The sequence below is a fragment of the Manis javanica genome, chromosome 14 (assembly GCF_040802235.1).
Source record: "Manis javanica isolate MJ-LG chromosome 14, MJ_LKY, whole genome shotgun sequence".
NCBI classification, from domain to species: domain Eukaryota; kingdom Metazoa; phylum Chordata; class Mammalia; order Pholidota; family Manidae; genus Manis; species Manis javanica.
Window position 1 is genome coordinate 1,836,708 of NC_133169.1, and position 560,793 is coordinate 2,397,500.

Consider the following 560,793-nt stretch of genomic DNA (forward strand, 5'->3'; position numbering starts at 1 on the left):
CATGAGACCCCTCGTGTGAAGAGCGGGGGGCAGTCAGAGGTCCTTCATCCGGAAGAGAGTCCTTGCGGGAAGAGAAAGCTTCTCCGTCCCCCACCCGTGCGTCAGATTTCCCAGCACCTTCCAGTCCGGAGCGGCCCTCACCCACGGACTGCGTGGGACCTGGGCAGCCCCTCCCTGTGACTGAGCTGCATTTGGGGGACACTGAGAACCATTTTTAGCTCCTCGTCTTCAGAGGAGGGCCTGGAGTCAGCTGGATGTGTGGTTAGCCCGACAAGGTTGCCGTGGCAATGTGCCCGCGTCTCGGGGCCGGGACGCCTCCTCGGGAGGGGGGCCTCGGCTTCGGATCAGCACCGCTGGCCTTTGCCTGATTTTACTAATTCCCCGGGCTTCCCAGAGCGCTGACAGCCCCCCTCCCACCCCTGCCCGCCTCAGCATCCAGGAAGGGAAGAGGCTGCCTGCATTAAAAGTCCTTTTCCTCCCTAGTCACCCTCCAGCCAAAACCATCGTCAAAGAAAGAAAACCGGGGGAGGGACTGGGAAGGGGTCCTGAATGGTTCCCAAGCCTTTGCTTTGAGGGAGGGGAGGCGGGACGCGCAGCAGGGAGACGGGCGGGCGCCCCCGGGGCCGCAGGGGCAGGACTAAGACGGTCAGCCCTCTCCTCCACAGCGGTCCCCACCTGACCCTTGGGTCCACATCGTCTCAGAGCACAGCTTCCATTGCTCAATAAAGAAGAAGGACCTCCCCCTGCAGAATAAAGGATGTGCCCGCGGGCAGGGGACGGGGACTAGAGACCCCTGGTACCTGGTGCTCAGCCCCTGCAACAGTCACAGCTGAACTGCCCGCCGCCACCACCACCCCCGCCCCAGAACTGGGCCCCTCTTCCACGGAATAAAGTCTCTTCCATATTCCTCTTGGGTCAGGCGGCAGGGTTCGTGTTTCTGTCGGAGCAGCGAGCCCTGACTTACACCGCCTTGTCTGAAACAAGGTGAGACGTCTCACTTAAGCCAGTGAGACGATGCCTGGTACCAGGGCTCCCGGGTCCCAGGGGCCAGCGCAGCTGTGTCCAGAAGGAAAAGCCACTGAGCAGAACTCAACACAAAACTTGCTCTAAGTGGCTCAAGGCACGCTACCCCAGAACCCCTCAGCAGGGCTGGTTTTGTCTCCGGACACAGGAGCGATCACTGGGTGGAAAGCAGGCGTGGGCAGCAGGCAGAGGCAGGGAGGCAGGAAGGAAGTCGAGGCCTCCGCTCAGCCCGGGTCCATGCCTGTGTGTCCCTGAGGGTGTCTCCCTGAGCACCCCGCAGGCCTCTAACACGGGCACCCTTAGAGCAGCAGCCAGGCATGGACACGGCTGTCCTCACTGCTGTGAAGGTCATGGCCAGAGGCACACAGACTCTGTGTACGCGGGGGCTGCACAGCAACCTGCCCTTTCTTACCCCACCAGGAGTTCTGGCCCAGAGCCAAGCTCACCTGGCAAAGGCACTTGGTGCTTTTTTAAATGTGTGCAAAGGTGCTACCTGTGCCTAATCCTGCACCTGCGGGGCACCACGTATGCCAGGCACAAAGGCAGTGGGCTGGGGAGGCCCTCAACCCTGCAGTCCTAAGGCCAGGCCGCAGAGTTCTCAGCCTCAACAAGAAGCCACATTGAAAGAAACAAGTCTGGTAACCAGTATAAAACTGGAAAGTTGCTCCCACAGCTGAAAGAATGACTGGCCGTCCCCACCCCCCCTTCCTTGGTATCTCCTCCTCCCACCCCAGAACCTGAAGCAGGCTCACAGCTATCTGCTCCCCCACCAGCCGGGGGAAGGATGCTCTTTGTCACAGGAGTCGGGTCAGATGCTTTACATTTCACCCCCAGAGGCCCTACCGTGGAACAGAATCCAGACTAGCAGGCGGGAGCCCTGGACCCCCAGGCCCAGAGCAGCCGAAGAGAGAGAGGCCAGGGGGTGAGCCTCTGGGGACAGGCTACAGTGAGGACAGTGCTACGGGGACGCAATGTAGGGTGGGGGCGTTTACACAGAGGGGTCTCCCAGAGACAGCGGGTGAGGCTCTGGCAAAGGACAGGAGCGCCCGCCCACAGTCCGTGTAAGGAGATACCAATACTTCCTGCAAAATTCATTTCTGAACAGGCATCATCACTTACAAATGACAGGCGTTTTCCTGATGTAGGAAACTGACCCAACCTTTTCTGGAAGGTAATTCTCTTCTACCTGTTAAATATTTAAACATTCAAACCATTTGATCTAGCAAGTCTACTTCTAGGAACTTAATCCCAGAAACATAGTCCTGCTTTCAGAAACTTAAAATCTTACAAAGGCATTCATTGTTGATGAGTCATTTATTTTTTAGTTGTTTCTCCTGTGAAATTCTGTCATTCATTTTCCTTTATCAGAAACATTATGCATCGGTGAGGGGCTCGTTAGGATTCAGGATGTCACCTGACCTTCTCAGGGAGCCAAGACCTGGTGTTTTATCATCTGTTTGTAAGCTGATCTCCCCACTAGACTCAGGTCCCTTGTGGGCAGGACCGTGTCTTAGCCTCTGTCCATCTTCAGACCTGCCGTGAAGGCCAGTATCTGGCGTGTGCTCAAGGGCTGTTTGTTAGACGGGGCTGCGATGCACCCGGGCCAGGACCCGACTCAGGCTGTCGCGCTCCCCAGCACATGGTGCTCTAGAGGCAGAGCCCGGGGCACCTGCTCCCCTGGGGGGTGATCTGCTCTGCGCGGCTGGGTCTTCCCCGCCACCCTCTGCAGCGGCCGGCTTAGGACGGGAACTTTAGACGTTCAGGAAAAGAAAAAGGAGAAGAATTGGCTGCTTGTTTGTTGTTAAGATGACAGAAATCGTGGAGTTTGGCCTGTTGTCCGTGCCTTGAGCCTCTTGAAATTATGTGCAGCCCTTTTCTGGGGAAATTGTGTGCAGCCCTTTTCTGGGGAAATTGTGTATGGCTTCATGAGCTTCTCAAAGTTCAGGTCCATGACACTCTAACAATGAAATGATTAAGAATCCCTGAGCCAAGGTATTTGACTCAGGGAAGGGTATGTTCAGGCAACCTCTGCCCAGGGTAACACACGGAACATGCTGCAGGAGCCGGCAGGGAAGGCCTGCGTCCTGACTTCCCTTTGGTAACCCCTTAGTACAGTATTTCAAAGCACTGCAATTTTAAAGGGTGCTTATTAAATACTTATCCAGCTCATAACCCTATCTTGGTTTTGTTATATGTCCTAGTTAAGGGTGAGTAGGTATTTCTTGACTTTTAAAAAATCTAAGGGGAAAAATCTCAGAAAGGAACCAAACATTTAAAGCATCACATATAACACAAAACATATCATGGAATGTTTCCCAACATCACTCACCTCGGTCATAAAATTATTAATCAAACACTTTCAGGCAGGCAGTTAAAAGCAGCTGATCTGGGACAGCGTTTCATTGAGCTCAGCTTGGGGTCACCTTGGCAGTGAGGAGGGAATGCCACGTCCCAGACCCTCAGCCCACAGGCTTACCCCCCCTACGCCGACTGCTGCTGCTCTAACGAAACAGCAGTCGAGTCAGCCTCAAGTGACGTGCTTTTAAAAAGCTCTGCATCTTGCCAGCTGGGTTACTCGTCAAGGTGTCTTTGGTGTTCCTGATATTTTGTGATGCACTAAAGCCAAGTTTAACAGACAGAAATCATTAGGAATTTGCCACAGTGTGTGAGTACATACCAGCGTGATTAATGACCGTGCCTGATCATTTTCTGTCCACTCCTTTATATAAATGGCTTTGCCTCCCTCCTCCTCTGACCCTTCCAATCACCCCATTAGCTCCATCCTTGACCTTGACCTACAGGTTCACAGACAGCTGTGTCTGAGGCCTCAGCACAGGGAGACGAGGGGGTCACCAACACCCCTTATCAGCACTTCTCTGCCACGTCATCATGCTAAGTGCCATCAAAAGCAAGTAGTAAGATGTAGTAGTCCTTGGTCCCCAGATGCCTGCCAATCAAGCAGAAAAGGCTGTGCTCCCAGCAAAACGTCCTCTCCGGGGGCAGCAGGAAGAGACCCAGCCGGCTGGACGGGAGGCGCAGGGGAGCGACTGTGATTCAGCTTGGCATCAGTTAGGCCTGCGCTGTAAGAGTCACTGAAGACAAAGAACTGTAGGCACACACGGGTGACCTTTGCACTTTGTAGCACAGGGAGTGCTTTTAAGATCAAGCACTCCTGCACGGGACTGGTAAGACAAAGGACACCTAGGCCAGTAGAACAAATAACGGGCTGGGAACCAACGGGCTGGGGCCCTGGGCCACTGGGGCCCGGAGTTCCTGCCCCTTGTCTCTTCCGCCTGCAGTCGTGGTGATCTCTGGTCCTGATATTGGCCATCTTCCTACTATGTCCACCTTTCCTCCCTCGCTGACCCTGGACATGGGAAGAGGCTAAGGAGCCTGCAGCGGCCACAGAGCTGGACTCTGGGGACACGCAGCAGCAGCAGCAGAGACACAGGCAGGGCTGGGTCAGCTGAGAGGCGCCTACCCAGAGCCAGGTGCCAGGCCCACCAGGAGAGCCGAGAAGGAGGGGGGAACGTGTGAGGCCAACCTGCCGGGACCGTGACAGCTGAGGGGGGTAACCCGGCTGGTGCTGGCATCACACAACCCCAGGGGCACCACCCTCACACGCATCATAGATGGGTGGTTACTTTGACACCTCTGGAAGACACCAGAAAAGTGTCTTAGGAAAGGAGGCCTTTCTATACTTCACACCAAGTTTCCACCTGGACTAGAGGGCAGGCCCGAGATGGAGGGGTGAGTGAGCAGAGGCGTGAGGAAGCAGACACTCGCAAGGCTGTGGCTGCCTCCGCTGCACAGCCGACGCCCAGTCCCCGCCAGGCCTGGCCTCCCGCCGACCTGCCCCCTCCGGCCTGTGCCCAGATCCTCTGGGACCCTTGAGCCCAAACAAACAGGTCCAGCCTCACTCCCCACGCCTGTTGAAGGCCCAGTGAGCCTCCCACTGCCCGAGTCTGAAGCCCTGAAATCAGCTCAGAGTCCTCCACCCTTCCCACTCCAGTCTGCCCTCGGGGGCCTGGCCTCTACCTCCAGCGGCCCCAGAACCCCTCCCTCTGTCGCCGCAGCCCTGGGCCTCTCGCCACCAGCCTGTTCAAACCCTCCCCTCTCGTCTGAACCGAGGGATGCCTCTAAACTGCCCCACAGACCACGGGTCTTCCTGCGTCAGCACATCCTACACAGTGGCCAGGATGGTCCTAAAATGCTGCCCTAATCACATCGCTTCTTGTCCCCAAACCTTCACTGATATCATCCTGAATCAAGTCCAAACTGTCCCAAAACAGTAAATACCCCCAGGTAGGCCACCCTCAGTAACATCAGAATCCTTAATTTTTCAGTCACCTGTCCAGGGATGTAGGAGAGAAGAGTCCCTTCAAGCCTCGGTCTCCTTGCCTGTGACACGGGGACGTCAGCAGTACCTACTCGTGGGGCTGCCGTGAGGGTGAAGCGGATGGCGCCCACCGGGCGGTTTCCATGCTGCCTGGCCGTTGTCACGTCAGGGTCGTGCCCACACTGCATGTGAGCATCTCCAAGACCTGCCCCGGGCACTCCCTTCAGACTCTGGCTCCTGATTGGCTGTTTCTCCTGTTTGCTTCCCACTCCCCACTCCCATTCATTCCAGCCACATGCACTGGATCTAGCCATCTGATTTGCAGTTCCCCTCAGACTTCCCCAAATTTGCTCCAACCCTCGAGGAATGGAACCTCTAGGACCCATTGATTGACTGATGGGAAGCAAGGGGAGCCCAGTCCACACACCTCAACACCCTGACCTGACCCCTTTCCTTGCAAAAATCATCCCAACCCAAGTTTCACTAAAGAAGCACAGACACAGTTTGTCTCCACTCTAGAAAATACAGGTCTCACTTTCCAGGAAGACCTAGCTACATATTTTTTAAGGGTGAAGTATATGTATACTTATAATTGAAAGAGATTTAAAATAGTCGGAAAATGAACAGTCTCCCCAGAGTACAGAGAATTAGAATGATGGAGCGAAGGGCATGAAATCTGAATTTAGACAGAGTTTGGATGAAAGGCCAACCCTTCCACCTCCCGCCTCAAGCTCTGCTTGAGAGAACAGCCCCCTGAGTGTGAACTGAGTAACGGGGGTACCAGTCTGAGTAACGTGCCTGCCAGGAAGTTACTCGGTCTCAGCTTCCTCCTTTATCGGCAAAATGGATGGGATGACACCCTGCAGGCCATCAAGAGAACCAAGTGGCACGGTCATCAAGCACCAGCACAGGGCCTGGCTCGAGGCACAGAGGGACCCCCTGCCCCACACCCCCTGCCACTGCAGCTGGGGCGGCCTGAAGAGCTCCCGCGCCTGGGGGTGGGCTTCACGCAAACACGTGCATCGTTTCCGGAGTGGTGACCGACAAGCACATCAGCCGGCTTGGGCTGCCCTAACAGAATGCCACAGGCTAGGGGCTTAACTATAGGAATTTATTTCTCATAGTTCTGCAAGCCGGGAGGGCCAAGGTCAAGGCGCTGGCGGGGCCAGTCTAAATCTGAGGCCTCTGCTTGTAGGCAGCCTCCTTGCAGGTGCTCTGGACCCGGCCTGGCTGCGTGCTTGTGGGGAGAGAGCAAGCTCCCCCATGAAGGCACAGACCCCATCAGACCGGGGTCCACCCTCACGACCTCCTCAAACCCAAATCACCCCCAGGACCCTCTGCTGATACCATCCCACCAGGGGTCACGGCTTCCACACACGGATTTGTGGGGTTCACTCATTCCATGACCTGCTATTTAACATGCCTCTCTGGTTGTTCCAGGGTCCCCATCTCCCCACTAAGTCTCCACGTCTGTGTCCCGGAGTCCCCCACGTACGCTGTCATGCGCTCAACAAACGGTGCTCTCAGCCTCTGCTCAGCGTCACCCAGTTCCTTCTCTCCTTCTCCAGCGCTGAGGCCCCTGAAACTCTCAGAAGCACAGCCAAGGTGCTGAGTCCCCCAGCATCCCTGAGAAGGACCTCGGCCGTAGCCAAGCCTGCCGCCTGCGTCAGCTTCCTCGGCGTCTGCTGTGCCAGCCCCTAGAGGTCCCAGAGCAGGGCCAGAGTGTGGTCCATGCCTGCCTCCCCGTGACAGCCAGGGGCCTCGGTGCCTGAGATTCCAGACCGACAGATTCCCTCCTGCTCGGGACCCTGGCACCTTCCAGGGGCCTCCTGTTCCCTGCCCAGAGCATGGCATCTAATGGGCACTCGACGAACATCATTTAGCTGGTGGCGGCCTGAGCTAGAGCCCGTTCCGGAGAATGAATGCTGTGCTCAGAACGGATCTGATCCCTGGCCCAAGGCACTCTTCTCCAGTGAGGCTTCGGGGCCGGACTCTCTCCCCGGGCCTGACACCCTGATTCCTCAAACCAGAGCTCCTACCAACCTGCTGGCAGGTGGGTCGCGGGCAGGCCGGGAGACTGCATGCCCAATAAGTCTCAGGGTCATAGGGCTGGGCCAAAGGTCCTTGTGTGAACACGGCCTGCACAGTGAGCCCCACACGCCCCCCAGCTACTGCCACCTCTGCATGCACTGCGAGACGAGACGGGCCTCTCACGTACAGCACAAGGTGGAGGAGGTCAAGGAGCACGCCCCCGGGCTGCAGCCCCCCAGCAGGGCCCCTCATTCTGTCCTGTCTGCACAGAAGACAAGCCCCCGCACCCCCCAGAACCTGGGAGAGAAGCACCCTTGGCCTCTGTGCCCTCGTCCCCTGCCCTTTCTTATGCCCCCTTCATGCTCCTCTCAAACTTGTCCTCCGCCGTTTCTCAGTAGCTGACCTCTTCATTCTTTCCTTTGACCCCCCACCCTTCATGGTCACCCATCCTCACCACCCCTCCCCCAGCTCCACCCCCCTGCACTGTCACCATCCGTGGGCCTTCTGTGGGCCGTCTAGACCAGCAATTTATTCCCTAACAAGTATGTGAATGGAATCCCTTAAAACTGAGCCCAAAGATGAGGAAAATCAAGGAAACCATGCAGAGAGGGGGAGGGGGCAGGATATTTTAGCAAAAGTCACACATGGCGAACAGCTCTGTGTCCACAGATGTCCCCACCTACACAACAACCTCCCAAACACCCGCTCACATGAGAATAAACAGACCATCTCACCAGGCCTCTCTCTCTAAAGAAATGGAATCAATAATTAATAAACTTCCAAAACAGAAAACTCCAAGCCTGGATGGGTTCACAGGTGAATCCCCCCCGTTTAAGAAACCGTGCCAATGCTCTAACCTCTCTCAGAGGCTGGAAGCGAAGTGTTTCTGATTCACTTGGTGAGGCCAGCAGCAGCCTTCATCGCCGTTAGGTTTCATGACCCCCGTCCTACACATGGACCAGGAGGCTGAGCCCTGGACGTGTATCACACTCCTGGGAACCGTTTGCCGGTCCGTGAGCTCTCTGAAGCTGGGCCTACCTTCCCGGTTCGTCCCCAGCCCTCCGGCACACACACACTCAGCTTCCAGGTGCCCTGGATTAAGCTGCCCCATCTGGGCTGCCTGACTCCTGATAATATCCGGGAGACATCTGGCCGTTTCGGGGCCTGCTCCCATTCCTGGCCACACAGTAAAAACTGACCCGAATGCCACCTGCTTTATCAGCAGCCACCAGACTCCAGCAGGGCTTCGCAAATGAGGCGTGGTGAGAAATCTCCCTCTCACCCCACAGAACAGAGCCACGAGCAATCACCCGGGACTAGGGGACGCACACACAGGCATGGAGGGCCCTGCAGCCACGTCTCTTCCTGAGGAGGTGAGTTTTCAGCCTGGACACCTGGAAAAATAATGCGTGCTCTGCTCCTTCCTGTTGCCCTGGGAGCTGTCAGCTCTGTTCTGACATGTCCTGATGCTAATGAGGAAGTAATGCCTGTTACGGGCCTTGCGAAGTCATCAGATCGCTGTGTGATGGCATCTGCAGGGGCGAGGAGCCCGGAGATTACACTCCCTGGGCAACAGCCTTACAGAGGGATTGCAGCCTGGGACTTAGGCCAGACGTGGGGGCACTAAACGCAGGCAGACCTGACGCCACAGGACTTGAGTTCAGAGCCAACAGACCAACGCCTCCGGCAAACGGTTCCCAGGAGAAAAGCAAACGATTTTCTGAAGACAGTGGGACCTGCTGTTTCCTCTTAGGAGCCCATTGATAAAATGATAACGTAAGTAGAGTAGCATTACGATTAAAAGAATATAGAACAATAGTTCCTTCAGCAGGTCGTAACTCCTGTGACCCCCGGGGAGCCGCGTGGCAGCGGCGGGTGGCAGGGCAGCGGGCCCGGAGGGCTGCGCTCGCGCCTGGCCCCTGGGAGTCGGCGCCCGGGGGTCCCTGCGCTCCGGGGACGCGACCCGCAGCGGGGCGGGATCGGCCTGCGGCATCGGACTCCCCCCGGCGACCTTGCACCGCGGAGCCCCGGGGGCCCCCCTGGGCCGCGCTCCGTCCGCAGGCCCGGCTCGCACTGCGGCCCGCAGGCCGGGTCAGCACCGCCCTCTCCGGGGCCGACGGCCGGGCCGGGCCTCGGGAAGCCAGGTGCTCGCACGGCCAGGCGGCGCTGCCGGCTCCCCGTGCCCGGCACGCTCGGGGCGCTCCCGGCGGAGGGCGCGGGCCGGGGGTCTTGTGCGTCCGCTTCGCTTCCCTCTCTTCTCGGGGGCGGCTCCGGCCACCGGCTGCGTGGGAAACTCGCTCTCCGCAGCATCGCTGTCCCCAGGCCTGCAGCCCGGCCGCGGGGCGCGGGCGGCGGCACTCTGCTGCCACCTGGTGTCCGGCTGCGGAGCTGCGGCGGGGAGGGCGTGGGCGGCGGCGCTCTGCTGCCACATAGTGGCCAGCTGCCGAGCTGCGGCGAGGCGCTCGGGCGCGGATGTTCCGCCGACGCTCTTGCAGGCCGGTCAGGTCCTGCGCCCGGGGGCGTTTGCAGAGGTCAGGGTTCCGCCGCATCGCGGGGCGTAGGCACGGCCAGCACCCCGCATGCCTGTACATCCTCTGTTGTACCCGGTGACTTCCTCCCCCCTCCCAAACCCACTGTCCCTGCACAGCCGCCCACTGCGGATAATGGAGAAAGGGCGGAGGGACATACGCTGGGCGACTGTCTCTGCGCTACCCGATCCCTGCAAAGGGCGCTGCACACTAGCACCGAGGCTGGTGACGGAGGGAAGTCCCTGAGCCCCATGCACGGAGGCTCTGGGACTGTAAGAAGCTGAGGCTAATTTAGCGTAAGAATGTCTGATGGCTGTGATCCACCTGCAGGCGCCAAGCCCCAGGAGTCCCCGGGCTGTACTGTGTCTGCCCCAGACCAGGAACAGGAACCCGAGCACCCCCAGACCTTTCATGACACTGCTGTGAGCCCCAGTCGGTCAGAAGAGGCAGGGGCTGGAAGGCTCGCTTCAGTTTGCCAGTAAACTAAGAATCATGAAGAAATCGCCTCTCTTACCCAGGAAAGTGGTTTCTGGGAACTACGACTCTCAGAGCACCTCTATGTCCTGTTCAACATTTCTGTTAATACACAGGAAGAAGGCTTGGCAATCCGCTGGTCTAACTGTATAGGGCCCCGGCCGGAGAGGACTGATAAAGCGTTCATACGGCAGGATTCATTCAAAACAATCCAACAGCTAAAATTCAACAGGCTTCTCATAAAAGACACGAGATTGAGACCTGCAAAGTTTTTTTAAGTTGACCACACAGATAAGGGGTGTGTGCTCTCGGCTTCATAGCAGTTGACACGGGAAGCCCCTGGCATTTCCGTCGTGGGAGGCGGCGGCCAAGGCCCCCAGGACAGCACGCGGCAGCGGTGATGCACTGATGCGACAGGAAGCGTCCGGCAGGACCTGACCTCCGCTTTGAATTGCACAGCGGTAGCTGGACACTTGAAAGTAAGAATGAGGGACAGGGGCGGCAGGGGCTCAGGAGGGTCAGGGAGTGTAAAACTGAAGGAAGAGGGAAGCGCCGCTGGTCCCTGAGGTCGCCTGGGTCCTCTGGCTGGCCCTGCCTGAAGCCAGCCTCCCACCCTCCCGCGGAGCTGGAGACGAAGACCCTTCGTCAGGTGCTGCTGGGACACCACGTGCCTCTGGCCGCCTGGGCCTTTCTGCTTCTCCGTGTCCCACCCAGCTTCTCTCTGCCCCAGGGCTGCTCTCCCAGTGGACTGGATCCCCACCTCCGGGGGGCACACAGCCCCTCAGCAGCCAGGGTACAGCCCCCCACATTGGAAGGCCCACTGACCCTGAGCCGGAGTCTGATACTGACCCCAAATTCCCCGGAAAGGAGGCCAAATCTCCTGGCTTGGAGCTGAAAGCAGGGTGGGGAGGCAGGGCGGGGCCTGTCCAAAGCCAGCCCCCAAGGGTCTGGGTGGAAGGGTGTGTGATGCCCACATTCGGGGGTGACAGCGCGCTCGCAGCTATGCTGCCAGCAAAGGGAATGGGTTTACACCAGACCCGGCTCCGGACCCCTAGAACTCACGGGCGGGGGCAGGCGGTTTCCGGCAGCCCCTGCTGGGAGTTGCAGCTCTGGGTGAGGTTCCGCCTCCATACCTTCCCGTCTGCTGTTGGCAGCAGAGCAGGCAATGCCCTGGCTCTTCTGGTCTTTCCAAATCACACGCCCTTGCCTCTCAAAAATGCGGCCTTGTACAAGGTGTGGGTGCCCATTCTGGACCACAGATGCTGACCTGCTTCCTGGGTGGGCCGGGAGGCGGCGGCAAGCCCACAGGGAGGGTCCAGGTCCGGAAGTGTCACAGTGGGGCTCTCCGCCACGGTAGAGGTGACCCAGGAATAAAGGGGCTCTGAGGCACATAACCTCACCCTGCATTCGTTCCCAGCGACCCTGCCTCAGAGATCAGAAACACAGGAATCCCAGAGACATTTTTAAAAGGCAGGGAGTAGGCAAGGGTGAGGTAAGAAAATAGTTTTTATTACCATAGTCAACGTCTAAGCATTCCCACCGGGCAGGGCTGAGCACAGGAATGTTCAGCATGAAGGTCACAGTAGAGGTGACCCCACCCTGCCCTCCTCACAGGCTCAGGAATTAACGGCGCGGAACGGCCAGGCCCATCTCCAACCCGTCAGTCAGCCTGGACCCATCCGTCTCTCTTCCTCTCATTACCCACCTGCCAGGCCCACCCCGTCCCCCTCAGACCCCTGCCTGTGCTGCCAGCAAGCCCACCTGCTGCTTCCCTCCCACGGCCTCAGCTGGTCTCCAGAGACCTCGCCTGGGAGAGGGGACCAAGGCAGCCGTTCCTCTGGACACCGGCGCTCTGTAGATTAAACCAGCCACACCCCACGCTCAAGAGGCACATCCCACAGTCCCAAGGCCCCTCGGTCCCCAGCGAGCCCGGTGGGCCCCTCCCACGCCTTCTTCCAAGGCCTGGCTGGCTCCCCTCCGGGGCTGGGAGGTGTCAGTGGTCCTGATCCCCTGGCCCCTCCTCCCCGTGCCAAGTGGGGGGGCCTCACCCCCAGCAGCCATCCTGGCAGCGGGCACCAAACAGCAGCTCGGCTTGTCCATGTGGGCCCCCAGTTTGAGTCCCATCTTTATAGAGGATTACAAAGTCCTCCTTCCCCATTTCATCACATTTGTGAAGTTTAACATGTGACACTCATTTCTGGATTTCTGAACTACTTTTGTCAAAGCTCCACCGACAGAACATTTCTGCTAAGGAGTCAATCGGTACACTTTCTCCCAAAAATCAATTCCCCCTTTTTAATGACAATGTTTCCCAGACTTCATTAGACTTTGAGGTCACATTTCCATTAATAATCCAAATTAAAGCAGACACATCGTTCTCACTTAGTCTCTTACTCCAGGAAATTTTACCAGAATCCATCCCAAAGATTTTCTGAGAATCGCCTAGAAAGGCCTCTGTCACCCCATCCTTCCTGGAGGACAGCGACCTGGTACCCGCCCGCCCAGGAGGGCCTGTGCCTACCAGCCCCTTGCCGCCTCCTGCTTCCTCGCCGCCTACACCCAGGCACCCCCAAGCCGAGCACAGATCCCGCCCTGCATGGCCACAGCAGGCCGGGGACCTGGCGGGGAGCTGACAAGGAGGCACAGGGCCGGGTGACTGCCCCACAGAGGTCGCCTCCAGCATGCGGGGTACAGCCCTGTGGATGGGCGCAGGGGAGGGAGACCTGCCACCTTTAGTAGTCATGTGACACTACAAAACCCGTCTAGGCCCTTTGAGCCTGTTTCCTCACCTGTAAAGAGGGGAGAACAACAATAACTATCCCACCTAAAAACTTGCGCACGAATGTTCAGACCAACATCATTCATAAAAGCCACACAGACCGCCAGCCGCAGAGGGACAGGAAACGGCGGGCCCTGGGAGGAAGTGACAGCCACACGGCGCCTTCCACGCCAGTGGTTCTCTCCTCTAGGCGCCCCCACATCGCTGTGCTTCCATGTGGTCCTGAGCTGCCGACCGGCCAAGCCGTATGCCGTCACCACTGGTCTCTTCACCCCCATCAAGCTCAGCCGTCTGACGGCCTTCTCTCGGGAATTTGCTTATTGACTAGCTAAAGAATATGATAATTTGCATTGCCTGCACTATTATGGGCAATAAAAAATTGACTAGCTACTCATCACAGGTAATATTTACATAATAAAGAGGTTTTCTTGTCTCAACCACAAAGAACCACAAATTGGGGGAAAAAAAAAAAAGAAACTGGAGCAGGTCAGGCCCCAGGAGATAAAAACTTAGGAGACCTTTGTCGTCAGCTCTCAAACCCTGTCACGTATGCTGTGACCTGCTCCATTCGTGGTTCCTGTTCAACGGCTGTGTTCTTATCTGTAAAGTGAACGACTGCGGTAAGGTTCCCTGAGGTCCTGTGACCAACAAGCCCTCACCTGCCAGCAGCGCCGAGCTTGGATTTCCTGTGCCGAGCACCTGGGCGGCTGTCCTCTGGAGTGGGCGGAAAGCGAGAGAAGGGAGACATTCTCTCTGGCGCCCATCCAGAGAGAAGATGGGACCTCACGACAGAAGCGCCCCGTCTTTTCTGGGCATCAGTCTCTTGGTTTGGATATCAAAGAATTTAATCATCTGTTAAGGGTTTTTCAACTAATGCATGAAAAGATGATTCTCCTGAATGGGGACTAGGTGGGAGCTGCACAGGGTGCCAGACACAGCGTTCAAGCACAGAGGGGCCCCCACTGTTAGATCCCATTTACATGAAGGCCAGGAATAGGTCGCACTGATACGCACTGGTAGCTGTCAGCGTTTGTCTTGGGGGTACCGCTGGAAAAGGGGCGAAGGGAGTCTTCTGAGGCAGTGGGGACTCTTCTGGGATGGGAGAAATGCTGTATGTTTGATCTTGTTGGGAGTTTTATACGTGGATGTGTTTGTCAACATTCACCAAGCAGTGCACTTAAGGTTAGTACGCTTACTGACCGTTGCATCTCCAACAAATGCAAACATTCAAATAGCCTCCAACACATCGAAGGACGCCGAGCTGCACCGTTTTCCAGCTCACGTTTAGCTCCCCTCCACAAGCACTAAGCCCCTAGACAGAAGGCACTGCCGCCTGGTCGGAGCCTCACTGCGGGTGGTCACGAGTCTGCGGGGGAGCAGGGGGGGGTGGAGGCACGGGGAGGGGGGCTGAGGCTGCAGTGAATGTGCGAGATGCCTCCGGACCTGGAGGCTGTGAGGCTGGCCCCCCTCCGCATGAAGCGACAGGAGCCTCAGCCGGATCCCCTGGTGGGAGAGCCCTCGGCTCCGGAGATCGCCCCAGCCCCTTCCTGCACTGGACTCGCTGCATGTGCTCGTGACACTTGCCACTCACCTCAGCTTTTAACCACTTGCCTTAACAGGTATCTCCAATTCCATTTTGGTCACGATGAATGTCAAGTTTTAGCTCCATTTCCTCCAATGTTAAGGCATTTTAAGGCCATTTTTACAGGCCTAACATGGTGACACTTGGCATTAAGAGACTGGATGTGCGCCCACCCCGGGCTGCTTGCTCCTCCGGCAGGACAGGGACGCCAGCAGTGACAGAGACCCCACACCACCCGGCCCCTGGGGCAGAGCAGGAGCATGGTGGCCCCGTGGCGTGGAGGCGGGAGGAGGGACAGCGGGCGCCTGAGAGTGTGGGGAGGGGTGGGGGTCCCCTCCCGGAGGCTGGGGCCTGGGTGGATCACGCCATGATGGGAAAGCGCTGGCACTGCCGGGCCACCGGAGCTGTTCCCTGCCCCTTCGTCCATGTGGCACCTCCCCTCCCCGGTGCCCAGGATGCCCATCCACTCTCTGCCACCCTGGCCAGGAGCCACGAGTGGCTCAGGAAGGTGGGGATGGGTGAAAATCAAAGGAGGGGCTGAGACGAGGCCCCCGGTGCCACTCACCAACTCTGAGCTGCAGCCACGTGAGCCCGTAACCTGCCGATATTCACCCAAATTCTCTCCAATCTCAGGACAGCAGCAGGCTCCCACTCGGCTTCAAATCTCTCTCCTTGAGATTTTTTTTATGAACACGTTCGTGTTGTCACTCTCCTCCCTCCCTCGCCCGTCCCAGGAGGTGCCCACTGGTGACAGCAGGGAAGGAGCTCCTGGCTCGGGGATGGCGGGCAGAGGCGTCTGGTGGCAGCTAGAGGGGAGGGCTGGCCGGGCCCCCAGACCCAAACATGGGCCCCACGTGGGGGACACTTCCAAATAGGCTTCAGGGGCAGTTCAGAATCCTGTCCATCGGGCTGAAAGGACGGTATTAACTTTTCTTATTCAGGTGGGATTAAGTTTCTCTTAAATTTCACGTGACAGTCCTAAAACCCCAAACTGGCATGTTTTTTTACAGTGAGCTGGGTAAGGATGACACATGAGCAGGAAATGGTATAAAAGGCTCCCAGCTCTGCCTAAGACAGCAGAGACTCAGTCATTTATTAAACTGACCCTCGCAGCCAAATGTTCTTCCCACTAGATATTAGCCCTGGACCCCCTGGAGAAAACGCCAGAAGGTATGTGGTGTCTCTGGCTGCACGGGGAACAGCACGCCAGTGGAGGCCCTCTGTGCAAAACCAGCCACTGTGTTGGGTGCTTAAAAATCATCGCAGGTTCCGAGCTGGGTGTCCCATCAGACTGAAGCGACATGCTCGCCCCACGGTCAGCTATGCCGACATTACTGCTCTGAGGGACCCTGTTCACCTGAGCCAGGTAATGGCAAAAGAATGAAGGCAACTAACTGGCCTCCTTCTGCTCTCTGCCCCTGGGCCGCATGCTCTGTCTGCTCCTGGACGTGCAGGAAGGGTGGGACTAAGACAGGTCCATGCAGCTAACTGCCTGGCCAAGCACGAGCTGTGCCCCCGACCACCACCACCGGGGAGGAGGCCCTGCCGGAGCTGCAAGGGCCTCAACTTCTGGCAGATTGAGAAACAGCCGCTTCTTAGAACTTATCAAACACCTCCTTGCAGAGATGCTAACATCTTAATACCTTAATGGCCTCTAATGGGATCACAGAGAGACCGGGAGTCCTGCCCCGAGGGCTGCTGAGCGCTTTCCGAAGAGCAGCCGCACTGGAACGCTGTGCCTCGGGCACAGACACCCATGCGGGACTGGGGCGCTTGCCAGGCAGCTGAGTGCAGCCACGTGGCTTCCCTGGACTGGTGGTGCTAGTTTCAGAGATCCAGGCTGAGAAATGAAATGGCAGTGCTGGCCACAACCATTCTGTGTGGAAGGAGCCACGGACTTGCTCGCGCCGTGCGTGGATGCCCCAGACGAGGGCCTGGCAGGGGCAGGAGTGCAGCGCTCAGCTGGCAGGTTCGTGTGGGGCAGCAGGGCCGCAGGCTGCCTCAGTGGCACCAAGCGGCAGCCCAGTCAGCGCAGCACGATGCCAACCCGGGAGAGCTCACCTGGGTCTGGGCGCCTCGTTTCCATGGTGACCAGCACACCCAGTGGAGGGCAGAAAAGGAAACGGAAACCAAGTGACTTGCTCACAGGCTACAGCAATACCCCGCTGGAGCAGACGTGGAACGGCCCGCGAGGCGAGGCTCCGGGAGCATCTGTCTTTCTCGTTCTCTGTTCTGGGCAAGCAGCTTCCACCCTGGGCTCCCTGACCACGGCCTCGAGCACTTGTCTGACATGCAGATTCCTGGACTCCAGCACAAGGGTTCTGATCCTGTAGGTACCGAGTGTGCCCAGGAATCAGCATTCCTAACGGGCACTCCTGGGTTCTGCGAAAGGGGTCCCAAACACCAGCCTTGGGTAGTGCACTGTGCGTCGTAGGTCACTGAGAATGGAAGGGCCTCCAAGGAGGCGCTGGGGTGGCACGCAGCACGTCCCGGGCTCCCAGCCCTGACAGGCCCCGTCCCAGACACACGACCCTGAGCTCCTCCCCCGGCGAGCTCTGCCACTGTCCTGTAGGCGGACGCACTCCACACCATGTCAGCTCAGCACAGTGTTTATTGGCCACCTACTATAGGCAAGGCGTGGGACGGGCACTGTGGGCGCAAAGACAAGAAGCCAGGCCTCGCCCTCAGCGGGCTCACAGTCTAGTGGCAGAGACACTCTCACAGGGGACAAAATGAAAGGAGGGCTGAGCGGCGGGGGCACAATAACGGAGGCCAAAGCAGCGGTAGAGCCTGGGCAGACACCCTAGTGCTCCAGCCAGTCCCTGGGGGGCAGGCAGGGCTCACATGGTGGGAGTGGAGGAGGCCACCCAGGCCCAGAGGAGGTGGGGGGAGGCGGGGGGAGTGTACGGGTGTCCAGGGGATGGCGGCCGGGGGTCTGCCTTGATGGGAATACTGGGCGCTAAGGGACAGAGGGAGCGCTGGCCGGAGAAACGGCTGCAGGAGATGGCAGAGGGTCTCCGTACAGTAAGGACACGTGACTTCATTCTGCCGGTGCTGGTGAGCCGTCAGCAGCGTCTGAGCGAGGGACACGATCTCATGTCCTCAGTACCGGGCACACCACAGCCAGTAATACGTGATTAGCTCCATTTTAGTTTACTTACGGCTTCTCTTGGTCTCAGAGCAGAAGCCCTGAGGCCACACTCCCCTGGGCTGCATGAAGGCCTTATGCCAAGTAAACTCTGGGCCCGCTTGACAGCTGTGTGCCCTCCCCAGGGCAGGGAGGGCACCTCGGAGAATCATCTGAGGAAGGGGCAGGGCACCAGGAGGGTGCTCACCGAAGGCGGGCCACCTGCGTGCGGGGTGAGCTGAAGACGGCGGTGCAGGAGACAGCGGGGCAGAGATGCGGGGCACCCAAGACCATCATGCAACCTGAGCCTTCTGGCCCTGGGGCGGGGAGACCCTGCAGTGGGACCCCCTGGAATCCGCAGGCAGGGCTGCTACATCTCTTGGCGCCTGGCCCTGGGATCCAGCCTAACCCTCCAAGGAGGGGGGGGAATGGCGCCCTCCCCCAGTGGGGGCCCCCCAGCCCGAGAAGGGATGCGAGGCCACTGCTGTCCAGGTGGACACAGCGATGCTGGTCAGCGAGGGTTCCCCCAGCACCTCCACACCAGCCGAAGGGGGGCCCTGAGCAGACAGGGGTGAAGCTGCCGCAGGGTTGCCCAGGAGAAAGGCTCCCGGGGAGCTGGCATGCACCTCTGTGCCCGGCCCGGCGGGGCCCCCGCCACTGCCGCCGATGGTCCACAGGCACGGGTAGGGGCTGCGAGACAGACAGACAGACAGACAGGGAGCCTGAGGACACCCTAGGAGGGAATGCTGCCGACGGCCCACTCGCGGGTCGAGGAAGAGCCCTCTGGCCACAGCTTCACATCTGGCTCAGACACAGGCGGGCTCTGTTTCTGCAGAGAAGCCCAGGGCAGCAGGGACATGGGGCGCAGCGATCACGCACCAGGTGTCCCGAGCCCTGGCCTTCGAGGCCGGCTCGGCCATGGCAGGGTGCTCAGCTTTGAGCACAGCACTTTATTTCCCTAGGCTCCCGTGCAGCCTGCGACAACAGGCAGGAGACCAAAGGGCACTGTCCGGACGCTGGGACCCGGGAGTTGGATCTCTCACCGGCCGAGAGAGGCCACTGGCACAGAACAGGGCCAACTGGTGTGGAAAACCCAGGTTTGAATTTCAGCCCTGTCACTTATTAGCTCTGTGACCTTGGCCAAATTATCTCATGTCCCTGAGCTTCGGTTTCCTCATCTTCAAGGTTTGGATTGATAATTAAACACACCCTACAGATGTGCTGTGGGGACTAAGTAAGAAGATGAGTGTAGGACGCCTAACAGCACTGAGAAAGCGGGGTGGTTACGATTCATCCCTCCGGTCCTGGTCCCTGGGAGCAGGCCGGGAGAGGGGCCACGCTCGGTCCCCTCCTGCGCTGCAGCACCGCCCCCAAACCTGGTTGCACGTGGCGTCACTCAGCAAGTGTTTCAGAAAGACTGGTGCCCGGGTCCTACCCCCAGGGATGCTGTTTAACGAGTCGGGCACACAACCTGGGTATCAGGATTTTTTAAAGCTTCCTGGTGAATGGCGATGTGCAGTAACTTTTGTGCCTTCACATAGAACCGGGATGAAAATGCCTGCAGGTGGACCAGGACACCCTCCAGGGCTTCAAGCCTCTCGTGCCCACTAGGCTCTGACTTTTTAGACCATCGGCTGTGCCTGGTATCGCCTTGCTTGACAACAGGCCCCTTACGCAATGACGGAACACGCTTGCTTTGCTCTAGAAAAATCTATTTAGAGTCAGGAAGGGGTTTAACATCCGTCCTGCACCTGGGCGGCATCTCAGACACTAGGCCTCCCGGGCTGTAGGAAACCTGTAGAAACCCATACTTGCCTTGAGCTATATTTTTTTGTTGTTGTTTTTTTGAGCCAGTTCAGCGCACTGCAATTCTGACCCCAATTTCAACCATAGATTCGGAGGCCATGGTTTTCCCACTGGCCGCTGTGCCCCACACAGGTGTGCCTTTGGGCAATGTCCTCAGCCTCCCTGAACTTCAGCTTTCTTCTCTGTGACATGGAAATAACGTGAGCTATTCTGTCAGTCATGGTGAACATCAAAATTAGAACACGAGTCAAAATGCTCTCTAAAAATGTCAGCTGGTATGTTCAACATAGGTGTTGACCCTTGTGGCCACAGGGACATCAGAACCAAAATCACCAGGATCCCAGCTTACAGCAACGTCTGCGACTCCTGGAAGCTTGGTGAGAATGCAGACTCGCAGGCCCCAGGCCCGACCCATCGATCAGACTGCACATTTTTACAACCCCCCAGGAGATGCTGATGCACCCTTAGGTGTGAAGCACTGGGCAGGCCATTACATTCCCCGAACTTTACCCCACAGACCACAAGTCACCTGGCATCTTCCCAAGTCCCACGTTCTAATTTTGAACCCCTCTTTGGACCTTCCTCAAAATCCTGCACACCTATGTTGAGCATACCTGCTGACATTTTTAGAGAGCATTTTGACATGTGTTCTAATTTTGAGGTTCACCGTGACCGACAGACTAGGTCACATTATTTCCATGTTATAGATAAGAAAACTGAAGCTCAGTGAGGCTAAGGGCATAGCCACATGGCCCAAAGGCATAGAGGCAGAGCTGGGACTCGAGCCCACATCTCCCAGATGCCAGGACCCCTTCCCATTGGCTTCCTGAAACCAGAACTGAAGCTAGGTGTCTGGGGTCAGTAAAGCCAGGGGTCCCACATGCTGCCCTCAGCCCTATCACCTGGGTGCCCGCAACCTGCCCCCATTAGGATTGGCAGCTCAGGAGAATATGGACAATCAGGGTCTTGAGTTCCCAGGGTTCATGCGTGGCTTGACCTATTTCAGAACCCGTCTGCTACTACACTTACAGGGTCCCACTGACTGAGACCAACGCTCTCTAAGGTCTTCTCCCTTTTAGAAAGGAGATATCCAGCCTACAAAAGAAAGAGTGTATGACTTGTATGACTGAGCAGGGGCCTTCCTACCCACCTGTGCCCGGAGCGAAAGGTCCGTCCCGCCATCGCCCCACCTTCCTAGCGGCCTGAAGTCAGCACAACAGCCTGGACCAAGCCGCCCCAGGAGGGAGAATGAACCCGGGTCGCCAGCGCTAAGGAAACCCCCAGAACCACCGGTGCGCGAGTCGCCGGCCTTGGCCTTACCTCGGCCCGGGGTTGATGGGTCCGCTGGCGGGGGGCACAGGCAGGATGCTGGTGTGGGGTGCAGAGGACAAGGAGGCCCAGCTGTCAGCTCCGGAGAAAACTTGCAGATTCGTGCTGGAGCTTTCTATCAGATTCACTTTGGGGAAACGACAACGGCTCATTGGAGGGGCACACAGAACACACAGAGAGGGTGACCAACAGCAAGAGTTTGCCAGCACTTCCCACGGGAGACAGAAAGGAGGTTTATGAGGGTCAGCCATGTGCGTGTGCCGTTGGTATTTTGATCCTCATGACGATGGCCTCTCATCTCCATTTCACAGATGAGGCTCAGAGAGGGGGTTTCTTTGCCCCTGTGACACACGTCTGACTCCCGTCACCACACTCACGCCTCTTCAAGAACAGACCACGTGAGCATCCCGACATAAGCCAAGGGGTGCCAGGGCCCCAAATGAGGCTTCTGGGCACCGGGTCCTGCTTCCTCCCAGCAACCCCAAGTAAACTGAAACATCTCAAGAGCAGCATCCTCTGTGTCCCTGAATCTCCACGGTGCGGGTTGCAGAGAAGAGGACATGAGAAGGGGGGCAGGAGGGGCACAAGGGGGAGGGAGAAGATTCCAGCGGGAACCCCAGCTGGCCGTCCCTCGGTCATGAGCGGGCACTTGCAGAACCTCTTGGGGCTTAGCTCCTGCATCGCCCTTCCCACCTCTGCCCCCAGGCTGCCCCCCAGCCGCCCAGGCCCGCCCACCACCCGCTCCTTGCCCACATACTCTCCACCCGGGGCGCCGTCACCTCTGCCTGCGTCCCGTCACCCCTCCTTCACCCACGCCCACGTGTGCACTCTCCTCTTCATCCTCCCGCTCAGGACGGAAACGGCCCGCCCTCAGGGCAGACAGCTGCTCTTCTCTCATCGTTCCCACAGCGCCATGGCCACTGCGTTCCGTAGGAGGCTCCCCGGAGAGCAGTACGCCCGAGCAGCCCCTGGGCATCTCATTAAAACGTAGACTTTTTCAGAAGGAGAGCCTGAGAGTCTACTTCTAGCACGTCCCCGGTGGTGCTGCGGGTCGAGGGCCTCACCACAGCTCTCGCTGTGCTGTATTATGATTAATTATTTATGTAGTGGTGTAGCCCTGAGCTCCTCCAGGGGCAAAATTATAGCTTCACCACCTTCGCATCCCCACTGCCTAGAAGAGCCTGTGGTGCCTGGCCGATGCCCCACACATGTGCTCTGTGTCCCGCGCGGGCGAGAACCAGGCGGCAGGGCGAGGACACTGCTCAGCCCCTGGTGTCACTAAGCCTCACTGCCTCGTGTCCCGGTGGCCGCTGCCGGGGTGGCCAGGAGAAGAGGCAGCGGGACAGAGTGGTGCAGCCAGCCGAGCCCTCTGCGCATGCAGGGCTCAGGGTCCCTGAGGCCCTCAGGTCCCTACCAACGCTGTCCTCCGTCTCCCATGCTGTGAGCTCTGCTGACTTGTTTTACTCAGCGTTGATCCCCCCATGAGACCAGCGTGTCCGTGAGGGTTCAGTGTTTGCCCGTTTCGTTCTTGGACAGAACCTGGTGCGGTGCACAGTCAACCCTCAATATCTGTTGCATAAATAACTGAATGGGAAATTAACCCTTGGTTTTCTTTCTCCCCTCCCTTGCACAAATCTAATAACCAGGCAAGGTCTGTGCTTACGTGAGGCCGACGGCAGACAAGGAGGCAGTCAGGGAGGGAGAAAAGCGAAAGTAATAGCAACCACTTAGAAAATTAGTAGACGGCAACAGCGCCCGCAGCTGGGTCTGTGCGCCTCCAACAGGACCGCATCCAAGCCTGGATGCGCAGCGACCCAGCCTCCAGAGATCCTCCCGACAGCTCTGTGGTCCCAGGCCCGGTGCTCCCCGGCCCGAGCCACACCGTACCGCCGCAGGAAAGGGCCACGTGAGGGCAGGAGCCGAGAGACTCAGCCCGACACAGCTCGGCACCGCTGCGCCTGGGAGGAGGCCGTCACACCCTCTGGAAACTAGGAGCTGAGTGTCTTATGAAATAATTACCAAACACTAATAATGTTATAACTGCATACTCAACTATTAGTATATAAAATGAAATACTAAAATAATAATATACAACGATGTTATGTATCTTAGAGGAAAGGAGTTCCATGCTCAGACACTTCTTGTTACTGGCTGTTCACCCATTTCTCTCCACCACCCCCACCGCTGCCCCCAAGGGTTATATTAGCAGAATCACACACCTGAGGGAGAATGGTTTCTATGCACGTACGCGGGAGGGTAGGGAGCCTGCCGGCGTCCTCGGAGGCCAGGATGGCGCTCACAGCTGGGGTGGGTGAGGGGAGAGGACAGAGGCAGAGGAGTGGCATACTGGTGACTGGCGCTGCCCCCGCCGCACACTCCATCTGGATTGGGAAAGATCCAGCCTCCCACTAGGACAAAGAAGAGGGGGACACAGACAGTGACTGTGGACGTCTACACCAAGAATCAGGACGCCAGCTACCTTGCATAGCTCTGTTTCTGTACAAACCTCTCTGTCTGCCCGTGTGGGGACGTGGTGGCATCCACCACCCCTGGTGCCACTCCCCTTCCATATGAGCAGCTAAGTGGGCTTCTTTGGAGATGGACAACAGGTCCTACTGAGACAGGGATGGTGGGTGTAGTCAGAGTGGGGTGGGGGCCTCCGGAAAAAGCAAGGCAGGATATCTGCAGTCGGAGCCATGTAACTACCTGCACGGAAACCCCCTACCAAAACTGTGCTAAGCATTCAGCTCTAGAGTCATTCTTCAGTGAGATCAGTTAATACTCCCCAGATAAAGATGGGCAGCACATGTTTTTATTATGCTGATCATTTGTAATCATGTGTAAGATTCACCTTAGCATGCTAAAGGCCCAGGCCTAAGTGCTGTCTTTCCTCCTTCAGACCTAATGACATGATTTGCAAACTGGGCAACTAATTTACCTGCAGGCCCAGCTGTAGACAACATAGCAAAAGGCAGGAAGGATTCCACCTTAAAGATAAGATTGCATTTTAATACCCGAGAACTTCAGAAGTAAGATTCTTAACTTCTCTTTAGCAAACAATACCTCAGCCCATCTTGGGGGCTGGGCAGGTGGCCTTGTTTGATATGTTCCCAGACCAAGATGCAGGTATCTCAGGAAGAAATCAGAGCAGGAAATTCCTTGTGCTAAGTTAATTCTAAATATTCAGAGACTACTTAACAAGTCCACACCCCTAAGCCTTTTTTTTCACTACCCAAAAATCCTCAACTGCCTATAAAACCCCTAAACAGCGCACCACCCCCAGCTCTCTTGTCCCCTCCTGGCCTGAGCCAGGAGCTCTGTCTTCTCACTGTATTTCTCACTAAAAGCCTCTCCCTGGCTCTCCTACTGTGGGTGTTTGCTAAGTTCATTCTTCAACTCTGCAAACAAGAACCCCAGCATAACTACCAAAGTTGAGAAAACCTCTTAAGGGACCCTGGAATCAGAGCTATATAAAAGACTGTTTGAATGTGTAAGTTAATAGAAATACAAAAGTTAAGTTGCTTCTGATGTAATTGAATTAAATTAAAAGTCAATCTAAGAAGGAGGTGTTAGATGCATATGTAACCTGTTGATCTACAGCTACCAAGAAATGTTAATGTTACACAGAAAGAGGGGCAACCTCTCCATCTCTGCACAGTGGGAGGATGTCTGTAGCTTTCATTCCAAGCAGGAGGAGACAAGATGCCTCCCATCACTGCCCCACAAAGAGGGTTCTGAACACAAAAGATAAGGAGCTGGCTGGCACATCATTTTGGCATAAAGAATCTTGCAGAATATTTTGGAAGGCTGCAAAGTACCTCGTAGAAATTATTTCTGAATGATCACCTCAATTGATTCAGAAAAAGCATTTGACAAAATTTAACACCCTTTCATGATATAAAAAAAAAACACAACAAACTAGGAATGAAAGAAACCTACCTCAACATAATAAAGGCCACAGCTAACCTCATACTCAATGGTGAAAAACTGAAAGCTTTTCCTCCAAGATCAGAAACAAAACAAGGACATCCACTCTCATGGCTTCTATTCAACCCAGTCCCGGAAGTCCTAACCAGAGCAGTCAGGGAAAGAAGGAACAGGGGGCGCGAGCGAGGGAAGGTTTGTTCCAAATCCAAATTGGAAAGGAAGAAATAAAATATCTCTGTTTGCAGATGATATGACCTTACATGTAGAAAGCTCTAATGATTACACACACACACACAAAAAAAAAAATCTGTTAGAACTAATAAACAAATTCAGAAAAGTTGCAGGATACAAAATCAAAATCAGTTGCAATTTCTATACACTATAAGGAACTAACTGAAAAATAAATTATGACAATTCCACTTATGATAGCATCAAAAGAATAACATAATTAGGAATAAACTCTACCAAGGAGCAAAAGACTTGTACACCAAAAACTACAAAACATTGCTGAAATTAAAGAAGAAACAAATGAATGGAAACACATCCCATGTTCATGGATTGGCAGGTTTAATATTATTTAAGTGGCCATACTGCCCAAAGCTGTCTACAGATTCATCACAACCCCTATCAAAATCTCAATAGCATTTTTAACAGATATAAAACAAAAACAATGCTAAAATTCATATGGAATCTCAAAAGATTCCATAATAATCCTGAGAAAGAAGAACAAAGCTGGAGGCCTCTCACTTCCTGGTTTCAAAATGTATTACAAAACTACAGTAATCAAAGTAGTGTGGTACTGGTATAAAGACAGACACACAGACCAATGGAACAGAATGGAGAGCCCAGAAATAAGCTACTGCTCATATGGTCAAATGATCTTCAACAAAGCTGCAAGACTACAGGAATGGAAAAGGATAATCTCTTCAACAAACGGTGTTAGGAAAACTAAATATCCACATGCAAAAGAAAGAGGTGGACTCTTACACCATATATAAAAATTAATTCAAGATGGATTAAAGACAAATATAAGACCTGAAACTATTAAACTCCTAGAAGAAAGCAGAGGAGAAAAACTTGATGATTTCTGTCTTGGCAATGATTTCTTGGCTATGACACCAAAAGCACAGACAACAAAAGCAAAAATAGACAAATGGGATGACACCAAACTTAAAATTCTGGAGATGGAGATGGAGAAAGAAACAACCAACAAAATGAAAAGGAAACTGATGGGATGGAAGAAAATATTTGCTGACCAAATATGTGATAAAGGATTAATATCCAGAATACGTAAAAAATCCTCTTACAAATAAACAACAGAAAACAAACAAACTCATTAAAAAATGGGCCAAGTGCTTAAACAGACATTTCTCCAAAGATATACAAAGTACCCATAAGTATATGAAAAGATGCTCAACATCGCTGATCATCAGGAAAATGCAAGTCAAAACCACAAGGAATCACTTCACACTGTTAGAAGGGCCATTATCCAGAAAACAAGACAGAAATAACACGTGTTGACAAGAATGTGGAGAGATCAGAGCCCTTGTGCACTGCTGGTGGTGATGTAAAATGATGCATCTGCCGAGGAAGACAGCATGGAGGATCCTCAAAAATTAAAAATAGAAGGACCATATGACCCAGCAATCCCACTTTTGAGTATTTATCCAAAAGAATTGGAGATATCTGCACACCCATGTTCACTGCAGCACTATTAACAATAGCCAAGAGGTGGAAACAATGTAAATGTCCATCAGCAGGTGAATGGATAAATTTGATACATATGGACAGTTGAATATTATTCAGCCTTAAAGAAAAAAAAAAGAATAAAGTCCTGCCACATGCTACAACATGGATGAACCTAAGGACATGAGGCTAAGCAAAATAAGCCAGCCACAAAAAGACAAATAGTGCATATGCCTCTCATATTAGGTATCTACAGTAGATTGAGGTGGAGAAGGAGATGGGGACAGAAAGTAGGAGGGTGGGTGCCAGAGGCCGGGGCAGGAAGAGGTGAAGGCTGCTGCTTGGTGGAGGTGGTTTGGGCATGGCAGGAAGGTGATGGGCTCTGGGAATCTTGCACCACCACATGCATGTGGTTGACATTATCATATCATACAGACAGAATCGTTGGGAGGGTGCATTTTTATACTATGTGGGGTTTTTGTCACAACCACAAAGGAGTGCGGACTCTGATGGCAGGCTCTGCTTCGAGGGAGTTCCTGGCAAAGACCAAAGGCGAGGAGGGCGGGCTTGGATCAAGCACAGCCCCTCACTGGCCGGATCCCAACCAAGAGGCCCACAGATGAAGGTTCAGACAGGGCCGGAGCTGCTCCGTAGGAATACTGACTGAGGACTGCCACTGACTTCAGTCCTGAGGGAACAGAGCTTTTACTAAAAACCACCATCTTAGCTAATCGTTTTTAAATGATAAGTAAACAAATTGTACAGATGTCCTATTATAAAGTGTGGTCTTCCATTCTCAGTGAATCCTTCTGGCATCTTCATTTTCCCCTTCTTGTAAAATCATGTGACCCAAGGGGTCCCTGCCTGGCTAACAGACTCAATATTCAGGTGTCCAGTGGGCAAAGCCAGGCAAAGGGTCTTCCAGAACCAGGTGTCTGTCCACTGAGCTTGCCACATATAACGTGCACACCTCAGGAGGATGGCAAGGCATGGCCTTTGACAAGATGTGGCTCTGCTCACGGTCCTATACGGTACAGAAAGGCTCTTTACTGCAGGTCACTTGAAAGACTGCTTGCTCGGAGCTGCTTCTCTTCAGGTGGCCGCACTGCCCCGTCTGCCAGGGACGATGCATTAAGGTTCTAGGGAAGGACGCAGTAAGGAATCCCAGAGCTGGGCAAGTGCACAGGGACCTTCGCAAACCACTGTAATTCAGATCAGGGAGCATCTCGGACACCAGGCCTGTGTCTTCCAGTCGGAAGTCACTGCCCCTGGGTCACTGCTGCAGTTTTAGAGGACTGGCTCCGCGGGGCCTCCTCTACAATCTGGCATAGAGGTTGGCACCTGGTAGAATTACCCAAGGCTACCTGCAGAATCCCAGGTGTATTTCCAACTCTCCCTGTAGCTCCAGTCAACAAATGCAGGTTTTTCCTCACAGGGAAGGCTACAGCCTGCCCAAGCCGTGGCAGTGGTGCCCGACTCGAAAGTCAGCAGAGAACAGAGGGGACCCAGCGGGCAGACAAGCCTGGGGAGTGCGGAGGCAGCATGCACACCCAGAATGCACGCTGGGAGTCCTTAGCCTCACTGATGCAAACACTGGCGTCTAAGAAACTCATCCTTCCCATTCTTATCTCCTGCCTGCGATTGGTTAAGCCCCTGGGAATTCTGGAAAGGACACACCCTTGTCTTGACTGGGAGGAATAATCTGTGCAGTCTTGACAGAAGCTCGGCAAGAGGCCACAGCACTCCCCACAGGTGGAAAACCTGCGCGTGGCGGGAGCCCCCTCGGGGGCAGCCCCAGGTCCCCGCCCAGCGCCGCCCCACTCACAGTGAGGGTAGGCCACGTGCTGGCTCTCCGAGAGGGCTTCTGGCATGTCCTTCAGGTGGTTCCTGGAAGAAGAAGCAAAGGGCGCATGGCTGTGCTGCACAAAGTGCCCCCAAAGTCCCCCTGGACAGCAGTACATTCCTTGGAATGAGACGAGCAAACACTTTTCTCCTTGAAGTCACCAACCAAACCCCTTCCCCTTCCCCCACAGCACATCACACTTGCACAATGGCCCTTGGAACTGCAGTCCCGCGGCCACACCAGTTGGCCCTGCTTACGGCTGCCCCTGTTTAGTCTGTGCCCGTGGACGTGCAGGCATTGCTCCCACCTGGCCGACTCCGAGCAAAAATAACAGGTCAGACCCCTACAGGACTTTCGGCCGCGATCGCATCTGTGCTATGTCAGATCCACCCCGATCCTCTGGGGGAAATATTTTTACTACGACCATTTTGCAGATTTCAAAAGTGGACCTCAGGGAGGTAAAGTGACTTATGCAAGATCAAAGAGCCGGGAAACAGCAAAGCCAGGACTCAGGGTCAGAATCTGTTACTCAAAGCCCTAAATTCTTTTTAGTCTACCCCCACTGCCATCAGTTTGAACCTCGATTCTGTCATCTCATCCATCATATTTTCTTTAGGCCTTCTGAAAAAGCTCTGAGAAGGTCTTCCTCATCATTGAAATTAAATCAGATATGGACAGGACAGACCCTGGGACACGCCATTATAAATACCTGTCCATCAATCTAGTCTTTAAGATGGAAAGGGAAGATTAGACAGTTAGAGGGGGTATTGTTGGTCCGAGTCAATGATGAATTCCACTATTCTTTAATTTTTTCCTAGAATGGAAAGGGAAAACACAGAGACGTGAAGTCACTGGCCGGAAGGGGTAAAGTCATCTTTCGCAGACCCCCTCCTTTGACGTCTCTGCCCTCGGGCCTAAACGACATGAACCTCTCACCTTTAAGAGTTATTCATATCAGTCACTCACTTTTCCAAGGCTAAATGTAGTACTTTTTTTAAAGGACACATTTATTGCAACCATACTGCTCAGAGTTAACTGGGGGAAGGCCAGAGCCAGTAACTAAACGTCTAAATTGTGTTTTTTTAACGGAGCTGACAAAACACGGCCAGCTAGAGGCTTTCCTAGGTCCCTATTTTAAGGGCCAGCTTAGGAATTTGTTGAATTGTGATTTTGTTGACTATTAAATTAAATATTGAAAACACATTTCTATCAAAAGTGATGCAAGTGCCACCAGTCCAGTTCCTTTAAAGACGGTCATCAATGTCACATATGCAGAAGTCAGTTCATAAGAGTTTACTAAAAACATCTCTACTCACCTTTCCTTGGCATCCAAGAAGGCTTTGGCAAAGGGGTTGTACTTGATTTTGAGAGCTGTTATCTTACGTTTGCAAAGATAAGAAGGGTTAGTGAAGAGGGACCACACATGACCAGACATCTTCACCTGCCAAGTTCTGTAAAATCAAAATGATTCCCCGTCTCTTCTTTCCTCCCTCCCCGCACTTCTCTGCTTACATCTGCTGGAAATCATTACTGCACCACCTCCCACAAAGACCACTTTATGCGGCCTGCAGTGAAGAGCCGAATGCAGCACAAAGCGAGCAAAGAGGGGGCAAAGCGTGAGCCGTGGGCAAAGGCTGGTGTGCCAGACCTGGCATTCATCCTCCGCAGCCACTGAACACCTACCCCATGCCAGCTACGCTTCCAGTCATGGAGAGAATAACACAGAGGAGAATAATACTGGTGGGACCGCGCCTCTCTGGGAGCTCACAGACTTGCAGCAGCTCCCCCGCTCTTCTTAAATAAATCACTTGCCACAGGGCCGTGTTAATGCAAAACAAACCTTCGCCCCCACCCCACCACCCTTCGCACCCACGGCCTGCTCCATTTGTCTTCAGATGCGCCATCTGACACATTAACAGGATATGCATTGGGTTTTCGTCTCTCCCAGGGGATGCAGGTGCCATGAGGACAGGGCTAACGGCTGCCACACCCCCAGAGCACAGAGCACCCAGCCTGCGGTGATACTCAGCACGCGTTTGCTGAATGAATAAATGTTGGAGAGAAGGTTTACGTCAGCAAGGGCCTGAGACTTGCAGCTCTCTGGTGGAAGGAACAAAAGCAAAATAAAAGCACCACTCTTTCTGGCCCAGGACCTGTGGGAAGGAATCGGGAGGAAGAGAGGGGAGAGCTGAGAGCCGGATCCGCCTGACCTGGGCTTCCTCTCGGCTTGACCCTGGGGAGGTCAAGGTGCACGAGGGAAGCCAGCAGTGGGCACAGATTTGGGCCCATGCCTGCTCTCCCCTCAAGGTGCACCCACACCTTGGCAGCGAAATGCCATTGGCAGAGGGAGGCCCTGAGGGTAGATTACCCCCAACTTGATTCCCACAGGGCATGTCCCGAGCCGGAAGTATGATGTCAGGTTGTGTGACTTGAAGAGGGGTGGCCTTAGTCAGGCTGGGGCTCAGAGGGGACCATCCAGCACATGTCGAGGAAAAGCCCCCGGGGCAATCAGGGGACAAGTCGTGCTGGCCACAGACCGCAGCAGGCAGCACACACGTGCACGAGGGGACCAGAGGAGGCCAGGGCGCAGACCCCAACTCTGCCCCACTCCCCAGAGCTGTAAAAGCCACACCCTCTCCCCAGAGACCCAGACTCCATCCCAGGGAGAGAGGCAGGGAAGGAGGGCTGTCTGCCAGACGGAGCACCAGCGAGGGCCTGTTTGAATGATCAGACAGTTCCTTTCTGTTCCCTCTGACCTGCTAAAGGGCTTGGCTAACAGGCCAGGTTACCTACAGAAAAGAAATTACATTTCCTCTGCCATCTGTGATGTGAATTAAATCTGCGACTTGATTTCACCAGCAGGCGCCAAGACAGAAGTTCTTAGACTTCAGGGTTCATCAAAATCCTTTCTGGAGACTTTAAAACTAGGCATTCCGGGCGCCATGCCTGGAGTCCCTGACTCAGTTGGCTAGGTGGGAGCCTAAAATCTTCTAAAGCTTCCGAATAAAGGAATGTAAGTTAAAGCAACAAGATAGCAACATTTTTTGACCTATCAGATTATCCAGGCTGAAGAAGGTCGATGATGGCCAGCGTGGGGAACGGCGTGCGGACTGCAAATTGTTATGGCCTTTGGAGATGGTGTCTACCTCAACTCTAAACCGATGCTCCCATGACAGAGCAATACTGTTTTAGGTGTTTACCTACGCGAGCCAACGACAGGTGACCTGGGATGGTCTCTGCTGTATTATTTATATTAACAAATGAAAGGACTGGAAACAACCTAAACGTCAGTGGGAAGCTGACTGCCTGAAAGATGGTCTATCTTCCGCTGGCATTTCAAAAAAGTAGATATGCCTGCATCTAATTATCTAGAAAGGTACCCATAAACACTGGCAATTGGGGCGTGGGGGGACGAAATTTGCAGACTGACATGTACAACACAAGGCAATTCATGCGAGGAAACCTTTATCCTCATATATATTCGTATAGGGTCCCTGGGGAGTGGGGTCTGAAAGGTGGGAGGGAAGGAGGGCATCGTAGCTTGTGTGTCATTCGCCCTGTACACGCTTCTGTGCTGTTCGCCTATTAAGTGGTGTTTAAAGACAAGTATGACCTTTAAATTCTAAAAAACACTGAACCACAAAGAAGCCAAGCCTTGCTGGAGCTCCTGGGAACCCCGGCCTGCGTGGAGGGACCCCCACGCCCTCCTCCCAGGCTCGCTCTCAGCTCTGACCTCCCAGGGGCCCCAGTCAGGCAGGAACAAAGGTGCTCAGAAAGGCCCGGGACGGACTAGATGCGCAGCGCAGACCCAAAAGTGGTGCACATTTGGGTGGGCCCACTTCCAGAGCAGGGGGGACAGCGGCTCCATGCAGGCCAGGGGCCCTCCAGGCCTGACCACAGGGACTCCCAGGGTGGGTGGGCCACTGCATGGCAGCCCTACCTTATTGGCACCAGGAGCGGAAGCGCCGGGACCCTGAGGCACCCGGGCAGGAGGGCGTGGAAAGCGCCCACCCCGCTGGTGAACTCATGCTGAGGTGTCTGAACCCGGGAAACCTACCTGTCCTCCAAGCCTGGCCAGGGCGCAGCAATGCCCAGCAGATGCCACCCGCCGTCCCCGGGCACCCTCAGCACACTCACCTCCTCGTTCTGATAGGCTGTCACAGCTATGAACTGGGTCTCTGGGAAGGCGCAGTTCGTCACCATTCGATGGGCACCCCCCACGCGCACGATGTGGACCTGGGGCTCGTACTTGTGCAGCGAATTCAGCATGATCTGTTGGGCCAGAAGAGGCAGAGGCAGAGAAGGCGGGCCAGCAGCGAGGAGCCGGCCCCTTAGCTGGTCCCCGGCCGCCGTCCACCCCGGCCAGGACCACGCGCTGCAGCCCCCACGGCCCTGCGGCCCCCCCGCGGCACCCCCGCGCCTCTCTGAGCTCTCGGTGTGGCAGTTTTCAGAAGCTCCAGTCACAATGTTGGAGCTTGTGGGAGGTGAGGGGTAGGTTGCCAGGGAGGAATCGTTCTAAAAAACATTCAGTTTTCTGTTAAACCCCTGGCTTTCTTTTTTCCTCTCCCTATTTTCAGCTCAGCAATGTGGATTTTGATCCATAAGTCGTATTGGTTTTCCCCATACTGAGAACTCCTGATATCTCAAAACACCGACTGGGCTGCATTTCACAAGTGTGAACCCGAAGAGCAACGCGCTGGGCGCCCGACAGCCACATACAGGCCTCCTTGTGCTTCAGATGGAAGGTTTGTGGCAACTCCCGGGAGGCCTGGGAGGCCACACGGTTTACTTCTGATGAAGAGCTGGGACCCTCTGCATGTTGCAGAGGCTTGGGGCGTCCCTCCGGGAGGGTCCCTCTCCCTCGGAGACATGCACTCCTACACCCCAGCTGGCCAAGCGCAGTGATCAGAGGGGCAAATGCCGGGGCAGGGCGGTTGGGGGGCACCAAAGCAAAACATGGGGAGCAGGGCAGGGTCACCACCCCGTCCTCCCAGCTGTGCCTCTAACCCCCCAAGCAGTTCCCATTTCACAAAGTGAACACACAGCCTTACACAGTACCTGAGTGTGCGCAACCCTCCCAGAGAAAACAAGGAGGAAAAAGCCCCCAGATGTCGTTTACTCTAATTGGAGACCTTATGTAAAACCTTCCTTATTTAAGGTTTGTTTGGATTTTTTCTTCTGAAAACCCAAAGCTGATTCAATATTCTATTGATAATTATCATAATGCCCAAGTGGAGGTAGCAATTATTTCATTTAGGAGCAGCTTTTTATTATGGTGTTTGTCTACTGCCAACACGCCACTTACACCAGAAGAGGGGAGAGGGACAGACAAAGCTCTGGGCCCCCAAGTACCTCCCACCCAGGGCCCCGGATAAAAAGCCGCACACACAAGACTAAGTCTGAAAGGGCCCCCGATGATTAAGTAAACTACGCGCTCCCCCACTCGCTCTTTTAACATCAGGAAGTCCATTAAAAACTGAAAGCACCAATTAAGAGCTGTTTATTCCAGTTCACATTTGGACTCCGGGGAATAATTGGCTTCTGTGGGAGAAGAGGCTGGTGAGGACCCCTCTAATTGCCTAAATGCACCCTTGATATTTCTTGATTGGTGTTGTGGGGCGGCCGGATGGCCAAGTGACCCCGCCGTACCTGGCCACCTCCGTTGAGCTTGTTGGTGAGCTTCACTTTGCTGAAGGAGATGGGCGCCTTCATCCAGTGGGCCCCGAAGTTGGGGGAGTCGGGGTGGATATAGACACAGCTGGGGCTGGAGACCTCCGGCTTGCCGGCCGGCACCCACTCCCCGTTGACGTACTTCCAGCGGTGGCCGTCCGTGAGGACAAAGTCCAGCAGGAGGGAGTACATGGCATTGGGGTCCAGCCCTGTGACGCTGACCTTCAGAACAGGGAACATCCGCCTAAAGAAAAGACAGAACCTGAGTGACAGAAGGGGCGCTAGTATGTCAGGGACAGCTCCCCTTGTCCAGCTGTCTGTCCACTCTGAGGAGGCCTTCCTGGAGGGCCTCAGGGTGCAGAGGATGCTGGGGGGTGGGGAGCCAAAGAAGAGCCAGGCTGGCAGCCCCAATTTCGACAGAGCCCCTTTTTGCAGGTGCATTTTAGGTTGGAGTTTCACTTGAAACCGTCGTGTTCCATTTTCAAGTCTGAAAACTACTGTCCAGTTAGCAGACAGGGGACCTGAGCCCCGGGGCGCACAACCAGAAGCCCTGCGCTCAGAGAGCCTCCTTCAAAGCCTGCCTCCCGGCACGCGCCGGACTCTCACACTCACGGCGCAAGGCTGGCCTCCTCGGTAGTTCTGAATGATAGCAACCGCATTGATAGCAAGAGCATCGCTTTATGGTAAAGTAAGTGAGGGGTGCTTCGGCCTTACAAAGTCAGACCAGTTCCTTTCCTGCAAGACCACTCAGAGCCTTTGAGGTACCAATGAGCGCCACAGACCTTTGGCGACTGTGCCCGTGCTGAGCTCGTATGGGGGAGACCATCTTTCCAGTAAGACTCGGTGGGAATATTGCTTGAGGCCTGTGTTTGAGGAACGCTGGTCTGGACTCACGGATCCCTCCACCCTCTGGAAGAGCACCGCCTCTCACAAGGTTTTGGAAAAGCCCCTCACCTGGCTACTGACTTCTTTGGCTCATTTTCCCTCCACCAAACATTCTAAATTTCTCCAATCTCTCCTCGGAAGACCTGGTTTCCAGCCCTCCAGCCCCCGCCGAACTGCCCCAGATGCTGTCTGACCAATTCCTCTTGTAAACCTGAATCCCCGGACTGAGAAGCTAACAGCCTGGGGTCTAGACACTCGCTACTCAAAGTGTTTGTGAACCAGAAGCGCCATCGTCCGCTGGAAGTTCACAAGGCACGCGGAGCCTCGGACGTCCGTCCACACCCGCTCCATGAGCAGCTCACTCCTGTCAAGACCAGGTGGGTCACGGGAGCATGCCAGACTGCTCTCGAGGTCTTCAGCTTTAAGGCAGTAACTAAGGAGATGCCCGAGGCGGGGTGGCGGGGTCCGCTCTAGTGGTGCTTCTGACGAGGCTGGGAGAAGAGGGTGGGGAGGGCCAGAAAGGGCCCGCTGCCGGGAGAAGGGGTCCATGCGTGCCAGGCCTGGGAGTGTAGAGAGCGGGATGGGCATGGAGGAGGCTCTGGAGGTCACCAAGGGCACCCTACTGTGCCCAGGATGCCCAGCTTGACATGGGGTCAAGTGGGGACCATTACATACGGGAAACGAGGGGACTGGCTGGCAGGTGACAGGGCTGGATCTAGAGACAGACTCCAGCCCCCCAGGCTCCCGGGCTCCAGGGCCACAGAGAGGGCTTCCCTTTGGCTCAGCTGACAGCATCCATACTTCCTTCCAACATCATCCCCCGACTGTGGGCGCACAGTGGGGCTCTGTTTCCAGCAGCCCTGTCCTGAACGGCTGCCCCACAGACCACTTCCAACCTCCTCACGGCAGAACAAGGGCCCAGGGAACCTCACACCACCCCGCCCAGGTCCGTGACAGATAGAAGAACCTTCGCGAGGCCGCGCGGAGAGGCCATGATCTTGAGCGTGGGTCCCGGCTCCCTGTGCCTGGTCCAGACTCCCACCCTCCCTGAACTGTGGCCTCAAGCTGCCTCGCTTGATCTCTCCCCCAAACACCGCACCTGCCCAGCTTGGTGCGGTCTGCCAGAGCTCGGGGGGCTCATTCACGCCAAGGGCTTACTCTAGCGCCTGGGGCCTCCCGGGCGCTCCGCGAACGTGGCTGTCCTGCCGTTCTATCCAAGCCCCGACCCGGCTCTGCTGCAGATTCTTCTGCCCAGGACCTTAGCTCGGGGCAGTGACTTCGGAAGTTGGAAACAGGAGACATCAGCTCTACCTGCCTGGCTGGGAGGAAGCACTACCCTCTGCTTTTCCATCTGGAGGTGACAAGTCGGAGCAGAATGGGGAGTGACCACTCACGGCTGTGGCTCTCCTTTGGGGGGTGATGCAAATGACCCAGAATCAGACCGTCACCATCACAGCGCCACTTTGTGAACATTCTAAACACTACTGGGCTGTGCACTTTCAAGGGGTGAACTTGATGGTATATGAATTATTTCTCAAAAAAGTACATTTGTAGCTTTAATACCACCTCAGCTTTTATTCTCCAGCTGAGCCACAGTCATTGGCAAAGGGGTTCTAGGCTTTGGGATTCCCTATGGGAAACGGCCGGTCCTGGCAGTGTCCTTCCCTTGACCCCCAGCAGAACCGTTTCCTCTCCCCTCCTCTGTCTTAATAGACTCAGGAAGAAAGGACATTAGGACAAGTATATGCATGAGAAGAAATTTCTAGGGGAGAAAATGCATGAGGTGGTGCACCCCAAATCGGAGTCCAAACACCCCCAGAGCACTGTACTGCTCACCTTGTCATGCCCACCCCTCAATGACAGATGCGCCTGCGAGTTCACAAAAATGGTGAGTCTCCCTAGGGAGGCTGCTTCCTGTTGTCCATTCCTTTTTTTTTCTTCAGTAGAAAGACTTTTATCTATTCTTTCCTCTCAGAGCAAACTAAACGATTCCCTTTCACAATATATTTTAATGTTTTTGATGATTTTAATTACATTGGCCAAGTGAAGCAAACAGAAGCCCCTACGAAGCACAAACGCCATTGGCGAGGAGTCATAAAAAAGAGCATCAGAAATGATCTCAGGGGTCAGAGAGGGTCATGCCGACAGCCAGGGTCCTGGCTTGTTTATGCACAAGAGATGGTCTGGTTCCTGGCCCAGTGCTTTTTCTGAAATGCCAAAGTTGATTTCACTTTTTAAAAAGAAAACAGGATGAAATATGTATAATTGTCACTTCACATGTCGAAGTTAAAAAGTATACCAAAAGTTTTCTCAGTCAGATGTATAGTAAATGTAAAAACAAAAAGGAAAAGAATGGAAAGCCCACACGGCACGGCTCCCCTGCGCACGCGCCTGCCAGGGCGGTGGCGTGAGAGAACGGCGGCTGTCTTTCTGGTGTGAAATGTTAGGAAGCTCCATATATTTCTGCCTTAAGATTTATGACCTGACTTAACGCGAGATAGTTTTTCAAATGATGATAGCTGACACGTAATGGCTCACATACACTCCGCCCCGAGGGCTCACCGTACTGCACTTAAATCTCTCGTTTAAGCCTTCGTCACTCACAGGGTAACTACTATCATGCCCACCTTACAGATGAGGAGCCTGGGACTGCGGAGCAAAGCCCAAGTCCTTGAACCCTGCCCCACTGCTTCCCCTTTACTCCACCCACCGTATCTTTTTTGTCTCTCTCTCAGTGGGGATTCACTGATAAAAAAGCATTGCAGACCCAGGGTCTTGTTCATGAAGCTGACATTCTAACAGAAAAGTCAGGCAGCAAAAATGCAAACAGGTGGTTTTTGTTTTTTTTTTACGTATAAGGTATTTTTAGATTGCAAGAGCACATGAGGAGCTGAAACGGTGGTGTCAGGTAGGGACAGCGGGGACAGCGGCTGCTCCAGGCCGGCCTTCCTGGGTCCTCGGCAGCGCTTAAGCTAAGACCTGAGCGATGAGAAGAAATGAATCATGCAAATGCCAGAAATGAGTAATGTAAACACAACTACACATAAAAGGAGGAGCAGGTACAATGGCCTGAGGTCCGGATAAGCCTGACGGTCGAGGGCCTCTGGGGAAAAAGGTCAGTGTGGCTGAAGCAAAATGAAGAAAAAATTCAAACTGTCACTTCACTGCTGACAGGTCAGCAAGCCCTCCTCTCTCTCAACTGTACCATGCCAGGTCTCCCAGAGAATGAAATGCAGCATGACCTTTATTTTCAGAATAAAAAAACGTTTAATGGCTTTTCTTCTTCCACGCTGTGTTCAAGAATGATACCTGGTGTTCTACAGAAACTACGATCGCATGAAACGATTCACAACATCTCTGGCCTCTGAGGAAATGCAGATCAGAACTGCCCTGAGATGCCATTTCACCCTCACCGTGGGGGCTCTAATAAAAGGTGGACGAAAACAATGTGGGTGAGGATGTGGAGAAACTGGAGCCCCCGTACACTGCTCTTGGGAACGTAACACCGTGAGGCCACTCGGAGAACAGTCCGGCAGCTTCCCAAACAATTAGACACACTTACCACCGGGACCCAGGCATTCCATTCCTGGACATACAGCCAAGAGAGTGGCGAACACATTCCTACAAAGCCTGGTACACAAACGTTCACAGCAGCATTATTCGTAAGAGCAAAAAAGTGGAAACACGCACTTGGCCATAAGCTAATGAGTGGATAAACAAAATGGGGAATATTCATGCAATGGAATATTATTTGGCAATAAAGATGTCACAGCGTGGACAGACTTTAAAGACGTGATGCTAAGTGAAAGAGGCCAGTCACAAAGGAACACGTACCGTATGACTGTGTCCACTGGGACTGGGCAGGATGGGGGCCCACAGGGAGGTGGCTAGGATGAAGGGTTTCTTTGGGGGATAATGAAAATGCTCTAAATGTACTTGGGAGAACATAGGCCCAACTCCGGCCACACCGAAACCCACTGACGTGGATACTCGAAATGGGCACATGGTTAGACTGTACAGGTGTGAGTCAGCCCCATAAAGCTGTCCCCCAAAAAAGAGGAGCCCAGGGGGAAAGCAAGGAAGCCATAGGCCCTGGCTGTTAGGAAGACACCTCCGAAAAGCCGTCAAATGGCTTATTGCTTCATTCTGTTCAGACCTTCATTTGCCAAGAATTTTAGAGTTATTCTTACTTTTTATCACCACACGAATGAACTAAGAGATGCTATGTATTTTTGACCTTCATCATGCCAATGGGGAATACACAAATCAGTCACCTTGCCAAGTCTAGAAACTGCCTCTGTGCCGAGCGCAGCCCGTCCGCCTCCTTCTCAGACCCCATGGGGATGAGGGTGCCTGATCCAGGGGTGCCTGATCTACTCACGTGGGGAGTCCTCAGGCCAGGCCTGTCTTCAGGGATGGACTGTACTTCTAATCAAGTGGCTTTCTCCCCCTTTTCTTTCCAGGTGTAGCTAGCCACAGAGAAGCTTTGATGAGCTGAAATAAGTAAATCGGTCTCTAACTTGGGGGGAGAGCGGGATCGAGAGCACAAACGTGGCAGCGAGAATCAGAGGCCCTCAAACCACACCTGGGGGGCCGGCAGCAGTCAGGCTCGGCCGCAGACTCTGCTGCTTGGCTATGAGGCTAATCTTTCAGCTTTCGTGTGTCTAGTGGGATCCTGAGAGCCAGCGCTGCTCAGGGAGGGGTGAGTATGGACGTCGGGGAAGAAAGGAGGCCGATCTTGCAGATTATGTAGGTGAGAGAACAGCAGAGATGGCTAAAGGCAAAATTTGGGAAGTTTCACTGGTAAACACCACCCTCCTCTCTCCACAGAACTATAACAGCATGCATGTGCACACCACATGTGGCATGTGTACAGAGGCCTATGAGAGGCGAGCTGCTATAAGAATGGCAGCAGAGGACTGAAGGAGCCCCATTAGCAGCCAGTTACACAATTGCATGTGACCCTCATCACCTGTGGTGGCCAACTTCAGAGAAAAACATCCGTGGGCCACAGGGACACAGACATTTGTTTGCCTACTTTTGTCTCCTCTTGAACTGCCCTCCCTGGAAACAATGAACACCAGCTCACTGTGCCAACACCCCTGCATCCAACTCAGCCATTCCCAACACTTATTTTATGATGAACAAGTGGGTGTACTGGTTACATCAGAAATGCTTCCAGTTTCTGAAAACCTGCTCAAGGCACATTTCATCAGAATTAAGTCAAAATTATTTAACCACTTGGAAATACATGTGAAATACTTCATTTTCCCCTAAGGTGAAGATGTTACAGAAAGGGAGCCAGAGGCACCAGGGATTTCAATTATTTGCCCCCTGAAGCCTGAAACAAGCATTTCCCTGCGACCTGACCTAAGTTCTCGGCTCCAAGGCCAGAGACGAGAGGCACAGGGTGTTCACTGGAGGTGATGCGAAGGAGCTCGGGGAGGTACTGTGATTATTATCTCCTTCTCAACACTACTGAGTATGAATAAGTAAAAGTTTTAAATGAAGAAAGAGAAGGAAGAAAAGGGAAGGAAGAAGTAAGACCAAGGGAGACAGATCCGAGGAGGGATGGATGGAGGGAACGAAGGCCGTCGAGATCCCAGTCTTTGGGGATAATTCAGTGTTTTCCTGGGAAAAGCCTCTCTCTTTACTACTTCTGATCAATGTCAAAGCAAGCCTCCTATTTCACATGAATAGGTCTCCATGTGCAAATCAGCCTTCATTCTTCCATCAGCCCACCCCGTGCCCCGTCAGAGCTCACCGCTGCTCGGAACAGCGAGGCCCCAAGCCACAGCAAGAAAAGTCAAGCAGTCCCCTGCCTACGGGCGGCAGGGCTGAGAATGAGAGGGCGCGAGCTGCGGGAAAAGGCAGGGCCGGGCCCCTGGAGGGGACGCAGGAAAATGGGTAAAAAGATGAGCAAAGGATGGTTAGGAGGAAAAGAGAGATGCAGAGGAGCATAACGAAGATGGAACAGAAAAGCTGTTTCTCTGCCAAGCACAGTGAAGTGTTGCCGACAGTCCGGAGCTTGAGGGCGATTCCAGACCGGGATTATTCCTTACCAACCACATCAATCTCTTAGAGATTCGTCTTTCTATCTCCCAACAAAACCTTGACCTCAAGGGTTTCCAGAGACTTTCAGAGAACCTGAGAAAAGGTTCAGTTCACTGGAGGGGAGATGGCTGAAAGACCCCCAGATAAGAATAACCAAGTTGATCCAAATTAGACTTTTTCAACAGAGACTGTTTTTCACATAGTTAATATTAAATGATTTTAAGCATGGAGAAAAAATTATATAGGTGCAAAAAGGCAAGAGAAAGCTCTTCTTAAATGGTGAGGGTACATGCCGACATATTACTGAATCGGATTTGATAATGACTTTAGAAACTTTTCTTTCTTATATTCCTTATTGAAACAGATGAATTCTGTTCTTACCCGGTGATTGTACTTACCGTACTTTCAAATGTGGCCACTTTGCCCAGAGAGACAGGGTGGGAGTAAATACTGTTGTATCTACTACCCAATAAAAGCAGAAAATAATAAACAGAAAGTCTTACCTATTGCCAAATATCATAACATTTTTACAATCACACCATCACTCATCTTTGAAAGGAAAAAAAGTAAATACAATCAGGAATTTGGCAGGATTCTTTGTTTTAAAATACAAAACGGGTTTTATGTTTTTTTCTACCAAAAAACAATGTGCACATACAGATCAAGAGCAGGAACAGGTGCAGTGACACTTAAAGCATTAAAAATATTAAGTCCTATCTATGAAATAAGTATAGGGCCTATTTAGAGATAGAAAATACAAATATCGAGCTAGACTGTTCTCCCTGCTGCTAGTATAACCACAATTCATTGAAATGCCCTCATGTCTGGGACTTTGACTTGCAAAGCACTTTAATGTCGTGCAACTGCACTCAAGTCTGCAATTCTCCCAGAAAAGCAAGGAACAGTGTGTTTTCTACGCTGTGCATTTTATTCAAAATTGGAAAAGTGAGATACCAGGAATGGAAGCATTTTGCACAGGGACAAAAGCCTGCCAGAAGTCCAGCTGGCCTCTGCTTTGCTCTCTTAGCAGAATATCCCCCAAGGGCCACAGTTCGAGTCCCACTGAAACTGACCATCCCGAAAATGCCCTCTGATGTTTTTTGTACTTTTGTGACCATGTGAACCAAGAGGTCAGTGAGGAGCAGCTGAAGGCTGGGAGCCAGTCTGGCTGGGCTGGAAGCAGTGAGATTTTCTTTCAAAATGTTTGCGTTTCCTGTACTAGGAGAAAGCTTCTAATGTTACCCTAACAGCCTCTTAGCTGGGATAGATTTAATAGAATCCAAGAAATGCCACCAGAGATCAGTTTAGGTGAATCCCTTATTTGAGGTAATGAGAGAAGAGAAGGAATCTCCTCTCCTCAGACGGAATATTACGGTTTTGCTCATTTTTACAGCAACGGTTGTCACATCATCGCACACACACACAAACGAACCCTCACGGCGAGCACGCGCGAGGAAGCCTGCGTCACAGGAGGTGAGGAGGTGGCTGAATCTCCCTTTGCTCCCCATCTTCCGCTTGTCCGAAATTTCTGGGAAGTTTTGCCGTACTTAAGAGGAAACCGTCCAGCTTTCAAATGAAGTTGACTTTCGCCTTATCTGAATTGAGTTGGAGCTCAGGTCTGCTCCAAGATAGGCAATCACTCAAAAGTTCATATTATTTTCTGACATTTGAGCACATTTCCCAAACCCAGGGGGCATACTCCCCCTTTGCAGTAATTCCCCAGAATTTCTTCATTTAAAATGCATCTAAGACAGGTGGCTCCATCCTGTACTTCCCCGACGATCTCAGAGAATTAATTAAGTTGGCTGGGGACAGCCACCTGAGACAGCCCTTCCCACAAGCGTGTGTAACCAGACCCCGCCGCCTCTGGGTGGAGAACGGGCAGCCTCTTCAATACTCAAGGGGTCTCGCTCCCCTGGCCAAGCCCCGGCAGCCCCAGCAGGGCCGCAGGCACACCCACCTGCCGTTCTTGGTCACGATCATCTCATTGGTGACTTCCTTGAATCTCTGCCAGAGCGGAGCGTCCTCCAGGGTAATCTGAAGCTGCTTCTCTGTGGGGTCGCCTTTCTCCCTCCCGGCCTGAAGCTCACTGTCCACCACATTGAGCAGCCGAGAAGCAGTGCCGTCGCTGGTCTTCCGGGCACCCGTCTCACTCATGGCCACGGGCCCCTGGCAAACTTGGCTGGGAAACGTCACCTACCTTGCCTGCTTCCACCTCCTTCCGGCTGTCACTCGTCTGCTTTTTGGACCCAGCTGGGCAGTGCCTGGGGGCTGGAGAGAAGGTGCCCTGGGTCTTGCCTACGCTCCTAGCATGACACCCCTTAAGGTCTCCAAATTATACCACCAACCTGTTAAGCTTCAGTGGGGAGGGGGGAGGGGGGAGAGAAAGCCCTCTCTTAATTACTCACTGGATCAGGTGGCAGAGAGCCTGGCTTTCCCATTGGCCGCTGAGCATAGAGTAGCCGCTTAAGAAGAGTACTCCATCCAAATTATCAGGCTTTTATCTTGTTGTACCTGAAGAGGTCTAATCACTGTATGGAGGACCATTTTCCCGTTAATTAACATTGTTCCAGGCCCAGACTGCAACAATCAGGCAAATCATGTTTGTGTATAAATCATGGCATGTGGCACCTATAGGGAGAGCGGTCCTGGGGAGAATCGACAAACTTGATGCCAACACAGGCTTCCCTGGCACAGGCACGAGCCCAAATCCCACGGTTATCTGCTGGCCCCAGGCTGAAGAGCATACATGCAGGGCGGAAGGCACTGGGCCCAGGACCCTGACGGCCAAGCCACCGAACGGAGGATGCTCTGGGCGCCGCCCAGAGAAGGAGAGCCGAGGACCTCTTTCCCCCAGGGTGTCCCCTGCGGGCCATCCTCCTCCGGAGGCGTCCTGCACACACGCACCCTGCTCATCTCAGGGGCCTCGCCACCTCCCACAAACAGAAGAGCTCTGAACCTTGCCCTTCCTCCCGGAAAGCCAGAGCCCCAGTTTTTCTTACAGCCAAGGAAGAAGAAAAACTGTGTAGCATCGTAGTAATCTCTCTGCAGAGGCACTGCGCCCCCACTGAGTGAAATAAGATTTTTACACTATTATGCAGAGTGATTTCAGTCCTGGGTCCAGGGGACACTCCCTGTAACAGTCCCGGGCCCATCTGGCATTCCAGAGCGAATCCCACATTCCCCAGGAAGATACTGCTAATAGAACATGTGCCTTCTGCCCCATGACACTCGGCACAGGCTGGGAAGGGGTGGGAAGGACAGAGTCACTCCACCTCCCACCCCTGAGTAGATCCTGGGCGTTATGAGCTTTTCTCTCACTACAGCAGGAAGTAAGACTGTCACAACAAAACGAAAATAAAAGCAGAAAAATGAGATAAAGTCAGCGTAAGTGTGATGCATAAAATGCAGTCTGTGTCTGCTAAGTGCCATGTGCTGGTCAAGGACCATGTCCAGTGACAAACGAAACAGGAAATGGCCCGTGCCCTCATGGGACTGGCAGTCAACAGAGAAGGCAAAAGATATAAACAGCAACTAAGCACTGCCAGTAGTGCACGTCTATGGAGACTGCGGGGAAGGGCGTGTGCAGAGCTGGGTGGGAGGACCCGACCCGATGGGGCTCAGGCACACTTCTCGGGGGAGGGGGCCCCATGGCTGCTAGACAAGAGGCAAGGATCTGGCCAGGCAAGGGCTCCTGGCCGGGGAGCGCAGGGGAGGTGGCTGGAGGCCACAGGGAGGGCGGAGCTGCGGAGGCGCCTCGGAGCTGTCCTGGAGCCGGCTGCTGTCCACACAGGCGGGAACTACCTACTGGAGACCACGGCGGGAAAGACGCCCGCTTTGCACTGTCACCAATCCGCTGAAGGCGGAGAGACGCCATGGAAGGCGGGCACTGACGTGGCGGCTGTGCTGGTGTTGAGTGTGCAAAGTGGCGCCGTGGCCACAGGCTCACATGGGTGGGGGTCCGGCACCCACACCAGCTCGGCCCGCAGGCCCCCCGGGAAGACAGACGGGCCCTGATGCCAGTGCCCACGAGCACCCCTCCCTCTTCCCAGGACAGGCCGTACAGCCCTGGCACGGCTGGACGCCAGCTGGGACCCTGGAGCGCAGAGGCGGCCGCTCCGAGGACAGCCCGGCATCCCTTACAGGACCGGCTCTCACCCTGGGACCCAGCAACCCCTCGGGTTTGTGCCCAAAGCTGAAAACTTCTGTCCATCCAAAAACCTGCACATGGAGGTTTTTAGGTTTTTTTCTAACTTTCAAAACGTGGAAGCCACCCCGATACCCTTCAGGAGGTGGCGGATGACCTGGCCCATCCCCACAACGGAATGTTGGCCAGCACGAAGAAGAACTCTGCTTTCAGCCATGAGACGACATGGAGGAACCTTACACGCCTATTCCCAAGTGAAAGAAGCCACCTGAAAGGCTCACGGTGTGTGAGCCCCACTGTGCGACACTCCGGAGAAGGGGGAAAGGATCGGCGGCTGTCAGGCTGGGGAGAAGGAGGGCTGGGCAGGCAGAACGCGGAGGACTCTCGGGGCAGTGAAAACGCGTCAGCGGCCATGACGGGCACGTGTCATGATGCGTTTGCGTAAACCCCCCGCACGTGCCACACCAGGGGGACCCCAGTGTGAACCAGGGGCTTTGGGTGATGCTGGCCTGTCCCTGTAGGTGCCTCAGTTGTAGCAAATGACCATCGGTGGGGGTGCTGACAGTGGGGGGCTGGGCCTGGGGTCGGGGGAGGGAACTCTATCCCCCTCTCAGTTTTACAGCTGTGAACTTAAACTGCTCTAAGGCTAAAATCTCCTGGGGCTTTGCTGACGCAACTAAGTGAAGGATCCTGAGATGGGGAGTGCATCCTGGGTCGCCCGGTGAGCCCAGCACAACCATGCGGGTCTTTATAAGCAGGAGCGAAGACTCAGAGTCAAAGAGAGAAGACGGAAGGTCCGCGGAGAGACAACGCCACACGGCCGGCTTTGCAAGCAGAGGGACGCAGACAGCCCGAGAGGGCAGAGGGGCAGGGCGAGGGCCGTCCACCAGGAGCTCCAGAGGGATGCCCGTGCACCTGGGCGGCACCCCAGGAGGTTGGGTCAGGACTGCGGGCCTCCAGAACGTCAGATAAATTTGTGTTGTTTCAAGCCACAAAGTTTGTGGCATTTTATTACAACAGCAATAAGAAACCAATACAAAGGCCATGAGACGTGGAGGGCAGATTTCAAGAAGGCACTGCTCAGAGCTGTGCCACGAGTGTGGCTCTGAGCTTCCTAGCAGCCAAGGCAAAAGGGGGAATACAATCTGGCATACATCACACTGTGTGCCTAAAATAAAAACAAACCAATTGCCTGAGAGAAGTTTCTCCCACAAACCTTTATAAGGAAAACACCGTGTGATGCAGTGAACAGTGTTCCCCCAGAGAGCCCATAAATACAAACGAGATGAGGATCCGCGCTGGCAGAAACCCACTCTGGGAGGGAGAGGAGCGTATGCCAGGGTGGCTAATACGTCTAAATCTAATCCCCTCAAAGACTGGAAGTACCCATGAGGGAGAAGGAAATAAAACGGGTTTTTCTCATCAGTTTTATCCAAACTGCCATGCTCCTGAGAATCGAGCCGTGGGCCCGGGCAAGGCTCTCAGAGACCAACACATGCAGTGGCTGGGGGCAAACCCAAGAGGGAGTCACCTTGAGTAAAAAGCAGCTCACACTCTTGACCTGGAGTCCGGCCTACCTGGACCACCATGCCACCTCCCAGGCCGCGTCACCTCTGAGGTCGGCACTACATTAGACGCCTCAGACTGAACCACGTCAAACTGCTGATTGGCAACCTGTTTTACGTGAAGAACAGCAGTTTCATAGGCTCCCCTAATTGTTGGGCTTGAAATGAATATAAAATGCTTGGCTGACACATCTCCATAATGTCTGGGGCACTTAACCTCATTGTCCCGTTTGTCCGCACGCTCGAGGAGCTGAAATCTGGGAGGTCTCCCAAACCAGTCCTCTGATTCTACAAATAAGGGAGGCGGGACTTCCCTGGCATCACTTCCCCGTTCATTCAACCCACGTTCCAGAGCGCTTACTCCGAGCCAGGGGCTGCGTCTGGCCTCAGGAGCTCGCAGCTGGAGGGGCTGACAGGGCGCTGGCGGTGCAGGTCTGTAAGGGAAGTTGCCTGGGCAGGGACAGGAGAGGGAGGCCAGGGACACGGCAGAGCAGAGGGCACACGAGTTCTGAAGGAGCAGAAACTTGCTTGGGTACAAAAGCGGGCTCCGTGGACAGGTCAGAAGGCATGAAAACAGCGACTCCGGCATCAGCAAGGACTCGCGCCCTCGGGCACCAGACCAGAGAGAAAGGACAGAGGCTTGGGGTGCCTGGCGCTCCCCTGGGAACACTTTTAGGTGGCGCGTGGATGAATGCTGGTTATTAGAGCAGTTAGAGGAATATAACTAGCATGGAAACTCATGTCTTTAAGGAGAGTATTTCTTAGGACAAGTAAAAAGTAAAACTATAAAGGAGAAATGGAGTTTAAAGTGCTAATAAAGCGACAGTAGAGGTAAAACTCAAAACACCACAAAGGTGGTGGGGAAATGGCTAAAGTCTAGCAGAAGCTGATGAGGTGACAAGTCACGGAGGTGGGCCCGATGAGGCTGGCAGTGGAGACAGAGCCCTGTGGAGGCAGGGGGGCCGCTGCTGGCGTGGGAGCCAGAACCGGCCACCACTGCATGTGGCTCCTGAGGGACAGGGCGGTGGGATGATGCTCCAGCGTCAGGCTGGAGGACCAGGAAGACGACAGGACCACGCTCCAGGACAGAGGACACAAATGGAGGACACTTGGCAGGACTGGCGCTCCACATGCACTGCAAGCAGGGCCATTATTCTCAGAGAAGAGCCAGTTCTCTGTGAACACACCCTCGGATATCAGCTTGAATGTCCAGAACCGGGAGCCAGGGAAAGTGGGTGCCCAGTTCCAGGACTCCCTCTCGCAGGCCCAGCAGCGGGGTGCGGGGCCGTGACTGAGGTGTGCAGGCGGACACCCGATAGCTCTGCCGTGTCCTCTGGTGCACAGTGGCCCATGTCTGGGACTGAAAGGGCAGAACTGGAAGTCATGCAACCTGAGCTTCTGACTTGAGCTCCGGACGGTGCCCGTGCCCCGGGAACACGGGGCGGGGTCCGCGTCTGCACATTCAGTCCCTGAGGCCTCAGAGGCCTCACACCTTTCTCCACCAGGAAATTAATACTCACCCAGGTACTTGGTCATAATTAAACTGAACAAAAAGACAGCTGCTCCTATCTTTCTTTTTTAATCGCCAACACGCAGCCCTGGGGATTACTAGCTTTTGGGTGGCTTATGAGGATTATGCTTTCATAATGGTCTGAGGTCGGTTCCAATACATCACAGGAGCCGTGTAAGGTGGCCTCCCAGGCCGACCGCTGACCCCTTCCCACGTCTGAGAGGTTAGAGCTCACAAACCCGCTGGCCGCCTGTTACCTGTCAGACCCCCAAGTATGTGATTTTTCACCAGAAACATCACCCAAAAATGAATTCTGCTGAGCCCCCAGGTGTCTATGAGCATGTCATTCTCTGGCCCCAGTTAAATCTCTGACAACAGGAAGAAGGGCCAGCAGTGGACAGGACTGATAGTCCTCCACGCTGACAGCTTAAAGTCCTGACTTTCCCCACAGCTACCCACTGTACCTCTGCTACCAGGCCCCGTGCGGCTGAACAGGGGACACAACACGCGGACAGCACGAGTGGGGGCCGAGCGTGTCGGGCGCGGGGAACGGGGAGACACACGCCTGTCCAGAGGCTCGAAAGGCAAGACATTTTAAACGTAATGTGGTGGATGAAGAAAACATGGCTGCAGGCCAATCTGCCTGCCTGTCTGCGACCTCCCGTGCCCGTGACTACTGCCATTCATGCAGCAGCCATTCTGAGCGACTTCTCTCCTTCAGGCAGTGTGCTGGGTGCTGGGGGTCCGGCAGCTGGTAGACAGACATGGCCCGAGCCCTTGGGGGCCTCAGAGTCAGCCAAGGATGATGACATGGGCAGGGGAGCGAGGCTCACTACGGACTCTGAAGGCCAAGCAGAAGCTCCACGGCAAGGCGAGACACACCGGCAGAGGAGCCGGCACACACCAGGCCCACAGGGCCAGAGGGAGCCCAAGGCGAATGACGGCGGAAGGAGGGTGAAAGGCTGGGTGGAGGCCGGACCACAGGACCACCCCGTTTTGTAGGTCACAGTCTGGAGCACTGCCTCGTGCTAAAAAGGGATACGCTTTGGAGGGAGCACTCCGGTCACTGCACTGGAGAGGCGCTGAGACAGGCGTGCACCGACAAGTCGGCAGTTTCAGACCTGCAGCAAGTGATGGGGGTAACTTGAGCCCCCGTCTCACCTCTTAGAACCCCAATGTCGTGCTCCCTCCCCTACTGTAAAAGGGTCGTATGAATCTAAAATGGCCTCCTTTTAAGCCTCACAGAGCAGCTCTGGTTCTTGAACTCAAGAATTTGGTGCACCAGCCAAATGCTTTCTCACATGACTCTCATTCTCTCCGGAACTGTAGAATGGCACTTAGAGCCCATTACTGGCTTCATCTTTCTACCCTAAAGACCTCAAATCTTTGTATTCTGAGCCTATTCAGAAGGCCTTGGATTTCATGAACCATTTCCAGCTCTATCGCAGCTTTCTTGAGGTGGGTCACCAGAACTGAACCCAATGTTTCAGTACAAAAATACATGAGTAATTATGAAGGCTTGTTTTATTGTAAGGATGGTCTATAATTGTACTTTTTGTTTACTGCATGATTTAAGAGATGATACATTTAAATATATTTAAAGAAAAAACAATGATTAATTTGGGGGGGGCACAGTATAGACAGGTGTCATTTTGTGACATCAGCAACCCAAAGAGGCAGGAGCAATGCTGTGAAGGAGATGCCTTCTCATATGTTACTGAAGGTAAGCTGCTATGCATTCCAACTCTGGTGTTATAACTTTACGGTGCTAAATGTCATCCCTGGCAGCCACAAAGGAAATAGCTACAGAATATACACAAAAGGAATCCAAGAAGGAATTTAAAACATTTCATTAAAAAAAAAAACCAGTGAAACATGAAAAGATAGGAAAGTGGGAAATAAGGAACAACAAAGCTATATGCCTTACAGAAAACAAATAGCACAGTGACAGCACTAAGTCCCTCCTCATCAGTAATGACATGAAATGTCAGTGGATTAAACTCTCCAATCAAAAGACAGAGATGGGCAGAATGGATAACAATACGTGATCCAACCACATGCTGTCTACAAGACGCTCACTTGAGACCCAAAGACGTGAGCAGGGCTGACAGAGAGAGGCTGGAAAAGATACGCCCAGCAAGTGGTAACCAAGGAGAGGGGGACTGGCTGTACAATATCACACAAAATAGAGTTTAAATCAAAAAAGGTTACAAGACACAAAAAATAGTATGTATTAATAAAAGGTTCAAAAAACAAGAATATGTAACATTAACATACATGATAACAGACCACCAAAATATATGAAACAAAATCTGGGAATTAGTGGGAGGAGCAGGCAGTCCTGCGGTAACAGCTGAGACTCGACCCCCACTTGCAGCAATGGGGAGAGCACCCAGACCAAGGCAGGTCAGGAAGCAGAGGACTTAATGCCACCATAAGCCGACCAGATCTAACAGGCGTGTACAGGGCGCGGCACCCACCAACAGCACAGACATTCTTCTCACGTGCACGTGGGACATTTTCCAGGGTAGAACAGATGGTAGGTGACAGATTGAGTCTCAACACATTTTAAAAGTCAGAAGTCATACAGAGTGTCTTCTATGACCACAATAGAATGAAATGAGAAACCGGTGACATAAAGAAAACTGGAAAACTCACAAAAAGCGCAAGGTAAATGCACACTTTTAAGCAACCAATGGATCAAAGAATAAATCATAAGGGAAATCGGAATACACATAGAAGGGAATGAAAACAAATCACAACATATTGAAACTTGCAGGACGCAGCAAAAGCAGGGCTAAGGGAGACATTTATAGCTGTAAATGTGTAAGTCCGGGGAGAGGAAATCCCGGGGCAAAATACCTCTAAAAACGGAAATCAAAGGGAGAAATAAAGTTTAAAACCTGTTCATTGCTTACAAACTCCAGTCTGGGGCCTTCTCTCTCTCCTGCTCCAGCAAAAGAAAAAACCGGCCTCGCCCTCCCCTCTCAGGCACAGATCAGCCCTCCTGGCCCAGGTCATTACCCACTGATACGGAGATGAACTGCTCTCCACCCCTGAGGAATGATGCAAAGGCACTAAAGCCACACTTCTTTCCACCTCTGAACGCCTACTGATATGCAGATGTACTAAAGCCAGGCGAGATATTCTGGAAATGTTACAATTTTACCCACAAAATGCTTACATTAAAAAAAAACAAGAAAAAATCTCAAACAACCTAACTTTATAACTTAAGGAACTAAGAAAAAGAAGATCAAACTAATTTGAAACCTAGCAAAAGGAAATAAGAAAGATTAGAGCAGAGATAAATGAAACAAAATAGAAAAACAATAGAGAATAGCAATGAAACAAAAAGCTGGTTCTTCAAAAAGATCGGAATCAGCCGCCTTTAGCTACATGAAGTAAGAGAGGACGACTGAAACCACTCTGATCAGAAATGAAAGTGGGGACATTATTACCAATCCTGCAGAAATAATAATGACTATAAAAAAAGTACTCTGAATAATCAGATGCCAAAAAAAATTAGGTAACTCGTTGACATGGACAAGTTTCTAAAAACATAAAACCTACCAAGAATAAATCATGAACAAATAGAAAATCTAAATAGACCAGTAACTAGTAAAGAGATTGAATCAATAATCAAAAATCTTCCACCACAGAAAAGTCCTGAACCTGATGACTGGTGAATTCCTCAAAACATTTAAAGAACTAATCCTTCACAGACTTTTCCATAAAATTGACGAGGAGGGAAGACTTGGCAACTCATTGCATGAGGCCAAAGACACTACAAGGAAAGAAAGCTACAGGCCAATATCACTTATGAACACTGACGCAAAAAATCCTCAACAAAATATCAGCAAATTCAATTCAGCAGCATATTGAAAGGATTATACCATAACCAAGTGTGGTTATTTCTGGAACGCAAGGATGTTTCCACATATGAAAATAAACCAATGCAATTTACGACATTAACAGAATGAAGAAAGAAAAACTCAGGAGTGTCTCAACTGATGCAGAAAAAGCATTTGACAAAATTTGACACACTCATGATAAAAACACTCAGCAAACTAGGAATAGAAGGAAGCCATCAAAGTATAATAAAAGTTATACACAAAATATCCACAGCTAACATCCTACTTGATAGTGAAAATTTTTAAGTGTTCCCTCTAAGATCATTAGCAAGGCAAGAATGCCCACTTCTATCCAACACAGCACTTTCAGCTCTATCCAGAACAAGTAGGCAAGAAAGAGAAATAAAAGGCATCCAAATTGGAGAGGAAGAAGTAAACTTAGTGGTGCACAGATGATACAATCTTATATGTAAAACCCTAAAGATTTCATGCAAAGAAGAACTGTTAGAGCTAATGTCTTCAATAAACAGTGCTGGGTAAACTGACTACTCACATGGAAAAGAAGGAAACCGGACCACTGTCTTCCAGCACTCACCAAAATTAACTTCAAATGGACTAAAAACTTAAATGTAAGTTTTTACTTACATGAAACTCCTAAATGAAAGCATAAGGGGAAACTTCCATGTGAAGGAGCTTTTTTGAATATGATGCCTAAAACACAAGCAACAAAAAATAAATAAACAAGTGGGACAACATTAAACAAACAAGATTTTGCACAGAAAGGAAATCAACAAAATGAAAAGGCAGCCTACGGAGTGGGAGGAAATACCTGTGAATCATACATCTGATAAGGGGCAACATCCAAATTATATGAAGGACTCCTACAGCTCAATAGCAAAAAACAAATAATCCAATTAAAAATGGGCAAAAAATCTGAATAGACATTTTTCCAAAGAAGATATTCAAATGGCCAACAGTACATGAAAGGTGCCCTGCATCACTGATGGTGAGGAAATACTAGTCAAAACCACAAGGAGATGTCACTGCCCCTGTTAGAATGGCCACCATCCAAAAGACAAGAGGTAACAAATGCTGGCAAGGATGTGGAGAAAGGGGAGCCCTGTGCACTGCCGGTGGGAATGTAAATTGGGGCAGCCACGGTGGAAACAGTATGGAGGTCCCTCAGAAAATCCAAAGTAGAACTACCCTGTGATCCAGCAATGCCACTTCTGGGACTGGATCCAAAGGAGACACAATCGCTCTGTCAAAGAGATACCTTGACCCCCATGTTCACTGCAGTGTTATTCACAACAGCCAAGACACAGAAGCAGCCTAAGTGTCCATCACCAGATAAATGAATAAAGAAGTTGTGGTACATGTACGTGGTGGAATATTATTCAGCAATAAAAAAGGAACTCCTGTCATTTGTGACAGAATGGATGGACCTTAAGGACACTATGCTAAGTGAAAGAGAAGTCAGGGAAAGAGAATCACTGTACAATCTCACTCATTGAGAAAGAGATCAGGTTTGTGGTTACCAGAGGCGGAGGTGGGGGGTGGGGGTGGAGGAACTGGATGAAGGGGGTCAGAAGGGATAAATTCCCAGCTGTACAATATGTAAGTTCTGGGGCTGTAACGTGCAACACGAGGACCATAGTCAGCCATGCTGCTGGTGTATTTGTCTCTCTGTGAGATGACGGATGTCACCTGAACTTACTATGGAATCACCTTGCAGTATATGTAAGTCGAACCACTGTGGTGCACACCTTAACTTTATACAGTGCTGCATGCAAATCACATCTCAAAAAATTGAAAGGAAAAAAAAACTCTATAAAGAGGAGCAAGGAAGTGACACTGTGAAGTCAGGACGGTGGTGATCCCTGTGCAAGGGGGGTCAGGAAGCCACAGCTGGGAGGGAGCGTAAGGGGACTTTGAGAGGCTGGCGACACTCTATTTCCTGACCTGGGTGGCGGTTACACCACTGTTTCGTAATGACTCACTGAGCTGTACATTCTTGTAATTCATATACTGTATTTTGTTTCTGTGTGTGTGTTTCAGTGTCTTAATGTTTAAAATAAATGATTTTTTTTAACTGAGTGGAAAGGATAATTAAATCCACATTATAATGGGCATGTGTCTCTCAACGAATGGATAGTAGAGAGAATCAGTAAGGTTGGAAATTGAACACCATCAACCAATTCGACCTGATTGATGTTTACAGAACACTCCACCCAATAATGGCCAAATCCACATTCTTTTCAAATAAACATGGAGCACCCACCCAGACAGACTACACGCTGGGCCCTAAGACAAATCCCGATACACTTAAAAGGATTAACGTCATTTAAAATATGCTCTCTGACTGGAGTGGAATTATTATAAATCAGTAATAGAGATCTGGAAAAATCCCCCATATATCTGAAAATTAAACACACTTCTAAGTAATCCAACAGGTCAAGGAAGACATCACAAGGAAAAAAAAGAAAATATCTGGAACTGAATTAAAATAAAAACACAACAGATCAAAATGTGTGAGATGCAACTGCAGCAATGTTTAGAGGGAAATTTACAGTATTATAATTATACCAAAAAAGATCTAAAGCCCATTATTTAAGCTGCCGCCCTAAAAAGCTAGAAGAGTAAATTAATCCCGAAGAACGTGTAAGGACAGAAGTAACAGAAATCAGTTAAATAAAAGGCAGACAACCAATAGCAAAAATCAGTGAAACAAGTGGGCTTATAAAATACAACACAACACAAAGTGCACACACACAAAACACCAGAGCAGTGATCACCAGCTAAGTGCCACCCGATCAAGAGACGGGACACAAGCAGACGAGTCCCTCCCTCAGGTCCTCCCCCAGCACTGACTTCTCCATCCCTCCCAGAGCGATCACTGCCCTCACTTTCATGCCAAAAACTTCCTTGCTCTTTGCTATAACTTTACCACCTAAGAATGAATCTTTGAAATTCAGTATTGGGTTTTCCCTGTTTTTTTTTAAAACAGTAAAGATAAAACATATAGATCACACCATATGTATTAGATGTGTTTGGTGGCCACTCGTGTATTTTTGTTGTCGTTAAACAGATTCACGTATCTTCTTTGGTTAAATGTTTGTTCCAAACTTTTTAACCGGTTTGTGTTTGAAATGATCAATAAAGCAAAACCTCAAGCTACGCAGATCAAGAGAAAGACAGGAAACACAAATTACCAGTATCAATGAAAGGCAAGACATAAATACAAATTTCACAAACATTAAAAGAACAGGAAATACTATGAACTTCACACTAATTAATTTGACACCTTCCCTGACTTACACAAAGTGACTAAACCAGCCGGGTCTGCAGGAACAATCTAAGCCAACACTTGAAACTTCTTACCTTCTAAAACCTTCAAAACCGTCCTTAGACATTTATTATATGCTATCCCCTGATTCATTGGAAAGAGGACTGACTGCATATCCACTGAGCTCAAAAAACATCTTTAGGGGCTCACAATGTGTGCTACAAATTAATTAAAACTAAAGACACAGTCTATTCTTGTCATCATACAATCTCCCTTTGGCTTACTGTCTTCCTGCAAAGACAAACATAAATAAAAGACAACACTAGATTCATTCAAGATCATAATGCTATCATTTATTGAGAAGGAAACAAAAAGAAAGAAAGGGAGAATTGTTTTGTGATGGTTTAGAGTAAAAACAGCTTAGTTACCAACAAAATTCTTCTCTTTGAAATGACTAAAAAGTAAACAATATTTATTGTATGAAATAGTTTCGAGATAAGAAAAGTAGCACATAAGAATATATTTCCAGATATAAAAAAATCAGTTATGCAATCACCAAAATTGAAAATTAGCTGAATATTCGCAATCACAAAAATGGATTCATGTTTAAACAGTGTTTTAAAAGCTCATCATATTAAAACAGGCACAATGTTCCAAGGCATCTAGACTCCCCTGGGCCTTCGAACTCTTACCCCAACTTCACAATCAGAATTTATAAAATCAGCAGAAGATCAGAATTCAGAGGGTCTCCAGTATTTCCTTTCTCTGTTCAAAATGGCTAATGCAGGAAAGCATACCCAAAAAGGCAAAATGAACACTTTTCACAGCAGAAAGACCACCAGACAGAATGCGAGGCATGGTGGGAGTGTAAATCGGGGCAGCCAATTCAGGACATTACAGAGCAAGGTGCACCTGTCCCCAGACTGGGGGCTCATCGCCGGGCCATGCAGTCTGGCCGCGCAGCAGGCAGAGAGCATCGCGCTGCCCAGGTTCCAGGCTCGCTCTGGTCTCAAAGGTGCCAGGCCCAGGCGGGCAGTTTACACCAGGGAGCGTTTCTCCACGGCACACTGGTTTTCAGGTGCTGTCTATTAGTGATGTCACCTTGTCAGAGACACCCACCTGGGTACCAGCTGCGTATTACAATGCTGTGGTCTGACCTTTCATCTCCAACAGCCGCGGCCCGTCCATGAGAGGACATCACGTGAACTGGCCTGGGTGCACCCTCTGCCCTGCTGTCAGCCCATCCCGTCTACAGAGAAATTCTGTACATTTCAAAGCCCCGGTCAGTTTACCAGCTCCTGCCAGGAAGAATGGGATCCATTTGGTCAAATCGATTGCCCTGGCCGCCCCCGGGCTGTGCCCACACACTCGGGCGCGGCGTCTCTGCCATGCTTCTGGAGGCTGTGCAACAGAACCCTGAGCGACCAAGAGCGAAGCCACGGCGTCCCAGGGGCCTCAGGGTGTCACCTGTGCATCTGGGGCACAGCTGGACGCAGCCAAAACGTGGAGCTCCACGCCCCACGCTGAGGGCACCAGGCTCAAATGAACTGCATGGCATTTTTCTCTTCACTCCATTAAAACTCTCAAGATCTCAGAATTTCATACGATTTTGAACTACAGGGTACTTATAAAGTCATGTAATTTAACCTCCCAGCCAACTTTTTAAATAAGAATTTCCGAACATCCAGAATTCACTTAGTTTGTTAGTATCTTATAAGCTACACAGATATAAATCTGTAACTTCATTTACTTTCTAAAATAAGCTATCTGCACACTACAGCACATCTTAAACATCAAAAAAAAAAAAAAAGAATTTGCCAAAAATCCAACACGGCTTCACAAACCTTAAACACTGGCCTTTTGTTTGTTCATTTGCTGAAAATGAAGTTGAAGGACAGGCTGTGAATTTTTAAATATTGTACTGCTGCAGCCGACTTAGTCAGACGCTCCTGAGGGGGGAGAAGGCGGGCCTGGCGCAGAAGGGGCCCCGCGCGGAGGCCGCCGCTCCGCTCCCCGCCGGCTGCCCGGGTCTCAGCCCCCAGCCGCAGCGCTCATCGCCCTCATGGAACTGACCAGAAGCAGAAGCGCCCAAACCAGCACCCCCCACACCCTTTTTTAAGGTAACACCCACTTCTTGATGGTCTTTCCTGATGGAACTCTCCAAAGCAATCTTATCAGAGGTGTTCATGACTCTATTTCGGGTTCTCCAAGCACAGGTGGGGGCAGGAGGGAGGGGCACTCGGGCAGATAACCCTGAGAGTGGTGCAAGGGTGCTCCACCCAGGTACCGCCCCAGGGCATGCACACTGGGGACTGTGCCCACCCCAGAGGCGAGCAGCCTGTCTGCAGGGGGCGGAGGGGCCCCCCCAGCAGGGTCTGGAGGAACCAGAGGTTCCCAGAGCACATTCAGCAAAAGGGAAAACCTCTTGGGTAGAGAGGAGATGGAGGCCCGGAGCTGTCAGCAGACCTGCCCAGGAGCCAACAAGCATCTCTGAGGGGCCGAGGGCACGGAGGGGGCTCCCCAGGCCTGGAGGGCAGAGGGCTCGGGGCTCTGAAGCGAAGCCACAGGCAAGCACATTTCCCACCTGCATGTCACCCCCACGGTGATCTCCCCTCCAGCCAGCAGGGAAAGGGGCAGGATGGCAGGCAGGGGAGCAGGGAAACAGAGACCACTACCAGCCCCAGGGTCCAAAGCCGGGATTCTCCACTCCTCCCGCACCCACCAGGCCGCTTTTTGCCACACTGTCGCTTGGCAACAGCTTTCAGCAGATTTGAAATGGATTTGTTCCTCCCACAGCCCAGTAGCCAAGCAGGGAAGCAGCCAAAGGCCAAGGTAGCAGAAGGAAACACGCAGGAGTCTGGGACACCCTGGAGGGCAGGGTCGTCCAAAGGCTGCCAACAGTGTCCAGACAGGAGTTGCCCGGGCCACAGGCGAGCAGTCACGGCAAAGCAGAAGCCCTTCTGCGAGAGCCAACGCCCTCTGCTGGGACTGGCAGATGCCCTGCCCTCTCTGAGGCTGCTCCTTCTCCTTGATAACGGGGACAGGGCCACGAGCTGGGCAAAGCTACTGTGAATATTCAGCGAGATGATGCAGGCCAATGCCCACGGCTGGACACGTAGTGCTAGCGGAGCGATGACCTCCCTGACCTCCTGCAGGCCCCATCCTAGAGCCCGCTGAGATCTGAGCTATCTCCGAGAGGCACCGCAGATGTGAAAGAACCCCACAAAACCAGAGGGGGCATATAATTTCCCTTCTTGGCTGAAGGCAGGTTATGGACCTCAGCCTAAGACAGGATGCCTACAATAGCCCAGAAAGGGCCTGGAAAGACTGGCTCCTCACTGTGGTCCCCTGGGACCTGTTCCTACCACTCCAGCCAAGACGAAAATGATCGCTGGTCTGACAGCTCAGCTGCAGCCAGAGAAACAATTCGGCCACAGCCACAAGCAGGGAGATAACCGGCCGACCAGGGCCTCTGGTTTGGAGGTTCCCGGAACAAGAGCCCAAGAGGCCCAGAAAGGCAAACCCAGCAGACCCCACCTGCAGGGCAGCTGTGAGCCCCGGCATGCCCAGGGCTGCGGAAATCAAGACAGGGTGCTTGTGACAGTCGGGCAGCAGAAAGGAGCTGAGAGGGCACCCACAGGAACAATGGACAGAGATCCTACAGACTGCAGGGGAAGCACCCCCAAGGCAGACCAGGGGGGAGCCAAGGCAGTGACACGGAGATTGGGACCAGAAAAGGCACGGGCTTGGCTGACAGAAAAGGTAGTGCGGTTCAGGAGCACCTCCAGGGCCACACTGGGAAATGGGGTCACGAAGGAGATGGAGGCTGGGGCGCCCAGACACGAGGCTCAGCTCTGCCCAGACTGTGACTATAGGGGAAGCCAGGGACCTCCGTGCGCCTTGGCTTCTGTGACTGCACAGTGAGGTGACAGTCACCACCTCCAGGACGGGACGGATCAAGGCTTACAGGCACGTGGCTGGGCAGCAGGCTGAGCCACGATGGCCACAGCCCATGTGTCTTCCAGCGTGTCTGGCACAGGCTGCAGGATGGACGCTGGGACTGCTTCCAGGGCACTAGCAGGCGTGCCCACTTCCTGCCGTTCCCACATGGGGCTGACCTCCCACCCGCTCTCCCTAGGACCCCCTCTTGGGAGAACAGAAAACACAACCAGTTTAAAAGCAAACATTTGTGGATGATGAAAAGAAACACAGCAGACGGCAACATGACCGCACCCCCGCCAGCTCTTGTCCAGAAGGAAAGAGCAGCATTTCCTGCTGCTTTGCTCTCATTCTAGTTCCAGGAGGTCATGGGTAAAGATACAGAGGCAGGGACAGGAGGAGACCCAGGAGAGAAGAAGCGTGCACGAATGGCAGAAAGCACCCTCACAGCGAGGCGTGGGAGTGGGGCCCAGGGGCGCCGAGGGTCAGGTTTTAAAACAACACCTGTTACCAAAGGGCTCCTCTCTGCTTGACAGCCAGGCTCTCCACGGGCTTGTGTTAGGCCATCGGGAGGGCAGAACTGCTGTCCCAGACCCCAGGGTGCAAGCATGTCCAGGTGTGCGGGGCAGGGGTGGTGGTCTCCATGCTGAGGGACATGTCTACTGAGCCCGTATTGGCCCAGAGCCCTGGCCCTTCCTGTGCACCCCTGCCATCACTCACGGGCTGCCTGTCACCACCGGGGATCACCGGCGTGCCTTTTCTGGTCCCAAGGCTTTGCTGCTCTGGCGTTGCTGCTCCTGCTTAAGGTTTAACTTCGGAGAACTCAGTGGAATGCCGTCCAGTAGGCAACGGGCACACGAGGAGGATTCCAGGCAGTGAGGACAGGACCCACCTCTCCTACTGCGCTAGATGTTTGCCTTTGGGAACAACACTGCCTCCAAAAGCAATCCTCAGGTGCTCGCGAGCAACACATTGCTGCAAGAGAGAAGGCACGTGTCTGTAGGACAGAGGTTCACGAGGTATTTACAAAACTGTCTGCCAGCTTCCAGCCGGAACACCTCCCTCAGCCTTGCAAACTGGTGGTTACGCCAGAAACACAGTGAAACACTTCTTCACGGCGTCCCTAGGGAAGAAAACACACAAGATAAACGGGAAGTCGCCGCCCCAAGGGCACCTCTAAGTGGTAAAGACCCTCCGTCAGAACTCCCGGGCACCCAGCATGGCGCAGGGTGGAGTGCACCTAGGCTGGGGGGCCGACCCCCTCAGCATCCAGCCCCAGCTTCAATGTCTATTAGCAGTAGTCTCCTGGGCAAGTTACTTGTCGTGTTTGAGTCTCAATTCCTTATCTGCAAAAGCACACGTCCCCATTCAGCCAACAGACTGGTGGTGGAAAGCAGTGCACTGAACAGAGCAGGTATTTAGTACACGATGGCAATCATGAAAACCAGAGGAAAGGATGGGAAGGAAGTACAGAGACTATCAGAGGCCAGGACGTCAGTCAGGGCCGTGCACTTGAATACCAACCGGAATCGCAGGTGCTCTGACAGCACTAAGCCAGTCAGCAGGGCCTCTCCCCATTCAAGGCAAGTGGCTGAAATGCGCTAAGGGACGTCTCCCAGGAGCGCCTGGTACAGGGAGCTCTCTACAGGCACGGAGCCCTGGTAGCCTGCCCCACGCAGTCACTGCTTGGAATTCAGTGCAGAGCATGCAAGGAAGGAGTGGGTGCTCGGCGAGCTACTATTCTATTCAAGCACGCATCTCCAGCTGCAGCCACACCCGGCTGTAGGCCAGAGCTTCTCAGCCTGGCTCTGTCCCTCTGCTTCTCAGCCGCCTGTGCACCCAGGACATCGGGAGTCACCTGAGGAAGAGGTGAGCAGGCGCTGTGCTTCAAGGTCAAGATCATTCTCAGCATTTCTTAAGATACACTCTGCTAGTGGTTACCAAAGGGAAGGGGTGCAGGAGGGTGGGTGGGGAGGGAGGGAGAAGGGGACTGAGGGGTATTGTGTTTAGTACACATGGTGTGGGGGATCACGGGGAGGACAGTGTAGCACAGAGAAGGCACAGAGTGGATCTGGGGCATCTTACTACACTGATGGACAGTGACTGCATTGGGGTGTGGGTGGGGACTGGATATTATGGATAAATGTAGTAACCACATTGTTTTTTCATGTGAAACCTTCCTAGAGTGTATATCAATGATACCTTAATAAAAAATTTAAAAAAAGAAAGATATGCTCTGCACTGCAGTCCTAGGAGATGCCCTGCATGGGAAAGGGTTTTACGGCCAAGTAAGATCCCTTAAAGCAGCTTACAACACACGTAATACATTAAAGGACCTGGAAAGCTCAGCAACAAGGAACCTATCTAATAATTTTGCTTAACCTGTGTCCCAAACTTATTTATCATGGAGCCCTTGCCTTCCATATCCGTGCTCTTTCTGTGAACCACTGTGGGAGAGGCTGTTCTGGGGGATGCTACAAACAGAAGCATGGGGGCCCGCCTTCGTGGTTCATTCCCTCCTGCAGAAATGCGCATCTGCTCAGCCCAGGAGACTCACTACTTCCAACAGCTTTCTGCCATCCTACCCACCACCTGCACACGAGACCCGTAAGTGTCCATCCAGACCAGGCTGGGCACCCTGAGGAGCAGTGCCCAAGAGGCCCAGCTTTGGGGGCACGAGATGTGTGCGGCTGCACCGGGCCCCGTACTTTCGAGGGTCCACATCCGTCATAACGCTCTGTTGCTGCGATCTTGAAATTTCTAAATCCTTCCTGAACAAGGAACCCACTTACGCTGCACTGGGCCCTGCCGGTTATGTAGCTGGTCCTGGCACAAGGAAGCATCCAGTCGCTGGCACGTGGTTCAGTGTCTCACTGGCTGCTTGGGGCTGGTAGGCTCTGGCTTACTTCACTTAAAAACCGAGTTTTCCCCAGGACACTCCCTACCTGTACTCTTCCCACATGGGCCACCGTCCGGCACGGACCATTTCATCCGTTACCCTCCTAGCGCTATTCACCGAGTCACCCTGCTGCCACTGGGCGGGCGGCGCGCTGACCCCCGGCAGCCTGCACCCTCGGGTCGCCGCCAGCAGCGGGCCTGGGCCGCGTGAGACCGAGGGTGCTCCTCCTGCCGCCCAATTCCTGCAGCTTCTTATTTTTCTAAACACAGTTAAGGAAAAGTTCCTTTTAGTTAAAATAGATAGATGTGAATGGAAATTACATAGTTGCATGCACTAGGGCAGTGAGAGGCAAAGAGCCCGTGGCTGACCTTGGGAGGCCCGGCCCTGAGAGTGCTCGCTGAGGGGGATCAGGGCCAGGACCTCGAAGCTGGGAGGGCTCTGTGGGGGGTGTGGTCCAGGCCCCTCTAGCTTCCCATGAGCCTCTGAGGCCAGGGGTCAAGTGAGTCGCCCAGGGTCACACTGCTAACTGGAAACCTGGTCAGTCTTCCCGAGCCCCGGCTCTGCTTAGTCTCCCTCTATAACCTCTTGCTGAAACGTTCTTGCTGCAACGCTGCGAGACAAGCATGGACTCAGACCCCCCATCGCCTGCTTGCTGATGATCCGTTAAGAGCATCTCCTCGACGGCCCAGGTCAAAAGGTGGTGCCGCACACACATGCACCGTGTGTCACAGTCTGACGATCCCAGCAGTGCGCACACGTGTACAGCGTGTCACAGATGATCAAACTGTGGTACTTGCACTCAGAGCTGGATGTTCACAGGTGGTGCACACGCGCACGTGCACAGGATGTCAGAGCTGGATGACCACGCCCTGGCACCAGGGGCCCTGGACCTGGGTCCATGCCCATCAGCAGCTATGTCAGGGGCCAGAGCCAGCCCCTCAGCTTCCTAATCTGTAGGACAGGCATGTAACATTGCCCCGCTTGTCTCATGGGCTTTTAGTAAAGACAAAGTGGTCTGTGCCCCTGGCAGCAGTCACACCTGAAGGGCCTGTGCGAACGTACTGCCCCCAAACGAGGGACCCCAGAGCCCCAGACAGTCACTCTTACCTTGCAAACGGTATGAAGGAGAGGCTGTACCTACAACGAAAACCAGCAAAAGGTCAAATCAAACGTGTCCATCTGAGAGGAAGATCGCACTGTGGGAGGGGCTCCTACTCGGTGGGGACATCGCGGGGATTTATCCACACCGTCCCCTCCGGGTGGAGGGGCACACACACGCCACGCCACACATGCAGGCCAGGAGGGGAGTGTCACCCGTGGCCCAGGGCAAAAGCCATGTGGAGGTGGCCCTGTCACGTCAGCCTCCCCCGGCACTACTTCAACCAGATGGGCCCACAGGCCCCACCCAGACAGCCCGGCGGCCCAGAAGCCCTGTGCTCAGAGGACAGCACTTGAGCCCCCAGACCACTGTCCTCTGATGTCGCACACGTCCTCCACAGACACAGCTTCCACCCAACTGAGACACATGGTCTGCCCCCTATTAGTTTCAAAGGAAAGGAAAACAGAACAGGAAACAAAAAACTCCACCATTTAATGCCGCCATTTGCCGGGGCCCTTGTGAGTGCCAAACCTTTAAGAACTGGCTTCAAAACCAGTCTACTAGCAAGAAAGGCATGTGCCCGTGGGAACCAATTTCTGCCCCCAGAAGAAAACCAGAATATAAGCGTACACCATCAAGCAGGCCCCTACGGTACCCACTACCGGCATGTGTGCCGTTAAACCAGGTCAGCACTCTCCGCATCTCCCACTCACCACATCCAGGAGCTCATGTGCTTATGGACACAGTGAACCCCAAAAGGCGTTCTGGAAGTACATTTATTCAACAGTCCAAGAATGGCGAAGGGGAGGGGTGAGCGCTAAGCACGCAGTCTCAGGGCCGTTCCTGCCGGGAGCACAGCTGATCCCCGGAAGCTCCACGGCTTCTCCAGCCCTCCTTCTGTGGCGTCACAGCCAACATTTTTTCTAAAGCAGACATCCCACCTCTATGAAGACGCTCGGGCTGCCCTCGCCCCTTGATGAACCCAGGATGCCTCAGCGGCGTGGCCAGACCCCTCCGCCACAGGGCCGCTGGGAGGCCATGGGCCGCAGCCCCTCCACAAGCGCACACAGCATCTCCAGAAGCCCTTCCGCGATGTGTGGCCCTGAGCCACAGCTGTCACCGTGGACGACTCACAGCCCCAGCACGTGGGGGCCGCGGCCCACAGCCGCACGGTTCCCACCTCATCAGCCCCGTCCCCGTCCCCTGCTGACACTCACTCTGTGCCCCATGACAAAGGGCACATCGGGCATGCTCCTTACCACCTTCCTCGTGCCCATCTGATGCCCAAGCCTCTCTTACCAGCCCCTGCACTGCTTCCCTGTCCTCACTCCTCGCACATGGCAGTTTAGCAGCACCTACCCCATCTCGGAAGCACCAGGCGCCCAGGGGGACCGACGGCCTCGGGGTTCCCCGAAGGCGCAAATGCCGTCTGCTGGCAGGGTCCACGCGGACAGGCTTTTGTGCTGTGAGGCCAGCTCCATGCCCGTCACTGAGCAAGCAGACGTTGCAAGGCTTCTGTTTTCCGAAGCCTCCCACCCACACTGTGTGGGATTTTCTCTCCTGCAGCGGCTCTGTCAGAGACCAAAGTCGGGGGACGGGGTAAAAGCTCACTCACCACGTCAGGGCCAAGGACTGCAGGATGCAGAAGATGAGCGCCAGTCCCTTCTTGTGCCACTGAAAGGAAAACAATACGGTGGCAGGAGAGTGCGTGACAAGAGGCAGACACAAAGAGGGTCAGGCAAGTTAAAATGCACTTACCCAAAAGACAGAACACAGGGTGAGTGCAAAACACAGCTAGAGAGAGAAAGGAAAAAGTATTTACTTAATACAGCGACGACATGGAGGAAAAATCTGGGAACATTTATCATTCTTGGCAAATTTACAGCACCCATCAAGCTGCAGCGATCAGCCTGTGAGCACCCAGTGACCACACGTGTTCTTCACGTCGTAGCACTTACCCCGCCTCAGTGCCCATGTACAGCGAAAGAGTTAAAACCCCAGTGAAATTAAACTGGCCCATCAGACTTCACGTGGATGAGGAAGAGAGGGACCCTCTTCTACTTGCATATTTTTCCCAGAAAAATTCACCATCTTGTACACCCACTTGCCCATCCATCTCTTCCAACACACTAAAGTGGGTTTAACACACACACTTCTGTATTTTGGCTCCTGCCAAACTCTAGTCTCTGGAGCAGAAAGGGGCACAAAGGTGAACGTGAGATGTTAGATTAAGTCAGTGAGTCACTGTTTACACGTCGCCTAACAATTCTCCTAAGTCCTCCCTTGGAAAGTTCTCTCTCTGAGTCTTGTCCAGACCACCTATGTCCAGGGCTGGCCAGGAAGAGCTGGTGCTCAGCACGCATTGTGCCTGTCACCACCATCCTTCCCCCACAGTAACTACTCGGTAAGTGGGCCCTGAAGGGCCGTCTTTGTGTCCAGCTCTGCACCCAGTGCTCCAAAAGGACATAAACAGCAAACGGGACACAGCCTTAGAGAACTTGCCCATCCGAACAAATGAGACGCACACAGACGACACTGAACACAAGCAGCTGACCAGCCCAGACGCGGCAGCGCTGTCCTCAGAGCAGAAGGCCAGGGACTGTGGTCTGCAGGGATCCTGGGGGGTCCAGTGCAAGACAAGAGCCCAAAGAAGGAAGAGGCATCCTGGGTTAACTGGGCGGAAGGTATGACAAGGTGGAAGGTGCTGCTGTCACACCAGGGATGGGGGCCTGGGCCAGGAGGACCCCCGGACCCACTTCAGGGATGCCAATGAAAACAAGCCAGGTCCCAAGGCCTGGTGGTGGTAAGGGAAAGGGCTCACCCCAGGATGCTGGACCCCACTCTTCCGAGGAGCCCTGCCCACACCCAGCCTCACCATCCCCAGGCCGGTGTCCGCGCTCTTCCCACCATTCTGGTTTGGCTAATTTGATAAGCGATGCCCTCTGTTGGTGATTTACAGAACTGACAAAAATCTTAACCCCAAGGGACGCACGAGGGGAGGTCTTCATCACAGGACATGCGCCCTCCTGCCACCGTGGCCCCAGGCAGGGCAGGAAGTCAGGATGAAAGGAAACAGGTCTTTAGGTCAGGAGGGAAAGATTCCAGGTGACAGAAATACAAGCTCCCCCTTGAGAAGTGCAGCTAAAAGGCCTTACCAGCACCATGATGGTGGCGATCAAGCGCGTAGGTTCAAACATGCGCTTCAGCTGTCTCACTGGTCCCATGAGAAAGATGGTGCTAAGAGGCAAACACACGGCCATTCAGACCCAAACAGAACGCACCAGGGGCACCTGGCCTCCCCGGGACCCCAGGATGCCCATGGCAACAAGGGTAGTGACCTCAGCTGACGTGGAAGCCCGCGCCAGGCACCAGGCACCAGGCAACACACTTACAGGCCATTAACCACCAGCAGCTTATGGAGCTGACCACGGGGATAATTATCACCTTACGTCACAGATGGGGAACCAAAGCCCAGAAGGCCCCGAGTAAACGGTACCACCTGTCTACACACACATGTCAGTCTGACTCCAGAGTCACATTCGTGAGCACTTGGTCAGGGGACCCTCTCTGCCAGGTGTGACCTTAACCACAGAAACAAGCCCACCACCCAAGACTCCAATATTTTAAAAGATAAAAACCAGACCTTTCTGGTTCAGGTTGTGTGTTAGAAGCAGAGCATCTCATTTCTTTCATGATCCAGAGAATGATTCTAATGACGACGATGACAGCTATCTCATCTATTATTTGTTGAATGTTTGCTAAATGCCAAGTACATGACCTCACTTCACCCCCTCAACAACTCTGCAGGTTCACTGTTATTATACTTATTTAAGAGATGAGAAAACGAAGCTCAGAAGGGTTAACTTACTTTCCTAGGATCACACAGCAGGGAACTAAAGAGTTGGCATTCAAACCCTGACACACATCTGTTGGATCCCAAAGCTCGAAAAGATGTCCCCAGCATGCCTTCTGTAGGAACGGAGGCTGAGGCGCGCTGGCGAGAGGGCACACGGACTGAGCAGACCCGCACCTGACCAGCAAGTGCCGGGCGGGCTCCGTCAGCTTCCAGACTGGCGGTCCTCACACCCGGGGAGCCCCTGGCCAGCAGCCAACAGGCTTGTGACAAGTCAGTGCAATGAGGGGTAACTAAATAAAGCCTGCTAAGAGGTCCTGGTTCCTGGGCCGGCCCGTAGGGAGCCCCACGCAGACGTGGAGGTCATGATTCCAAGTTGGGGTGAGGAGAGGTGATAAGGTGAAGTTTCATGGGAGAGGTGACTTTTGAGCCAAATCTCCACAAATGAGCAAGTAGATATCCACAAAATTTGGTGTGGGGGGGCTTGAGTGGGAGGTACACCTGGGCAGCCCTGGGCCGAGAATACAGCCCAAGCAGAGACACAGCGACACTTGGGGACATGCAAGAAATTGGGCCCGGCCGGGTGGTGAGGGCCTCTCCTGCATGTGAGCTCGGGGTCTGGAGTCCCCTGTGGAGAAGCATCGGGAGACCAAGGGACAGGGTGCTAGGCCCAGTTCAGATCTCACCTGCTCTAGGAAGCCCCTCCACCCCAGTCCGGTCAGGCCCCGTCAGGTGTCCTCACAGAGCATGTCCCTCTGCACCCCTATTATGCTATCAGTTCATGTGTGGGCCTGGCTGGCCAGCGGGCCCCACCGCAGCAGGGTCCGAGCCATCCCTGTCTCCACACCCCCGGGGCCAGTGCAGGGTGACCAAGGCTCACTGAACAAGTGCATCAACCTGGGACCACAGCCACGGACACCGAGAGGAGGGGCCAACAGAGGTCAACACCAAGGCCAGGCATAATGGACGGGGGGACTTGGATCCCCAGGGCTCTGCGGCCAAGCGCTGAGCTCAGCGGAAGGAGGGGGAAGGTGGAGGAGAGAGGCCTGTGCTTGGGTCCCAGGGGCCGCCCAGGAGGGGGCAGGGCCCAGCTGGGGGCAAGCCTGGGGTCGGCAGCACAGGGGTGCACTTGTGGGTCAACAGCTTGGCAGCAGTGGAATGGGCTGCCCACCCGGGGAGCCCCTCAGACATGGCCTCACATGAATAATGACAAGTTCCGCCTGCAGCCAGGGCCAGATGGGCCGTTTCAACAGCGCCACCCCGGTGTCGGGGCAGGAAGCCCAGAGGGATGGGAGGGCCATCCTGTAAACCTTGACGGAGGCAGTGATGGCTCAGAGCTTCAGCTCCCTCCCGCACAAAATCCCAAAGGCAACGCCTCCCAGAGGCAATTCAAGGATAAAGTAGTTTGAAGTGACAGGATGTGGAGGTCATGTGCTTTACTACCTCTCTCCCCGACCCTGAAAGCTGCGGACCCCTCGCCTCCCCGCCCTCTTGCACAGTCCGTGGCCACAAACACACACACGTACATACATAATAAACCAGTGAAGGCACAGTTACCTCCCGATTGATGCGATGTTACCAAGGGTGTAAAACACCACGAAGAGGTAGAGCCCCTTCCTCGGCACCCAGAGCAGCAGGGTTCCCTGGAAGACAGAGCACGGCCTGCGCATGGCAGGAAGCCCTCCGCCGCGGCCACGCGCCGGGAGCCCTCGGGGACCGTCCCCTCCCGCCCCCTCAGCTCTCTCTCCTCTCACCCCTGCGCTTCGGTGGAGGAAGGACCGGGCAGGAGAGGAGGGAGGCCTTACCAGCAGAGAGCAGAGAACTCCGGTGGCGAAACATGCGATGAAGCCTTTTATCCTGGTGCCCCAGCTCAGCGACGCCGCCTCAGCAACCTGAAATCCAGACACATGAGTGCAAACACGTACATGCACAGTGATCACCAGATACAAGGGAGGCACATAACCCAATTTAGAGGCAGTACGCGAATGTGTATGAGGAAGGCAGGGGCGCTCTGTGCCACAGGCGCCTCCGTGTCCCAGGATCCGGCTGCCACCCACCGCACCTCCTACCCAGCAGCTGGTCAGAGCTGGCGCAGCGGCCCCAGGAGTCCCGCGGTGGGAACTCCACCTCAGGCACAGCCCACTTCACCAACAGGGAGGCGGCAGAGCCTGGAGTGACCGGGCCCCTCCTGGGAGGAGGGGCACCACCGGAAGGCAGCCCTGATATGCGGGAGGAAGCAGCACTTGGGGGGCTGGGCCTACCGGGCACCGTGCCCCCAGGAGCCAGGGTTCCCCAGCTCCGGCTGCTGCCAGGGCCTCTGGGACCCACCCCACTGGGACTCTCATCCCGGTCTCCTCGCTCCTGGGGCAGATGCCGGTCTTCGGGGGCCCGGCATCAGCCACATCACCCACGTGAGGCAGAGCCTCGTTAGGTAATACTGCCCGGCTCACCCTGACTCTACCCCACAACCAATCCTCCCAAGAGCAAGTCCAGAGGAGGCCAAGATTTCCAGAGAAACTCCCCTAAAATGGGGGAGTCTGAGGCTCCCAAGGGTTCTTTCCCATGTCACAGATGACAGCCAGGCGCCTGTACTGGGGACCGTCCCCACCTGCGACCTGGTGCGGGGACCACAGCCGCTCCATGCTGGGCACAGACAGGTGAGACCAGCCAGCCTGGGCGGCCAGGCCCGGCGTCCGTCTCTGCAGGGCTCACCTGCTGCGGCCCAGCCCATCCCCATCTGGCGATGTGGTGGGGCTCTGGACCACGTCTCCACTGGCTGATGGAGGGGGTCAGTGGCAGCGGAAATGCAAGCGTCCCTAGACTGGCAGCTCCCTCGGCCCTGACCGCTCCCAGCTCAGGGGCCTGTTTTCAAGCCTGTCTCCAAACTTCTGTCAAACCAGAAGCTTGGAGAGAAGGACCAGAGATGCGCCCAGGTGTGGCAGGCCTTGCAGGTGGGCGGCCTCATCTCTTTTCCTGAGACCGGCATCCAGGGCACAGCACCACAGGCGTTCCCCCCCTACCCCACGCACACACACATTGACAGTGGGCTCCTGATGTGCAACTCACCCACAGCTCCCTGCACAGAAAGGCTCTCAGGGATGGGAACGCGCAGCGGGAGCAGGGTGTTAGGACCTGACGAGGGGGGCCCCCAGGCTCCAGGCTGTGGAAAAGCTCTCCTCCAAAGCAGGCCACACATGCAGCGTTGTCAGGCTACATGGGCCCGGACGGCTGGCTTAGACGGCCTCTGACTAACCTGTTCAACCGCCCACCAAGGAGAAAATAAAATCAAAGCCACCACTCTTCCCACTCACACAGGAACCAAAGAACTTACCTGCCCGGGCGGAGCTGCACATGGGGAGAAAAGGGTGGCAGCCAGGCTGGGCTGGATTCATGGCCTGAGCACTGCTTGGTGTCAGCAGGGATGTTTTAAAATATTCCACCGCTTTTTAAGAGGATCAGCCACAGGGCGGGCTCAGATAGGAACCCGTCTTCGCATTCAGAGTGCCAGCCAGTCTCAACAAGACCGGGGTCTACAGCCCTTGTAAAAATCAAAGCGCTTGCGGCAGGGAGCAGTTCTGGTTTCTGCCTTTAGGAAGGAGGGTGGCGTGCTGGTCCTGCAAGTCACTCAGACTGACTTCCATCAGCACGTCACCCTATTGCAAAAATGGGGGGGAGGAGAGCTTTCACCCCGTTTTCCACTCTGCGTGGCTGCAATTTACACTCTCGCTTCCTACAGGCAGGAGGGAGATACTGTTCCACCTCTCTGGACGCAGTGACAGCGAAACACTTCTTTTTGCCAATTTAGGTATCAATTCAGCTGATATAAAATGCCTCTCTCAATTCCCAGTTACTGGAAACAGGGCTTGGGTAGTTTTTGGAAATCAGAGTAGCTAAACTAGTGCCTGGGTGGTACCTGGAGGCAACCTGCTCACTGGCTGTCAGACTGACTGGCACAAAGGCCCCTTCGACTCTGAGGTGTGAAGAGAAGAGGGACTCTTGCCAAAGAGAAGTGCAGCTAAGGACTGCTCGGGGCAACAGGGTTGGTAACCAGGGACAGGTGAGAGAGGAATATTGCATCATTCCTGTGCTTTTGCACCAGATACCTGCATACCTTCCTTGTCCCTGTGACGCTCTGGGGCAAACATAAAGCCTACACTTTTAGAGGGAAGCCCATTGGAAGCAAGGATGGAAGGTGCCCTCGTGGCCCTGAGGCATCATCACGACACTCCCTGTGACTGCATGTCACAAAGCAACGCTGATAATTACCTAGTTTTCCAGCTATACTAGTCATACTTTTGTTTGCACTACAAGAATAAAAATTGTAAAAAGCACTCTCCTGGGGGTGACCTCTGACAGCTCATATAATTGAATCTGGAAAGACTTCAAGGCCACCTACTCCAACTTAGCACACAAAACAGAAATTCTGCCCCCAAATCCCCCAGCTTGGCCAGCCTCAAAACCATGGGAACTGGGAGAAAACAGAGTGAGTACTGACATTTTAAGGTAGCCATGACCTCATAAGCAAGAGCTAGGCCAAAACAACTCTGAAAATCAATTCAGCTGGCTACAAAATGTTTCCCAAGGGTTTGGGACTTGGTGACGTACATAAACAGGAATCTCACACCCTGAAAGAGGGACCGGGCGACAGCATTTCAGAACCAGGAAGAAGCACCTGCTCCTTTTAGAAAAGACAGAACGCGTGCCAGAGCTACACCGCCCAAGAGCCCTTCACCGTGTCCGGAACAGGCCTGTCTAGTCACCGTTTCACATAAAAAAAAATTTTTTAAAACCCTCAGCACTTCTGTTTCAACCTGTACTATATGCATTCTTGGGTCTTCCCACTGCTTCATGATTATTTTCTAAATATGTAGTATCTGCATCATCCCACGGGTCACCCTCTCCCCCCAAGAATATCAAGAAGAGAAACTGCCTCCCACTGGAAACCCAGCCGCCCGTAAAAGCTTGCTGACGATCTACGGGGCATAAAGCTTTCCGTCAGCTACCGTTTTCTTAGGCCAGGTCTTTGGTTTGAGTTGAGAGCTCACAAGAGAAGCCAGAAACAAAAAACACAGAACTCATGAAATTACCCCTGGGCTTTGACCACTTAATAAGGGCAGCGAATTAGAAGGAACCCACGGAGCTGCTGAGATGTGGAAGAGGTGAACCCCGACTTCTACCACACTCAGTCCCTGTAGTGTCCCGACTTGGGGGTGAGCACTCGGAGGGCACGCGTCACTGTCTTCGGATTTCATTGGAAACTCAGAATATAATCAGCGGCAAAAGGGGTCGAGGAAGCGCGCTGAGGACGCGGGGAGACCCCGAGGAGAGTCAGAGGAGAAACTTGGACGGCTGCATCCCCGTCTGAAGAAGCCGAATCGTCTCACTCAACACCCTCGTTCTACAAACGGGGAAACTGAGGCCCAGGGAATCCGGCGCAAAGAGTAAAGGGACATGGAGCTGTGTCGTCCGGAAAGGGAAACGAACAGCGGCCCGAGGCGCCCTTAGTAGGAAACGCGCCTCTGCGCGGATCCCCGGCCCCGGGTCTGCGTGTCCGGGTTTGGGCCCCACCGGACGCTGACGAGCAACCGTGCAGGGCCCGGGCGCGGAGCCGCCGTGCAGGGGGCACATGGCGGGTGGCTGGGCGCCCCCGGCGGCTCGTGGTTTCGGGCCACGGCTCACAACACGGACCAGAGCTCCCGGCCAGGGCCGCAGGCCGCACCCGGCGGCCGCCCAGCCCCGCAGCTCCCCGAGTGTCGCTCCAGCGCCGCCCTCTGCCGGCCGGGCCGGGAAGGCTGAAGGGGCGCAGGACAAAAAAGTAAAGCGACGCCGACCGCCCGGTGCAGTCCTGCGCCCGTGGGAGGCGCGAGGGCCCCGCGGAGCCCGCACCTGAGCGGGGCGCGCGTAGGGGACGCGGGGACCCCGCACGGGCGCAGGAAGGAGGCGCGGCTGCCCATCTCCACGGAGCCCTGCAAGCCCCGCCCGCCTGGGCCCTCGCTGTCAACAGGCGTCACCGGCCCCGGGGCTCCGCGCTCCCGGGACCCCTGCGGAAGCCGCTCACCTCGGACAGGCCGCCCCGGTCCTCGGAGTCCTGCCCGCTCAGCACCGTCTTCAGCTTGTCCATCCTGGGCGCGCCCCGTGGCTCCGGCCCGTTCGCTCCCTCCGGTCGGCGACTCTGCGCAGCCTTCGCCGCGGCTCTTCCGGGCGCTGGGCCCGCCCCGCCCCGCCCCGCCCCGCCTCCCGGGCCGCCAATCACGGCGCACCCCGCCCGCACCTGCCACCTGGCCGGCCCAGGCCCGATGCCCTCCACGCCTCCCGCCACGCCAATCACGGCGCGCTCCGCCCCGCAGGTGTCACCTGGCGGGCCCAGGCCCGCATGCCCAGCCACGCCTCCCACCCCGCCAATCAGGCGCGCCCCGCCCCGCACCTGCCATCTGGCCGACGCAGGCCCCGCATGCCCCGCGCAAGGATGGGTCCCAGGAGGCGGGACGCTCGGGGACAGCTGGGCGGGCCTGGGGTTTGACACCCACGTGCGCGGGGCCCGCGCTCCCAGCCCGAGTCCACAGCGGCCCCTGCTGGTTCCCTCGGCCGACGCCGAGTGCCTGCCTCGTGCAGGGAACCATCGCGGCACCTGCCCGGAACATGGACGAGCCTGGACACTTCGCACCAAGCGCCGTCCTCGCAGCACAGTGTGCTCTAGTCCGTACGCGCCGCCCCCGCTCACAGAGGGCCCCTCCCGGCCCGGGCCCCACCAGGCACAGTGCCTGGGACACAGTAGGTCCTAAACGACCCACTCCCGTCTGTCCATACAGCTCCCCGTCCCCACTGTGCGGAGCAGAAGCAAACGCGCCCCCCAGGCTGAGCCATCCTCTCCTGCGCTCTTTCCGTATATGTCTTGCCCAGGTGGACGAGTAGGCAACTTAATAGGTGAAACGTGTGCCTTGCCAAATCTCACCCACGAAACAGCTTTCAGAGGGTCTCTAGGAGGTCTGTACTGCACGAGCTCCGGGGAACGGGAGACAAAAGAGGGCCAATGAGCGTTAGTGCAGGAAATCAACACGGAACTAATCAGAACTAAGTTATACATTCTTGGTCATTTTAAACAAAACGACCTAGAAGACCTTAAGATATCAACATTGCATGTCTTACTATACCTGGAGAAGAAAATGGGGAGGGAAGGGAGGAAAGTCGCTCAGTCTGGTTGATTCAGAGGCTAGAAATGGGAATCTAAGGCAAAGTGGGCACAGCCCTGTTGGGCACCAAGCAGGTAAGATTCGGCCCTGGGGCCTGGGTTCCCTCTGAAGCAGGTATATCCCTACCACTTTGTGAGGGCGGGCAGCCGCTGACTATGGAAATCCTGAACTTTCTGCTTTAGCTGATTTCTTGTTACCAAGGAGGCTTCTCCCTTGTCATCTGCTAACCCCCTGGGAAGACGTCAGCATTCTGAGCGGCACAAGTCAGCCCCTGCACCTGTGACATAGAGAGGCCTAACTACGAACAATCCCCACTGGGCCTCCAGACCTCCTCTCCATATCCCATTCATATTCTTGCCTTTTCTCAGATCTTCAGCATAAAGTATATAAATGAAGTGGAAGAGGGGCCCTTGCTGAATCAATCAGGATAGTGGTTTTTATTCTACTTTGGTGCCGTAGACCTTTCTGAGAATATGACTGTCATAGAGCCTCTCTCCGTGTCCATGTGCACAGCTGCCTACAGTTCCAGGGGCTTATGTAGACCTGTTCAGCCTACGGACTATGATCTCTGGTTGGGGAAAACAGACAGCCACCAGCTTTCTTTTTCTCAAGCACTAGATGGCCTTGTGTGTTCACTTGGTTTTAGTGGTGGTGTGAGAGTCTAGGTCGTTTTCCCCAAGCCCGTGTGGGGAGAGGCATGATCATTTACAGTAGGAAAGGGAGCTAAGAGTGATGGTCTGATGTCTAATTATGGCTCTTCAGGTGCTCTCACTGTCCCATAGTCCCAGTACAGGTTGCAGGTGAAGAAAAAGGTGCACACACAGGGGCCCAAAAACCACTGAAGTTCAGGAGTGCGCAGAATTGGGAATAATGAGCCAAGGCTCTTCTAGTCCCCACTGCACTGCATGGGAAGCACCTTGTAATACATGAGTCTCAGGGGCTGTAGCAGGGGCTACTGACATGACACCTATTGCCTTGCCCATTGGAACCCTCCTGCTACAGTGATAGCCACGCATGCCTACAGGTCTCTCTGCCAGCTCCTTCTCCTGTGGGTTGGGAGGGGGGTTACGGGAGCTACTCCCCTGGAGCCAAGCCTGGTGGGATGGAGCATAAATGGCCCAGCCTCCCCTCCTCCGGTGGACAATCTGAGGCCTGTTCCACAAAGCCTCTCAGAAGTCTCCCACAAGATTAAGTGCCAGGCGACTGCAGCAGTCACCTGCTCGGTCATTATCACGACTTCTTGCTTTTCCTCCCTTATCTCCTTTTTCCCCCACTTTCTCCCTTTTCTCCTGAGATCACCCCCTGCCTCCCTCCTACTGCTTGTCTCAGGGTATGCTTTGCGGGGAACCCGAACCAGGGCAGGTGGTACTTGTTGTAATGGGCTTTTAGTCCCGACAGATTCAGGGCTCTCACCTGTACAGAGGCCTGTCCCTGTAACACTAGTCTATCCTTCAAACCCACATGGCTGTTTTCTCTGCTAGTGCCCTAAATAGATCATAAATAAGAAAATCCAGACACCTAAAGATGTTTACTGGAGTCGGTACTAGTACAGGCACAAGGACTATATAACCCATGAGTTTTAATGCAACTCAGTAAAGCCCTAAAGCAAGAACAGGCCTCACTTACATGAGTACCACATTGCAGGGGAAAGAATTGGGTATTTTGTGAATCCCTGTGAGAAGCTATTTAAGCATGTAAGGAAAGTTTATTTCTAGTTTCTGGAACCAGTATTACCCGGAACCTTGCTTTGATAGATGCAGTAATTCTTTACAAAGTCACTGTGAGAAATGGCTGATGAGCAGCAATACTGCATGAGGCCTCCGCCTCATTCACAACGGTCCTGACCGCTCCGCTGATCACGCCCTCCTGACTCACCGGTCTGATCACTGGACCCACTCCAAGACATGGCTGTCTCCACAGCACCCCAGCTACCAGCCCATTTCTCTGAAAGCAGTTTTGTTGAAGAGATCTATCTCCATATTTGATTTTCACAGTCCACTCTGGCTTCTGCCATCACTGCTCCCCAAAAACTGTACCAAAATCAGCAGTACCCCCATACTGCCAATAGAAACTTCTCCCACTTACCTGCTTTCATCACAGCCTATCACACAGGTGACAACTCTTCTTGAAACTGCGTTGGCTCTCCTGGGCCTCCAGCTTGATGACTGCAGATCTTGGGACTTCTCAACACCATAATCACATGAACCAATTTTTTGTAATAAATAAAGATAGGTAGGTAGGTAAGTAGGTAGATGATCGATGGATGGATGGAGATACAGATCTCCTATTGGTTGTTTCTCTGGAGAACCCTAATACAGCTATATAATGAAATCATGCAGTATATAGTCTTTCCTATCTGGCTCCCTCCACTTAGCCTAATGGTTTTGAGATTCATCCATGTAGTTCCATGTATCAACAGTTAGTTCATTTACTGCTGAGTAGTAAGGATGTACTACAATTTATGTGGATATTTGGATTGTTTCTGGTTTTTAGCGATTATGAATAAAGTTGTTATAAACATTCATATACAGGCCTTGGTGTGGACGTGATTTATTTTATCTAGGAGGATTGCTGAGTTGAATAAAGTTATCTTTACAAGATACTGCCAAACTGCTTTCCAAAGTGGTTGAACCATTTCACATTCTCACTAGCGATGTATGAGATTCTGGTTGTTTTACATCTTACTGTTATCAGGTTTTTAAATTTTAGCTATAATGCATGTAGTAGTATCGCATTGAAGCTTGAGTTTGCATTTGTTTAATTGATGATTTTGAGCATCATTTCATATTATTTATCTACCATCCACAATTTCTGCCAAGTTTTTCATTGGGTTGTCTTAGTACTGAGTTACAGGAGTTCTTTAGATATTCTAGATACAACTCCTTAAACATGTCTTACAAATGTTTTCTCCCAGTCTGTGGCTAATCTCTTGATATTCTTAACCATCTCTTTCAAAGAATAGAGGTTTTTCATTTCAATGAAGGCCATTTTTATCGATTTCTTTTCTGTTTAGTGCTTTTTGTATTGAAGAAATCCTTGCCTACAGTCACTGAGATTTTATTTACTTACCTCTATGACTTTTATAATTTTAGGTCTGTAATTTTTAAGTCTCCGATTCATTTTGAGTTAATTTTTATACACGGTGTAAGGGTAAGGCTCGATTGATTTTTTTTTTGTTTGTGGATGCCTCATTGTCCCAGTACCGTTTATCGAAAAGGCTGTTACTTCTCCACTGAGCCACCTTAATGCGTTTGTTCAGAATCAATCAGCCATGTATAGGTAGGTGTTTCTTGACTCACCTTCTGGTCCATTGATCCATATCGCTACCCTGCTGCACCTGCCGCACAGCCCTGATGACTGCCATCCGGTATGTAGTGAGATCAGGTCATACTGAGTCCTGTATTTCTGCCTTCAAAATTGTTTTGGCTATTCCAGATGCTACGGATTTCCATGTACATTTTAGAATTACAGATTTCTCATGAAAAAGCCTGCAGGATTTAAAATGGGATTTAAAGATCGATCTGGAGAGAATTGGCATATTAACATCTTGGGTCTTTCCTCCTATGAACATGGTTTGTTTCCACTTACTCAGGAATTAATTTCTCTTATCAGAGGTAAATTTCTTACTTGGGTATTCCCTCTTTTTATTTTCCTCTCCTCACTGGTAAGTTAAATTATTTGGGTATTCCCGATATGTTACTGATTTTTACCAGTTCTGTGAAGGTCAGAGAATATACTTTGTATGATTCAAATGTTCTACATCCACTGAAGTTTGTTCTATAGCCCAGAGTATCTTGCTGAAGGGTCTCTATGCACTTGAGAATAACGGGCACTCTCCCGTCATGTGACTTTCACGCCCATCCCCCGTGGTAGGAGCTGCCTTACCCATGCAGGATCCTAGGCCCAGGTTTTCCTGTCCCTCCTCCAAGTCTGAGGATATCTGCTCTTACGCCTCTAGCAGTAATGGCTCTTTGTGACCAGAGGTGAGGTATTTCCTACTCTTCCTGCAGAGGCAGATGGGTTTTGCTCTCCTTCCCCCGGCATTGTGGGTTTTTGCCGGAGCCCTGGGGGTGATAGGATTTGCTGCTGCTCCTCTCAGCAGCCTGAGGTCTTCACACCCTTCGGGAGGAAGCTCTGGGGAAAGTGGGCGAAGTTTCCTACCTACCCCTCAGCAGCAGCCCACACTTGGACTAGAATGTATTAAAATTTTAGCTTATTTTTTTCTTACCTGCTTGTATAGTAGCTGCTTTTTTCTCATGTTGTTTCTCAGATGAAGCAATTAGTTCCGTCTCTCATTGGAGGGCTTATCCCTCTTCGGGGTCATTTTCTTTTGCCTACTTAAGCTCTCTGATATGCTCAGGGGAAGTGTAATTACCCAGCCTTTTCTCCTTAGGTTTTAGAACTGACATTCTCTTGAGGCCTCCTGCCCCCTCTTCAGAAGCAGGACTCTACCTCTATCAAGGGTGACTTTGTTATTCTCTCACAGCAGTATTATTCCCATCACTGCACCTATTACTAGTTTCTAGTTTTCTATTACTAAATTTCTAGTTTTACCCTGTCTCCTCCATCAAACTTCCAGTCCACGGATATGCACTCGATCTCTGCATTCCTGGGATCTCTTCCTTGCACCCAGCCCTGTATTGGATACATGGAACCTCAAGAGTGATACATGACAGATCCTTATAATTCCAAAAACACAAAAAATTAACACTTCATGGAGAAAACACTAACTTAAACTCCATAGGAGGACTGGGGGGCAGAGGGAGAGGAGGAAAAATTATGAGCCCAAAAGCTAAACTGGGGGATCATATTCTGCACGATCTGTTAGATGTTCATTTTATAATCTGTCTGTTTGGAGAATCTAGCTATAATATTGCCCAAGTTCAAAACATAAAGCACAAAGCACAAACAAGAAAGGTATGCCAGAACATTTTTTAATTAAGCTTCAAGAAAAATTGAAATAAATGAAATAGCAAAACAGATCAGTAATTCCTTATTATTTAACCTTTTACAAAAAGACAGTCGGAACAAATAAATATAAAATGGTATGTGTCTTACTTAGCAATGGACAAATACAGGTTTTCTTGGTATTCTCCACAAAAATAAGCTAATGAAGCTTCCAGAAGTTGACTCATCCTATCTATTGCCTGCTCTCTATAGAAAGGTCAATTATTTAATTCCCTACAATTTTTAACAATGGATTCTTGAAATAAGTAATCGAAAACTGACTCAGGGACTAAGACACCTGAACCAAGTTAAAAATATACATATGATGTTGCCCAGAAACTTCAACTAACGAATATTCTTACAAGTTTTTCACTTCTTACCATTTGTGTGAATAAAGAGTCTATTCTGTTAAAATCTGCACGGCAAATAAAATGAGAGCTAGGTACAATATGTACACTTTTATGTCCTAAGAGAAAACATTAAATACAGATATATTTAACATACAGTGAACATGCCATGTATTTTCTTAAAGCCAACAAAATCCTGATTTCCTGTGCCTTACAGGGGACGCAGTAGAAGACAAATACCAAATCATTTGGGACCAAATCAAGTCATAAAATTAGCTGTACAACGATAAAATTAGCTGTACAACGAAACAAATTCGATATTCAATGGATATCAATGGATGTATCCATTTGGAGGTCGCGTGGACAAAGGACGTAAACAATGTCAGTACAAGTAGAAGCGCACATAAGAAACAGCACCTGGAGGTGGGGGGGTGCGGGGGGACAGACAGCTCTGCGTCCCACCGGGCATGGGCAAATCCCACTCAAGTGTTGCCATGGACACAACACTCTAGGTTCTCCCAAACCCCAGTCATTCAGTTCTAGTCTGAAACTTTCTTTAAACTTCAAAAGCCAATTTAAATTTAGGGGGGAAACCTTTTTTTAATTTGTGGCTAAAGATCATTAAAGTTTGAGATCAATTTCCTAGAAGGCAAGTCGTGACTCTCCCGAAGTGTGAACAAACGTCACAGAGCCCGAGGTAAAGAGCCAGTTGGCCGATGTGCTCAGTCAGGACTCCTACAGGGTCCCAAGGTGCTGCCACTCAGCGATTTAATCAGCCACCTCATGCCAGAAGGCAGTGCTCCATGATGGATGCGGGTCGTACCCGCTGCTCATGAGACTGATGAGACCCCACCAACTCAGGAGTTTACAAATCCAAATTTCACTCCAGAAAGTACCAATCTGGAATATGGATTTGCAGACAGACAGTACAGATAACAGTTGAGTGGAAGCTGCTTGCAATCACCTTTTATTTTTTCTCCTTTAGGGCTACAGAAAATCTGCACATAGACAAGGCCATTAACTCTCACAATAAAAATACACCTCAAGTAGCCAAGGCCTCCAGTCAGATTCCAGGCGAGGAGGCGCCGGACCTCATCCTATTCCACAGGACTGCTTCCCTGCAAGCCTGCAGGGTTGGCATCCATTCTCTCTGGGAAGATCAGCTTCTCACAAACTGCCTCCTTTATCGGTAAATACTGGGAAACCTCATTAGGTTCCGTGAAGAGGGAAGGTGGAACGTGCTAGGAAATACACAAATCGTATCAGCATTACTGTTCCTGCACCGACACATCTGAGAAATGTGCTGGTTCAGCATCCATGAAGCATGCCCATTTTAAAATGAGGTGCCGTGGCTACAGACGAGGGGCATCTCCAGGTGCTCCCGGCAATAGGCATCTCATTACCGAATCACTGAGCTCGGTTACTGAATCATTTCCACATAGGTCATAGGATACGTTATTTATAATGTTCCATAAACATCCTTATAATGCTTCCATAAACGTCCTAAGAATTTAACATCTTGATCCAATTTCCCTTCCCCGTTGCTTTTGTCCCTTGGAAGCACAAGCCTTCAGTGAGAGCCCAGTATGTGGTCGACAACAGTCTTCATGTAACTTTTCTAACCCACGTGTACTCTACACTGACAGAAATAAGGTCTAAGGGTGAAAAAGAAATACATCAAGTTTGCAGGAAGATAATCACTTTTTAATCAACCCATTACAGTGTCCTACAGACTTGGAGAAGCCCTTTACAAGACCCAGGGGAGCAAAAAATAACAAAAAAGTATGCCAAAACAAACAAGCCATGGTGCAGAATTACCACATTTTAGGAAGAAAAAAGGAGACTGGGTGAAAAGAAATTATAGAGTGATGATAAGTGGAAAGAACATCCAGTCGGTACCAGTTACAGCTCCACCACCAACCGGCTGGGACTTGGGGTAAGCCATTTCTGGGTTTCAGCTTGTCCAGAAAAAAATGTGGAAATAACCCTGGCTGATGGCTAAGGTACCTAGCAACTCTAACTGTTCTTGTATTTGAGTAAGTGCAAAAAAGTTATGCACCAGTAGGATTTATGCTATAGCCCTGCTGAGTGAATGAGTGGTTTTAGGGTTACAGATTAGGGGGGACAGGAGGGGCCCAGGGGGGATTCCATACTTAACATGAAACATCAAAACTCAACTTCTAAAAAGTGATACTTAAATACTGTACCAGTAAATTAGCAATTGTGCTCTCTCGTGATGTATATTCTCGTAACATGTAGGTCTTGCCGGCCTGTTTGAAAATAAGAAAAGGTTGCAATATTACAAATTCTTCCTATTATATAGAGCTGCCCACATTTTAGAGCAGGTTGTGAAAGTAGCACATAGTCCATCGAGAGATCTTATTCTACAATGAGATAAATAATTTTCCACTAAGAATTGGGAATTATTAATTATAATCTCAATAGATAAGAGTAGTATCAGATATACCTATGTAAACAGATTTAATAATCACCATGTAAGAGAAGCAAAAATTTCATTTTGGAAGAAAATACATATGTTTATAAATGAGATACTCAAGAAATGCCAAACTTCATGTATGGAAATACATTTTTTCCCTTAAACTACATTACCATCTACCTGCATAACCATGGCTACTTCTATGCTCCAAAAAAAAGTTTGAACAAATTTTATTCTCTCCCATTTCCACAAAGTTCCTGTCAAATTGCTTATTTAAAATCACTTTCTTGGTACTTCAACTTTTCCCTTAAGACTTTTTAAAGTTACGTTTTAGAAAGCAATTTATTGCAAATTGTTTATTGGAATAAATATTATTCAATAAAAGAAAAATCACAAGGTTATATTCCATTAAAGTTTCAGTATTTTATTTCAATAAGAATACATTAATGCTTATTGTAAAAAAGTGAAATAATATAAAAGTATAGAGCATAAATCAGCAGCAATCACAGCCTCTATAGATACCACGGTCCTTTACCATTTAGAAGTCACTACGTAAAACCTTATATACACAGATGCCAACTCGTTTTTTTTAAGATTTGCTGTTAATGTTAATGGTTGTATATTTTTTACTATATGGATATATGGATATAAAATAAACAACTCAATACTATTCAATGGGCATTATGCTCCTTCCTTCTGTCTTTTTTGCTATTAAAAACAGTAGCATCACCACAGTGTTTTAGGCGAACAGAAATCCAACCCCACCCCCTGGGTACCGCCTAGTAACTGTGCGCTTGGCCCAGGGACTCGATCTCTGGCTTAGTCGCTGCAGCTGTAAACCAGCGCTAGTGACAGCACGTGTTTCACAGGGATATTTTGAGAGCAAACGAACCACTGCAATGACTACCTCTGGTGCTGGCGGCCTCGTCTCTAATTCATCATTCTATGTGACCACAAATTTAAAGTTAAAAATTAATTCAAAAGGATGGGCTGCTATTAAGCTCTTAGAAAAATTTTCATGACCCAATTCCAGATCCCCCTCCCCTGACTTTCTAACACTTATTTCTTTAAAACCTTTATATTAGTAACAGTTCCTTCAGATGGAGCACAGAGATTTTGTACTTCAGATCAGTTATCAAAATAATTATGAAATACAAATTTCAGGGCATGTGATTGGTATTTTTAATATCAGGACATTATATAATCAATACATATTATAAACAAAAGTAAGAGTTAATGACAGTTTTCTTAAACACAGATGAAGTATACATGAGGTTTTTTAAACAGCATCAGACCCCCTGCTAGGGAATGTCTTTTAGAAAACATTTTTCAGCTGCCAGAACTTTTGAAACAGATGGAATGTTCGGTGACCAGGCAGCCAGCAGTGAGTGAGAAATACCCCGTCATGAAGGCTAGAAGGTCCCACAGAACACAAAGCATTATCTGACTGCACATTCTCAGACTGACGATGGAAAAAGGACACTGTCAATTGTAGATTTGCTAAGTGAGAACAGGTACCTCATGGTAAAGTCTTGTGTCATTCATCCTGATAAGCACCCCATCGATTCTCAAGAAAAACCGCAACAGCAGGAAAAAGCTAGAAGGCATTACTCTCTGGGAAAACAAAAAGTACATTAATATTTAAAGAATGTTAAATATTTCATTATTCCGCTAAAAGAAAAAATATCATACAGATGTTAGAGGGCGGCTGAATCAGCAGCAAACAGAAACCTCTGAACTAGAGGTGTTTCTGTCCCAGCTTCACTGAACGCTCAAACCTGTTTCTATTAGATTATTTTGCATCCTGGTTTCAGTTTCCTGCAATAGGAAAATGTTTTTTCTAGGTCAGAAGACACTGAGGTTAAAAAGTCTCAAACATACCTAAGTCATGTCAAAATCATAATGTTCACTTCAAAAAATGACAGTGACATAGTCAATGTCAGAACCAGCAATGCTAAAGTGCAAGAACCACTTAGTTCTTTGTTGCTACTTAACTTTTATTCACTTCACATAAAATAAAGATGAGAGACCTAAATGGTTCATTCAGGGCAACCACGGGTTCACACTGCCCACGATGGCTTAGCAAACCACTGTGCCATGTCCTCAGCATCCTTCATCTGTGTCACATCCACTCACTACTGTTTCCCAAGTGTAACCACTGAGGAAAGCCAGCTTGCCGGGAGAGTAAGAGGTGGGTCCTGGTGGCAGCAACGGAGGGTTTGGATGGGGTGTGAGGTCTTCAGGTCTTTAAAAAGAATATGCTCAACCATTTACTAAACTAGCACCTACTGTCTAGTAAGTGTCGAGTTCTGAAGACAGTAGGTCATGGATTTACATATATGAAAAGATATGATCCCAATGGTCAAGAAGTTTATCAAAGAGGGAAATAGATAAAATGATGTGGTAGCTGTAGTAATACAGGTATGCTTAAGGTTCAATAAGCATTCAGAGAAAGAAGGACCTAAGCCTACTGAAGAAAATCAGAGAAGGCAAGGGAAAGCTGCCCATGGAAATGGGACCTGGGGCTGGGAAGAATCCCAGAAAGAGGAAAGAGCGTGTACGAAAGTCCTGAGCATGTAGGAGGGAGGTGTGTTCAGGACACTATGCCCCTCACCCAACTCTGAGAACACTGTGTGAGTGAGACGACGCTGTGTACCTCATACCCAGTCAAGTAAGTGTCTATGTGCCTCATACCACCAGGCAAACTCCGAGCAAAAGATACAAAGTAGTCCTTAAAATATATATATATATATATATATATATATATTAGACGTTCCTTGGAGAGCTTTGTTAAATTAAAAATAATCTGTGATGATTCACATTTTATTTGAAAGCAATTGAGAAAATGCATTTTTAAGTCAGTAAAAGCTCTATGTTAAAGGCCAATTAACCCCCAAGTGACCTTTAAGTGGAAGGACCCAGCAAGGGCTTTGGGAATGGCTACCATACTTCATTCTCCAGCAGCGGCACTAACATGACAGCCTGAAGCAGTCACCAACTCTGACAACCGACCAGCTCAGAAAACACATCAATCTCCCTGTGCCCCACTGCCAGGCCCCTCCCTGGTCTGGCCCAACAAACTTACATGCCTGATGCTCACCAGGGACCGCCTCCTCTAAGAAGCCTTTCCTGACCTCTCCCTCCATTCCGTTTGTCTACCCATCCTCCATCTCATCACACACACAGCAAGCGCACTATGGATGGACCTCAGAATAATGATGGATAAGAAATCAGAATAATTCTTTGTCTTAGAGGGTTTCTAATCTGCCTAGGTAATTGTGGGGAGACTCCAGGTTTGGGGTCCCTGAAACAGAAGCAGACTTATCTCCATCCTATTTCCCTTTCCGCCTATCACCAAGCAGGAAGCATCTCTCTCTCCTGTCTAGACTAATCCTTCTATCGAACTAGATCTAAGAAAAGATTACAAACAAGGGCAGAGAATCAAACTGACACTCTGTGACTGACCTTGGACAAGCTATTTAATATCTCTGACCCCCATTTCCTCATCTGTAAAATAAGGATATGAAAGAATTCACTGCATGGAATTTTCCTGAGGGCTAAATGAGAGAACACAGGTAAGAATCCAGAAGGGCGTCTATAGGTGACAGAAATGCTCAGTGGCCTCTGCTCCCAGCTCCCGGCACAGAGCTCCTGACACCCTTGTCAGCTTCTAAGTGGTAAGAGCACCAGGAGGATCTTTTGTTCTAATGAGGCGCCCCTGTGGGGGCTCCTGGTTGGAGGCCAGCCCCCAGAAAGACCAGCCATGATTAGCACTTGGGATTTTCAGCCCCACCTTCCCTCCTCCAGAAGGGAAGAGGCGTTGGAAATGGAATTAATAACTGACCATGCCTACTGGAAGAAGCCTCCAAAAAGCCCAGCAGTAGGGGATTCATGCTGGTAAGTGTGAAGAAAGCATCTTGCAGAGTCTGTGAGCGGTTCTAGCAAATGACCAAACCCAGAGGAAGGAGGTCAGGGGAGGTCCTAAGGGACAGGCATTTAATAAGAAGTTCCCCACCTGAAGGTTTTCTGGAAAGTGTTAGAAACCAATGACACCGTAACAGTAAACCAATATGAGTAAGTGCCAGTTATTCATATGCTCATTAAGCACGTTCCGCCTCCAGCACTAATGGATGCGGTCTGTCCTCCACTGATAGAAGAGAATATGAAAAGAAAAGGAACTTTATACTTGTCATTTCTGTTTTCTACTTCTATACTCAAGGCTGAAGTGCAATTTAATGGTGCACTGAAATTAGGACACGTGGGGCACTTTTTAGAGTGGCATCCACTGGGCTGTCTGGAGAGTCCCACAGTATCTATACTGTGGAAATTAATCTATAATTTTCCACTCAAGTTAAATAATAAGCAAAGGAACTATAAAGTGGCCTATTTTAAAACTGCCTTGCTAAACATAAGTCTTAGCAATACACTAAGGTCCTGTGAATCTTATAATGGATATTAGTAAGATGTACTCTGAACCCAAGTGAAAATTTACCTTCTATCATGTTACAACAGTGTGATTTGAAGTAAGTCTCATATTTCTGAATATTCCATTCTGGAAGAATGGAAGTAAGTTAATATTCAATAAAAATGATAATACTTACAATTTTTACACTCAAGCTTGAAACTCCATGATCATGAAGTTCATCCTCAAACAGGAGAACTTCTTCAAAAAACTTAATCGGTTCTCTGGCTTTCAGTTTCTCTGTGTCTATATGATCTGTTGTAGGCACAACCTGAAAGAAAAGGGTTTAAGAAGGACCACATAAAAATCTGAGAAACCTGGGATGAAAGAGAGCAGCCCGCCGACACGCTGTGCAGAGCCGGGGCGCACCGTTCCCTGGGCGCCACCCGCACACGTCCGGGACGAGACCCGTGCCTAGGGCCTGAAAGACTCAAGACGCTGCAGACGGTGGACACTACAGCTTTGCAGAAACTGGAGCCAGAAGCCCCTGCCTCCCACGTGAGGCAACTGAACTCAGGGCTCTACTGCCCGTGAGAAGGCTGATCGCTGACCAGAGTGTGACGACGGCAGAGGACAGCAGTGACTGTCGCAGAAGCTCAAAGCAGTTTTGTGCTGTGAGTTTGTGCAGGATTCCCAGGAGGTGAAAGCTCAGCCCTCTGTGGTTTCCTGTCAAACTCCGTGCAGCTGGCGTGAGCCCCCACCTGAAGGTGAAATCGGGGAGCAGGGAAGGGAGGTGAGGGGTGGGGATACAGCAGCACATTACAGCCCCTTGCGTCTCCTCAATGTGTGCGATCAATTTAAGACCAAAGCTGGTGCCTCTAGGACTGCCTAAGTGCTAGCATAAAGCTTTGGTTAGTATTAAAGAAACACAACTTCTAAATTCCTTACTTTTTAAACAGTTTTAGTTCAAAAGAGCACATTTGAAAGATCTTCCTCATAGGCACACCTGACTTCAAAAATCAATTAAATCCAACAGGATTCAAAATGGTAGCATGAGAGGTGAGACAGAGAACTCCTCCCAAAACCACAAATAGTATGAAAATGTAGTTAATTGATACAACTAACCCTAAAACAGCAACAGGAAAGAAGGCTGCACAAGACTGCACACAGACCTCAGGAACAGAGCAGACCTCATGGAACAGGGTAACGTACCAAAGCCTGGGTCCGGCGGGACCCAGGCCCGTCCCCCACCCCAGCTCACCGGCGGGAGGAGGAGGGGGTGGAAGCCCAGGACTGCTGAACACCCAGCTCTGGAGCTCTGCTTTGGGAGCAGAGACCTACACTGTGTGGTGCTCTGGGGTTGGGGAGCTGGGACAGGCGGAGTGCCTGAGAGACGGATTCCGGCCGTTTGAGGAGGACGGGATCCACACCCGGCCGCTCTGAGAGGCTTCCCAGCAGCGAGAGGGCTGCTGAAGGAGTGGGCTTTGCGCGGAGCTTGCTACACGGGAGAAGGGACAGGGGGACGAGGTTGTCTGGGCGCGCTCTGCCCAGCAGGATGGGAACTTTGAGGATCTCAGGTGCCCCATCCCCCTGGCTGGCTGCTCAGCTCCGAGGCCCCCACTGTGACACACAGCCTGCCGAGCCTCCCTCCTGGCCTGACAGCACCGGCTGGCAAAGTGGCAGTCACAGCGCTGCCGTCAGGCCAGCCAGAGGGAGGCCCCACCCACAACAGCTAGAGATGCCAATCACAGAGGCTTACACCTGGGTGCTCCACCCACTGGCTCTGACACCCGAGACAGGCACCACAGACGGGAATCAGGAAACAGCTCTTTCCTCCCCCCAGGCACCAGCTCTGCTCCCCTACGACCCCCAACCTCACTCTAGGGGCTGAGCAGCTCCAGAGACTGGAGCTTCTGGGCACTAGTGGGCACCACACAGAAATATGAAACATCAAAAGAACATGGTTTAGACCAAAATCTCACAAACCCCAGAAAAAGGACCAAATGAAACTGAACTCACCAATCTTCCTGAAAGAGAGTTCAAAATAAAATCATAAACATGCTTATGGAGGTACAGAAAAATATTCAAGAACTCAGGAACAAATTTAAGTCAGAGATTCAATCATTAAGAAATTCCATATCTGAAATGAAACATACAATGGAGGGATTTAAAAGCAGATTAGACGCTAGCAGAAGAGACAGTAAATGGATAGAAATTAGAGAAGATGAATACAAAGAAGCTGAGGCACAGAGAGAAAAAAGAATCTCTAAGAATGAAAGAATATTGAGAGAACTGTGTGACCAATCCAAATGGAACAATATTCACATTATAGGGGTCCCAGAAGAAGAAGAGAGAGAAAAAGGGATAAAAAGTGTTATTGAGGAGGTAATTGCTGAAAACTTCCCCAATCTGGGGAAGGAGATAGTCTCTCAGGCCATGGAGGTACATAGATATCCCACCACAAGGGACCCAAGGAAGACAACATCAAGACATATAATAATTAAAATGGCAAAGATCAAGGATAAAGACAGACTTTTAAAAGCAGCTAGAGAGAGAAAAAAGATCACCTACAAAGGAAAACCCATCAGGCTATCATTAGACCTCTCAACAGAAACCTTACAGGCCAGAAGGGAGTAGCAAGATATATTTAATGCAATGAAGCAGAAGGGCCTGGAACCAAGAATACTCTACTTGGCAAGGTTATCATTTAAATTTGAAAGAGGGATTAAACAATTTTCAGATAAGCAAAAGTTGAGAGAATTTACCTCCCACAAACCACTTCTACAGTGCATTTTGGAGGGACTCCTATAGATGGAAGTATTCCTAAGGCTAAATAGATGTCACCCAAGGGATAGACAAAGAGCACAGAATATGATTCATAACATACAAAGAATGGAGGAGGAAGAAAAAGGAGGAAAAAATAAAGAACCTTTAGGTTATGTTTGTAATAGCACATGAAGCAAGTTAAACTAGGCTGTTAGATAGTAAGGGAAGCACCCTTGAACCTTTGGTAACCACGAATCTAAAGTCTGCAGTGCAATGGCAATAAGTACATACCTATCAATAATCACCCTAAATGTAAATGGTCTGAATGCACCAATGAAAAGACATAGAATCACTGAATAGATAAAAAAACAAGACCCATCTATATGTTGCCTACAAGAGACTCACTTCAAACCCAAAGACATACACAGTCTGAAAGTAAAGGGATGGAAAAAGATATTTCATACAACAGGGAGAAAAAAGCAGGAGTTGCAGTACTTGTATCATACAAAATAGACTTCAAAACGAAGTAACAAGAGACAAAAAAGGACATAACATAATGATAAAGAGGTCAGTCCAACAAGAGGATATAACTATTATAAATATCTATGCACGCAACACAGGATCACCTACATATGTGAAACAAATACTAACAGAATTAAAGGGGGAAACAGAATGCAATGCATTCATTTTAGGAGACTTCAACACTCCACTCACTCTGAAGGACAGATCAACCAGACAGAAAATAAGTAAAGAGACAGAGGCACTGAACAACCTATTAGAACAGATGGACCTAATGGACGTCTACAGAACAGTACACCCAAAAGCAGCAGAATACACATTCTTCTCAAGTGCACATGGAACATTTTTAAGAATAGATCATTTACTAGGCCACAAAAAGAACCTCAGCAATTTCAAAAAGATCGAAATTGTACCAACCAGCTTCTCAGATCACAAAGTTATGAAACTAGAAATAAATTCCTCAAAGAAAATGAAAAAGCCCACAAACACATGGAGGCTTAATAACATGCTCCTAAATAATCAATAGATCAATGACCAAATAAAAACAGAGATCAAGCAATATATGGAGACAAATGACAACAATAATTCAACACTGCAAAAATCTGTGGGATGCAGCCAAGGATGTGCTAGGAGGGAAATATATTGCAATACCGGCCTACCTCAGGAAAGAAGAACAATCTCAAATGAACAGTCTAAATTCACAATTAATGAAACTAGAAAAGGAAGAACAAATGAGGCCCAAAGTGAGTAGAAGGAGGGCCATAATAAAGATTAAAGCAGAAATAAATAAAATTGAGTAGAATAAAACAACAGAAAGAATCAATGAAAGCAGGAGCTGGTTCTTCGAGAAAATAAACAAAATAGATAAACCCCTAGCCAGACTTATCAAGAAAAAAAGAGAGTCTACACACATAAACAGAATCAGAAATGAGAAAAGAAAAATCACTACAGACAGCACAGAAATACAAAGAATTATGAGAGAATACTATGAAAAATTATATGGTAACAAACTGGATAACCTAGAAGAAATGAGCAACTTTCTAGAAAAATACAACCTTCCAAGGCTGACCCAGGAAGAAACAGAAAATCTGAATAGACCAATTACAAGCAAAGAAATTGAATTGGCATCAAAAAACTACCGAGGCAAAACATCCTACAGTGTGGGAGGATATATTCATAAATGACGTATCCGACAAGGGGCTGACATCCAAATTAAGTTATATAAAGAGCTCACACACCTCAACAAACAAAAAGCAAATAAGCCAATTAAAAAACGGGCAGAGGAGCTGAAGAGAGACACTTCTCCAGAAATTCAGATGGCCAATAGACACATGAAAAGATGCTCCACTTCGCTAGTCATCAGAGAAATGCAAATTAAAACCACACTGAGGTATCACCTCACACCAGGAAGGATGGCCACCATCCATAAGACAAACAACAAATGCTGGCGAGGCTGTGGAGAAAGGGGAACCCTCCTACACTGCTGGTGGGAATGCAAATTAGTTCAACCATTGTGGAAAGCAGTATGGAGGTTCCTCAAAAACCTCAAAATAGAAATACCATTTGACCCTGGAATTCCACTCCTAGGAATTTACCCTAAGAATGCAGGAGCCCAGTTTGAAAAAGACAGGTGCATCCCTATGTTTATGGCATCACTATTTACAATAGCCAAGAAATGGAAGCAACCTAAGTGTCCATCAGTAGATGAACAGATAAAGAAGATGTGGTACATATACACAATGGAATATTATTCAGCCATAAGAAAACAAATCCTCCCATTTGCAACAACATGGATGGAGCTGGAGGGTGTGATGCTCAGTGAAATAAGCCAGGCAGAGAAAGACAAGTACCAAATGATTTCCCTCATCTGTGGAGAAGGAGAACCAAGAGAAAACTGAAGGAGCAAAAGAGCAGCAGAAGCACAGAACCCACGAATGGACGAACAGTTACCAAAGGGAAAGGGACTGGGGAGGACGGGTGGGAAGGGAGGAGGGGAATAAGGGGCATCATGATTAGCACACATAATATAGGGTGGTGGGGGTGCAAAGGGAAGGCAGTGTATACAGAGAAGACAAGTAGTGACTCTACAGCATCTTACTACGCTGATGGACGGTGACTGTAATGGGGTATGGGGGGGGACTTGATAATGGGGGGAGTCTAGTAACCATAATACACTTCAAGTAATTGTACATTAATGATATCAAAATAAAAAATCAAAAAGGGATAAAAACTCAAATTTCAGTTAAATAAACTCAAATTATTCAACTAAATAAAAAAACAAATAACCCCTTTTTTAAATGGGCAAAGGATCTGAAAAAAGAAGAAAAAAAAATTTAATTAAACCCTTATATGAACTTTCTCATTAGTAAATTGGCTACTTCACTGTTTCATATATGTCTTCACTAAGTGATGGGTAAAAATGAATCTGTCAGTTTTGCCATTTACTTGTTCTTATAAAATATTTGAAAGAAAAAGACAGAAAATAATTATATAAAACATGGGTTAGGGACATTCATCCTATCTGACTTATCTATGCTCTTCATTTGCAAGGACATGTATGTTTAAAAATTTATATATCTCAGCCCTGTCTCTTTCTCAACTCAAGAATGAATGAATGAATGAACAAATACAAGTTCTCTCAAAACCTGGTGTGTGTCTTGGGAGCAGCACAGATAAATACCACTGGAATGCAGGAGTGGCAGAAAACTCCTACGAAATTCCACCTTCCCAACACTCCAGTGTAACCTCTCAGGGACAAGGAGCCCTTACACAGCCCTCACTCCTTAACATTCCTGCCTGAGCACCTGCATACGGAACAGGGCCTCCAGTCCTTAACGATTAATGCAAACAGTTTACACTGAAATAAATCTCATTCTCCATAACAGAATGTGATATTTAATATTCATAAACATGCAGCCTAAGTTAAATTTCTTTATTTCAGTCATACTGCAGAATTTCAAAATAACAGCTAAGCTCCCGCCAATTAGGAGACCTATCAATTCCACGTTCCTACTGTCATTTACCATGAAGTGAACCTCTGTTCAAGGGCTTAAACAGATGTAACTTACCATTCACACAGAGCTTTAGAATTTATTAAGAGCCTTCCCACAGATCTCATCAGAACTCTGCTGTGAGGTAGACATTTCAGTTTACGCAATTTGCTGGGAAAGCTGCGGCTCGAGAAGACTGTAGTTTGCCTGAAGTCACGCCAGGCTCACACACAGAACAGGGAGGACAAAAATCCAAGTCTGACCGAACATCCGATTTGCCCACCTACCTGTTCATCTGCAGAACTGCAGGTTACCCAGCAGGCTCTGTGGAAATCACCTAACGCACTTTACCAAGGACAGATACACATTTCAATGCTTCTTGGAGGCAAGCTGCCACTGCTACCAACCACACTTTTAAGAATGAAAACTGTGTCACAGGGAAGGCAGTACAGCACAGAGAAGACAAATCTACAGCATCATACTACTCGGACAGACAGCGACTGCAAAGAGCGGGTGAGGACTTGATAATATGGGTGAATGTTGAAACCACACTGCTGTTCATGTGAAACCTTCATAAAATTATATCAATGATACTTCAGTAAAAAAAAAAAGGATTCATATTCAAAATATTTAAGGTATACCCACAGATCAATAAATAAAGGGTAAATAAAATGAGACATAATTCTAAGAAAGAAAAAAATAGTAATAAAAATTATGGCATTATGGCCTTTTGTTTTCTGCTGATAACCAGTAAGCAAAATCCCCTCACATTAGGTTCTGGGAGCTCCCACAATACAAAGTAAACAGGATGAAATTAGTAGCAAAACAACCCCCATGACTAGAAAGTTTTAATGGTCCCAGACAATGTAAAAATATAAAATCAAAATAAAAAATGTACCTTTAACTTAAGTGACTCTCCCAGCAACGTTCCCTTATAGTCAGTCGTGTAGGTCCAGTCGTGTGGTTTGATGACCTCCTTGGGGTGCTCACCCTCCACCCTCAAACAGCAGAATGAGAAGGATCAGACCCAGGGGTGCAGAACACCAAATGACATTCTACAAATAACGTAAAGTCTTGCACTAGACACACATACTTGTCATAGCTCATAATTCACCAGTACAAGACCTTTCTTAGCTTCTCTGCACAGTACTGTCATTTAGCTTGTCACACGCTCATGTTGTGTCTCTGGTTCGTCTGCCCACTGCCCAAGAACATGATTCAAAGGCTTACACTTCTTTCTACTTCCAAGGTACTTAGTACACAACACAACAGGCACAAAGTAAATAACTGCTGGTTTAATTATCAAAGAAAACATACTTTTATTTCAATCCTCCTCAAATTTTCAATGCAAATTTTAAGGAAACATTTTTCTTCAAAAATAGGAACATTGAAGGACAGAGAGCACTGCCTCTTCACTGAAGAACACTGACAGCGCAAAGGAAACCAACCACACAGTTGGGCTCAACTGTCATTTGATTTAATTCAACAGGTACTCAAGAGGTGGGGTAGCTCATCTCCATTTTGTGAATTCTAGAATGACCCAACTATCAAGTTTAATAATCCTACTAGCTCCTCACTGTAATAAAAATGCACATGACTATTTCTTCAACTCTTTTCTGTCTGCTTAGCCCCTAACTGCCCATATTCTCACCTGCCTTCCTGCCACTCTTCAGCACAGGCTACTTTGAGCATTCCTTGGTAGTTGTTCACACATCTTAATGCGTCTGTAGCATTGAATTCAATCCCAAAGCCAGAGCAATGCTGGATCCTTAAAACGTTGTCTCCAAACATCATTTCAGGGAGAGATGGCATATGCAATTCATCAGCTAACCTAGGTGTGACCAAAAGTCGGGTAAAATTTCCAATATGGTTATAATTATAAAGTGTCTGAGAGTCAAAAGTTTTAACATGATCTGAGTGAAGTTCTAAGGGACCCTGAATAAAACACAAATGCTTAGTGCAAGTGTTCTATTGATAAAAAAGCAGGGAAATGGGACAAGGGTCATGCCACTGTAAAATCTACTTAGCCTGCAAAAAAGACCCAGAGCTTATTATTCTTTAACTTAATCTATGTGCTGTTTTCCCTCTTCTTCCAATACCTTAATCAATTAAGTAACTTTGTATCCAGGACAAGAAAGAGACAGACCTCCGAAGTGTAAGTGAACCTCTATGGGTAAAGAATGCTGAGAGCTGGACCGACAGTCACCTAAATATCCCCATTCTTAAGACAAAAATTCAAAGGAATCATGAATCACCTGTATACATCGTGCCTTACGGTGACGTCTACCCAAAAGGCCCAAACCCTGAACCCTTCAGTGCACCTCTTCTCTGAGGTGGCCCCAGTCCCATCCGAGTGTGTACTCTGTTATCAAATGAACTTTTCTTATTGCATTAGCCTGTCGCACTTCGTCTCTGAACTCTTCTCCTTGATAAAGACAGGAACTCCCCGACCTCCACCTCCGGTGCTAAAAGTCTTTGTCACTTTGCTATTTCATTCAGCTTTCTATTCTCAATGCAATGTTTTCTCTCTCTCCGTTTCACTTCAGACCAATAGGGAAGTAGAAATTCTCAGAATATAATCTCGCTTCATCCATTGCTCCGTAGGTCCCCCACATTCTGGAGTGGCAGGATGTAATGCCCGCGCTGTGCAGATCAAGTGGACACTGGACACCAGGTGACCCTGGCTTTAGGAGTGGGCAGGGGCTGCGCCCCAGGCGGAGTAGGAGTTCAATGAGCTTCCCTTTCCTCCCGCCGTTTTTCCTTCCTCTCTTCTCTATTCAAGCAAACCTGCCTGCGCCCACCTTGCCTCCGACCTGCTCCTCCTTGGAGTGCATTCAAATAAAGCCTTAACTCTGCTCTGCTGGGTCTCTGCCCTCCCGTTCTTGGTCGTCGCGGGGACAACCCCCGGCACAAGTGCCTAACTACATCTTCACGCCATGACCCACACACATCTCACCCAACAAACCCGACTCCTCCTCTCCGACAGCCGCCGGGGATCTGCCCCTTCCCCCGCGTTTCTCACCCTGGTCAAGGGCAATGCCTCCCACCCGGCAGCCGGGGCCCGAAATCCCGCGGGCAGCCCAGGTTCCTCTCTCTCCCTCCTCCTCGCGTCACCTGGCCATCAAATGCAGGGCAGTCCTCCGAAACCCCGCGTCTCCGGTCTCCGAGCCCAGCCCCGCAGCCCCCGGCCCACCCTGCACCTCACCGTCAGGGCGCACAGCTGGGAACCTCACCGCTTTGTACACAGCCACACCGGCCGCAGTCCCACCGGGGACAAGACTCCCTCGCCTGGCGCAGACCTCCCGGTGCCTCCACCCCGGGGCCTACGTCTCGCTTCCCCTCACGCTCCAATCACACACAACAGGTCTGCGCACAAAGCAGGGCTCCCTCTCCCCGACGCCCGGCTCCTCGCGTCACCCCGACCCCCCCCCACTTGGTCACGACTCAGTCCTAGCGCCACAGCTCCCGCGCGGCCGGCCTCCCACGCCCCCCGCCTTCCCGGAGACGCAGTTCGGGCCCCCCGATGTCTGCTGTGACCCGCGCAGGCGCCTCTCCCAGTTACGCTCGCGGCGCCGTAACTGTCTGCAGCTCCCTGCTCTGCGGGTCCCCGAGGCAGGAGCTCATTTACCCCCCGCGTCTCGGGCGCCCGCCCAGCCCCCGACGCGCTCAAAACCGAGCCTAGGCGCCACCCCCGTGACCGACGCCAGGCAGACGGTCACAGCCCCCAGAAAAAGCCGCGTGCGGGGGCGAAGGCAGGGCGGGTAGGCCCCGGGGGGCCGCGCCCGCAGCAGGCGAACAGCCCACCGCGGGGAGGCGGCGGGGGGCTCGCCGCGGCCGCTCGGAGGCCGCGCCCCGAGGCCCGAGCCCCGCCCGCCCGCGCCGCTGCCTCACTTCTCCACGTCCGCCGACTTCATGATGTGCGTCTTGGCGGCCGTCAGCCTCCACGGCCCGAAGGAGAAGTCCTGGCGGCAGCTCTGGAAGCCGTGGATCATCATGGCCGCGGCGGGGCCTGCGCGCGCCTCACGGCACAGCCCGACGCGGCGGCGATAGCGGCGGCCGACCCGTGAGCCTCCGCCTCCCACGGCCCGGCGCCGTTACCATGCCCGCCCCCGCTTTCGCTTCCGGGCCGGGCTGCCACTGTTCGTAACCCACGTCCTACGCCGTGACGCACGCGGAAGGCCTGCGAGCCTCCGGGGGCGGGGCTTCACCTCGGGGCGGGGCCCCGGATGACGTCATCCCGGGAGTTTGCGGCCGGCGGGGCGGAGAAGGCGAGTCCGGCCTGAGCGCTCAGGCTCTGCCCACACCGCAGCCGCCTCGCGTGCGGACCGCGCGGCGTGGAGAGGAAGTGCCCTGCACTTTTGTTGAAGCCAGAAAAAAAAAGATCCTTATTGTTTAGGAGGTCCAACACTTACGTGATTTAGAAGTGGACATCCCGCCCCTTGCCTGACACACTCCTAACATCCTTAGGGCATTTCAAGCCTTTCTGATCTGGCTGCTGCCGAGGCACCTGGCATGGGGGAAACGCTGCAGACCGGGTGCCAAATCCGCTTTTGAACCCTGTTTTGTGTATCCTTGGGCAAACCATTTAACCAACGGTTTTGGCTTCAATTGCTTCAAAATGAGATGGATGGTTTGATGTTAGGGCATCTCCCAAGTCTGTCTGTACGGCCCCATTTCCAGGGACTCCGTTAGCCCTCCCACCTGCACTCAACCCTACCTCTGAGCTTTTACTCCTGCTGTTCTACCTGCTTGGAACAGTCATACTCAAACCTGAGTTCTTTCAGGCTCAACCTGGCACCTTCGGAAAATACAGATGTTCCAGGCCCAGCCTCCACCCCTTGCCTTGCCCTAGCCTGGTAAGATCTGCCTTGGACTGATAGGTGTCTTTCAAAAGGCTTTTCCTGAACCCTGGAGGCTAGACTTAATCTCTTCTTTCTCTGAGCCAACATGATGATTTAAGTCAACTTCCCTTATTCCAGTTATCACTGTCCATGCATTCATCCAAATGAATGTCAAGTAATAAACAAGTAAACAAACAAAATTTATGATTTCAGACATAGATAAATTCTGTGCAGAACATTAAGCAACTTAATTGGAAATGTGTGTGTGTGTGTGTGTGTGTGTGTGTGTGTGTGTGTGTGTGTGTGTGTGGAACAGACTGGGGTACAGATGCAGTGATCAGAAGAGCCGTTTGTGTGGAGGTGACACTCAGCAGTGACCTGCCAAAGGAAAGAAGACCCAAGAAAAATCTGGAAGAAGAACATTCCAGTCATTAGATATTAAGGCCCAAAAGAGGTAGTGGGCTTGTCACGTTTTAGGAAGGCCGCTGTGGCTGGAGTGGAGGGAACTGGGAAGAGTTGAGAGGGACAGTGAGAGACTCCATCCTGTAGGTGTGAATATTGTAAGCCATACCATATTTTTTCTCGACAACCTTATTAAATGAACGTACAATTCCTCAAAAAAAAATCTTCATTCATCAGACTTTACCATCTCTAAACAGCCTGTGTCATTTATGAGGCCCTAATGATTAGAATGTTCTTTCTCCCTTAGATTAAGCTAAAATCTGCTTCCTTGTTACTTACATTATTTGAACCTGGTTTTGCCCTCTGGAGTACCATGGGGCAAACATACTCCTTCCACATGACCGTTCTGACTTTAAAACAATGTTCATGCTTTCCCCTTGTCTCTCTGTTCATCCACTTACTTATCCATCTGTCTAACCATCCACCCATCTACCTGCCTGTTTCTTCAATGAATATCTACATTTCTAAGATATGAGGCACTGTACTTCAAGAAAGATATTACAATGAAGAATATGAATAAGCTATGATATTCCCCAGCCTCAAGCAACTTTGTTCAACATGCCAAGGATATATAGATACACAAGACATTGTCTGTAATCTCAAGTATAAGATCAACTGCACTCAAGTATAAGAAATGAAGTAAATAGATAAACTCCACCACATGACATCTGTGGGACTAAAATGGTGTGTGTTTACATGAGCATGATACCAGGGCTGGAGGGAGGGAGAGGAATTAATCATCTCTGCATAGGTGAGGAATGATTCCCAAAGGAGCTGATGCAAGGCTTAAAGACAAAAGACTTCACGGTAAGGAGACACGCGACTTCCAGAACAAGGACCAGCAGGTGTGGGCCAGGAGCAGGAAGCAGCTGAGGGCTGCTGGGACATCAGCTTGTCGGGCGGGGATAGGACAGTAATTGAGATGGGCAGGCATGGGCCAAATCACGATGGGATTTGATGCTGTGCTAAAGAACTTGGGACTTTTTCCACACCAGGATACATACAAACGCACTAGAATGGAGGAAGAAACTATTAGTGCTTCTCACTCTGTTTATCTCATCTTTCTTTTAGTCCTATTTCTGTGTATGTTTTGTAATGTACATGATATATCACATATTCACGTGCATTTTATTTGTAAGCAAATTAAGGATGCATGCTCACACCTATTAGTGGCGAATGATCAAAAGACTTTGTGGACTGTTGGCTTCACTGGAGGCGGTAGGACAGTGTTTAGAGAGAAGAGGAAATATGGGAGAGGACCAGCAAAGGGAGAAACGTCCGATCCATGGCCTAGAGATCACAAAGCCATAATCAGGATACTGGTCCTCTGACCTGTGTATTCTGTGATGACAAAGAAGGACAGCGGCCACCAAGAGAGAAGACATGGCATGTAAAAAAAAAAAGAAAACTAGATTTTCAGAGGAAGAGCCTGTGGAAACAAGATGTCAGATATGACTGGCTTCCCTTTGTACCCCATGAGTGAAATCCCATACTAATGCTAATATCTGCACGGTGTGCAGGCACTTCTGCATGAACGCTCATGGGCATTAAAATACTGCTCACATTTGTACACTGTATCCATTATCACTCGATTTAACTGTCTCTTCTATCTCAGAACAATTCCTCTCTGTACTATGGTCTATGATACAGAAAGACTGATGTTGCTAATAATTTGGCCAAATTCCCCATCCGTAGGTGCCCCAGCTTCTCTTTCACTCGAGGGGTTCAGAATCTGTGAACTGACTCAGGTCTGGGAACTAGTAGCGAGGCCGTGGCTCCCACGGTGATGTGATCCGAGAGTTTTTACTAGACTCAGGGTTGTGCGGGTAACATAGATCGAGCAGAAAGTTCTCCCATTTGTTTACGCTGCCAAGGTTTCTGTGGGCAAACCCTCTACCCTGGCTGCCTTTTATAGTCACATACTCGTTGCTTTTGGTCCCTGAAGTGTTCCTGCTTGGCCTTTACCAGCTTGGACACCCCTGCAGCCCCATGGACATCAAGGCGTCTCCTCCAGTGGCTCATCACCCACCATCATCCCTGCCCTGCAGAGGCCGATGGTGCACTTCAGGGATGGCAGTGGCCCTTTCTGCAGCACATTTCTTGGTAAAGGGACTGGCATGTCCTCTAGTCCCAGGGAGCACAAGTAGGAGGTGGGTGCACACAGTGCATGTGGGACCCACTCCAACATTCTTGTCACCCTATGAGTTTCATTATTTCTACATCAAACCAAGGAAAACCTGTACCTCTAGTCCTGGCATCAAGGGTCATGGTTGAGTTCAGATTTCAGTAAACCTTCTGAGTAAACAAGTCCCAGCTGTTGGCACCATCATCCACGCATCAATGCCTTCAGCTCACCTGACAAGCACATTCCTCCCTCCCTGGACAGCATCCTCAGATTTTACCCCCACACCTGTTTCCTGGGACTTAGCAGGACATGGCTTTGCTTGCTGTTCACGAGCTCTGGATTCGATTTTGCAGCTGGTCCCCTGGGTATCCTGACACTGAGTAAGCATCTGAAGGCACTGAGAAGGGGTAGGTGTGGGGCACAGAGAACGCTGGCACCCCCTTGCAATTATCTGAGTCAGATGAAGCCATCCTGGGTCTTCAAACAAGTCAGGACCATCTCATTGAGACAGGAAGAGGGGCTGGGGATTGCCGGATCAGGGTACTTGAAGTTTTCCCAAATCTTAGTATCCAAATCGAAATTTCCCACCGTTGGTCTAATCAATGCCCTAAAGTCACGTAAGAGACCTGCAAACCTGCAAGCTGAGCCTCTGTTGAAAGCCAGCCTCCTGCTGGGCTGTAACCGCTTCTTGTTTCCTGCAGTTACAGCCCCGCAGCTCTAAGAAGCCAGAGATACTTACAATAGGCAGCCATAGAAATTACCCAGTTTTCTGGCTTACAATGCACTAAGCCAAGCCTCTAAGTTATATATTCTGTTCCCGCTTAGTGGCTCCCCTGACATCCTTAACATGCATACTTTACAAAGTCTATTAATCTGTATTACCTTCCTCTCAAACATCAGGGCCTCGAAATGTTTTTTCCGACCGCTCACCTCACTGCATGTGATATTTTTCTCCTGCGTCTTTGTAAATATCCATTCTGGCTCTGTTTTTACTAGCTGTCAAAACTGATTTGTTTTTTTTAACTCCTCAAAAGGAATTGTGCTTATATATCAAAACCAAACAGACAAGGCAGCCGTTGGGCGCCCCTGGTGAAGGGGGCTGGGGTGGCAGGCTCTGTGCCCTGTCGGCCTCGGAAGCCTTGATCTCTTCCACCTCATGTCTTGCCCGTATCTGATCAGATTCTCAGTCTCTCTTCGTGGAGTCAAGACCACCAACAAGCCTGGCACTGAGTCAGGATCAGAACCCAGGTCTTTTGACTCAAAATGTGGACAGCCATGGACACCACCAGCTCTCCTTCAAAGGGCCGTGCATGCGCTGGTCTACATTTTAAAAAATTAAGATGACAGCGGCAATAAGAACAGAAAGGGGTGCACGAAAGACCTGGAGTTCTGAAGCAGAACAAAGTAAGTGTGCAGGAGAGATACCTCCGCGCCTCCTCAGCTGGTCCAGACGCTCCTGGCAAACCAGTCATTTCCCCACCTGCAGTGTAGTGGCTTTCCGGGACTGACGCTGTCATCTGGTTTCAGGTTCTCTGGACCCCGCTCCCATCGCCGGCCCAAGCCCAGAGCCGAGGCAACTCAAAATAAGCACCGCAGCAAACGGCAACACACGGCGGAGAGAAAACCCCGCCAGGACGGGCGGTGGGGCAGTGCAACACCTGATGTTTCTTAGTCCACTGGTGCACATCCAGCGTACGAGGCAATCTTATTACCTCTACTTATAAAGCACTGCCAGAATGAAACTCTTGTGTCACCTCCACTGAGAGAACCAGTATTCTCCACCCCAAATCCCCCCAGTTCTACTCCTAGTAAAAGCCCAAGGCCCACTGTGGCCTGTGAGAGCCCCCCGCCCCCCTTCCCTGCCTGACCACCTTCTCCCACTCCCTTCGTGTGCCCCAGCCACCCAGCCTACCCGCTGCTCTCTTAGGACACGGGACACACTCCCGCCTTAGATGCTTTGTAGTAGCCGGTCATCTGTGCAGGACACCCTTTCTCGGACATCCTAAGGATGAGCCCCAGGTATTGGCCTAAATGTCAGATGCTGCAAAAGCCCTAACCTGACATTTATCATTGAAAACTACCGTCTCCTCTGCGTCCAGATGCTCCTTCTTCCGCTCAAATTTTGGTTAAAATGGAGGCTCCTTAAGCGCAGGGGCCTTTGTTTTGCTAAATATCTCAAGAGCACATGATATGTGCTTAACTATTTTTATAACTGATCCCATTCACCTATTTTGTCCAGCCACCCCAGTCCCTTCGGGCAACCCAGTCTGTTCTGTGTTTATGAGTCCATTTCAGGTTTTTTTTTTTCATTTCTTTTGTTTTTTAGATGCCTCACATAAGTGAACTCATGGTATTTGTCTTTCTGACTTATCTTACTCAGCATAATACCCTCTAGACCCATCCATGTTGTTGCAAATAGCAGGATTAATTCTTTTTGATGGCTGAGGAATATTCCATTGTATATAAGCACCACATCTTTTATACCCACTCATCTATCAAAGGACATTTAGGTTGTCTTCATATTTTGACTATTGTAAATAATGCTGCAATAAACATAGGAGTGCATATATCTTTTCAGATTAGTGATTTTATTTTCTTAGGGTAAATTCCCAGGAGTGGAATTGCTGCATCATTTGGTATTTCTATGTTTAGTTTTCTGAGAAACCTCCATAGTGCTTTCCAAAGTGGCTGCACCAATTTACATCCCCACCACGTGTAGAAGGGTTCCTTTCTCCACATCCTCACTGACACTTTATTATCTTGCTATTAATAATTCTGACTGGTAGGAGACAGTATCTCGTGGTTTTGATTTGCATTTCCCTGGTGATTAGTGATATTCAGCATCTTGTCACGTGCCTGTTGGCCATCTGTATGTTTCCTTTAGAAAAGTGTCTCCTCAGGTCCTCTGCCCACTTTGTAATTAGACTCTTTGTGTGTGGGGGGGGTTCTTTTGTATGTGTTCTTTATATATTTGGATATTAGCCCCTTATCAGATATATCACTTGCAAACATTTTCTCCTATTCAGTAGGTTGCATTTTCATTTTGTTGATGGTTTCTTTTGCTTTTTAGTTTGATGTCGTCCCACTTATTTATTTTTGCTTTTGTTTCCCTTGCCTGGGGAGACATATCCAGAAAAAATTTACTGATGCTAATGTTTAAGAGCATATTGCCTATGTTTTCTTTAAAGCGTTATATGGTTTCAGGTCTTACATTTAACCAGCAAAGCCAGTTGGCTGAAGGAACTTAAAAGCAGTCTGTTTACCGGAGTATTTAAAATGTTTTTTTTTAATCCCTGTTTTTGTTTCTTGAATTCGCAACTGGCTTGCTGGTGACCTAGACTGAGTTTCAGCATCCAGTTTTGACTAAATAAAGCGTCTTTCCCATAGGGAAATTAAGGCATCCGTTTACTTTTTTTCCTCCCCATTATCCCATTTGTCCCTGAAGACAAGCTGGGTGTTTGGCAGGTGCTAGACAGGAAATTATTGTTCTAGAAGGTGCGTCAGGGCCTAATAATAAAGAAGAAAGCGGCTCCCACAGTCCCGATCTGTAAACAGGGGAATAATTAATGCAGTTACTGAATCGGATGGCTTTCAAAGGAATGCGGTCCCGCTCTGGGCGCGGCATGTTTTTGCCGGAGTTTGGTGAACTGGGACGTAACCGCTTACCTGATACTTGTCCTGTTCTCGCTCCTTCTTTCGTTTTTAAAGAAGGTTTACTGTTTGCTTCAACTTTTCTTCCGCTTATTAAGCCTGCCGCATAGAAACCGCAGGCGGCCCGGGCGGATGGCGAGCGCGGCGGCGAGCAGGGGGCAGAGGCCGGTGCGGGGGTGCCGTGCGGCCGCGCCGGGCTGGGTGGTGGGGCTGCTCCTTGGCCTCCACTCCCGGGCTCCGGGCTCCTGCCCGGGCTGGCTCCGCGGCGGGGTCCCCGCGCCGGGCCCCGGGCGCGCCGGCGGGAGGAGGGCGCGCGGGGCCCGCGGGGAACCTCAAAGTCCGAGCGCGATGCCGCGGGAGGGAGGGGACGTCCCCGCGGCCGGAACCGCGACGGAGGAGCGGGAGCGGGAGGCCCGGTGCGGACCACGGAGCTGTGCGGGAGAGAAGTGCGGCGAGAGGAGGGGTGAGGGCGGACAAAGCGCAGCCGCGGGCGGGGGCCAGCGGGAGGGGATGGGGCGCGGGGGGGCGGGGCCAGCGGCAGGGGATGGGGCGCGGGGGGGCGGGGCGCAAAGTTCCCGGCTGCGGCGGCCGGGGCCGCGGGCCGGCTGTTGGGCGGCGGGAGGGGCGAGGCGGGCCCTGGGCTGAAACCCGAAACCCGTCCCGCGCGGCCGGGAGGCAGGAAGCGGCCCGCGCGGGCCTGGAGCCGCGGCGGCGCCCCTCGGGGAGCAGGCGGGCCGGGGTCCCCGCGCCCCTCCGCAGGCCTCGCCTGGCCGGCTCCCTCCCTGCGCGCCCCCGAGGCAGGGCCGGGCTCCGCCGCAGCCCTTTGTGGGGAGACCTCGGGGGCGCGTCCCCGCCCGCAGCCCCTCCAGGCCCCCGAACCGAGGAGCCGGCCCCGCTCGGGGGAGGTGTGCGGGCGCCGCGGCCGAGGCGGGGCGCGATCGGCAGGACCAGGTGAGCGACCCCCTCCGGGGGCGGCGCCCCTGCCCCTCGGGCGCGCCAGAGGCCGAAGCTGCGAGCCTGGGGACCGGCCCGCCGCGGGGCGGCCACGCCTGCTGGCGAGCTGGGAGGCCCGGCGCGCCGCGCGGTTCTGGCTGCTGTCCGGGCCCGGGGCCGCACGCGGGGTCGCGTTCGAGCCCCGCTGCGAGGCTGGCGTTGCCCGCGGCTGTACCTGCGCCGCGCGGTGCGGAGCTCCGTCCGGAGCCTCGGAAGCGGGAAGGGCGTGGTTGTGGAGGGAGAGGACCCTAGTCCCCCGATGTGTCCAGGGTCGGTGATGGCGGCGGGCGAGCCCCTCTGCGTGCCCGGCAGGGGACGGTGCGCACCGCGTGCCTCCCCCTCCGCCCAGCCTCCTCTCCCCCCGCGCCTGGACCTGGACGGAGCTCGGGCGAGCTGCTGCGTCGGGAAATCGCGGCTTTCCCCGATGCCCCACCTCCCTGCAGCCGCCCGGACAGGTGGGGAGAGACATTCCCAGGCCCCGACCGCCGAGAGAGGTGGGAGAGGCCTCCGATCGCACCCACGGGCCCTTCACCAGCTCTCTGAGCGGGATTCATGCCACCCGGGTGGGGCATTTCTACCCCAGCGCCCCGCTACCTGTCCACTCATCTTATTTTTTATTTGTAAGATGCTCACAGGCACTTTCATGTACGGTTTTTATTTCATTCACATAACAGTCCTGTGAAGCGCTATTAGCCCCTTTCATAGGTGAAAAATTTGAGACTCGGGGTGAGGTTCTCTGCCCAGCAAGTTAGCAGCCAGGCCTGAGCCGGGGTCTTTGGACAGTGGGCTTCGCAGCCCAGGCACTCCTTGAACTCAGGATTTCTCCCTCGCCGGACGGCTCCAGCGGTGGCAGGGAAATTAGGAGCCCCTCAAAAAAGAGGCCTGCTTGGCATTTTAGAAGCCAGATCCAAACCCTTAGAGATCCAAGTCTTTCTCTCTGTGTTGCAGCCCCGTGCAGGGAGACTCTGAGAACCGACGGGCGGTGGTCAGAGGGGCTGAGCTCTTTGGGTGCCACGGAAGGCAGAATGGTCTGAACTGGAGCTGACTTAGATGTCAGTCGGAGGAGGTACACTTGTGTGGTGTGAACTGCTGCGGGAATGGGCGGGGGAGCTGGGGAGGGTCTGGGGTGGGGGCTGCGCAGAGAGCATGCCTTCCTGTAAAGAGGCAGATGCAGGTGTAACAAGGCTCCAGCACGTTGTCCCGTCTGAATTTGGGCGGAAACTGTACACGTTTGTGGAAAAAAGCTCCCAGTTTTTAAAGTTGGCAAAGAATGCAAAACATTTGTTCAGAATGTGCAGGGCAATGAAATTGTATGAGCAGGCCAGTGGTGGCATGCCTCGGACCTCAGGAGGCACTTGCTGGCATTCTGAGATACAGTGTGACTGGCCAGAAGTGGGGTCCTCCTGCCGTTGCCCTCTGAGAACAGCACAGCTGGAGCTGACCATCCACGCTACGGGAGGTTGTAGCAGGGACTGGCTTTGTGGCTTCATTCGTTCAGCTGGGATTTCTACTCCTTTGCGGAGAGAGTGGTGACCTTTTATCTGTTTCCTTGGCCGGCGTTTGTGCCCAACGGGGAGAGGATGGCATTCACGGCAGGTCTGTTTATCAGGGAGCATCAAGGAAGACGTCTTCAGTGTGGCCCCGGGAAAACCCGAGGAGGCACACTTGACTGCGTGCGGGCTTGTTTTGTATTCAGGTAACAGTCTAGATGCTCTGCATTCAGAGCACAGCCTGGAGTCGGCCTGCATCCAGTGGTGCCACTTAGAAACCTGTGACCTTGGGTAAATAGTGGAAAGCTAGCAGGGAATGTAGTGATTTTTTCACAAATACAAGTTATTATAAGAGCTTTTTTTAACATAGAAATATATAGGGAAATCAGTTTAAGTCGCCTACAGGTCTCCTCCACTCCTTCTCCCCATCTCAGAGATAAGAAGAGATGGAAACATCTGGTGGGCGTCCAGGGGAAAGACGGTGAGGCTCTGAGCTGAGGGGAAAGCAGTGAGGATGAAGTTTTGATTCAGACTTAGTGATGCACTGGCTGTTGGGACCGACAAACATCTACTGCTTTACATACATTTTCTCACTGAATCCAAGCAAGTCAGTATGGAAACCCAAGGGTCAGATAAATTCATTAATCTACCTGGGTCGCACAGTCAGAAAGAGCCAGTCAGGATCTCAGCGCCATCAGGATTTCCTGGCAGACGACTAGGATGTCCTAAATTTCTGTCTTGAGTGTTGTTTTGGGTGGAGTGACATTTTTTCCAGGGTAGAGAAAAACATGAAGAGTAGCACGCTGAGATGGTCGAAGCAGAGATGACGGATTCCATTTTGCACATGTTCCATCCGAGGTGCCTGCGTGTGACATATGGGAGAAAAGATCTCCTAGATGGGTGGATATGAATCTGGAGCTGCAAAGGGTTGTCTAGGTTGCAGATGAAGACTTTGGAGTCCTTGTTTAAGAGGGTCCAGAGAAGGAGCATACAGAGAGATAAGGTATCAGTTAGGACTCTTTCTTTTACACAAGTGGTAGAGAACCCAGTTCAAATCAGCTTAAGCTAAAAGGAATGTCATTGGCTCATGTCACTGAAAAGCTCAGGAGTGTACCTGGCTTCAGGCATGGGCTCAGGGCTCAAACGATTTCATCAGGACTCATTTTCTCGCCTCCTCTTGTCTCAGGCTCTCTGCTTGTGACGGCGAGGGGAAGTTGCAGGTTCAGATCTAACAGGAGAGGGGGGACTGTCAATATCCCTGGTACCCCACCAGCTACCCCATGATCTTATAAACTGGTTGGGTCTCAGGGAGTTGGAATATGCTGATTGGTGAGGTGTAAGTCATGTGTCGCCTCTGTAAAGGCACATCTTTACGGGAGGAACTCAAGAGTATGAAAGGGTGACGGCAGAGGACACTCAGGTCAACTACCAGAGCGAGGGAAGGAGACGTGGAGGAGGCAAACAGTTACTGTCCTCTGAGATGACAGTTGAAGAAGTCGTGCGCCAGACCGCATCCTGGGAAGCAGTAACTCTTAGAGGGCAGGATGGTTACAGGTAAACACGACTGGTCAGGGACCAAGGAAGGGAGAGGCTGCAGAGAGCAGGATCAGGGGAAGCCAGGGAGAAGGGAGTCTCAGAAAGAAATGAAAGCAGTCAAAGGTGGAGGCCGCAGAGGGCTCAAGGGAGGGCCCGCTGGGTTTGGCCAGGAGGGCATTGCCCAAAGCAGGCCGTCATCTATTTTAAACTCGACTGGGATTACCTTCTAGAGGCTCCATATTCCTGTCTCCTGCATTCCCCACCCACCCCTGGGATGGCCAGGTAGGACAGAGGTGTAGTGATGGCAATTAGGAAATTTGGGTTTTGCCAATAATTATGTGTATGGCTATGAGTAACTCAGTTGACATCTTTGGGCTTCAGTCCCATCTTCTGTAAAATAACAACTGGAATGAGTTACTTCCATGACCTCTTTTAGCTCTAAAATGTTGGGTATTAATGAGCTTGATCACTTCTCACTGCCTCTGTTAGCACAGCCCTGCTCTGAGCCTTCCCCTCTCACCTGGGCCAGATGAAAGCGAAGCCTCAAGTTGTCAAATGAGTTTTTGAACTAGTGTTTTCATTTTCTCCAGATAAATAGCCAGAAATGGAATTACTGGGTCATATGGCATGACTATTTTTAATTTTTTGAGGAACCTCCATACCATTTTCCATAGTGGCTGCACCATTCTACATTCCCATCAGAGGTGCATGAGGGCTCCCTCTTCCCCACGTCCTCGCCAACACTTGTTATTTCTTGTCTTTTGGATGGTGGCCGTTCTGATGGTGTGAGGTGTTAAGTGGTTTTATTTGCAATTCCCTGATGGTGAGTGATGTGGAGCATTTTGTCACGATGGCCATCTGTATGTCTGCGGAAAAATGTTTATTCATTTCCTCTGCCCATTTTTTTTGGTGTGGAGTTAGCTGAGTTGTCTATACATTTTGGATATTAACCCCTTATTGGATATATCATTTACAGTATCTTCTCCCATTCAGTAGGTTGCCTTTTCATTTTATTGAGGGTTTTCTGTGCCCTGCAGAAGCTTTTTAGTTTGACGCAACCCCACTTGTTCACTTCCAGTTTCTATTGTGCTTGCCTGGGGTGAGGACCAGTGGTCCAAAAAATATTACTGAGACAGACATCAAAGAGCTTTCTGCCTCTGCTTTCTTCTAGAAGTTTTATCGTTTCAAGTTTTACATTCAGAAGTCTTTAATCCTTGTTGAATTATTTTTGTATATGGTGTAAGATAGTGATCCAGTTTCATTCTTTTGGGTGTACTGTCCAGTTTTCCCAACACCTTTAGTAGAAGACTGTCTCTTCAAAATTGTATGCTTCATTTGTCTTAGATTAATTGACCATATAAGCATCAGTTTATTTCTTGGCCCTCTGCTCTGTTCCATTGAACTACATACATGTTTTCATGTCAGTACTATGCTGTGTTGATTACCATTGCTTTGTAATATAGTTTGATATTAGGAAGTGTGACACCCCCAGTTTTGTTCTTTCTCAAGATTACTTTGGTCAGTCAGGGTCGACAGTGGTTCCATACAAATTTTAGGATTATTTGCTCTAGTTCTCTGAAAAATGCTATTGGTATTTTGACGGGGATTGCACTGAATCTGTAGCTTGCTTTGGTGGTATAGATATTTTAATAATATTAATTGTTCCAATCCACAGGTATGGAATTTGTGTTGTCTTCAGTTTTTGTCATCAAAATCTTATAGTTTTCAGAGTATAAATCTTTCACCTCCTTGGTTAAATTTATTCCTAGATATTTTATTGTATTTGATACAATCATCAATGGGATTGTTTTCTTAATTTTTGTTTCCAATGGCTCATTATTAGTGTGTGGAAACGTAACCAATTTCTGTATTTTAATTTTGTATCCAGTAATTTACAAATACATGTATTAGTACTAATAGTCTTAGAGTGACATTTTGTAAGGTGTTCTGTATATAGTATCATATCATCTGCAAATAGTGATAGTTTTACTTCTTCCTTCCCAATTTGGATGCCTTTCATTGCTTTTTCTTGCCTAAATGCTGTGGGCAGGTCATATATTCCTCCTGAAAATCATTTGGTCCAGTTGCCGTGACTGTCCACAGCCACTTCTGGCAGCATGTCGGGTAGACTCGGAACTGCCTTGGACTGTTCTGACCCAGTCTGACCCAGCTTTCCTTTGGAATTTGCGAGGCTCCCGGTTCCAGGCAGGATGGCCGAGGGCCGGTGTCGGGAAGGCTTTCCTGAGCCTGGCCCGGGAGAGGCAGCCCTCCTGCCCTTTCCCCCCAGGGGGTGGTGTGGTCAGGCTGGGGTGTCCGTGGCCTGGCGAAGGACAGATGGCTGCCTGGGTGGGGCTGGAAGGCTTACTTCTGCAGGAAGGTACTGCTGGCCTTTGGGCTGCTAGAGCCTCCCCAGGGAGCTGGTCAAACCACCGCTTTCTCTCCTTTCCTAAAGCACTTTTTTCTTGGGTTCACGACTCTCCTGAGTGAGGCATCATCCCCAAGACGTGTGCTGGTTGTCTGTGGGGTTTCTGGGAGGCTGCAGTGGACCCTCCTGTCTGTGCTGCCCGGGAGACATGTCAGCAGCCTCCGTGGTGCTGGTGGGGGCCTGGGAGCGAGGCCAGTGGCCCTTTGAAAAAACTCAGCTGATAGTTTGTGGGCTACCCCCATCTGCAGGTTTCTGTGGTTCTCCTCTGTCAGTGGCTGAGAGGCCACCTTGATAGCCACTCCCTTCATTTTATGACCCTGTGGCGAGGAGAGGTTAAACAGAAGGTACCATGGTGTTTTTTTTTTTTTCAACTTGCTTTCTTGCAGTGAAATACATAAGACATAAGTGGTACATCTTAGCCATTTTTAAGTGCACAGTTCATGGGTATTAAGTACATTCATGCTGTGTGATCGTCACCACCATCTGTCTCAGAACGCTTTGCAACCTGCAAAACTAAACCCATTGACTAACTGCCCCTCCTCCCCCCAGCCTGGCAACCACCATTCTGCTGTCTGTGCCTGGAATTATATACAGTACTGGACTCTGAATACTTCACAGATGTGGAGTCATCGTCGGTGTCTTTTTGCATCTGGCTTATTCCCCTAGGATAATGTCCTCGGGGTCCATCCTGCTATAGCAGGTGTTAGAATTTCCTTTTTAAGGCTAAATAATATTCCACCATATGGACCTACCCTATTTTGCTTAATCAAGTCATCAGTCAGTGGATGCTTGGGTTGCTTCCATGTTTTAGCTATTGTGATAATGCTGCTATGCACATAGGTGTGCAAATACTTCTTCAAACCTTGCTCTCAGTTATTTCAGATATACATCCAGAAGTGGAATTGCTGGATCATATGGTAATTTTGTATTTGATTATTTGCGGAACCTCCACAGTGTTTTCCACTGTAGCATTTTACATGCCCACCAACAGTGCACAGGGATTCCAGTTTCTCCACATCCTTGCCAACACTTTTTTTCCTGTTTTTTGTTTTTTTGGACAGTAGCCACTCTAACGAGTGTGAAGTGCTACCTCCCTGTAGCTTTGATTTGCTCTACCTGTGACCGGTGATGCTGAGCGTTTTCTCATGTGCTGACAGCCTTTTGTGTATCTGTTTTGGATGCAGATTGTTTGTTTTACTGTTGTTGAATTTTAGGAGTTCTCAATATATTCTGAATATGGGTCCCTACTCAGATAGATGATTTGCAGATATTTTCTCCCATTCTGTGGGTTGCCTTTTCACTCTATTGATAGTATCTTTTGATGCACACATTTTAAAACTTCTCATGACATCCAATTGGTCTATTTTTTGTTGTTGTTGTTTTGCCTGTGTCTTTGGTGTCATAGCCAAGAAATCGTTGCCAAATTCAAGGTCATGACTTGGCATTTTTTTTGTTGTTCTGAAGCTTCAACCTCCTGACCATTTTCTTGGTTGTTTCTTTCCCTCTTTCTGTAAAGTTATTATACCAACAGATCAATAACATATTTAGACTTAGTAAATCTTTATTCATTCCTCACACAGGGAGCCCGTTCCAGGTAGAGGAGGGCGGAAGCGACAGCAGGTTGGGAATAGGGCTCGCGGCCCAGCGGGCTGGAGCGAAGGCGCACAAAGGGGTTGGCGGGTGGGGAGTCTGGAGTGCGGACGGGCTGCACTAAGCCGTGCTGAACCTCATCTGCTCTGGCGAGTGGGGGTATCGAAGAGACAGTGGTCGCACAGCCATGGGACCAAGTTGCAGAGCTGTGACCTACTGCTGTCTTGAATTAGGCACTTAACCTTTCTGAGCCTCAGTTTCCCCATTTTATTTACTTGACAAACACTTCTGTGGCACCAGACACGAGTCTAAGTATAGTATTAACAGTGGTACAAAAATGAACACAATGATTTCTCCCACAACCCAGGAGGTGGGTACTCTGAGCAGGGCATCCGGGGAAGCTGATGCCCAGAGAGGTCAGGTGACATGTCAAGGTCACAGGGCCGGGAAGTCGCAGAGCTGGGTGTCCAGTTCCAGAGTTCGTGCTCCTAACCTTATGTCAGGTGCCTCTTCGAAATGGGGAGAAGTATCATTCCTACCTCAAAAAGTTACTGAGAAGGCCAAATGAGATGATGTATGTAAGAGTTCATTGTATGTTGCATGGTGTTTTGCAAATACTGACTATTATTAGTTAATAATAATTAAGCCTCACCCTGGAGATGGATAAGGTTCTCAAGGGTGTAGGGAGAAAGGAACGGATCGAGGCCTGAGCCGTGGGCGATGTCTGTGCCGAGGGGCGAGAGCTCGGGTCTGGGGCATCTGACAGCCGCACTGTAGGCACCCGTGCGGTGCGGCCCCTGGCAGGAAGGAGAAGCCCAGGTGACCGCAGGCAGAGCTGAGGGCTCAGTCCTGCTGTGAAGAGGGATGCCCTGTGCTGACGGCAGGGAGGTGGGGTCCCAGTGTCGGCGCAGACCCCAGGACGTCCCAGCATCAGTCCGGACCCTCTTCAGCCGCCAGCGATGGAAACCAAGGCACGTCAGCCTACATGACGGGAACGCCCGGCTCGTGCGTGGAGCTGAGGAGGAGGAGGTCCCGGATCGCAGGTCACCCCAGCAGCACTGTGACTGGGTTCGTTGCAGCCCCCTCTCCTCCTGCCTCTCTCACTCCCTCAGCTTTGTTTGCCTGTGAGCTCCCTCCCATAGCGCTTCGAGAGCCGCTGCCAGCCCGGGCCCTGCCTGCTGGCCCGGGGGCCCTGTGGTGGGCTAGGTCGTCCTCCAGCAGTTCCAGCCTGAGTCCTGGCCCCCGTGGCCAGGGCCTGAACGTGAAGAAAGGGTCCTTCCCCAAAGTGAGGCCAGGGTGAGCTCTTGAACTGGTCCCCCTGGCATGCCAGTGAGGCTTACTGGTGCCACACCCTTCCAGGCACTTCATGCAAATAAACACACCTCAGCAGGACGCCCTGCCCTTTCTTGAGTGGTATTGTGGAGCTTTAGGGTAGGAGCTCTTTCAGCACGTTCAAGAGCAGTTTCCACTGTTTTCTGTCCTCTATTTTCTGTTTTCTTCAAAGAAGAGTTTACCCAGTGGCTACGTCTTCAAGGGAAAATTTGCTTTTAATGTTTTCTCTGTATCTCAGTGTTTGTCCTTTTTCATTGTGATGTATGTTGGTGTGGACTTTGTGATTTACTCTTAGAACCCGATATGCTCTTTCATTCTGAGGACTCGTGTTTAATTCTAGAAAGTGTTCGTTCATACCTCTAAGTACTGCATCAGCCTCAATGCAGACAGTGGAGGTCCAACCTCATGTCAGTTGGATGCTTCGTACTCAACAGAAACCTAACTGAAAACAGCTTAAAAAATAATTTCTTAAAATGTCTTACTTCACTTAACGAGAAGCCTGGGTGAAGCTGACCACAGGTCTGCTCATTCCGCAGCTCACGGATCCAGGCTTTGCCTGCCATGCTCACGGTATTGGAAGCACCTCAGTAAGCCCAGGATAGCTGCCCCAGCCATGCCCTCTTTGCCATTAGGGCCACTAGGAAAAGACTTTTCTTCCCAGTGTCTCTGTGGTATCGAAGCAGCTCATCCCAGAAATCCCCATCCTTCCACGCCCACCCCACCACCACTCCCCACTCCCCGCCAGACTGCTCCTCTGACTGACGTGCCAGAACCGCAAGGAGAAGGGGAACACCATGACTAGCTTAGGCCAGTCAAGCTCTAGGTTCTAGAACGAGGGATGGGATGCACCTTCTCGAGTCCCAGGGAGGAGGACTGGGCACCAGCACGAAGTCAGAGGTCTCCCTGTGGGTGGTTGTTGGGTAGACAGCCAACAGAACGTGCTGCCCCTTTCTCGCTCGTCTCTCCCACGGCCACTTCTAGTGAGCGTATGTTGGATCTTCTTATCCCGTCTGTCTCGTATCTCGACTTTTATTTCATATGTTCATTTTCTTAATCTTTTTGAGTGCATTCTGGATAATTTCCTCAGAACTGTCTTCGAGGTCACCGTCTTTCTCTGTTGCTAAATCTACTATTCTGCGTACCCATTGAGTTTTAAATTTTTAACTAAGATCAAAATTTCTAGCATTTGTTTGGTTCTTTTCCTAACTGCTCATTATTTTTCATGATCTTCCCTTCCCTTTTTTCTTATGGTTTCTACCTCTTTTCCCCTTAAAGCTTTGCACTGTATTTATTGTGTAGTCCCTTTCAAATATTTTTCTATTAAGTCAAGTTCTTGGGATGTTGATTCTGTTTTTCATTTTATTGACTCTCCCTCATGGTGAATGCTATGCACTCTCTTCCATTAAGTGTTTGTTTTGTGAGTGTGGAAATTCACTCTAGAGCCATTTTGTGTTTACTTCTGCCATTATTTATTTTTGCATGGATTTATTAGCTTGGGTTTCTGCAGCTTGAAGGAGGGATAAATTCAGTACCGTCATCAGCAGGGCACGTGACTCGGTGTTTGCTTTCTCATGGAAAAAAAGTCTGCACTCCATCCAGAACCTCAGATAAATGACTGTGTTCTTGCTGCTTTTCTCTGCCGGGGGGAGGAGTTTTTCTAATCCCTTTTCCGTGGAGGGGCAGCCCTTATAGGGCCCACTCTTTCCAGGGTACAGGTTCCAGTTCTCTGCCTGTGGGGCTTAAAGTCATCTTCCCATCCATCTATAAAAATCTCAGCCCTAGGGGTCTTGCACTAAGTCTAATGCCTTTCTGGCCACAAGTATGAGATTGTAACTCTGGCTTTGAGTTTTCTGTTTCCTTTTTCAACTCTGGCTTTTTTCTAAAATTTAATTTCGCATCATATTTAACCCAGCATTCGTATGAATTTGGAGCAGGAAAAATGTCCACCTTGACCAAGTACACCATGTTGCCAGAAACAATTCCGTAAGTGAAAAACACTCGGCTTTGCTTGGGTAAAGTACTTCCACGTCACAGAGCACCTCCTGCTCATTCTTTCGTTTGCCTTTTATTTTCTGTTACTAATTTCTTGATTTTTCTGACTGCATTCTGGGGTATTTCCTTGGACCTGTTTTTGTGTTCATATCTGAATGGTGAGTTCACACTGGTTTCTCCATAAACCAAGCCAATACCACAGGGTGCTTTTCAACCTTTCTCCAAGCCTTGATTCCAAGCTCCTTTCTCCCACAGCAGGAAACGTGGGCCCTACACATGTGTATGTGGGTGCTCTGCACCCAAACTTTTTGAGTCGTGCAGTAACAACACCAGCGACCGACCACATCTAACCCACTCACTGAACTGAGCATCTTTTGTCCATAGACATTAAGGGTTTATAGCCAATGTAACCATATATAGCCAATATATCCAGTGCCCAGTATACCATTAAGGGTTTATAATTCAAATACTATATTTAAACTTACTTAATTCTTTCCTGGATGGTTATGTTCTCAATATAATAGGCTTATTTTTTTTTCATTTGCAATCAATTTTATGTTTATTTTTATATCCTCTTTTAACATTTTTAGTTTGCAAAAATTACATAGTTCAAAAATCAAAACTATAAAAAAACTTAGAGAAATTTTACTTCTATTTGTATCTTAGTTTCTGATGATCTTTTCTATTTTTCTTTTTGCATAAGTAAACATTTATGTGCAAATGTGTTATTTCCCTTTGTTTCTCACATATTTCCACATTGTTTTAAACAACTAATGCCTCAGTAAATAAAATAACCTTGTGCTTCTATTATTTCATGTTAAAAACTTGTATCTTCAGGATAAATACACAGAAATGGAACTACTGGGTCAAAGGGAACATGCATTATAGTCGTGCTGGGTCCTGCCTGTTTGCCCACAGCCGCACCAGCAAAGAGTGCTGCTGAGCTTTTGAATTTTTACCATCCTGGAAGGAAAATGGTTTTCCAGTATAGCTTCAAAGTGCATTTCTCCTATTTTGAATGAAATTAAACATTTTTTCATATGTTTAAGTATGAATAGTATATCTTTTTCTGTGGACTCTGTTTATGTCTTTCCCCCAGTTTTGAGATATAATTGACACATAACATTGTACAAGGCTATGGTTTACAACATAATTTGGTCAATATGTATATATGGTGAAGTCATTGCCACAAAATGTTTACTAACACCCATCACCTCACAGAGCTACAGGTTTTTTGTTGTTGTTTATGTCTTTTATCCACTCTCCTGTTTTCTCATCTTTTTCTTTCTATAGTTTTAGGAATTCTCTGTAAATTAATTAGCCCTTTCCCTGTGATACAAGTTATAAATTTTCTCCCATTTTGTTCTTTGTCTAAATGACTCAAAGTCTCTTTTCTTTCCCATGATGCTCTCACTTGTGTGGTTAAGAATCCTATGCTCATATGGGACCTTCATTTTAAGACACCAGGAAGTAATTTACTTATGAGTTAACAAAATCCAGAACTCAAAAAATAGACATAACCCACAAATAACCTCATGAAGACACGCAGAAGGCAGACCTTTAAGCGTATCCATTGCACAAAGCTGGAGTAACTAATATATTGTGTAACTGAATCAAAGTTCAGATTATTTTAGCAGCCTGGAAATACAGGCCAAAATGCACAAAGTAAAATTGAGTAGAAATAATGTTTTGTATTTAGTCTTTCCAACATTAATTCTGTAGGTTCAAGACTGGGGACACCTGCCTTCCCAGAAATTCGGGTGTCAGCTGCCCACACACTTACATAAGCACGACAGGGTGCTGTGGCTGCCGGGAGAAAATGCATTCTAGAGTCACTATCAGAAGGTCGTCCTGATCATGGAGAAGCTGCCCCTCGGTGCCCAGCACTTACCAGGCCACATCTGGAATGGTCTGTTCAGTGTGGGGACCACAAATAAGGAGGGTCACAGGCGCCGGGGAGCAAGTCCGAAGCAGGGAGTCTGAGTGAGCCGAGGGTCCGGAAGCCGTGGGAGGAGCCCGGGAGATGGAATCTGGAGAAGGGAAATCCAGTCACCCGTGGAGCCTTTACAGGCTGTTGAGGGGGGAGAGACTGGAAGCACGGGGTGCTGCTCAAGCGCACAGGCCTGGGTCTGTGGTTATGGCCCCCAGTGGTCAGGCCTGGTAGACGGGGGCTTCCTGACGGCCTCCAGGACCGGGGTAACGGGAAGGGCTCCTTTCTTACCCTGCTGCTGCCCTCTGGCCACAGGTGTTCGCACAGAGGTCAGACCAACCAGGGGGCCTGTGAGGAAGGCTCTGCTCCCATGAGTAGGCCGCTTAGGCACCAGGCCTCCTGTTGTCTGGCTCATGGGAAGCGGTCTTTCCTTTCTTTATGGTGTCTTGTTGGGAACAAGAGCTGGTGGGGAAACGATTTTTTGGCTGATTAAAGTCGATGAAAATTTTGGAGAAATATTTGTCTGCAGGATGTTAAAATGTGTCAAGCTTGGGTTTTAGCCTCGATCCTGGGCTGGTGTCCTGAGAGCAGGGACTGCCCCTGGCAGAGAATGGTGTCTGTGGGCCGAGACTCAGCCTGTACCTCCACTTACCCACTCTGATTAGTGCTCGAGCCCTTGACCTCCTTCCGTGTCTGATGAGCAATGACGATGTCTCTGTATGAACAGTGCTTGTGTAAACTGCACAGGGACCTCAGAACCGTTCCTACGATAATCTTTTGTCAAACTCCACTGGGCTCACAAATCCAGATGCCGATGCTGTCTCAGGGCATCGGAGGCAGGCCTGAGATCCTGCATTTCTGTGACGCCGTTCCTGATGGTCCTGGGACCACCCTGACTTGCAGGGGTCCTAAAGCAGCAGTCCACAGTGCACCCCACAGACCACTTGTAACATCACCCACCCCTGCTTGTTCAACCTGCAGGTCCCCAGGCTGTGCCCCGCTCTCCAGGGCCAGCGCCTGTAATGGCGGAGCCTGGGAAGCGGCTCCTTGAGCCGGCATGCTGTGTGACTCTTACACACACTAAAGGCTTTGGACAGTCGGCCTCAGGGATAATGGATAGGGTAGTTCCGACTGGAGGAATGCATCGTCCAAGGGGCCACAGTGAGTCACACACAGTCGGCTGTAGAAAACAGACCACGTATGTAGAGCATGAGCAGGAGACACTGCCTGAGGGTCTGGACTGGCCGGGTGGCCGGCCACCTGGGCTGCTCCAGTGGAAAGCACATGCACTCTGATGTGATGGATGTCTTCCTGTCCCTGCTTTTCCAGCTGTCCAGCATGCTCTGCCCAGCCCACGCCGAGGCACACTGACCATGAGCCTCAACTCCTCCCTCGAACCCAGGAAGGAGCTGAGCGACCTCACGGAGGAGTGGGGAGGGCCAGGCGGCAGCGGCGTCACTGAGTCCGTCGCCATCATCGTCATCGCCGCCTTTGTCTGCCTGGGCAACCTGCTCGTCGTGGTCACCTTGTACAGGAAGTCCTACCTCCTCACGCTCAGCAACAAGTTCGTCTTCAGCCTGACGCTGTCCAACTTCCTGCTGTCCGTGCTGGTGCTGCCTTTCGTGGCAACCAGCTCCGTGCGCAGGGAGTGGGTCTTCGGTGTGGTCTGGTGCAGCTTCTCTGGGCTCCTCTACCTGCTCATCAGCTCGGCCAGCATGCTCACCCTCGGGGTCATCGCCGTCGACCGGTAAGCCTGCCTCCCGCTTAGGGCGAGCCGGAGTGCCCTCTGGCCCTGTGACGTCCAGGTGTCCCCGTCCATGGGGGTGGGGTGGGGTGCCGGGGCTGTCTGCTGGGGAGGGTGGCAAGGCAGAGTTCTGCCTCTTCCAGCCCTTCAACCAGGGTGCCTCTGATTCCATCGGATCTTTGTTGCAGGTAGTATTACTTTTTTAAAAGAGGTACTGGTGCGAAAAAGAAAAGTTCTAGAAACCTCTTATTCTCAGTTTGTAGATGAGAAGCAGAAGCAGGGGAGGGAAGCCCTGCTGGCTGTTGCCTTGGGTCGGGCCAGAGCTGGACTGGGGGGGCCACAGAGGACACAGTCTCTCCTGTCCACACTGCAGGGCCGTAAACCTGAGCACAGTCCAGGGTGGATGGAGGGTCGGGAGGAGGACAGCTGGGGAACACACAGTGTTTCCTGGAGGGATGGTCTGTGCTGTGCGAAATCTGGCAGTTCCACCCCGAGGCAGAGCTGCCCAAACAGTAAGTGGCATTGCGGGGCCCTCCAGCCGTCTCCGCCGGCCCCTTCTGATTCCCGGGCTTTGAGGGAGGTGCCAACAGCGAGTTTCCAAACCCTAGATTCTTCTTGTTAGGGTTTTGCCAATGGCCACTTCATTTATCACATGCAAAGGTTTGACTTCCTGAGGGCAGGGAGGGTGGGTCCAGGTTTGCCGTGATTTACAGAACCGGGGAGCTGGCAGTGGGGTCAGCAGGGCACACGGGCCCAGCCAGGGATGTTACTGGGTCACACAAGTCCCCGGCTCCCTTGGGGCCCTCAGCTTGTCGGCCAGTGAGTGGCGGCTGGCTGGTCCCCCCAGAGCACAGCCCCCCCCCGCTCACCAGGCCCAAGGCTGGGGTCCTGCTGGCCCTGTGCAGCAGTCACGGGCTGCAGACTGAAGGACTCAGTAGGAGAGAACTTGGCAGTCGGCTTGTTAAATATCCTTTTTTTCAATCCAATAATAAAAGTAATATAGGAAAATATAAAGAATAAAGTAAGGTATCCATAATCCCACCAGGCAGAAGCATATCTGCCTCTATTATGTTTGGGCTACATACAGTACATTTTGAAAATAGGCTCATGGTGCATGTGGTTTTGTGACATAGCAGTGACCTGTGAGGGCACGGCTGTGTCCCACCCTGCGGGTGTGCCATCACTTGTTTTCACAGCCACTCGTTAGCTTACGACTCTGTAGCACTTTTAGGGAACGTGTGCTTGTGGAATTGTGTTTTTGGTGACAGTAAACATACTTTCAGGATTCTTGATGTATAAAAGGCACGTTGCCCTTCAGAGAATTGCACAGATTTTTATTCTACAGCATTTGTTAGCATACTTTTGAGACATAAACCAGAGTCGGAAGTTTGGTGGCAGTGGGAGGAAAACGATCTCACTCTTGCTTTAATTTATTTCTAAAGGGAAATCATTCATTCCTGACTCTCCTTTGCTGGGCCCTGGGCCCCGAGGTCCGGAGTGAGGGCCGCCTCCCAGCAGCAGAGGTGAGGACCTCCCGGGCCGGCCTGCGTGGATGCCCGTGGCCTATGGGCCCGCTGCCCGCCTCCTGCCTGGATCCGGTCCAGGAAGCCAGAGCGCCATCCTTACCAGCAGCACTCACGCCCTCAGAACATGCCGTCCAAAGGCACCACAGAGTGGGGTGAGGGCCCCTGTCCTTTTCCAAGGTGGCCCTCAGGGGTCTGCCCCGCAATGGGCCAGTGCTGAGCCCTTGGGGATGGCATGCGGCATGAACAGGACATGGCCCCTGCCCACAGGAGCTCAGTGTCGTGCAGTGGCCAGCCTGGTGCTGGTGCACACACAGAGCGGGAACGCGAGGGTGGGCGGGTGGGGCCGTGGGCACACGCTCACCCCCAGGGCGTTCATCCAGGCCCAGCCCGGCCCGTGGCCCTGGCGACTGCGCAGGCAGGGAGGACTCGCCGCGGAGACAGTTACCAGGCCTATTTCTCTTCAGAAAGAAGTGCATTTCCACCTGCAGGTGTGGGTGGGCTCACAGGGCCTTGGCCAGACCTTCATGTCTCCAAAATGCAGACTACTGTGGAATTCAGGTCGTCTCCTGGCAGATGCGATTTCTCTCTTATTATTGGTCACTCGTGTGGCTTAACAATAGATTGACTGGGTGACCTGATGCTGTCCTGTACATGGCCACCGTTTGACACGTGTATGCACTCCTTTCCCCTCAATTCAGTAAGCGCGCTTTCCCAGATGTTAGTGATTTTTGGAGGCCACATAGCTGCTGGCTATGTGGAAAACCTGAAAAAGCAACATGTGTGTGTGTGGTGGTGGGGGGATGGAGAGGCGCAGACGTAGGGGGTCAGGGAGAGGAAGAGACAAAGGGGCGAGAGGAAACGTGTGAGGCAGGAACAGCAGAGGGAATGGATGGGCCTGGAGACAGAGGGGGGCATTATTAAGAAGGTGGGAGTGCCGAAAAGCAAGGGCGGTAACTCTTTGTGGGACGCATTGCCCTGTGTAGGTGGTTAGGGCCGTTAGCAGCGTCCCTGGCCTCTGCTCACTGGATCTAGCAGCGCCTCCCCAGTTGTTAGAGCCCAATATGTCTCCAGACGTTACCATGTGCCCCCCAAGGAACAGGCTGTCCCCAGTTGAGAAGCCTGGCCAAAGAAATCTACCGGGCAGCTGACTACAGCAAGATTCACCCTGAAAGGCCAGTGTCTTGCCTTTGTGTTTCAGCCCCAGGCAAGGTCACTATGGATTCAGGGTGACCAAAGAAATAACAGTAGAATGTTCTTGGGGTGAAAGCGTTATACCCAACTTTAGCTCCACAGTGGCATGTCAATCACTAAAACCCCATTCACTCAGAGCAAGTTTGCAGCAAGCCGGTCTCTGCCCCCACAGCCATCCTCAGGGCCTCTGTCCTCAGTGCTGCCACCACTCGAGCCTCTGCTCTGCAACTGTGCCACGGTGCCACCCAGAGTACCGAGCAGGGGCTCTTTATATAGAGTCAGGAACAATGTATTGCCGCACATGTGTAGCGAGCTAGCCGGCCAGAGCCAGTGAGAATCCTGGCCACAGGAACCTTCGTTTTATCCACACTCCACCCCTCTAGGACTCCTGCCTCTCAATCTATGTGCCCTCAGTCCTCTGCAACCGTCCCTGTGCAAGGAAGCTGGAACACTGTAACTAAATGTCATAACTGTGGATAAAATGAGAGTTCCTGTGGCCAGGATTCTCACCTGGCCCTGGTTGACTAGCTCCCTGCACACCTGTGGGCAATACATGGCTGTTGACTCTATGTAAAGAGCTCCGCCCAGTGCTCTGGGCATGACATGATGGCAGGGCTGCAAGGCTGCAGGAGAGCAGAGCAGAGGCTGGAGTGGTGGCAGCACCGAGGACAGAGGCCCCGAGGACGGCTGTGCAGACAGAGGGGCTCAGAGGCAGAGACCGGTTTGCTGCCTGCAGACTCCCTCTAAGTGAACCAGATTTTAGTGACTGACCTGCCACCTGGAAATAAAGTTTGGTATAACCCTTTCACCCCAAGAACATTCTACTATCATTTCTTTGGTCACATTGAATCCATAGTGAACTTGCCCAGGGCTGAAACCCATTGGCAAGACAATAATCTATGACAATATACAAATAACAACAATTACAACAAATTATAATAACCCCCAAGCCTGAGGAGATCCATTGCCACCAGGTGGTCATCCCGGCTGTATTCAAACCAGTTCTACTCACATGAGTTACCCAAAAGGACCACGGGTGGGCCCCACAACACCCACCTTCTCCAGCCTCTCCAGCAGAAAGTCCTGCAGACACACAGGCCCATCTTGTGGCTTCCTTCGTCTCTGCGTCTGCTTCGTCCTCAGCGGCCTGAACCGCTGCTCCGGTCGCAGTTGCTGCCACAGCTCCAGGCGTCCAATTTCTGTCTGTCGGCTCCTGCCTTTTCAAACCGACCCACATCTGGGTCCTCGTGACCTTCACAGGGCCCTTTGCATTCCTCCTCCGAGAAGCACACCGTATTTCCCTTTGTGCTTGAGCCTGAGGACAGAAGCAGAGCGTGGATGCTCCACAAGCTGGGGAGGGGCTGCAGCTCTCCTGGAGGAACCCGCGGTCGCCGAGTCCTGGCTTCCCACCAGCTTTCAACCAGGTGGGGTCTCCCCCGAGGAGGGGCTGATGCGTGCGGCACCGGCAGGACCTCCACCCCCACCTGTTCGTCAGACCCCCGCTCCTCCATCTCTGGGGCTGAGGGCTCCACCACACCCCCGGCCTGCCCCGCGGCACCTGGCGGCCTGCGCTCTCCTGCTGCTTCCTCTCGGGTCTTTACTATTTCCACAGCACTTTGTAGTGACGCCATTTCAGCCAGCGACAAATTTTCTTTCTCTTGGGGTGGACCCCAGTCCCCCACCCCTTCTCAGGACCATGTGTCCACAGGTGCAGCCGCTGGGACACTCCTTCCATGAGGGCGCCTGTTCTTTTTCCTTGGTCACCAATGAACCCTGCTGACTATCACCAACCCCAGGCAAGTTCACTATGGATTCAATGTGACCAAATAAATGACAGCGGAACGTTCTTGGGGTGAAAGGGCTTATACCCGACTTCATTTCCACGGTGGCAGGTCAGTCACTGAAATCCCATTCACTCAGAGTGAGTCTGTAGGCAGCAAGCCGCTCTCTGCCTCTGGGCCTCTGTCCTCAGCGCTGCCACCACTCCAGCCTCTGCTCTGCTCTCCTGCAGCCGTACCACCGTATCGCCCAGAGCACTGGGCAGGGCTCTTTATACAGAGTCAATAACAATGTATTGCCCGCACGTGTGTAGGGAGCTAGCCGACCAGGGCCAGGTGAGAATCCGGGCCACAGGAGCTTTCATTTTATCCACAGCCAGCATCCCGGACCGGCCATGCAGAATTGCGTCTGGGTACAGAGTGCCACTCCACCGGGGAAGGATTTTACTGAGAATTAGTCCATAATGTGGTCAGCTCTGGGCTAGCCTTGAAGGTGCCATTTAAAATACTTCTGTTCTCATTCCACACTGGAGTGCGTGAAACTCCAGCTCTGAAAAGCTTATTTTACTAAATGAAAGCAGGTGGGACGGTGAGTGCTGGGAAGAGCGTCCCTCCTGCTGGAGGTTGCTCGGTGTGGTGTGTGCTCACCCAAGGCAGCTGTAGGGGGTCGAGGGCTTGCCTAGGGGTTTAGCCGAGCTATCTTACGGCAACGGGAGTCTGGTGTCATTGCAGGAGAGCGAAGCTTTGGCCACAGTAGCAGCTTTTCAGTGACATGTGACATCATGAAGGCTCTTTTTGGGACCAAGGGTTGTGCTTGAGCTCCTGTCTGAAAATGAGTCGGAGAAAAACTCGAGAGCCTCAGAAGGCAGTTGAAGAGCACAGAAGGCAGAACAGCCCTCCGTTTGGGCCTCTGTCGACCTGCAGGGGAATAGGGGATTGCGTTTGTTCTGTATTTTCCTTCGAACCCACAGCTGGGCCTAACAGAGGCTTCTGTTTAAAAAATGAAGTTGCACATCCACCAAATCCATTTTTCCCTTTGTGGACAGATGTGGGAATGTTCTGTATCTTGACAGACGTGTAGACTTGTGCATTTCAGCGAGTGTAAGTTTTGCCCCAATTCCCCCCAAGAGTCCCACAGCCACGGTAACCCTGGGAGGGCATGGCTGCACACGGACAGCACTGTGGCCAGGGGCTTGGGAGCTGGCACCTGGCTGCCTGCACCCCGAGGGGCTCAGGACTCGTGGGGAAATCACCACCACATCCTGCGGGAATTGTTTACGCCCCAGACCTCAGGCGGTGAGTGATGTAAATACCGTCTGTTACTGTAAAGAAATCTGGCCCTGAAGTAACTATACTAACAGCTTTGAGAATAGCCAGAAGGGACAACTTATTAATCGTGGTTGTTTGGTGACTCCGGAACAGAGCTGGAGTGGAGCGGGGCAGTCAACACCCCCAGGCCTGGGCTCTCCCCCAGCCCCCTGGCACTGAGCTGCGGCCCCTCAGGTGTCAGGATCAGAGGGCCTGCACACTATTTAAAGGGGCAGAGAAAAGGAGAACCCCATGCCTGGTTTCTTCTTAAAAGTGAAGGAAACCTCCTGAAGAGCCTCCCACTTTCACTGAGCTGCCTCCCCACATTTCATGTGCCACTCAGGCCAGTGACGTGGCCGGTCACCTGGCGAGCATTAGGGGACCACCAGCAAGGCCTGATTCACCTGTTGGGACCCTGAACGGCCTAGGGTGCCCTGGGGGTCATGGTTGGGAGCACAGACCGTATGGGTTCCACCCCCTAGAAGGAAAAGGGGACAGTAGTGGCCGGGTGGAGACTCAGTTCTGCACCGCTGTGGCTGGAAGGGCAGCACCCCTGGCTGCCCCACTGCCCTTGCAATCCCAGGGGCGGACCTGTGGCCCAGGCTCCGAGTCCCATCTGACGGAAGAGCTCTGAGGTTACATCGGCTCCCTAGGGCCACAGCAGACAGACGAGCCGTGTGAAGCCAGGGAGCCCCCTGCAGGCCTTGTGGGCTGACCGGCCTCGCGAACATGGCCCGGTGTCCACCCTTAGCCAGCCAGGCTTCTCCCCAGGCCCTGGTGCCCTGAGCAGCCAGCCTCTCCTCGGCATGTGCCCCAAACACCGCCTTTCCAGTGGCTGGTGGGTGCTGCCCTGCGCTCCCCTCTGCTCGCCCTCCCCCAGATGGCCCCATCCCCTAGCTGGTGCCCACGGTGGCTCAGGAAAGGCCCGGGGGAAGGGTGGCTTCACAGGTGACATGTGAGGTAGGTGCCACAGCCATTTCCAGCGTCATGCCCCAGCACGCTGCCCTGGTGGGAGGCCCTGCTCTTTAAAGAGCACCCCGTTGGGTAAAATGGCTGGGAAGGGTGGTGCCTCATTGAGCCCACCTCAGGTAAAGGGTCAGTTCCTTGCTGGCCTAGGCACTCAGGGCACCTGGTACGCCTCTCCCCTGCCAGCCCACCTCTGCCATTCCCGGAAGCTGGGCTCGCCGGCACCTCCAGGCCTCCTGCGGCTGGTGTCCGCCTCAGCTGCCGTGCACCGGGGCCTCCTCTCTTCGGCCCTGGGCATGTGTGCATCTCCCCCAAGAAGCCTGCTCTGCGGCTGCAGTCTGGGTGGGTGTCTCCAGTTGGCCTGCATATCAGCCTGGGTGTGGGGCCCAGCCCAGGCCCATGGACCCTGGAACAAGATGGTCTGTGAGCGGCTGCTGGCACGTGTGTCAGGGACCGTGGAGTCAGATTCCGGGTTTACATGTTGCTGCTTCCCCCCGTTATCTGTCCTTTCCCTACATACTGTCCTCATCTGTGAAATGCGGATGATGGCCACGACCTCACACCGGTGTTGGGGGGCTCACCCAGGCCCTTACTGCTCCAGATTCTGCCGCTCCACTTCTGTGTCCGTCTCCCACCCCCTCTCCCTGGGCTTACAGTACACAGCCCCCTGCCCGGCACACGGCAGGCCTTCCGTGAATGGCTGTGGAATGAGTGAGCCCATACCCCAGGGTATCATTCCGGTTTTTGATGACCTCTGAAACCTGATATAAATGGGAGAGCGTCAGCAGAGCAGACGTGGTCTGGGCGGTGCTCGGTCCCTTAGCTCTCCTGCAGATGCCTCCAGACCAGCCCCACCCCAGGCAGGAACGGGCTCCAGCAGGGCGCCCAGCCGCTCCCTGGCGAGGAGCCCCGCAGAGCTGTGTGACGGGGCCCGGGGGCTTCTCCGGGGAGGGCTGGGGGCAGCAGCAGCCGCCCCGTGGCCTGGCTGGAGGAGGTTCAGCAGAGCCACCTGCCTGGGGAAGCACTGGTGCCCGTCCCGGTGCGTTTCCTCTCCTCTAACTACTCTCGCACCCTCCATCCCTTCCTAGCTACTATGCTGTGCTGTACCCCATGGTGTACCCCATGAAGATCACGGGGAACAGAGCCGTGGTGGCACTTGTCTACATCTGGCTCCACTCCCTCGTCGGCTGCCTGCCACCTCTGTTCGGCTGGTCATCGGTGGAGTTTGATGAGTTCAAGTGGATGTGTGTGGCTGCGTGGCACCGGGAGCCCGGCTACACCGCCTTCTGGCAGATCTGGTGCGCCCTGCTCCCCTTCCTGCTCATGCTCGTGTGCTACAGCTTCATCTTCCGCGTGGCCAGGCTCAAGGCCCGCAAAGTGCACTGTGGTACCGTGGTCGCTGCGGAGGAGGACGCCCAGCATGGTGGGAGGAAGAACTCCAGCGCCTCCACCTCGTCCTCGGGCAGTAGGAGGCATGCCTTCCAGGGTGTGGTCTACTCGGCCAACCAGTGCAAAGCCCTCACCACCATCCTGGTGGTCATCGGCGCCTTCACGCTCACCTGGGGCCCCTACATGGTCGTCATCACCTCCGAGGCCCTCTGGGGGGAGAACTGTGTCTCCCCGGCCCTGGAGACCTGGGCCACGTGGCTGTCCTTCACTAGCGCCATATGCCATCCCCTGATCTATGGGCTCTGGAACAAGACGGTTCGCAAGGAGCTCCTGGGCATGTGCTTCGGGGATCGGTATTACCGGGAGCCGTTTGTGCAACGGCAGAGGACTTCCCGGCTCCTCAGCATTTCCAACAGGATCACAGGTAACGGGACCCACCAGGGAAGGGGTGCCCACCCTCAGGCAGCATCCACTGCGAGTCCCAAGCAGCTTTCCCCCTGAGCGGCTCTTTGCAGGGACCCCAGAGTTCAGGCATCTGTTCTCTTGCTGCCGGCCCACCGGCCTCAAGTGTGGTGCCTTCTACCAAGAGGAAGAAGAGCCCAGGCGTGGGGCCAGGCTACCTGCTGCCCTGGGCCAACCCGGTCCTTCCAGTCTCTTAAGAGCACAGTCCTGGCTACAGCGCCCCTCCCCTCGGCTGCTCACCCCCGAATACACCCCTCCCGGGGCCTTCCATCCAGGCCGCTGGCTTCCCCACGAGTCCCTGCGGATCAGGACGTGTCAGGGCCAAACCTTGGCTGTCCACGCCCCCACCGAAATGGCACTGTCTTGTACGGGTAGAGCAGTGACTGATTTCGGAGCAAACAAGTTTCTGGGCGCAGTCCCATCACAGTTGAGAGCCAGAGGAATGATTCTAGTTGGACAGATTTGTTGAAACCTCATTATTCTGAGATAATTTTAGACTTGGGAAGAGCTGGAAACAGTGAGAGAATTCCCACCCCATCTGCCCCTGGGCCCAGCCACAGAGCATTTCTCAAACCTCAGACATGCGCGCGGGTTCGGCGCTGTTCACTGCAGGCTCGGCTCACCTTTCACCGTTCCCACTTGGGTCCCTTTTCTGCCCCAGACGCAGGTCGGTCCCTCTGTGTTCTTCAGTCTCTGGTCTCTGACAAGGCTGGGACCTCCCCTTGTCTCCCGTGCCCGTGACCATGGAGCGAGCTGCTCCGGGGTTTTGTAGGACGTCCTCTGTTCGGACCACGCTGTGCGGTGGGGGTGCATGCTCCTCTTAGTTACCCTGTCAGGGCACATATCGGGGTGTCTTCTCACTAGCCAATGTGGCCCTTGATTTCCCAGTTAATGTCTTAGCTCAGGCTGCAGCAAAGTAGCAGAGCCTGGGCGGCTGAAATAGCATTTAGTTATCAAGTTCAGGAGGCTGGGCGTCTGGGTGTGATGGGATCGACCTCTGTCTGGTGAGGCCCCCCTCCGCCTTATCTTCTCACTGCGTTCTCACATGGGGGGTGTGTGTGGGGGGAACGCAGGCACTCCAGTCCCCTGTCCGAGGGCCCCACCTGCTGGCCTCTAACCTGATCACCTCCCAGAGGCCGACAACTGCTCCGCTCATCTTCTCCCACCACATTTGCGTGGGGCGTGTCTTGCCTCCAGCGATTAGTACTGTGCTCTTCTGATGGGGAAGTAGCTGGGCACTTAGGGTCATGTTTGAGGGAGACCATCCCTGGGGCAGGCTGTTGGCAGAGAGATTTGAAAGCATTTACTTACTGGATCATATTTATGGGAAGAGCCAGTTGAACAGCAGTTCTGATTTTTTGCTGCTGACTCTGGGACATTCAGACCACTCAAGTTAACTAGTCCTCATGAACTAGAGAAGGCTTCCGCCTTCCCGCTCAAGAGGCTGGGAAGAAGTAGCTAATGCTCAGTGGTGGCGACAGTACGAGATCCTTCCCATGAGGCTGGTCGGGGAACCTGCATCACTGATTTATTTCATGGGCTGGTGGAGGGCTGCCTCTTGAGAGGAGGCAAGATGCGGACTTTTTATTTTGACCATCCGAGAAAAAATCCTCTCTGTGTCCCAGTGTTTGAACTGCTGAAATGTGCATGCCTGCCCCTTGCAAGCCCATGTTTCCAAGTATGACTTGTGAGCCTGAGTACATTCAGCTGATTTCAGATTTTATACAATCACTTATCTTCTAGACAAAAAATATATTCCAATCAACTTAAGACTGGGGAGGGAGAAAAATGAGGATAGCAAATGGAGTAAAGGGTAGAAAGGGCAGAGAAGCGCCTGCTCTTTGGGCCCAGGTGTGCCACGCGAGTCTGCTGATCGTCCAGGAAGGCTGTGAGGCTGAGCTGGCCGGAAACACGGCAGTCAAGCTGGCAAGCCCAAGGCGGCTGGCGGGCACCCTCTCACCTGTGGGCTGCACTGGGGCAGGAGAGGCCAGGGATGATGGAGTCTGGGCCGTGGCCTCCCCAGGAAGGGAGCTGGTGGGCCCTAATGTCTCTTGCCCAAAGGTCTGACTGCAGCTTTAGGAAGGGTCCTGGAAACACAGGGTGCTGTGCCCCCCTGCTTCCCCCCCACCCCTGCCCAGTTCTGCACACTGCCAGGTCCATACCTGGAATGCCAGCTGCCTTTCCAATTGGGAGGGAGAACCCTGGCTTCTGCCATCCGTCCCTGGTCCCTCTGGGGCCTGACCCGGTATCTGCAACTGAGTCCCAAACCCAAGTCAGCTTTCCCCATCCCCTGCCTGGTTCCGGGCCGCCTCCTTCACCCTCAGAGAATGTGCGTGGGGCAGGAGAGAGGCCACGGCCTGCTCTGAAGCCAGCAAGAAGCAATTTGGAGGCTGTCACAGGCTTGTTCCTCCCCATTTGCCTGGGTAGCTGGAAAGCAAACGAAGGGATCAGTAGGTGGAATGATAAACTTTTCCCTAATGGTGCTTTTGAGCAAAGGCAGAGTGGAATTCCAGAAATACCGGGAGCTTCTCAGCTGACTTTAGGAGGCTAGGATTATTATAAACTCATCGTCATGTCTATTTCATAGGTAGATTTCAGCCATAGCGAATAGATTTTGGCTTTCTCATTCTGTTAGCCCCAAACTAAAGAAGTTCAAAGCTCAGGTGTCCCTGGGTTCCAGCTGCCACAGAGCCACCAAAATACCTTGTCTGTGTGAGGCTGATCAGCAGATTCCTGGCGGCCCACCTAGGAAGTGAGATCTCTGGGCTGCCCGGAGGTGGCCAGGCAGTGCCACCTCACCCTGCATAGGTCACACCTAGAGTAGACAGGGACTTCTAGTAACAAAGGGTGAGCTGAACACTAACATCTGGCCCTGGCAGGCCAAGCCACAAACCTAATGGCCTGCAGGCAACAGAGCAGAGAAGGTGCCACTCTGCCTGGGGCGACCTTTGAGACTCTAGGCCAAGGGAGGCGGTCCCCCGCCACCGACCCCCTGGGCCTGGAATTTACTGCCTTGCTTTTCCAAGTCCCTTCCCTGGGGTCACCTAGGGTCTCTGAAGTCCTTTCCCTGAGGCCACAGTCTCTGGTCCCTTCACAGTGCCTGCTTTACCTCAGAGTGGCCCTCCTCTAAAAGGCACTGGTGACTCTTTTCTGGCTGCCCCAGGCTTTGAACCTGACCCCTGGGGCCTGCCGCATTGTGTCCTTTTTTTAATCTCCTAAGAGGGGCTGGCTTGGGCCCATGCTGGGGCGTGCTGTGGTTCCCTGAAGGGTCCCGGGGCACCAGCGCCCGCTCCCCAGTGGTGAACGCTGGGTTAACAGAAGGCAGCAATGCCTCCGTTTCCCACCTCCCAGCCAGGCCACAGTGACCTGGCTCACACAATCCTGCCCACTGGTGGAGACCAGGCCACGTCCCTGGCTTCCACTGCAGCCTCAGAGATGTCCAAACCCACTGGGGCTCAGCCACCCCTGCTGGCAGGGGACTGGCCCCCCCCAACCCCCAGCCCCCAGCCAGGTTCCCTGCGGAGACAATTCTGTTGTGAGGCCAGGGCCAGAGGGGCTGATCTATTTGGGATCTGCTCTGGGCCCAGCCCCTGCCCACACCCCTCCCTCCCCTCGGGACTGAGTCCCTGGGTCCAGGGAAGGGAAGTGCTGAGCGAGGGCTGCCCCGTTGCATGCTGCCTTGCTGTCCCCCTCCATCCCCGGGGAAGAGGACAAGCACGGTGCCCTCTCTACCTGCCCAGCGATGGCAGTGGGCGGGGAGAGACGGAGGTCCTTCGTGGCCTGTCATCGGATGTGCTTGGCGGTGGGCCTTCCTCCAGGGGTGCGAGGAGCCTGCCTGTTGTGCTGTTTTTGTTTCCGAGGCTCCTTGTCTGCACGATCGCCTGAGCATCCAGCTCTTGCGTTTGTGGACTCACTGTTTTCTCAACTTTCTGAGGGTTCCCAGTTCAAAGTTTTTGTTTTTTTCAGTGCCCCACATTGTCTCTCTGAGATCCACTTTTTTCCTTTTCTTTCTTCTCAGCTCCTGCCCCCTTCCATTTCTGTCTTTCAAGCCAGCGCCTTTCCTTAAATGCCTGGTGATCCGAGCTGCCCTCGCCACAGAGGCCCGGCTGCTGTGAAGGGGGAGGGAGAGGTGGGCTGCAGGAGGGCCTGGGCTCAGCAAGAGTCCGCGGGGCTGAGGGGAGGGCTGGCTTGACTTCCCAGGAGGGGTGCACTGGTCTCCCGCCCAGCTGGAGTGAGTGAGGGGCGGGCGGTCCCTGCTGACTGGGCAGTCTGTCTGCCAGTCGCCTCAGCGGCGTCTCCAAGGCCAGGCCTCGTTCCCTCCCTCTGCTCTCCTGCCGGCACTGGGGCCTGACACCCTGAGCCCGGCTGAGTAGAGCAGTGCCCGGGACCCGCTGCTTCCCATAGAGACTGGCTGTTGGGCCCCCTGCTGGCAGTGGTCCTGAGCTCCTGGGGCCCTGCGCGAGATCCGGCATCCTCCCAGGCCTCCCCTGCCCACCTGAGCCCTGCTGGGTCAGCGTCACGTCCCCGCCACCTGCCAGCTCACAGACATGTTTCTCCCATGCTGGGGTTTACATCCCTTTTCAAAATAATGCTTTTTTGGGTTCAAGTAGGACTTTGGGCAGTGACCGTGCACCCATGTCCCGTGTTTAACTGGAAGATCTTCTCCCAAGACTGCTTCATCCCAGTTTCTCTTCCACCTGGCTGTGCGTGTTTGCCCTTTGGGGGACCCAGTGGAACTCCCCTGGGAGAGGAACAAAGGGCAGAGAGGGAAAAGGGCACTCACGGGCTTCCTGCTGTCCCCTGGGCTGAGAACACGTTTTGCAAGAACACTGACCAGGGAGTGGGACTGAGGCCCGTGGGTGCGGCCGGAATGGAGTCCAGTGGCCGAGAGAGCGGGCCCCAGGCTGGACTCTGCCTTTCAGACCTGGGCCTGTCCCCACACCTCACGGCGCTCATGGCCGGCAGGCAGCCTCTGGGGAACAGCAGCAGCACCGGGGACACGGGCTTCAGCTGCTCACAGGACTCAGGTAAGCCTCCCCGCCTCCCCGCGCCTCCCAGGATGTAGGAGCGGAGCCTCCCGCTGGGCCTGGAAGGAGCGGGCCCGGAGCCAGGAGCCTGGGTTTCCAGTCGCAGTTTGTGGCTCTGCAGAGCTTCCGTGCCTCAGTTTCCTCCTCTGTCTCGTTCCTGTTCTCTCTGCCCCCCAGGGTTGTTGTGAGATGCCAATGAAGTGAAAGCCTTTAAACGGTGAAAATGCTGCTGAATGGCTGTGAGTTGTCACTCTGACTATAGAAACTCTTGTCCAGTAGACTCTGCAGCCAGGCCGCCTGCTTTTCCATGTCTGATGGCTTTTTACGAGCTGTGTTTCTAAGGCGAGTTGCTCAATGTCTTTCTGAACCCCGGAGCTGCCCGTCTGTGAGCTGTGGGGAGCAGTCCCGACCAAGGGCAGCTCCAGCAGGGTCGGTTACCTGTTTCTGTCAGGATGCCGTGGCCCTGCCTTTGAGAAACGTATCACCGCAGAGCTTCCATATCCTGCAGCTACTCCCCCTCCAAGCCGTGGCTCCCGTGACCGAGCTGCTCCTGCTGCTCATGGGCAGCAGGACTGCAGGCTGTGCTTGCTCAGTGGGCACCGGGAGGATCCAGCTGGGGCGTGTGGGCAGAAGCCGGCAGGGCCTCCCTATCAGTCACGCTTGCTCTGCGTTGCTGAACAAGCCCCGCACCCGTGCCCCATCGGGGCTGGCGCTTCAAGGGAGCAGGGTGCAAGTCCGGGTCGCGTGAAGCAAGCGAGGCAGGGGTATTTCCCCTGCGCCCCTCCATCTCCACTGAGAACCCAGGCCTGCCTTGAGCCGTGCTTCCTCGCCGAGCCTGTTTGGGCCTCTGGGGGCAGGCCCTGCGCGTGGAGACTTTTCCCTGGAGACGGGCTACTGACTGAGACTGTTCAGGACCTGGCAGCCAGCAGCAGAATCACTGGCCTCACCAGTCTCTAGCCTCGAGTTCCTCATGATTTGAAGGAAAGGAGGGTCTCTGTCGGTCCCCTGGCTATTTCCCTGTTCTCAGTCAGCTGGGTGCCAGCAGCAGTGTGGCATCTGTTCATTCAGCAGACATTTGCCAAGGCCCTGCTTTGTCCACCACTGTACTAGGTTCTAAAGATACTGTGAACTGCCTTCATGGCAGTCTAGTGTGGAGGACATCCCCTGCCCTTTAAATAGACGAATTGTATGGTAAAAAATTCTCTACTAAAAATAGATTTTAACTGTGCAAATGACATGATACTATATAGACTTTATCAAAGACTTCACCAAAAAACTATCAGAATAATGAATTACATAAACTCACAGGATGCAAAGTCAATATACAGAAAAGAATTCTGATGTGTTTCTATACACTAATGAACTTGTTAAGAAAACAATCCCATTAAAATAATAAATTGCATTAAAAATTATTAAATGCCTAGGAGTAAATTTAACCAAGGAGGTGAAAGACCTATACTGTGAAAACTGTAAGACACTGATGAAAGAAACTGAAGAGGACACAAATAAACGGAAAGACATACCATGCTCATGGACTGGAAGAATTAAATATTGTTAAAATGTCCATATTGCCCAAAGCGATCTACAGATTCAGTGCTACTCCTACCCAAATCCCCATGGCATTTTTGCAGAACTAGAACAAGCAATCCTAAAATTTGTATGGAACCAAAGAAGACTATGTAGCCAAAACTATGTTGAGGAAAAAAACAATGCTGGAGGTAGGATAATCCCAGATTTCAGACTATACTATAAAGCTACGGTCATCAAAACAGTATGGTACTGGCACAAAAATAGACACATAGATCACTGGAACAGACTAGAGAGTCCAGAAATAAGCCCTTGCTTATAGGGTCCATATATGTCAAGGGAATCAGGAATATACTACAGAGAAAAGACAGTCTCTTCAATAAATGGTGTAGGAAAAACTGGACAGCTACATGCAGGAGAATGAACCTGGATCAGTCTGATACCCTACATAAAAATAAACTCAAAATGGATTAAGGACTTAAATGTAAGTTCTGAAACCATAAAAAATCTTAAAACATAGGCAGTAAACTCTCAGACATTGGCTTTAGCAGTATTTTTCTGAATCTGTCTCCTCATGCAAGGAAAACAAAAGCTAAAATGAACAAGTGGGATGACATCACAGTAAAAAGATCCTGCACAGCAAAGGAAACCATCAACAGAATGAAAGACGACCTAGTGAATGGAGAAGACATTTATGATTGATGGACCTGATGAAGGGTTAATGCCCAAAACATAAAGAAATCATGCAGCGCACCAAAAAAACCAAACAATTTAATTAAAAAATGGGCAGACGACCTGAGGAGACATTTTTCCAAAGAAGACACACAGATGGCCCACAGGCACGTGAAGAGACCCTCAGCATCGCTGATCAGCAGGGAAATGCAAATCAAAATTCCAGTTCTGGGTATTTTACCTGAGGAAAATGAAGATGCTAATTTGAAAAAGATATATGCACCCCTATGTTTATTACAGCATTATTTACAGTAGCCAAGATGTGGAAACAACCTGAGTGCCAATTAAAGAAGATAAAGAAGATATGGTACATAAACAGAATGAAATATTACTCAGCTGTAAAAAGAATGAAGTCTTGCCATTTGTGACCACATGAACGGACCTAGAAGGTTATTATATGCTCAGTGAAATAAGTCAAAGACAAATACCATATGAGCTCACTTCTGTGCAGAAATTTTTTTAAAAAGCCAGAAACAGGCTCATAAATATGGAGTACAAACCGGTGGCTGCCTGAGGGGAGAGGGATAGGGGGTTGAGGGAATAGGTGAAGGGGATAAAGAGGGACAAACTTCCTGTTACAAAATAGGTAAGTCCCCAGGATGAAAACTGTAACAGAGGAAATACAGTCACTAATACCGCAATAACTGGGTGTGATGACAGATGGAACTACACGTACCATGGTGAGCATTTTGTAATGTACATAAATGCTGAGTCACTATGTTGTTGTATGCCTGAAATTAATGTAATATTATATGTCAACTCTGTGTCAATTAAAAGAAAGGAGAACTGCAAGAAGAGCCATGGAAGGGGGCCAAGTGCCCTTGGGACACAGCTGTAGGTGTGCCCTCTGGGGAGGGAGCCAGGCAGGAAAGGTGAAGGACCACGGGCTTTGGGGTTCTGACCTGACCACGTGCACAGGCCTGAGTGGGTTTCAGCCCCACCCATGACTAGCTGTGTCCCTGTTAGGAATCCCATCAATTAGCTCCTGCCATGTACCCACGTCACATCTTCCCATGTCTCAGTTCACAATCCTCATGACTACGAGGTGGACGGAACCGAGATCCCCTTTCACAGAGGTGGAAAGACTGAGGGATTAAACAACGTGCCATGACCTGGGTCTGTCCGCCTCCCGCCCCGGACCCTCCTTCTGTAGGACACAGGACACAGGCCTTCACAGGCCGCTCACACACACTGCGAGGGCCTGCAGAGGCCTTCCTGGCTTCCTGAGTGCCAAGGGTGTGAAGCACTGAAAGCTGGAGACTAAGATGGAACACGGCAGGTCCTGGCATTCTGTCCCAGCCCCGCGAGCCCAGCCCACTCCTCCAGGCTGCCCGCCTGCTCTGCCCACTTCCCTCTAATGGGACCTCCTGACTCACTGTCTCTAATACATTTTTCAATCCTTCTTTGATCCCCAAAGAACTTTACATTTTCAAGTTTTAGTGTTTAGAACAACGAATTTTAATTCTATTAGGATTAAGTGTATTTAGTGTTTACTTAGCGCAGTGTAGTTACACTGACAGTGATTCAGGCTCTAAGAAGCACCATGCAGAGCACGGAGCTCCTTCAGGGGCGCCCGCCCCGCCCCCACGCCCAGGCCTGGCAGGCTTCACCCTAACGGGTTGGGGCGCATCGCTGTCCCCGGACAACAGTGCCGTGTGTTTTGTGTCTGGCAGCCTGTGGTGGCTGCAAGATCCCTGGAGCTGGGGAGGGACAGTGTTTCTGGGCAGGTGCAGCAGGGCAGCTACCGCACCTGGCTGTAGGCGGGAGAGACAGGAGGAAGGGATGCCGGCTTGGGGTGGGGGCCAGGAGGCAGAGGGAGGCGGGTGTCAGGGGAGGGGCAGGCAGAGCCCTGGACGCACAGTCTGCCCTTGGTTTTAGGAACGGACATGATGATGCTGGAAGATTACACGTCGGAGGACAACCCTCCCTCCCACGGTACCTGCCCACACAAGAGGAGGAGCTCGGTGACATTCGAGGATGAAGTGGAACGTCTCAGAGGTTGTTTTCTGTGAGATGGCTTCATGACAGCACAGGGGAAAGGGTAGGGTTGTAGGGCTCCCATGGGCTGGGCAGGCAGTGGCTGGCGACGTCTGCAGACACAGCCCAGATCCTGATTCCCATCTCTGCCCTCAGGAAGCTGCCTGGTAGGACAAACTGGTGCCCAAGCCCTCTGCCGTCTCTCCTTTATGGGTGACCTGTGGTCATAAATCCTGGCTCGGCCCCTCTGAGCCTCAGCTTCCGCATGTGGAAAATGGAAGTAGAGGCCAGCGGGACACCTGCTTTGCTGTCGCCCCTGAAGTGAAGGGGCACTTGGACCTATGAGTGGTATGAGTTCTGCTGTAGTTGTCGCTACACTTTTCTCTTCCACCTATTGTGAATTCAAGGCCCAGCACCTGGTCACCTCTGGAGTCTCGTTTCCCACCAGGTGTGATAGTTAGAGGAGTGGCAAAGGAGCCACCTGGCTGCCCTCATTGTCCCCGAGCCCCACGTGTCCCTCCACTGCTGGCCCTCGTGTGTGTATGTCTGCAGCAGCCCTGCTGGCGGGCACCAAGCCCCCTTGAGAGGGGAGGCAGACACTGCTAACCATGGGGGTGGAAGTTGCCTGCCCTACAGGAAACGTGAGGGGTATGGGATAAATCATTTCCCCAAAATGTCAGGAGGGAAATGGGCAGCGGGGTTGCTGATAATGTGAGGCAATGGGTGTGAAACTGGAGACGCCCCCTCTTCTGTTCGTTTGCGCTGTCCGGGGCCCTAATCCCGGGTGGGTCACTTCCAGTCAGGAGGTTCCCCGGGACTCTGGAAACCCCGCGCCAGTGCACAGGGCAGAGAGCATCGGGTTTGTGGGGTTCCTAGCCTTACCCACTAACTGCTCTGGGAGCTCAAAGACCAGAGAACTCTCTCCAAGAGGTGCCGTTACAGAAAGTTGGTGATCCATCCTTTTCTATGGGCCAGACCTAGGGACACATCTTAGAATTATTTGTGACAGTAACCCTATAAAGTAAGATGTACCGTGATCTTCTCTTTACAGATGAGGAAACAGGCTAGATTTAAAAACGTGTAAGGATTCCCAGGTACTAAGGGGGCCAAGGACTTCAGCCTGAGGACCCTGACTCCGGCTCGCCTCCCCCCGGGACGCCGGGACAGCAGGCATGCTCCTGGGACGGTCCTCGGTCTGCTTCCCCTCAGCCCTGCTAACCTCTTTCCTGCCTTCCCCCTCAGAGGCTGCCAAGAACCCCGTTCTCCACGTGAAGGCTGAAGTGCACGAGTCCCTGGACAGCTACGCAGCCAGCTTGGCCAGAGTCATAGAGGCTGAAGCCAAAGTCAGCCTGTTTGGGGAGGAGGCTTTACCTGGTGTCCTGATGGCAGCGCAAACTGTCCCTGGGGCCAGCCTTGGGGGCCGCCGAGGCAGCAGGACACTTGCGAGCCGCCAGAGGCTGCAGAGCATCGAGGAAGGGAACATTTTAGCTGCAGACCAGAGATGAGGGCCTGGGAGCGTGAGCAGGGGGCGTCCGGTGCACACAGAATACAGGGTCTGTGGTCAGTGACTTCGGTGTCCTGAGACCACATGGACTTCCCATAGGTCCCAGTGGTGGGACAGAGGCATCAAAAGCACAGTGAAGAGCGGGTGTGGCCGTGGCTTATTGTGAGGGGGGATGGACGGGGACGGAGACCGTGGCTCGGAAGGAAAGCTCATGGGCATGTCCTGTCTTCACAACCCGGATCCTGGGAGTGCAGTCACACGATGTCCCAGAGCTCCAGGCGAGCTCTTCCCTGCACAGCCACCTAACAAAGCAGGACGGTGGCCCGGGCTTCCCGCGGTGGGTGCTGGCCACATGGGGCTGACGGTGCTGTACTGATGGGTCCCAGAGAACAAGGAGCCGAGCACCGCAGATGGCGTTCCTGCGTGTCGCCCTGGTCACGGCCTTGCTATCAGTGTGGCCAGTAGGGGCTGCACACAGGCCACTGGGCAGAGGTGAGGCCCCTCCCACCACCTCCCCATTGACTGAGTCTTTGGTATTTCAAAAGAAGGGAGAAACCACTAAAAACAGGAGGAAGGAGCAGATAGCTCATTTCCAGAATTAAAAGAGCCCGGTTGGTTAGGACCCATGTGATGAGGCTGTGGTGCCAAGCACGGGAAACAGGGGAATGCCATCTGCGGAGGGTATCCCGGCACGGGGAGGCTTGCCGTAGATCCTGGCCGGGATGTCTGCTGGCTGCTCAGAGGGACTGGCCTCCAGCTCCCCCGCAGCGTGCCCAGCCTGGCAGTTCCCCCAAGCCCGAGCAGCGTGAGGTAAGGGGACAGGGCCAAGGCCCCAGCCAGGTCTGCTGCCTCTTACCATGTCATTTGGGGCTTCCTGTGCCCTCCGAAGGCCATGTGCCAGGTGGGAGAAGGACGGGAAGATGGAGTGCCAATGTGATCTTCAGTGCCCTGACTTTGTAAGTTAAAAAGCAGGGCCCAGGACCAACATTTGCTGGTGTGAAGTGGTTTACAGTGGGCTTGTGTGCGGGGGTCCAACCTGGCCACTCGGCTCTGGCGCAGATGGGACAGGGAGGCAGGCTGCAGGAATGTGGTGTGCATGGGCCGGTCCCCCTCCCCCCTGAGCTGGGCAGCAGTTGTGGGGCAGGGGTGACCTGGGGAGCTTGCCTGGCCCGTGCCTGCGCTTCCGCCTGGTGACTACAGGAGCAACATGCAGGCTTTCCCGTCTTCGGAATCCCAGGTGGCCGGCAGAGGGTAGGCTCCGAGGGGACCCAGCAGGCCTCTGTACACACTGGATTCCTTTGCACTGTGAGGTGGGGGCTTTGCTGTGGGGCAGAAACCAGACTGGCAGGTCCCTGGCATGCGGTTTACAAAGGGCTTTCCTGTTTCCTTCCCAGGGACCAAACTCAGCGCTTCTGGGCCAGAGGCTCTGGATGGCAGTGGGGGAGCACATGGCTTTCCTAGAGGGGCAGGGGCCCCCTCTGCGTCCTGCCGATGAGGGTGCTGGTCAGGCAGTCCTCTCACTGCAAGGCAGCGTTCCTAAAGCTGAGGGCATTTATGTCTTGTGTGTGTGTATACTTTTCCAAGCAGCTGTCTAGTTTCTGAAAGGACCACATTCCTGACCACCTAGTGTGCACAGAAGGGGAATGGGACAGGGAGGCGTTTTCTGCCAGCTGGGGTGGCTCGCCAGGGGACCCTGAGGGCCAACAAGCCGGCCTGGAGCCGAGGATGGGCTAGTGCCTCCTCTGGACCACAGCGGTGTGGACTCTGGGGAAAGAGTCCTGAGGCCTCGCGTCCCCATTGGCTGGTCCCAGACTAGCTGGGATATACTAGGATTTAATCTAAGCAGATCTGGACACTGCACAGGACTCACTCCAGGCCCCCCTTTTCTGCTGAGGCCCAGGCATGTACTCACCTACCAGATGCTGCGCGTCCACCGTGCGCAAGCACCAGCTGGGCTCTGGGCAACACCGCCAGAGGGTTTTCACTCACTCAGGGAGACCCCGGGGATACTGATGCTAACAAATAGGGAAGTCAAGTAAATATTGTGGAAAGAACTGGGCTTCAGAGGGAGGTGAATATTTCCAGCTAGGGGAGTTAAGGACATCCACGAAGTAGGCGACAGTTGAGCCAAGCCTTGGAGATGTTTGGCTGCGGGAGGAGCCATACTTCATGTACTCAGGAATTCAGATTTGCCTGGTTCAGCCTGAGTGGGAACAAGAGCATGAAAGCGAGGAGGAGGCTGGGCGGAAAGGGGCTGTGCCCCGGCGCTGCCCTTAGGTCACCCTAGCTGCCCCTCCAAGCCCAGGCCCACTAGCCTCTGCCGTGCAGCCGCAGCTGGAACCCTGCCTCTCCCAGGGGACCCCGTGCACAGTGGCAGGTGGGACCTTTTGGCTCTGCCCATCTCTGCTTCTTTCTTCAAGGTTGCCACTGACCCTGTGCTGGGCTCCAGATAGCAGGTTTGGGGCTGCAGTGGCCCTGAAGGCACTGGATCTCACTACAGAGTGCAGCCCAGTGCTGTGCCTGTGGTGGCCGGGGCTCCGAGGCAGGGTGCCAGGTGGCAGTGGGTGTGTGGTACCCAGGCAGTACCCGCAGTGCAGCCCCAGCAGCAGATGCTTGCTCCTGGCAGAGAGCTCTTGGTCTGGCTCTGTCTCCACTGCAGGCCAGCCTTTGAGGGCCACCAGCTGGCTTGCTTCATGGGTGACCACGTATGGGGTGGCAGGTGCCGCCACTGTTCAGGGTGATCTTGAACAGATCACCACCCAGGAGGTGGTGGGGAATGAAAGACGGGGCCACCTGGTGCCTGTGCTGACCCATTAAAGAGCTGCTGGACTGTCTTGTGGGAGTGAGTGACCAGGGAGCTCGTTTGTGACAGACCAAGGTGGCTTGGGGTGTGAGGCAGGAGGGAAGCATTTACACAAGGGCTTGTTAGCCTGTTCAGCTCTCATGCTGAGCCTCCACCCCGGCAGCACCCCCCACTTGTGATGGGAGGACTTGGGGCAGACGTGAGGTGGGGAGGGTGCGGCGTGTGCTCGTGACTGCTCAGCCCGGCTGCGCTCTGGCTGGAAGGGACCTGGAGGGGGACGTACCTAGCACAGTGTGCAGCAGGAGCCAGCAGGGACTAACGTATCCCATTAGACTCAGGACACCTGACAGTGGGAACAGGGCAGGCTGTGCATATGCATAGTAAGGTCAGTCTGGACCCCATGCCTCTGCTCACCAGCTGCTCACCAGCTGGCAGGGTGTCTTGGGCCACTGACCCCCATCTTTCTGCACCATGGTTCTCCTATCTGTAAAATGAGGTCTGTGACCTACTTCTATGTGGGACGTGGAGTCTAAGTGGTCCCCGTGGATGACAGCAGATTAATGCGGGTCAGCATAGTTCCTGGGGTGCAGTCCATGCTGGGCCACTTCCCTTAGTGGGAATTCTTCCCTTCTGAGAACCTGTGATCCTAGACAGAAGCTGCTGAAGGTTGTGGCTGTGTGTGCTGCACAGCACAGGAGGACCCCTGGGAGGAAGGGACAAGGGAGGTGTGAAGGTGCAAAAATGAGCCATTCTGCTCCTGCCTTGGCGATGGCGGACCCCAGGGCCTGGTGTGGTCTCGGTCCACAGCGCCAGCTCTGCCCTGCCCTCCCGTATGGCCCAAAAGGGACATTCTCCCAGACATGGCCCAGGCACTGAGGCCAGCTCTGTGACCGGCTGACTGGGGGTGGCTCTGTATTCACAGACACTGGTCCTCCAGGCCCTGAGGGAAGAGGCGGTGCAGGGATAGGAGTCCCTGCTGCTGCCTGCAGTGTGCATGGGACCCCGGGGAAATTCTGTGGGACAGAGAAGGGAAGCCATGGTTTCCTCCTGAAGTTAAGGAAAATGGTTGTGGGCACAGTCTCCACGGCTTTAGGGGGGCAGGGCTGGGCTGGCCGCCTGGGGGGAAAGGGGACACTCCGACTCCAGGGGGGCCAAGGAAGTGAAGGGAGTTATCTGAGGTCTCAAAGTGTGTCAGCCAGCATCAGGGCTGCACACGAGCTCTTGGCCACACTGAGGAACAGCTAAATGTCACTGCTGTTAGAGTAGGACGGCCAGGCTTGGTTAGGTGGGCAGGAAGGACTGCCATGAAGTGAGAGGGAGTATCTGCTTGCCAGGGCCAGTGTGACTGCAGGCCCCACACATGCGACTGTACTCACTGGAGAGAATTCAAGGCACGAACTCAGATCTACCTGAGGTCACCAAGAGTAGTTTTGCTCAGTGTTATTTTTAAGAGTACGTAATACACAAAGCTGCATCCATTTCCCTCAGAAAGCATTCTCCTGAACAGTATTAACTGCCTAGAAACTAGAAGTCACTTCTCTTTGACACCACCATTTGGAAATATCACAAACCACAGGTGAGTCAGCCCCGCCCAGGCAGGGCCCACCCGGCTAGGTGGAAAGGGGGGTGTCTGTCAGCAGTGGGGACAGAGCTCTGCTGTATCTCCAACACAGACTCCTGGATGCAAAAGCGGTTAAAAGCCAACTTAAAAAAAACAAGAGCAAGCCAATCCTGAAATAAATTATACTTGAAGTTTTTGGATGACTTTTTTCCAAAGATATTTTGTTCAGGATTATTATAAATGAGTATTTATAAACAAGTATATTTAGAATAGTCTTGTTTACTTGATTAAATGTCCGTTTTTGGTACACATAGCTGTGGGAATCATGAATTTGTACTTGGACTTGTTGGACTGGACTGGACTATTCTGGGGTCTCCCCTGTACCCGACTCATGTTCTGCAGCCATACCTGTTTCCAGCCCCCTTTCCCATGGGCCAAAGAAAGGGGACTGAGCAGGAAGGAGCCCACTTGGCAGAGCTGGGGTGGGAATGTCCAGACCCTTTGCCTGGGTACACCCACCCATGCGGTTTTCATACATTCCTCCAAGATAGATTCATCAAGTATTGTTAAATGACTTCTCAGCATGGCCAAACGTCTTAAACCAGGTTTTAATGATGGCCATGCTATGTTCTCTGTCTGTCCATCCATAACCAAAGTCAGAGGATTGGTGTCAGACTGTCACTCAGACTCCAGGCCCCAAGCCCAGCACCTCTACCCCCGACGCTCAGCTGCCACTGCTCGGGTCACACTCTTAACCGAGCAGGCGGTAGTCGTCTCCCCGCACCCTGCCCCGCATACTGGACCACGGGAGCAGCCAGGACTCACCAGCCCTGCCTCTACAGAGTGTTTTCGCCCTCTGCTGCCCCCCCTGCTCCTCTGTAACATGACCACAAACCTCTCCGCAAAAAGGCTAAACATAGGGGATCTAACTCCTTTGACAAATACCCGTTTTAATTAAAATAAGTTTTAAGTTCCCAGCAAAACTGAGCAGAAAGCTCAGAGCTCCCACAGGCCTTCTCCCCAGCCCCCTGCACAGGCCCCGCCCCGCACCAGACTGGACAAACCCCCTGTCGATTTTCTCCCACTGATTTTCCTGCTGAGGAGTCACTCCCTGAGCCCGGCGCCTCTGGAGCCTCTGCCCTGCCGGGTGCCCAGCACTATGCACACATCCCCATGGCTGCCCTACCGCAGTGAAGAGAGTGCTCGGTGGGTTTTCTGCGGGCAGCCTAACCCCTGTGTTTGGGGGATGAGGTACACTCACCATGAGACGACAGCTGGCAGTGAAGGTGACGCACTTTGGAGGGGGAAGGAAAAGCTCTGTGTGTGAATGTCACATACAAGTCGCGACAGAAAAGGTTACTGAACCTAGAAGAGAGCAGGTCTGACGTCACAGAAATGAATGGAAAACATGGCCCAAGGCAGCAAAGCATTCAATAAAAAGTCAGATTCAGGGTATCTTAAAACAATCAACTTCTTTAATTAGAAAGCAACAAACATGCAAATGGCAAGTGTAGAAATTTATCTGAATCAACGTTTTCACCATAATGAAAATTACTCTTCCACAGTGATCCAAGCCCCGCATCGAAGGTCAGGGGAAGATTGCACTTTGCATTTTCTAGCACTCCTCAAACATGGCAAAAAGTTTTAAACATTTTGCTAGTTTTTGTTTTAGACATTCTCCCAAATTCATGCACACAATCATTCCAAACCAATGTTAGGTTATCCCAAAAAGGGAGGAAAACTCCAAAAAACCATAAGCTTAAAATTGCACTAAAGCTCTGTAAGGAAAAAATATAATAAATGTCTTATACAAATTTCAGGACATCTTAAGTCTTGCCCACAGGAGCTGCTCATTCCTCGTCCTCATTCTCGTTCTCCTGACCAGAGCCTTCTGATCTGTCACCCTCCATCCGGTCTGGAGAACAGATGAAGTACTTTTAGTATTAGAATTAAAATAATTTTCAATGCCTTTTATTTAAAACTGATTAAAATGTATATAATTCAACACATGATAATGTGAAAATCCATTCACTGCTCTGTGTAGGTAAGTTATTTTTTGCCTCTGGAGGCAAATAAGGACTAAAGGAAATAGCATTATTAACCCTGAATATGCGTTTAATTCTAAACATAGGTTAACAGAAGTTAGAAAAACCCTAAAGATGTGGACACATTATGGCCCACTGCTGTGGTTTCCAAACTGTTCCTTGGAGTCCAGGAGTCTAATGAGGGGAGTGAGGCGGAGGCTGCACGCTGCAGGATCGGGACCATTCTTGAGGATCTGTGCACTTCTGTTTATAAAAAGATTTTTAAAAATTCAACATCTGCTATGTCCAGGCACTGTGCTGAGAGCTGAGGCTACAACGGTGACCAGGACAGACATAGTCTCTGCCCTCAGAGAGCTTATCTAGATTAAATAAATACTCAAGTGAATACATATCAATCACAAACGGTGAGCGGGGCCGGCACGTTCTCTTAGGCTTTCAGGATTTGCACTTGCTGGTCCTCTGCTTGGGGCACTTCTGCCCAGTTCTTCAGCTATAAAGCTTCTGCTTACCCACTTAAACACAACTATTATTGCCTTTGTGAAACTTGTCCTGGACTTTTTCTAACACCCAACTTACAGGATATTCTGGACTGTGGAGGAAGTGGTGCACAATCTTGCACGTGCCACATGATGGTCCTAAGGGCAGTAAAGGTTGTTCACATGTCTTCCTTGCAGACAAGAAAGACTACGGGAGGGTAGGAGGTACTTCTTTTTATCTTATATCCTAAGGGCCGAGTATAGGATGTTCAGTGAACGTTTATGAATAAATGTGAGTTTTACTCAGAAGAGATTCGTCACATTAGGGTATATAAAGAGGCATCAAACAGCATAAAATCACTGCCACACTAGGATGGCAACTGCCACAGAAACACTTCCCCAGGGGAACATGGGAACTACTAGGGTAAGACACAGAGGGATGGTTCAGTCCCACTGTCAACAGCAAGACAAGACTGAACCCTGAGATTTCATTTATCTTCCACACAGGCTTAACCACCCCTAATGGATCCCAGATCAACAATACCAAGAAGACTATACAAAGGATACTATATTTATTGTCCAAGTGAATTAGATTAAATCCCCTTGATGCTGACTCCATTTTAATGTTAAACTAATATATGTATATGATTTAAAACGTTAATTATACAAATTTTAGCTATTAAATAATTCAGACACATTTGTTAAACGAACAAATGATTTGAATAGATTTTCATGAAAGCATCTAAGCAGTGGAAGAATTTCTGATCAATAAAAGACATTAAGGAATGTGAGTATAAAAGAGATGACACTATTCTTACTGTGTGATACACTTCACGAGAAGAAACTGTGAAGTCGCTCTTCTGCTTACGGACATGATCATGAGTGGGCATCCCAGGAACGGCTGACCGTGCAGTCAGCAAGCCTGTCCCGCCCGACAAATGAGAGCAGCCCGAGGATGCACGGTCAGCCTACTGCAAGAGTGCTGGGTTCTTACCCAAGTTTTTCACTGTCACACTGAATAAAGACGGGGAAATGGAGGCTTAAGAAGAAATGTCACAGCCTAGATCAGGGAGTTTACAGTGGATGCTGGAATCCTGCAAAGTCTAAAGCAAACCATAAGGAGACAAGTGAGGGCCAAGCAGGTCCCAAGGAGGCTGCAGAATGACAGTGGCCTGTGGAGTGAGGAGAGGTCAGAAGAGCCGTCCTCTTGAATCCACCTCCAGCTGCTGCAGTCAGCTCTCGGCACACAACCCCGATTCCTGAGGCCAAGTGACAGCCTTGTTCATCGCCTGCTACTGGGGTCCTAAACTACAGGGCAGTTCAGCTCTGGGGCGCAGTTACAGTCCAAGGAGGTCTAGGAACACTGTTCTTTTAAGTGAAAATGGAAGAATCAACATCTATATCCACTGTTTTCAAAATAGGCAACACCAAATTGTTTTTGTAAATTAGGTTTACATTGTGGAAAGGTTTCTTTTATTCTTTTAGAAGTATTTTTTCAGGAATTATTTTGGTTGGGGAGGATGATATGAAGATGTATGAAGTTTGCTGGGGCAGGGGTTAAGGGAGATGTGAAAAGAATTCCCCAAAGGAAACTGGTGTTCCATAGAAATGCAGTTTTCCAGGATATCCATCACAAAAGACTTTTTTACTATCTTAAGAAAAAGCATAAATCCAAGACTCATCATTAGGTAGAGATTTGATACTACAAGTTCAGTCATTCGTTCTGCACTCACTCACTAAGCAACTATTATGTGCCAGGCACTGTTCTAGGAGCTGAGCACCCAGCTGTGAATAAGACAACCTAGGTCTCACTCTAAATGAGCTTACTTTCCAGAGAAGGAAGGTAGGTAACAAACAAGACAACAAATGTCTTTTTCTCCCTAATTGTGAACAAGGCAACAAACAAACGAAAAGTGAGAAGTACCCAGAAATGCAGTGAACAGCATGAGTGAATGGGGGAGTCACACTGGGTGATGAGGGAGGACTTTTCTAGGAGGTGACACTGGAGCTGAGACCTCAATTATATGTCAACTTGGGGGTACTGTTCTTTAGACAGAAGAAACAATGAGAAAAGGTGTGCTCACAAGGTTGAGTTTGAAGAAGACAACCGAGGTGAGCGTGGCTAGACTGCAGTGGCCGGGGAAACGGGAATGAGTCCACATCAGCGGGTCGCAAGGTGTGGCCACATACGGCCTTGTGGACCAGGGTGAAGTCTGGGTTCCCTTTTAAGAGAAGTGTGGCACCCCTGAGAACTGTAAGCCAGGGTGACATGACCTAGTTTATGTCTTAAAGAATGAGTCAGCAAATTACAGCCCATGTGCAAATCCAGCCCACAAGCTACTTCTGTATAGTTTTCTTAGAGCCGCGCCACCCCACTCTACGGCTGCTATTGCACTACAGTGTCAGCGAGTGCCTGCAACAGAACCCATGCACCCATAAAGCCTACAGTATTTACTGTGTGGCAATTTAAGGAAAAGCTTTACTCACCCATGTTTTAAAAAGATCCTCTGGCTGCTATGTGGAAATCAAACTGAGGGCAAGAGTGGAAGCAGGGAGACAAGGGTGGATGAATATGGGTTTTGTTCTGGAGTAAAATCACCTAATTTGCTGATAGTGAACATGAGCATGCCCTGATAAATCGAGTTCACCATGAAGCCAGGCTCTCCAGGCCCATCACGGAGAACACTAGGGTGTCCAGACTCCCATGTGCCCAGGCCCAGAGATATCAAGACATGCATGCCCAGAGACACTTCAGGGTTTTTTATAAGTCAGCCTAACACACTTGGAATCTATCCTAAGAACACGAGGAAGGCACAGCAGAATTTTAAGGAGGCAACTTGATCAGATTCTAAGATAGTCCAGAAGAGTCTAGAATGCTCCAGACAAAATTACCACTGCTCCATAGCCAGCAAAGCTTCTAGGGATCAGAACTGCCTTCACATATCAAGGAGATTCCACTATAAGTCTCTGGCATAGTATTCATGAGAATAATTTTGCTTGCTTTTTAAACTGCAGCAGCTCAAACCCTATTCAGATAAAATGATTCAGAATCTTTAGTGGGTAGGATCCAGGTATTTGTAGTTTTAAGAAGCCCCAAAGGGGAAAACAAAAGCAAAAATGAACAAGTGGGACTATATCAAGCTGAAAAGCTTCTGTACAGCAAAGGACACCATCAATAGAACAAAAAGGCACCCTACAGTATGGCTGAATATATTCATAAATGACAGGTCTGATAAAGGCTTGACATCCAAAATATATAAAGAGCTCACGTACCTCAACGAACAAAGAGCAAATAATCCAATGAAAAAATGGTCAGAGGAGCGGAACAGACAGTTCTCCAAACAAGAACTTCAGAAGGTCAACAGACACATGAAAAGATGCTCCACATCACTAGTTATCAGAGAAATGCAAATTAAAACCACAATGAGGTATCACCTCACAGCAGGAAGGATCGCCACCATCCAAAAGACAAACAACAAATGTCGGTGAAGATGTGGAGAAAGGGGAACCCTCCTACACTGCTGGTGGGAATGTAATTTAGTTCAACCATTGTGGAAAGAAATATGGAGGTTCCTCAAAAAGCTCAAAATAGAAATACCATTTGACCCAGGAATCCCACTCCTAGGAATTTACCCTAAGAATGCAGCAGCCCAGTTTGAAAAAGACAGATGCATCCCTATGTTTATGGCAGCACTATTTACAATAGCCAAGAAATGGAAGCGACCTAAGTGTCCATCAGTAGGTGAATGGATAAAGAAGATGTGGTACATATACACAATGGAATATTATTCAGCCGTAAGAACAAAACAAATCCTACCATTTGCAACAACATGGACAGAGCTAGAGGGTATTATGCTCAGTGAAATAAGCCAGGAGGAGAAAGACAAATACCAAATGATTTCACTCATCTGTGGAGTATAAGAACAAAGAAAAAACTGAAGGAGCAAAACAGCAGCAGACTCACAGAACCCAAGAATGGACTAACAGTTACCAAAGAGAAAGGGACTGGGGAGGATGGGTGGGAAGGGAGGGATAAGGGTAGGGGTGGGGGGGAAAGAAAGGGGCCATTATGATTAGCATGTATAATGTAGAGGGGGCACAGGGAGGGCTGTGCAACACAGAGAAGACAAGTAGTGACTCTATAGCATCTTACTAGGCTGATGGACAGAGACTGTAATAGGGTATGTCAGGGGGACTTGGTGATGGGGGGAGCCTAGTAAACATAACGTTCCTCATGTAATTGTAGATTAATGATACCAAAAAAAAAAAAAAGTGGCCCCAAAGTGGATCTGAAGCCCAGCCTTCCTTAAAATCACAGTCCCAGGAGGAAGGTGCAGTCTCTCATCTATCCCTGGGCTTCCAGAGGCTGTGTGGAAGGATGGCTGGGCTGACATATTTCGTGGCTAGTCTGTGCTCACTGGGTTGCAGTCTATCGCTAACTGCCTTGATTTCAATATGGACACGTCACTGCACGTGGGGATACGAGACAATGAAGCGAAGGAGAGGAAAGGGTAGCTGCCTAGTTGACTCATCCAGTAATTAGTTATCTTAAGAATAAAAGAGCAGAAATAAGAAGTCTTAAGTACCTTTTTCCATCTAGTCTTTTATATAAGAGAAGTGAGAGGGTGAGAAACAAGTGAGTTTAATTGACTAAACATACTAAAAATTATATTTTTGATTGCTGGCAAAATAAAATGGAAAAAAGGGAATCTTTGTATTATGAAATATCTAATCCTAAAATCAAGGACAGGTGGTAGTTGCTATTAGCTGACAAACCACTACCCCATAAGCACCTGTTTAAAATAGATTCTCACACAAATGAGAGAATTAATTAATTTCCTCACAAAAATCCAGGAAAAACTATTCATCAGATAAACTCTTTCTACGAACAAGCAAGTTTTAGGGGTCACGATCTTGCTCTGTAAAATGCTGCCTCCTCAAATCTGAAATCCAAATGAATTTTAAGGCTTACTCACTGTTATTGAAGAAAATGGATCAAAAGATGTTAGTGATTAATTTAATAACATGGGAGCCCCCAAATGTGTTGCAAAAGTATTTTATTGGACTACTAACTTTGTTTACATGAGTTTTCGTTTTGACTATTTGAAAATACCACCGCTGGTAACAGCTGGTTTTACGGTTTTGATTGCAGACACGAGGTGCTTCTTCCGGCTCTCCCGGTGCGCACTCTCTGTCCTCCAGGACGCCGGGACACGCTGGCTCCCCTTTACCATGCCTGCAACACTTGCCTCCCCACCCACTCCCTCTGAGAAGCGGTGATTAACCTACTGTGCATGCGGGCCTCAAGGATAACAAGGAGTGAAGGTGGGAGGGAAATGCATGACTACAAAGATCCTGAGGCGGGGAAGAAGTGGATGTACCCCGAAATTCAATGAGGAATGCGTGTATGGCGTGGCTAGATAAGGAAAGAACTCTGGAATGAGCTAGAAAGGCAGTCTGAGGGCAGAACATCCGGAGGGCCGCATGTCACATCCGGGGCTGGAGGTCTTCCTGCAAGTGAAATTTCTGGGTCCAAGGGGAGTAAGGGCCTGGAAGCTAGTTCCAAATACAGGCTTTACTACTAATCATTCGTGTGACCTGCACCCAGTTGTAAGGGGCTGGAGCTAAGTGAGGATAAATCTGTGAAATGACCAGTGTGATGCCTGACACATTATAGGCACTCTATAAATTGTGGTGGTGATTATTGTTAAAGAATAGATAATACCCAACATATAAAGAAATTCCATCTATGAAACCAGTGAAGAGTGATAAAGATGTTTTGTTTAATCAACTTATTTTGTTTGTAATGGATCCTGGATCTTTCCTACTGTTATGAACACCGATCATTCAATTCCTTTTTGAATAGTAGTCATAACATATGCATTTTGTGCATCTGCGGCTCTGAACCTCATAGTTTATTTTCCAAAACAAAAAATCCTGACAAACCCATCCTGAGGCACGTGCCTGACCCTCTGCAGCAGCATCACATTTATTCCCGTCTGGGCGAGGCTGACCTAGACCACGGAAGGCACCCCGCCTTCTGATTTATGGTCTGTTCCTCCACGCCAGCAAACAAACTCGCTGATCAGCATTTTCACATGACTCTGTCTTTTCATTTGGACACTTTCCAATAAATTTGGTTCACGAAGAAATAAGTTACTGTGCTAAGATCAAGAGTTCACAGAACTCCTAGCTCAGAAGTTCAAACTGTCTTCATTTCGTGACTTAAGGAAATTAACTAAATCCTTTTAAAGCAGATCTTCAATAATAACATGATCTTCAAATATAATAATGACCTTAATCGTACACTGACAGTTCTTACCAGCTCGGATATGATTCAGCGAAGCCAACATCCTCAACATGAAAGAGGCTGGAACTGTAATGGTGTTTCTAGTCTCTTCCAGCATGAGTTCGTTTCGATTTATAACCTACGAGGCAAATTAAACAACCACATCAAAGACTAGAGTAACTGTACCTTTTCCTTGAAGATTAGGAGAACAGGAAAAAATCAGCAGGTCCTAGGAGGAATCACTTCATTCTTTATATATGTATGCTGCCTATTTTTCCACCTTAAGGCTACTACTCAATGCCAAATACTTTTAATAATGAAATAAAAATTTGCATTTGAGGGAATAAGAGCAGAGAACACTACTCTTTCAACTGGCAGAAAGACATGGTCCAACTTTGAAGCTACTAAAAACATTACAAACTCACTGTTTTCACCTGTACGCTGGTTCCTAGAGCAGCCCACTCTGTGGCCGTCAGCCCCTCGGTACTCTCCCTGCCCCTTAGTGGACTGGTTACTTCTAGGGACACAGTAGTACACTAGGTCACCTGGATCCCTTGAGAAAATATTAGCTTGACTAAGACAATGGAATTTTCAAAAATAAACTTTTGGATAAGGGTTACCAATGAATTGTGTCTTCAGTACCAAGAACAGGTCAAAATGAGTATCCACAAATTCCTAGGCGTCTAGTGTATAATCCCGGGCAAAAGAAAAAGGAAAAGCAAAAAAGGGGAAAGGGAGAAAGAAATCCAAGTGCAACAGGAGGAGGAAGATGCTGATCTTATCAACAGGTCCCCGATGATCGGCGGCACATCCAGTCCATGAGGGCGCCGGGGCCCACAGCCGCTGGGCCTGGCCTGGCTGGTCCATCCAGGTGAGCGGCTTTCTTACTCACACTCTAGGTTTCAGCGCCTGGTGGTCTATTTACGTGGCAGTAACCTGCCACATGAGGAGCCTTCTGCCCCTTGTCTGCCTGGTGAACTTAGTCTAATTCTTATTTCCTCTGTCAATACTTCCCCACCCACCCCGTCCATTTTTGAGCACTTTCTGTTCCCCTGTATGGCTTCCAAAACACTGTGTACATCTCTGACACTGACCATGCTACATGCTGTCTGTCTGTATGTCTTTCCCACTGGTCTGTAAGCTCTGAGAGCAAGACCTATGTTCTTAAGTTCAGCACTGTACCTAACACACACCAAGTGTTTCATAAATGTTGGTTAAGTAAGTGAAAGTGTACGTGGGAACTGCACTGTTTGCTGTCAACCGCAGCCTGGGATACCATTTCCAGCTGACTGACATTTTCAGCAATGGGCGCTTAGGACCTTTCATTTTATGCTTTTGAAAGGATCTAGCATAGAGCTGAGCTGCGCTCACCTACTCATAGAAGCTCAGCAACTAGGTAGTAGCTGATTAATGCAATGGACCCTTATTTTCGTAAGAAATCTTACATGAAAACCCACAAATGAAAACCATGGTTGAAGCTGGGGAGGAAAGGCCCAGAGTGCAGCTTTCCTATCATCTGCCTTCCCTCCTAACCCTGTAAAAAAAAAACTGGAGCTTCACAGAGCTGTTTAAAAACTAATGATTTAACATGGAGGTGAGGAAATTCTAAAATATAATAATAAAGGAAAAGATTCACTAATCATTTGTTCTGCTGGAATTTGGCTCATTATGGAGGACACCTATAGTAAAACTATTTTTTGAAAAGGATAGAGGTTTTTTTTTTAATGATTCTTCACTGCATTATATAAATACAAACAGTCAATCTATTTTTCTTAAACTACAATACATTTTATCTGGTATTATCAATAACCAATACTCTAATTAGCAAACTAATATTTTGATTTTTACCTCTCTAGTATTATGAGCATGTTTTTATTGTAGTTTTTCTTTTTCTTAAAATTTGACCTTCTTAACTACCTTAGGTTGTCTCATGTTACTAAATATGAGCATGAAATATGTATGGTCTATAGTAAGTATAATAAATATCTTACTTCGTCAGCAAGTTTTCGGTTAAAAATCCTTGACTCTTCTAGTGGTGACCAGATCTTAATGTCATAATCTATGCCAGATGAGGCTAGAACTAGAAATAAAATGTACATATTAATATAAAGCTTAAAAAAACATGCCATTAATTCTATACATGTATATATATGTACATGTGTATATATGCATATATGTGTACCTACAGAAAAGTTGAGCTGGAATAGAGATTATACTGACACATGTAACTGTTCAGTAAGAACATTATTTTGAAGATTTCCTAAAAGTTACCCTAGAACATAATTTTAAGACCATCAAGTTGCCCAAATTTTCTTGCTCTTAACAAGAAGCATGAGCGATTTCAAATGGAAGGCAAGTACGAGCTGATGTGCCTGCATTCTGGTAAGTTAACTGAGACATGTGGAGGCCCAATTCAGATGAGGGAACGGTTTGCTCAGATGACCCTCAAAGCTGACATAACTTAGCACTACTAGGACAATAAGCTCTTTGACCTATTTCCCCATACTACCTGCCGAAATCAGATTCTAAATGTTTCTTTTGTTTCGAACTCAAGCAGAGCTGTAACTGACTAGCGGCCGCACAGCAGTCTGGGTTACCCTCTCATTAACGACTAGGAAGACACTGGAGCTGATGGACAGTACTGACGGTTTCTGTTTCTCGCCCTTGCCTTATAAAAGGTCATCTTACTTGGGTCAAACGGATGTGGCTGCAGGCAGTTTACCACATGGTTATCAGCTTCCAGAAGCATTAGGTGCTCAGCAGTGTGACGATCCCAAATGAAGATATGGCCACAGTCAGAGCCACTCATTACAAAGTTAGCACCCCAGAAATTGGCTTCTTTTATCTAAAGAAGGGTTTAAAAAAGGAAATTACAATAAAATGTGAGTCATTATTAAAACAAAGACTTTTTCTATTCTCAAGTTAAACAAATTAATTGGCTTAACAATTAATACATACAAAATAACAGCATAATGAGAGAGTCTGTCTTCTGATATCTTCAGATGGTGACAGAGATTCGTCACCAGGGATGAATAGCAGCGAGTAATAAAAAGTGCCCAGGAGGACAGGGGTTTTGCTTTGCCCAACACTGTGTTTATAGTGCTTGAACAGCACTTGGCACACAGTAGGTACCAACTTAATACCTGCTAAACGGATGAAGAGACTTTTGGGTTTGGGGTAGCAAATGGAAATGTATATATGTGGTGTTGATCTTTCCAGAAATGGTCCCATTTCAGCTTTACAAGATAAGAGAAACAATTCATAGAAAAAAATGAACTGTTTTCTTGTGTTTTGTTTTGTAGCGAAAGAACAAGTACCAATTTTTTAATGAGCTATTAGAGCTCTCTCAATTAAGAAAAGAGATAAGCAATTGACTTGCATGAAGCAATGAGAAAGGAAAAGGCTGTTCTAGATGGTTAGGATGACACTATTCAATGGATGCACAGATGAACCATTAACAATTTTTGTACTTCAGATTAGGGTTTTTTTTTTAATCATTTTTGGGGCAGCTAAGACTATGTTATTTGTGGCAAAGCGAAAGAGAGGAGCCAGTTTTGCTGTTGCCTTAGAGCTACTGCTATAATATTTACTTGTTATCTTTTGTTTTCATTCCTACCCATAATTATTTTCTTCTAAAATTTTAACCACCAAATTGCAAGAAATATAAATTGGTTACCTCTAATGATTATTGTTTTTAGAATGATTAAATTGTTCTACCAATAATATTGATAGAGAAAGCTAGTTATTTCCTTACCCCAAACTTTTTGCCTAGATCCTGAACAGAGCAGATTAAAACTGATTCTGTAGATACTTTTTTGGTAACTCAGTGAATATATGAGAACAACACTCTCTAGGTATGACTGGTTCAGAGTAACAGCTATAACATAATCATCTTGCAAAATTCTTTTAGTAAATAATGACTGTTGCCTTGGGTGTAGACTTATAGATTGCAAAACCTGAAATGATTTTAGAGATCACCTGGTCTATTCTTATTTCATAGATGAGGAAATTCAATTCTACAGTGATGAGGTGACTAAAATAAACCTTCAGTTGTCAGACTTAAAAAGTTATTATAATTAAGGTAATCTGATTATATTTTCAATGAACCTGGATTTCATATATCCCAATATTTCTCCACAAAACCAGCAGAGGGCGCTCAAATGAGCAAGTGTGAAAGAACAAAAAAAGCAGCAGTGGGTACCTGGACATGATGAAATTTTAAATCCTTTTAAGTTTTACAGTATTTCTTCAGTAGGGCAGAGTTTTCTTGTAAAAATTAACAGTATCTCACAATAGATTATAGGACTAAAAGAACCATGTTTGGGTAAAGCAATAACCACGAAGGTGCAATAATGTCATGCGGGAATCACTATTAGGGGAAAAATCTCCTACTATGAAACTGCAATTTCTCTAAAGAATGCCATTTGGTACCATTGTCCTGGAGTTGCGATGGCCTTTATAAACCATCTTTACTAGTGGTCTTCTAATATTCAAAGTGTCCAGTTCTTCCATTTCTTTCCTTTCTTTTCTCCGCCTGAAGAACTCCTGAATACGGGCAACAGCAGAGCGTCTATGAATTACATATCAAAAGAAAAAATAAATAAAAAATATTCACAGGCCATTACAGAATGAAATGAGGAATATTAGAATACAGTAAAGTATAGAAAATATTTAAGCTGAACATTATCTCATTAAGGCATCCCCAACCGAAAGCATAAAAAGGCAAACACCACAGTGAGACCACATCAGACTAGTTGAGTTACTGAAACAAAATATTTTAGTTAAGAAACCACTTAGAAATTTGGTACTGGTTGAGAGTGTAAAGGAAATAGCATGCGGCACACTGGTTTTTAAAGGGCTATTTTATAAAAATGTGATACAGATAAAATTAATATGCAGTTTACTACAAGTAAAACAAATCCTATTCAATATTACTTCTCTCCATATTAGGAAATGCAGAGGCATAAAGAAAAACCAAAAGAAACCGAGGGTAACTAACATATAATAGCAGTGGAGAAACTTGTGCTTTAAAATTTATTTTGAAGATGTTCCCAGCAAAGAACAGCATAGTCAAGAAAAAGAGAATAATAATGTATATGCGATACAACAAGGACCTTCAGATGGAGTCCGTCTCGCATGGGCTCCTTGGGGACGTGCGGATTTGGAGCTGGTAAGGCAGATTTTACCCTCCTGAGAACTGAGCTGGCAAGTGAAGAACAACGGGCTCCTTTAAGATTGATCAACAGAAACTTTTCCTAACATTAGCAAGTCGGTCAGTTTGAATTTCTATCTAAGACATTATATTTGGCATATAATAAACTACAAATCCAAAATACACAGGGTCTAGGAAATGGCTAAGAAAATGGAACACTATAACAGAAAAACAGGCAAAGGACATGAGTAGGGAAGTTGCAGAAATAGACATTTAAGAAATATACAAAAGATGCTCGGCCTCACTAATCAAACAGATGTAGGTCATCCCTCGCGTGACCAATAGATCGGAAGGGTTCTTGCGCCTGCCAGAGTGGCAAGAGAACAGGAAGACAGGCGCCACTGGCAAGTCTGGAAGTGGTTCTCTGTATAAAAAGGAACGTGTGCTCTTTCCCTGTAAACTTTTCACTTAAGTAGAACCCATATATGGGAAGGTATAAAACCATGTGGGTAATCCGATGAATTTTCACAAATGAGACAGGCCCAGGTACCCACCACCATTACTGAGAAACAGAGCATAACCAGAATTCCTGAATTCTAGTGTCCCATTCCCACTATTCTTCTCCCCTTAAAGAAAACCACTATTCTGACTTATGACATCATGGATTAATTTTGCCTGTTTGTGAACATTAATTAAAGGAATCATACAATACACGTTCGTGCTAGCATTCCTCAACACTGTAAGATTCAGCCGTGTTGTTTTATTTAGCTGTAGTTCATTCATCATCTTTGCATAAAGTACTAGTTTGTATTACTATGTATCACTACACATTACTGATTTACCCATTCAAATGTTGTTGGACACGGGGTTATTTAAAGTTTTCGATTACTGAATAGTGTTCATGGCTTTGGTGATCATATGTACATATTTTGTTCGATATATGCCTAGAGGTGTAATTACTAGACCATAGTATGTGCATATGCTCAGCGAATATAGGTATTCCGAAACAATTTTCCAAAATGGTTACAGATTTACACTTCTGCCAGCATAATATTAAGAGTTCCAATGCAATACATTTTTGAGAAGAAATTAACAGCTATTAAAATTTAAAACATATGCACTTTGACACAGCAATTTTATTTTTTAAAAATGCAAGCTGTAAAAAAGTTAAGACTTGTCAATAAATATGTATGTATACATACACATACTATGTGGTATCAACATATTCACTGCATTACTCTGAGAAGTACTGGAAATAATCTAAATGTTTACGTGGAAGGAATAGATTTAGTAAGTGATGGTATATCCATCCATCCATTGGAATACTTATGCCACCAATAAAAAGGGTAAGGAACTTGATAATGGGGGGAGCCTAGTAACCATAATGTTGCTCATGTAATTGTACATTAACGATACCAAAATTTAAAAAATAACAGTAAATAAATAAATAAATAAGAAGGGTAAGGAAGAACCATGAGCAACTACATGAAAAATACCAGTATTGTACACATAAGAGAATGAAACTGGATCTTTGTTGAACTCCATACACAAAAGTAAATTTGAAATGGATCAAAGACCTGAATGTAAGTCACGAAACCATAAAACTCTTAGAAAAAAACATAGGAAAAATCTCTTGGACATAAACATGAGTAACTTCTTCATGAACTTATTTCCCCGGGCAAGGGAAACAAAAACAAAAATGAACAAATGGGACTATATCAAGCTGAAAAGCTTCTGTACAGCAAAGGACACCACCAATAGAACAAAAAGGCATCCTACAGTATGGGAGAATATATTCATAAATGACAGATCTGATAAAGGCTTGACATCCAAAATATATAAAGAGCTCATGCACCTCAACGAACAAAGAGCAAATAATCCAATGAAAAAATGGTCAGAGGAGCGGAACAGACAGTTCTCCAAACAAGAAATTCAGATGGTCAACAGACACATGAAAAGATGCTCCACATAGCTAGTCATCAGAGAAATGCAAATTAAAACCACACTGAGGTATCACCTCACACCAGGAAGGATCGCCACCATCCAAAAGACAAACAACAAATGTTGGTGAAGATGTGGAGAAAGGGGAACCCTCCTACACTGCTGGTGGGAATGTAATTTAGTTCAACCATTGTGGAAAGAAATATGGAGGTTCCTCAAAAAGCTCAAAGTAGAAATACCATTTGACCCAGGAATCCCACTCCTAGGAATTTACCCTAAGAATGCAGCAGCCCAGTTTGAAAAAGACAGATGCACCCCTATGTTTATGGCAGCACTATTTACAATAGCCAAGAAATGGAAGCAACCTAAGTGTCCATCAGTAGGTGAATGGATAAAGAAGATGTGGTACATATACACAATGGAATATTATTCAGCCATAAGAAGAAAACAAATCCTACCATTTGCAACAACATGGATGGAGCTAGAGGATATTACGCTCAGTGAAATAAGCCAGGAGGAGAAAGACAAGTACCAAATGATTTCACTCATCTGTGGAGTATAATAACAAAAGAAAACTGAAGGAACAAAACAGCAGCAGAAGCACAGAACCCAAGAATGGACTAATAGTTACCAAAGGGAAAGGGACTGGGGAGGATGGGTGGGAAGGGAGGGAGAAGGGTGGGAAAAAAGGGGGCATCACGATTAGCATGTATAGTGGGGGGGGGGGCATGGGGAGGGCTGTGCAACACAGAGAAAACAAGTAGTGATTTTACAGCATCTTACTAGGCAGATGGACAGTGACTGTGAATGGGGATGTGGGGGGGGACTTGGTGAAGGGGGGAGCCTAGTAAACATAATGTCCTTCATGTAATTGTAGATTAATGATACCAAAATTAAATTAACAAAAAAAATCGCCCCCCCTCCAAAAAAAAAGAACAAAGAAGAAAACTGGAGGAGCAAAACAGCAGCAGACTCACAGAACCCAAGAATGGACTAACAGTTACCAAAGGGAAAGGGACTGGGGAGGATGGGTGGGAAGGGAGGGGAGGGATAAGGGCAGAGGTGGAGGGGGAAAGAAAGGGGCCATTATGATTAGCATGTATAATGTAGGCGGGGCACAGGGAGGGCTGTACAACACAGAAAAGACAAGTAGTGATTCTACAGCATCTTACTAAGCTGATGGACAGTGACTGTCATGGGGTATGTGGGGGGGACTTGGTGATGGGGGGAGTCTAGTAACCATAATGTTCCTCATGTAATTGTAGATTAATGGTACCAAAACAAAAACAAAAATATCAGCATTGTACTGCTCAATCTACAACACAAGTTAAAGAGTAATTCATGGGGGAAAAATTTACACATGCATAGAAAGGGTCTGAAAAACCAGAAACCAAGTTTTTAATAACATGTTTAAAACAATTATATAACAAATACGTACTCCTACTTTTATAACACAAAGGTATTTTCTTCCTCAAACAATGGTGTATTATATAGGCTTATTTAGAAAGCATTTTAAGAAACTTTATCCTATGTATATCTAAGCAGAAGGGTCTACACATAGATTTTTAACATATATAGTCAGAAACTTCAGACAGAGGCTGACGCGCTCAGTTTACTGATCACCTCTTTCTGACTGGGAGGTGGTGATGGGAAAGCTGAAGCTCAAATGCTCTCAAAAGAAACATAATATGGCTGGATCTCTTTTTTTTTCTGAAGTAGAAGAGAAAGGAACACTGAAACAGTTAAAAACATATGATTAATAAGAAAACAATAAAGAAAAAAACCTTTGCTAAGAAAGTGAAGCATCAGGTAGCAGAGGAAATAGAAATAAACATGCTAAGATGAAGGTCTTATGAGCTATAAATGGAAAAGAAATTATATGACAAATTAAGAAGTTAGGTGGAAGCTCAAATAACTTAAAGCAAGATGTATGGGCAAAATTAAAGCTGAATGAACAATGAAGCGGTAAAAATTAAGAATTAGTGAGGATGGTACCAAATCATAAATGTTTAGTTCATTTAAAAGGTTGCCCTAGAATATGGCCTAATCTACTGCTTAATGCTTATTAGGATAATTTGATGATTTAAAAATCTAGATTGCAAGTCAACACATTTTGTATTATGTAGTTCAAAAAAGATTCCAGCACCTACCACTATCTCATTGTAGGAAAACTATTTAAGATGGAGACAAAGCTTTAAGCGCACATATTTCCAATTAGAAGATACAAACAGTAGATGTTGCACCTATAAATACAATCAGGTAATACCCAACCTACTAACAGTTTAAAGAAATAGATTCGGAATGGATACACTGAACAACTTTCCTAGAGGAGATTTCCTAAGAAACACCAAAAGAATATAGGTCATTGAAAATAATAAATTTGTACTTTATTACTTCACAAGTTTGATCAAATGAAAATTAAAATGATACATACCTATGAAGAACACCAAATATTTATTAAAAAGCTACTAATTGCAAGGTGTTTTTGAAATATTATTTCTTTCATAACAGGCCAAGCTAATTTAGCACACAAACTTCAAATTCATAAGATATCATCAAGTTAAATACAAAGGAATATTTCAGAACTAAACACCATTATAATAATAAAGAGCACAAATTCCAACCAATGGAGAAAAAAAAAGGAAAAAGCAGAACAACAAAAGGGTAAAAAACTAATAAAGGCAAGAATATAAAAACAGAAATGTAGGAAAAACAGGGTAATTAGATGTCAAAAGCTGGAACAAGTCCAAATATAGCCATAATGATAACAAATTCAAGTGGATGGTGGCATAGATATATTAATAGCAGACCAAGATAAAAAGCAGAATTAAAGATAGAGAGGATTACTACACACACAGCAGCACCAGTGAACCAGGATGATGTAACAGTTTAACATGAATGCACCTAATAAACCAGCCTCAAAGTGAATTTAAAGACAGAATGCTGAACTATAAGGAGAATCAGACAAAGCTGCCATTACAGCAGAGTCAGCACACCTCTCTCACTGCTCATAAGTCAAGCTGGAAAGCAAGCAAAAAAAATACAGATGATCTGAGCAATACAACTAACAGTCTCAATCTAATACTCACATATAAAAACTCTAAATCAAAAATTATAAAGTAATATGCTTTTTAAGCAAGAATGAAACATTTACAAATTTACCATGTACATGGCCATTTCGCACTATGACAGGGGGTGTGGCTGGCTGGTCCCTGGGGAAACTCAACATGCATAAATGACAGGGAAAGGGATGTCTGATGGGTTGGGGGAGGGCACACATACACATCATAAAATCAGGTCTAGAGGGGCTAGTGTCTCAAATGTCAAAAAAGAACTTTAATAGGAAATTTAAAAAATTTTAAAGTTCTAAGGTAGGTAAGGATTTCTTAAATGAAAGAAAGTGAGAAGTATGATAGATTGACAAAATTCAGCTACATTATAATTAAGAATGGTTCCTCGAAAGACTGCTTAAAGTTAAAAAAAATTAAAAACCAGGAAAAATATTTGTACAAATATAAATGATAGCAGATAAGTATCAAAGAGAATTAAGAATTTCTGCAAATCAACACGGAAAAGAAAAAAAGCTTAATTACAACAGCCCATTAGAAAACCAGACATGGCTAAAAAACAGACGAGAGAAGCACAACCTCTGTAAACAGGGAAATGAAGATCAAGACCGTAAGACACCTAATACACCCAATCGATCAAAAAGCAAGAATGTAACAATACCAAGTATTAGAGAACATGTGGCTCACAATGATTGCTAGTGACTGTGGTAATTACACTCCTAAATGGAAGTGATTTGCGATTGGCTTATAAAATTACACATTCCATCCTAGGTATGTGCCCAAGAAAAACCCAAGAAGACGTGCTTCAGAATGTCCAAAGCAGCGTCAGTAACAGCAGACGCTGGAACGACCTAGGCGGCTATCAAGAGGAAAGGAGGAACTCCGGCAGTCACACACCCCAGGGAGAGGGCTTGAGCAGCAGCTTCGCACAACAATGCGGATGAGCCTTAACAACACTATGCTGACTGAAAAAAAGAGCAAGTCCCAGTCCCACACACAGTGTGATATCCTGTTTCTGTAAGGCTCAAAAGTGGGCAAAACAAATTAAGGAATACAAGTTTGGCATGTACTTCCATATGATCTTTCTTTTAAGGCAACGCACGATCAACAGTCAGCAGAGTGGTTACAAACGGTGTGGGATCAGGGGGACAGAACGGGGAGCCGTAGAGGCAGAACTTAGTTATTGGGAGTCTTTGTTTTTGGGTTGGGTGGCGGTTTCATGGGTATTTATTATATTATTAAATGAACAAAGAAAAGGAGCCAAGTATGAATCAACAATGACAGTATGTCACAAACATCCTCAGATCTGGCTAGGGCAGGAACCCCTCGCCACCGTCTCACCTGGGCAGAGCTCTATCACTGCAATCACTGGCTTGTAATTATTTACACGTGTCTGTGTATCCCACTGAACCCAGAGCTCGTGGAGACTGTGTTTTCTTTGCCCTCATGTCACCAGCATCCACCACAGTGTCTGGTTCCCTGTGGGTTTACTGAATGAGTAATGGAATAAATACAAAATTGATTCATCCAGGAATTTCAAAGTAGCAACAGAAACATCCCAGAGCATCAGCTCTTACTCTGTTAAGGAAACAGCATTTCATACATGGGAAAAAAGACAGTGAATCTGAAGAATGTACAACTGACTGAAGAGAATAAAACCTAGGTTTCTGACTTTACATTTTTATCCCTTCCTGTTCCTGAGTCTTTATATTTTATTTCTAACACTGCATGTTCTAGAAATTCCATTTCTAAATGGTCAGCAAAATTTTTAAGAAGTCTCCAAGCTTAAATTAGGAAGATGTATCAATGACAAATCCTATCTAAAAAAAAAATACTAAACTGGCACACTGTAATAATTAACTAGGCTAGAACATAAGGAGAAACTCATTAAATAGAACTAAAAATATAAAACATGAATTACTTTGGCTATTTTAAACATGGTAAATCCTTTTATAAAATACCAGTGCATATTGCTAGAGTGGTACAAATTAACTGGTATTATTGATATTATTAAAATAGTTTGTAGGAAACAAATTTTAAGGTAGTAGAAAATGGCTCACCCAAAGACTAAGAGAAGACAGATTTCTTTAACCTGGAATACAGTGACCTAAGGCGGTTAGTAAAGGGCATGTTTACTAAGGAGAGAACATCGGGGCATGACTAAATCGCGACAGGTGCTGGATTACTGAGCAGGTGGGAGTCATGCACTGAAAGAAGTACAACAGTCTAGTCGCCTAGGCTAGATATTGAAGGAATTCAAGACTCACAACCTAGAATATAAAATTCGCATGATCTAGGAGAGCACTTTCCAAATTTTCATATGTGTTCCACAAAACACGTTTGTGCTCATGTGGAAAAGGACGGATTACACACAAATCCATCCTCCTTTCAGAGGCCTGATTTTGCTGATGTGGTTTGGGAATCTCAACCAGGTACACATGTAGTGCTGACCACATGTTGTGACATCCCTGTAGACTTATCAGAACACAGGGTAACATGAACCTACATTTTCCTAATTTCATAATCAAATTCTTCTATCATAATCGTTTGCATTTATTTTACAAAACTTAAGATTTTTGCCACTCCAAGATTGAAAAACCTGGTTTTTATAAATATAGGGAAGCTGTCCTCAACCCCAACTCCCCAACCCACCATCCCACAATAGGGGAGTTTCTATAATAACTGTTTTACTTCTATGTCTCTATTTTCAGAACAGCTATAAAGTGTTGGTATAAGAACCAACACTGCTACGGGTGTGTGTAAAGAAACATCCCCAAAGCATAATTAAGAAAAGAAAGATATTAAAACCAAAGAATTAAATTCCATTTATTTATGCCTCATTGGAAATGTTCATTTTTAACTCTGTATACCACTGGTCTTCAGTATATGATTCAAAAATTTTAAGTTCTTTTAATTTATACTATGCATCCATTCTTCTTTTATCAACATAAGTAGTTTTTGGAAAAGAAAAACCTCATTGATCTGAACCTTCAAATTTAGAATTTATGATTATTCAGAGTTAAGCTCCAATTTACCTTTAAATTATCAATTTAAAAATGTTTTCTGTCAAGTGGATCTATGAATAAGAGGTTAGAAAGGGTATGTTACCTGCTTTTAAAAAAATTTTAAGTGATTTAAAGCACTTGCTTATAGTAAAAGCCATACCAATAAGAAAGGTCCACAGATTGGAATACTAGTCAGTTCAGAACCTATCTTTACAGGCATGTGAAAGAAGAGAGGTAGACGGAGCGTTCTGTTTCCGTTCCTCCTCTCGGGGGGGAAGGCAATCTGGATTCTTCACCTCACAATGTCCTAGTGAGCGAAGGCTTGCCGCACCCCAGGCCGGGCCGCCACCTTGAGAAGGGCCCGTCTGCAGCTGGCTTGGTGAGCATATGGGGGCTCTGACTTTCAGAACGTGACCCACAGCATCTGCCCGCCAGGGGCGTTGAACCCTGACACACCTGCTTTCCTTGGCGACTGCCAGGGACACCTGCTGGAAGTGCGGGACCTGGTCGGGGCCGAGGGTGCCTACACGAGCGGTCCCAACGTGCCGGTTCCAGGTCCTCGGCAGGCCTCTCCTGGCAGAAGTACGACACGAGGGCCTGCTGCACTGTAGTGCTGAGGAACGCATGTGTCCTGGGGGGCGGAAGGCTGGGGGCCTGTGCTGGGTTCTCCAGACTGCCTGGTGTGTCTTTTCCCCTTGTCATAATCAACTTTAGCCATGATTACAAGTGACTCTGAGTTTTGTAAGTTGGTCAAGCAAGTCACCAAATGTGTGGGAAGGTCATGGGACCCCTGGAAGGGTAATTCATAGCTTCTTATTTATTTCAAGTTTTAGGAGGCAGAGGAAGGAAATGACAACCCAGATCATCTGAGGAAATATGAACAAAAATTTGGTTAGCTAGAGTTTATTTAAAAGGGCGTCTTCTTTGCCAACTTTTATGTATGTATACACGTATGTATTATGCTGGCCTTAAAGAGGCCTACATCGTATACAGAGAACCACATACACAAAGATATGCAGTGAAGTGTTATAGGTAGCACATATACACATATGCAAGGGCACACAGAAGAAATGTGCAATCCTACTTAGGATCGTGAAATTGTATTGACTGGGAAAATTCTGAAAAGCAGCAGCTTATGATGAATGCTGAAAGATGAGGTGGCCAAAGTGATGGTGTAGAGGCCGCAGGAGGTCACCTCAGCTGAAGGGACAGCGCAGGGCACTATGTTGATCGGAGAGCATGAGCCACTCCTGGTAGCAGCCTGAACGGCATAACAGGGTGTCCAGCTGGAGTTTTTCTCCACCACGAGCAATGGCGAGCCCCTGGCAGTGATCTGATTGATGATGGACTCACTGGAAGGAGCTGGAGGACTATTTGAACAGAAGGTCAAGTGAGAGGTGGTGACATAACAGCAGGTGAGTGAAGAGTAAGGGATGTTCATCATTTTACTTATTATTCAAAGAAACAGATAATATGGCACCTACCATTCAGAATCTCAGCAGACTGTAGCAAGACACATTCAGAAAACACTACTGGACAGTCCCTAATGGAGACTGGCTATATGAACCAGAGAGATGATAAAGTGTGGTAATTTTGTTTTTCTAATTTTCTTTACCTTAAGTAGAAGTTTACATTCCTTGAACATTCCCAATTGCTCAATGAGGAAGCAAATGAAATGTGTGTTCAGTGTCAGGAAAAAAACTACCTTATAATTAGAAATTTCACCCAGACAATCTCTGTGTAAGAAAGAAAGAAAACTGAGTAAGAGAAGAGTGAGTCTGATTCTCACTCACTCTCAGGGAAGGTGAAAGTCCCACATTCTGTTTCACCATTGTTTATTAGTTCATAATAACCTCTACCTCAGTGTTTTGACTTCTCTGGAACTTACTACAGCAACATGGTACTTTTCAATTGCAATCTTCATGGTAAAAGCAGAAACTGGCTTTGAGTACTTGGGATAAATGGTTTGAACTCAGAATCAGAATCAGAAATCAGAAAAACAAAAATACCTGAAACAAATTCCACTTACTGTCATTTAATTAAAAAGTGTTAACTAGCAGCAGACTAATTTTTGCAAAAAGTTATTTCAAATATACTTTAATGTTGGAACAGCCCAGAAACACCAAAAGTAAAAACAATTCTGAGACTTCTACATGGGAATCCTCCTAAGAATTGGCCTTAATTGGGGATTTCTTTACATCTACAGTAATTTTTGGCTTACTTAATTATTTCTGTGTTCCCCCTGGGGAATTCCACCAATTTTACATTTCTGATTGTTGCTATGTATTGTTTTATATTCAACTTTGTTTTAGACACTAATGGCAAATAACAAACATGTGCCTCTAGAACTAGGTCCAAGGTTGATTTTGTCAATAACCCAGGTTTTGAGTAGATGCATAATGGGATTGAGGTTCATTTTATTTAAATTTGTATTTAAAAATGTACCCCATTGTTAGTCTTCAAATTACAGAAGTGTTTGATATATCAACTTGATGTGTGACTCTTAAATTACTAAGCTACTTATAAGAAAACAGATTCTTTGAAAAAAATCAGAATCTTAAACCTAGGCACAGAATTAGACTTAAATCCGTCCATTTTAAGTTATTGATCTCAAGGAAAAGGCATATATTTGAATGAATAAAAAGTTGCTGATCCCACTCAATTATTAACAGCATACATAAGATGCATTCTGTAACAAAACAGTCAAAGCAAGTAACCAATGTTTAATCATCGATCACAGTTACTTTACATGGCACACCTGGAGTGAACAGCAGTTATATCTGCACACAGGAAATGTCCTTTCATTCTAGGCCATGCAGTGCATGCAGCTAAATACAGTTTGTCAAAAGCAACTTGCTTCACAATGCTAGCACACAGAGTTCAGTAAATTCAAAAAACATGAACTGTTAATAGGAAAGGTGGTTAGCTGTGGAAAAAGAGGACCTGGTAAACTTCATCATAAAGAAACAGTAACACAATGAAGGAACATACTGAATTACCTCATTATTCTATCACCTATTGCTGTTCCTCTGATATTAAATCTAGTGGAGGGAACACATACTAAAGTCACTCACAAAGACTTCAAAGAACCAAATATTTAAAGCATTAAAGTCACCACTTTTACCATTAATCATCTCAGTCTAAAAAAATTTTGTTTCCCTTTGTGATTTAGGATATTATGTGAAATACGTCATTCAACTAAATGTATATGCAGAAACTAAGGACACGGAAACATTCACTAAAGACAGATTAGGAGGAGAACATAGCACTTAATTCCTTTTACCTTTTAAGTAGATTAGAGTGCGGGGAACTGTGCTGACTGCCTTTACCAATACCACCCATTTGGCAACTGACACAGCACGCTCTGCTCCTCAGGGCTATGCTGCTCTTTGGGAAATAAATAATCTAAGTGCCAAGCTGACCCATTTGCCCTAACCACAAGACTATATAACAAGCAAGCAAACAGTAACAGAGCTTTTACCACCCTAACAGTTCCATTCTTTCTCCATGACTACTTTTTTTCCTCAGCAATTTTCTTCAACAAAGAATATACTTGAATCATTAGAAATACTGACAAAGTGGTTGAATATAATGATAACTAAATAGGTGGTGGCAAATTTGCAGAACACCAAGAATTTTGGCTTTAAAAATGAAGGCCATGTTCCACAGAGTTCAGAGTAAGTTGAACCAAATTTCTATGCAAATACATACTTCAAAAAACTGAATAATAGGCAATAAGGTTTATATCTTTAATCTTTGCAGAAAAAATCTTTACAGCATCTTAACATGTCTGTAAAAACTATTCAAGGCTACCAAGGGCTTCTTCAGGAAGCTTACTTAGATGCTTATCTTTTTTCAGAGAGCAAAAAACCCCTTGGATTTAGCAAGAAAACAGCTAGCAGCAAGGCCATCACACATTTACTCTAAGGTGGATTTGGCACCGTGTAAACAGTGTATGAACACTGCCTAAACAAAAAACATGACCACTTTCCTTTCATCCCAAGGGCACAAGATTATGTTCCTACCAGTAATAAAATCATGAAGGGATACAAATACTGCATTTTTTAAAATACCATGATTAGAAAGTATCCATTCAATTAATAATTTCTTTCTTCAATTTAGTTTCATTTAATGTTCCACATTCTTGCTGGACACAAAGTTATAGGAGACCATATATGTGGTGATTCACAGATTTCCTTGTGTTTAACTTTGGTATCTGCCAGTAGAGGCATTGCACCATACACTATAGCTTAGCTACCCTCTGAAGGACGGGCTACACAGGGCAGGAACCAGCCAACTATGGCTCCTGGGACAAATCGGGCCAGTGGACTACTTTTGTAATGGCCCATAGCCAAAGAACAGTTTCTACATTTGTAATGGTTACTGAAGCACCTGCAAAACAGACCCCATTTTGCCTGCTGGCCAGCAAAGCCTAAAACATTTACTCTCTGGGTTTTTAGAAGTTGGCTGGCCTCCGCTAAGGTTCCAGTTAACACTGAGACTAGCTACAGTTAATAAGAACATTCCAGCTTAAAATTTCTATGTTAGTTGTTAAGGCCTTTACTTCCTAAGATATTTCCTTCTCCTGCTTGATCTCAGCCCAAAGTGAATATTTGAGTCCCCTTTATTTTACCAAATTAAAAAAATGCAAAGTCTTATAAAGAAATTATTATTCTGCATTGCAAAGAACTGTTTTGATATTTTTATTAAATGTGTGTGAAAAATGGCTTAGCTACAAAATTCTTAGGTTTCACTTTAAAAATTAAATGTGTGGCAAAAAAATGACAAGACCCACTACTGTGTAATTCTTCATACAAACTAAGGCAGAGATGTATGTACTTTTACCATTTTAAATTTGGGGGCCATTTCTTTACCCAAACCAAATTAAGCTAGACTGGGCTTCCCAAATGGCAGCAAGGAGGGAACTTTTAAGACATGCATCATTTCTGTCAGGCATTTCATCCAAGTGTTAGATGTATCCTTACAGTCTAAGAAACAAACAATAATGATTTTTGCAATGGAGCTCTGGAATTTTTTGTCCCTTTGGAAACAGAAATTCTCAAAAACCACATGCCTACTTTACAAGCTGGCAAATTATTCTCTGCATATTCATAGGAGCAAAATTTCTTAAATTTCTCCCTTTAGAATAAAAGTCAACATACCTATTCCTCCAAATTTAAAAGTAAGATAAATGGGCAGTTGTTTCAAGGATGAAGAGCCCTTATGAAGATGCAGCCATAAGCAAAGCAGACTTCATACAGGCAGTTCAAGATCTACTCAAGATGGTACTTAAGGTCAGGAACTATAAAAATCACTTAGATAAAAGTCATAAAGGAAGATTTTTCACCGTTTACAAATTTTTAGTAAATAGCTAGGAAAGAATAATGTAAATTTCAAAGAAAAATCTATGTAATTGTGAAAACAGTATAATCACTTTAGCATCCTCTCAGTGTGTGCATCTTGGTATTGATACATCACACTGTATTTCATTTCCTATATTTAGTAAACCTATCTTTGTGTTCTTACAAATAGCTTGTGTATTTTTGTCCTCTATTCTTCACTGAATTATTGTTTCTCAAAGGGTCAGAACTCTATTGTTCTTCTGTTATTCTTCAGTAAGCTTACTACTAAGTCCTACAGAGTGAAACAAATAAGACAGGACAAACTAACACTAAATACCTAAACCAAGTATACAGATATTATATAATATTTAATAATAAAAAAAAGCAGGGAAACAATTGGAGATCCAGAGGCGGTTTCAGATCTGGATCTAAGTGTGAGTAGGAATGCACGAAGTGGGTCAGACTCAGGCTGTCATCCCCAGTCATCTCTCTAGAAGATTCTGCTAGCCTAGCTCAGCACCTGGATTTCTTAGGTCAATGAGGCTAGCAGATGCCAACTTTGTGGCAGATTCAAACCCCATGGGATGGGAATCCCTAAAGCATATAAATCATCTAAGTATTATGAAAGTGGTAAGCAAATGATAAAGCTCAACAGAAAGACACGATAGTTTCTGGCAGTATCTCTGAACAAAGGATAACATACTACAAAATGTTTTGGATTCTCTAGGATCCACTCTCCCTGCACACCCTTTCTCACTGATGTTATGCTACTATGCTAAAAAAAAAAATCTCCTTAGGTTTAGGACATGCGAATCCCTGCTCCGCACCTCGATTTCCTTAGCTATAAAGCAGGCTTGGTATGTCGTAATTAGCCTGGACAGAAGATGCTTAATAATTTAATTATTTTGCAAGGGTCTAATAGCTATTAAAAATATGTAAGTTCTTATTAAAATAAACAAAGCTAATAAGTGATAGGGTACATTTTATTAGAAAGTGTATACTTAAATTTTATTTTCAATTATGACCTTAATATCACTTACTATATAAGTATAGAAAAAACCAAGGCCATATATTCACTAATATAGAGGGTCATAAATGTACAAGCTTAAAATAATTATAAACTTTAGCTCTCCACCCTGGGTTTTGGAAACCATCAACTTAATTTTCAAAAAGCAAGTGCCACCACGCTTGCCAACCTTACCTGTGTACACCCACTAGTAATGATATTCTAAGGGACTCCCTCCAGGTAGATAAAGAAATGAAACTAAAACTCATCTAAAATCTATGAATGCTGAAGACTTATGTGTGGTAGGTAAAGAGAATATGTTTGATTAATCCCCATGTACAAATATATAGGGAAAGATTATTTCCTTTACATTTAAAAACAGTGCCATTGCTAACTAAACACTCTAAGTAAGATGCAAGTAAGACACATACCCTTTCATACTTAAGGAAAGGCAGTTTCACTGAACCACAAGCTGAAGGGCTCAGCATTTTTGCTTGTCCTCTGCCAGTCTTTATTCCTACCGCCATTCTTATTAGAACTGCTTTTTAGGTCTAAGTAGCCACACAGAGTATCTTGGCTGTTTAACAGAGCTACCGTTTATTTAGTGCTTTCACTGTGAAACATGCCTGTGATTATTTTTGCTTTTTTTAATTCTTAAAATTCTAGATAATCATAACCGTATTTGATAGATAAGGAAACGGAACCTTAAAGAGAGAAGTAATCTGAATGAGAAAAACACAGCTCTTGAAAGGCAAAGCTGGGCTTAAACCCAAGTGATTACGCTCCCGCTCATTGATTTACCATTAAGGGACAGCAATGTTGCATCATCTTTTCATTATTTTTCACTTGACAGAAATGTCAGAATATTTTATGAATACCAGTATACTGAGTATAAAAATGTGTGAAATGGTCTTTCACTCCTGTAAGGTAAGATTTTAGCGATCAAATTTGATTCTCTCAAAGAATTTACACATGTGATAAGATATGATGGCACTAATAATAGAAATAGTTCTTGAAAAGTATGGAATGCAATATACTTCAAAAGATTATTATATCTACTAAAAAACAAAATATATCCTTTTACCCTAAAAAAGTCATGATCTCATAAACTGAAAAATGGAAAAAATATTATACTTGTTATATGTACATGTTAGTAATTCAATTCTTTATTATAGTTACAGGACTTATTTTGTATAATTTTTCATTTTCTAAATTAAGTAATTAAAGGTCAGTAGAAATCAGAGAAAAACACAATGTTCTTAAAAAGAGAACTGCTATGGTTCTACCTTCATCCAGGGTCAATGGAGAAGCAAACAACTGAGCAATGAAGAACAAAGAGCAACTGATAATGGCCAGGATGTCTGCAGGGTAATTGGACAGCTGACATGACCCTGGCTCTGTAAGTACCTGGGTGGCCATTTCAGCATTCCTGTCTCTCAATCTATCAAGCCTGCAGTGCGCAGACACAGAGCAGTGCGGCTTTTCATTCCCCTCTTAATATAGTTGCTCGAAGGATGTACTATGTACAATCATTTATAGTTTAAAAAGTTTATGAGTTTATATGACTGAGACACCCTCAGAGGGAGAACTGTCAAAAATGGAGAGATTCCCCTATGTGACTTCAAACAAAGCTTGTGAATCATAATTTTCACAGGTCACATTAACCAAAAATTTACTGACCTATCACCAGGTCCCGCTCGGTACCGTGCGCCCGGGATCAGGACTGGGTCGTCATCACTGTCGTCTGTGTCCTGGAGCGCGGAGCCCCTGGCCAGGGCTCCCTCAGGAGGCGAGGGCCTAATGGCTTCTGTCTGTGGCGGAGGCTCAAGGCTGGTAGTATTTGGGTCGGCAGCACTCTCAGTGCCAGTCTGATCTGAAGTTCCTGGTTTCTTGCCTTTTTCAGACAAAGTGGATTCTCCTGGAACCCCACAAGGGCTGTCAAGACTGACGTCACTCCTTCCTCCTGAGCTGGAACCCAGCAGCTCAGACATGGACCTCTCTGAGTGTGCTGTCAGAAAATGAAGTAGTAACAGTGGGTCATGTTGGCAACAATACTTATTTATCTCATTTCCAAGAGGACAGACATTTTCTAATCTAAAGTCTAATTCCCCTACATGGAGATGAAAATTCCACAACACATCTATTTGGAAATGGCCTCTCAGTCTGGAGGTCCTAACACCTTCTTATTTTCCCACATGAAGCAATTACCTGAAGAGAACGAGAGCTCACCTATGTCTATACGATCCTGAACTGTGTTTCCTGCAGAGGTACCTTCCCGGTATGTCGTCATATCCTCTGGTGATTCTTCAGGAAATTCTGGAAATAACCAAAGTATCATTAAATCCAACTTCCTTTTTAGAAAAATAAACATCAGTTTAATACTCCAGCATTCCTATGTGTAAGCAGTTCCTTAACCCTTTTTTGGTCATTGAGACTTGTGACACTCAGATAAAACCCTCCCCCAGCATAATGCAAATATGTGCACACACACTAAATCATGCAAACACTGCCAGGGAGGGATGCGCATCCCTGCCCGCCACCTCTGTCCAGAGCCCATGCAGGGACCTGCATGTACTGACTCTGTGTGAAGAATCTCCTTCAATTACCTCTCACAACTGACGTTACTTGACATTGCTTATTTTCTAACCGGCACAAAATGAAAACTTTTCTAGCTATAATCTGAGCTATCATGACCAAATAGTAAAACTGACCCCACCATAATTTTTGTTTGGCTGTTGGAATATGTGTTTCTGGGATTTTTTTGCTCCCAACTGGACATTTGCTTACCAGACAGTTGTCTTACACATATCGTATTAAATTTTAAGGAACAGAATTTACTTATTCCTTTCTTTATCAAGTATTTACTGAAAAATCTGTGTCCCAGGCTCTGTACTAGGCACTAACTTTAGTATAATAGTCACATAGAAATATTTCAGGAAGAGTTCTGAAAAAGTCCCTAAATGTTACTTCCTGTATGAAATAGGATTCGCTCGTAACCCACTTAGACTTTATTCCTTTTTGTTTCCTCCATTAACCACCCAGTCTTTGAAAAAATCAAGCGAGGTACTCTGGGTTTCCTGCTATGTATAAAAACAGCAAAGGTAAGTCAGATGAACATTTACGTCTCGCAAATTTTCAGTGTGATGACACGCACTCTGGCCATTGTGCCCACAGAGGGGAAGCGTGCCTCTCTGTGACTCCTCATCTTAAATGCTTAAGGTCCCTACCTATGGTATATCCTATCTGTGTATTAATAGTAACGGCCGGACTACTGAGGCAAAGTAAGTATTAAAAATAAGAAACCCAAGTACAGCACCAAGGGAACAGAAAAAGGTGGACACCCAGCACTGGGTCTGCAGTGACGAAAGCAAACGAACGCCGTACTTGTCTCGCTGTCTCCTGGAGGCTGCACGGCGCTCTGTGGGGCCACGGGAGGCTCTGGGCCCTCAGATGCACAGCGGCTCCCACTTCCTCTAGAACTTGAGGCGGTACTGCTCCTGTCAAAACAAGACAAGTGATTCCACCAGGAAGTTAAATACACACTGGGAGGATCATTTTTATATTTTACCACTAAAGAAATACAGATCAAAACAATTCAGACTGCAAATAACATAGAGCATTTTTCATTTTAATCACTTTAAAAAATCAAGGTGACTATTCTAATCCACTTTAATCTTCAAAATACCAAAGGACGCCTTCTTCACTGTTTTGATGCTTCTGTGATGTGTGTATATTTGTTTCTACATGTTTCTCTATTGAATTTTAACTTAATTACACTGTCCCCCTCTTGTCCTCACTACAGCCAGTTCACCATACCCAAATCCTTAATGGTTTTATGGACTTTGATCATATGCCCTTTTGGACTTTGTTGTTCTAGGCTACTTTTAAACTGATACCTGAGGCCTGGGGATTTCTTTGGTCTTTGAATAGCCTCTGTGGATCATTTCCAGTTCTGGTTTATTGTTGCAATATGAAAGGTGAGTGAGCACCATGGTTTTGTGGAAGGACAGAACAATGTTTTGTGTTTTAGTGTTAATACCCACCTGGCGATGACTGTAATTCTGTTAGCATTTTTGGCTAAAGCAGAATACTAGAGTGATTTAAATAATTTTCAACGAATATCCCATAAAAAATCAAGGTATATATGTAAGGAGGGATCTGACTGGGAAAGAAAATAGGGGGAAATGTATAACAATCTAAGATTAGAATTAAATTCACAGAAATGCAACAATTTCTTAAATTTAGAATAAATGTGAACAAGAAAAAGAAACAAGAGTTACAGTAACTTAAAAAACATTAATTATAGACAAGTAGTAGTGACTCATAAACAATACAAATTATCATGGGTTTTCTACCAAGTTTTTATAAAAACCCGTTTAGGCTAATTCTAGAAATCAATTTGATTTTTTTAAAAAGGTCATCCATGTATAGTATGATTTTTTTTAAAAGAATGTATAGCTACATGGCAATATATGCAGAGAAAAATGTCAGGACATGCAGCAATGTTAAACATCATCCCAGTAGGTTATTTCAAGTGATTTTTTCATACTTTTCTTTAGATACTAATTTTTTTTTTACAATGAATATGCATTTCTTTTTAACCAGAAAGAAATATATAGCAATTTTGGCAAAGAGAAGCCAACATGATATATAAATATTTTTTTCTACATTGAGAAAGCTATGATACAGGCATTCATAAAATGCTCAGTGTATAACAGGATAATTAAAACACTATGGTACTGATGTAGGAATAAAGCCATTAGTGGGAAAGACAAAAGTATCCAAGCAAACATATTTAGCATATGTTAAGATGGCATTTTAAATCACAGAGAAACGAAGAGATTGCTCAATAAATGTTACGGGGACAAAGGAACAGCCACATGGAAAAATTAAGCTATAGCTCTATGTCGTACTTTACGGTAATACACATTGTAGAAGGCTTGAACATTTATTCTGATACAAAATCATAGAACTATAACAGGAACACAAGAAGAAACTTTCCACCTAATCCTGGGAAGGATAAGGCCTTTCTAAGCATTGAGTTCACAGGCTGAAGTCATGAAACAAAACCACCATAAGGAAACTGAAAGACAAACAACAAACTGGGGAAATATTTGCAACAAATGACACACGGTATTATCCTCAAATAATTCAATAGTAATAAATAAAAAGCTCTTCCCAATCACTAAGGAAAAGATAAACACCACAGTAGAAAACTGGGCAAAGTATCTGAAAGGCATTTTACAAAAGATGACGACTTCGCTACCACCTGGGCCTCTGATGTGCCAATGTGCTAAGCATTACAATTTCATTAAATCTCCCCAACAAACCTCTAAAGAAGGTCCTATTAAATATGTCTATTTTCAGAAGAAAAACTGAGATTCTCAGAGGTTCAACAGTTTGCCAAGTTCAGAGTCCAAGCTCTATGTCAAGTTACTATACTGCCCTTACCTGTCATCAAAGAAACTAAAATAAAAGCAAAACACCAAACTGACGGAGATGAACAAGACTGCATGCTTTTTCCCATTTTTTTTACAGTAAATATTGAATACTCTCAAAATCAGAAAAAAAGCTAATTATCTTTCTTGATAAAGAAATAAACTCATGATGAAAGAATATAATTCATGGTCAGTTTTTGGAGAAGGGAAAGGAGCATTTACAAGAAGAGTTGGACTAAAGATTTTGCTAAATAATGCTCAGATGAGACTCCTTTTAAGCAATCAGCCCCCTGTGTACAGAACTATGAGAATAGAATAGAATAGAAAAGACATAGAGAATAAGTATGACAATCTTCTGTGATCCTAAATTATGTAAGAAAAAGGGCCACAGATAACCATAATTTTTAAAAGTTGAGGTCAAACATTAGGGCTCATAAGGGAATTCTTCCCGTCACACCGTCAAATACACACGGAGAATGAGTCGAGTATCTCTGCACTGCCTCCACTGCTCCCATCCCGCCCTGCACAGGGACATCTCTCACCTTGTTTACTGCCACAGCCTTTTAACTGGCCTGGATTCTACCCATGGCCTATTCTCTACACAGCCACCAGACACATCCCTCATCCTTTGAATACCCTCCTCACTTAAGCTGGCTGCCCGCCTCTGCTGCCACCGTTTCCTCGGGTCCCTCCCCTCTGCCTCTCTGGTTTCCTTAAGGACGCCTCGACCCACCAGGTCTGCTTCTGCCTCAGAACCGCTGCGCTGGGTCTCTCCCCACCTAGAAAGCTTTCACCCCAGATATACGCTTGGTTCCTTCCTTCTTATCCTGCAAGCTTTTGTTCAAATGTCGTCTTAATGGTGCCCACCCGTTCCCTAGGTCTCCCAATCACCCTTCCCTGCTCTATTTTCCCCCAGGGCATTCAGGACCATCTAACATATACAGAATTCCCTTATTTATTATGTTACCACCTGTCTCCCCCACAAAGCGTGAGCTCCAACGGGGCAGGGGTTATCTGTTTGCTCACCATGTATTCCCCGGGTCCAGAGAAGTCTCTGGAACATAGAGGTATTTAGTAATATTTGAAAATTCTATTTAGTTAAAGATTTTAATATAAAATACATATATACATAAACACAAATGGAAACCAGTGAATTGGAGTAAATAATATATCAACATATAATTAATTATATATTAACAAACAATATATAACTATATTATATATTATTCACATACAATATATTATATATTATACTAACATATAATATATAATAGTATTAATATACAATTAAATATGTTAATATAATAATATATTAATTATACAGGGTAATTAATATATTGGTCATAAAATGATTAATATAATCATGATATATCAATCACATACTACATAATTATGTGTTAATAAAGATTATATTATACATTAATACTAATACAATAATAGTAACAAATATAAATACACAATTTTAGACACTGTCTCAAGCAAAAAGCCACAAGGCAGTGGGAAAGAATATAACAAGCTCACATAAACTTGACTTTTTTAAAATATAAGATTTATCTAGGTTAATGAGCATCAAATATAATCAGAAATGTCATTAAAGAGAACCTATACAACTAAAGTCCATTTTAAAATCAAATACTCAAGTTAAAGATAAATGAATATACTAATATGAACATTGGCCTGGAGACGGCAAAATGTATATACTTTCATATGCTGCTGAGAGAAACGTAATGACAGAAGATCCTTTTGAAAATAATTTGGCAATATCTTTTGACCTAGATGTAGTACATTTCTGGAAATATATCTCAAATCATAATTTTAGAGGTAGGGAAAGGCCTGTAAACAAAGATAGTCATTATAGCCTTATTTGCTTTAAAAAAAGGCAAACAAATTCACTGCCCAATAAAAGGAAAATGGTTAAGTGAACATCTGCTTGATAGAATATTACACAGCTAGTAAAATAGCACTTATGAAAATTAGGGACTAACACAGAAGTATTTAATATAAAGCCAAGTCAAATAAACACAAGGGAGAAGAGAATATATTCAGTACAAAATTAACCCAAAAGTTGTGTATATGTGTGTCTGTGCCAATCTCTACAGAGAACCAGGACTGCAAAAAGCTCTCAAATGTTAGGTCCATTATTTTTGCACTAGTGGTCAAAGGCGATTAATAATTTTTGTCCTTTGTATTTTCTATCAGAAGAAATATCCCAGGACCCACACCATCAGCATCACCTGGAACAATTTCAGAAAGGCAGGTTCTCTGGCCCCACCTCAAACTTAGCTCCAGGACTGGGGCCCAGGAATCTGTGTTTTCACAAGCTCTCCAGGTGATTCTGAAGCACAGTAAGGTGTGAGGACCAAAGCATTACAGCAAAACAGCATAAAGATGATAAAGGACTAGAAATAGCATCTAATACAATCCTACAAAATGGCTAAGAACAGCTTACAGAAACAATAACTTACCATTCATCTGTAAAGTTCAGTTTTATTGTGCTTGTAGTTGTTCCTTCTGTGCTGTAGTGCAAACTTAAAACGGGTTCACCTGTCTCTGGTTTGGGGCTCAGCTTTTCATTATTGTTATCTGAAAATTGTGTTTAAAACATTTGAAAAAGTCTCTGAAACCAATAAAAAGATGACATTTCCTAAAACTTATAAAACTCAAATTAAGTTGTCCTTGTCATAAGTTTTTCTCACATCTGTTACGGTTCTCACTTTAAGTTCAAAATCAAGTGTTACAGAAACACTCTTATATTTCAAAGTGGCAATGCATCCAGTTCTAACTTTGTGTACATGACTCCCCTTGAGTCAGATGGAAATCACAAACATTTGAGAGCCATTATTTAGTTGTTAGGGAATCAAAGAATATTAACATGCAATGACATACATTATAAACTTGTACTTTATTTAATGAAAGGCTCAGCATTTTACTCTTCAATCACTAGAGCATCAAGAAACACTACACTGGCTCATTCAGAAACACTCAGACAGAAGATATAAGGGCTCCAAAGAAGTTTTTCAGTAAAACCTTTGCAGCAATTGAATGCTATCAAATTCTTTTTGTTCTTCAAATTCAGATTTACAATCCAGGGAGGTTACAGTCTGCACTCTGTTAGGGAATGAGGACTTAGCGTTCTTTGGTTTTTTCTAAAACTCTGCTGTAAGATAGTATGGTTTGTGTATTTCATCTTTTCTTCCTTATGGAAATGGCAATATAGACAGTAGAAGCCTATATATACCTATCTCAATATATAAAATCTTTGTAAAAGGGCAAATACAATCAAGAAACTCTGCAGAAATTGAGATAGACTACTTCCAAGTCATCCCTCCAGAAGAAGAGTACATGGATATTCAAAGACAATATTAAATAGGGCTTCAAAATATTTTTTATTTTTATGATGAGTAACAGCTTGGGGAACCAATAAAACATTTAACATTTCTTTCTGTTGCTTACCGGAAGAAAACTCTTCTGTGATAAAACTGTTTTCTTGATACCGGTTCAAGGACTGATATCATAGTACTAAAAATAAGCTTTCTGTCTTGAAAAATAACAAAAGCAGTAACTTGTAAAATCAAAATTACTCAGGCTTTTTCGTTATTAGGTCCATGTTACAGTGCAATGAAGGACTTTCATCTTTTTGCATTCCTCTTGAAGATGTTGGAGCCCTTATAAGAAGAGAATCTAATAAAACCTCGGCTCTAGCTTTTACCCTTTGAGAGGACAATTAACAAGACTTCAAATACAGAACTGTAGTAACAAGGAAAGAGAACTCTCTCCAAGAGATGAGAAGTCAAGTTGATAACAAAACTCAGAGGAATATCAATTCTTACATCTTCACCTCTAACTTGTGAGAAATCCTCTTACATTAGTTCTATTTGAAAATACAGTGTGAATGAATTACAAAGCTGGCCTCCCAAACAGTAAAAGCACTTCATTCTGCACTACTTTTGTTATGACTCTGTCGCTGGTATAAACAACTGCAGGAAAGAAATTAGTAATCCATTACAACTTCCAGAACTTCAGTATTACGTTCAGCTTTTTAGGGGAGGTATTTTACCAAATGACATTCTGATAATGACTGAATTAACAGACCTTTAGCTTACCTAAATTATCAAGAATGGGACTTCTAAAACATCTGTCCTACCTGCCATCTTTGAAAAATTTGCTGTCAGTTATTTGTCCACACACAGTTTTCCCTTAGTTTTTAGTCATGTTGCTGAAATGTTTGTCCCACTGCTGCCAGAATTAGTCATCGTCAGGCACATGGGACTGGGGAGGACTGACAGCTCAAAGACGGGATAGCCAAGCAAACAGGAGGCAGGGCTCACGTCACGTTATAAAGTGCTTTGCTGTTAACTTTTATTTTAAAATAAAGAAGGAACAGAAAACGAAAGCAGGTGTGAGAGAACTGCTGGACAGACTCTATCTTGGTTACAGAGAGCAAGTTATAGGGAGCCATTTAAATGCTATATTAAAACTTGCTTTTGAGTAAAATCAAAGAGACAGTTATAGAGACTTGCATGCTAAGACTGTAGGAATACAGTAAAGAAAGAGCTGTTAAGAGGCAACGATGCTGAAGAAAATACCTTATTTACATTTACAGAGCACCTCCACTCCCAAAAGCAAGAAGTTTTCTGAGATGATCAATGTTAATTAAAACCTTCTTCCTTTCTGGTATCCATTACAAGGTTATTATTTAATCTCTTGTGAATATAATCCACATAATGTAAATCATGAAAAATGTGCAGTTATTCATTTAACTTATAAAATGACTACAGCTGACAGAATTTGATCATTGTTAATGAACTCATTCACCAGCCTTGGGTAAAACTGGCCCCTCACTATACAAACAGAATGCACTCTTCTGTGAGCTACAAAAACTTCAGACTGCTGAGCCCACTTGTCCCCTTGTAGACTGCACATAAATAAATAGTGTCTCTGGCAGAAATACAACAAAAAGCAGAACCTCATTTTTCTTCAACTGAGGTATTAATGGGAGTATACACCCCAGGCTCAGAACTCATTTCCTTGCCTTGTTCCATTCTACTCTTCCCAGCTTAGTATTTCTCTTCTTGGTCATATACATCTTCTGAGGATGAATTTTCTCAGAAATGTAGGTCCTTAGTTTATGTGAATTAATTCATAATTTGTTTCTGATAAAGTATGTATTTTAAGCTACAAATGACTAAGAAAAATCTATTTTAAAGAACTGAAATATTTAATGTTACATTTTAAAAAATATTTGCAACCAATTAAATTTTCTTTAACTTGATTTGTTGGAAGTTGGATCAGCAAACTTTCTAAAAGCTGTGTTATTCAAAGCCTTAGTTACATAACACACAGAAATACATTACTGAAATATTTTGCTTAACAAGTAGAGATTTTAATTTAAGAGCTTTAGGATTTAGGACTTCACCTAAAAGCACAAATGACTTGAGATGGAAAGTACAATCATAGCAGTAACAAAAATTCACTGAGCAGGGCTGTCCAGGATGTGAATCTATTCTTTGTAGCCCATACTTTCTTATCCGTTTCCAGATGATGAAACAGATGATAATGGCTACATTTTTTTACTCTAGTTACTCAGGTTTCCTTCTATATGACGTTCCTCTTTACAGTTGAGTCTTGGAAATACCCTGAATACAAAGTAGGAAATAAAATTGCTGAAATAACTTTTAATTAAGAAATATCAATTTTTGGTGTTTCACAGAAATGACGTATAATTCCCATCAGCAACATGAACATAACTGAGAAAAGTTCTGGTAGCCCAAACTGTCACTTTGGCATCAGTACTGGAACACTACTCTGTTACCTTCTTCCAGGGCACTTAGAGGGTGAACTGTTTCTTTTCCCTCTAAAAACATTATAGGAAAATAAAAGTAATTTAATTGTGGTGTACTCAAAACAAGGGCAGTGTGGTGGGGAAAAATCACTTTTAAGGTTTTGGAGGACCAGTCTATACTACTTAATTATAATTATTCAGAACAAGTGATGTTGTTAGTACCTTAGCATAGTCTCTATCAAGGCAAACTACCACCCATTTAAAACACATTTCTGGAGCACAGTAAAAACCACATACAAACCAAGACAGTATGCTGTAAAAGACTTCGTTTTGGGGGGTCAGAAGTGAACAGTCAATAACATGTGATTCTCTGGAAACCAAATTTAGAATATCCTTTCCAGAAATGGTAAAAGAGCCTTTTTAGGTTAGTGCATTGGCTCAGAAAACAGGATGGGCTGGCATGTAATTTGAAAGCAACTTCTTCGAACTTTATTTATTTAATTAGGTATCTTCCAAGTTTCATGTAAGAATCATAAACTTTTTTAGTAATACTTATGTTTCCACGCTATTTCATCTGTGAATTTCCACTATGAAATTATATTTATTTGTGGTTCTAAAAATACATGCTCAAAGATATACAGAAAAATTAGTGTGCTAACAGCAGTACAAAATATGCTACCCTGGTAGCAAGTTGTGTATATCACCTAAATACTGATGTGGATGTTTGGACTTTTAGCTAGGAAAGCCCTGGAGGCCAATCTTAAGCGTAAATTGAAGTATTCAAAATGAAGACAATTAACTAGGATACTGACTGCCACAATAAATTTGTTTGTTTGTTTGCTTGTTTCAGGAAAGCCAGGGCAGAGGCTTTTATTGAGAGAGACAGTGAGAGGACAGAGCTCCTGGCTCATGCCAGGAGGGGACAAGAGAGTCCCCACAATATTTTTTTTTAGACCATTATGCTCACCATCTTCTCTGCTGGGTCACTATTTTAACTGTACAATCATACATTAGTCACCCCAGGGGCTTAGATAACCTGTGGATAACATAAAGAAGTAACATATTCTTTGGTGAAGTGTACCCTGTCTCCCCAAATTTTGTACCCTGACTTACTTGGCTTACATAGAAGAAAAAGCAAATTTCTTTAGTTTCTAAAGCAATGGAAAATTTCCATTTTTACAGGTCAGGAATCTGTAACTTTTCTGCAGACCTCAAGACTGTTGAATATTCAGTTCTTCCAGTCATTTGTATAAAGGAGGTATTATTCTGATTCAAAGTGGAGAACCTGTTTCTAGTAGATTCTAACAAAGAATATCTATCTACCACATAAATGATTGTGAGACAAGGTATTTATTCTAAAAGTGAATGTTCTCACTGGAAAATCTGACTTTATTCAGAAGTCAATTATTTTATCAAAGACAAAAAGAAAATGAAGTGTAACTTCAGTACTGCTATTTATTAGAAAATCTCCTATATAATCTTTTGGAAATACTATACTAGCTGAACTTTGTTTCTGACAATCAAAAGTCAACCTTATGTCAATTGCAATAATTCTAATCCAAGAACTTTTTTCATGACATAACACAGAAATATGAAATGAACTTGAACACTGGGTTAGGGCACACACAAATTCAGACTGTGCCTGGTTCCACGTTCCCAGCAACATTTAGAATTTACAGATTTAAGTACAGCAGTGCTTTAATTCTACCTGCCTCTCTCCCCTCTACTCCAGAACTACAGGCCTGACACCCCTCTAGAGGTTCACAGACATCTCCTGGTTCCTGTTTCTCTCTCAGTCTTGCAGGAGAGCAGACAGGAAGAGAACAGGAAAGGCCAGCACCCCATGTGGCACAGAGGCCCTGCCAAAATCCTCATCCAGTATTTCTCTTTTCACAACTGTTTCCTCAGGATGCTTTTAAGAAAATCAAACCTGACTGTCATATGGTGACTAGATAAGCATGTCAAAATACATGACTTCCAGATGAAAACAATGAGGGAGAGAGCCCATGGGAGCATTTTCCACGACTTCTACATCCACGTATTTCTTGGATCTCTTCACACCTGTCTTTACCTTACTTCAATCATCAGGTCAAAATATTACCAGGAGAAACTAAGTGATTGAGTCTTGAACCGATTTCCACATGCTACTCAGAACAAACCAAATCAGGCCATACTCCCTATTTTAAGTCCTTCATTAGGTTCCTACTGTTTTTAAAACAAAGTCTCAAACCTTAAAATACCCAAAGGGCTCTTCTCAATCTGGGCCCTGCCCATCTCCCGATGCCAGGCACACCCGAGCCGCACGGGCACTGGGGTCCCTCCTGGTCATTCTCACGTGATTTCTCAGCCTCTGCGCATGCCAGCCAGGCTTCCCTTTATCAGGCTGAGCCACTTAACTTGCTGCTGCACAGCTTTCCCATCTCGGCTTCGTGCTAGGGATGTCTTGTTCGGTCCCTGACCAGAAGAGACGAAGACTCACTCTTACACTGAACCTCGTTTTTCCTCTTCTGTAACGCTCACCACACCCTTACATTTATTTTTCTTATCATCTGTCTTCACAGTTAGATGAGGTGGCTGCTTGGATCTAACCACATTTCTGAGAGACAGACACACAGTGTGACCTCAGACAAATGTCTCAGCACCTGTCCACCCCAGTTTCCTCCTCTGGGAAAAGGGGATGAGAGCAGTACCACTGCCTCTGGCTGTAGTGAGTATTAAGTAAACTAACACATAATATTGCTCAAAATATTGTTTGTCTCAAAGAAAATGGGACATGAACATCTATGTTGTTTTTAATCAATTCTATGTTCCAAGCACACAGAGCATCAGTTTTACTTATTTGTGCATCCTAGTGCCAAGCCTGGTATGGCCACGAGGTAAAGAGGCATTTAAAGATCAGATGGATTAGATAAACAGACACATGAACAGGGTTCCACCACTTAGTTCACTTGTCTTTACATGTTTCTTGGACTCACAGTTTCCTCATTAGTAAATGAGGATAGTATTAGTATTGACCTTATTAAATTAGAACAATGCAGTAAAGCACATAAAATTCTTAACATAATACCAGACACATACTAAAAACACAATGTCAGTTATTTTAATCATAAATAATTCTGGTTTAGAAAACAACTTAATTAAAGATACAGATGTTGACTTGGTTAGCAGGAGAGTAGAACAAGTGAGCATATGCAATAAAAACTCAACAGGATTAAATTCCAAAAGATCAACTGTATCACTACACTAAGTGGAAGAATCTAGGCTTTGTAATTGGGGAAAAGAGGACTAGTTACTTTATTTTAAGCAACTAAGTGATAATTAGTTCTAAAGAATATAAATATCTATAAAGAAGTCTGATTTCACTAACATTTCTTCTCTAGAAATTAAAATACACTATAGATAATTCCAGTGTAATGATCTTATTTTTCTCATTAATACAGCAGTCTTCATTATTTATTTAATAAAAATTAGAATTGTCCAAGTATATTTAATGGCAATCTAAAATGTTACTTTATGTAATGTCATCAGGATGATATTACTAACATGAAATTTCAATTTTGTAAAAATGTATAGTCTTATAGGAATACATAATGTATGACAGGTCCAATTTTTCTATTTCACTGGTTTCTGATTATCCACAAGTCTCTTTCTGTAAATAAACATTTTATTAACATCAAAAGAAGTCTGCTTATGTAAAATAATACATAGTAGATAGTTAACATTAATATCTCTAAGCTTACAAATTAACATCTATATTTCTTTAAATCTAGAATAGAATATGAGTGTCTGACAGATGCATAATTGCCTACAGGCATAAGGAGTAAGTTTTAAACTTAACATCATTACCAACTTCCACTTAATGACTATCACTGTAATTAATATAAAGCCACTTGCCTTAGTCATGGCTAAAATTTAAAACTCAGGCAAAATTATTTTCTTATACCCTCTCAAAAATTAAATGGTAAGATCATAGGTTTCTTTTGTTATTGTTTTAATAAAATAAGGGGAAACTGCTGGCCTAAATAGTACCAACAGGAAAAATTTGTTAGTTTTAATAATATAAATAGGCAAGAGAACTAAATGTCAGAAGGGGATTTTTTTCCCCTTATGATATAGTAGACATAAGACAGATACAGATAAAAAGAAAAATCAAAATTACTCATTAAAACATGTTATTCAAACTAAACAAAATAGGTGACAGATACTGTGTTTAGCCAAATAGTTCCTAATGAGCACAGCAAGACTGTCAATTTACACACACACCTTAAATTTGGAAAATACTGGGAAGTACCTTAGAACATGATAAAAATAATGTACATGTTATATACTTTTTTCCCTAACATTTTGTTTTCTTAAGAAAATATTTTTACAAAAAAGCATAGCTGTATTCCAAGTCCATTTTGATTAAAAAAATTTTTATTAAATAACATTTTTATCCTTGGTAACTCCCACCAAATAAAAAAATCTATGACCTACTATGAAATTAACAACATGTAAAAGAGCCTGGGCACCTGGAAGATGAATACTCTCAGGTAAACATATAACTGAATTATCAATTTAAAAATATATATTAGTGTTTCTTTAAAAGTATGAAAAAGAAATTTAAAATACATTTAAACAGTCACTAGAGATATATTCAGAAAAGCTTATTGAATGTACCACTTTTTCCATTCTACAGGGTAAAAATGGAGAACAATAGTCTTGCCAGAATTAAAACTTGAAATAATAGCATACGTGGGACATCAACTCTCCCCTATACTACTAACCTCTTCTACAAAGATTCTTTCTTCCTCTATAAACATGTTCAGTTTTGAAACTACAATGCCCCCTGCCTCCCCAGACATTACCTTTCCTCTATCTTTTCATTCTTAATTGAGCTGAGCCATCCACATACCAGTGTCTCCAGTTTTTAAATCTTTGTCCTCAAACCACTGCGATCTGGCTCTGCCTCCACCCTATCACTCAAGCTGCAACGCAAAGCAGTTCATGCCCCACATGTTGCCAAATTCAAAACCATTTCTCAGTCCTTTGTGCATCTGACATCACTGCTTCACATGCCACCACTACTGAGCAGTTCCTCCTGGGACTTTACTTTTCCTCTGGTTTTGGACGTGGCATGCTCTCTGCCCTGCTTGTTCTTCTGATGATCCTTTCTCTGTCACTTCGGCTAGTTCCTTTCTCTGCTTGCTCCCTACAGTATAGACTTTCCTCTTTTCACTTTATCCTCTTTTCCCAGTCAATCGCATCCAATCCCATGCTTTCAACTGCTACCTGTAAATTGATGATTCTTCATTTTTATCTCCTCAGACCACTCTGGTGACTTCCAGAAACCTTTATCCATCCAACTGCCTGAGATTTCTGCATTTGGATATACAAAGGTACTTCAACAAACTCAACGTATTAGGAAACTCATGTAACTTTTCTCAATAACCAGTTGTTTTTGCTGAAATTCCTATCTTTGTTGACAGTATCAGTATGTATGATCCTATCAAGACACCTGGATATGATTCTCTCACTCATTTTTAATTAATCAGTCTTAAAGTCCCATCAATTCTTTCTCTTATGTATTTAAAAATCTGTCCATCGGTCTCATTTCCCACAGGTACAGCCTCAGACTGGATCTCTCGTCATCTCCCACCCGGACTACTGGCAACATCCCCTGGCAGAGTCTCCTTGTTTTCAATCTTATTCCCATCCAATCAACCATCTGTAATTCTGCCATTTGAATCTTTCCAATACATAAATCTGGTCCTGTTTTTCCCACGCTGAAATAATTTCTATAGCATCCCACTGTTTAAAGAATTAATTCCTGTACTTACTCCTTCAACAAATACTGATTTAATGTACAACAGATATGGTATTATGTACTGAGTATATTATAGTAAATGAAAACTATATTTAGAGAATGTGGAGAAAGATGGGCATTAAACACCCAGTAGTGTGTGGTTATAAATTTTGACCAATGCAGTGAAGGAAAATTGCAGGTCACAATGAGAAAAAAGAGGGGAGAACTACTTCAGATTATAATGTCAGATTATTTTTGGGAAAGTAGTATCTAAGTGAGATTTGATGGAAAGTTGCTGAAGGGAAAAGTGTTTCTGGTGTCTATGGCGTAGAGAAGGGATTTGAGAGGCAAAGGAGCTTATAGTGTTGGAAGCCCTGGAGGCAGGCCTACTTGGCAAGAGCTTAGTGAGAGGGGGAAGAATGGCCTGAGGTAAGGCTGGGGAAACAGAGGCCAGGTCATGCAGGGCTCCATAAGCCAAGGTGTGGATTTAAGTTCTGAAGGGCAAAGAGACACAACTGGCAAGTTTTAGGCAGATGAATGACTTGATTAGATTTACATTTTAAAAAGTTCACTCTGGCTGTTGATTGAGAATAGACTACACAGCCTGAGTGAATGAAAGACCGGTTAAGACATTACTGCAATAGTCCAGGTGAGAAGGACAGTTTCCCAAAACTTCTATAGCAGAGGTTATCTTTAGGCACTATAAGCCTGTAATGCAGAAGCCCCAGTACTTTAAAAGATGTTACTTACCTGCTGAACAGAAAGGCTTGTGAATTCATTTATTTGGACATACTGTCATCTGCTCAAAGAACTTAGTAAAGTTACACTGAAGACCACCTGTTATAATGCAGCTCCCACCAAACCGACTCAACATCTGACCTTTTATAAAACATCTCTACTTCTGTGAGTAGAAGGCCTATCATACTATACATGGCCAAGTGCACAAAGAACTTTTTGAGTTCTCCCTCCAAAACTAGTTTACCCCAGTAAACAGCATCATCATTCACCCAGGCACTGATGCCAACAATCTGGGAGTTACCCTTCATTTGTCTCTTTCGGTCATATTCCCCTATCATATGTAAATTAAGCACCAACTTAAAATGAAGATAATATTCATTACGATTCTATGGAAATTGTTGCATGTGATTAAATAGAATATGAATCTAGCTACAAACTCTCTGGCAGTAATATCCTATTTATATTCATATATCCTTGAAAAGAGATTGATCAGAGAGCAGTTTTAAGCACTAGTACAATGTATTATATTAAGATGCTATCACTGTATATTACCTTATTCTTCACTGTTAATACATGTATAAAAATACAATGTATAACAATAAAACATGCTAACTTCTTAGTTCCCAAATTCATCTGCCACTTCATTCATTCATTTATTCATTCTCAAGAACAGAAAACCCTGTGGCAATGCTTATCATCTCAGGTCTATAAAGAATAAATAAAGAATTTAAGTTTGGAAGCAAATAAGGAGTTTTAAAATCTGTCTTTAACAAATAGTTATATCAGCAATATTTAATTTTTCCAATACTATTGTTGACAAATGAGTCATCCTACATATGTAAACTTCCAGAAACCTAAAGTTTATGGTCTTAGTGCTAAGTTATTTCTTTAAATTTTTTGAAAAATACTTGTAAAATTTAGTAGGCAATCATCAGCCTTTTTAAATAGTGAAAAGTACTAAGTTATTCCTGATAACTTAACATTATTTGCCATCCATGTCACTATACATTAAAGTGCCCCAGAGAATTCGGAGGCGCTGCTGTAAGGCTGTTTGCCCTAATTCTAAACACCTGCTAGTTTTCTACGGTTTCCTCTGCCCATCCCTCTTTTTAGCTGCCCCTCCTTGATGTCTGAATGGCTTCCCCTACCAACCCCTCTCTGTGCTGTATTTGATCTGCTAGTAATAGAACTCAACAATTAATCTGTCTAAGTCATCAGGTTCTGCTCAACCCTTTGAGGTTGGTTTTATGACTCTCCTACTCCAAAAAAGTACAAGGGGAGGTGGAAGCTATTTTCCCTTCTGACTCTGGGTTCATGGTTGCATTCCCTGTAGTTAAAGCTCTCAGGAGTCTGACAACCAGATAAGAGGGTGATAAAAACCAAGTGCCATTACTATAGCAAGTTATATAGTAATACAGATTTATCACTATATTCGAACGACCTTTTCCAAATTAGCCACTAGGTAAGATGGTAACCTCACAACTACAGTTCTGTACAATTTATAAGAGATACCTAGAGTTTTTTTAAAAATGGATATAGCTTATATCCATTACCATATTGTTAGAGGAAGCAAATTCAATATTGGCACAAGGGGCCAAAGGTAGAAATTAGCTTACACAGAAAATAATCTGTACAGGCCAAGAAGGCCCTTTATGTATAGTACCACTTAGGGTAATTTAGCCCATGAAATACTGACTACAGACCATAATCAAAATGAAATGCTATGGAAAAGTGAGAGAGAGCTTGATTTATGCACTGCAATAAAACTATGCATGGATAGGCATAGCGCAGCTCCTGTCGCACGCACCCTGTTGCTCGTCAAGGGACATGGATCCGAGCTGTTTGTTAACCACAGAAGAAGGAGAATCTGAAACAAAAATGAGATTTCAACTTAAAAGTGAGCGGCAGCAAACTGCACAGCAATGTCATGATTGTCTCTAAGCTTAAGGGGCAGATGCTTCGGGGCAGGCAACCACGTGAGCTGGGGTGTAGTCCCAAGCAGTGAGTGAGCAGGGCCAAGTGCTTAAAGTGTGTTATTCCAGGCAAGCATTCAGCAACTTAGAGAATGAGCTGTGAAAATATTCTTGTACTTTCATGCATATACCTTTTATCAAATTCATTTAGCAGAGACAGAAGGTGCAAGGTAGATAAAAAAAGAAAAAGAACATCTCCTTCACTAAACAGAAGACTCCTTCCCCTTCTCAAGTCCCCTCTCCAGCAACTTAAGACAGTTTTCATTCTGGATTGGAGGAATCGAAGCATGAAATGAAATGCTCACAACACTTTGCTAGTTGTTGTGTGTCGGACCTTGAGCTGGAAAAGGAGCTCAAGTGAAGATGTCAAAGAAAATGGTTTATAAGAGAAAATGTCAATGAAGTAATTACCACTACAGTTAACTTTAAAAACTCTATAGTATGTTACATATATTAAAACTGTACTCTGGGAAGGCTCAGGCTTCCTTAGGTGCCTGGTGGGAAAAGGGAGAGAGGCAGGAAGCAGGCTTACTGGTCTAGGTTCCACCTTGGCTTCAAACAGAACATCTTAATTTTTGATTACCTCTTGATACAGTGACTTTCTATCTAAGAATTTGTTTTATAAATGGGTTCCACTGTTTGAAAAACATTGATATAAAGGAAGCCAGCAGGATAAAATGGGAAAAGCAATGGTCTAGACTTGATACGTTTCGATTCTAACCCTGGTTCTGACAAAAATTAGCTATGTGACATAAGACAAGTCACAACACTTTCAGGCTTAAGTTTCTTTCTTCCTGGTCATCCTAGGGCACCAGTAACCCATACCTCCGGGGGATACAAGGAGGTGGCTCTAGTCCTGGCTTAGGTTCTAGTATCCCGGGGGGGGCTAAAAGGGCAAATGTGGGTAAGATAGATCTACCCTAAATGAAAGACTAATTCCTAGTTTCTAATACCCTATGCTCTAGTTCTTAGCAAATGTTAATAAAACAAAAACCTTGCACTTTTGGTTGATCACCAGTTTTGTATTCATAATGGAACTTTATATTCCCCATAAAGTTGGTATTTTATTAAGAGTATCTTTATTCAATAACGAAGAGAAGTTTTCCAATATATTCTCAATTCTCAGCAATTTTATATATATATATATATATATCTTGATTACTTCCACAAAAGTCTAAATTCTGCTACTGGGAGCACTTGTGGTAACTTGAAATTATCTACCTTGTTAGGTCACCAGTTTGCTCATAGATTTTTATATCACTAATACTGATGAAGCATGATCATGATTTGAATAATAGTTTATACCTATGCTTACTTATCACCTCATCAGAACATTCAGTTCAACAAATCTATACTACAAAAGAAAGCAGAAATGATGGCATTTCAATCAGTTCCCCAACCTACCCATCCCTTACTTTTCTTTATAAGACTTCTCATTTATCCATTTCAGCATTAGATACAGCATTCCTACCCATGTTGTTCTTGAAGAACAGGTATGTTAGTCTTTAGAGAAAACCAAAATTACATTCTTTAGAGGAAAGAAAAATATAACAAACATATGCATCACAGTGAAATAAATATTGGAAATCCTCCTAGAAAGTCTCTTATGAAATATTTTTCATCCCTTCAGATTTGTTAAACATTTCATTGTGTTCTCATTTAATAATTAAGAGCCTTCATGAAACTATCACATCTCCAAGCAATCTTTTCTCACATATTTAAGTTTTTCACAAATATCATAGAATGTATAAATCTTATGAAATAAAGTACATCTTATTTCATTTTTTAAATAAACTTTAGGAAAGAGTAAATCTCAAAAGGATGAATTGATAAAGGATCTAGAATGCTGTCGTCTCCACAGAACTGCATTTTCAAACTCTTCAAGGATTTCAAAATATTAATGAAGTTTATATTAAGACAGAAAGATAACATTAAAAGGGATTCCTTTTTAGTTTTACAGTCTGTCAAAGATACTGTGTATATCTGAGGAATTATTTGTTGTTTCCCCCATGTTGAAGACCAGTCTTTAAGAAGAAACTCTCCTTGATCATTGCTCCATTCTATTTTTAATCTTGGAAACCATGCAACTGGTTTTGGAAGGATTATCTTCCTGCCATATAAACAGCGAAGTGACATGCTTTATACTACTAGATATTCATAAATATAATACCCGTAACTTCTAGCTTACAAAAATATTTCCACTATATATATTAACACTATAACCATCAGAGTAGCGAACATTAAACCAAACAGTAATTAGTTCAATGCTGACTGCCTCAGTTGTCTGCATTCTCCACTCCACCTCTCTGCGAAGTATCTTCCAGAAAGCAACTAATACAATAGAAGTCTCTTTATCACAAAATGCAATATGGCTGGTTAGTTTAGTGGAAATGTTTATAACTATTAATATTATTTTTATGGAAGAGATAAACTTTAGGCAAAGCTAATTGTCAGCTAAGCTCAAGGTGTCTCATGGCCAGGCCAGTTATTGTAGATTTCCAAAAAATGTGCATTTTGGTCTTGAGAAAATTCTTTAGCCCCTTGACAACGGAATTTTCTTAACTATAGGAAAAAAATAAGGACTGTCTAAAAGGTAAATGACAAGGACTCTTCAGCCAGACTCCCTGGGTTCCAATCTGGCTTTTCTGCTCAGCACTGTAACCCTGGGCAAGTTACTTAACATCCCTAAGTCTCAGTTTCTCCATCTGTGAACAAGTAGGGATAATCACAGTACCTACCACACACCACTTCTGTGAAGACTGAGTGAGAAAATACGTGTACAACACTCAGGCAGCACAGGAAAGGGCTAGTTAGTGTTGTCACTACTTGCTGCTTTTCAGAAAGATGTCACTGGATGAAAAATAACGATAGGAAGCTATTTCGAAAACCATGGACCATGTTCCTGTGTTTAAAGTCCTAAGAGATTCATCGTTTTGCTGAGTTTTGTGAACTCTTGTTCACAGTAGTTAAGGGGTGCTTGAAGGGCTAGGTCAACATTCGCGTTGACTTACTAACTGCTCACGTCACCAACACTAAAGACGCAGGTTGACGCACGTGTCTGAGTGGTGCTGTCGTGACTGTCATCAGGACCCTGTGGGCAACTGCATGCAGTACAGAGCCTGCCTGCGTAAGACTGGGGAAGTGCTGTTTTTTTCCAATATGGCTCAGTTTTGAAAAGCCCTTCTTCAAAAATAATCACCAATGTTTTATACCCTCTTGGGGTATAAAAATTACTTTTCTTTTCAAACAGGCAAAACCGTGCCATAAAGTGGAAAAACAGTTCCTACCTGACCCTCTCTCTAGGCTGGCTCTGTGCTCCAGGGGGGCTCTGGGGCGGCCAGACAGGGCCAGCGGACTGCACAGGGTGTTGTCGCTCTGAGCAGGAGCCAGCAGCCCATGACTTCAGGGGACCTGAGATGGAAAAAAGACTGGGTTTAAAGTCGGCCATATGCTGAATGCCTCTGCCATAGATGTTTACAGCATTCATCTGATAAGCATACGTACAGCTCAAACCCTGAATGCTATATAAACCTTATGTGGCTGTGATATGAGGAGAGTTTGAGGCACTGAGTTAAAGATATGATTGTACATTAAGCTGGTGTGTTATTATGTGCTGTTCTATGTATAAAAACTTTGTTTATAAGGTATTGTCTACCCTATCCTTATGCCATCTCTATAAATTATTACAGGGCACACATCTAAATAAATCAGTAATTGAGAAACGGAGGCATAATGCAGCCAAATGACCTTCCCAAGGTCGTCTAGTTATAGGGCCAGGGACAAGAAGTCAGCCAGTGTAACACCCAGGCAGTAATCTGAAGAAGGCAAATTCATCTCTTTATGATAAAAAAAAAAAAAAAATCACTGAGAGGTTAGAAATGAGTTATGACATATTTCCTAAAAGTCTAGGGAAAATAAGTGTTGTTTTTTTAACTTACTGAAGTAAAAATATTTTAAGGTCATACATTCTGACTAAAAATTCAAACTTTTGGAAATTATCTATGAAGAATTTTCACTAATAGGTGTCAAAAATTCTTTTAGAGCAGTGGTTTTCAAACCGCACTTCAGGAACAGAGGTACGCTGGAGGCGGCTAGAGGGGCAAGCAGGTGTGTAATCATTCCTTATCTCTACGTATGTTTAAATCACAGCAGTGTAACTTTCATATATTTTATACTTGAACTTCCATAAGAGTCTGGTAAGAGTTCATAGCTGAAAAGAAAAACAGGAAAACCACTGTTTATGTTTAAAACCACAGATCTTTTAACATCTATCTTACGTAGCTCATTTTAAAGAGCAGTTTGAAACAGAAGGGGATACCATTTGGTGCCTTGGAATAATGTTGCAGTTTTAATCTTTAATTGCCAAGAAATATTAGCAACTAAATAGATATATCCTATCTGAGATTATCATTAACTAGCATCAGGCCCCTTCCCATTTGGCCCCATTAAAATGTAGATTATTTCATTTCTACAAAATGGTCCTATTTTCCACTCAAGTTAGGTATTCATCTTATACTTAGCCTTTCACAAAAGATTCTTATGGGTCTTGTATTTTGAGAAGATAATAAAATGTTTGCTAGACAAGATAATAATTCAGAAATTCTATACTTGTTAAAATTTCTTGCTTACCCAATCACATTGTTCCCTTTGAATATTTTATATGTGAGAAGACAACAGAAATATCATTTATTGACAGCTCACCACTTAACTGATACTCTAAAGATATCAAACTATAATGGGACAACGTTTACTGTCTATGAGAATTGCACATTCTTCTATTGTTAATAAATTAAAACCTAGAACACTAACTTTGGTGCTTTGTATATTAACTAAGATGATTTTAGTGGTAACAACTAGCATGAGAAAATGGATCAATCATTGTCTACAATATACATATAAAAAGTTATATTTAATCATTAAGTATAAGAAAACATTTTAATTACTGTTATTCAAATAAAATCTATCTTCCTGCTGAATTTAATAAATTTAATCCTGTTCTACATAATTCATGCATTCTGAAATGAAGAACCCTGCATGAAGCCAACTCATTTTTCCTCAAATCCAAATTTATTATATGGACAAAATACATAGATTTTATTAGTTATCCTCTGTAAAATACTAACACATTATCTAACTGTTCTTAAAGCTTTTAGTCACCACAGTAGTGTTCCTGTGACCAGTAAGGACAGAATAAAAGTAGTGCTACCAAATGAACCCAGGGTATGCTGCAGATGAGAAGCACTGGTGTCTCACGAATGCCAACTTAAAGGCATTTGGACAGAAGGAGCAGCTAGCGCCCTGTGGTGCAGAGCCACCTACAATGAGTGATGGCACTGGGGCCTCCAATAGTGGTCCATGTGGGTCACCTCAGGGCCCAGGAGGCTGTTGAGTAACAAAGGAAAGAACATGTTTCTCCACTTCTAAATGGCAAGGTGTCTACTCAATCTTAGCTTTCTGAAGATTACAACAAACAGACTGGTTACCAAATAATATACTATTTAATAAGAATGATATTTAGAGTTGGGAAAACAGTATCTTATTTCACAAGACCTTATCATCCTAAAGTCTTCTGAAACTAAAAAGACCCTGCTTTAATTCAAATTGATGAATGAGATGTGAAAGCCTGATTCTCTCAGCATGCCCACCAAAGTACACTCTTTCCTATCAACGGTTTTGTTTTACACACAAATTCACTTTAATACTTGGTTTGTTACCTGCTGAATTTTAGTATTTTAAAAATATTTATATATGTAGGGACATTTTATCTTCCTTCTTACTGGTTTTTCTGTTATATACTTTTTACTTTTGAAACACTTTAGCTAGTTTCATATATAGCACAAAATCACAGCAAAATATTATTAAATGTCATAACTATAATCTAATCAAACTGATAGTTTTAAGTATAGGAAAAGATTTATCTATAGTAGACACTTCTTTGCTTACCTCATATTTCCTCTATTAATATAATACGGTCACTAAAAATATGGTACAAAATTTGTCCCAAGCATCGTACCTACATTAAAGTTATTTAGATCTATTTTATTTCACCATGGAATTTATAATGTGCTTTTGTTATCACAGCACTTAGTAGAACAGTTATTTCTAAAGTGGATGCTGTCCATTTCTACCAATATAAAAATTGTAAGTAATTAAATCAGAGTTCTCAAAGTAATTAACACCCAAACTCATCACTCCTTAGGATAAGACAAAGTAATGTATCAAAGTATTATAATCCCATTAGCATGAGACCCCAGTTACACTTCAGTTCCTAAATAAAGATTTACATAACCTAACACATGGCACCCAGGACAGCATAGGAGGTGTAGTAGTACTATTACCCAGCTTGAAAGGATTAAGCTGATACATTACTTTATCTCTGTCATTTGTTCTTTCAACAAATGTTTGTTGAGCATCATGAGCTTTCTGGCCATAAAAGAACTGGGCCATTAACATGCTCAGTGCAAAAAAGAGAGTGGCTCAGATTATTTCTGTCTTACCAGAGTTCCATAGCAAAGAACAGAAACATGAGACTGTGAAATACTTCCCTTACCCTACACATCAGAAAGTTGATTATCTATATGAGGCATATGTAAGCAAATATTTTTAAAATTCAAATAAATACAGAAGGGAGTGATCAGTCAGCATGCTAGTATGGCCAAACAATACTAGGATTTAAATTCTAGCACTGATTGCTATGTTTATTTGGGGACAGGAACAATGGTTATACTGGTTAACTTCCAAAGCGAAAAAAAAAAAAGTAGATCTAGGAGCCATAAGCATAGGTAAGATCTCAGCATGTAAGAAATTGCAGTAGAAAAACCAAAGCAGGCTCTAAAGTCACTAGATAATTAGAAAGTAGTTCATTAGCTGTAAAACTAATAAACATTAGCCCCTCTCCAAATATATAACAAATAAAATAACAGATTATTTCATATTCATCTCTCCAGCAAACGCTGCTGCAATCGAACCCCTAGACAGTGACCGCCAGCATCGGCAGAAGGGGAGGGGCAGGCTGCAAGCGCATCCATTCCCTTTCTTGAAGGGGAAAAACGAAGCATCTCATTACACATGGCAGTGTTAAAAAACCCACTCTAGCAGCTGCTTAAGGACATGGGACATTAATAACCTGAGGCCTGAGGGTCCTGTGAAGAGCCCTCCTGTGAAGGCCGATGGGCAGCGGAAGGCTGTGGGTGGGCACGCGCAGCCAGCTCCTGCTGCCTCTGCTGCTCAGCCTTCTTAAGCCTCAGCTGCTGAAGACGCTTACGGAGCAAAGCTATCTCAGGCCCCCTTAAAAATTCTGACACAGGTAGGAAAGAAAGGTGAAAAGAGAGTAACAGAAAACATAAGACTTTGATTATACGTTACAGAGAGAAGGATACAAACAGAGCACATGTCTCCTAGAGGAGTACTAAATGCAAATTACTCATAAAAAGGAATTATTGAGCATTAAATTACAAACTATAAACATTTTCACACCTAAATACTTCTGTTTAACTATGATGAATTATCCACATAGAGTTCTCTAAGAATACTTAATTTAAATGAATGAAAATAAAGTCTCCCATAAGCATTTTTAAATGAACATTCCTTTATCACCAATTTTATCTCTTTACAACAAAATGATACTAAGAAAAACTGAAAAACAGAAATTATCTAATTGGAAAATGTCCATTATCTAATCTATACACAAAAATTACTAATTTCAATCAAATGATAATTAAAATTAAACTGAAATTACAAAAACGTGATGCATTTGGTAACAATTCTCGGAATTGGAGAGCTCTTTAAAAAGTGTAAGTAGCATATTTTTCAACTATTTCTTTTTATGTCAGAACTATCTTTTACTTTTTCTGCTTTTTATACTCAACAATATTTACATAACATTTCATATTTTCTTAAACTTTTCCTGAAGTAGTGATCATGGAAAAAAGAAACAAAACATGCAACATTACAGAGATATTCAGAGTGCCTACTATGTATAAGGCAGTGTTTTAAGATCTCGGGTTAAATAGAATCCTGAACAAAATAGTCCTATTGTGTGAAGTTTATGTTCTGAGCAGAAAGCACGTCAGTGAACACATACATACACACACACATACACAATATACATGTACGTATTTGTATGCATCAAGTAGGAATAAGTGCTATGATGCAGATTAGGGGTTTACGGTAACGGGGAGGGGGCAGCGGGGGGAGGGTTGTTTTGTGCACGTCATTAAGAAAGGCTTCCCTCCCAAGATGATGTCGGAACAAAGACCTTTAGGACATAAGGCAGCAAACCACATGGGTATCCGGAGGGAGAATGTTCCAGGTGGAGGGAAGGCAAGTGCACATGCTCAGAGGAGAGGTGTGCCTGGATGCAGGGTACACCTTATGGGGAACAGCAGAAGAATCCGCTGATAGTTCAAAGAGTGGGCCCAGAGAGTTTGACCTAGGTGACAGGCAAAACAGAGTCGCTACTTATTGTGATGCGGAAGCATCGGGGAGGAGCATGCCGTGCTCAAGGCAGGAAAAGAAGCAACAGCCATCCAAGCAGAGAGCCCGAGTGGGGTCCGAACATAACAGCCTGGAATCTACCAGCAAGTCTGGATGTTACCGACGCTGCTGTAAGCCAACCAGAGAGTAAGTAATGATGAAGAAGTCCGAGAACTGAACCCTGGGACACTCAGACGTTTAAGAGAGAAATCTCTGGGAAGAGTAGGAAGGAGGAGCCCGAGGAGCAGAGTGCGCAGGCTGCACGGTGGGAGTGTGTCTAGGGGGCCCTAAGCAGCTGTGGTGGTGCTGCTGGTATAATGAAAATGACAGTGACTGAGGACTAAGCACTGGATTTTGCACCGTGGGAGTCACCAATGATCGTGACAGGAGCTCTTTCAGTGAAATCGCAGAAGCCAAAACCTGATGGGAACAGGTTCAAGGGAAGGTGAAGGTAATGAAGTTGATATAAAGCATACACACCCTTTGTAGAGTCCCGCTGCTAACGTGAACAGGGAACCGGATGATTGCTGGTGGGGAGTAAGGAGTCAAGGGAGGTTTGTTTTTAGTTTGGGAGGTCCTGCATGTCTGGATGCTGATGGACAGTGTTCACCTGGGAGGAGGAGTCCGAATGACACATGGAAAGACGGGGGCATGTGCGGGAGCGGTGGCCTGGAGCACACCAAAGATGGTTGTATGTGACACAAAGAAGAACTGGGCTCTCAGAGGTGCAAAAAACCACCATCCTCCACAGCCAAAGGGGAGGCAGAATACATGGCAGAGAGCTGTCGTAGATCTGGTGGTGGGGGCAGCACACAGACTTTCCCTCAGTAAACTGGCAGCAAATTACACGAACTACCAAAAGTGGTCAGCCTCTTTTACAAAGATTATATGGAAATCTCATATATACAACATAATGTAAAATTTGTTCTATTGTTTTAGAAATCAATCATGCCAGAGATACTAAATACTAAGGTCTTGTTACCATGACCTCTATTTATAAAGAATTTTATTCAATTAGCCAACTGGCAGTTAAGATTTAACAAGCAACCCAAGTATCATCATAGTCTCTCCTTGCCAATTCTTCCTAGAGAACTCTCCAGCACCAAGGGGGACAGCATTCATTGACAAATTGTGATGCTCAATGGCATAGTGCCTTCTTCTCAGGCATATACATGTATCTTATTTATTGTCAGCATAATAGTAATGCTTTTAGCAATATAAAACATTATGAGTCATAAAGTTCATCATTTTACATTTTAAATTATCATACAGAGAAAGATTACACGTATGTCAAATTTTGCTAAGAAAAATCACAAAAAATTCACCTAACTTCATTGTTGTTTCAAATCCTCTCTTATGCTGCCAAATGTTTCATGGAGATATAAACGTCTCCATCCTGGACCCACTACATGATTTGGCATATAAACAGCAGGCTATGAGCACAAGCAGTAATGTTCTATAACTTAGAAAATCAAGATTTAGTTATGATAATGTCATGAAGCATTCATTCAATTCTTGCAGTGCTTTCTAAAGAAGCGTTTGTTTGCTAGTTGGTACATTTTCCCACCCCCAACCTAGGTTAAAAAAAAAAAAGAGGCTAAGAGAAGTCACCACAGCTAACTAGAATAGGCAAATACTGAATTAAAAATTCCAACCAGACATGTCAATCAATGCCAGATTAAACAAATAGTTCTGCTAGCAATTTGAAATATTAAAGGCAGGTAAGATACACACACATTATATCCTTTTAAAAATGTATAAACAAACATATAATTTATAATGTGCATGAATGCTTGGAGAATTAGTTTTTGTTAACATCAGCTCAAAATGGAAAGTGAATACAATAAATACCTTTGGGTTGAATTTTAAAAGCGCAGAAAGCCCTCAATAATGTGGGGTTTGAAAAAAAAGTACCTGCTAGCAGGAAATGTTTACTTTCATCCCCTAAAACTGCTACCCCTATTCTTGTTTTCTTCTGGAAGATTCCAGGCTAGGTTCCCTAACCTTGATTCCCACTGAAAGAGAAGAATATAGTGCACAGTTGACCCGGTGAAGATCCACCTGGTTCTAGCTTCATGTCCTGCCCTCCGGTGTGCAGGGTCTTCTGTCCTGGACTCTGAGTACTTGGCCAAATCCGGCTGTACTTTAAGTGCCTGCTATAAGTCTGCCCTTCGCCCCCCACCTGCTTCTTGGAGATCCCTGTGCTTTTTCCTCCTTGAAGTGGTCACACCTTTACTGATATCCAAGTTCCCCTGGTTTCTTCTTCAGTTCCCCCAAAGTGGCCCTTAACTGAAGAGTTCTACTAGTGTCTAATCTGTAAATTGCCTATAGAGTCTCACTAGACCCTGATCCCCTTTAAGGAAATTATAATCTGGACATTTAGGCTTTGAACAGCTTGCTTTGCTATGCTGTACAACAGATTTTTTTCTATAGAGCAATTTTTTTACATAGAGCATAATTTAGCTAAAGAGTCTAAACAGACCTAAACAAATCTGCATATCTGAGCAGACATAGTTTTTCTGCAAATAAGCCAGAATCCACACATAAGCCATATCAGGTATAATACAAGAATCAAAATACCTGATTAAATTCTGGGTTATGCATACAGAATAGCGTTTCAAATGACTATGTAAATTAAAATTCAAGAATACAAAGGGGGAAGAAGTCAAAATATAAAAAAAGATCTACCAAACTGATTTCAAGTTCCACTTGGTGTATTTATTTTCCTAATTCAGCTACAAACCCAAAGCCAACTCTGACCCCCTCTACATACACTGTTTTTCAGGTAACGCATTTTGTATATTCATCTCACTTGTGATTTCATTTTTTTTTCCTATTCATACTTGTTTATTTGGATTTCATCATTTACGAAAATTATTTTTTTTAAGTATTTCTGTAAGTTACCTTAAAATATTTCTGGAACAAAGTAAGAAAAAAATATCTACTCAGTCTTATGTGGTCTGGACAGCCAAAGGCAAACAATGGATCCAAAACAGTAGAAGACTGGGTATCCATGCATGCATCTTCCCCAGGTATTATCAAATCTGGGATCCAGAACAGATGAACTGGGACTGAAACTATAAAGACTAAAATATAGCTAAATATATCCCACATAGCTTATACCAGGTTAAAGACATAGTCTTAACAGTGTATTTAGAGAATGACTATTGTTGGGAGAAAAAAAGGCTTACGTAAAACAAGATAGATAATGTCTCCATTTTTATGAGAGCATATTCTAATATAAGAAAACAAGCCAGTCAAAAATGAACAAGAAAAATTTTAATATGTGCTTTTCAGGAAATAAACAGGGCTATGTAAGAAAGTAACATTTTAGGGAGGGTAGGAAAGGAAGACGAATCTACCCAGGGTGATGACTGATGAAAGAACTCCTCTGGGTGACATTCGAGCTGAGACCCAAGGAGAAAGGAGCTGACTCTAAGGTAAGCAAGGGGAAGGGCTCCTCGAGCACAGAGAACAGGGGGTACAAAGGCTCAGAATCAGAAGCCCAGAGGCTGGAGGGAACCTGCACATTCAAGGAACCAGAAGGAACCAGCGCAGTGGGAGCGCGAGCCGGCGGTATGAGGCGACGCCGAGGCAGGCAAGCGCCAGCCACGCAGTTCTTACAGGTTCACAGTAAGGAGTCTAATTTTTTTCTTTTGCAGTTATATTTCTAAATGCAATTAGAAGTCTTTGAGGGATTTTAGACCTCCAAGTTATGTAATCTGACTGAACGTTTCACAATACTCATGCTGGCTGCCGCATGGAGAATGAATTATAGCAACAGCAAAAGCAAATGCAGGGAGATCAATTAGCAGACAAGAAATGATGGTGAAATGAAGAGAGGTGGAATGTGTTTTAGACACAAAACAACAGGACTTGCTGATGAATTTTGCACGCACGGGGCGTAAAGGAAAGCAAGGCATGAACAATGACTCATAAGCTGTTAAAATAAGCAAGTGGGGTAGGTGGTATTTTCATTTACTAAGATATAAAATGACCAAGATGGGAGGGATTAGTTCACAGAAACGGTAAGAGGCTAAATTAGTTTGGAAACATTAATCTTAAGCTATCCGAAGAGAACCAAAAAGAAGTGTTAAGTAAGCAGGTGGCCATAGGAGTCTGTAAGTCAGGGCAGAACATCAAATTGGTGATATACAGCTGGGAATCATCATCTTAGGGGAGATAGTAAAAGCTATGGGAACTGATGCAACCCCCCCCACAGTGTATGCAGACAAGGGAGCACAGATGAAGGGTTCCACTAAAACATTCAGAAGTAAAGAAGAAACACCAACAGTAGTCACTGAAAAGCAGCCAAGATAGGAAGAATAAGCAGGTAAAAGTGCTGTCACAGATGCGAAGAAAAGAAAGTGTTTCAAGAAAGGAGTGACAGACTCTGTTAAATTAACTGGGTCAAAAAATCTGGTAAGATACTAAGAGGCATGTACTTTGAATTTGGCAAAACAGAAGTCACTGGTGACTTTGACAGAAAGTTTCGGTGGAAAAAGTGTTGAAAGGCAGATTGGAGTTGGTTGGTGAGTAAATGAAAGATGGTAAGAATGTGGAGATAGTACCTGTGAGCAACTGTTGAAGAATGATCATAAAAGCAGCAAAGCTGTAAGTCCGGTGGGGAATGTGAGATGATTAAGAGGATTTTTTAAAGATAGGAGGTAACAGCAGAGCAAGTTTAAGGCCCAAAGAAACAATTCAGCAGAAAAGGCAGTAACAGCAATGCTGCAGGGGAAGGAGCACAGTGCCCCTGGGCGGCTGGAAGGGTGGGAACTGCGCTGGCCAGCCCCTGGTGGAGCACACGCTTCCCCAGATGGGTCTGCTCCATCAGGAAATGTGGGTTCAGATGCCAGAGAGCTAGGAGATTCAAAGGCAAGACAGTGAGGGTTTCTTCCCCGCAGTGAGAGAGGTTATCCTTCACCGCGGGGGAGTGCTGGAAGTCTGAGAGATGTGAAGGTGCGAAACATCCTGTCGAGTTGCTGAGCAACAGTGCTCAAGGACTGCTGTGACAACTTGCTGAGCGCCCAGTGGAAGGTGTGCTCGTGACCCTCTTCCCCAGCATTCAGTGACTCAGCTACAGACTAGGAGAGGGCAAATAATTAGGCTCAATCGGAGAAGGCATTTTTGCCAGGCAGGTTTTCACATTCTCATCGTCCCCTGCCTTAACCCCAGGCAAAAGCAGCAGAGTAAATGCAAGGGAGACGTAGGAAAGGCATGAACATTTCCACGGAGAGGAATGCACAGCAGGGCAGGAAGCATGCTTTTGTTTCTCTATCTCTGTGCAAGACAATAAAGGAAATCGTGGCTCTAAGAGGACACTCTAACCCACGACACAGACAACTCCTATTACCCACAAATCCATCTAGACTGCATAAACAGACTGGGGGGAAAAAAAGCATTAACTCCTTATTGTTGTAAGGCTGGAATCTGGGATAAGGAAAGGCCCACTGTCGAGGCCACTGCAGACATAATCCTTGGGTGTCACTCTGATGTCTCATCATTCTCCTCAAGGGGGACACAGCCTGGTGGCATGGAAATACTCCAATTTTCCAGTTTAGTCAGCCAAAATGCTTTTAATAATCTACCAATTAAAAATATTTCCTTACTTTCTTTGAAAAATGTATAGGTGAAGGTACCAAGTTATGTTCAAACAACAATCACATGATTATCACAAAAATGGATTATTTCCTATTTCAATGATTCAAATGACTGTAGTATTTATATTTACATTAAATATGGAAAGGGATTTAGCAATTTGACATGTAGCATTAAAACGTGTTACATATCTATAACAAAAAAGAAAAATGAAAATCCAAACTGAGTACTTTACTCATAAATGTTGTTAAGAAACAAATGGAATTAAGTTAGGATCCAGAGGAATGTAAACATGAGCTAGGGAATTTTCTTTTTAAATTTTCCTGATAATTTACAACCAACCAAAGTATTTCCAAGAATGCCATCACCTTAAAAAAATTTGTTTTTACTTTACTTGCTTTGAAAAGCCAAGTTTTAACCAATTCTGCCCCTACTCCCCAAACTCTCCAAAATACTTATTTCCCTGTGAGTTGAAATGCTACCTAATTTGTTAGTGTGGGGAACGCTCAATTTACAGCTCAGCATTACCTTGGCATTACAGATGAATTGTACACAAGTGTTAACACTTATGCAATTGACTCTGACTTCTATTCCCATAGAAACAAAATGAATTACCAAAAATGGGATATGCTGATAAAAGAGTGCTTAATTTAAAACACCCCATATTTGGTGATCTGGAATCAGATTCCAGAAAAGTAAGAATAAAGTGACAGCTTGGCAGTTAAGCTGTTAGGAATTTTTTATAGGCATTAGCTTAAGCCTGCCAGCTATATCTCTAGTCGCTAATATTTTTGATTATATGTCAAGTAAAATCTTCTTTAAAAGAAGCCAAAGAAAAATATGAATAAAATCTTAGTGGTTATTATAATTAAATGTATACAGTTAAAATGCTGAGTAAACTATAGACATATCTGCTAAAAATTGTTATAAATATTAGTATTTATATTAGTATAATATAGATAGTTGGAGGGGAAAATACTTAAACATGAGGAAAATAGTATTTGAACATTAAGAACTTAAGAATTCATTTTTTTCACTGACATCAAGTACCAAGAAGATAAAGATGGTTAAAATAATTCTTCATGTAAATGTAGGAAAAATCACTTTTGGTAAATTATATGTGTTGTTGATTAGAGACCATATCAAATGCACCATACAGAATGTATTAAAACATAATGGAACTAATAATCGGATTATATTTTCACTAACAGTTAAATACAGATTTAGAACCCAGTAAGTACTTTGGTCTATAAAGGTCTATAAAAATAATACTTAAGTCAAGTGTATTATTAAACTATGGTGCCTGCGTTTTTTAAAGAATTGTCTTAGGTAAATTGAAGATTCCTGCTCTTCATTCAATTCCATGTAAATTAGGCAAATGTGTTTAACTTACATGTTCACATATTATGTCATTTGATCTTTATGCCACGAGAACAAGTTGCTGTGATTTACTATCTTTCAAAAGAGCCCATAAGGAATTTTTCATCATGAGAACTCATCGGATGAAGCACAGCCCGCGGAAAGAGCGACATCCTCACCAGACTGATCTTGTGCATGGTGTCCGGACGCCTCAGCAGACTGCCTTCGCTCACTGTCTGGCGGGGACAACGAAGCAACACGAGGGCTTGCTGCGGAAAGGGGTGCCGACGGGGTCTGCGCTGCCAGCGCAGAGGATGTGCAAGGCTGCTCCGCAGGCGAGTCCACTTCCATCGCAGTCTCTCCCGCTTCCAGGTCGGTGTGCGACGGGACCGTAGGAGGAGTGGCAGCATCTGACTGGCTCATTCCCCCTTCAAGAAACACGTGTTAATGCAAATTCAAATACCAAGGCTTTCTAAAACCAACCACTCTACAACTAGAGATGTTTGGGAAATACACACTTGCATACGTACACGGAAATGTGTAATTTCAGGAAATCAAAAGTACTTAACTGGTGGTCTGGTGCATTTGACTAAATAGGCTAATTAAGAGGAGTAAAAAATCCATCTACTGCACATTCTTGTTAAAATAATCTTTTAAGCGAAGTGCTCAGTATGGTAACTTCGTTAAGACAAAGCAAACAGCACTTGTGAAATGCCTGTAGGTAATGTCTAATCCCTTAAATTTGAAGATGATTCTAATTTAATAGCTAGATAATGGCATAATGGATTTATATTGATAGGTTTCTACTCTATAACATTATGTCTTTGGTAAAATATTTAAGAAAAATTGCACTGGCAGGAGTAGAGCTGCAAATAGGTCGGAACAGGATGAAGTCTCTGTTCCTGTTCATTGGCAGTGATGTTCTGCCCGGTAACTGACTGACGCAGTGAGGATGTGAAGGCTTGAGTGTCTGCAGCACGCTGTGGTAGGCTTTGTGCTAACCATCTGTAAAGGAGTAACTCAGAATATCTAATGAACATTAAAAATTTCCCTGATTTTGCTTCAAATCAAGATTTTACTAAAAGATGGAATGGACTAACCAAATTCACATCTTATAAGATGCAACTATCACAGAACATGAAATTTTTTCTTTTAATCACCATGTTTTAAATATTTCTTACATTTAAGCACAAATTTAGTATCTAGGCAAATTCATAGTCCAAGGAATTTTTTAAAAGTTAATTAATACATGGGAGTTAATAAGAACCATGTATGGATGAAACTCAATAGTTTTGTTTTGGGATTTAAAACATCAATGAGTTAATTTTTACACTCCTCATTTTTGCAGAGATAAATAACTTGCCAAAGACCACAAAACCAAAGAGAATGAACCAAGATATGAAAACAGGTCAGCAAACACCAGAAACAATAACTAATAACCAAACTATGTAAGTAACCAAAAGGAGAAACTATTCAATTATGTAAAACTCAGTATTTATGGAGTTTTATATATTTGCATTCACAGAGTGCATACAAAAAAAGACTCACAGCAGGGAATATCAGACGCTTTTTTTTTTTTTTGAGAAAAGCAAAAAATAAACACTAGGTCTAGTGCAACCTGAAGGGACAAATTTTATACCCAATACCCCCGGTTCTCTCCTGCTTCACACAATACAGTAAGAACTTTGTGATTACTATAGATATAAAACATGGCATATATTAGATGATACAAGTAAAACTGGCTTTAATGAATGTGTTTTTGTCAGCTTTCTGATGACTTTTTAAGAAAAGTTACCTCTGGGTCTAGATCTTCCTCGTCCTCTATTGCTTTGTGCAACTTCGCTTGCTTCTTCAAACCATCTTGACAGCATGTCAGACATTCTCTGCATCAATGACACATTGGGACTTTGCTCTCCTATGACAACACAGATCTTATCAGTGAATTCAATAAGTCAGGCTCTTTCATTAATGCAAAAAAACTAGATTTTAAGGCCTTTAAAATGAAAGCGATTTAAAAAAAAGAATCACATTGCCTGAATAAATTATATGGCTGTATATAAAGCTCCTAGAGCTACGGCCGCATCTCATAGTAAATGTTTACCTGAGTGGCTCTCCATCTGTATCCTGAGTTCCTCAAGAACAGGACTTACATTTCCTACATCTTTGACTTTCCTTAGACACCACACCTCCTGTCCTAATTTCAATCCACACCTTTATTTCCAAGAGTGCACAGCTCGAAGGAACTCATGAATTGTCAGTTGAATGGTTTAAAAGTAAGTTTTGCCCTCTCGCTTTTATTTACCAAAACTGAATTTATTTTCATCATTTACAATAAGCAAATTCCATATATTTGAAATTAACTGAAACCAGAAAGTGTTTTATTTTTCTCTTTACTCCACATTTTTCCTCCTTCAAATGTATGAGTTTTCTGTTAAGGGCATTTTCAAGCATGGCATGGAATTTAAACTGAAAATTTTATTCTACAATCATATAATTTAAAATGGAAACTGTTCTTGAATTTTCTGTGAAAATATACTTTATTTTACATTTTATTGCCTTTATATAATGTAGCTTTATATTTAAATATATACTGTAAAATAATACCGACAATAATACATTGAGGAATATGCTTTTGATCTTAAAAGATTTCAGAGGTCATCAGAATAAAGTTTTGGCTACAGACCCACTTACTGAACTACACACAGATTAATGCTACTTTAAGAGTGCCTTCTTAAAACTCCCAAGGTAGTTTCTTATGGTTGTCAAAGACAAAACAGAAGGAAAAAAATTTTATGTGCTACTATAAAACTCTCAGTTTGGAAATTTATTTCTCTCCTTATCTAACAGAAAGGGAAAAATTAAGAAGTTTATAATACCCAATGTTTTATGAGGCAATGAACATTCTTATACTTTCTGTGGGAATGTAAAGTGGTGAATTCTTTTTGGAGAGCAATTTAATAGCTACAGAAGTTAAAATGTACATATCCAGTGGCCCAGCCACTCCAGTTTTAGGAATTTATCCTATAATGCATCTGCACAGATGTGTTAAGTGTATACACATATTAACACACACAAATGCAAGGATGTTTGTTGCAGTATCACTTATAAGCAAGTTAAAAATATTAATTTTTAAAATCACGTCTTTTAAAAGCTGACCAAAGTCTAGTTACCATCTCGTTCTCGTTCACTCTCAGGTCTTGCTCGGGGTCCTGTATCTGACCAATCACCACGAAGTCTCAGTCGCTTAACTGGAGGCTGTCGTAACTGCAAGATACGGAGAAAAAGCATTTATTCAACTCTTAAAACATGCTTTAACTATAAAAGATTCTTTCCATCTCCTTCCTTTCTGTCTCAAGCATGCAAGTGAAATGCTAAGTCAAAACACGAAAGACAATGCTCATGACAATAAATACCCACTGATGATGACAGCCTATCAGCTAAAGTCTGAATGTACTTCTGAAATCACATATCTGTGATTTCTAATTCCCACCACTACCACTTTCCATTCGACAATAAGAATGCTATTCAGCCACACTGGGCCTCAGTTTTCTATTACAATGATAAATATAATCCAGGTAAAGTACCTCCATACCCAATGACAACAGAGGAGTTCCCATCATTTTATTACCACTGACAGTTATTCTTGGGCTCCCCTGCATCTATTCCAACCCTCCTTACCCCCCTTGGGGTCTCTACACTCTACCTTGTTGCCCTCATTCTCAGCTAATACCTTTTCCTCCTGCTTCAGAAAATCTGATGTCAGTCCTGTAGAAATGACATCAATTTCCTTAGCTACATTCTACAAACTTAACAATTTCTAAACTTTAATTCCTTCTCCTTTCCAGGGGATGTACACCATTTGTTTTGTTTAAGCTTAATCTCTCCATCTGTGCTATTTATTTTCATTCCCTCAACTCCTCAAGCACCTTGCTTCAACAATCATCCTTTCTTACACTTACATTCTCCCTCACTGTTAGTTCTTCCTCACAACATGCTAAAGGCTCTTAGCATCTTTCATAAGCAAACCACCTCAATTTTATATTTCATTTCAGCTGCACTCTTCTCTCCTGCTTTCTGAAGCTTACTGTCAAGTTTTTTTTAAAAAGTCTATATTCACTTATACCTGCCACCTCTCCCTCAATTCACTGCAATTCATCTTTCCACTGAATTCATTCTCATCAGTGTCACCAGTGATCAAATGCTAAGTTCACTGCTCAATGATAAAATGATCAACAATCAATTACGAGTTCAACAGCAGCTCTCAGAGCTTGTTTTATTTGACCATCAACAGCATCTGACATTATTGAACACTTCAACTTCAACTTCTACATTTTAACATCTTTTTATTGAGATGTAATTCACATGCATAATATTCACCTTTCGAAAGTACACGGTCAGTGGCAGCTCATCACAAAGCTACGCAGCCACTTGGATCAGCACTGATTCCAGAGCATTCCACCACCTCAGAGAGAAGCCCTATACTTCCCAGCAGTTACCCCTGCTTCTCCTCCTTTCAGCTCCTGGAAGCCACCAATGTACTTTGTCTCTATGGATATGCCTGCTCCGTACATTTCACAGAAAAGGAATCATATGTGGAATGTTGTGTCGGGCTTCTTTCACATCACACAGTATTTTCAAGGTTCATGCCTGTGGCAGCACGTAGCAGCATTTCAATTCTTTTCAAGGCTCAGTAATATTCCAATTTTGGATATACAGTAGTCCCCCATTATGGGACCTGTTCCAAGACACCCAGCGGATGCCTGAAACTACAGATAATACCAAACCCTACATACACTGTTTTCTCCTATACATGTATACCTAAGTTTAGTTTCTAAATTAGGCACAATAAGAAATTAGCAATAATAGCTAATAAGTAAATAGAATAACAACAATATACTGCAATAAAAGTTGTGTGAATGTGGTCTTTTTCTCTCAAAATATACTATTATATTGTACTCACGTTCTTCTTGTGAGGATGTGAGGTGACAGAATGCCTACATGATGAGATGCAGTGCGGTGAAGCATGTAGGCACTGTGACATGTTAAGCTACTCCTGACCTTCTGACAATATGTCAGGAGGATCATCTGCTTCCAGATCACAACTGATCGCATGTAACTGAAACCGTGAAAGTGAGACCATGGATGGATGGAGCGACTACTGTACTGCATTTTATTCATTCACCAGTTGATATACACTGAGCTGTTTCCACTTTGGGGCTATTGAAGGTGATGCTGCTCTGAACATATGTGCAAGTTTTTATGGGGACATATCTTTTTTATTGTCTTGGTTCTGTATTTAGGAGTGGAATTGCTGGATCATATGATAACTGTGCTTAACTTTTGAGAGCTAGACTCTGTGTTTAACTGTTTTCCAAAGTGGTTGCACCATTTCACTTTCCCACCAACAATTTCTCTACAGCTTCGTCAACATTTGTTACTGCCTTTATTTTAGCCAATCTCTTGAGTGTGAAGGGTACTTGACTGTAGTTTTGATTAGTATTTCCCTGATGACTAGTGATATTGAGCATAGCTTTATGTGCTTACTGGTCAATTGTGTAGCTTCTTTGGATAAATGTCAATTCGAATCCTTCAGTAATTTTTAAATTGTTGAGTTTTAAGTACTCTTTATATATTCTGGATACTGCATTCTAAATCATATCAGATATATTATTTGCAAACATTTTCTCCCATTCTGGGGGTCATTTCCTTTATTTTTATTTTTTTGAATATTCTTTTTTTTTTTTCACAATTAAGCAGGTTTGATAGAAACTTACGACAGCCTAGCTGTAAAATTTCTGTTTTCTCCTGCAAACCATACTGAGCAACAAGGAGAATGGGGGAAAAATTGCTACATGCTCAGCAAAGGAGACAGAAAAAAAAAAAAAAACCCCACAAATTCCATATTATGTGTTAAGTGTGGCTAAGAGCAACTGAGAATAGCAGAATCTGCACAGGAAGTCCCAAGTGTGACAGAGAATAATCAGATTGGAGGAAGCCTAGTGTGGCAGCTATACAAAATATCAGACATATAATCAATTTCAGAAAGAGATGGTCTTACCCTGTATATGAACTGTATTTAGAATAACAGAATAGAGCCCTGCTCCATGGTTACAAGGAGGAATTCTGTATTATACAGACAAAGAACTGGTATTATAACCTTAGCAACTAGTACTGGAACAAGATCTTTAAGCTAAAAAGAGTCTCAAAGTTAGACTTTGAGATATGTAAAATAAACTAATTAGGAACACTGAAAATGGTATGGCATTCATTTACTCCGTCATTCATTCAACACATTTTTTTGAGCACTTTTTATGTGTCAGGCACTACTCTAGGTATTGGGAAGATTGATGGACAAAACAAATAAAAATCCCCAATATCACAGGGTTTATAAAGTAGTGGAGCAGACAAACAGTATGTGAAATAAAAAAGTAAAATATACAAAGAAAGTGATGAGTGTTATGGGAAAAAATCAAGTAGAAGAGAGACGGGTAGTGCCAGAGAGTTAAACACTGAGATTTTAAACAGGGTGGTGAACTGGCAAAGATCTGAAGTAGGTAAGGGTAGAAGAAATCCAGGAATTTGGCGAAGACATTTCAGACAGAGTGAACACAAAGGCCCTAAGAGAGAAGCCTGCGGAGTCTGACTGAGGAAGTAAGCAGACGTGGAGAGAGCAGAGCAAACAAAGAGAGGGAAGCAGAAGCAGTGAGAACCAGGTGCTGGAAGGTCTTGAAGCCACTGGGTGGACCTGTTTTGAGTGAGATGGGGGGTCACTTGAGTGTTGATCAAAAGAGCGGCAGAATTTGCCTACTGTTGAAAAGGGTCATGTTGGCTGCTGTACAACTGAAGGACTGCAGAGGGTGGTGGAGTGTGAACACAGGGGACTGGTAGCAAGCTACCATGAGAACCGAGGAGGGATCGCTGACGGCTGGATCTAGGGGGCAGTGGTAGTCGGACGGGAAGTAGTACTACAGATCTGGGATATATATTTTAGGCACCAACTCTGGAGACTGGGAGAAAATGAGATTGGATTCAACAAAGCAGTCCAATAATGTGGTGGGGCAGGTGGGAAAATGTCAAGCAGATATTAGAGGAGAAGAAAAAGACAAAAAAGACAATAAAAAGAAAAAAGTAAAAAATAAAAGACAATGAGAAGTTAAAAAAAAGTAAGATAAAAGTATACACTAAATGAAGGGAAAAAAATAAAAGAGTAATTATTGGAAGATATGAGGAAATAAAAAAGAGGCCCCTACAGAACCCTCCTATACTGCTGGTGGGAATGTAAGTTAGCTCTACCATTGTGGAAAGCAATATGGAGTTTCCTCCAAAAAACTGAAAACAGAAATACCATTTGACCCAGGAATTCCACTCCTAGGAATTTACCTGAAGAAAACAAGATCTCTGATTCAAAAAGACATATACGTATAGAGGGCAAGTACCTCAACATAATAAAGGCCATATATGACAAACCCAAGGCCAGCATTTTACTTAACAGCAAAAAGCTGAAAGCTATTCCTTTAAGATTGGGAACAAGACAAGGATGCCCACTCTTCCCACTTTTATTCAGCATAGCTCTGGAGGTCCTAGCCACTTCAATCAGACAACACAAAGAAATAAAAGGCATCCAGATCGGCAAGAATAAGTTAAACTGTCCCTGTTTGCGGATGACATGATATTGTACATAAAAAACCCTAAAGAATCCACTCCAAAACTACTAGATCTAATATCTAAATTCAGCAAAGTTGTAGGATACAAAATTAACACACAGAAATCTGTTGCATTCCTATACACTAACAATGAACAAGCAGAAAGAGAAATCAGAAAAATAATTCCATTCACAATTGCATCAAAAAGAATAAAATACCTTTAGGAATAAACCTAACCAAGGAAGTGAAAGACCTATACTCTGAAAACTACAAGGCACTCATGAGAGAAATTAAAGAAGATATAAATAAATGGAAACACATCCTGTGTTCATGGATAGGATGAATTAATATTGTCAAAATGGCCATCCTACCTAAAGCAATCTACACTCCCTGCCTAAAGCAATTCAGTGCAATCCCTATAAAAATACCAACAGCATTCTTCAATGAACTAGAGAAAATAGTTCTAAAATTCATATGGAACAAAAAAAGACCCCGAATAGCCAAAGCAATCCTGAGAAGGAAGAATAAAGCTAGGGGAATTATGCTCTCCAACTTCAGGCTCTACTACAAACCCACAGTAATCAAGACAATTTGGTACTGGCACAAGAACAGACCCATAGACCAATGGAACAGAATAGAGAGTCCAGATATAATCCAAGCATATGTGGTGAATTAATATATGGTAAAGGAGCCATGGATATACAATGGGCAAATGACAGCCTCTTCAACAACTGGTGCTGGCAAGACTGGACAGCTACATGTAAGAGAATGAAACTGGATTATTGTCTAACTCCATACACAAGAGTAAATTCAAAATGGATCAAAGACCTGAATGTAAGTCATGAAACCATAAACTCTCAAGAAAACATAAGCAAAAATCTCTTGAATATAAACATGAGCAACTTTTCCCTGAACACATCTCCTCAGACAAGGGAAACAAAAGCAAAAATGAACAAATAGGACTACATCATGCTAAAAAGCTTCTGTACAGCAAAGGACACCATCAGCAGACCAAAAAGGCATCCTACAGTATGGGAGAATATATTTGTAAATGACATATCTGACAAGGGGTTAACATCCAAAATATATAAAGAACTCACACGCCTCAACACCCAAAGAGCAAATAACCCTATTAAAATATGGGTGGAGGATATGAACAGACACTTCTCCAAAGAAGAATTTCAGATGGCCAACAGGCACACGAAAAGATGATCCACACTGCTAGTCATCAGAGAAATGCAAATTAAAACCACAATGAGATACCACCTCACACCAGTAAGGATGGCCACCATCCAAAAGACAAAAAACAAATGTTGGCGAGGTTGTGGAGAAAGCGGAACCCTCCTACACTGCTGGTGGGAATGTAAACTAGTTCAACCATTGTGGAAAGCAGTATGGAGGTTCCTCAAAAAACTCAAAATAGAAATACCATTTGACCCAGGAATTCCACTCCTAGGAATTTACCCTAAGAATGCAGGATCCCTGATTGAAAAAGACATATGCACCCCTATGTTTATCGCAGCACTATTTACAATAGCCAAGAAATGGAAGCAACCTAAGTGTCCATCAGTAGATGGATGGATAAAGAAGATGTGGTACATACACACAATGGGATATTATTCAGCCATAAGAAGAAAACAAATCCTACCATTTGCAACAACATGGATGGAGCTAGAGGGTATTATGCTCAGTGAAATAAGCCAGGCGGAGAAAGACAAGTACCAAATGATTTCACTCATCTGTGGAGCATAAGAACAAAGCAAAAACTGAAGGAACAAAACAGCAGCAGAAGCACAGAACCCAAGAATGAACTAACAGTTGCCAAAGGGAAAGGGGCTGTGGCGGGTGGGTGGGTGGGGGGAGGGAGAAGGGGATTAAGGGGCATTATGATAAGCACACATAATGTAGGGGGGGCACAGGGAAGGCAGTACAGCACAGAGAAGACAAGTAGTGACTTTATAGCATCTTACTGTGCTGATGGACAGTGACTGTAACGGGGTATGTGGTGGAGATTTGATAATGGGGGGAATCTAGTAATCACAATGTTGCTCAGGGGATTGTATATTAATATCAAAATTTAAAAAAAAGACATATGCACCCCTATGTTTATTGCAGCACTTATTTACAATAGCCAAGATATAGAAGCAACCTAAGTGTCCATCAGTAGATGAATGGATAAAGAAGATGTGGTACATACACACTATGGAATATTATTCCATCATAAGAAAACAAATCTTACCATTTGCAACAACATGGATGGAGCTAAGAGGGTATTATGCTCAGTGAAATGAGCAAGGCAGAGAAGGGCAAGTACCAAATGACTTCACTCATTTGTGGAGTAAAACAACAAAGCAAAACTGAAGGAACAAAACAGCAGCAGACTCACAGACTCCAAGGAGGGACCAGCAGTTACCAAAGGGAAGGACGTGAGGAGGGTGGGGAGGAGGGCGGAAGAAGGGGATTAGGGGCATATGATTAACACACATAACGTGGGGGGTCACAGGGAAGGCAGTATGGCACAAGTGGGGGCTCTACAGCATCTTACTCCACTGATGGACAGTGACTGCAATGGGGTGGGGGGGCGGGGAGTTGATAACATGGGTGAATGTAGTAACCACAATGTTGCTCTTGTGAAACTTCTTAAGATTGTATATCAATGATACCTTAAAAAAAAAAGGCTCCCCAAAATTAATATAAAAATACTATGGAAACATAAGAAAAAAAATCACATATTAAACTTTTATTCATAGTTTAAAACAGTACTCAAGTGTTTCTTATGTTCCCAATCAACATCAACTTATTCTCTCCTTTGGTCAACTTATATGTAAAGCATCATCCTTACATATGTCTATTTTGTTAAGTTTTAAAGATTTCTTTGTATCTCTACTTCCACTAAATTGTAAATTCCTGAGCAAGAGGCCATGGCTCTGTCACAGTATCCTTCTAAAGTTAGTGTAGGACTCCGTATACAGCACACACCCAATAAATATCTGGTGAGTTGAGTTTGTCTGAACACTACTGTCAAGGACTTGTCATAAAACAATAAAAGAAAAGATGATGGAATAAATAGGGTAATAGATTATTCATTTCTTCTTCTATATACCCCTATGTATTGTTTTGGTTTATTACAATAAGCATGATTCCTTTTTATAATTTTAACCTGTTTCCAGAATTATTTTTTCTTAATTTAGTTATTTCAACAAGGAATACTGAGAAAAACAGGTTCAGGAAAAAACTAGCTGTTCATGACTCAGCCTCATTTACTTTGATTATATAAACATCTTTTGACTAAGTATTCTAGGGCATGAAAGCTAGTTGGCCCACTTACAATGTTTCTGCATGTCCAATGCTTTCATTATGTAACAGTCACAGAGCTTGACTATAACTTTACTGAAGCAAGTACCTCAAGAGTAAATTACATAGCAACACAAAATGACACAGCTCATTTCATGTTTTTCCCTAAGACCAATAAAGTCATAAGCAGTTTTCATTAGCTATCATACCATCTTCTTTGTCAATTTCCTAATTCACTGAAATATATTGCTACATTTAAAAATTTCAAAATGTATTTATAAAGTAATCCTCATTTTTTTCTAATTTTTAGCTTTTGAAACCTGCAATTGTAAGAATTGGGTTTAGTTTTTGTATGTCATAGGAATTACAAAATGCTGTTCTTCTTGAAAACCTTTAAAATGTGCTAACAGGAGTTGGGCCAATATCAAAAAGTCACTGATAATTATAAAAAGCAATGGTTAATTTCAAAAGACATTTACAGGCAAAAGAGTAGAGTGATTAAATATAAGACATAATAAAATTAAAAAGCAGGTTGGGGAAAGAAGCTTAAGTTAAAGTAAACGTTTTCCTACTGTTGTGTACTACCAAGGGTATAAAATATTTTACAGTACTATTTTCTAGAACCTTAGCTCTAGTTATTTATTAGCCTTTTTTATTTCACATGTAAATGCCTTGAAAATTAGCTCTATTTTTTGAAACTCTTCAGGCCCCAGGGGTCACTGAATTAATGTTTTCTGAATTGAATGAAGAACAGTTTTGAGTAAACTTACCTCTTCTCTTCTCTCTTCTGCAGAAGGAGTTTTCAGTTCTCGTGCTGTATCATCTTTTGGGTCAAAAAGATATATGTAATCTGAAGAGTAACTAACAAGAATCTCTTGCCCATCTTCACTGTAGCACAGAGACGTCACCCTGCAGGACTTATTATTAAGATGGGAAGGGATAAATCGGGCAACCATTCCAGTAGTTCCTCGGCCTGCATAATTCCCTAAGTAAGAAACCAGGAAGCTGTATAAAATCCATAATCATTTTGAGGAAAAACACTTTAAAAACTCTAAATCTGAATTATAAGGTACATGAATCAATGTAAACCCAAGCTACCATATTTTATTTCTAGAAGAGAATCTTTTTACAAGTGAGATTTTATAAAACAAATAGAAATACAGTATAAAGGCTATATATCTTCAAAAAATTTCATGACTGTAATTCCAGATTACATAATGTTTACTAGAACTATGAATCAATTGGCATGATTTGTGATTACAGTCACACTAATCTTCCAAAAATTCCCCCCAGATTAGGATAATATACTTCTCATAATATAAATAGGAAAGCTGATATTTATTAGCACACTAGATAAAATAGTGCTATATCCTTTTCAAATGATTTACCTTTTACTTTGTTTTCAAAAGATTTAGCATCATAAAATTTTCCTCTCATAAGATAATAGCAAAGGGGATACTACTCAAATTTTAATCAACTTGGGTAGTCATCAACAATACAGACTGACAGGGATGGCTACTGGAACTTTGTGCCTTGGGAATGCAGGAATACTAAATTCTAAGAATCCCACAGAGCTGTACAATCCTGCATAACGCAGTCCTGCCCTATCCAAAATGTCAGCTGTGTCCCATATATTGAGAAACAATGGTTAAGCCTACAATTTCATATTATATAACTACTGTTCCCCCTAAATGGGCAGATCCAAGTATACAAGACCCCTCAATCACAATACACCCTTCCCCCCAAAAAAGATCCCATCTGGTCTCCCTATTTCAATAACCTATGTCCATTTTAACAGGACATAAATTGACACTGAGATTCACACTGTTAGTAACTGGCCAAACTTTTAAGAACATAAAATATGTGTATTTGTATGTATATATGTGTATATATATATATCTGATACATGTGTGTACATGTAAATACTCCTGGCCTCCCTTTCCTGAAAAAATGCTAATGGAAGTCGGCTTTGAACTGGGTATCTAAGAAGGGGTTTGATATCTAGAGTGGATCAGAAGGAAATGAAGAGTTTAAGGCTGGTTCAAGTTCAGTATCATTAACAGCACTTTAAACAGGCTACACAGGCGTAAACACAGGCTGTGCATTAATACACACCCAAGTCACTGTTCTTCCCTGACTTATCTCTTCACCATGTTTACTATTACCCTCTTGGTTGAAAAAATGGTAAAGAGAAATCAGGAGAAGCCAAGTGTTTTGGGCTGAATAGTGTCCCCAAAAATTCATGTCCATGCAGAACCGCAGCATGTGACCTTATTTGCAGATAGGGTCTTTGCAGAGCTGATTAGCGAGATGAGGTCACAAAGGACTAGGATAGGCTCTGAATCCAACACAACCGGCGTCTTTACCAGAGGAGGGAAGTGTGGACACAGGTGAACACAGTGGAGATAGCACATCAATACAGAAGCAGAAGGTGGGGTGATACATTTAAAAGCCTGGGGACCCTAAGGATTGCCAGTTACCCCCAGAAGCTCAGCATGTGAAATAGGTTCTCCCTGGTAGCCTCCAGCAGAAAACAACCCTGCAAAATCTTGATTTTAGATGTCTAGCCCCGAGAAGTAGGTGAGAATAAACTGTTTCTCAAGTTTGCAGTCATGTTATGACAAGCCCAGAAAACTGCTACAAGTGTTACAACTTCATGAAGTGATGATCTGCAGAAGTATCACCCTGACTGGGTCATAAAAACTTGGTAAAATGGTATGTTTTATGATAATGCAAATTATTTAGATACATTCTATTTAGTGAACTTTATGACAAACTAAAGAAATTTTTAAATTGCAAATGTCAAAGATTTACTCTTTGAACTGACAGAATCTTAGATTTTCTCAAATATATATCTTCTCACCTGTAGCTCTTGTGCCCAGCATTCGCCGATCATATATTCGTACTGAGCTATCAGAACAACCCACAGCAAGGTAATATGGTATCGGTGGGCAAATAGCTACAGATGTTGCGGCACGTCGGCAATTAATTAAAATATCCTACAAAAGATACAATAATACCAGTTACACAGAGCTTTACAAAAGATGATATTATATTTAAAACATTTTCCCTTCAATTAGAACAATCTTTCTCAGAAACCCTAATTCAGTTAACATGACTATGGGGGGGAAAACAATCTTTTATTTTTCAGATTTCTATCAGTAAGTGTTTCTAATATATTCAGCCTACATGAACCCAAAAAAATACACTTAGTCAATATTCCTTCTTAGCAGTTTATCACTGTAAGGAAAACAGTCCTTTATTTACAGTTTGCCATACAACTCCCAAACTGACTTCAAATACAATATTGTACATTTTCCTTATAAACCAAGTAAGAAAACGTGTGTGTACATATATATAACACAAAGATGGACTTAAAAACCGTATGTTTAAAAAAAATGTTTATTTCAATTTTTTTCTTGTTTCAACATATAAAATAATCTTTTCTTCCCTCATCCCCCCAAAGAATATCAACAACAGTAACTAGTTTAATTAGCAAGCACTTAACCGGAATTTCTAGTAATTTTATGGAGGGAGGGTAAACTGTCCATAAAAATATATTTAGCAATACATTATTTAATTTACTACTTAAGAATAATCTGAGAAAAAGGCTACTGTCCCTAAGCAACAGTGGGGCTAGATGTCTGGAGTCATTACACTGAATGATTTTTCTCAGGCACTTTTCAAGTTTAAAATAGTATTTAAAAAAAAAAAATACAAAACTGACAGTGAACCTGTATCTTTAGAAAAGTTAGCTAAATCTAAATGAACATGTTGCAGAATGGTATCATATTATTTAAAAAATAAAGATAACATAATTCTTGGTTCAAAGGGCAGGGTAAAAATAAAAAGACATTAAACTACTACATCCCTTCTTCACAGTTACTGATAAGCCAAAATTGTCTCCATAAATAAACAGGATGCACTGATAAATGCTTCAGGTTTTTATAATGCTACAGTAAACACTAAACTACTACATGTTTTCATAAATGTATTCGAAATGTACAATTAAAATGTAAGTTCCCTAATTTCACTATTAATACTTCATTTAATATAAAATATACTCAAGAATTTAGCAAAATAAAAATTCAACCACATCTCATAATCCAGAGATAACTTACTGTTCAATTCTAATTACAACCTTAATTTTCTTGCATCATTTGTACAAAAATTTGATTCTTACATCTTTGCAATCTTCTTTTGTGCAGCTAGTTTTGATGCGTGTATCAAACCACCTAACAGTTCCATCTTCACCACAAGAAAGAAAAGTATAAGGGTCATTGGGTACAGTCATGATCTGAGGATGAAAATGGAAGTACAGGCAATGTTACTTAACTTTTAAACAATGGCTTTGAAAATCATAAAACATTGGTACTGTCCCATAAGATGATCATGGCAAAAGCAACTAAGAACCATTTATTTTAATTATGTTGAATTAACTGACTCATTATTTTGAAGTTTGAAACTAATGGACCTTCAGATAGAAAGTTCTTTAAAATTACAAACTTCTAACATTTTGACAGAAAAATTCTCCCCTCTGAAGCTTGTTTAAACCAGTCACAGCCTATTTTTTATGTTTACTGGATGTGAATTTACACTTGTATTATAAGTACATTATAAAATTTCCTTTTCTGATAATGTTTAAGAAAACTAAACTGACCTCTCAAAATTTTTTTCAGTGGTGGTGATGGTTGTACAACAATGTGAATGTACTTAATGTCACTGAACTGAATAAGTAGAAATAGTTTGAACAGCAAATATATATTTTACCACAATACAATTTTTTTAAAGAAATAAAACATATTGGATGTTCTGTATCCACTTCTGGTTTAGTAATAACAACACTGTCAGTTGAGGCCCTTCATGAACCTTCCTGTCCAAGAAATTCCCCCATCTTATCACTACAAGCAGAAACTACCAAAATTGGATATTTAGCATTTGTGTGTATTTCTATGCATTAAAAAACAATGGAAGGTATGTTCCTGTTTTATAACCTGGTACACAAAAAAAGGTGCTGAGATTCATTAGTCATCAAGGAAACAAAAATTAAAATCCTAAGTAACACCACACACCAGCAGAATTAACAAAATGAAGAGAGGTGATGATATCAAATACTGATGAGGATATGGAGCAACTGGAGATCTCACACTGTTGATGGAGTGTAAAATGGAACAATCCCTTCAAAAAACTGTATGTCAGTATCTCCAAAAGGTGATCATAAGCTTCTATAGCAATTCCACTATAAATGAACAACTAACTGCACATGACCTAAACACATGTCCTAGAATTCAGAACAGCATGGTTGATATTAGCTAAGTATCTGGAGCAACCCAAACAGCATATAATAGAAATAGGAGAAATTGTAATACATTCTCAAAATAAAATACTGTCAGTAATAATAATAAACAAACACATCGTTCTCAAATTACATAAAACCAGTGATAAGAACAGATTTCTTGCCAGAAACCAGTGGAGCAACATCTTTTAAGATAGTAAAAGAAAAAAAAATCAGTCAAACTAGAATTTTACACCTAGAGCACTATCTTTCTACAACAGGTAAAACAGACTTTCTCAGAAAAAATAGTTGAAAGGATTATTCAGTAGCTTAACAGTCAGCAAAGGAAACCCCTTACCTAAGACCCACTACCTATTTTTATAAGTAACAGTTGAAATAAAACAGCCACCCAATATTTATGAAGTCTGATTTCCTGGTAGATGTTATATCTGAGTAGTTTTGACAGAGATCATATGGCCTACAAAGACTAAAATATTTACTATCTGACCTTTTACAGGATAATTTTCCAGACACTTATACTAACAGTCTAGCACAACATGAAATATTTTTTAAAAATCCTTCACATGAAAGGAAAATGACACCAGATGGCAATCGAATATGCAAAGGAATAAAGGATTAGAAACGATAAACATGTAAGTAAATATAATACCTTTTTCTTTGTTTTAAAATATTTTAAAAGATAACTATTAAAGGAAGAATATTAACAATGTATCATAAAGTATATAGCACATGTAAGAATAAAATATACAAAAAATACCCAGTATTCCAGGAGAAGGAAAATGGAAGTATAATGTTGTAAGAAAAAAGATCATGTACAAAGGAAAGCGGCTATCAGCAGACTTTTCAGCAGAAACCTTACAGGCCGCAATGGAGTGGCATGGTATAGTTAATGCAATGAAACAGAAGTGCCTCCAACCAAGAATACTCTACCCCACAAGATTATCACTTAAATTTGAAGCAGGCATTAAACAATTTCCAGATAAGCAAAGTTGAGGGAATTTACCTCCCACAAACCCTCTCTCCAGTATATTTTAAAGAGACTGCTCTAGATGGAAGTGCTCCTAAAGCTAAATAGCTGCCACCAGAGAAAATAAAATCACAGTAAAGGAAACAGACCAATTAATTACTAAGCAAATGCAAAATTAAATCAACTACTCACAAAATTAGTCAAGGGAAACACAAAGAGTACAGAATATGACACCTAATATATAAAGAGTGGAGGAGGAAGAAGAAAAGGGGGGAAAAAAGAACCTTTAGATTGTGCTTGAAATAGCATAAGGAGTTAAAACAGACTGTCAAGATAGTAAGAAAGCTGCCCTTGAACCTTTGGTAACCACAAATCTAAAGCCTGGGATGGCAATAAGTACATATCTATTGATAATTACCCTAAATGTAAGTGGACTGAATGCACCAAAGACACAGTTACAGAATGAATAAAAAACAAGACCCAACTATATGCTGCCTACAAGAGACTCACTTCAAACTCAAAGACATAAACAGACTAAAAGTGAAGGGATGGAAAAAGATATTTCATGCAAATAACAGGGGGAGAAAAGTAGGAGTTGCAGTACTTACATCACACAAAATAGATTTCAAATCAAAGAAAGTAGTAACAAGAGACAAAGAAGTACATTACATAATGATAAAGGGGTCAGTGTCCAACAAGAGGCTATAACCATTATAAATATCTCTGCACCCAGTATAGGAGCACCTAAATATGTGAAAAAAATAGCAACAGGATTAAAGGGGGAAATAGAATGCAAAGTATTCATTTTGGGAGACTCCAACACACCACTCACTCCAAAAGACAGATGAACCAGACAGAAAATAAGTAAGGAAGACAGAGGCACTGAACAATGCAAGAGAACAGATGGACCTAACAGACATCTACAGAACACTCCACCCAAAAGTAGCAGGATACACATTCTTTTCAAGTGCACATGGAACATTTTCCAGAATAGATCACATACTAGGCCACAAAAAGAGCCCAGTAAATTCAGAGATTGAATTGTGCCAAACAGCTTCTCAGAACACAAAGGTATGAAATGAGAAATAAATCATACAAAGAAAACAAAAAAGCCAACAAACACATGGAGGCTTAAGAACATGCTCCTAAATAATCAATGGATCAGTGACCAAGTAAAAACAGAGATCAAGCAATATATGGAAAGAAATGAAACAACAACTCAACATCCCCAAACCTGTGGGATGCAGCAAAGGAATTTCTAAGAAGGAAGTATATTACAGTACAGGCTTACTTCAAGAAAGAAGAAAAGTTAGAAACAAGGAAAAGAGAAACAAATGAGGCCCAAAGTCAGTAGAAGGAGGGACATAATAAAGATCAGAGCAGAAATAAATAAAATTGAGAAGAATAAACAATAGAAAGAATCAATGAAACCAGGAGCTGGTTTTTTTGAGAAAATAAACAAAATAGATAAAAACCCTAGCCAGACTTATCAAGAAAAAAAGAGTGCACACACATAAACAGAATCAGAAATAAGGGAGAATCACTATGAACACCACAGAAATACAAATTATTATTAGAGAATATGATGAAAATTTGTATGCTAATGAATCAGATAACCTAGAAGAAATGGACAACTTTCTAGAAAAATACAACCTTCCAAGACTGACCCAGGAAGGAAGAGAAAATCTGAATAGAAATTATAAGTGATGAAATTAAATTGGTAATCAAAAAACTACCTAAGAACAAAATTCCTAGACCAGATAGCTTCCCTGCTAAATTTTATCAAACATTTAAAGAAGATCTAATACCCATCCTAACAGTTTTCCAAAAAGTAGAAGAGGAAGGAATACTTCCAAACTCATTCTATGAGGCCAGAGGCACTCTAATACCAAAACCAGGCAAAGACACCATAAAAAAAAGAAAATTACAGACAAATATCCCTGATGAAATACAGATGTAAAAATGCTCAACAAAATATTAGCAAATTGAATTCAAGAATACATCAAAAAAAGATCATCCATCATGATCAAGTGGGATTAATTCCAGGGATGCAAGAATGGTACAATATTTGAAAATCCATCAACATCATACACATCAACAGAAAGGACAAAAATCATATGATCATCTCAATAGATGCTGAAAAAGCATCAGACAAAATTCAACATCCATTCATGATAAAAACTCTCAACAAAATGGGTACAGAGGGCAAGTACTTTAACATAATAAAGGCCATATACAACAAACCCACAGCAACATCATACTTAATAGTAAAAAGCTGAAAGCTTTTCCTCTAAGATTGGGAACAAGACAAGGATGCCCACTCTCCCCACTTTTATTCAACATAGTACTGGAGGTCCTGGCCATGGCAATCAGACAACACAAAGAAATAAAAGGCATCCAGACTGTAAGGAAGAAGTTAAACATACTTCTTCCTTAACATACTGTTTGCAGATGACATGATATTGTATGTAAAAAAAAAAACCTAAAGAATCCATCCTAAAACTACTAGAACTAATAACTGAATTTAGAAAAGTTGCAGGATACAAAATTAATACACAGAAATCTGCTGCACTCCTATACACCAATGAATAACTAGCAGAAAACGAATTAGGAAAATATTCCATTTACAATTGCATCAAAAAGAATAAAATAACTAGGAATAAACCTAACCAAGGAAGTGAAAGACCTAGACCCTGTAAAAACACAAGACACTCATGACAGAAATTAAAGAAGACACCAATAAATGAAATATATCCCGTGCTCATGGATACGAAGAATTAATATTGTCAAAATGGCCATCCTGCCTAAAGCAATCTACAGATTCAATTCAATCACTATCAAAATACCAAAAGCATTCTTCAACGAACTGGAACAAATAGTTCTAAAATTCATATGGAACCACAAAAACAACCCAAATAGGCAAAGCAAATCTGAGAAAGAGGAACAAAGGGGAGGGGATTATACTCCCCAACTTCAAGCTCTACTACAAAGCCACAGTAATCAAGACAATTTGGTACTGGCACAAGAACAGACCCATAGATCAACAGAACCCATTGATCATAGAGAGCCCAGATAGAAACTCACATATATATGGCCAATTAATATATGATAAAGGAGTCATGGATATACAATGGGGAAATGAGCCTCTTCAACAACTGATGTTGGCAAAAACTGGACAGCTACATGTGAGAGAATGAAACTGGATTACTGTCTAACTCCACATACAAAAATAAAATAGAAATGGATCAAAAACCTGAATGTAAGTCATGAAATCATAAAACTCATAGAAGAAAATGTAGGCAAAAATCTCTTGAACATAAATAAGAGCAACTTCTTCCTTAACACATCTCCTCAGGAAAGGGAAACAAAAGTAAAAATGAACAAATGGGACTACATCAAACAAAAAACCTTCTGTACAGCAAAGGACACCATCAGCAGAACAAAAAGGCATCCTGCAGTATGGGAGAATATATTTGTAAACAACTTATCTGATAAGAGGTTAGCATCCAAAATCCAAAAGCTCACATATCTCAACACCCAAAAAACACCATAAACATTTAAAATTACATAAGGGATGAAGAAATTATAATGTTCTGAGATGCCCTATTCAGGAGAAGGGCAAAAAGTATTTACTGACTTTAGACATTATTAATTCTTCTTGTAAACAATGAATGTCTATCTTCTGTGCAAGGAGCAGAAACAAAGTGAATAAAGCAAAACCCTCTAGCAATTCAAAAGACGGCAAAAGAGAAGGGAGACTTAATAGAATAAATTTGTTTCAACAAAATAGAAAACATATAATAATATATATAAATAAGTCTAAATGTATCAGTACTCACAATAATATAGAATGACTGAAATCTCCAGTTAAAAGCCAAATTGTGAGAAAATGAAATCCAGCTATATAATTCTATTTTTATAAGTAAACACAAAACATGAGGATCCAGAGAACTGAAATTCAAATGATGGAAAAAAGATATGTCAAGTTAACACAAATAATGGGAAACCAAGAGTGATTGGATACAAAGAAATGACATGAAAAGATTTTAAAAGAACATTCTGAGAGCAAGCAATTTTTCTGAACCCAGTAAGGAATACAACTGAGCCTTAAATTTATTTCACCTCATTTAATTCAGCTCAGGACTTGAACTTATGAATATCATGCAGGAGTCTGACTCTTGTCTAGTGGACTTGTGCTCCTTCCGAAATGTGAACACTTGATAACATGCCAGGCATGACTTTATGTAAAACAGGGATGAAGTGTTTAAGAGATTAAAGTCTAGGATAGAGCCCTATACAAATAACAGAGCATCTGTAAAGGCTGGCACCTGTTTGCCCAGTGTATGGCTGCACCAGCAATTACAAACCTTATTACTACTGTAACTTATTTCTTAACTTTATTCACAAGCTTATCAAGACACATTTTCTCAAATACTTTACTGAAATTTAGATACTCTGTGTACATACACACATACATAAATCTATGTAAATATACATACATCCACACACACACAGGAAAATATACACACATATGTATCATATATATCTGATCATAGTAATACAATACCTCATAGGTAGTTCCATAATGGCACGTAAATTGGCATTGTCTGTTAGTTTCTGCATCTTGCTCAACATTGGTATAAAATATGACTCCATCTCCAGAACAGGATACAATCTGCTTATCATTTGTGCATGGTAAGAACTTTGCACTAAATATATTTGCTCGGTGTCCTGAACGAATTGTAGTCAAAACCTAAAATACACAGAGAAAGCAGTTCTTGATAATGTATAATATCATAGAAAGAAACATTCCTATTTAATATAATCATAGCAAGGTTTGAATTCTCATTAACATTCTCATCTCAATGAAAAATTTTTCATTTGATTCCAAGCTATGTAATTAGAAAAAAAGAAATCAGAGGGGCGGAGCCAAGATGGCGGCGTGAGTAGAGCAGTGGAAATCTCCTCCCAAAAACACATAGAGCTATGAAAATATAACAAAGAAAAATCTTCCTAAAATAGAGACCACAGGACACAGGACAACACCCAGACCACATCCACACCTGCAAGAACCCAGCGCCTTGTGAAGGGGGTAAGATACAAGCCCCAGCCCGGCGGGACCCGAGTGCCCCTCCCCCCGGCTCCCGGCGGGTGGAGAGAAACCGGAGCAGTTTTTTTTTTTTTTTTTTTTGGCGAGCGCTTTTTGGAAGCCTTAGAGGGACGGGCCCCCGTTGCTGGGGAGGCAGGGTGGCGGGACCGGTGAGGAGGTGCCTGGGAACGGCGCCGGAGGACAAAGAATATCCCGCGTTTCTCCCTGCGAGACCTGGGGGCGGGTGCCTGAGACCGGTGCCTGAGGACGGAGGAGGTCGCGCGTTTTTCCCCTTTTTTTTTTTTTCTCTTTTTGGCTAGCGCTTTTTGGAAGCCTTGAAGGGACGGGGACCCCAGTGCTAGGGAGGCACGGTGGCGGGACTGGTGAGCGGGTGGCTGGGACCGGCGCCTGAGGACAAAGAATATCCCCCGTTTTTCCCTGCGGAACCGGTGGGCGGGTGCCTGAGACCGGCACTTGAGGACAGAGGAAATCGCGCGTTTTTCCCCTTTTTTTTTCTCTTTTCTGCGAGTGCTTTTTGGAAGCCTAAAAGGGACAGGGACCCCGGTGCTAGGGAGTCCAGGGCGGCGGGACTGGTGAGCGGGTGCCTGGGACCGGCACCTGAGGACAAAGAATATCCCGCATTTTTCCCTGTGGGACCGGTGGGTGGGTGCCTGAGACCAGCACCTGAGGACGGAAGAAATCGCGCGTTTTTCCCCTTTTTTTTCTCTCTTTTTGCCGAGTGCTTTTTGGAAGCCTTGAAGGGACAGGGACCCCGGTGCTAGGGAGGCAGGGCGGCGGGACTGGTGAGCGGGTGCGTGGGACCAGTGCCTGAGGACAAAGAATATTGAGCGTTCCTTCCCTGTGGGACCGGTGGGTGGGTGCTTTTTGGAAGCCTTGAAAGGACAGGGACCCTGGTGCTAGGGAGACAGGGCAGCAGGACCAGTGAGCGGGTGCCTGGGACCGGCACCTGAGGACAAAAAAAAAAAAAAAAAAAAATCGCTTGTTTTTTCCTTTTTTTTCCTTTTTTTTTTTCTCTTTGTTTCTGTTCCCTCTCTCATTGTTGCTGCTGTTGTTTTGGTTTGGAGAGTGCTTTTTGGAAATCTTAAAGGGGCAGGACAGGTCACTTAGACCAGAAGCAGGGAATCTGGGGATCTCTGGGCACTCTAACCCCCTGGGCAGCAGGGAGCACAGAGGCCCCTTACGGAGATAAATAGTCTCCTGGCTGCTCCCCCTCCAACGGGGCTCCACCATTTTGGAGGAACAGCCCCAGCCAGGCCAAGCCCACAGCAACAGCGGAGATAAATCCCAAAGCAACTGGGCAGGAAGCAGAAGCCCTGTCTGCGCACAGCTGCCCAGCACAAGCCACTAGAGGTCGCTATTCTCCCAGGAAAAGGCTACAAACCAACAAGAAGGGAAGCTCTTCCAGCGGTCACTTGTACCAGCTCTGCACACTATCTCTATCACCATGAAAAGGCAAAACTACAGGCAGACAAAGATCACAGAGACAACACCTGAGAAGGAGACAGACCTAACTAGTCTTCCTGAAAAAGAATTCAAAATAAAAATCATGAACATGCTGACAGAGATGCAGAAAAAAATGCAAGAGCAATGGGATGAGATGCAGAGAAAAATGCAAGAGCAGTGGGATGAAGTCCGGAAGGAGATCACAGATGTCAGGAAAGAGATCACAGAAGTGAAACAATCCCTGGAAGGATTTATAAGCAGAATGGATAAGATGCAAGAGGCCATTGAAGGAATAGAAGCCAGAGAACAGGAACGTATAGAAGCTGACATAGAGAGAGATAAAAGGATCTCCAGGAATGAAACAACACTAAGAGAAATATGTGACCAATACAAAAGGAAAAACATTCGTATTATAGGGATACCAGAAGAGGAAGAAAGAGGAAAAAGGATAGAAAGTGTCTTTGAAGAAATAATTGCTGAAAACTTCCCCAAACTGGGGGAGGAAATAATCGAACAGACCATGGAATTATACAGAACCCCCAACAGAAAGGATCCAAGGAGGACAACACCAAGACACATAATAATTAAAATGGCAAGGATCAAGGACAAGGAAAGAGTTTTAAAGGCAGCTAGAGAGAAAAAGGTCACCTATAAAGGAAAACCAATCAGGCTAACATCAGACTTCTCAACAGAAACCCTACAGGCCAGAAGAGAATGGCATGATATACTTAATGCAATGAAACAGAAGGGCCTTGAACCAAGGATACTGTATCCAGCACGACTATCATTTAAATATGATGGTGGGATCAAACAATTCCCAGACAAGCAAAAGCTGAGGGAATTTGCTTCCCACAAACCACCTCTACAGGGCATCCTACAGGGACTGCTCTAGATGGGAGCACCCCTAAAAAGAGCACAGAACAAAACACACAACATATGAAGAATGGAGGAGGAGGAATAAGAAGGGAGAGAAGAAAAGACTCTCCAGACAGTGTATATAACAGCTCAATAAGCGAGCTAAGTTAGGCAGTAAGATACTAAAGAAGCTAACCTTGAACCTTTGGTAACCACGAATCTAAAGCCTGCAATGGCAATAAGTACATATCTTTCAATAGTCACCCTAAATGTAAATGGACTTAATGCACCAATCAAAAGACATAGAGTAATAGAATGGATAAAAAAGCAAGACCCATCTATATGCTGCTTACAAGAAACTCACCTTAAACCCAAAGATAAGCATAGACTAAAAGTCAAGGGATGGAAAAACATATTTCAGGCAAACAACAGTGAGAAGAAAGCAGGGGTTGCAGTACTAATATCAGACAAAATAGACTTCAAAACAAAGAAAGTAACAAGAGATAAAGAAGGCCACTACATAATGATAAAGGGCTTAGTCCAACAAGAGGATATAACCATTCTAAATATATATGCACCCAATACAGGAGCACCAGCATATGTGAAGCAAATACTAACAGAACTAAAGAGGGAAATAGACTGCAATGCATTCATTGTAGGAGACTTCAACACACCACTCACCCCAAAGGATAGATCCACCGGGCAGAAAATAAGTAAAGACACACAGGCACTGAACAACACACTAGAACAGATGGACCTAATAGACATCTATAGAACTTTACATCCAAAAGCAACAGGATATACATTCTTCTCAAGTGCACATGGAACATTCTCCAGAATAGACCACATACTAGCTCACAAAAAGAGCCTCAGTAAATTCCACAATATTGAAATTCTACCAACCAATTTTTCAGACCACAAAGGTATGAAAGTAGAAATAAATTCTACAAAGAAAACAAAAAGGCTCACAAACACATGGAGGCTTAACAACATGCTACTAAATAATCAATGGATCAATGAACAAATCAAAATAGAGATCAAGGAATATATAGAAACAAATGACAACAACAACACTAAGCCCCAACTTCTGTGCGATGCAGCGAAAGCAGTCTTAAGAGGAAAGTATATAGCAATCCAGGCACACTTGAAGAAGGAAGAACAATCCCAAATGAATAGTCTAACATCACAACTATTAAAACTGGAAAAAGAAGAACAAATGAGGCCTAAAGTCAGCAGAAGGAGGGACATAATAAAGATCAGAGAAGAAATAAACAAAATTGAGAAGAATAAAACAATAGCAAAAATCAACGAAACCAAGAGCTGGTTCTTTGAGAAAATAAACAAAATAGATAAGCCTCTAGCCCAACTTATTAAGAGAAAAAGAGAGTCAACACAAATCAACATAATCAGAAATGAGAATGGAAAAATCACGACAGACTCCACAGAAATACAAAGAATTATTAAAGACTACTATGAAAACCTATATGCCAACAAGCTGGAAAACCTAGAAGAAATGGACAACTTCCTAGAAAAATACAACCTCCCAAGACTGACCAAGGAAGAAACACAAAAGTTAAACAAACCAATTACAAGCAAAGAAATTGAAACAGTAATCAAAAAACTACCCAAGAACAAAACCCCGGGGCCGGACGGATTTACCTCGGAATTTTATCAGACACACAGAGAAGACATAATACCCATTCTCCTTAAAGTGTTCCACAAAATAGAAGAAGAGGGAATACTCCCAAACTCATTCTATGAAGCCAACATCACCCTAATACCAAAACCAGGAAAAGACCCCACCAAAAAAGAAAATTACAGACCAATATCCCTGATGAATGTAGATGCAAAAATACTCAATAAAATATTAGCAAACAGAATTCAACAGTATATCAAAAGGATCATACACCATGACCAAGTGGGGTTCATCCCAGGGATGCAAGGATGGTACAACATTCGAAAATCCATCAACATCATCCACCACATCAACAAAAAGAAAGACAAAAACCACATGATCATCTCCATAGATGCTGAAAAAGCATTTGACAAAATTCAACATCCATTCATGATAAAAACTCTCAGCAAAATGGGAATAGAGGGCAAGTACCTCAACATAATAAAGGCCATATATGATAAACCCACAGCCAGCATTATACTGAACAGCGAGAAGCTGAAAGCATTTCCACTGAGATCGGGAACCAGACAGGGATGCCCACTCTCCCCACTGTTATTTAACATAGTACTGGAGGTCCTAGCCACGGCAATCAGACAAAACAAAGAAATACAAGGAACCCAGATTGGTAAAGAAGAAGTTAAACTGTCACTATTTGCAGATGATATGATACTGTACATAAAAAACCCTAAAGACTCCACTCCAAAACTACTAGAACTGATATCGGAATACAGCAAAGTTGCAGGATACAAAATCAACACACAGAAATCTGTAGCTTTCCTATACACTAACAACGAATCAATAGAAAGAGAAATCAGGAAAACAATTCCATTCACCATTGCATCAAAAAGAATAAAATACCTAGGAATAAACCTAACCAAGGAAGTGAAAGACTTATACTCTGAAAACTACAAGTCACTCTTAAGAGAAATTAAAGGGGACACTAATAAATGGAAACTCATCCCATGCTCATGGCTAGGAAGAATTAATATCGTCAAAATGGCCATCCTGCCGAAAGCAATATACAAATTTGATGCAGTCCCTCTCAAATTACCAGCAACATTCTTCAATGAATTGGAACAAATAATTCAAAAATTCATATGGAAACACCAAAGACCCCGAATAGCCAAAGCAATCCTGAAAAAGAAGAATAAAGTAGGGGGGATCTCACTCCCCAACTTCAAGCTCTACTACAAAGCCATAGTAATCAAGACAATTTGGTACTGGCACAAGAACAGAGCCACAGACCAGTGGAACAGATTAGAGACCCCAGAAATTAACCCAAACATATATGGTCAATTAATATTTGATAAAGGAGCCATGGATATACAATGGCAAAATGACAGTCTCTTCAACAGATGGTGCTGGCAAAACTGGACAGCTACATGTAGGAGAATGAAACTGGACCATTGTCTAACCCCATATACAAAGGTAAACTCAAAATGGATCAAAGACCTGAATGTAAGTCACGAAACCATTAAACTCTTGGAAAAAAACATAGGCAAAAACCTCTTAGATATAAACATGAGTGATCTCTTCTTGAACATATCTCCCCGGGCAAGGAAAACAACAGCAAAAATGAGCAAGTGGGACTACATTAAGCTGAAAAGCTTCTGTACAGCGAAAGACACCATCAATAGAACAAAAAGGAACCCTACAGTATGGGAGAATATATTTGAAAATGACAGATCTGATAAAGGCTTGACGTCCAGAATATATAAAGAGCTCACACACCTCAACAAACAAAAAACAAATAACCCAATTAAAAAATGGGCAGAGGAACTGAACAGACAGTTCTCCAAAAAAGAAATACAGATGGCCAAGAGACACATGAAAAGATGCTCCACATCGCTAATTATCAGAGAAATGCAAATTAAAACTACAATGAGGTATCACCTCACACCAGTAAGGATAGCTGCCATCCAAAAGACAAACAACAACAAATGTTGGCGAGGCTGTGGAGAAAGGGGAACCCTCCTACACTGCTGGTGGGAATGTAAATTAGTTCAACCATTGTGGAAAGCAGTATGGAGGTGCATCAAAATGCTCAAAACAGACCTACCATTTGACCCAGGAATTCCACTCCTAGGAATTTACCCTAAGAACGCAGCAATCAAGTTTGAGAAAGACACATGCACTCCTATGTTTATCGCAGCACTATTTACAATAGCCAAGAATTGGAAGCAACCTAAATGTCCATCTGTAGATGAATGGATAAAGAAGATGTGGTACATATACACAATGGAATACTACTCAGCCATAAGAAGTGGAAAAATCCAACCATTTGCAGCAACATGGATGGAGCTGGAGAGTATTATGCTCAGTGAAATAAGCCAAGCGGAGAAAGAGAAATACCAAATGATTTCACTCATCTGAGGAGTATAGGAACAAAGGAAAAACTGAAGGAACAAAACAGCAGCAGAATTACAGAACCCAAAAATGGACTAACAGGTACCAAAGGGAAAGGAACTGGGGAGGATGGGTGGGCAGGGAGGGATAAGGGGGGGGAAGAAGAAGGGGGGTATTAAGATTAGCATGCATGGGGGGGAGGGAGAAAGGGGAGGGTGGGCTGCACAACACAGAGAGGACAAGTAGTGACTCTACCACATTTTGCTAAGCTGATGGACAGTAACCGTAATGTGGTTGTTAGGGGGGACCTGATATAGGGGAGAGCATAGTAAACATAGTATTCTTCAGGTAAGTGTAGATTAAAAATTTTAAAAAAAAAGAAAGAAAGAAAGAAAAGGGGGATTACTCCTTAACAGGATAAAACTATTGGTAAATCAAAGATCAACGCATGCTTTAAATATCCTTAATGTTGATCACTTAAAGGGTGTCAGATGATCAGCTATGGAGGTACTCTTTTCTGATAATATTCCTTTCTCTTAATTAAAAAAAAAGAAAAAAAAAAAAGCAGTTACTGTGTGCTGACCTCCAATGAGTTCTGCACAGTGGTATAGAGGGCATGTCAAAGTGTGGGCAAAGGGTCTGTTTGTTTCTATGCAGAAGATCAAGGCCTAGCTTGGATACCCAGAAAATGAACTAAGATACGATATGAGGAGGAGCTTCCGGCATCAGCACTCTCTGGAGGACTCGTGCCGGGGGATGATCATCAAAAAGCCTCCACAGGGATCCGGACGATGCTGCGGTTGTGGCTGCATCCAGCCCACCGTCTCCTGGACTTGCCATAAGAAGGAGGAGGGAGATGTCTAGGCTGGCATGTGCATACAGTGAGACAACGAATTTGACCGGATCTGTACTGTTGGAACTCAACCAGGAGTTGGGAGGGGTGCAAGTTGTAGCACCCCAAAATCTCATGACTATAGACTATCTATGGTTAAAAGAACATATGGGATGTGAACAGATCCCAGAAATGGGCTGCTTTAATTTGTCTGATGGTTCAAGTACAGTTGGACAATATCCATCATATCATAGATAAATTTTCACAAATGCCTAGGGTGCCTAAATGGTTTTCTTGGCTTCACTGGAGATGGCTGGTAATTATAGATTTGCTTTGTTTATGTCACCGTATTCCTATTATGTTAATATGTGTGTGCAAATTAGTTAGTAGTTTAAAACCTATACATAATTAAGGTACTATACAAGAAGATATGTCAAAGAAATAATCAATCCTCCCATGTTTCCTTCCATATGCTACATCTATAGCTTTTCTTCTTCCTTCCTAATTACAAACCTTAAATAGAATTCGTGCCTCATATCGAATTTACCGAGTATCATAATTCCTCCAGGTGGTAAAGATACCTCGAGACAAGTGCTGGGCATAGAAGCCACAGGGCATAAATCTGCAAAGAAGTAAAAAGCTAACCTTTGCAAACAATATGGCTTCTCTCTCACTTACCAACTTTACATTTCCCTGTATGGCCCCGGAAGATGACTGGTTAGCCAGAGACGGGTAAGATTCCTCAAGGGAGGAACAACCTAAGACAGGCACAGTCGCAGGGGGGCCATCAGGTGAGAATTTGGGGATCAACAGAGGTGAGGCTCAGAACCTCACCCCCCCTGCTTTGAGAGAAATCTTCTGCATCCGTGGATGTCTTGCTGCCCTTGTCTAGCCTGGATTAATACTTAGTCCATAGGCACACACCTGATCATCTGATCATCTATATTTGCCTTCTTACAGCACTAAACTATGTTTTCTACCTTTATCTTGCATCTACCTACCACTTCAGCATTTTATTAAAAAGAAAAATAATAATAATAATAGGAGAAATGTGGGATCAACATATAAATCAAGTACAAAAATCAAATGAATATTCATATTTGACCTGATGGTTTATAGGTCATATTGCATGATCAAAACCGAAAGTTTCTGTGATGAATGCCCTTGTACTGTTCACCATGTAAGAATTTATTCACTCTGTAAGAATTCGTTCACCATGTAAGAACTTGTTCGTTATGCTTCAGAAGATTGGAGACTGACGAGAATTAGGCTTGAGATGGATTAATGATTGTACATTGAGCATTGACCCCCCTATACTGAATTTTATTGTTGTTAACAACCATTTGATCAATAAATATGAGCGATGCCCTCTCAAAAAAAAAAAAAAAAAAAAAAAATCTCACCTGTTTTTTTCTCCCTCAGAGATGTGAAGAGTGTAAGTAATCATTAACAGGAATAGTGCTGTGAAAATTAAATATGCATATTTCTACCTATGGGTGTATCTGACTCATAAAATCTGAATGAATAAGAAAGCACTAATCTGACTTTTTAAACGGCTGTTTACTAAATATTTAACTTATTCCCTTTCAGGATGATGAAATTAAAAAAAAGGATTTAAATGAATTAAAAAATCAAAGTAATGAAATGGCAGAGATGAAAATACAGCAGAAGTATCAATAGCTAATTCCTTGATTATACAAATCGCTGTGACAGAAATGAAATTTCAAATAAATATTTCTGTATTTACAACATATATTGCAGATAAAGGAACAATTGCAAAATGCTTAAAAATTTAGAGGAAATAAAAAACCCAACAGAACATGATTTTTTTTTAAATGGGCAAAATATCCCAATAACTAGTCCACAGATTGACAAGCAGCCCTAAAAAATGTGTAAAAAAAAAATCCAACTTTATTTATAAGGGAAATGCAACCTGGAACAACGCTGACATACTAATTCTCAATTTTTAGATTGGCAAAAATTCAAAAGCTGGACAACACATTATATGAGTGAGTCTGGGGGAGGAATAGGCTCTCAAACATTTCTGGTGGGAGTGCTGAACGGTACAAAGACCAACGGGGAGGGATTAGCAAAACCTCGCAGAACCACATATGCCTTCATCCTTTGACCAGAACAAGTCTATTTCTAGGAGTTTACTCTGAGAATACACCTCCAACATAAAAAAAAACAAAAAACAAAAAAAAAAGTTATTTACTGAGTTATTTATAAAAGCAAAACACAGGAGACTGGTTGAATAAATTGTGGTACATCTCCCACAATGTATAATGGAAACCTAATGCAATGGGAATACCTGGTGTACTTTAAAAACATGCTAAGAAAAAAAAGGAACATGTCAAAATGGACACAAAGTTGGCTTTGTATGTCCCACTGAACAAACTGGGATCACTTGAGCATCAAAAAGAATGTCACCTTTCCTATATTATGAAGTAACGAAATTGTAGATAGGGAAAGTATAACTATAAAATTATTCCAGCTAGTAAGTGAAAAAAAAAAAAAGAATGTCAATGACAGATTATAATATACTGAATAAAAATATAAATCTATAATCCTATAGCAATTTTTCCAAAAGGTAACGGAGGCAAAGGAAATGCTCTTATTTACAGAATAATATCAATTAATAAATGTAGGAGGAATGACGTAATTAAAAATCACCACTTTGTAACCACATTATAACTGATTAAGGCAAGAGTCAACTAATACTAAAACCACTGTATGAAAGATTTGTTATCAAAGTCTCAACATACTTCACAGATAGCTTATAATTACAAAAGTTAAATCTATACAATGGAGAGATCAAACCTAACATCACTAATAAGGGGACAAAATGCCATGTACCACAGTGGAAAATCCTTAGCAAAAAATGTTTACATTTAATCTTCTCATGAAGAAACAATCAGACAAATCCAAATTGAGAGCCATTCTATAAGACAACAGCCTGATATGTCGATACAACACAAAACTAACATATCAGTGTCATGGAAGACCGAAAAACTGGACAAACTGTTCTCAAGGGGACTAAGGAAATACAACTACTAAATGAAATATATGACGCTGGACTGGAGCCTGGATAGAAAGGGGCACAGTGGTGACAGAGAACCTTATTGAAACAAATGGGGAAATTTGAGTATGGACAATGTATGTGCATGTATTATGTTGTGTATACGTAGCATACCCAATCATACACACACACACATCATGCATGTGACAACAGCAGAGTCCATTTGCATTATTCCTGTTACTTCTGTTTACAATCACCACAGACAACTGAATTAGCAAGTCCTGAATCATGGTTCCCAGGGAAATACAGGGTTAGGACCTGTGAGTCTCAAGTCACATTTTCATTAACCACTCAATACATAACCTTGTATATGTTTTGTTTAAAGATACCTTATGTAATGTATACTGCTGATTCATTAACATTGAACTCCTGGCCACAAGCACTAGAAATCATGCCTAAATTAGGCTTATCTAATATATTTCTTCCATAAGGTACATCCCAGGCTTCTTGTATTTAGAACACTAGATAGTACTTTAGCATAGTAACTCAGGGCCATTTTAAATAGTAAAATCAACAGGGCACAAAAAAGCAAAAAATGTGACATTAAATACACCACAAAAATGATACAATATGTTTATAGTATGAGAACTGAAGCAAGAAAGCAGAGGGCCACTTTGTTTGACCTTGGCTGAGGACATGAGGATATGGGCACTGGGCAACTCAAATTGTTTGCCACTCTGCACACGTGAGTGCCCATGAATGCCCAGGGGAGCACTTCATTGATTTACAAGTTAAAAATAAATTTTAGTGACTAGGTATGTTTGCCAATTTGGAATCCACAGTAATGAAGATCAACTCCATATTCTATATCACACATCTTGAGCTTGGTAACTGCATATTGTTATATAGGGTAAACGGTAACGTTCTTGCTCTTAGTAGATACAGGCCCAAGAAAGAAGTACATGATGCCTCCAACTTACTCTCAAATGCTTCAAAAATAATCTATTTGTGGATGCTAATTGTATTATTTTTTTCAAATTCTATGTAAATTTTTAAATTTTAAAACAAAATTTGGAAAACATTTCAACTTTATTTTGGGTTTGGTTTTAAGTGATTATTTACTGCATAACACAACTGTCAAATTCATAACTGAGAACATAAATGTGGTAGAAATCCTGGCCCTGACCACTTTACATTAAGTATTTACATAACCTCACTTTACCTAAGACCTAGATTACAGGGTCATAACTGAATTTAGGACTTGCTAAGGATCACAAACTATTCCACTGTAACTTTTATTAGTGTACATATACCTAGGGTCAAATAAAAAAGGTGGAGGGGTCCTTGCTACATCAACCAAAGTGAAAGGAGAATAAAAAATTGGTTAAGTTTTAAAATCTTTCATTCATCTCTTTAAGTGTAAGACACTAAGATCTGGTAGGTTAGGATACAACAACATAGAGGATAACCCATGAAAAGCCTTTCAACAAGATAGATCATGGCCTTTAACATATTTTCGTAGCTAATCACATATAAGTCACTTCACACCGTGCATACATTTAGTCTCATTCTGGTAGGCCTTTGGCTCTGTTTTAGTCATAGTTAGCTGACATTATTTTTTAACAACCCGTGATTTATCTCCATTTACTAGGTTTATGTACAGCTGCAGAAACAAAAGCAGGAACCTCGCTCAATACACTAATATGTGCACTGACATATAACTCCTAAGTAAAAAAGGATTTCCTTATAAGGTATTCAAGATATAGAGAGTAAAAAATTGAAGCCCTGTCCTTTTGAATGAATCTCTTGATTTCAAATGTCCCTCTCCAAGCTTACTCCCCTCCCTGGGTTCCCATCACAATGGCATCGATATCCACCCTACAGATGCTCAAGCCAAGAACTAAGGAGTCATCCTCCATTCCTTGTTCCCTCCTCTCTTGCATCAAATCCACCAGCAAATGTTCCAGATACTTTCCTCCGAAGCACCTCTCACACCTTCAGTTCCATTACCTTTGTCTAAGCAGTCACCCTTTCTCATCCGGGTTACTTCAATTGCCTCCGATCTACTTCTAATTTTAAACTCTACTCTCTACCCAGCAGCCATCTTTTCAAATTGAAAACCTGCACGTTTAAAACACTCTAATGACTATTTCAATTACACTCAAATATAAACTCTTAATATAGGCTATAACCTACTATCAGACTCCTACCTACCATGTTAACATCATTTTTATACTATCCCCTCCCTAATTTATTAATAGCTAATTGTTGTTAGAACAGTACTCATGTGTATACAGCTAGTAACTTCAATAAGGGTTAACTGTTGAAACTGAATCCATACAACCAGTACAGGTGTGTATGCTACTGGAGGAAAATAGCAATAAGCTTCATTAAAAAATGATGTGTCTTACCAACAACGGTAATTTCTGGTAGTTGTATTTACTGTCTTCTTTGTGCTTTGGATCAATATATTACAGTTCTTTTTTTTTTTTGCCTTGCAATCAATTTTTTTTGGTTAAAGTATCATTGATATACAATCTTATGTTGGTTTCAAATATACAACACAGTGGTTCGGCAGTTACCCATATTATTAAATCCTCACCCCCTCTAGTGCGGTCACCATCTAACAACATAGTAAAATGTTATAGAACCATTAACTGTATTCTTCATGCTGTACTGTTGTCCCTGTGACAAACTTACATTGTGACTGCACATTACTGTGCCCCTTTATTGCCTTCACCGTCCCACCCTAACCCTTTCCATTGATCACCACTAGTCCCTTCTCGGTGTCTATGAGTCTACTGCTATTTTATTACTTCTGTTTTGCTTTGTTACACAGAAAACATCTAAGAATAATTGCCCAGAGAGTTAGAAGTTGGCAGAATAACTTAAACTAAGATGAAAATGACATATAAATAACTGCAATTAGTAATAAATGTGAAGGACAACTAGTTGTAACAGCTATCCCTTTCTGATCATTAAGTTACTTTGACTAAGCTAGCTAGCCAAGCAGGTATCTCTTTCCATCTTCATCATGCCAAATACAGCACTTCCAAACTTCAAGCTTGGTCCAAGATTATCCAGGTAGAAGATATTGGTTGTTCAACCTCTTCGTAAAAATCATCCATCTCCGAACCCAACCCATATCCCTGTCTAAGAAAATGAACATAGAAATGTCTTACCTTTCTTTTTATAATATTTATTAGGTACCTACTACATGGCAGGTAATTTACTAAGTGCTAAAGAAACAAAAAGGAAAAATAAATGTCATTATCCCACAGAATTCATAGTCTAATGGTAACATGCAAACAAACATAATAATTGAGTTATCTACAAAGTACAGTGGGATCATACAGGAAAGATGTCTACATCTGCCTAGGGAAACTGTAGGTGCATCACAGGTAAGAGCTGATACTTGAAGGAGGAAATTAAATCTGCCAAGTACCTAGGAGGTACCTGGGAAAACAGAATATCCACAAAGAGACAAGAATCCAAACAAAAGCATAGAATAAAGAAACAACATTTTATGCTCTGAGAACTATAGGTAGAAGGCTGAGGCCAAATCAAGAAAAACTTTGCAAACACAATACACTTAGGATATCTTCTACAGAAGATGCTGTAGAGTAACCTGAGTGATAGAATCCGGATGGGAGTACTGCCTTTTTGAATAAGCCCATCCACCATCTCAGAGAGACCTAGTTTTCATCTTACCTGGGCTACAAGCATTCTGTGGAGGACACGTCAGCAAGCCACCGCCCACCTATTCCCTGACCCATCTCCTCCAAAAGACTGCCAAAAACCCAGCCATAAAAAGCTTCTTGGCTTATAAGAGACTCCTTTTTCCTTGTTCTGCTCGCCAGAACAGAGAGGTCCCTATCAGGTTTAGCAATAAACCTGCTCGGACTGTGGAGTTCACGTCCCTTCTTTTCCTTTCAATGAGGGCTAACTTCCTTCTGTTTCATCTATAACTTAAGGATGTTGCCCTTTGGGGCCCAGTGTATTGTGGAGAGTCTTTTATAGGAACCATACCTGAATCAGGTCCTCAGCTTTGCTTCTGTCTACCTTGACACTCAAGGCCATCTAAACTAAAGTTTGTATGTGCTAATATTGACGAATATCTCCACAGTGACAGTATATTTCATGCTCACTTCTCTAGATTCACCTTTTCCCCTCCATTATGGACTGATACTTACTTACTATCAAGGCAGTTATTTGTTACTTTTAGGACAATTTTTTGTTATTTAAACAAGCATTTTTTAGTTGTTCTCAGCAGGAGGACTGATCCAAATAAATCAGCCTGTAATTTTTGGAAAGAGAAACTTCTTTTTTATATATTTGAGATCTATGATATACACAATTAAGATACGACACTATTAATAAGGAACAGCTCCAATCTCTTAAATCTGTTTTTAAAAAGTGCTTAATTTATTTGGAATAAACTCATCTTCCCATGAATGCACAGTTTCTAAAAATAGTCAAACTGTAAGAACAAGTAATATTTGACTCAAAATCAAAAAACTTTATTTTCCTATGAATCAGCAATGTTTTAAAATTTTTTAAAAAGCTCCTATGAGATAGCAAATTTAGATCTATTAAAGTCCTTTGTGAAAAAGACAGTTATACTTAAATTCTAGGAGTATTAACAGATTAATCATTTCTCAACCTACAAATGAGGAATAATAATCACTTTTCAAATATACATACTCTATTGGGAACCATGCATCCAGGTGAATATCATTTTTTAAAAAATAAGCAAGCAAAGGAGAAATCAGATCATTAAAAATTATTCCACTGGGTATAGTCAAAAAATAATTGAAAGCAGGGACTTCGAGGGATATTTCTACATCTATGTTCATAGCAGCATTTATTCACAATAGCCATAAGGTAAACATAATCCAAGTGTCCACTGACAGATGACTGGATGAACAAAATGTGGTCTAGACATCCATCAGAATATAATTCAGCCTTAAAAGGGAAGCAATCCTGACACTAGCTGCGCCATGGCTCACCCTTCAGGACAGTAAGCTGAGTGAAACAGACAGTCACAGAAGGACAGATACTGCGTAAACTCTTATATGAGGTACCCAGTGTAGTCAGATTCACAGAGACAGAAAGCAGAAAGGTGGTGATCAGGGCTGGGGGAGGGCAGAATGAGGAGTTACTGTGTAATGGGTCCAGAGTTTCCGTTTTGCAAGATGTGAAAAGCTCTGTAGCTGGATGGTGGGGACGGTATCACAATAATGTGAATGTACTTTACATCACTGAACTGAACTCTTACAGTTAAGATGGTTTATGTTACATGCACTTTACCACAACTAAAAAAAACAGTGAGGCTCTGCATCTTTTCTAAACATTATTCTATTGGTATATAGATAAACACTTTGAGTCACTAAGTATTAAAAATCTGATAGTGAAAATCAAAAGGCATCCCACATATACAGTATTCAAAGAAATTTTCTCTATTGTAAATACAAGGTTATTCTAGTAATTCCAGACCTAAAACAAGTAGGACTCGAAAACAGCAATTTTCCCTCTGCCAAGTCAGGACAAATTAAGTAAAGTTACCTCTGCAATATAGTTATGACCTATCATTTAATCAAGGATAGCCTCAATATGAACCTCTTTTTAGGCTTTAGGACCACAAACATTTATTTAAATATCTTAATTGTTTAAATCACTAAAAATAAGCAGCACATAATTTATTTCATAATATTGCTAATATTAAGACTCTGGTCTGCCAATAACATGTTCTGATATAAGCCGCTGTGTATTTCCTCTATATAAGCAGTTAAAAGAAGGGCCAATAAAAATCACAACACAATCCTAATTAAAACTCAATATGATACCCAGTTTATTGACATGGATGTCATTGAGCATTTCACTAGGATCGGGCCACTATCTGTAAACTGACAAAATCTAGTTTCTGAAACTGCTTGGCTGAAGATTAGATTTTATGAACATAAAAGAAAAATAATCACATTGTCTTTGTGTCCCCCAAAGAATTGCTTACTGAGATAGTGCCACTTTTGATAATTTTATCCATGTGGATAAAATGAAGCATATTTAAATATTCTAGAGTCAAAAAAGCTTAACAAAATCTAAGCTGAATTTTCCTTAAGAAACTAAGGGATCTGAATGTAGTAACTTCCAAATTACATAATGAAAATTAGCAAAATAAGGATTCTGTTACAAATGCCCCCTCCATGATTATAATTTCTTGATTTTTTTTCTATCATTAAATTACAGATTTTTTTTAACCACTTTACCTTTCTGCTGTAAGGATTACTAATTACTAACTTGGTGTCATCAGAGCCAGATAGAATATATTCTCCAGTTTCATTCCAGCAGATTGTATTAACCTAAAAAGAAAGCAGAGAATAACAAATTTAAGAAAACTAGACACAAAAACAAGTATCTTCCACTTAATTGATGATTCAAAATTTATGTCCTAATGAGGCTATTATCATGCTGAAAATGCATACTGACTTCCATTTGGCAAACAAAAATGTTCTGTAAATTCACAATGAAATGTCTGAGCATTTCTTTTATTGTTTAAATTTATTTTAATTAATTTTATATCCTGAGATAAAACCAGGTGATCCAAAAAGGAATTAGAAAAACTTACTACAGAACTATAGTAATTATAGCTATGTGTTATCATCATGATCACAGACATATGAATCAATGAAATGGAATGAGAGTCCAAAAATAAACCCTTTAATCTGTGGTCAAGTAATTTTTGACAAGTGGTCCAAGACCATTTTATGAGGAAAGAATAGTCTTTTCAACAAATGGTGCTAGGCTAACTAACATAACACAAGCAAAAGAATAAATTTGGACGCCTAATTCCACCATATACAAAATTTAACTGAAAATGATCAAAGGTCTAATCATAAGAGCCAAAACTATAAAACTCTTAGAAGGAAACTTCTATCGATCTTCATGAAAACCAAAACCACAATGAATTACCATTTCACACGCACTACTGTAATATATATTTTTTTTATGTAACAAAACCAGAAAATAATGAGTTAGTGAGGATGTCAAAAAATTAGAACCTTTCTACCTTGCTGGTAGGAATATACATTATTCCAAACAGTGCACCTATTTGGAAAACAATTTGGCAGCACCTCAAAAACTGAAACAGAGTTACTCTATGACCCAGCAATTCCTTAACAAGGTATATACCCAAGAGAAACACATGAAGCAAAAACATGTAGAGAAGACCTCAGAGACGTTGGAGTTTGGTTCCAGACCACCGCAATAAAACGAATAGAACAATAAAGCAAGGCAAATGGACTTTTTGGTTTCCCAGTACATATAAAGTTATCTTTTACACTATACCATGTTCTACTAAGTGTGCAACAGCATTATGTCTAAAAACACAATGTATATACCTTAATTAAAAAATACTTTATTGCTAAAAAATGCTAACCATCATCCAAGCTTTCAGCAAGTTCTAATCTTTTTGCTGGTGGAGGTACTTTCTCAATGTTGATGGCTGCTAACCCAAAGAGGTGGTGGTTGCTGAAGGTTAAAGTGCTTGCAGCAATTTCTGAAAATAAGACAAGTGATGTTTGCCACATGAACTGACTTTCCTTTCATAGATGATTTCTGTAATGCTGTTTGATGGCATTTTATCCAAAATTCTTTCAAAATTGAAGTTAATCCTCTCAAACCCAGCTGCTGCTGCTTTATCAGCTAAGTACATGTAATATAAATTCTTTGCTGTCATTCAATAATCTTCACAGCATCCTCACTGGGAGTAGGTTCCATCTCAATAAAACACTTTCTTTGCTCACCCATAAGAATCAACTCCTCATCCACAGACAGTTTCATCATGAGATGGCAGTAATTCAGTCTCATCTTCAGGCTCCGCTTCTAATTCTAGTTCTTGTGCTGTTTCCACCACATTTGCAGTTATTTCCTTCACTGATGTCTTGAACCCCAACAAAGTGAGGGTTGGAATCTTCTTCCAAACTCCTACTAATGTTGACATTTGACCTTTTCCCATCAATCACTAATATTCTTAATGGCATCTAGAATGGTGAATCCTTTCTACAAGGTTTTTCATTTACTTTGTTCAGATTCATTAGAATCACTAGCTACAGCACCTACAGCCTTACAATATGTATTGGTTAATAAATAAGACTTGATAGTTGAAATGACTCCTTAATCCATGGGCTGCAGATGGATGTTATGTTAGCAGACATGAAAACAATATTAATCCTGTCCATCTCCATCAGAGTTCCTGGGCGGCCAGGTGCATTGACGACAAGCACCAGTATTTTGGAAGGAATCTTTTTTCTGAGCAGTAAATGTCAACAGTGGGCTTTAAGATATTCGGTAAACCATGTTGTAAACACATGAGCTGCCACCCAGGTGTCACTGTTCATGCACAGAGCACAGAGTGGAGTTAGCATAATTGTTAAGGGTCCTAGAATTTTTCAGAATGACAAAGGTGCACTGGTTTCACCAGTTGCGTTGGTCTCTAACAAGAGAGTCAGCCTGTCATTTGACACTTCGAAGCCGGGCGCTGTCTCCTCTCTAGCCATGAATATCCTAGGTGGCATCTTCTTCCAATAGAAGGCGGTTTCATCTGCACTGAAAGTCTATTGTTTGGCGCGGCTGGATAACGGGCCGCAGCCTCCACATCACACTTGTCGCCTCACCTCGGACTTCTTTGTCATGGAGGTGGCCTCTCTCCTCAAACCTCTTGAGTCAGCCTCTCCGAGCTTCAAACTTCGCTTCTGCAGCCTCCTCGCCTCTCTCAGCCTTCGCATAGAATTGAAGAGAGTTAGGGCCTTGCTCTGGATCAGGCTTTGAGTTAAGGGAAGTCAAGGGGAACCAGCTGTGGCTGTTTTGATCCAGATCACTAAAATTTTCTTCATAATGGCAATAAGGCTGTTTCACTTTCTTATCACTAATGTGTTCACTGTAGTAGTGGCACTTTTAAGTTCCTTCAAGAACTTTTCCTTTCTATTCAACAATTTGACTAGCTGGTGCAAGAGGCCTAGCTCTGGCCTATCTTGGCTTCAACGTGCCTTCCTCACTAAACTTCATGACTTCTAGCTTTTGATTTAAAGTGAGATAGGTGTGACTCTTCCTTTCACTTGAACACTTAGAGGCCATTGCAGGGTTAACTGGCCTAATTTCAATATTGTTCCATCTCAAGGAACAGCAAGGCCTGAAGAGAGGGAGAGATCGATCGGCCAGTCGGTGGAGCAGGCAGAACACACAAATTTATTAAGTTCAACATCTTATATGGGCATGATTTGTGGCAGCCCAAAACAACTTACAACAGTAACAGGAAAGATCATTGATCACAGATCACTATAACAAATATAATAATTTTTATATTTATTAAAATTTTATATACATTGAAAGGTTTGAAATATTTCAAGAATTACCAAAATGTGACACAGGACACAAAATGAGCAAATGATGTTGAAAACATGGCACAAAAGGACTTGCTCAACAGGGTTGCCACAAACCTTCAATTTGTAAAAAGCCCAGTTATGTGTGACGTGCAATAAAACAAGGTATGCCTCTACACAAAAGTCCACAGCTGCATTATTTATAAGAGCCAGAGAGAAGCAAGCCAAACATTTAACTAATGAATAAACAAAATGACTGCCCATTTGCTCATAACAAAATGTCCAGACAATGAAATATTATTCAGCCACAAATGAAATAATGATACATGATGCACACAGCTAATCCTTGGAAACATTATTGTAAGTGAAAGAAGCCAGTGTGAAAGGCCTCATATTATATAATTCCAATTATATAAAAAGTCCAGAATAGGCATATCTATAGACACGGAAAGTAGATTAGTGATTGCTAACAGCCAGGTAGAGTTAGAATGGGAGTGAATGGTAATTGATATGGACTTTCTTTTCAGGCAGTGAAAATATAGTAGAATTGGTAGTAAAGACTGTACAACCTTATGATTATATTAAAAAACACTAAATTGCACACTAAAAATGGATGAATTTTATGAATATGTGAAGCATATCTAAGAATAAAAAAAGAATTTGACTTCCACTTTCAGTAAAGATGAAATAACATGGACCTGATTTACTCTCACATCTAACGTAACTAAAAACAATGGCATACACATTCTTTTTAAGTATACAAGAAATATTTACCAATATAGACAATATTTATTTATGGGCCATAAAAAAAATCTCAATATACTTAGGTCTTAAAGTCACACTAATTATGTTCTCTGATCAAAATGGGAATTGAATTAGAAAATCATTAACAAAATAAATGTTTGGAAACTATGAAATAATAGACAGTCACAAGAAGAAATTACAAAATAAATTAAAAAGTACTTTGAACTGAGTGAAAATAAAAGTACATTCCTCTATTTATGGGTTGTAGTTAATGCAACACTTAGAGGAAATTTATAGCATTAACACACCTACATTAGAAAAGATAAAGATCCCATGTCAATGACCTCAGCTCCCACTCAAAAAATTATAAAGAGCAAATGAAATGCCACGTGGAAGATTGAAAATAATATCAGAACTGAAATCAGTAAGGCAGAAAACAGAAAAACAAAAATTAATGAAACCAGAATCCTGTTCTTGGGAAGACAAAATGAACCTCTAGCCAGACTAATTAAGGAAAAAAAAAGAGGTAAGGTGCATATTACTCACATCAGGAATGAGAGAAGTGATATAACTAACTACACATTCTACAAATATTTAACCATATAAGGTAATAGTATAGACAACTTTATGTCAATAAATTCAACAACTTGGATAAAACTGACAAAATCCCTGAAACACACTTACTATACAAAATTCACTCAAGACAGTCTATTTTTATCAAGGAATTATAGTTAGACTTTTCCAACCAGGACCAGAAGGCTTCACTAGTGAAGTCTCCCAAACATTAAAAAAAAAAAGAGAGAATTCTGTACCAAGTCTTTCAAAAAATGTAAGAGGACAATATACTTCCCAACTCACAGGTACAAGAAAAGAAAACTATGGACCCTTAATGAACACACAAAAATTCTAAAACAGAATTTTAATAAATTGAATAAAATTATATAAAAATAGATAACATATCATGAGCAAATGGGTCATGGAATGCATTCTCTGGAATGCAAGAATGGCTTAACACTCAAATATTAATCAATGTAATTCATGATATTAACAAACTATAGAAGAAAAATCTTATGATCACAATAAATCCAAAAAAGACATATGACAAAATCCCAAAATTCCTAATGACGGTTCTCAGCAAAACAGAAAAGAACTTTTCAACCTGATAATGTGCACCTATGAAAAACCCATAGCTACGGATGCTTTCCCTCTAAGATTGGAACAAGAAAAGGATGTCTGGTCTTACCTCTTTTATTCAACAGAGCAATAAGCCAAGAAAAATAAATTAAAAAGAGTCCAGACAGGAAAAGAAGTAAAAACTATCTTTACTTTCAGGTGACATGATTGTTCATGTCCAATATTCTATAGAGTCTTAAAAATTAAAACAAAAAAAGGTACTGGAATTTTGTGGGATACAGATGAAAATGTAAAAATAGATAGGGCAGGGGATTAAAACCACAAGGTGATATCACAAAATATTTATCAGAATGTCTAAAATTAAAAAGAATGAGCACATCAAACCTGAGAAGAGAAAGAAACAACACAATAGGAGAGGACATCAATACCCCAGTTTCAACAATGGATAAATCATACAGATAATCAGTGAAGAAACATGAGACTGGAACTATACTTTAGATGAAATGGATTTAACAGACATACACAGAACATTCTGTCCAACAGCAGCAGCACATTCTTCACATGCACAGAGAACATGTCCCAGGACAAATCATGATAGAGCAAAAACAAGTATTAGAAAATTTAAAAGGAATTAAATCACACCAAGTTCTTTTCTGACGATAATGTCATGAAACCAAAAATCAGTAACAGGAAGAAAACTGGAAATTTCATCAATGAGTGGATATATCAAACAACTCTTAGACAAATCACTCCCAGACAAATAATGAGTTAAAAACCAAAAAATACCTTGAGACAAGTGAAAATGCAAACAAACATATGGGATGCAGCAAAAGCAGTTCTAAGTGGCAATTTTATAGCAATAGAAACCAGTATTTTTAAAAAAGGAGATTGTAAATAAATAACATGACTTTATATGTCAAGACCTACAAAAACAAACTCATTCCAAAGTTAGCAAAAGGAAAGAGATAACAAAGATCAAAGCAGAAATTATAAGTAGGAAAACAATAGAAAAGATCAACAGAACTAAGAGTTGGTTTTTTTGAAAAGATAAAACAAAACTGACAAACCTTTAGACTCACCAAGGAAAAAAGAGAAGATCAGAATTTTAAATGAAAGAGAAGATATTACAATTGATAACATAAAATGATAAAAGGTAAGACAAATATTATGAACAATTATACATCAACAAATAAATACGAAGAAGACAAGCAATAATAAGTGCTGGTAAGGATGTGGAGAATGGGGAACTCTTGTGCACTGTTGGTGGGAATGTAAACTGGTACGGCTACTATGGAAATAGTGTGGAGGTTCTTCAAAAAATTAAAAATAAAATATCATAGGATCCAGCAATCCCATTTTTTGGGTAAATATCTGAAGGAAATGAAATCACTACCTTGAAAAGCTACCTGCACTTCCATGTTCACTGCGCCATTATTCGCAATAGTCAAGCAGGGAAAGAACCTAAGTGTTCGTGATGAAGGGACAAAGAAAATGCGGCTCATATAATATTACTCAGCCACAAACAAATGAGGAAATCCTGCCATTTGCAACAACATGGATGAACGGAGGACCAGAGAATGACAAATACTCTAAAGTATCACTTATTTGAGGAATCTAAAAATGTCCAATTGGGAAAAAGGGGGAGGAAAATGGTAGAATAGAGGTCACTGTGACAGTCTCCTCCCACATACACACCAAGGAAGCAACTACATCTAACACAACTAACTCTGAAAACAGCCTGAAGGCTGCAGAACAAACCTGCTACACCTCGCAAAAAAAAGAGAAGGCCATTTTGAGAAGGGTAAAAGCACAGAACCACCATCAGTCAGGATCCCACCCTTCCCCCATCCCGATCCACAGGCCGGAGGCAGAGAGAAACTAAGTGGGGAGCAGACAAACGCCTAGAACAGGGCCCTCCTGGGCCTGGGGATCTGCTCTGGGAAGATGAGCCTTGATAGCACTGGGCTTTGAGGACTGGTAAGTCTGGATACCAGTGAGATTGGGCGCACTGCTGTGGAGGACCAGGGTGCTCTGTCAGCCCCTCTGAAACCTGACACAGAGGCAGCGGTTTCTAAGATGCGCTAGCCTTGGGAAGTGTGCAGGAGGTAGGGGTCTGTGGGAGCTGTCTCTGGAGGAGAAAGCGCTGGCAGGTGCCCCACTTTTCCAGCCCGCCCGCAGCCCAACTGGCCTGATGATTGCGGAGGTGGCTCTGAAGCCCCACCTACCCTGCTTGCTCAGCCCCAGCATTCCTCTGCAGACCTGCCCACAAAAGTAGTAAAATCAATTATACATAGTATTAGTCAAAGGATACACAAAACAAAAATCTGAAAAAATGCAAATTATGATCTACATACCTAAAATGTGGAAGGGGGTATAATAATAAAAAAGTAGGACTTCTAGAATGTGTTCAAAATTAAGCAACTATGAACCTAACTTACACTGTTATACATACAGAAAACTATGTATGAACCTTACAATAACTACAAACCAAAAGCCTATAATAGATACACAAAAAATAAAGAGAAAGGGATTTAAGCATAACATTATAGAAAATCATCATATCACAAGGGAAGAGAGCAAGAGACAAAGTAACAGAGAAGAACTACAAATATAACCAGGAAACAACAAAATAGCAGTAAGTACCTATCTATTACTAATTACTCTAAATGTAAATGGACTAAGTGCTCCAATCACAAGAAATAAGATGGCTGGAATTGATATTATCAACTATACTTCAATAAAAAAATTAAAATTAAAAATAAACAAAATAAAAATGTCAAACTCATAGAAACAGAGAGTAGATTGGTAATTGCTGGAGACTGGGGGATGTTCAAAAATTACAAATTTCCAGTGATAAGATGAATAGCTCTGGTGATCTCATGTACACCATGGTGGTTATAGTTAACAATACTGTACTGCATACTTGAAAGATGCTAAGAGAGTAAATTGTCAGATTCTCACCACCAGCACAAGAAAATGATAATTACACGAGGTGACCAACATGTTAACTAACCTTATCATGGGAATCATTTTGAATATGTTGTACACGTAACAAATCAACACATTGTAGACCTTAAACTTATACAATGCTACATGTAAATTATGTCTCAATAAAGATGGAAAAAAATAGGATACCCAAGAAACTAATCCACATCTGGAATGTGAAACATTCTATAGGGAAACTGACTTGGCTTCTACAGTAGGTCAACAACAGGGACAAAAAAAGGAGAAGACTGCTCTAGAATAATAGAGACTTATGAGGCACAGCAATCAGGGTATAGACTTGACCTGGATCCTCTTCTGAACCAACAAATATAAACAGACATTTTTAAACAATGAGGGAATTTGACTACAGACTGTGTATTAGATGATATTGTCAATCTTGTTAAATTATATAATGGCATTTTGATTATACAAGAAAATGTCCATGGTGTTTAGACTACATAAAAGGGTAAAATGACATACTATCTGAAATTTACTTTAAAATACTTCAGCAAGAAAGAAAAAACAAAAATGAAACAGAAAAAGAAAATGTACCAAAATCTTGGTAACTGTTAAATCCAGGTAATGAATAGAAGAAAAATATGTTTGAAATTTTCATGATAAAAGCTAAAAAGAAACGGGTCTGGTTGGGGCCCTGTTAAATCTTGGGTGCCTATTAGGTATGCAAGTGGGAATGGTAAGCAGAGAGCTGGACACATGAACCTGGAGTTCTGGGAAGGAGTGGAGAGGTGGAAGTCATGTTTTCTAGCCATAGGACTAGATAGGATTACTTAGAAAAGTGAAGAAATAAGAGGGTGGGAGGAGCCAGGACAGAGTCTTAATACAACCAACATTTGGAAGTCAAGAAGTAGAGGTGTCAGCTAAGAAGGCGGTAATAGAAGGGAGTCCATGAGAGAGACAGAAACCAAGAGAAAAGATACTACCAAATAGGAGATATACTCAACCACTGTCTAAAGTTTCTAAGACATGATCGTTAGGTCAGGAGATATGAAGGCCACTAGTGACCTTCACAAAAGCAGTTTCAATACAGTGAAAAAGTTGGAAGTCAAGGGTGATATTAGAAACCCATCTGCACAATGTTGCTCATATGAAATCTGTGCAGAAGATTGTGTATCAATGATAACTTTAAAAAAAAACCCCATCTGCACTGTAAAAAAACTCACACATACTTCACTAAATTCAAAATGTTTTAACATAAAACTTTATTCTCATTTTATTATAGTTAGTTACAATCTCTTCTCGGAGATTTGGGGCATTTCATCATATGTTTGAACCCTGAGGATTAAACACATAGGATCAAAATTGAGAATTAACCACTACTTACACAGCCATCATGCACATTCAGGGTTGCTTCAAGTTTTAATCTTTGGATAAATTCTCTTCTTCCTGTTTCAAAGGAAAGAAAGAACTCATTTATTGCTGTGCAAAGGGTGACGTAAAAGTTAAAGAGTCCAGGACCTGGCGTGAGGTAGATTCAAGCTCTAACTTCAATTCCTCTGCCTATTACCTGAGTGATATTGGGCAAACTGTCCTGGTTTCCTCAGAGTCCCTACTTACCTCCTGTGGTTACTGTAAGGATTAAGCGAGTCAAGGATACAAACGACTTTAGCAGTGTCGGGACCACAGTAAACACTCAAATGTTCCCTTCATTCATCCATTCATTCAGCAAATACACAGAGTATTCACTCCATTCCAGGTGGTATTCTAGGAGCTAGGAATAAGATGGTAAAAAAAACACAGAAAAGGATCCTCGCACTCTAGTGAGGTCATTGAAAGACCATAAACAATACATCACTTGGTGAAAGCTTAGAAATATAAAGTAGAGAAAGGGTAAGAGAGGACTAGAGGTGAGGGATAGGGTTTTCAATTTTGAACAGGGTGGCAAACGGTGTTGTGTAGGGTGCCACCCATTTTTAAACACATCTCACTTTCAAAAAGTTCATTTTACAATGATGAAATGTGGCAGCAAAAATATAAAACCAGTCTAAATGTCCATCAATAGCAAAACAATTAAAATACTGCAAAAATAAACCCTTCTTTAAAAGAGAAATGTTTTCTCTTAAGAAATGAACCATCTTTACCAAAGATGAACCAAAAAGCTTCATGTTTATTCAGAAGCTGTAATGAAAGCAAGCTGCATATATGACAAAGAATGATAATTATCAAAGTAATCAGGCTGATGAGATCTCAAATATTAAATTTGACTATGCTCTTGGAATACTGTCACAAGGGACAGGTTTTTCTACTATGTTTTCTTGCCATTCAACATAAAGATCAAGCTCTTCTTGAAGCCAAATGTTCTTTTTTTCTCTTTGCTTATAACTGATAATAGGGCTACGGGTTGAATTTTGGGGGGTGGGGCGGGGGGGTGGTAGCAATGCTCTTGTTTCCTAAATTTATTGGAATAAAACAACTTACAGAAATTCCATATTTTCATGAACTAGGTTGTACTTTATATAAGTAAGTTTTCAAATCTTATTTTGAGTTTTAAAAAGATGCTGACTATAGTAAACATAAAAAGATTTTTTTCCTTTTCACCAACAGTAGGCTTGGAATCCTACTGAGTTATAAATTAAGGGTTAAGAAATAAATTATTCTGTATATAGAGATATAAATTAAGGGTTAAGAAATAAATTATTCTGTATATAGAGAACCCTAGGTTCCACCAAAAACTATTGAACTAAAAATGAATTCAGTGAAGTTGTAGGATACAAAATCAACATACAAAAATCTGTCGTTTCTATATGAACTAATAATGAACCAGCAGAAAGAGAAATTAAGAAAATCCTATTTACAATTCCATCAAAAAGAATAAAATACCTATGAGTATGTTTAACCAAGGAGGTGAAAGACTTGTACTCTGAAAACTGTAAGATACTGATGAAATTGAAGATGACACAAATAAACAGAAAGACATACCATGCTCATAGATAGGGAAAATTAATATTATTAAAATGGCTATACTGCCCCAAGCAATATACAGACTGATTGAAAACCCTATCAAAATACCAATGGCATTTTTCACAGAACTAGAACAAATAATTCTAAAATTTGTATGGAACTATAAAAGACCCTGAATAGCCAAAGCTTTCTTAAGAAAGAACAAAGCTGGAGATAAGATGCTCCCTAATTTCAAACTAATACTACACAAAGCTACAATAAGCAAAACAGAATAGTAATGGCAAAAATACAGACATACAAATTAATGGGACATGGCGGAGAGCCCAGAAATAAACCCTTGCTTATAAGGCCAATCAACCTACAACAAAGGAGGCAAGAATACAGAACGGGGAGCAGACTCTTCAATAGTGGGGCTAAGAAAGCCAGACAGCTATACATGCCCGAGAATGAAACTGGACCACTGTCTGACCATAACAACAAAAATAAGATCAAAATTGATTAAAGACTGAAATATAAGACCTGCATCCATAAACTCCTAAAAGTAAATATGGGCAATAAATTCTTGAACATCAGCATTAGCAGTTTTTTTCTGGGTATGTCTGTCCAGGCAAGGAAAACAGAAGCAAAAATAAACAAACAGGACTGCATCAAACTAAACAAAAGCTTCTGCACAGCAAAAGAAACAAACCAGTGAAAAAATGAAAAGTCAACCTGCATGGGAGGTTTTTAAAAATGATACATCCAACAAAGAGTCAATATCCAAACTATGTGAAGAACTCATACAATCCAACACCAAAAAACAAACAATCTGATTAAAAATGGGCAGAGAACCTGAACAGACATATTTCCAAAGAAGACATACAGATGGCCAAAACACACATGAAAAGATGTTCAATGCCACTAATCACCAGCAAGTGCAAATGAAAACCACAATGAATTATCACCTTATGCCAGTCAGAATGACAAGTATCAAAAAGACAAAAATAACAAGTATTAGAAAAGATATGGAGAAAAGGGAATCCACCTACACTGTTGGTGGGAATGTAAAATAGTGTGGCCACCCTGGAAGGCAGTATGGAGGTTCCTCAAAAAACCAGACACAGAAATACCATACGATCTAAAAATTCCAACTTCAGGGAATTTACCTGAAGAAAACAAAGACACTAATTTGAAAAAACATATGTACCCCTATGTTTACTGCTGCATTATTTACAATAGCCAAGACATGGACGCAACCTAAGTGTCCATGAATGGATAAAGAAGATGTAATATATACACAGTGTGATATACATACAAAGTTTTCAACCATAAAAAAGACTGAAATCTTGCCATTCATGAAAACATGGATGAACCTACAAAGTATTCTGCTAAGTGAAACAAGACAGAGAAAGGTAAATCCTCTATGATTTCATTTACAAATGGAACCTACAAACTAAAACCAACCAACACAAAAGAAGTAGACTCATAAATACAGAAAACAAATGGGTGGTTGCCACAGGGAAGGGAAATGGGGGATGGACAAGATAAGTGAAAGGGAACAAAACTCCAATCATAACAATTAGTCATGGGGATTAAAGTACTGCATAGGGATTGTTCATGACACTGTAACTGCTTTGTATGGTAGCAGATGGTAACTACACTTACCATGGTGAGCATTTTGTAATGTATACAATTGTCCAATCATGTTGTACCCTTGAAATCAATAAAATACTGTATGTCAACTATACTTCAATTAAAAAAGTATTCAAGTAACATGACAGCAATTTTAAAAATTCATTAAAATGCTAAAACAAAGTACTAAAAACATTTTTTCCCAAATTTTTAAACCTGGGTTTGAGAACACAGCAGTAGTCATTTCTGTCCAGAGAAAATGGTGATGGGACATAAGAGAATAGAATACAAAGTGAGTTCTTCCAGCAAGAACTCATATATAAAACTTTCACATGAAAACATACACTGAGACATGACACATTAAATTGATGGTTCCTGAAGAATATTTTTGTATGTGAATTTGGAGATCAAAATTATTGCATCATCCACACATCAAATAAAATGTGCTTCCAGAACAACCTTATGTGAACTTCTTCTACTCTTTTATTAAATGCACTATCAAGAAATATACCACCATAAAATAAGAACTGTGAACTGAGCCCCCCCCCTCAAATTAAAATAAACCCATACCTGTGATCAAGAGCTGTGAAGAGTATGACCTGCTACCAACTAACAGGGTACCTGCCTTCGTTTCGTGGATGCTGGCAGAAAACCCGACTCTAAGTCAGAGGCAACGGACTGCACTTGTTAAGCAGTATGAGCTTCAGGTTCACGCTGGTTCCCACAGGGCAATGCAGGGCAGCCAGTGTGCATACGATACACACAGTGGATCTGAATCACAGTTCAGGAACCCTTAACCGAGGGACCCAAATCTTATGTTTCAAGCAAACCTGCCCAACCTTTGTCCTGAAGGGAGACATCATCTTTATTGTAAGGGACAAAACAGAGAACTGTTTCACCTTTGACACAGCAAAGGACAAAGAGGTGACTGCCATCAAAGTGTGTAAAAAGAAAACAGTGAAAACTCAAGCAAATGCTTAAAGGCAAATTCTGGGCTAGAGAGGCAGTTTTGAATCTCTGGATCCTAGAGCGGCAGTCGGCTTTGAATCACCAGCTCTTTTCCATGAGCTCCCACCAAATACCATAAGAAACTCTAAAGTAAAAGGGCAGGAGACCTGAGAGAGTTCTTATCTGGTAGGCATGGAAATTCATTTCACTTTGTGAGTGATTCCATTCACTTTCAAGGCCCTTCTCTCATGGGAAGCAAAAGGCTTCAGCCACTGGGGAACTCTTCCCAAAGAGGGCCTCAGCAAAGGTCCACAACCTCTGAGAGGCTGGAGAACCTCACATCCACGTCAGGCACAGGATAAGAGCGTAAACTGCCTACACTTGAGGGTAGGGCAGGAAACCCCCTACCCGCCCTACCATGAACCTTGCAATAACCAAGGGACAGTCAGTGTAGTGGCTTTGACATGCGTCAACTCATACTGAACTACGTTTCTTGGATTCTTTCCCTATGTTTCCTGCTAGGATGAATCACCAATCATTCCTGCACAAGACTGGTAGGTAGAAGCAAGCAACAGCCATTTGATTTTTAAGCTCAGAAGGCTGGAGCCGATGCTCATGTTGCTTATACACGTTGCTACTTATCTGATGGCTCACCTTGTTAGAAGGGCAGCAACTAGGCCTAAAACTGTCCCACCTTCTCATGCATCCTCCTGCAGCTTCTTGGAATACTGGGCCAATTGTGTGTTTGGTCCATGACAAAGGGTTGTCAGCTTCTCCGACAATCTGATAAAAAGTACCTATAAAAAGCCTGGAATAGAACTGGAGACAATGAGAACTGTCACAGATCTGTCTTCATGGGCTCAAGCTTATCCTTCTTACCCCCAGTTTACAACCATCTTCCCTTCCCAACTGTCCAATGGATGTTAAGTCCCAGCATCAGCCATGAAGAGAACTTTATAATAACAGCTTAATGAGTTCCCACAATCATAGAAGGTCAAATACCAGCCACAAATCTTTGTGTGAATATAAGTCTGTATATCTCCCAGGGGTTCTGCTTCTCCCATTTCTTGGCTCACAACCTCCCTGTAAGCTTCCTGGATATTATGTGAAACCAGTCCCTATACCAGAGGGCAGGGAGAGACTGAAGGACAAGGCAGGTCACTCCACTCCAGACTGGTAGATGGCAGGTTTGATAAGAAAGGGAACTCACTTACAAGGTATCCCCACCCACCCAACAAGTCTGATTTTTAAATAGAGGTCTTAACTGGGTTCAGTCAAATACGCCATCCACGTGGTTCCACCACCACCTCATCATCTTAATGCTATGTGCTCCGGGCAGCTTCTGGGAGTGGGGAAGATAAGTGGAATGGACATTCCAAGGACAGGGGAGAAGGTGAGGAGTCTCCAGCTCCAGGGCCCAGCTCATGGGTCAACTGGTGGTCACATCCTCTTAATGGCCTCTCCCAACACCAATCACAATAAACACTCTCAGCAAACTAGGAATAGAAGGCAATTTCCTCAATCTGATAAAAAGTACCTATAAAAGCCTGAATCTTGTATCATACGTAATGATGAAAAACTGAGTGTTTCCAACTGTAATTAGTAACAATACAAAGATGTCCACTCTTGCCACTATTGTTAAGTATAGCACAGTACTGGAAATTTTAGCCAATGTGATAACGCTAGAAAAAAATAAAGAGACATACAGATTGGAAAGGAAGAAATAAAACAGTCCTACTGGAAGATGATATGATTTTCCATGTAGAAAATCCCCAGGAATATACCAAAAAACTCCTACAACTAATACATGAGTTCAACAAGGCTGCAGGATACAAATCAACACACACACACACACACAAATCACATTTTTATACACTAACAATGAACATGTGAAGTTGAACTTTAACACAATCCATTTATAACTGCTCTGAAGAAAATTGAGTATTATGCATAAATATAATAAAATATGCCAAGGCTCTGTATCCTGATGATTACAGAATGTTAGTGAAAGAAAGCAAAGACCTAAGTAAATGGAATGACACACCATGTTTACGGATCAGAAGACTCAACATAGTAAAGATGTCAGTTCTTCTCAAATTGATATATATAAATCTTACACAATTCCTACTAAAATCCCAGCAAGGTATTTTGGAGATATGGGCAAGCTTATTCTAAAATTCATACAGAAAAGCACAAGACCTAGAAGAGCTGAAACAATTTTGTAAAGAAGAATTAAGATCACTCAACCTGATCTTAAAATCTATTATAGAGCTATGGTAAACCAGACTGTGTGGTATTCACAAATACAGACACACAGATCAATGGAAGAGAACAGAGAAATCAGAATTAGATTCATACAAATATGCCCAACTGATTTTTAGTAACAGTGCAAAAGTAATTCAATGGAAAAAATACAGGCTTTTCAACAAGTAGTGCTGGAATAAGTGGACATCCATAGGCACAAATATGAGCTTCAAGATAAGTCATACGCTTCATACAAAAATTAATACAGACTCTGAACTTAAATGTAAAAATGTAAAATTATATAAAACAGAGACAATCTCCAGGACACAGGGATAGGTTCAGAGTTCTTGGACATGATACCAAAAGCATAACCCAGAAAAGGAAAAATTGATAAACTAGACATCACAGTTAAAATCTTTTACTCTGTAAATGGCCCTGTGAAGAGAATAAAAAGACAATACACAGACTAGCGGAAAATATTTGCAAACTGCATATCTGACAAAAGACTAGTAATTATACCATAGAAGTACGTCTCAAAACTCAACAGTAAAAATGTACTACTAACCCAAATAGAAAATGAGCAGAAGACATGCAGAAACATTTCACTGAAAATATAAAGATGGCAAATAAGCACATAAAAAGATGCCCAACAGTAGCCATTAGAGAAACATTAATTAAAGCCATGAGTTATTATGACATACTTATCAGAATGACTAAAATAAAAAACAGTGGTAACACCAAATGCTCATGATGATGCAGAGAAACTGATTATTCATACATGACTGATGGTAATGTAAAATGGTACAACCACACTGGAAAAGAGTATGGCAGCTTCTTACAAAATTAAACGATGTGTTTACCTTATAGCCCAGTAACTGCAATTCTTGGGACACTTAGCCCAAAAAGATGAAAACTTACGTTTATATAAAAAATCTGTATATGAACGTTCATTAACAGCTTCATACTTAATAGTCAAAACTTGAAAGAATCCAAATACCTGTCAACAGGTCAGTGGTTAAATGGTCATACATCCATATCACGAAATACTTATCAACAATAAAAAACAATCAACTACTGATATACACAACTTGGATGGATCTTAGGGGAATTACGCCCAGTGAAAAAAGCCAGTATCAAAAGGTTAGTTTTTATAATGTTACATATATGTTATTTATATAACATTCTTGGAATGACAAAATAGAGATGGAGAACAGATTAGTAGTTGCCAGGGGTTAGCAGTAAGGAGAAAGCATGTAGATGTGACTATAAAAGGGTATCACAAAGGATCCTTGGTATGTAATTGCTATGAATCTTAAATGCTGTGGCAACCACATTAATCTATTAAAATTAATTTAAATTAACATTAACCTATAAAAAGCAATGTTTAAACTGCATAGAAGTAAATATATACACACATAGGAATGAGTGCATGCGAAACTGGAGAAATCAGAATAAAGTGCATGGATTTGTTTATGTCAATTTTCTGGTTGTTAACATTGTCAATACAGTTGTACAAGATGTTCACACTGGCAGAACTGGCTGAAGAGTATATGGGGTCTCTTTATATTATTTCTTCCAACTGTGTAAAAATCCAATTACATCAAAATAAAAAGTTAAACAAAATAATCAAAAAAGTAAAAAGCCTTCCCACAAGGAAAACTCCAAGCTCAAATGGCTTGAATAATGAAGTATTCATTACATACTAACAATGAACATGTGAAGTCATGAACATGTGAAATCGATCAAACATGTAGGGAAAAGGTTAATTTCAATTCTACACACTCTTCAGAAAAAGAACACATCCAACTTGTTTATCAGGCCAGCTTTATTTCAGTACCAAACAAAGGCAAAAAATAACCAAAAAACTATAGGCTAAATATCCTTTATGAACACAGACATAAAATTCTTACCAAAATTGACGCCAGCAACATATAAAAATGACTTATTATAACCTGGTTGGATTTAGCCCAGGAATTGAATGTTCATTCTATATTCAAAAATCAACCAATTATGTTAATACACCATACTAACAATATCAATGAAAGAGAAGTCTTATCATCAGCTCAATGGATACAGGAAAAAACCTTCACAAAATTCAACGGCTTGTCATGATAAACACTCTTAGCAATCTCAGAACAGAAAGGAATTTCTTCAAAGCGTCTATACAAAAAACCTACAGTCAACAAGATATTTAATAGTGAAAGACTGTTTTCCAAGATGAGAAATAGGCAAGGATGTTCATGCTCACTACTTCCACTCAGGATTCTACTGGAGTCCTTGCCAGTGCAATTACACAAGAAAAAGGAAAAAGGAAGAAAAAAAGAGTAGATAAAAAAGGAAGAAACAAAACTGTTTTAATATGCAGACATAATCATCTACATAAAATCTCCCCCAAAAAAAATTTTTATAAGAACTCTAATGAGTAGGTTTAATAAAGATGCAGGATGGAAGGCCAATTTTAAAAAAAATTTGTGTCTACATAACCCACAATGAACAATTTGATACTGAAATTTAAAAATACTATCAAAAATAGTACTAACAACCTGAAGTATATAGGAATATAACAAAATACATTTAAGATCTGTACACTGAAAAAATAGAAAACATTGCTGAGAGAAATTAAAGAATACCTAACTAAATGGAGAGAAAAATCACCATCATGGGTTGGAAGATTCAATAATGTAAAGACTACAGTTTCTCCCTGAACTAATTTATAGGTTCAACACAGAATCTCTCAAATGCCCAGCAGTCTTTTTTGTAGAAACTGACAAGCTGAAAAATCTATATGGAAATGAAGAGGGCCCAGAATAGCCAAAATAGTTTTGTAAAAAAAGAACCAAGTTCAAAATATCACACTACCTAATTTAATACTTACTTTAAAGACATGAAGTACCAGCATAAAGATAGACACCTAAATCAATAGAACATTAGAGAAATCCACTCACATGTACGGTCAATTGATATTCAATTAAGAGGAAAAGACAATCTTTTCACAAATGTGCCGGGACAATTGCACATTCATTACATTCATAAAGAAATGAAACTTGACCCTTACCTCACAGCATGTATAAAAATTAACTTAAAATTGTTCACAGACCTAAACGTAAGAGCTAAAAACAGAAAATTTATGGAAAGAAGCATACTATAAATCTTTGTGACCTTAGCTTGAGTAAAGATTCTTAAACAGGACACAAAAGGTGTGAACCAAAAAAGACACTGTTAAGAAAAAGAAAAGACAAAACACAAACTGGGAGAAAATATTTGCAAAACACGTATCTGATTAAGAACTTGTACCAAGAACATATAAAGAATTCTTACATTATTAAGAAGGTATATCTGAACATTTAGCTAAGGTATATGATGGCAAACAAGCTGAGTCAACATTAATCATCAGGATTAAATCACATGCAAATTAAAATGATAATATTATCCCTACATACCTTCTAGAAAGGCTAAAATTAGGAAGACTCACAATGCCAAGTACTGATGAGCATGTGTAACAGCTGGAACTCTCAACCACTGCTGGTGGGAAGGGTGTGTGATACAATTATTTTGGAAAACAGCCTGACAATTTATAAAATTACACACTTATACACCTCAATCCCTGTGTAGGTATTACTCAAGAAGTGAGGATTTAAAAGTGTCCTGCTCTAGTTATTTTTTCTAAGGCGTAAATAAAAAGAAGTTCGTTACTTTTATCTTATTAACCAGGAGCACTGTTTAAAAACAATTTTTTTTAATCTGCTACAAGTACTGGGAAAACCCACCCACCCTTATCTTGAAGTCAATAACATTCGATCGCAATTATAAAGAATGCACACACCCAGAACAGTTTTACAAACCTAAAGTCAAGACTCATTAGTGGATATTCTACTGGGTGAACATCGACATTTTAAATGTGATACAGAGAGGAGAATGCACCCCACCTAGTAAGAATCTTTTATTTTAGTTATGTATATCACAAGTCACCATGTAAATGTATTTGTGGTCAAAACATATGAAAAACGCTGACCTAAAACATACCTGTAATATAAACTCTGTGCTAAAAGAAGCTCCTATCCTTCCTAAGCACTTTCATCCTATACGAGGGAGGAATGAAATCCAGCAGAGCTGTTCAACTGTCCGCAGTTGCTAGGACTATAACAGCTTATCTTCAGGAATTTCCAGCATATTCTATTACATACAGTTGTCATATTTGACAGTCATTTTTCAACTTTGAGTTCAAGACTAAAGAAACAAAATACAAACTATTCCACTAATTTTTCCCCAGTAGCTAACAAATGAAAATCAGAATTTACTGCTCCTCATATACTATATTGTAACTTGGCAACACATTATAAAGAACTTAGTACATCTGAATGTAGACGTATTCAGGATATGCTAAGAAGTAACCTAAATGCAAAAGTATCTGTTTCAATACATACTGACTCTAATGATATTCAGAGGGCATAGCCTTCCTAATCCTTTTACAAAAAGACATTTCAATCTCTGCTATAAAGTTGTCACTGGCTACCTGCTATGCTAGTCTGAATATCTGTGTCCCCTCAAAATTCCTATGTTAAAATTCTGACTCCCAAGGTGATAAGGGGTGGGATCTTTGAGAGGTGATTAGGATCCAATTAAATTAAATACAAAAGAGACTCCAGAGTTAAAGTTTGTCCCTTCTGCCATGTGAGGCTATGAACCAGGTGGCAGGCCCTCACCAGATGCAGAATTGACCATATGGGCACCCTGTGCTCAGCCTTTCAGCCTCTAAAACTGAGAAATGTATTTCTGTTGTTCATAAACTACCCAGTTTATGGTAACTTGTTATAGCAGCCCAACTAAGACACTGCCAAATCATAATTTAAACATATTACATTATAGTAAACAACTCCCTTTAAAAGTTCCTTTACTTGTCAATTACTGTCTTTTAATTTTGAAGTTACAAAGTATAAATTCAAGGCTGTAGGCAAGTCTAAAATGAGAGACATATGAAAAAAAGGAAATGTACAGAATGAATCTTTTATAAGCAATGTTTATCTTTGTAAAACTATACATGCATGAAATATGTGTGGCCAGTGAATTAAAACAGTAACTGATTCCCAAAGCCTCCTCTATAGCTAACCTAAAGTATCTTGAGAAACTTAAACCTACCTCTAACTCCCGACTTTGACAATTACTCTAGAAAAATAAATCCTACAATGAAATTTAGATCAGGCTCATAAAGATCACCATGTGCCTGGCCTAGTTCTGATCCCACGCTAGACCAAACAACACTGTATCAGTTCAAGTCAATCTTGTGAATTTGAGGGCTACAAGTAAACATAGAGATCTTTTCTTCTAAATAACACATGACAAATTATCTTCACTCCCGCAATATAAAAGTATGTTTTCTGAGCTGCAACTTTCTTTGATGGTAGGAAAAGAGGTAATTAACCAAAGTTAAATAATAAAATCATCTACCAAGCTTAGATGGTACTACTGGAAAGATACATACTACGGTGAAATAATTTGAAATAAAAATGTTACAAGAAAAATCTGTCCGTTCGTTTTGTCCCAATTTCACTATTATTTAGCAGTAATTCATTATTAGAAATACAAATAATGGACATAAATTGGAAAAATATTTAACCCACAATACAGAAAAAAATGTTTACTGAAGTCTCAAAAAAAAAAGAAATCTACTTTCTAAAACTCCTGGTCTCAGGGTTTTAGTCATAAGAGTATACTTCAAAATATCACTTTTAAAAAAATCCACTATTGTGGATTTTGCCATTTCCTGAATGCTAAACCAAGATTAGCAAGGGAGTGTGAAGAGCTGGATAAACTAATGATGTAAAGATCTACTAAGGCCACGAAATTACCTTACAAGCCGTTTTCAAAACTGCTTTCAAAGGAAGCTGTTTCAAGAAAGTGTTAATTATAAAGTACACATTAGCACTTTAAAAATATTATTGAGGGAATTCCCTGTACTACATATATATATTTGAAAATGTATTAATTTGGACTTTCTACTATCGTCAGTGGACTCTTCCGCTTCAATTCCGCTCCTCCCAACACACAAACTCCACTCCCATTAGGGAGAAAGAAGGGAACGGGGGAAATGGTTTAACTATATTTTAACTGACTCTTTGGATTAGAGATACAGCTGAACTAACTGAGCCAGAAGAAAACATTACCATATAAACCTACATATAAATACTTAAAAAGTCCCACTGAATAAGGACCAGATATAAAGTGATCGTGCAGAACACCCTGTTGAAGTTTGTTTCATCAAGCTAAAATTATTTCTTAGCAAATAAATATTAAAGGAAACACAGCACATCTTTTTAGGTTAATGGTTTAAAAAACCACTGGCTACTGATGTTTAATTTTAAAACGACAAATCATCACCACTCCGAGAGGTACAAGGATGCTGGGTGCAGCGCTGTAAGAGCGAACTGCATTGCCCGAGGAGAGATGCGAGTCTTACCACAGTCAGTGCCTTCGGGCTGGTACACACCACGGAACAGCTCAAACAGCTGAATAGATCTATTTTTACTGCCATGAAAGATCTCCAAGGTGTAGTGTAGAAATGCAAGTTGCAAAAGCACGTTTACAACAGGACACCACATCTGCAGGTCGCTCTCTCACACACACAACTGTAACACGTCCATGTTACACAACTGTAACACTCAGTGCGCGTAAGGACGCCATGAACAGGGTCTGGACGAATCTTCAGGCAACATAAACCTTGTTTACCTCTAATGGTGTGTGGGTGGGTGTGTGTGTGTGTGAGTGAAACCGGCATGAGAGGGCCCGCAGGTGTGTGTGTGTGAGTGAGTGAGTGAGTGTGAGTGTGTGTGTGTGTGTGTGTGTGTGTGGAACCGGCATGGGAGGGCCCGCAGAGAGGTGTGTGTGTGTGTGAGTGTGTGTGTGAGTGGAACCGGAACCGGCATGGGAGGGCCCGCAGGGGTTTTGCTACATTTTCGGTAAGTTCTTACAAGGAGGATGTATTCCTGTGACCCTGGAGAAGCTGAACAAGAGTAAGGGGGGCGATGCCTGCCAAAGCCTGACATGATTTACCGACGACTGTTAGGTGTGACGAGATCTCATTTTCTTCTACTGACTCGAAGTCAAGCCAAGGGACACCAACATATACTTAGCAAAAAGTGACAAAATCGGAGAGGAAAAAAAAATGTTACTGTAGGAGTCTACCTTCGCATAAAAAGCCAAGGAAGAATACGGAGTAACGCCAATCACACAGAAGGAACGAGAGCGACCCTTCCTGAGCTCACGGCCCCTGGCCGGCCGCGGGACCTTCCGGGCGCCCAGCCGCGGCCGGGCCCGCACGGAGCCGCCTCACCCGACGGCGCCGGGAGGGGAACGCGGGCCCTCACGCGGCGAAGGCTGTTTTTAGAAAGCTTGCCTAAGAAGCGGCCGGTGCCAAGTGTGTTTCTCGGGGTGGGAACGGGAACGCGAAACCCTACACCTCCCTCCGCGGCCACCGCGCGCCGCCGGCCAGCGGCCCGGGCCGCTCCGCGGGGCCCCGGAGACCGCAGGGCTGCGGGCGACGGAACTTAGCAGCCGGCGGGCGCGCGGGCGCCGGAGGGGCAGAGCGCGGGCCGCGGGGAGCCGCCCGCGCGCCCCGACACCTGTCCGCCTCGCGCGCCCGCCGCCCCCGGCGCCGTCCCCCCGCCCACAGCCCGCGGCGCGCCCCTCCCCCACCGCAGGGCGGCGACTCGGCCCCCGCCCCGGCCCCGCTCACCCAGGTAGCGGCTCCGCAGCCGCCAAGGGTCCTCCAGCCCGAGGGACCTTTTCCTCACGTCCCACAACAGGTGTGGGCGGGAGCCGCCCCGCGACATGGCTCTGCGGGCCGGGGAAGGAGGGGAGACACCAGCGGGGAGGGGGGGAGGGGGCGGCCGCGCGGATCAGCCCCCGAGCCGCCCCGGTACCGTCCGCGCGCCGGCCCTCGCGGCGCAGCCAGTCAGAGCGCGGCGTCGCTCCCCGAGCCCGGCTGCACCCGGGCCGGAGCTCGCCTCATAGTCTCCTCAGACTCCCCAGAGCGTCCAGATCGGCACCAGCGCCCGCCCTCGGCCCCTCCACCGGGCGGCGGGGGAGGCGGGGCGCGGGCGGCCGCGCTCCTCCCTCCGCGCTCGCCACACACTCCCTACCAAGCCTGTCTCGCGAGACGACGGCCCCCCGGGGGCCGAGGCCGGTGTGCGCCGCCGCTGCCCTCACCCCAGAGAAGTGGGCTCAGGTCCCTCTGAGCCAAGTCCTTCGTTCTCTAGGGATACATGAGGAAAAGAGAGCGCGAAGAAGATGGGATCTGGAGTCTCTCGCTCTATAGTCTCAACCCAGCTGAAGCAAGAACGTGCTGCGGCGTCATCTTTAGTTGGGGCATAGACGGCGCAAGAGGCCCATTTTAACTACGGGCCTCCTTAATCAAAGCGAAGGGGATTACAGCTGCCGCAGCTTCACGTTCCCTTCTCCAACATGGCCTCTAAGGCAGGAAGGAGAAATTGGAGGTTAGCGCCTGGCCCCGCCCACGCCCTTCGGAGGGCCAATCACCGTGGGCAGCTCCGCTGGCGCAAGCGCGCCGCTGGCAGCGCACTGTGTGGACTGGGTGAGGCGATCCTTCGGGCACCTGTTGCCATGACTCCGCCCCCGACCGGGCGGGCCTTGGGCGGGAGGTGGGGCGCAGAGCCTTCGCCCCCTCAAGCCCAGCCTGGGCCCGGCCCCGTGCGGTTGGCCGCGGCAGGCTGCGCCGCGAGAAGGACACCCGTGGGAGAGGAGGACGCACGGCGCTGCGGCGGGGGAAAGTGACGAGCTGCCCTTCGCTGTCTGCCAGGCGCGCGCGCGCAGCCGCCCTCCTCCGGCCGCCCACCGTCGCTCGTTGGCGGAGATGTCAGCCGCCGGCGCCCGCGGCCTGCGGGCCACCTACCACCGGGTCCTCGATAAAGTGGAGCTTATGCTGCCGGAGAAATTGAGGCCGTTGTACAACCACCCGGCAGGTAATGGGCCCAGGACGGCCCCTCCGGCCCTTCCTCCCTCTCCCTGAAGCCGCCCTCAGCGTCCCCGCCGGTCTCTCCCAGGCCCCAGCCTTGGGTCCCCAGTGGTCGCCCCCGGTGGCCCTCGCGGCACCCGCGCCCCCCAGGCCCGCCTCCGACCCCCCACCGGCCTCTGGGTTTGACCTTCTCCACTTCCGCGGTGGCCGCCGGCACCTCTCGCTGCGCCCCTTCCCTCCGGGGCTGGTGGGAGCCCGGCCCGCGCTGGGCAGAGCCTGTGCGGTGGAGGGCACGCGCCCCCGGGGCAGGGCAGCGGGCAGGCAGGGGCCTCGGGGGCGCCCCCCGGCCTCCCGGCCCGGCGTCGCTGCTCGGCGCGTGGGTTTGGTTTAGGTCTCTGCTTGTTTATGAAATCACCGAACACACTCTCCCCGGACCATTTTGTGTGGACCCCGACTTAATTTGGCCCTGCCACGTACTGTAGGTATGACCTTGGGCGAAATCCTAGCTTTTCGTTTCCGTAAAATCGGATCCGTTTGAGATTTAAAGGAAGCATACATGTTGGGTTCTTCATAATGCTCAGTAAGTGTTAGCTGCCTCTTGTCCCATTGGAAAACAATATTCTTGTGGTTGAAAAAAAAAAATTCTTTTAAGAAACCGGAAGATTTCCAGTCCCTCCAACTCTTTGCTTAATATCTAAAATTCTGTTAACTTTTCTATAAAATGGTCAGTAACAATACTTAGTTGGCTGGGAACTGAAACAAAATATATTCTGAGGTCTCTTTCAAGCCTAAAATATAGGAAATGAGAAAATATATTATAAATTGAAGCTTGAAGTGCAACCCCAGAAGTGGTCTTTTTTCCTAAACAGTTAAATCTATCCGTGTAGTTGGTGTCATTAGGAAAGTTGCCTTTTTCCCCACATATCTGATTGTGAAGCAGATCTCTGAAGTCTGAGATGGTTACTACATCTGATTTCCAGTTTGATAATGAAATAAACTGTACCTTGGAATTATACCTTAGTATATTATTTACTGCAGTATGCTACCCATTATAAAATAGATCTTTAAGGAGAGATTTTTATTGATGAAAAAGTTTTATTTGCCTTTTACTTCTTTTAACCTCATTTTTTTGGAGTTGTGCTGTTTTTGGGGGCACAGATTTTCAGGAGAGAGGGTTGAGCAATGCTTCTGTAACCCAGGTTTTGGAGTTAACTGAATTCTTTGGAGTCAACTCTGACCCTATTAAGTTTTGTGTTTGGGTTGTAGGATAAGGGCAGGTTGAGGAGCAATTTTAAACCACTTTAATACAGAACTGGAAGGTAGTCTTATAGTGGTCTTTTCCAAGACCTTGGTTTTAATCACCCATAATCATTGCTTATAATACTTTATTCAACTTTCAGAGGGGAGAGGAGTTAGCTTTCATTTACAGATCGTGCATTTTATCTGGGTATTCTTGGACTGGTTAGGTTATTGTAAACCGTTTTTCAGCTTAGTGGACGGAGCATAGGTTTTGAAGCCAGACAGACCTAGGTTTGAATCTTGGCTGTGTGACTTTGACCTTAAATCCCCCAAGCCTTAGTTTTCTAATCTATAAAGTGGAAATAATAATTACTACCAGTTAAGGATTGTTGTGAAAATTAAACGATATATTGTCTGTAAAACAGGTAGCAGAGTCTTTGCCCTTAACACTCAACAAATGTTAGTTTGCTCTCACCTAATCCTTTAACCAAAATGCAGGAGTACCTGTCACTACAAATTACTTGTTTAAAAAGTTGTAGACATACCAACGTAGAAATGGAGAAGCATGAAAAATAAAATTGTTGATTGATGAGCATTGAATAAAATACAAGGAAACACTGATCATTGTTCCAAGAAGTAGCAGCGTGAATATGCAAGGTTTTTGCGTACTGTTTTACAAAGTAGTATGTTTTTGAATCATCGTTTAAACATTAGATTCACACTGGAGGTTTCTACTGTGATATGCAAGGTGAGGATATTAACAATTGGATATCATACATTGCCTATTCTAAATTTTTGAGATTTAATGTTCTCACTGACATGTCTAGACAGGTTACAAGAATAGTCTTTATACCCATATATATTTGAGTACTGCCTTATCTTATATGTTGTTATTATAATATATATTGCAGTTAGATCTGCTGCTTTCATCATCTGTTTACTTACATATTGTTTCTGGCACATCATGACCTGGCCCTGTGGAGTAAGAACAGAGTTCTAACCAAATGTGTGTCCTAGCAATTCTAATCTCAAGGAATTTCATTCCCCCATCCCCTAGGTAACCCTTGATTAACACAGGTTTGATGTGCAGATCCACTAGCATGTGGGTTTTTTAAAAATAAATACATTGGAAATTTTTTTGGAGATTTGTGACAATCTGGGGAAACAGTTTGTCTTGCTTTATTATAAGAATACAGTATATAATGCATATGACATCCAAAATACGTGTCAGTCAACTGTTTATCAATAGGCTTCTAGTCAATAATAGGCCTCTAGTAGTTAAGTTTATGGGGAGTCAAAGTTATGCATGGGTTTTCGACTTGAGGGGGTCAGCACCCAAACCCAGCATTGTTCAAAGGAACTGTATGTGATCCACACTAACCATCTGTGTAGCTACAGTCTAGGTATTTGTCAAATAACCTTGAAGTCATGCCTACCCAATGTTTACCTAAAAGCCTAGTTAAAAAAATGTATCAGCGGAGGAATGTCATTCCTTTGTATTTATGAGCTCCAAAATGGGCAAACTGGCAAATTGTTGCAAGGGATGCACAAAATAAAACATTGGAATATGAGTTTTCATTGTGTGTGTGTGTGTGTGTACATATATACACACACACATAATATGAAAGTAAAAAAGTAGTTATATATGTATATATACACACAAACACCATAGATATGTTCATACATTTAAGCTATATATAGTTTATGCATATATAAACATGAATATTATGTTCAGTGTATGAATATATAACTAGGGAATGTATGCTCAAGTTTTTTTTTCTGATTGGGGCATGTGTTCAAAAGATGTTGGGAGACCACAGCTCTAAAGAATCTAAAACTATCCTAGAAGGTAGTCAAAAGGTACCAACTTTCAGTTATAAGATAATATAAATAATTTTATATTTCATTTATATTATAAGGTAATAAGAGTAAGTTTGTATTTATATTATGATATATTTTGTATTTTTTAATATAAATAAGTATTATATTTATATTATAAGATAAATAAGTTTGGGGGTGTGTAATATATAACATGGTAACTAGTTAACAATATTTTATACTTGAAATCTCCTTGGAGAGTAAAAGCTCTTAGAAGTATGACAAGGAAAAAGAATGTGTAACAAGGTGGGGTGATGGATGTTAACTTACAGTAGTAATTGTTAGGCTGGAGGAAGGAAAAACAAGGACATACAAACAGAACAGAGATGCCATAGGGGAAGAACAGACCAGACCCCAAGGTCCGTGCCTTATGGAAAGGGGACAGCTCTTCCTGAATTCCATCCTTCTGACGTGCCAACTAAGACCCGGATGTCAGCCTCCTCCCTCTTGGAAGGAAAAAAGTTTCTAGTTGTCTATTATGTTACCTTTAGCCAATCATACCTCTCCACGCCCCCTAGGATAGTTTGCCCACTCCTCCCCCTCCTAACCCCTTATAAGCCCCCACCTCCCTGACCGGGTGTAACTTCCCCGGCCTGTAGTACCCAGGCTGCAGAACATCACCCGGGAGTGGCACTCAAATAAACTACCTGGCCCTTTGTGGCCTCTCTTCACCTGCTTATTTCGGCTAAAATTTATCTTACAGTAATCACTTCACAATATATACATATATCAAATCATTATGTTGTACACTTCAAACTAATACTATATGTCAATTATATCAATAAAACTGGGGAAGAAAATAACAAAAATAAAAACTACCCTTCAGTTAAATCAGCCCAGAAAACAGCTGTTTGACCCATATTATTTTAGCTCACCAGAGCTTTGCTTTCATTGAATTACTTCCTAGGGAGAGAATCATACATACAATAAATGACACACTTCTGGGGTAGAATTTATATAATGTTTCATTAAGAGTAATTCCTCTTAGATAAGATTAGGAAGTAAATTTATGTTATTATTTTGATCAAGTTCATCAGTTCATCAAGGCAGCTAGATTTGTTTGTTTGAAAATGTATGTCTCTTACATATTTGGTCGTGATACTTTTTTGCATAATCTTTCAAATTCTATAAAAGTTTAAACTTTATAAAACATCCGTTTCACTTTGAAAATAAGACAAACCCATAACAAAAGAAAATGACCATTGTATTATTCCCTATATTTTTTTATTATGCTTGAAACTAGTCCATAGTTTTTTTTTAATGTTTGTTTGATATTTCCAAACTGTGGGCATTTGAGACGTTTTCAACTTCCAAGAGTGGACTTCTAAGGAACAAAATGAAAATGTGTTAGTTGTTAGGTGTTAACTCTCTGTCTAAAAGAATGCATTTATATCTAATGAGAACACATTTCCCTCATCTTAAACTCCAAATTAAATTTCTTAAGAGATTTTTATTCAATATATTTTCAGCAGTTCAGAACTTCTACCTAATCCAGTGTTTTCATTCATCATAGTGCATGTTCTCTTTATACTTATGCTTATCTTAATTTTAAGGTATTATAATCACTTCAGGTAGCTAATTAACCCATTTTTTATGCTTGAGAATAGCTGTGTCATTGTGTATAACGGAAACCTGGTTTTCCCAGGTCTATAAAGACAATGTGAATTGTATTCTTAGTGTTTTAGTGATATTTATTTCCAAATGCTTTGTTTTGTCAAAACTTTGTTTTAGAAATGCTGAAGTTAGAATGCTTTCTCATTACCATTTCCCCTATGGCTTGCTTGCTGTTTATAGGAAGATGATTTCTGTACCTAAATTCCTACATGTCTAAATTTATTTGGCATATTTACTCTTAAAATATAAAATGATTAGCTAAGTAAAATCGAAGAGTGAACTGAAATAAGTTTTCTACCCATTGTATGATGATAGGTATTGCTAGTCATTCTCCCTTTTCTTAACAACGAAAAAAACATTACTTATTTGCATTTATAGATGTATGATTATTTGTCACTTGTCACACCCTCTAATATTTCCAAAAAGCTAGAAATTTATAACATTTTGTATATTTCCTGATAATTTTTAGTCAGTGATTAGCAGTTTTTGAACTAGGTTAGGGTTTGTCTTACGAAGTTATTCAGTAACTAAAATATTCATACTGCCTTTGGTCCTGGGTCTACCAACTATCATTTCCTGTTTGAAGGTCTTTGTTTGGTCTGGTTGTAGGGTTGAGGAGCAGTTTATATTTTAAACCTATGACCTAGCTGGGGGCAGTTGAGTAAACAGTTACCAGGCATGCTTCACGGAAAAGCTTGACTATTCATGAACCTTGAAGGATCAACCATTTAAGCTTGTAAATAAACCAGAACCTGGAGACATTGCTCAGGAAACAATTTTTGGGGTGACAGAAGGGGAAGCATCATATGAAATAGGAAGAGAGAAGCCTGTTGAGGAGTTCAAAGCCAGAGAGGAAAACAATGTGCTGACCTTACTGTTGAGTAATGAAGCCACACTTCATGCAGGGATTAAAAAATAAAGTTAGTAACTGAAATTGCATGTGACCCAGAGGCTTTCTGTATGGCAGGAAAATAAACCCGGTGTGATGATAGGACCTCCAGCTAAGTAAAATAACAAGAGAAAATGAGAAGATTGATTTACAGGGTGTTAGTAGGTTATTATATCAGACTATAAGAAGAATTTTCAGGAGCCAAATAGGGGAACACCAGGTCTGTGAGTGGTGTGACCAGTGAGTGAGAGTCTAGTGCATGTATGATGAAAGGGAACCCGATGTTCCTGGAGATACGTAGCGAATTCTGCCTGGAGGATTCCAGCCTCTAACCTCTAGCCAGTGTCATGGCAAATCTGGGTCAGATCTGAAGTGTGAATATCTTTTATTAGCAGCATCTATTCTAGACTATTCACAAATTCAGTTCACAGTTCTGTTCACAAATATTTACTTAGTCAAGGAAAACTAAGAAATAGGCCTTGTCTAGTGAAAATGACAGATGCATAAATAGATCATTTTAATTGTTCAGTACAGAAAGAAACAAGAATATACAGGCTGCTTTGGGAGTTCAGAGAAGGAGCATTTAATACAACCTGGAGATGTCAAAGAGGGCTTCCTGAGGAGATGAAATTTAAGAAGAGTTTTTGAAGAATATTAGAAGTTAGCCAGAAAGGCAGAATGTTGGGTTGGGACAGCATAAACTAAGCTTTGGAGCCATAAACCAGCATGAAGCAGTTTGCCTGGCTTGCCAGTCCAACAGGCCAGGGTTTCTTAACCTGGTGCTGTTGACGTGTTGGGGGCTGGCTGCTGGCAGCTGGCGCCGGCCTGAGCACCACAGGTGTGTATGACACGCCAGGCTCTGCCAGTAGGTGGCGGCATGTGGATATGCACACATATGTATGTATACACATTTACATAGTAGGGTTAGAGTTTAAACTCCAGTTGTACTGCTTCCGACTTTTGGCTAACTCATCTTTTTATTCAACATCAGTTAGGAGGCAGATTGATATGCTACCTAGTAAGTATGAATACTATTTAACTACGAGCCTCAAAGAAGTCTTACTTTTGATAGCTATGTAGGTACACAACTGTATATAAAATACACTGTGATAGAGTTTTTAAATTCCACTGTACTAAATCACAGTGAATTAATGAATTTAGCTGTAAGAACAACATGGATTAATTTGAAAGGGGTAAAAAAAATACCAAGGATAATGTTAAATCATGGGAGAATAGTCCAAAATGTGTAACACTGCCATCATTTAATAATGCTAAAGGCAAGCAGTTTACACTGTATGTGGGACACTTTTCTGGGACCAGTTAAGAAGAAGTTACCGAGAGGGGTGATGCATTTTTACATTTTTCAAATTTCTTTCCATAATGTTAAAATTAGCCAACTACTTTTGATAGTAATTCAGCCAAAATGCACGCAAAAAAAGAGTTCAAATATTTTCACTTTGGGATGATGATATTACTAGTGTAGCTTTGATGAAAGCACTTTAGAATTAAGTTCTCCTAAAATGTTTTTATATGGCTTCCAGATAATGACTTTACTTAAACGGCCCTCCTGAGCTCAGGTCATTAAAGCCAACGCTGTATTTTGTATTTTATTTGCTAACACATTCACAGTGCCGGATACAATGTAAAGCATGAAGTAATGATTATGGGTAAGTCAGTGAATGGGCTTGTCTAAAACAAATTAAACCCAGGACTACAAGTGGGTCTGTTTAATTTAGTGTGGTACTTTTTCACCTTTACTACCTTTCTTTTGTTTTGATTCTAAATAATAGGCGTAAGTCAGTTTTATCTCTTAAATGGTATTTATGCATATATAAATAGAAATACTCATTATTAATGATAGTCAATATTCACCTATTGGGAGGAAATGGGTAAATGCATCTTTACCTGCTGGTGCTGTTGAGCTATATTAACTGGAAGTAAATGAAATAAAATGTGTTATCCTTGGGTGATGATGCCATTTTAGATGGGACTTTTGTGACCTCAAAAAAATTTTATTTATTCTTGTAAAGCAGAATATTAAGACAGCAATAAAAGTCACAAATTTTAGAATTCGTGAATTTTAAAAATGTAATCTATTTAAAGAAAATAATTTAATAATTACATAATATATAATTAGATAATATAAATACAATAAAAAAATTATAAACAATTTAATTGAAACAATATTTTAAAATTTTGAATTTGCTTATAAGTCACTGTTGAATTATATCAAGTTGCTTAATTTGTGTGTTAAGAAATAAATGTATTTTGTTGATTCAGTGTGTGAAAGCGTATGTACCATATTAACTGCTTTGATATGTATTACATTTAGCATGCTTAGATACATTTTAAATTTCCATGGGCAAATTCTGTTTCTTTCCTGTCACTGTGTCCTCATGCAGGTTAAAAGAGATGTACAATTTGGAAGTTAAAAATGAGCAGTTAAAGGGCACTAGTTTAAGAGTTAGAAGACTTCAATTCCAGGTATAGCTCTGCTGCTTAGTGGCTGCAGGACTTGAGCAGGTCACAGAACTTCTGAGCCTCATTGCTAAAATGAAGGATTTGGATTAATGATCTCTGAGTGTCCTCCCAGCTCTGTAACATCCTGCTTCTCAAATCCTAGGTTATCTAAGAAACCAGAATTGTTTTCAGTACTACAAACATTTATTTAACATTTATTTAACCCAGGCAGATAGGTACCAGGAAAATGAAAATCGGGACCCTGCTGTTAAGCAACTTACAGACCTGTCTTTCCCCTCTCATGTGAATTTTAAAATTAGCTTCATTAATTTTTTACTGGAATATACAGAATTTTTACAATCACTTTTACTAGAATACATATGGCAACATGTTGTTTATAATAGTGAATATTAATAGAGTTAGTGAATATATAAATGTCTATGGGGCTTGTATCACAAAATACCCATTATTTGAAATTTCCCTGATTTGAAAATGATCCCTAAGTAAACTAACATTGAGTTCCATGTTCAAGGCAAAGCATTGGGAATGCTTTCCAAAACCATCCCCATTATACTTCATCTAATTTTTAACAGATCACAAAAATACAAATGATTAACAAGCAGATTGGAGAATTAATACTGTGGTGACTTTATAAATGTTAAGTGAAATATAAAGTGCAGAATGCATAGGAAAAATGATTAGAAATAGATTGATGTATCTTTGGTTTTTTGAAATGTGATGGCTGTTAAAAAGACATGTATAAAATAGTTGGTTTATTCCTAAATTTTTCTTTCTTTTTTTTTCAGGTCCCAGGACAGTTTTTTTCTGGGCTCCAATTATGAAATGGGTAAGTCTTGAGTCTGTAGAAGCTACTAAAAAAAAAAACTGTTTAAAAGGAGCTTATTAATTTGAAGTAACTTGTATAGAAGGATGTACTTCTAAATGTACATGGTATGCCTTAAAATTACTTCATATAAATACTCTCAGATGTACCATTTTTGTAGCATAAAGCTAGATAAGAGGATTTTTGAGAACATACTTGTTAAAAAGCTTATCTTTGTGAGCCTTAGGAACATAAAAATTGAGTATAAAGTTATAAGACTAAAGCATAAAATTAGTTAGAACCCCCCAAATTAACTTTTATTACTAATTTATAATGAGACCTGAAGATAATAGCATGAAGATAGAGGTGAGGAAAGTTAATCTCAGAAAGTAGAAGGATTTATCCAGGGGTGTGTATTCGTATTTGGTAGGTGATAATCTAGGGATTCTGGGTCCAAGACCAGCATTTTTACCTTATGCCAGGCTCCCATTCACAAAGTTCTTTCACTGAAGAGTTGTGTTGGCTGTTCCTAGCAAATCATTGATTTTATGTTGAAAGGGCCAGTTTGAGCCAATAGCGGTGCTTCTCAGAGTTACTCATCATTCTCAGCATTGTTATTACCCCAAACTTGTTAGGAATGCAGATTTTCGGGTCCCATCCCAGATATACTAAATCTGAAAACTTGGGATGGAGCCCAGTAATACGTGTTTTAATAAGCCCTCTGGTGATTCTGATGCATTCTAAACTTTAAGGACTTCTGGTCTCAATATCCACGATATTATCTGTGTTCACATAGATGGCAAAAATTCTCAGCAAAGTATTAGCAAACCAAATCCAAAAGGACATCAAGAAGGTCATCCATCATGACCAAGTGGGATTTATTCCAGGGATGCAAGGATGGTACAGTATTCGTAAACCATCAGTATCATACACAACATTAAAAAAAAAGATTAATATAAACCACATTATCATCTAATACATGCTGAAAAAGCATTTGACAAAATCCAACATCCATTCATGATAAAAACTCTCAACAGAATGGGCATAGAGGGTACATACCTCAACATAATAAAGGCCATGTACGACAAACCCACAGCCAACATCATACTTAACAACAAAAAGCTGAAAGCTTTTCCTCTAAGATGGGGAACAAGACAAGGATGTCCACTCTCACCACTTTTATTCAACATAGTACTGGAGGTCCTCGCCATGGCAACCAGACAACACAGAGATAAAAGGTATCCAAATTGGTAAGGAAGAAGTTAAACTCTCACTATTTGCAGTTTACATAGAAAACCCTAAAGACTCCACCAAAAAACTACTAAAACTAATAACTGAATTCAGAAAAGTTACAGGATACAAAATTAATACACAGAAATCTGTTGGGTTCCTATAAACTAACTAGCAGAAAGAGAAATCAGGAAAACAACTCCCATTTTTAATTGCATCGAAAAGAGTAAAATACCTAGGAATAAATCTAACCAAGGAGGTGAAAGACTCTACTCTGGAAACTACAATCAGATACTCATGAAACAAATTAAAGAATACACCAAAAAATGGAAATCTATCCCATGCTCATTGACAGGAAGAACTAATATTGTCAAAATGGTCATCCTGTCCAAATAGTTTACAGATTCAATGCAATCCCTATCAAAATACCAAAAGCATTCTTCAGTAAAGTAGAACAAATAGTTCTAAAATTCATATGGAACCACAAAAGACCCCAAATAGCCAAAGCAATCCTGAGAAGGAAGAATAAAGCTGGGGGGACATCATGCTCCCTGACTTCAAGCTCTGCTACAAAGCTACAGTAATCAAAACCATTTGGTACTGGCACAAGAACTGACCCATAGATCAATAAATGGAACAGAACAGAGAGTACAAATATAAAACCACACATACATAGTCAATATATGATATAGGAGCCATGACTATACATTGGGAAAAAGAAGCCTCAGAAACAACTGGTGTTGCAAAACTGGACAGCTACACAAAAGAATGAAACTGGAGTATTGTCTAATTCCATATACAAAAGTAAACTCAAAATGGATCAAAGACCTGAATGTACATCATGAAACCATAAAACTCATAGAAAACATAGACAAAAATCTCTTGAATATAAAGAAACATGAGCAACTTTTTCCTGAACACATCTCTTTGGGCAAGGAAAACAAAATAAAAAAAGAACAAGTGGGACTACATCAAGCTTCTGTACCGCAAAGGACACCATCCACAGAATAAAAAGGCACCCTATAGTATGAGGGAATATATTCATAAGCAATTCATCTGATAAAGGGTTGACATCCAAAATATATAAAGAACTCATATGCCTCAACACCCAAAAAACAAATGACCTGATCAAAAAATGGGCAGAGGACCTGAGCAGACACTTGTCCAGAGAAGAAATACAGATGGCCAACAGGCACATGAAAAGATGCTCCACATCACTAATCATCAGGGAAATGCAAATTAAAACCAAAAAGATATCACCTCACACCAGTTAGGATGGCCAACATCCAAAAGACAAGAAATAACTAATGTTGGTGAGGATGTGGAGAAAAGGAAACCCTCCTACACTGTTTATTGGGACTGCAAATTGGTGCTAGTGCTGTGGAAAGCAGTATGGAGGTTCCTCAAAAAACTAAAAATAGAAATACCATTTGACCCAGTAATTCCACTCCCAGGAATTGACCTGAAGAAAACAAAATCCCTGATTTGAAAAGATATATGCACCCCTATGTTTATCGCCATGCCGTCTGCAGTAGCCAAGATATGGAAGCAACCTGAGTATCCATGGATAAAGAGATGGTACATATACACAATGGAATATTATTCAGCCATAAAAAGAAAAGAAATCCTCCCATTTGCAACAACATGGATGGATCTAGAGAGTATATGTTCAGTGAAATAAGCCAGGCAGAGAAAGACAAATACTGTATGATTTCACTTATTTGTGGAATATAAAAACAAAGCAAAACAGAAGGAACAAAACAGCATTAGACTCATAGACACTGAGAAGTGACTAGTGGTTACCAAGGGGGAGAGAAGTGGATGGGGACAGGAGGAGAGGAACAATTGAACCACTGTGATGTACATTTGATAAAATTAAAAAACTACTGGTCTCCATGGTAGTCTGCTTTTTTTAATTGCAGTAAAATACACATAGAATTTCTCGCCTTAATTTACTGCTTTTTATAGTGTTAAGTACATTCACATCATTGTGCAGCCAATCTCCAGCACTCTTTATCTTACAAAACTAAAGCTCTGTGTAATCAGCAGCTCTCTCCTCATCCTCTCCTCTACCCCAGCACCCCACTATTCTGCTTTCTGGCTCCATAAATTTGACTTCAGGGATCACTAATTAGAATCAGACAGTATTTCTTCTTGTGCTTGACTTCGCTTAACACAATGACCTTTAAAAAGTTCATGCGTGTCGTATGTATTTCTTTCCTCTTTAAGTCTCATTGATATTCTGTTGTATATACAAACCACAATTTATTCATCCATCCATCTGCTGGTGGACGCCTGGGCTGCTTCTGCCCTTTGGCTGTAGAGAACAGTGCTGCGCAGGTGCCCATCCCACTCCCTGCCTTCAGTTCTGGATCATGTGGTAATTCTGTATTATTTTGAGGAACCACCATAGCTGTTCCACAGGATGCACTATTTTATATTCCCACCAGCAGTTCACAAGGGTTCCAACTTCTCCCTGTGCTCTTCAACCTTGAGACTTTCACTGCTGTCTAATAATGGCCGTCCTAATGGGTGTGAAGTGGTGTCTCATTAGGGCTTTGATTGGCATTTCTCCAATTTGGTCAGTTATGCTGAGCATCTTTTCATGTGTTTATGACCATTTGTATATCTTTGAAGAAATGTCTATTATTAAAGCCCTTTGCCCATCTTTTTAATCAAGTTATTTTCTGTTGTGGAGTTGTAGTCTATTTTTAACTATCTTAAATGTACTATTTTAAGTTGTTAGAACAATTCAGAAATTCAGTTGTAAATATAAGTAATTGAGAATGTTAGAGCTGGAATTGGCTGGCCCTCAATTTTACAGCCTTAGGTGAGTTATGTCTCTGCCAGTTGGCCTAAACTATAAAATGACAAGATTAGGATAGATTAGTGGTTAGGAACAGAGCAGTTCTTTACTGTATTTATATGTTGAGAAAAGGTTCCATCAAGTAAAAAAAGTTTTAATATATCATCTTTAATGGTTCTGCTCTAAACATTGAATAGTGTGATGTGCAAAAAAAAAAAATACTATTTAAGGTATATTACTATTTCCCTTCTCTTCCTACCAACACTGAAAATTATATAGTTATTATATACCTATATGGTACAGTTGATTGCTGAAGTATTGTTTCTAGCACCATTATTAAAAGAGTAAGAATGATTTAATTCATATGTAATAAATTTGGGGTCCCCTTTGACCTCAAATTTGCCACAGTTTGGAGGTTTATTGATTTTATCCTAGGTTTTGTATTTTGAAACATCAGTGCTTTTGAAACATTGACAGTATTATATACTTATAAGTGCATTCTTGATTGTCTCCTTTAAAAACATCTATTTTAAGTTCATGTTGAAGCCATACATAGTCTCCTGATAACAGCACAGCCATAGAAACTTCCCTGTTTTTATTCTCGGTAGGGAGACTTCTTTGACTAAATTTTTTTAATGTATGTATTACTGTGTCTTCTTACCCCAGAGGATTTGATAATAGATGGTAGTCTATACATGACACATAACAATTACTGCTGCCAGTCATAAATGTTCTAGATTAACAATATTTAACTGTACTTCAGACATTTATGGTGGAGTCTGGTCACTTCTTGAAGCCAAATAATTAATCATAAAGATCAAACTAATCCTAAAAAACAATATTTATAAATACTTATATACCTTAAATATTTTATTTTAGCTTAGAGAATATAATATATTCTCCTCATTTGCCAATCATCTACTGTAAGGCCAAAGCTTTCAATTGTACATATATCCACTGATTTTGAATCCCACATCTTTCTTGGATGAATCACACCATATAGTGCATCCTATATAATTTTGTTTAGTTTTCTTTAAAGCAGAGCAAGTTCATAGACACTTTCATAAAAGTTTGAGAACAGAAACTGCTGGATTTTATGGTTTCCTGCACCCCAATATTTTTATATCTGTCTCAGTCACCCCTAACTTGACAGCAGTTTTTAACAACTTGCCTTTATTCATCTTTCCCAAGCAGTCACTTTAATTTTCATAGAAATAACAACTCTCTTTTTGTAGTTAATTAAATTATGTAAATTACATTTGAGGACAAACACAGTGACTTGACAAAAACACAACTCAGCTGGTGGGAACAAAAATGCATTAGGGTGATACAGAATTAACAGACCACTAGCCACAAGTATTCCACATGCCATGGGCATATGTTAGCCTGTTTACAGAAGGAATGGAGGTCACTGGCTCACCTGGGGAAAGTATGTGAAGGTCAGTTAGGAGAGCATCCTTTATTTTTGTTCATAGTCTTTGCACAGACTGGGTTACCTTAACTCTGAAACAACATACTGTTTAATGTAGCTAATTTTTCTATTTTCTCCTTAGGAATGAGTCAGACTATTTTGGGATTATCCAATGCAGATTTTTAAAACCTATTTGCTTTCCAGCTAGAACTACTTCTGTAGATTAATTCACAGTTTAAAATCTTCAGGGCTTTGCCATCTAAAGCATTTTGGAATTTGGAATATTCTTTAGTAGTACTTCATTTCTTTGATACTCCTCTACAAATGTCAGATTTCCAGAAAGAAATGAAGGGAAAAAAATGTTTTATACTATCTGAGGACTATTTACCCCACTCAGTGGAGGTAATTAGGTGCCAGAATCACAAACTTGGGCTTCAGACATTTAAAAAACATTTTTTAATTGATGGAGACAATGGGAGCTAACTTGAGTCGCCTAAGATGCCAAACTGTCTGTACTGGGTTGTCTAACACATTATCTTATACTTAATCTTCAACAGAAAAAAATCTGAGAAGCAAAGATTATCACCATTTTCCAGATAAGGGCAATTGAGTTTCCAAGAATAAGGTGGCTGAATATACTGTCTTTAGTTGAGGGGCAGAGTCAGGATTTTAACCCCCAGGCCTATTGACTCCAAAGCCTATGCTCTCAAACACTTATGTGTGTGCCTTTAACATAGCCACTGCGGATCTATCTATAATTGGTACTGTTTTTTGTGTGTTAATGTTTTACACAGTCTCATGGTACACTCTAAGCAGTCTCTGAATCTACAGTTCTATTACTTGGACAAAGGTGAAAAGAAATACAGACCTTTGGCCTCTATCCTGAGGCTAGGAATGCAGGCAAGGATATAGAAACCATTATTCCTTTATCTCTGCTGCTCTAAAGATGTAAGCTACTATTATTTTTGTTAATAATATTTTACAGGCACTGTACTAAATACTCTCAAAGAAAATTATCTCATTTAATCATACATCACTTTTGCAAAGGATCTGTTAATATTCTCATTTTATACATGAGGAATTTAAGACTAGTGTTTTGTAACTTAACCAAAGTCACACAGCTAGTAAGTAACAGAGATTAGATTCACAATGAGATTTTTTTAAGATAATTTACATGAGATTAGAGGGATGTAGAAATAGGAAAGGAGCTCAAGACCCCTGTGGGAGGGAACAATTACTAACATGTCTGAGAAAAATTAAGTGTGGACTGCGAGTATAAACAAAATAGAGGCCACTGACTTCTTCCAAAAGAGAATGCTAGAATAGCCTACCTTCTTTACAGATCTGTTCAAGCCACAATGTAATATGTGGACCCAGGAGAATAGTAGAAGTCAGTCCTTTCTTCCCTATACAATGGCAGTATTCCACCTGCAGAAGTAAAACAATATGAAACAGGAAAACATGTTGGGACCTGGAAGAAGAACATAAGGAGGGCTGATTTGGAAGCGTTTGGGAAGGAAATCCCAGGAATGCGGGTAAAAATTAAGGAGGAAAGTAATGTTGGCCATGGTTACCTCTGATTATACTCCGATATCTAAACATTCCCCTTTGTAAAACAGAATCACTGCCTTTGAACTGTTGGCTTTATTAGTTTAAAATCATTTGGATCTGGGTTAAATTTGTGTATAAATTCACAGGTATATGTGTTTTTTATTTAGGAGCAAAACCCTTTGCTGATTTTTATTTTCCAGGCAAGAGCATCTTTTAGAAACTCAGTAAAACCTGAAAATAAGTTCCTAAAAACGTTGTCTAATGACATATTTAGGATTTGATTTAGAGCACCTGAAGGGAAAAAGAGAAAGGGGGGAGGGGAGGTGGGGCGTGTGTGGCAGCCCCAGCGAGTAGCCAACTCTCGGGGAGGGTAAGTAGGGGTTCTTGGGTAATTTCTCTCATTCTGTGTAGGTTTGAATTTTTCATTTTATTAAAAATCATTTTATTATACATTCTAATCTCTGCAGTAGAGTAGCATGACTAATAATCTAGTGAAGACTTGTTACTAAACTTTCTGGGAGATGCCATCGGCAGGGAATGAGTGGCATGATTGCAAAAGACAGCGTTAAAAACACAGCCCTGAAGAAATGACCATGTACACTTGGACATTAAAGAAAATTTCCTAACCAAGAAACCAAATTAGAACTTTTCTGATACGTCCACTTTTTAAAAAGAGTAACATTGACAAAAATATTACTGACAAATTAACTTAAATAGCTTTCAGGCATCCACACCAGTGGTTCCAAACATGTACAAAGAATGTGAATATATAAATTTGTAAGTGAAGTAGCATTTGTAGAATACACACGCACACACACAACTGATTTTCAAACACACAAGGCTGCCTAATCTGGTTAACAAAATATAAATTAATTCAGAGAGCATTCACGAATTTGTTGTAGCTTTTTGTGATGACATATACTTTCTTGGTGGTGGATACTAAAATTACAGCTACTATTATGGAACTCTGAAACAGTTTGTGTTTTATTTAGAGCTAAGAATCATTACTCATGAGGCTCCTTCCTTTCTGTGTGTGACTCTGCGTTTCCAGGGGTTGGTGTGTGCTGGCTTGGCGGATATGGCCAGACCTGCGGAAAAGCTCAGCACGGCTCAGTCTGCTGTGTTAATGGCTACAGGTAAAATAAATGAGTATCTTCCGTGTTCCGTATAGGACATGGAGTGTTCTTGTTTTGTCTTAACATCAGTTTATTTGATAGTTTGATGTTCTAAATACATGCACATGCACTCACACACAAAGGCATTAACAGTGTTACCTCTCGGGTGGTGTTAGGTTATAAATGGAGGAGTCAGAGGAGGCTGACTGTGAATAAGTATCTGAGTGGATTTTTGTTTTCCAAGTTTTGCCACGAACATATTTTTATACGTAGGAAAAAAAGTTGCAGTTAATATTCATTTGCCCTATAACAATTTCCATTTGAAGTAAGAACTGGGTGTTGTGTGTAACACTGAATTACAGTGAGTTTATCAAAGACCCAGTATAGCATTTCTTTGTCCTTTTTCCCACATTATGTTGTCATAGTCTTATTTATAGTTACTTTACCCTAATAGTAAATGTTGAGGTAAGATACTGCAGCAGTACCTGCGTTCTTTTTTAAAAAGAGTTTGTTTCAACAGGGTTTATTTGGTCAAGATACTCGCTTGTAATTATTCCCAAAAACTGGAGTCTGTTTGCTGTTAATTTCTTCGTCGGGGCAGCAGGAGCCTCTCAGCTCTTCCGTATTTGGAGGTAAGCCTTCCTAAGGTCTTGAAAGGCCGTCTCAGAAGCCTCCCAGGTGGCAGTACTTCACAGATCATGCTAAGGTAGGATGTCACTGAAATAGAAATTCAGTATTTCTAGAAAAGTCGGGGGGTTTTTGTTAAAGTGTTAAGCAGTATGTTACCTAGGTTTTAAATCTAACTGTATTATGTAGGTCGATAGCCCTTCTATAGAATCTCTTCTGTTAACAAAATGATACCATTTATGATAGATCAAGCAACTTTCTGCATGGGCCTTTTGTCACTCACTGTCAATCACACATAGTAAGCGGGACTTAGCTGTATAGTCGTGTAGTATTGGAAATGATATCTAGAGTGGCGCTGCTGGTTTCGTTGGGAAGTGTTCCCTGAGCCCTGGAGATTGTCACGCTATTTACTCAGCTAACGTGACTTGTCAGTGACCAGTTAACACTGCAATGAGCTCATCTTAGGTGAAGGCCTGGCTTTGTTTGAGCCATAGAACCGTCCCTAAATTACAAAGCAATGTCATGAATAATAGCTTTCTTTGGCTAAAAATGTTGAATGATCTCAGTGAAGAAACAGAAAATATCGACTTACAATTTCCCTTCCTTTCAGAAGGTGTCCTGTTTGGCAGAGTATAATACACTTTAATTTCATTCATCTTTGTCATCCTTAGCTTTTATAGTAGTTTTATAATTCAGTCCATTATCAGCACATAACGGATGGATGGATGAATAAATAGCTCATTCTGCAGTATGCCTGGCACCCATTTTTAGGGCTTACTTACATCAATATAAACTTCAATTTGTACAGCGTTTATTCTCAGGCTATTTTTTCATACACCATTTTGTTTTAACTGTACATGAGCTCATGATAGTAGAGCTGAGCACAAGAAGGAAATTATTCCATGAAGCTACCTTATCTCCTAGGTTTTTCAAAATGTTCTGATTTCAGATACTCAACAGTGTTTTCCTAAGTTCTCTAGAGAGCCCAGCATTCATATTTCCAACTGGCTCTCCCAGTCTGCTATGTAACTGAGGTTCCAGAAATCCTTTTGTCAAACTGTACGTGAATTTCTGATCTCAGAATTAATACATCTTAATGGAATCAGGACCTTTTGGGAAGTCTGGGAGGTGGGGCAGGCTTCATGGAGTAACGTCGTCTTGTGCTTGCCTCTCCTCCAGTCTGCTGTGAGCTGGGGGGACAGTACGTGAAGCCCAGGGTGCAGTGGACAGGAAGGACTCTGGCTTTGCAGCTAATTCACCTTTGGGTTAATGAGAGTTGAAGGAGAGCTCTTAGCTTAAGTAAACGCATGTGCTTACAGCCTGCTAGCCTCGTAGCCTGCATTGTGGTGGTATGTTTTACTTTAGTGATTTGACAGGCTCCCATTCTCAACTGATTTTATTCTCAGGACAGATGCTTTGTGAGTGTAAAATAAAAAGTTCTAGATGACCACATTTTGCTAAATTATATACATACCTTCATGTTTGGCATACTCTTATATAGTTCAAGAATGAAATGCTCATTACAGTAATACTTTTGTACATGAAGCTGTATGTCAGTTAAGTTGTTAAAACTTTAGGCAGTTGGAAGCCAAAATTGAAGTCCTTGGGTCACTTTCCCTTCTGCCTCTTTCTAACTACAAGCCCCTGGGAAGATTGTATTTGCAAATATATAGCCTCTCCACAAGTGAGAAAGAAGAGATGGAATGTGCTTTCCCTTCCCTCCTCATCATAAATGTATCTATTGAATTCTTGATTATTTGTCTTTCTGTTTCCTTTATAGATACAACCAAGAGCTAAAGGCTAAAGCCAACGAGTAAGAGTGCTGACCACCAAACAAACAGTCTAGTGTTCACAGCCACTGGGACCTAGTTTGATTTATTATTTGATTATGATAAGGTGATACTAACAGCTAAAGCTTGGAAGGCGTATGAGAAATCTAACTGTACCTGAGGAGCTGGTATTTGATTCAATAGAAATAAAGCAAACTTTTAATAATGTCTCTTTACATATGACTGAAGGAACTTATCTATGGACAGTCACATTTTTCTACTGTTTGCCCCTAATAAATCACCCCTGCTTATAGGTACGCCAGCCTCCTCTGCTCTAGTCACTGTGGCATGTGCAGAGTGCATGCTGGAGCCACAGGACGGCGGTGACGGCGAGCCGGGGAGGGGGACACGGGCAATGGGGTGGCTAAAAATGACTTCAGACTATTATAAAATATTTTAACCTGAAATGAAAACTCTTGAGGTTTTTTTGTTTTTGTTAATTGCTTATTGTGTGAGATTATTTTATAGTTACTGAGTAATAAAGGATTTTTTAAGTCTTTGAATAACATTCAGTAACTGATAATATAGCAGGAGATATTCTACTCAGACCTGAATTTGAATCCCCGCTCTGTGGTTTATAATCTATGACTTTGGGCAAGTTAAGAAAGCGTCTAGCAGAGTGGGATATGGGTTGGCTTTCTGTAAATATTTGTGACCTTTTTTCCCGTTGTAAGGAGAGGCTGGGCTTAGATGACTCCCTACTCGAAGTAGTCAATAGTCTCTGATTTCAGCTCCAACTTGGAGCGCTCTGCTTTCTTCTGAAATGCTGTGCACACCAGCCCTGCTTAGAATTGTAGCCAGAAGAGTCCACAAGGCAAGTCCTTTCTAAATGTGAAGAAGCAATGACAAAAGAACTTCTGAATAATATACTATAACTGATCAAAATCTGCCATTAGCAGTTGAAAACCTTGTGCTTTTATCATTTATCTCTTCACCCATAATCCATCTTTGAGAAGAAAAGATGAGAGAATTTGACATAAGCCAGTGAAGAAGCCCTGAAAAGTCAAATTATTATGCTTATTTTCTAAGTCACAGTTAAATTAGTTTGGCATGTGTGGGCACATGTGTGTTTGTGTGCATTTCCTAGGTTAAGCATTTAGGAAAGACATGAAATATGACAGCCACAAAAAGCTTATCACAATGTTCCTACTGAATTGGTGTGTCACTTCTCAGTTAAGCCGCCTCTTTCCTACATGGTTTCTCCTCGCCCTGCTTGATAGGCAGATTCATTGGAGCATTTAGATGCAGCCACAGGTGATCCTCCCTCCTCTTGGTTCCCAGAAGTTCCATTGGCAGACTGCCATCCCGCGCTTCCGTTTTGCCCATAAGCTCTCATCCATCCCATTATTGAATCTCAAATATTAAATAACTACTACATCTCCCACCCAAAACTCTGCCGCTGAAGCACAATCCAGTGATCAGTCCCACAACTCCTTGTCACTTAGCATTTGTATACCAGAAGTCTTTACTGGCAGTGCAGGGACTGAACACCATCAAAATACAGTGGTACAAACCACTTGATGGTCTAGTTCAGCTAAATGCTCCATCAAAATTGTCTTAACAGGTACTTACTGATGACTTCATTAGGTACGAGTTCTCAACACCAGGTCTGACAGTCCAGGGTTGCAATTCAACTCTGCCACATGGCAACTGTGAGGTCCAATTAACCTCTGTCTCTGAACTTCAGTTTTTTCAAGAGTAGAATGGGGATAGAAATGGTACTTGATAGGATTGTTGTAAAGATTAATTAAGATAAAGTTTTAACAATGCCTGGTCCTTGACAGGTGTTAAAAGTATAGAAAGTTCAAAAAATAGTAAGCTTATTAATTGAAGGTAGACCCAAAAAGCACTTTCTTAGACAAAGGAGGTTTTAATTTAGCTGCAAGAAGGCTGTACTGTGTTAAGCTATCTACACACCTTCTGAGCTAATAACTGTTGGAACTCAGCTCTCACAGGTTGAGGCAGAAAATTGGCTGCTGGTGATCTGGGGCAGGGGCAGGGTGAATGCTCAGTGAGAGAGCATTTCATTAGTCCTGTTTTTGTGGTTTGGCATTGATTTCAAAGAAACATTGACCCAGAGTATGTCAATACTGATGTTTCTCCATAGTAAACACTGTCTTTTTAAGTGGTTAAAGTGATGGTGAAAGTTTGAATCTTAAGGATTGACCTCAAAATCCAGGTTCCTCTCTATAAAAACATATTGGAGCCTGTTTTATATAATAAACAGCACAAGTATTTATTAAGACTGGCTTTCTCGCTAAAGGATCTGTTTAGTTATATGAGGTATCCTAATAATGATATTAACATTGTGTCCACAACTAACACCAGAAAATTCTCTCAACAAACATAATTAAACCTCTTTTTTTCCCTCTCTAGACAACCTTTATGTAAGATTTTGAAACAGTAAATTTTAATTTACTGGACTTAAGAATGTTCACGTTTTTTCAGGTCAGCTTTTTCAAATTCAAGTTTTACATGTGTTACTAAATGTTCATTGTAGTTGTGATACACACAACAGCTAGAAAATCAAAACAATGATTTAAGGTGTTAGAAAATATGCTGCCCTCTTCAAAACACATTTGCCAGTGTCACATTGGATGTAGAATACAAATCCAGCGCCACATTTGGGTTGTAAATTATCTTTGGGGTGAATTTGGTTAGCGGAACGTACTTGGCCACTCAGAAAGGACAGATGTGTAATTTTTCAAACAACAATCCACATCACAAACATTGAGAGGCCCTGAATGTATTATAATTCACATTTCATAGTCCTGGTAAAAGCCATGATCATTATTGACCAAAACTGGGTGCCTGCTCACCAAGGAGATCCTTGGCTTTAGGGTACTCACCCTCCACCTGGTCGGAGGGGGGCCGCGGCAGGCTCCCAACGCTTCCCCACCCCGCGGACTCCCGAGCCAGGGAGCCCCTGGCCCTCCGCGTTCGCGGGAGGGCGGCCCGGCCAATCAGAAGCCCACTCGGCGCCTGTGAAACAATGAGCTTTCAAGGAGGGTGCGGCCGTGAGAACGGCTTTTAGGCAAAATGTCCTTTCATGGGTCAGCCCTAGACAGACACGGCACTCCTGCCGCGCTCGGAATACTGCCGCCCAGTCCGCTCTCCCGTTCCCGTGCTCCTGAAAGGTCTGGTCCCTGAACTGGGCCGCGGCTTCGCAGCCTCGGGGAACGAGAAGGTACGTGGGAGGGGGCCTCTCGGTGGGCAGGACGGTTGCCAAGCTGAGGACGACGGCCGCCTCTGCGGACAAGACCGGCTTGGGAACTTAGAGCAAAGCGGCACCTGGGGCGGGGGGCCCAGGTTCATCTTGTGCACGTTTCTGTGTCATTTAAGTGAGGGCGGATCCTTGAGAGCTTGAATGTCACCCCATCCTATTTGTCCTGGCTGCCCTGGCTTTCTGGCTGACCGTCTTTATCTACCTCACGTGATACCGCCTTTTTATCTGTCCTCAGACAGCAAATGTCCACCCTGGGCTGGGGGAGGCGGGGAGGCGGGGAGGGCGGGGCGGCGCTAGAAAAGACCCTGTGGAGGAAACAAGGGCAGAACGCGGTCTCTAAAGGGGACCCTCCAAGTCAGGGCAAGACGTACCATAGACAGATCTGCAGACAGTCCACTATTTAAATAGCAAACAAGGCCCAAAGGTGTGGACACTGAGGGCCGAAACTGCACGGAGGACAGGCTGCCCTGACTACGGCGTATCAGGGACTGACACCGGCAACAGCATCCCTCTCAGCTCAGAGTACCTCCTTCTTCGTAAAAACCTGATTTTACATACGGATGGAAACAAATTAGAAGTTTCTAGAAGAGATATTTAGAGAAACAGTAATGGATATAATTCATCTTTAAATTCATCTTCATTCTTGGGTGCTGCTGAGTTTACCTTGCGCAGAATGAAACCACACACACTCTCCTTCCCGCCGGGAACTTCCAACGTGCCTCTGGTGCTCGTTCACCTTCCACGCTTTCAGATGACCCCGTTCCTGGATGCCTTGGTGCCTCCTCGGCACCCACTCCCTGTTCACACCCTCGACCGTGGTGGGATCCACCAAATAATTGAAGACAGTACCATTGCTGTGCAGTGAAAGTGCTCTAAAGTGAAATGCATCTTTTTTCTAGGTCATGAACATCCCCACTATGTCACAAGACTATACAAACGGGTTGCACATGGTTTAGTAAAAAGAACATGAACTTTCTGATCCCACAGACCTGGGCTTTTCAGCTGTGTGCGCAAAGGTGAATTAATCTGGGAATCTCAGCTTCTGTGTCAGGCCCACCTCACGGGGCTGCTTGGAGGGCTAAATGAGGCGACCTATGTAAAATGCTTCACACAGAGAGGTCTCAACAAATAAAAATTACAATGTGATATGTGCCTGTACACTGTAAATATCTTTAAGCATTTTCTGATGTGGAATTTCAGGCAGAAAATGAAATCTTGTAAAATAGAAATTTTCTGTTGTCTTCTTATGGGTGTTCATATGAAAAACTCCCAGGTGTTCATTTTAGATGTCTTCACCTTTCCAGCCCATGAACAAATAACTCTTACTCTGGTTTTCCTTGTCTGCTTGTCATCTTAGTCTCCAAATGCATCTACTTTCCTTGCCTGGAAATGAGAAACTCAGAAGTAAAGCTGTACGCTTTATTCAGAGCACAACATTGGGGTCTTAGCACCCATCTAATTCATCTTCCCGTAATACAAGGAACACCCCCAGGCAGATGGCCTCTCATGAGGAAATACAGTACTTCCTGGGACCACCAGGGTGTGGAGGTCAGCCTCACGTTGCTCAGATTTGCTTCCCGGTGGTTGCCAGCCATTGACCCTATTAATGTTTTTGGAGGAACAAAAAATAAATCTAACCCACTTTCAACACAGTGTTCAAAGTGAAGTGAAAGATTCTATACTGGGCCTGTGAGCAGGTGGGGTATTGCCAAAGCTGACAGGCTGGAAGTAGGCTTGCTGGATGAAATGTGATATTGGGGATATATTTAAGTTTAAAACAGTCACTATTCCTTTAAAATTCAAATTTAACTGGGTGTCCTATATTTTTGTTTGTTAAGTCTGGCAGTCTTACAAGTGGTAGCCAAAGAGGACAAGGTTGAGAAAGTCAAAGAGCAGCAATGAGAGAAGGGAGAACAGAGCTCTAGACCTGCTCGGTTCTGCTCAGCCCCACTCAGTCCCATCTGGGCCCCATCTCGGTCCTGTGGCCACTCGCGCACTGTGGAGGCCGCCTCAGAGCACCCATGCCTGCAGAAGCCACAGCACGGGGCTCACCTGCGCTTTATGAACTAACTCTCCCCACTGAGGAATCAAAGCCTCCTTCTCCTTCCCTCTTGAGCCTTGTCACGAACCTTCTCACTTAGCCAAACCCAGTCCCTACCTGAGGGAGAAAGAAACGCAATTCTTTGGTTAAATTCGGGGGCCTGCATTAGACTTTGCAGAAGGACCTAGTGACTTCACAACCTTCACATTTCAGCCCAAATATTTGAAGGCAACTACCGCTTTCATCCATATGTCATCCTCTCCTGACTTAACATTTTCAACCTCCCATCATTCCTCATGTTCCACAGTCCATTAATTATCTCCAAATAAAGTAGGCAGAACTAAACCCAGTGCTGCGATTAGATTTGAACATTGCTCATGTATCTTAAGATTACATTGCATCCAAATGGCCAAAAAACATATGGAAAGGTACTCAGTTTCATCGTGCCACCAGGAAAATACAAAACCACAGATACTTCCAGTTACCCAAGGTGCCTAAGATTTAGAAACATAACACATATCTTATTTGCAGAGTATAAAGTGGTAAAACTGCTTTAGAAAATTTTTTGGCAGGATCTACTAAAGCTCAAGATATGTATATCTTATGACCCACCAATTCTCCTAGGTATGCCCAGACAAAATGCATACATATGTTTACCAAAACACATGTGCAAGAAGGTTCTTAGCAGCATTATTCCTAATAGCCTAAAGCTGTGAACACCCACAGGTCAGTAGGAGAATGGACGAACCCTTTGTGGTGGAATACTATACAGCACTGAAACAAATTATCTTGATATACATACAACAACATGGATGAATAGTACAAACATTTGAGAGCCACAAAAAATAATATATTTAGTATGATTCCATTAATAGAAAGTTTAAAAGCAGGTGAAGGTGATCTCTGGTGTTTGAAATCAGGAAAGAGGTTACCCCTGGGGAGAAACGAGGGGAAGTGACTGGGAGATAGCATGGAAGGGGCTTCTGGTAACCCCATCTTTCTTGACATGAGTAGGGGTTACATGGCTTTGTCCATCAAGCTATACACTTACAAATTATGCATGGTTCTGCACATGTTATGCTTCAATAAAGTTTGTTTAAAGATAGCACTGAATTTGCAGCAAACCTAGTTTTTCACACCATATGCTTATGCATTTGATTTTGTTAAAATTCTAAAAACAGCACTTGGCATTTGTTTTGAAATTTCATTATTTCAGCCAGTTTTAAGGTCCTGATTCTATCATTCAGCACACTGGCTGTCCCTCCAGTTACACCTTTACATCCTCTAGCATACCCATGTGGCAGCCCTCACAGTGGACAGTCTAGCACGAATCAGTGTCCTCTAGGTAGGGTTGTTATCCAGCTAACTATATTTTTATCACTCCTATAATTTTCTATTTTACCCACAAGGATGTGAGAAATTTGGCCAAATGCCTTGTTAACATTAAGATATACTTTATCTACAGCATTCTTTTGATTTAAAGCTTAATAACTCTTCAAAAAATGAAACAAAGCTAGTTTGCCCTGGCTCTGAATCCAGCTTTACTCCTTTTAATCACCTTTTGCTGATATAAGTGTCCATATATTATCAAATATTTATAATATCACAAATATCTCTGCTCTCTCTCTCCCACTGCCCAAATGGTAGGATTGTACTTTCACACGTATTGAAATTAAATGTGTCCACATAGCTTGCTTTGGCCAGTGTCATATGAGTGGAAGTGAACCATGTCTGCTCTGAGAGGACACTTTAAGAATGCGTCTACCCCACCAAATCCTCTCCTCCTGTCTTGGCAGCCAGAATGCCAGCCTGGCTCCCAGAGTGACAGAGCCTCTGCCAGCCTACAGTGGACATGTAGCATCAGCAAGAAATGAACATGAGATAAGCCTTTATTATTTCATCCCACTGAGATTTTGGGCTCATTTATTAATGAAGCATAACCTAGCTTACACTGACTGATACATCCTACTGACCATTCTGTGTTTTCTGGAATCCACGTGTAACCTCATCTTTTGAAATTCGGAAGAAAATGTTCCCATCTCCATTTTTCAACCCATCTCTTATTCTCCATTATTTTTTGAGATGACTGACATTATATCTGTCAGTTCTTCTGGGATTTGTGCACATGGGTTATCTGGGGCTGGCTACTTGAATTTGTTTAAAATGACTGAGTGCTTTATCATTATTTATTTATCTTGGACTTCCACTCTGTCTTAGCAATGTATGTTACACTTTTCAGTTCTCCATAGGGCAGAAGGCAGAAAGAAAAGAAGAACTGTGTAGTACATTGTATTTAAGCTTTGACCTTATTCTTCTTAATTTCCTTGCTTTCAATAAAGCTGAAAAATCCCCCTAGGTTTCCTTAATTTCAGCACTTTTCCTAAGTTTCAGCTCATTCTAGGGATTCAGTTTTCTCACACCCTTCTTATAAGCTCATATAACAATTGCCAAATTCATTGTCTGAAATCATTTGATTGATTTTCCTGTTATCTCTTGACTGTTCCTGGTATATCCTATGGTTTTTATTGTGTTTTTAATGCTGCTTTTTTTTTTAAGACCTTGGTTACCTGTTTCCCTACCTTTTATTTATTTCGTAACATTTGAGTTTCTCAGGGCTTTTCTTCTTCAATGTTATCTAATAGTTAATACTCAGTACTCACTTTTAGAGGTTTGTCTAAATTTTAAAGTTTGTTAAATATACTGTTTTCCCTGATTTAAAAGGAAAAAAATGGCTCCTTAAGTTTAATATATCTGTTAATGGTCCCACGTTTTCCTTCTGACCCTCTTATGTACCCAGCACAACCCATGTCTGGTTGAAATCACTGACCAGTGCCTTTCTGTCGGTTGGTGACAGTTCCTCAATAAAAAAAAAAATTCTCTTATTATCTGTGGAATATTCTCATATTCCAAGAACTCAGATTGCTCTGCAAAAGCTGGGGATGCTACTCCTGTTCAGGGTGGCAGAGTATGATTTTTACAACATCCAGGCATGGGCATTTAATGGGCCCCAGAAGCTAATGGAAGGTCTTAGGAAATCCTAGTTTTCTTAGAACCAACAGGGTAACAAATTAAAATTTCAAGATTACCTTCCACTTAACAGTTTAAAGCCTTACACACACACACACACACACACACACACACACACACACACACACACAGACACACACACACACAGACACCCTTTTAATTCTTTTCCTCTATTTAAGGCTATACTTCAATACACTTTATCTCTTGCTATATATAATATTCCACATTGCCATTTACCTTAATATAAACATTCACACATATAAACTCTCATCTACACATTTTTTTCCCAAAAAGGAGAGAGAAAAGATGGGTAAGCAGAAGGAAGGGATGGGGGAGACGAGGCGTGAGGACAGAGCGGGGCTCCCAGCCTTTCCCATGGGGCTGGCCCGAACAGGCGGGCCCTCTCGGCTACCCCCTCGCACCCCATCCTGTTTGTGATGTGCTCATTACATGGCAGCTGCTCAGGGCTGGAGGCCTAAAGTGTGAGGGGTTCTCTGCCTAGAAAATTCGCCCTTATAAAGTACGGCTCGAAGCCTCAGGCACTGTCGTCAATCCATCTCTCAAAGCGGTAGCCCCAGGTTAGGAAAAGGGGAGAAGAAATGGGAGAGTGAGCGAATGCATGTGTCAGAGGCCCTCCATTCTCGGCCTTTCTTTCTAGAAGGTCTATCTGGGGACTCTTTGCTGTGACCAGAAGCCCCTGAACACTGGCCTTGAGCATGAACACCCAGGGAGAAGACTCACAGCACAGGGCCATCGTCCGAATAGCAGCCCACTTGCCGGACCTCATCGTCTACCGGCCTTTCTCCCCAGAGCTGCCTTCTGTGGACCATTTTGACGGGGTCTTGATGTTCGTGGATATTTCAGGCGAGTGCAACAGAGCTGCTTCATGTGGGTGGACACCTGGCTCTCCCGGAAGCCCGACTGCACAGCGCGCCTGCCCTTTCTGAGCTTGTGCACCGCCGTGGCGGACGTCCCTGCCAGGCAAACAGGGAGGAGGGCCTATGGGCAGGGCCGCTCTCATCTGCCCTTACTCAGTGTGTCGCAGTCGTAGGCAAATCTGCACGATGCCCACATCCCACGCCTGGGAACTCAGGCTCCAGTTCCCGGCCCCAAACTCACCCACCCGACTCCCCAAACCCCACCCCTGTTCCAGGCCACACTGGCCTCAGGAAATGGTCTTTCCAGGTGGTGTTCACATCTTAACAGCAAACTTGCCACCTCTTCAAAGGTGTCTGAATTCTGTGTTTTCACTGTTTGGGGATGGGAGTTCTACAGCCTGTCAAAGGAACTGCAGTCATCTCAGTATAAGTTGAGAAATTTGGAGGAAAGAGGATTCTGACGTCTTTTCCTGACCTTAGAAGAGTAAATAGAGATAGCAGAGACTGCATATCTGATAGCTGACCAGCCACAAAGACCATTAAGAAGAAACCCACTGCTCCCCAGCACGCTCTTTTCCTGACTATTTGGTTCCCCCAAGGGGCCAAGGAAACCTGTTGTACGTTTATTACAGGCTTTACTGAAATGACAGAGAAGTTCAGCAGAGCCATGTACATGGACCGCGGGGCCGAACAGCTGGTGGAGATCCTCAACTACCACATCAGCGCAATCGTGGAGAGTGAGTGTCCCTCCCCATGGGCTCCTGGCTTACGTGCATCTCAATTCCTTGTTTCCCTGCACTGATCCGTTATGACCTCACAGAGCACTATTCCTCAGCACTCTTTAATTTCTCCATGAAATGTGCACGAAACCAGTCTTTCTTGAAGTACAGTACAAGTGAGGGGATGTCACCTGCCCCGCCAATACAGACTATGGGCGCCAAAGGACGCTTGGCATGAATCAGTTAAATGACTGAATTAGATACCGTTTGTAAGGACCTGGGGTAGTACATTCAGGGACAGTCACTGGCTCCAAGTCTCGCATCAGAGCCCGGACGCAGGCACTGAGAGAAGGCCGTAGGGACAGCTGGGGACGCGTGGTCTCGGCCGTGCGTCTCCTGATGCTGGCTTCTGAGGCACGGACAGGGGACGGAGAAGTTCGGTCCCTTCTCAGTCTCTGCCTTCCACCTTGCCGCACCAGTACTTCAAACTGCTCATGAGGAAGCGGACTTACTGATCAAGGTGAACTCGGACCTACCCTTTCCTCGGGCGCTGAGTTTCCTGGTCATGTCTGAGCATCGCCCACTGGACAAACCTCGGAGCTCCTTTAAAGCAGAAACTCTCAGATGCCTTTCTGCATCCCACTCGGCACAACTGTGCTCAACAAATTTGTGATGATGCATAAAGAGGGGGGGAAAGATGCCCATTTCTGTCAGAAAGCCCAAACAGAGTGCAGATTACAGGAAAACCCCAGCTCATCACAGATGTCTCCCAATTTGCTGATTCTGGAGGGATCCGGTCGCTCGTTGCCCCGGGCTCCCTCTGGGGGGCAGGGGGTAGGCAGCTGTCCTGGGCCTCGTTGCGGCCCCACCTCCTCCTTTCCAGTCTCTTCCAGTCCGCAGCAGCCCAGCACCCCGCTCAGTGCGCCCCGCAGGAGGGGACCTCGGGCGGGTGGGGCGCCCCGTCTGCGGTGGCACCTGCGGCGTAAGCCCCTTCTCAGAGCTGAGGTGCTCTTGGCCTGGTTTCCATTCCACTGACGAAGGAATTCATTCCATGAGTTTTCAGAACGCAGGGTTTGACTTCCCTTCTTTCCCTCCTTCCTCAGAAGTGTTGAATTTTGGAGGAGACATCTTAAAGTTTGCAGGTACGGGCTCCCGGCGGTGGGGTCGGGGTGGGGGCCCCAAGCTCCCGGCAGGCAGCCCGGAAGGGACGGCGCCGGCCCGAGGCGTGGGCAGGGCGGCCCCTGGATGGCTGGCCCCAGGGGCAGATCCACCCCAGGGCAGGTCCAGAGGCCCCGTGTGTCTGTCACTCCAAGGCGACGCGCTGCTGGCCATCTGGAAGGTGGGGCGGGAGCGGCTGAAAGGCACCATCACGGTGGCGGTGAAGTGCAGCCTGGAGGTCCACCGGCTGCTTGAGGCCCAGGAGCCCAAGGAAGGCCTGGACGTCCGAGTTAAGATAGGTAAGCCTTTGAGAGAGAAGAGGTGCCACCCGTTTGGATGCAGGCTGGCTCCTGAGGCATCTCTCCCGAAGAGAAACGGCAGAACGCGTGGCTCGGCCCCACATCATGGCTTGAGCTTTAGGGTCAGGCTGACCCGAATGTGATTTGGGGCGGCCTCATTGCCCAGCTGAGGCCTCAAGCCCATCCTGGTACCTACTCACAGGCTCTTGCAAAAAGTCAGTTCGACTAGTTAGGGTGTTACTGGCACCCAGTCTCCATGGGCACTGTCGCTGTCACTGCTATTATTCACAAGTCTTGGCGCTGTCCACAGTGGGTACTGTCCACACAAGTAGCTGGTGACCATGTAAATTGAGCAGTGTCCTAAGACCAGGGATCCCCTACCACAAGGAACACTTTCCAGGTCACCTGCCCCACAGACAGAGGCCCCACAAGTCCCTGCGTGTAATATGATTACATGCACTTCCACACTGGCTGTGGGCATCACACATGCTAGGCCATTTCTGCTTCGCCACAGTCCTGAGGTAGGGGCATCGTGTGGCTGTTCCACAGCTGAGGAAGGGGTTCTGAGAGGTGTGACAAGCCACAGGTGGTGCGTTGGTGTTAGCTGCCACCTAAGGACACTTTGTAAACATAGACTTCCGCATTATCAGTGGTGATCCAGTTAGCAGCTTCTCAGCTTTCTTTTGGTTATTGAAAAGGTCCAAGTTAAATCTTTTGTTGAATAAAATCAAAATCATTGTGATACTGAGTATTTTTCCCAAGTGAGCAGCTAGCAAGTCTGATGTATTATCTTTCTTGGGAATGAGGGGACACAAACCCTCCGTGTGCCTGCTGATGGGCTGGCACTTTGTGCACTGAGCTGAGCTTCAGTGTGTTTCAGAGGGAAACAGATTGTGTGTGTCTGTGCAACCATGTGTATGTACAACTGTGTGTGTATACAACCATTGTGTATATATGCAACTATATGCATATATATATATACAACCGTGTGTGTCCATATATCTTGGTGAATCAGCATTGACAAATCAACACAGAGAATAGCAAAGATAAAAAACAAGTTAGGGTTAATCACAGTTGTTTAAAAGAACCGTGTGTCACTTACACTCATTTACACCTGCGTTTAGTGTGCGTGTCATTCTTTCTTATTTTCTCTCCTGTTGCTCCGGGACCAAACCCTTCAGCTCCCACTTTCAAAACAATTTGAGGATGTGTGGCAGGGCCACCTGACCCTCACATGGCAGGGACACCTGGTTCTTTTCCCTGTGGCGGGGCCACCTGACATTCACGTGCCTTCCCCTTTTCCTCACCTTCCCCTCTGACTGTTGCCTGAACTTCCACTCACAAGGTTTCTTTTTAGTCAAAGCTTCCATGTCTGACAAAAGGCAAATCTTCCCCCAGCCAGGATCAATAAAGTTGTTCTCGGTTGCCATCAGTATAATAAACTAGGGCAACAGCCGTCACAGAAGGGTGAAAACTAGTAGCTGACTTCTAGGTTCAGGAGAAGCGCTCTGGAAAGCCCGGCTCAGAGGAGGCAGTCTCTGCTTTCTGTGTGAAATCTTAGAAATTAGAGTTTGCTCTGACATAGTAGTCACAGCAAGATTCTAGTTTTTCCAGGAACTGATGCTGGGGAATGGCCCAGACCTCCTTGTGTGAACCTATCCTTGCCTTCTGGCCAGGCCTGGCCGCTGGCCACATCACCATGTTGGTCTTTGGAGATAAAACACACAACCACTTCGTGATGGCCGGCCAGGTGGTAGAAGATGTGCGCCTCGCACAGAACATGGCACAGATGAACGACATCATTCTGTCCCCAAACTGCTGGCAGCTCTGTGACCGCAGCATGATTGAGATCGAGAGGATTCCAAATGAGAGGGCAGTTAAGGTGGGTATGAGGCTGAGCCTGGGACCGCGCCAGGGCCCGTGAGAGAGGACCCCAGGGCTGGGGACTCGGGCAGTGTGAGCAGTTAGACTGGGTGAGCCTGAGAGGAAGCACCTGGCATCTCTGTGGCAGCCATGGATGTGGGCCCTGGGTACCGAGGTGGCCAGGGTGGGGGGGGGCTAGTGCCTTTGCTTAAGAGGCAGGAGGGCTCCCCAGCTGCTCCCTAGAAGCAGAGGCTGTAGTTTGGAGCTCAGCCACGGCCTCCACACCCTCCTAACTCAGGGCAGGGGAGCCCGGAGGTGGGGGCTGGCGGCGAGCAGGGCCAGCCGAGTCTGGGAGGGAAGAGAGACATGTGACCCTGCCTCGTAGAAAACACTGTGCTTAAGCGGAAGACTGACCCTAAACAGAACTGTCCTTGGGACGCAGCCGGTGCAGAGAAACTGCTCTGAGGGCACACCTGGGAGGGAAGGGCCTGCTGCCAGCCGACAGGCAGGCACACAGGGGAGAAGAGAATGCACGGGAGGCTGGCCACAAAAAGGGGCTTCCCCAGAGTGCCTGCCCTCAGGTCCCTGCCTCGCCCTCCCCTCCAGACCCAGACCTAGCTGGCTAACACAGCGCCCATCCCCATCTTCGATCATTCATTATGCCTTTAAAACCTGTTGTAGTTTTTCATTTATTTTAGACTCACCAAAATGTTAAAAAATAAGTTTGCATTTATCCCTTACCCAGTTTCCCGAATGTTAGCATAAGTAGAGTGCAAGAGTCAAAACCAGAAAACCAGTACTGGCCAAGATTGTTCACTAAGTAAAGACCTAAATGTGGACCGCGCCAGGTGTCCCGCTAATGCCCTCTGTGGAGCAGTCTGGGACTCCGTCGGCAACCTCACACCACTGCCTCGCAACATCTGCCGCTGTTACTTGGTCCCCTGAGAGCTGTGACAGAGGCCTTCAGCTGTTCTGTGTCTTTGATGACCTGGATGCTTAAGAATTCTTGAGTATCAGTCAATTATTTGGTTGAATGTCCCTGCATATGGTTTTGCCTGGTGGTTTCTCACTGTTGGATAAGGTTATCCATTTAGAGAAGATAAACGGGGGGCAAGAACACCCTAGGAGTGGGGCTGGGCCAGGGTCCATGAATCATGCCATAGGTTTGTGATTTAATGTGAATCTCCTTATTGGTGATGTTCCTAATGCCTTTCTGGGCACCAGGCCCTCCTAATGGATGAGAAAGAAGTGATGTATAATTTAACCAGGTTTCATTTAAGTCAAAATGTTATGGGAGAGAAAAAAAAGAAGTTCCAGGAATGGGAAAGCATACAGTGTAGCCCTGGAATAGCTGTATCTGGCAAGATACTGAAGGTCGAGGTCGTGATGACTAATCGGAGAGGTTTTTTAATATAATGGCACCCAAATGAAATGCCTCCTTTGGTTAAGTGTGCCCGCCTCTGTTTATCATGTCCTTCAAACACATATCACGACATTTCAAAAGCACGCTCCCTGCCCTTTGTGCTAAGAAACTACATTCAAAGGACCAGACAGCCCTCAGAATGACCAAAATCATCTCTTTTTTTAAAAATTTAGGTTACGTTCTTAAAAACACCCCCTTCCTTTAACTTCGATGAATTTTTCACCAACTGTATGACTTTCATGGATTATTACCCATCTGGTGACCACAAAAGTAAGTACCCTCCATGGATGGGAGCCTTCACCTCTACCTGTGGTCTGCAGGGTCTTACAGCAAAGCCACGGGCTCGTGCTGAGTGCTGGCCCCCCAGAGTAGGCCGCAGGCCCTAGCCCACAAAGGGGACCTCCTTCCCATTGCCCACAGCAGTGATCAGAAGTGCCCCCTCCCAGGCCCCCTACCCCTGCCTGGCAATGGCTCTTTCCCTTACCTTCCAAATGTATAAGTCTCCCCCTTGACAAAAGAAAAAACTTCTACGAACCTTACTTTTCCCTCCTACCCTTCACCGCCGAGCTTCCCAGAAGACTAACTGTATGTCTGTGCCTCTTGCATCCTCTGACGGACTTTTTTGCCCCAAAAGCATTGGTCACATGCACTTCAGGGGGCATGTGTCCACCCACTCTTCGGTCCTGAGCCCTGACATCTGATTGGCTGGGGCCACATGGTCAGCCTTGTTTAGGGGGAGGAGGGAGAAGGCCCAGAGTCGGCCTGGAACAGGGGGCCGGATGACTGGACACACCACACGTCCAGGCAGACAGGACATACACAGGGACATGGAAGTTATCTCAGCTTCTGTCTGCTGACGTGGCGACCCAGGCACATGGGGCTCTGTCTTGGGGCTAGAAATTTATTGCAGCAACGTCTAAACTCTAGGCTACTCATCTTTCCCTAAAAACGGTTTCTTCCTCCAAACTAGATACTTCAGAAACACCTTTGAATCATTCTTTTTTCTCATCATTACCTTCAGTAAAGGGCTCTGCAGGCCAGGTTGGGCGTTGACATGGCGCCTTGTACTCCTGAGGCCGGCTGCCTGGAGTCGGCCGGGTGCTCGGGCTGCGTCCTCTACGAGACCCCCTTCAGCTGACGCCACTGGCTCTGGGACCACCAGGCCACCAGCTCTTCCGACCAACTTCCGCAAACCCAGGGGTGCTCACAAAGCCCTCAGGCCCCATGATTCATCGGAGGGACTCAGAGAACTCAGGAAGGGACTATGCTTCTGTTACAGTTTGACTGTAAAGGACACAAACGAGAAGCAGCCAGATAAACGCACATATAAAGACACAAATAAGACACATAAGGCCTCCAAGAATTCCACACGAGGTCTCTGCACCCTTAGGACACATCACTGTCCCTGCACATCGGTGTCTGATTCCTAACAGGGAAAGCTCACCCAAGCTTTGGGTGCCTGGCATTTTTACTGGGGTTTTAGTGAGTAGGCATGATCGACCGAACCACTGGCAGTGTGACGAGCTCCACGTCCAGCCCCTTCCCCTGCGCAGAGGTCAGGAGTGCAGGCCCTTCCTCACCTGGGGCTCAAAGTCCAGCCCTCTCATCCTGTGGTTGGGTTTTCCCTGTGACCAGCCCTGACCCTGGTCCTCTCATTAGCATAAACAGGTGCGGGCCAAAGGGCCCACCTCGATAATGGAGACAATACCACGACTCGGGGAATTCCAAAGATTTAGCATTCACTTCCCAGGGGCAAGGAGCAGACCAGCCAAATTCTTTATTCTGCCACAGGCACAGGTGACCTGTAATCATGGCCACTGTAAAGATCTAGGCCTTTGCCACGACGCCAGCTCTCGCCCTGCGCTCCTTGCCTGTCTCCAGCTCCGGTGGGTGTCATTTCTTCTTAGTCTCCAACACCCACCTGGGACTGGAGCTCAGCGCGGTCCGCACCAGTCCTTCACCATGCTGTGTGCATTCTCCACTTGGCCTCCTCGGTTCCCTCTGCTAGGCACGCCCTCCTCAACCCTAATAAAATGCCCTAAGCCATCCAAGGTCCAGTGAAATCCCTCATTTTCCTGTGAGCCCCTTTCTGATTAAACCCACTCCTATCGACCACTGCTTCCTCTGAATCTCTCTGGCTCTTACAATCTGTTAGCTCATTTAGCCCAACTTTTTTTTCTATTTAACCTTTCCACACATAAATATTTGGATATCCAATGAGTCAGCACCTGCAGGAGAAGGCCCTCATTTCCTGCATAGTGCCAAGCGTGGTGTTTTGAATGTATTAGATTTTGAATATATTCAATAAACACTTGAAAATTAAATGTGGTTGATTTATATCCCATTCAGACCTCATTTTTATTTCTCATCTCATTTTCCCCCCACATTCTCATTATTCTCGTCCCTGCTGAAAACCTGTCATCACTTTTTCTCCCTGATTTTTTGACATCTTCAAGCTCATTCCTACCTCCTCCTATCAGTCTATTCCAGAGTATGGAACGATCAGCCATTAGAGTGAAGGAAACCGTTAGGCGGGCGTTGTGTATTTTCCTCAGTTCTCGTCCCCAACACAACAAAGAACTGAAGGGCAGAGACACAGTAGTGAAGCAGAGGAAAAGTTAGTTAGTTACTTAAAGAGAGAAAACGTACAGGCAACCTCAGGGAGGAGAAGCACCTTGAAAGGTTTAAGTTTTATTTAAAGAGAGAATTGTACCCTCAGAGAAAGGGGAACGTGGGCTACTTCTGAGAGAGAGGCACACAGAAAGATTGGGGAAAAGTTAAAGTTACGCACTTACAAAGTATGGGCGACCTCAGAGACAGGAGCGCACTGAAAGGTTGAGGGTTCCCCCTTTCAAGGGTTTTTCAGGAATGTGACCCAGGGCTGGGGGTACAGACTTGTTAAGTGGGCCCCAAACATTCAAATCAACTTAACACAAGAAATTTACTGCTCTGATTTCTCCCTGAGATACCCGCTTCTTGGCCTGGGAGCATATCAAACAAGACTGCCTGCCCAGCCCCCAAGGTGGGCTGAGTTATTGTCTGTTTGCTAAAGAGTAAGTTAAGCATGGTACTTCTTAACTTCCTGGGTTTTTTGGCTTTAAGGTGGAATCTTCTGTCTTTAGTATGCTGTTTATAGCTGGGCCTTTTAGCAGGAAGGCTAAAGTAAATCTTACAATGACATGATCTAATTGACACGATGAACACATGGGCCTGTGCTCACATACTTTCCTTTATCTGGGGAATATTCAAACATTCCAGGCCAAGTTGCTCCTGGCTTTCTGAGCTTTAACTGATCAACTCATTAACTCTTGTGTCTTTTCTGGGCTTCTAGTTTTAACTGGTTAACTTTTTGAGCCCCTTGTAGTAGCCTTTACTGGCCTTAATTATCTCTCCCCACCTCACTCATATCTGTTTTCCTGCCTAACAGAAACCGCAGAGGTTAGGAAACCCCACTGCTCAAGGAAACAGGAGACAATGGGGCAGTGAGGTGACTTATCCAGGGCCACCCAGTGAGCTGGTGTCAAACCTGGGGGCAGAAGCCACTCTCCTAAATCTTTCTCCTGCTGCTCTTTCAATTCCATCATCCCCTTCATCCATCGCCATCGCCCTCTGCTGTCACCCTCATGTTTTTTCCCATCATCTCTGGCAATAGTTTCAGCTCAAGTCTGCAGGTAAAAATCTCTCCAAGTTCCAAAGTGAGACAACAATTAGAACAGGGTTTTAAGCTACAGGAACTGAATTTTGGGAAGCCTGCAACCTCCAAGAGCTTCGCATTGGATGTCCTTGGCCCTATCGGCCACTAGGTGTCCCAGAGTCCCCTGACGGAACTGGGAAGACCACTGCCCAAGGGAGTGGGGGCAGGGAGGCCCCTCTCCTGCGCCAGCTGCAGCACCAAGCCACCCTTTCTGACCCTTCTCCTCTGCCTGCCCTCTTAGGCCTGCTGAGGCTCACGTGCAAACTGGAGTCGGATCCTGAACTGGAGCTGTCCCTACAAAAGTATCTGATGGACAGCATATTGAAGCAGGTATTTTCATAATTTGATTTATCGGTTTTTGGGCTGTTAGGGATCTTGGACAGCTGGAAAGATCAAGAAAACCAGTAGCTAGAAAAATGTTTCATTGAAATAAAAAGAGGTGAGGCTGACATTCTCCATATGTAGGTAACTATAAATTTATTGCTCAAATTAGGACACTTCTAAGAGTTAGAGACACTGTGACAACAGGCATAACTAGGACTGGGTTGCCTTACACAGCTGGGCAGCCTGGAAGTGCCCCAAGCAGAGAGGAACCAGTGGTCATGCTTTGTGCATGATGCAGAGCGGGGCAAATGTCGAGTGGCTGGGCACTGGCACATATTTGTCCAAGTCGCTTCCATTAGCTCGTGAGCTTTGAAAGTTAACCACACAGAGAATCAGAAGGCTCAGAACTACCTCCACTACGTAAAATTTTCTTTTCATTCACCTAGATCTAAGCTCTGTCAAATGTGTTAATCCATGTGAATTATAACTACCTACCTCTCAGAGCTCACCACATGCCACGCTCTCTGCTGCTTCGTGTTTTTCTTCTTCACAATCCTTGGTAGATGCCTTTATCCCCACTTTACGTATGAGAAAACTGAGAGCCAGCAGGGTACCAGGCACTTCCCCAAGCTTGTAAAGTAAGAGATGTAACTAGGATTTGAACCCTGTTCTATAGGAACCTACATTTTTTGCCCAGGCCTCTCCACCCTCCTGATATATGCCAGTGTTAACCCTTAATCCCATCGAGATGCAGTTGTGTCCTGGAGGAAGTCTTTGTAGGCCAGGCCTGAGCAGCGTCCGGACAGCTGCCTTCATAGTGTGGGATGAACAGGGATCAGAATATGCCCATCTGCCTTCAGCCAGTTTGGAAACACAACCTCTAGTGCCTTCAACTTTGTGACTCTTAAAGATTTTTGAAGCTCGAGAAAGCCCTCCCCTCCCTGCTTCCCAGAGACATAAAGCATTACGTGTCTCCAGCCTCACCCAGCTGAGAACAAGGCCTACAGGAATGAGATATAAAATAGATCCGTGCGTCACCAAGAAAGCTGTGGGTGGGAATAATGAACACCTAGTGAAGATGCAGGTACGGGGGCTGAAAAGAGGTAAAAGGCAAACCTCTCACAACTTTGCTAAGGCCTGCCCTCCTCCCTGGGGGACAGCGGCACATTTTCTAAACCCAAACTCAGAACACATGGTCTGATGGAATTATTTCTGATTAGTTAATTCAATATATTTGATAAGTAACATTGTTTATTTAGTATTGACTACTTATTTAATAAATGTATTTGAAAAATCCAAGAAAATCATCACATTGGTTAGTTAGCAATTATTAAATCGTCCTTGATGAAAAGAATAAAATTCCAGGAAACCAGGACTATCCCAACCAGTTAGGAAGCAGGGCTGCAGGAGTCCCGATATGCAATTCCCTCTTCATCTAAAGGTGTGTTTCCTATTGTCAGTGGAGAATCTGACATTTTCGTGCTATGTGAGGGAGAAAATGCAATGACTTTCTCCCAATGGTTTGTTGTGCACTTGATTTAACAAAATTCAGGGGTCATGACACGTAGGGCCAATTTGGGGACAGTCTTCTTGCCTTTGCCTGGGCCTGGTGTGGACAGGTGTGGGGGCCGAGCACTGGGTGGGAGGTCCACGCAGGAGTCCGGGGATTTCAGTTCTGCTTTGCTACTGTCATCTAAGCGGCCCTGGGACATGTGGGTTATTTCCTCATGTCTGAGTCATCTAATCAGTAAAATGGGGAGAATAATGCTGTTTTATTTCATTTGAAGTTAAAGTGGGATAGAATGTAAAGCTATTCCAGGAGGTCCTGGGGCTGTAAAACTAAAAGGTTGAATTACGTCACATGCAATTGTGACCCCTAAATTATCAGACAGCCATGGGGAGCAGTAGTTTCTTTTGACGTGAAGGCTCATACGGGCAGCAGCGGGGCAGCAGCTCCGGGCTGGGGCAGGTGCGTGAGTCCCACCGGAAGGGGTTCTGCTGGTGCGCTCGGGCTCCATCTGCTCCGGCCACACCGTGCCTGTGCATTCTGGTAACTCAAGCTTCCCCAGAGAATCTCCAGGGGCCGGTTCCCGCCCAGTGACACTGTCGGGTGCGTGGGAGGGGTGGGGCGGCGAGGAAGGACCCACTACCAAGGACGGACGCTCAGGGGAGCCTCTCTCTGCTTGGCAGATCGACGACAAGCAGCTTCGCGGGTATTTGTCTGAGCTGCGCCCAGTGACCATTGTGTTTGTGAACCTGCTGTTTAAGGACCAGGACAAAGCAGAAGTCATCGGCTCGGCCATTCAGGAGGCCTTTGTGCACATCAGTTCTGTCCTGAGGGTCTTCCGAGGCCAAATCAATAAAGTCTTCATGTTTGACAAGGTAAATGTGAACTACCAGGTGGGAACCTACCCAAATTTAAGGTTAGCATTCATGCCTACATGTATGGGGGAGAAGAAGGGAATAGACACTTTTAACCTAGAAACATCAATCCTTATTTGTAATTTTAATAACAGCTTATATGGTGCATACCCCACTTACTGTGTGCCAGGAACTGTTCTCAACACTTCACACACGTTAGCTCACTTCACCCTCATGGCACTCTAAGAGGTACCACATGAGGATGCTGAGGTGGGGGTGCGGGTACTGGGACAAGGTAAGATGACGCTTTGCTTGTGATTGTCGGGTGAGTCAGTGGGGGTCCACCTGCCCCGCCTGGGTTCTTGGCCGCAGTGCCCCCCGCTAACCTCTCACTGCGGGTGCCTCTCCAGCCCTCCTGGGTTATGCACCACCCAGATTTCAGGCCAGGTGTCTGGCAACTGTCACACCCTGAAGCTTGTTTCCACTAATCCCCACCTGCCAGATCTGCACCTCTGGAGCCCCCTCAGTTTTTAGCAGGCACGGAGGCATGGCGGGGGTGTGGAGTCCCCTCCAGCTCCTGTATGTTTTTAACCTGTTCTTAATCAGTTCAGAGACAAACAATGGGATCCACAAATGACCACAGATCCACAGATTGGCACAGAAGTGCCAGTGACCAGGATTCCCCATCTGGGGTGACTTCGGGTCCTAAGAGCAGAGCCCTCCGCCCCCGGGCCGCTCTCGCCGCGCGTGGGGGAGGCGTGAGCATTAAGTGAGGTCCCTCACAGAAGGCCGAGGGCGAGGCTGGGTGGCCAGAGCAGCCAGCAGGCAGGAGGGCCGGGGCCGGGTGCACACACTCTGCTCCCAGGGCTCCGAGGGGCGGCCACCAACCCCGCCACTGTGCGGGCGGAGGAGAGCGCAGGGCCCGAGGGTCAGAGCCGGCCCCTCGCTGCTGCTCCGTGCCTTCACCTGGCCGTGAACTGGCCCCCTGGCTGCCTGTGACCTTGCACCCAGCAGAGGGCAGGTGGGAGGTGGTGTGCAAACAACTCAGAACCACCTGTGAGCTCTGGAGGAGGCACGCCCGCTGATGGGGACGCACTGCGAATTTTCTAAAGTCTGCTAGAAATGAAGTCAGTATGAGAGCTGTCGCCATGTGCCTGCTTCAGAGGGCAGAAAGGCTGCCGCCCCCGAGCCCCGGCCGGCCCGGAGGGCTCACCGCGGCCCTGTTTGCTGACTCCACACAGGGCTGCTGCTTCCTCTGTGTCTTTGGCTTCCCCGGGGAAAAGGCACCTGATGAGGTCACTCAAGCCTTGGAAAGTGCGGTGGATATATTTACGTTCTGCTCTCAGGTCCCCCATATCCAGTGAGTGTTGACCCTGGCCCCATCTGGTGGTCCCTAACCCTTTGGTAGCATTTAGGGAGACAGGACAGGGTCAGGGAGCAGGAATATGGGGAGAGCCGTCCTGGGCTGGGCACCCTCCTGTCTGCCGTTCCTCACTCACCTGCTGTGCAAGCTGAGCGGGGGACCAGCCCTGCTGCAGCAGGACGGGGGGCTGGCACCGGTGAGGGGGAGAGAGGCCCTTCCCAAAGAGCCCAGGTGTACCAGGTTTGCACGGACGGCCACGTGGCGCGGCTGTCCACGCATTGGGCCTGCTGCTTGGTCGAGGTCAAACTCCCAGCACCATGTTGGAGATCCGAGTTGATTTTTAATAACTGGGAGATAGAATGAGTCCCTGGGTTGGAAATTCATTTATATAAGCCTGGCCTCAAGATGATCCACCCACAGTAAAACTATGAAGATGGGTAAGGTTACCCATCCCCAGCCCTGGTGCCCGAGAGCCCAGTGCCCTAATGACCCCACCGTCCTCTAACAGGCACCAACCCCTTGCCCTAAATATTTCTCCCTCCTCAGCCCCAGGCCAGCTCTACAGGCAGCCGTCCCCATGTATTGGCAAAGGTAATTCAATGCCACACATGGTACCTCAGTTGCTGCCTTTAAAAATAATGGCTGTTTTCTTTCCTGCAATAACAAAGATAAATCATTTACAGCCACAGTCAGTCTACACTTGGGGTGATAAGAGGTTATTTTCTAGAAAAGTGGCTCATATGGATATTTAAAAATATCAGAAAAGTCAACCTAGTTCCCGCCTCTTAGAACTTGGTTTTGTGTTTCAAGCTGCCCACCCTTGGCGCCTCCAGGCCCTCCACAATGCACTGAACCAGCTGCCAAGGGAAGGGAGTTATTCACCGAGAGCCCCTCCCTTCCTCCCACACAGTCCTGTTCCCACCCTGCCCGCTGCCCCTTGCTCACTGTCCCTGTCTCCTCCCCATGCTTGCTGTCTGTGTGCACGGCACCAGCACTGTCTCCGTCGGAGTGACCAGCGGGATCGTCTTCTGTGGCATCATCGGACACTCCATGAGACATGAGTACACAGGTGTGCACAGCTAGCCCATCTCGTTCTCCTTTCAGCCAACGCTGAGCTTGGCACTGGTCTCTGGGGGATGAAGATATGGGAGACACGGACCCTCCCTAAGAACGTTCACAGTCTTCCAGGTGGAACGAAACCACGTAACTTTGCCCACTGACAACTCAGTGCTTGCAAAGTGTGCATTTCTGGCGCTTGACAGGATTAATCACGTTGAGCCCCAGAAATTCATAGTTATTAGATGGGAGCAATGAGGCTATAAGCTCGTGAAGTGAGGAGCCTTGATCATAATTTCCAGTTAACATTAACAGTTACTCCTCTTAATTCCTGGAATAGGTAATGACTGCTTCTTAAGAATCATGAATGTCGGCATTACTTATAAACGATACCAAAAGAGAATAGTGAGCGTCATCTCCAGAGCCCGCTGCTCTTACTTCCCTCTTCAATGCTATTGGGTTTAAATGTTCAAATCATGAATCTACGTGACTGAAGGCATCGCAGCACTGCAGGAGTCACGTCTAAGCTGATTCCGTGTCTGAGACTGTCTTCCCAATAGCAAGGGGTGAAGGACACGTGCCAGTGGAGGTGGGGCAGGATGGGCCATGGGTGCATGACTTCTGGGGCCCGCAAGGGATCCATGGAGACTTGCAACACTGTAATCTACTGTATGGTCAAATTTCCCCACAACAAACAGATTTTTAAAAAGGGATATGTTGATCAGAAGTTTTTAAGTTTATGTTCAAGTGCAATATTGAAAATCTACTTAGTAGCAATATCAATCCAGGGTTTAGTTCACCAGTAGCCAGGCACTCTTCAAAGTGATGTCCATGGGTTAACTCATTAATCTTCACCAACTACCCCCTGAGATAGATACTGCTACCATCCCCATGTTCAGATTAATGTAATCTACAGAGGGAATTTGGGGACATAGTAGCTGGAGGTGGGGCTGGGGTTCAAACCCGTACTGCCTGGCTTCAGAGTCTGTGCACCGGAGTCTCTTACCCTTCAGATAACCCCTAAATCGATCTTACACACACGCCCACATTTACTCACTCTTAGGAAATTGCCAAATGAAAGTGATTCATGTCAAAAATGAAAAGAAACAACAATTTCATGCACAGCAATACACAGACACAACTTTGCGCCTCATTTGGAGGTCAGTGTCCCAGGCCCAAGCTTGTGTTCATCCCTCTTGTAGCAGAAAAGTGACCACCCCTCACCTGAGAGCCCTCGGGCCTGCGGCCACGCCCTTTACCTGCGGCCACGCCCTTTACCGACGCCTCCCCTTCTGCCTCTGAGCAGGTCATCCCCATGGCCGTCAGGTGAGCTAGAAACTTGCCTTGTGGCTAGCTGAATTAACTCTCTGAATATTCGTTCATAGCTTGGCCAAATATGCGTAGCTGGAGGCAAGGCTGCTGGGCCATTCATGAGAGGTACAGGGATACCAGGGTAAAAACACCCCACGGGATGCATCCCCATTACCTGCAGGTCACCGGTGGTTTTCCCCCTGCTCTCTGCCTTTCTCCTTCCTGCTACAGTAATCGGTCAGACAGTTAACACAGCTGCCAGGATGATTGTGTATTACCCAGGGATCGTGACCTGTGACTCTGTCACCTACAAGGGCAGTAACCTACCAGCCTACTCTTTCAAGGAACTCCAAAAGAAAACCATGAGAGGGGTTGCCGATTCCGGACCGGTCTACCAGTGTCTGGGCATTAAAAGGGAAGAGTGAGTATGGGACACTGGTTTTGCTGTTATTTCTTGGTAAAGAAGTGGGAAAAGTATGATGGCATAGCAGTCAGCCACCCATTTCAGATTCTAAGCCAGTTGTTGAAATTAAAATCTATTTCTTCCCCAGATCATGGCCCAGATTTCAAGCTATGTCGTCTTTTCTCCCCGCTACTGATAGGATAGCATGGTGGGAGACCCCGCTCTACCCTCGGTTCTGAGAATCTGAGGGCGCTTCTTCAGAGACTGTGCAAACAAAACAAAGGATCCCCTTGTTTGAGGATCGCTTTGGACCCACACGGTCCCAGGGACCAACTGCCAAGTCTTTACTGCTCAGACCAACTGAGCACCAGACACCAATTGGGCTAAAAGAGTGTAAGAAATTGTTCCTCCTCTAGGTCTTTAGTGAAATATATTCCCCCCAAACCCAGCTCAGACGTATGAGTAGGACTTGGGGGCTTAAAGTCCTTCAGCAGGTTCCAGTCACTTCGTTGCAGTGACGTACGAGGTAACTGCTCCTTTCCCAAGCTCATCTCCTCCCGTGCCCCGTGCCGCCTCCTCTGGGTGTCTAAGTAGACTGCCCTCGCCATCACCCACCCCATCCCCAGTCGGCTGGGAAAAACCAGTCAGTCTGTAAAGTCCAGCTCAAGAGCCGATTCCTCCCCGAGGCCGGCTCAGGCAGTCTGGTCTAATGGTTTCCTCCTCTGTCATTCTGCGGTACGTGCTCTGTCAGAGCATTTACCACGCCCGCCACACTGTGCGCCCTTCAAGGACAGAATTTTCTCGTTCAGTCTTACATCCCCAGTGTGCGGCACACGGGAGGCACCCGATGACGATGAACCAATGCACGGGGGAGCACGCACAGGGGGAGGGCCGGCCCCTCAGTTCTTCATGTTAGCAGGCTGGGACCTGGGCCTTAAAGGTTCAGACGACAGAATCAGGCTGCAGTCGGCTTAAGTTACCTTCACTCCTTACCTCTGTATTCCCGGGGCTCAGCACTTTGGTGTCTACAGACCATCAATAAAATCTGTTTGAATAATTTTTTGTGAGCCCTTATTAAATATAAGGCACTTTACTTCAAAATACAGAATCTATTCTTACTATCAACTATATCAAGTAGAAACTATTATCTCCATTTTACAAATTTAAACATGGAGCCTCAGAGATGTTAAATGACTAGGCCATAGTCATAAATCTACTGAACAGTGGAGTCAAGTTTCCAAATGCCACAGTAATGACGCCTTGTAACCACCCACCAGAACGTCAGTGACACGCGACAATCAACATTCACTTATCTCACAAATATGTGGGATTCACCTGATCTTGCCTGCATTTGTCTGGTCTTTCCTAGGCTTGTTCACATGCCTGGGCATCAGCAGGTTGCTGGCAGACCCAGGATGACCAAACTGGGGATAACTAGGAAGTTTGGTGACATAAGTGGGAGAAGTTGGCTCTATGTGTCTCACCCTCCATCAGGCCAGCCCATGCGTGTTGCCATGGTGATACCAGGAAGGCAAGAGCGAGCCAGCCCAATGCACAAGCATTTTCCCCACCTTTGTGTCATGTCTGCTAATATCCCCTGGGCCAAGGCATTCACAAAGTCGAGCCCAGAGGGAGAGGGCACTGCACTTTCACATGGCAAAGGGCATGGTTATAAGCAGGGCTGAAGAAGTGGGGCCACCGACACAGTCGATCTACCAAAGAAACCCAGGACCATCCGACCCTAAAGTCTGCCGCCTTCATGGTTTTTCTATACCATCTCTGAAGATAAGAGAGTGTAGAAATATGCATACAGATATGAACAGAGCATGATTCACATCCTGAACGTTCACAATCTAATGAAGACCAACACACACAAAATCAGTTGTATATGATATGGGAGACTTCGATGCATGCGATGACCGAGGCCTAGTGAACTAATATGATGGTGCAGACAAGGGAGTGAAGCTTTTGACTGGAAAAGCTCGTTCAAGAGAGAAAATTATGCAGTGGTGAAGTGTATGCTGCCTGGCCCCGTGACAGAGGATCACCTGTCAGTGTCCTCCACCTCCACTAGCCACGGATCTTGGGCAAGTTACACACAGTTTCCTCATTCGTAAAATGGACATCATAATTGTACCTCCTTAATAAGGATTTAGTCAGGAGTAAAGGAAATGATAAGTGCCTGAAACTGTGCCAGGCACACAGCATGTGCTCTACAAAGTTTCAGCAACTGGTGGAATCTGTCCAGGATGAGAGCCAAGATACCACCCCCAAGCCTATGGGTGCCTCAAGTCCCACACTGGGTGCCCAGTTTCCTTAGAGAGGGATCCATTCTACCAATGCAGCCTCAGCAAGCATTTATTGAATAACGTGCCAGGCACTGTGGTGAAGGCCGGCCTACTGGCTGTCTGGGCTACTAGTTGTCTTCCTACCAGGCGAGCTCTTCTCCCGCCCCCTCCTCTCGGCGTCTGCAACCCTTGAGTCCGGGGAGAGGCTTATGTTGGAAACTGACAAGGAGGCTTTCTGGGAACTAAGAACTCGTCTGTCTTGCTATCAGTGTTTCCCCGTTTTGACTCTAACATCTTTTCTTTTCTCCTCTGCAGCATATTTGGTGAGCCAGGTCTCACCTGCAACAGAAATAAGCACTACCCTTTGCTGGGTGAGTAGTGGGCCTTGATTTTTAAATTTCATTATCGAACTATAAACAAAATACAGAGAAGTACACCAGTGGTAAGTCTGCACCTAAATGTATTATCACCAAATGAAGTGTAATCGCCATCCAGGCCAGGAAATGGAAAAGGGCAGCGCTCCCCAAGCGTCCGAGGCTCTCCCTCCCTCGCTCTCCCCAAAGACCTCTGCCATCGCTGTCACTTAGGCCTGTTTTTAAAGTTCATATAGATGAAGTCATACATTATATAGCCACATACGCTTTGTTCTAATCATGCTCTGAAATCCATCCATGTTGGTATAGCTGTGATTCGTTCATTTTCATCGCTGTGTACTAGTCCATTTTATAAACATACAGCCATTTGTTCATTCTGTGGTACAACATTTGAGTTGTTTCCAGTTTTTGGTTCTTACAGATAATATCGCCATAGAGATCCTTGCAGAGGTCTTTTGGTGAAAAATGAATGCATTTCTGTTGAATATGTATGTAGGAGTGACACTGATGGGACAAAGAGAACAATTTTAGTAGATAAGCCAAACCATTGTCCTAAATGGCTGTCTTTATTGATATTCAGACCAACAGCATCGTGAGAGTTCCAGCTGCCCCTGATCCTTACCGGCAACTTGGTTTTATCAGTCTTTATGATTTTAATGATTCTGTTGTGTGTAGTGGTGTCTCATGGCAGTTCCCATTTGCGTCTTCCCGATGTGGCTGACCTCCTTTCTCAAGGTTTTATTGCCTTATTTGGGTGTCATCTTTTATAAAGTATCTGGAAAAATCTCATTTTTCAGTTGGGTTGTATTTTTATTACTGATCTGTTGGAATTATTTATATATTATGGAAATGGGTTTCTACTATACATAACTTTTCCAATTCTGTGCTTGCCTTTCTACTCTATTATTTATTTAATGAACAGAATCTTTTATTTTAATGTGTTACAATTTAACAATCTCTTCTTTTATAGTGTTTTTGGTTAAATCTTTCCTCACCCAAAAGTCATGAAGGTTCTTTTCTAAATTCTCCTCCAGAAATTTTATTTTACCTTTTACATTTAGATTGACAGTCCATCTGGGAGTGATGCTTTTGGAGTTCTTGGTGATAGGGGTCCTATAAGAAAGCTAACTCAAGACTAGACAGGGAAGGAGACATACAATGGGGCAGAAACACTTCCTGAGGGAAGAGGACCTCCCATCACCGCCATGAAGACAGGCCCATGGACTCTGGGGTCAGCCATTTCTAGGGTCACTTGCAATTTCCTTCCTTTAGACCCGAGCATCCCTAAAGCATCATCATAAGTTAAATCCTGTTCATAACTGTGTTAGGGACATTCGGAGGAGACTCAGTCCCACACTTCAGGGAAATGTTGGGACAGACTCTTGATGTCATCAGAGCCTAAAAGATCGAAAAGAACAGTCCCAGAACTGCCAGGAGCTCTTGGGCCAGCAGCAGTGCCACACTGTCTCCACATTCAGGTGGTGTTCAGAGTCTGCAAGCATCACTTCTTGTAAGCCCAGATTGCCACCCCCTGAAGGCTGGAGAGGAGAAAGGATGCCCGCTCTCCCCTCCTGAGGCCTGATGTGCCACCCTGGGATATGCTCCCTGGATACTGACCGAGAATAAATGCAAGTCCCAGCCCCCTTCCCACCAGCCTGCAGCCTCCATATGACCACCATATAAGAACGCGTGCTGCAACGTGCAGGCATTTCTCCAGCCCAGCGGTCCTTCGGCCCTGATTCTGCCAGTGTGAGGCAGAGATCGGGCACACATAGCTCTTAAAGCCAAAGCCGAAAGCGGGCTGTCAGGGCCAGGAGAGTGCGAAACGCCCTTCTCTTACAGGAGCTGCTGTAAATGAAATTGTATGTGCCAACGAACCACACAGACGACAGCAGAGCTAGAATGAACAAGAGGTGGTTTTTAGGTTAAAGCACATAAAACAGTCCCAGATATGAAGGCCGTGTTTAGACAAAAACAAGGTGCATATACCTGGAGTTGACTTAACTCAGTTTAGAATCCCACTAAAGAAACAATCCAAAGGTCTTAGCAGTATGTGTCCTAGGAGAACAGAGCCCAGGCAGCTAGAAGATTCTGCCCGGGGGCGTCTGGGCCCCACCCTCTGTGTTCCTGTGTCAGCCTCAGGCCAGGGCGTATGGCACAGCTCACAGTGCTGAAATTCAAGTGCACTTTCAGAAAAGCAATATGTCACCTAAAAGAAGCAAAACACTCCGCAGAATAGTTCTCACCAAATCATACCCAGAAAATCACATTACCCGGGTAACACTTGGCTTCCGTGTGTAAAACATAGAAGAGTAATAGGCCTGGCTTTCAGTAGACGTTAGAGGACACCTGAGTATGTATGTGCTTTGTCACAGAGAACAGCCCTCCACGTGACCTCGCGAGCAAGTGAGAAAAGGGTGGCCCCACGTGGGGCTTTTGACCGAAAATGCTCACTCCTTTGAAATTACAGCTCTGCCGGCTGCTCCTGTCTGCCCAGGTTTCAAACACTGTGGGCCGAGGTTCACATTTCAGTCAGGGCATCCTGTTGCACATATTTCAAAACGCCTAAGAAAAATAAGTGATGGTCTTGACCCAAATAGACTTTGATTTTCTTCTTTTCCTTTAGTAAGTTTTCCATATTTTCTAAAGGGAGAAGCATTAGTTTTATAATCAGAAAAAAAAGCTAATTTATTTTACTAGGAATTTTGATTGTTCTCCTGGTAGAAATAACCTAAACATGACTTCTGAAAGCAAACTGAATTTTCTTATCACAGCAAATGCTTCCAGGAGCCCTGAGCTCAGTAGGCTTTCTCATTTGCAGAGAACGAGGTTCCCTCAAAGAACTGAAAATAAAAATATTTTACCCGTAATTGTTCAATTCAGGAACCCTAACTCTAATAAATTTATCTCCTAATGTATCTGTAGATTACTTCCAGTGTGTTCTAATTAAGAAGGAAAAGAAATAAGGGTTAGGGTCAGATACCCCTGGTTTTATTCTTCATTGTGTAAGCTAAGCAAACCTGTCTTCTACACTAAAATTAAATGGACATTATGAGTATCCCTCACAGCTGGTGGGAATCAAATAAAACGGTAAACACTCATTGTTGCCTGGCAAGTTCTAAAGAAAGACTAAAAAAAATATTTTTTTTAAAAAAACACTTTATTGAGGTATGATTGACATACAAAAGGCTGTACATATTTCATGTCTCCAACACAGTAAGTTGGGGTAGGTTCCCTTTCTGTGAATTCCCTGCTCCTGTTCTTGGCCCGTTTTATTTTTTTTTCTTAAGGCATGATTGATATACACTCTTATGAAGGTTTCACATGAAAAAACAATGTGGTTACTACATTCACCCACATTATCAAGTCCCCCCCCAGACCCCAGTGCAGGCACTATCCCCCAGTGCCACAGATCCACTCTGTGCCTTCTCTGTGCTACACTGTCCTCCCCGTGCCCCCCACACCATGTGTACTAAACATAACACCCCTCAGTCCCCTTCTCCCTCCCTCCCCACCCGCCGTCCCCCACCCCTCCCCTTTGCTAACCACTAGTTCTTTCTTGGAGTCTGTGAGTCGGCTGCTGTTTTGTTCCTTCAGTTTTGCTTCGTTGTTATGCTCTACAATGAGGGAAATCATTTGGCATTTGTCTTTCTCCACCTGGCTTATTTCACGGAGCATAATGTCCTCCAGCTCCATCCATGTTGTTGCAAATGGTAGGATTTGTTTCTTGAAAGACTAAAAAATTTTAGCGTGCACAGGACCCCAAGAAAGTCTATGACCGAGGCCACGGATGTTCCAAAGGTATTCTTAGAAGCAGTGTCTCTATGTGCTTTTTACATTTCTCTAGACTACTTTATGTTGACTGAGTTTGCTCTCTTTTTGAAAAATAAAAATCACAGGACGTGATAAGGAGATCGATCACTTCATGCGCACTAAGAAGGAATTCTTGACGCACAACTGCAGCCGAGTTCTGGTGTACGAAGGGGCATCAGGGTGCGGAAAAAGCCAGATACTTGCGCAGATTGAGTGCCTGGCCCAAAACGAGAACCACAGGTGAGTGTCTTGCGATGACCATTTCTGGTGAAGCCCAAGAACCTTGCTCTTTTTAAGAGTTTCATTCATTTTAATGCTCTCCTTTATGTAATTTGTCTTCCATAAACTACTCACGGTCTATTAGTTACGGGGTACCAGGCCCCTTGTGCTAAATAAATAAACACATTGAACTAAGACATGAGCCGGGCTGACCCCTAAGATCCTGATTTACTGCCAGGTGGGTGTGGAGACCAAGATTTAAAGCTTCCTGAGCAACCCCAACATGCAGAGAGGTCAAGTACAACTGCCATAGCTGAGACCAAGGCCGGACTGGTCTGCAGAGCAAACATGGATGTTTATCCAGCTGCCTGACCCAGAATCCCTAGTCCCAGCCGCCCAGCCCCAGGAGAGGATAGAGTGATGGGCCCTGGACCTTCCTTTGGGAGGCGGCCAGTGTCCCTGCCCCAGGCCGTTTACCTTTGTTCATATAAGGAGTGTCCCATGGGCTCTCTTTGGGATGACCGTCTGGGTCCCTCTGGGCCACCGGTATCATATCCAATAACAGAAATGACCAAGGCGATGGTCTGACCCGCAGGCTGGAGGGGGAGAAGGCTTACCTTACACTGTGGTTAGCTGCATTTTTACTCCTCTTTCACGTCAGGCCCGAGAAAGGCCAGTTCTGGAACATGGCTAATATTGCTGAGGAGATCATGCATGACCGCAGGGAGGCATTCGGCCATTCCCTCGCCCCTCTCGTGCTGAGCACCAGCTGTGTCCCCGGAGCTGAGGGCTGGGCTACTTTCTAGGGCCTCTGTTAACAAAGCACCACAAACCCAGGGGCTTCATCAACACAAGTTCATTGTCTCCACCTGGAGGCCTGGGGTCGGCAGGGCGGGCTCCCGGGGGCTATGGGGGGCAGTCTGCTCCGGCCTCTCCCCCAGCTTCCGGGGGTCGGCTGGCCGTTGCTCAACTTGGAAAAGCACCTTGCCGACCTCCGCCTTCCTTTTCGCCTGATGCTCCCCCTGTGTGCCTGCATCCCAATTTCCTTTCCTTATAAAGACACCAGTCCTGCTGGATTAGGGGGCCCACCTCCCCAGTGTGACCTCAGCCAACTAGCCTCCCTACATCTGTGATGGCCCTACAACCAAATGAGGGCACTCTGAGGTCCTGGGGGCTAGGACGTGAGATGTAAGAATCTGGGGGGTGGGGTGCGTGACTCAGCCCACAGCACGTGCCAGTGCCCTGAACACTGGTATCTGGCCGCTGCCCTCGAGGGGCCAGCTCTCACGGGGGACCAGGAGGGAGCATGAAAAGCATGACACTGACGTGGCAGGCACAGAGCTTTGTGGAAGCTGGGGTGTAGGGGGGGCAGGTTCCCGACCTCGGGGGCAGCGGGGAAGGTTTCCAGGGGGCTGCACCTGAGCCGAGTCAGCGACGAACAGGAAATGAGGGAGGAGGGACTGACTGCGGGGCGTCCCTCCAGGCTGGGGAGGCGCCTCTGCAAAGGCACAGCGAGAAGAAACAGCGGCGCTGTGCGCGGAAGTTGTGCCGCCTTGTCATGGTGGAGGGTGACTGCTGGGCAGACAGTGGCAAGAAATGATACAACGAGGGCTTAGAAAGTCTTGTGCCTCCCCTGAAGTGGTCTAGACATACACCTTTGGGCAACGGGAGCCACCGAAGAACTGTAAATAGGAGACAAGACTGGCATCTATCCAGATCCTTCAGGCTTCCAGGAAGGGCAGGCACTGAGTGTGGCCTGTGTGACCGGGACAGCAGGCGAGAGGGAGGCGGTGCTGGCTGGACTGGAGAGGAGGGGGTCTGGGTTGAATGATGGGGGCTTAGGAACATCTGGGACGAGGGAGTGTGTCTGAAAGGGAACAAAGGACAGCTTCCGACCGCTTGGGAAACTTCCGTGCTTACAACTGAATGTGAGGAGTCAGAGCTTTCCTTCAACCTTTATGTTCAAAAGCTGTATTACAAACACCTGCTTCTCCACTTTTTTACAAACAGGACTATCACTATTGAGCTGACTAAGATCAGCTTCCAAAAAAATTTTTATACCATCCCGATGCTCATGGTCAATGTACTACATCTGCATTCTTGTAAAAATTACAGAGAACGACAGACCAACCTTCAAAATAAAGTCAACGGGCTGTTGGATAAAAAGTTCTACTGCATTCTTAACAACATCTTCTATGTTCAGGTGACCGGTGGTGTCAGGCCGTGGGAGGAAACAGCGGCGGGGCAGGTGCACAGTGACTTAGCACCCCTGAACTTTGCAACCCCTCTTCTCATCTGGAGAATCTGGGTGGTGAGGAAATGGCTCCCAAGCCTCCCTGAACAGGCATCCACCTTCCTGAGGCACAATGGAAGTGTCTGGAAACGCATACTCAAGATTAACTCTAAGTGGCCACCTTTCCCCCACCTTTCCAGCTAACCTGCTAGTCCAGGGCGTACAGTCACTCTTCGCTCGCACGTGGCTGCTGACGCAGAGGCACATGCCCTGCTCTGTCCTGTGTCCATTACCTTCGATGGCATAGGGCCTGAGGGCCAGAAAGGGTGTTACTGGTTACCTAGAGCACGTGAGGCTTTCAGGGCACAGAAGAGTATGGGGGTTTGCACTTGTAGAGACCCTCTTGCCGTCCCCCCGTACTCAGTATCCTCGTAATTCTTCATACAGTTCCCTGTTTCAAGAGAGGTTTCCAAGATGAGCGCCTTGAGGAAGCAAAACCATTTGGAAGAATTGTTTATGAAGATCTTGAAGCAAGTAAGGGCGTCTGGGGACCACGTAAGGGGAGGAACTCTGGGCGTCCCACCCCAGAGCCAGGTGGCCTGGGTGCTCGGGCTGCCCTGGCGCCCAGGTGGGAAGCGGGTGAGAGTGTTGCCCTAACGTGGTCCGTCTCCTCCACCCTTCCACTCCTCAGTCCGGGAGGCTGCTCAGAATCTAGCCCTGCCGGAAGGGAGCCCCCTCTGTTACTCCTGGGGGCCCGGCCTTGCCTCCAAACCAGTCCTCTTCTCTCCGCTGTATGTGATGCAGAATACAGGTGGTCACGTATGGGGGCTCCGAGGTCAGACTCCCCCAGTGTGAACCCCTAGGCTTAGTGCCTGCTGCCCAGCTCACCTGGAGCAAGTGCCGCAAGGGGGCCATGCTTTGGTTCCAGAGAGGAGCTCACAGGGGCACAGGGCTTAAACACCAGAGGGTGCGCGAGCCTCTCCCAACGCCGGAGGTGCTCAGCCAGCGCTCACCCTCTCCAAGAACCTCGCGACGGCCCACCAGGCTGAGATCACCGGATCCATAGTCCAGTCCCTCCGCTTATGAGCACCAGAACCATATTTCCAAGAACCGTCTCTCTATTCCCCATGGACGTGGTTAACACACACTCAGTTCAGTGTCTAGGACTAAATTCATTTATTTTTCCTACTCCAGTTCCTTCCCTTCCTCATTCTGATCCTGGTCCTGATTTAGTTAATGGCAAATTCGTCCACACATCATTTAAAGTTACCTTTGCTCTGCCCCTCGGCCATCGCCACACCTATTGTTTCTCCGGAGGGTGGTCTCGGGATCTCCGTCCTGCCCCCTGCCGTAGTTCAGGTTCTACCTCCACCTGGACCGTTTCCGTAGCTTCCTGACCACCCTCTGTGCCTCCAACTTCTCCACCAACCCATCCCCCATACACTGCCAGGGCACAGGCCAGTCCCACCAACCTGCGCTTTACGCTACCCAAATCATTCCCGAGGCTGGTGAGATAAAAGCCAAAAGACTTTTTATTTTGACCTCGAGAAATGATACTCATCTTTGTGAGAACCCCCCCAAATCACGAGGCATGACTCATTCACTGTCCTTCTGTAACACTTTGAACGTATTTCTTATTACACTTAATACTCGGTATTGCAATTCCTTAGTGTGAGGCTCTGTCCTTGGGGGATTGTGAACCTCTAGTGACAAGGAGCCCCTCACCAGTTTTGTATCACTGGTGACCAGCAGTGTCAGGCACACACATCATAAACGATCAATGCAAGTTGGTGACATTATGTTAAGTTTGCAACACAACGTTCTCCATCTCCATTTCAAACAAGTAAGACAATCCCAGTAATTTCTAAATATCAGGCTTTGAACTGTTTACATCACAAGCATGCAGAGAGCTTCTTTAAAAAATACAGATACGAGTTCTACCCCTAAAGATTCAAAACATCTTGGGTTGGGCTTAGGAATCCATTTAGTTATTTGCTTTTGTTTAAAAACTTCTCAGCTGGTTCTGATGCACAATCTAGTTTGGGAACCACGGAGAGCTGCGCTTTAACTGTGTGCTCTGGTTACAGCCTGTGAATCATCTACCATCTGTGTGACCTTACCAACTTAACCTCTCTAATTGAATTTTCTCAGTAAATAGATTCAGCAGTACCACCTCCTGTGAATGTTATGAGGACTACGTGAGTCACTTCACGTGGAGTGGCATGTGATACTCAGGACATAGAGAGTGTGATGTAAATGTCGGCTGTTACATTACAGAGGATTCAGTTCCATCTCCTCATTTTAAATAAGGAACTTGGGCCAGTGATGGACTATTGAATTCATCTGCTTCACGTTCCTCAAGTCACAAATAATTTACTGACAAGGCCATCTCACAGCTGAAACTCACGTTTCTATCTGCCCCATAGTTGCAAAGGTATCAGTCAAAGACACAGTGTGATGCTAACTCCCATTAATGAAAAGGTCCTCAGAATCAGTGAAGAGCTAAGTGGAAGGTGAGGGGACAGAGCCGTCAGGGCAGCCTAACAGGGCACACGTGGGCCGGCGGGTCGTGGCGCTTCATCAGGACTGCCACAAATTCCAAGTTGGTGGAACCAAAGTTAATGCAAAGCTATTGGAAAAAAAATATTTAATTGAGCGCCACAAAGCTCGGTGGCCACACATGCGTGCCCCCACCCCTTCTTCTTTCTGCTCCTCTATCTTGCCCAGACCGTGAACGAGGAGAGGATCATTTTCATCATCGATGAGGGCCAGTTCGTCGACTTGGCCTCCTGGGCCTTCCTGGAGAAGCTCCTCCAGACTGCCCCCGTCTTCCTCGTCATGTCCCTGTCCCCCTTTACCGACGCACTCTGCCCAGCAGCCAGCACGGTGATGAGGAGCAGGACCACCACCCACATCATCCTCGGGGCCATGCAGCCCGCAGACATTGGCCACAAGGTCTGCCTGGACCTCGGCGTCAGGAGCATCCCCAAAGAACTGAACTCGTAAGTGGCCTGCTCCCACCCCGGGGCCCAGACATCTGCGTGCAGTCCGTCCCCAGGTGCCGACCATCAGCTCCCTCAAGACGCCTCTGAAAGCCCCTGCATCAGCGTTCTTGCTGGTCCCGCCTTTCAGGGCAGCCATGGGTCCTGCTTGGCAGGAGGATGCTGCCGGCCTTTTCCTCATTCCAGACCCTACCTGCGACACCTTCTCATGCTCTGAATGGGCATCCACTTTGTCTCCCTCCCATGGGTCCAGGTATGGGCATACTCGCTTTATCCAACAGTTCTGAAGGCACCATTATGAATGAGCCACATGACAGGCACCTGGCAAACGCCAAGGTCCACCGCCCACCATGAAGCGAGGTCACGCCGAGCGGGCTGGTGTGGGTGTCCCCTGTCGACGGCTGGCCCTCTACTCAGCGCTTCTGAGTTTCTTGGTGGTGTCTCTGGTTGGGGGCTGAACAGCAGGCCCCTGAACTCAGACAGTGCCTCTTTGTAGCCAGCATTCACAACCCACCTGGTAACTGCATATTCTTCCCAAGGGGGCTGCCTGGCTTCTGGAAGAAAGATATCTGGGACAAAGCCTCATTTACAGTAATCCAGGCATTGTATGTCATACCATAATGGCACACTCTCACCCATTCTTTCTCTGTGTGTAGGTATGTATGTAGATGTGTGCTGTATGTGCATGTGTGTCCACACACACAATTGGCTTTTTGCTCTAGCAATCCTACTTCTAGGAATCTATCTTGAAGGTATATTGACAAAGATATGAGGTGACATATGGACAAAAAGTTTATTGAGGCATTATTCATATTAGTAAAGGGCTGAGTCCAATCCAAGTGTCCGTCTCTGGGGGGAGGTGGGGTAGAATAGGACGCATGACACAGTGGAGCGTCACACAGCAGTCAGAAGAAATGAGAAAGACCTACAGACACGGAGGCGTGACTGGGATCCATTCTTGATGACAAAACAAGGTGCAGCCTAGTGCCCGGGGTGCATAACATGCCATCCTTGATGTAAGAAAAGAGTGAGCTATGGGTGTGCTTCGGGTCATATTTTTTAAAAGAAACATTGAAAAGATGAACCAGGAACAACCACAATGGTTCTTCACAAGGTGAGAAAGGGAGGCGTGCCTGAGAATGCACCTTATTGTATAGTTTTGGCTTTGGGAAGATGTAAATGTTTTACACAAGTACAAATATGAAACAAAGAAAAAACGCAATCCCTAAAAATGGAAAACAAACAGAAATGAATGTAAAATGAGATTGTTTTCAAGCAACTGAGAAAAGCCGAGTATTTTTCCTATCTAACAGATGGTTTTTCCATGTAAACAGGTTGCCTTGTTCTTACCACAGGTACCTGGCGGAGGGCAGCTGTGGGATTCCATTGTACTGTGAAGAGCTGTTAACAAATCTCAAACATGATAGGGTTCTCGTCTTCCAGCCAATGGAGTCTGAGGAAGAACCAAGCATGGACTGGAACAGCCTGCTCAGTGAGTCCCACAGTGACAGCTGGCTCTCACCCCCTGCAGTGGCGCTGGCAAGGATGGGCTTCCCCGGGGCCGGCCCCCCGTGAGGCTGGAGGGTTTGGGGGAGTGAGGGATGCTGGACATGATACCCTAGATCGCTAGGAACCCTGACACTGGGACTTGCCGAACTGGGCCAAGAGAAGGTATACCTGAGAGAACACGGGTGTATCATGCAACCCAAAATCACAACTGAAATGGGAGTTAGATGTTCAATGGGGGAAAATACTCCTTGAATTCCAGAGGTAAAATTACTTGCTCAAAGTAAATCATCAACATGGCTCCCGTGCTACGGAGACACACGGTGGGGATGAAATTCGAGATGATGGCACAAAGGAAGCCAGCTGGTTTTTAGAGAAATAGTTTCAGTGGAGGGAGGACGGGAGTCGGAGGAGGTAGGGATGCGCGCTGGCGTGTAGAGGGTTGAGGCTAACATGAAGGAGAAGGCAGTGGCTGTGGTGGGTACACTGCTTGTTTGGGGAGTTGGCAGTGATTAGGAGAAAAGTTCAAATGTTAGCAAAAGAAAAGAAGAAGAAATGACATACATCTTGGCATAAATAAAACTTGCAAAGGTTGAAGAGCTATCACCCCTTCCATGGAAAGAGAGCAAGAAGGTGCAAGCAAAGGAAAATTTAGCCTTGAAGTCAGGGGCCCAGAGCTCCAGAGCCATGAATGCCATCTCACTGCTGGTACTTGAGAACTCAGCATAGCCGTCCTCGGCAGGTATCTGGCATAAAATGGCGGTAAAAGAACTCAAATTCTCTTTCACTGACCCATTCAACAAACATCTACCGAGCCCCTTCTCTGTGTCAGGCACCACAGGGGGCACCCTGGGAGCCTCCTGGTGTAGCAATGAAGTGACTGAATACAGTAATATTTTGCTACCTCGTTGGACTTTTTCTGTCAAACTTTTTGAGATGATTATAAACTTACATGCAATTGTAACAAGTGAAAGATTCTGTGTACCTTGCACCCAGTTTTCCCCAGTGGTACCATCATGCTAAAGGGTAATATAATACCACCACCAGGATGTCAACTGACACCATCAATGTACAGAGCATCTCCATCGCCACCTGGACCCCTCGGGCTGCCCCCTGCAGCCATGTATACTTCTCTCCAACCCCTCCTTCCTCCTTAACGTTAGCAACCATTAATCTACTCTCCATACCTATAGTCTTGACATTTTAAGAACATTACATAAATGGAATGATACAGTATGGGTACTCTTGGGGGATTGTTTTTTTTCCCCACTCATAACTCCAGGTTGTGTGTGTCTACATTTGTTCCTATTCGTTGCTGAGTAATATTCCATGGTATGGACACACCACAGCTTGTTTAGCCTATTACCTCTTGAAGGACATCTGGGTTGTTTACAACTTCTGGCTATCACAAATAAAGCAGAAAGCATCGGGTTTTTGTGCGAATATAAGTCTTCAGTTCTCTAGAATAGATACCCAGGAATGCAACTGCTGAATCAGATAGTTGCATTATTAGTTAAAAAACAAAAAACAACTGTCAAACTATTTTCCAAGTGGCTATACCATTTTACATTCCCGCCAGCAATGTATGAGTGATCTAGAATTTTCTGCCATCCTTGCTGGCATTTGATGTTGTCCCTACTTTTTATTTTAGCCATTATCAGCCATTCTGATAAATGTGTGGTTATATATAATTGTGATTTCAACTGGCATTTCCCTAACAACTCATGACGTTGGCCATCTTTTAATGTGTTTTGCCCATTCTCTAATCGGATTGCTTGGTATTTTTAATGTAGAGTTGGGGAGTTCCTTATCTGTTTTAGGTACTGGTACTTGGTCAGATATGGGGTTTACAAATATTTTCTCCCTCTCTTATCATTCTCTTCACAAGGTCTTTCAAGGAGTTTTCATTTTGATAATATTCAGTTTATCATTTTTTCCTTTTATGCGCGGTGTCAAGCCTAAGAACGTTTTGCTGATCCCTAGATGCCCAAGGTTTTCCCCTATGCATTTTTCTATTTTTTATAGTTTTTACATCTTACATTTAACTTTGCAATCATCTGAGTTAAGGTTTGAGATACAGGTCAAGGCCCTTCTTTTCTTCCCCCTTCCCCAGCATGGATGTCCATTTGCTCCAGCACCATCTGTTAAAAGGCTACATTTTCTCCTTTGAATTGCTTTTGCGGCTTTGTCAAAAATCAGCTGCACATATTTTTGCAGGTGTGTTTCTGGGCTCCCTATTCTGCTCCACTGACTAATGTCTCTATGCCTCCCTCAGCACCATTCAGTCTTGATCACTATGGCCATACGAGAAGGCTTAAAACCAGGTAGACTGAGTCTTCCCCATTTCTTTTCTTTTTTTCAAAGTTGTTTTAGGTATTGGAGTTCCTTGGCCTTTCCATATGGATTTTAGAATAATCTTGTCTGTATCTACAAAAAAATCTTGCAGGGATTTTGACAGGAATTTCAATACATATTCACTGAATTATATACCAATTTTACCAATTTGGGGGAGAATTGACATTTTTACTGTCTTCCAATCCATGAGCATGGTATGTCTCTCCATTTATTTACATTTTCTTTGATTTCTCTCATTAGTATGTTGCAGTTTTCACCATACAGATCCTGTGCATGTTTTCTTAGCTTGACACTGAAGTATTTCTTAAAAAAAAAGATTGTAAATGTTATTATATTTTTAATCACGTCCTCTTTAATCATGGATTATTTAAATGTGTGTTTAGTTTTAAAGTGTTGGCAGATTTTCTCATTATCTTTGTTACTTGTTTCTAGTTTAATTCCATTGTATTTAGAGAACGTGCTCTGTACAATTTCAATTCTTTTAAATTTGTCAAAGTTTGTTTTAAGGCCCATGATAGGGTCTCTTCTGGTCAGTTCCTGCAGGCGCTGGGAAGCACATGCAGCACGCTGCTCTTGTTTGTGGAATGTTGTATGAATGTTGATTAGACCCTATTGGTTGAATACTTCTATACCCTGTATTGATTTTCTGTCTAGTTGTTCTATCAGCTGCTTAGGGGGGAATTCTGAAGTCTCCAAAAAAAGCTGTGGATTTTTTAAATTCTCCTTTCAGTTCTATCAGTTTTTGTTTCACATATTTTGCAGTTTTTGTGGGGATTTTTGGTATATAAACATTTAGGATTGCTATTTTTTTTTCTTGGTGGATTTGACCTTTTATCATTGTATGATGCCCCTCTGTCTCTGGTAACTTTCTTTGCTTCCAAAGTCTGCTTTTCCTGATAGTAAGAGAGCTAGCTAGTCCTGTTTTCTTCTAATTAACAGTTTCATGATGCATCTTTTCCATTCTTTCATTTTCAGCCTGCCTATATCATTATTTTTGAAGTGAATTCCTTGTAGACTGTAACGTGTATTATGTTTTTAAATCTGCTCATGATTTCTGTCTTAGAATTGATGCATTTAGGCCATTTACACATAGTGCAGTTATTGATATGTTAGGGCTTCATTCTGCCATTTTATTTTTTTAGCTTTTGTTTCCATGCTGTTTTCATTTTCCTGTGTCTTTTGGGCTATTTCAGCATTCTTCAGAGTTCAGTTTTGATTTATCTGTAGTATTTTTGAGGATATCTCTTTGTACAGCATTTTCAGTGGTTGCTCTAGGTATTACATTTTACCAGTTTATGTACACTACCCCTCTTTACATTTCTTTACCCTCCACTGTTTATAACTGTCTTAAACATTCCTCCATGTACATTTAGACCTCATCAGGTAGTTATAATTTTTGTTTCAATTGCAAATGTAATTTAGAAAACTCAAGAGGGGAAAGGAAATCTATTGTATTTACCCACACTTTTGCTTATCTTGTTCTTTCTTCTTGCCTGACATTCCAAGGTTTCTTCTTTGTTTCCTTTCTGTTCAGAGAATGTCCTTTAGTCACTCTTTTACGGTAGGTCTGCTAGCTACCAATTCTCTTAGTTTTCCATTAATATATTTTGATTTTCCCTTCAGTCCTGAAGGTACCTTTGCTGGGTGTAGGATTCTGGGTTGGTACTTCTTTTCTTTCAGCTTTTGGGATGGAGGTCTAGGCTCCTCCCTTGGCCTTTGCTGGTGGGGGTAGGAGTGGGCCACAGCTTTCTTTGTGCCTTTACTTTTTGGTGTTTGGCTGGTGTTTGGTTATTGTCTAAAAGTTTCCCGTCTTGCTGGCTGCCCCTTTCCTGGTCCTGTGGCCAGAGAGAGTAGGCTTTTGTTGGCAACTCTTGGTGTTTCTGGGTTGCCAGAATCTTCAGCGCCAAGTCTGAGATGTGAGGCAGAAAGAAAAACCAGGAAACTCATTGCCCCATTGGTCCTTGGGTCCCAAGGTCCCTAGCCAGCCAGGCTGCTTCTCTCCACTCGCAGTCTCGTGTTGGTTTTATATACAGCGGCAGAATTCTTTTGTACTTAGCAGGAGGAAGGCAAAACATGTCTACTCCATCCTTCTGGGAGTGGAAGTCTTTTCATTTCTTTGTGATGTAAATAAGTGATGGTGCTTTGACAGCTATAAGCAATGTGCACATTAATATTACTATGCTTGCAAGATCTAAATGTGTTCCTCTGAGACAAATTTACGGGTGAGCATGTAGGTGGGAAATCACTGCCATGCTGAGGTGAATATGGCGCCATAGAGGAGTTTATGCTACTGGTTGTCCATATGTAATGAGGTAGAAAAGCATCATCAAAAGGTGACAATAAGGGAAATTTCACCAAAAATTCCTTATGCTTCATGAAAATCCCTGTGTCCTGAGTGGATGAATGAAGCTCCGATGCCCCATATCCCTCTGCAAACTGTGTTCCAGTCCCCAGTTGCATGTGTGGCCTCTCACTCCATGTACAGTGACGTGACTACAGGACCCCATGGCCGGGGTGGCCACATCCACAGAAGAAATGAGGCAGGTGGCGGTCTGCGAAAAGAGTAGGGTCAGAGTGAAGAGGTGTTTTTTTAAGAAACAAGAGAAATAAGCTTACATTTTAAAAGTCAGGGGTTTTCTTCTTTCTGGATGATCATGATCACAAAACAAGGAGAAAAGCCTTTTGCTGGTGAAGTTAGTTTTAAGGATGATCATGGATCAGCCCGAGGGCAATGGCTGTGATTATTACAGGTGACTTCATCACGGCGATGTATCACCTATGACCTCATGGAAGGAAACAAAAATACTACAGAGAACACTGCAGGTGCATCTCATGTATCCATTTGTTCGTTTGTTCAATGCACGTTATTCAGTCTCTGCTATGAGCTCTTTTAAAAATGATCAGGCAGCTTCCCTGTGTAAAACCCTTCAGGAACCTCAGGGAGATTAAAGAATTTTGAAACTAGAGAGAAGTACCTTTTGCACAACATTTTTTGAGCAAATTTAGATTTTCGTTATATCAGTTTTAAGTAAAACCCAGTATTCCAAAACATTTGGTTAGCCGACACACCTCTCCGCCTGCTCTTTTCACAAGCAGCCCTCCCTCAAAATTTACTGAAGAATCAGGATAATGGCAGGGCCATGACTCTCAACTTCTCTCCCCTTTTATCTCCCTACAGGGAGTTTTGCTAAGCCAATAGGGGAACCAAAGACATTTCCTGTCAGTAATGATGAGGGAAGTGAAAAAGTCTGTAACCTCGTCAGTGGCGTCGTACTGAAAAACTTGTTACCACCAGCATCATTAAAAGGTAAAGAACATTCGGCCCGGCGTTCATTTTCCAGGACCCAGACCCCCTCTGCTTCCCCGAGGATGCTACCTAAAAAGGGGTACAGGAAGGCAGTAACAGATTGGGGCTCTGCTGGCTTTCATGCTGCCTGAGGCCGTGGGAAGTCTCCACCGTAGGCTTGGCTGTTCCGCGGCTGATCAGGAGCTGCCTTGCCCCCACGCATAGGCTGGAGTCTGATTTGAACAAAGTTTTGTTCAACTGCAGGAAAGCAGGAGGGGTAGGACATTTTCAACTGAACAGAAACCAAATGATGAGAGAAAACAAAATCAAATACTCCAACTTTTTCTGCCATCTACTTTTATAAGAAATGACGAGGGGAGTTGTATCAGATGTACTATTATTATTTTAAGGAAAAATGACTCTCAAGCAGTGTTTTAGTATGCATTCAGCTCCACCAGCGTCATGCCATTGACAAATGACTTCACATGTTTTGAAGGATGACCTAGGAACACCTCAAGGTTATCAGTCTTCAAAACAGCATCATGTGGGTTTTATTCACTATGTCCACCCAAGTAGGAAGGCGGTCTAACTTGGCTTGTACAGTGTTCTGTTCGAATTTTGTCCTGGGGAGGGTGATGGAGTGGAAGGAAATCCTGGTCGTGACGTCCAGGAAGCCACATGAGCTATACTTGGGCTTAGATGAGAAGATGGGATTGGAACTAGGAACTCTGACACTTCCGTGAGTGTAGAGATGGTAATGGGTTGTCGCAAGAATAAATTAATCTCGGGGGAAGAGAGAGAAGCCTTCTGGCTAGGAAGTTCCAGAAGAAGGAGTAGCTAGAGAAGACGACAGAGAAGGACCCGCTGGAAGGGCAGAGGTGGAATGCAGACGGCCAGCCCCAGTCCTTCTGACTACGGTGGCCCGCCAGGACCTCTCCTCTCCTCACAAACCCTTGGCCCTTGGAGTTGGTCTTTTTTTCATCTGGCGATTGTGCCATGCGTTGTTTTAGACCGCGGCACTGGCATGTCTCTGCTCCCAGCATGGTGCTCCTGTGAAGGAGGTGCTAAGCAAGCCTTGGCTTTGGCTGAGCTCGGCTTGGTTTCTGGGCACAAGAGCCGCAGAGCAGCGGGCCTGTGATTCCCCTCTAGAATGCATCTGGTAAAGACAGACGACTCACCCTCACTGTGTGGCTCTCCCCCTGCAGAAACCTGTCTGGTGCAGCTGGATAGCATGAGCTTCTCCCACCAGATGCTGGTGAGGTACGCTGCCGTGGCCGCCGTAGCCAGCCTGACCTTCACCACGGGGCTGCTGCTGGAGATCCTCCCGTGCTGGAACATGAAGATGATGACCAAGGCCCTGGCGGGTCTCATGAAGTCCGGTGTCTTTGGCTGTTTCCGGAGCAGCAAGGAGCTCCGGACGGCTTTAGAGCACAATGAGGCCTCGTTTGAGGTGCACCACCGCTCCAGCTGCCTGAAGCCCAGGGAAGGAGTGGGTAAGCAGAGCCTGGAAGCATGACCCATGTTTCCTCTTAGTTAAAGGCACGTCTAAAATTGCAGAAGTGATCTGTATTGTACAGCAGAGCCGTTTCCCACTGCCTGGCTGAAAACCCTTTCTGTTCCTTCCAGCTTGCGGCGAGCAGGAAGAGCTTCATGAACTGGAGAGCAAGGTGATCGAGTGCCTTGTCATTCGATTCTGCAGGCCTGTGATGCAGCAAACAGCCTACGAGCTGTGGCTGAAGGACCAGAAGAGAGCTATGCACTTGACATGTGTCCACTTCTTAGAGGAAAACGCACACAGGTGTGACCGCTGCCGCAGCAGGGACTTCATTCCCTTTCACCACTTTGTGGTGGACACCCGGCTCAATGCTTTGGACATTAAGGAGATGGCTAAGTCCCACAGATTTCAAAGTAAGCTTACTTTACTTTAATCAGTCCTAACTGCTCCTGGAGAATGTGGAGACTAAGACCTGGAAGGAGAGGGTCTGGATCTTGAGGGTGCCGAGGCCCCCAAGACTTGGGAGTGACAAATGATGAGACGTGAGCCATGTGAGCCCACAGGGCAAGGGTGTGTGCCCGGGTCTAACAGGCCCAGTCTCACTGCGAGACTGTCAGGGACGATCTGGGGATAAGGACTGTGACCAGAGCTCAAATGAAGATACCTGGAGGGATAAAACAGACCCAGCTTAACTCACACGGAGGATGGAGTCCAAGGGGTGGGGCCCGACACGATGGAAGGGGAGCAGAGCAGGTCTGTGAGGGTGCTCTTGGCAGACAGGAACGTGTCTGCTATGAAACAGGGTTCCAGCAGAAAAAGATCAAGTGGGAGGGAATCATGCAAGGTTAAGCAGGTCAAGGCTCCAGAAAAGAGGGTCAGGGCTCAGGGCAGGGACTCAGGACCACCCATGAAGCCAAAGTAAAAGTCACAAACTGTGAGCACAAAGGAGCCCCGGGGCCTGGGACACACAGCGGAGGATGCGAGGGGCATGCAGACCAGGGACTGTCTCTGCAGGCGCGATGGGCCTGAGGCCTGCCCATAATTTCATCATGGGCAGATGAAATTATCCAGGGAGAAGTTTGGAGAGAGCAGGGACCCCAGACCGAACTGAGGCTTACCACACCTGGGACGCAGGGGCAGGCCCCGTGAGGGAGGGGACCGGGGAGGGGACCAGGGATGGCGCTTCCGAGCTGGGCAAAGGGGGGAGTGGCCGGTCACACTAAAGGCCACTGAGAGGTGTGGTAAGATGGGGACAAAGACAAAGACGTGCCTTTAACACCACCAGCCCCTGCGCTCACTCACAGGCGGCCACGGAGCACCCAGTGGGCTGCCTACCCTGGCCAAAGGCCCTGGCAGGGACAGCAGAGGCTACAGGTAGAGGATAAGGGTATTCAAAACCAGGAAGGAATGTAAGGAAAGGGCCTAGCACATAGTAGGTACAAAATAAATACTTATTCTCTATTCTATATGCATACTCATTTGATCTTCATATCAACCCTCCATGGTGGAGCATTATTTTCTTCTCACACACAAGAAAATTGAGTTTCTGGCAGAAGACTAAAGAGCTTGTCCAACCACACAAAACGAGTAGCAGATTTTACTCAAAAGCCGAGTGGATATGATTCCCAAGCTCAGGCTGTGCTCACTCCCCGAGCTTCCCCAAGTGCAGGGTTGACTTTTAGGTGATACAGGCTGTGGGGTCTGGAAGAGATGCATGGACACAGAATTCGGTACGAATCAGTGAGGAAAGTGATTCCCTTTCAACTGTGTTCTGATACTTGATCAAAAACAAACAAACAGCTACACACTGCGGTGCGAGCCTGTCCTTACTACGCCTGTTCCGACGCTGGCCAGGCTCCCCTCCTAAGAACTAAGACCAGGCTTTGGACCACGAGGGCCCAAGTCCCCTGAGGGCTTGGACACAGAATGACAGGACCTGAGCAGCAGTCCCACCCCAGCGGGGCGGGGCAGGGAAGATGTCAGGGGACGTACGAGCAGCTGAGTCGAGGGTTATTACATTTCCCCTCATGCACTGATTTTTCCAAAACCAGATATTTTATTATTGTTATTGTGCAAGTAGTATGTGGGTAACATGATGTTGAACTTGAAATCTGTGCCGAGCACCAATAAACAAGGGATGCTGCAATCCAAGTACTGCATCCTAGACCCTTAGGACAGAGCAGAACTCAGCAACAGCTTTTCGGAAGGACAGGAGCATCGGCGGATGGTGGACGGCCAGAACAGCACAGGTGCGGCAGGGCCGGTGGGGGAGAGCTGCAGGGGGTGTGTGCCCAGCCGGCTGACAGGGACAAGGGAAAGGCAAGGGGCTGTTCCCGACCGTGTGGGATCCATGTCTTTATACGGTGCAGATGCTTCCTGAGACAGGAAAACTGTAGGCGGACAGGTTTATGGAAAAGAGACTCAAGGGTTAGGTCTGGATCACGTTTGTTTGTAAATGCCCAGTAGGCGCCCCGTGTCAGTCGCCACGGAGGCATTTTGGCAGATGAATCTGTAGTGAAGGGTGGATACCTGGGCTTAGCTATATAAAGCCGAAAGCTCCGACATATAAATGGAATTTAAACTCATGGGCAGGTGAAATTATCTAGGGAGAAGTTTGGATAGAGCAGGGACCCCAGACCGAACTGAGGCTTACCACACCTGGGACGCAGGGGCAGGCCCCGTGAGGGAGGGGACCGGGGAGGGGACCAGGGATGGCGCTTCCGAGCTGGGCAAAGGGGGGAGTGGCCGGTCACACTAAAGGCCACTGAGAGGTGTGGTAAGATGGGGACGAAGTGTAACCTGTGGGACCGGTAACACGGTGGCCACTGGGGACACAGACAAGAGCAGTTTTAGAGGCGGAGGAGGAAGAGGACGTAATTCAGTTCATTCAGCTTCTGGCCGCTGGGGAGACCCCGTGGGGTCTAGGGGAGGCGGGCAGGTTCACACTCACACAGCGTGAGATGGACGACAGAGGTCGGCACAGGGGCTGAGGGCCGGTCCGGAGTCGGGCACTGATTCCACGGGGACAGGGCCCAGGAGGCGTTCAGAAGAAGGTGCTTAGGGCACATCTTTGGAAACTGAAAGCTCCAAAGGCTAACGCACTCGCCTCAGAGCCAGAAGACCTAGGCTCCCGTCCTCCCACCGCCTGGCCGGCCGTCGGGGGCAGGTCCGTCCCCCGTGGATTCCTCCTCCTCCACGGAGGCGGCCAGGTTACAGTCCTCACCTGCCTTCCGTCCTGAGATGATTAAGGAATTTTCGAGCCTATTGAAATCTGGATAGACGGAAGTTTTAAAATTCAAGGTTCTCTGCCCTTTAGTGAGCCTTTGGGGCATTACATTTAAATGTCTGTATTTCTCCAATAGAAACGGACATCACTTTCGTTGGGATCGTGAATCTCTAGTTTCATTGTGGCAGGGTGAGTGGGCGGGGGACGATGTTGCCATCTCTAATGAACCCCCATTTCAGGGCTTACCAGAATAGACAGTTTCTCTCCTACACATGTAATGACAAGCGGCCTTGCACACAGTAAGTCAGGGACCCAGGCTGCCTCCATTTTGAGGTCTATACCTTAGATCCTCACAATCATTTGTTTTCTGGTGGAAGGAGAGGATGGAGAAGATTCCTAACCACCCAAGCTCAGAGGTGCCATGTATTGCCTCTGACCTAATGCCATTTAACTGATCACGTGGCTCCCCCTAGGCTGAACATCCCGGACCACAGTTACTGTGTCCTGAGAGCGGAACAAGTCCCTCTGGTGGACACGAGGCTTCTGTGCCACGTGGAACATTCCAGTGACCCCCACAACTCATCTGTTTGTTTTCTAGCTGAAGAAGAGACCACCTTCTCCAAAACACAGATTCCTAAGAGATCTGAGAAGATATTTCCTGAAAATCTCAGGTACAGGCGTATATAATTGTCTAGGAGACAGAACATACACACCGTCACCTGATTCAGAACACGGTTAGACTCGTTTGGTCAGGACTTGGGGCGTCTGAGATAACAGGTGGGGGTGGGGGTGGACCTGTGGGCTCTGTCCGTAGCTTCTACAGCAGGTTTTATTATCTTGCTCTTTATTAGTTTTTAAAGATATTTTCATATCAAAAGCTACACTCTGTTTACCAACTATTATTCCTATCTGTTTCTGCATTTGGACAGTCCTGAAGAAATAAGGGAAAAGATTCTGAACTTCTTTGACACCATTATAGCAAAAATGAAGACCCCTGAGAGGGACCTCGTCCCTCTGGAGCCCTGCCGGTGCGAGGAGATCCTGGAGACTGTCTTCAGGCCTCTGGCCTACCACTTTCTGGCTTTGGGAGAAAACAACAAAGCCTTGTATTACTTCCTAGAAATTGTGTCTGCTTATCTCACCCTGGGTGATAATTACATGGTAAGCATCTCTGCCCAGCCCCCCTCTCCCCTAAACAGGCCAACTCACAGACACAGAGCCAGAAGGGAAGCTCTCTGTGCTTTTTTATTCCTTTGGGTTCTCAATTCCCGCCAGCACCCCTTCCCTTTGAAAATCAAATTGCTCGGAAGGGAAATGACCTGAGATTGAGAAAAGAAAGAACACTTGGCAACTAGCATCATTTAAAATATCGCCACCTGTAGAAACTTGATGTGAGCTGCCTACCTACGTGGGGGGACTGTCACATCTCATTCCCAAAATGGTGCAAAGAGGACTCTTGGGATGAACGCGTCAGTTCCGGGAGGGGCTTTCTCAGTGTCCTGGCGGCATTTGCCCGAACATCTGTGAATGCAAACGCCTGTGGGTCTGGAGAAGGACCCGCCTGGCTCTGATGCTGCTCATCCTCAGAGGCTCAGGAACTCTGCCTCCATGTAATCCGTGCTAAATCATCATACATACCTTTAGACCACAGAGCACCAGTGAGTGTCTCTCCGGGATCACCGCAACCAAGATTCCAGGACACTGTGTCCTTGGGCAGACGGGGATTCGATGCATATAACAAAGCGACACTAATTCACCATTGAGTAAGTGGGAAACGCTCAGTTGCACAAAGCTAAATAGGCTTTTTTACTTGCAGAGATTTCAGGGCCTTAATACACTAAGATCCACGCAAACCTCCCTGAGAATCAGGCTAGGGCACAGCGTACTGCGTTTCTCAAACTTATGTGACCTTAGGTCACTTTTCGTAGAGCAGTTGCTGGACTGACCCTCCTTGACCTCCCTTGAGGAAACGCCTCTCCGCGTTCGCTTCACCTGCCTCCAGCAGGCTTCAGGAACTTTCACACACCTGAGGAGCCACGCGCAGTCCGTGCCCCCAGCGGTCACAGCCGCCTCAGCAAACCCTCACACCGGAGAGTCATACACAATTTAAAAACTAACCTGTTAAAAATTGCATCTGTCTTTGCAAAAAAGCCCCAGTCTTCTCAAGTATTTACGTTACGAATGCAAGTCACCTACTCATGTTGTATATGCATGTGTCGGGAGGAGGGCCTGTGAGTCCCAGGAAGAGAAGGTTCGGGTAGCCCTAGGCGCCAAATGCTGAAGCTGCACACGCCCCCACTTCACCCCTCAGGGAGCTGGGACGGCCAGGAAGACAGGGCTGCAAGCAGAGCCCACGTGCAAGGCCCCAGGACAGGCCATTTGCAACCCCTCTCCCATCAAAGAGAGTCTGGGCTGGTGGCCAACCGACGTCTCCCTCATGCCCAGTACTCACAGCACACGGGCTGCATAAGCCAGGGCAGCACCGCCTCACCTTCTCCCCTTCACGTCCAGCCTTGCCTCGGCCTCTCATGCGCCAAGACCCCCAACACCGTCTGACGATGTCAGAGGAGGTCGAGGATGAAGTGGGCGCTGCTCAGAGCCTTACCCTCCTCTCCTGCCTGCCGGCGATGGCCCCGGCAAAGGGGGTTCCCAACTTGTTCCAAAAGTAGGGGCTGGCTGCTCTGAGATGTGGGGCTGCTCAGGTGGGTGTGCCCTGGAAGTAGGGATTGGGGATGGAGTCGCCGAAAGGGGGAGACTGCAGGTAACACGACTTATGTGGCAACATTAGGAAAGGGGTTGCTTTCCAGATTCTTCCTCTAGAACAAGGGATACAGCAAAGATGGGCATGCAGGTGGCCTGTCCCTCAGAGGGAGCCGTGCCCACCTGGGTCCGGCCCAGAGGTCGGAGCCTGTCTAATGGAGCATGGGGCAGTGTGGAGGCGGGGCCTACAGCGCCCACTCCTCCTCCGGGGGTCTGGGCAGCGCTGCACTGCCGGCCGGGTCCTGCCCACCCAACACTGTGCCCCCCTTGCGCTGCTTCCAGGTGTACGTGTATCTGAACGAGGGAGAGAGGCTGCTCAAGATGCTCAAGAAGGAGAACTCCTGCAGTCAGACTTTTGAGTCAGCTACGTTATATAGCTTCAAAGGCCAGGTAAGAACCGCTTGAAACGTGTTATTTATCGCTTATAACTTGCACAGCACAAGGAGAAGCCACCCCCCGCCTCTCCGTGTCCTCCCATGCTCAGCCTCAGGTCCGTTCTGAGACTCCAGAGCCCCAAGCCCTGGCCTGGTCCAAGCCTTTGCCACCATCACACATCAGCAGCAAGATCTTCCTCATCCTCCCACTTGACATCTTTATGAAATGTTTCTAACAACCTCCAAAAATGGACATGCATGGGTAAACATTTCCTCCAAGGTTGGCTATATATGCAATGAAGATGCTTAATAAGCCTAATAATCAACCTGCCTTCCAAGCGTATATCCAGTAAACACCTACTCTCACACCAGGCATGGGGCGGGTGTCATACTGGGCCCTCCGTCACCGCCCTGACAGGAGCCCCAGCACCTGCACTGTCGGGACGCACACACAGTCCAGACCCCCCGCCTCTTTGCTCCCTCTCCTCCCCGCCCCCTGCAGGTCTGTTTCTCCGAGGGCCAGATGGTGCTCGCCGAGAAGATGCTGAGGAAGGCGCTGAGGCTGCTCAACCGAATCTTCCCTTGCAACCTAATATCCCTATTTCTCCAGACCCACGTGGAGAAAAATCGACACTTCCGTTACATGAGTCAGCCGGCGCACAAGAGCCTGCTGCCAGGGTAAGGGAAGGGGCACAGGGAGCTGGACGTCCCCCCCACTCAGAGGAGGCAGCCCACATGCTCCCCCCATCAGCCCCAGGCCTGGGCCGCACGGACGGGGGCGCCCCTGGGCGACACCAGCACACAGGAGCCTCAGCAAGGGAGCGCCGGTCCCTCCCCAGCCGGCTCTCCCCACAAGCCCCTGGCAGGGGGCTCTGACAGAGCCCTGCTCCCTCCTGGGGACACTGGGTATTGTCCCTACCCCAAAGAGGAAGAGCAGGCCCTGAAGACACTTGCCAGAGGACAGAAAGGCCCACCTGCCTGGGTCTGATGGAGACATGGGCCAGGTTACGGGGTAGCCATCAGCCAGGACGGTACCGTTCAGACTGTCCATGTTGGTGCGTGTACATTTTATCCAGAAAGAATTATAAATAAGAATAATGGGGCAGGGGGGCAGGGGAAAGAGCGAGTAGCGGGAGAGATGAACCCGGAGTGTGGATGCGTGTCGGAGCTGAGTGTCAGGTGCACAAGGCTCATTATATCATCTGCTTTATTGTGTGATTGCTTGAACTTTTACACAATAAAAGCTTTTGAACACTCCACCTATTCAGCAGTTCCAGGGAATTGCCACGTCGCTGGGGATCTAGAGAACTGACAGGACATGTCTTCCATCCCGGGAAGCCTTGGGGGAAATGAGGTGGAGCTGAGACCCAGGTCAGGTCAGGGCAGGGCCCTGGGAATCTGTGCCTGCTGCCTGGGGCCGGGGGCAGGGAGGGGTTCAGCAGAGCCCCTTCCAAGAGGTCGGAGGATTGGAGTCGGGTGACATAGAGACTGCAGGTGAAATACAGGATGCCTAGTTAAATGTAAAGTTCAGATAGGCAATTAATCCTTTTTTAGTATATATATGTCACACAAAAAATTTAGGATTCATTGCTTTGAAATTCAGATTTAACTGGGAATCCCATATTTTCATTTCCTAAATCTGACCACCCTGAACTACAGCCACATTTTGTAGAAGGCATTAGAACTATCTGCACAAGAGAAAGGGTGGGGAGCGCTGATGTGGAAGAAACCACCGAGCTGTGGGCTAAAAATACTCTCCAAAGGTTCTGATCCAAGAATGAGACAAGAGACGTGTAACATCAGTTTCTGTGGCCATTGTGAACACCCTCTGTTATAAGGGGTTTATCCTGTGTCTCCTTAGAACCTTTAAAAAATAATTTCCACAAGAAAATCGATGTCATCCGTGTCTAAACTGGAAGTACCTGGAATTCTTCTGGAAGAATCTCTAGGATAGGATATTCCCTCTTCCTTCTTTCTCATCTTGACTTAAAATCTGCTTTTTGACAAATATTCCTATTTATATATTTTTTTCCTGGTTTTGTTAAATTACTAGTATTGTAGCCATTTTGTTTAGGTTCCCACGTTTGTCACAGATAGAGGGGACTTGGGGCTAGACTATCAGTTAAATGGCTTGTTGAAGCCGGGACTAAGACCCAGACATTCTGGCAGGTGGTTACCCGTCCTTCCTCCGGGCACCTCATCACCGGAGGTTCCCCAAGTCCTGCGACAGTCCGTCCCATCGCTGGGCTGTGTCTTCGTGTGTTTGGGCTGCTGTGACAAAATGCTACAGACTGGCCAGCTTATAAATGGCAGAAGCTTACTGCCCACAGTTCTGGAGGCTGGAAGTCTGTGGTCAGAGTGCCAGCATGGCTGGCGAGGACCGTCCCAGGGACACAGGTTCCCCTCGGGTCCTTATATGGTGGAAAAGGGTGGGGGCTCTGTTGGGTGTCTTTAATAAGGGCATTAATCCCTTTCAGGATGGCTCCACCGGTGACCTGCTCGCCTCCCAAAGGCCCTATCTCCTGGGGTTAGGAGTCAACATGTGGATTTTGAGAGGATGCATTCAGACCATAGTTTCCTTGGTGGGGCTGAGACCTGGCTCTGGCAGCGGTACACACTGGAGGAAACATGCTGCCGGGCCAGGCTGCAGACAGACGGGCTGGGCTCCCAGCTCTCTGTGCGGTTAATTACTCAGCCTGTCTGAGTCTCACCTTCTGCTGGTGTAAAATAGAGTTAATTATTCCTTCCTTCCTTTTATAGGACTGTCATCTGAATCAAATTGGTGAATGATATAAATATGCTTTTTACTTAATTAAAAATTTACCCAAGTATAGTTGACATATTAATTTCAGGTGTGCAATATAGTGACTCAACTAAATGTGCTTTTTAAAGAATTTCTTTTTAAATAGCAATGAACTGACAGGACAGGGGATTTACATAAATTATAATTAATCATCACTAAGTGGGTATGACGGCCCCCATCTTGCAGGAGAAAAAATGTGCTTCACACAAATTAACGTGCATGTGCTTTCCTGACTTGTGAAGGAGGCAGGCCTCAGACTCAAGTCTGCTTTGACCCCTGAGCCTGCAGTGAGGACGCCGCACCTGCGCCCGGGGCCCCACGAGAAAGCTGCTGCTAAGACCACCTTCCTGCCCCCTGTGTTCCTCTCTCGGGCAGGAAGAAGAGGCTGGCTCAGCTGTGCCAGCAAACTGCCTGCCTCTCTTTGCTGTGGCAGATCTACAGCTTAAAGGACTTCTTCAACTACAAGCATTATGGCCACCTGGCGGCTATGATGCAGGTGAATACCGCACTGGAGTCTCAGGATGACTTCCAGGTAGGCCCGTGAGCGCCGGTGGGGATTCGAAACCGCGAGGACGCACTGACAGCCTTCCTGGCCGGCAGGTTTTGCCAAGGCCAGCAGTTCTTCAACATTTTGGCCCCAGCGTCACTCACACTCTTACTAGTCACCGAGGACCTCAAAGCCTCTATCGCTATGGGCTGTATCTATCGATGGTGTCATATAACAAAAATAGCTATTTTAAAAATACGTTATTGAAATTTTTTGTTAAAATATTAAATATTTAATATTATAAAATTATAAAATGCTATTAAATTATAAAATATTTGATACAAATATTTTTAAATAAAAAATAATAAACCCATTACATAGCAACATATTAACAGTTTTACTGATGAAAAAAACCCTGTATTTCCCCAAACAAAAACCTTGATGAGAAGAGTGGCATGTGTTATGTGTTTGCAAATATCTTACTGCCTGGGTTCCTAGAAGACAGCTACATTCTCCCCCACCGTACCTTTGCCCTGTCGCAGTACCACACATGGCCCCCAGAGAACTCCGCTATATACCCGTGAGAGAATGAGTGTGAAAAAGGAAAACCTTAAAGGATAATTCTTTTAAAAATGCTAACAGGATGACTCAATACAATATAGAGAGAGCACAGGGTAAAGGTCATACTGAATTCATTAATGAAGGAGAGACCCGGTGAGATGTCAGACCCAGTTCCCAGGGCAGTTCATTTATGAATGGATGCAAAACTAGTCTAGTCTCTTGAACTTCAAAGAACTTTTGCATTTCTATGAAAAAGAATCATTTACATTATGAGCATTTGCTGCAGCACAGAGTTGTAAAATAGCCCTGACAATGAGACAATGACAGGCAGAGATAACCTTGATGAGTGTGCTGGACAGGACACCTGCTAAGGTGGGTGTTTCGGCCCACTTCAAGGTCTTTCACCATTTTTCCTGATACAAAGAACGTCTTGATAATGATACCAGCTTGGACTTCTCTGCGTGCTCCCTAAGGGTCTCAGGGACCTCTAGGGGTCCTGGAACCCTACTGGGACAGCCACTAGTTTAGACCATAAACTGGGAAGTTTTCGATTAGATGAGAAGAACTTGAGACAAGCTCAAGAAATTAAGCTAAATTCAACTCATCTAATGAAAATGACCTGATTCCTTTATAAAAGTATATCAAGCCTGAGTTTCTTCAGGGGCAGTAATTTTTTCTTGGGGTCGTTATCGAGAATCAAGGGGAACAGTCAGATACCACTGCGAATGTTGGCAAAGCTGAAATTCCCAGCCAGGTGTCCAGTCAAAAAAGTCAGAAAAGCCAGACCAAGCCAAAACAACACGACTGAGTGGATGTCCTGTCCAGCTTGCCCGTCAAGGTTATTGCTGCCCTTACTGGCTTTGGGCTACTGTACAGCTGTTTGCTATAGGAAACTGGCAGTAGCGTGAATGACTCTTCTGCATCGAAATGCAGACGCCCAGGTTCCTGGCCAGGAGTCTGTCTTTAGCAGTAGTTCCTTCCAGGAGACCACGACACCTCGGTATTTCTGAAGTCTGCCTGGAGTGTTCATCCCCTGACCTCTCCTGGGCTCTCTGCTTGCCAGAGAGTAAAGGACACATCCTCTGTGGGACTGTTCTTGACTACCGATGCCTGTCACCATACCTGGGTAACTCTTATCACCACCAGGTAGTCTTCCCTTTGCTCCTTCGTTAGTGTGTGGCCTGAGCCCCCAGCTCAGACACCTGCAGACGCCACAAGAGCTACCTCGTTCACACTCTGATCTCCTAGAACGCTGCCTGGCACAGAGCAGGTGCTAACAAAGTATTTCTTGAATGAAATGCCTAACTTCTCCTCCACACTAGGGACTGTTTCCCATAAATGTGGAGGAGCTGGCAGGGCCGGGGTGCGGCAGGGGCAAAAGCGGCAGGTTCTGACTGGAAAGTGATCAAAAGATGCCACCGGCCCCCGCTGGGGCCGGGGGCGGGCCTGCCTGGAATGCTCCCCTGGGTGTTCAGAGGCAGACGAGCCGCCCAGCACAAGATGACAGGGAGAACCAGAACAGCCCGAGAGAGGGGTGTCACGGTGACATCTATCCGCGGTGTGACCCCTGGCCAGCTGCACGGCCTCCAGGCTTTGTACCTGCTCGTAAAGTGAAGCAGTTGGGTTCAGTTTCTGGGTCCCCGTCCAAGAAGCCCCGGCTTCACTGCAGCGTCGAGTTTCCATTTGCCCAGCAGTCCTCACCCCATTCCCACCATCCTTCGCTCTGGCTGCATTATCCCAGTTGTGCTGGATCAGCAATAAAGGATTCCCTGAGACTGCGTGATGGGAGGAATTCCAGCAAAAAGTGCTCTTCTGCAGAATGCGCCCCCCTCCCACCCGCCGATGGCGCGCCTTGCCCAGCGAGGGGGCTTCCTTAGCAGGGACCACTTTCTCTTCACCCTCTCTAAGCATTTCTATTCTGGAGCCACTTGAACTATCATTTGAAAGAGTTGTTTAAAGACTGACCAATTTCTCTTCAATCTTTCAAGTCTAGAAGTAGTCCTTACATTTTTTTTAAAGCAAATAAGCAAAACCAAACCTCACTTTCTGTTGCATAACAAAAGCAGGATGCGCTGCTTAAGACACAGTAAACAGTGAAAAGCAAAGCCCCTCTTCCCCTCAGGTCTCTCATCCGACCCAGCAAACAGGTCGCTACTTACCCTTTGGAGGGAATCCTTCCAACTCTCCCTATGCGATCATATGCCTAACAAGCTACTGCTTGCATTTTTCACAAAAAACGAAAATGCTTATATTCTGTTTAAGGACTGTGTGGGCAAGAGGGGCCTTTGAGCCTGTCCAGAAGACAGGCGGCAGAAACCCAACCTGATTCTGTACTGAGCCCACGGTATAAACGAGCAGCTCCGTTCCCCAGCTTAATAAACACATGGTCCCTGGCAGACAACGGGGGCTGCCTCTGGGCTTTCTGCTTCGGGCCCCCCTTCAGTCCGGCGCATTCTCTTCCCCGCTGCTGCCATTGCAGATCGTTAAGGCCTACCTGGACTATTCGCTGCACCACCAGCTGGCCGGCTACGAGGGCGTGTGGTTCAAGTACGAAGTCCTGGCCGTGGAGCAGCTCTTCAACCTTCCCCTGAAAGGCGAGGGCATTGAGATCATCACATATGCGGCCTACATGCTGAGTTATATCAAGTTTATGATGGGCTACCTGGACCTGGCCATCGACTTAGGTAGGGGCCAGCTGGGCAAGAAGGGACTCGGAGTCCATACAAGGCACACCCAGAAGTACACTGGAGTGTTTTTCTTCCCAGGCTCTCGAGCCCACAAGTTGTGCGCCCTGCTCCGAAATCCCAACGAGTGCTACATGGTCCTCTGCTGGCTCAGCAAATCTCTCTTCTTGAAAAGCAGGTATTTATCTGGAAGTGTTACCTCGAATTAGGGGGAGGAGGCCACAGGCATTGGTGTTCGGGCTCCCTTTACCCCAGGCACGGGCTGGGGAGGCAGCAGGTGTTGGGTAGGGTGGGGTGACTGATCACCGCCGTCTGCGGCTGCTGCTCTTTCTGGGGTTCCTCCACGAGCACCCTCTCCAGTCTGGCTGCTCTGGCCAGTGACCGGAGGAGAGTCCATCTGCCCCCTGTGGGAACCAGGCCTCCATCACTGCCAGGTGGGGGGAAAGGGAAACGTCTCAGAGCGGAGGCAGTGCCCCCGGAAGAGCACCGAAGACCACAGGCCAGGCCATCCTGGCCTACTTGGGTCACCCTGACACAGGTCTGTGGAAAAGCAGCTTGAACAGGGCCAATCTGAGACCCCGGCACGGATGTGCGGGCCCAAGGGCTGCAGTTCGTCCAGGGTCACCAGCAGACCGAGCTTGGACCAGGAGTGACCTCCATCCCTGCTCCCCACTTTTGTCCTGCCGCCCTCTCTTGTCCACAGACATAAGCAGCTGGTCCAGGTGCTGGGGCGGCTGTGGGACCTCTCTGTGGCGGAGGAGCACATCTTAAGCAAGGCATTTTTTTATTTTGTCTGCCTGGACATCATGCTTTATTCTGGTAAGCGCAGTTCTGAAACTGACAAGAGCCTGGGGTTCGATGCCTGGGTTGGGGTGACAGCCGCCAGGGCGGGGGCTTGGAGACCACTAGGTCTCTAGCTGCAGAGACACAGAACAGGTGAGGGAGTGCCTGGGGTTGTGGGCTGAGACCCCTTCTAGAAGGTGCAGGGATTGCACGTTACCAGCGAGGGGAATTTAGTCCGGATAGTTGAAATGTCAGGTGGGTTTACACACCAGTGACAGTGACTGACAGTCTTGCCATGTCCCTTTTTCTAGGGCATTTCGATTTTAGCAGGATATACTTAGAATGGCATTGCTCAGGGATGAGCTCCAGGCACTGGCACGAACTCTTAGTTATTAGAGAGACTGAGGCCTCGCCCTGCAGTGGGAAATTCTGGGAACTACTTGGCCAGAAAGATGAGCCCCCTCGCCTACCAGTAAAGCTCTCCTGTTTCTCTCTTCTTTTAGGCTTTGTTTATAGGCCATTTGAAGAATGTTTGGATTTCATAAAACAAAACAAAGACAACAGAATCCTCAGGTTACAAAGTGGAATCCTCCTGGGGCTCTACTCCTGTGTAGCTATCTGGTAACAGTATGTTGCATATCACTAAAACCCCGGATTTGAAACTATTGAATCCTAAAGAAGAGTTCTCTGAGCCTTAAGAAAAAAAATAGTATTTCTAGTTTATCCCGAGACAGGGTGAAAGCATCAGAGTGGATTTACACTCAAACCCCAACCCAGGGCGCGGAAGGGGAGGGTCCTTGCTTCAGGGAGCACAGGGCTTTGCGGGAGGGGAGTAAGCAGCACCCCCGCCCCATCGAATTATACCGAAGCGCTGTGATAGGGCCGACGTTGCAGGACGTGGCCTCTATCTGCAGGCAAGTGGGCTTCCTGACGCTGCGCCCCAGGAACAGACTTACCCCCCAGCAGCAGGTCGTTCTGGGAACGGCGGGTCGCCCACCGAGGCGGCCCCCTCCCAGGCAGGGCAGAGAAGCGCGGCGCCCCGCGGGCCTCTGGGCTCGGGCCGGCCACGCGCCGGGTGCCGAGCTCCACCTGCCGAGCTCCACCTGCGCTCCCGGCGCCGGACCTCCCACCGCGTGGCTCCTCCCGCCGGAAGGCGCGGCCGGGCAGGGGCGCTGCTCCGCCCCGTGCGGCTCCCGCCCCCCGCGGGACCCCAGGCCTGAGCGGGAAGGTGCCCCCGCCCAGCCCGAGGCGTAACCGTAACCCACCGGGACTCACCCGGTGAACCTGCAGCTGCCGCCCCGCTCCAGGCCACTGCGTCCACCGTCTGGCTCCAGAGCATTAAAGTCGCTCCAGAGCCGCGGCCCCAGGGGGGTCACTCCCTGCCCGGTTCCCCATGTCAGGTCACACAGCAGCCACGTCCTCCAGTGTTTAGAGGCCTGGTGATGGGATTGAATGACATTCTTCATGAAGAACGTCAGTAGGAAGGCGTTCTCGACATAGGGCCACAAACTAGGGGCAGTTCCAAACTTGAACAGAAATCCTCTTGTTATGGATCCCTTGGGAGAAATTAAAACCCAAAAGTTCATTACCTCTGCCAAAGTCCAAAGAAATTACAGGTTAAGGTCAAATTAACTTGCCCGTGTGAGTTAAACGTCAGGGAACAGAGCCCAGAAGTCATCCTCATTTCTTTCCCCCATTTTACCCGGAGAGGGCTTCCGACAGCCGTGCCCTCACCCAGGGCTTCTCTCTGCTCTGGGTGCCCATCCCCAGTCTGTCTGATTCTCCTGAGCTGGACTGGGCTGGAGAGGGTGCGTCCCTAAGGGGGCCCCCAGGGGACACGGCTGGTCCTGGTCTGGGACCCGCGCTCCCATCAGTACCAGCCTGGACTGTCTCTCTGGACCTGGAGCCGTTCCTTCCAGCCCTAGAATGTATAGATCCAAATACCTGATCTTCACTTTTGAAGGTGTCCAGTGAGTTAAGTAAATGGTGGCTAGTATTACCGAGCATTTCCAAGGATTCTATTCATCTCAAATCACGAAAAAAAATCCTATTCTTTCCTTGCTCCAGAGCACATGATTTCCTCAGGGTGGGCAGGCGGCCGGCTTCCAGAGGCCCAGTGCTAGGGGCAACCCCTCCGCAGGGACCGCTGGGGAGGGGCAGCCCACCCCAGGGGAGATGCTGAGGGTTCTCACTCTTCTGTCGCGGTGCAGGTATGCCAGACTCCAGGAATGGAACTACTTTCATGAATTTTCCGATACAGTCAAAAATCTAGTGCCAAGAAGAACCCCGACAGCTCTATACTACGAAGGGATCAGTAGGTTCCTGGAGGGGCAGGTTCTCCACCTCCAAAAGAAAATCGAAGAGCAGCCTAGCAGTGCTCAGGAAAGTGGTGCCGAGGCGCTCAAGGTGAGGCCGCCTCTCTGCTTTCTGGGATGAATCCCTCCCTCCGTTTCTGCCTGTCTCCTGGGATAATTATTTTCCCTGGTAACAGAATTCGTACATATTTACAGCACAAATTTTTGAAGGCAACCCTTTCCCCTCAAATTAGAAGCTCTAAGTGCCCACAACCTTACTCCTCAGAGACAACCACCTTTTACATAACGAGATACCACTTTTTAAGTTTTTTCTATGTGCGTATGTATGTGCGCATTTCCATTTTTTAAGCTATCAATAAGATGTTACGAATAATTTCCTGCCATTAAGTTGTTCTTAACACCACTAGCTAAAAGCATAGTAGTTGACCTTATAGATATACTAATAGTTAATATTGCCTATTCTTTGATAGTTTCTGTGGTGTTCTACCACTATTACTGGGATAAATATCTTGGTAGATAAGTGTTTGCACACAGAAATTTCAAATACTCAATTGGTATGTATACGTACCTGGAACTAGGTGCTATGCTACAAGAATGAGCAAATTAGACCCGGACCCACCTCCCAAGGTTTACAGCTGGTGTGTGCAAGCCCCTGAGAGGGGGAGTGCTGAATCTCTGGGGCCAGCTTGATGCCTGTTGGCCTCGTTCACTTGAAGCGGGAGCCCAGGTGTACGTGTTTTCCATTGCTGCTTCCCCAAGCGCCACAGACGTACCAGCGTAGGCAACCCTCACTTACCATCTCCCTGTCTGGCAGGCTGGCAGTCTGGAGGCGTTGATCAGGTTCCCTGCTAGGGTGTTTATTCCAAGGCTGAAATCAAGGTGTCAGCTGAGCTACTACCTCACCATCAGGCAGGAATCTGCTTCCAAGTTCCCTGAGGCTGAAGGCAGAACCCAGCTGCTGACAATTTAAAGGCACATCCCTATTTCCAAGATGTTGAAATGTTCCAAAACGAGACATCTTGGATGAGTGAAATACAGGAGCCCCTTTAATCCTCTGAACATTGTCACGAGGGGGGTCTTCCTCACTGCCGCCGGGCAGAGCAGAAAGCCCTGTGCACAGCGGGCTCAGGCTCTTGTCCCGCAGTTTGTCCACGTCCGCTACTGAATCACTGCCTCTAAAAACTTGAGAGTTCGTTGTCGTCTCTGCTTGGAGGTATATTCTCTCTGACCTAGAACATGTATTTGTATTTCTGGTTCATAAAGCACCCTGCTGACTTCCACTCAGGAAATGGGAATCGCTTGGTTATATAAAGCATTTTGCTGTATGCAGTTATTATGTGTTATGTAATATTTATGTGATTATTGTGTATTACATAATTTATTTCATGTAATGTGATAGAGTCAACTGTCTCGACTCAAGAAAATTAACCTATGATGGATTTGTGATGCTTAATTCCCTCATGTTCAGAAAAAAGAGATTTTTTTTTTTTACCATCTTACATGCACTTTAATTTATCCCAACATTCTCTTTTCCCTTTCGAATACCAGGCACATTACATATGACAAGTGAGCTGGCAGTCACTGTCACTTTCAAATATTGACTGAGTACTAATAAAGGTACTTTTGGCCAGACTGATACATGAAAATCCAGGTAGACAAATTAGCAGGTGATTGAAAGAAACTATGTCTTTGTTTAAAGCCAAGTAAAGTGATAAAACTCACCCATCTCAAAGACAGTACCAGTCAAGAATACAGTAGGTGCTACTGGGATTACAATAAAGATGAGTAAGACACCCACCATCCGGCGCCCTTGAGGAGTTTGTGATTTGTTTGAGAAGGGGGCGGGGAGCAGAAAGGACAAGCACACAAGAAATGAGAAATAAAACTTTGTATCTCCCACAGCACACAGAACAATGCCTTATACACAGTAGATGTTTAACTTCTTGAATACATAACTGATGGACTAAAGCAGGTTGGGAAAACCCTATGTTATGATTCCATTTCTACAGCATTGATGTCAATGCAATAAAACAATAAGACACTGTATTGTTGACCATCGAATTAGCAAAGACACAAGAGAAAACACATTCATATTCTGAAGGCTTTTCATGAACGTTCTAGACAGCATTCTGGCAAAATGCCTAAATTTCTTTAAAATAGGCAAACCCTTTAATTCTTTACCTGGGAATTATCTTAAGGAGATAATCGGATTGCAAACAAAAAGTTATCTGTAAAGATGTTGACCTCAGGTTTATAGTATTAAAAAACCAAGAGAAAATAAAAACCATCTGCCCTTCAAAGAGAAGGTTAAGTCAGAAATGGCACATTGTGACATTGGGAGAGTTCACATTAAAAAATCTGAATTCCTGACCCTTGTTTTAAAAAACAGAGTGTCTGGTGACTTTAGGCCCACATTCCTTAAGGGCAGCGTTAGCTGGGCCTGACGAGAGGGGACGCGGGCGGCACCCCTTCTCCAGGCGTGACCTACTCCATCTGCCAGGCTGCATGCAGCTTATTTATGCTACTTGCCTGGCTCCTGCCAGCATTTGAATTTGTGAGTCCTGATGTAAGAATCAGGTCATCGAAAATGTTCAAAACTTGCTGCCAAATGAGAAAAAAGATGTTACCCTACTGCGTGGATCCCAGTGTGTGGGGAGGGGGGCCTGTGAGCAATAGGCAGAAAATTTAAAAAGTGGGAAAGCTTATACCCAAATGCTCAAGTATTTTTTCTGGGTGCTCTGGCTCCGGGGGTGCTCTTCCTTCTTGTTTTTGGTCCTTTTGATTTTTTTCCCTGAATTTTGGGCAGTTAATTTCTATTGCTTTGGCAATCAAAAGAAAACATATGTCTTCAAAGAGAGGTTGCAGAGAAGTGTAGATGAGCCCCAGCACGTTGCCTTCTCGGCCTGGGGGGCCACTGGGGCTACCGCATGTGACCTTACCACCTTGTCTCTGCCGTGTCCTATGTATGTCTCCGCAACAAACTTGGTCACTGGATTGCTTTTGTCCTTGAAATGTTGCCGAGTCTGTGGAGGAGGGGACCTTGCAGTTAAGGACCCTTGTCTGATTCCGATATGCTGCTTCCCCTTCAGAACTTGGAGAGCCTGGTGGCTCACAACACCGTCAGCCCTGTCTTCTACCCGAGGCTCTACCACCTGATGGCCTATGTGTGCACACTCATGGGAGACGTGCAGAACTGCGACCTTTTCCTGAACACAGCTTTACAGCTCTCTGAAACTCAGGGAAACGAGCTGGAGAAGTGCTGGCTGAACATAAGCAAAGTATGTACCGCCAGCTGCCAGCTGGGCTGGGGGGTGCCCACCCTTCTAAGCTTACTGCCTGCCGAGCTTGGCCCAGGCACGGAGGCCATCACACGTCTTCCTGAGCCTCCCTGAAAGGGGTAATGGGTCCACAGTCCGGGCGTGCGCATCTCCTCTTCCCTTCGAGTTCTCACAGAATCCTCCCTCATTCAAATCCCCATTAGCAAGACCCCGGCCCTGCTCGGTGGCCCTGAGCACTGTCCACTTTGTGTCCTATTCGTGTGCATGTCTTCTTGCCCCCCGGTGCCCCCAGAGAATGTGACCTCCTAGAAGGCAGAAGCCAGCTGAGTACCCAGCATATACTCAGGGTTTGTTGACTAAGTAACAAATGCCTACTCTGTGCGTTTACTTAAAAAGCCATGTGTCAGTACCCTAGTTTGGGCAGCAAAACCCACGATTTGTCTACGGGTCACATGGTTTTAAAAGCGCCAGGACATACGGCTGTTCCTGGTGTTGACCGGTCCTGATTGCACAAGCCGAGGAGCGCCGCCTAATTCTTTGTCCCTTCTTCTCAGGAAGGGTGGTACACCGCGTCCGAATTTCCAGAAGACCAGTGGAATCAAACTCTCCTGAGCCTCCCCTCGTGGCAAAAAATTGTATCAGGCAAGGTAAACATGCAGGATGTTCAAAAAAACAAATTCCTGATGAGAACTAATATTCTGGATAAATCTGTCTAATATTTCATGAAAGAGAAAAAAGATCTTAGAAAGACTCATTCTCTTGATTTTACCCATTATTAACTCTTCTCTGCAGCCAGCGCCCTCCGGGTTCCGATCTGCTTCTTCCAGCGCAGAGCCAGTCTCTTCCTTTCTAGAAGGTCAGAAAGGGTCGGCAGCGGCCTGCTTTACTTTCTCTCAGCTTCACACAAACTGGCTTTGCCTTTCAGGTTGTTTTAGCTTCTTGACCTGTTCATTTCAGTCCATTTATCATATGGAAAAATATTAATACCCACATGGTACATTTTGAGACAGATACCTTTCTGGTTAATCTATTAAACTGAAGTTGTTATTTTTAAATATCCAGTTGCTCAATCTTTTGCATGTAGCACAATAAGTGTTACAATGGCAAATTCTTGTGGAGGTCTGTAAAGGCAAGGTTGGAAAAGGCATGTGCTTGTAGTGCCTGACTGCAGCTTCCAAGCCCTCCCAACCACATGCACCAGACATCTATGGAAATACAATTTTTTAACTGAGATATTAGTAATTTTGATGTGGCTATCTTTTACATGCTTACAGTTTACATATTTTTATATTTAAGAAAGTAAACTCCTTCAACTTCGTTTCCCAGATCCCCGAGAATCGGCCCTAGAGCCAGGTCCAGTCTCTGCTGGCCCACGGACGGTTCCTACTGGCCGTTGGCGCCTCCCAGGAGTAGGGTAGACTCGGCCATCTCTGCATCTGCAGCCCCCTCAGGTGGCCACCTCAACAGATGCTCTAGGATTTCCGTTTTGTTGATTCCAGTCACTTTCCGGCCCTGGAAGGCCATTCTGATGGGCAGCACCTCGCACACCTTGAACTGTCACAGGGGTTTTCCATAGGTGATGCCCATACAGACGTTCCTTTAACAAACAGGCCAGTATTTCCTGTGGTTCTGCAGAAGGCAGAGCTGTGTGTCTTACTCCCTGGTGACACAATGAGCTCCCTGCGGGAGGCTAGCCACAGAGGCCTGGGGGCCTGCCAGCGCAGCAATCGGGGCACTGGGCTCTGTGGCTGGCTCATTACCTAACGGCTCCATTTCAGCGCGAGGGTAAGGGTTCTGAAAATCTCAACATGCCAAGTAAGTTAACAATTAGTATCAGGCAGATGACCCAGTTTAAAAATAAACACATCCAATATTAAAGTTCATGCAGTATTGTCCCCCCAAGTTGCGGACCTGCTGCTCCAGGATTCCTCAGTCTCCAGTTACCTTCATTGTTTTGTGTATCATTCGCAGTATTTATTTACTGATTTACTTTCTAACTAACACTTTTTGACTGATCGCCACACCATGCACTGATTGGGACAGAAAGACATAAAAGACCATCCTTGCCCTGGGCAAACAAGCTCTTAAGTCCAGGAGAGGAAACAGACCCCCGGGTGGGACTCACCCAGCCTGTTCCTTGGAGCTGGGTGGGGAGAGCAGCTGATACAGACCCTAGACACCAGGGGGCTCAGCTGAGCTGCCCCTGAAATGCAGTCGCTTCGGTTACACTGTCCCTGCCCGGAGTGGGTGGACAGCGCGTGTGGGGTAGTGGGTATAGGAGGGGCTGTGCCCCTGAGACAAGCTCCCGAGGCCTGGCCTGGGGAAACTAGGTGTCTACGGGACTAACGGGCACAGGGGGCCAAGCCTAGGCGGGTCCTTGCTGGAAGCTGCGGGGATGTGAGGCACCGGCCCTGCCCCAGGGCCCCCTCCCGGGCAGGGCTTCCAGGAGGGGTAGCGGGAGCTGCAGCAGGGAGGTCTCCGCCCCCGCACCCGGTGCCACCTCACCGGTGTCTGATCAGGGAAGGATTCTCAGCTGCAACAAGTGCCAGCAAGAAGGAACTCATTAAAGCAAGAATGGAAGCGAATGGCAGCGGCCGCGCAGGGAGGAGAGGCCAGGCTGGAGAGGGAGACAGAGAGGGCGGGTGGCATCAGCCCCAGTCCCGGAAAAGGGCGAGAACAGAGCAGGGGCAGGAAGGGGCCCGCTGCCGTCCGCAGGTTTTACCTTCCACGCGTGCGTCTGAACCCAGCGCACTGGGCTTCAGGCTTTACAGAGACCCCGGACTTGGGTTCTGGCCCCGTCTGGGCCACAGGCGGTTCTGAGACGTTCCTGTCGGTTTCCTCCCGCCGGAACCGCACAGGCCGGGGCCAGGCGCCCCCGCGGCGGTCTGGCGGCGGCTCCTCCTCGCGGCAGGGCGGGCGGCGCCCCTCTCCGGCCGGCAGGTGGCGGCACCGGGCCCGCGTGGCCGCCGAGCGGCTCCCGCCCTGCTCCCCGAGCTCTGCGTCCAGGGCCCCGAGGGCTTCTGCAGCGGCCCCCTCTTACCTGCGGCGAGCTCCCGGCGCTAGTTCCCAGCAACACACTTGGGAAAGTCGATTCTGGCTGGGACTCTTCTTGGGAGAAGGCAGATGATCACGACGGCCTTGGGACCCGCCCCAAGAGGCGATGGTCCTGTTTTTCTTACCACTAGCCTTGGACTTCTCCGCCAGGCCCTGCCAGCCTTGTCTCACCTCCAGCACTAGGCTCGGTGCCTGAGTTTCAGAAGGCATTTGCGATTTAATGAATGTGTTAGAATACCTTCATCTGATCATCGCCAGTTAGTTCTCACGGGCCCCTTAGAAGGAGCCTACTAGCTAATGAATGAGTGGACTATATGGGTCCTCACGGCGATTGGCACAAAATACTTAACATGAGCTGTCCTGGCCAGGCTCTGTGTTTGGGTCACACCAGCGGATAAGAAACTGCCTGCGTCAGTGGGCCTGGGACCTCCCTGGACTGGCTCTCCACACGGCCCAGTGCCCGCTGTGTCCTTGGGCAAGTTATCTGACCTCTTTGCGTCTCAGTTCCCTTGTCTGTAAAATGGGATTGTTAGTAGGAGCTACCTCGTGAGGTTGGTACGAGTTAATTCAGGCAGAGCAGCCAGAATCCTGCTGAGGAACAATCAAAACGCAGACTTACGAAGGACAGCATAGTGTCTGCAGGCGAACTAAGTGGGGAGGCGCGCACCCTGCTGTGGCTTTAAAAGTTCTAGAAGGCTTCCTGGAAGAGGGAGTCCTCAGCCAGGTGAAGACTTTCAGGCCGTGGAGAGCCAGGTCCCCTGCCTGCTCTGGCTAGAGCTCCACTGAGCGAGGGGAGGTATGTGACAGGAGGCGGGGAGCGTCTGGGTGGCGGGTGGCCTTGTGGGGTTACAGGTCAAGAGTCACTCAGTGACGTGACTGAGGAGGGGTGTGGGCCACCTATCTGCTCCGGCAACACCACCCTCTTTGTGGAGAATGGGTGGGAAGCGAGGTGGACGGGGATGAGGGCTGGAGGCCTTTGCTGACAGCCTGCAATAAAGGGCAACGGAGACAGACCTAAGGGCTTAGGTTTGAAAGAAATTAAGAGGGCGTGGATCATATTGAAGTCGGAGATCCACTCTCTGAGGAAAATGCTTCAAAGCAACAAGTACAGGGGGGAGGCCTGTGAAGTGAGGACTGAGAGGTCCCCAGCACCGGCCCGGCCCCCACTGTTTGCTCAGTAGACTATGGCATTTGCTCCTCCGCCCCCGCCCCCAGCGCGGCCCCCTCAGGGCCCAGTCCTGCCAGCCCCTGCCCTCTGGGACTCTCCTCCCTCGGATTCCCCAGGCGGTCACTCCACTCTGCCACCACCGTTCCCTCCCCTCCTACCACCTGTGGGCGCGCCCCTCATCCTCATGCCCAGTGCTGCTCCGCACAGCCACCCAGCTCACTGTCTCGCCGTTTCTGACCCACAGCCGGCAGGGGAAGCTTGCTAAAATGCAGATCCCCGTTTATGACTCTGCTTGAAGTCCTGCTCACCTTCGGGACCACCTCCCCATTTCTCAGCCTGGCATGCAAGGCGTTCAAGGCCTGGCACCCCACCATATCCAATGCTCTGATCACCGTGGCTTCGCTCTCCCATCCCTGCTCCTAGCTCGGTGGTCTTCACCAGTCTTCGGGTATCAGTGTCCTGCCCTGAATGCCAGTCTGCCCCGTCACTCCCTAGTGGCCTCTGTGGCCTTGCTTAGAGCTGCTCGTGGGGCTGCTTGGTGCCGCCAGCTTGGGGCTGGTCAAGGGCAGGCATTCTGTTCTGTCTCCTTCATGGTGTCCCCAGCTGCTTGCTGGTGTCAGGCCCTAGAAGGCCCTCAGCATGCCATCTTGTGCACGGCTGCATCCTGGCACCTCACACGTGGCTGTGGCTGCCCCACAGGATGGTGCAGGAACTGCATTAACCATGTAAGGGTGACGCGGGGCATGTTTACAGCAGAGTATATAGCAGCCTGCGGCGGAGGGGAATGACCATCGGGTAAGAGGGAATGTTGCCGCCAGATGGGCTAGTCCTCCGGCCACGCGGGTCCCCCGCCTGCCGTGACTCCAGGACCTACCCAGCTCCCCACGTCCCCCTGCTTCAGCCGCCTCTGCCCCCAGGGGAAGGGGTGCAGCTTGCAGTGACACTAATGCACGTCTGCCAACAGGGAGGGGGCCTGTGGGGTGGCCCTGGAAGAATCAAAATCTAAGATCCTGAAAGAATTGAAGAGACATCAAACTTCCAAGAGGAACCAAATCTTTGGCTTTCTCTAATGGCATTTTTTTAGGGGATGTGGAAGGTGGCCAGTTATCTCCAGCCAAGTGCTAACACCGCTCCTAAGTTCACTCCACTTCTCTCCCTTGGCCTTTTTCTCTCTTGCTCAACGTTATTAGCCAACAGTGAGTCACTGGCTCAGCGTCTGTCTGACAGCCCAGCCTGACGTGTTCTGAGGTGCCCTGTGCCCAGGGATCAGGCTGCGCGCCCCGCCGTGCGGGCTCCTTTCCCGTGATGTAGTCTGTCTCACACCCCTCAGCCCTGAGCCGGAGGACGCAGCACTGGGACACCTGCGCATCGCCATGTGTTGGCCGGATGTCCCACCTTCTTTGGGACCAGGCTGGTGATGCGAGCTTTTCAGAGCTCTCCCTCTCTGCCTTGCCCACAGAAAGCCTGGGGCTCCTCCTCAACAGCAAGGCCAGGATCTGCAAAATGTTCCGCGTTCCTCTGGGCCTGTGGTATACCTTAAGAGATTCCCTACACAGTAAATTTAAATCCTGTTTTTTTCATTTGGTTATTAGAAAGAATAATAATTTGGTTATTAGAAGGACTCTCTAATTTTAAAAAATAACTCTACTCAAAGCCAGGGAAAGAACCAAGAAAGGATCTTGATTTGAAACTCGGTGTCCTTGGAGTCCTGATCAGGGAAGGGACGCCTCAGGCCTTCAGCAGGCCGGCACTCGCCCCTCCCACAGCAGCCTTGGGTCAGGGGATCACTTAATGCCCCAAAGGGCAGAGTTACTACAGATGTGTCAGGCGCACAGCCCTAGAGGGCCAGGCTCAAAAGGAAGTGTGAGAATACTAAACCCGCCAGGCTTCCCCTTCCCAGATGGAGGGAGATCAGAAAATTAGACGGCAGGGAAAAAAAATCCCCGCCTTCCTTCTCTGGAAGAGCCCCAGACCCACGGGGTCGTGAGGGAGGAATGAGCCAACAGTGAACTCCGAACCCTGAGCCGAGAGGGGACAGCAGTTAACATCCTGTTTGCAGGAGGAAGCACAGGCCGGGGCTGTTGGAGCTTGAAAGATTGAGTTTCCTTCCTTGTAAACACAGCCGGTCCTGCAGGTGTGGGGCTCCCTCCCGCCTTCTGCCCCCGGTTGTTTTTCTTACAACCTGACTTAGTCAAACTTCAGAGCAGCGGCTTTTCAGGACGGATGTAAGGAGGGGAGGGGAGCTTGAGACCCTCACCTCGGGCGGACTCAGACCCCATTTCCACGGGGCTCCCAGGACTTGTTTCATCCTGTGCTGCTTTTCCTTGGCTGCAAATCATTTTGCATTTGGCTTATTTTCTTGAATAGTTCATAAGGACAAATGAGTTATAGCACCACTTGTGATGGACAAAAACAAGACAACCAGAAACAGCCGAAATATCCAGAAATGGGTTAAAATATTCTGGGGCATCCATACCAGAGATTAACAGCTGGTGGGAGTTGACGGTCTGATTCTCAGACGCCCACTGACACAGTGCCAGGGGCGATGACACCCCATCGCTGTGAGGCGGGCAGGCCGTCTTTACTAGAATCAAGTCTGGATCCTGATTTGAAGAAAACATTTGTAAAATGCCATTTTTGAGACAAGGGGAAATTTGAGTAGGAATTGGGTATTAGAGGAAATCAAAGAATTGTTTGTTTAAATGTGTCTTTAAAAATGTTAAATGTGACATAACAGTTCTATAAGAAAATATTCCTATTTTTTAAAGATGCACATCAAAGAATGTAGGGCTGAACTAAACATGATTTTGGGATTTTGAAATAGTTCAGAAAGGAGGAAAAGAAAGGGATGGGTGAAATATTCATTGAGGATGGATAAAAGGGGGTTGATTTTAATATTTTTTTGTACAGATTAGAAGTGCTTTATAATGAAAAACCTCAAATATACAGGCAGAATGTGTGTATGTGTGTTTGTGTAGGGTGGGGGGTGGACCCACCTAAAAGCAGGTGGTCAGTTCCTACCTGCCACCACCTCTACTAAAGCTAAAAACAGCCCTTTCCTCCTCTGCGAACGCTCCAGCTCTGTAGGCAGCTGGGATCAGTTACTGGTCTAAACCCTGCCGCCAGAGGGCTCCGTGGGGCCGACCTCCTCAAGGGGGTAAGAGGCTGTGAGTTTCGTCTTAATGCCGCAGAGTCAGCTCCGGGCCACAGCTCCTCAGGAACAACGGGACGCGGCTGCTGCCCATTTCCCAGGGCTCCCGCGGAAGGAAAGTCCCAACACTTGGTTCTAACTTGGGAGGAGCTGTAGAGACAGAGGACCCGTACAATCCCACGGCGGCTGCCCTCGTACGACGGGGGACGTGTGTCTTCGTTTTGGCCGCCTTGCAGGTGATGGACGCGGCTCACGTGCGAGTTGCACCCACACGCACGGAGCGTGTGTTCCAGACAGAGGACACGGCCGTGCCAAGGGCCCAAGACAGGCGCGCGAGTGGTGCTCCTGGCAAACCAGCGTGGCCAGGGTGGAATGAATAGCAAGGCTTTTCTCTTTCTCTGCTTGACCGAGCACATGACACAGTTCAGTAATTGAAAAAGATGTATTAAAATATCCACAGAAGTAAGTACAATTGAAAAAGAAAAAAACCATAGCAATGAACCTGACAGTTTTTCCCCAGCTGGATACATTTCCATTGAAAACTACAGATGGCTTGGAATTTTCATCTCACAGTAATCACTTTTAGGCAGGCACCCCGTTACAACCACCACGAGTAATTTTGCGAGGTCTGATCTGGCTGTAAGGTGGGGCATTTGGAAGCAACCCCCACATTGTCATCTGTGGCTCGGCATGGGGACAGAGGGGCACAGGAGAAAGGGCTAGAAAAGCCAGAGGCTGTGGGGAGATGGCCTGGATGCCGGGTAGTTCTACCCACACGCAAGCAACATCCCTAGACAGGCACCCCGCAGACCAGGGCGGGCGGGAGTGCAGAATGCCCTCACCTGCAGGGGAGGAGGACAGGGGCGAGGAGAGGCCTAGGCCAACGCCGGAGGGCCGGGGAGCAGGCGGCATGGACAGTGAGGGGAGGAAGGCCTGGGGGCCTCCCAGGCAGTGCCAGCCTCACACACAGACCTCTCTCGACCGGAAAGGGGACAGTCAGGCTTCTGCTACCGAGAGGCTTTAGGAACGTGCAGTTTATTCTAGGACCGGTGAAAGGCACAGAGAATGACCCTTTCCTCTGTAAAAAATGTAAGGAAACATCCCACAGATAAATGCACACACTTGGCCCCTCAGCGCGTGTCCCTTCCCCCTGAAGAACGGCCTCGGCCAGCTGTGCGGCTGTCACAGCCCCGGCAGGCCCACCAAGGGCGCCGTTCCCTTGGCATCCGACTGAAGATGGTGCCGATGCCACAGCCCTCCCCCCTGCTGCGCCCCCGCAGGTCTTTTCGAGGCACCTGCGGTTTCCAAACAGGATGCAGACAGGTTTTAGGAGGCAAGGCGGGCTGCTCTGTGGAGACGTCTGTGTTGCCCCCTCACACCGGGCCCACGCGCCCGGGACAGTGAGCCCCACCAGAGGGGGCTCGCACGCGTGGCACGGAGGCCGCTGCGCTCACTCGCTGGGTGGGTCGCAAGCTGGAGCCTCACAGGTGCGACCTGCCGCCTCTCAGAAAGTAAAGCCCACTCATGTCGGGGAGGGTCGCTGTGCAGCTTGGGCCCCTTCCTCAGTCCATCACCTCACGCACACCTTTCAGTCCGAGACCCGCTTTACGCCCTCCCTGAATCCTCTCAAATCCCTCACAGAGACGACGGGGGTGGGCAGAGGGGGACGCGGCTCCCAGGCGCCTCAGGCCCAACGGATGGGGCTGGTGCCACAGCCACTCACCCAGCCGTGTTCTGCGGCCACTAGTCGGTGATTCTCCCTGTAACTGTGCTCTCAGATCACTTTAAATGGGAAAAAGTTCTATTAAGACAGTAACCCAGAAAATGCAGAAATGACCATATACATAAATACTTAGTGATCCTCACCATGCTCTTCATTCCCAGGAAAAGATAAACACTCACAGGTTTGAGATGGGTGGTGGGTAGTCGATGGGAGAAATAGGTTATAGGAACAGATACCAAGTTTCTAGATTTTTCCTCATTTTACTTTGTTGATTCCACACAATAGGGGGGAGGGGGAGCTAAAAAGGAAAAGAGAGAGATTTCCAAAGCAGATGTACTAGGCCTGCCTGCTGATCTAAAAACCTGGCCCACCGTTCGCCTCAGAGGGCTGAGACACCACAAAGCCATGCAGAGCGTGGCCGAGGCTGCACGGAGAGCCGGCTCTGGAATCCGGACCCTGGCCTCCTACCACCCCATTGCTGCCCACTGGGAAGGAAATAACACTCTCCTCCAGCTGCACGGGGCGGGGTGCAGGACCCCCCCAGGCGAGGCCTGCGTTTCTGCTTCATTACATGCTTGGTCCTGACACAAAGTTCCTAGGAAGCAGTGGCTTCTGGCATCCATCAATCTACTCATCGCTGTGATGAATCCATGACTGATATGATAAAAGCGATACATTCGGGTAAGTCTACACAACGTATAAAGCAAAAATCTGCCCTGTATTTTAGAGAAAAAACATCAACAAAAACTTCTGAGACTGCCTCTAAATGGTATAGCAAATGGATGTTTTCTAACAACTACACAAATAGGAGGTACTGGGTTAGGGGCCCCCCGGCTACTTGTCCAACAGCATTTCCGTTCTCCAGCTACAGTAACTGCAAAGGCAGGCTGAGCCCTTGGACCGAAGGCCACGTCTACCGGGACGCCAAGAGACCCGCCACTGTGTCCAGTAAGGCAAACCCCACCTAAGTGATGGTGACTGGAATGTTTCTGTATTTTTCCAACTGTAAGAGACCCTGAAAGAAAGTACAAAGACAGCAAGACAATGTATACAGACACAGAATCATACCATCTTTTCATCATGCAACATGGGTTCCTCACAGCAGAGGATTAAACGGAATATCTGTGCATGTCCTTCACACACATCTGTCTCCCCCTCCACGAGTAAGTGTGCTCCTCCGTCCCAGGCTTCCGAGGTCATGCGTGTCCACAGGCTACACTTGCTGCACAGGAGTGCTTAGGATATGATCTGAGTCTTCCCTTAGTTTTTCCGGATGTCCGCATACACCACAGACTCGGACTTGTTAATCTTGTCGCTGGGATGTCCGCCGGAATGGTCTAACTGTGCATATATGACTGGGCCCTGGGGAGGGAAGGCAGAATTAGAGACTTGGAAAAAGGGTGGTCCCTTCAGATGCGAGTGTAGAACAAGTAATTACAGGGACAGTGTCTGGGGTCCTGTGCAGAATTCCCTCTCTTGAATGTGTCAAGATGATGTCTTAGGAACATTATGTCCAGGACTGACTTTGAAACGAGACTTGGTGTCTTCTGGTGACGCTAAAGCTGGCACACAGACACTTGCTACGGTATTCTACTTATGCGTTTGGAAATTTCTACAGCAATGTAATATTCCTTCTCAGTCACTACTCTGCACCCATCATGGAACTCCTCGACCCATGGGACTGGGATCAGGGTCTCAGGGCTGAGATGGGCACTTCAGCCCAACACCGCCTAGCCGCCGACTGATAGACAGTGAGCAGGACCGCCAGCGGCTGTCCGTGCAGCTGCAGACGCACAGTGCCACAGAGATCGGCCAGCCAACCACAGAATCTGGAGCCAAATAAACGGTGCTTGTTTTAGGCTGCTGTTCTGAGGTGGTTTGTTACACAGCAGTGGGCAACTGACACAGTGTGAACGGAAAAGAAAGAGGACAGCGGAAGCAAAGGAAAACACAGAGCGGTCTCAGGGGCAGCCAAGGGGCTGGTAAGGTCCTTCACGTAGACAGCACCGTCTTCCCTGGAACAAAACACAGTTTGTTGAAAGCAACCGGGAAAACACCGAAGGACAAAGGGACTTCCTCCCTGTGGGTGGCTCTGGTTTCTCCAAGCACCCACCAAGAGCCGGCAGACTGTCCGGCCCTCAGACTGTAGGACGGCCCTGAGGCCAGGGGTTTTGTCCTTGGCCCCCTGCAGCTGCTGCACAAAGGGGTGGGTCCATCATGGATCCTGGGGAGTCCTGGTGTGGGTGAGCTGTAGGGTCCACAGCGGGATCGACCCTGTCCAGAACAGCTCTCTGAAGTCCAGCTCTGAAGGGTGTTTGGAAGCTGAAGGTAGCCTGGCTCTCTGTGGAACATGCCCAGGACCCTGATTTCGAGGGCCAATGAGACCTGTAGGATTTCAGGAGGCTCTAGTGAACCAAGATCAGCTGGAAATGCACCCGCCGCTGCTAAGACTTTCTTTCACTTGCAGGTGTTTGAGAATTGAAACCACACCACGGCCAGCACCGTGCGGGCCCAGCTGTTCTTACTGTGTATCTCAGTCTCCCTCCCGCCCCCCGTTCTGGCTTTGCCACAGAATTGTAACACTCAAGTGAAAAATGGCTCTCGATGTATTTTTTTCCCCATTATTTATTACACAAGTAGTCCTTAACTACTGAAAATGGGCCAAGAAATGAACTGTCTGACCTAGGTGTCTTCTTTTAGTTCCAATTACAGATAAAATTACTCCTGAATTCCACTGTGTGAAATGCATTCCAATATAAAAACGTACTGGTAGAGGCGGGGAGGAAGGGGCGGCAGGAAAGGGTCCACAGAGGGGCAGGACACCGCCTTCAGGCCCCTATTCACCCTCAGAAGCTGCCCTGGTCTGGGGCAGGCTCCCGGACTCGGAGCCCTTTATTCGACGGGTCACACCCACTGCCTGGCACCAGCGCCTGTAGGAGAGGGTACCTGTCTGCTCGTCCATATTCCTTATGCTCATTATTCACAAAACTCCTTGCTCAGCATTTATGTCACTTTAAAAGCCGAAAGGAGATGTGAAACAGCTTCATGTTATGACTCGGAGATAAAGGAGCCTAACGATGATGACGATGGAAATGAAGCCAGGAACAAGCACAAGCCCGAGGGCAGGGGGTCTGGGGCGGGTCCCAGCTCTGCCATTAATCACTGACCTCAAGCACCGGACACAACCCAACCCAGCCTCAGTTTCTCCACGTGTAAAACAGGGACAATGAAAGAGCGACGTCATAGGACCACTGTGACACCCACGCCGGGCTTCCCGAGCAGTACGTGTCCCTGCAGCCCCGGTGATAAGGCGCCTCTCTTCCACCCAGCCCGTCCTCCAGAAACGCCTGCCTCTGCATACAAAGCATTAACGTTTAACCAGAAAAGGAATGGAAACCAGCTATTCATAAAATACATACCCTACAATTATTTTAACCAATGTCAGTCAAAACTAAGCCGTGCAAAGAAAGATGTTTACTATCTTTTCCCTACTGCCAGAATACCAAACCCGAGTAGTGCCCACTGTGCCCTCTTCCCGTCCCACGCTCCCACTCCCCTCGGCTGGGAACCCTGTTTGGTTCTGGAGCTCACCTCCCTCGGCTCAGGTCCCCAGGGCGCAGACGGCTCCTCAGCCCCTCCGCCCAGTGGGGGCTGGGGCAAGCTGCTGGGGCTTCGCCTACACTTTTCCTCCCTAATAAGGAGGGCACGGGGGAAATTCGGCTCCTCTTGCCGGCGCCTTTGTTCACACGCTGCCTGCCGGAAGCCCCAGCAGCCATCCGGAGGCCGGAGGCCGGGTAAGGAGCTTGAGAACAAAGACTCCACGCAGAGGATGAAACAAGGAGGGCGGAAAGAGGCGCGTCTCTAATGACATCGCTGGCCGCTGAGCTAATGAACAAAGGTGTGCCTGGCCTGGGGTCTTGCGTGTTAATAAACCTCTTGTTGTTAAAGCTACTTCTAGTCAAGTTTTCTGTTACTAAGTCCACCAATTGTAACAGTGGCCAAAGACAGACATGTAATACAGCCAACTTGACGTCCTCCCTGGGCATTACGGTGCATCGCCTACAAACTTCCTTCCTGGAAATATTCCTCCTTTTCTTCTGATAAAATAGCATGGGGTCGTTTCTTCACCCAGACAGTACCACAGCCACTGGGGTCTCAGCAGCAGGCAGGAAACGGAAGGGGTCCTGATCAGGGGGCGGTCACGCAGAAACCTGGGGAGAAACTGCCCCGAGAGACAGTCTGGGATAGTCCCACCACGCCCCCGCTTCACATCTGACTGCTGATGGGCGGACACCGAGTGCCCGCTCCCGGCCCCGTGAGGCCCGAGTACCATGACCCCCACGGCGAGAAACGGGGAGCTGAGAAGGGACTGAGACATCAGCTCGCTCCAACGCATTGTTCAAAGAAGAGGGAACAGATGCTGAGGTTAAATAATTCTCGCCACGTTGATGGCATTAACTGGACCCCCGAGTCCATACCAGTTTGGGGCACATCCTAATCCTCGAAACCTGCCTTAGGTTTATCTAGCTACGAATATTTCCTCAAGTTGGTTTGTCAGGGTATTAAAAAACACTCTGCCCACCATGGAGACGCCTGAGATGACTGGGCACCCAAGGGGCCCCTGAGGTTCCCGTGGGCGGGGCCCGCGCTCCGCAGACACTGTGCATGCAGAGGGTCCGAGCATGCACACACGTGCAACGGTTCGACTGTTAACAGAATCGCCACGTTCGCTTGCGTTCAATTTATGAAAGGTATTCAATCTCAAATTCCCCAGTAAGACGAGCTACCAGGTCAAGTAAGTTTTCCCTAAGCTGTGAAAGCCTCGGTTTGAACAAACCAAAGAGCATATCCCAAGGATTCTGCCGGCGGAAGCACGTGCCTCCGAGCATGCACACCAGGCCCCTGCTGGTGCTCCACGGTGCTTAGAACCCCGAGGAGCATCTGAAGCAAGCGTTTTAACCCCAGGACAGTAGCCCCTCTTTTAAGCTGGCATGACCACCAAATGCAAATCTAAACAAAACCAAACTGGACGATAAATCCGCTAGGAAATCGCACGGTCTACTTCCAAGTCTTGTGTTAACTGCCAAGGGGTTTGTAAGTTCCAGCAACAGGTAAGGCAGAAAGTAGCTTTAACAAGTGTAACTGTAAAGCTGGTTAAGTGTGACTTGATAAAAAACAGCCAAGTAAGGAAAGAGGCTCCAGGTACATGGCCCCCAAACAGAAATCTCAATATCTACAGCGTGTGGGGCGAGAACAGAAACCCCCGTCTACAGTGTGGGGGGTGGGAGGAGGCCTTCGGGGGCCCACAGGAAGCACGCAGGGAAGGACCCAGGAATCAACCAAGGGGACATGGGGATCTTACTCTCACAAGCTGAGCCGCTGTCACACTGCAGATGCTGACAGAACCCGACAGAGTGACACAACGGCTGAGTCCCTTCTCAGCAACCACAGTCAGGCCTGGGCAGACCCAGGGGCTCACTCAGAGGAGGGGTGACTCAGGCACAGCAGGGCAAGAGTCAGCACGGCAAACAGGGCACGCAAGTCCACTTACTGAGCAGCAAGCCCTCCCCTCTCCCTCCTCGGCTCAGCTCCCAAGCAGGAAACTAGAGATTTCCTTCTGGAGGAGAAATCAGCGGACCCAAGAGAAAGACCCTCCGCAATGGACACTGGGTGGCCCCAGGGAAAGCCGGCTGGCACTGCCGACCAGGGATGCCCAGTGACCCAGGACCCTCTCTACATGAAGAGCTGTGAGCAGGTCTGAGCGCCTCAGGTATGACCCAGGACACTGGGCATCTGAGGAAAGCTTTGAACATGAGACAAACTACAAGAGAAGAAGGGCAACCTGAGAAAAACAGAAGAGAAGATGATATGCTCGGAGAGGTGAGAATCCAGGGAGACGGGGCAGAGTGGTGTGATCAGAGAGAAAGAAGCAGCTTTGAGAACTGGGGGGGAAAAGGTACCAGAAATTAAATATTCAATAAAGGTTGGAAGGTAAGATACAAATTTTCTAGAAGGCGGACAAAAGCTGCACAACAGAAAAGAGAGAAAACTGAACAATTGACTGAGAAGATGTCACAATTCCTCACAGATTTCTAAAAGAGAACAAGAAATGGAAGGAGGAGAACTTCCAAAGAATAATGGAAACAGAAGGACTTTTCAGTTTTAGGATATTTTTAGTTTTCATAAAGAAAAGAGTAGCCAGCACAATGAATAAAAAAGACCTACAATTTTATGAAATTTCAGAACACGAGGGCTAAAGAAAATCTTGGGAGAAGGAGAATAAAACTGCTCCCACACGAGGCACAGGACTCAGAACAGCGCCGACTCAGCGTGGGCAGCAGCTGGGGCAGGTGCCTCGGACTGCTGGAGGAAAGTGATTCTCACTTGAATCCCACCTGGAGTTCACCCAACCAGACTGTCAATCAAGCTTCACGGATAAGGATAAAAATCATCTGACATACGCAAAACAAACGTATCACCCTGCGGTTTTGGAGACGATGAACCTCCAAAACGGGTCTCACCGGGCTGACCTCCAGGTGTCAGCAGGGCTGTGTGGCCTCCGGGGGCTCTAGCGAATCCGCCTCCTCGCCTCTCCAGCTGGTGGAAGCTGCCTGCAGCCTTGGCTCGTGACTCTGAGCTCCACTTCACGGCCAGCAGCACCGCATCTTCAGAGCTCTTACTCGGGCCCTTCCACCTCCCTCGTGTGAGAACCCATGTGATGACACCGGGCCCACGCCGATAAGCCAGGGAAATCTCCCATCTCGAGATCCTTGATCACCCTGCGAAGCTCCTCTCAGCAGGTCAGGTGAGCATCCCACAGGGATTAGGATGTGGGCATCTTTAGGGTCATTGTTCTGCTTATCACACAAAGCCTCAACATTTTTATCTCCTGTACATCCTTTCTCAAGAAATAACAGAGGACATATTCCATCATAATATGGGAATAAACTAAAAAGACAAAGACCTGAGGTCCAAAAGAAAAGAAGGATAAATATGATTCCTTGGGACGGAGGCCCAGGATGCCTGCTACGCAGCAGCCTACAGCACAAAGCCGGAGGTTCTCAGTCATGTCTCCACGAAAAAAAGGAAACCAAAAGTGTGTGACGTGTTTGAGGTTTTTCATTGGTGTTTTGAGATGGAATATAAATATGGACTTTAGTAAACTAAGCAAAAACAACAACAAAAAAAATCGAAGGCAAATATTAGCTCCACAAAAAACAAAAAAATTATGTAAGAAATCAAATAAATGTGGTATGATGGTGGGAAAAAAGCAGGTATACGTAACACTGAAAAATACACTAATTACAGGGAGATAACCACATTGGAAGAGGCATGTGGACATTAGTTTTGTTGGGAAGAAGGGCTAGGGGAAAAGGGAACTAAATTCTCATTTTCTAGAATATGGAGTCAACCGATAACTAAAATGGAAATATCTAGAAATAGCAATATAATAAAGTTGTTTACAAATATGAAGAAAACAACAGAAGAAAAGGCTATAAATATGGAAAGTGTTTGGCTATATTTCTTACCATTTCTTTTCTCACCCCTCTTTCCTTTCCTTTCCAGACTCCAATCAGATCACTCGATCTTGCTCACGGGCGTACTACTGCAGCTCTGTTCATTTCCCCATCTTTCTCTTTATGCTTCTTTTTGGATAGTGTCTATTGATGTGTCTTCAAGTTCACTGATCTTTTCTTCTGTAGTGTTGAATCTGCTGTTTATGCCATTCAATTTTTTTTAAATTTATTTCTGGAAGTTCCATTTTGGTTCTTTTTATATTTCTACTTCTTTTCTAATTTTGTCAAGCTTTCCTTTACATTCTTAAGGTTATTTATGAGATTTATAGTACTTGATTTAAGGTCCTTGTCCATGAATTCTATCTTCTCTGTCATTTCTGGCTTCCTACTGATTGATTTTTCTCCTGGTTATGTGTTTTATTTCCTGCTTTTTTGTATGTGGGTGAGTTTTTATTGTTACCAGACATGGTGAACTTTACATTGTTCGGTACTGGATTTTGTTGTATTCTTGTAAGTGGTGCTGGGTTTTGTTCTGGCGTGCAGCCAGAGTACTTTAAGATTCATTTGATTCTCTAAAGTCTTCCTTTTAAGCTTTGTTACGGTGGGTCCACAGCACCCACATTTTGGTGCTTAGTCCCACCACTAAGGCGACCATTCTGAGGACCCCTACTACCCTGTGTATCATGAGGTCTCTCCACTCCGGCTTTTAGGAACACAGACTATTCCCAGCCCTAGGTGAGCCCCAAGCGTCGACCCACCTACTGCTTTCCAGGCGGGTCTTTCTTCGGCTGCCTCTTCCCCGCGCATGCTCACATCTGTCCTCAGAAAAGGCTCAGGGCCCCACCCTCCCAGATCTCTCAAGTTCTCCTTCTCTGTTGTAGTTTTTTCTTCGCCTGCGCTCTGCCTCACGAATCCTAGCCACCTTGGCCTCCCCAGACCTGACTTCCGCCTCCTCCATTCAGGGGACAACCAAGCTGTTCAGCTTCTCCTCCCAGCCCTGCAGACTGGGAGGGGCCTTGAGGCAGCAGCTGGGACAACTGTAGGGCTCCCTTACTGTTTCCTTTATCTCAGGATCGCACTGCTGTAGGACCTGGTCTCCAAAGGCCAAATCCACTGTTCCTTTGTTACTTTGTGTTTTCAACAGTGAGTAGCTCCCACAGCACCTCAAGGGCAGAAGAAAGCTTCCAAGGCTTCTTTAGATGCCAGGCCTATCTGCAACTCCCATGCCTTCATTCAGACCCTACTCCCACTCACAATCCAAGTCCGTGAGCTGGGGTATCTGCCATCCAAAGGAGAGAGACAGACAGACTAGGAATCGGCAATGAGCCTGGTGTTGTGACAGAGGGTGTGCTGTCTAGAGACGGGAATCCAGCTCCGGTGCTGTCCTCCCCGGGGGTGAGCTTTTGGTAATCTAAGATCACAACGCCTCGGTGCCCTTCCTACGTATAACAGCTGAGGAATAAAACTATAAGACTGTGTGAAGTAAGCGCTACTTCCACCCAATACTGTTATTATTTTCTTTACTCCCTCTTGAGTCCATCTAGCCCCCAAAACACCTCCCTCCTGGCAAAGTCACAATGGATCAAATCCCTAAGAATGCTTTCTACCCAGGAAGACCAGAATTGGTACTAAGCTATGGAATTTCTGCCATGACAGAGCTACAGATACAACAGCACAGCCGAAGCATGATACTGAGCACAACGCTAGAGTCTACGCTAAGTTCCAAATAAAAGTTATTTATCTTCTGTACTTCCTAAAAAAGTAGAAACCAAAACTTTCCTTGTTCATCAAGGCTACTAATTATCAAAATAAGTTCTCACTTTCCATTTCTTCTACAGAATTCGTTCAAAATATTTTTCAGGTTTATTTCCAATACTAAGAATATTGACCTTTTCCTACTAAATCTTTGTCTCTACAGCACCTCAATACAGACTCTGTTTACTAGATTTATTTCCTCCAGCACTTAAGGAAGAATCTTTTTATACTGCAAAGCTATTTCCTAATCCCACCTGGGCCATCAACGGCACCTAACTAGCACCCAGCTGGTAGTGGAGGCTTGGTGGAAACCTTTTCTCAGGTCAGATTCTTCTCCGCACATTTGCCTGGGATCCTCCCACATCAGCCCTCAACTCCCCTCACCCTCCCTCGCTCAGTCCCGTCTCTGTCTCCGTCTCCTGCTCAGCGTTCGTCCAGCCCACAGGGAGGTGACAGAGCACCAAACCACGGAGCGCGGTGCGGGGCCAAGCTGCGGTCAGCCGTTACCTGGTGAGATCCAGACGGCAGGCCCTTTGCCAGACCCTCTGTGTCGGAGGGGCACTTCCGTGGAGCCTGCTTAACCGGTGACACACTCTCTGATGTACTGCAGCTGATGAGTTGGCAATTGGGAGAACAAATGTGAAAAAAAAAAATTAAAATAAATGGAAACAAAAATAAAGAAATGCAAGTGATGACAAGATGAAGCAGCAGATGTATAAAAACAAAATGTAACAACACAATGGGTATAAAAACAACCACACGTATCCTGAAACTACTGACACTGATTCTCCCAAATCACCAAGCCTACTTTGCGGGAAGTTCAGAAAGCAATATGGTGTCACCTCTCTGCCCCCGCCTGCAGTAACGGTACCTGCTGAGTGGGATTCTGGCTCTAATGCTCATTTGCCCTTCTGCTGCTGTATCTTTTTCCCCTGCCATCAACCCTCCTCTGGGATAAAGGCTTAAAGGAGCGAGCCATGCCTTCTTAATAGTAATTCACATCTATGGCCATCAAATGGATTTCTGAATATATTTCAAAAATTACAGACACATATCCAGGCTCATCTCATCCCTTCGCTTCTCTCGTTCCCCACAATGCGTTTCCCTACCAACACCAGAGCCGAACCGAAGGCAGCCCAGGAGGAAGGGACTGCAGGGCACCATGCCACACAGGCTGCACTTTTCAGGGGCATAGGCATCTTCAGCAATGAGCGCTACCTCCTGAATAAGCTGGGGAAGGTGATGCCGGGAAGGGACTCACTAGTGATGTGTCACCAGCAGGGCTGAAATCCTCTATGATGTATTTTTTTAAAAGCAATCTTAGTCCTTTGGGGAGGTTCACCCTTAAAGTGTCATTACTAAGACCAAAGCATACTCTGCACTCGGCAAACTGTGACTTCTCTACAACAGGGGGTACATGCCCCAAACCAAAAAGGCTTGGGTATCCAGACACAAAGGGGGTCTCAATCACCAGTGATATGATTCATGGATGAGAAAAGAAAACGACAGCACATACACACATGGTCATCATACATGAGGAGCGTATATATTCAGATGACTATAAACCCTGCGAACTGTGGCATCCCAACTCCAACGGGATGGTATGCTCGACATGTTTCCAATACGAACACGTGACATATTTGCGGACAAACCGTAGTAACTGTTGGGTTAGCTCAGAGCTAGCTGGTTAGTCGTCAACAAGGGAGATGGGCTGAGTACACACATGAATATTAACGGCGACAAGCAGTGTGATTAGTTACCATGTGTCTAGTGGGAGTGGAAGAGGACACAGCCCTGTGACAGTCCCATGTGGCGTCTATGTCAGCTTTTCTTAAGCAGTGGAGAAAAAGCAGGATCTGATCCCAGCACCAAGGTGGAAAAAGCGGGGTAGGGGGAGAAACCACAGTGAGAAGAGCAGCATTCACAGTGCCATGCAGGACCCCGAGGCACACTCTTCTCTGCCCCTTACTCACCCAAAACAAGAGCTACAGAGACTGCGAATCACACCCTGGCTTAGTCTCACGTTGAAAACCAACACTCCAGTTATGTTTCATCATAAAACTCTCACCATGCAAGGGGACAGATACAGTCAGCAGGAGAGAAGCATTCCAAGCAAGTAGCATCTGAATTTGAAACACTCAAATGCATCACAGCACCACCCTCGCGAGGCTCAGCACAGAGCCAGAGAGAGCTTCCCGCTGTCCCCTGGCAAGGGGTCCCGGGCATGCAGGCCTCAGAGCACACTGGAGAGTAAGGGTGGCCCGTGCACCTGGACACAGCGTGCTACCTCAGCTGGGACCCAGCCTCCACTGTCCGTCTTACCGCAGGATTCTACATAGCTTACACGGGGTAGCTTCCCAGCTGGAGTGGGGAAAAGACAAGGTCCTTCAGTTAGACACACACCCTACGCTCAAAGGCCTTCTCTCCGAGAAGCCATAAACACAGTCCTCTTTTCTTTATGCTGGTATATTCTGCCCGGATGAGTCCAGGCGTGCATCCAGGAACGGTCAAAGCGATGAGACTGGTCCGCCTCACACTGGACAGGCTGTTTACCTGCTCGACCCTCTGTGACTGGAGTTCTATATCTACCTAACCGAACCTTATGAGATACCACTGGGACAGTCAAGTCAACTCATACCTAGCAAGTGATGTCTGGGGCCTACTCATACTAACTGCAGAGCGGACGGTACTGCACTGGAGCACGTCCCCAGACCTGAGGGTGGCTATGGCCCGGGATCAGTCGTCGCCCATGTCTGGTAGTGGCCCCTGATTTCTGCATGCCCACGTCAGAGCACCTCCCAGGGAGGCTGCCCAGTTCTGAGAGGAAAGCAAACAGTAGCTGATTCTTCACTACTCCTTTTCCATAAAAAGTTTGTAATGTTTCATAAACCCAGACTCCCTCCCCCACCCTTCCCCCAAACAGCAGCATCTCTCACCCGGCGTAGTCCCGTTTGGAGTTTTTCCTTCTGTAGAGGACGGCCAGGACCATGCTCACGAGCAGGCTGAGCCCGAGGACCACGGCAGTGACGATGCCCACCAGCACCCAGCCTGGGAACGCAGGCAAGGTCTCTGGGGAGAAAGGACAGACAGCTCAGGTGCCCTGCCGCGCACAGGAAACGGAGCTTTGCTAAAGTAACAGCACCTTCTGTAAGCAGTCCCTGCACCCGCCTTTATCATCCAGCGATGAGACCCTCCCATCTGACTGGTGGCACCCCAGACATGAGCTGATGAAGGAGTGGGAGCATTTCTGCACACACACCCCTCAATGCTCTAAAATCACAGAAAACCTGGGCATGTGAACTTACCTGTCTACTTGGCAACAAAGCAGACTTGGTCCCCTCATGAGACAGACCAGAGCCTTTCCTGCTCATTCTCAAAGTGGGGAGTAGATCGTGTTCCATTTTTGTGGACTCTAAAGCTTTCCCCTGGAGGACATCCAGTCCTCATCTCCCCACTGCCCACCCCATCCAACCATTATGAATTTGGTCCGACTTCCAACTAACACTGAAAAATTAACACACATGACGTGGGATCAACAGGCTCCAGACGGCGGGTATGGAAGGAGCTGGGAGGAGTGTGGCCCGGCCCCGGGCGCGGCGGGCAGAGCCTCAGGGCCGCGGAGACGGGGGCAGAGCTGCACAGCAAGTGTCCGCCTCCCAGACGCTCTCTCGAGGCCACCCTGGTTCTCCCAGTCAAGATTGCAAGAGGACCGCGCCCTCACTGCGGCCTCAGGAAGCACCTTTCTCCACGACGTAGAGCCTGATGCGCCCTGGCTGCACGACGATGTCAGGGGGGTTCTTGACATCACAGATATACGTCCCGTTGTGTACAGACTGCATATTTTCTATGTTGATCGACGCATCCCTCTTGTCGAGGTCTCCAGCCCAGCTGACTCTATCCTTGAACGGTGGGTGATTCCCGGCATACACTTGCCCTTGGGAGTAGTGCAAAAACTGCAATTAGAAGAAAGGACACGTGAGCTATTCCCAAAGGCAGACGCTCTGGGCTCTGTGCCATGGAAGGCCTTAGAAAAACACTTCATACAGAAATACATCAGATCGCAAATCTCAAGCTATGGAACCTACGCCAGACAAGGGTTTAGAAGTCATAGGGATCAATCCTGTTTCAGCTGAGAAACTAGTCTAACATCCCAAATCCGCAGTATAGCAGCGATGCAGTGACCACCACCCACGCTTTTATAAATGAGCAGACGGAGACCCAGAAGCCATATGCCCAAGGTCACAGCAGTAATAGGCGGAGGAGCCACAGTCCCAGTCAGGACCAGCTGACTCTCCAAGGCCAACGCTCGTGCAAAGGTGCCCTGCCTGAGCCCATGAACCCCAATTTATGAAGTTTAAAGACATACAAAGGCATGAAGAAAACAAAGCCTAAATATCATAGAGCAGTAAACTCTGATGGGTTTCTCCACCTTACTTACTGGTTTGCTATGGAAGCAAAGTCCAGACAACACACCATGGCCTTGCCTGCCTCTGAAGGTTCAGCCGCTAGCCCACCTCTCTCCACTCCCACTCGCTCCGCAGACCTCCTCTTAGCAAAGGAACTCGTGTCCCAAAGCAAACCTTGTCAAACCAGGAGAGCAAGGGAAGGCCTCATGGGTGGGGATCTATCCTGACACTTGACAACAATCCCAGCAGCTTTGCTGAAGGCTTGGTGCCTGTGCTCTTAGTCAGGGATGGGGTGACAGTGGGGCTCGTGGTGGAAATCACCATCAGCCAACCACTGAGCTCCACGAGCAATTCAGACAGGACATTGCAGAGCCCTCTGAGCACGCTGGACCTGGGCAGCCTCATCCGTCCTGCGACTTAATGGCCATCTATTCTAGCAACTCCCAAACCACTCTCCCTCCAGTGTCCCCTGAGCTCTGGGCTCCTCACCCAAATGCCTACTCACTGGACCACCCAGCTGCCCCCACCCTCCAGGTCTGCCGCCCTCCCCGACGAATTTCATCTTCTACCTGCGGTCTCATCTCACCTGATGGCTCTTCCAGTCTTCCAAGCCACACATCTTGGAGGAATTCTTGACTTCCTCTATTCTCCTTCCTATCCAATTCATCTCCCAACCTTGTCAATTCTACCTCAAAAGTTTCTCTCTTCTCTCTACTGGATTCCCACTGGTAATACCTGATTTCAATCCCTTATCACCTTGGGCTATGGCCTCTTAACTGGCCCCAACCTCCTCTATTCCATTCTCTATAATGCCTAAATGATCACTGAAAAAAAAAAATTTAGTATTTATCAAATACATGCCCTGTGCTCAATATGACCTAAATGCTGTTGAGAACTTCACAGGCTCTGAACTAGAATGCCTCTGACTGCCTCCTACGTTCGTGAGGATTCCTGTTCTCACTCCTGCACGGTGCCAGACACAGAATCAGTCACATCACTGGACCTGCGGAGTAAGTCACCCGCATTTGTAATCCCACCCTTCCCCCAGCCTTCCCTCCTTCTCAGGCACGATACCCAGGGATCCTCCTTTGTATAAGTCTCGGGGACATAGGTCCTCTCACGAATTTGGAAATTGGGGGGTGTATATATTCCAACCCAGTGCAAAAGAGCTTTTCTCCTGGAGACTTATTTCAGCAGAAAATATACAACTCTGATTACATCACATAGGAATATGAAGCCACCTGCAAATGTAACAATGTCTTTATCCCAGAGGCCACAGTCACGTCCACACATACTCCCGGCTTCCCTGCAGGGGACCCTCAGGGTCTCCTCAGCCGCAGACAGCGGACAAGTCACAAGTCACTGCTCTGCTCCTTCGGGAAAGGGCCTCGAGGGCAAACTTTTAACAGAAAGGCCCACAGCAAAACAAAACCAGTAACATTTCCAAACTTTGACAGATGAACACCGGCTTTGAGGCAGGTAACCCCCTTGCGGCTCCTGTAAGAGGAGGTTTGTCACAGAGCACCGAGCTCTCTCCAAGGGGTGGTGTCTCCCCGGGGCGAACAGCGGCTCTGCGGGGGAGGATGGGAAAGTCTTACTCTTACATGAGAAGCACAGGTACACAGCACAGCTGTAGTACTGAACTTTCATGGAAGGGGCGGCAATTAGGAAACGTACACATGTGTAAAAGAGGCTCCTTGGAAGTGAGGACAAGAGACGCCAATCACTGCTTTAAGCAATCCCTACAGCCTACAGACAGTGTCACCCACAAACCTTTCTGAGAGAGCATGGCTTAGAGAGATGGCACGCAATGCTGCAGACCACCGCAATAAGGGGAATATCACAATGAAGTGAGTCAAATGAATTTCCTGGTACATATAAAAGTTCTGCTTGCACTTTGCTGTAGTCTCCTAAGTATGCAAACAGCATTACATATAAAAAAAAATGTGTATACCTCAATTCAAAAGTACTTCATTGCTAAAAAAAAATGCTAACCATCCTCTGAGCTTTCGGCAAGCTGTAATCACTGGTCACTGTAACAAATATAGTACTAATGAAAAAGTTTGAAATATTTTGAGCATTACCAAAATGTGACACAGAGAAACGAAGTGAACGGCTGCTGTGAAAATGATGCTAGTAGACTGGCTCGACGCAGGTTGACTCAAACCTTCAGTTTACATAAAATGCAGTGCCTGCCAAGCACACTGCAGTGAGGTGTCCCCATACGGGGGAAGTGATACAGGAACTGGCGTGTGACAAACAGGGCTTGAGCAATGCCGGCCTGTGTGCCGCAGCCATGGGTGAAAAGGGTCCGAGTCCGTTTCTCCTCCACCCCCACCCATAACCTGGAAGTGGGGAAACACTCCTTCCTCATTAAGGTGTGGAGTTCATATGCTTGTGATCTAGGCTGTGATGGGCTCAGCATCCAGTGACCAGCAAATGGAACTTGTCGCTCAAAAGAAGAATTTACCTTAATTAAAGAGAAATAACAGACCGTCCCCTCCTAGTGCCGACAACCAAGATGTGTGAAGCACTGATAAGTCATGTGCTGATGTTCACTGGACGGTCAACAGGGAACAACCGTGATGGGATACACTGATGCACCAGAACCCTTGGGAGCAACACCTGACCCGAACGAGCCCACTTCAGCCTCATGACACCCCTGGTGGGAAGTGTCACTGCCTCCCTCTCACCCATGAGCATCAGGACCACGGGGCGCCCACTGCCCGCCAAGCACTCACCAGGCTACAGATGACCCTCCCTTCTGGCCTCCGGGCCGTTTCTGCTCTCCCACTCACCTCTGAAGCCACACTGTGCATCCTTAGCCCTAAAGGCCCCAGTGGGCTCAGGGATTGCGTCCTGCGTGTCTGTGAGGACCCTACACACCCAGGGCACAGTGAGCTCCCGAAGAACACCGCTGCCTCTGATGGGCTACACGGGGAATCCAGAAACTCCTAATCACTTCAGAAAGGAATGCTTAAAAGAAATGCAAATAAAACTGGGGCAAATGAAAGCTGAAAAGACGCAGGATAAATCACTATTAGAGTCAGCACAGCCAGTCAGGGGGTGCTCTGCAGAAAAGGTAAATTTCGAAATGGGACTGGATGGTGGGCGGGAGCTGGGGTGTAAAGGGGGAGAGGAAGGCCAGACAGAGGAGACCAGCTGCGTGTGGGAGACGCGGGACTCATCTCTTCCTGGAGAGTGCGGAGCAGAGGGGAGGGCCTGAGGCCTGCACAGTTCCCAGCCCCGCTCCCCTGCGCAGTCAGAGGGTGGGGGGCCTGGAGGGCAGCAGGGATGCCTACCGACACTGGGGTGTCTGTTCCCTCCGGCTGGAAGCTCCAGGATACCGAGGTCTGCGTGCCGGTGGTGCTCGTGGACTTGAACTTGCACGACAGCTTCCCTTGGGTCCCATTCGCCACGAAGATTTCTTTTGGTGTATACACCTCCAAGGCTGCCACGCCCGCGGTCACTGGAGAGGGGGACAAGGACGGCCTGGATGGGATTCGCCCTGAATACCCAGGGCAGGTTCATCAGAAAAGACAAGGGAGAGACAGCGGGAAGTCCCGGGAGAGGGCGCCATGTCTGCCGCGGGGCACACGGCTTCCGGCGAAGTACTCTGCTGCCAGGTTCTTCCACAGGCAGGACAAACAGCAGAGTCTGGGATTTTCATTTTTGTTTTTTAGTAAGAAGATAATTTTACTAGTTCCGCTATACCTAACACTTAAGTTTCCTTTTGAATTAATAGACTATTGTTTGGAGCAGTTTTAAGTTTATAGAAGCACTGAGCAGAAAGTGGAGTTCCCATATATTCCCCCTCTCCCATGCCCAGATCCCCCCGTTAACATCCCGCACTGGTGTGGAGTGTTCGCTACGACTGATGAGCCAATATTATCGCCTTACTGTTCAGTGAAGTCCACTGTTCACAGTAGGGTTCACTCTGTGCTGCGCATTCTACGGGTTTGGATGAATGGATAACGACATGCATCCACCATTCAAGGAAAATACATAGCAGCTTTAGGCCATAAACACCGGCTGTGAGCCACCTAATCATTCCTCATTCCTCTCCTCCCTCCCCTAAGCCCCTGGCAGCCACTGATCTTTTCACTGTTTCTGTATTTTTGCCTTTTCCAGAATATTCTATAGTCAGAATCATACAGTAAATGCAGTCTCTTCGGATCCGCCCCCATCATTTAGCATATTCATTTAAGCTTCCTTCATGTCATCTAGTGGCATAGGGTTCATTTCTTTTAATTGCTGAATAATATTCACCCCACAGATATACTACAGCTTAACCATTTGCCACCTAAAGGACATCTTGATTGCTTCCCTGATGGTCTATTTTTAATCATGTGGAGGCCATATTTTCACTTCTTTAGATAGTTCTCATATTTGACTGTTATATTTCAACTGCTATCACATTTAATTTTTCTCATTTCCATATTTAATGCAATTAAAGCTATTCAAAGTAAGATATCACTTACTTTTAAAGCCACGTTTATTATATAACTGACCCTTTTTCTAGAAAGGCAAAAAAAAGCCTAGCATGCTTTGTTTTTGTTAGTGAAATCTTATCTACCATTAGATTTCAGTGTGCTTGGTACACGTGTCAGGAAACAGCTGGCCACGGCCACACTGGGTCACATTTCCATTTTACCCAGAGAATTTTCAGTCAGCCTAAGCCCAGGAAATAGTGATTAAAATGTCGATCACTTGGAATACAAAAATAGCTTTTTTCAAGATCTGTAATCAGAGGCAACTACAAGAGTTATTAAGGATTGCTGCTAAGAAAAAATAATTTTCATTCAAGATGACTTTTATGGACTAAATGAAGGTCAGAAAGAAACTTATTTGGCCTGAAATTGGAAAAAACTGAAGCTAATACAGAAAAGATTATCTTCAAAATAAGATTTTTTAAAAAGGAATAGTTTGTACAGAATCCGTATCTACAGTGTTCCAATTATTCTTAGGATGTAACAGACAACCCGAATAAGGAAGGGTATTGTCAGCTGGGACTGACAGTCACACTCAGAATTGTTTTCTTCACGAGGTTTCTTAACCGTGACTCCGGCCAAGCAGAAGGGCACTCCCCCAGCCTCCCAACCATCGTCCAAATGTTTATTCTCAGGACACAATGGGCACTTTTGGCCATTCTCTTAAATACACTGAGAGCCACACTACATCAAGCAGATTTTTTTTTGCTAAAGAGGGTGGATTATTATCACAGAGAACAATGGATTATTATTTGTGGGCCAAACCTCAAAACAAGCCCTTCTTTCAAACAAGAAGCAAACAAAAGACGTTCTCTGCCATTGTGGGCAGGGAGAAAACAGCCCCGAGCACTGGAGGTGAAGGATGGACAAAGCCTGGGCTCCGGGACCAGCTCGTTCGAGGAGCAGTACTGGTGTGTGACCCGGACTCACTGTGTGATTCTGACTCGTTTCTCACAGCCTGTAAAGTCAATAAATAAGGTTGCCGGAGGATTTTCTCAAACCAGAACCCTGCCCCCAAGGCCTGGCTGCCAGAATGTTACCCTGAGATGCTATTCAGAGGTGGAGCCTGGCCAAGTGTCCGAGTTTACAGTCACGGAATTTTGGCCAAAAAAACTAACTGAATCCCTAAATGGCTTTTAGATAATCTATTTAAGACAGACTTGATTGAATCATGCCAAAGCTGGCTGATAAACAAGTGGCTTTAGGAAAAAACCATGCTGTCACTCTTTGGCCCATCTGGACACTCAGCTCTTAAAGCCAGGGTCACGATCGCCAACTCCAGCTGATCAGCCAGTTCCAGAAAATAAAGCGGCTCCACAAGTGCCTCCTGACCCGCCTCACTTCCCTTGTGGTGGTTCTCCGATGCCATTCGTCCCCAGACGAGCCTCCAGAAGCCTGGGCTCTGCCCACTCTCTCCAATGGTCTCATCCCTGGCCTGGGAGGCCTGCCAGCCCGCGGCATCCCCAGGCCGGGCCCCTGAGCCCCAGCGCTGCTGACAGCTGGGCCCTATCTCAGGTTTAGCCACACCCCTTCCTTCCAGGGTACCTCCTCAGCACGCGGACTCTGCTGATCCCTCAGCCGCCTGCCTCCCGACCCCCCATCTGTCCCGCCTCCCGTGCTCTTCCTGCCTCTCATCTCCCGCAGATCTTCACCTGTCTGTCAGATCAGATCCAAGGTGCGACTGGGACTCAGCCCCCAGCACCACTTGCCGCCCTCTCTCCCCGCAGGGCCTTCTCCTGGTCAAGCCCCACCCTGCTGAAACCCAGTTCTCTTCCCACTCTGCATCGCTGCCAGGGCCGCCAACCACAGACACAGTCACACTGACTGTCTGACCTTAAGTCCACGGACTCCAAGGGAACCTACCGCTACCCGGCCGTCCCACATTCCCTTCCCTACTTCCACTTTCCCAGAGGACTACTTCACACCTCCCTCTCCTCTTCTCACTCTATCCTATCCTCTGCTTCTCCGCAAGGCTATGGCCCCTTTGCCCTCTTCTACTTTACAACCTTGAAAGGATTATCTATCCTGTGTCCAACTGCTCTTCTCCCATCTGCCCTTGAATGAACCCAATTCAGGCTCCACGAAAGCTGTTTTTACGAAATCCAAGTGATGCCCACGTGGCTAGACGGACAGTCAATTCTCAGACCTCCTCCTCCTGACCTGCCTACAATGTCTGACACAGTCAACCACTCATTCCTAGGAGCAGCGTTCTTTCCAGTCTGGCTTCGGAACACCACTTCCTCTTGGTTCTCTGCTTCACGCCTGCTCCTTTCCTGGTTCTCCTGACCTCCGTCCTCCGCTGGATGGGGAGTCCCAGATCACTCCTCTGACCTTGTATCTATCCATTCTCTGGGTGACCTCATTTAGTTTCAAGGCTTTAAATACCCTGTAAATGTATAGACGTCCACATATGCATCTGTATACAAGTATCTGTTCGACCTCACCCGGACCTAACTGGCATCTCAAATTTGAAACGTCCAGGCTGAACTCCGGGTTCCTTGCACAGTCTCCTCCATTCGGGTAAGTGGCAGCCCCCCAGGCTCCCGGGGCCTGGAATCCCGACAGCTCCCTCTCTCGCGACTCCCCCATAGCTCTGCACCTGGGTGCTCACCCCCACCTGATCTCTCCCGCAACTCAGCACCCTCGGGGCCAGGCCACCACCACCCTCCACGGGGCTGTTTCAACTTAATTGCAACCGATCTGGGGGGAGGCCACAGGGACTTTGTTAAAATGCACACCAGGTCTTATCACTCCTCTGCTCAAAGCCCCCCGAGGCCCTCTCAGCCAGCCAGGATCAGGCCAAGTCCTCAGAGCCAGGGGTCAGCTCCTGCCGCCTCTCAGCCCTTGTCCCCTGTCCTCCCCTCGGACGGCTGCACAGCCACTTAGTCGCTGCTCTGCCTGTGAGGACTGCCCCACAGAGTGCTGGGACAGGGGGTGAAGGACACCCCGTAACCAGAGGCCCCGGGCCACAGGGGAAGCACTCAGCTTGGGAAACGCTGGGAGCCAGTGCTGTGCACAGCCGGTGTCAGGCAGCGTCGCCGAGGACCCTCTCTGGAACCTGCCATGCCAACCACGTGCCCACTCACAGCAGCCCCGGCACAGGCGTCTCGTTAGAAAGTGTCTCCTGTGTGGGTCAAGAGAAGCTAAACAGCTTCCGTCTCAGACTATATCCTGTGCAGCCCAGCAAGGGGTGAGTTCACTGGTTTCTAGACAATTGGGAATGGTTTGCTCTGTCTAGGCTTTTCTAAAGTGACTAGGGGTATTATGGAAATGCATAGTAAAATGAGTGTGGGATTCAAATCGCTCGTCTCCAGTCATGAAAGAGAGTTTTTAGGAGCTGAAGCGGCAAAAATGCAAATGTAAAGAACACTGAGATGAAGAAAAGCTATTGTCCTAATCTACATCATTCCATGTCACTGTGGACTGAAACCCAGTCTGAATATTACATAGGTTTCTTGCAGGCTTAAAATTTACAATTATGGCATAGTGGCGAAAATTGCTGTAGAAAGCATCAAAGCTTTAGTTCAAAAACTCATAGATAGGGGAAAAAGTCTCCTGTTGAATCATGGAAACTCAATTACTTCAGGAATAAAAACACAGAAATGAAGGGAAATAAGATTAAGTGATATACAAATGTTTCCATAATCCTGCCAACTCTGTGTGCTGAGTTACATTACATGTTAACCTACAGGGAAACGCGAACATGGTGACAGGAGCTGAGGATGCTTTCTTCCTGGAGAAACAGTCCTGCTTTGGGGTCCTGAGTTCAAAGGGCACGAAAACAAACAAATAAAAACAGCCCTTCTCGTAGATCCGTTCAAGTGAAAAAAGCCTGAAAAATTACTTGACAAGTAATCCAAAAGTCTGTGGAACCACCTGACCAGGGGTCATTTCTACACAGTCAAATACGGTACCCAAAGCCTGATATCCGCCAGTCTTGGATGGGGAACCAGAAGAGCAGAGGAAAAAACAAAGCAAATACACAGTGAAAACAACACCCATCCTCACGCGCACAAGGGAAGAGCAGACGCAGGAATGGCTCACGCAGGAGGCTCTGCCTGACATGATCTCAGCATTTTGAATTACTCAAGTAATACGAGGTCACCCATGCCTACCACCTAACACACCAAAATGACTCCGTCCAAGCACAAAGTCTCACACCATAAATCATAAGAACCACACTGCAGTTGCTTTATTGCAAAGCAATGGCCACCTTCCTGGCCTGCACAGGACCTTGAAGCTGTTCCTGGTGGAAACGGCCCCTCGCCATGCTGCTCCTGAATGTACCTGGGGTGCCCTGCTTTGTAAAACCCTGGTCCTTTCCACACACCCTGTTCAAGTTTGCCCTGAAACTGAAAGAAGCGCTTTTGTTTCAAAAAATTTTCTGATGCACTTTGATGTCACCAGAATATTCTCTTGCTTAAGAGAATACAAACAAGCAACTTAATGAAATGGCTTTCCCGCCTCTCATTCGCTGCTGGCACAGTGACAGCTGATGCTCTGATGTCTCCAGACCCAAGTGTGAATATGACCTTTTAAAATGCACTGGAAGAGAGGGACGAAAGAGAACAGCGAACATGAAATACAGACGAGTCACAAGTGGGACGGGGGTGGGATGGAAAAGGTGCACACTGCCGGTGAGTTCCCATGTCCCAGGAGAGGCAGGGAGGGTGCGGAGGCTCACCTTGATGTTTCTCTGTAAACTGCCCACATATACACACTTTTTTTTATGGTATCATTAATATTCAATTACATGAGCAACATTTTGGTTACTAGACTCCCCCCATCATCAAGTCCGCACCACATACCCCATTACAGTCACTGTCCCTCAGCGTAGTAAGATGCCATAGAGTCACTACTTGTCTTCTCCGGGTTATACTGCCTTCCCCATGCCCCCCTCCCACCGCCCTATATTATGTGTGCTAATTTCCAACCCTTGTCCCTCCCTTCCCACCCATCCTCCCCAGTCCCTTTCCCTTTGGTAACTGTTAGTTCATTCTTGGGTTCTGTGAGTCTGCTGCTGTTTTGTTCCTTCAGTTTTTGCCTTGTTCTTATGCTCCACAGATGAGTGAAATCATCTGATACTTGTCTTTGTCTGCCTGGCTTATTTCACTAAGCATAATACCCTCTAGCTCCATCCATTGTTGCAAATGGTAGGATTTCTTTTCTTCTTGTGGCTGAATAATATTCCATTGTGTGTATGTACCACATCTTTATCCATTCATCTAGTGATGGACACTTAGGTTGCTTCCATTTCTTGGCTACTGTAAATAGTGCTGCGATAAACACAGGGATGCATCTGTCTTTTTCAAACTGGGCTGCTGCATTCTTAGGGTAAATTCCTAGGAGTGGAATTCCTGGGTCAAATGGTATTTCTATTTACACACCTTTGTATATGGTTTACTTTTCGTAATAAAAACTTTTTTAGAGCGGGAAAGGCAGACATCAGTAAGGTGATAGATTTACTTCTTCAGTTCCAGAATGCTCCAGGGAAAGCATTCGGCACCTGACTCCCTCAGCCTCCACCAAGGCTGGAGAGAGTAAAGCCAGGTGGCTGTTGGTGCATCTCAGTGGAACAGTGGGGGGCCTCACATCCTCCCCAGAGCCTCTGCCCTGCGGCTGGAGCCGGCCGCTTCCTTCCAGGATGCAGGGCTATTTCCACCCTCCTTCAGCTGCTTGGCACCAAGTCAGGGGAGGCTACAAAAGTATATTTCAGGCAACGAGTCCTAACTATCAATAAATCGAGCTTTGCATTTGTCAGGAATACTTTCCCTTACACTCCTTGTCTGAAGCTGTGCTTCAGGCTCCAGTTTCCCAGCGGCTTCCTCCAGCGCCGGCCGCCACTCTGACCCTGTGCCCTTAGCATCCTGCCCCTTGTAGAGAGGGCACTCCTCACACCCGCCTGAAACTCTGCTGTCTGCAACCAGGCGGGGACAGGAGCTGCGTCCGCCTCGCCTGCCACTGCATTATCACTGCCTCACAAATGCCTGCCTTTTATCAACGTGTTTAACAAAATATTCGCTGCAAAATCAGAAAAAATGCATGAATGAAAGAATGAAAGGAAGGAAGGAAGGAAGGAGAGGAGAACCAAACACCGAACTAAACTCAGATAAGCTCAGCCTTACAAATTAGACTTGCTTCACAACAAAGGGCTTCTGCTTAAAGCCCCAAACAAACAGTGTTTGCAGAGACGATCAGGGTCAGCGTGAGGGCTGACTCATCTCCGAGGAGGTTTCCCCCAGGAGTCTCCTTTAGGATGAGAGAATCCCAGGTGAGACTCACCTTTTGAAATGTTCAATTCAAAAAATGTACTTTTACTAACAAATTCCTCATAGTCAATGCTGTCCACTCAGGATTGATGTCCAGCTGGCCACATCTCTATCCTTAACCATTTTTCCACCAACAAAGATCTTTCTGTTTCTCAAATGAGAGATATTCAGAAAGGCATGCATCAAGCCAGTCACTGTACTGGCCCCTTAAGGCCTGCTATCCCTGGGGCACCCCCCGCCCCATGCTCGACCAGCCCCTTAAGGTCTGCTGTCCCTCCTGCCCCACCCCATGCACTGCTCATCTTTTTCCTGCTGCTGTTCTCCTTTTTCAATCGACTATTCATTTTCTCAAAGCAGACTCAGCCTCTGTCCTAAGGGACGGATGGTCTCATGGAGACAAATGAACAAACATCTACAGAGCAGGAGCAGAGGCTCGGTGCCTGGTCCCCGGGTGCACTTGGGCCGGTGCAGGGCCAACACAGGGCAGGAGGCCACAGTCTCCCAGCAGTCCAGCAGGCAATGCGAACACTGCGGCTGCAGTCAGCCCCAACTGTACCATCTGCACCACGTGCTCAGGTATTCTCAGCCCTGAGCAAACAGATGATGGCAACAGGCTTCTGGGAAGAAATGAGGTCACTTTCCTCTGACGGATCCCAGTAGACTGAACTGCTCGGCATAAAGAATCTGTGGAAAGCTCTGGGGGCAGACCCCCCGTTACTGCGTAACAGTAACGTTCCTCCATGCTTTATACCTCCCAAGTGCTGAAACGGGATATTAAAACCAGAAAAGGTTAACAGAAACAACAGAGCAAGACGTTGGAAAGGATGTGCCCTTGGCTGGTGGCAGGAAGGGTATTCTCACCTCCGAAACAGGGCAAAAAGAAAGGAAGCGATAGACAAGCCACTACCTACTGAGGGCTTACTGTAGGCTAAGCATCACTGAACTAAGGCACACCTATTATTTTCAACAGCACTGTTGGGTATCATCTACTGGATAAGCTCAGGGAGGCCAGGGACTTGCCCAGGGCACTCACCCAGCAAATGTGAGCTGAAAGTTCAATCCAGGGCCTTCTGACCCCAAAGCCGAGCTCTTTACTTTGCTAAAAATCCAGCTTTAACTGAATGCTTTACTCAAACTCTTACAGGGGAACTGAACGTGTCACAAAGGCAGAGGAAGTTTTCACATACAAGTCAGAAAAGCACTTAAAACCCATGATAACAAGTACATCCCAGGGTGGTAACACAGCACCACGGTTCTCACCCCGCTGCACCCTGGAAGCACCTGGAGAGACTTAAAATTCCTGATACCGACTGAACCTACTGAAGATACTCTGTGATACTCTAATGGCAGGCACATGCCATCACACAGGGGCCCAAGCCCACAGGATGCACAGCACCCAGCGTGAACTCTGACGTCCACGCCAGGCTTTGGGGGATGGTGGCAAGTCTGTGTGGCTCACCAGTTCTGACAAATGCCCCGCTCCAGTGGGCGGTGGAGGCCGGCTGTCGTGCATGGGGGCAGGGATGTGTGGGATATGGTACATGGGTATATGACCTTTCTCTCAATTTTGCGGTAAAAAAGTCTAATAAAAAAAATACTGATTCTGGGTCCCACCCCTACCCCCAGGGGTTTTGACTTAATTGGTATGGGTGTAGTCTGGGCATCAGGATTTTTAAAAGGCCCTTGGGACCCTGAACTTGTAACCACTATCCAGTACACCGGGGAGAGATCAGACTTCTGTAGGACAGGAAGACCACGCCTGGGGCAGATGAGCCAAGCCTCGCCTGGCATGCGATGCAGTGTAGGGATAGGTATGTTCTCTTGTGAAATATATTACTAATGTGCGTGCACAGACCTGAAGACCCAGGCAGTGACCTACTGCCCCCCTGACCGCTCACACCCTAACACGGTGAAATGTTCACACAGAAACTGCAAAAATCTGCTTTCTTCCCAAGAATGCACACACTGCCGGAGTTGACAGCCAGTGGTCTCCAGGATCCCCAAGTTAGGTATGTGACTTCCTATGTACACATGTTGTTCTTTATTATTAGAAAGAAATGAAACTCAAGGACAGTTCCCAGGACCTCCTAGGAATCTATAAAGAGAGCTTAAAAACCACTGCTTTACTCCGTTTTTGAGAAGTTCAAGTTGACTGTGGGGATGTGAAAACCAGAGTCTGCTGCCACAGCAGCCTGCGGCTGGACAAGCAGTCCAGCCAGACTTCACAGGGAAGTGAACTAAATGGGAAGGAAATACTTCATCCTTGTTAGAGGTTCAGGCGCTCTCAGGTCTGGGTGTACTACTAGCTATACTTAGGGTGCATTCTCAATTAAATGCAAATTTATCCATGCCACTGTCTTATTTAAAACCCAACTGAAAAGCTCCCACAGGGCTCCACAAAGCCCACAGTTCTCACACCGCACACCAGCCTTTCAGAGTAGCACCCCTTTCTCCTGTTTTACCTTTGGCAGGTCTGTTGCTGGTGACCTGGTACCAGCTTGCTCACTTTCCTCCACATGCCACACAGGTGGCGGCCTCTAGGCACGTGACGTGGGTATTCACTCAGCTTGGAACAAAGCCTGCTTCTGAGATCCTGCAGGGCCTCAGATTCCGCCTAAACATGACTCCAGCAGAACCCGCCTCATCTGACCACCCCTCCCATCCCACCGCTCCATTTCTCGTCCGCCTAAGGCTGCAGAGCACGGAAGCTACACCTTCCAGCGGCAAGCAGAACCCTTTGGTACTAGTGTTTCCTGACCTCAAGCTCCCCTCCAGACGCATGACTCCTGGAGGGAATCTTGTTTGGCCTTTGTGCACCCAACACACAGGATCCTTCCTGGTGGTCAAAAAGCTCTCCAAGAATATTTAAGGGGTAAACAAACTGATAACAGCTGGATTTTTAGGATTCCTATAATGTGAAGTTACAGTTAATGAAGTATATAAGCTCCTTTTTTCCTTCTAAAACAAAGTAAAGAAACCAGCCTGCCCTAAACGCACGGCTAATCCAGTCAAGCCCTCTCTGGCTCTCAGAAAGATCCGGCAAGAGTCCAGATGACTCAGCACCAATTTATCTTTGTCAGGAAGAGCTCACGGTGTGAACGTCACCCTCAGACAGGAAGTGAGACATGAGGAATGGGATCATTTGCCTCTCTTGCTGTTGAGATGCAGGCTTTGTTAGACTAAAACAAAACAAGCTAGTATTGTCAATTAAACAATTCATTTATTGACTAGCAAAGTAAGTGCTAGGTTCTACCGTGGACACCACCCTGAGCACATGCACACACACAAGAAAGGGTCTGGCCAACATGGAGCGCCTGCAGTGTACAGGGTCTGGCTCAGAGAGGCCCCAGAAGACAGCCCTCCAACAGGGGTCGCACGCTACCTGGTCTGGGCTTTAGTTCCTGCTTATACCCCTGATCCTCCCTTAAAACGTTCCTACTGAATCATCCCCCCAAGTGGCAAACAGACTCTGTAGTTAATTCAAGTTGAAATTTGAAAACTGAAGAGGTGAGGGAGTATTTTAAGGGAAATGCACTTGAATTTTATCTGGAATGTTGAGGAGAGTCAAGACAGGGAGGGCATTTGGCAGAGACAGAGAAATGAGATGATGCTTACAGCGGCTTGTGTAAATTGATTTGGTTGGAGTAGAAGAGAACTTCCAAGTTGAAAAGGTGGGCTGGGAAGCTGATCCTGAGGGAAGGGGCCCCGCTGCGGGCTTTAAGCGGGCGACAGGTAAAGGCGAGCTTTTCGGCACAGACACAAAGGAACAGAAAAAGGAGGGAACGAAGAGGCACCAGGAAGATCCTCTCCCAGAGGAGTTTTGTTTGTTTCATTCTGCCGCCAACACTGGACAAAACAGAAAATGTTTCAGCAGGGAGTCATCCCTACATCTTTCAAAAGCAGTAATACTACTAACAAACCAAATTATTTTACACTTACAAGCCTACACACTGACTTCAGATATGTGAGGGGTGTTTTCAAAAGCCAAGTACTGCCTGTATCTAGTTCCTTTGAAATAAAAGGAATTCTACATGATTTGTCCTACCACTGCCACAACCTCCTTGATGTTATTTAACACCACAACCATTTTGCGGGAAATCTTGTTAACATTTTTCTTCTGTCTTCATAAAAAGATAACATAGGGAATGAAAGTTTGTGGAGAAACAATATTTACATAGTTTAAAAGTACTGCTTCCGCAGGATGATTATTGATTATAAAGGGAAAAGTAGTCACTTGACAGACACCATCCTAACTGAGGATCAGAGGTAAAGCCTCTAGCGATGGAGCAAACGGGTAACCACGCGTCCTGGCATTGTGCGTGGAGACAAGAGCCCTTCTGCGGCACACCTGCCGACCTGGTGCAAACCCAACGGGGACATCCAGCCCCGGCACGGCCTCTGCTCCTCACGGCTGCCCACGTAACGCAAAGACAGGAAAACCCAGGAGGTGACAGAGGAAAGGAGACTAGAGCGAGATGGCTGGCAAGTCTGTATGGGGTGACAATACTGTTGTATCGGCATTAACGTTTCGATTTGGATGATTACACAGTGGCTACCGAAGATGGTACTTCTGGCCTTCAGGAAGGACACAGTATTTAAGGAGAAAGGTACCTAACACACCACATATTTAAGGACAGAGGACAAGCATTTCTGCTACTCTCACATGGCTGAGAGACACACACATGAGGGACAGGATTAATAGAGTAAATGTTAGCATTTGAGAAATTTGTGTAAAGGGCAGTGTTTCCCTAGGCCTGAAATTACATAAAAACAAAAATGTTAAAGAAATAGTAAGAGTGTTTGGTTTAACCTTCTTGTTGTTAACTCTGGTAACTCAGGACCTGCGTGGACAGCAGTGATGCCCTCTGGGGCTACACAGATATGTAAGGCTATTTGCCCCTGGCTAGATGTTCCCAGCCATGATTACTTTTGAACATCTGTAAATGCTTTTCATTCTTTACTGTCTGCTCCCTTCCGATGAGATGACCTATCAGCGGTCACCGCCGTTCACTGCAGTCGGCCTCCAGCGGTCTCTGGTCCACCTCCCGATCAACTGCTCCAATCTATCACGGATTTGGAAACTCACCTGGGTCATGTTCCTTTTACAGATGAAAACACTCTAGCCCAGAAAGGGCAGGTAACTTGCCCAAGTTTTCCCTATCATCAAGAACAGAAAAGAATTTGAACAATTCCAAAGTTCTTTTTGTGATATCATGCAAATTTGCTCAGCATTATAAAATAAGAGGAAATAGTCTCTTCATGAAGAACCGTGTTATGGTAACAGTCAAGAACTTAAGGAATGGACTTTGTCTATTTAATCTCAGCTGTCCAGTGGCTCTTCTGCTTACATTCGAGTAGAAAGATAAGCCTCTGCAGATTAGTTAACTGTTGATGTATTCCAAGATTTCCTCTAAGCTTCCTCTTTATTTAAACAAGAAACCCGCATGTTTCATAATCTGCAAATATTCCACAGCTTACTGTGTGGCTGGTGAATTACCCAAAGTTTGGATTATTACTCACTTGATTCGTACATGAAAGACAATGATGCAACAAAGGAGGAAAATAGGACACATGTTATTAAGTCCTCTGTAACCAGATAAAGTGTAAAATGTACAACATTTCAGAGCACCTTGCTCCTCCAGAAGTAATTTTCCAGATAATTTCAGATAACTGAAAGAACCATATGCCTACTGACTTGATACAGTAAACATTTAATGGAGTGAATCTCTTGCAACAGTTCTTTGTGGTCATTTTCCCCAGAGGAATGGCATTTACTCAAAGGTTTCTGGATGTCAAGAATGGCTTAGAACAAAAAAAAAGTCTGTCAAATGGCTGAAACTGCCATTTGGAGAAGACTGATGTAAAATAACTTTTCAAGTCAAATGGCATTTCAAAATAATTTCCAGAACCAAATGTTTATGTCAATTTCCACCAACGGGGTGGAGGGGGTGGGAGGAACAGGACTGTTTTAGATTTGGTATATCTACACAAGCGAATCCATGGTATAAGAAAATAAGGAAGTTCTTTGGTGCTGAAATGCAATGATCTTCACGACATATTAAGTGAAAAAAGCAAAATGTAGACACACCACATAAAGAAATTAACTCTAAAAGAATTAGAGACATAGAGCTAAAACTATAAAACTCCTAGAAGAAAACATAGTAAATCTTTGTAATCTTGTGTTAGGCAATGGTTTCTCAGATATGACACCAAAACCATGAGCAACATAAGAAAAAAATTGATAAGATGGATTTAATCAAAGTTTAAAGCTTTTGTGTTTCAAAGGATATCATCCGAAAGTCATCCCCTAGAATGGGAGAAAATACTTGCATATCATATATCTGAAAAGGGACTTGTATCCAAAATATACAAAGAACCCTTTATATAAAAAACTGAATAACAGAAAGACAAATAAACCAATTTAAAAATGAGCAAAGGGCTTGAGTAGGTATTTCACCAAAGAAGACATACAAATGTCCAACAAGCAAATGAAAAGATGCTCAAACATCACTAATCACTAGGAAATGCAAATGAAAGGCACTGTGAGATGCCACTTCACACACACAAGGAGGGCTAAAATCAAAAAGAGTAACAAATATGGGTGAGGGTGCGAAGAACTTAGAACTCTCCACATTGCTGGTGAGACTGAAGAGTGTGGCTCTAAGGCAAGCACTCTGGCAGTTCCTCAAACGGCTGAACACAGAACCACGGTAAGACTCAGCAGATCCACTTCTAAGCACACAACCAGGAGAATGGAAAACCTGCCGATGAATGTGTAACAGTGTGCCACAGCCACGCAACGGACTATTTCTCAGCTATAAAAAGAAATAAAATATTGATACGTGCATCATGCATGGACCTTGAAAACGTTACGCTGAATGAAAGCTAGATGCAAAAGGCCTTGTACTACGAGATTCCATTTGCACAAAATTCCTAGAATAGGCAAAGCCAGAGACAGAAATCAGATTGGTGCGGGGAGGAGGCAGAGAGGGATGGGGAGTGACTACAAAAGGGTTTCTTTGTGGGATGATGAAAGTGTTCTAAAATTAGAAGGTAGTGATGGCTGCATTAGTCTGTAAATATACTAAAAACCACGGAATTTTATGCTTCAAAAGGGTGAAGTTCATAGGATGTCAACTGCCTCAATAAAGCTGCTGTTATTAAAAAAAAAAAAGCAGGTTGTTGAACAGTGTGTATGGGATGCTATCACTTAACGGATTTGCTCGTATCTCAATAAAATATCTGAAAAGATACACAGGAAACTAACACTGGCCTCCTCAGTAAGGGGACTGGAGATAGAGGAAGGTTTTCTACCATGTGCTCTTTTTAAACTTTTGAATGATGTCAGTATAGTACTATTCAAATTTTTTAATCAGAAGTGAAATGAAATGTTTTTAATAGATTAGTTCCTTCCACTGGTTTAACAAAGCAAAGCTCGATGCAAACAATACACCCAGGGCTGCAAATGGTAAGAGTGCTAAGATTAGCCTCAAGTAACAGAAAAATTAATATCATTTCTTCTTGATACTTTCCAGTTCTGGTCCCAGTAACCTTTCCCAATTGCTCTTTTAATTCTTTATATCTCAGTGGCTCTCTGATGAACAAATTTTCTATGCTTTTATTTGGAGACCCAAACTGAACAAATTTCTCCTATAAGGGATCAAATTCCCAAACTTGTTTAAAAAATGTTGTGATTAAAACCTCCATCAGACATTGTACTTCAGAAGAAATTAAGAATAAATGACCCCTAACTCAGGAATAAATTTAAGAATGCCCCTAAGGAAAAAGCCAAAACCAGCTTTGGAAATGCTGTATCCTCCATGCTCCACTCTTAAATGCCCATCCAAATGGACAAAAACTGCCCTCTGAAAGCCATTCTCCATTTGTCACCAACCCTGCCATAGAGCTAGTCCAGAAACAGGCTTCCGAAACAGACCACCAAGCCCCAGTTCCACCCACTCCTGGGGCAGAAGACAACAAGTAGCCCACTCACGTGGGGCCATCCTCTCTCGCTCATGCCCCAGCGCACAGCCGGAGTCAGAGTGCGGCGCCTTGCACTTTGGAGAGTTCTGCACTGCACATCTTACGTGATGTACTGCGTTATCTCTACTCTTCTGCTGTTGTCAACGCTACCCACCCCTTGCTGATGCCAAGAGGGGAGCTGCTACAGGGCTGCGAGGGGGTGCCAGCCCCCAGGAAGACCTCAACGTGCCAGCCTGACCACAGAGTTGCCCCGGAGCTGCTCCAGGCTACCATTCTGGTCTGTTTCTCACTCTCCCCATCTCACTCCAGCCCCTGCGTTTCTGCTGCATCAAATGTCTAGCCCCGCGTACCCCTCCATAGTACACTCTTTGCACAGGCTGGTCTCTATGTGAAGCACCATCTCCACTGGCCACTCCCTCAAATTCAGCCAGCAGCTACTCTTACATGAAGGCAATTCCATGACAATCACCTCTGATAAGTCCTTCCTAACTTGGGGTCTAATAGTGGATATTTTTTTAGAACTTTAAATGAATTTATATATATTTTTAAGAGACTTATAACATTATAAGAATTAGCATTTTTCATCAATTCTAAGACACCACTGATGGTAAGACACATTATTTTATGTGCCACCAGGAAATTAAAATGCTGGCTCTGATTCACCAACAGTTGTAAGGTATGGCCCAATAAATGTCAGGGATACTAATATGTGAGCTGACTGTCTTAAAATTAAAGAAATGCAGTAAACCACAAATCTGAAAAGATGCTGTCTTCCAACTACCTGGGTTACACGTAACACATCTCTTGATAATTGGTTCTCATCTCTCTCAGGCCTTTGGCATCTAGTAATATGGATCTTACTCACATTTGATTCTACTTGCCAACAATTATCTCAAAACCTAAAACCCAAGACATACACAGTAAAATAAGTCCCCTTTATTAAATTCAAAAATAAAAGGAAATAATTTTAACTCGACAAATGGATAAAACATTTGCTCGTTGTAAAGGGTCCATGATAAAGACTTTTATTAAGGCTGACATGTGAACTTATTTCAGAGGTTGGATGTGAGCCAACCATTTATCTATATGTAGGTTCCTCTAGAACTCTTGGGCTTTATTTAGCCATAATTTCTGATGGATCTTATTTGTTTTACACATCAGAAATTGTCCCACTAGTAAGTTACGATTTTACCAAGGTATCTACAATTTTTCCTGAAAAATTACCTGTGTGGCCACATGGTCTACAACTGTGGAAGCCAGAGGGCTACCTGAAATACAAAGAATGACGTATAACTGTGGGCAATTACCCCTCTGTGCCTCAGCTACTTCTACCACAAATTTACTCTAATAATAGTATCTATCTACCTCACAGAGTTATTCCAAGAATGAAGTGAGTCAGTATCTGTAAAGGGCTCAGAAGAGCACCTGGCCCATAGTAAGCCCCCGTATGCACATCTGGTAAATAAATACACAGCTGCAAGAACACCCAGGTGTATTTGTGCAATACGATACCTCTGGACTATAAAAAGCATCAACTGAAAATAGAAATAGCCTCTCCCTTCTCTGCATGACTGCTGCGTGAGTAAGGAGTCCAGAACCCATTCCCATTTGTGCACCAGTTCCCTCTCCAAGCGGGTCTGAGCACCTGGAGAGCACAGGTCACCCCCTCTGTCTCCTGCCACGCCTGCTGCAGCACTCCCACAGGCCAAGCTCCTCAGCTGCACACAGTAATGTGGGGGGACCGGCTGCTTTGGGGATGGTGGGAGGGGAGGACAGGAAGACTGCCCACCCACTTCAATGACATCTACTTTTCTTGAAATGGAAGTGCTCTCAAGCAATCTCTAAGTAAAGAATGCTCTGCAATTGTTCGTGCAGAGGCCAGAAAGAGGCCACGTTAACCAGGGTCAGAGCACTGGAAAATAAAACAGTAGGACTTGCCTGCTGGAAATCAGGGACATTAGCTTTTATCTATTTATACTCAGCCTGGGTATATGATAGAGCTGATGTGGTCTACTATAAACATGTGAGCGTAAATACTTAAATAAAACATGGAATCAGGAAAATAAAAATTAAAGTAAAACATCAATACTGGGGACAGAGGAACAGAACACAGATATGCAGGAGATAAGGTTGATACACTGGCTAAAACACAGCTTTCCCTGGCCAGCATCTTTAGGAGAAATTCCTCACATACCTTAGGTAGGGCACCCTGAGTAAGGCAGGGGGCATATCCCCAGAACTACCTCTCAGAGTGCAACAGTGAGTTTTATAAAGCAGGCTCTCCCGACACCCCTAAATAAAAAAAGCTAACAGCATGACAGCACAGCAGGACTCCGAGAGCAGCTGTGTAAGGAGCCAGAACACACCCGCCCAAGGGCAAACCCAAGCCAAGGACAAACATGGGGCAGCTACAGGATCATGGCCTGCACACCACTGAAACATCCTTTACAAACACTACTTCCCTCACCTGGCTGCTCGTAACAGCTGTTAGGTGAATCGTTTCCGGGTATATTCTTTGCCAGCGTGGCCAGTGTTGATTATCAAAGGCAGGTCCACATTCCTGACAGATGAAAGGAGGAGCATGTGGACAGTCCACCATAAACACCAAAATCAAACTCTCACTTAGATCTTGCAGGTGGAAAAGCCCCTTGAGAGCAACACCACTGCTTTTGTGAAGAATAGCTTGGGGAGCACTCCAGACTGAGGTACAGATGCCAGACCACACTGCCAGCTCTACACCACGGAGCAAAGGCACGATTTTCGTCCAGAAATCTCCCACAATGCTTGCTACCAGGCACCCAACACAGCCATCAGCTACATAATTTCTAGGGACTGACGTGGGGGTGGGAAAGGCTTGGAACTTGCATCAGGAGGCTGAGGGGACCCTGCCGAGGCGTCCACCAAACCTGTGGTGCTGCCAGGCAAGGGGTGATGGCTGTCACACTGCTGTGCCCAGAATCCCCGAGAGCCCGGACCTGACTCTGATCCTCCCTAGTTAGAGGGCGGCATTAACCCCAAGCTGGCTATGGGTCCTTCTGAGTGCAGAAGCCCAGGTGGCTACACTGGCGCATGAGGCTGCCTCCAACAGCCATAAAAAGTTATCTCAAAATGCCCCATTTCAAGTCATAACTTATCAATAAACCTACCAACTGAATGAGCTGAAAAAGATATTCCTCTTTACAGTTCTACACCATGTCACACACAGGCCATGCAGGCTGAGTCACCATCACCACCTCTATCTAAAAAATGACATATTTAGAATTTCAGGTCTAATTTAAAAATGAAACTATTGTTCCTATTTTGAACGTGGTAGACTGACAATAGATGAGGGGCTCCTTACAGAAATTCCTTCTGGCAAGCCATATATTTTTATTTAAAGGCTGGAAAATATCTAGTTTATTTGAAAGATACTATTAATGTATCTGCCCACAGTATGAAATTAAGCAATATATTCTTACAGTTTTGTCCATGGTCTAGGCTTTTGATGTTACAGAAAACAAGAATCATTTGATCAGACTGAAGGGTTTTAAACAGAGTGACATGATCTGACTTAAACTAGTTGGTTCTTGCTGCTGTGTGAAAAATGGTCAGGGGATATGGGCAGAAACAGGGCAACTGGCTGAGAAGCAACTGCAGTAGTTTGGTGGTGACCTGGGCTGGAGGGGAGGAGACGGCAAGAGGGCCGGACAAGGACCAGGGCTTCCTGCTGATAACTGAATATGGGAATGAAGGAAAGCAATGAACCCAGAATAACTCTTGGGTTTCTGGCTTGAGCAACCGGATAAATAAAGGTGCTTAGAGAGCAAGAGATTTAACTGAGGAGAAGGAATAGAAATCAACCCACATTTTTGGCACAGCTAAGTTTGAGATGTCCATGAGATGGCTGAGTGGAGTGGTCAGTAACTGAATCTGCAGGCCTGACGCTGGGAGAGGTCTGGGCTGTGTATAATGTCTGAAGTTACCGGCATACAGGTGGTGTTCAAAACCACAGAAGAAAAATGCCATCACCTCGGAAATAATGTAAGAATGATGAGGGCCAGGCCTAAGTCTGGAGGGACACCACCCCGCAGAGGTCAAGTGTGGAGGCAGCGAGGTGACTGCGAGGGAGCAGACTGCGAGCTGGGATGAAAACCTGGGGACAGGGTGTCAGAAAGCCAAGAGGAGTGGCAGTGGGGTCCTGGAGGGATTGGCGGCATGGAGCGTCCTGGCCACCTCAACATGGAAGTCAGTGGAGCAGGGAGGCGGCTGCAAAAAGCCTGGGCTAAAGAAGATGGGAAGGGAGGAGGGGTGCACAGACAAGAGCCGGCAGTCCCTGAGAAGTTCTGGAACGTGGTGCCTGGAGGTGTGGCTAAAGGAGACTTGGAAACAGGAGAGGATTCCGAAAGATGAGAAATGCTGGAGCATGTTTACACTGTAGTAAGAATGATCCAAAGAGAGGGAAAAGCTAAAGGGACAAACCCTTGAGGCCATGAGGAGGTGGCGGGTTCCCGGGGCTGAGGGTTGGCCGGTGGAGTACAATGAAGGAGCAGTGGAGCAAGCGGAGCAGGAGCATTTGCAAGGGAGCGATTTGAACAATGGACCACAAGCTCCATGCTGGAGAGGGAGGGCCAGGAAGTGACTAATGTAAGTAAGAGAGCAGGGAGGAATCAGATGCCTTAATGAGTTCCAGAAAGGGCTCCAGGGAGACTGTACGGAGGAGATGGTACTGGAGGAGTGAGGTGAGATTTGGACTTGGTGCCCTTTCTGGTGATGACGAGGTTGTGAAGAGACAGAGGGCAGGAAGGATGGCCACAGAAGGAGACGTTCAGAGTGTAAGAAACAACTCCTCGAGAGACGGCAGGCAGCTGGGGACTTCCTGCAGGTGATTGGTCTACAGGGACATACAAAGAAAGGGTAAACGCAGAGCCTGAGAGTGAGGTTCTCTGGCTGCGTCCGCAGCTAGATGGCTGCTTAGCAGGCTCCCTGGGGCTCCTCGGGTGTCATGGCAATGCTTATGGGAAGGCAGTGCCTGCTGAGGACTTCAGAGCTCAATTTCCACATGTATACAAGGCAAAGTACATCTTCGGCACATTTCTGAGCCTCGGTGGAGATTCACACTCCAGTGGGAGAGCTGGGAAAGAATGAGCGTATAAGGGAAAGAGTACCTCTCCAGCTGTAAACAGCACAAAGAACGCAAACTGGAGCCATGGAGTCAGCCAACAGCGGGCCAGCGGTGTGTGCCCCTATTTCCTGCCACTGCACTGTCAGCTGCCACGGATGCTATGCCACGTCTATTTCTGGGCCCTCTGAGCCCAGGTCCAGCGTTCCTTCCACTCAGCATTATACTGAACACCCTGAAATCAGGCACAGAACTGATTAAACAAAAAAAGGGGAGGTCAATCTTGAAACAAGAAGTATCAACACTCAAAGGGTGATACTGGTCAACTGCAGAGATAATCTAAACGATCGGCTCTCAGTCTACGGAGACTCTCAAGATGCAAGAGACTCTGAAGTTCCAGTCAAAATTTCTAGCTGCCTCCTCCTGTCTAAAGGGTAACTGTCAGGCTCCAGGAAGAGGGTGATTAACCCATCCAATGCACCTGTCAAGTATATTCCTACCGTGCAGAGAAAGGTGTTGCAGGCTGTCCTGGCTTGATCCCGCAGCCATCGTGCTCATTTAGTAAACACCCCTGAGCTGGTCCCCTACTTCCTGGGAGATGATGAGGATAATCCGTTGTGCTAGAAAAATGCACTAACAACTCAATCCAGTGGAGCACTCCACTCCCTGGCACTCATAATGCTCATGAGTGTAAGCTGATGTTACGTTCCTACGGGGTACCACGCCCTTAAGAATTTGGTTAGACAGTTTCCCCCAAACTCTGTCACTGTCAAATTTGGTGTCTGGACTACAAAACACAGGCCTGACTGCTCCCTGGACTTGAGATCTTAAGTTCGGGGAGGACCTGCATATTTTTATTCTCTCTCTGCTCTAATGTTTATTGTTCACACTTGGGGTTCAGTTGAATAGTTCACTTCATATCTACCGAGCACTTACTATGCTCAAGGTATTACTGGAGACCCCAAAATGAAAAGGCATGGTTCCTGCATTTAGAGAGACAAGGATATAAAAAGGTAGTTTTACATAAAGTGATAGGAAGCTTAGCAACTGAGTGCTTGTCCTTGCCTGGGGATATCTGCTAGAGGACAGTGCATTCAGATGGGAAGGGTAAGCAGGGTTAGCCAGGTGAGTAACAGGGAGAAGGGCAATGCGGAAGCACAGTGCAAATATATGAAAATCAAGTTCACCAAAGAGAGTCTCATGCAGAAATGCTGCATCCACCGATGAAGACGGGAAGAGAGTGGCAGAGGGTGAGGGCAGGATATGGAGCCAAGCCACCCTCCTGCACTTATCCAGATACAATGGAAGGATGGAGGGTCTTAGCAGAAGACAACCCTCTGGCAACAGCTGGGAGGGCAGACCTGAGGGCATATGACTGGCATAGGAAGACTAGTCAGGAGATTCCTGCAGCAATCTGTTAAATGGCTGGCACCTGTCCTAGTACAGCAGAAAGGAGGGGGTGGGTTCAGAAACTGGAGGTAAACACTGGCAGGGCTCTGACTAAACGCATGGAGGTGGGGTGAGGGAAAGAAAGGATTCCCAGATGCCCAAGATTTTGTCTTGAGTGATGAGAAGAAGGCAAATGGAACACTGGGAAATCAATGAGCATATGATGGCTGACTGCTCCGAATGTCCCTAGACAAAGTGGGGAAAGGATGCGCAAAGGACTTGAATTCTCAGCTCAAGTGCTGGACAAATGGCCAGACCTGTGTCCACCCTGAAAGAGACATCACCTCCCACAGTCAGAACGAAGGTTCTGGAATCAGCCCGGAGTCTCAGCCTGAGAGTGGCTGAACTACACAGCAAACTGACTCTCCAACCTCACAGGGTGTCTGGAAGAGTGGAACCCTGAAAATCAGAATGGGGTCCAGTGGGAAGGCCTGATGAAGCCGGGACACTGAACACATGTCTCTTCTGCCCAGGGAAGCCACCGCTCCACTGCCGTTTGGGTTAACCCTGCTCTGCCGAGGAAACCTGTGGCCACCCCGGAAGCAGACCCTGGGAGCACCCACTGGTTCTCCTCGGCCTGTCCGCGACACTCCTCTTTGCTTCTAGACTTAACTGGGCACAAGTCACAAAAGGTCCCTTGGGCCCAAAGTTTGACCCCGGGGAAGCCGTGCTGCACTTCAAAAGAACTACTCAACTTTTCTGATTTGCGTAGACAGAAGCCTAGGGAATGTGTGTGGGATACGGTGCAAGGATCGTAACGTCAGGCCAGCCAATATACTGATGTGAGTCCGCTGAATGGGGATCTGCATTTCATGATGCAGCTTGGGGAGTCAGGAAGCGCCAGTAGTTTGGTTTGGTTCCTTGGCTGAGACGTGGACTGAAAGAGGCCCACAACAGATGACCTTGAAATGCCAGCCCTGCCTTGGTTAATGAACAGGAAGTGATTCAAAGGCTTAGAGGAGATCAGAAAATTAGGGTGGATTTGTCATTTAAGACCTACTCAGCCACCCTGGGAAGGTCCGGAGGACACGCCTTTCCCAGAACTATGAAAAATGAATTTGTAGGAGCACCAGCATCCCTGAAGAGTGTCACGTGGGTCACGCTCCTCTGGGGCTGGAACTCACAGTGAGAAGTGCCAGCACCAAACCAGGCTTCCTAAACGCAGTGGGAGTAACCGAATCCCGGAGTGGCGGAGGCCACAGGCAGCGCTCCGCGGCCTAAAGCAGGGAGGGGTGGTGACCACCACGGACAGCAGAGTGAAAGCGGTGCCCGGCAGTCTGATGCACAGACCAGCCAGTGTGCTCATGCCCAGAAGCACCACGGATGGGGCAGCCTACTACATTCTTACCTGATCTTTATAAGCATAAGAGTTCTAAGTCAAGTGAACAAAGTCTAACTTGAATCATAACAACACAAAGTCACATCCCCTCAATCAATTCCCAGACTTGAGCCAGTTTATAGACCCAGAACCCCTTGAATGAAGGGCAGGCCAAGTCCAGACTAGCATAAATTAAGAAAAGATCTGAATGAAAGCCATTAGCTTCATGTCCCCAAATATTTAAAGAACTAAAACATATTTTGTAGTTATTAGGATTTACAAGAGTAGAAGAAAATTTCAGAGATAAAATACTCACAGACTCACCATCTCTAATCAAAAACCCTTGGGGCAAAATGCGTTTCAGACAGTAGAATTTTTCAGATTTTAGAAAACGCACCATATGCTATGTATTTCATACCAGCCTCGGCAGAGTCCAGAGCGACATCCCATAATAACCACACCGGCATTCATGCTGCAGTGAAACACGCTTAGTCGTACACCAAGCAGGATCACGACTGGAAATATCTTCTCATTAGCTCAGGTCGAGTTTTGCAGCCAAGAGTCCGCACCAAACTTGAGAAAAACCTTCTGTTTCAGAGTTTTTGGGATTTCACAATTGCTGCTAAGTGACAGTGGACCTATCATTTGAAGTGAGAATGAGAAGTTGTCCCTCACCACTGCCTGTTCTGAAATCCGTGCACTACATCAGCATCAGCTCTGCTTATTGACGTGCTCTCCCCACTGATCCCACACATGGAGCTCAGCAAGCCTCCCTGGGCCCCTGTACCCGCAGTCACTGAAAAGAATTACATCCCTCACAGCTGACAGTCCTCACCAGATGAGAAGCAAGAGCTGACTCCAGCCCATGGCAGGCAGCAGGGCCCTGGAACCTCTGCCAGGGTGGTGCAACGAGGAGCCTCCAGGGGGGATGCCCTCAGCCTGTTCGGACCTGCTGCAGGGCAAGCCTGCCAGGAGCCTGACGGCCGAAGGACCTGCACAGCCTCCAGGGGAGAACTCAGCCCAAGCCAAAAGGGAGGCTCAGTGGCTTGGTCCACATGCAGTGCCTCCTGACGAGGGGCAAGGAACCCCGCTGAGCCCAGCCTGATGTCAGACACTCGGTAAACTGCTCATGCTGTCCTAGCCAGAGGGAGTGGTGCAAGAGTGAGGAGAACCACAGCACTACACATCCCTAGAAGCACTCAGCACCGGGCGCCAAGACCCTGCGTAGGTACAAGGACGGCTTCAGGGCACGGCTCCGTCCCCCGTCCCCCACGGCAGAGCCGGCAGCACAGAGGCACAGACATCTCAGAGGAGGAAACAGCAGGTCCCCGTGACACTTAGACGACTCTCTGCAAACATTCAGGACGTCCTGGGAGCCTCCCTAAAATGCTGAGAGACTCGGGAGGAGAAATTCTGCAACAGCAGAGTGGTTGTAAAACATGTTTTGGAGTTTTGAGTCCCAACTTTACCGTACATTAGCCATGTGACCTTGGACAAGTTACATGACCTGCCTGATTAAGTATGCACAGTAACAAATAACTTAGGCTCAGCAACAACACACTCCATTCCTAACTCCAATTCCTTAGAACTAAGAACTGGGTATAACATAACAGTTGCCAGAAAACTATTCCAGCTACTGGCCATGACATTCGATCAGAAGTATTACAAAGTGTCACAATTCCTAAAGAAACTCTGAGTTTGTAAAAACAGAATTACTGAATCAATGCAATTATCTTTTCTGTTCTTGGGTAAAGGCCTAACAGACCAAGGAAAAACTACGAATGAATAAAAAGTTACAGCAGCCACATGCATTCAGAAAGATAATGAATAAATAAAGAGGTATAAGGATAAAGATATAAAGGCCCCAGGAGACAAGCACAATTTCTCCACTTAGGCACTACCAATGCTCTCAAAGCCAAATGACCCCTGCCTTCTTATAGCAGCCAAAATTCTAAGGACTTTGGTCTGGCCTCCAGGGTATTGCTAATGTCAAGCATTTGGCAAAATAAGAGTGGGAAAGGAAGAAAGGAAATGTCATTCAAGATACACGCAGGCTTCACATCTCATTGGCCATCAAAAGACCCAGAGCCATACGATTTGTGAGGCCTCAGGAGATGCTTCTAAGTCTTCTAATGATTAAATTCCCTTTGATGGGGACCAAAGACCAAACTAATCTACAATAAAATCAGTGCCAAAGCAAACCATTTATTCTCTCTTTTACGATGACACCAGCCGTCTTAGCAAGATTAGAATATTTCCAAGGTTTAAGCAGCCGTGAAATGCATATCCTACACAGAAAATTCAGATTTTCAGATAAAATGTACAACTTAGTAACACCCTTGGGCTCCAGTTGGAAGATTCTCCGCATCCAGGAGACATGTGATTGTGGCTGGACTGAATTAGCCTCACTGGGATAGAAAGAGGGTGAGGAATATTGAGCAGGTAGACCAGCATGTACTACATAGAGGGGAGGTAGCGATATTTCTGAAAAAGTGTGCATATTAAGTTTTTCTCAATTAAATCACATTAAAAAAACTCGGTAGGAAAGATTAACCACTAAGTAAATCCCACGATGTATCCTCTGTGAGTTTGAAAAAGAACTATTTTGTAACGCAGATATGTATCATCCTCTATTTTTTGAATTACTGCAAACCTTCATAGTAAATGAATCTTATCTTCTTAAAAGTGATAAATATCAGGAATTTAATGTCCTTTGGTGCTCATTATTTATTTGAGTATGAGCACCCTGCCTGACACCCCCCACTAGGATCTAGGCTCCTTGTCACACCCTCGGTACCTGAAAACAGTACCTGGTACCTAGTGGGCGTTCATTTAGCTGAATAAGTGAATAAAGACTTGTGGAAAACACAAATTTGCATTTGATGTACTTTACACACATCTCTCTTTCACTTAACATTTGTCTTTATTTTTTCTCTGGCAACATCTGAGCCTAGTGAATATCCTGGTGTTAGTGTGAAAAAAAAAAAGACTCCTCTGCTTTATTATTCCAACTAGTAAATAATAAGAGGCTGAGGGAATTGGTCATGAGGTTTGTGGCCTTTCAACTACAGCTGGAGTGTCTTAACAAGTATCAAAAAATTGCAAAGTCCTACTGATAAACACTTCGGCGCAAGCTGAACATGAAATGTTTGATGGCCAGTGACTCCAAACCCATGGTGTTTCAAGAAGCTGAAAGGTACTCATCCTATTTGTTTCTGGAGAAATATGAAATATTTAAAGATAATCAGATAATGCATGAAATTACACTTGGAGAAAATAAGAAAATACTCCTTCTTTCAGCAAACATTTATTGGGTACCTACTAGATGCAAGGGTAAATCCCAACTACATACTGCAGACTAACAGTCATCAAGGTGAGCCTGCACCTCGCCGCCATTTAACAAGTATCTAGTACCTCTCACACCCACCGTGCTAAGCACTTGGGGCACTTCTCTGTCCTGGATTCTTGTGAAGGAAAAAAGAGGAGAAAAACGGGATAGTTAGAAATTACAATAAGGAAATAAACAAAGGGCCAGAAAATGCTAATGGAGGACTCCCGTGGATAGGGTGGTTAGAAAGGCCCTTCTGAGGAAGGACATTTATGCTAAGGTCTCACTGATGAAAAGGAGACAGCTCTCAGAGGTTCTGGGTAAGAGCGAGTACAAAGGACAGAGGGGGGAGTGAGTGTTGGAAGAGCAGAAGGATGGCAGTGTGGTTGGAATACAGTAAACAAGGGGCAAGTGGTACAAGCTGAAGTCACAGAGGCAGGCAGAGACTGGATCACACAGCCCGTAAGCCAGCAGGAGAAGCTGGAACGTCACTGCCAGTGCAGTGGGAAGCCATCAAGGGTTGTAAACCAGAAAGCCATGTGATCTGATTTCCATTTGCATAAAAGCCATTCTTGCAGCTGTGTGAAGAGTGGATTAAAAAGAGGCAAGAGGGACAAATGGGGGTATGAGCTGGAAGGCTGGCACAGCAATATAGGCAAGAAATGATGAGGATGTCGACTAAAATGCTAGTAGTGGATCACTGACAAAAAGAGTGGGAGAATTCCACATGCATTTTTGGAGCCGGGCAGACTGTTTGAATGCAGGAGATAAAGAAAGGATAAGGAGGAAGCAAAGGTACATCCCAGGTTGCTGCGTAGATGATTAGGAAGATGGTGGTGCCATTTGCTGAAACAGGTGGTACAAATTACTGGACTAATTCTTCATATACTGTGTGCTCGTGCCTACCTAAGACATCCCAGCTGCCAACACCAGTGAACCCTTACCGTATTCAGTCCCGCCTCATCTGACACTGTCGGCCGCTTCTCCTCCTTGAAGCTCCGTTCTCTCTCAGTTCCCAAGACACCCCACTCTTTGCAGGTCTACTCTTACTCATCAAGCCTTCATCTCAGGGTTCCGTACCCCAGGGCTCTGTCCTCAGTCCTCTGCTATTTCCTTCAACACACTCTTCCTTGGTAACCTCATCCAAGCAATCCAAAACTGTAACTACTAAGTACATAAAACCTCCCAAATCTGTATTTCCAACCAGAACCTTCTCACTTCCAGAACCACCTACCCAACTGTCTTCTGCCCATTGCTACTGGGATGTCTCAGCAGCACCTTAAATTCGACATATTCAAAAGTAATCTTGTTTTTCTTCCTGGGACACTCCTATTCCCTCCTCCCATATTCCTCACCTATGAAAAGCCCCACTTACCAAAAATATGTCCAGCTTCCCAGGCCCAAAGCCTTACGATCAGCTTACACTCCTTCCCTTTCAAGCCCACATCAAATCAATTTCCAAGCCCTATCAGTTGTTCTGACGAGCTCATGGCTATGTCCTCTCTGCATATCCCACTGCTTTAAATCAGGTCTTCAGCATCCTCTGGATTTTTACAACCACTAACCTCTGGTTTCTTCAGCCTTGTGCCTCTCCAACCCATCCTTCATGTCTCAGTAGACAGAGAATCCTACACACGCTTCCCACAACCTCTGGATGAAACCCAACCTTATGAATGGCAAACAAGGTCCTCCGTGATCTAGTGCGTCTGGGCTGCCTCAACTCCTTATACACTGCACCCTCCCACCACACGGATCTACCAAGAGGTGCATTCATGACTCTGTATATACTGTTGACTCCCCCCAATGGCTACACAGCTTATGCATCCCCTTCTCCAGCAGCTAGAGCTTCGGCCTGAGATAATGACCTGATCTAGTGCTCTCACTGCAATCAACAATTAACAAAAAACTCCTTATGTTACTTATCACACTGCATCTTCCCCATTGAACTGTAAATCACGTGAGGACAGGAACTGTCTTTCCCAGAATACTTCGGTGCTTAACACTTAAAAAGGACTTAATAAAAAGTTCCCTGAATAACTTTATCTGGACTGAACTCAAGATGATTTTCTGTAAAACATGAACTGCTATGAACAGTACCTATGATAAGAGAAGGCGACTTGGCAAGAAGAATCATTCAACCGTTTTGTAAAATTAACTAATCCCATCAGCTGCTGAGTTTTGCTTATCAGCATTCATCTCTCATTACTGAAGACCCAGATATGTCCAAGGTGTATGTAGCTATCCGTTTTTTAATATCCATTAACATTAAGTTTTCCAGTTCTGCTTTTAATACCTGAATTTAATTAAGACCATGCAGACTGCTTTGTCAATAGCAATGCGGGACCTCTCATGCTTAATAATTCTGTCTGAAGCACACAAGATTTCTGATAAACCTTAATTTGAGGCTACATTCTACTTGTTCACCTAAAACACAAATCACCCCCACACACACTTTCGACTTTTTTTTTTCTCAGAACAGACATTTACACAGAATGGGTTGTGTCTTATATATACTAAGTGTATCTTCAACCTTTAACCTCCAAAAAGTGAGGGACTTTTATACTTACCATTTATGGCTCCTGTAATCATTGGTTAACCGAGGTTCTTACCAGTTCCAAAGGTTACATAAAGGGCCTTTCCAGGACAATTACTGAGTAAAGTCATATTCAGATACTATGAGGCAACTGACATTTTGCAAAACAAATGAAAATGTCTACGTGGTTTTTCGGGAGTTGGCCCTCGTTAGGACCATTCCCTAACCACGTTTGGGGAGAGCAAGAAGTCCTCTGCTTTGACAAGCCTAAAAAAAGATCCTGTGGCGGATACCACCTCAGATGCCCATAACACCCACCCAATCCAGTAAATCCAGCCCGAGGTCTACGCTACGTTTGACCCGTGATATTTGGCAAGAAAAAAAAAATGATTAGAAAAATAAAATAAATGTGCTTGTTCATGTCCTATGTCTTGTCAAACCACGGTGGGTACGTCTGGAATTACTACGGATCTGAGCACATTCTTTCAAGACGGGCCATTCCAGGGGCTTCCTCCCGGCTCTCCGCGTCCTAACCCGGCTGTGACCCGGTTTTCTCCGGACGCCCTGCAGACACAGGAGCCCCGGGAGGCCCCAGGGCCCTCGTCCCACCGCGGCTCACAAGGTGGAATGCAGAGCGTTCGAAATGGAGTTACCGGGTAAAACGGCGGCGCTCACACACGGAGACGGGCCAACAAAGGCCCGCGAATGAAAACCTGCTGCCGCCGCCGCCGCCACCTCCCGACGGCGGGCGAGGCCGGGGCCGGGCAGCGACCGCGCGGAGGGCGGGAGACCCCGGGCGCAGGCGGCCACCGCGGGCCCGCTCCCCGGCGACAGCCCGGTGGGGAGGCCCTTCTCCGCCCGCGGTGACCCGGGGGACCCGGGCTCCGCGCCCCCCACGCGGGGCTCCCCGGCGCGCAGGCCGCCCCCTCCCCACCTCGGCCCCGGCGCGCAGGCCGCGACCGCGAGGGGCGTGTGCCGACCCGGGAGCCCCCGCCCGGCCCGGCCCCGCGTCACTCACGCAGCCCGAGCGCCGCCAGCACCGGCCACAGCCAACGCCTGCGGCCGGGGGCCGCACTCCCTGCCCCGGCCCCAGCGGGCGCTGCCATCGTCCTCGCGCTGCGGCCGCCGCGCCCCTGGGCGTCCCCGCCGCGCAGCTCCGGCCTCGCCGCGCCCGCCGCCGCCTCTCCACGCCGCTTGCCCCGCGCCCCGCTCCCGGCCCGCCCATTGGCCCGCCTGCGCCCTCTGAGGACGCGATTGGAGGTGCCCCCTGTCCATCAGCCCGCGAGCGCGGGCGGGGCCCCGCCTCCTCGGTCCCACCCCGGCGCCTCCTCCCGGCGCTGAAGGCCCTCTGCGCCCCCTGCCCGCCCGCCCCTCACCCGGTCCCCGCCGCGCCCCACGCACGCCTGCCCTCGGGCCCTCTCCTCGCCGCCGGGTCTGTACCCGCCAGGCTCGCTCTGCTCGGCTTCTCCGAGCCCCAAGCACAAGAAGCAGACCACTTACCGGGCCTGAGGAGTACGACGGGGAGCTGGACTCAGACGGCCAGAGGGAGCACATCCCCCGGCCCCGTCCTCAAGGCCTGTCCTTTACCTGCGCTGGATCATTTCTCATTGCAATTTGAGAGACACCCCCCCCAGTTCGAGGAGAAGCCTCCACCCTCCCGAGTCTCCTCTCAGGAGCCCCACTTGGGGCTTCAGAAGGGGTGGGAACTGGGAGCTTCTTCCTACTACCTGGAGCACCAGTGAATGCGCGGTTGTGCTTTTGCAAACCCCATGCCCTCTCTCGGTCAGTAAATGTCGGGGTGGGGGAGCCCCCCTGGGGGGTCTGACTGACCCGGCTCCACCGGCCCCCGCGTCCCAGAGCGGCGCCTGCCACTCAACTCGTTGCCGGTAACTGCTGACGAGTGTTTGCAAGGGTCCTTCTGAGAATAGCTTACAAAACGGACGGGGACCAGAACACCAGAACCATGAGAGTGTCGGAAGAAAAGGGAAAATCCAGATGGGAGGCCCGTTCAGTGCGGGAAGAAAACAAGTTTTAAGCAATTAGGACCAGAGTGGGGGAGAGTGTGGTGCCAGCGCCCAAATGCAACGTCGCCTCCCACCGCTGCGTCTAAGGTCAGTGTGACCAACACCTTTCCTGGCACGTCTGAGTTTTAGGCTGCTGGTTCAGCAAAGCCAGGACGGTAGCCTGAGAGAAAACTAACCAGCCAGCCAGAGCCATTGTGTCTGTTTCTCTGAGCAAATCCTTATAAAGTATGTCTGGAATGTCATAGTTCGGAAAGAAGACAGACGCATTTTAAGTGAGTAACTACTTTGTGTTATCCACGTGGAACACCTCGACTTAACTCTCAAAAAGCACATAGTCTACCAGTGTAGACAACTGCGTACTGAAAGAAATGTTTAAAAATGCCCAGATAGCTGGGCAAAAAAAGGCCATCAGGGTCTGTGGTTCTCGAAGACACTGTAAATGTTAAAAGCTTCTCAAAAGTTAATGTTGCCTCTCAAAAAGCCCATTCTGACCACCCCCATTCAAACATTAAGACTTCCCTATGCAACTTATGTCTTAGGTGCTTGTGCTGCCTTCCCTCTCTGGAATGTGCGCTCCCCGACGGCAGGCACCGTCTCCTTTGTTCACTGATAGAGTCAGCACCTTGCACACAGGAGATACTCAATAAACATTTGTTGAATGACTACACGAATGTACATTTATTGAATTAATCTAGAGAAGTTACAAAGAAAAAAAATTGTGCAGGGTTGTTTTAGCCATAGTCCTTGTGATGTAGTTTCTGATATTTCTGTAGAAACAGTGGGAAAATGCCCTGGGATTCCAACCATTATTGTTACCCTGAGTACCTCATGCCACAGACCTATTTCTCCTTAGATGCCTCGTTTTTTTCCTTCTGGAAACTCCTCTTTACAGCTCAAGAGGTCCAGGCAATACAATTAGAATTACCTGAAGACCTCCAGTAGGGCCAGAAAGGTGCTTTTCAATGAGCAGAATGAAAGAAATGGGCTCCTTGGCAGAATTTTCCCCCAGAGTCAATAATGAGGAAAAATCATGTGCAGAGGCCTAAATAGTCATCTGCACACAGACGCCCTGTTCCATGAAGTGCACCGTTAATGCACTCGTAAGGAGGGCCTGGCCTTGGGAACATCTTAGGACTTTATGTCTTCTCCTAATAAATACAAAATAAGGGGCACTCAGGAGCATCTAGTGCTGGTAAATATACATGGGCAGAATTTTCTAGAGCTGAAATTAATGGGAGAAAATAGGAAGAGAGTGACTAATAGGCCCTCAAATTTCAAACAAATCTTTGTGATTGCAGTAGAATCTCCTTCCACCTCCTGTCCTCACTGGCATTCCCTCCCTTGTCTTTTAAGATCTGTTGCTGCAAGAACACTGGAACGCTGTGATCTGTGGGTGGGGATACCAAGAATTTCCTGGAAGCTGAGAATTTGACTGTTAATAGATGACTATCTGATAGAGTCACAGATGAACCCCTGGCTACCATGAGAAAGATTTGCCTGAAGTGAAATCATTTTCCTTAACATTTGAATAAAAAGAATGTCTTAATCCAGAAAAGGCATTGGATTTTTGCTAGAAATTTTTGAAAATTTGAAATTACGTTTTGTAATTTCCTCATTTTTGTGAGAAATATAAACTTGTTAAGTGTACAGGGCACACCTTTTCCCAGTTAGGTTTTGAGGAATAAACTATCCTGGCATTTAGAACTAATTAACATTTTAAAGAGTATTCTTACCCTAATTGCCTTGAGCTCTAAGAAGAACTGAAGATTCAAGTTAGGACAGTTTTAAATAAAACAAAGAAGGGTGGGAACTGAATGTTAGAGCTCCAAAACTATAATTTACTAATGTCAGACCATGGAAAGAAAGTTCACAATTCAGTGTCTGGCAAATCATACTTCTAACTGTTGAGTGAATGAACAATAGAACGAATAAATAAAGTGATTAACAAACAGTATATGAAATAAAATAAAAACATAGGTATTTTTATGTTGTCATCCTTTTTGTTATTTCCTATCTGATCAGTTATTTGCTACAATGACAATTCACAATATACTCATTGTCCAAGTAGCAAATTTGCATTTTAAGGAATTTGAAGCAAATTGCAGTCATTTAGCAATTATTCATTGATCGCCAGCTTACCTATCATAAGCCTCTAAGTATTTAGGAATTTAAAATATAGTAAAGAAGCCGTGCCTTAAAGATACTAGGACAATTGGGCACCAATTATCAATTAAAATTTATTGCCATTTATACAGAGAAATTAGTGTGGGTGTCGGTGTCTTGACCTCCAATAAATTATGATTACAGGAGACAATTCTGCAACTCAATTATATACCACATACAGTTGGTTTTAATATGTTGAAGGACCTTTTTCTGGGAAGGTTCAAGTTTGGGATTGATCCAAAAGGAAAGAGATTTTCTATCTAAAGAGGATGATTTAAATAAAAACACAGGACATGGAAATTCACAAGGCTAGAAAGGTGGTGCTTTGGACAGCAGAATAAGGCGTATGGGCAAGAAACAAACGAGGATTTTACTGTTATTGGAGAACTCAACATCAGAACTCGGGCAGAGGGTCTCGGGTCAGCCTGCCATGGGACGTTACCATACATTCATTCCAATTTCTTAGCCATGAATATAAATAGAATTACGGTTTTCTGAATAAGAAGTAAATATTACACTGGTAATGACACCGTTGTTTTTTCTGCGTTTTTTTCCTGATTTTCAAAGAGCAAAAGAGAAGTGAAAGAAAATAGAAAATTAACTGTAGAAAGCAAGACCGACTGAAAGATAAAAACAGTATATAACCAACCACGTGGGGACATGGACTAGGTGACTCCACCTTCCTTCATTATAGCGGAAGCGAAGCACTCACGGCGGCTCGTTGGTCTAGGGGTATGATTCTCGCTTAGGGTGCGAGAGGTCCCGGGTTCAAATCCCGGACGAGCCCTGTTTTTCCTTTCCACCCTGATTAGGAATTACAAAATGAATTCGTTTTAGAGTAAATGAATGAATGTAATAAATACTTGTTGATGCAAAACAGAAAAGGGAGGGTTCTTGATTTTAAAAGCATGCTTTACATTTAACTACCATTGAAACAAGTAAGGTGAAAACGTAGAAAGTTTGCGGAGAACGTAGCGCTCGGCAAACGCCGTCCCCATCCCTGCGAGTTCCGGAGGGGAGCGTGTGACTCAGGCACTCGGTTCCGCTCGCGGGGCCTGCAGGTGCGGATCGCACAGGCCGCGGGCGCGCCCGTAGGGCCCCAGCCCCGATGCGGGCGCAGGACGGCGTGTCCCTTCCGGCACCGCGGATGCGCGGCGCCCCCCCCCGGCCTGCATCTGCAGGGCCCGGGGCCTAGGATTCCGCCCCGGGCGTCCTTTGCCCAGCGCGGTGTTTGAAAGGGGCAGGCAGTGTTCTTGCGTTGCTCTCCGACTACATGTTGTAAGAAATGATCTCATTTGACCCCTTGCTTCCAAAGACTGAGGCATCAACATAGTTGATTAAGGGACCAGAATGCTGTTATTTCAGCCCCAGGGTGGGATGCGTAGGGAAGAAAAATGTTTTTAAATCAAACGTGCAGGGAGAAAGAAAACCTCTGGGCTCGTCCGGGATTTGAACCCGGGACCTCTCGCACCCGAAGCGAGAATCATACCCCTAGACCAACGAGCCACTGTCAGTAAACGCGCCGCCGTGTCTTCCTTCAGTGCCACCCTGACTTCCGCGCCCCGGACCAGCCCCCAGCGACCCTTCTCTCGCTGCCGGGGCCTGTCCATCCCCGCCTGGAGTCAGAGTCCTCCCCGCCCGGCCCTTTGCGGATCGGGGAGCAGCGGATACGATCGCCCAGGCTCGGCGCTGCGCCTCGGTCCGTTGCCGCCTGCACCGCCGGGAGGCCGCCTTCCGGAGCCGGCGCGGCGCGCTGCGGGGCCCCGGGCGCGGGGTCGCGGGGTCGCCAGGGGCGGGGGGGTGGTGCGGGTGCGGACGCCCCGGTACCCTCGGCGGGTCCCTCAACCACTGCTCGACCCTCAGGGCGCCCGAGGGACAGTCGGGCCGAGTCGCTAAGCGCGTCCCGGGGCTGCGGGCGGGCAGCGGCGGCGCGCAGAGCGGCGTCCCCAGGGCTGGGGAGGTGGTGACTGGGCGGGCCCGCGGGGCTGCAGGGGAGCGGATCCCGCCCGGCACCCCACCCCGCTAGGGCAAGTGTCGGGGTCCCGGGCCCGGGCAGGGTGGGGGACCCCGTGGGGTAGAGGGCGGCGTCCTGGGGCGGAGCTGGGGTCAGGGTCCCTGGGTCGGGGGTCGGGGTCCCGGGGCGCGGCGGGTTCGGTGGGGATCCCCTGATAGGGCAGAGGTCAGGGTCCCCGGGGCGGGGCGGGGGTCGAGGTGTACCTCCACCTCTCACCTTCCTGCTGGCCCCGGCTCCCCTGCTGTCCCTCTCCTCGTCCCTTCGACTCCCGATGCCAATGGACACTCGGGGTGCCACTCAGTAACAGAAGGTCAGGCCCGGGGCCCATCTCCAGTCGGGACAAGGGAAACAGCTCAGGGAGGAAAGAAGCGAGGGTCCCCGTCCTGCGGCAGCTGAGCCCCCCCAACCCCGGGCTCGGACTTCATTCCCTGCTCTCAGGGCCGCGACAGGGCAGGGCGGGCCTTTCCCACCTCTGCGGGGCCACCCTCATGCGCGTTGCTGGTGCTCCAGGCCTGCTCTCTCTCCCTTAAGTCTTTTGTAATGACTTCAGGCTGTTCCATCAAGAAAACACTGCATACTTTTCTTAATTATTCTACTGCATGATAAATAAAAGGTGTTCAGCATTGCATCATTATAAATATTGTTAGGCTGGCCTACTTGTGTATATACTTTCTCCGTCTTCTAGATGATCCCTTAGGACAGACCCCCAGAGCGCATGGACAAAGCGGTGACCACTTTCACGCTTAGACCGAGTTCTATGGCTCAACTGCACGGCAACAGCTTAGCTTGATTGTTTAGCAAATGCGGTGGAAACTGGTGTGGGGGAAGAGGACCAGTGGTTCTCGGAGAACTTTGCAGCCCATCATTTAATCTTTAATTTTAGGGAAAATCTTAAATGTAAGGGATTTGGTGGTTTTAAAGCTTTATACAATGGTGGTAATGTAAAAGGTACAATTGAAGGTAACAGTTTGGATTTGTGTCAGAGGATGAGAGGGAGAAGATGAAATTAGAAAAAGAACATGCCCACGAGGAGATGATTCCAGGAACTATGAGATGATGGCACGGTTCATACCTTGAGACTGTGAAACTATGCACGGCTTTTTAAAGCCCTGACAGTGGGAGATTAGTCACTACTTTATAATTAATGTTTTTTGCTGCTGAATTTAGATCTAAGTCTTGCAGACTTGGCTCTGACTCGAAATGGCCAGTTTGGGGAAATGAGAATACAATTTAATCACATGGGTCCACTTGGCACAGGGTGCTGGCCTCACGAGGGTGTGCTGACCGGGCAGTCTTTGCTGCCTGTGGAGTTATGCCCTGACGAGCAGGCTGCTGCAGTTTTCCTAGATGGCAGATTGGCTTCACCCACTACAAACCTTGCCCTGATCCAAATAGATACTTAGTTTTGATGGAAAATGTGTGCCTTTTTCCAGACTCCTGTCCAATATTGTACACCAGCTTCAGTTACTTTTTACTAAAAACATTTCTCTGTCGTATTCCTCAGTGATTCTTTTTCTGAGATTTATCTCATTCCTCCTTCTGAATTCCACAATCCCTGAATCACCAGGAATGAATTTTTGGAGTTGCTTAGCCCTTCCACTTTTCATTCAAAAGCTTTCACTTGTTTAAGTTTTGAGAGTGCGTGAGGTCAGAAAGTCAAGAGGAATCTTAAGGCCTAGATTCTGAGGAGAACTGCTTTCTGCTAGAATGCCTTCATTTCCACCAGGGAATCTTATTACCCCTCTGTTTTATACAGACTTGGTTTTGCTCTGGGTATTAATGAGTGAATTAGGAGGACAAAAGTGTATAGTTTTCATGATCAAACTTGTGGTTGCTTAGGATAGTATGTTACAAAAAAGATACACCAATTACATATAGGAAGATCCTAATTTTGTACCAACCAAGAATTGAAACAAAACATACATACATGCATTTAAAAACTAGAAGAAAACCCATAAAATATTAACATGAGTTATTTCTAGATAGTAGAATTATGAATAATTTTTACTTAAAATCTTTTCTTTTCCTCCACAAACTGTAAAAAAACATGTATGTAACATTTAAAATTAAATAACTGAGTTTTCCCAAACAAAAAAATTAGAAAAGTGGCACTGTGTAACATTTTGTGAATCTCTTTAATGTCTGTCTTAATAGAAAACATCCAAATTCTCCTATCTGCTTCTGTGGTCCGTCTGTTGCAATATCAGTCTCCTGTAGCTTCTTGAAACGTCCACTGTACATTCACGAGAGGGTAAACATGAATAAAGGCAGACAACATCTTATTATTACAAAAATAGCTTTGATCTCATGGCCCAGACCATACTTTGAGAACTACTATCTTAGAGAAACTCAAACACAGGTATAAAGATGTCCTTTGCAATATTGTTGGTTCTAACAAGAAAGTGGAGTCTCTGTGTCCATCATCTCTAGGGGACTACACGATCCCCGGGGGCTGCGCATTACAGCTTGGTCACCACTACATTGCCAGTGACTCAGCACATATGGGCACATGGTGGGTGCTCAATAAACATTTGCCTCCACAAACTCTGTAAAGATGTATTACTTTTATAATAAGAAATAAATAAACCTTTAAATCATACACACACAAGACCCTCCAGGTATTCCTAAAACTAAGTTTCCTTGTGCTTAGTGGAGTGAAAAGAGACACAGAATTACAGGCAATGAGAAGCAGGTGCTTTTGCATTTTCCCATCCCAGCTGCTTGCAGAGGTCTGCAATAGGCTGCCACTGTCCCTCCAAAGGAGCCACGTGCAGCCATGATGGGGACATGCCTGGCACCTCCAGCACACAGGGGTTCCTTAGACAGTCCAACAGTAGTGACTGGCGTTGGAGGTCCTATTATATTCTTGACTGGAAATGCGTATCTGCCTCTTGGTGGTACCCATATTTTGAGTCCCAACCATATAATCATTCTAGAATCTTGTCTCTGAATGCTGGTTAAAATGCAATTCAGTCCATCATTCTTTAAAACAGAAGCAGTTGACAAGTGTAATAACTGACATTACTGGTTTGCCTAAGTTCAAGCAGTTTTTTCAAAGTTTTATGTAAAACTACATCTTGAAGGGCCAAAGTCATTGCTTACAGGGTACCCAGCCCATTGCAGCCTCTTCCTTCTGCCTCTGGTTTCCTTTCAGCATCTCCGTGGCCATGCCAGGACCAGGGCATTGCAGCTCCCACGGAGGAGCCCACACCTTTCCAGGCTTAGGAGAGGAGTAAGGCTTGGGGCTCCTGTTTCTGAGGTGGGTGGTTTTACTCTCATGGCTCCCTTTTTGTTGTGAGGCAATTGACATAGTCATTACCTTCTCCCCTCTGTGGATTCTCAAAGAACCACATTTTCCTGCCTCATCTGACTGCAGTGGGGCCTTTGCAGAATTCCCATAGTTCACCTGGGATTTGAGTGCAGAACTGCAATAACGGTCCTTTCAGCATTCATACCCACTCCAGTCAGGACACCACTGGGCTGCATGGGAGCCTGAGCTGCCCCAGGCAAGACAGGGAGCCAGAAGAGTGTGTCATGTGCCCTCCTAGACTTTCATGCACTTTGCTCCTCTTTTTCAGCTCCACCGGAAAAGGTTTCAAGAACCAGCTCAACCCAAGGTATGAGGACAAAGGAGCTTAAAATGCTACCTCTCTCTGGATATGCGCTGTGACAGGGAAGGAAGACTGAAGCCCTTGGAATCAGTCATCAGTATGACATTCCGGCTTCTGGTCGCTAACCGGGGAGGTGCGGGACACTAAGAAATGTTGAAACTAATCTTATTCCAGCTCGGAAATCAGTTCAGTCAGTCATTACTTAACAAACATTTCTTGAGCACCTAGAGTCCTCACGGTACTGTGCGCATCAATGCAGCTCAGACCCTGGTGCACCCTCCCGGGGCTCCGTCAGCGCTGGACACAGCAGGACAAGACGAATTGTTGCATAAAATAAAGGGACTGATTTTCTCTGGTGGCTGATGAAAATGAACTCTGTCTTATTTGAGTAGCACTTGCATTTTACTCAGTTTCCATAAGCCACCTGTTCAGACATTACACAGAAGCATCTGTTCATACTGCTTTCACGATGCATTGAAAACAAAGTCAACTAGAACTCGCTGGGGGACAAACAAAACTTAAATGTTTAGCAAACAATGGGATGGTAGTTTGGGATTCCAGGGACTGCCCTGTTGGAGACATCTGTTTTCGTTGGTTTGTTTCCTTGCCTACTCCCAGTACTTTCTTTTCCTTATAGCATCCTGATTTCCTGGGCGGCACCCCGCTATTCCCTCCACAGCCCTGGAAGACCGAATAGGGCTGCCTTACCTGGCCCCTAGCTCCAAGGGCGTGCACACGGCCTGGACCCAGCCAGTCTGATCTCTGCAACTCCTTGGCCATCGTGATTGGTTCAGGTGCAGACCCACAGCCCAGACGGGCTATAGGAAACCCTTGGAGGACTTTTTCCTACAGTTAGCAGGAAAGAGTAAGCACTTCCCGCTGGTCTGCAGGCAGGGAGAGCCCCCTTGAGAATGTGGCTGACACGAAGAGCAGACTTATAACAGAGGTTTCTGTTACTGCTTGAGTGATGGTGATCAGGTCTATCCATGGACTTTTAATTTATGTTATTCAGCATACAGAGAAGGAGGGAAGCAGAGAGAGAAAGGGATTCATAGGCCCAGTCTTCTGCTCTTCATTAGCGGTTTCAGTGGGCTCCTTTCATTGGCCGCTGAAGGTCCTTGTTCATTCGACGGCACTAAACGCTTACAATCCCCAGATCAGAAGAAGGTGATCAACAGGTTGCCTCTTAACTCACTTATTCCCTTATTTGACATAGATTTATGGTCACATACGGAAACCAGTACAGCAAACTGGGCTTTGCCAGAGGGTGGCCTCGGTGAGGGAGTGGAGGTCCGAGTCCCTGGCTTCCCGTGGTCACCCCATCACTGAATCCCTGGCTTCCCGTGGTCACCTCATCACCAAGTCCCTGGCTTCCTGTGGTCACCCGGTCACTGGGTCCCTGATTTCTCGTGGTCACCGATCACCAGGTTCCACGCACAGCTGACACAGCACCGTGGCCCCTTTTAAATATTGACACAACCCTTCAAAGCATCCACGTTGTTTTTCTTGCTCCTTCTCTGGAAAAAGGAAGGGAAGGGAACAGTTTAAAATAAAAGGTAGACCACGAGGGTGGTGGAAGGACAATACTGACTATTCTCTTCAGCCTTGTAGCTGAGAAGAGTCCGTTTTCTTTCAAGCCTATTAAGGAGGCTGGAATGAAGCAAAGTCTTCCTGGCCTGGTGATGACTCGGTGCCGCCTAAGACACAAACGGGTTTCTCTGACCTCCGGTTTTGAAATCCCGGTATCAACTACGCAGGTGGGACACCTCCTGTTGCCACGGGGAAGGAGAGCGAGAAGCAGCCGGGCTGCGGCCCCAGCTTCCCCAGAGCATTCCCCGCGCTTCATGAATCCCCGTCCCGAACAACCCCTGGAAATGGGGCCGCTCTACTTTTGCAAAATAAATCAAACAATGTGACTAATAGGGAGCCTGGGAGATAGGAAGGTATTTTTGATCCCATCATGGATCCTGCTTCAGCGACACATTCGTGTTGGCCTCATCTGCTGCTCTAAGGTACAGACAGTCCAGAAGAAAAACAGCTTTATTTCCACATCTGTCAACCACGCTTTCTGTTCAATCCTCTGTCAGACAAAGGAAAGCGGTAGATTTCCCCGTCTCATCCCACAGGCTCACAACCCTGCACCCATTCAGTACATTCTTGCCTGGGGGGTGGGGTCTGTGTATAAACAACCCAAAGGCATATATACATAAACCATGTATTGCTTAAGGGGCTTCCATCTCTGTTGACACTTGAAAGATAGATGGTAGATAGACATGACATAGACTTCAGAGTAACTGACACACACAAATCTCCCAAATTCTGCTAACAACAGCTCTTATAATAGCTTTGGGCTCAATTAGGTTACATGTTTTAGATGATGCACTGCATTCAAAATAGTTTTGAAAAAATACATATCTCACATATTAACACTGTCCTGGAGTTAGGAAAACTGTAAATGCAATGAGAAAATTGAGGTACCAGTGGTGACATAAGGCCTTGTTGTTAGGGAGACTATTTTCTAAGTCAGGGTAGGGTGTGGCCTCCAGGCCTCCGGAAAACAGCCACTCCACCCACCAGATCAGCAGAGGAGATAGGGAGATACTGGCATCTGAAAAAGAACCACCCAGAGGGTTAAACATCTACTTGGATTAACATCTTTCAGCAGGAGCCAGGGAAGCGGGGAGAGGCTGTAAATCAAAGGACTGGGAGTCAAGGCTCTTTTCCTTGCAAATCCTCCTATGCCCTCCAAACAGAACATTAAGGCGAGAGCTACTGTAGAGAAAATGGGAGTTCCGCGGCCGGGATCCTCCCCTGACCCTGGTCTGCTCGCCCACTGCACACGTGCAATGCTGGCAGGCGGAGGCTGGCACAGTGCAGGCAGCAGGCTCTCACTGACTCCACGGGAACAGCTCTGTCCAGGGCTGCAGCGATGCAAAGCAGAGGAGAGGCCTGGAGGCGGAGACTTCCCGCCTGCAGACATGCCTGGAGGTGGACCGGATTCAAGCTCTTGACTGGCCACTATGAGAGTAAAACTGGGTATAAACCCTTTTACCCCCCAGAACTTTCCACTGCCATTTTCCGGTCTCACCGAATCCAGAGTGAACCTGCCAGGGGCTGAAACCCTCAGGTGAGACGGCTACCCAGTGGGGAGAGACTGAAGACGAACCCCCTCCTCCTTAGTCAGGAAGGACAGGCAGGGCTTCCATTCGAGAGCTGCTTCCCTGCAAACCTGGGAGGGGTGTTTCCCTAAGGCAGCCTGCACATCAGGACACTCAGAGCACCTCCCAGGGAATACCTGATGCGCGCTCAAGGGGCGCCTCCTGGAAGTGCCAACTCTACCATCTCAGGGTAAATCGGAAGGCAGCAGGGTTCCCATGTCCCGGCTGTGCAGAGCCCGAAACCTCCTTGCATTCAGTCTCAGCCTGGGCCTTGCTCCCGAGCTCCTCCTCCCTGGCCACCTGGAGGTGAGCTGAGCGAGCCGCCTGGTGTGTCACCCACTAGGAAACTGCAGGGCAGCAAGAGCTGCTATTGCTGAAACAGATATATATTTTTTAATGTTTCAATAATTACCTCTTCTAGCCCATTGTTTTAAATTGGTTGGCCAGGTCACCAAGCTGACAGGCTGTCTTAGGTTCTTGATACAATTTAAGGTCTTCTTTAACTTACAAGACTTATATTTTCAGCAATTCTATTTTCTTTCATTTCTAGTCACCTGAAATGAGTTTTTACTTACATTTGAGAACTATAAAAACTTTAGAACAGTAAAAAGGCTATCCCTTTACACAAATGAAATCTGAGAAGCTAAATCAGAATCCAGTTTCAACATCAGCTGCAGGGATGGGGGCGTGGGCCACGTCCAGGCCCCACAGGTTGACCAGTGTCCCTGGGCAGTTGTCACCACAGTAAATTGTTTTAAGTAAGTTTTTTGTTTTTAAACTAAGTCCTTCAAATGACACAATCTCAAACTGGTAAAAGTCTGCTGCCCTCTGATCCAGTCTATAGGGGACACTGGGTGTGCAGGCATGGGAATAATGCATCCTGTGTATTCAGGCCGGCTCCAGACCCCCCACATCTGCTTCTGCAATGGCTTCATCTGCTGCTACTATTATTGCTGTTACGTCCAAAGAGACGTCTCCAGACGCTTCGTCACTAGGCACCAGGAGCATTTCTTCACATTTTAGTGTCCTGGATGGGGGCACTGTCCTGTGAACAGAGGGAAGAATGAATCAGGAGGAGAGTGGGGAAATCGACTCAGTGTATGTCCTTGGGGAGTCTAGACATAGCAACAATAGCAATGCCAGCAAGAATAGTAATAATTCTATTCTGGGCATAGCATTTTACAAGCCTCAACTCATTATTCTTCACAACAGCAATATGAGTTAGGGATTTCTATTCGCTCTGTTTTATAGGTGGGACAATGAAGGCACAGAGAGGCAATGTGACTGGTCCTCAGTCACACAGCTACTAAGTGTCGAGTCAAGATTTAAACTCAGGGACAGAGCTGAGCCCCCAGCTCCAAGGTGGCACTGTCTTCTTTGAGCCTGGCGTCCCCTGTCCCCCTGCCCTAGCTCCTTACCCACTAGCACACTCCCTCTCAAATTCCTCCTGGTGCACTGCTCAGGCATCGCTGGTGGCATGAAAATGGAAAAAGAATAGAAAGAATTCCAAATAAAAGGCTGTGCTTGAGCTAAAAGGGCAGGAAAATAGCTATGGATCCAGTGTTTATTCAAAGTAGCACTTCCAGCTCCTTGTGCTAGGAGCTCCCCAGGCCCAGTCCCCATCAGTTTTCTGTGGGAAACACAGACATTTACAAACGGATTCGTGGTGCCCAGCGGCGTGTGACGCGGGCCACCCTAGTGGACCACACTGGGTGTGAGGAGATGTGCAAGCCGCCGGGGGCTTTCATCACGGGGGCAAGTCAGGGAGGGCTGGGGCTGGGACGGCTGAGAGCTGTCTCTGGGGGTGCAGGTGTTCCTGGTGCAAGAGATGGCGGGAGTGGGTGAGGGGGTGTGTTGTGACCAGGGAGGGGCAGGTGGTGTAGCCTGGCTGGGCCCAGCTTCGGGGAGGCGCAGAGGTCGTGGATGCTGTGTCCAGCATGCAGAGCAGAGTGAACTCGCTTCTCCAGGACCAGGGGGTTTTGGATGGGAGGGTAGGCACCCAAGAAGGCATGTTTAAGAAGGTGAATTTGGTGCTAATGTACAGAGTGAAGAGAACCGAGACGTGACCAGCCTTTGGTGGCTGGGGGGGCATTGAAACCATTGGTAAGAGCGAGATCACGAGGGAAGACAGGGGCGGGCTGTGCAGGTGGGCGGGGCAGAGTGGTGAGAGAGACCCCAGCGTGTTTGTCAGCAGAAGACGTGGGCCGGCGAGGAGCCAGCCGTGCTGCCAGTAACCCAGAGGGAAATTCTTAATCTGACCCCTCACTTAACTCCTCAAGTGTCCTGCAAAAATGTTCAGAAAGTGGTGGTGGGGTGGCCCAGAGCACAGGTGACACGGGGGCTGTCTTGTCAAGGACGAGGGGCCTCTCCTCGGGTTTCCGGGAAGAGGGGCTGCGACGCTTTGAGAGTAGAGGTGGGCGGCAAACTGCTCTTCCTCAAACAGGAGGCGAGTGTGTGCAGAGCCGGGGAGGCCGAGGGCGTGAGTGTGAGGAGTGTGGGTGGGGACAGGATGATGGACGGTGAGCGGGTGTCCAGGCAGCCGTGATGGGGGTGGTCACCAGGGCTGGCAAGAGTTGGTAATAGATCCAGGCAGCAGGGTTCTGTGAATTCCGCCAATGACACAAGTTTTGGCAAAGAAGGCGGGTGTGGGCATGACAGTTTGGGGGTTAATACAGAGCATCCCCTGGGAGAGGGGAACTAGGGGGTAGGACAGCACTTAGGTGGCGGGCGGTGGGCAAGGCCCCCGAGGTCCCAGGGGGCAGGGATTTCAGTGAAGGGCGGTTTGGAGGCTAAGGGAGAGGTTGGGGTGGGAGCGCAGGCGAGTGTGGCGCAGAGAGGCCACAGAGGGCAAAGGCCAGGAACCGGGTGTCCGGGACGCGCCCTGTTTGCCCAAAGGGAGGAGATGGAGGGCTGGGTAGATGCAGAGCTGCAAAGGCGGTGGCCCGAGGGACAAGGGACGGCATCCCACGCTGCCGGAGAGGTGCCTCGGGTCAGAAGCCGCGGGATCAAGGCTCGGAGGAGCCAAAGAACCAGACAGTCAAGAAGTCGGCCCTTCTTGCGAGGCAATGCCGTCTGGCGTGGGACGTCCAAGCGCCTGGGCCACCCCACTGACTGAGCTGCCCCTGGGCCCTCCGCAGTCCTGGGCATGTGGTGAGCGCGGGGAACACCTGCTCCATCTACTGACGGGGTCAGAGCTCCATCTTGTTCAGGGCCTTCTCTCCCGGGCTGCTTTTCCTGTAGACAGAGTCCCGCATGCTGTGATTCGACGGCCAACCTGTCCCTTGACCGAAATCCCCAGGGCGGCTCATTCTTTAAGCAGGAAATGTTAAAACACGTGCAGAAGGCAACATAGTAGGAAGTCAGCCCTGTATATACTTTCACACGTGGGAGGCCTTTGGCCGACTGATGGAACCCCTCGCCCTCTCTTAAAGGACGAATCCCTCACCCTTTGCACGGCACTGCTGTCCCCGGGCAGAACGCATCTATTCCGCTGTCCTGCCCTCCTTGTACCTTCTTGTCATTTGTTTGTTTGGCTGACTTGTCTGTTATCCGTTTATTCCTCTGCCCTTCCCAGCTCCGAGCCCCTGGCAGCCCCTGGGGTGCCAGGATGACCAGTGCTTGGTGAGAAGGAAGATGCAGCCTGGACTAGTTCATCTCAACTATCTGTGCTCCCAGACAAAGAACAAGAATGGGGGGGGGGTCCCGGGGCTGCAAGCTGGTCAGCACTGCCGCTGGTGGGTCCCGGAGAGCTGGCCCGGATGGGGGGAGCTGGAAGCCCTTGGCGCAGCGGCCAGCGTGCTTCCTAGGTGCTCTCCCTGGAGAAGGCCTTCTCGCCCGTCGTCCCTACCGGGGGCATTCGGTTCCAACCTTACCAGGTTTGAGAGGGACAAGAGGGTGGGAGGCACGGCCGCCCTGCAGATCTAGTACATTCTGCGCATGTGAGAGGCACGGTGTGTGGCACTTTATTCTGTGACTGGAGCTCAAGTCCCACTTTGAGCTCTGTGACCTTGGACGACTCCCATCCCCTCTCGGAGCCTCAGTTTCTTCCTCTCTAAATCCAGGGCTCGGGCTGAGGGTGTTCAGGTTTTGCATCTTGGTGATGGATCCTAACAGGGAGATGCGTGGAAAGGGCACAGGTGGAGCGGCTCTTTGCCCCACTGGGCTTCCCATTCGGGTGAAGAGCCTCCGGAGGGTGGGTGTGGGGCGTCTCGTGCCCACACTGGGGCAGGGACGTGGAAGTGGTAAGGCTTGGGAGATTTCCCCTAAGCCTGCCCCAAACCTCCTGGACTTCCTGCAGGACGCGTTCTACCTGAGACCCTCCTGAAGCCTTCCAACCAAGGTGACCTCTTAACCCTTCAGCGTCAGGACCAGAACTTGCTGCCGGGGAGAAGGGAAGTTCGGCAAGGCAGGCTCCTCCAAGCCTGGAGAGAGGAGCAGGGAGCCACTGGCAAGTGACTACGTGGGCTCAGGGGCTACATCCTCAGAGGGAGTAAGGACGTGGGACGTGTGCTTGCCTTCTGGGTACCTGGCGGCGATCTCTGCGCTCACAGGATCAGATTGCTCATTTAGGATGGAGGGTGCTGAGGACACCGGAAGCATCTTTGCCTAACAACCCACCCAGAGGGGTCTTAGGCATCCCTCACGAGTCTTTGGGACTCACACTTTCTCCCCCCAAATCTAGTTTGAGTAGGAATGATGTGAAGGTTCCCAGTGGGCCCCACCACCACCCTAAACACATTGACCCCTCTTATATCTGGTTGGATCATTAGAGATAATTTCTTTTGGAACAAGCCATTTTTCTCTCTTCTTTTAAAATACATTCATTCACTTAATAAATACGTTTTTAAGGACCTACAATGTTCCACGTCATATAGCAGGTGCTGGGGATGCAGTGAGGATAAAAAAAAGTAGAGAGAGAGAGAGAGATGATAAGGAAATAAACAGAGAATTTCAAATACTGATGAATACAGTGATGATAAAGTAGAATAGTGGGAGTGGGTAACTGAGGGGTGGGGTGGCCTCCTTTCGGATGAGTGGGCAAGACAGGCCTAAGTGAGGAGGGTGCTCTTGAGCTGAGACCTGAAGGATGGCTAGGAAGTGGCCACAGGACGCCTCGGAGGAGGGGACTAGGGTTCAGCTCTGAGCAGGGAATGGCCTGGTCTATTTGAAGAACAAAAGAGCCATGGGGTGGATGGGGTGCGGTGAGGGCGAGATTCAGGGAGAACTGGGCCGGGCACCCATGCAGGGCCTCACAGAGGTCTGCATGTTATTTTGGGTGCATTGGGAAGCCCCGGAAAAAGAGGGTGGGGAGAAGCAGTGGGCTGTGTCCCCACAAAAGGTATGGCTCATTCTAGCCCCTGTGCCTCTGAATGTCACCTTGTTAGGAAATGGGATCTTTGCTAATGCAATTAAGGATCTCAAGATGAGATTCTTCTGGATTTAGGGTGGATCCTACATCCGATGACAGGTGGTCTTATAAAAGAAAGGAGGGGAAGTTTGGGACACTCAGACCCAGGGGTAGACCACGTGATGAGAGAGGCAGAGACGTGCCTACAAGCCTGGGATGGAATGTGCTGAGGGACTGCTGGCAGAGGCCAGAAAGGATTCCAGAGGTTGCTGGCAGCCACCAGAAGTCAGGGGGCAGCACCTTGATTTTGGAGTTCTGACCTCCAGAGCTAAGAGAAAATACATTTCTATTGTTTGAAGCCACCAAGTTTGTGGTAGTTACAGCAGTCCTGGGGAACTAACACAGGAGGGGAGTCATTTTAGCAATGAGTAAACTATCTAAACGCACACAGTGTGCACACACACACGTGCACACACACGCACACGTGCACACAACGAAAACGCTGGTTGCTGTACAGAAATGAACTATAAAGGCAGAAAAAGTGGAAGCAGGAGGAACTGGTGGTGGCTTGGGGGAGTGAGTGAGTGGGTCTGCTAAAGAAAACACAAGGGGCCACTGGAGGGAGACTGTCTGCAGGTCCTTTGGGGCAGGGTGGGCGGGGGGATGTCCAGCTTTTCTCATGCAACTTCCAAGCCTAGGCAGGCTGGCTCTGCTCCTGCAGGCAGGGGGGTTCAGTTTGGGCTTCCTGGGGTGGGAGGGGACGGGCAAGGGCCAGTGAGTGCCCATAGGGGAAGAGGGCTGAGTGTGCCCCTACCTGGCCTGGGCATGCATGTTGTAACGAGAGGTCTCTTAAAGGCACAACTCGGACCCGTGCAGTTCCTCCACCCCTGCTTTCCTCTTGTGCTGCAGGCCTCCTCGGAGGAGACCCTGCCCGCTGTCATATTCTGCCTTCTACAAGCCCCAGGACTGCAGGTCTCCCGGGCCAGACTGTGATCATATCTCTGAACCCCGCAGCAGTGAGCCGAGCCCAGGCCCCTGCTTCGGCTGGCTTTCAGGAGGTGTTGGTGGACCTCAGTCCCTGGGCTGTGCCCAGCCTGGGTCACTGCGTTAGCACCCGTGAGCTCCCTGGGACTCCAGGCAGTGGGAAGCCACAGAGGGCATGGGACAGGCTTCCCTTTCTTGTCCTCTGTCCCCACCATCCGTGACAGCCTGACTCAGCCCAGGGCCTTTGCCCAGAGCTGATCTGCGATGGGACCGTGAGGGACAGGGCGTGTGACAAGGGCTCATGCTGACGCGGCCCTGCCCTCCTCCGGTGGGCAAGCCTGGCCACCTACCTCTGCCCCGGGGACCTTGCTGCTGGTCTCCAGCTGCGTGTGGCTCCCGTCGCTGCAGCCTGGCTCCGGAAGGGTCCCGCGCTCTTGCTGTTCGTCGCCGCCCCCCTGCTTGGGGGTGTGGCTATGCCCCACTCCTCCAGGGGTGCTCTGGGAGGCCTCCCCCTCGGGCCCCTCTGCGTCCCAGCTCCTGTGTGTGGGCTCAGCCTCTCCACACCCTGCTCTCTCCGCCTCCTTCTCCGCAGGCCTGTCTGCCAGCTCCCCAGAGGGCTCCTCCTCCGTGGGGCTCTCACACCCGTTCTCCACCTCTGGGCTGGCGGCCTGGGGCTCCGTGGCCTCCCCCTCCCCCCGTCTCTCAGCCTTCCTGCACTCGGGGCCTCCCTCCGTGGCCCTGTCCTTCTCCTCCTGCTTCTCTGTCCTGCTGGGTGTCCTCGGGGGAGTCTTCTCGGGGGACCGCAGGTTCCCCACTACTTCCTCCCCGACGGTCCCCTCACTGGGTGCAGGGGGTCCTGGGGCCTTGCTCTTGGGTGGGAACACCTCATCCCCATTCTCTTCCTGGGCACCGTTCTCCTGGGATGACTCTGAGGCTCTGACATCTCCGGGCTCCCCACAGTCCGACTGAGACCTTCGGAATCGCCTGGAAGGAGGGCGCCTCTTTATTGAGCCTCTTGTGCGCACCTGGAAGAAAGTGTTAAGGAGAATTACCCACAACCCGTAAAGAAGGCCACGGGGGTCACTGCACATTCCTTCAACGTCAGTCTAAAGCCCCGCCTCACAAGCCCGCCCAGACCACCGGGTGACCTGGGAGAATGCAATGCACCATCGTTTGTTATTCATCCAGCTTAGACCTGGTGGGACTGTAAAGTTACACAATAACCTGAGGATTTTTGTCTCATGAAGACACAAATGTTTTCTGCCCAGGACAAAAGATAACCTATGATTTTACAGCCTTGTAAAACATTAGTCACTTTGAGGTCGAACTTAGTTTTGTTCTAACTTAAAAAAAAAATTGCCTATAAATAACCAGTTCCTTGAACGTTTGTTGAACAACCTTTAACATCTTAGAAGTTTCCTCAAAAATTGACGAGTTGAATAAAACCTATCTTTATTTTCTGCAAGAGTCATGTTTTAACATTTTGAAAATTATACTCTGACAAGGGTGAAGTTGATGGAGAAGAGGTTTAGCGGTCTGCTGACAGGCTAGCCCCGGTCCGGGACCTCATGGGTGCAGAGCTGGACAGTTGTGACCAGCTTTGGCCTTTCCCCAGCTTGGCCCTCCCTGACCCCAACAGTTGGCTGGCATTGGGAAGGCTGAGCGTCCAGGCTCCCTCCCTTCCTAGAAGCCAGGCCTACCGGTCACGCTTAGGAGCACCAGTAGAGCGGCCTGAAACTCATTCCCTCTCTGGGAAGCGTGTGAGTCTTAGCATCAGGCCTCACCTCAGCCCCCTGGACTTTGTCAGAATGGAAGCATTTATATCAGATGCTCTGCTTTGTCACTCAAGTGAGTGAGTGATGTGTCCTTTAAAAATGTACATGGAAATGAAATCTTAAATCTTACTTTTGTAAATCTTATTTTCCTGAGACTTACATTTTGCTATTTGTCAATCCCAGGTTCACGTCAGAGGTTTACAATGAACACGTGGCTTTTAAGTCTTCCCTCCCTGGGGGAGACTGGCCCTGCGGGCTCTCCGGGCCCAGCCCTCACGGCCAGCAGGGCTCGGAAATGATTTTCCCTGCTTCCTTGCTGCCGTCAGAAGGCTCAAGTTCCCAGTGTCACGACCAGGTGGCAGAGTTCCCTCCCTGCCGCACCCTACAAGAGACGAGGCTCTGCCCTGGGCCCCTCTCTGCCATCAGGGGTCTCTCCATCGTGCTGGGCTGGAGCACCCCCACGCTCCCCAGCCAGCAGGCTCCAGCCCCCTCACCCATCCCCTCCTCACCCAGTGCATCTCCTTGGGCCCCACCTGTTTCTACACAGTTGGCCTTTTATTCCTGGATGGATGCATTCCCCATCCATAATTCTAAAGTCACCTCCATTTGCCACTCCTGGGCACCAGACCCCTGAAATTTTGCCCCTGCCTGGCTCTGGCCCAGTTCACTGGGAATCTGCATGGACCGTGTCTCTGGTTCTCACTGGCTCCTAGCAGGGCCCGGGATCTGAGGAGAGATAAGCCCACACTCGTGTCAGGGCAGCACTGCAGCAACAGCCCCGCTGTGCATCTTCTTGGCAGGGAGCAGCCTGGAGTCTCCCTAGCTGGGGCAAGGTGTGGTAAGGATGAGTGGAGCGCATACTGGAACCCTTAGGAGACTCCCCTCAGGCCAGAACGGGCCTCTGGAGTTCCAGTGACCCCTGCCCTCATGCCAAATCCCTGATCCGGCCTTTGGTTTTTGTTTTCAGCCTTTGATGACGACTTTCTGTGCTTCTCAGACAAGTCCTAAACTTCCACCTCTTTTTCCACAAGGAGAGAGCGCTCTATCCCCCAAGCCTGCCTTTCGGGTGAGTGGCCCAGATGTAGGGGAGGACATGAGAGAGGGAGGCCCGGCAGAGGGCAACAGACCTTGTATCAGGGGTCACCTTGCAAGAGGAGAAATTTCCCCTCTGTTAAAAGCCAGCCCTGCCTACCGCTCACATGTGCCCTCCCTGCCCCAGGACATCAGGGTAAAACCATCCAGGACCTTCTGTGCATGTTTCCCAGACACACTTGGCGCTACCTTATTGTAACAGGGCAGGTGGCTGCCTTCGGGAGGCTGGTCGAAGCTGACTGGCACCTCCTCGGGCTCACTGGCCCGAGACCGCACACCGGGGCTGCTGGGTGTAGAAGGCGGGCTCTGGAACGGCGACCCCCCGGCCTTGAGTCCAGGGCTCTTGGGCGAGGCCCCAGGCAGCAGGGCTGTCGGATCAAAGGCTAAATTGGCCTGTTGAGAAAAAATGAGACATTTTAAACGGGGAAGGGAGTGGAGGAGGGTTGCTGCAGCAGCTTGTTGCCTGGCCTCGGAAGTGGCTTTTCCCATCACTTCCCACCAATCAATCACCCGTTGTCACATCACGTCCACTCCTGGGTCTCTGCCTACGCAGCCCATCTCCTGCTACCAGGCTTGCCCCCGGTTGCATTCCAGGAGGCCCAGAAAGCGCTGATTGGACCCAGCAAAAATGCGCTGAAGAGCGTCAACTGACAGACTAAGAGAACAAAATAGCCTCCAGCCCCTTAGGCACCCAGCTCTCTGAGTCAGGCCCTGTTACCAGCCTTTGCGTCAGTTTTCCCCTCTGCAGCAAACCTACGTGTTCAGTTCTGTTCTCGTTGCACATGGGGAGGGTGGCTAAGGAATCTGCCCTGGGACCCAAGCTGGGACCGTTTGTCCCTCAAGCCTTCTCGGTAGATGGCCAGAGGGGGACACAGCAGGCTGCAAGGAGCCAGCCGAGCAGATGCGGCCTGCGCCCACTCGGGGTATGGCAGTGCAGGTGACACCAGGTTAAAGGGAATCCCAGGGGCAGGCAGAGGGGAGAGGCCAGTCATGTTTGCTCAGGGAGGAGGAGGGCAGTCCCAAGCCCAGCAGTTGCCAGGGAGGCGGTGGTGGTGGTGGGAAGGTGTCCACAGCGCTAATGGCGAGCGTCCAAGTGCTCTTTAGTGCCATGGGGGCACCCCTGCTGCTCCACCGCCCTCTGTATTCCCACACTGCTGCTGCCGCCACGGCATGTCCCCCAGACCAGAACAGGCAATACAGAGCCTCATAAGGGAGGGATGGGGCTTGAGGGGTGGACGATGCCGCGGGAAGGCCATGAGCTCTGTGCCCTGACACACTTGAGTCCACATAGCAGATCTTTCAGTTAAAAGCTGTGTGACCTTCAGTGCGCCCAAGAGCCTTTCTGAGTCTTGGATTCTTTATTTGTCCAGACTACTTAGCCTGGCCTCCAGAGGCTTTTATGACCTGGTCCCTGTTTCACTGTCCTCCCACCACCCAACGCAGAGCCCCCGCTCACACCCTCTCCCCCAAGGCTCCCGTCCTGGGTACCTAGGGGCACTCGAGGACCTGCAGACTACAGAGCATTAGGCCCGTTTAGGAAGGCATTCGTATTTCTGTTGTGGTTTTAAGAAAGAACTTACAGACAAGACTGAGTCAGGGTAAAAATTAAAAATCTAAAAGTTGAATAGCAACATTGTGAGCCCAGGAGATGGGGTTGGACCACAGAGGCTGTGGAGCTGATGTGCTGGGATGGCTCAGAGGGCCACACAGTAGAGGGCACTTGAACTGGGCATTAAAGGCAGGCACCCTCTCTCTTGGCTTCAAGCTGGCAACTTGCAAATAAGAGGGATCTCGCTGGGCCCAGGAAACTCGAACTTTGAGTTGTGGGCCACTCTACGGAAGAAAGCACAGCTCATGGGTCACCTAATGGAACGGTTAGAGGGAAAATCCAGCTGGGGATGCCTGGCCTCGTTCTCTCCCCCACGTACTCCCCACAAAGTGGGCTCTTACAGGGTTCGACCGCATTGCTGGGCTGTCACTGACATTCTTGATGAGATGGGACCATCTGAGATCAAACCCGAGTTTCCCAGCAAGGCTCACTAGTGATGGGAAGGGGGCTGAGACACGACTGTAGGTGGGGGGCATTGGGGGACCGTCTCTGCCACTTGGCTGAGGGCCGTTGGGGGCTGTAGGGAGGCACAGGTAGAGGACCCGGGCCTCTGAGGAGGGATGTCTGAGGTCTGGGCTCCTTATGATCCCAGAGCAGCCTCCAAGAGTGACAGGCAGCCCCACTCTCCCCCCTGCAGCTGGGGTACAATCAGAGCTCCCCAGTATGAGCTTCAGGGGAGACTTTGCCCACCCTCTGCAGGGCAGGCTCATGGCCAGAACCCAGAGACGCCTGATTTCAGAAACTGGGCTGGGGCCCAAACTCCTGGGCTCCCTCGGAGCTGCCAACTGCCGAGGCTGTGCCTGCCTGTCTTGACACGCCACACTAGGAACGGCTCCGGAGCAGAGGTGGTGAGCCAGTTTCCTTGGTCGGGTCCAGGGGGGTAGGCCCAGCACAGGAGAGCCTCGTTGCGCCCTGGCTGGGGGGACATGGGGGGGCCTCTCTGCTCCTGGCTGGGGGAACACGGGGGGGCCTCTCTGCTCCCTGGCTGAAGGGACACGGGGGGTCTCTCTGCCCCTTGACTGGGAGGACATGGGGGGGCCTCGCTGCCCCCTGGCTGGGGGGACATGGGGGAGACTCGCTGCCCCCTGGCTGGGGGGACACAGGGGGCCTCTCTGCCCCTGGCTGGGACAGCTGGAGCATCTCCTGCAGGCCCCACCCATCCAGGTCCTGCCTCCCCTTCTCTGTGCCACAGCTCATGTGGCTCCACACCAGGAGCACCTTCCTCTCTCCTCTCCAGCCGCCCATCCCTGAGGACCGACTCAGGGTCCAGGGGTTTCAAAAGCATTCACTAATCCCTCCTGCCCACTCACTCTCTCCTTGCTTTAAAATTCTAGAGCAGTGGGTCTCACTTGGGATGGTGGGGGTTGATTTTGCCTTCAGGGGACACTTTGCAATGTCTGGAGATATTTTTCACTGCCACTGCCGCTGGCATCTCTTGGGTAGGACCGGGATGCTGCTACACATGGCACAATGTGCGAGGCAGCCCCCGGAATAAAGTCATGCAGCCCGTGTGATGCCAAGGTCGGTGCTGGTCTGGGGCAGCAGAGTGGGGTCACTACCAGTGGCTCTGATCTCTGTCTATCCTCCTAGACGTCTTTATTGTATCAAGTGTGAAAGTCTTTCTCCCCAACAGGACGGTGAGCTAAGTACAGAGTCCCATGCTTCACTTACGCTCCCAGGAAGTCCAGCCCATCATGTGCACAGCGGTGGGCATGCTGGGCACACAGGTGACTGGCAGAGAGGTAGGGCAGAATGCTTCCAAATGATGACTTTGGCCACATCAGTGCAAAGTCTGGCAACTGAGTTTCAGCCCTCTGTAGGGCTGGAAAGGTTTGTGGTCATACTCAGGCCTGGGGGAGAGGACTGGGCTATTCCTGGAGCACTTCTTGTGCTGTAATGTCCTTTTCCCAAAAGACTCTTGAGGCACCCCCATGCCCGCCAGCCACCACGGGGTGCTAACTGCCTGCGCTTGCGCTTCACTCGGTCCTAATCCCAGCCCTTTGCCTCCAGGCGGAGTTCCTCCTCCTTCAGGACAGTCTGGTCCCTAGCTGGTTGGCAGAGGCCAGCTGTTCAGGTGAGAGACCCAAAAGCCCCGCAAATGTTGGCTGAGAGGCAGGCGGGATCATGGGGAGCAGCATAGCCCCTGCACTTACCTGCAGCTTCTCAATCAGGGGCGAGCTCTTCACCTTGATTTTAGGCGGGTGGCTTGCGTTGGGCAGGGATTTCTAGAGAAATGGACCAAAACAACCAGGTAAGCGGGGTTAAAGGGAGGTGGGTTCTGGAGCCCAGGAGTGGCGGCTTCCCCCCATCCCCACCCTCCCCTGGGCCTCAGTAACCCACTTAGCTCAGTGGGGCCTGGGGGAGGGTGGCTCCCACTCCCCCACCTCCATACCAGCAGGACCACCTGATCTAGGAGCCAGGGAAGGTAGGACAGACATAAGAAACCCAAGAGGTTCCTCTCCGAGAAGAGTGACTTCACTGTCATTATGAGGGACAAGTCAGCGTCTGAGGGGGGCAAGAACTTCACCCTGTGACCTTCTACAATGTGAGCCAACAGCTGGAGGGAATTTCAAAGCGAAGGGGCAAAATGGCCACCCATTCTGTGTGTCACAAACAGAACAAGAGACTGGAAACCAGGAGTGAAACCTTCCAGGGGTCTTAACCAAAACTACCCCCTTGAAGTAATGATACTTTGGAAAATCCCACCCATCGTGTTGTTTACAAATTACTGTTTTCTCAAACACTGACTGTTCATTTTGACAGAGCGGACCTATATTGTTTACACGTTGCAGACACCGTGTTGGGTGTAAAAGTGACGCTGACAGGCCCTGCCCTCTAGAAGCAGTCAGTGGCTGATATATACAAATAACCATACATAGGCTTTGACAGTTGGGGGTATTTTTGTGATGTGCGTCAGGAATCTTGTCTGTCTTTATCTAAAAAGACAGGCTCCCTCTGGTTTTGTGTAGAATCCTTATAACTTGAGTCTGGTTCCATTGGTGCGTGGCCCTTGCTATGTAGGCATGATGGTAGCGATGATGATGATGAAAAAGAAAGAGAAGAGGGTGACTTCCACACTGTCAGACAAAGACCAAGGCAGAGAAAGATTTTTTCCCATAGTTTGGAGACCTGATGTGTGCTGCCTGCCTCCCACCCCCATGTATAAATTGATCTGAATCACATGAGAAGAATAACAGCAGCTTCTTAGAAACATTCCAAGGTATTTACTGAGTGAGATGCTTGTATTTTAGTTGGGGGAGGAGGGAGATACTCAGCTGGTCTCCTTGTGGCCTTTCCAAGGCCTGGCATTGCTGCAGGACACTGGCCTAGTCCCCGTGCTGGCTGGACCCAGGAGCCTGCTCCCCCACCTCCCCACTCCTTCTAGTGCTGGCTTCCCAGGGCCGATGGATGTCCTGGCCTCGGCCTCTCAACCAAGACCCAGCAGGTGGTGCAAATGATTCTAAGGATTCCCCCAGCTCCTAGGTGCCTCTGGCTCCACGGATTTACACTGTTGGATCGATTCCTGGAGCATCTTTCTGGGAACCTCTGTCCATGGTGAGTACAAAGAGCTTCCAGCCCAAGCTCACAGTTGTCCTTAACTGCTGCGCTTCACAGAGAATTTCCACATGAGCCAGGGTTCCTGAAGATACCGTTTTAGAAGCTGCAGCAGGTTTGCTGACAAAGCTCACTTTACGTAATACTATAAACTCTTCTCTTCCCCAACTGACCACCGTCTTCTGAAGAAAGTGGAAATGCAATAAGCACGGCCATGCAGCTGTGCAGGAACCAGCTCGTGCTCCGCCAAAGCCTTGTTGATTCGACTTGCAGGGCACCAAGCAGCCAAGTAGCCAGAGATGCAGTTCCTGGGAGCGGCAGCAGGTGGCAGCATTTCCCCCGCGGTTTTAACAAGCGCCTCCAGGCTTGGGCTGGTGCTCCCGGCAGTGGAGAAAACCCAGCCTCACATCTCTGCTCATATACATCTGTCCATACAGACATTCCTGTAATGTCTTTTCAGATGGGGATGCTTCTCAGCCCTTCTCTGGGCAGATGAAGCAGGCTGTGCGGCTATTCGGAACCCCCTTTGGCTGGATCCTCCAGGAAGCACTAAGTGCGGGACGACCCCGCTGTGTCAGGCCCAAGCAGGCAGAGGGGGGTCACAGAGAGGAAGAAGGGTGGGAACACCCTTTCCTGCTCCGTGCCCTGGGATAGAGGGGCGGCCAGATAGGGACCCTCTAGTTAGGCCTCCCAAGGTGTCAGGCTCTAGGGCGCCTACAGGTGTGGGACGGGAGCCTGGGACTGTGGGCAGCAGCAGCCTCCACCCAGCCCAGCCAGACAAAGCTGTCTTTTCGTATTATTTCTATGTGAATTTTAAAAGGTGATAAAGTCATAGATCCTGGAAATAATGTCTTCCCTATGTGTAAGCAGCCTGTCACTCCGGGCAGGACTTCCCCTCTGAGACGCACCCCCCTCTTCACCCAGCCCCTGGCTGGTATATGCTATTTAACTGCCCGGCGTGCCCCTCCGGTGAAACCTGCTGATTTATTTCTCCCAGAGCCACTGAACTAACCTGACTCATATTGCTTTTATTCCAGGGAATGAAATGTCCCTGTCCAGCCCCCATCATCTGTCTGGCTAGTGTCTGTGTCCCATTTTGCAAGTAAGAAAGCAGGCTCAGTGTGGTGCAGGGACTTTCCAGGGCCCAGGCCAGGTTCCCGGGGGGCAGCCTCCCAGCGCTGTGGGCCAGGCCTGCTGCCCAGCATGGACACCAAGCCCGGATGGTGAGGTCACAAGGAGATGCCGACCCTCTGTAAGCAGAGCTTGCTGATGCATTTCCTCATAGCCTGGCCTGTGAAGCACGTGCGCCACAGAAATGTAGTATCAGCGCTTGAAGAGGCCTCAGCAAACCCTCAGTGTTTACAAAACTGCTCCCTGGGGCTTTCCTCCCAGAAGAAGCCCCGTGTTAGGTGTGTGGGGCAGCAGATGGGGCTCTAGCTGCCTGCGCACCCGCCTTGGCCGGGAGCAGCCATGAGTTCCTGCTCCAGTGATGGGCCTCTGCTGGTAAGCCTCGTGGGAACATGGCTTGAGAATCACCGCTCTGCCCCAACTGCATGCTCACTCTATAGCTTGTCCAAGTCCACACCCGCACCCAGTGTTTCTCGTCGGGGTGCTGGTTCCCAAAAAGGAAGGGGGGACAGGGGTGGACGTAGTGGGATTTGGGAAGGGAACTGTCTCTGGCTGGCCTGGTCTCTTCCAAGGTTGGCCTCCCAGGCTGGATGCAAATTCATCCCTGTCAGGGAGCATGACCCCAGAAGGGTCTCCGGCTGCTGGGATAGGGTGCTAAGTTACTCCTGCAGCTGCAGTCAGGTGAGTAAGGACAGGTGAGTGGATGCACTGGGAACCTGCTGCTGGCTACAGCCTGTGACTTGGAGCCCAGAGCCCGGAGCCTTTATTATGTCAACACTGGCTATTTATATCCGAGGCGTGAGGCTCCTGTGTGCTCCGGGTCCCTTCCAGCATCCAGAACAATAGCCCGTATCTACAGGGCTGTCACAGAGCCACGTGACCGTCTCCCACTACGGTTCTGCCTTCTCTAAGTGTAGCCCCTCTTTCCAGGCATCTTCTCCACATGGAAGATGGTGGAAAACAGACCTGGGAGAAAAGCGAACTCCTGTGACTCCCGGACACAGCCCTGGCTCTTTGCAGAGACTCTCGGGCTTGGGAAGCAGGGCTCCTGGCCTTGGCGAATCACAGAGGAAGGAGAGAAGGAAGTAGCCTAGTTTTCAAAGTAAAGGGCTCGGGAGGCATTCAGAAGAGGCGATTCGTCCCTACATCTGAAGTGGAAATTCCTGCACAAGTGGTGAGGTTGTGAGTGCCAACTTTGGGCCCCTTCCTTTGAGAAGAAGAATGTCCACGAGCAGCACCCTCAGAGCCGAAGGCAGCCCCACTTACCTCCTCGCCGTTCTGGCCCAGCTCTGCCTTGGGGGGGAACAGGGGGAGAGAGCAGGGCGGTTTCCTTCTCGCTGGCTTACTGGCTGGTGTCTGGGGGGAGATGACGGACAGACACACAGGGAGAAAGAGAGGGAGAGAGAGCTCCGATCAGGCAACAGGGAGGAAGAGGAGGATGGAAGGTGGTGTCAGGACGTTCGGGGGTGTCTGGAGGAGGAGAGAACGGAGGGGGGGACGGCACGTCTCGAGGCTGCCCAGTAACTGCATACATTGAATCTAACGCACTGTGCCCCGTGTTGACTTGAGCCTCTGCTCTCAGGCCATGGCCCTGCCTGCTGGGAAAGCACCCTCTTCACCTGAGATTCACTGGCCCAGAACACCTCAGGGTGACACGCCCAGCTTCCACACTCTGCCCATCCATCCCCATTCTTCACCACTTACGACAGTCCCATCCCATCTAGAAACTGTGGACCGGATTTGCAGATGAGAAAACAAAAGTCCAAAGTAACGCGCTTAGGAGAGCAGAGACTGCGCTCAGGCCCCAGTGGCCTGGAAAAGCTGGGGTGCCCTGGTCTCATTTCACTGCCCAGGGGCTCTTCTGGCTATGGGCCTCAAGGAAATGCAGCCTAGCAGCCCTGGAGTGTCCGCACCATTGTGCTCACTGTTCTCTCTGGAAGGCCTCCTCCAGAGCCCGGCGGTCATGGTCCCTGGTTCCCTGTCCTTCCTGACTGCTGGCTTCCGGCTGAGTGCACGTCCCTCGAGGCCTCTGCCTTCTCAGTTGGAATCGCCCCCGCCTTCCCCTCCTCCTGACTCCTGGGCTCTGGGGCAGGAGCCCCGCACGCGTCCTCTCCGTTCTGAACCAGTCTGGCCAGGCACAGCTGTGCAAGGCCTGGTCCCTCTCAGTGGGTGGTCAAGGTGGACGTGACTCGGACCGCATCCTTCCCGCACTCTGCCCTGGGTCTCCCCCCAACGCCCCGCAGAGCATAAACCTCCCCCTGGTCAGGAAGGACCCTGCACGGCTGGCGGCAGGGTGACATTCCTCACAGTCGGGCGGACCCCTCTCTGGTTCTCTTCCTAATTTGGTAATTACCAAGCCTCTGCCCTCCCTCTCCTCTGAGCCTGACCCAGACTTCTTCCTCCGGCCCCCTCCTCGCAGAAGAGGGGCTGCCTGACTCACCTCTTTTGCAGCAGCTGCCTGCTCCCTGAACCGCCCGGCCAGCTGGGCCACCGAAGGGGATGCCGAGTTGTCCACGCTGGTGTTGGGGTCTGCCGGCCTTTCCTAGCAAACCAAGGGGAAGCAAATGTCAAGCAGCCAGCATTCACCCAGTTCTTCTCAGGGTCCCTGCTAGGCGCCCCACAAAGCTCTTGTTTGCAGCCACCAGAGATGTCCGACAAGGAGGTATTTAACGGAATTTGCAACTGGCTCCTGCATTCAAAGATTTTTAAAACCGTTAGGTCAGCCACCTCAGTGAATATTTACAATGTGCTCAGCCCTGGGCGTGGCTGTGGGGCTCTGGAGGGGAATAAAGCTGGGCCCTCTCTCGGAGGGGTGCCCCAGGACGAGGGAGGCTGTTACAGAGCCTGAGTCCCCATTGCAAATGCCCGGGCTGAAAGGGGGTGATCAGTGACAGCCTAGGAGTCTCCTTCCCGAGGTCCAACAGCCTTAGAAAAATGGGGCTGGAAACATGCCCTGGAGAGAGACCTTCACAGGTGTGACACGGGAGCAAATGCCCTTTGCTGAACTTCCAGCATGGATGTGAGTCCTGTCTTCCCCACGTAATGGAGCCTTTATACTATTTCCAAAGTGCAGGGACAAGGCCCGGCCCGGCCCAAGCACTCTGGAGGGGCTGCCCTTACCGCGGGCACCGGGTCGTCCGAGAGCCCCCTGAGGCAGCTCGGGCATCTGTGCGTCACCTGACCAGCCTCCAGAGGGTCCTTGCCGAGAGACGCATCCCCTGACCGCCCCCCCCGTCCCCACCTGCTCCTTTCTGCTGAAGGAGGAACAAGGAAGGTGGTCAGGGTTGCGAGACTGTCCCTGCCCTGCTCTGCCAGCATGTGTGCCACCCGCTCCGGGGCCGCCCTCTCTGACAGGTGCCTTCAGGCCCCCTGAATGCGCCACGGTGCGCCTGGACAGAGCCTGTCCGACGCGCTGTCACCCAGACACAGGGTGAGTCAGCGAGGGCTGTGAATGGCCACCTCACTTCCGCCTGGTCACACATCTGGTTTTAGTAATGTTTTTAAACATCCAGTCCCAGAGACGTTAGGCTTCTGTTTCTCGAAACCGAAATGATGGCATTTCTTACACAGACTGTAAACTCCCCCCACTATGACCTCTCTTCGGTTTAGCCTGCAGCTGGGAGGGTCTGGGCAGCAGCTTGCCTGAGAAGGCCCATCTCATCTCTCCAGAGGCTCATGGCCACCAGGACAAGGTATGCTCCCCTCCAGCTGCAAGCTGCCCCCCTGCACACGTGCACACACACACACTTCTTAGACTCTACTTTTTGTGCTGAAAGTGTCTCTAAGCTCTCCAATCTGGGTGCTCCCCTCAAAGTGTCACTGGCCACACTGATTGCCGCCCCTGGAGCAGGGGGCAGTACCCCACCCTCACTAAGCTCTGGCTAAGTTAAGTACACAGGGCAAAGCTTTATGAAGAAGGCCAATTACGGGGGCCGTGGGCCTGTGCGCACAGCTGGGGCACCCACACCTGGCACGTCAGGGTGGACAGAGCAAACACCATGGCCCCAGGACAACAAGGCTCCAGGGGCACTGTGGCGGGCGCAGCCCCTGGGCCTGGCCTGTTCGTCTGTCTGACTTCCCGCCCCCACAGCAGGTCAGTCTCCCTCCAACGCTATTTACGGCTCGGGTCCTGCTGACAGCGCATATACCCCGGCTCCCAAGGCGCCGATCGCTGGTGGTGCAGAAGATACATTCCAGATAAAAATAGAGCTTGCTGTACAGGAATCAAATACTCCTCCCCAACTTCTCTGACTCGGAACTGGGCTTGGCACGGGGCTCAGAAGCCAGACGACTAAGAGTCCTGGAAGCATGGCGAGCTTAATGGCTGGGTTGCAGGGAGATCACCATACATCTGAGTTTATTTTCCTGGAGCCCAGTGGATGGATTTTCTAAGGTTGCCAACACCTGCTGAAGCCTAGCAAGTCCACTCACCACCAGCCCCTCTCCAGAAACTTCTCATTCTATGTTGTGGGACACTGACTGAGTATTGCCCTCTCCCAGTTGGTCACACTGAAGCCCAGAGAGGGCAAGTAACTTAGCCAGAGTCACACAGGAGAAGCCAGACAGCATAATCTGTGAAACATCTGTCTCCAGTGCCTGACGATCCAGCAATGCCTATCAGTCAAGCAGCATGATCTGTGACAGTGCTTTGAAAACTGTAAAGTATATACAGGCCCATCTCGGTTCACTGTGCCTCACTGAGTCATGCTATGCTCCCCATTGAAGGTTTGTGGCAACCCTGAGTCAAGCTTTTTGGGCACCATTTTTCCAACAGCATTTGCTTGCTTTGTGTCTCTGTGTCACATTTTGGTAATTCTCACGTTTCAAACCGTCATTATTATTATGTTTGTTATGGGTGATCTGTGATCGGTGATTATGACTCTCTGAGCTCAGACGATGACTAGCATTTTTTAGCAAAACGTATTTTTGAATTAAGGTATGTACTTTTTTTTAGACGTCATGCTATCGCAACTTAATGGACTTCAGTACAGTGTAAACCTAGTTTGTATATGCCCTGGGAGACCAAAAAACTCATATGATTTCTTTATTGTGACACTTGCTGAATTGCAGTGGTCTGGAACCGGACCCAGAACATCTCCGAGGGTTGCCTGTGCAAACAGTGAAGTTATTATTAGCCGCTGGGTTGCACAGGTGCAATGGAAGAAGCATGGCCTCAGGGATGGACAGGGGCTAGTGGCTCAGCTTGTATGAGGCTTTGCCTGGATTTCTGTCACTCCCCACCTCCCCCTGGACCATGCCCCCAGCAGGTCCCGCCCTGCCCGCACTCCCATCAGGGTCTTGGGCACTGCTTTGACCTCAGCTCATCCTGTCTTCTTGGACCAATAGCCATGTCTTAAATCTGTCTTCTGGACTCCTTTTCCTTTGCATCCTGCTTTGGTTGACCCTTGTCTTTACGATCACAGGCCTCTACCTATCTTCCTAAGCCCAGATGGTGCTTACCGAGCCCTCCCTGTCGCCATTCCAGCCTGGCTCTGCCAGCCAGCTTGGAAACCACTCCTGTGGTTCCTGTCTGACTGCTGAGGTCAAAAGAAAATCACCTCTGGTGTTTGCTTTCCATTCCATGGGACATTCTCCTGAGAACTGAGGGCCCCTGTGTCTGGACAGCAGGCAGCTTCCCCCACGCTGTCGCCAAGCTGAGGAAATACATTCCGGACACTGTTGACCATCCGCAGAGTGGAGCCTTTGTGTCCGGCCCCACTGGGCTCTGCCTACCTCCCTGGCGCCACCCTTATATTTCCATCCTCCTCCTCAGTCCAAGATCTAAGTAGTTAACAGCCTCTGGTCCCTGGGGAGGCCTCCTCACCTCCAGCTTGGGAGCAGAAGCACGGAGAGGGTTCTGCCTGGGGTCTGAAGAAGCCCTGCCCTTGGCTACAGGAAGATTCTCCTGATCACCAGAAACAGGCCGGACAACCCAGAGCCTCAAAAGTACAGGTATGCTTGCTTCTCTGCTCTTCCAGAACCGCGATGGGTCCTAAGACCGTCATGTAAAGTGCTCACCCTTCCAACAGAACCTTATTAAACAGTCATTTCAAAAGGATCAACAGGCAGTCTCTCTGGGATGTGACAATGTTCCAGAATCTTCTTTTACACACTTACCTTTCACTGACTCTGCAGTTCATCCCAACAATCAGCCACTACCATCCTGGATAGTGGAAACCACAGGGCTGGGAGCCAGGTAGGCCCATTTGACCCACCTGCATAGAGCAGCTGCTGGTGGAGGGGAAGGGGGGTCACTATCCTTACAGCCCCTAATGCACTTTCTACAATTCTCACACCTCTTCTAGAAGAGGAATTGGCCACACTTGCTAAGTTACTTGCATACAAATTAGGAGGTGCCGTCATTACCTGGATTCCAAAGTTCTAGCTCTTTCCAGACCAACGTGCTCTCTTAGCTCCAGACCTTTCCTGGGAGAGCGCCTTCCTCAGTCATCAGCATCTTATTCCCTTATCAATAACATTTACTGCTCTAGACCCTGGGGTGTAACAGTGAAAAAGGCATAGTTGCCCTTTAGGAGGTGCCATTCCAGCAAGGGAGGCAAACAATAAACCTAAACCGCGGTAACCAACACAGACAGCTTGTCCACGCCTAAGAAAAAGGGGAAGTATCTTTTATCTGTGGGGGTGTGGGAAGACATCTCCAGGGAGGGGTCATCTCAGTTGGATGGGCATCTCAGAATGGCAGGAAACTGTTCTGGGCAGAAGCACAGAGGGGTTGACAGGCCTAGGGGCATGTGTGCACAGGAGACAAGGTGAGGGGGAGGGCCAGAGGCAGTCCGGGGCCACCACGTGCTGACTTGGGGACCCGGGCAAGCAATTCGAATTTTATCCCGAGTGACTGGAGTATCATTTGGAGGGTTCCCGGGCAGGATGTGATGTCGGGAGGCTGTCCCTGGTCCCTGGATGGACAGGAGTGGAGGCAGGGACCCCGTGGGGCAGCCCCAGACTTCAGCCGCAGATGGGGAGAAAGGGGGCTGGCGGCGGGCTGGGTGTTACCACTGCACTGGGCGTTAGGGAAGGAGGGCGTCAGGGGCGACTCTGCATGCTTCCCATGGACAGCAGTCTGCCTGCAGGGTTTTTCCTGGTTGGGAAGGCTTGTTCGGGGCATTGGTGGGGGGAGGTGAGAGTGAATAGTTCTTTCTTGGTTGTGAAAGTTCCAAATGCCCGTTTGACATCAAGTGGAGATGCAGTGGAGGGAGTGAATATACCCCCAGCCTGGAGTTCAGAGGCACCCAGGTAGGACACACGGCTCTGAGAGTGGCTAGCGAGGGATGGCAAGCTAAGACACAGGACTGGGTAAAATCACAGGACAGGTGGTATAGGTTAGAGAAGTGGCCCAAAGAGGAACCCCGGGTGCCCTCGGTATCGGCTGCCCGGCTGGCCTTCACGCTCGAAGGTGAACAAGTGCCACTCCCCTCCTTCCAATGGGAGCCTCGTCTGGAGGACCCGGCGTCAGATTTCCTTGGCTTGGGCGGCAGAGGGTGACCGAGGGGGAGAAGTCCCGGAATGCTGCCAGAAAGAAAACCCTGTGCTGTCCACCCGCACCGTTGGGCCATCTATTCGTCCTTCCTTGAGCATCTGCCCACACCGTGGAAGCTTCTGGGGTGACAGTGATGGCCCGGGGAAGGAGCAAGCCTTTGTGGGGGAGGTGGAAGCAGAGGGGAAGTGAAGGAGCAGAAACAGCAGCCAGATGAGGAGGGGCTGTAGAAACCAGTGCACCTGGGTACTGATCAAAGATTTCCATAAGACCCAAAAAGTCCCAAAAAGCCTCTATCTAGGCCCTTGTAGGCTCTGCGTCTGTGACAAGGGCAGGGCCTTGGCCTCAGATTCCACCCCAGGGAGAGCCAGGTAAGGCACTGTGCTTTCACAAGGGACCCAGGGGCCCGGCCAGAAGCGGGACCCTCCTGAGCGCCTCCGGACTTCCCACTGTCTCTCAGGACAGGGTTTGGCAGCTCTCCTCCAGGGGCCACAGCCTGCCCGCTTAGGATGGGTGCAGCCCGCAGCTCAGGTGCCGGGCATCCAGGTGGCCGGCAGGCTGCGTGGGGGCCGCAGAGGCGGGCTCAGTGTCTGGTGCTTTCCCAGGGACGACAGAGAAATGGGAGGGAGATGCTCATTCTAAATGTCATTAGAGTGATGGGGTCTTACAGGTGAGCTTTGGGAGATAACATACATGAAATTTCTCTATAAAACCTGTCAACTGTTGTACAAGCATAAGGAAAAAAACCACTTTGAGTCTGGTGGAGTTGGGGATGCTCGGGGACAGTACGACAGAACTGGAAAGAACAATTTAGAGGCAGCCCTGGGCTGTACGTTGGGTGTGGACCTGAGTCTCAGTTTCCTCGTTTGTAAATGAAATTATTAATATACATCAGCCTTTGCTCCAACCTGACATGCAACCCCGACCTGTTTCCTTGAGGCTGACCGTCCTTCATCCATGGACACCAGGAAGTGGCCAATATCCCCAGGGTTCCCACAAGATTCAGAAGTAGCTTTGTGTGTCCTGGGAAAACTGCACAGTGCATAAAGCTACAGAGCCCAGAGCTTAGGCTTAGAGCCAGGCTTCCTGGGTTCAAATCCTGGCTCTGCCTTTATTAGCTCTGTGACCTTGAACAAGTCACCCAAGTTTTTGGTGCCTCAGTTTCTATCTGTAAAGTGGGCATGATGGTGACAGTACCCATGATATATGGCCATTGGAAGGATTTAATGAGCTTATGCATGTAAATGCTTAGTGCTCCATAACTGTTAGCTATCATTAAAGGTTGGCTGTGGGGCCAGCAGCCACCCTGAATCTGCCAAGGGATGTCCAGGCTCTCATCTGGTCTCTGCTCAGCTTTTCACTCCCTCTGGGTCCCAGAGGTCCCAGGGGGATCCCCAGCTGGCTAAGATGTGCTCCCTGCTGCTCTCTGCCCTTCTTAGTTCAGGAGTGGCCACCCTGACTCAGCCATCTCGGGGGCTATTTTATTACCAAGGCAGACCGTTAGCAGACAGGCCAACCCTAAGCATTCAAACCACCCCTGAGAAACGGATGTGCACAGCAGCTAGCAATTATACAATAAGCAAAGTTTAATTTTATGACTTTTAGGGTCATGGCATAGGTTATGAGTATATACACTTTGCAGCGGTCCAAAGCTCCGTGCCACATCAAAGAGCTAAGTCAGACTGCAAGTCCACACGTGCTCACCGAGGAGTGGCTACACAAGCTGCAGCAGATCGGCCAACAGACTATTACGCAGACATGCAAAGGGGACAAGCACGACAGCATGGAGGAACCCTGCAGACATCACACTGACTGAAAGAAGGCAGACACAAAAAGCCACGCACTATATGATTCCATTTACATGAAATGCAATAAGCCAATCCCTGGAGACAGAAAGTAGATGCATGGTTGCTCAGCGTTGGGAGGGGATGAGAAGACGGGGTGGTAAAGTGACAGCTGCAGGCCAAGGGTTTCCTCTTTCTGAGGTGATGACGTGCTCTAAAGTTTACTGTGGTGATGGCTGCACATATCTGCACATATACCAAAATCCACTGCAGTTCACACTTTAAATGGGTGAATTGCATGATGTGTAAATTATATCTCAACAAAGCTGTTATCTAAAAAAAAAGTCACCCTTACATGCAGTCTGAAGGGCTGCTGGTCTGGGGTGGAGAAGCCAGTGGAGAGGAGCCGGCCACTTCCCGCTTCCTGACCCCTCCCCGTGTGTTGAGCCCCCTCCGGCCAGCATGCCTAGCAGTGGCAGGCACATCTAATTGTCTCTTCCCGCCTGCTGCTGGAGTGGCTGAAGACGCAATCAGGTGCTGCCTAGGTTTGTGAGAACAGAATGAGTTTGATGTCAAGTACCCAGGGACACTTAGGAGGTACTCGATCCATGGCCGCTCACTTATTCATTCATTTGGTGCATATTTATTGAACACTTACTATGTGCCTGCCACTGGCTAAGTGTGGGGATATAATTTTGAATGCTCATGATCATGGCGCTCAGGGACCTTCTGGTCTAGTTGAAAGACAGACTTGTAATAAAACTACCATAATTTAGAAAGACCATGGCTGTAATCGGGAAATGTATGATGCTGCAGTGGAAGCTTAGGGTGAAGGGGCACTTAAGAGGCCTGAGTTAATCAGGGGAGGCTTCACAGAGGAAGTGATGCTTTAGCAGAGTCTTGAACGATGCATAGGAGCTTTCCAGGTGAGGAAGGGGAGGTGACAGGCAGAGGAGAGGCCAAGCTCCAGGAGCAGAAGACTGACTGGCATGTGCCAAGTGTGAAAGTGCAGAAAGGTACGGTGTCTTTGGGAAACTAGGTGGTTCAGGACCATCTCAGCAGAAACTGGATGGTGCAGGGGCAGAGAATAGGAGGGTGAGGCATATCTAAGCTTTCATTCAGGCCCTCGCACTTACTAAGCTGCACAGATGACTGAGGATGAGTTGTTTCTCTGCGTCTGTTTCATCCCCTGTAAAATCGGGTCGGCAGCCGCATCTCACTGCTGTGATGAGCAGAACGTGAGACAGTAAGGCTGCTCACAGCCAGCACTTGCTGTGAGCTTCCTCTGTGCAGGCTCACACCTCCAGGGCTCACCGCACACACGGGCCGTGCCTGGGAAAGCTGGGATGCCGAGCATGTGTGCTCCGCAGGCCGGGTGAGCTAGTAAAGCATTTTGACCAGGGGAGCTCTGGGCTTTGGATTTTCTGTTCAGAAGGATAACTCTGGAAGCTGATAATGCAGTGACATATATTTCAGTCCACTCAGGCATCCCGGGCGTCGGGAGGGATGCGGGGCCACTCTGCAGGCAATGCTTAGTAAGCTCTGAGCATCGTCTTGGATCTGCCCCTTTCTTGTGTGACCTTGGTCAAGTCATGTGAGCCCCTGAAGCCTCAGCGCTGCCTGTGCAGTGGGAATAACCCCTGCCTCCCTCATCGGGTGGGTGTGGGGCTCCAAGGACACAGTGAATGAAGGGAGCCGGATGGCAGGCAGGATGGTCCCGTCTGCACGGCCAGGGTTTACAGGCTGCTGGGCAACAGGCGATCGAAGAAGTAAGGGAAGTGCGGCAGGTCTGTCAGCGTGGCAGGTGGAAGAATGGCCCCCAGGATGTCCATGTCCTGATCCCTGGACCCCATGGGTGTGTGAGCTTACATGGCAAGGGGGAATGGAGGTAATTAATGTTGAATTAATTAAGATGGAATTAAGGTTGCTAATCAGCTGGCTTTAAAATAGGGAGGTCACCCTGAATCATGTGGGTGGCTCAGTGTAGTCCCAAGGGTTCTTCCATGTGGCGGAGCACGGCAGGGGGTCAGGCTCAGAGGGATGGGACGTGCGAGGACTCGGCCCACTGCCTCTGGCTTTGAGGACGGCGGAAGGGGCCGCAGGCCAAGAAAGGCAGGCAGCCCAAGGAGCCGGAACAGGCAGGGACACAGTCCTCCCAGAGTCTCCAGAAAAAACGCAGCCCTGCCAACACCTTGAGCTTAGTGCAAGGAGACCCTCTGGGAACCTGGACCCTCCCGAATGGCAAGATGTGAATACACACTGTTTAGGCTATACTGGTCATGGGAAATGAGTACGGTCGGTCAGCAAGTACTTGGTGGGCACCCACTGGGTGCTCTGAGTTCTGCGGACACCGTGGCAAAAGTTGGGGGGACCTCACACTCAAACGAGGAAAGAGAGGCAGCAAACACATGAACAGTGAACACGCAGGACCCAGGTGGGGCTGAGCGCCGTGAAAGAAGGTAAAGGGGGCGTTGCACCCGCCTTCACCAGAGGAGGAGGAGGTGACAGTGAGTCAAGGACGCAGCGGTGGGAGAAGGGCAGGGAGGTGGACAGTGCGAGGGCCGGCCAGGCTGAGACCCTGAGAAGAGGACGGGGCAGGCCCCTTCTGGGGCAAGTGGCAAGAATGAAAGGAACCTCCAGTGAGGGGCGGCTGAGAGGGCTTTGAAGATCAAGAATCTCCAGTCTCTGACTTACAAAGGCTTGTGGCGTGGTGCCCTCACGCCCCCATTTTCTGCGTGAGCAGCCTTCCATCTGTGAGCACTTCCTCGAGGGGTTGAGGGAGAATCCTGTAGCTACGGCCTGCATTTGGCAGGGTGAAGGAACAGCTTCGAGATGCAGAGTGTATTGACTCACCCCTCAGCAGATGCCCATGAACCCCCACCACATGCCGGGCACTGGGCCAGGCTCCAGGGCCCCACTGGTGCCAGACGCATGGGGGGCTCAGGTCTACTGGGCGTACAGAGAAAGGAGACCAAGGAGCCGGCAGAGCAGAAAGCTGGGCCCAGAGGCGACCGTGAGCACATAAGGCCGTCTGGGCATTAGCAGCTGTCTTCAGGACGGCCTTGCCACCGGGATGCAGCCAACACTCTGTTGATCTCAGGGTCTGCAAGACTAGCGAGGGTGGCGGCCTGAACCTGTGCAGGGCCCGTGGGGATAGAGGCAATTTAAAAGAAAGGGCTACTAACCAGAACTGGGGACCGATCTGGTGGGCACAGGGAGCCGAGATGCTGCCCAGATTTCTGGCTCTGGCTGCTGGGTGAGCAGGGGTGCCCTTCACAAGGCCGGGGAGCCCGGGGGATGCCAGGCTGGGAGAAAAGAGGTGGGAGCTGGCAAGAGAGGGCGAGGGTGCTCAGAATCGGCAGAGGCTGGGGGCTGGGCTGGGACAGACCCGAAGCCCCTGCTAGGGACGTGGGGAGGCAGAGGAGGCCCCGTTTGAAAGTTGGCTCCTGTTACAAAGGGGTGGCCGAGGCTGAGGGCAGGCAGGTGTGCAAAGGCGCAAGATGAGAGGGCACTGGGATGGGGGGCAGCCAGCCCCCTGGGGTCTGGGCTGGGGGACGACGCACTGCCACCTGGGGCAGAGGAGCAGCCTCAACAGCTCAGCCTTGGTTTTTTGCTATTCGGGGCACAGGGGAAGACTGGGCAAGAAGCCTCTCAGCTGGCTGGTGCCTTCACCCAGGGACCACTGAGTCTGGGGTGGGGTGGGCACCAGGGCTGCTGGAGTCCCGGAGCTTCTGCAGGCACCCAGCTGCCCCACAGGCACACCTTCCCTGGGAGCCATTCTGCTGGGCAGGAGGCATGGGGAGCGTGTGTCCTGGAGTCTGGGGCATTTGTCCTTCAGGCCACAGCAGAGTAGTGCCCAGACATACCTTCCAAGATTAGCACAAGTCACCTAAGGACCCAGGCCTGCCTCCCAGTCAGCTGCAGCCTCTCTTGTTACACAGCCCCCTCCCTCCCTCCCTCCCTGCCTCCCTGCTTCCCCCTCCCTGCCCCCCTTAAGTCTGGAGCAGGTTGGCCACCCTGCCCTGTGCTGGGCCCTCTGCTCCCTCCGTTAGTTTTTCCACAAGTTGGGTCCATTCATCCATTCATTCATTCATCCATTCAGCCTGCACTCCAGGCGCTGTGCCTGGGGGAAGCAACGAACATGGGGGTAGCCCTTTCCTAATGGGAGTCACGGTCTAATGAGGGACACGTGCATTCAACTGCCGCCGTTTGTACCTGGTTTATCATTTATTGGGGCGATAAATGGCCACAAAGGGGAAGGACTAGCAGAGCACATGGTAAGGGCACCTGACCCAAAGGCGTGACGCTCAGCTGAGACGGCAAGATGGGGAGAAAGGGCCCCAGCGTGGGGTGTGCCATGTGGGGGGCAGGGGGCGCGAGAGCATCCCCAGGAGTCCATGCCAGGCCCGGAGGCAGAGGAGCGGGCGCTGGAGGCAGTGAAAGGAGGCCGTGTAGCTGGACCCCAGAGTGCACCAAACGCCCATGGTTTTGCAAGGGTTTCTCCTTCTGTTGTGAGCCCTGAGCACAGGGGTCGTGTGATAGTTGCTCCCCATTCCTTGGCATTGCCCGGCCCACAGGAAGTGCTCAGTAAATGCCCGTAAATGAATGGATAATAAATGAAGGATGCCTCCATGAGCTACCACCACCGAGCTGCCGTGGCCAGGGTCTGGGAGTGGAAATGGGAATGAAGTGTCAGCCACGGGTGGCTCTGAGTGTACCAGGCTTGACTATCTTCATTAAGGTTCTCTGACTTGTCCACAGTCACTGGACTAGTAGTAACTAGAGGGCAAAGAATGAGATGCACCCCGCCTAGTCCCATCCTGGGCAATCTGAGCCTCTGGTCTCTACGGGAGAAGCAGAGCTAAGCAATCCGTTCTAATTTCCTATTCCCATCCTGGGTATCCGTCTTTTCCAGCTCTAATAATCCAATGACATACCTAAAAGCTATGTAAAATTTGACAACTACGTAAGAGTTGTTGAATCTTTCTGTTGATATTTTCAGACACATTTCATCAAGGAAAAACTGAGGCAAAGGACGGCCTGGGCCCCTCATCAAAGCAGAATGGCATCTACCAAGGATCTGGAATCTGCATCTCTGGCCTGCTCTGGGCAGGTGTCCCCGGTCACCTCTGCTGCCCGGGGAGGCTCCAGGCAGGAGCCCACGATCTCAGAAAGGCTCCACACAAAGCACAGGACAGGCACCTCTGGGCTGGGCTGGGGCCACAGGGGGCTTGAAGCCCTTAGCTTAATTATGGTCTCCATCTCCTCCTGCCACATCCTCTGAAGGCGAGGAAAGTAAAGAAAGTGCCCACGCTGAAATGAGTTGCTTCTCCTGAAAGGTCTGCTGGGGTTTTCAGAGCAGAACAGAGCTGGCCTCCGGGCAAGGAAGGGGGACACTGGGGAGGGTGGGGGTTTGGCATTCAGTGGCGGACCTCCCTTTTGAGTCTGCCCTTCCTTCCGGCTGCTCCCTCTGGGCCTAGGGTGACTCTGGGTGGTGTCCCCCGCCCAGGTTCTGACGGAGAGCACCCTAAGCACTCCCACCTGAGCCCAGACCTGCCTGGGTGAGTGACTGCCTGCAGTCAAGTCCCCTGAATCCAGCGTCACCATCATACCGAGTGAATCTATCTTCGCTTGTTACCATTGCTCAGATGTCCCTCTTTAGACACAGGTTTTGAATTACTGATAGTTGCCTTTCTGTCATGTATTTTCTCAACAGCAATCAAGCAACTAATTTACTGAGTGTTTATCGTGCCAGGTACTGTGTCAAGATCGTCTCATTCAATCCTCACAGTGTCTCTGTGACATGGGTTTCATAACCACCTCCATTTTCCTGATGAGAAAATAGATACTCAGAAAGTTCAAGTAACTGGCCCAGGATTGCAGAGCAGTCAGTCTAGTCTAGAATCGGTGGCCTACCGCAGCCTGTCTTCCTACCCTCAACACCACACTGCCTCCAGCTGCAGAAGCATCTGGGAGTTCACATTTTGGGGTTAAACAGTATTCACCCAATTCAGAAGTAATAAAGCAAACAACCCAATAAAAAGTGGGTGAAGAATCTGAACACACTTCACAAAAGAAGATAGTGAATGGCTAAAAGCACATTAGTCAGTAAGCAATTGCAAATTAAAATTGCAAAGACATAGTGCTGCACACCCACCAGAACGGCTAAGATAAAACAAACTGACAATACCAAATGCTGACGAGGCTGCAGGGCAACCAGAACATCGCTCAGTGTTGGCGGGGATGCTAAGTGGTATAGCCGCTTGGAAACGTATTTTGGCAGCTTCTCATCAAGTTAAACAAATCCTAACCAAACGGCACCACCATCCCACTCTTACGTATTTGTCCAAGAGAAGTGAAAGCTTATGTCCACACAGGACTTGCATGCAAATCTTTAGAGCAGCTTCATTATTTATAGCCCAGATCCAGAAACAACCCAAATACCCATCAACTAGTGAGCGGACAAACACGCCATGTTATATGCGTATTATATTCCTCAGCAACACAAAGGAATGAGCCGGTGGTGCTCATACGACATGGACGAATCTCAGTGGTGTTAGGCCAAGTGAAAGAAGTCAGACACAGAAGACTATGATCCACTTGCACCACATGTTTACAAGGCAAAGAAAATGACAGGAAGGAGGTCACTGACTGCCTTGGACCAGGGCACAGGGCAGGCGACTGCGTGCAAGTGTACAAGGGGACCTTGAGGTAATGGAAGTGCTCTGAATATATCTTAATTGTGAGCTCTGTTTTGTGGCGTGATTATAACTATATACAGTTGTCAGCACTCATCAAACTGTATGCTTAAAATGGGTGAATTTTATTGTATGTAACTTTTATCTTAAAGTGTGATAAAATTCTTTTTAAAGTGCTCATCATAACTTAAAAAAGAAAAGGAGTTGAGGTGCACTGCATCTGCATGCTGCCTCCTTTCATGTGCCCTGGGGCTCAGGGTGCCAGCTTGGTCCCGGGATGCCAGCCCTGTGGGCCCCACGGTGTTGGCAAGAAGGGGCCGTGGCCGCAGGACGTTGGCAGCCTGTGGCAGCTGCTGGGAGCCACACCCAGCCATTCCTGGCCAACCCCGGCAGCTGCCGGCGCTCACGGAGCAGTGGTGGTGAGAGAGCACAGAACTCAGAGCTTGACAAGCCCAGGTTTGAATCCCATTCTGCACTTTATGGGTGGTGGGAACTCCTGCAATTGACTTCCCTGGTCAATGTCTCTTCTATAAAATGTGGATAATAACACCCCCTACAGGGTCATGGGGCTGCTAAGAGAGTAGTGTTTGATCAGTTCGGGTTCTAATCCAGACACTGCCTCTTACGACATGTGTCATCTTAGGCAAGACACTGAACTTCTCTGAGCCTCAGTTTTCCCACTGGTAAAATAAGACACGTAACAGCACTTATCTCCTCTGACTGTCATGAGGTCCAGCTGGGGTGATGCACATAAGCCCCAGCACAGCGCCTGGCACACACCAGGCTTTCCCTCCCATTCAGCCACTGTTGTCCCCTAAGGCATCAGTGCCACAGGGTAGGTGCAGGTTGGAATGTGGGCTCTTGCACTCCTTGTAGGGTTAGCAGGCTGCTACCAGTTGGTCCTGAAGAAGTGCAAGGGGTTAGTAGGAACTCGCTGCTGCCAAGTCATTTGAACCCCACCCTGCAGAACGAGTAGGCAGACCAGAGGGCTGGCACTGCATCCTAGTTCAGAGGAATGCACACACGGGAATCTCTGAATACACAGAAGAGCAGATGGGCTGACTGGACGGCGCTTCTAGACTCCAGCCAAGAACGGACCATCTCACAGCAGGGCCGGTCATGTGCTGGGTCACGTGGATGTCGGGGGTCTGGGGCGGGGGCAGGACCAGCCATCAGAGGGAAGCCTGCATCTGGCTTCTGTAGGTGGGGCAGGGTCTTGCCTTTTACCCCAGCCCTGCACCATGAAGGGGCTATAAAAGGAAAGCTGCACGGCTGGAGTCTGAGCGTTGCACCCGTTCTGCAGGTCCAAGCCTGACCAAGCCGCTTCTCAAGTGGGAACAGGGGCCTTCTGGGGCTTCTGTGGGCAAAAGCCGTGAGCAGCTGTCCGGGAAACATGCCTGGGTCCAAATGGTGCAGGGGTGGGAATAAGGAGTTAAGTCTCCCGGCAGACGTGCTCTGTCCTGCAGAGTCAGAAGGGAAGATCCAGACAAGTTATTTCAAGGGCTGAGTGTGCAGCCTGGGGGTGGGAAGGTCAGCGACCCAGCGGTCAGGGGAGCTGTGCCAATCCTCCGCCCTGCTCCGCCCTTTCTCTTCCTGTTCTGCAGTGTGAGGGGCTCTCAATGGAGGCTCCCCAAGGCCTTTCCCAGCTGGCTCACTCATCATTTTTTTACTTTAACATCACTGTGCAGAAACTGGGAACACCTAGGTAATCTTTCTCGCATGTGCAACAATGGAGGTGGAGGTGGCTGAGCCAAGCTGGGGAGGAACGGAGCACACTGCTAGGTAACTCAGGAACCCCAGGGAAACACAGGCCTACGCCCAGAACGCACAGGGGTGCCCAGCGCTCAGCGTCCTGCCTCCCGCAGCTGCCTGCTGTGGAGGACTAGCCCTCACTCCAGTCCGCTCCGGGAGGCCATGCAGAGCAGGGATGCCCACAGGCTTTGTTTTCCTTCACTCACGCCCCTCAGCATGCATTTTGCATCTGCTTCAGCAAGGGTGCCGCAGACAGGCCAGGGCCCAGAGGCCAGCAGGGGCCTGCAGGAGGCGCTGGGAGCAGGTGGCAGGGCAGGTCACGAGGGTAGGGGACCCAAGGCCCTGGGGCCGGGGGAGGAGAGTCCTTAATGCAGGGGCTCGGGCTCCGAGCAGAAGTGCCTCACTTCTGGACTCACAAGAAGGTTCCTCCCGCCAGTGAGCACACAAATACCGCGGCCTGATGTAAGGAGCAAGGAGAAGGGCGAGGATACAAGGAGGCCACCCCCCTGCCACCTTGGAATCAGCCTCTGAACCGCCCTCCACCGCATGCACCACAAGTCTGTCTTTGGACGCGGAGATGTCTGGGCGCCTGGCTCACGCGGTGCAGGGGCGTCCTCATCGGGAGGGTGGCAGACAGCCCAGTGGGTGCCCGCTGGAGCCCTGGGCCTGGCAGCTGGGCATTTCCAGGAGAGGCAGTTCCATTCCCAGGGGCTTTCAGGCCACTTCACATAAAGGATCCGGGGCTGCCCAGGGGCCTTGCTGAACCCCATGAAAGGGGAGCAGAAATGATGCATGCTCACTCAGGGGCAGCATGGTGCTGGCCAGGCCGGACGGGCCCACACCAGCCTGTCTGGGGTCAGCCTGCTGTCCACGCACAGGCTGGCGTGGTGCAGCGCGGGGGGTGCTGGGGTGTGAAGTAGAGTCTAGTCCCAGATCTGCCCCTGTAGGCTGGGACCTACGTCCTCAGGGCTTCATGTCCTCCTCTGTAAAATGGGGATGATATCGCCTACACACGGTCACTGTGAAGATCAAGTAGATGTGTGTGCAGGTGTCTCCTCAGCTGTATTTGTCGTTCCCACTTCCCGAGGACTTCATGTAACAAGGCCAGGCACCGACCCATGTCTGGTTAGAACCTGCTTGGCAGCTGAGATACTCAGTTAGGCAGGGACTCTGTACATTTATCACTGCAGGACTATTAAAGCCAGGTGAGATTTAAGAAGATTCAACATCCCTACAGAAGTCTTGGCTAAACCCCTTTTAGGGAAGGCTGGAGAAAGTCCCTGAAAAATAAAAAGCCACTAATTGACAGATACAGGGGGTGGGAAGTTACAGAGAAATTAAGTCTCAGCCACTGCAATGTCAATGTTGAAGCTGATGGTCCAGTTGGGGAAACATGACGCAAAGGCAAATTAAATAAAGAGCGAGTTAAGGAGAGGCTGGTACAAGAAGGGGTACCCGTGGGGAGCACACGGGTCTGGGTGTAGCCCAGGATGGAAGCGTGGCTGTGGCGGAGGACCAGGGAGGAGAAGCTGGGGGCAGGGAGAGGTTAAGACAATTGCCAGGTGGTCAGGGACAGTACTCTGGAGACAGGTTGTTTGGTTCATGACCACGTTTCTGTCCCTCATGTGATGTGGGCAGGAAACTTAGCCTCTTTAAATTTCAGGGGCCTCATCGGTAAAGTGGGGGCAGCTCATTAACCATAGACGGTGTGAGGCTCAAGTGAGGGGGCACATGGTCAGTGCTTAGCACAGACCGTTGTACAGAATAAGTGCTCATAAATCCAGGCTAGTATTAAACATGAAGTCAAGGTACTGGGAGTTTATCCTGAAGTGGTGGATCTGGCAAGGAGTTTAAGGGAAAACAAGGGTCCTGAATTCTTCCCATGGAAATCACAGCTGCAGAGAGGAACACAGGCAGCCCCAGCGTGAGGCAGACAGCCTTTTGGAGAGAGGGGTGGCTGTTCCGGGAAGGGTGGGCAACCCGGCTGGGAGGGCAGGAAAGGACCCTGTGATCCCGGGAGGCCAGGGAGTGGGGCCATGGAGAGTCCAGGGACATTCCACCTCTATCCCACCAGAAAGAAGGACAAAATATAGAAGAGAGTTGGGAAAATGGAAGGAAAAATACCATTTAAGGAGCAAATGGGGGAGGGGGCTGACAGGAGAGGGGAGGAAGGACAGAGGCTAAGAGCTGGAGATAGAAAAATTCCAGACTGCTATCAGCTATAGGGTCTGGCCAGCACAGACACGTGGTCTAAGGGGAGCCTGAGACAACAGTTCCCGGCGTCCCTCGCTGAATTCCCACGCCTGCCTCTGGGTTCGTGACATTCTGACGGCACACTGAGATCAGTTAGCTGCCGCCTAGGCTGTCACAGCAGGGTGTGGGATGAAAGAGGGTTAGAATGAAATGTTTCCCTTTCTAACTAAGAGAGAAATGCCAGAAGTTATTTTTAGGAAGCCCCTCTTAAGAAAAAATGTAAAACTTTGTATGGCAAAAATACTATAAAGGACGTAAAGAGAAAATAACAGATCTGAAAAAGTGCTTGTAACACAGATGAAAGGAGATATCTGCTGTGTAATAACAACGGACATAAATATGCAATTCATAGAAAAGGAAATTTAAAAGCCAAGAAGCCTAAAGAGATGCTTAAATTCACTTGTTGTGGAAATGCAACTTAAATTAACACTAAGCTTTCTCTTTATGCTGGTCAGATGGGCAGGGAGGGAGAGGGGAGAGAGAGAGAGAGAGAAAGCTCTGGCTGTGTGGGAAACAGGGAGAAAGGGACCCTCATAACCCTGCAGAAAATGTGAGTTGCTACAGACTTTTGGGAAAGTTATCTGGCAACACTGACTAGATTACATGATGCAAACCTTTCCACTCTGCCCCACATTCCCGCGAATCCACTCCATGGGCATAAAAGCCCCAGTTCTAGGGACGCGCAGGCTGACTGCTGTGGGGCTGAGAGCCGCACACCACTGGAGACACAGCCAATACCCATTAAAAGGAAGATGCTCTGTGGTCCACCCATATACTGTGATGTATGAGGAAACCATTAAAAGGAATGAATTTGAGTACTCCAAGCTTCCATGAAAACTTGAGAGGTGAGAATAGTGAGATGCCGAGAAGTGTGTACAGTGCGGCCCCAGCTTTGTAAAGCCACAACCGAGCAACCAACCTGTATCGTGTGTGAGTGCACATCTACAAGGGCCTGTGTGCATAATGCATATGCAATACTTATACAGCCATAGAATATGAGGTGCCCTACAGAGGGTCTGGCTGAGGTTTGGAGAGGCGGTGCCATGGGGAGGCGGCCGCGTGGGAGGAGGCGAGCCCGCAGGTGCCCACGCCCGTAAGGACCTGCAGGGCTTGCTGTGATCTCAGTCAGGCACACGTGTGTGTGTGAGTGAGCTAGCACTGATGTACAGGGCTGTCCACGACAGGTTTTCACGGGAAAGGTAGTAAGTCGCCAGTATGTATCATGTGGACAACATCAAAGAAAGGAAAATTAAAAATACTGTGAGTTTCTTGCACTCCTCCCCAAACCCTTCGGGGAAGTCTGGTTTAAACAGCAGCAAATCCCGGAAGCCAGCTCCGGAGTGGGTTGTCAGTCTTCTCAAAATATCAAAACCAGGGCCTAAGCTGGGGACAGGACACATAGGCCTGGAGGCCAGGAGAGGAGGGGTGAAGTTAGAGATTCCGTAAACAGATTCCTGCAGCGACATTGACATAACCATGCCTTGGAGCGATTTTTAGGCTCCTAAAATCTAAGCCAATTTACCCCATTTAGAGTAGCCAGCAACACGTTTTTAGTGTGCCCCTTGGTTACTACATACTTTTCTCTGCTCAAGGATATAGTGGGTCCCATGCCAACTCATGCTCCCAGCTCAGCATGTATTCCTAGAAAAACCAAATTACAAGTAAGAAGAAAGAAACAGGCGATTTCCTTTAGGCCCCACACCCTGATTTTCTGTAGGTCTTGGACGACTGAGCGTGGAGTCAGTTACACCCCTGCTGATAAACAGACCACGACCCAGTGGGAGGGGGGGTTGCTCACGAATCCATCGGTTTCGGCAGGGAAAGGCGACAGCATCCGTACTGACCCAGCGCTTCCTCTGTGCGAGGCACACCGCCCAGGAGGCCCACTTACTCCTCAACAGCCCTATGAGGCGGGTGCCATATTATTACCCTGTTTCACAAGGAAGCATAGAGAGAAAGCAGCTTTCCCAGAGTCACAGGCTGGGAGAGTGGGGTTGGGTTCAAAACACGACCTATTAACACCACGCGGCCTTCCTCCCTTCTCTGAAACCTACTCCTAGATGTCAGTGATGTGAAAACAGGACCTGCAGCTCTGACGCAGGGAGGCGATGCCGTCTCCCAGAGTGGACGGGAAACGGAGTCTCCCAGGGTGGAGACCCACTCTGCGCCTGGGTGTACCCTTGCGGCCTGATCCCTCGGGGTGGGCCTAGAGAACCCCACTGCCTTCAGAGGCCAGGGAGGCAATGCAGAGGAATGGGTGGGGGGCTGGGAGAAGCCCTGTCCACCCAATGAAAGAGACCAGCGCTGCTCAGCTCCAGCCCAGTGCCCGTGTGAGTTGCACTGAGTCACTTTTCAAAAGGTCATTAAGTCCAAGTAGCACCAAAACTACCGATTTTTCAAGAGAAGATTAAAATCCCGATTATTAAGTACAATCTATTCATTTTGTGTCAGCTCAGTTAAAAAAAAAAAAACTCTCAGTGGGAAGAGAAAATCTCTGTCTGCAGTATTTGCCCCAGAAGCCTATCAGTTTGCTATTTGGATTTGTGAGAACGGTGATTTTATCCTATTCCACCTGTTTACCTGGATAATCCCAGGAGGTACCTTTTGGTTTACTACATGAATTTATTTTTAATTATTATATGTTAATTAACACCACATTATCATTTTTCTTAAAATTAAATAATATGAAAGGATTATGACTCCGCATTGAATTCTAAGGGGGATCACGCTTTAGAACTCCAGACAGGATGGGAAAACCTGCGGCTGTCAGACCCCCTCACCATTCTGAGCTTTAGTTTCCTAACCAGTAAAATGGAGCAGCGATTCCCAACTCACAGCATGGCTGTGAGGGTTTCAAAAGATGGGCCATTCCTAAGAGAACTCAATAAATATTTGTCCTATTCATTTCTTCTTAAAGATGGATGTGTGGCTCTGTAAATTCACGTCTATTGTAAAACAGGTGATTGCTTTAGTCATGTTTTCTTCACTTTATAAAAGGCTATCCCATCATGGGCTTCTCTGGTGCATGAAAAATATGTTTTCCCTGAAGTTTTAGTGTGTGCATGTTTTTGGGGGGTCACAATAAACAAGTATTCTGCCTTTTCAGTAGCAGAGGCATTGTCCCCTGTTCTGTGAGGCTGTCACTGGTTGGAAATGGGAGAACTGTCCTATAAGTAAATAAAGAATGATCCTACCAGGGCCTGCATAGCAGCTCTGTCCTTAAAACCACTGGCTAGAGTGTTGCTGAGACCATGGGCTTTACTCTCTCCTTGGCACCTCCCACCAGCTGGTATTAGGAGCAAGCTGCCAGGCACTGCAGTGAATGGAGGAGTCACAGAGTGGGTTATGGGGGGGCCATTGTTCACCTCACCTTGCCCAGATGGGGTGTGAAGGGTCACACACAGGTCAGAGCAAGAAGATTATTTGGGAATCTCAGGAACAAAGCTGATTATGTCATGGGCTCTGTTCTTTCTGACAGCAACGCTGTAGGAAACACCTGTAGACAGCAGGAAACTAGAGGAATTAAAAATATCTGCCTGGTCCCTAAAAAATAAATAAAAGAGGAAAGTAAAATGGCCTCTTTTCTTCACAGGGAAAACAAACAAAGCGGTATCTGGTTTGAGCCATTTCCTCTCTGCAAAGCACATCCCTCCTGTGGGCCACACTCCCAGGCAGAGACGGGCCGGGAGCACAAGCTCCAGAAGCTCGAGACATCCGGGTGCCTGGGATGGTCGGCAGCCAGGGTCCTGAGCAGGGGCCAGGCCTCCAAGCTTGAGGTTGGTTCCCTTTGCAGGAGGGAGGGTGAGAGGAAGCTGAGCTCATCTCCCTGGGGAGAGGTGTAGCCTCCACCGAGTGCCAGAAACAAGGAGCCCTTGTGCTGTCCCCCCGGGCAGCCCTCCCAGGCCCAGGAAGTCAGTCCCTGGGAACTGTGACCTGGGATGACAGACCCTTTGGGGCAGGACGTGACTGCTAGGCTGCTGGGTCTGCAGGCTCTGGCTGAGCACGGGAGCGATCCGAAGGTGGGAGGGTCAGGGAACATGTTCTGCTCTTCTCGTAGGCAGGGTCTCCAAGCCTGGTCATCCTGCCGGCTGCATTTGCAGTCTGGCCTCTCCCTCCTCACTGCGGCCACTGCACTAAGGCCCCCGTCTTCTCTCCCTTGATTGGGGGGAGAGATTAAGGGCACCTAACTGATTTCTTTCCTCTGTTCTTCTCCCTCCTGCCCACTCTCTCCTGTGCTGCCCAATCTGTCTAAAATCTGTCTGATCATGTCTTTGTTTGGCTTACCTACTATATGATCAAATCATCTTAGAAGAGAATATAAGGCTCCCATCCACCTGTCCTTCCTAAAGGATCACACTTACTTCCTCAGCAGTGACAGCCAACACATACCGATATTCACCGTGTGCCGGTGCTTAGTAAAGACTATCGCACTGGATCGACCACCAGCCAGCCAGGCACAGGGACCATCATGCTGTGGACGGTGGGACCGGAGCTCAGAAAGGCTGAATGACCCCCCTGAGGTGGCAGAGCTGGGATTCCCACCCCGCAGTCCAGCTCCACACCCTGCCCTTCCCGCCAGGAGCCTCCTGACGCCCTCTGAACACACCGTGCTGTTCATGCCTCTAGGCCTTTGCACAGGCTCCTCCTCCACCTCAGAAACCTTGATTCTTGTTCCCTCTGCCTGGATAGCTTTTCTTCATTATCCAAGACTCCTTGCTACCTCCTCCAAGAAGCCTTCATGGACCTCTCCCTGGGCGGTGTCCTCACAGCCATCCATGCAAACCTCTCTCAGAGCACTTCCCTTGCTACACTGAACTTCTGCCCCTCTCACCAGAGTGTGACCCCCCGCTTGAAGCCTTTACTTCAGTCTCCCCTATTCCTAGCAGAGTGGCCAACACATAGTGTACAATAAATACTTACTGGTTTAAAGACATCAGCCATTGGGTAAAGACGGAGGCTCTGGCCTCTAGACCAAGTGTCTGAGCCTCAGGATCCTCGGAGTCTCTACAGTAGGTGGGAGCACAGTCTGCCCGGACCCCTCCTTTATTGCAACGAGGCCCAAGTTTTATATTTTAGAAACACTTCCTGTGTGACTCTAACCTGCATCCAGGGTTCAAAACCATTGCTTTGATCTAAAGAAAGACCCAGTGGAGACAAAGCCTGGGTAGACGCTGCCAAGGGAAACCACACAACGTGTTTATACACTGCAACCTGTGTGGAATAAACACCAGAAAGAACTCACAGATAAACTTCCAAAGGGATGGGAGAAAAATACCAACCCAAAGCTGCTGTTTGGGAAGAACAGGACATCACAACTCAATAACAAAATGCAAATCAGCTTTAAGGTAACAACTATTAGACCGGCCAACTACGTTCGGATGATGACAAAAACAACAATAAAAACAGAGATGCCAGGATTACTGGGAAAATTTTCCCTTAAAATTGCTGTTAGCATTCGCATTGATTCATTCTGCCCTCGCCTGAGACAATGACCTGGGACGGCGTAACAAGAGCTCGAAAACGCCTCACTCTATTTTTAGACTGTACACCAAGGAAATAATGAAGAAAATGCAACTCACACAAGATTATCCATGGTATTGCTAATCACATAAAGGTGAAAAATCACACACCAGCTGGATACCAAGTTTTAGAGAACAGTTGAATTAATCTGCAGAACATAAAGCCAGTAAAACCCTGTGCTCCTGTTAAAAAGGACAGCTATTCAACATTCCTAGGAGCTGTGCGTGGGGCAAAGAGCAAAGGGCTGAGAGATGCCCAGTGTTCTGTAAACAGTGATGAGCACGCACAGCAACATAAATACCCACAGACAAAGGCAAAGTGAATTTGGAAGAATGGGCAAAAAAATGTAGTGCTTGTCAGCCTGGAAGCTGTTCGGAGTTTTCATGATTAGAGAACATGTGCCCCCAGCTGGGGCAGCACCCGCTTGGTCTCCCTCCACGGAAGGGCAGGCCTGGCGCCAGTCTGGCATTTACCCAGGCCTCTTGGCTGGAAATATACTCCAGTACTGGGCACGGGGAGGTTCAACTTTAAAGGGGCCCAGTTCCTTTTAAACTCAAATCCTGTGCAGTTTTGGCTGCCGAGAAATGGGGAGTGAGGGCAGATGGGAGCCGGGAGGGAAGTGTCTGCCCAGGACCTGGTAACAGGGCGCCAGCCGCCCTGTGGGAAAGGCCCCTGGCTGTGCGGGAGGAAGCATCTGGGCCACCCCCCAGATAAGGCGGAGGTTGGGGAGTGCCGCCCTGCTCGGGACAGCTGGGAGGAAGCCAGTCAGAGTCTGGGTCTCCTAACTGACCAAGGGCAGAAAGACCATGGGGTGGTTTGAGCTGACCATGGCCCCCACCGTGCCCTTCTCTGCATGTTGGCTGGATGCGCACTGCCCCCTAACTGGAGTGGCGCCTGGTATGTGGCAGCCCTGAGGTTACAGGGCTGCCTGTGGGAAGATGTGGGAGAGCAGAGAGTGGCGGGGAGAGGGGCAGCAGGTGCACAGGCCTCCAAGGCCGAGGGAGCGGGAAGCAGCTCCGCTGGGACGCCCGAGGGGCCATGCAGCATGGCCGCAGGAGGGGCCACAGGGATTACCTACCCAGTGAGCCCGTGGGGGATGGAGGGCAAGGCAGCCTGCAGGAATGCCGCCCTGTGGGACGCAGCCCCCTGGGGCCCTGCTTCTCTCCAGGGTGCATGGACAGGCCCGGCAGAAGTAGCCAGGCTCGGAGCAAAAGGGGGCCAACAGATTGGGGGTTTGAGCCCTTGGGGTTCATTTTTGTCCCTGCGGCTGAGGTCTGGAGTGGTGATGTCTGCTGCAAACGCCCTGCGCTCACCCACGCTAGATGTGAGACACCGGATCTGGGGGCGCTATTATGGAAGGAATCATGTCCCCCAAATTCAGGTGTTCAAGCCCTAGCCCCAGGACCCCAGCGTGAGATTGTATTTGGAGACAAGGCCTCTGAAGAGGTGATCAAGGTAAAAGGATGTTATTAAGGTGGGTCCTGACCCAGCGCGAGGGTCCTAGAGAGACCGGGACACACGCAGGCACAGGGTGGGGCGGGGGGGCCTGTGAGGACGCAGGGCGAGGACCCCTCTCAAGGCCAAGAGGAGGGACCTCAGGAGAAACCGCCCCGCGACAGCTTAACCTGGGGCCTCTCACAGGGAGCTGGGAGGGCACCCCACTAGGCTCGGGGCCCTTGCGGAGCCTGGTGGAGGCCACCAGGGGGCTCACCCCTTCACGCTGCGCCTGCTCCTGCTCACGCGCACGGTGTCAGGCCGCAGTGCCCAGCCCTCTCCCTACCCTCTCCCACAGGCAGAACCCCAGGGGAGGGGGGCCGGACTCTTGCCCTCTCCCCTCCCCAGTCTGCTCCTAGTTGCTGCTTTTGTTTCTAAACTCAAAACACCTCACTGGGCAATGGGGGAGCCCGCAAACTTCTGACCTTTGCCCCGGATCGTGTCCGGATTGGCAGTGGTGCCCCTGCGGCGGAAGGCAGGTCTTTGCTCACCCTGCAGGGCCTCCTGTGGGGCCCCTGGGGTGTCGGACAGGGGAGGGGGAAGGGACCCAGACCCCAGAGAGTCGGGAAGCCCTCCCCACCCCCTGCTGGTTTCCCCTCTGGCTTCAAACAAGGACTCTGCCTCTGAGCAGTGATCTGGGGGCTGCCCACCCTGGCCTCTCACAGCAACAGCTGCTCTGAGCTTCAAAGGCAAGCCACCAGAGCAGGAAGCAGAGGCCATGGCGAGGTGCACGCCCCCCAGCCCCCCAGCCCGCCCGGCTCCAGAGTGCCTGCTTCTCTTTGATGGACCAAGTGATTTCCAGGTATTTTCCCACATTTTCAGAGGCGACAGCACCTTGCATCTGTGGAGTCCTTTACACCTTCTCCAAGTCCTTGACTATGAACACGTGATCTAACTTAATCCTCCCGATAAGCCAGGCAGGGATGGAATAACCATCCTGGCGAGGCCACAGATCTCGCACTGTTGGTGGCACTGGGGCCATGCTGCCCTTCCCTTAGCCTCAGCTGGGCCTTAGAAGGTTCTTGGCCCTGCGGAGAAGGGTCTCCCTCTCAAACTCCTCTCCCTCCAGACCACTGAGGGGCCCCTAAGGGTCTCCATGTCCTGATCTCTCCAGTCCATTCTCTGAACCACAGCCACACGGAGTCTTCTAAGTGTGTGCGTGGCAGCCCAGTTGGGGGCAGTCGAGAGCAAGAGAGGTCTGGTTGCAGGAGTGTGGCCATAACTCTCCGGCCCCCATGGCTCTGAGGAAAAATGGGCGGTGACACAAAGAAATGGCTTTGCAGAGCTTTAATGCTCCCTGTACACTCATTGGCCACACCAAATAACTGTCCCCGAGAGTGCCTGCTCTGAAGATGCAGCTCCGGCTCCCGTCTGCTCTTAGGCCCCGAAGTGCCACTGCATAGAAAGCTTGGGGCCTCCCCCACTGGGTCCTGAATAGGCTCTGTGGTCTTACACTGTCTCCCAATCAAACCCAGGCCAACGAGCATCTCCAGGGCCCCCAGCCTGGGCATGGAGCTCAGGTAGAACGTCTTAGGGAGGCCTTTCCCCCCCCCCCGGGTCACCCCCAGCTCTGTGTCCTGGGCGCGGATCTAATGGAACACTCGACGGAACTGTTGCCATCGCCTCTGATCCTCCAACCCCCTTGCGAGACTGCAAGCTTCCTGAGGGCAGGATTCAGGTTTGACTCTTCCCTTTTGTGTCCAGAATTCCCAGCACAGAACTGGACACAGTGGACACTCATCAGATAGTCACAAAGCCAGCAAGTGAATGCTTGCCTCCCCTCTCCAGCCTCCCTTCTTGTTTTCCTGCCCAGGACCAAGAGGATTTTCCCAGGAGCAAGTCCGCGGCTCCTACTCCCTCCTTGCGTGGGGGGTGAGGTCTTGGTGTCCCCAGGCTCCCTCTGCCCTGCCCCCTCAGCTGGCGCGCAACTTCTCCATCTGCAGCTGCCCACGCAGGAAGTACCTGATGATTGCTCCATTTCCCACAGTGCCCGCACCCCATTCCTGCCCCCCTACCCCCTCCCTGCTGGCGGAGGGGGGCCCACGAGTGCCTCCGTGGCTCTCTCTCCCTCCCATTCCCTTGCTGGCAGTTCTCACCGAGCCTGCCCTTCCCGCACACCAGGTGGAGCAGGCCTCTGGGGAAGGAAGGAAGGAAGGCCAGGGCCATTTGGCTCATTCATTGAGAACCATAAAAACATTCATATCCTTTAACCTAATAATTCCACCCCGGGGAATTGCTTCCAAAGAAGAAAAAAAATACATGGACTGTTTATAGCTGTGTTATTTGCAATAAAGAGAAAGTGGAAGCAAATGTCATGTCTCCAAACAGAAAAATGATTAAATAACTGTGGCATATTTATATTATAGGATATCATGCAGACATTTAAAATGAAAATATGACCATGTAGAACAAGCGCAATGTCTTGGGAATAACACTGACTGGAAAGAGTACAGAGCTGCACATACACCGATTAATTTTGTGGGAATTATATATGTGGCTAAAAATAATATACACAAAATTGGAAGTAATTCCACTTATATTAAGTGGAATTACTTTCCCTCAGTTTTTTTTTTTAAATGATGAAGGGGATAAAACTGTGGATCACAGGGAGCAAGAAAAAATAAAATAGTTGTGTTAAGATGGTGAATTTTTACAGTTTTACCTTAAAGTGCTTCATATTAGTTTAAAAAGAAATTAATACTTTAAAACTAAAGAGAATACCCTGGACACAAAGTCCTAGAGTTTTCCAAAAAGACTTTTTGTTAGTTATGGTTTTAGCATTGCTTTAAAAAAAATAACAAAAGCATCCCTCATTCAGACCTTCTGTGCATGTGGCTGTAGGTCTATAAATGACTGGATGTGGGTCCCACGGCCTGACTGCCCCTAAGAGCACTTGGAAGACCCCTGCCTACTGGGTAAATAATCCTGTCCGCTCTCGCCGTGCCAGACATTCTCTGCACCTGGGCCACCACAGTCCCCGCCCAGGTAACAGCTCAGAGGTAACCTTCACGCCTGGAGCTCAGGACCCTTAGGGGAGAAGGTGGGACCCCACCATGGGGAGTCCTGGGAGGTCAGATGGCAGGTGAAAAACCCAAATGGTAAAGCCTGGGGTGGAGTCTTTTTCTTTCTCCCCTCCTCTCCCATCCACCCACCCCCCACTCTTTCTTTCTTTCTTTCTTTCTTCTTTTTTTTCAAAAAAGGGTTGGTTTATGGGAAGTTTAGGGTCAGCCAAGCCCCCCCGCCCTTTGTATGTAAATGGAGCACCTGGCCCTCCCGGTTCCTGGGAGGGGTGGGGTGTCTACAGCCTTGCTCTCTTTACAGTAGCCCCCTGCACCACCCCTGCTCCAGAGACCACTTCTGTGCACCCGGCAGCGGCGCCATGTCTGGGCCAGTGTCCCTGTACTTCTGAATGTCCAGTTCTGAATGTCCTGTCAAAGCCTGAACTGACACCCGGCCTCTGCCCACCCCAAACCAGCAGAGATCTCGGGATGCCTGACGCTGCAGCCACTCTGCTCTCTGCCTCCCTCCTGCCCCACGGCGGCTCCAACCAGCATCCAGCACCACATCCTTCCTCCAGGGACCCCAGGCCAGCTCCGCATGGACCTCTGCCTCCCACTGAAGGGAGCCCATGCTGCCCTTGTAGGCTATGCACAATCTGCGCCCTATCTTTCTGGAAGAGTCCACCCCTCCTGCCCACCCCACATACACCAGGTACACGCGCACGCAGGTCTGCACACCCCGCGCCCTCGCGGGACCCCACGCTGTGGTCACTCTGGGAACCCAGGTCCCCATGTGCATCTCTCATTCCTCTCTCACACTCGCTTCTCACACCCTTCCTTCTCCCCTGCACTACGGCCACCTGCTAAAAACCTTCCCAGCTTTCCATGCCCTCTCTGAAGTCGCCCGCTGCCCCGAAGCTGCCTCCAGCCGCATCAGTGGGGATGTTCTTTCCAGGAGGACACCCCCCGCCTGCGGCCTTGTCGAGGTCCCGGCGCCGGGCACCGTGTGGCTTGCATTCGTTCAGAGACACCTTGTACCACTTCCCACCACCACTAATTAACTCTCAGCTGAGATGCTGTCTTTATATCGGACTCCCTCGGAGAATCCAGACAGCGTCTTCCACACGGTAGGCCCAGTACATATACGTGGACTGACTGCACACATGACTGTGTATTTCCACGCCAGGTCTGTCCTTCGCTGGCGCAGGACATTTTCCTAAAGCGAAGCAGGGGACTTCGCATTCATCCCTGTTTAATTTCACTGTGTTGGTTTTGGCCCAGCATCCCATCCTATATAAATCATTTTGAACTTGAATATGTCATGTATCATATTAACTATTCCAGCGAGGGTCATCTGGATTCTTTCTATATTTCATCCAAGTCATTAACAAAGACATGAACAAGCCAGGGCCAAGCATAGAGCCCTGTGGCCTGCCCCTGGTGACTTCCCACCACAAAGACCTGGGATGCAAAGTGCAGATGGGCATGGCAGCCAACCTGTTCCGAATTCATCTTGCCTAAAACCCCTCTGGAATACAAGTAATGTGACTGTTTGGGACATCAGAATACCCGTGTTGGCGTGTGAGGCACTCAGCCCCCGCAGCCCGGCTCAGGACTGACGGCAGTAAGAGGTGCCCTGGGGTGGCGGCTCCTTCCGGGCCGCGACTCCTTCCGGGCCCCGGCCCCTGCGGCTGTGCCTGAGTCCTGCGCTCTCCCTGGGGGGGCCTCCCATGCAGTGGTGGGAGGTGAGGACAGGTCAGGAAGAGGTGACCAAGGTGAGAGGGAAGAAGAAGGGAAGTGGTTCCTTGGTCAGACCATCTCCCCCCGTTTTCTCCCCCGTCATCCCACCGCTCCGCCAGGGTACACCGCAAAGTGCACCTGCACCCCCCTTTCACTCCTTTCCCCTCCCTGTCTCTGAAGGGCATCCCTGAGTTCCCTCTTGCAGGCCTTGGCTGCCCTGTAAGCCTGCATCCTGGACTTGCTCTTCTATGCCTCAGTTTCCCCCCGTTTCCCAGGTTCTAGTCTGGTGCCGTTCCAGCCCTGCTCCCAAGGACCAGCTCCTACCAAAGTCCAGGGAGTTTTATCGCAGGGGTCTGCCCGTGGCATGAACTGACCACCCTTCTCCCTACACACGCTCTTAGGCTGGAGGAAAACTTCAGGCGTCCTCCTGCCTGCCTGGGTCCCGTCATGGCTGCGCCAAAACCAAGGGAGGCCGTTCCCTTCTGCATGACTGACTATAAATCCCACTTAGTCATTCGACAATCACATCACACCTAATCTGTGCCAGGCATTGTTCTAAGCACTTCACACAAATATTAACTCATTTAATCCTCATAAAAACCCCATCATGTAGATACTATTATTATTTGCATTTTACAGAGGTGAGAAACCAAGGCACAGCGTCTGTGACACAAAGCTAGTGATGGGCAAAGTCAGGACTCCGACTGAGCTGTCCGGCTCCCGGGTCTGTGCTGCTAACCCCTACCTCACGCGGCCTCTCCCTGAGGCAACATGGAGCCACCTCGTTCAGGAGAGCGTGCCGAGTGCACGCCACGCTCACTGTCGGAACAGTGCCGATGACAGGCATTTCTAGAGCAGATCATTTAAGTTTAAGAGATATGGGCAAGTCCTTTGAAAGCACCGTGGGGCAGAACTGTGAAATACTTTCCTCACCACCTGCACAGGCCAGAGCCTCTCTAAGGTGTCCTCCTCGGTCCAGAACGGAGGCTTCGGCTTTGCTCACGTTTCCTGTCACCTTCTTCGTATCCCTCTGCCACCTCCCACCGGGCACAGGGAAGACCGGAGCTTTCTCACAGAAGACAAACTCAGGCTTGTCACAATTTTTCACAGTCTCTATTTAATAAATATTAACAACCACACCACCATGATTTTATGGGATATTTTAACTGTCCAAGTTCATAAATTGTCTGATTTGCCATGCATGATCTTACTTCTTTCTCAAAATAGCCCTATAAGGTAGATAAAGCAGGTGTCAGTTTCACAGATGGAAGCGCTAACCAGGACTCTGAGGCCAGTTACTGACTCAGGACCTGAGACGGTTTAGGTCTCTGCATGGCATCCCGTTGGCCTAAAGGGAACAGAGGGCAGCCTGTTGGTACCGTTTCCTTCAAATTCTGCTGCCTAATTCCAGTGCTGACTTGCAGGCTGAGTTTCATTAACCCCTTCTTTAGTGGGGGGGGGGAAGACAGTTCTAAATGTTCTGTAACTGCATGTAGAAAAAGGCACAGATTCCCTATTAACTATGGGAGAATGCTTCTAAGTCCAAAAAGATGGCTCTAAGCTGTCTCTCTTATGGAAGTGGTTGTTCCAGGGCTAAGGTGTTTAAGGAACATTTTAAACAGTGGCACCCAATGGCTTCTGTTCATATTCCATTGATACGTTTACCTATAGAAATGGGGTTATATTCCCCCATGTCTTCTCCTTCAAGCCTGCCTGCCCCTCCTAATTGCACCCCAAAGCATAAAGGACAATCGGAGTCAATGAAAACATTCTCTATACTTCTGAAGCAGCTTTCTTTTTAACCAGGAAGAACACCTCCAGCCCCGAGAGTTGGGTGAGGCTCTGGTGAATGAACCCTGAGTGGTGCCAATAAACATTTTCTTCCTCAGCCTTTACACCTTTGCAGCCTGAAAGAGACACTCTTGCTTCCAGACCCAGCTCAGAGATCATCTGCTTTGTGAGATCTTCCAAGATGCCACCAGGACACTCATGACAGTGAACTATCTCCAACTCTCATCGTCTGGGGCACGTGGGAAGCTTGCACTTCCCGTCCCGTAGTTGAGAAGAGCGTGTGGCTAGTTCTGATGTGGCCCTTTCAGGCCAGAGCCATGGCTGGGGAGGGTCCTGCAGAATTTTCCTTCCCTCTTCCATGAGAGCCGATAGTATTCCATAGGCAGCTGCTGCATCAACCCAGGTCCCAGGGGAAGGACAGCTGTGGTATGAAGCGGAGCCCCTGGCCATCCCTGCAGATGTGCAGCAGGAGTGAGAAATAAACCTCTGCTGTTTGCAGCCAGGAGGGCTGTGGAACTGCACTTAGAGTGACCCGGTGGACTGTCCTGACCACTGCAGTCACCTGTCCTTGTGCAATGGGACCTTCACTCCCTGCCTTTAGAGAGCCCGTCGCGTTGTTCTATAATCACTTCCTCCACTTTTGCTCCCACCCATCTACCTCCAGACTTGGTGAACCTTGAGGCCAGGTCTTGTGTCTTATTAACTCCAATCTAGTCACTGCTTAGTACACGTCCTTAAATAAACAATGAGGGGATGAACGCATGAGTAAGGGGTTCGATAACAGTATCAAATGCGATCATATAAAATGTAATTTTATAATCTGCTGGACACAGTCCTTTCTACTGGTAACTCTAAACAGTCCTCCCCAGCCTGCTTACACCAGCTGGGGGAAGGGTTCCTCAGGGTAGCTCCCTGGAAGTGCCCCGCAGCACCCTGGAGAGCTTCTTGCCCCGCTGTGGCTGTGACCTGCCCTGACATGCAAGTACGGGGGCCACCCAAGAGGCAGGAAATTTGTCACACAGCAGGTATCAGTGAATGTTCACTGGCAGTCACAATACAGCCTAACAATAACCAAGGAAGTCCCCAAGTCCCTGTCCCTGTAAAGAGTAGCAAGTCGTCTGCTATCGTGGGCTAAATGGTGGCTCCCCAAAAAAATACAATCAGTCCCTAATCTCTGGAACCTGTGAATGCTGCCTTACTTAGAGAAAGGATCTTCGCAGATGTAGTTATGGATCTTGAAAGGAGGAGATCACCTTGGGTTATCAGTGAGGGTCCTAAATCACATGTCCTTGGGAGAGGTACACAGGGGAGACAGTGAGATGCCCGTGAGCGGCCACAAGCCCAGAACGCCAGCGGCCACCAGGAGCTCAGACTAGCCTGCCCGCCCACCGCTGGCTCCCAGCCCCAAGCCTCTGTAGGGAACGTGGCCCTGGGGTCCCTCACCACAGAGAGAACACATGTCCATGGTTCTAAGCCACTGGCTCGGGGTAGCGTGTTACGGCAGCCCTGGCAGGCCCACAGCTGGCACCTCTCTGGCTTTAGGTTCTCTGGGGCCTCTCTAGCCGGGCACACCAGCGTGTGAGTCCCCCACTGGTCCCGGGAAACAAGGGTTTGAGGTCATTCTGGGGCTCCTTCTGCACACTTCAGTTCAGGGCTTTGTGCGGGCACTCAGGCCTGACTGGGCACGGAGAGGCCCCGGAGGGCATCACAGGAAGGAGGCTGGGGAGGGGGCAGCCCTGTGCCTGGGGGCCTCCAAGCCTTGGCTGTGGACTCTCAGCACTTGGTGGTTAAAGCAGGGCTAACAGAAGCTGCTCCTCCCCTTGCCCGCTGTGCCCACAGGCACTTGCTGGGTAACACCTAGCATTGCTGGTGCAGAGCTGGCGAGCCTGGGGGAGACAACACACAGACATGGGGGGAAACAAAGTAGCTATGGGTCAAGAGTGCCCTGGAGTGGGGAGGCCCTGTGCTGGCAGCCAGGGGACCCTCACCTTAGATCCGGCTTTGCCACTAACAGACTTTAAATGTGGCCATCAGTAAATCACTCATGTTTGAACGAAGGGAATGGGAGCAATTGCTAATGTTCCTTCCTGCTCTCAAAACTCTAAGCCCTAAAAATACACTTTTATTTAAACTTCCACATTTGCCATAGACATTGGCACTAGTTTCACCAGAGACACAACTGGAGCCTTGGAGAAGTTTTTCAGATGTGTGGGTGGGTGAGGTTCCAGGGTGAATCTGTGCCAGCCCTTAAAAGCCCCAAGTTTTGAGCCGCCGGCCTCTACCGTGGCCTGGCCCCGAGCCAGAGGAGACCTGGCCGGGTCAAGGGGCCTGTGGTCACCGGCGAGCCCACACAGGCACTGTGGGGCAGCCCAAGCTCCTCCAGGGCGGGCACTGTGGGATTCCACCCAACGGTGGCTTCACATGTCAGCTCTCCTGGTAATCATCTTTCAGACCTTGCGCAATAACCGTATTGAAGCCTCAGCTTCCTCATCTAGAAAACAGTTATAACAGAACTTCATGAGGATAAGGAAGATAAACTCAAGCAAAATGTCCGTGTACAGTAGGCTGTCAGCGAGTGGAGCAATCACCGCAACGGCAAGCTTTCGACTCCTCCCACGCGGACATTGTATGGCGGCTCAGAAACGGGCTTCTCATTTTCCATTTCAGAGGCAGGGGCGCCATCGGGCTGGGGGAACTGTCCATCTAGTTCACGTTCTTGGAATGATCTATGGCCAGTGGGGGATCTAGCGGGGAGGCCCTGGGCAGGCCCGGAGCCCTCTGCGGCACACTGCGAAGTGCAATTCCCTGTGGCCTCTGTTGTGGGTACAGGGGGTGGGTAACAGTGGCCACAAGGCCCAGCCTCTTGTCCCTGTGGCACTGTTTTGCTGGCCTGGCCCGGGCTGACCCCGTGGCCAGCTGCTGCTCTTCAGCCCCCTCAGCCTCAGCCTGTCCCTGCACTGCCTTTGGGCAAAGGGAAGAAGTGCTGGCTTTTCAGAGCATGCACAGGATGTGTGATCCCAGCGGGAGGACTGAGTGGGGCTGGAGGTACAGAGGGGTGGAAAGAGGAGTTTTTGTAAGTGTGCTTGTTCCCAGAGGCCTCTTTCTATCAGAGAACGCAAGAGGAACTCGAGGTGGCCCTTGGGGGGCTTGGCCAAAGGCATTCTCTTGGGGCCTGGAGCCTGTTTCAAACGGATTTCTCAGACCAGAGCACTGAGGTGGAGGCCCCAAGGCGAGTGCATTTACCACTGGGCTGAACGCCCCTGCAGACTGTGCACCCCAGGGCTGCCAGGAGGCCTGCGGAAAGCCCCCGCTGTCGGGGGACCCCCAGCAGAGGAAGCACATTTTCGCTAGCTCCCATTGGCAAAGCTGACTTTGGACTTCTACATACCTGACAGCTTATCAAGACATTTTTTGTCACGTCCTATGCATATATCTTGTTTTCCCAAATAGAAGAGAGTTCTTTTTATGGCAGGAACTGTAACTTACATTTCTCTGCATCTCCATTTAGGTGCCCAACTTCAAATATCTTTGTCTTACTTTATTTCCCAGGGGCGAACTGCCCCAGGTCCCCACGCAGACCACCGCAGTTCCAGCGCCAGCTTTGCGCTGTGATTCCCTCTGACCAAGTGCTTTTCCCAATTTTCTGGTCTTGGCCAACTGTTACTCATCCCTCAAGACTCAATTTAGAACTGATCTCTAACAGGAAGGCCCCCCGAGCTCTGGGCTGGACGCAACACCTCTCCTCTGTCCGCATGAGCTCCAACCCCTGTTCTGCTGTCACCCATTAGGTGCTTGCCTAACCCCTCTGTCCCCCCACCAGACTTGAGTTCCTCAAGGACCGGCAGGTGACATGCTCATCTTTTACCCCCGGTGCCTGGCAGGAAGGGGGCCTCCATACATGTCTTCTGAACCTAATTGAGAGCTAGTGTGTGGCATCTTGTGAATTGTTACCAATCAATTATAGAAGATTCAGCCTCAGAAAGAGCTGTGTTTGCTATCCCAGGGCCAGGAGGGCGGCCCTGATATGGTGCGGGCAGGTTCAAAAAGAAGGGCTGGGGACATCTGATGATGCAGACACTTAGTTCCTTGGCTGGAGATGATGTCCAGCTCCAATGTGCAGAGCTGCCTGGTGCTTCCAGCCTGGGGGCCCTGATACTAGCCATTAGGGATGGGTTCTGATGCATCTCAGGTGGGTCTCTTATGGAGGTAAAGGCCCTGCACGCCCACCTCACCTCTCCTGGGAAGCTACGGGCTTGCAATCGCAGCGGCTAGAGGTGCCTCCTGGGAACAGGATTTGACTTACCCAAGTGAGACGTTACAGGGGAACCTCAGGGGCCTACAGTCACTTTCCACAGTTCCCAGGAGGCACACATTCCAGCAGCCCAAAAGGAAAAAGACAAGGAGCCCTCAGCCCCAAAGACCAGCTGGAGGGCGGCATCCTCTCAGGTCTGGCCCAGGCGGATCCATTCAGGAGCTGACCTCCCAGAGTGCCCCAGACCAGTGTGGTCATGGCGGCAGCCGCGCCTTAGTGGGAGTTGGTGGTATCATTGTAATCTTTTGCACCAAGAGATAAAAATGTGTACATAACACCCTGAAGGCCGAACATGAGGTAATATTGCTTTTGTGATGAAACTGATCTTCTTAAGGTTTAGGCTGACCTACTTCCCAAATGAGAGAAACAAAGCCAGCTGCTGGGCTTCCACAGGTCCGGTGTGCCTGCGTCCCAGCAGCCTCAGGGGCTCCGTGTCTTGGCCTTCTCCTTTACAACACGGCAGGGGCAGTTAGACATTGTTCCGTCCCACCCAGAGCTTTGAGGGGGTCAGAATCCAGTAAGGTGAGGAGGGGAGCTCAGACTGGCTCTGCAAAGCAGGAACTAGCCCTGGAGGCAGGCAGGGCTGCCTCTGATTTCTCTGGAACCAAAATGCGTTCTCCTGGGGCCCTGATAAGATTACCAGGCTGCTGAGCCGCCGGTGTTCAGATTTCCCACGGCACCGAGCTGGCCGGGCTCCGGCTGGCCTTGCTGCGGGGAGCCACGCTGTGGGCCAGGCTCTGAAACCTGACTCCCACCCAGGAGTGCACACTCACCCCCTCCTGTGACAGGGCCTGGGCCCTTCTGGGCTGGCTGCTGTCACTGCAGGCCCGCGAATGGGAGGTGTCTGCTAAGTGGAAGCCAGTGGACTTTGAGGGTCCCACAAAGTGTGTGGGGGCCAGCAAGGAACATGGGGGCACACAGGCATGTCCCCCAAGTTCACTGAGCCAAACTCCAGCTTCCAAAGGCCATGCAGGTCCTAACAAGGACCTGTAAGCTCCAGCCAGCAGCCAACATATGGGTCGGTGACAAGGTGGCTGAAACAACAAGGGCTGTTAGTAAAACTGTGGCAGGAAATATTTAATGAAGTAAAAAGATGTCAGTGAGACAGTAGATTACAAAATGAACACATATGTATATGCACATGTGTGCGTGTGTGTGTGTGTGTATATATATATATATATATAGTAGGTCCACACACATTCTCTGCCTCTCCCCACCTCTCTCCTCTCTCTCTCTCTCTCTCTCACATCAGTAATACTGACCATCTGTGAGGATGAATAGACACAGAAGTCCAATAATTTTTAAGTAACATTTAAAACACAAGATCTACAACATAATAAATGCTCAATAAGTACTGAATAAATGGATGCATAAAAATCTCTGGCAAGGATGTATGTTGCCTCAGAGAAAAGAGCTCCTTCATGATCTCCGTCTAAGAAATTCAGCCTCTGTTCAGTGGTAGTAAAATTCCATTCTCATGGACTCAAGAGCGCTGTCAGGCTATACCAGAGTGCTTACAATTTATATTTTAGCAACAAAGAATATGAATTTAATTTTGGTGTCCTAAGTCTCCAGCTCTCTTTCCTGTACACGTCTCTCTTCTGGGCTCCCATCTGCAGTAACTTCGCCTATTCTCTCTCCTAGAGAAGAAACATGTCTGCATCACGAAGGACTGTGTTACTCATGGAGCCCTGGACATTTCTACTTAGAACAATCAAAACCAACATATCTAAACCTTGCTTTTTTAAAAAATCTGATCTTTCTCCCATCTTCAACCATTTATTTACTCATTCAGCAAGAATGCATTGAGTGTCCATCAGGCCCTTAGATCTTTAAGATATGGCCTCTGTCCTCAAGGGGACTTCCAGGGAGAGGGCCCGGTAGGCAGGCAGTTACAATCGCTGGGACTCTCATTCAGTTTGCACAAAGGGCTCTGAGAGCGCTTGCGGAGTCCAAGGGCAGCTGGGAAGGCTTTCCGGGGCAGAGACACGAGCGCCGTGGACCGAGAGGGGAAGGGGCTTCCTATTTCTGTTAATCCATTTATCAGGCAAATTCTTCTTGAGAAATGCTATGAATGTGTTCCAGGCGTTGTGCTGGTCTCTGGAGGCCTCAAGACTAGCAGGGCAGGCCCTGCCGACAGAAGGCTTACAGAGCTGTAGAGGCTGCAGGGCCATCTCCCCGGTGCTTGGACCCCAATCCGCTGGGCACCCTGGCGAGCTGGAGCACAGATGCCATTTTTTATTTCTCCCACAACACATGGTCTTTACCCTTCCCTCGTCCCTATTCTCACTCTCTCCTGAAGTCAGGATGTGCCTGGACACCCAGGGAAGCACCTCAGCCTGGTCCCTTCGCTCACCCTGAGGACCAGTACTTCTGCAGTTTCCCCTTCCCCATCATGGCCACCATGCGACCCAAACCCCTCAGGTTCCTCTCTGTCCATGGAGCAGAATCCAGGGCCACCGGCCTGCTGGCCTTTGAGGGCTGCAGCCAGCCTCTGTCTGAATTTGAGAAAGGCACCTCTTTAGGGCACAGCTGGGCAAGGAGACTTTGTATGAAGAAAGTAGCCCTTTCCTCTGACGGGCTCGGACTTCAGCTCATACTCATCTGCTTGGCCAGCATCCACTCTACTTGGGGGCCCTGTGGGTTTTATCTTATACCTTCCATTTTTTCCTCGGCTTCTCTGCCTTCCTCTCCAGCCAAGCTGGCCTACTTCCTGAACACAGCTGGCATGTTCTCCCCATGCCCATTCCTTGTGCCTTTGTGTTCTCACCACCCACACTTCTACCAAGGTTTCTGTCAAGTCTCACCTCCAAGTACTGAGACACTGTAGAACTTCTGTTCTGCAGCAGCCACTCCTGTAGAGCTGGCACATTTGATAATGATACACACAACAGAATCTAGTAGGCCTCATTTCCACTACTGGATGGTGAGCTTTTAGGAGGCATCTTCATCTTGTTTGTCCCCCAGGGCTTAATGAGGCCTGAACTAATGACTGATAGTTTGGATAATGGTAACAATGACTTTAAAAAGGAAAAGGTTTCCCAAAGACTTCTAGGAGGTCAGTGGATTCTAGAATGAATGTTGAGTAAGCCTTGCTGGTCTGCTTTGAATTCCTAATACTGGGAAGTAATGTAACCAGTTTCTCCCTAAATAGAGCAGTCCCCTTGTGTCTCAGGCGGTCCCCTTGTGTCTCAGGAGAGGGCTTTCCTCAGACACTTTTTTCAGAATTCCAAGTCCTACACCCGCGTATCACGTCCCACTGCAAAAAGCTTACTTCCGGGCTAAGAACCGTCACTTCCCCAGCCTCTTGACTTCCTTCAGGAGGCTAACAGTTGTGGTCCTTTTTCAGGGGTTTTGACAAACTTCAGAAGCAGCCACTGCCCACCAGCAAATCCAGAGGCCCTCTGCAGACTCTGGGTGAACCCACAGGCTTCCCGGCTGGTGGGCGGCCCCCCGACCCTGGGCAGCCCCCCCACCCCCACCTTGGGAGCATTGATCGTGGGGCCCTGCACAGCTCAGTCTGTAAGTTGGAGGCCTTCTCTTCTCATGCCCCAAACCACACAGGAAGTCGCTCAGGTGACATTTTCAGGGCCTCTACCACACACTGTTCATTCCTCAATGGAGGGAGAAGAAAATGGAAAGAGTTCCTTGCGTCCCTACAAGAAACTGCCAAGTTGCACGTGGCCCTCCAACAGCAACCTGCCTGTAAGCCTACACTTGCTTTGCTCTTAATCTTCCCGCCCATTACTGCAGGACATCAGACAAGTCCTACTTCATATCGAGCCTCTGACCCAGGGCCTGAGGCACTGGCGCTCTGTCAGAGGAGGGGACCCACCTCCAAGACAACTTCAACAGGAGCCTTCATCCAGCCTGACAAGCCGGGTGTCTCCTGGGCCAGCTCCCTCCTCTGCCCTGAGGCTGTGGACCGCCCAGACCACCCTGGTGCCCGCTGGGTCTGATCTTCCGGTAGAGTCGTGAGCACCACCTGCCAGGTTACTTCCCACCCTCATCTGCCCTGTTCCCTGACTTGCAAATGTTTCCGTGGACAGTCCAGCCTGGGCCCCACCACACTTTCTAAGCCTGCCTGAGGGTGATCCCTGTTCCTTAAAGACAACTGGTTGGGCTGGATGCCTGAATGCAGGACGCCTGCTCACGAAGATCTGCTGCTCCTGCAGAGTCACGGAGCCTCACAAGTCAAACGAAGCACCAAGCTGAGAAGAGCCCCGGGGCCTCGAGCTAGAGCAGGGGAGGGAGCGGAACTGTCTGTGCATCGAGTGCGGCTGAGGCCGGCGGGTGGAAACCACCCTAGAAGCTACGTGATACCATTTGCAACTTTTTTCTCCATCTTTCCAAAAACCCGGGCCCTGCTGAGGCCGACTAGGCCTAAATGTCAGGTCTGGGTCCAGGGGGGCAATCTAGGGAAGCTCAGGATGTGGGGGTGGGGAGGGGAGGGCGCAGGGGCACACCAGCCAGTGCCCTGCTGGACGGGGGTGGGGGCCTGGACCTGTGGGGGCTGGAGCAGCGCCAGGAAAGGCCCAGGCGAAGAGGGGTGCCTCTCCGCCACGCACCCAACAGATGGGGCCAGCACCCCGAACACCTGGTCTCAGAGGGCAGGCAGCAGCAGGAGTTTCCCCATCAATAGTGCCATCTGAGCGCCACGAGGCAGCTTTTCAGAAAGCCCCGAGGGGAGATGTGGCAGACAGGAGAGGCGCTGGGGGGCAGCGGCGGCGGGACCCTGCAACGCGATGGGGCATCGGGCACGGGAGTCGGCAGCCCGGCCAAGGGCCTCTCGGGCCGGCTCCTTCCCTTGCCACAGCCGCCCCTTCGCGGCCGGCTGCTGCCTTCCCGAGAGCTTCGCTCACGTTTGCCGTTAGTTACCAAGTTGGCTGTGCCCAGCTTTGCTCCTGGAGCATGTCTGTCCCCTACCCCGACACCTGGACCCCCAGGGTGGTCTCCCCGCTCGACAGGAGGTCCCTTCCTGCCGCCCAAGGGGTCCCCGGCGGCGCGCCGTCCCCCAGAGCTGGCCGGGTCCAGCCCTCCCGCGCGCGCCCGAGTCCCCGCGCCCCGTACCTCCATGTCCTCGGGTGCCGGCCCCGCTCTGCGCCCCGGCGGTCTGGCTGCGCGCCCCGTTCTGCGCCCAGGAGGTCGCGCTGCGCGCCCCGCTCTGCGCCCCGGCGGTCGGGCTCTGCGCGCCCCGTTCTGCGCCCGGGAGGTCGGGCTGCGCGCGGCTGGGCTGGGCCGGTCTCCGCTCGGGGCGGCGGCGGGGGCGGGCTGTGGGGGGAGGGGAGGATGGAGGAGGGGCAGGAGCCCGGCGACCAGGGTTAAATTTAGACACAGATCTAAACAGACACTGTCCCCTCCCAGGGCCGGACGCGAGCAGGCGGGCCCCGATCCAGGCATCTGCCCAAACAAGGGGATGGCACCGCGCGCCCCTCGTCGGAGCGGTTTCTCCGGACCCTGCCCTTCACCGCGGTCTCCGTCCTTCCCGACCCCCGCCTTCCGTTTGCCGTCTCTCTTTCTCTCGCGCCCAAAGTCAACGTTGGCCTTTCGTTCAGTTTATCTGCTTTCTTTTCTAGTCCCTTCGCTTCCGCTCCCCCTTACTGCCCCTCGCCCTGCCCTCTGCCCCTAACTGCCCCCTGCCTCCCGGTTGCCCGCAGCCCGGTGGGCGAGCGGTGACTCTCCACGGCCGCCGCTCTGCGGCCTCCAGGGACCCAGAAGGGCAGCGGTTGGGACCCAGCCTGCAGCGCCCAGCGCACCTCCCGGTCTCGCGTCCTCAAGAATCCACTACCCATCAATCTGGTCATCTCTCATCCGTGTATCAGCAGGAGGAGAAAAACGGGGAATCAAAGCTAAGTTTTCCAAGCTGCCTGTTGGATGCAGTAAACCTTTTCCTCTTTCTTAATTTGATTGACGTATTTGATTTTTCTGGAACTTTTGGCTTCCACAAGCGGCTTGCTGAAGGCCCTTTCCCCTGTTCCTGTTACCTGGAATAAGGTGCGAATCCTGAACATCAGATTCCCGTAAGGCCCACATAGCCACTCTCCCCCAGGGCCGCCCTCGCCCCCTCGCAGGGAGGCTGCTCCGACAGCACCCAGGAACTGGAATCTGCAGCAGGTTCCTGCCCGGCTGCCACCAGCCCTACGTGCCTCTCGGGATCGCTGTCCCAACGGCAGGGAGCAAGACGTGAAACACCTTCAGAGAAGACCTGTGTGTGCGGGGGACTGGCTGGAAGGGGTGCCTCTGCGTCATTCTGGAGTGTTCCCATTCCCCACCGCTCCCCCCAGACCCAGCTGGCCCTGGGAAAGCCCGCGCCGTCTCAGAGGTGGACATTGGGCTGGGCAGTGAAGCCGCATGAAGGAGCTGTATGGGGAAACCGGGAAAGGAAACCAGCAGAGAATTCACTCAGGCTGTGAAGGACGGCCCTGACTCTGCCCCTCATCCCAACACCCCCCTCCCCCAATGGAGATTCCTGCTTTGGCGCCCGTCTTAGAAATAGGGCCTCCTTCCTGTCACAGAACCTGCTACGGCCTGACTTTCTAAGTCCAAATGCCAGTGTTTGCTAGTTCATTTAACTCAGCTGAGAATAGGGCCAAGACCCTTGATTTCAGAGACACCTGAAGGGTTAAATTGCAGCTCTACTTTCTAGCTGTGTTTCCTTAGGCACATCACTTAACCTCTCTGATCCTCATTTCCTCCCCTACACAGTTTAGCAGACATTCTGAACTGGGAAGCTATTTTGACATGCTTAGCCATGGGTACAAGCTCAAATGAATAGGGACCCAGGATTTCTTCTGCGTAGAGCTGGGCATTCTGGGGCCTGGTGAAGGGGAATGAGCCCCCTCCTGTTCCAGCCACCCAGCGGAGGTGAGGACTCAAGGGCTGAGCTGACAGCGGTGGAAGTGCCCTGGGGCCTTGGGATGAATATGCCTGTGCTTGTGACAGTTCCCAGTCCTTCGCCAAAGTGCAGGCAGGAGCAGCCTCTGGGCCCTGACTTGTGCGGCCTTTCCCTTCTGCTTCCATTTAGTCCCTTCTGCTCAGAGTGGGGCTGCCCCAGCACAGGTTTTTGGCTTCACAAGCAGGAGGGCAGAAGTGCCCACCCGAAGGAAGCTGTTAGGGACTTGCAGCTGCTCCCCACGCCCTGCTCAGGCTGGGACCCTCTGCCAGCAATGCACACAAGCTCAGCCTCTGCCATGTCCCTGGGTTTCAAAACCTTCAGGCTGGGATGCTGGTCCAGAGCTCTTCTGGCCTTAGACCAAGACCTCATCAGAGGAGGACAGAAAATGAGGAGAGAAGGGTGGAGGGAGGGAAAGCCCACAGCTCAGCTTCAGCAGGGGTGAGTCGGTGTGGGGGTGCGATCTCTGCTCCTGCCCCTCCAGAAGATCCCCAGGTGTCAGAACAGAGATGATGCTGCTGGTGAACAGCCTGCTTTTGCTGGGTCACCTGGGATGTGACTCGCTGCTCTGTGGGCCGCGAGGAACTGACAGGCCAAGCGGAAGGGGGAGTGGTTCTGAGGGGGTGGCTCTCCTCCCTCTCTGTGGTGCTGGGACCCACTTCCACTTCCTTTGCTCTCCCTCAGGCCCCCCTCGCCACACACCCTGGTAGTCTGAACCAGGCAAGCAGTAAATAAAGGTCAGAATGAAGAACAAGGAGCAACCAGAGATGCAGCCTGGGCAGCGGAGACCGTGCCCATATCAGCATGGGGCAGCCCCAAGCGGGGCAGCCGTGGAGCCTCAGGGAGTGTGGAGGCTGTGGCACCTCGTGAGGGAGGCTTTGACAGGCACTGCCGGGATCGGGCCAGTGGCTACACAGGGAAATGGATGAAACCAATGGGCGCAGGTTTCTCACTGATGGGGAGGAAGGTACAAACACAGGGGGCTAGAGTGACCTCCACGGCACTGCACCGGAACAGGAGGTCCTGGTGTGAAGTCACAGCTTTCAAACTATAGACAGAGAAAGGTAGACACAGATGTGTGTGTGTACCTATGCACAGATGTCGTAGTTTGATACACTGAGAGGTCTGGGGATAGTGACAGCCCAGTGGCAATCAGTGCATACAAAACCCGTATCTTGGCTTCTAACTACCATTCTGCACTAAAGGGACCGAGGTCCTTAGAGAAAATGACTGATGCTTACAGAGCTGGGGCAGATAAAGAACAAGATAAGCCTGGAGCATCTTTTTGTGCCAGAAAATATGGAAGTGCTCAGTGAACGACTTGGAGATGTTAAAAGAACACAGAAGCCCACGCACAGGAGCTCCCACTGGCAATACTGGGATAACATAGGATCAAAATAATAATGATAGCTAAGGAGTATAACCCTAAAATAGGAGTTCATGAGTGTAAACTGACATAAGCAAAAATGTGAATAAATAAGGGGGAGAAGAGAAAGCTCTTACAGCACAATGGGCAAATGTAAAAAAAATTTTTAGAAGAGAATTGATGTATGGTAACCATCACAGTTATAATAATTTCAGGTCAGAAAAATTATTGGATGTTAAATATCATAGATAAAATTGGGATGAGGAATGGAATTTTATATAATTTCAAAGCATCTCCCTATAGGTTACTCACTAATTACAAAGGAGGAAAAAGTAACTTTACAGAGAATAAACCCAACAGGCACCATAGTGATGGGGTCAACAGCAAACACCACCAGCGATGGACAAATTGACATCACACGCCACCGGATGGGATGCGATGGGAAGAACACACCCTCACTCCTGTGATATTCTGGCCAAAAGTGTGTATAACCTGAATCTGAGCATGAGGAAACGCTGGACAAGCCGCAGAGGAGGACATTCCTCAACGCGTCTGCTCTGTAACCTCTAAGAAAGTCAATGTGAGGAAGGTCAAGGGAAGGCCGAGGAAGCGTTCCAGGTCAGAGGGGACCAGCCCTATGAGACGGGGGCCCACGTGTGGCTCGGGCCAGCTCCCGGACTCTTCGGAATATCACAGGAATCGCCACGGGCACATCTACGGAACCAGCACGATGTGCCCGCTAAGCAGCTTACCATATTATGTGTCAATTACAGCTTAATAAAGCTGGGGAAAAAAAAGAAATTGTTAGGATCGTTAGCAAAACTGTCAAGAATCCATGGATGGAAGATATATGGGAATTCATCATGCTAATCCTACAACTTTTCTCAAAGTTTAAAATTATTTTGAACTGAAGAGTTAAGAGAAAAGATGGTGGGGTATGAATTAAGCCCTCCCATTTCTTTGATTCTGACTGACCCCCTGCCCATCCCCCCTGTTCCTCCCCACTCCCCCCACAGAGACCCCCAGGGTGGGCCAGGGGCCTGCTGACACTGGTGATGGAGAGAGACAGTGAGCAGAAGGGGCCTGGTCTCCTGGAAGGAAGGGTGATGGAGGTGGCAGGGAAAGATCATCCGACTCTTTCTTTGTGCAGGCGTCCTTGTGCTGTTTCCGCGGTTGCACGTGTATTTTTACACAAATAAACACATATATTTTTATGATTTTGGAGGAGAGATTTAATTTTAAAAAGAAGAAAACAAAGAACCAAATAGGACTGAGGGAAGGCTGGACAAACTGCTGGGGACTGTATTCGGCCAGGTACCCTGAGCAAGGGCTGGGTGTCCGCAGCTGAGAGGAGGGCCATCGGGGATTTCCTGGGGTGGCACAGGGGGTAGCCCTGCTAGGACACTGGTCTAGCCACCAGTGCCAAAGAGGATAGTCTGGAGGCCTCAACAGATGGGCCTGCTCCTTCTGAGGGATATCCCAGGTTCAGGAATGAAATTAAGCAGGTCTACAAGGAAACTCAAACCTTCTCAACCCCTCAACCCTAAAATGTGTCATGCAGAGCATCTGAGCACCAGCTTCAACTCTGGCTGTTGAATGAACTAGAATGACCCAAAGAGTTTAGAAAACTGTATCTATGACTGCAAGCACCCCAGGTCTTGGGTGCCTCATGTCAGTGCTTTTTTAAGCTTCCATAAAAAGGTAAATTCTGAACAGCATAAACTAATTGTGGAAATACCACTCCATTTGCCTAAAGTAATTGCTTTAGAAAGAAATAAGTGAAGAAATTTTGGCCAATGAGATACAAGGGGAAATCTTTATCCTTTCTAATAAAGAAACACATTGGAAGAGATGCCCTGTAAATATAGGGTGTTGTCCTACCTGATTTGATGCCTGGAACTGCAGCAACCATCTTGCTACCACGAGGCAAAGCTTGGAAGAGTCGGCATGTAAGCTCCATGAGGACAGAGATTTTTGTTTCTTTTTTTTGTCAGTGTGTATCCCATGTACCTAAATCAAGGCCAGGCACAAAAATATCAATAAATATTCATTTGTTTATTGAACAAGGAACCCAATGACTTTGTTGAAGCACTGAATTAATCAACTTTGGAGGGACTATCCCCAGACTGCTTGTTATGTGAAATAATAAATTTCCTTATGGTTTGTTTAATCTATTTGAGTATGATTTATTTCTTACAGCTGAAAGCTTCCAACTATTCAGATGGATACAGACTTTCAAGAAAAAAAATCAGACACATGTATTAGTACAGAGAAAGCAGCAGTCCCTCAGAAAAATACTTAGTGGAGACATGGACAAAGAGACTGCCATGGAAGCGCAGAAAGAGACACACACACGCACACGCACACACGTACCCACAGATAAACAGGGAAATGGGAGAAGATGAGGCAGAAAAAGAGAGTGGGAAATCTAGCTAATATCTTCTGGGAAGAAAAGAATTTTAGACGAAAAAAATATAAGAGTAATCTTTATTCAGAATTGGAAGTGTCTTAATTCCTATCTAAATTTCAGACAGCCCGTGGTCTAGATAATCCTTTATCTTTTCTTATCCTTAAAATAAAAAATAACCAATTTCTTCTGGAAAGAAAGTGGGGTGTATTTACAGAATTAAAGGTATGTTTTCATGAAGTAATTTCATATCACAATTTCTTCTAGGATCTCGTCAGTAATGGTAAGTGGTGTTGTGGTTCTGTCACTAAAGGCATTTATTAACATGAATTGGTATCTGGGATTGAACAGGAGCTTGTCCAAAGCTGAAAGTTACTCACATGGCCTTAAAATGAGCATCTCCAGTGATTCCACAGCAATAAAGTGAAACAGGTTATAAGAAAGAATAATACCAAAGAGCCACCCACCACCCATCCCTTTATTTTTTTTGCACGGATAGCAGGCAAAGAATTATGTGGAAACAATGCTCATTTTCAACCCTGGCAAAGTACACATTTGCAAAAATCTACTAAAAACCTATGTCCTAACCCATCAGTTTCTCTTTCCCTCTTGTGATGGTCTCCCTATCCATCCACTTGTTCATGACTGAGAACAGGGAGTCACCCTTCCTCCTTCATCTCTACCGCAGGCGCTACAGCTTCAGCTCTGAAATATCCTTGACGTCACTCCCCACAACCTCCCACCCATATTGTCACTGCCATCCTTTGCCTGGGTTAAGGGGACAGCGACCTGGTTCATCCCCACATCTCCTTGCTGTCCCTGCTTCCAGCCTTGACTCACCGCTCACCCCACCATCTCTGTTTCACTCCACAGGCCATGATCCCAAAACATGTAACTCATACCCTTTCCGGACGTGGCCATGCTTACCTCCCTGGCCTCTTCTTAACAGAAGACACCGGGTGTTCTACACTCCAGCTGCTTTCAGGTCCTTGAATGAGCTCTTTCCTCTGCCTGGAACACATTCCTTGCTTTGCACAAAGCTAACTCTGACTCATCTCTCGGTTCTCAGTTTAGACTTCCTCCAGGAAGATGGTTCTGGCGGCCCAGTCCCCTACCAACTGGGAGAGACACGCTTCCTATTCTCTCCTGGTGCCTGTGCTGTTCCTGTCATCGCGAGGATCCCTGCATCACTGTCTGTTTGTGTTCCTGATCCTCCCGCAAAACTTAAGCTTAATGGGGACACGTTCCACTCTGTCTTGGTCAAAGTTCTACAGTGAGTGCCAGTTTCAAATTTGGTAATTACCTGTTGGATGAATGAATGGACACTGGCTCCATGCAAAAGAGGTAGATAATCCATTTTGTATCCAGTTCTCCACTGTCCACCTAAAAACATAGCAAAGACAGACAGAGTCATACACAGAGGACAGCACAGAGATTTAAAGAGCAGCGCTGAAACGGGACTGCTCAGGACCGACTGTGACATTGGTCCAGTTACTTTACCATTTTACTCTGCAGTTTCTTCATCTGTAAAATGGGGATAACAGAATTTGTCGTAGAGAGTTGTAAGAATTAAATAATGAGTAATACATGTGAGATGCTTAAAATAGCGCTAGCAAGGGGGGAGCACGATAAACCCTGGGCCATCCCTCATCAGGAAGAACTGATTATACCCAGCGGCAGGTCTAGGCGCCAAGGCAGCTTCCTTCACAGCACGGTTCCACGTTCACCTCAGTTCCAAGCCCTCTGCTTATGACTTCTGCTGATTTTTCCTAATTTCTCTGCTTGGTTGCAGCCCCTCATTGGAAGAAAGATCAACTTTGTCTTGTTTTTTTCTTCTTTGTACCTTATCTACTAGTCCTTGAATATTCTAAGTTCAGATTCAATTCTGCATTTTTTGCTTGCATATGCCAAAAAAGGAGCTGCTTGGTTTTTCACATCTCAATCTGAATAAATTGTACTGTCTTGAAAAGTATTGCTTCCTTTTGGAAACCAATTTTAAGTTGCCCTGATTTAAATAATGCATAAACTTAATGCATTAAGTTTTTCTGGTTGATTTTCAGCATCATCAAGGATTTGACCTTCTTTCCTAAATTTCATCCCATTGAATAATCTCACAACTCCTGGTGCCGAAGTCTTTTCCATGATTTCTTAGTTTTGGAGAATGTCTTCATTATAGTCCTTGTACTCATATATTTACATTCACCTTTTCTGCTCCCTGACCTGTGATGGTATTTGAGACTTCTTTAGCTTTGTCTCATCTTGGGGTACCCAATGCCATTCAGCCCTGCAAGGCCCACACAGAGTCCCTATCTCACAAGGGTGTCCTTTATCCAAGAAGGCAATAAATAGTGGACCCTTGAATGTTGGAATCATAATGCAAACTAAATGCTAAATATCCCGAAGTGGTGTAAGTCTGCGCACGGCTGGGTTCTGAGGAAGGAAGACCAGACTGACAAGAAGGGAGGGTCTGGGGGCAGGAGGAGGAGGAAGCTGACCAGCCCTGCCCCGGGGAGGTGGGATGGTGGGCTCTGGGTGGAAGAACCTTATGAGCAAAGGGCCCCAGGAGCCTGGGGTCGTGGTGGGGGGAGAGGGACGTGAGGGCCACTGTGTCTGTGCCAACAGAGTGCACAGGAGACCTTAAGTCTGGAATTCACCCTGGCCTCCTTATAGGGAGCCTGCCCCTCCTTGAGTGTTGTTCTGGGAATGTTTTATGCTTGGCATTTGCCCCTGTAAAAATAGGTGACATTTGAATTTGTAAGATTACTGACCTTGAGCAGAGTTGCTTCTGATTTGCATTTTCTGTTTCTGTTTCCTTCATTGCACATGGTGGGGACTTTAGGCAGGAACAAATAGCAAGAGACTGGGTGAGAGTGGGCAGGGACAGAGGCGGGGCATCGCCCTCTGGAGAGACTCTCTGCAAGGGGCCACAGTGGCCTGGGGGCTCCAGGACCCTACGTGCCTCCTACAGGCAGCGTCCCTCAACCATTCTCCTTTCCTAGGCTGATGGTAATCCTCTTCAGCCACCCGGGGATGTGGCTGTCTCCTCATCATGAATCTGAAACCCTCATGAAACAGTTTAGGCACGCAGTCTACCTTGCTGGGCGCAGCTGGTAATGAAGCAGAGGGCGCAGGCAGCCCGGTGGAATCGCCAGCAGGCTGAGCGCATCCCGCTGTGGGAAGGCAACGTGCGGGCGGTAGCGGCTGGGGAGCTGGGCTGGGGCGGGGTGCAGAAGGACTTTGCATCTCGCGGCTTAGTCAGATCTGAGAGCGCACATCCTGTTTTTCTGGAGGTTGAGCACATCAGCGGCTGAAAAGCTCCCTGCGCATGGCCAGCCGCGGGAAGTGAGGGTCAACGGTCCTGCAGATGGGAGCCCAACGCCAGGGCCGGCAAAGATGTTGTCCTGCCTCCAGCCCACCAGGCCCTCGGCTCTCCCTCGATTCCAGTCCTAGACCCCAGACCTCCCCCCACCCCCCACCAGAGACTTGTCCACCGGAAGTTAAGTCAGCTGGAGCACGCCGTTCCCTGGCCGGTTTCGTTTGAGTTCTGCAGCCGTGTTTAAGTCATGGGTTCTCTCTCTGCCTCTGCCTCTTGGCTCTATCTGCTTGTCTGCCGGGTGGCTTTTCTCCACACCCGTGCACCGAGTCACAGTCCCCACATGGCGGGTAAACCAGAATGAGAACTAGGGTTGGTAAGAGAGAAGTGGGTGCTGAGAAGGCACTGCTGCAACACTGGCAGTTAATAAGCCAAGGAAGGTGCCCGTTTGCTCAGGGATCATTCTTGAGGAGAAATGGTAACTGCTGAGGAGGAATTCCTAAACCATTAACATTGTCCGCTGCCCACAGCCCTCCCTCCTCGTGCCTACCTGGCACTGACTGCCCCCTCAGATCACGTGAGGTGTGGGCGTGTGTTCTGTCCTCAGTAGTCTGTGATGCCTGCTCAGCAGGTGGCTTAGGTTGGTAAATGAACTAATGAAGCTTCTCTGTCTCCTTTCATCCCAAGTCAACTTATCACTTAAAAAACCAAGACACAGCTCCCAAATGCAAGTGGGCCCTCCTCAGGGTGATGTCTCTTAATTTCTCGTAGCTGCAATTCACAGTTCCCTTCTTGCTGAATGTCTACTTTTTATTCACCGACGATTGTTCCAAGACTCTTCAGGGCATTATTCTGTCCTGTCCTGGTTGCTCTTCCTTCCCCTTTCTCATTCAAGTCTAGAGGGAAAAGACCTCTAAACTTAGACCCTGAGGCTCTAAAGCCACCAAGTGGCTAGAAGGAAGGCGGTGACCATTCCCTCTCCAAGTTCTTCTGCTTCAACAGGCCCAAGAAGAGTGACCCCATTCACGATGGTAGCTGGTTCATGCTGAACTCACATGTGTAAATAGTGGAGTGGGTTTTAAAGGACCACCTGAGGCAAATGACTTATAGCCACACAGATTGGATATCCTTTGTCAATCACTGCCCTTGAAACCTGTGCTCAGGAGACTGTAGCCACAAGACAGGTACAGTTTCCATGTGTCTCCATAAAACCACATTTAGAAAATCCATATACATACCTTCTGTTGCCAGTTGGTCATCCTGGGCTATCATTTCAAATGCCTGCTAGTATCTGTCCAAACTTTAGGTTTCAAAAGCAGTCCAAGAATCCTTTATTTTAAAAAGTAAACTATATAAAGCCTAAAGTGAACATCATATTCAACAATGAAACACTTGAAGTTTTTCTTCTAAGGTCATGAACAAGGTAAATTTTCCTATTCTTGCCACATAGTATTAGAAGTTCCAGCTAGAGCAATTAGACAAGAGAAAAGTAATTCAAGGCACCCAAATTGGAAAGGAAGGAAAATTATCTTTCTTCACAGATGACATTTCTTGATCATAGAAACCCTAAATCTCCTTCCCACCAAAAAACCCTGTTAGAACTAATAAACAAATTCAGCCAAGTTATAGGACAAAAAAATTAACACAAAAATCAGTGTATTTCTATACATTAAGAGTAAACAATCCCATTTACAATAGCATCAAAAAGAATAAGATATTTAAGAATAAACTCAGCCAAGGAAACTATACTGGAAACTACAAAGCATTGCTGATAGAATCTAAAGGAGACTTGAATAAGTGGGAAGACATGTGTTCATGCACTGGAAGACTTAATATTGCTAAAATGTCCATACTACCCAAAGAGATCTACAGATTCAGTGCAAATCCTTTTGAAATACCAATAGCATTTTTTTTTCAGAAATGGAGAAAAAAAATCCTAAAATTTATATGGAATCTCAAGGGACCCAAATTGCCAAAAAATCTTGAAAAAGAAGAATAGAGTTGGAGACCTCACTCTTCCTGAATTCAGAACATACTACAGTGCCATGGTACTAATGAAAAAAAAAGTGGGGTACTGGCATAAAGACAGACATATAGACCAAAGGAACAAAACAAAGAATCCAGAAATAAGCCTTTGGGTATACGGTCAAATGATCTTCCATGACCACACAGGGGAAAGGACAGTCTCTTCCACAAATGGTGTTAAAAAACTGGATATTCATGTGCAAAAGAATGACCCTTACCTTACACTCCAAACAAAAATTAACTCAAAATGGATTAAAACCTTAAACATAAAGCTTTATAAAACTCAGAAGAAAACATAGGGGAAAAGCCTCATGACATCAGATTTGGCAATGATTTTTTGGATTTGACAGCATAAGCAGAGGAAACAAAAGCAAAAATTGATAAACGAAACTACATCAAACTTTAAAACTTCTACACATTAAAGAAAACGATCTATAGAGTGTGAGAAAATATAGCCGATCATATATCTGATAGGGGTTAGTAACTAGATTACCTCAAGAACTCTTATAACTCAATAACAAAAAAACAAGCAATCCAATTAAAAAATGGACAAAACCTTGAATAGACATTTGTCAAAGAAGGTATACAAATGGCCAACAGGCATATGAAAAGATGCTTGGTATCTCTAATCATTAGAGAAGTGCGAGTTAAAACCAGAAGATATCACCTCATACTCATTAGGATGCCACTATTAAAAATAAACAGTAACAACAGAAAATAACAAGTGTTGACAAGGAAGTGGGGAAACTGGAACCCTTGTGTACTGCTGGTGGGAACGTAAAATGGTGCAACTACTAGGGAAAACAGTATGGAGGGTCCTCAAACACTTAAAATAGAACTACCCTAGGACCCAGCAATCCCACTTCTGGGTGTACATACAAAAGAATGTAAAGCAGGATCTTGAAGAGCAATTCACACATCCGTGTTCCCTGCAGCGTTATTCACAACGGCCAAGAGGAGGGTGAAGCCCAATGTCCACTGACAAAGGAATGAATAAAGAAAATGTGAAAGACACACAAACACAGGGGTATATTATTCTGCCTTAAAAAGGAAGGAAATCCTATCACCTGCTACATCATGGATGAACCTTAAGGACATCATGCTGAGTGAATGAAGCCAGACACAAGAAGGCAAACGCTGTATGATTCCAGTTACATGAAGTATTTAGCCTGGTCAAAATCTTGGCAGCAAGTGGTAGAGTTGTGGTCGCCAGGGGCCCGGGGGAGGGGAGGGGGCGGTGCTGCTCAGTGGGTACAGTTTCCGCTTTGGAAGTGAAGACTTCTAGAGATCCGTTACACAGCAATGTGAGTACAGTTGACACTGCTGAACTGCACACTTAAGAATGGTTAAAACGGTGAATTTTATAGCATGGTTTTTTTAAAAATCAAAACTAAACAAGGGGGTCAAAGTGAAAGTACAAATGCCGGAATGTGCCTGACTGTAAACGGCCTCCAGGGGCGCCACTCCTCGGGGTGCCCTGCAAAGGGCAGACCTACGACTACCTACTGAAAATTTCTAAAAAAGCCGACTTGGCGTCCACAAAGAGAATGCCTTTAGAACAAGCAGCCTTCCGGGGTCCCTCAAAAGGAGCGTTCTCCAGTGTACAGCTCGGGAGCCCCTCGCAGGCATCACCCATGGGGACGGGCCTGGGCGTCCACGCGTGACGGAGCCCCTGCTTGACCTCCAAGTCCGTCCCCGTGCAGACACTCTGGGGTTATAAACCCCAAAACTGGGCTGAGAAGTGGCGCCAGGCCCTCTGGTTTTGAACGGCATTTCACTTTCTTTGGTTAGGCTGTGAGGGGGCCTGCTGGGGCCCCACTGGAGAGGATAAGGCGTAGGGGGTCGGGGGGCTGCGGCCGGGGGGGGGAGTAGAGCAGGAAGCAAGCATCCTGGGGAGGGGACAGGGGGAAAGGGACGCTCGTGGGCCACAGGCCTCCGTGATCAGGCTCAGCATCTTTGAGGTGGGAAGCGAGACATCAGGCACCTGCTCACGCTCACGCGGGCGATGAGTGCCCGAGGCCACCTAGAGTGTGATATTTGCAAAAGTAAGAAAGTTAAAAATTAAACCAGAGTCTAATCATGCCTCTAATTCTAACCCCCAGAAAATATGGTGTATGGCCATGTATGACCCATGAGCATCTATCTACCTGGGAAAGTCTAGAAAGGGGATGTCTGCAGATCAGATAAATCGGTTATTTCAACAAATAAATGCCACACACATACAAAAAGAAAGAAAAAGAAAGAAGGAACTGTGCTAAATGTAAAGAAACTTAAGTATTAACAGTGTGCGATGTGCAGACCTTCAGTGGGTCCTGATCCACACGCACAAATGTTTTTGAGACAACTGGGAAATCTGAACACAAATTGTAGTAAAAAATCCATGTTACTTTTCTTAGGTGTGATAGTGATGTTAAATATAACGCTCATGTGTCAGAGATGTGTGCTGGAGCATTTGTGGCTAAAACTACGTGAGGTCCAGGATTTGCTTTAAAATATTCCAGCAAAAAAAAAAAAAAAAAAAAAAAAAAAAAACGGTTAGGGGCATAGATGAGGCAGGACTGGAAAGGTAGCTACTGTGGTTGGAGCCGGGTGTGGGCGTGTGGGAATTCACAGCGCTGCTCTCTCTGGGTTTGTGCAACCTCATTAGTTTCTGGAATAATGAAAAAACAATGAACAGACTCAGCTGGGTGGGGTCTCCAGGACAGGTCTTGGTGTAGGAGAGGGAAGGAGCAGTGAAAAACTTGAGATCAATAAATAATGCATCTTTATCTTCTTCAAGGTTTGCTTATGTGGTCATGAAGCTCCGAGGGTCGCCCCGGGCCCCAGCAATCCCGTGCACAGGTGATCACACTCCCAAGAGAAGTGAGTGGATGTGTCTATTAGAAGATGTGTATCCAGAAGTACAGCTGTATGCTTAACAGGACAAAACTAAAAACGCAAATATCAAAGAACAGACCAATAAATGGTGGATCATTCATGCAATGAAATGTCACTCAGCAATAAAAAGAAAAACTAGTGACACACAGAACAACATAGATGAATTTCAAAAACAAAATGCTGAGCAAAAGCCAGTCAAAGAAGAATACACACTGTGATGTTCGAGGTCAGCTACAAACAAATGAGTGACAGGTGTCAGAATGATAGTCATCCCTGGGCAGTGGGATTGACTGGGAGGGGGCGCGAGGGATCCTTTCAAGGGGATGGAAATGTCTTACATCTTGATCTGAGTGCTGCTGTTTACATATGTAAGAACCTATTGACCGGACACCTATGATCAACCCCTGTTGTATATTCTAGATTATTTATAACTCAATGTGAAAAATTATTTTTTAAAAATAGGAAAAGGAAAATAAAACCTCGAAGTGTTTTCCAAGAGACACCTAAGTGACAGTGTAATAGAAGGCACATTTTTAGGGTCTAAAAGCACCTTTCTGAGCTTCTGTCTCAGAAAGCAAAAGTCTCCTCCAAGGAAAAGGCTGCCTGGACTGTCCTATAGTTCCGGGGTCAGGCAAAGGGTTCCAGTTCTATGCCAGACCTCCACCCTGCTTTCCCCTTTTGCAAAATGCATCAGCCCTGTTCCTCCAGCTGTTTGCCCAGTAGCAAGTAAAGAACCCATTCTTTTTCCTGTTTTGTTTTTTCTGAAAATATTTATGGCAAAGCCCTAATAATCATCAGTTCAATGCCTGAAGCCAAATGAAGTTGTTGTGTACACGATGAAGAGCACGCAGCCTGCACAGAAGAGACAGTTTGTCTCCCAGGAGTTCCTTCTGGGGTGGTGGGAGGTCGGGGGAGGAGAGGATGCGGGGGGCAGGTGGCAGAGCTCCGTGAGCAGTCCTGGACAAAGACTCAGAGGACCTGGCTTCTGCGTCTAGCTGCTTCCCTGACTGTTTACGCATTTGGAGGCAAATCATGCAACTTCTCTTATCATCGGTTCCCCATTTGCGAGTTGGGGATGGTGAGCCTGCAGGGCTGCCTTGCGGAGTAATCAGATCTTGTGCACAGCTCCTGTTGCTCAATGAATGGTGATTATGATGAAAAGGGAGGAAGAAGAAACAACATATCCAAGTTTCTTTTTCTTCTTTTCATTCTGCTCATCCCTTTTCTTCTCCTAACTTTCCTGTGCTTCTGGGGTCCCTGGGCCCCCCTGCTGTGGTCAGGACCCCACTCAGGCCTCTTATCTCAGACAAAGTCATAGAGGTGGTCTCTAGGCACCCCCCAACAAGTACTGAGAGTTCTGGGGCCCCAGGGAGCTCACTGGGGAGGTGGCACTGGGATTCATGACCAAAACCCAGAGCACACCATTCCGGGCTCTGAGGCCAGCAGTGGCAAACCAGAGGACACAAGGAAGGTGCACTGAAGGGATAGAAAAGCCAAGTGGTGTATGGCTGGGATGGCAGAGAGGAGCGGGGTCGGATCTGGACCACCTAAGGAGTTTGAACTTCAGTAGGAGGATGAGCAGCATAGCAAAGGCTGTCTTGCAAGACCAGAATTGCATTTTAGGAAAATGATGGCAGCAGAAGGAAGCAGAGGCGATATGTTGCGGACAGGAAAACAAGTCAGGAGATCCTGGTCAAGTCAGCTGAGATGCTGTGAAGACCTAAGCTGGAGAGGAGGGGAGAGCTGCAAGGACATCACGAGGTCGATTTGCTAGGGCTGGTGCACAGGGATACGGAGGAGTTGCTGAACATCAACTTTCAGAGCAGAACTGCCAGATTTATTAAACCAAAATGCAGGATGGACGTCCAGTTAAATTTGAATTTCAGACCATCAATGAATAATTTTTGGTGTATGTCCCGTGTAAGAACTCATCTAATATTGGGTGTCCTGGATTTTACCTGGCAACTTTATTTCAGAATCGTTTCCCTGAGATGCAAAACTGACCTGCTAAAACCCACTGCCTGTTATTTCAGCTTCCCAGGTAACATTCCTTCCAGAAGGAGATGGCACTGGCAGTTGGAACGAGCTTGGGTCGACTGAGTCATCAGCATCGTCACTTTCAACTGGAGAGTCAGCCTGGCAAAGAGCTCTCCACCAAGTCATTTTTATTTCGGTGCCAGGGGCCACCTGCACCACCGTTTACTCAATGCGCCTTTTGGATCTATATTCAGTCCACTGACTTCTAAACATAGTGTTGTCCTAAGTAACGGTATCCGTGAAGTCACCCTGGAGCCCCACCCACTGTCCAGATGGGACGAGGATGTCCCGGTGTGTGCGCGGAAACCTGCTCTCAGCTGTGCTAGATTAGGAGAGGCTGACAGGCTCCTGGTAAGGATGGGCAGCTGGGACTGAAGCGCAGAGGTGCAGAGGCATGTACGTGGTTGGGCCTTCACTAACCGAGTGGAGCTGAAGGGGACAGGGGAAGGTCAAGGGCTAGGCTGGAGGTGGACTGAGATGTTCCCAGGGGAGCAACGCGTCCCCCGGAGGCTGTAAGCGGATATCCAAGAATGCCCCCTGTGGCATTTGGACTGCGACCCACCTGCTTGCACAGTATCTAATTGTTCCTGGTTTGTAAGAACGCTTCCTCTGCTACCAGGCAGCAGGTCAGGTTGGTCAGTGCCTGGGCTGCCCAGCAGAGAGGCTTGATGGAGACTGGTGCCCCCAGAACTGGGGAACCCTGAACTCAAACCAAGCAGTCCAGGCACCTCTGAGCCCGGAAGGGTGCCGAGGGCCCCGAGGCTCTGATCACGAGTCCAGCACTTCAGGCACAGGATGGCCCCCTGTCATTTCCCAAGTGCTGCGATGCTCACGCCCTCCGGGAGTCACGGACCCACCACGCTCGTAGAAAGCCTCCTGCCTGGCCAGCGATACTGTGCTCATCAGAGTCTAGGCCCCTTGATGTGGGCTGAGGGGCTCCTGGGTGCTTCCCCTTAGTGAGCTGCTGAGATAGGGGACAGGGAAGGTGGGGCCAGCACCCTGTCCAGTGCTCAAATGCTCAGGTGTCACAGGTTGTTCTGTGGGGGACAGGCAGGGGTCTGGGCAAGAGACAGAAGTGAGTATCTGTTATGTGCCCAGCATTGTGCCAAGCCAACCCTCACTGTGGTCCTGCAGGCAGGTACCATCACCTCCACTTTACAGATGAGGACCCTCAAACTCAGAGGGATCAAGTAACTTGCCTGAGGAAAAAAAGCAGAGCTTCTGACCTTGTCTGGTTCTTTCAATTATGTCACTTGGAATCACTTTGAGGGGAAAGGTGATCACTGGTTCAATTTCAATGTATTAAGAATTTGGGGGCACCTTCTGTGTGCCTAAGGTGAGGTCCAACCCAGTGAATATAATTCAGGTGATTTGTATCAGACAAAATCTACTGGTAACACATCCTTCAGAATGTTCTGCTTTAACTCCCAACCTTTTTTTTTTCTAATTGTCCCACAGTCTTCTTTCCTTGTGACTATTATCAGATATACATGCCCTCGTAAGTTAGAGTAAATGTTAGGCTGCTGTAACAAATAGACCCAAAATATAATAGCTGAAACTTCAGTTTATTTCTCTTGCACATAAAATTCCGGATGAGGAGTCCAGAGGTCTCACATCACAAAGTGGTCTCCTTAGTTCCTACCATCACATTCTATATCCCTGCTATCAGGAAGGAGGAGAGCACACACCTTCATTTTAAGGGGCTGGCCTGGAAGAGTGCATATATGACTACTTATGTCTCATGTTGGCCCAAGCATGATGACTTAGACAATCGCAGCTGCAAGAGAACTTAGGATATTCAGTCTTTAGCTGAATTGCCACATGTACAATAAAAGCTTCTTCACTACAGAAAAAGGGAATAGGCATTAAAGAGAGCAGATAACCTCTACCACAACAATTTTGGAAAGCTCTTGCATTAATCGATAAGCCCCATTTATGAAGTCTGATTTTTTAGAGTCAGATTACCTATCTCAGTGCCACAACTCAACCATCTAGGTCTGATCTTGTCACATCGTGTAACTTCTCTGAATCTCAGGTTTTTCCTCTGTACAATTAAGTCCTGATGGTTAGCCTGCCTACCTCACTAGGGTGTCGGGAAGCCCAAACAAAGTGATGTCTTGGAGGGTCTGGGTAGGCTGCAAGGTCACAGGAAAAGTGGGGTGTTTGCATCAGGGCACCCAGAGGTGGGATCTGTTGTTTTCTAATTTGTGAGCTCGTGGTGCTTGCTCCCCAGCTTGGTTTGGGGTGAAAACCACACGTCCGAGATCTCTCGGGGCTGTGCTGCTCGCTCCCCATGGGGGCCACTGTGGTGCGGCCCTCATCCTGCTGCGCAGCCTGCCCGCTGTGACCAGGTGCCTCTCCCCAGCACCCCAGGCTTGCATCCTTCTCTCGGGGGATCACTGGCAACCCTCCCCCACCCCCACCGCCGGGTCTGCTGAGCCTGTTCACACGTGGCTGGGAAGGCCCTGAAACTCCTCGTAAAGGGGAGTAGGTCGAGAGCCCTGGAACAGGGCCAGCCAGGAGGAAGCCAGCAGACGGTGCCCAGTGACGCCATCCTGAGCCACCCCGTGTGCCACAAACCAAAATGGCAGCCTTGGTGTGCTTTTACGTCCCTAGTGGGGCCTGTGTGACCGTCTGCAGAGTGTCTGCTATGGCAGAAGATAAGTGCTCTCAGCTCCTAGCCTCCAAGCTCCTTAAGGAAGGAAGGAAGGAAGGAAACCTCTTCTCAGCACTATTAGGCGCAGCGCATCAACAGCCGGCCAGCCCTCGCGCCGTGCCAACCTCTTGCCAGCAGCCGTTATGACTTCCTTATTGGCAGATGCGGGTCACAGGCTGAAAGGCCACCTTGCTCAGTGCCACACAGCCATCAGGCGGAGGAGGCCAGATTGGAACCCGAGACTCTGGCACCAAGTCTGGCTCTCTTTCTATGGCAGCGTGATTGTTGTTACAGTTGAGGACGGCGGGGGAGAAACCCCCCATCAGTCAGCGGCTCCTCCTCTGAGCCCTAGAATGATTTCATGCCCACAGTTTTATCTCTGGCATTTTCCCACCATTTTATCTCTGGCAGAACATGGCATGTACCTGACTGGTGAAACAGTTCATTATAGTTTTCTTGGATTTGCTTAAATTGTTGGATTGATATTTTTTAAAGAATCATGGTTGCATTCCAAGGGGTAGAGTTGAAAACCTCTTGCAAACCGTCATGGGAGCAGGGTCTTTATGCCAATACACCTAGTGAGTGAAATCAAAGAGAGAAGTTTCTTGGACACAGCTCTTCATGCCTGGCTTCCCAGAGTTAACTCATGGCCTACTGTGGTTGGCATCTGCGCCATGTTCAGAGCCATGAATCTGTGGCAGGAGCAGTGGCCCTTCTGCAGGCATCCCCAGGAGGAGAGAACTTCCAGTGAGGGAGGACCCTGGGGTTCCTGGCATGGCCCAACTTCATGACTTTTGTCCGAAGGTCCTTACAAAGGCACGTGTCCCAGCTGGCTAATGAATCCTGCTTCTGGATTTGGAAAATATGGTTGCAGCAGGCAGGCGGGAAGTGCGGTGCAGTTTACTGCTTCCTGCTGGCAGATGGAAATAGAGGGGTGGGCCTGCCCCGGGCCAGCCTGCTTTGCCCAGGGAAAGGGAGGGTCCTCAGGGCCCAGGAGGCATTCTGTTATTCTGTTCGGGTCAGGAAGCCTGGGGCAGCGTCTGTTAGAGGCAGGCAGCCGGGGCTGGGGCCAGGCTGCGGCCTGAGAGTTGAGTTCTGGAAAAGGTTAAGAAATCATAACAGGGAAGTAAAGAAGCAGGGGCAGGAAGTGCTCTTGTGGGCTTGTTGCACAAAGGAAGGGGGTGGCCCAAGGCTCCTTGTGACACAGGAAGAAGCGCGTTTGGGGAAGTGAGAGCCTCTGCAGCTCCCTTCAGATCAGAGGCCGCCCACAGGCGGCCCCGGGGCAAGCAGGAGGCTCCTCTGTGGTTCCGGCTCTTTCCACACCCGGGTGGGGTCCCTGATGAGCAAGGCCGAGCCAAGAGCCTATTTGTCTTCTAGGGTCCATCCAGTACGGCCCCCGGCCACACTGCTGTTCCTCCCAGTCTTCAGCTGCCAGCGGGCAGGCAGGTCCCTAAGGGGTTAAGTGCCGTTCTGAGACTCAGGACACCTGACATCTTCCTCATTCACCCTTTTCCTCCTGCTTCGTCTTCTCGCCGGTGCAGCAGGAGCAGGAGAGTCTGGCAGAGCCGCCGCAGGCTGGTTTCTTGGCCCTGAGCTGATCAGCTCGCTGACTCCACTCCCCCGTCCAGTGAGATCTTTTCGATTCTACGCACCCCATTCATTCATTCACGTACCACGTAGCGAGCACCATCCTACGCCAGCGGTATTAGCATCTCCTCGCCACGTCCCCATGGTGGGTCGTGAGCTGCGTTAGGCGCTTCAGACATATCGTCCCGCTCCATGCTCCCCACAGCCCTATGAGATGATGCTTCCAATTTTAGACCAGCAAGTTTCAGCAACGTGTTCCAGGCCACACATCTCTGATCCTAGTGCAAAGCTGGCGTTTTGATACACACCTTGCGCCTTATGTTGGTAAGTGGGATGCAGCTGCCCTGATCTCAGGAAGGCTCCGACCAGCCCCCCTGTGGCCGCACGTCCAGTTTCCAGGCTCCGAAGCCTTTCGTGTTGTTTATTTGGTACATGAGACCACGTCCCGCCCATTCTAGAAAATCCGGTGAGCCCAGCGCACAGACCGAACCCCTTTTCTCGTCATGCTCTCAGCCACCAGTTCCACAGACCGTTTGCCACAAGAATTTCTGTACCGTGAATATATAAACTGTAGAAATAGCGCCCTCGTGTGTCAGGAGTACGACATACATTTGAACTCAGGAGAAAGACTCATTTTAAACAATCCTGGAATTCTTTGCTGAGCTCATCTGCTGTGCTACGCTGGCCCGGATAATCCCAAACTTCAGGTGTTTCAATATGAAAATGATTCCTACTTCTTTACTTGCTCCCTTTCTTTATACTTTCTGCTTCAAGTTTTCTCTTTTTTTCAATTTTCCCTTCATTTGCTCTTTCCCCCTTCCCTCCTCCCTACCCACTCTCAGAAAGAGTTACATTGACTTATAAACCATAGCATTTCCATTTCCTTCTTTTATGGGATTTTAAAAAATGCACGTCCTTTTTTCTAAGTGCGTGTTTCCAGGGGAAGGACTGGCCAAGAGGGAAATGATGACATAACAGAAAAGCAGACTTGGTTTCCAAGATCTCGATCTGACTCCATCCACCCCTCCGCGCTCTTCCCACAAAGGACTAGCAGCCTTTTTTTAAAAACACATGCAATAAAAATGACACAATATGTAGTTTGGGGGATATGCTGAAAGAAAATATATGTCATCATAAAAAGCATAAAGTAACATGTACCATAGAGTCCTGTACTTCGGGCCAAGTAAGTAGGGCACAAGATATTTCACTGGGAAATCTCTCGGAAATCAAGGCAAAGAGGAAAAAAATAAGTAGCAACTGTGTTTTTCATATTCGCTAGATTCAAACAAACCAGTTGTTCTTTGGAGGTGTTGTGCTTTCTGACGCGGAGGCCTGCAAATCCCCCCAGGGGTGCTTGCGCAGAGGGGACGGTGGGCAGGCAGGTGCCTCTCCTCGAGGCCCCACCTTCGGTACAGCAGCAGGTGTCCGGCTCTTGTTTCTTGTAACAATGCTCAAAGTCAGGCTGATAGTGTAATTCAGGGTCCAGCTGGGTAAAAACGAATGCAAACAAGCCGGCAGAACAATATAATCCAAGAAGGCAAGTCTCTGCCCCTCCGGTAGGTGTCAAGGGTGAACTTCCAACAGTGAAGACCTGAGTGGGAGGCGTGTTCTCAGGACATTCACCACACACACTTTCTCCCGACTGAGCTCCTGATAAACCTGAGCCTGGCGGCGTGTGAGGCCCTAATCTCTCCAAAGGACCTGTGTCGTTGATAAAAGGAAAATTGTCATGCTTTTAATAACCCAAAGGGGAAAGAATAAAGTCTTTTGAAGAGAATTTAGGTATCCAAACACGTGACTGATTGGCACCCACTCTGCAGACAGTGAGTTAAAGAAGCTCCCAGAAGGTGAAGCCAAAATCTCTCAGAAAACAGTTTGGGGTTCACCCCAGCTCATGAGCGAGGAATAAAAAAGTTCTCAAATTTGAGTGCGCATAGGACCTAGTAAGGCACCTGTTTAAAACGCAGACCCACCCCCACAGATCTGAGTTCCGTTGTTTGGACCTGCATGAATCTGCATTTTGAGCTTGGGAAATGGCAGGGACAGAGATGCTGCCCTAGAGGGGGGCCATGATAATTCTAGTTGGGATGAAAGTTCAAAACAGATGCTAAGGACCACTCATGTGGACAAAAATGGCTCCATAAAACCCCTTGACTTACATCGGTTTTAAACTGTAGCATCGTGGTCAGTCCTGTAGGATTGATTTGCTTAGAATGGCGCCTCCTGCGTCACTGAACATTCTAACCTGCTGTGAGCCAATTTTCTGTTGCAGGATGTCTGCAAACATGGCTTTGCTTTTAGAATAAACTCAAGTCATTCGATCAGTTAGGATTAGGTTTGGTTGCATGTAACAGAAAAATCCCTGTGGATTCAAGGCCACAGAAACTCACTTCTGTCTCGAATGATGTCATGACAGCACATCGCATCGGCAGCAGCCTGTGACTTCTACTTCACGCCCAAGATGGTGGCTGGGGCTCCTGCCATAGGTCTACATTACAGGCAGCAGAAAAGAGGAAGGGCAAAGATGGGTGCTCTCCCTTCCCTGAAGCACATTTTCCAGGCTGGCACTTCTGCTTCCGTCTCACGGACCAGGTCTGAGTCTTGTGGCCATATCAGGCTGCAAGGAACTGGAGGTCTGGGAAATATCTTTAGGTCTGATAGCCATGGGTCCAGCTCAATCTGGGGTTCATTACAAAAGAAAGAAGAGGGAAATGGGTACTGGGGGATATCCGCCCGTCTCTGCCATGGCCATTTGTGGACACAGATGAGGTGACAAGGTCAATTATTGGGTGACGCTATTCCTGGTGGGCAACGTCAAAGCCACGTCACTTTCCTCAGGCAGAAGCTTTCCCATCTCAAGAGCACACGCTTGCACTTCCTTTTTACCTGAAAGCAAAGCACACCTTCCTTTAGTGTGTTCATAGGACACACTGAAAAGGTGATAGGTCGAAACCGTCTGTTTTTTCCCATCCTTACTGTTTTGAAATGTCTACACCTGCGACATGTGCTTTTTGTGACAAACCCAAGCCACAGAGAAGAGTAAAACGTGCCAGCTCTCTCCCGCTGCAGCCCCGCCCCCAAGCCCTCCCAAGGTTGTCCCGGCTAACACTGTGCGCCTTTCCTTCCAGACAAGATGTGCGTCTCCCACGCAGCGCTGTTACTGACTTACTAGGCCTGCTTACCCTGAGCTCTGTTTTGCTCTGTTCTGTATCAGTGTGGAGTTTTACTGCTATTTATTACAAGCAGTGGAGTCAAAGATTACAGATACTAGAAAGCTAGGGGGCTCGAGAAATTGCCGTGCATGTCCTCCAGCAGTTCCTTGGCTCGGGTGGAATGTAGGTAGCACTAGGCTTGCTCTCTCTCTTTTTTCTACTTGACTTGAGGAATTTTCTTCAGTATGTAATATTTGATGGTTGGCCAGGATGCCAGGTGGAGGCGGGGGGCAGCTCTGTGCCAAGAAGGCTCAGGGCAGGAGAGGAAATTTCTACCCTCTCCTTTCCTCTTTTTCGATGGATTGGTTTATTTATCTAATACCACTTTGTTGTATGAAAGGCTCAGAGTAGTCAAAAGTACAAAAATGAAATTGGGATCAAGAGATGGAAAAGGGCAAGGGTTACAAGGCCTTATGCCAGCTGTCCAGGCAGAGGACAAAATGAGGTGAGCCAGGTAGGCCTTGGCAGGTCACCATCCCCAGGTTCAGCGCTCCTGGTGCAGGAGGCCACCACCTGGAGGGGAGGCATGGCCAGGTTGCTGGATTTGGTTTCCTCAAAGGAAGGCAGAGATGCAGATCTCCTGACTTACAAATACGAGAAACACAATTTGTTAAAAACTTCAGCTTTGAATCTCTGGGGTTAGAAGTCAGGTGGTAGTTTTCCTTGGAAGGGTGGGGACCACCAGAAGGGGACACTAGGGGGATTGCCCGGAATGTTCTGTGGTCTGACCTGGGCTGGTTACAAGGGGTTGTGCAGTTTGTGAAGATTAAATGGAGCCATACACTCATGATCTGCACCTTTCCTCTCAGATAAAAAGTAAAAAGAGAAATAAACACCAGCAATGTCAGAACAATGGCAGATTGCCTCAAGTACATCTCCAGCCTCGATTTGATGGTTGAACACCCATCACAACTTTTGAAATAAGGCAGCAAAGGAAGTTAGGCTGTTAACATGGAAGGGCAGGTCCCAGGGTCCTAGAGTGACTAATGTGAAGTCATAAAGCCAGTTTAGAGCTTCCCAGTAGCCAAAGTAAAATAGGAAATAGGAAATATAATCATTTATATGGTTTGTCAGGCACAGGAGAGAAACAGATAAATGTATACCCAAAAAGAAACTTGGTGGACACCCAGGGCTGACAGAACATCTGTGAGGTTTTGTCCCTGGCTGAGAAGGTCTTCCTTTATGTCTTTAGTCTACTTTATGTTCTTGGCTAACTGCACTGGGAAAAGGACTTGCTTTTTCATACAAAAGTAACATATATGTTTCTGAAGCATAATAACATAATGAAACCTTGATTCTACCACCCAACTGATGAACTGGATTATTACAGTACCACCCGCCTACCAGCCAGCGGATCCTCTCAGGCTTCTGCCTCTCCGCCGGAGGTCGCGTTATCCTGAATTTTGTGTTTTCATTCCTGTGTTTCTTTTAACAAATCGTTTTACCACAGATGTATATATTTACAAACTATTTGTTTAATTTTGCTTCTCTTTGAGCTTGAAAAAGACTTTCAATGATGAACAGCCTTCTGCAACCTGACTTTTCTCACTCAGCTTTGTATTTCCAAGATCCACCTGCATTGATGCAGTTGGAGAGAGTTCGTTCTTGCTGTATAATATTCCACTGGGCGAGTTATATATCCATTCTCCTGTCCATAGCATTTGGGCAGGCTCTGTTTTGTTTTGTTTTGCTTTGCTTTTGTTATTATAACAATTGCTGTCCTGAACATGTTTTCTGGTGCGCATGAGCAAGAGTTTCTCTCAGGTATTGTTTCTGTGATGGGTAGATTTGGGTGGAAGGATATGAGTCTCTTTAACTTCAAAAGAGAGCAGCAACTTGTTTTCCATGATGGCTGAAGGAACGTACATTCTCACAGCGACGTATAATTCAGTATTGTCATTTGGGTTAGTCAGATGTGGTCATTTTTGTCCATCTACTGGATGTAAAACATTTCTTGCATTTTTACACTTCACTGTGTGGCTGGGTATCTTTTCAGAGCAGCCTCACTCTCACTTTTAGGGGGACATAAGCTCCTTGAATATCAAGAGTCAACATTAAGTAGGTACAGCTTTGACCTACACATTGTCCTATCCCCAGGGTCAAAGGCTGAGGAAAATACTTTTAAAAATAAAGGACACATTCTTATGCTGATCTGCCTGATTTCCCTAGAAGGCGCTAAACAGGTAAGTCGTGCCTGTGGCTGGGTTCAGGACCCATCTGCTTCTTATAGGGAATACGGGTCTGGGAAACCTAGATTTGTCAAGCACAAAACCAGCCTCGAGTTTACATAAACTGACCCACCGTTTATGGGAAGAGAGAATTGCCCTCCTAAGTATGAATCAGCCTCCTGTTTGGCATAGATTTATGATGCATTTGATGGCAGAAACCTCTCCCAGCATGTTATTTGAGGGCTCTGACCTCGGGCACCTGATCAGAGAGGGGTCTGGGATCGGCAAGGTGAGGTAGTGTCTCCTGCATTACCAAGGAATGTTCTTTCTGCACGAGATACTTGGCCCTTCTGGGGCAAAGTCACCTGGAGAGAGAAGCTGTGTGATGCTATCTAGACAGTGGGAGGTGGACAGAACTGTGAGCCTGACTGTCCACAGCCGTGGTTGCTGAGGAGGCAGCGGTGATTTGATGAGTGTTCTCCTGGCCGGCCTGCCCAGGACCAGGCCCCAGCAGCCCCGGGTTGGAGAGAGCCCGCTCAGGAAAGCCTCCGAGGCCCCGAGGCTGGTCAGGCCCCCTGAGTGCCCGTCTGTGCCGCTGTCTCTGCCCCTGTGCCCGGCCGCAGGACATCCTTCACCCTGTTCCCCTCCTGGTCACCAGCGCCATCAGTTCCCAGCTTAGCAGTGGGCGCCTGACCCGCACTGGTCTCCTGGAAAGAAACTCAAGACGTCCCTGGAGAAGCCCAGGGCAGAGGGGCTCTTCCTGCGCTGGGAGAACCAAACTAGCCCATCACCTGAACTCTGAGCACAGCCAGGCCCTGCGCGGTGCCTCTGGGGCCGTCAGACGCACACTCGCTCCCCTGACACAGGATGTGCGTGGGCTTTCCCCCACTGACCAGTCCTCTGGCTCCTGGCACCACGTGGGCACCCTACAATTCAACTCCGACATCCCCCCCAAGTGAGTGCAGACCCAGGCGGCAGGGCTTTGGCCCCCCGACCCCCCACTTCAGATGCTGATCATCAGCAACGGGTCCCCAGGTTGCCCACACTTCTGTCCAACTTGGCTACAAATCAAGGGCTCCAATGACGCCCTCCTCAAGTTTGGTAACTGCTACAGTGGCTCACAGCACCAGAGGAAACGCTTTGTTTACTGGTTTATTTGCAAGGATACAATAAAGGATAGAGAGGAGCAGCCAGGGGGAGAGTACGTGGGGGGATGGCCAGGAGGTCCTGAGTGCAGGGCTTCTGTCCCGTGGAGTTTAGGGCGCATCCCGCCTGGCTCATGGGTGCTTCCCCCAACTGGCAAGGTCTCCAGCCCAACAGTTTCTATAGAGGCTTCCTTACGAGGCATGACTGATTGAATCACTGGCCGTGGGCGATGGCTCAGTCTCCTGCCCCTCTCCCCTCGCCAGAGGTCAGGAGGGTCTAAGATCCAACATTACAGCAGGAGACGCTCCTAAGACATGAAGGTTTTAGAGGCTCTGTGCCAGAAACCTGGGCAGCGACCAATGTGTATTTCTTATTATGTCGCAGGGGCCGAGCAAATCTGACAGGGAGGAAGCAAAGTCCTCCTCCTGGAGATGCAAGGGACACGGGCTTCCTCCCCGCTCAGCCTGCACCCCAGGCCCTGGATGTTGAGGTCCCGAGGGAGAGCACCCAAGTGCAGGAGACACTCTGGCCCTGGAGTGCCGCCCAGAAGGGCTGTCCACTGGTCCGCGGGCTCACTGCTGGACCCTGGGCAGGCTCTGCCCAGGAGCCTTGGTTTCCTCCGCTGTGAGATGCGGCTGAGAAAAAGGGCTCAGAATCCCTTAACCAAGAAACTTGGGCCAAATGCAACTCAGAATTCATACTCTTTCAGAGCTGAGAAAGGACATAAGTTGCTCACATGTCTGTGTCCCGTGCAATACCCCCGTGGCTGGGTCTTCAGCAAATACAGTCTGACAGCTTCTGAAGGACAGTCGTTCCCACTGAGGCCCTCAGGGTCCCACACTTCACATTTCCCCCCTCCACCACCTCTTACACTTGACCGGAGTCCCTACCTGCTCCCTTCTGGAGAAATCCAAATGCCCAAACTGTGCCTGCTGATGTGCAAGAGTTCCTCTTTCTCCCATGATTCACCCTTATTTTTAAAAATGTTTTTATTAAAATATATATAATACTGACATGCAATATTTTATTGGATTCAGGTGTATGACATAGTGATTTGACAATTACATACATCAGGAAAGGCTGCGCGGTAAGTGAAGTTACCATCTGAACCATCATTGACCAACTATTCCTAAAACTTGGTAAATTAGGACTGAGCCTCCTGCTGAGACCCTATTAGAAATGCCTCCTTCCTTAGGGGCCCAGGGATCACAGCTCAGGACAACACTGGGATTGGCGGGCAGGCCTTCCCCCGACCCTACACCCTGCAGAGCTATGGGAAGAAGTGTCACTGTGGCCTCCCTGTCCTGCCAGGTGCCCCTCTGCAACAGAGATCCTTGGTGTCCTCTGAATGTGTGTGTCCTCCCCAAATTCATGCAGTAAATGATTACTTTTCGCTGAAGGCAAATAGTGGCAGGATCAGCTTTGTGGCCTGAAGAGTGGCCCGGGATTCCTGGCTTCTGATGGGGGTGGGAGGGCACAGAGCTGGTAGGAATACCTTCTGTTGATAGAGGAGAGCTCAGTGTGATGTGGTCTTATATTATTGCCAAGTTACACACTTGTACACAAATTGTATACAAGTTTTACCCTAATTAAACTCAGCCAGAAATATTTTAAATATTGCCCATAATTAATCATCGATTTATTAATTCATTGGACAGTCAGTTCTTGAGCACCTGCTGTGGACCAGGCCCTGTTGTGCCTTGGGGATTCCAGGCTGAACAAAACAGACAAGGTCCTCGCTGTGGCCTGAATGTGTGCACACTCCCCAAACCTGTGTTGGAATCCTACCCCCCAGGTGATGGTGTAGGAGGTGGGGCCTTCGGGAGGTGATCAGGTCCTGAGGACGGGGCCTCATAAATGGGACCAGCACTCATAAAAGACATCCTCAGCACTCCCTTCCCCGTCTGCCAGGTGGGGAACCAAGGACAAGCCTTTGACCCAGGAGGGCTCTTAGGCGACTGTGCTGGCCCCCCGATCTGTGACTTCCAGCCGTCGGAACACAAGCAGTATATTTGTGTTGCTTATAAGCCCCCCAGTCTGTGGCACTTTGTTACAGCAGCCTGAATGGTCACGGGGTTTCCATCCTAGTGAAAAGGATGGACAGATATAACGAGCCACTTTGGTGAGTGCTAAGAATAAGAAGGTGGGGCAGTGGAGCTAGAAGTGGCTAATTTGGGTGAGGGTATGGGGGAGAGTCTCTGGGGGTCATAGTGGACAGGCAGGAAGGTTGGTAAGAAGCTGGCTCACTAGAGCTCCCAGAGGTGAGCCCCTGAGGAAGAAGGAGCCGGTCCCCGAAGTGGGAAACGAGTGAAATGCCGGGAGGAGGCCACGGGCGGAGGCCTGTGGCGGGAGGCGCTGAGGTGTGCGAGGCCAGCAGGGAACAGCTAGGGAGGCCACTGGAGGAAGGCGGGTAGTGAGCGCAGTGACAGCTGCTAGAGGGTGTAAGGAAAGGAATAATAAGGTCTGACTGAGAAGTACTGAAGGAGCAGGAGACTGTTTCTTAATAATGTGTTCTGGCCTATGATTTTTCATCCATTTTTAATGGAATTTGTAAGGCAAAACCTTTCAAGGACTTTTACTTCACTCTAGTGACTGTACCTGGCATTCTGGGAGTCACACAGTGAGCACAATGTCATCAGGGGTGGTTTAACCTCCAACATGGGATCATCCCCTTCCGTATGAACACTTGTGATCCTTGGAAATAAAGCACATGATCTAGTAAGTGTAGTTATTTCTTTTGTGCAAAAACCCCTTAGATTAACTATGTAGACACTGGTTTAAGTAATTGTGCATATGGAGCAAGATATAAATGACGTGTGCCTCATATGCAACCATGTAATATTGCAACATCTCATCCCTATCTGTCACTACTTAGTGTTTGTCTTCCTTCTTGCTTTCAGCCCACCATCCCCACCCCTGCCCCTTCCCCACGTCACTCAGCTGAACCTCTCAGAGGTTGTAGAGAATCCACAAGTGGAGTATAAGGAGCGGCTCTTCGGAATCCTGCCCAGTGTCTGCCACGTTAGACCTCTGGCCAAAGTCCACGTTAGCAACCTGAACTCTGACTCTCTCCAGCTAACAAGTGGTTTTGCCTTCTTTCCAGTGAAAGCTGTACCTACATATGTGGCTTCTGTTTGCCTGGGAGACAAAACAGATCACAGAAACAGTCACACCCGGGTTTATGGTGCCCACCTCCACTTGTGACAGTGGCCTCTGTCCCCTCCATGCCTGCTCTGTCACCAGGGTGTCTCCCGTGGGCTCACAAGCAATGAGCTCAATGCCACTGGCTCCACGGCTGCATGAGGGCCCCTCCTGTGTGTCCGAGCCTTTAGTCAAGCCACTCTCAGGGGACACCATCATGCTAGACCTGCAGATCTGGGCACCAGCCCCTGGCTGCCTGGTGCCCTCCAAGCTGGGGCCCCACCGTGGGCCATTCCTGCACCGTGTGCACTTGCAGTTTATGTGGGCGAAGTTGTTTTTAGTGCTTCCTTCCCCTTTCCACCAGGTTCCGTTTCTAGACAAAGGCACGAGACCAGGGGAGGGTAGAGGGCTGGACCGGAGCATGAGCATAAATAAATATATAAGTTGGAGATGTTATTCTGAGTCCACAGCGACTATTCATAACTGAGCAGCAAAGTCATGTGCATGCACCAGTCCCAGAGCTGAGTTCCCACGTCCTGGTGTTCATGTTCCGCATTAACCCCTTTTCCTGGAGTGATGGGATGTCACTCCGAGATTTTTTTAAAAAATCATAAAAAGACTCTGGTTTCCATCCTGCTGGCACTCTTTCCTCCTCATTCACTGGCTTTGAGGGAAGCCGGCTGCCATGATGTGAGCTGCTGGATGGAGAAGCCCACGTGGCCAGGAACGGAGGGGGCCTCCAACAACCAGCAAGGCACTGGGACCCTCCATCCAACCGCACAAGGACTCAGTCCTGCCAAGATGCACGTGGGCGAGCCTGGCACACCTGCCCCAGGGGAGCCCCGAGTGACAGCCCCTGGACGCACCTCCTGCCCGGCGCCTATCCCCCACCGGTGGCTCCTCACCCCGCCCCCCACCCCGTGCTCTTCCCCACGCGTCCGTTCCTGCCTGTGCACAGTGCGTCTCCCCTGTGCAGAGTCGTCCCTTCTTTCCCTGTGAAGTCCTCCACAGAGCTCTGTGGAGTCTATCCCCACAGACAGACAAGGGTTACCCGACGTGACAGGGCTCTCGACCAGGACCAAGCCCGGATATAGGGTAAGATGACTATTTCCCGGTGGGCTGTGGGGGTGAGGGGCGGTTCAGGCTGTTCAAAGAGAAGCAGAAGACCAGGCGCGAAGCCCAGGTCTGGCTGCGGGTCCAGCGCCTCCTGGCTGAGAGATTCCCCCAGCAGTCCAATGGGAAGGGCTTCCTAATTCAGAGCTGAAGCGCTCCACTGCTTTTCTCGAGTGTCCCACTTAGTCAATCTCACTTCCTCCTGCTGATCTCATAAGGCTCTGTGTGCAAATAATTCCATCCAGTATTATTAATTCAGGCAGCCGTTCAGTAGATATTTACTGACTACTCTGTGCACTGGGGCTGCGGAGGTGGACAAGACAGCATTCCTGCTCCCCTACAGCTTACACTCTAGCACGCAGGCGATTAACAAGTCACCCGACAAATAGGTGTGGTTACTAAAGAGCGAGGATTGCAAAAGAGAAATAAACAGGGCTGTCGCTCGCAGTCACGGAGGAAGGCCTCGCAGATGGCCAGGGACTGGCCTGGACGGGAAGGCGGGGCCCAGGGCGGGGCGGGCCTCCACAGGCCCCGCCCATCCACGGCCCGATTGGTCCCCGGAGGGGGAGGTCTCCACCGGGCGCACGCAAAGGCCACGCCCCTCCACGCCCCGATTGGTCCCCGGAGGGGCGGGGCCAGGATGCCCTACGGGACAGCGCTGCCGGCTGGGGCTCGGACTCGGATTGCTGTCGCCATGGCTGGCGGAGCCCGCGGATCCGCGCGCACGCTGCTCGCCGCCCTACTGGCGCTGCTGGGCGCGCTGCTGGTGGCACCGGCGCGGGGCCGCGGCGGCCGGGGCCACGGGGACTGGGGCGGCCCGGCGAAGATGCCGCCTCTGCCGCCCCGCGAGGACGCGGCGCGCGTCGCCCGCTTCGTGGCGCACGTCTGCGACTGGGGCGCGCTGGCCACCATCTCCACGGAGGCGGCGGTGCGCGGCCGGCCCTTCGCCGACGTGCTGTCGCTCAGCGACGGGCCCCCGGGCGCGGGCCGCGGCGTGCCCTACCTGTACCTGAGCCCGCTGCAGCAGTCCGCGGGCCACCTGCAGGTGAGCGCGGGCCCTGGGGCGCGGGGGAGCCCTCTCCCCCCAGCTGTGTGGCGCCCTTCGCACGCGTTTTCCAGGCTGAGAGATTTGGGGAAGTCAGGCACTGGACGTGGCTTCGGGGTTTTCTTTTTCTCACCCTCCTTCTGAATTAATTTTCCCTTCGGCAGCAAGCAGCTAATGGACGACAATTCTGACAGATGATTGGTGTTTAGGCGTCTGCACATCGGCCTCCCAGGTAGGGGGCAGAACTGATGTGAGGTCTGTGGCTTTACCCTTTGCCACCCTGGGGGCAGGGCCGGCTCCCCAACCTGGCGGATCCGTGCTCTCCCGGGAGTGGCGTCACAGACTTGCAGTCCGAGAGACTGAGCCGTGCGCAGTCCAGGAGTGGAGTCTGATTCGGTGAAGGGTTTTGTTGACAGAGATCCCAGATTTGAGGTTAACTAGGAAAGTGCAACATTATTGATAAAGATGATTAAATAACCTGATACTTGCCATTCAACATCTCTTTTAATAACCCTTTGAGCAGGGCGTACTACCCTCATTCTGCGGAGAAAGAACTGGAGGCGTAGACGGGTCACTTGCCCAAAGTCAGTGGCCAAACTGGAATTTCACCCCAGGCTCCTATGCCTTCAAAACACAGGTCACAGACTCGTGATGCATGAGCTGACTGTGTCCCACAGACCGGTTTTCTCTCGCCCACACAGAGTTCTGTTTTGTTTTTAATAACTTTGAACTGCTGTAGTTACCGGCATTCAAACACGGGAATTTCGATTAAAAATCTAAATTTCTGACTTCTTGAAAAATTGGAAGATCTGTGGCCCTGAAGGCATGCATTCTCTGAGCAAAAACTGAAGCTGCTGCCTCCCTTAGCCAAGGTTCTTGTACCCTGTTCACCATTTTCTTACTGCCAAGCCCCCCAATCCCTTGGGCCTTTGCTCAAAGCGAGCCCATTCTACTCCATCGTTGAGGCTCGGCCTTGGCAAATATAGTCACTGGGAAAATGCAATGCCCAGGTATTTTCTTAAAAATACATTTTATTAAAAAACAACCCCACCCCATCCCTCCCTGATGCTTCTAACTGGGGAGGGGGAGTTCCAGACCTATCGCTGTACGTGATTATATTTAAGCTTGTGCTGACATTGTCATCCCCGTTGTAGGAATGAGGAAATTAAGACTCAGGTGCAGGGACTCCCAGTGACCAGCCAGCGAATGGCTGCCAGGTAGAACCCCCAGCGCAGGTCTCTGCCGTCTCAACAGTGGCGAGGAACATTCTCAGGATTTCAGGTCTCAGTGATGGCAGTGACAAGGTGTGGCCACATCAGAATTAGTCTGACTCAGATTCTGTCAATCACCCAGTCAAGGTGGGCTTATACCTCCTACTTTCTCTGCTCCTGTCCACCCTGCCCACCAGATTTACACGAACCAGATACCACTCAACATTGCCCTCTGCCCAGAACCCTTAATAACATCTAGCTTCCTAGAGCTGCGTAAGACTTACCCGGGGCGGTGGGTGGGGGGGGCTGTTAAAAATGCAGGTACCTGGATTGGGAATAGAGGCCCGAAGTCAGCATTTTGATAAACTCTCCAGGCAGGTGGTTCTTGGGAGGCCCTAACGAACGTCAGCCTACGAAATATGGTCTGACTCCTTAGCTTGGAGTTAAGCCACCCTCACTCCCCCTATTCCATCCCCAGCCCCTCCCTTCAGGAAGCCTCTCCTTCAGGCAAATTGGGCTTCTCATTGTTTGCAGTCATGCCTCACACTTTCCAGTTCTCTGCCTTTGCTGTTATCATCCCCTTTACCTTTAGTTCACTCACACACACACACACACACATGCCGCTGCTATCCTGATTCTGAATATCTTAGAAGGCTCCTGTGGTTTCTGTGTAACTCCAGACTATGCTGACATCTAACAGTGAATTTGAAACACACTGAACCATACTATTCACTTGACAATTAGTTATATATTGCCTTTGACTCCTTCTAGGACTTTGTTTAGTATTAATTAAATTTGTATGTCTGACTTTGCAACCACATTATAAACTCACAGAGAAGGGAGAGACCTCTGTATGCGTCCCTCACACCCCCCGACTCCCCCACCCTCATTTGATCTCCTAGAGTGCCTTGCCTAAATAATAGTTTATAAGCAGCAAATATTTGGCTAAATGATTTCAAGGTCTCTTTATGACTCACTGTTTTGATAGATCACTAGGACATGGCAAAGTTCCTTACACAAGAAAGACACTTGGGGGTTTAAAACACTAAATGCGATGTGTGAATTTTGCTGTAATCTGTCAACAGTACCTTTCATGGAGCTGATTGCTGACTAAGAAAGACTCAGAAATTTTGCTTGTCTCACTTTTTGAATCTAAGAATTCTCTTGTTGCTACAGCAGGAATGAGCAGCCTCTCCAGTTCTGAAAGCATGCGCGGGCGGCGGTTCTGCTAGCCTGAGAGAGCCAAGGAAGCATGACTCAGCTCCTTCTGGCTTAAATGATAATCAAGCTAGTTGAGCAACAGTGCCGTTTTTATTTGCGAGTTTTCATAGAAGAGTTTGTTCCTTCAGATCTTCAGTGACCCAGCCTTGTGTTGGGTACTGTAATTATAATCCCCCTGGTAAATGGGGATGAGAGTTTAAGGAGAAAGAGTGTTAAAATAATTCTTACTCAATCACTTAATTTTAAACATGAAGCTTCCCCTCCCCCCCTTTTTTGGGGAGAGGGTCAAGATCCATTTCTATCCAGGGAGTGATTTTCCCAGGTGGAAGGTGGCGTGTTACAATTCACTGTTTCATGGACGAACGGTCTAGCTCTGGGGACGGTGTGCAGGCGACTTGTGAAATTCCTTCCCTCTCCAGAGAGACGTGTCACATGAGAGGGTCTTGGTTCTCTCTGCAGGAGAATCCACATGCTACGCTGACGATGTCCTTGGCACAGACTAACTTTTGCAGGAAACACGGATTCGACCCCCAGAGTCCCCTGTGTGCTCACATAATACTGTCGGGAACTGTTACCAAGGTAGGTAGTTACCCACCAGAACAGAGACTGGTTTTAGAAGTGCATCATCTTATTAACACGGAAAAAACAGATATTTTGAAAATACAATAAAATCAATTTGTGATTGAGAGTTAGAAATACGTTCTAATAAGTAATTTCTTGAAAACTAAGGGCTTTAATCAGTTGCTTTCATATAGGTGTTCAATGAGATATTTATACTATGTTCAATTTTTTTAAATTACTTATTTTTGAAGCCAAACAGATGTAACCGCTATTAAGCTCCTGTGTAAGGAACGTCTCAGCCAGGCTCACTGCTCCCAACCGTGTTGTACACTGACCAATATTTCCCATATTTGGGTTCCATCTTCTCCATATTTGAACAGTAGCACAGAGCAGAGGGCATACGAAAGCTGAAAGGGGAGTAACTCATTGCTTAATACTGGGAGCGAGTTTAGAGTTTGGGCTGAGTGCTGGAGGAAAGAATTTAAATAAAACCACGGGGGGCAGAGGGCAGGGTGTCATGAACCCTGGTCTGATTGCCAAGCTAACAGATTTACTTTTTGACCATGTCAGTAATGATGAACTCAGACAAGTTTATTTGTGGTCTGGAAATTCTGTGTGCACACATCTCTGAAGCTGTGTTTCACTGGCAGGAGAAGTGGTGGGGGTGGCAGGTGGTCTGGGGTTCCATGGTGCTGCTTCTAAAGATTCTTGTCCTTTGTGTACACACGTTTAACATGTGCTTGTATGGGATAAACATGCTAATGTTACGTGGCATAAGCACCAGTAACATTTTATTTTGGTATATTGTGCCAGTTACTCTGACAGCCCAGAATTATCATTCAGCAGTGGAAACTGGGACTGGTGGAGATGTCCTGCCTCATTACACCTGTTATCACCAGTACCGTTCTTCTCTGCATTGCTTCAGACCTCCTTCATTTTCTCTTGATTCCTTATATTTAAGATCAGGGTTTATAATGAAATAAACTCTTTAAGCCTTGTAGAATGCTAGCATTATGCATCCTTAACAGATGAGAGCATGTCACTGTTATGAGACTGTTTTACATTCTTCCTTTAGGTGAATGAAACAGAAGTGGACTTTGCAAAGCATTCATTATTCATTCGACACCCTGAGATGAAGACCTGGCCGCCTAGCCATAAGTGGTTCTTTGCTAAGTTGAACATAACCAATATCTGGGTCTTGGACTACTTTGGTGGACCAAAAATAGTGACACCTGAGGAATATTACAATGTCACATTTCAGTAAGTATTTGTACGTCATTCATCTTTCTAACATTGTAGCCCTTACCTTCTTAACCTTCTAAAGCAAGGGGTCTTCCCCAAATTACAGACCAGGGGTACCCTTGGCAAGCTGGTGAAGCCTGTGACCCCCGCTCAGAATACTATTTTTTAAATGCATAAACAACGTGGCATTACAAAGAAAATGAACTGTTTTGAAATACATTTATAAATGTATTTTTCAAATGTGTGTTATAGTAATGTGTTGGCTTTTTAATGAACACATTAAGCAGTAGGATCTAGCAATGAGAACCGAAACAGTATTTTAAAACATCTGCAACAATTCTAACATATGAAAGTATCTGTGGCTTCTGTGTTTCTGTTGGTGACAGTCACAGATACACTGTCACCACAGTGGTGTGTTACCTGCATTCATCATTGAAGAAAAGATACCTTTTGGTTAGAGCGTAATGAAAATGATAATGTGTTTTCCATCCAAGTTCACAGGCCTCCCTCAACTCAGTCTACTGGTTTGGGCACCAGGTTGGGGACCCATTTGAAGGCTATTCTCGTGGGCCCCTCAGTGATGGTATTTTCTCATGAGGATCAGACTTGGGTGCCTCTGTGGAGAGAATGAAGGAGGGGAATACAACCTGAGAAGGCGAGGAGGGCAGGGGAGAAGGGTGGGATCGGATTCTTTGAACTTAGGTCAGGGTTCAAGGAAGGAATCCCAGCACTTCTCCCAGGGGCACAGGTTGCTGGCGTGTCTGGCATCCTCGGGGCCATGGGTCGGTCCTGACTGTAACAGCCCTTGGGGCTCAGCGAGCGCTGTTGCTGTCTGTATGCTTCGCACATGCTGACTCCTTGGATTCCCGTGACAGCCCCATGAATTAGGCCACTTCTCCCCATGGAGAGCAGATGCACAGAAAAGTAAGAACCTCGTCCAGTTTCCCAGCCAGTGCGTCGTGGTGCTGGGGTTCAGACCTCCACGTTCCGGACCCAGCGCCCTCTGTCCCTGTGGCTGCCTCCCTGGTAGCCGCCGGCCCCTAATCAGTGTCGTCCGCGGTGCCCTTCCTCCTTGTACTGCCCGACTGCTGTTGGTGGAAATTCCAGCAGTGAGACTTAGACTCGGAGGTTGTGGCTCATGGACACGTCCATTCCTGGCATTTACTCCTTCTGTGTTTGGCTGGACAATAGTTCCACGCTGAGCTGCTGGCTTCCCACCATGATAGTAAATTTCTTCACAAAGCTCAGATTTTATTTTTATTTGTTACGCCAAACAGGGTCTAGGATGGTGCAAACAGGGCACAGAACAGGTGTAAGTAAATACTGGCTACTTGTCAAGCCAGTAGTTTGAGACAAGGTTCTCAACTCCTTTGTTTGAATAAGGAGTCCACAGTGTATTTTGCTTCTGGGTACGCAGGAGAAGAGGCGCGGGCCAGTCATTCTCTTCCGGACTGGCAAAGCCATCTCAGCGTGTGGGAATGGAGAGGCAGCGGTTACAGCCTACTCCAGGTCAAAGTTTACTTTCACAGGACATAACAATCTCTCAAGTACAGTTATCTCTGTATAAATAACATGTCCAAGGGCAATGCTTGCTTTAATAACAAACTAAAAATGTTTTCCCAAAAGTCTGCATACTGAATAACGAAGTAAAAATGATAAATCTGAGGTTCCCACTTTATTACCCAGACAAATGAGCCTTGTGTGCAGCTCAGAGATAAGAGGGAGCGTTTCACTCCTCTTTCGAAGGGAGGAGCACAGACTAGAGCTGGACATGACCCCTCTGAGGTGGGACACCAGGATCCTGGCTATGGGCAGTGCCTTAAAGGTGACCGCTCTGGATGGGTCTCACTACTGATTGTTCATCTCAGAGCCGGCAGTGGGCCCTCCCCACCATCCCACCTGCCCGGGGTGCCACCAGAACTGTTTCCTGGCCCAGGAGAGCACACAGCAATATCCATAAGGGCCGAGAGCTGGCCCATCTTGGGGGAAACACTCCCCGGGGCCTCATAGGCATTCCGGGACTTGCCCAAATGGCAGCCACCTTGGTTGGCCTGCCCGGTCAGTGTTGGGGGATGTTACCTCTCCAGGTACCGTAAAACCATTCGCTCCTGAAAACCACTGATCTCAGATGGGGGATCTTTGGGGAAGCACAGGTGCCACCTGGTGGGCTGATGTGGGGCTGGCTGAAGGTGGCTTGCCTCCCTGGACCTTGGGTCTCACAGCAGGTGGAAGCCTTAAATGTCCACACGGACTATTTGCTGACATCCCTGGGCAAGCAGGTCTCGTCGGGATGAGCAGCTCCTCTTGTCACTGTTAAGTCTGAGCCGCAGGGTGTTTATACCAGGCCCCATCGCCCTCCTCTGGTGCCCCCGTACCCCCAGCAATGATGGGCATGAGAGACCATGGATTACAAACTTGCCCAGTCCCCTCACCTGGAGGTGGGTGTCCTGACAGCTGCTGCCAGGGTCACCTCCCCAGCTGGACTCATATCGTCAGGCACTGGTTGACGGCTGCCCCTTTGCCCTAAGGTTCTCAACTGTATTTGTCTTTTAAGCCCTCAGATACGCAGCCACGATGAGTGCCTCATCCCGGCTGCATTTGCTGAAGCGTCAGCAGCATGCTTAGAGAGGAGGGATGCTGGCTAGATGCAGGTTCCCAGGCCCAGCCCTGACCCTGGTGAACCAGAACCCAGAAGTTTGCATTCTAACAAAATCAGGCCTTCAGGACAGTAAAGTGGCTGGAATTAACTCGAAGTCTTAAACTTTTGGACCCGAAGTTTCTCTAGTCCTTCTCTAGAATGAATTAACTGGTAAGACGTGTCACTCAGTTTAATGAGGTATTCTTCTTGCCTGTGTAGGTGAAGCGGGATGTGGCGACTGGCCCCCACCCCCACCCGTGTGACGTGCTTAGGACGGCTCAGACTGGGTGGGCGTGATGTTTCTCCGTGGAAATGTTCCTGTTGCACCAGTTCTCTTTCACATGCCGGCTTGCTCGCTTGTTTACAGTAGAGTTAGACTGTTGCTGGGTTTCTTGGGAGATGTGGTCGCTGAATTTTTTTTCCCCACATTTTGAAGCCATTTTCATAGAGCCATGCCTTTCATTATAATCAAGTCCATTTTTTTCCCATCAATGCCAAGTAGTTTTCCAGTGGTGTTCCCTCAAGAGGACCAAGTCTCCGATTTAGACTTAGATTGCCTTTGGCATTTGAAAGCCCTTACTTCCCGGACACCACTTAATTTCCCGGTGCCAGGGAGAGGGCTGCACCCCCACGGCTGCTGCCTGAGCCTGGACACGGGCTTGGCCCATGTCCCAGCACCCAGGAACTCTTGCCAAGACAAACGAGGGTGAAACACAAATAGAAATTCCTACTTGTAGGCCGTTGATGCCTGACTGGCCTGGTATTGTTGATCCAACATAGGGCAAAACTATTTCTTATGAAGAACTTTTTTTTTCCACTTTTCAAATCTAAAGTGCTAATTACCTAGAATAAAGAAAGTTCATGGAACTTTCCCTGAGTTGGATTCCCTACCAAGTGGACCCTGTATGATCAGCTTTCTTCACTCAGTGCACACATACGCACATTTACTTATTGTTTCTTGCCCCCAGGTGGGATTGTCAAAGAAAAGGAAACAGGGGACTTTGTGTGGGGGTTGTTTCTGGTGTTCTTTTGTGAGTGAGGTTAACCCAACTCTGCGGGGTTAAGCCAGGGCCAGGACCCCCTCTGCCCTTCTGCTCGCCCCCGCTCTTTAATGCAGGCTGCTCCCCGTGGTGACCGGAGGCTTCCTCAGCTGCTCTCCATCTCTGCCTGGCTCCTAATGCTGTTGCTGTCAAGTCAGGTGATCAGGGGCAAGGTGACATGACCCTTTTTAAAAATCACCTTTCTTAAGAGAACAAACTGCTTAATTTTATTACTTGTGTACGTGACTTCAGACGACGATATAAGATCCTCCAAAGAGGCGTGGTGGGAATCAAGCCACGGACTCCTTAAAATGGCTAAGAGGAAGGGAGTTGAATAAGAGCCATTGTGTTTAAAAGTACAAAATGAACTTGTCTGGAATCCAGCAAACAGCTTTTGTTGAAGAAAAATGATTCATACGAAACATGGTACAATAGTTTTTAATTCAAAGCATCAATAATTAAAAGCGTTATTTTAATGAACCGTGTTGGTTTCATTTCCTAAACACAGATGTTAATACTTCTCACACTTTGTGTTGTTATCTGCTGATTTTACTCTAGCACGCTCTTCCATCAGCCACGGGCTGTTGCAAAGCTTAAGGTGAGTAATTCGACCCTTTGGCACTGGTGAACAGCTCATCAAGTCCTAAAATTTGGGGCACGCCAGAATGCAGCCCCTGGTGGGTCTTCTCTTAGGCTTAGGGCTCCCCTTGTACCCACTTCCTTGGGTCTCGGCCTCACCATCTGGCACCAAATACAGACAGACCTGTATTATACATCAGATTATGGAAGAAAGTCAACCACTGCCCCATAGCAGGTGCCCCGGATCCTCTGTGGCCGACTATGTCCCTATTGTGTTCTGAGTGGCCACCAGGGGTCACTGTGGGCCACGTTACACCGATGCCGGTTTCCGACCAGCCAGCTGATCAAGCCCCTGAGAGTGACACCGTGGGCCGGGTAGGGGCTGGACCGCCTCACTGAGATGACCCTGGGGTGAAGGCGGCCCAGCAGGGCCGAGAGGATAAGCAGAGCCTGGCCCCGTGCTGCTGCTGATTGCTTCCCCAGATTTATCACTGTGTCCCCTGCGCGCCCCTGAGTCCACCTGCAGTGAAGGAGGGACCGTGCCCTGGCCTTGAGCCGAGAGAATGAGCTTCATACTGGGACTGGCTATGGCCCAGAGAGCAAGGTAGGCCCTGACCAAGAAAGGGAAATTAACAGTAGAAAGGAGGCGGCTGAGGAGCGCAGAGCTGCCGGGCCAGCTGGCCGCACCTGGTGGGAATCATCGGCCCGGAGCTCTGCCAGCCGAGACCGTCTGTCTTCCCCAGGCCGCGGCCGGGCGTCCCAGCTCCTCTGCCTCCTGTCCGGGCCCCAGTCCCTTGCAGGTATGTGGTGGGGGGTAGAAAGTCCTTTATGGAGCCAGGCTCAGTGAAACCAATGCATAGATGTCTGACTTGAGGGTGTTCGCGTCATGTTTTCCTTCTTAGTAATATTCAGACTGGAGATCACTAATTGAAAGGGAGATTCTACTTTCCTATAATGGTGTGTGTTTTCAGTTTTATAACATTCTACTTCGTGTGAAGCTGGTAAGTCAGTATATTTTAGGGAAATTCCAAACTGTCACTCCAGAACCAGGTGCTCTATACATTGTCATCAAAGAAGGCCATTATAACTGCAGTCCAGTTGGTATGAATCAACCCATAGAACTTAATTTTTTCCTTAGTATTTATTGTAAGATATATAAATTTGTGTGGAAAACAAGGAAAATAAAATAAGTTTAGACATTCATAATCTCTCCAGCCAGCATAGCTACTGATATTTTGAGGTGTTTTCTTCCGATCGTTGCTTTTGTGAAATGTTCAGGTCAAGCTGTCCATCGGCTGTGTATCGTGCTTCATTGACTCAATCCTAAGCTGGTTGTCATCACAAGCCATTCGGAAGCATGCCATGATGGCCTGGATTAGCTCTCTGTTGCTAATGACAGAAACCCTAGTCAAAGTAGTTTGAGCAAAAAGTTTGGTGATGAAAATATTTCGTGGAGCTCAGTCTTCATCTCCTGGCTTCTCTTCCCGTTGTGTCGGCTTCAGCCGCAGCCAGCAGCCTTAGAGCAAAGAGGAGGCACCCTTCCCCGCCCGGAGAGCCCGTCCTGAATGATCGCTGTGCCTGGAAATGGGGTGTCCTCATTGGCTGTGCCTGGGTCCCGTGTTCTTCCCTGCAGTGTGGGGTTCAGCTCACAGGTCAGACACAGGGATTGGGAGGATTTAGGAGCAGGCCTCCCAAAAGGAAAGGAGACGTTATGTCTACTGAAGGACGGACAGTGGGCAGCCAAAAGCCAAGGGCTGCTACCACTTCCTCCAATTTTTGAATGTTTCAGTTACTTCCAATTTCTTCCTGTTATAAGAGAAAGACCTTAAGTATTTTCTACATCTCCATTTTTTTTCCCTTAAGAGTCCCAGCAGTGAAATTCCCAAGCCGAAAGCTGCTGATACATGCTCTGAACTGCTCCCGACAATTCACATCAGTGAGTGTTCCCGCACGCCGTGCCCGTAATGCTCACCCAGTGCTCGGACTTGGAGGGTGGAAATGGTACTGTGTCGTTTCCATTGGCAGCTCTTAGCTTCCTATTAGCATTGAGCACTAAAGGCTCAGTAAATGCAAATTGCTTTTCTTTCCTTGCCTTCAAATGTCAGATGATGACCCACGGGTTGAGTTTTCTCAAAAATAAATGTTATGATTGTCCTGGCTCTGCGGGATCTTCCAGAGTGGCCTGTTTCTCCCTCATTCCACCCGGAGCGCGGAACCACGAGCTACATGACCGGGCAGTGGAAGGAGGCTAGGAGAGCAGCAGGAAGGACACGCTGAGGGCATTACGGGGATGTGGACCCCACAGGCTGTCCTGGGGTCCCCACCAAGAAGCCAGCCCACAAGCTGCTGGGGATGCCTTGCCTGCAAATCCCCCCGAGTGGCTCACAGGCACCCCAGCGCTCTGCTCACCTCACCCACATGCCTGGCTTCCTGTGTGCACCCCTGCTGGTGGCAGGGAGAGCGAGCAGAGCAGGCAGCTAGTAAGCCTGCGCCGGAAACTGACGTGAGTCTGTGGGCCAGGGGGGGAGCAGCTCAAGCTTTACACCGCCCTTAGGAAAGGGAGGTGTCAGAAAGGAGGCCGTCAGATCCTGGCCGGGTACAGGATCGAGAGAAGGCACACAAGCCTATGAATCCTGCCACAAGAGGGGGCAAGGAGCACGGGCCGGGCAGAGCCCAGAAGGTCTGAGAGAGCCTCGGAACCCCTAGCAGGGCTGATGGGGGATCGTTCTCCCCCCACGGCTGGAGGAGGTGGCTGCTACTTCAAATGCGAACGCAGTGATGCAAGACCTTAAGGAACATAAAAAGCCGAGGAAACAGGACACCACCAGAGGATCACAGCAACCTATAAATCTTCCTACAAGACACTCACTTTAGTTTTAAGGGCACATATATAGGCAGAATAAAGAGATGGAAAAAGACAGCCCATGCAAGTAGAAATCAAGAGACTATTATACTTTCAAGCCAAAAGCTGTAACAAAAGATAAGGAAGATCATTATATAATGATAAAGGGGTTGTTTCTTCAAGAGGATACAACAATCATAAATATAAATGGCCCCAACATCAGAGCACTTAAATATATTAAGCAAATGCTAGCAGATCTGAAGGGAGAAATAGACAGCAATAAAATAACAGTAGGGACTTCAGTACCCAACTTTCAACAGTGGACAGATCATCCGGACAGAAAATCAATAAGGAAACATTGAACTTGAATGATTCTGCTGATCAAATAGACATAATAGACATATACAGAACATTCTTTCCAATACCGGCAGAACGCACATTCTTTCCAAGTGCACATGGAACATTCTTCAAGATAGATCATATCATAGGCCACAAAAACAAGTCTTAGCAAATTTAATGTCAAAATCATACCAAGTATCTTTTCTGACCACAATGGCATGAAACTAGAAATCAATAACTGGAGGAAAACTACAAATTTCACAAATAAGTGGAAACTAAAAACACACTCTTGGGCAACCAATGGGTCAAAGAAATAAAAAAATAACCTCAAAACAAAGGAAAATGGAAACACAACATACCAAAATTAATGGGATGCAACAAAGGCAGTTCTAAGAGGAATGTTTATACTGATAAGTATGGACATTAAGAAATGAGAAAGATTTCAAATAAACAACCTAATTTTACACCTCAAGGAAGCAGAGAAAGAAAAAACAAACTCAGCCCAAAGTTGGCAGAAAGAAGGATAGTAACAAAGATTAGAACAGAAATAAATGAAATAGAGAACAGAAAAATGATAGAAAAGATTAATGAAACTAAGAACTAAGGTTTTTGAAAAATAAGTAAAATTGACAAGCCATTTACTAAGGAAAAAAAATCAGAAATGAAAGAGGAAACACTACAACAGGTATTATAGAAATACAAAGGATCATAAGAGATTACTATGAACAATTATATGCCCCCAAATTGGATAACCTCAAGGAAATGGAAAAATTCCTAGAAATGTAAAACCTGCCGTAACTGAATCATGTAGAAATAGAAAATACTGATCGGGTCAGTACTAAAAAATCCCCCAACAATGAAAATTCCAGAACCAGATAGTTTCCTTGGGGAATTCTACCAAACATTTAAAAAATAATCACCAATCCTTGTCAAACTCTTCCAAAAAAAAAAAAAAAAAAAAACTGAAGAGAAGGGAACACTCCCAAACTGATTTCACAAGATCAGCATTATCCTGATACCAAAGTCAGCTAAGGATACTACAAGCAAAGAAGGGATAGGCCAATATTCCTGATGAATATAGATGCAAAAACTTTCAACAAAATACTGGTAAACCAAGTTCAACAACACATTAAAAGGGTCACACACCATGATCAAGTGGGATTTATCCTGAAGCAAGGATGGTTCCACACATGCAAATTAATAAATATGATACACCATGTTAATAGAAGCCATCCATGCATGCATCTATCCACCCATCTAAAGGTCCTGGGAGCTAGGGATTCAACCATGAAGAACGGCCAGAGCTTCCCCACAAGGGGCTACAGCTGCTGGTCATCACGTCCTCCCTGGGTTTTGCCTTAGCTCGTGCCCCCATCTGTGTCCTCCTCTGCAGAGCGGGCTTAATTCTAGGTCCCAGCCCCATTCCACTGCACGCAGGAGGGACAGCAACTGCAATGGACAATTACTGCTTTATGTATGCCCGGAGTACTTTCCCTTCCTTTATCTATCACACATGATTTTGTTAGAGCTGTTAATCATAGTGTTCCATGTCCAATCTCCTCTTATCCCCCTAGAAATAATGGTTTATCCAAGAGGTGAGCAATAAGACCCAAGTTGGGCCAATTAGAGTGCATCCTGGGATTGATAAGGGGATACTGAGTGTTTCAGCTGTCTGTCATCATGTAACAACCATCTCAAATTTAGTGGCTTAGAACAACCATTTTAGTTATTCATGGTTCTGTGGGTCAGCAGCTGAGGCCGGGCTCCATTAGGCAGCATCTGCCGGGCCCCACCTGGGGCCACCCATGTGTCCGTAGTCCTCTGGAAGCTCGGGTGGGGCTGGATGGTCTGAGACGGCCTTACTGTCTCATCTGGAGTTGAGTGCCGGCCGGCAGCCGAGCCGTGTGTCTCCAGCAGGCTAATAAAGGCTTCTTCGCACGGGGGCTGGATTCCTAAAGCAGCAAGAGATATGGCAAGCTTCAAGGTGAAAATGCTTTTCAAATCTTTGAGGGTATTTAAAGATGGGAGAAATAACATGCTTGTGTACTGATAAAATGATCCAGTTTAGAAGAAAAAATTGATATTCAGGAGAGAAAAGAGAAATATTCTGGAACAATATCCTTGGGAGGTGAGAAAGGGTTGAACCAAGTGGAGGGGTCGGGACCAGTAAGGCAGGTGAAAAGTGTATTTACTGTAGTTTTAATTCTGATATATCTTAGACTGCTACCGAGGATTTTCCATTCATTTAAAAGCCATTCGGTATTTCCTTTTCCATGAACTTTCTATTCAAGTCCTTTGCTCATTTTATCTAGTGTGGTTTTAGACCTCCACCAACAGGAAAATTCTGTGAGCATGAGGATTTGTTGTCTGTTTTGTTCCTGGTTTAATCTTCAGCATACAGCACAGTGCTTGGCGCACAGTAGGCTCTCAGAAAGTATTTGTTGTGATTGAATAATGCTTAGATGCTCTTTATGAGGTAAGGAGCTAAGCCCTTTGCCGCCGTACAGCAAGCGCCTTTCCTCGGTTAGTAGTTCGTTTTTGAAATTCTTCACTGAAGATTAGTCTAATTTCATAGACTTTTATGTAAATGGAGTCATTCAACATGTACTCTTTCACCTGACTTTAGATTTTAGATGATTTTAGATCAGCCATGGTGGTGTGTGTACTAGCAGTTTATTCCTTTTTATTACTGAGTTTTAGTTCATTGAATGGATATATGAGTATTTTTTATCCATACATCTGTTGGTAGATATTTGGGTAGTTTCCAGCTTTTGGTTATTAAAAATAAAACTGTTAGGAATATTCATGTACTGATCTTTGTATGGACATATTTCCTTTTCTCTGGTGTAGATACCTCAGTGTGGAATGGCTGGATTATATAGTAGATGCATGATTAACTTTTTAAAAAATTGCCATACTGTTTCCCCAAATTGCTGTATCATTTAAAATAACAACCATTAGTCTCTGTGAATTCCAGTCCCTCCATACCCTTGTCAACACATGGTATGGCCGGTTGATTAATTTTAACTGTATCAATGGGTATGTACCCATTGTGTTTTAATTTGGATTTCCTTAATTATTAATGATGTTCTGCATCTTTACATGTGCTTAATAACCATTCATTTATCAATTTATTTTCTCTTATAGTTTGTGCTTCTTAAGTTCCATCACAAAGGTTTTTCTCCTATGTTTTATTCCAGGAGTTTTATAGGTTTAGAATTCACATTTAGGTCTGTGAAATATATTAGTTAGTTTTTGTGTATGCTGTAAACTGAGAGTCAATGTTTTTTAATTTTTTCCATATAGATACCTAGTTCAACCATTTGTTGAAAAGACTATCATTTATCCATTGAATTTTCCTTGCACCTTTGTCAAAAACAAGTTGTCTGTGTGTTTGAGACTGTAGTACCAAAGATGTCAGTGGGAATCACGTTGCTTTGCAATGTTTGATGGCTGGCAGGGCTATTTAACTCTCCTTGCTCTTCTATTCCAGAGTTTTCTTGGCTATTTTGTTTTTTGTTTATTTGTCTTGGCATTAATTCTGTATTGAGATATAATTCACATAACATAAAATTCACCATTTGAATGTACTCCCAGTGATTTTTAAAATATTCACTATGCCGTGCACCATCACCACCACTGAATTCTAGAACATTTCTGTCACCCCAAAAGGGAACTTCATGCCTCTTAGTGAGATAGTCCCAATTTCCCTGTCTCCCCATCTCCTGGCAACCGCTAATCTACTTCCTGTCTCTCTGGGCTTACCTACTCTGGGCATTTCATAGCAATGGAATTACAAAATGTTTCACTCCTTTCACTTTTCACTTAGCATAATGTTTTCAAGGTTCATCCATGTTGTAACATTGTAATAATACTTCATTTCATTCATTCATTCATACTCCATTTGGGGGATATACCACATTCGTTGATCCATTCCTTCCTGGGCTTGGTTCTAGTTTGGGGCTGTTAGGACTAATGATGCAATGACTATGAAAGCACAGTTTTGTGCAGACATGTGATTTCAATTCTTAGGCATGTGCCTAGACGTACCATTGCTGAGACATATGATAACCGTTTAACTCCTTGAGGAACTGCCAAACTGTTTCTACAATGGCTTCGTCAGTTTACATTCCCACCAGCAACGTCCAAGTGTTCCAATTTCTTCACATCGTCACTGATGCTTGTCTATCTTTTTTTATTTTAGCCCTTGTAGTGGGTGCGAAGCAACATTTTGTTTTGACTTGCATCTCCCTAACTACTGACGAAGTTGAGTGCCTTCTCATTGTGCCCAGTGGCCGTTTGTACTTCTTTGGAGAAATGTCTGTTCAGATTTTTGGCCATTTTTAAAATTGGGTTATGTTTTCTTATTGTTGAGCTGTAGGAGTTATTTTTATATGTTGGTGTTTTTAGTGGGATGGATTGTTAGCTCAGGGAGAATTTTGGTCATTAGAGGGAACTTTTTATCAAAGACCAAGACATGCCTTTCCATTTGCCCAAGGCCTTTCTGTATTCGCCCGGAATGTTTTAAAGTCTGTTTCATATAGATCTTACACTTTTATTATGCTTATTTCTCAATATGGATTTTTTTTTGTTATTGTGAATTACTCCAGTGTCTAAGTGTTGACAATGAACAAAAGTGTTTGAAATACTAGGTGAGCTTTGGTATTTCAAACAATTCAATGGCCCTCATTTAGGCCAAGTTTAGATCTGCAACCTCAGATCTACCCCAGCAATTTGTACCCTAGATTAGAACACTGAAGTCTACTCAGGCCTCACAGCAAGTGCACAGCAGAGATGGTACTAGAAGCAGAGAGCTCTGGCTGTACATTAAGCTTGATTGTGAACTCAGAGCTCAACCTCTATAAAATACTCAAATATTCATGCCTCTAGGAAAATGGGAAATGTCCTTACCTGCATCAGAAACTCGTATTTATTTGCCTTGGGACTGACTTTGCCAATTAAAATAGGAATTAGATAAATATTAGAAAAAAAAGAGGAAAATAAACAATGGTTAAATGAGAGAAAAAGCAAAATTCAGACACACACACACACACACACACACCCCAACCCTCAAACCTCCAGAGCTTCCTGCCCATGAACGGAAAGGGGGAGCGTGTCTCGGCCCTGTGGCAGGTGTCTGCCTTCACACAGGCCCCGTCGTCCCCCACTTCCTGAGGAGCCAGCAGGCCCAGCCAGCAGAGACTGCCCTTGTCCTCTCTGTCCCAGCCGTGGCTGCCACAGCCGCCGCCTCCGGGCACCATCCTGCGGGAAGGGACAAGATGAAGTGGAAGGCGCTCGTCATGGCGGCCATCCTGCAGGCCCAGCTCCCTGTCACAGGTAAGGCCGATGGACGGACGGCAGTTTGGAGACTCTTTGTGCATGTGCGTGTTCTGGGGGCAGACGGCGGAGGGCTGGTGAGGAGCTGGGGGTCTCCTGCCAGTCCTGTCCTCCCACACCGACGGGCGCTGAGCAGAGGGGGTCCAGCTCGACGCTGGCACCTGCGTCACTGCAACCAAGTTGGGCATCAGGTCAGGGCCAGCTGCTGGAAACACACTGGCCTGAAGGGCAGATTTTTCTAGTGCTCACGGAAGAGAGAAAGTCCACGGAGGAGGGGGACAGATGAGCAACTGAGGCAGGCCGTGTGGGGAGAAGGGGTGGGGGTATTAAACAGAAGCTGGAGGGCGCCAGAAAATGTCAGCCAGGAAGTGCTTCGTGCCGGCACATTTTTCTAGGCTCTGCGTGTCTTCTTACCCGCTTGCCGGCTCCGTCACTTGGCCTCTTTCCTTCTTCCTTCGCCCACAAAGGACACTTCTCTCGTCGGTCAGATGGGGGCACAGCTGTGGCCCTGGCTGACCTGAAGCACCTTGACGGGCCGGGGGCAAAGTGGGGCTCACCAAGGAGGGAAGCGTAGCCTTCTGTGGGGTGCGTGTCTGGACTGAGCTCTGCCGGCCGCCCCTGCGCTCCGGCACCCCAAGGCCAAGGGCGGCCCCGTGGCACCCCCATCCCAGGCTGGGTGACCTCACCACGGGGCTCTGCATCCGAGGGTCCTGGGACCCGGACCGGAAATGCAGTCGAACGTTCGGGACCTGAGAGGATGTGACTGGTTAAGTGGCCCCCGTGGGTGACAGGCAGCCCCCCAGAGAGCACGCTGGGCCCTGGCTTCCTTCAGTGCCTGCATGTTCCTGGCCCGGAGGGTGGGAGCACAACGAGGGGATCAGGCAGGCTCCTCGGGGGTGGCGGACAGGACACGGGCGGGCCGCGTCGGGGGCTGCGGACACCGGGAGGGTGGCCTCAAGGTCCTCGCCCCGCAGCCACCAGCGGCGCTGCGGAGCCCCAGGGCGGGAGCGGCAGGCCCAGCACAGCCCGTCGGAGGGCGTGGGGCCCTTCAGGGCAGCCCCGGGCTTCGGGTGCGGCCATCGCGCTGGGCCTGGGCCCGAGGGGGCCGAGGGGACCGAGGGGCCAGTCCCCGCCGCAGACCAGGTGGAAGGACCAGACCCGCCGCGTGCAGCAGCCTTCAGTTCAGTGTCACCCGCCTTGCTGAGGTGGGGACTGAAATTTCAGACACTCTTGGATAAGACTCCGAGACAGACGTGTTCCTGGGTCCCAGCCCGGGGAGGTCAGGCCCGGGGACACCTGGGCCTTCAGCATGAGGGCTGTAAGTGGCACCCGCGCTGCCTGACACCCTTCGCCACTTCCCCTGGAGGAACGGCTGCTGACGGGCCGGAGTGGCGTCTCGTCTCTGTTTTGCTCAGTTGAGTTACCCATCCCCCACGCCCTTTAAAACGTCTCCTTTTTCACTAAGACTTCCATTTGCAGTTCCGTGGAAAGGCCCAGATCATTAGGAACGGAGCAAGCATGACCCAGTCTGTGTACACGAGGAGGTGTCCCCGGGCAAGTGTCCACCGAGAGTGTCACCAGGGTCTGAGGCTCCAGGGGACGCGGACGGCGTGCCTGCTGGCATGGGCACACTCTGCCCGCAGAGCCCTCAGCTGCTCAGTGCCTCCAGCTGCCTGCACACAGTGGCCAAGGAGGCGCCCCTGGGTCAGGGCAGCCGCTGTCTTTTCCCCGGCGAGGTGGTGCAAAGAGCCTTAGCGAATGCAGGCTCCCAGGCTAGCTTGCGGCTCTGCTGCTAGGGAGGCGGATGGTTGTGGTGCAGAGAGTCAGGCCGGTCACAGGAGGAATCCCAGAGGCGCTATTTCCTAGCTGTGCGCCCGCAGGCAAGTCGCTGAAACTCTCTGGGCTTTAGTTTTGGTATCTAAGGATAACCTCCCTTGTGGAGATGAGAAGTGAATGACACGCCCGATGCATAGCAGACAGCCGATACATGGGAGCTGTTACCTGTCGCTGTCACTACCTCCTGGCCCGTCTTCTCAATTTCTCAATATCCAGGAGCAAGAAATGGAAACAGGTGGTTGGGATTCTCAATCTGCTCTCAGTTGTGTTGGAAAACAGCGCCCGGCATTTCTCCGCCCTCTGAAGGGCGGCTTGCCCTTCCTCTGCCTCTGAGCACGCCACGGCAGCGCAGGCCCATGGCGGCCGCCCACCCGGCAGCTGGCCCCATCCAGCCCAGGGGTCGAAGTTTGGCGGTCATATAATGAGCATTACTGTTCATGAATAACCACTGTTTCCTAAGGCTGTCTTTTCTGCTTATTCTGTAGGAGATACTCCCCCAAGTGAGCACATGCCTGAACATACGTATGTAATATGAATAGGGGGAGGAAACTAGAGGCGCAGTCCACGTGGGGGTCCTCGGTCAGGCGGCCGCCCGCATCTTGCGGCCCCGCAGTCGGGCTGGCCTCACACTGGCGCGGTATAAAGGCAAACGTCTTGGACGCCAGTTCTTTGCTTAAACTGCTTGAGCTGGACTGGAGGGGGCCTATTGAGTGCTGGTAGGATGAGTTATTCAGCGATGGCATTCCCACCCATGGTTTATTCGGACCCCCAGGCACCTGGCTCTTCTCTTCGGGATGAGCTACTTCATTTCCCTACCCCGGCATTTCTCAGACTCGCTGGCCTAGGGGCCACATGGGCTGCCTCGGAACATCCCCTGGAAGTGGTCCTGGGAAGCCCTTGCTTAGGTGAATAACCACCGCTGTACTTATTTTTAAATTCTTTTTATTTTTGCCTTTGTCTTTAAAAAAACTAGACTTATTTTTTACTGGATATACACTTTGACTTTCAAGAGTCCCCAGGCATCAAGCCTTGTGTTTTGCTTGGAAGGGCTCAGGAGCCATTAGGGACCTGCCTGCGTTAGTGTCGTCCACACACACACTTCAGAAATCCTCTCTCCTAAATTGTTCACCTCTGGGTCAGCTAACTGACTAAATATAAAGCAGGGATCATTCCAAATAAACTTCTTGGCTTGGGCCAAGGTTAGTTTTTATTAACACTAAAGCAGTGCTGGATTTAATCAATTTGAGCAGACATTCAATTTGGTTAAAAAATAGTCAAACCAGTCACTGGCCTGTTAGTTGAAACAGACTGATCAGTTGAGTCACTGCCTGTATGTAGCCCTTCCTCCCAGCCTGAAACACCAGGATATGTTCGCTGAGGGAAAACTCATCTCAGTCTTACTCAGAGGTGCATCCCAGCATTTAGCACAGAGCCTGGAGCAGTGAATATTTGTGGAATGAATTAAAAAGTGAGTAAATGAAGGAAATCTAGACATTTCTATGTGATTAAAATTACCTTTAATGGTTATTTGGGGGAGAGGTGGTTACTGGAGTGGCATTATTTGGACCTCTGTTCTAGAGAACTTATCATGAAACAAAGTACTTTAAAATGAAAAACCAAATTAAACTGGTGGAAGGGGCAGGGCAGTTTGAACAGAATGATTCAAAATGAGTTGCAAGGATGGTTTAAGATAAAATCCTGCTGCTATTAAAATTTTCTGATTGGACCATATGACATTTCTGATATCTGTTTATTTTGGACCAGAAAAATAGTAATTTTATATGAGTCAACTCATATAAACCTCAAAAGTAAACAAAGAAAGATGTTCATCTTTCTGACTTAGCTTTAACACTAGGGAAAACAGAAATAAGGCTCTCTCTGTTGGAGAGCATTAACTAGTCAACTAGCAAACTAATGAAAGCCACCACAGGGAGAAACAAGAGTCTGTGCAGTGTAGCAGAAATCAAGTATCCGATTGCCTCAAAATATGGAAAGAGAAAAAGAAGCGGGTGTCCTGACCTTCGTAGTCCAATTTGGCCTGGGTTACTAAGTAAATGTTCCAAGTAGTTCTCACCTTTTTCCTCTTTTCAGTTGAGGTATTTTAACAAAAATATAAAATTATTAGAGGAAGTTATAAGCTGTTTAAAACTTATAATCTTACCAACCTCATCCCATAGCTATAGCTTTTCATTTTCACTTTTTTATGTCCCATTCTGTTATTTTTTATAAGTACATATGTATCCTTAGAGAGTCGTCACTGTAAAATAGTTTCATATGCTTTTTTTTTCTTAATAATCTATCATAAGCATTTTTTTCATGCTGAGCCTTCATGTTTGCCTTTAATTGCTATGTAAACCCCCATAGTTTATGTATCATATTTTCTTCATTATTTCTTTATTGCTGGGCTTTGGGGCTGTTTCTAATTTTTGTTATTAAAGCTAGTCCTGCAGGAAAACCTTTACATATGCAGCTTTAATTTTTTTCTTTTGAATTACCTTCTTGAGCTGATTTCTCCATGACTGACAATTAAAAGCCTAGTGTAAATGAAAAGAATGTCTCACAGCATACTTTAGACTCTGTTGAAAGCAATTCCGACCAGGAGAGAGTGTTTTCCTAACTCTCTGACCCTCTGCAAGTGTTTCCAGTCTTCTCTGGAGCAGGCAGTGTGGTGGGGTGGGGGAGGGTGCCGTGGAGTCAGAAAGATCGGGGTCCGGATCCCGGTTTCTGTCTGGACTTTCTCCGCCCGGGAGTTGCTCACCTCCAGAGCCTTGTCTTGCTGTCTGAGCTGGCATAAGGGTGTCTGCCTCGTGCATGGTGTCATGGAGTACTATTCAGAGGCACCTACACCCAAAAAGTGCTCAAAGGGCAGTACCATTATCACGTGTACCTCAGTTTCCCAACCTGCAAAATAGAAAGAATATCATTTTCCTACTGCAGTAAACTAGGAACCCTGGTGCTAACCTGCTTTCTTTTCCACTTTGTCACTAAATTGCAACGTGAAACTTGGGCAGAAATCTCTCTCTGGGCTCAGTTTCTCCAACTGTGAGATGGGAAAGGAGGTTCCTTTCAGCTGCAAAATGAACTGCGTGTGGTCGTGACATTACAAAGTCATGACTAACATTTAAGCTACCTCATCCCCCCACCCCACTGGCGTTGGCTCACAGTGTCAGGAGCCTAAACTTCACTGTTCCCTGCAACTCCAAATACTTTTCTTTATCGGATTTCGACTTTATCACAATATTTTTAACTCTCTAGTGGGAGCTCAGTGGTGAAAATCCAAGGACAAAGTTCAGCGTTTTCTGGCTAGTCCCTTACACTGGCGCTTCGGCTGCAGATTTACTGGGGGCCAGATAAGGGCTCAGCTGGGGAGAGTTGAGTTAAACAGAGAGCAGATTTCAGTGGAGGGAGTGTTAGTAGCTTCTGCTGTCCACTTTGCTTGCCTGTTACGATTTGGGCTCAGCAACTAATTTCCAGGCTCAAGGGGGGAAAAATAAGTAGAAAACATTAGACCAAGGTCGCAGGAGCCCCGCCCAGTCCAGACCACCGATCTCTCAACGCTGTTACCCCTTTATATTTACTAAGTAGTTTCCATACATTTGCTTACTTGATTCTTGTTACTATTTTATGACAAGCAGCAGAAAAAGTAGAGTTCTCTTTTTATAAATGAAGAGAATAAGGCTCAGAGATTTGATCACTCGCCTCATAATGCATCAGTCCCTGAACACAGATTCTGCGATTCTCTCACTCGGGAACGCACTCTAGAATGTTCTTTGCAGCCTCCCTACCAGGTCCTTGCTTACCAGGTTGTACCCGATGACTGAATTCTGATGCACTTTTGAAGATATTCCCCTTAGGAAACATTTAATACTATTTTCCTCTCAATTTTTCAAGTAAGAAATAATTATTTTGAAGTTGAACATCTTTATTTAATATACATTTTTCTGCTGAGTGTGAAATATTTCCTTGTTAATAGAGAATTATGTTTTACTCTGGCATATTATTATAGTTAATAATATAATATGAACTCACATTTCCCACAAATCTGGGAAGACCCATTTTTTCTGTTTTGCTCTTAATAAATATGTCTATTTGGGAGCTTTCTTGGGAAGGAGGGGCCTCAGTTTTCAAGTTAGCCCATTGCTGGGAGGGCAGGTACCCCACCAATGCCTTACACAGAGGTGGTTATCAAATGTGTAAATTGAAATGAAATCAAATCATATTTGAGAGACTTTGAACCTAAATAATTAACCTGTAGTGATCTATTTGATAAGAAAGTTTCTTCATTCAGTGTGTAGGGCTCTGTAAGTATGAGGTTTTCTGAAGAATAGTACACTGCTACACACAGATGCTGACTTTACGAAATCCTCCAGGAGTGAGAAAATTGCCTTTGAATGACAGATGTCTATAATCAGTTCTCAATTATTTATGTCTCAAATATATACTTCTCAACTGATTATTAGCCTTGAGCCCCCTGCTTCTGCGGGGGCTGAGCTCGGGGAGTGCCAGCCTTGGGCTGGGCCTGGAGCAAAGCAAACAAAGATAAGAAATCTGATGCTGAGCAAAGTACAGGAAGCATTCGTGAACCAAATTGTCCACGTCTGTGACTTAGTGTGGCTCCTCCAAAGCTGCCTGGGAGGAGGACTGGGCCAGGAGAAGGCTCCTGGGGTGGCTGCCGGACGTTGGTGGGGTGCCGCACCTGAGGTTGGGGAGGAAAGCTGGGAAGGATGGCCGACGCCACCATCCAGCAGTAAACAAACCCCTCTTGTCTCTCCTGCAGGAGAGACTGGGAAGGCAGCTGTGTGTTCTGTGCTTCTCTAGTTACCACCATGCAATGATGCGTCGGCTCTAAGACACTGTGTGCATGAGCAGCCTGAGTCAGGGCTGCCCTTTGTCACGTGGGCTGGAGGGGATGGCGGAGAACTGGAAAGAAGAGGTGTTACAGGGGTAAAAACAGGGTGGGTGTGGAGGCTGCCGCAGGAGGCTGACTGCCCAGAGCAACCTGCTCCAGGGCAGGAAGCCGAGCCAGGTGAAGCCCTCAATGGAATGGCCTGTGCTTTAGGGCTGTGGCCTCTAGGCAGTGCAGGCACTGGCAGACGTGTATGTTGGTGTGTGTTTGCTTGTGTGCTGTGGTGGGTGTGTGGGTGTGTGGGTGTCTGTGTCCTTGTGGGTGTGTGCTCGTGTGCATGCACTGGTGTGCCTAGTGCATGCATGTGCTCACTTGTTCACTGCTGGGCACGTCCTGCATCTGCAGCTGTGCTGTGTGTGTGCTCACGAGTAGCTCTGTGTGTGTGGTGTGTGCATTTAAGAAGAGGCTGGTGGTGGCAGGGTGGCTCTGCTGTAGGAAGGGCAAATGCTGCTTAAATTCCAAGCTGGCAGTCCGGGTAGGTGAACAGCGGGGCTGAGATGCACTGAGACAAGAAAACTTCTATCCAAACTGGGCTGTCTGGGATCCCGGGGGCTGGGAGTGGCTTCTTCGTAGGTACAGAGAACACTCCCCTCAGAGCCCCCACCTCCAGGCAGGCCTGCTGTCTTTCCTTCTGAGCTCCGCTGTGCCTCCCAGGCCCCTTACTTAGCATATGACTCTAACCATGGAACTCAGTCCACCCCCTTATGATCAAGCCCAGAGGTGTGGGGATCTCCTAGACTCACTGTTGCCATTATTACCAGGTTAAGGTGACAAAAGAAAGTGGAAAATTCTTGTTCTCAGAATTCAGGGTTCAAAACCTGACACGAATAGCTCCTGATCGTGAGCCCTTGTCACGATGGAGGCCCAGCACACAGGGAGTTTCAGGAGCGCTTACCCGCCAGCAGGAAATGTTACCAGCTCCCCACATTCTCACCAGGCCTGCTCACAGTGGCCACCCTATGCGTTTTGACTGAAATAGTCCAAATGCATCTGATGCTGCTTGTCTTTCTGCCCTCAGAATAGATTGGCAAGCAGTCCAATAGGGTGATGACCTAACTGCACCACTGAGAGTCGGTGTTTTCAGACTGATGGTTATTTTTAATATCTGACTATTCAAACTGTTGGGCAACTCATTTATCAGTGAGTAAATACAGTTGGCCCTTCATGAGGTTAGGGGTGCCCACCCGCAGTGCAGGGGAACTTCCACATGTAAGTTTTGACTCCCGCAAAACTGAACTACTAACAGCCTTCTCTTGATTACCTTTCTAATAACATAGATCATCAATTAACCCATCTTTTGTATGTTATATGTATTGCATACTGTATTCTTACAATAAAGTAAGCCAGAGAAAAGAAACTGTTATTTCAAATTGTCACAAATCTCCAAAAACTTTTCCAGTGTATTTATGGGGAAAAAATTTGTGTAGAAGTGGACACCCGTGCAGTTCAAATCCATGTTTTTCAAGGGTCAGTTGTACTAGCCAAGCACCTCTCATGCACCCCAAGTGAAATAAACAATCCTGTGGGTTGGCCACAGCGACCAGGCTGGTGTGCGGAGATGGACGCTGAGTGGCCGAGAGCCCACAGGTAATAGAAAGCTCCCTGGGTCCTATAAGTCCTGCTCTTGGGCTTTACGAGAAAGTCTCCGTTCACCTACAGGTTTGCCTCTTTATGGGCTGGTCTGATGTTCATCACTTTGTGAACCTGTGTTCATTTCTGTGCTGAGTTCCGTAGCAAAGGAGGTGTGCGTGTATGAGGGGCTACCACCCAGGACTGTTTTGAGTTAGGCCAGAGAGCTTCAGACACTCCCCCTTTGATTTTCTCAGATTAGAGAGAAATTTTTGTCTTTTCTCTCACTTAACTGTCAAGGCCTCAGGGCCCCGACCTATCTGAAATACACAAATGCATTCTGGGCAAAATAAATCCAGTCCGTTTTCTTTGGATTTTGGTGGGAACAACAAAGACTGAGTTACAGAAGGCTGGCAAAGACGATTATTCTCTTTCTTTCTATTAAGTATAGAGGCTTCAGAAGAACAGCTCGTAAATTCAAATAATTGCGTCCGCTGCAGCATACCCATCCGTCTCCCTGCTAGACCTGGCCTGTGAAATCCCCTTTAAAAATGTGATCCCGCTCACCAGCTCAGGGCGGATGCTGCGTTGTTAAATGTTCCCGTGTGCAGCCCCATGAAGGGGGGTGCTACAAAGCAGATGGCTTCCATTTCAACAGAGCACCTCATCAGGAATGCTCTGCTTTTCAGGGTGAGGGGATGGGTGCCTCTAATTTCCAAAGCTCTGAAGTCTCATCTTGGAGAGGATGCTACTTAGAAACCAAGACGGACTGTGAATAAAGTTATAATCACAAATACTTGCAGTCTAAAGGGGCCAGTGGGGAGAGCGTGGGAGGGAAGAATTTAGGAAGCATTTTCTGATCTTCACGGCAATTTCTTGATTTTGCTGGTTTGGCAAAAAACAATCCGTCAGTTTCTTGCTATCGTTCTAAACACTGAGTCTCTGACAGAGGCTGATCTAATTCCAGATTTGGTTTCAGACAGTGGCTTCCTTAGAAAATTCCTGCTGGTCATTTTGGAGAGCACAGGCTGGTCCTCTGCGCCAGGGGCTGAGATGGGGCTCGGCTGGGTAGGCATCTTAACACTGGCATTGAATATTGCCTAACAGCATTCAAGCCTGGAGCGATTTCAATAAAAGAAAAAAGGAATCTAATCTCCAGATTGCTCAGTCCTCTCAAATTCAGGGCGGCAGCCACCCCGGCAGGGGCTGTCCCACTGTGGGGTCCTGGGCGCTCCCCCTGCAGGGTCCCTCTGCCCTCGGCCTTCTTCCCCCAGGTCTGACCCTGAGTCGCTGCCGCTCTTCCCCCGCATCTCCACTCCTGCTATTCAAAGGTTTAAACAAATTTTTTCAGAGGGAATATACAAGTCCCACTTCACGGGATTTTGAATGACATGAATTTGGAATTACACAATGCAAAAAATTAATAAGGTCTCAATTTGTGTGCAGTATTTAAAATAATGTGACTCTTATTTTACATTTATTCCTCTGAGAAATTAACTTGAACTGTGCAAAGTTCACCCCCCTTGCCGTAGCTACCTTGTACTCAGAAGTGGCTTGCGGTAGCACCATTAGGGGGCCTGCCAGTGAATTACACTTCCAGTGACATGAATAGTAGATGAAGCTTCTCTGGGAAGATTCCCTATGATCAACGTGGGGCCGGCCTACCATGCCAGAAGCTTGGAGCATTTGCCCTAAAAAGGACAGATACCTTCAAGTTCCCAGGTTTTACTGGAAGACTTGATAGTCCAAGAAATCAATAAACTAGCCAGACGTCCCATAGCACATGGCAGAGCAGCTCTTGAGCCCAAGACGTCAACGCTTCCTCCGGCCATCTGTGCTCCTGGCCGCCAGGCTGCCCCGAGACCCAGGTGTGTGTGTGAAGGGGCCTCTCGTGGAATGGCGACAGGAGCACGCTGTGGCTGGCTTGTTAGCTCCACCTGATGGTGGTGGATGGGCCACCTCCCTGAGCTTAGGAGAGGGTTGTTGAACTGTTCAGCAACGCAAGAATTCATCTTCTAATGAAGCAGTGTTCATGAGTGTGAATTTTCTTTTATTGGTTTCATGAAATGGACACACATTAAACATGTTTAATTTTCTTAAAGAGACACGTCCAGCTTCTCCTGTCAGCTGTTCACTGTGGATGACCCCCTAAGGTGGGCAGGGTCCATCCTGGGACTTGGAAGGATTTCCTTCTAAGGGCTTTCTGGAATGCCTTTCTACCTGGATAGCACCCCCTGCCTGGCATCCCATTCCTGACCAGGAGGGAACAGACGTATGCCTCTTTGTGCAGATAAATCAAGGCATCTCTAACTTCTCCTGAGATTGTCCAGGACCACGGTGGTCACAGGCCAGCAGCCCACTGACCCAAGGCCCTGGTGACCCCACTAATAGTGACTAACAGTGACAGGCATTTGCGAGGTGAGGCCAGGTGGAGAGAGAAGGTAGCAGAGAGAGAAACTGAGGGAGGTCCTAGCAGCGAGGAGAGCGTGTCCTATCAGAAAACCCCATCCTCAGAAATACACCAGACGTGGAAATAAAACTCAGAACGTGGCCATGCCGTAACTCAGCCACAGCCCGAGCCAGCGCTACGCGTGCAGGGGCCGTGCCAGGCAAGTCCAGGTGCTGTGCTTGGAGACCCTGTGTTAGGGGCTGGCAGGTACGTCTGCCTGTGGGTGAGTGTTACAGCCACATTAACAGCTTACACACGCCGAGAGCAGCTTGTTTGCTATTTTGTTGACATGCATTAGGTCCACAAATCCTGTGGCACTTTATTGGTGTCCCCATTTTTCAGGTGGGGAACTGAGGCCCAGGGGCTGTGGTTAGCCTGACTAGAGCTGGGCTTTGACCCCAGGCGGCCTGACCCCCACCCTGAGCCGCAGTGCTTCCGGGTTGAGGATAAGGGCCCTTCATCTGTCGTCAGCTTTGAGGAAGGAGCTAGGTTTGTCCGCCTGTGGAGAAGGCAGTTGGGAAAGAGCAGATGGGATAGGGGAACAGGATTTCCCACCCTGGGACACCAGGAAACGCAGCAAGGGATCTGGGTAGCAACCCCACCCATCCCTGGAGCCTCACTCCCCACCCTCAGGAGGTGCCTGCCACTCAAGCCCTGGGCACCTGACACGGAGCCCCCTCCCCACCCAGGCCTGGTCCCACTGGCCTCCACAGGGCCCACTGCTTGCAGGAGCCGACCCCCAGAGGACCTGTTTGCTAAGGTTTATAAGGAAGGCACAGTTTTCCAAACTGTCCACAAGATGGGAACACGGTACCTCTGAAAGAGGGAACATACATTTTGAAAACACTAGTTTAAACCAGCTTAAAGAAAGATTTTGTTTGTGTATCCCTGAAGGATTCTTCAGAACCTTTTATCTGCAAATGTGCATTACACACCTCCAGAAGGAAGAGAGGGGAATACAATGTGCAATGCCGTACGATTTTATTAGACCCCATTTGGCATTTGTTTTTTAAGGAAGCCCCTATTAAATGGCCTGTAGAAGGCAGTTTGAGAAAGAAGGTCTCAGTATGTCAGGGCTCAAAGAGGGGGACCTAGCCAGGTGGGACGGAGGATCAGGGGGTGTGTCTAGCAGATTCAGGATTTGCATGGATGGGATTTAATGCAAAGAGGAGGAGAGGAAGACGCCCCGGAAAGGGGACACTGGCCAGGGGTGCACAGCAGCATGAGCACAGGTACCCAGGGACAGATTCTCTGCTCCCAGGAAGGCCTCTAAGCCGTGTTCCCGTGAGTCTCCTCATGTCCTGCTCACAGCCCCACAGCACGCACCGCAGCAGCGGTCTCAGTGCCCACTCAGCCCCCTTCGGCCTCCCCCTCAGTGCGGGGCCTGCCTTGCAGGGACTGTCGCCTGCACCTGCTGCCCAGGACCTTCCTCTGGCCCTGGGGCTGCTCCGCCCTGTGCAGCTGCAGGCCGGAAACCCAGGGGGATCAGGGCCAGTGACAGCCCCTGGGGGCTGCCCCGTGCCACCCAGCCTTGTCCCGCACGTGTGGCTGTCCTGCGGTACCAGCCCCACACAATCGCCTGGAATTTGCCAGCAGTGCAGCTCCAGTTGTTCACAGTGTAACTAGCTCATCAGGCTCCTTTTGTTAATTTTCGTCTCTTTCCCTCCACGTGTCCCCACATATTTACTCTGTCCACTTCCTAGGGCAGCTGAAACCACGCTCCACAAACTGGGTGGCCTAAGAACAGACCGTTACTCCCTCCCAGTTCTGGGGTCTGGAAGTCCAAAATCAAGGTGCCACAGGGCTGGTTCCTTCTGAGGATATCTGTTGTGGGCCTCCCCCAGCTGCTGGCGGGTGGCTGGCACTTTCAGCCCTCCTTGGATGGTAGAGGTACCAGCCTGATCCCCACCCTCACCCTCACACGGCCCTCTCCCTGCGGGCACGTCTGTCTGTCCGAACCTCTTATTTATGTAAGGACACAGTCCTGTTGGAGAAGGGCCCACCCTAATAATCTTACCTTAACCTGATCACTTGCAAACATCCTATTTCCACATAAGGTCACATTCACAGGGACTGGGGCTCAGGACTTGAACACCTTTTTACAGGACACAATTCAACCCATAACCCCTAAAGATGCTTCCTGCCATAAAGTCCCAAATAAACTACCTGGACTCGAATCTTTGTCTCTGGGCTGGCTTCCGGAAGAGCCCAAACTGAAACGCCCTTTTAAAAATGGAAACTCAGAGGTACAGACAGATTGTGAAACTTTCCTAGCACCATGTAACAAGCTCATTGCAGAAATAATGATTTGAGTCAACATGTTAATATCTTACCTAAACACAAGACTTGCTTCTCAACTTCTCCTCAGACTATGTGGCAAAGTTGTTTCTCTGATGATGGCTCAATTTACTTTTTTTTTTTTGATCACCGATGGCCATAGCCCGTGATGCGGCTCAGGGAAGAAAGGGAAAAGGCACATGGCCTGCAGTGAATGCACAGGGTCTTTGCCGTTGGGCGTCATTAAGGGAAGGTCCCTTCCGGCTGGGAGCACAGACATGCGTCCCAGCCTGGGTGGCTGCCAAGCCGCTGCTGAGGTGACTGGTACAGGCGTAGCCCGTGGGGCTGCTGAGCCAGCTCTGTCCCCTCCCTGCCTCCGGAAGATGGAATAAATATGTCAGAAGGGAGGTGCTCCATCTCGGGAGCGCCGGGGGTTGCCCTTTAGAAAAACATCGCCAGCATATTCTGCGATCTCGAAATGAATCTGAGCGGTAGCGCACGCAGCGGGCCTTGGTCTGCACGTTAGACGTTCTCCTGCTCCAGCTCTGACATCGTGGCTCCCAGATGAGTGTCTGAACAGGCAGAAGGGTCCTGCCAGGAGCAGAGGCCGAGGCGGTCCCCAGCCTTCCTCAAGGTGCCCTTGGCTGCTGAGCAAAGATCGCACCGAGCCGTGTTCCCAGGTCACAGCTGCCGGGGCCCCAGTGGGAGACAGGGTGGTTCCAGTTCAGTTCTAAGTCAGGAAGTGCTTCAAACATGTTGTCAGCAAGAGTCACTGGAAACTGACCCTGTCTCTGTAGCTTTCTGCAGTCGCTGAGCATCTGAGAAACTGGGCTAAGGTCAGGCCCATCCCTGACTCACAAGGAGAGGCTACGTGAGTGTCTTCTAGGTAAAAATAAAATTTCATTCCAGTGAGACATGCTTGTTTACAAAACAGATGTATAAACTGGGACTAAGAAGCCTTTGATTTTCTCTGCCGTTGCAGGAAGGTTTTGTGTGTGTGTGTGTGTGTGTGTGTGTGAGAGAGAGAGAGAGAGAGAGAGAGAGAAACGGACATTAAGCAGAGAGGGAGAGAAGAAATTCTGAGTCGGGGAGAGGATGGAGCGAGGTGCGAAGAGGATTTCTATGATTCCTTTCCTCTCTCTGTCAGCAACCAGCACCCCAGGAGGGCCCCGTCTCAGGAGCGTGGGTGTGGGAGGCGCGAGGAGAGAGGGTGCTGAGCAGAAGCAGCCAGCAAACCCCTCCTCTGGGGGGAGGCATGTTGTGAGGTCCACACATGTGGCAAGGGGCCCCTGTGCTCAGCTGGTCCGAGGGGAAGGAGCCACTCCCCGCAGTGGAGGTCTTCATCAGCCCGGGGTCCTTCCCCACTGCCAGCTTCCTGCTTCTCTTTAGCTCCCGTCTCCGAGGATGTTTTTCAGGAGCCTAGGCACACTGGTATTGCCGCAGACGGCCCCAGCTCACGTGATCCTGTGACGGCCTTGTGACGTCACCTCAGCGCTCCATGTCATGGGTGAGAAAACCCAGTCTCTGAGCCACCAAGACATCTGCTCAGGACTTGTCGCTGGGAAAGGGTGCAGCCCAGGTTGGGACCTGGAGTCGCTGATGCCTGCCCATCCCGGGGTCCCCACTGAGCTGCACCCCACATTAATGGCTTCAGGAAGAGGCACCTCAGAGGAGGGGCTGTGGTGGGGGACACTGAGATTTGCATCTGTCTGAGTGACTGGGAGGCTCCTGACCCCGGACCTGCCTCAGACCCTCCCCAGGGGCACAGGGGCCACCAGCAGCGAGCACTATTTGCGGTTGCTCAGGTCCCACCTACAGAAGCATGGTGGTCAGGGGTTGGGTGCAACTGACTGGGGGCCGCCTGTGAGCACCTGTGGATGTTCTGAGCGGGTCTGGGGAGGGCTTAGTCCCAGGAGAGACCTGTCCTTTGGCGAGTCCCCACCCCAGGCTTAGCTGGTCGTGATTAATGTGTAGCGTGGAGAGGACTGTCTCTCTGTGCTTCTCTGTCCGTTTGGCACCACTCAGCCCCACCTGTGCTTTGAAGCCTCAGCGGCCCCCTCAGCCCACAGTACCCCCTCCCTTCTCTGCGCTCCCGGGGTGCTCGCCGTCAGCCCCCCTCAACGGCTGGGGAGGGGCCTGGGTTCCACAGCTGCATCTACAGGCTCCCAGTTCTTCCTCAGTACTTTTTAGCTGTGTGTCTTAGGGGCAGAAAAAGGCTCCTCAGGTCTGGGGCTCTCCATCTGTTTAATGTAGAAAATGGTATGTACCTCAAAGGGGCTCTGTGAGAACGAGCTCTCTCATGCACGGGAGGTGCTAGGCTTGGGGCGCAGAGCGTGAGGGTTTGGTGCCTACTTGCTGGTAGGACCACCGCCGGGCACTGGGGTTGATTGCAGACTCCTGTCATCCTCCAACTCCTGTATTATTAATTGACTTCTCATGAATTACACTGTATTTCCAGCAGAAATATTCTTCAGGCAAGGATCCTGACATTTACTTCCTTGTGTTTTCTATTTTCCTAAAGTATTTCCCACTAGATGCTCCCAAATGAGACCCAGTGCTTAACCAACGGTCAGCAAACATCCAAAGGACCATCTAGAAACCCTGTAGACTTCCCAGGCCATAGGGTCTCTTGCGCAGCTACAAAACTCTGCTGTCGCAGCACAGATCAGTCAGAGACCACAGGTGAACTGCTGAGCGTGGGGGTGTTCCCGTAAAACTTTATTTACAAAATAAACACTGGACTGTGCCAACCCTGGTGGAGAGCGATGGGATCTGAAGTCAGATGCTTGGGTCCAAATCCACCCCCACTACTTCTTTCGCCTGGTCTTGCATCTGTGAGCCCGAGAGGAGGCCCTGTGCGGAGAGCCTGCCCCCTCTGCTCCGGCCCCACGGCACCAGGGAGATCCCTGCGGCCGCCTCCTCAGGCAGCTGCGCAGCCCGGGTGGCTGGCCGGCTTCAGTGAGCAGGCAGCGCAGGTGCTGGGCTTGAAACAACATGGCGCATTTGTTTGGGGAGCATTTCAGGGGTGGTCACCCTCTCACTAAAGTGAAATGGAAAACTAAATGTGATTCAGCTGCACAGAAAGATAAAAGCTTTTGTTATTCTCTGATTTGCTCTGTTCATGGAGAGTTTAGTCATACGGGTTTCTCTTCTCAGGAACTCACGGAACATCACAACACATTCATTCGTCCCCCAAATAATTCTGCACAGAACAAACCTTTACAGGCAAGAGGGGGGTGGGGGGTGCAATTATGAGAAACCATGTGTGTCTGCATCACCACGAGGGCCTTGAGGTCATCAGAGAGGAGCTGATCAATAGTTCACGGGTGGGCGCAGGCCGCCTGATTCATACCGGGAGCTCGGGTTGCAGTGAGAGGATGGCATATTCTGTTTTAAACTTTTAAAAATAACCCTTGAAATTGTGTTGATTTTGAAAGTAAGAATCCAGCACCCTGTTAGTTAAGGAAAGACAAACGCAGACGAGAATTAAACAGCAGTAAGAGCCGGGGCAGAGCAGCGGGGAGTATTGTAGGAAGACAGAGCCCTGGGTGGTGTCCAGATTCGGGTGCTCAGGAACTGGGAGGCTGCACCGTAAGGTGGTCTGCCTGGTCCTTAGGCCTTCCCAGCGCGCTGGGGTTGCTGTCCTGCTCAAAGCAATCATCTCCTTTGGGACGTGAGTCAAATCAGTTGAATTCAATGTTTCCATTTCACGATAGAGTATTTCTCCAGGGCAGCTTAAGAAAAATGGACTATCACCCAGGAGAAACTAAGAAGCAGTGATCATTTTGGAAAATTTAATAAAGAGAATCCAGGTGCCCCACTCAGGCGAACCCTCTGCGTGTGACCATCATTGTGGGAATGGCTGGATCACACTTTGTCCTTCTGCCAAGTGCTTCATGTAAATTGCTTCACGAAAAATCCACCACCCTCTGGGATGTCCGGATGTAGCCTCCTTTTACTAGCAGAGAAGTTAAGCTTTACAAGGGCAGGCGATTCGATCAAGGTTACTTATTGGTAGAGTTGGCATTTGAATTCCCTCCTCCTGGACCCGGGTCCAAGCTTTCCTCCTACGGTCATGTGAGGGCAGGTTATGTACGTATCTGTGGCTGGGTGGGGTGCAGAAGAGAATACACTCTCCTAATATTTGTACACGAGCTTCCATTTATTATACATACTTTTCATTTTCAGTTTATTTTCCTCTTAGAGGTTAAATTTTCCACTCCTGATGTCCACTCAAAGAAAGGCTAGTAAATTCCATGGGCCACTCTTGAATAAGACAAACCAGAAAAACTATGCAGTGCCCATGACTAGCCTAAGCAGATGTGGGCACCCTTGGGTGCAGCTAACTCCTGTACTGTTTAACCCTAGTGAAAATTTTCCAAGAATAAAATCACTTGCCTTTATTTGGTCAGTCTCCAATTGTGCCAAATCCCTTGTGACTGAGGGCTTGGTGCAAGGCTTCTTGATCTCTGTGCTGTGATATTTGAGGTGGTTCTTGGCCGCAGGGGCTCTCCTGTGCCGTACATGATGTGCAGCAGCATCCCTGACCACTACCCTCTAGATGCCCACAGAGCTGCCAAGTCCCGACAGCCCAAAACTTCTTAGACGCTGCCAGACTCCGAGGGTGCAAAACCTGCTTGTGGTTGAGAACCAGTGGATTGAGGTCATTGTTTTTGTGGTTCAATCACTCGGTGATGTATTGGGCCATGACGGACAATCCAGTCTGACCTCATCTGGTCATTAAGCTGACCGCACTGGAGGCTGGCCGTTGATCCATTGCTTTCCCGGACATTAGCTGAGATGATGGCCTCAGAGCTGCCCAGTGCGTTTGGCTTTTGGAATGGCCCTTCCCGAGTGGGAGAAGCGTAGATTTGTGAGGCAAACAGACCTAAATTGAAATTCTGGCTCTACGGCTGCCTAGCTATGAGACCTTGGACATGTGACTAGAGCTCCCTGAGACCGCCTTCTCCTTTATAGACCAAAGATTACACACCTTGAGGAGTTGTAGGGGGAACTAGAGATACTGTGTGTAAAGGCCCAGATAGAGTGAGTAAGCAGTGGCTTTGTAGGAAGGGGTCCCCCTGTGGGAAACGAACAGATGCATGCCTGAGGCAGCTCCACGGGAAGCGCACGGCCACATACGCCTGCAGGGCCTTCCGTCAATCCCTTGCGTTCGTCTCCCACCCCCCTTGAGGCCCTCTCCACCTGGCCTCCTCAGAGTGTCCCTGCTTCTCCGATTTTTGAGGGGCCTGAGCATTCCAGAACGGAAGGCTGGGAAGATGTGGACTCGGTAGAAAGATGCCAAAGCATCTTCAAGGTGATTTAGCAGCTGATCTGGATCGGGATATGAACACCAGAGTGGCTGAGGGGTGGAGTGACAGAAACGGGAACAGGCGGCCGGATAGCAAGGTGGTCCTTGGAGGAGAGCGTGAGGACGGACGGCAGCGGGGGCCGGGCTGCTGGCTCCATCACCCGTGTGCAGCAGGCTCTGTACGAGGCACCAGGGAGAAAGGGCCAGGTGCTCAGGAGACTACTTGGCCAGGACAGCCCTGGCTAAAACTAGGGAGGAGGCTTTTCCAGCACTTTCTGTCCCCCTTCTGCATCGTGGAATCTGCTGGTTAAGAGCTAAAAGAACCTTTTTGCTCCTGTCCCTTTATTTTGCTGACCCTTGGAGCGGATGTGGTAGAACCATAAAGCTGGTGGCTGAGCCAGAAGGTGCTGCAGGTGGGAGACGGGACATGCTTGGGGTCAGATGCCCCTTGATTCTGGGTCTGTAACCCAGGACTGACAGCCCAGAGCTCTTCCTGCCCTGCCAGGCTACCTCCATCAGTCCTTTGTCTCATTTTAACTCTAAATTCTAGGATAAAATATCTCTTTGATATTCAAAGCGATCAGTACTGCTTCTGAATCAAATACCAACATTTACAATTGTATGTCCTTATTTATTTAATGTTGCCCCTTAAAATAGTAATTTATGACCAAGAAAGTTTCCCCTGCTCTTGAATACTGAAAAACATGAGAAATAAGCAAAAGATGACCTGGGAGTCAGTAATTCCCCTGCATGCTGTTTAAAATTGGATGGAATTTATTTTCTGCTTTTAGAACCTGAAAAACACGCACCTTGAAAAATGATATCTTTTATAGTTTGATGATCACAAAGTCAAAGCACACTTATTGTGGAAAACGTGGACAACATAGGAAAGAACAAAGAGGAAACAAAAATTATTGCAAAAAATTTTGCCCCCCGAGACTCATTAGTATGTGGGTGACTATCCTTTGGGGTTTGAATATATGCATTTAGTTTGGTACTTAGTGATAAATCACGGCTTTCATGGAATATTTCTCTACATCAATTTTAGTGCCTACAGAGTGTCATATTTTATTCTACCATTGTTTATTGTTGGACTGTTAGATGGCTTCACATTTTAGCACATTATGAACAGGGCTGCTGTAGACTTTTCTGTGCATATATCTGTGTCCATACTTGGGATTATTTCCTAGGAATTAAGTCTTGGCAGTAGAATTGCTAGTTTCCCCTCGCTGTCAATGTCCCTGACTTCTGGGCCTACCGTCGTGCCTTCAAAGCTTCCTAAAGTCCAGGCGTATCTCACATGTGACATGGTGCACGTCGTACCCCTCCTGGCCTGTTTTCCAAAGGACAGAGCCATGGTATTTGAGACCAAGAAGGCTTTCTCCACAGTTCTTCCCAGATACTTCTGATGGTGGCAGTGGACCACAGTGATCACAGTGCCCTCATGCAAACACAGCTCTCGGGAAACGCAGGAGGTCATTTAGGAACAGCCCCAGATCTCAGCCTTCTAACCAGCTTGGTCCCTGCTGAGACTCCTGTCCGGGCAGCAGCCCTGGCTCTTCTCCCACCCCCCTGCCCCCCGCCGCTTGTCCACCTCTCAGCCCCACCCAGGAAGCCCTGCTTGTCAGCGGGCCGTGTTCATTTCCCTCTTGGCTGCACACCTCTGAGCTCCAGCTACTTCCCCGTAGGTCCCTCCTTCCCACTCCCTGCCGTACTCCGCGGAGTGAGATCCCTTAAAGGATGTCCCAGGCTTCAGGGCCAAAACGATGCAGAACCTCATTGCTTAGGATTTAGTGGAAAACTATTGCTTTTGAGCAGACCTGCCAGGCAGGCCCAAGCAGTGACCAGGGGCGAGGGAATGGACGGAGGAGTGGGGGGCGCCCGGGGCTCCCGTGACCCTGCTACAAATGCAGCAGCCGGGAAGTCGGAGGCAACTTCCAGGTCATCAGGTCCAAAGTCTTCCCCAGCAGAGCTGTCACTCAATAGTGTTTTGAACAGGTAGATTCCAGACCGTCGGGAACACTGCCTGACTACTTTCTGCTTTATTCCACAGTTCTTGCCAGGTAAAAACAAAACAAAAGCCCACCATTAATGATATTCATTAATTTATTTATTCAAAAAATATTTCTTGAGTGTCCATTATAGGCCAGGGACAGTTCTAGGAGCTTTGTAAGCAACTGTGAACAAAACAGACCAAAAAAAGAAAAAAAATTCCAGATTGGATCTCATTTTAGAGATGGAGACAGGAAATAAACAAGGTCAGTGAATAAATACGTAGCACGGTGGTGACAAGGGCTAAGGAGAACAGGTGTGTAGGAGTGCCAGGGTGGCAGGGTGGGGGTGGAGGGGATATCTCTGTACACAAAATGTGCAGTGACGTCCTTGCTGAGAAGTAAGCTGAAAGCGGAGACCAGAGGGAGAGAGTGAGCAGGCGAAGGGGGAGCCTGGGCACAGGCCGAGGGACAGCAGTGCTGGGCCCGGTGTGTCCCTGGAACTGCAGGAAGGTGGAGGAGGTGAGGGGAGGGCCAGGAGGACGTGGGACCAGAGGCGCTGAGGTCCACGGAGGGGCACGGGAGAGGGACAGTTGAGCCCGGGCTTGAAGGGCACTTGGCACCAGGTGAGATGGAGGTCAAGTCTGGTGTATCAGCAGGGTCACCCCAGCAGCTGGGCTGGGCGGGCACTGGGGGGCAGGAGGGGCAGCAGTGAGGATTACTTAGTGTTGCTCATCAACAAGTATTTGTTGAGTTCCTGCGCGCCAAACACCAGGCTGGTGGTAAAGATAAAGTGGGAGCAAGCTCTCCGCCCTGGAGTAGATGGGGGTGACAGCCACCCACCCCACCATTCAGTGAACACCTACCCGGGCCGAGCTGGGGTCCCACACACACAGTCCTTTACTGCAACTATTCCGCTCAAAAATCCACAAGGCAGCAACCCACGAGGTCCCCTTTACAGATGAGGAAACAGGCTCAGAGTGACCACACAGCCAGCACGTCGCCAGCCTGGGGGCAAACCCAGGACTCTCACCCCAAAGCCTGACGTGCTGACCACTATGTCATTGTCGGTGACTTGTTCTCACCCTGGACCTCGCGAATCCCCCTGCGACACGAGGGCTCACTGGAGTCTTCCGGGTGACCACTGGGCCACCAGTCCTGCTCTTCTCAGGGTCTACCCGCTGCTGAATGGAGGGTCCCCGTCCAAGGACGCAAGAACCAAGCCCGGGGACCGGGGATAAGGACTGAGTTCCAGCCCCCCAGGGCGAGCCATTTGAGCTCTCTGGACTCCAGATTTCTTTGCTCTACGGCGAGACCCTGGAATACGTCTCTAGCCCCACTTCCAGCTCCGGAATCCAGTGAGTATGTGATCTGGTGGGATCGCTGTCCTGCCCCTCACACTTGGGTTTTGATGAGACCTTCACACTCAACACCAGCTGCTTTAATAAATTTAATAAATATTTCTCTGTACCTGGCCTTAAAGGGGGTAAAAAATGCAAAGCAAAGCTCTTGCCCTCTGAGGAGCGCATGACTCATGATCTTAGCTGATGCTCGTAACAGTCCTGGGACGTGGGTGGTGGGTGCAAAGCCACAGTGCAAAATAAAACTAGGACAATGCCCGACAAGGCCCCCGCGGCTTGGACAGCTCTTCCTCGTAATCTGACCCTCACAGCAGGCCTGAGATGTCCGCAGGGGAGGACGTTACTCCAACGTCACAGATGAACAAACTGCAGTGAGCCCAGGGGCTGTGTGCCTTCTCCCGAGGCCCCACTCACACGGTATAGGGGAGCTGCTGTACCTACTGAACTCCAGACCCTCAGTTCAACCGAACACAGCATCCGAACCCCCCGAGGGCCTGGCCGTTCCCATGGGGAAGGAGAACATCAGCCCTTTCAGAAAGGGTGAAACCACCCCCGAGCTGCCGGCAGGTGCTTTGGGGAACTGACCCCCAGGATTCCGACGTGACTGTGGTGCCCAGGAAGCAAATGGGTCCAGAAGGCACGATGATTTCTCAGACACGCCTCCCCACCCCTTCCACCCCCCACACGTCCCTCCTGACCCAGTTATGTCCCCACTTATTCGACTTCCCCAATAAGTCCGGGGGTGGTCAGCCCAGACCCACCCTAGGAGGGCTCCAGGCTGCGCTCCCCTTGTGCAGCAGCTGGGCCTCCGGAGGAAGGGGCAGGGTTCCCGGGGCCGCTCCTGCAGAAGCGCAGATCCAGCCACAGCAAGAGCAGCGCGGGTGCTCCCGGCGTCTGGTGAGGGCTGCTGATTCCAGGCCTGGCGGGGCGAGTGCCCAGGAACGCTACCTGGGTGAGTCCGCGATTCTGGGCAAGGGAACCTGTGGAGACGGCGCCTAGGACAGGAAGTCTTGGAATTAGGCGGCCAGGGGTCTGGGCCCTGCCACCAACTGCTATGGCCTTGGGCACATCACTTAATGACTATGATCCAATTTTCTTTTGTACCTTCTGGAAGGTTTGGACAAAGATCGTCAGAGAGGTTCCTTCTCGCTGGAACACAGCGGTTCTGGGAAAGGCAGGCAGGAAATAAATCTCCATTAATGCCATGATCAGAGCTTGAAACTGACTGCCTTCTTCCTGTCGGTCCGCTTCCCCGTTCCCTGCTGGCACCGTTATCATCAGACCTACTGCCTTAGGAAAAGGAAGGGAAACAGGAGGCTGTGGAAGAGGGGTGAGAGACGGAGGGGAGCGGAGAATTGGCGAAAACTACAGCAGCCCAGGGACGCGTCTGGATTCCGAAGGCAGAGCACCGAGGTTCGAATCCCGGCTCTGCCGTATTCCAGCTGGGTGAGCTTGGACATGCTACCTAACCTCTCAGCACCTCCATACGTGAACTGGGTGAACAGGGATCTGCAGTGGCTGTCGTGAGGGCCCTAGGGCGCACCCCACGGTGGCGCATGATGCAGGGGCAGCCCTGAGAAAGGGTTCAACTCAGCAGCAGCTGTTCCTTGTTCACGTTCACTGGTGCTCACAGAAGGCGGCGGGTGGTCAAGGACAGGGGAGAGGAAGGAGAGAGGGGAGGCATCGAGAAAATGGGGCTGGGGACCAAGGTCTGAGGGCAGCCAGAATCGTTTTCGCCTGCCCAGAGGTGGGAGGAGATGCATGCAGAACAGAGTGACATCCAGCCCTCCCCACCGCCCTCCCCACTGCCTCAGCAGGCCAGGGTGGGCAGTGGCGTGACGCCCACTGTGGGTGAGCTTCCCAGGTGATGCCACCCTGGGTGTCCCCGGGCCAGGCCACCTGCTCAGCCCCCTTCCTGCCTGGTGGAGGGGGCGCTTTGAGATGGATCTGAGTGGCTTCCTGCCTCCCACTGGGGTGAGCTGTCAGCGCATGAAGGAGGTGTTGGGGGGCAGGGTGTCCTCCAACAGGGAGGTTGTGTATGAGTGGAAGCTGCAGACAACAGCCTAGGGGCCACGAGAGCGAGGTTCCCCTCCCTGCGAGGCGCAAGAGGCCTGCAGACGCTCACCGGCCTGCTGCTGTCTCAGATTTTCCCTTTGTGCGCACATAAGCGTCTTGGTTTTACAAGCCGTTGCCTACTTTATCTCTGAAAGCAGTGGAAAATGCTGGACTCAGAAAAGGAGGTGACAGCCGGCCAAAGGGTAACAGCGAGAGGAAAGCCTCCTGCCTCACTGGGCCCTGCAGGGGTGAGTCTGTGGGCAGGCAGGGCACCCCCCACCCCCCACCCCCAATCCCAGCCTCGCTCTCTCCTGCCCTCTCCTCACAAAAGCAGAACTGAGCACATTAGAACCCAGGCAAGACAGTCTTAATGCTCAGGGCAACTTGATAGCATATGCTTCCAAATCCCGTGCGCTCCATCCCACTATTTCTTATTGTGGTAAAATACACATAAAATGTACAATCTTAACCATTTTTAAGTGTACCCTCTGTGGTATTAAGTATATTTATATTGCTGTGCAAGCCCACCACCATCCATCTGCAGAGCTCTTCCCATCCCATAAAACCGAAACTCAGCACCCATGAAACGGTTCCCCCCTGCTCCCCTTCCGCACCCCCGGTGACCCCCATTCTACTTTCCGTATCTGGATTTGCTCGGGCGCCTCATGTGAGTGGAATCATGCAGTATCGGCCCCTCTGCAGCTGGCTGACTCCCCTGAGCACAGTGTCCGCAAGCTTCGTGCGCATCACAGCAGGTGTAAGGATGCCCTTCCTGCTGACCGACGGCCCAGTGCAAGGATGTACCACGTCTGCTCGTCCAGTCACCTGTGGACCAGCACTTGGGTTGCCTCCACATTTTGGCTAGTGTGAACAATGCTGTTAGGGACACGGGCGTGCACACACCTCTTCAAGACCCTGCTCTCAATTCTGTTGGGTACAGACCAAGGAGCGGAATTGCTGGACCACATGGTATTTTTATTTTGAATTTTCTGAGGAGCCGCCGAACTGTTTCCCACAGTGCCTGCACCGTTTTGCATTCCCACCCACAGGGCGCAAAGGGTCTGATTTCTCCACATCCTCACCAATGCTGGTTATTTTCTGTTTTAGGATAATAGCCATTTTAATGGATGTGAGGTGCTCTAAATTTATTTTGAAGGAAGAAATACCAGAACTGGGATATCAGCATTCATAAATATAGAATAAAATGTACTATTTCAAATGTGACAAATCAATGTATTAAATTAGAGATTTTAACACACACCTAAAAATGAATAACTGCTTCTGTAATTTCCTTCAGGGGCGTGTAAACAGGAAAGGGAGAAGGGGGGGTGAAAACGAAGGGAGAAGAAAACTCAGGAACCCGGGGGCCAGGGGAGAGGCGAGGTGGCAGGGCTTCGAGGCAGCACCTGGGGTGCATTTGTGTGGGTTCCGAGGCGCCCCAGCCCTTCCCCCACGGGTCTGGGGTCCACCTCAGAGACACTGCCTCCCAGAGCACCTCTGCCCCGGAGGTGAGCAGGCTGCTGGTCATTACTCGGGCCAGAAAGTCTGAAAGAGGGGCAGAGATGGAGGGCGTTGGGCTGCTAAGGCAGCACGCCCACTGCCTGCCCGGGCAAGGCCAGCTTCCCCACCTGGCTGTCCCCACACCTCAGCAGGAGCACGGGTCAGGGGCGGGGCTGGGCGGCATGCAGTCTGTGTTTCATGCAGTTTTAAAGCGCTTTTGAAGGAGCAAGTGGATCACAGTCCTTTCCGCCGCGAGGAGAGGCGGTGGGGGCTCTGGGAGCCGGGAGAGCTGCCCTGGGCGGTGGGCACACAGAGCCTTGCTTCTCAGGAGCTGGGCTCAGGCTCTTTGAAAACTGACTGCCCGGAAACCCCTCGGACTGCCTCCTGTGGACCCGTCACATCATGTTTTACAGGCCTCAGGAAAAAGGCCAAGTCCCTGTCCTGTGCCGCTCTGGGTCCATGTGCCTGCATCTCTGATGTGCCGTTTTTATTGGCAAAGAGCGTCCGGGTGAAAGTGACACTTAGCTTCGCTCACCCCTGAGTGGGTCACGCTTCCACGGAATTCCAGGACCAAACCAGAAGAAGAGACGAAAAATGGGCAGGGCATGGCTGGTATCTCCCAGGATGTCCCTGTTCACAGGGCAGGCAGGAAATATTTAATCAACCCTGTTTCCAGACACAAAGGCCCATGGGAACATCTCATCAGATTTGAATACAGATTTCAGAGCAGGTGATGAGGGAGCACTTTCATTTTGGGGAATGGAGTGTTAATTTAATACCGTGTATATTTTGAACTGTCATACGAGAACACAAAATCTGCCCCTGTACACACACGGGGAGATCTTTCTGGAACTCTCCTTTATCTCCCATCTTTATTCCACAGGGACACAGCCCTCTTGGGGAAATCCTGCCCTGGATTTCTGTCAGTCTTTTGTAGGCTGTCACAGGTCCGTGTCATGTGCTCCTCGGCAGTGTCTTTCCGGCGGCCCCCTGTGGGCAGTGGACCAGCAGAATGGGGCAAGGGACGGGCGCAAAGACCCCGAGGGCAGGCTCCCCCCACCCCCCACACCGCACCATGTCCTCACTTCCCTGAGTTTTCTTCCAGGGCTACCTGAACTGTGAGAATACGCTCCCACGTGCAGCATGTAAGCACGCGTCCCCGTGCAGAAAGGGAAATACTTGTTTTCCTCCGTCAGAGAGGGTCTTCCTCCTATTATTAAAAGTCTCAGTATTACCTGTGTCTCTTAGTAATAAAGTTATTTTTAAATTGTTAGAACACATGATAACAGTATCTCACAGCCGTATCCTCACTTCTGCTTTACAACGCGTGGTCACGGTATCCCCATGTCTGCACCTCAGCACAGACCCATGGAAGGCATGATTGTCATTCCCATCTGACATACGGGGGACACTGCGGTTCTCGGGGGCTGAGTGCGTTCCTCAAGGGACCACAGCTAGAAAGTCATATGGTGGGACCAGGAGCCACATCCTCTGTCCCAGTCCTGTGCTGTGTGGTCAGGAGTAGATGCTTGATAAAGCTCCACTGGCAGGAAGGGGAGCAGGGCCCCCACCCTTGGCCAGTACCGCCAGCGTGGCTATCAGTTTGCATCCTGGACGTAGGCACCAGCTGAGGCCACCGGTGGGTCCTGAAGCTGCCGGGACCCCTCGTGGGGTGGGCCCAGGACCACCACCTGGAGGAGGGGCTCTGGCCTGCCCCAGGCCTGCCGTTTGTGGAGGTCCTGTTTCTAGTTCAAACAGGGGCAGGTGCAGCTTGCAGTGGTCTGGCGTTGCTGGTCAGAGCTTTTTCACAGATTGGGGTGGTGTTTCTGGGCTGACCCCCTCAGCAGGCAGCAGGCCCCACATGCCGGAGAGAAAGGATGTGGTAGCAGAGACTGGCCTCTGCAGCGTGGGAACAGACCTCCATCCATCGGCCATGCGCCTGCCGAGCCGCAGCTGTGCCCTGAGTGGGTGCCACCCAGGCAGCCGAGCCTGGGCAGATCTGGGCTCGAGTCCCAGTTCTGCCACTTTATTTCAGTTTTCCAGTCCACAGAGAATTTCCCACGGGCGCTGTGAGCGATCCAGAGGCCCGTCTGGAGGTGGCCCAGCCCCACTCTGCGGTGATGCTCAGAGAGGTCACAGTGCCCTCCTCCTCCCTGAGTTGTGCATGAGCTGCAGTGGCTCAGGGACAGGCCCTGGGTCCCTTCTGAACCTGATTTCTTATATGAAAAATGAGGGGGCTGGTGCAGGAACCTGATCTTGCTGCGATGAAAACATGTTTTCTTTCCACCAACTTTTCCATGTCGCTCACTTCTTGGCCTGGTGATGTCTCTTCTCTCGCTGCCTCCTGGGAGCAGCAGAGCTGAGGCCACCTGTTCCCCCCGGCATGGGGGTGAGTCCAAGGGGCAGTGTGCCCAGGGAGGGAAGAGCGGGGTCTTCCTGCGGGCAGCTGGCAACAGATCATACCCCCACCCCACCCTGCACCAGCCGCCAGGCCTTTTTCTTTCTCTCACCGGCCGTGGCTTCTTTCCCGTCCAGGCCCCAAGGCCCTGCTGGTCACCCCTGGGGCCCAGCCAGAGGGAAGCAGAGAGGAACATTCTTCCTGCTCTTGGTGGGAAACAGTTCATTGAGCCTGACCCACGCTAAGGGCATGTGGGGACTTGGGGCTGGACATGGGACTGACAGGAGGGCTCCCGGAGCTCAGGGTCAGGGAGGCGGTGCCTGGCAGAGCCCTATGGCACTCAGGCCTCCGGTGGCAGCCCCCTCTGCGGCTACATGCAGCCCACTGGGGTTCAGGAGCTACGGCCACACAGACCATTTCCTCGAGGCTGTCACTGTCCGCACAGAAGACCGAGTCATGTGCGGGGCACAGCAGTAGGGCTGCCACCCTGTGACGCTGTGCCCAGGGACACCCGGCTCCTGCCTGCACCTGTCCCCAAGGTGGCCAGGGTGGGAGCTGCCTCTGGTGTGCTGTCAGCCCCCAAGGGGACCGCAGACAGGCCTGGTGGCCCTGCACCCTGCAGGGAGCCCCAGAGCCCCCAACCCTAGAGGGAAGAGGGCCAGCGTGGGCAGCTGTGTGTGCCCAACTGGTGCAGGTAAGGGAGCTGGTCTCCCGGGGACCGAGTCACTCCAGGAGAAGCAAGAAGACGATAACAGAGGCCTCAGCCCTGCGCCCCCTGACCCCGCGGATCGCACTCTCTGACCAGCGCTCCATGGCGCCGCCTGGCCCCACCTGGGCAGAGCCGGACTGACGGCCCTGCCCCAGCCTGACTCCCCCTTCACCATGGTCAGCCCGGTAGGCAAAGGATTTGCACATCGCTCTGCGCTGGAGGGGTGAAAGGGAAGATCCCCTCTTCTCTTCTGCACTCAGTTCAGGCTCCAAATTCACTGCTCAAAGTGCTGTGCAGTATGAAGCACTTCCACTGTCAGTGTCATCGGTGTACCTGGGCTCACAGAGCCCCGGGCTGGCCTCCAGCCCTGCCACCTCACAGAACAGCTCTTCTACCTTCTGGCTGTGTGACCTCGGGCAAGTGACTTAACCTCTCTGAGCCTCTGCCGCCTACTTATAAGATGGGGAGAATGTGACCCATCTCCCTGAGTGAGTGCCGAGGAGTAAATAAGATAAACATTTACAACCAGTGCCAGGAACATAAGAGATAGTAATAAATACAACTCCCATGTTGCGTAAATACAAAAACTAGCATGAATGTCTTAAAGGGCTTGAGGATCCCCAGGGTTGGTGGGAAAGCGGAGTAGGAGGAAGAAGGAGCTTATTTTAGGGTCTGTTCATCAAAACCCTGGGAGGGGCTTGGTTTTCTTTCCTGGGTGCTGTAAGTTCTAAGCTTAAGGTGTGAGAATGTTGGTTAGCTGCTCTGTGGGTGCAGCTGTGGGGTCAGCAGACCAGAGAGGCCCCTCAGAAAGGGCCACAGCCAGGAGTTGCCCAGACCTCTCCGTGCCAGTTGTAGCTCCTCCCCATCCTTGAAGCAAACTGGGCTCTGCCCGAAGGGCCGGTGGCAGCAGGCTCAGGATAGACCCCCACCTCCCGACCCCAGCCACTTCCCCCTGGGGGAGCTCAAGGCTCTCTAAGGAAGACACAGCAGGCCACGGGGACGTGCGTCCAGGGCTCCTTCACGTCCCTCCTGTCCCCCAGAGAGCTTGGAGACCCGAGGCCTGAGCTTTGCTCCAGGGAGGGCAAGAGATGGGAGAGGCATGTGGGCAGGGGAGGGCGCAGGGCTGCGTATGGGAGATGCTCTGGGGAGCAGGTCACGCTGGCCCAGCCTGCAGAGGTGAGAACTGCTTCAGGACAAACCCAGGCAGGAGGCCCCAAGTGGGGCCTGGCCAGCCCACAGCCCTCGGGGTTGGGGCTGAGGAGGCTGGTGGAACGGCCGCCTGCCGTCCGTCTTCAGCAGCAGCCCCTGCAGAGCTCAGCGCTGTGGGCACTGGGGGGTCGTCTGGGCTTGGTGGCTTCCGGAGCACGTGAGAGAGAAGGAGGTGGCGCTTGCCCCCTTCATCCCGGAGCACGGGGGCAGTCGTGTCCCCAGCAGGGCAGGGAGGGCTCTGAAGCCACTGTGGGTCCGAGGTCATATCCAGAGGACTTTTCAAGAGACCCAGGGAAGGCCTCTGATTCCTGCTGAGGCCATTCCGTGGGTGAGGCCCCCTCCGAGAAGAGTCCAGGCGGGGACAAGCGCAGGTGCCCAGGGAGTCTCGGCTGAGAGGCAGGGAAGGGAGGGGGCGAGCTGCCTGGGCAGGGATCACACCCATGAAGGGTCCAGACAGGCCCTTTGCTAAAAACCCTAAGTGGTCTTCGGTGGGGGCCTGGGGTCCTCCTCAGCACCCAGCACTGGGCCCCATCCTGACCCGCCCTGCGCCCCCGCGTGTCCCCTGTAAGAGGGCAAACTGCAATGCCTGCCCAGCCTAGGGGACTAAATGGGGTGCTGCTGCGATCCCCCTGCGTTTCCTTTCGTTGTCCCAGGAAGTCAGGGCGGTGGCGCCGTGTGGAGTGCGGCCCCCTCTGGGGCGCTGTGGGTCAATTCAGCAAACTCTACATGAGCCCCAGGGCTCAGGACTGGGCGGCATCTTGACCGTACGGCGTTTATCCTCAAGGAATGTGTGGCTTCACAAGGAAATGAGACATTTCACACAAAATGATCAGAACAGTAATTGTGACTTTTCCTTTCAACCTCAACCCACGTTGTGGGTGGCACCCAATGGGTGCCCCCATGTGCTTGCAGGACCCCAGCCTCACACAGCCCCCAGCTCTCTCCCCCAAGTCAGAAAAGCTTCTGGACACCAAGAGAGTGAAAATGACTTTAATATGATTATAGCCTTGACCCCACTTTACATTTTTTATAGAAGTTAAGTTATTCGAACCCTTTGTATTCTGTCATTATAACACTTTCCTTGTAATACCTCCTAATGGATGATGGTCAAGCACCAACACTCCGGGCACTGAGTCTCACAATACTATAATTGTGCTCTACCACCAGCCTTACTGTTGCCTGAAATATTCACAGGAATCTCACGCGTGGAAACAAACTGTAGGTTTGAGTTTCCTCACAAGGCAAAACTTCCCAAGAATGCATGATAAATGACAAGGAATTATACCAAATTACAAATTAAATGAATTATGCATAACCAAATAATCTTCAGAGCAAAGTTAGAAAAATATTTTCAAGTTTTTTATTGCAAAATAACTATATATTTTATATGGAACACGTGTGCATCTTTCTGTTTGATTTAAAGCAAGCTGGGCTGAAGAGTTCAAAGGTTTAAAAAGGTCTTGCTTAAACCACCCTCTAAAATACTTTTTTTTATTCTTTTTTTGTTGATGTACAATATTATATTGGTTTCAGGTATACAACATAGTGATTTGACAGTTATCTACATTATTAAATGTGTAGTTACTATGTGTCAACACAGAAAGATGTTACAGAAACACTGTATTCTCCACTCTGTACTACTATGCTTGT

General features: G+C 47.6%; 11 protein-coding genes, 3 long non-coding RNA genes and 2 other non-coding genes across 54 annotated transcripts in view; 8 read left to right on the top strand and 8 right to left on the bottom strand.

Moving 5' to 3' along the window:
• Window positions 1-17,349: 17,349 nt before the first annotated feature.
• Window positions 17,350-55,584, bottom strand: TBX19 (T-box transcription factor 19). 6 transcript variants are annotated; one of them, XM_017664161.3, is made up of 9 exons: window positions 43,492-55,529; window positions 43,044-43,354; window positions 34,124-34,388; window positions 32,612-32,746; window positions 29,791-29,852; window positions 28,457-28,518; window positions 23,238-23,426; window positions 21,010-21,145; window positions 17,350-18,573 (listed from the first exon to the last, which is right to left on the bottom strand). In XM_017664161.3, the coding sequence occupies exons 2-9, from the start codon at window positions 43,238-43,240 to the stop codon at window positions 18,288-18,290; spliced, it is 1,332 nt and encodes a 443-aa protein (XP_017519650.3). In that variant the 5' UTR covers window positions 43,241-43,354; window positions 43,492-55,529; the 3' UTR covers window positions 17,350-18,287. The 6 variants fall into 6 exon arrangements, with proteins under 6 accessions (XP_017519650.3, XP_036879810.2, XP_017519667.3 ...); XM_037023915.2 differs by lacking the exon at window positions 43,492-55,529 and adding an exon at window positions 42,516-42,701 and having other exon boundaries at window positions 43,044-43,180; XM_017664178.3 differs by lacking the exons at window positions 43,044-43,354; window positions 43,492-55,529 and adding an exon at window positions 55,538-55,584.
• A 189-nt stretch (window positions 55,585-55,773) lies between these two features.
• SFT2D2 (SFT2 domain containing 2) lies at window positions 55,774-73,450 on the bottom strand. The gene is made up of 8 exons (XM_017664197.3): window positions 73,291-73,450; window positions 69,038-69,124; window positions 68,790-68,875; window positions 66,535-66,616; window positions 65,138-65,173; window positions 64,995-65,053; window positions 63,388-63,417; window positions 55,774-60,504 (listed from the first exon to the last, which is right to left on the bottom strand). Exons 1-8 carry the CDS (start codon window positions 73,351-73,353, stop codon window positions 60,465-60,467), a joined length of 483 nt encoding a protein of 160 aa, XP_017519686.1. The 5' UTR covers window positions 73,354-73,450; the 3' UTR covers window positions 55,774-60,464.
• Window positions 73,451-79,335: 5,885 nt separating this feature from the next.
• TIPRL (TOR signaling pathway regulator) lies at window positions 79,336-103,943 on the bottom strand. Of its 3 annotated transcripts, none has more exons than XM_073221996.1 (7): window positions 103,925-103,943; window positions 94,482-94,661; window positions 93,729-93,828; window positions 86,755-86,886; window positions 83,672-83,767; window positions 81,924-81,986; window positions 79,336-80,957 (listed from the first exon to the last, which is right to left on the bottom strand). In XM_073221996.1, exons 2-7 carry the CDS (start codon window positions 94,640-94,642, stop codon window positions 80,814-80,816), a joined length of 696 nt encoding a protein of 231 aa, XP_073078097.1. In that variant the 5' UTR covers window positions 94,643-94,661; window positions 103,925-103,943; the 3' UTR covers window positions 79,336-80,813. The 3 variants fall into 3 exon arrangements, with proteins under 3 accessions (XP_073078097.1, XP_036879747.2, XP_073078096.1); XM_037023852.2 differs by lacking the exon at window positions 103,925-103,943 and adding an exon at window positions 96,722-96,985; XM_073221995.1 differs by lacking the exon at window positions 103,925-103,943 and adding an exon at window positions 95,945-96,213.
• Window positions 103,944-104,527: 584 nt separating this feature from the next.
• GPR161 (G protein-coupled receptor 161) lies at window positions 104,528-162,742 on the top strand. Of its 8 annotated transcripts, none has more exons than XR_012125237.1 (7): window positions 104,724-104,860; window positions 105,851-105,968; window positions 118,527-118,944; window positions 126,799-127,523; window positions 132,484-132,588; window positions 136,726-137,172; window positions 138,067-138,196. XR_012125237.1 is itself a non-coding variant. In XM_073221991.1 (7 exons), the coding sequence occupies exons 2-7, from the start codon at window positions 105,953-105,955 to the stop codon at window positions 138,327-138,329; spliced, it is 1,647 nt and encodes a 548-aa protein (XP_073078092.1). In that variant the 5' UTR covers window positions 104,724-104,860; window positions 105,851-105,952; the 3' UTR covers window positions 138,330-142,888. The 8 variants fall into 8 exon arrangements, 6 of the variants coding, with proteins under 6 accessions (XP_073078094.1, XP_073078092.1, XP_073078093.1 ...); XR_012125238.1 differs by lacking the exon at window positions 138,067-138,196 and adding an exon at window positions 132,766-132,827 and having other exon boundaries at window positions 136,726-136,843; XM_073221991.1 differs by having other exon boundaries at window positions 136,726-136,845; window positions 138,067-142,888.
• DCAF6 (DDB1 and CUL4 associated factor 6) lies at window positions 144,146-268,702 on the bottom strand. 12 transcript variants are annotated; one of them, XM_073221983.1, is made up of 23 exons: window positions 268,339-268,702; window positions 254,230-254,291; window positions 244,914-245,006; window positions 227,935-228,120; window positions 221,288-221,401; window positions 219,968-220,103; window positions 217,875-218,089; window positions 209,338-209,431; window positions 207,963-208,082; window positions 206,347-206,595; window positions 197,859-198,029; window positions 190,567-190,626; window positions 187,508-187,594; window positions 178,920-179,037; window positions 174,401-174,513; window positions 173,246-173,332; window positions 172,697-173,024; window positions 167,668-167,709; window positions 155,934-156,072; window positions 154,191-154,347; window positions 153,494-153,582; window positions 151,536-151,641; window positions 144,146-144,607 (listed from the first exon to the last, which is right to left on the bottom strand). In XM_073221983.1, the coding sequence occupies exons 1-23, from the start codon at window positions 268,433-268,435 to the stop codon at window positions 144,543-144,545; spliced, it is 2,928 nt and encodes a 975-aa protein (XP_073078084.1). In that variant the 5' UTR covers window positions 268,436-268,702; the 3' UTR covers window positions 144,146-144,542. The 12 variants fall into 12 exon arrangements, with proteins under 12 accessions (XP_073078084.1, XP_073078087.1, XP_036879740.2 ...); XM_073221986.1 differs by lacking the exon at window positions 197,859-198,029 and having other exon boundaries at window positions 268,339-268,701; XM_037023845.2 differs by lacking the exon at window positions 187,508-187,594 and having other exon boundaries at window positions 268,339-268,701.
• A 513-nt stretch (window positions 268,703-269,215) lies between these two features.
• MPC2 (mitochondrial pyruvate carrier 2) lies at window positions 269,216-289,225 on the top strand. Of its 2 annotated transcripts, none has more exons than XM_037023855.2 (5): window positions 269,216-269,584; window positions 278,464-278,504; window positions 286,455-286,614; window positions 287,114-287,225; window positions 289,001-289,225. In XM_037023855.2, exons 1-5 carry the CDS (start codon window positions 269,476-269,478, stop codon window positions 289,035-289,037), a joined length of 459 nt encoding a protein of 152 aa, XP_036879750.2. In that variant the 5' UTR covers window positions 269,216-269,475; the 3' UTR covers window positions 289,038-289,225. The 2 variants fall into 2 exon arrangements, with proteins under 2 accessions (XP_036879750.2, XP_036879751.1); XM_037023856.2 differs by having other exon boundaries at window positions 269,239-269,584; window positions 286,530-286,614.
• LOC140846247 (uncharacterized) lies at window positions 269,591-358,191 on the bottom strand. 4 transcript variants are annotated; one of them, XR_012125241.1, is made up of 4 exons: window positions 356,760-358,191; window positions 347,472-347,564; window positions 285,259-285,355; window positions 269,591-274,018 (listed from the first exon to the last, which is right to left on the bottom strand). It is a non-coding gene; the product is annotated as an uncharacterized lncRNA (long non-coding RNA). The 4 variants fall into 4 exon arrangements; XR_012125239.1 differs by having other exon boundaries at window positions 285,259-285,398; window positions 356,760-358,190; XR_012125242.1 differs by lacking the exon at window positions 356,760-358,191 and adding an exon at window positions 349,401-349,677 and having other exon boundaries at window positions 285,259-285,398.
• On the top strand, window positions 292,099-356,381 carry ADCY10 (adenylate cyclase 10). Its single transcript, XM_073221997.1, has 33 exons — window positions 292,099-292,236; window positions 298,002-298,207; window positions 298,854-298,958; window positions 300,044-300,082; window positions 300,254-300,397; window positions 302,074-302,279; window positions 303,857-303,953; window positions 307,619-307,707; window positions 309,892-310,083; window positions 311,304-311,422; window positions 312,418-312,494; window positions 314,024-314,213; window positions 316,799-316,854; window positions 320,757-320,910; window positions 322,900-323,092; window positions 323,570-323,656; window positions 325,850-326,124; window positions 327,480-327,616; window positions 333,164-333,292; window positions 334,477-334,764; window positions 334,898-335,179; window positions 338,591-338,663; window positions 338,922-339,153; window positions 341,035-341,142; window positions 341,629-341,804; window positions 344,305-344,461; window positions 347,457-347,661; window positions 347,743-347,839; window positions 348,365-348,480; window positions 348,948-349,065; window positions 350,655-350,850; window positions 353,849-354,037; window positions 354,592-356,381. The coding sequence occupies exons 2-33, from the start codon at window positions 298,060-298,062 to the stop codon at window positions 354,751-354,753; spliced, it is 4,836 nt and encodes a 1,611-aa protein (XP_073078098.1). The 5' UTR covers window positions 292,099-292,236; window positions 298,002-298,059; the 3' UTR covers window positions 354,754-356,381.
• Window positions 358,192-361,837: 3,646 nt separating the features above from the next.
• Window positions 361,838-410,472, bottom strand: MPZL1 (myelin protein zero like 1). Of its 3 annotated transcripts, XM_037023707.2 has the most exons (7): window positions 410,298-410,472; window positions 380,114-380,280; window positions 376,145-376,358; window positions 375,342-375,474; window positions 374,728-374,766; window positions 372,913-373,015; window positions 361,838-364,495 (listed from the first exon to the last, which is right to left on the bottom strand). In XM_037023707.2, the coding sequence occupies exons 1-7, from the start codon at window positions 410,383-410,385 to the stop codon at window positions 364,394-364,396; spliced, it is 846 nt and encodes a 281-aa protein (XP_036879602.2). In that variant the 5' UTR covers window positions 410,386-410,472; the 3' UTR covers window positions 361,838-364,393. The 3 variants fall into 3 exon arrangements, with proteins under 3 accessions (XP_036879602.2, XP_036879604.2, XP_036879605.2); XM_037023709.2 differs by lacking the exon at window positions 374,728-374,766 and having other exon boundaries at window positions 410,298-410,470; XM_037023710.2 differs by lacking the exons at window positions 372,913-373,015; window positions 374,728-374,766.
• Window positions 410,473-414,181: 3,709 nt separating this feature from the next.
• TRNAP-AGG (transfer RNA proline (anticodon AGG)) lies at window positions 414,182-414,253 on the top strand. Its single transcript has one exon. It is a non-coding gene; the product is annotated as a tRNA-Pro (tRNA).
• A 647-nt stretch (window positions 414,254-414,900) lies between these two features.
• On the bottom strand, window positions 414,901-414,972 carry TRNAP-CGG (transfer RNA proline (anticodon CGG)). The gene has a single exon. It is a non-coding gene; the product is annotated as a tRNA-Pro (tRNA).
• A 6,141-nt stretch (window positions 414,973-421,113) lies between these two features.
• On the bottom strand, window positions 421,114-480,837 carry RCSD1 (RCSD domain containing 1). 5 transcript variants are annotated; one of them, XM_037023798.2, is made up of 8 exons: window positions 480,648-480,837; window positions 459,299-459,362; window positions 440,180-440,281; window positions 439,006-439,095; window positions 435,210-435,281; window positions 431,637-431,840; window positions 428,931-429,605; window positions 423,328-425,483 (listed from the first exon to the last, which is right to left on the bottom strand). In XM_037023798.2, exons 2-8 carry the CDS (start codon window positions 459,338-459,340, stop codon window positions 424,947-424,949), a joined length of 1,722 nt encoding a protein of 573 aa, XP_036879693.2. In that variant the 5' UTR covers window positions 459,341-459,362; window positions 480,648-480,837; the 3' UTR covers window positions 423,328-424,946. The 5 variants fall into 5 exon arrangements, with proteins under 5 accessions (XP_073078261.1, XP_036879693.2, XP_036879694.2 ...); XM_073222160.1 differs by lacking the exons at window positions 423,328-425,483; window positions 459,299-459,362 and adding an exon at window positions 421,114-423,294 and having other exon boundaries at window positions 480,648-480,828; XM_037023799.2 differs by lacking the exon at window positions 459,299-459,362 and having other exon boundaries at window positions 423,331-425,483; window positions 480,648-480,834.
• On the top strand, window positions 463,784-467,560 carry LOC140846296 (uncharacterized). 3 transcript variants are annotated; one of them, XR_012125325.1, is made up of 5 exons: window positions 463,784-464,138; window positions 464,623-464,715; window positions 465,401-465,537; window positions 466,304-466,413; window positions 466,549-467,559. It is a non-coding gene; the product is annotated as an uncharacterized lncRNA (long non-coding RNA). The 3 variants fall into 3 exon arrangements; XR_012125323.1 differs by having other exon boundaries at window positions 464,623-465,537; window positions 466,549-467,560; XR_012125324.1 differs by lacking the exon at window positions 466,304-466,413 and having other exon boundaries at window positions 464,623-465,537; window positions 466,549-467,560.
• A 31,331-nt stretch (window positions 480,838-512,168) lies between the features above and the next one.
• Window positions 512,169-520,955, top strand: CREG1 (cellular repressor of E1A stimulated genes 1). 2 transcript variants are annotated; one of them, XM_037023821.2, is made up of 4 exons: window positions 512,172-512,562; window positions 515,454-515,573; window positions 516,631-516,815; window positions 519,655-520,955. In XM_037023821.2, the coding sequence occupies exons 1-4, from the start codon at window positions 512,212-512,214 to the stop codon at window positions 519,656-519,658; spliced, it is 660 nt and encodes a 219-aa protein (XP_036879716.1). In that variant the 5' UTR covers window positions 512,172-512,211; the 3' UTR covers window positions 519,659-520,955. The 2 variants fall into 2 exon arrangements, with proteins under 2 accessions (XP_036879717.1, XP_036879716.1); XM_037023822.2 differs by lacking the exon at window positions 519,655-520,955 and having other exon boundaries at window positions 512,169-512,562; window positions 516,631-516,819.
• A 908-nt stretch (window positions 520,956-521,863) lies between these two features.
• Window positions 521,864-523,213, top strand: LOC118973458 (uncharacterized). Its single transcript, XR_005062804.2, has 2 exons — window positions 521,864-522,706; window positions 522,918-523,213. It is a non-coding gene; the product is annotated as an uncharacterized lncRNA (long non-coding RNA).
• Window positions 523,214-529,370: 6,157 nt separating this feature from the next.
• CD247 (CD247 molecule) overlaps window positions 529,371-560,793 on the top strand; it is a 69,043-nt gene continuing 37,620 nt past the window's right edge. The window contains exon 1 of the mRNA XM_073221619.1: window positions 529,371-529,572. Coding sequence (XP_073077720.1) covers window positions 529,515-529,572 — 58 coding nt within the window. The 5' untranslated portion in view covers window positions 529,371-529,514. The remainder of the gene's footprint in view (window positions 529,573-560,793) is intronic.

Coding starts and splice junctions, on each gene's coding strand:
- TBX19 (XM_017664161.3), bottom strand. CDS start 43,240: ATGAGTGAGACGGGTGCCCGGAAGACCAGCGACGGCACTGCTTCTCGG. Junction 32,747..34,123: donor AGCTCAACGGAGGTGGCCAG/GTACGGCGGGGT, acceptor CTGGCCCAACAG/ATCATGCTGAATTCGCTGCA. Junction 23,427..28,456: donor GCACGTGGCCTACCCTCACT/GTGAGTGGGGCG, acceptor TCTTTGTCCTAG/TGGGAGGCTGGATCTTTCCC.
- SFT2D2 (XM_017664197.3), bottom strand. CDS start 73,353: ATGGACAAGCTGAAGACGGTGCTGAGCGGGCAGGACTCCGAGGACCGG. Junction 69,125..73,290: donor ACCGGGGCGGCCTGTCCGAG/GTGAGCGGCTTC, acceptor TCTGGATTTCAG/GTTGCTGAGGCGGCGTCGCT. Junction 65,054..65,137: donor CCCTGTGTTCTGTCTTTTGG/GTAAGTGCATTT, acceptor TTTTCCTTTCAG/TGGCACAAGAAGGGACTGGC.
- TIPRL (XM_037023852.2), bottom strand. CDS start 96,825: ATGATGATCCACGGCTTCCAGAGCTGCCGCCAGGACTTCTCCTTCGGG. Junction 93,829..94,481: donor GAAGAGTGGCAGGAAGGCAG/GTGAGAATATGG, acceptor CTGCTGTTTGAG/GGTGGAGGGTGAGCACCCCA. Junction 80,958..81,923: donor GCACAATTGCTAATTTACTG/GTACAGTATTTA, acceptor TGTATTTCCTAG/CACGTTCCACCTTCCCTCTT.
- GPR161 (XM_073221991.1), top strand. Junction 118,945..126,798: donor GGGGTCATCGCCGTCGACCG/GTAAGCCTGCCT, acceptor ATCCCTTCCTAG/CTACTATGCTGTGCTGTACC. Junction 136,846..138,066: donor TGAAGTGGAACGTCTCAGAG/GTTGTTTTCTGT, acceptor CTTCCCCCTCAG/AGGCTGCCAAGAACCCCGTT.
- DCAF6 (XM_073221983.1), bottom strand. CDS start 268,435: ATGTCGCGGGGCGGCTCCCGCCCACACCTGTTGTGGGACGTGAGGAAA. Junction 179,038..187,507: donor GAAGAATCATCAATTTACAG/GTAGCAGTTGAA, acceptor CACAATTTTCAG/ATAACAATAATGAAAAGCTG. Junction 151,642..153,493: donor ACCGAAAACTTGCTGACGAA/GTAAGATATTTA, acceptor TTTGCCTCGTAG/GTTATAAATCGAAACGAACT.
- MPC2 (XM_037023855.2), top strand. CDS start 269,476: ATGTCAGCCGCCGGCGCCCGCGGCCTGCGGGCCACCTACCACCGGGTC. Junction 278,505..286,454: donor GGGCTCCAATTATGAAATGG/GTAAGTCTTGAG, acceptor ACTCTGAAACAG/TTTGTGTTTTATTTAGAGCT. Junction 286,615..287,113: donor TGCTGTGTTAATGGCTACAG/GTAAAATAAATG, acceptor TTGTTTCAACAG/GGTTTATTTGGTCAAGATAC.
- ADCY10 (XM_073221997.1), top strand. CDS start 298,060: ATGAACACCCAGGGAGAAGACTCACAGCACAGGGCCATCGTCCGAATA. Junction 300,083..300,253: donor AGACATCTTAAAGTTTGCAG/GTACGGGCTCCC, acceptor TGTCACTCCAAG/GCGACGCGCTGCTGGCCATC. Junction 348,481..348,947: donor GGACATCATGCTTTATTCTG/GTAAGCGCAGTT, acceptor CTCTTCTTTTAG/GCTTTGTTTATAGGCCATTT.
- MPZL1 (XM_037023707.2), bottom strand. CDS start 410,385: ATGGCAGCGCCCGCTGGGGCCGGGGCAGGGAGTGCGGCCCCCGGCCGC. Junction 380,281..410,297: donor GCTGGCGGCGCTCGGGCTGC/GTGAGTGACGCG, acceptor CCCCCTCTCCAG/TGACCGCGGGCGTGGCAGCC. Junction 373,016..374,727: donor AAGCTATGTAGAATCCTGCG/GTAAGACGGACA, acceptor CCAACTCATCAG/CTGCAGTACATCAGAGAGTG.
- RCSD1 (XM_037023798.2), bottom strand. CDS start 459,340: ATGAGTTGGCATGGGACCCACTATATCCTTGAGCAGAGAAAA. Junction 439,096..440,179: donor AGGCAGCTGCTGCAAAAGAG/GTGAGTCAGGCA, acceptor ATCTCCCCCCAG/ACACCAGCCAGTAAGCCAGC. Junction 429,606..431,636: donor ACCTGCCCTGTTACAATAAG/GTAGCGCCAAGT, acceptor ACTTTCTTCCAG/GTGCGCACAAGAGGCTCAAT.
- CREG1 (XM_037023822.2), top strand. CDS start 512,212: ATGGCTGGCGGAGCCCGCGGATCCGCGCGCACGCTGCTCGCCGCCCTA. Junction 512,563..515,453: donor AGTCCGCGGGCCACCTGCAG/GTGAGCGCGGGC, acceptor TTCTCTCTGCAG/GAGAATCCACATGCTACGCT. Junction 515,574..516,630: donor TGTCGGGAACTGTTACCAAG/GTAGGTAGTTAC, acceptor TTCTTCCTTTAG/GTGAATGAAACAGAAGTGGA.